At 41.1% G+C, this 576,716-nt stretch overlaps 3 protein-coding genes across 5 annotated transcripts; 1 reads left to right on the top strand and 2 right to left on the bottom strand.

Moving 5' to 3' along the window:
- The first annotated feature begins 8,933 nt into the window (after window positions 1–8,933).
- On the top strand, window positions 8,934–126,843 carry USP6NL (USP6 N-terminal like). Of its 3 annotated transcripts, XM_034063390.1 has the most exons (15): window positions 8,934–9,002; window positions 13,787–13,876; window positions 62,267–62,340; window positions 64,385–64,483; window positions 82,493–82,532; window positions 87,115–87,195; window positions 95,254–95,361; window positions 97,827–97,936; window positions 100,586–100,634; window positions 102,652–102,772; window positions 106,121–106,215; window positions 108,853–108,918; window positions 109,007–109,106; window positions 112,189–112,341; window positions 124,746–126,843. In XM_034063390.1, the coding sequence occupies exons 6-15, from the start codon at window positions 87,157–87,159 to the stop codon at window positions 126,080–126,082; spliced, it is 2,178 nt and encodes a 725-aa protein (XP_033919281.1). In that variant the 5' UTR covers window positions 8,934–9,002; window positions 13,787–13,876; window positions 62,267–62,340; window positions 64,385–64,483; window positions 82,493–82,532; window positions 87,115–87,156; the 3' UTR covers window positions 126,083–126,843. The 3 variants fall into 3 exon arrangements, with proteins under 3 accessions (XP_033919281.1, XP_033919280.1, XP_033919279.1); XM_034063389.1 differs by lacking the exon at window positions 62,267–62,340 and having other exon boundaries at window positions 64,385–64,467; XM_034063388.1 differs by lacking the exons at window positions 8,934–9,002; window positions 13,787–13,876 and adding an exon at window positions 41,511–41,544 and having other exon boundaries at window positions 64,385–64,467.
- A 45,229-nt stretch (window positions 126,844–172,072) lies between these two features.
- LOC101871439 (GTPase HRas-like) lies at window positions 172,073–172,636 on the bottom strand. The gene has a single exon (XM_034063137.1). It carries the CDS (start codon window positions 172,634–172,636, stop codon window positions 172,082–172,084), a length of 555 nt encoding a protein of 184 aa, XP_033919028.1. The 3' UTR covers window positions 172,073–172,081.
- A 16,708-nt stretch (window positions 172,637–189,344) lies between these two features.
- CELF2 (CUGBP Elav-like family member 2) lies at window positions 189,345–568,296 on the bottom strand. Its single transcript, XM_013128049.3, has 15 exons — window positions 568,180–568,296; window positions 500,852–500,887; window positions 319,776–319,972; window positions 287,910–287,992; window positions 265,283–265,331; window positions 256,958–257,092; window positions 246,399–246,478; window positions 241,328–241,486; window positions 239,881–239,944; window positions 228,193–228,327; window positions 209,319–209,438; window positions 203,606–203,785; window positions 200,715–200,858; window positions 194,976–195,147; window positions 189,345–193,673 (listed from the first exon to the last, which is right to left on the bottom strand). Exons 1-14 carry the CDS (start codon window positions 568,230–568,232, stop codon window positions 195,020–195,022), a joined length of 1,563 nt encoding a protein of 520 aa, XP_012983503.1. The 5' UTR covers window positions 568,233–568,296; the 3' UTR covers window positions 189,345–193,673; window positions 194,976–195,019.
- Window positions 568,297–576,716: the final 8,420 nt, after the last annotated feature.

Below are 576,716 nucleotides of genomic sequence, written 5' to 3'. Positions count from 1 at the left end.
TATGCTTTTCTACCTCAATGTCAACGTTCCAGAACACAGTTATCAGGAAAAGGCTGCTGCAGCTTGTGTGACAGATTGTCATTGTACGGAAGGCATGGCATGTATTTTAAGTGTCATTTAATTAACTGATACAGTGGGTATGTTGGCAGAGGATTTCTAAACTCTTTGTACAAGTAATTTTAGTTGAGAGTCAGTACAATGAACTCACTTCATCTTCTGCATTTCCCCAAAGGCAGATCTCACTCTTTATCTTAACTGCAGTGGGAGCAGCACCTTGTATTTTCCATCACCTCCCCTGCTTCTAATTTAAACTATAGGTCAAACCTTTGTCTGGAAAGAGTGTATACAGACCAGGATCTGCCTTGTATAAGAAAGTTACAAAAACAGGATGTGTTTTATTTGACTGTCGCGAACTTAATGGTCAGGGGTCATTTTCATTTAAGCCACATTTTTCTTCTCATGGTTTTCAGATGTATTTAGTTTCTTAAAGGAGAGTAAAAATAAAATAGATTTTTCTCAGCATTTTTGTTCTGAAGCATCTCAAGGCACTTTTTTGGCAGTGGTTTGCTACATCTTGCAGTCTCCTGTGCACTGAATCCATCACTGCTCGCCTTATCTGCTTTCTCAGCTTTCAGGCTTGCTTCCCTCCAGTGGGAGGGAAGACACTGGGTGCTTTCCAATCCATAGTTATTAAGAGGACAGAAACACCATATGCTTTTACAGACTACTTAAGCTTTTCTGTTACTTGTGGTTGCTTTCGTTTTGTCTTCCCAATCCGAGCACTTGGTAATGGGTTCTTCCTTTCTTTCCCTGGCATGCTGGACTTTCCCCTTGTTTTTAACTGCTCCCCAGCGAGTCTCCGGTTTGCCCTGTTCCATTCATTCCCTTTGGAAGGGGTTTTAGGGTTTGAAAGTTCACTTCAGGAAGATTTCATAATAAGAACCTGAGGAAAATAATATAATCTTGCTTTAAAACACTTCCTTCCTCTGTTTTGCTGATGAATTGTAACACTTCACAATACCAGCTGGCCAGCGACGGGTACAGAACTCACTTCATTGTTTGAAATGTCTTTCTTTTGGTTGTCGAGCACAGAACATGAGGATTCCCCAGCTGCTGTTCTGTAATCAGGCAGAACCAGGTGACATGGGATGGAGATGTACACAAATGTTTGGAATTGGGCTAGAAAAAGCTTTAGCAATTGTTGTGTAGTTTTACAGTGAAGCAGAAGGTGAGTTCTGTGGTGGAGAATGCAAAGTGCAGGTCTGAATTTCACAGCTTGAGAGAAGGCTGAAGAAAAACCCCAACCTTCTCCTTTGTAGAACTTCTGAAGCTCGTAGATCCAGTTCAGAATGAGAGAGGAACCTGGTTACTGAATACAGTTCTGATGTAACTCAGGATAATGGAAATAGAGCTGCACAAGTTCCCACAGGCTTCCTCCAATCCCAAGTTTGAGGAATTCCACAGAACAGTTTGGGTGGTGCTCTAGACCCAAGTCTAGGAAGGACAAACTCCATTCCAGAACCCAAGGGACACACTAAGCATTGTCCAGCTCTGAATTTGACCATGCACAGATGGGAAGCATTGGTGGTGATGTGGAGGGCAAGTACTAGCCTGAGCCTCTCACTACATCATTTGAAGCACTTAATGCATGATGTGAGTGAGAACACAGGGCTTTCTAGGTTCTAGATCAAAGCAGGCTGGGAACACAATGACTATAGGACTTTTAATGCAGAATTTGAGGCCTGATTCAGTGTGGATCTTAAGGTGGTGCAATTTCAGTGAAATTATCTCTCCTCATCCTACAGCCAAAGTTAATTTAATTCCCTTGTGTGTTTTTGAATAGACTGCAGATGAAGAATTGCTCAAAATAGTCTCCAATCATATGATTTTGGACTAATAGAGGGGAGATTGAGATCAGACATTAGGAAGCAGTTCTTCCCTGTGAGGGTGCTGAGGCGCTGGCACAGGGTGCCCAGAGAAGCTGTGGCTGCCCCATCCCTGGCAGTGCTCAAGGCCAGGTTGGACACAGGGGCTTGGAGCAGCTGCTCCAGTGGAAGGGGTCCCTGCCTGTGGCAGGGGTTGGAGCTGGAGGAGCCTTAAGGTCCCTTCCAACACAAACCCTTCTGGGATTCTATGGTTGTATGATATGGATGTCCTTACAGCCATTACAGGAAACTGAATGTTATGGTGTAAATGTACAGAGCACTTGGCAGCAGAGATTCACTGCCTGGCCCATAGACAAATGTTAATCTCTAGTGTCAGCGCTGCTGCAGCCACAGCCCTGCTGACCAATGCCATGTGTGGTGTTGAGCTCTTGACCACCAGTTTTTCCATATAAGCCATGGCTGAGTAACAAGAGGCAAAGGTTAACTTCACATTGATGACAGAGGAGTGGTCAGGTTCTTATAATTTATGTTTAGTTCACCAAACCATTCCAGTCCCAGATTTAGGTTCTCTAAAGCAAACGTGATTGTTTACCCCACACATGCATTTTCTCACATTGCCTCGTTTCCTTGTGCTCACATCACTCCAGTGTGAACTCTGGCATGATGAAAAGCAATGCCGTGTTCTTTTAATTTGACACTGAAGGAATTCAAATAGAACTGAGCATAATTAGATTACGTGTCATTTCATCCCATTTGGATCCTATTCTCAAGAGTGTTTGCAATGAAGTTTACTGGAGCCTTACATGCACAACCTGAAACTCTGCTGCTGATGAGCACACTCTTAGGCAAACACACTGATGGGCAGGACAGCACCTCATGGCTTTAGCAAAGGAAATGGGAATCTCTACTGGCAGTGCCTGCTTTATATTTAAGCTTCTGCACAAAACTCCAACAAGCTGATTCAGAATCTTTCCTTATCCATTTTTTCTCCTGAATCAACACAAACCCTTACTAATATCTGCTCTTAACAGGCTTCCTGAAGAGATGGTGTAGTCTTGTTGAGGTGTCAGCCTTCAACATAAACTGCAGTTTAGAAGCATTTCCAAACAGCCATTACCTCCCTGGTAGTATATTAGAAGAGATTATGCATTGCCAGACACAGCAAGCCTTGTCAGGTCAGGGCAAACCAACATTTTAAGCTGCTCGGCTCATATATCTCAAGGTATGTGTGTCCCTGCACAAATTCACTTCCCTTCAACCCAGTAGTTAAGAAAATCCACTGTTCATGATGTTGATTGATCTGCTGTGTGATCAGATAGAATCCTGCTTCTAAGGTTAAAGAAAGAGAAAAATCTTCAAATGTGATAGTAGATGATTGGATTATACGGAAACTTTGAGGAAAAAGCCTGTTATTTACTCACTGGTGCCTCACCAAAGACAGCTCTTTGTATAATTTTTGGGGGACAGGATAAAGCACGTTTACATTTCATAGGTATCTGCCAAACGGTTGTGTAGCTTTACACTGCTTTAGAGCCCAAAGCTGGCTTTGTCTGCCAAACGTGAGTGGTGCCTTGACCAATGATGGTGGCTGTCTACAGGGTCACTTGGCTTCCTCAGAGGATGGAAATGGGAAACTGGTCACCAGTAAGACCTGGTGTAAACATCGGTATCTGTGAGCACATCTTCATCAGCCAGGAATGGGAATTACCCCACAGTCCCTATACACGGGCAGGCATACTGCTGGCCCTGTGTGGGGAATGAACTCAGCTCCTTACTGGTGCTGAACAGCTTGAGGGAGCTTGGACACCCTCTAGGTGGCTTGTTTCACTCTATGGTTGCCATATGGGCTTGATTAGGGAAAAGATTAACAGATAGGACTTGTATTTCCCCAGCAAGCTATTTCCACAGTTAAGGCTTCACAGGAAACCTCCACGCTGCCTCACCCCAACAGGAGGCTGCCTGAGCACAGATGGCTCAAAGCTGAAGAGGAAGAATGTGCTTAAAAACCCAACTTGCATCCCCCATTTCATGTTGTGCTCTATAAATTCTACATGAAGTGGAGTCAGGAAAGGACTCTAAATACCATCCTGTTAGGAAAAACTCTTTTGGGTCTTCCACAAGGAGCTTTACAGGGCTTAGAGCAACCTGCTCTAGTGGAAGGTGTCCCTGTCTGTGGCAGGCGGTTGGAGCTGGAGGAGCTTTATGGTCCCTTCCAACCCAAATCATTCTGTGATTCTATGAGATTCCTTCTCCATCAGTCATTCACATCTCTGTCTGCTTGTTCAGCAGCACATGGAAAAGAAGATTTAACTTTTCCACTATGTTAGACAAGTGATTACACCTTTTGCAGGACACATCCTTACAGCACAGAGCATTGAGACATTTTATCACAGGCTCCTGTTTCCATTTGCTTGTAGCTTCATGAAAATGAACCCCTTTGAGGTTCTGAAAATTGATGGCATCTAATAAATTACTTCTGTTAAAGTCTGGTATCTAAGAAATTACTTCTTGTTAAAGTCTGAGTTACTTCTGACATCCTGGTGGTTACAGGTGAGTGATAATAAACTTCAATAGTGACTCTGAAAACTGACTCCATCAAATACTGTCATGAGATTCCAGGTTCCTTCTCTTATTGTAACTCTACATCAGATCATCAGTGTTTACAAAAATGTATTTTCCAACTACTGTCCTGGAAAACCACACTAGGGAAAACACAAGAGCTGAAGGTGATGTTCTGTTCTGGTTTGTTCTGTTGTGCGTCACTGCCACCAAGACCTATTCCGTCTTCTTATCTGGTCCTTTTCTTTCTCTGTTCTATGTTCTCCTACATTTCCTTGATTTGATTATAGCTGTTCCCTCTCCTTCCTCAAATCCCTTCTCCTCCTGCTGGTAGAGTGGGATGAAATCTGGTTAACAAGAATCTAAAATTCAGATTCAGGAGAACACTCCAATTTCAAATGTTAAACCCATCCTATGCTTCAGCTTTGATACTGCTACAGGTGCCTTCTTCAGTCAGGCTTTCTAACTTACTCATTTGCTTCACAGAGCCCTCTTGCACTATCTATCAAGTCAGTAGAGAAAGGGATCTCTGGGAAGTTCTGTGATATGCAGGTAAGAGATGCATTTTTGGTATTGTGATGTTTTGATATTAAGGAGACATTTAAAGAAGCTGTAGTGCACTGTATGAGTGTATGAAACTTGATGTGTACTTTTCAGGGATAAAACAATCCTGAAAGCTAAATCAACATTTAAAAGGAGAGGGAAAAAGAAGAGAACATTGAAATAATGGAAGTAGTAAGACAGAAACATGTGAATGGATGTGCAAGAAATGTGAGAGGAGACAGAGAATCTGGGAAAAAAGGAAGGAGTTGAAGAAAATCTGTCTTGACAGACAGAGGGGACATAAACAGCCCTTGTCATCAGGCAGCAGCAGCAAGTGCTGCATATACTCAAATCCGATTCCCAGGGCAGGAGCCACCAAAAGCAGGAAGAGAGGCCCTAATCAGTGAAACCTGAACCTCAGTGAAGCCATGAGCCTGCAGACAATGGGACCGAGTGAGGGCAAGTGAACAATCACAACCAGAAGGAAAATAGACTTTAGGCAGACAAAAATATTACATCAACAGCCAATAAGGAAGCAAAGGGCAAACCCTCCTGCTTAGAGTCCCACTCCCACCCCTGCTCTTCATACATTCCTTCCTCAGTCTGATGAAGTGATTTCTTTTGACTCTGGTTTTGTAATACTGCTGCTAAATACTGTCAGTGGCCGTGCTGAGTGCTTGGCATCTTGATGAGGAATGGCCTAAGTGCAGGCTCGATGAGATGAAGCGTGAGCTTGCGAGGTATTCAGCAGCTTCACTTCTATGGCTCCACTCACAGCTGTAGGTGGCTATAACATCTGAACCTGAACATAGACCAGGTCATCTTTTGGGGTAACCACTAACATTAACAGGGATTACCAATTCAGAATGTCTGACATAAAGGTCTCGGCTGCATCATAATGTGATGCCCAACAGAAATCTCAATGTGCCTTACATCTCTCTCCAGTCTGAGCTCACACCCTGTGAGCAAACTGCAGCCTCCCCATTTCAGAGCAGATAGACTAGACACAGGCAAGTTTTTGATCATGTAACCACAGTGCTCATCCTACCTACATGACATGGAGGATAAGTCAGCACATTGGGAATTGCATGAAGCCAAGCAGTCTGGGGTCAGTCAGCAGGCTACAGAAGGACTAGTTTTGAGGGCAGTGCAGATACACCAGTGGCCAAAGAGCAGGGAGAACCATGCTGAGATGTGCCTGGCTCCTGGGGCAAAAGCAGGAAAGACACAGGCCACGTGTATCCAATGTTCCTGTTATGTCACATAGAACTTTAAGCATTATAAATAACAATGATCACAAATACTTTCTCAGATGAAGAACTGTTATAAAAATGAAGTGTGGTGGAAATGCTATTGCAGGAGTTGTCTGTGGGAGTAGTGATAAAACAAGTACGATCCCACAGTCAGCTGGTTGGAAAGCTGCGAGTCTAGAATGATTCCACATCCTCGTTATAGTAGTGAGACAGGAAACAATGAGCATACGGGAAACAAAAATGGGGATCTGTAGTTTGAGAATGTATGAAATAGAGATGAGATGGTTCAGATGAAGTGGAGAGCTCCCCATAGAAGACATTTATCTTAATCAGCCATTCAGAAAGGAAACAAATCCCTAGCTGCAAGTATGGTTTTATATTCCAACACTGCCTGAGATTTTTATAAAGACAATTAAGACTTGGACTTGGAAGGATTCAGATCCAACCACTGTTGCCTCTTGGGATTTATGGGATACTGATAGGTTAGTGAATCACAATTACTTTCCAAACTGGACTGCAAAGCAATAAACGATTTGTTTTCTGTTACCCTTTGTCTACCCAAGGAGAGGAATCATTCAGACAACAGCAATCCAACCTGCCATGTCTGTCTTACTGCCTTTAGCCATTTCCTGCCACATGAAATACATGTCATCTGCATCGTGCTCACACACAGCTATGCAGAGGCAGTGAGATGTGCTGGTATGGGTTTTTCCTACGTCAGGGCTGATACTTCCACTTTCTCCAGAAGTAACACTAGCTGTGCTATTTTTAATCTAAAATGAGAGAGAACTCCAAGGAAGGAAAGCCTATAAGAAATGGAATTATCTGCCAAAAAGATTTACTGATCTTTTTCTAATCAGACAGTAATTACCCATTTCATTCACCCTGTAATAATGGAGCTTTCTACAGACTGTCACAAAATGTCATTGTACTGCAGAGTTAGTAAAGATTAATATTGGAAGTTGAAAGCCCCACAACTCAGTGCAAGTTGTCTAGAACTGCTTATCTTAAACAGGTTGTTTAATATATTATGCTAAATTCCTCAGTTACTATTGGAATGGGAAGTATTTAACTATAATGATTTCACAAACCCAGGATTGTTTAAAACACTCAGAACATTTACTAAGCATGCTCTTTTTGCACCATTACTGGATGTCTTTTAGTTGTATATTTTAACTACTGTTTATTTTAATCATACTTCTTATGCAGCATCATATTCTATTGCTACTTCAAATTCCCTCTTAACCACAATTGTTTTTGTTAACCCAAAGTTGCTCCTTCTGCTCATAACGTTGCTGTGGCATTTCAGATGTCAGTCTCAAGCAGCCGTCTGTCGCATTCCCATGCTTCCAGCCTTCCAGTTTTGCTTGTAGATGGGTTTGCTGCCCCATGCAAAGCACGGGGATGTGTATGCATACGGAATTTGCACACAGGGAGTGGGAGCACTCTGTTTAAGGAAGAGGTGGGGCTGGGATCAAAGTCATCCCTCTCATGATGTGCACACGAAAGTCAGGAGAGCTGGAATGACAAACCTGGCCTATCCCATCCTATGCATTTTCATCTAACAATAGAAGCATAGAATGGTTTGTGTTGGAAGGGACCTTAAAGCTCCTCCAGCTCCAACCCCTGCCACAGGCAGGGACCCCTTCCACTGGAGCAGCTGCTCCAAGCCCCTGTGTCCAACCTGGCCTTGAACACTGCCAGGGATGGGGCAGCCACAGCTTCTCTGGGCACCCTGTGCCAGCGCCTCAGCACCCTCACAGGGAACAGCTTCTGCCTCAGAGCTCAGCTCAGTCTCCCCTCTCTTGGGCAGGTTCAAGCCATTCCCCTTGGCCTGTCCCTACAGGCCCTTGTCCCAAGCCCCTCTCCAGCTTTCCTGCAGCCCCTTTAGGCACTGGAGCTGCTCTGGGGTCTCCCCTTCAGGAGCCTTCTCTTGTCCAGGCTGCCCCAGCCCAGCTCTCTCAGCCTGGCTCCAGAGCAGAGCTGCTCCAGCCCTCGCAGCAGCTCCATGGCCTCCTCTGCACTCGCTCCATCAAATCCACATCCTTCTTTTGTTGCAGGTGGGGTCTTGCGAGAGCAGAGGGAGAGAACCACCTCCCTCAACCTGCTGCTCACACTGCTTTTGAATTTGTGTGTGCTTTTCACACACAAGCCTCAGAAATCCACCCATAAAGCTGCATTAAGCCCATACCCAGTGCTGGTCATTTGCCAGGGGAAACCAGAACAGGGGTTTCCAAATGAGGGTGTTGTGTTCACAGCACAGCAGTCAAGATAAATCCAAGGGGCAAAACACCTGTTTTATGTTTTTCACCTCTTTATTTTTTCACAGGAAGCCTGCTCCTGCCATGTACCTCAGTGCAGAGGCGCAGGCCCAGCCTGACACTCCCGGGTAGGTACCTGAGAAGGGTGTTGGAGGCAGCAGGGCTCAGCCCTGTAGCCAGCCATGCTCCTCGCTGTAAACCCATCCCTACGAGCACCAGGGCAGCAGAGCCCATGCGAACACTGCCTCCCTTAGCCCCGGCCTCGTCACGGGCACAAGATGGCGGCAGCGGCCCCAGAGCCCGCAGCGCGGCCGGTCACCTCCGTGCCTCGTTGTGAGCCCAAGATGGCGGCGGGTCAGCGTTGCGGGAGGGGCGGGGCCGGTTGCTATAGTGCCGGTGTCACACCGGGGCACTTCCTGGTTGGAGGCCGCCGGTCCCGGGGCAGTTGGGCGGGGAACTGCCGCTGGAGGCCCCGGAAAGGAGGAGGAAGCCGAGCAAAGGTAAAGGGGAGCCGGTAACGTCCGGCCATTGTGCGGCTCCCCCGGGGGATCTGGTCCTCCTGGACCCTTCCTTTCCCATTGGGGAGGGGGGGGATGCCGCGCCGGAGCTCCCCATCGGGGCGGCCGGGGTGGGACCTGCTTCCTTACGGAGCTGAGGGGAGGTGGGCAATACCATCCTCCCCCGGGGGGAGACCGGGCTGCGCGCACCACCCGCGGCGCTGGGGAGGTGGAAGCGGCCGGAGCCGGCTCCCGGAGGGTACTGGAGTGGTTCAGACTGTTCCATTCCGAGCGGAGGGGCCGTGTGTGTGCAGAGTCCGGGCTGCTGAGGGGAGAGCGGGCAGGGCAGTGTGTGTGCAGCTGTGGGGCCGGAGCGGTGCGGAAGGCGGTTGAGCCCGAGTGTTGGAGATGCTCCTGGGTCCCATGGTAGCGCTTGAGTGAGGTGTGGTGGCGGTTGGAGGGGGGACGGGAAGGGATCCCAAACATGGTGGTGAGGGGTGCACTTCCATCAGGAAAGTGAGGGGCGCTGGGCCTCCCACAGGAGCTGGGGATGCTGTGTGTCTGTGGAAGTGTTTTGGGGTTCACGGCTTTGGGGTCTCGTTGTGGACCCCCCCTTCTCTGTCCAGGTGGGAGCAGGGAGGTTTTGGATGGTTGAACCCCTGTTTTAATGCGGCTTTCGGGCAGTGCTTCCTGTACCTGCTGTCTCTTCTGCCTTTTGTAATGCTTCAGGTATGTGGTGAAAAGTGCCAGGTCAGGCACACAAGGGTCGGCAGTCCTGCGTGCTTCCCTTCCCCCAGGCTGTGCTTGCCAACAGGCGTCAGTCTCCATCTCCCTCACTAAGTCCTTGCTGGGACCATCCACAAAGAGCCAATTCCGAGATGTTTCGGGTTCTTCTGGTGGTGTGGATGGTTGCCTGTAGGAAACCACCAGAGCCGTTGGACTGCGGCTGAATGAGGGTCAAGTGGTGACTTAAATCACTGTCGCCAAACTCCTGCACCAGTCGTTTGCCCGCATACACTTGAGACTAACTTTCTTTGTGCCTGCAGCTTTACATAAAGCTGCCTGTGAGTGTAGTTACTTTTTACCTTTCAGTTACAGGGAAATGACACCCAATGCACATCTGCCTTGTTCACAGCAAGTGCATTTTGTGGAGGATCAGTTTTATTAGTATAATTTTGTTAAGTGGTTGCTCTCTGCTTGTTTAGCTTGGTGTGTCCCCTGCAGTCCGGAGCTGCTGTGTGACAGTCGAAACTCAAACTCTGCTAGGCGTGTGTCTATGAAATACAGTGGCCAATCAGCAGTGCCTGAAACTCAAAGCAATTTGCTTCAACGCTTTGTAGTGTAAATATTCCTACTATGAACAAAGGAGGGTGTGTCATCGTGCTTGTTTCGTTTGTGCTTCCTCATCTGTCGCCAGTCAATGGTTTTGTGGAGGTTCTTAGACAGTAGTAGACCTGTTTTGGTGTGAGTCTTGTGTTTGAGCTGTCTTGGGCATTCACCTGAGCTGGAACACTCGGAAGCTTGGTGTTGTATTAGGAATTTGTATGATTTGCTTCTTAATAGCTGTGCTCTTAAGTAACTTAGGTTTGCTCCTTTTTAACTTCTGTTTTCACTGCTTATAACTTTGAAGTTAATTTAACTTGGATGCAGTGTAAAATAAGTGTTCGGTAGAACTGCCTTTTAACCAGCTGTTCTTTTGCCCTCTGATTATATAGCATGGAAACCAATAATTTCAGACTTAATGTTTTGCCAGCCATCTATCTATAAAACTTTGAAGCATGTGCTTCTGAAATCTCTGTATGTGTTTTCTTTGAGGGACCATAACATTTTGGTTCTAAGAAGAAAGTAAAGGGCAGTAAAATACTGATTTGTGTCAGTTAGGCTCTCTTTAAGCTATTTTGTCTTTGTGTGTATGTTTAAACACAGCGCAGTTGTGTGGTGCTCCTGTCATTTCTAGTTCTGGAATTTGGGACACAAATTCTTAATGTTAACTTCTTAGCATCTAAGTGAAACAGGTACTGCAATAACATACACACAGACTAGACCCAGGTCTTTAATCGACAACTTAAAGGAGTATCTTTTCTCTAGTTATAGTTGGGACAGTTCTAAGATGCTGTAACTTAGTTGCAGTCTGGGTCCTGTTAAGTATCCTGAAACAAAGTACCCATAGGTGTGGAAACATGTAACTGTATTATTAGTGTGCTTGAATTTGAAGTCCTAAAAGGCTTCTCTCAATTGAGGCATTCTTTTCAAATCTAAGTTTAAACCCCTGGTAGTTTCACAGCTCCTTAAGGTGAATACCACCAAGGGCAGGTGGGTGTGTGTTAGCAGAGGAAAGACTGGCTGGAATACAAGGATTGGCTCTTTAGGAACAGAGAGGGATCAAAGGTACGTGTGTGGGTTTTTTATAGCCTTGTTAATTGCAATGGAAAGCATTACAGGACGTCAGGTGTTATTCTGAATAAGAAGACAGTTTTTCCAAGGTGGTATCTTTCAGCAAGACACTCAAGAAGTAATGCTCTTTCTTTCTTTCGCTGTTGTGTAACAGTTAGAGAGAACCCTATAACCATTGAAAGAAATCAGGTCATTGGCTGGGAGAGCTGAGGAGTAACTGTTTAGTTTTTTACACACATCTTAAGGAAAAGCATCAATGTTGTAATGCGCTAGTACAGACCTGATATTTGCCAGTGTTGATTTTCCTTTTTTATAAAGCAGTGTTATTTCAAAGAACAAAATGTGAATTTAACCAGAAGTCTATGTTGGCTACTAAGCAAATATTGGCAATAGCTAAGTAAAATACTTAGATGTAGAAGGCAAGATAAGAGTGACATCTTAGAGCTGGTAGTGCAGTTCTGTGGTGTAGTGCAACAATTGCTTTCAGGGTTCTGACACACTTTTAGGTAGTATTTAGCTGCTATATTTTCCCCAACGTATTTCCTTAGTGTGTGACCAGATTTTTGTAAACCATACAGTGCATAATTATCTATTATTAGCCTTAAGTGGTTCTCAGAACTGATGTTTTGGTTTTTTTCCTAATGAACAGCCTTTTCCTGTGTATACACACAATAAAATATCTTGTAAAGTGATGTCTCTGAGGCACAGTGATGTTAGTTCATATTTACAAAACTAAGGTGAGACTGTACCTTTGCAAAAACAAGTTGGATGAGAGATTCTGTAGATGAGTAAAGAACAATTTGGACCCAAGGGGTAGTATGAAGCTCTGGTCAAAAGTGCTTTGAACCTGGGTTGAAGGCCACCTGTTTGACTCATGTGATGTTCTGAAGATAATAGCTGTAATTAGTCCAGTAAATAATTACATGTCATGGAAATCCTGTCTGTGAATTCTGACACCAGTAATAAAAAGGAAGGTGGTAAGACTGCACTTCTGGTGATGTGTTTTAACCAGACACTTTGATTAGGCTTTGTGTGCTTCATGTAGCAGCCATTCATAGAGAATTGACAGGACCAGCAGTTCAAACTATTCCTCATGAGTGACTGCAGCATCTAATGGTTTCGTGTTCACTGGGGGTTAATATATAATATTTGCATATGTATTTCTTCAGCATGATACCATTTTCTTCCCCTACTGAGCCCCTTCCCTGCCTTTTTCAATGCAGAAAGAGTTGCTTGTAGTTGTCAGTCTGCAGCGTTTTCAAAGGCTTCCTGTTGCAGTTGGATTCTTTTTCTTTTACAAAACTGGGTTTAGCATTTGATATAGGAGCCTTCCTGTGATGTGAATCCGGTCCTGTGATAGTTCCTCTACTTCTTTGGCACATGCTGTAGATCTGGAGGTGTTGTGTAAAGTCAAGTGTCGGGGGGAAAGTTAGATCTCTACTTTTGTCTTTTTGTGTTTTAAACCTTAAGAGATCAGGAGAGTTGAGGCTTGAAATCTGAGTCAGCACAAGATAGTCTTTGGCTGGATTAGCACACGTGGTCAGGTTCAGCAAGTTCTGGTTGATTTTTTTGAAAGAGGAAAGAAATCTCATCGTATTCTGTAATTTACAGAAACTCTGCTTGTGCAGGTATTAGAGGAGAGCTCTTTAGCTTAATAGATGTGTTCAGTTTTCTCTTTTCATCTCAGCTGTGAGGTTAAGTTACTTTCGGTTCGCTGTTCTGTCAGACTTGTATAAACTTGCTTTTAGCAGCAGGAGGGAGATTATATAATAAGTTTTCTAGAATGTCCTTGCTGTGCTGTCGCTGTTGGAGATGAAATCCTCTACATCTCGCTTCGGGGAGAGCCAGGCACATTGTTAGTGAATCCATATCTGCCCTACTTTGATATCTTTTCCCATTTTGGTTGTGAATTGACTGAGCTGATGAGTTATGGTTGCTACAAACAGTAAGTTCTTTCAGGTTTTGTTCCTGAGGAGGTGGTGTTGGATGCTAATGCCAACCCATGCCGCTTTAGTAAACTGATTTGTAGTTCTTCCTGCTTGTTGAAGGAAAATGCTCTTTGGTATTTTCAGTTACTATCTCCATGTTATAGTCTTGTACTTTTAACTTCTGAAGATTGTTATCTTTTGGGAGAAGTTATACTTTGTGAAATAGTACATGCACACAAGTTTCTAATATGAATGTTAAAAGAAAGTGCACATTTGGAGTTGATAAAATACAAAATATATCCATAAGCAGTGAAGTTCCCCAGTCATAAAAAATACATCTTTGTGTTCCTTTTTTTAACAAGGAGGATGAAAGGATAGTAGGAAGGGCAGTTTATATGTAAACATTTATTCTAGTTATTTGAAGATCAAAAATGATTTGTCTCTTTGTTTTCCTACCATCATTAGGACATGTATACATCTGAGAAGCCTTCTCCAACTACATACTTTGCTTCAAGACCTCTCCTGGATTATACGCAAAGAAGTTTCCGGTCATGAGTAAGTAGATTTATTTATTTAAGAGAAAAGAAACCCCTAATTTGCAGTTGAGAAGCAGTGTACTTCTGTAGTGGCTTTTATAAGGTGGTTCCTCCTCAGGAATGTTCATATGAAGTTTTGTCTCCACAGTCATTTAAAAGTAACCAACTAAAACTGAGATTTGGCAGATGCTGTTCTTAATCTGCAGGTTTTTGATCTGTGTATGCTCTGTGAGGCTCCTGTGTTGGTAGTCTGGTGGAGTTTTCAAGAAGGTGAGATCTGTAACAAGCCAGTACTTGTTTTTTTCAGTATAAATAAAACATGGAAAATGTCTTGGGTTTGTAAAGAGCTACAAAATATGTGACCATCCAGTAAAGTAACATAGCTGGTAAAAATCCAACGTACAGTGAATGGACTGCATTTTATGGGGAAAAATAAATACATTACTTAAATTTCAGTATACATGTCTGCTTCCAAAGGAATGTTGGCATGAGCCATAGAAAACTGACTGAATATCTGTTTTAGTGGAAAAAAACAGATGAAAGACCCCACAAGTTTTTAGGCTGTATCTGATGGGTAAGATAACCTCTTTTTAGCAGACTGTTTTGAGTATTTGAAGGCCTGTCATAAATTTTGTGAATGTGAGAGTTCTTAATGTACTTCTTGGCAGCAACATTACCCAGACTTACACCATGTAGAAATAAGGATATAACTTCATATACACAGGAACTGTATTTATAATGTAACTCGGTCTCAACACAACTGTACTGAATCTCTTGAAGAATGAGCATCCAGTTCATAGGATAATTATATTCTGTGGCAGTAAAATAAGACCATTTGATTTTCTGGGAGGAAGTGAGTAAAGAAAATTGTTGGTTAAATTTCTTGTCAAACTAAATGAAAAATGACTGTTCATGACATCTGGAAGGAAAAACAAGAATGACGAAGGAAATGGTTGCTAAATGCAGCAAAGGGAAATTTAAACCAAAAAAGGGCTGCAAGTACTGCTGAACTTTAGGGGCTGTGCTTTGAGTATATAGAACTATTTTAGTATTTATATAGAATGATACCTGTTTTCTCTTTCATATTGCTGTTCACACTTGTTTCCTTTCTGACGTTTAAAGTATTTGCTGTATTGTGTCGATAACAGTGTTCCAGGCAGCTATTCAAGTAGCTGAATATTCAGTTTGTGAAGTGCTGCTATATTAATCACTTGTTTTATAAAGCATCTCATGTGCTGTCACTGCCTTATGTATAGTCTTAAACATAACTAATGATTGCAAGTCTTCTTGAGTCATAGTTGCTGTGTTAAATGTGACTTGCCAGTGTGTTGTGACAGTTTCAGTACAACAAGTGCTGTTGGGGCTTGAGCAAAATACCATTCATTTTGGGCAGATTTTGACAGGATTCGAGACTGGAGAGTTTACCTTTATCTTAGAAAGAATGAAGATCCTTATTCAAATGAAAGATAACACTTTGGCAGTATTTTTTTGTGGTGGTTAATAAAGATACTATTCAAAATACAGCCTCTTTGCAAGACACTGTATTCTTGTGGTAGATTAGCTGCGTAAGTCCATGTTTAAGTGATGAGCTTCATGGGCATAACAGAAAATTCCTGTTCAACTGGTACTGGATTTCTTAGTTTAGTTCAAGTTTCTCTGAAGTAAACCATATAAGCACAGTTTACTTTTTAGGTTTCTCCCTACTATATACCTCAATCTGTAAGGTATTTATCATCGCATAAAGATGCATTTGTGTGCATACTTTTGGAGATGTAATCTATTCACAAAAACTGTGGGCACCTGGAATAGCTAGATGTGGTAAAAGCGATGGGAGTCTCTAGTATTCCAGACTTGTGCATCACCTAGTGTAATTCAAACCTAAAATCTATATAAAATGTAGTAACTTCAGACTTGGGAATGCCAATAACTTCATGGTGCTGAGAGTATTCAGAATGATGTTATGTGCAGGCTACATTATAGAATCCTACTTGTTAATTTCTTGTGATACACTTGATGAAATATCTATTTCCGTTGCTGCTTGTGAAAGGCTGTTCTGGAATTTCAGATTAAATCACTCTTCTAATATCTGTCCTAAATTTACTCCCAGGCAGTTCATATCTACTGGGGTTTTTTGTTGCCAAACTTTATTCTTTAGCTTAAAAAGTCGTTTTTACCTTATATCATGTTTGTCATTGCAGCAATTTGGTCCATAGAGTGTATTAGTTCACTGAAATAGCTTGTAGAAGTAAAACTGTAATATCTTGGTGCTTCAGAAGGACACAAGCTTAATTTTAAGCAAATGATTAGCTAAATGTTTTTGGAAAGTGAACAGGGGAGCTACTGTTGTTGTATAACTTGTAATAGTTACGAGGTGTGTGGGTAAGTGCTTTGGATCCTGTTGTACTCCATCTTTCCCAGAGTGTGGGAAGAGTATCCACAGAGTTGAGAAGTCCATTCATGGCAGTATTGGGCAATACAGAGGATCTGAAAAGGTGTTAGAACTGAGGCAGTCTCTATTAATAAGGCTTTTATTTTGTGGAATGCCTTTATAAATGTTTGCTTTCATAACTAAGGATAAGAGAAATCTGTATTTGAAATTATACTTTAGCACTGTGTGCTCCATAGGACAGTGATGGCATATGCTTCAAGGGTGGGTAAGAGTATACAGTGGAGCTAAGTTAGATTGACTTTTGTATTTAAAGATAACTTGTCAGAGAAATCCTGGCTGTGTATAACCTGCCAACAGTGTCACACCACAGAAGCAGTTGGTTTCATTTACACTGTCTCCAGTTGTGGACAATTAGCTGCCAGAAAATGTGTAGTGTCATGATAAATTCTTATAGTTGTAAACCGTGCTCCTTATGTTTGGGGGTTTTCCTGTGCTTTCTCCTTTGAAGAAAGGTCAGTGCAGTGAACTTACTTGAGTTGCTGCAGTGAACTGTGCAAACAATTAAACTTTAGTGTATATTGCAGCAAGCTGCTGATACCTTCATACTCTTTCCCCTCTTAAATGCATAGGATGCAGTGCCAACTTTGGGTGTTTTTTCTGTTATTTTGTGTCATAAGAAGAATTCTTTCTTGGCTTTGTCTTTCTGCTTTTAGTTTTGTTCCTCACACCCTAGAAACTTAACAGTGCAGGTGTTTGGGAAATTAACCTGCTGTTCTTCAAGGTTCAGTATATCTCTGTAGGTTTGCCTTGTGATTGAGGGTAGGAGCATGTTTAGTGTGTTTGCAGAGATGCTGTGCAATGTAATCTTGTATTTTGAAAATGGTCAGTGTGGTCTGGTGATGAGGTGGGAAACTTTTTCCTTCAGTTCAAATCAAGACCACAATGGTGTGATTAAAGGTTGCTTCTGTTTGATAGCTGATTATATATCATGACCTCTCATTACAGCTGGCTTTCTAGTTTGTGTTCACAGAGGAGCCTTTGGGCTTTGTGACTTCTAAGAAATGTAGAAATGTTTGCCTTTCTTTTTGAGTTCTTGTAGTGTGTGTACAGAAATACTTTTGGCTGTCAGTTTCTCTCTTCATGAGCAATAAGCTTGGGAATTCAACCAAATGTGAAGGTCAGCATTAACAGGTAAACATCCAATGCTTTAGTAAACATGAGTTATTATTCGTATGCTTGCAACTGGGGAAAGTGTGTTGTGGGCTTCTATGTAAAGCTTTCTATGCTAAGAGAAGTCTGTCTGGTTGAGACTGGCTCAGTTCTCACCCCTCACTTTCAATCTGCCCTCCCTGTATGCCAGAATGAATTTGAACTGAGGATCAGGGCAAACTGTTCATTGCTAAAATACTTGAATGAAGTAGTATAATGAATAGCTAAAGGATATTGGATTATGTTGTTACAGACTAGTTTTTGTTTTACTTTTGAACCGTGAACCCTGAAAACTCATTTATGAAATACAAGCTTGAAGATAGAGAATGTGAAGTATTTTCTTCAGTAATTCTTCTGACTTCATTGAACAAATTACCTCCTAATCTTTAAATACTGTGACTTGAGAAAGCAGAAGTTTTTGTCTTCTAGGTCAGCTTTACTGAGATTTAAAATAGTCATTCTTTATGAGAAACTGAAGATAGGAATGATAAAGAATTGTAGGGTGGAGGGGATAAAGGGCCATAATGCAGAGCTGGAAAAGGTTGGTTTGAAGACTTTGGATACATTTAAATTACTTTAAGAGTTAAATAATAGTAACTCCCCCTGCAATTCAGTTGTCTGAAAAAGAGTAAAACCCACAAGATGTTTAAAATAGTAGGCTCCTGTAACAACCCCATAAAAACAACCCCATAAAAATGATGTTTGCTCTATTTTTTCTCAGAACTATCTATGGAGTTTATTACTGTATATAACTGTAGTGACACATGAGTGCTTGGGTCAGAAGTAGTAGTGTAGTAACTATTTGTTTTCTTGTAGTGAGAGGGTGAAGCATGAAAAATACATGTGTACTAAGTTGTTTGGCTCCTGAACCTAGTGGTCAGGAGAAGCTCTTAACTGTTCTTGAACTTGCTTTGCTGTTATGCTTCTGTGTTGTCTTAACTTTTCACTTCTGTTTTCTTCAGACACTGCTCCTTACTGCTGTGCTGGCTGTCCCTGCAGTGTAGTGCAGCTGGTGGAGGAACACTACCAGCAAGCTTGCTGGAGATAGTATTCTGAGTTAAAATGTGGATTCAGAGGTCAGAGTTAATGGGTTACAGAAACTTGTGTGGACTTGCAGCAAAGCTTTGAGTGGAGTTGAGTTTCATTAGTACAGTATGGCCTGTAGGAGCTAAAGCTGAACTGAGGGTCTTTATTCATGGTCCCCTTAACGTGTTGCAGTTGCCAATAGAGAGGGTTGTGTTCTTTTCCTTTCTGAATTCCTGTGTTCTTCCTTGTTGCAGGAGCATTCAGGAGTTTGGTTTGAATTGGGTGGGCTCCTAAAGCTGTTTGCTATGTAGATGCATGAACGGTTGTACTGCTGTAAAGCAGGGAGAGGACATGGGTCAGAGTAAGTGGTTGGTAGGTGAGACTGTGGTAATGCTGTTTTTCCCTTGAAGCTTGTATGGAACTGTAGGTCAAGTTGTTTAGGAATGTGATAATCTCAGGCTTCCTCTATACTAAGTGCAGAGAGGCATCTCCAGAGGGCTAATCAGATCTCATATGACCCAGTTTCTCATCAGTGCTGAAGTGAAACCGCTCCTCTAAATAGAGAGAGTGCATCAGTGGCAAGAAAGTATAAACCCAGATACTTCAGATGCACAGAACTGGTGCATCACATTGAGGAAATGTTGGCATGTTAGTAGAAACTTACTTGTTTTCTTAATACTTGTATTCTATAATGTTTGATTTCTTCTTACTTATCCAGTTGACAGAATGATACAACTTTTCAGACATTGTGAATTTTTCTTCTTTGTTGATAGCTATTTAAATATATCAGAACACAATTGAAAGCTTTTTGAAATTTTCCTGTAGTTAAGCAGACTTTTAAGATTTATTTATTTATAATAAATAAGAGGAGGCTGTGTGGAGACCTCAGAGCAGCCTTCTGGTATCTGAAGGGGGCTACAAAGATGCATGTGACATTTGTATTATATATTTTTATTATTTTCTATTATATTTTATGTAAGTGTATAATTTATATAACATTCTTTTTTATATAACATTCTTTTTTTTATATAACATTCTTTTTTTTATATAACATTTTTTTCCAATCTTTTTTTCTATGTGTGTATACGTAGAGGGAGGTAGTAATCTTTCTGAGTTTGCCTCTTACTGTTTTTGTTGGTGGCCAGTAAGGACCGATGAAGTATTATGACTAACTTGCATACACAGAAGTACGTGCTTTTGGCATGATAATATTCTCCTGTTACAGGGGTTTTTATTTAAATCTTAGTCTTTGGGCCTATATCTGTATTTCTTTATATAGAATGTTGCACAATAATGCCTTTATTATGGGTCTTTGGTATTCCTGCAGCAGAGAGTAGCAAAAGAACACTAACCTTGTTCTCTGGAGTGAGTATCAAGTATCCACCACTATGTAAGCAATTCATATTTCTGGGATCCTATTCATCCTGTGATAAGTTGAGGGTGGTGTTCAAGTACATTCCGAAGGGGGAAGGATGCAGGAACTCACAGCTGAAACAGAGATGAAAAGTGAGAGCTGTAAATGTAGCTGTTTTGGCAGACGCCCACTCTTCCCATGCAGACACAGAACAGTGTTCTAGCAACTGCATGGAGGCTGCAGTAGGAAGCTACCGACTGGTGTTATAATTTCCCATTGAACTGGAGAATTCACAAAACAGCAGCTGAGTCAGATGAGGGATTAGAAATGGGCTGAAGAAGAAGGTTTCCAACAGCAGTGTCAAGTGAGGTATTTAGAGGACTTTCCTTGCCTGTGTGAGTCATATTGTTCTCCCTTTCTTTACAAGTGATTGAGTAATATGTGCTACTGAGTTGGAAAAGTGAAGCTATTGCTGCTCATTAGTGTAACTTTGCCACAGATGATAAAAACAAGTGAGCTGCAGCCTCACTTTATGTTATATTCCATTACTTGCATACATATTCCAGCGATAAAATGCCTGACGTACAAGATGTGTGGTTATTTTAAGCTGAATAGACCATGTTTCAAGAAAAACAACTCTGACATTCTTTACCCAATTTTTGATAGGAAACAACTTTGATTTGTAGCATGGATGAAAACCATTTGGATTGTTGCCATCAGTGGGATTATGCCAGCAGTCACAGAAGGGTTACTGGCTCCATCTTTGTTTAAGGTTAAGATCTTTTCTGTGCTTAAACTATCAAATCTGTTGTTTTATCTCTGTTTAAAGGATGGTTGCAGATGTTTGTGTAAACAAAGGAGCTGCACTTAGGTGATACCCTATCTATCAGCTAATTATAAGCTTTGTTTAATCTCTTATTGCATAAAACCTGCCTATAATGATGAGATTTTAATGCTTAAAATAATGTGGAAGAATGACAAGATGGCACTGGAATTTTTTCAGGACTGTTGGTAAACCTGTACCTATCCTGCTTAAAATTCCTTCCGAATGAAGCAGAAACCTGTGTAGGACTTCCAAGCTGCTTTGGTAGCTGCTCTGTTGCAGTTTCCTCTTCTGTTTTTCTTCATTTCCCCCGTTTTACTTCATGTAACATAAATATTCTCTGGAATGCAAGGCATCCCAATATGCTGTAGAATCTCCAGTGCATTTGGCAAGTGCAATCCTTAATCTAACAGATCATTAATATAAAAGGGCACTTTGTTTTAATAAAGCACATTGGTTTGCCATAGGAGAGGATTCTTGAATGCAGTCTTTCTGTGTTACCCTTGAAAAGCTCTTTGAAACCCTGCCTGATTCCCTGGTAGGTTGCTGAAAGGCTCCCTCAGAACTCTTTTGAGCACCAGTCCAACTTCTCAGAACTTCTAGACATCAGGAAACAAGCCTCTCACCAGCATGTGTGCTCTTGCATTCAGTATAAAGCTTTTTCCTTTCCTCTTTTTTTTTGGTAGTAGAATGTTGTACAGTGTTACAGGAGAAATTTTACTTTGGGATGCTAATATTTGAGTTGTACGAAAGCTATGACGTACCCCTCCTTCCTTGCCATCTCCCAGACTTCTTGAGTGACTTGTCAGCTGCAGCTCTCTGCTCTTATGATGCTGTGCTACAGCCATAATTTGTGTCAAGCCTGTTCTACAGACCCAGCTTGCCTTGCATGCTTCAGAGTAGCTATATTTTCATATTACATTATATCTGGTTTTAAACTAGGCAAGCTTTTAGCTTCCTATTTCTTCTCCCCCCCCACCAAGTTACAGCAAGTTAATGTAAGAATGTTTGAAGGACATCAGGGTTGGTCTTGGAAAATGGGAGAGGTATATTTAGGTTTATAGTTTGCCTTAAGAAGATTAACTACAAACTGGAAAGTGTCAGTTTTGCTTGTTATTTCCTCCCCACTTCCTCCATATGCTTTTCTATGCCAGAAGCAATTACAAAAAATGTCCATAGTCTTTACTGTCACACTATGGTAGGAAAGTAGCTCTTTCTAGAGCAAAGGCTACTGAGTCACTTTTAGTAGGATTTCAAGGTTTGTTTATTCCCCATGTGATAAAACAAGCTCAAAGAAATAATATTTACGTGAAACTCAATGTAAAGCTCTTGATGGTGTTGGTATTTCTTAATGTGTCATTGAGTGGAACATCTACCATAGAATCATAAAATGGTTTAGGTTGGAAGAGACCTTAAAGCTCCTCCAGCTCCAACCCCTGCCACGGGCAGGGACCCCTTCCACTGGAGCAGCTGCTCCAAGCCCCTGTGTCCAACCTGGCCTTGAGCACTGCCAGGGATGGGGCAGCCACAGCTTCTCTGGGCACCCTGTGCCAGCGCCTCAGCACCCTCATAGGAAAGAATTTATTTCTTATATCTAATCTACTGTATATTTTGGAGCTCTAACTCTTAATTTGTATTTTTGTTTAATTATGTGTTCAGTGGTCTGGCAAGGTCAGGTTACCTATGTACTGTCCAGCAAACCTGAAAAGATCAAGGTCAAGGATAAATCTGCTGTCAAATGGAGGATGATGGTACTTCTTTTTCTCTTTGTTTAGCACTGGTGTAGTACCACTGGCAGTTAAAATACTGGATTACAATGCCTGACTAACACTGAGTAGAGTATTGCAGTTCAGTCCCTTTTTGTCTGCACCATGAGCAATTGCTGGCTAAAACTTGGCAGCTACAAAGAGAGTGAGGAGAACAGTAAGTGTGCATTAGTCTTCTGTCTGCCAAAACTGAGACTTAGTCACTAAGGCATGTACAATTGCTCTATCTTTGCTAGTATAATAGGTAGGTGAGATGTTCCTCATTTTGATAGTTTGATTGTCTTAAAGTGAAGCTGAATGAAGTGTATTTTACACTGCTACTTCTGGGCTTTGTGTAGCAGAGTGTATCTGCCAGCAGTGTTGCTGTGAGATGCCCAGGTCTTGTAGAAAGATCTAGACAGGTAAAACTGAACGTGAATTGACTGAGAAAGGTATCAATAAGAGTATTGTTCAGTGTTGGGGTTTTGCAGTGTGTAGTTTCACTGTGTGCAATAACATATGGAACTTAGCTGTATGTTTTTCTGTCTTCCCCTTTCCCTGTTTTTAGCATTTGTTTTCCTTTTCTTGAGTTCAGAAGTTTTTGCCTGGAATAGGTGGAATTAATTTCATTGACCATATATTGGAACTCTCCATCATCATCCTGAATTTAATGTGCAGCTTTCTTGTATGCTTAAAAGAGAAAGAGAAACAACTTTAAAAAGCATAAGAGGCATTTGTTCACATTTTTTTTCAATCTGCCTTCACTTAGATAGCTTTCTCTTACAATTATTTGTTACTTTTCGAGCCTCTAGATCAAGCTGCTTTCTGCTACCGAGAAGATGTCTTCTAAGAGACTAATATATCTAAATCTGTTTGCTTTAAAACCTGCAGCCATACTTTCATGCTTTGAAAATGGTAAAAAAAGGTGCTAAAAATGAAGGTAAAATATTCCTAAGTCAGTGTAAATTCTGTTGGATGAAGCAGTTACTGACATATTTATTATTTTAATGAATGCTTTGCAAAATGCAGAGCCAAAAGCAGTTGTCTTTGAAGAATGAATGACTTAAATAATAAATGGAGTCATATCACTCCAGGAAAGGCTACTGAAATTCATGCAGCAATAGGATAAGGGGGAATGGCTTGAACCTGCCAGAGGGGAGATTGAGCTGCGCTCTTAGGCAGAAGCTGTTCCCTGTGAGGGTGTTGAGGCGCTGGCACAGGGTGCCCAGAGAAGCTGTGGCTGCCCCATCCCTGGCAGTGCTCAAGGCCAGGTTGGACACAGGGGCTTGGAGCAGCTGCTCCAGTGGAAGGTGTCCCAGCCCGTGGCAGAGGTTGGAGCTGGAGGAGCTTTAAGCTCCCTTCCAACCCAAAACAGTCTGGGGTTCTATGATCAGACTTTTGGAGAGCACTAGGCTGTCTTTATCTTTTTCATAGTTCCCATTAGTGCACTGCAGTCAAAGATTAATCTGTAGAAAATAATGAACATCAGAATTTAGAGGCTCAGAGTCTTTCGGTGAGGGTTGGTTATTGATCTGAAAATCTAGAATTCTCCTGTTCCATCTATAGGAGCTTATTTAAATCTTAAATGAAAGCTGTAGCTTTCAGTTCATAGATCAGAAAATTAATTAAAAATATTAGTAAGAGAGGATAGCCTACTTTATAGCTGCTTTATTAATAATTTGTATCATGTTAAGTTGTCTATGTGAGAGCTCAGTGCATGTGTATCTCAGGACACTGATTTGAAGACCAGCTGTGACAGGAAGAGTCAGAGGAGTCTCATAAACCAAAACATTGCTGTCAATACTTAAGGCTATGCCAGGACTTTGCTGCAAGGTGGATTTTACCTGAATTTATTATTTTCTCTAAGAAATACACACTTTTTGCTCTGAACTCACTGCTCAAATTTTTTTACATGTTCTTCCTTCAATTTGATATTTAAACAATCTTTTCCCTCTGCTGTGCCTTACTTGTATATCCTTCATGCTTTAATCTGTTGCTGAAAACTTCTTGTGCTTATGAAATAGTAGTTGTTCTGGTAAGAAAATCCTAATTTGCTAAGATGGGAGGGAAGCTGTGCCATGTAAGAATGTCAAGTAGGCTTCTGAAGATGGATCTGCACAGGTTTCTGCAGAGATGTGGTGGAATCACCTGAGTGCAGCTGGACAGTTCAGCTTGATGGGAGATGGAAAAAGAACAATCCCAGTAACTTTGCATCTCAAATGGAATATGTGCAGCCCTGTTGTTCATGTGAATGAATGCCCACAAGCCACTTCCGTGTGGGTTTTCTTATTCTATTAGTAGCTTGTACATCTTCCTTTCTGTAAGTGAGGGCACAAGAAGCAAGAACTCTTTTTGGGTAGCTGCAGTGCTGCCTGGCATTACCCTGAGGGCTCTTGATGGTTCTTTAAAAGCTTAGCCAGAATGTCATGAATATATAACCATTACAGATTAATGGAAGAGTGTGAAGGAGAAAATAGAATTTTTTCTCAAACTGAAATTGTAATTGTGTTTTTTCCTCCAAGTGTCATTCGACAAATACCCGCTGAGCCATCCTTCTGCAGCATCTTTGCTGCTGTAAATGTTATCTCCTGGCAATATGCTTCATGAAAAAGAGCTGTTTTCAAAAGCCAGTTAATTATAATTATGTTAATGGAAGCACTTTTATTTTGAGTGATGATAGCTGACTAATCAGATGCAGGTCATTCTTTCTCTGATGGTTAGGAGAGGTCAAGGGTTGCACACAGTGATCCATAAAATCCCATCATGGTTAAGTGCTCCTTATTGCACCAACAAATTACATCAGGTTGGTGACGTGTGCATGACTGCTGTATTCCTTACAGTTTTGATGTTAAGGGAGAAAAGCAAACTGCAAGAACATCATAAAGCACATCTTGCTTAACAAACTGAAGATGCTTAGCAGGAATTCAGGTGATACTCACTGAACATGTAACACTGCTTTTCCCTTCAAACAGAAGCTACTTAAATTGTCACACTGCATTTATGATGTGGTTTCCTTTTGGTTTACCTTGTGTGTCTGTGTTAGAATTGCTGTTAACTTTTTGCTTGGTAAATATTCTTGCCCACAGTTCAAGTTTTGTAGGATGTGGTCTGAGAGATGGCAATTGTAACAGATTGTGTGGCAGTGTCAGCAGGATGTCATGATTCAGAGATAAAGTGAACTATAACTATAACCAGGTTATGGCTTATGAGTAACAGGTGAAGTTACATGATTTAGCCAGTTAGTGTATTTTGTTTCATAGAATCCCAGGCTGGTTTGTGTTGGAAGGGACCTTAAAGCTCGTCCAATTCCAACCCCCTGCTACAGGCAGGGACACCTTCCACTGGAGCAGCTGCTCCAAGCCCCTGTGTCCAACCTGGCCTTGAGCCCTGCCAGAGATGGGGCAGCCACAGCTTCTCTGGGCACCCTGTGCCAGCACCTCAGCACCCTCACAGGGAAGAGCTTCTTCCTAATATCTAATCTAAACATACCCTCTGGCAGGTTAAAGCCATTCCCTCTTGTTCTATCCCTACAGGCCCTTGTAAAAAGCCCCTCTCCAGATTTCTTGTCGGCCCCTTTAAGTACTGGGAGCTGTTCTAAGTTTTCCCCATAGCCTTCTCTTCTCCCGGCTGAATAAGTCCAACTCAGCCTGTCTCCAGAGCAGAGCTGCTCCAATCCTTGGAGCATCTTTGTGGCCCTTCTGTAGACTCACTTTAACTCTTGAAGACTCTTGAGGCCTCTTTGATATTGCTACTTTTTAAAGCAGGTTTACTGTTACTGTCTAGGTAGGTGTAGAAACTGATTTGAGGAAAAAGAAATAGCTACAATGTTTCGTATTGGTCCTCAAAGTTTCAGTGATTTGTCTAATTTTGTTACATTGTTCACCATGAACTCCAGGGCCCTGCTTCACACTTGCACCATTTTCTTTTTTTGCATTGCTCATAGGATGTTTAGTATTCTTGTCTGCATTTTCTGAAATTCATTTTAAAGCTAGTTTTTTTTTTTTCCATTTCTTTCTACATGACATTTTCCTTGACAAAAGAGAGGGGCAAGTACTGTGCATGTCATCTCTGGAGGTTTTCATGTCAAGGGAGCTAGGTGTGTGTGAAAATGATTTCTAGGCCTTAAGTTCTTGTGTGTGTCTCTTTAAAAGCTCTGAGCAGGCTTTAACTGTTAAAAATACCCCTACCACTGGTGGAGAAAGAGAAGTACTGGTGACTGTGGGATGAAAGCTTTTCTGATGGCTATTCTGCAAGCTTTAGTAGGTACTGGTTTTGTTTTCTCACCATCATCCCTAGACCTACAAATCATGTAAGAGTCCTCTTCCAGGTTGGCATCTCTGTTATCAGCAGGACAAGGGATAGTTTTGAAGAAAAGGGAACAACCCTCTTTTTGCAGTCAGGAATAGCTGTAATCCTTTCCTGGGTGTTAATTCCTTGCTACTGAAGTGCCCCATTTCCTTTTTAAGCAATTTTGACACAACAGCAAGCACAAAGCATGCCTTCTATTCCTTTCCCTCTTCCTTTGCTCCCTCTTCCCCACTGTTTCTTTTTGTCAGACCATCATCCTCTCCTTATTCCAGAACTTGAGAACCTTGCTGTAGAAATGAGATGATCTGGTTCAGTTAAAAATCACCTTCAGGATCTGCAAGATGTACTCATGCTTCAGTTGGTTAAACAGGTGTTGTTAACGAAGATTTTACTCAACCTTGCTCCCCTGCTTTATTTCTGTCCTTAATATATTTCTATGAGGACCATCAAAAGCTTAGCAGTGCTGTAAAGGTAACAGTGTTCTGTGAACCATAAACTTAAAATCTTGCTTGTTAGAGGAAATTTGCAATGTAATACAGCTGTAGGTAATGCTGTTCCTTTGAGTTTGTATCTGTAACTTCAAGACAAGTTGTTTGATAACCCAACCAAATAAGGCATCATGGCAAGATAATGGTGGGAAAGTTTGTACAGCAGGAATTTTGAGGGCTGGATTATTAAGTGAAAGACATCCAGGTAAACTTTGGTAAGAACCCCTTCTTTAGATGTTTTGAAGTTATAGTTGTTCTGGAAACATCTGTTTATGGTGATCTTTTCCTTAGCTCTTTACATGCAAAGACATTTGTCTGAAACCTGGAATTTAAGTGTAGATGCAGGAGGTAGAAATTGTCCTTCATACAGGAAGTGGAGACTTCTGTTTGTAATGGTTTAAAGAATCCTTTTTCAGGAAGAGGTAAGTTACAGTTGCACAGTTGTCCACAGGCTTCCTATTGAGAATAGTCCTGTTGGACACCTGAGGATTTGCAAGGTGGGAGAAGAAATCAGTGTTCAGAGGGAATGATTTTAACTTGCCTTTGTTTTGCCAAACCAAGTCCTTTGGGCTGGTTAGTTCTTCTGACAGTGATGGATTAACGGGCAGCTTGTAAATGAGACTGACAAAATAGAAAGAGTTTGTGGTGCTTGTGCTCTTTGTGCTTCCAGAGACTGATGTGCATGTGGATAAATAGACCAGTAAATGTAAAATCTGAAAAGCTTGTGATCAGCAGCTGGAAATGGGAAGAGATGACTTCTTCCCCCTACCATATAAAACTTAAGCAATGGGAACAGAAGGTCTAAAGGCCAGAGAATATATCCTGCTGTGCCTTGATGGTGGCCTGTGGTTTGTTTCAATGTTATGGTAGTTGGCTTCCTAAACTGCTGTCTTTGTGTGGGTAAGGCCTGCAAGGCTGTGAAGGAATTTGGTCTCCTGAAGTGTTCAGAGCCTCTTCAGGGCTGACAGTTATTTAACTTAAGCCTATAAAGCATGATTTCTCAAGGCTTTTGTTTGTTAGCTCATAGAGGCTGTGACAGAAGGTACTTCTGAAGTGCCTTTGTATGTCTCCCAAATGGTGTTAAAAATGGTGTGGGGCACGTACTGCAATTTGTCTGCTTAAAGTTACCTAACAGAAGCAGTGATAGCAATTTAGCTGAAATAGTTCTCTGGGCCTCTGCTGGTGGGAGAGAGAACGCCTGAAATACACCCAGGATTTCCAGCGTGCCTCTTGGTGTGCAAGAATTCTGCTCACATAGGAGGGTGTCAGAGATGTGCGTTCGAGGGGGGAGAAAAGGAGCTGGATGACTCTTTATCAGGTGTTTCCTTGTGTCTGATGGAGTTTAGATTTAACTTGAGTTCTATGAGCAGATCTGATGCTGGCTTTGCACTGCACTGATAGCTCTTCTTAAAGCATTCCATGGAATTTCAGGACTTGAGACAGACTTTTAGAGGATGCAGACACGGCTGCTGAGCTGAGAGGAGTACGTTGCATCTATCGACGTTAATTTTGAGTGGTGTTTTCTTTAGTTACTTTGTGGTGTGAATGTTTCCTGTAAAATATATTTAGAGGAATTGGTATGCATTCTCTGCAGTAAGTAATTGTAAAATGCTCTGTAGAAATACATTTAGGACTGCTTGCAGTTTTTTTGCCTCATTCTGCTGAAGTCACTTTAAATCCATCACCTCAGCCTGTACAGTCATCAGGCAGAAATCTTTCTGTGAAGGTAGGTGAGTTGTTCCTGCATCAGTGTTGCTTGAGCATCCTGAAGACAGCCACATAATCACATGTAGTAATGAAACCTGTTGGAATTTTAGAGGAGCATCTAATCTTGTTGATCTTGCTAATGAGCAATGATTCAAGTGCTACAGATTGTAAAGGATCTGGTGTCGCCAGCAAGACGGAGAACAGATGCTGCTAAGAGAGGTAAGAGCAGCACCGGGATGGAGTCAGTGTTCCGAGTCGTTTGCTGTAAATCAGGAATATCTTGGAGTTTGGTTGTAGTTAAATTGTGTGCTTGAAACTTACAAATGTTTTCTTTTGTTGTGGCATGTACAGCTCCTATCATTTGGCTTTGAACTATATTAAACCTAATGATTATCGTTTTGCAACTGCAGCTTTCCCAGGGTGAATCCTGATGACATAAACTCCATTTTCAGCATGATAAATGTCAGCATCTGTAACTGCTGCTTGTGGTCTAAAGATCTTTTCCTTATTTCTCTGTGGTAAAAACGTTTTTCTTGCCCGGATAGCTCAGGCTGTGAAAATAGCAACTGCATTCTGTGTAATCCCATGAGAATAGTGGTTTTTTTTTAGAGTCTTAATACTCTAAATGAGAATAAGAGCAAAAATAGGCTACTTTAGTGCTTATGGAAATAAGAGAGACTCAAAGTCCACAGCTGCACTGCTGCTTAGGTTTTACAATTAGATTATTTCTAGATTACAGCTAACTTCAAAATCCTGAATGGCTTTTGCAAGTGTACAAAACATGACTTGAAATGCTCAATTCTTGTTTGAAATGAATTGATGTTAAATGCATTTCTTGTTTTCCTCAGTGCGTTGAATGCTTGTTAGTTTTGCTTCGCTGAAGTAGAGCTGCCCTTTGTGGTATTGGCATACTTACTAGGAACTGATGAAACACTTATCTTGACTTCTACATCTTAATTCTTTGCAACTGCTGAATATATGCTTTGTAGAAAAAGTAAATTGTGGAGATGTCTGAAAAATGTCGTTCCCTTCTTACTAGAATTAATTTTCCACGACCACTTGATTATTTTTGTATTGAATAGATCATGAATAATTTAAGATCTACAGCTTTTGTGTCTGCCTGTTACTGTGTCATTGTTCTGTTCTGCCCTTACACGTAATGTGTAGCTATAGGCAAGTGCCTTTTATTTGAAATCACTCATCTAATAACATCAGGGTGCTGTAATTCTAATGAGTTAGTTCATGGAACACCTCTGTAAGAAAACAAAGTGAGTAAAGGTAGAACTGGGCTCTGCTGTTATCCTCTTACTCTGGAAAGCAAAAAGGCATTTCATAAAGCCAAACTTCCTAACTACTCCTTTGATTTTTGCAGTGATTGGTTGAACATCCCACCCAACAGCTGTATTTTTTCTTCATTTTTGGTTTGTGTAATTATACTCCACTATATTGGAGGAGAATGAAGGGGATAGGAGCTCTCCTTGCCTGTTGTGCACATAGCAAGCTAGTCAGGCTTGATGTTTATAGAAGTAGTGTAAGAACTGGTTTAAAGAGATAACACCAAACAACAACAACAAACTGTTTACTGAAACAAATTCAGTAGAATTGGAAGGGGAAGCCTTGAGGAACATAAGGAAATGCTGATTTTCTCAGTTCTAAAGCTGTGAACTTTTTTCTCTGTTTGTTTTACTCCCTTGTTAAAAGACAGTAATTCTGGGTCACTGTTTGGGTGGTATTCTCAAGCTGCTAGTAACTGAACTATTCAGATGGTAGCTTCAACAGAACTTGGTAGTACATTTTGACAAGCAATATTAAGATCTTAACGTTAAAAAAGAAAATAATTCCAACATCCTGACGAAAACATTGACAAAAGATGCAAAATGCTGACAGACTTGTGTGATAAATACAGCGATCTGAGTAGGCTTTAGTTGCATCTGATGTATGTGAAGGGCTGTATTCTGCAGGAATGACTCATTCTCGTTATTGTTTTCAGTAAATGGAAAAATGTATTAGTAAAGGAAGAGTTGCTAGGAAGCCCGGTGTGAATATGAGGTGAATTCACTGAGACACAAGGGATGATGTGTGAAGTGTTTACAAATGTGCTTTCAAATTAGTGTTGGGAGATGGAAGAGGTTTTTAATCCCACTCCTGGGGTGCATCCTCTTATCCCCCTTCAAAAAGAGTGTTCATCATTAAAATCTAATTTATTTTGTGGAAGTCTGAAGTTCATTGTTTTCAACACAGGTGAGAAGTGTCTAAAATCTCTTGTTGTGGAAAATAGGAACTCATGAAGCTGAAGATAACAGAGCAGATAATTGCAGAAGGGTCCTTGCATATGGGAAGCGGAGGAAGAGCACAGCCTTCAGTAGGGGCCTGACTTGCACTTGTTAGTAGTATAATCACAGAATGGTTTAGGTTGGAAAGCACCTTAAGATCATCCAGTTCCAACCCCCTGCCATGGGCAGGGACACCTCACACTAAACCATGTTGCCCAAGGCTCATGTATCAACTGCATATTTCATGTCTTGTACCTAGTTTAAAACTTATTTTTTAAGGTTAAATGAATGTCCTAACTGTATAACTCTTTCTGTAAGTAGTACACAAGTTTGTGGGGGAAAGGATTATTCCTTTAGCCTTGATTCTCCCAACATTTGCTTTCAGGCTGGGACCTAGAAACATCAGTGCTAGCCAAGAGTGCCTTTTTGCACCCAGGGTTCCACAGCAGAAGCTTGCTATAAAGTCTGTGTTAAGCATAGCTACTGTAAAGAAAGTCAGTGCCTACAGAAGAAACTCTTGCAGAATGTTATTTCAAAGGAACCCATTACGAACACTTCATGGGTTGGGATGTGGATTTAGTGGGATAGTTGCTGGGTCTTGACTGGTGTTTTACATGCCAGAGTTTTTCATTGTGGCCCAGGCCACTAGCTAAATTAAACTTAATTTTCTGTAGCACAAGAGTTGGCTTACAAGTAGAAGAGTAAATCCTGCAAAACAGGCAGTGTGAATATGAGTGCCCACCTTGTTACCCAAGTTCTGTGGTTATGGTTTTGTGTTCAGTCTTTTGAGTATTGAAGCTGACATCAGAAAACCCTTCAGGAGGTTCTTGCTTAGTGATACATGCAGTGAAAAAAATCCACCTTGTAGTTATGTTCCATAGTCTTCCAATTGCAGGTGTGCAATTGAGTGTGTAGAGCTTTTTGTTTGCTTCTTATGGTTTTTGGTGTTGGGAAAACCCATTCCCTTGTCACATGTAGGTAATATCAGTTAAAGGAAGAAGTGCCTCTCATCCATGTATTGTTAAAGGGGTAACACTTGTTCTGTATGTTTGAAGGTGAACATGAAGTTGTAAAGACATTTTGAAGAGGATGCTGGTATTTGATTTCATAGGACTTGTATTTCTTAATTTATAAAATGGAAAGTCAGTCTTTGGATGAAGCCTTAAATCATGCCAGTATAAAATTCTCTTGGTAAGCATTCTAATTCCAAACTAAACATTCCACAAGATCTGAAATCTTTCTGAATGTCAAGGAAAATAATTTGAATGTTGCTTCTAGAGAAATCCATGCAGAGTACAAATTTATTAATTATTTTCTTTCCATCAGTAAAATCCTGCTTGGAATCCAAGTTGTTGAAAATAAGAAAGAAATATTCATGTTTTCCTCCCTCCTTCCTTTTACAGATGGCCACAGCAGAACTTAGTTGGCAACATCACCTTGATGTTAGGGTATGAAAAGAGATGTTGTATTGAAATGCTTCTAGCAGATGGGATAACTAAATTAAAACCAATGAATTAAGAAGTCATACAGTAGTTTAGTGTGAGAGAGAAATATGGGAGAAAACTTTGGTTTGGTTTTTTTTTGTAATTATTTTTTTGAGGGGGTATTGCAAGAGGAGACATGTGTTTGGTCACTGCAGTATTTGGATTGTAAGCCAAGTCAGGGATCCCCTGTATTTCTTTAGGTGGTATATCTTATCACAGCCTTTGAGCTTTCAGACAACGCTTATGGATATCTCAGTTTCAAATATAACTTTCATTCTGGAAATGTGGGCCTATGAGGTATGTAAATGTTGGGCCAGATAAGGATAATAATTTTTAAGTGTGCCAGTAATAGCTCACGCTTGGGTTCGCTTGCAGATGGTACCATGGTAGAACCTTATACTTTAGACTTAGACTTGGCAAGAAATCTGCTTTCTGCTTTTGGTTTATTTCTTTTGGAATGGACTAAGTTGATTCATTGCAAGACAGAGAAAATAAAATAAAGGTCCAAAATCAACTAGTCATGGTATTTGCTGTTACCTTTGGTGACAGGAAGATACAATCAGATGCATTCCCTCAAGGCAACTGGTGAAACAGTGGAAATTCCTTTCACAGTCTCTTGATTTTTCTATTTGGTATCTGAGAATTTTTCTTCTTCTGGGAGGTTTCAGGCTTACCTGAATTTCTTCTTTAATTTTTTAATTATATGCCTTTTCCTTTCTATTAGATTATAATTTTTTAATTTAGTATTTTATTCTGAAGAGACTATTGTTTTATATATGTGAGAACCCATTTTTTCCTCTAATTTTTATTGTTTCACTTTTCAGTTTCTGCTTATAGGAATTTGTTTCACTCCTGTAGAATTGCCCCACGTTTACATACGATGAACACTGTGTAGGAAATGTCTATTTAAAATCAACATCTTAGGACTTCTTGATTTTTTGCCCTGGACTCTTGTAAGAGCAGAGCTGTATGTCACTGCAGTTTGCTTTCAAGTTGGGTTCCACAAACTGATTTAATGGAGTATGCAGCCTAAAGCTTGGGAAGTTCTTGAGGAATTTCTGGGACAAGTTCTTGACCATCACTTACCAGCATCTCATTTGTTCTAAGGTTGGCCCAGTTTTGCAGGCCTGTATCTGTCTCAACCCAATGTGTATCTTATGTGATTCTTCCTTCAATCTATGTTCATGTGATTTCATTATACACAGAGCTTTCTTCAATCTTTTCTTTCAAATACAATCACCTCTCCTACCCTGTGGTGTCTTCTGATTGATAAAAACATTATTCAATGGTATTTTAAGTTGAAAGAACCCAAAGAAAAACTTCAGCTTCCTTGGACTGTATCTAGACAGGGGTAGAAAATAAGTCTTCTCATTCAAGTGTACCTAGAGAGGCTGATGTGGAAAGTTACTCTGTTTAAAAGATAGGTGAGATTATGATAGTGTGACATCTTGCTTGAAGACAGACTGTTGACTATAGCAGTTCAACCCTACAACCAGTGTTACTACAGCTCATGTGAATATGAGTGAAAGTTAGGTAACCATGAGCATTTTGTTGTTGAAGGAATACCACCATAATCCAGATCAGGTGTTTTAACTGAGAAATGCTGGGTAGGAGTAAAGGTTTTCTAGATATGTCTACATGTCTTGCATTACTCTGGTTTTTAGAGGTTAAGTGGGCAGTGGAGAAGATAAGGCCAAAATGTGGATGAACTCTGACAGCAGGGAGTTAAATATATTTTCTTGTGTGTCATTAACACAAGGATTCTGCCCCGGCAGCCAAGATCAGTGTATTCTGCAGCTCATCAGTACATATACATGGCTTCAATTCATTATTCACCAGTGTGACCAAATTTAAGTGTATTTCAACAGGGTCTATGGTACCATTATTTCTGTATTAGGTAGGCCTGTTGGATGTGGTTTCACAGATTATTAATGGAGCAGAAGTGACTCATCTCAAAGATTCACTTCTGCCTGCCTCTGCCACTCACTTTGTCTCCTCATCCTGATTCAAATCCCTATACAGCTTCACAATCACTGTACAGCCATACAGTGATTTGAATGGGAAGCTGATCCCAATTAAACTATGCTTTTTTCTTTCTTGTTGAGCTACTTTTGATCAGTTTAACTAATACATTTGATGTAGGTTCACAAAGCTCAGATGAGCAACCAGCAGTGGGATGTGAGTATATACATGGAAGCCTTCGCCCATGATACTAACCCATGCTGGTGTAAAATGGGGGCTTGCTACTGCGAGAATATGAAGACTTCTATCTGATGATGATATAAACACAAGCAAGTGATGATACAGTTGGATCATTGGACAACTGGATACACAGTGACTCACTCATCTAGAGGATTTTTTACTAAAACACTTATTTCTGTGGCTGGCATTCACTGTCTCTCACTTTAAATAATAATAACTTTCATGGGATACATGTACATTATGGCTTTTCTATTGCATTTCTTATCCTGACAATCCATTGCCCTTTTAGTTTGTTGTTTTTTTTTAAATAAAAAATGCTTTAAGCATTTCATTCTTCTCACTTATGTAATGCCAGATGCAGTGATTAAGAAAGGTCACAGTGCTGCTCAGCCATATGTAGCTGTTAATGACTCACTTCAGTGTCTGTTTATGTGGTCTTTGTTAAATGATAATGCTACCTACCTAATAATCAAAGTACTTAGGTGGTGTACCTTGGGAATTGATCTATGGCTTAGCAGAATGAATACAGAAGGCTTGAATTTGATTTACCTATAGAAGAGCTACAGAAAAATGAAGTACTACTTGTTCTTTCTGTGTGCGGTAATGTTGGTCAGCTGAAATGAGCTGATTTACAAGAAGGAAGACACAGCAAAGACAACTGATCTCCAGCTTCATACCATGATTTGTTATTCCAGTATGTGTTATGGGGTATTTTTTGGGGGTGGGACCCTAAACCCATGAACTGTCAATTGTAATATTCTTAATAATCCTGAAATACAACTTTAGGCTTCTTATTTGTAGGTATGAGAAATATGGTAACTTAATATAAAATATTCCCATAAAGAAGTAGGTTTGAAAAAGAATGAGGAGTAAGGAACAGTGCAGTAATTAACTGTTGCAGTTAATCTCAGTCCATCCAAGGATGGTCAAATGTAAAGCAATAGTGAGCTGCAAAGCCTGGACTGGTTTCACTGATATTGCAAGAGTCTAAACAAGCCTCTCTTCATCTAGGGTTAAAAATCTCCAGTAGAAGTATAGCTCTGTATAATTTTTATTGACACAAAATAGTAAAAAAATGGAAGCAAGCAATATGCAAGCTAAAAAGACTAATGATATATGGCTGCAATTTGCTATTTATCCTCTTATAGTAATAGGATGTAGAATCATAGAATAGAATCATAGAATGGTTTGGATTGCAAAGGACCCTAAGATCATCTCATTCCAACCCCCTGCCATGGGCAGGGGCACCTCACACTAGGCCATGTCACTGAAGGCTCTGTCCAGCCTGGCCTTGAACACTGCCAAGGGTGGAGGAGCTTTCTGGGTAACCTGTTCCAGTGCCTCAGTACCCTCACAGTAAAGAACTTTCCCTGGTTTAGTTTAAACCCATTACCCCTTGTTCTATAGCTGCAGTCCCTGTAGAATCAACCCATATCTTTTGGTTCTCAGTCCTGTGGGCAGTGGGATGCCCCATGTGGCCTTCAGAGCTTTGTACAACTGAAATTCATTGATTTGCTCCTAGCTACCAGCTAAGGAGAAACAAGAGAGCCAAAGCCTTGTATTAAACCTGTTTTTAAGACTTGTGGTGTTTAGGATCAGTTTAATCTTTACCTGTTGCAGTATGCAGATGTGTGCTGCTCAATCCATCTGGACTTAGTTTGTATATCCCTTGGGACTGTTGCTGGCCTGGAGCTGCAGGACTTGCATGGGCTCACCCTTGTGGGTTTACTGCAGCATGGGGAACCTGCCAGCTCGATGGAAAGACCAACTGAAACCAAGGTGACTTTATTGGCTTTCTGGAAAGCAAGAACACAGCTGTGTGTGGGGAGTCAGGGATTCATTCAAGTGTTTGCTTAAGTTTCAGAAGGTTAATGGGTTACACAGTTTTGAGCTGGTAAAGGAATGGATGTGGGTATCTGGTTTCAGTGATACTGCAGCCCAGACAAGGATTCTGTTCTGCCCAAGGCATTTGTCCAGTATGTTTGGAATAGATGCAAGACCTTGAGCCTGGATCTGAAAATGACAAAAGGCTCCCATGTCTTGTACCTTTCCTTATGTAGCTGCTCTCCCGCTTTTATTGTGATGTGAGTAAATGCCCAGACATTTCAGTTTTGGATTTGGAGATGTGCAAACAGGCTGGGAAGCTCTGCCTGAAGGATCCGGAAGAGCAAGCCTCATTCTCTGTCTTGCATTTCCATAGTTCAGGTGAACGTATTTTTCTGACTTTGATTTTGGTAGGATCATGGCAGCTGTGCATGTGCTGTGTGCAGGGATGTACAACTTCTTTCTTTTTTTGCCTTCCTTTATCTTTTTTTTTTTCCCTAAAAATTGTTTGGTTTCCAGTATTTTATCCTCATGCTTATGAAATTTGGACTCTAATGGTAAATATGAATGCTAGCACCCATGTTTATTGGTTGTGAAGTTTGCACAGGATTTATTTGTCACATTTACAGCTTAAGAAGGTGACAGTTTCACTTGTTAAATTGCAGTGGATAGGAACAAGCAACAGTGCAGAGATAGGTAATAAATTTGCCCCTTTTTAGTAACTTAAAATGTGGTAAATATTTTAAAGTGACAGAAGCTCAGCTGAACATGTTCTACAACAGAGAACCGTAGCAGTTGGATGGATGAATGGTGGTTTGGTGTACGTTGACAATTCACACATTTCCTGGACATCTTTCCTGGGCATCTGTCCATAGTATTTTATGTCCTGGTGAGCATCTAGATCTTTTGGTATAGCTGCAAAGCATCCACACTTCTCAAATCAGATAACATAGCCATTTCTTTTCTTAGCTGATCATGTCTAACAGCAAATAAAAATCTTGGTTTCCCAGTGGAATAGGTTCCCCTGTTCTGTCCTTGCTGCAAGCCCAAGCATTGTAGGATCACAGAATGGATTGGGTTGGAAAGGACCTTGAGATCATCCAGTTCCAACCCCCTGCCATTGACAGGGGCACCTCACCCTAGACCATGTCACCCAGGGCTCTGTCCAACCTGGCCTTGAACACTGCCAGGGATGGAGCATTCACAACCTCCCTGGGCAACCCATTCCAGTGCCTCAGCACCCTCAGAGTAAAGAATTCCTTCCTTATCTAGCTTAAACTTCCCCTGGTTAAGTAAACCCACTTCCCCTTCTCCTATCGCTACATCTTCTAAAAGGAATTATCTGTCAGCATTTGTATTAAACTCTTCATGAAGATGTTGATTTGAGCTGACTTTCCAGATCAAACAGAAAACTTAATTAATGCCAGTTAATTAAATTCTTGGTGGAAATGAGAAAATAAGTACACAGATGCCCAAGATTGTTGCTGTCTCTGCTAATAAAGCAGCTAACGAAGCATTTCCTAGCTGTACCTGGAGGGGGCAGGTCCTTGGTGGGAATGATTTCCTCAAGGAACTAACCCTGCTAGCATCTGCATCATGTCCCGGGTGATGTCGGTTTGTTTTTCCTGCTGTTACTGTCTGCAGCATGATTACCTGCCAACATAAATAGCCATGAAGATACTGGATTGCACTCACTCCTTTCCAGAAGGAGACACCTGAATCAGATTTTACGGTCACTTAACTCTTCACTGCAGGCCATGGTGATGATGAGTGTGATATAAATCTTGGAACCTGCCAGCTATTAGGGCTCTGTGTGCACACATGGGCTCTGCTGTAAAACATATCCGGGCTCACTGAGTGCAGTTCTTGTGAGCAGCTTCTGTCCATATGGAGAAGCTCATTGATATTCAGCTTGTACACTTCTAATGCCCTTGTTTGGCAGATACCACTGCAGAACCGCTGCTGGATTGCAGGTGTTTTCCTGCTGCCACTTGGAAGTAGCTCGAGTGCATACTTAATGTGGAATTTGCAATCTGAGCAGTAAATCTACAAGAGTTATTTGAAGAGTCATACAGGATTTAATTGTGCCTTAAGTCTTGGGGTGTTCTGAAGACCTTGGGGGGGCTGTAGCTTTGAAGCCAGGTACAATCTCGATGCAGGAGGTTGAAACCACTTGTCCTTGGGGAGTGAAAGCTGTGTGGAGTGCTTGATACTTCTCTCTCCTTTCCCTGGTGTGGGTTTTTGGGGGTGCGTTGTGGGGTTTTTAGTGCGGTTTTTACTCCATGTGACAGTATAATGCAGATATTAATGAAATCTAGCTGGAATGGTAGGAAATCCCTTGATTTCCTTTTGTTTTAATACTTCATTTAAAAATAGGTTTATATTTTGGAATATAAAAGTTAAGTGTTTTTCTTTCTCAGCATTCAGGAATAGAGGTATAAGTGATGTCTGTGCATTCCTCTATCTGCATCAGTGCAGGCAGTGGTTATGTCTGAATGTGAAGTGTTCAAAATACAATCTTTCTGTCTTCTCCAAAATGAAGTGGCAGAGGCCTGTAAGGTATGGGTTCATTCCACTGCACAAAGCTTTCTTCATTTATTGACTCTCATATATATTTTCCTTGGAAATTGAAGGGGAAAAGGTTTTTTCCCCCATAGTTTTAGATGAGAGACATTTTTCTTTTGAGATTTACATGAAGAACCAGGCAAGATTAATATGTAAGCATTGGGGGGAGGAGGGAGAACGTGAGTGTGAACAGGCAAGTTTCCCCATGTCTGCATCTACAGTACGTGCTAGGGCACTATTTCCATGCTGCTTTATCTCCCTTTTGTCACTGATTTCCAGAGGTGAAGGCTAAGTTTCAGGCTTGTTTTTAGAAATGCATTCTTCAGAATTGTGTTTTTAATGATTCTGGTTCACTGATTCTGTCACTGTTAGAAGTGTATCTTTTGTTGTTAAACCTATGTTTTGAGTGGGAAATAGCAGTATTCTGGAGGAAACGCTTATAGTACAGTTCTTGGGTCTCCGCAGGAATGTGAGAAGTTGCCTTAATCTGAGACTTCCTCTTTCTGACAGAAAAGGAAATATTGTTTGTACTAACGAAGGGCCTTTGGTAAGATGAATACGCTGTGATCTTTCATAGAGAAATATTTTTATTAGTGGAACATCTCTTCATCATTTTCAAGTGTTGGGTCATTTTGAGATGCTTCCAGGGCTCCCCGGTGTGTGCTATACTGCTGATGTCAGGCATTGCACTTTGCTGGGTGATGGATAAATGGCTGCACCGTTGCTCTGTGTCCTCATTTTTTCTCCTGAAAAGAAAAGAAACCTGACTAATCCTTTCCTTTTTCTGATGACAGCTGTACATTAAAAAGACTTTAATACGGGTTGAAAAACCTCTCCTCTGTGCTGCAGCTGCACTGAGTCCTGGAGCCACCGTGTCTTATCACTCAGCGTGCTGTGTGGAGCGTGGGTTACACATAGCAAAGATACATAGATCAATAAAAATGTTTCTGTCAATTCTATGCTCTGAATTAGTACCCTTGTTAGGTTCTAAACTACATGGCATGAATGCTAGTTGAGAGCTTGCTGAATCTATAGCTGCAAAGCAAAAAAGCTACACACACTCCAGGTCCCATTGCTATTTATTTTATAGACGTTGGAATGACCTTCTAAACCACGCAGTGGTAATTGTCTGGTTTACATAATGTAGAAAGCTTCACAGAAGAGTATTTGTAATGATGGAACATGCATTAAAAATCATTGTCTGGTAACTAATAAGGATGTAAAGCCTTTCTATAAATAGTGCACATGGGCTCTGAAGGGAAAAATAAGCAAATATGCTCAGACAAATCAAAGGATGACTGGTTGTGTATTTAACAGCAGCTTCCAGACTGTGTCTGTGTTAGCAAGTAGCATGACACTGTAGTGACAGATCCAGAGTGGAAAACTGAGGGTCCAACATCCCTCTATGTTTCAATAAGTTGTTTTTCCAGGCTAGATCAAACCTCAGCCTTATTCTTTGGGCAGGACATAACTTAGGAGTGCTCTCGCAGATAGCTGAACATGGAAAGAATCCAGTTTTGCATACTTCCTTGTTGCTTCCCAGCACAAACTGAAGAACAGTAAATAGAGATGATCTGGAGATTTGCTCTTCCAATCTAAACTACAGTGCTATTTATAGAATTGCATGGAACATCAGTAGTCTTTTACCCCAGATTTATGATCTTGACACAGGACAGAATATCTTCATGAGCTTTTTTAGGAGTAAGTGGAAGTTCTAGTGCGATTGGTATTTCAGGGGCAGAAGGAGGATCAAGAGATTATGCATTCATGTACTGAAGACAGGCATGACTTGTGTTTGTGCTTTGTCTCTCAAGATTAAGTGCCAGTTTCATGGGAGAGTTACCCAGATATCCACCTGCAACCTGTGGAGGACCATGCTGTATCAGATATCCACCTGCAGCCTGGGGCGGACCCCATGCTGGAGCAGGAGGATGTGCTCTGAAGGAAGCTGCAGCTTGTGGATATCTGCTCCTGGAGAGGAGCCCACACAGGAACAGGTTTTCTGGCAGGAACAACAGCTCATGGGAAGGACCGGCACTGGAACACTTTGTGATGGGCTGTATCCTGTGGGAGGGACCCCATGCTGGAGCAGGGGAAAAGGGGGAGGAGGAAGGAGCAGCAAAGTGTTACAGACAGACCAAAACCCGTATTCTCCATTCCCCTGTGCTGCTTGGGGTGGGGAGGAAATGGAAGAATTGGGCCTGAAGGAGTGAAGCTGAGCCTGGGAAGGAGGCATTGTTTCTCAGTTAACTTCCCTGAGCCAAGTCTGGTTTGCTCATGAAGGTTACTGGTAAGTGATTTCCCTGTCTAGCTCAGCCCATCTCATCTTCCATTCTCCCCCTGTCCTGTTGAGTAGAGAGTGAGAGCAGCTTGGGAGGTGTCTGGCAGCCAGCCACCACAACCCACTACAGCTACACCACAGGTGCTGGCACACTTACATATTGCATGTGTGGTGTTGTGTGAGTTCTTTCCAGTCCAAGGTCCCTTAAACTGCAGGTGATGGAAGCACAAGCCAGGTGATCAGTTCTGGTTTTCTTGTGGATGAAAGTCCAACTCCCATGATCCTGTTTACTGCACAGTCCTGAGCAGCAGCTTGCAGCAAAGCAGTGTCTTGTTAAGCAGGTGCTGTAACTCCAGGGTGGGATGTCTGAATGATGTCCTCCTACAGTTCTCTTTCTGCTCTCTTAATGTACTGCTGGATTTATCTATCTGTGTCTGAAAACCCCTTCTTAACACTTCCAACTACCAATTTGTACTAACTAGTTTTGAAACAGTGTTTATTGGTATGGCAGCAGTTTTCTCTTAAGCAATTTTAGCTGGTGTTAGAACTACTGAAGCCATTGCTGCTATTAGGAAAACTCACCAAATTATCCCTCTTGCACAGTAGTCACAGAAATGGCATGATATGGCAAGCTTGTAGGAAATAGAATTGTATTAGCATTAATGGGAATACACTTCAGTGTGAGGTGTTCTTTGGGGGGGATGTGCAGATGGGGAAGGAGGGCACAACATTTGTTTGCCATATCTTAAAACATTCCTGCTTCTGTGGAATTGTTGCTTAATAGTGATTTGGTTTGGGCTTTGTTTGACTGAGTGCCTTTCTCGGCAATTTCTGATTCCTTTTTAATTTAAAGCAACTTTTCTGCAGTATTGTGTATGAGCTTCCCCTTGCCAGCTTATTTTTGCCTGCCTTTTATCTGTCACACAGCTTTCATCAGCTAAGTTCATAGATTCCTTATTAGTGGGAAAGCAGTTGTTTCCAATTAAAAATGGAAAAAAAAGTTATAAATCAGCTTCAGGTTTGAGGATAACTTAATAAAAAGATGTTACAAAATTGTAACATGAAAACTCTTCCAGTTCTCGTATTATTTTGAATGTTGTTTTTTTTCTTCCACAATTAAAACAACTGCAGCTGAGTTTGTTTCCAAACCATTCTTCTTCATTCCAAGATAAATCTGAAATTTCTCCAATTAAAACTTGGTCTACATCCTTTAGTCCCATGTGAAAGGCTGTGTTTGGTATTCCATTTATATGAATATATGAGCCTGAGCTTAAAACACTGATGGCTAATGATGAATACATCGTATGGGAACTCCTGGTATTGGAGTAGTAGTGATGTACCAGTTTCACTAAGAAACAGCTGCTTCTGAGGTCCAGGAATCCAAAGTTCTCCTTGCCTGCCCTGAAGCGGTGATGCAGATTGTACCTGGCAGTCAGACCAGCACAGCAGCTTATAAATGTGGGAGCTCCCTATTTGTATAGTATCTGTGCTAATTAAATTGAGCTGCCTAAAAGGTGGAACCAATTCAGAGTCACCTTATTTGTATCCCTTTCATGCTGGTAAGTGTTTTTCCACAGGTCTCAGTTGTGTGGGCTTTGGCGAATAGCTGTGTTTGTCTCCCTGTATATGGTGGTGTGTTTTTGTCATTCAGAAAGTTACTTACAGTTCAGTGGACACCTTTACACTAGTTTCTGGCACAGCCCCGTGTGCCCTATTTCTTCTCCATCCTTCTCAGCCTGTGCAGTTTTTGCCCCTGTACTCACAGAAAGGAAATTTCCATGGGTTTTTCTTTTGGTTTTAGATTCATTTAGTTTTGTGTTCATTTCAGCACTGTGTGTGTGTGCAGAGGAGAACAAAATGCTGCTGATCTAACGTACCGGTGGGAAGGATGAAAATAGAGGCAAGGCAGTGGGGAAGTTGATACTCAAATCTGACGGGTTAGTTGTAGAACAATGTAGTAAAAACTTGGAGCAGCTCAATAACTTTTTCATGTATTTCATTTCCTTTTTGGGTTATTATTTGTAGTTTTGCATGTTAAAATACTTACGATGGAAGGTATCTTGTAAAATCCATTTCTGTTGACTGTAAGTCCCTTACCCCTTACTGATGAAGATGCTTTAACTTGTCAGCTAATTATATTCTGGCAGTTTTGTACATCATCCTATAAAATGCCATTCCCCAAAGAACACATCACCTTTCCCTCCCTCCCTGTGGGTTTCTATATCCTCTTTTCATACTGTTTGCACGTGTCCTTTTCATTAGGTATGACTTCATGTCAGTTGTCATTCTTCTGTTTTTCTAGTCTTGGAAAGGGTTATATTGCCAGAAAGCATTAAAGATCCTTGGTCTGACAGTGTGTTGTGTGTCAAGGTACAAGCTGCAGTGGGCAGGCTGCATTTCCATTGGCCCCGAAACTCTGGCGTTTGTAGCTCTGTGTGCTGCAGCCTTCGACTGTATCCCCAGCATCTGAATAGACATGGAGCACTCAGAACCATAGTAGCCTTTCATTACATTTCCATCAAATCGTTTTTAGTAAAACCTGATTAATTGGGGTACAAATCCATGTGTTTATCCTGTGCTTTCCCTTAAACTCCTTGAAGATCTATCCCTTTATCTGAAGAAAAATGTGGCTTAGTTTGTGTTGGAGCCTGTGATTCAGTGAAACACCATGGCAGCTCAGTAGCCCCTGATGAATAGTGGCTGTTTGTGACAGTGTTTTAATCGGGGAGAGAACGTCCCCCAGGACATGCATCTGACTCATTTGTCAGAGAAACCTGTCAACACCACATCTGAGATGGCTTGAATGCCACCCTGGGATTACCTCAGGTACAAAGTACCCTCTAATGCTTTTGGTTTTCCACATTTTCATAGCACATGCTATAACATTAATGTGAACTGTTGGTCCCTACTGTCAGCTTTTAGGTTTCATGTTCTCTTCCAAAACAGCAGGTGTTGGCAAATGAAGGGTATGTGTGAGTGATTTTATAGTACTCAGTAGTTACACCCCTTGTGTTTTAACGTGCCAAAGAAGAAAGTGAGATAAGGAAGGAGAACTTTGAGGCTAAGTGCAGCTTTAAGGTAGGCTGAATTGTTTGTAAATTCCTTTGAGAACTTGCTTGCATGACAAAAAGTTTGCTGTTAAATTAACTCATTTCAGAAAATATTCTGAAACAGCAGAAGCATCTGGTAATTTTCACTCACATTCAGACTTATGTGGTGTCAGAGAACAGCTGTATTTCTGCTAAAGAGGAAAGAGGTGATGAAACACTGTTGGATTATCGTCAAGTTTGAAGCCACTGGAGTGATAACTCTTAATCCTTCCAAAATGCTGTAACTAAAGCAACAACCTTTTCATTTCCCATCGTATTGCCAGACCTTTTGGGAATACTTTTGCAGAGGCAATGCCTTGGTTTACTGCATTAGAGTTCCCTGTTTCAAGCTGATCCTTTGGCTTTGCTTATAGTAACATCAGAACTGTAAACTGGGATTTTAATGTATACTGAAGAAATGTCTTCAGTAGTAAGATGAGTTTATCACTGTGGCTACAGTCAAAGAGAGATGATTTAAAGGTGATGTATGTGTACTAAGTGCTTTGTTCAGTAAGTTTTCTATCTGCTGGTTGTAGTTCGAGCTCAAGGCTATCTCCCTGTGAAAGGTTGAGTTCTGATGTCTGTTGATGTCTGGGTAACCAGTCAGCCCTGTTGCTCCAGATCTGTCCAGGCTGCACAAAGGAGAACTTGAACCCTCCCAAAGTGCTGAATATCCTTACTGCTTGTGTACACACACAGAGCAGACAGTGGATGTATCTGTGTTTAAATCTCAGCTTGTGCTTCCCCGAGTACAGATGTGCTGTTCCCCTGCTCGCTGCTGGAGAGGACAGCTTGTGCCTGTGCTTTGGGAGGGTTCTGCAGTTCCTCTGCGTTCACTGGGTTATGGGAGCTTGTTTTCCCAGATGCAGCTCCATGGGCTCAACCAAGTCTTCACTCCTACTCTGGATGTGGATTCTGTAAAGGGTTTTCAGAGACTGGAAAGGGATCTGTTTGGAGTGAAGCAGGTGGTTGAGCAGGACTGCCATCCATAAAAGGCTGTGTTTGTGTATTATTCTAGATCTGATCCTTGTAACTTGAAATAGGTGTTGCAGAAGTATTGCATCAGTGTTCAGGGTAGATGAAGTAGAGTTTCTTCTGTGTACAGAGTTCAAAACCACTTTTTAGCCATTTCAGGGCATGCTCTCATGAGATATGAGAGCCTATGACAAATGGTCAGGTTTTTTTGGGTTGTGGATTTAGCTTTTTGGGGAGATTTTTTTAACACTGTAGTGTGGGAAAAGGCTGGGTCTTCATTGGTAGGTTTAGTGCATCATTGACGTCAGCATTAACAAATAAATGGGTTTTTGCTTGATGCCTGTGCACAGGGCCTGGACTAGAATTAGCTTTGTGTTTGTCTTGTAATAAAACCTTCCAAAGGCCACTGCAATGGGTACTTGTACCTCTTTATAGCTTATCAGTACTGAAATAAACTTCTGATTTTGAGAGAGATAGGATTGAAAACTTGATGGTAGTTCTCTATCAGTGGCATTAAGGCACCTTGCTGTAATCCTACCCTAAATTAGTAAAAAGTAAGTGCTAATGATACCTGTTGATGCATTGATTACTAAAGTACTTGGCTTTGTGCAACAGTAGAATAAAGTAATAATTGTCTTATTTGTAAAACACTTTCAGAGTATCCAAAGAATGAACCCCATAGTACATCTTGCATACACCTCCTTCAAGTAAGGGATCACAAACCTCTGGAGAATTCTGTTCTGGTTAACCTGTGTTACCCTTCAAAAGCAAAGATTCAAACAATGCCTTTTATTTTTGCTTTGTGGTCCTGTGTAACTGCAGCTTGGTCCTTGCCTCTCGGTGATAATGGGATCTCAGCGTGGCCTGTGCTGATTGTTCTCAGCGTGAAATGATTTCCTTTTGTGTCCAGCCAGGTTCTCCCCAAAATAACTTGTGCTCATCATCCCTGTGACTCCTTGTAAAAAGGAGTCTCCGTGTTCTTTGTAGCCACCCTTTCAATACTGGATCATGGTGATAAGGGCTCTCCTGAGCCATCTCTTCTCCAGGCTGAACAAACCCAGCTCTTACCCCACGTGGCTTCCCTTGGATCATCTTTGTGGCCCTTCTCTGGACACTCTTCAGCTCATCCACAGCTTTTTTGTAGAGCAGGGACCAAAACTGAGCACAGTATTGCAGGTGTGGCCTGACAAGTGCTGAGCAGCGTGGGCCAATGACATCTTGATCTCTGTTGGTGATGCCCTTGTTGATGCAGCCCAGCATCCTTTATGTTAAGCAATGTTTTCACTGGTGCAAATGGATTTGTACTGGTATTGCATGAATGTACCCCAAGTTCCATTTGGTGGGTGTGCACTGGGCTTTATTGCAGCCTCTGCTGTGTGTTCCCTCAGTTTGAGGCTGGGACTTGAATGGCACAGGGCAGCAAGGCCCTAATTCCTGTTTCGCATGGGAAATGCTGTGGCTGTTTACTTTGTTCTGTTTACCAGTCCTCAGGCAGTGAAACTGAAAACAACAGAACCTCCTTGTCTGTCACTGACTTCCTTTCCTTGGAGCAAGGATGAAGAAACTGATAGCAGCATTTTCTTCCCTCGACAAACTTGTTTACCTTTCATTTGACTGTCTCTTGTTCCTCCAGCCCTTCCTATAACCACTTCATAAATACAAAATCCCATCAATATTGTGCTTATATTAAGATAATTTCAAACATTTAAGGGGGATTTCAGTCTTTTTTTCTCTTCCTCTCCTAAATTTAATTTTAGTTTTTAATAGTGACTGACAGATACTTTAAGTAGGTGATTACCGAGATCTTCCAAAGCAATCCTGCTTTGTGCTGTGGAGGCATGACTGATGCTATAAGCAGGCAGGTACCTAAACCTCCCTTGATTTCTTTTTGCAGACTTACTCAAACTTATCATAGAGTCACCAAGAGTGGGTTTAGTGTCACAGGAGCTTCTTGGTGCCATTCAGACTTCTCATAGGATTTGCTTGGAGGATCCTATTTGTATTTAGGTTATTACTGCAGTTAAAGTGTTTTATCTGCTCAAAGATGAATAGTGCAGGGACAGAGACACTGAAGAAAGCTGTTCAGCAAGGATGGGGAGAGCTGCAGCATGTAACTCAGTATCTTTTTTGTGGAAACACATGTTAGGCTTTAATTATAATCTTAATATAAGGACCTTGCAGCTCCTCTGTAGCTAGTACTGTGTGATTCCTGATGGTTCCTTCATTTATCACTGTGGTAGGTGGAGGGACACCTCAGATATGCACTGGATCACAACAGCTTGTCCAAGAGCCTATAATAACTTGTATATCTTGTGCTGGAATAAAGCAAGAAGTGCTTTTTTATCCTGACAGAACTGCAGTACTTAAGATTTTATCTTCCTGTTGTGTATCGGGATGAAACTGAGCTTAAAATATCCACATAACTGCTGAGGTCTCTGTCGTGGTTTAAACCAAGTCCCCCAACTCCCGGAGAGTTAGGAAGGAGAATCCAAAGAATGTAGCCCCCACGGATTGAGATAAGAACGGTTTAATAGCTAAGGCATAACACAAAACCCCTACTGCCATTTACTACTACAAATAATAATGATACAGCAAACAGCAGGTGAAGAGAATACAACACCCCACCAGCCACCGACCCATAACTCACTCCACCCTGCCCGGCCGAGCACCATGTGCTCCCTCCTCCATTTTTCTCCCGAGCTCTACCCCTCCAGCCTTCTCTTTCCCAGTATGCATCCTGGGCATCACGTGCTATGGTATGGAATACCTCTTTGGCTAGCCTGGGTCAGGTGTCCTGTCTCTCCTTCCTCCCAGACTCCCCCTGGCTGGAAAAAACCTTGAACAAAAACACCCTCAAAACATGCTCAAACCATGACATTATCCACCCCTTATTCCATACCATTCACGTCATGCCCAGATCCCACATTTTCAATACACCATCACTCTTAAGTCCACCCCTCGATCATGAGACATCTCTAAGTTGCATCTCTGGACTGATAGCCTGAAGTATCTGGGCCCACCAAAATCATTCACCGTCCCCTTCAGCAGTTCTACAGCTTGCTGCTGGGGACTCCATACAGCTGCCTTCCACCTCCAATGCTTCCAAAGCACTGGAGGGGTCCAGTGGATCAGATACCCGGCTATACTGTCCCACATGCCCTGCCACTCATGACTGTCCAGCCTTGGGAACAGTCTACTGGTGCTCCTATGTACTTGTCTAAACTTAGACAAGACCCAGACCTGACTCTGCTTAACTTTTGGGATCAGACAAAATGGCCGTGGGTAGAACACACTCTGTGTGTGTGCCACCATGCCGATCACCATTACAATCAGCAGGCAGGTCCCAAGGGCACCCAAAAGCCATTCAAAACCATCAGAACTCTCAGATGCTGCTGCTGCACTTGTCACTGGGGCTGATGTAGCTGCCGTGCTTGCCAGTTCTCCCACTATCAGCTTCTCTTCTCCCGAGTCTGGATCCTCCTCCTCTGCCTTGCTGGGAAGTGCCACGTGGTCTCCTGCATCCTGCTGGGGCTCGGCGGGTGACTCCCGGGGAATATTCTCGGCCGCTGCGGGGTTCGGAACGGCGGCAGGACTCGGTTCCTCCTCTGCCTTGCTGGGAAGTGCTGCGTAGTCTCCTGCATCCTGCTGGGCTCGGCGGGCGACTTCCGGGGGACACTCTCGGCCGTCGGAGGGTCGGGAACGGCCGCAGGACTCACCCTCCCGGCTGCCTGATCCCCCTGCTCAGCTACCGCCCTGCTCCGCTCCTCCCCCGCCTGCTCCCGCTGCTCTGCCACAGCCGTTTGGCTCCCCGTGCCGCTCTCCCTGGCAGCCTCAGCTGCCGGCAGCTCCCGGGGCCGCTCCTTCCTGGCTTCACGCAGCTCCACACAGACGACGACGAGGATAAGGACAAGGACGGCGAAGAGCAGCAGGACGGCCTGGTACAAGTCCAAGTCCACGGCCACGTCCATCCCCCCCTGCTGCCGGAGCCCCACCGTATTACAAGCCTCCGACACAAACACAAACACATCCAATCCATACACCAAGTACCCGGTAAAATCCCGAAACAGCGAGATCCAGAGAAAAACCTCTAAGAGCCAATAAATCAGCATTGTGACAAGAGACCATAAATCCGCTCAGATCTGTTCTTATCTCAAACCCTCGGGCCCCACGTTGGGCGCCAAAAATGTCGTGGTTTAAACCAAGTCCCCCAACTCCCGGAGAGTTAGGAAGGAGAATCCAAAGAATGTAGCCCCCACGGATTGAGATAAGAACGGTTTAATAGCTAAGGCATAACACAAAACCCCTACTGCCATTTACTACTACAAATAATAATGATACAGCAAACAGCAAGTGAAGAGAATACAACACCCCACCAGCCACCGACCCATAACTCACTCCACCCTGCCCGGCCGAGCACCATGTGCTCCCTCCTCCATTTTTCTCCCGAGCTCTACCCCTCCAGCCTTCTCTTTCCCAGTATGCATCCTGGGCATCACGTGCTATGGTATGGAATACCTCTTTGGCTAGCCTGGGTCAGGTGTCCTGTCTCTCCTTCCTCCCAGACTCCCCCTGGCTGGAAAAAACCTTGAACAAAAACACCCTCAAAACATGCTCAAACCATGACAGTCTCCCTCCTGCATCAGAGGCTATGCCCAGACAGGCAGAGCATCTGGAGACTGAGGTTGAAGTGTGGACAGTGCCTGCAGGCTGGTTTTGTGGATGGACTCATCCCTACGTGCCTCATAATGTCCCTTCCAAGAGAAGGCAGGAGAATCAAAGACTGGTAGTGTATGTGCAGCTGGTGAGTAAAAGCTGGTGCTCTCAGCAGCTGCTCTTCCTTTGGGGTGCAGCAACAAGGTTTCAGCAGCCTATTTGAGCAAGATCATAGCATCAGCCATTAGGTAATACTTGTGGTCTCTGGGCAGGTCCAGGGGAGTTTCTTCTTCCCCGTGATGCTGGTAGAGTTTTACTCGTGCCACTTGAGTCAGTGCTGGTGTTTTTCTGAGCTGGCTTGGAACTCTTTTTTAGTCTTATTAACTGACAGAATAATATATATTACAAAACCAAGCCCTTCTTTTCTTCCTGTTTTAGTCAGTTAAATTGGCTGTGTAATTAAATGATGAGTTGGACTGTGTGTACATCAATATTCAAAGCTTGTCTGTGTAGAGGAGCAAACCTTTCTATTCTAGCCAGTGAAATGATACAAATATAGGTGCAACTTCTGCAAGCAGAGAACTTCAACTTCTCTGTCCCTGGAGAAGAAACAAAACAGCTCCCTCTCAAGTGAAGAGCCCCTTTCAAAAACCCCTTCCAGAGGATGCATGAGTTGTTTTGGTGATGCTTTAAGCTGGGAAGAAACTTCACATCATTAACACTGCATTTTAAAATATAATGATTGTTTGCTTCATTAACTTTGACTAATGCTGAGTTTAAAATGATTAATTGCCAGACTTAACGCAATTAGTGCTATGTGGCATCTGCCTACTTCTATTTAAGTCTGTTGATGTGGGAAGCATAACTCTTGCTGTGAAATGTTCTGCCTTGTGTCAGAATCTGAAATATTAGAACCATTTCAGTGTTTAAATTGATAACTGCAAATCTTAGTGCTGTGGAAACATTAACAGTCTACTGCTAGTGAAGGTCTACAATAGAGGAAATGTGAAGTTATATCTGAAATGATGTCAAAATCTCAGATATGTTTTTAAATGTTTTTGATTTATGCTGCTGGGAAAACAACTATTTTTATATGTCATCCTGATGTATGGCATTGGGAAAACAAAGAGGAAATGCAGTGCAGAGAACTCTTCTGTTTGGTCTTGCTGAAAGACCGCTCTGCTTGTATGTTTAGTGGCCTGTCATGGCTAAAAGAAGTATGAGTAGAGAAGAGATATTTCAGTTTTCAAAAGCCTCTGGGGACTGCAGATGTAATGTGCTTTTAAAGTACAAGGGATCAAAGGAAAAGAGGCATTTTCAGCTAAATTTGTTTATAAATACCTGAGAAGGCGCTAGTGTGGAAAGGATGACTTGACTTGCATTAGGTTGAGGGTAAAATTCCTGAGGTATTCCTGCTTTTTATCTGCCAATGCTGCTTCTGTCGCGTGTCTGATCTTCACATGTAACACAGCAGCTGATTTGTAGCCTATTTGATTAAGTCATTAATTGTAAAAGCTAGGAGTAGTACTGGGAAAGGTCATGGATTTCAAGGGGAGTGTGGGAGTAATGCTCATGGGCTGTAGCTGAAACAGATTACACGCTACAGCGGGATCAGGTCTAGCCACAGTATGAGTTCCAGGAAATTTAATATTTGGAAGACTGTAAAATGATTTCCATGTAGCAGAAAACCTCCTGTGTTTTTCCATGAAGGCTCTATCTTTGTTGTTTCTTTGCTGCTGGGTTATGATGTGTTGCCGAAACAAGGCTTGCTCTATGTCACTGAACAGGGAGAATGTAAATCTGTTCTGTGTACCCCCGGGGCAGCTGTTTGTGGGGCTGACCTGCCTTCAATCAGCAGAGCCTTTCCATCTCCTATAAAGACAAAATGTATAGGTGACTGACTGCTTGGAATGGTCATAATGCCCTTTGACAGCAGCGAGGAAAGAGAAAAATAGGAATAGACTGTTGAAAAGGCCAGATACCAATTACCCTCTTGGGAAGGAGTACAAAGGGTGACTTAAGCTTAGACATAAGACATGAGGCACTTGTTGCACAAGTCAGACCAGTCTTTACTACTGGCAAGCCCCAAATTATACCCAGGCCAAGTCTTTACATTTGTAAGGTCTATTAGGAGCTGTCATAAATGTTTCAGCTGGTGTTGAGAGAGTCCTGGGCAGGAGGGTGGCTTGTGTGTTAGGTTTGTTTTCCTCTTTTCCTTTCAAGAAAGGAGCATTGTTCAAAATTGGGTTTACTGCTTTCACTGGAGCTTGTCACACATTAGCAATTACGGTTTCTACTGGCTTTGCAACTGATTATGTTAACCTTCAGCAAATTAATTATCTTTTGGCTCAGGACTGCACACACACCACTTTGTAAAATGGAATTACAGTAGAGCCCTGCCAGTTCTTGTCACTCCACTGTGTAACCCTTGTGGTAACATTCATAAGGCTTAATAGTGAGGTGATGACATGAGTGTTCAGACTGCAGCTTCCAGCTGGCTCTGGTGTAGGCATAGCTGATGGAGATGATTCAGTTTTAAGGTGCACTTATTTATGTGAAATGCATATAAAAATAATTGCAAATGAAGAATAAGTAAAAGGCCAAGTTATGTTTTATTAGATAACATTCTTTTTCTGGCTTATTGCTGGTTTATTCAGAGTTCTTTCAGTGCTCTGTTAACGAATACATATTAGCAAGGCTGTGTTGTTAAAAATAGTCATAGACAGATTGCAATAACTGATGAGTATTAGCAGAGTTCTTCTAAGTCCTTTACTCAGTTCTTACTTAAAAGCAAGATCATAAAGGTAGTTGATTTAAATTCTTTGCAGTATATATTGGACTCCTAAACTCTAATTTCATGTTTTGACACAGGCTTCCTCTATGGAATATAGCTCAGCAGGGCTGCCTTGGTTCCCTTGCTCTTGCTTTGAGTCCTTTGGGGATAAGCGGAAAATTGCTTGGAGATAGTTTGTAGTAGGAGTTAATTGTATGATTTCCAAAGTGACCATTTTCCACTGGTGGCTGTGCAGTATCTCACAGGGGATGCTGCAGAATGCAAGGGTTCTGCTGTAGTGCAACTTGATTTCCATGGAGATGAGAGTTCAGTTGTGTTTCTTCAGGAAAGTTAGATCCTTACTTTCATGTCTTCCACCCGCTACTCCTCATGCAGTAAAACTACAAGTGGGTAGTTAGATGCCACTCCTGTGAGGTACTACTCAGAAGAAATGCTGATTGTTAAGGAGAGAAAGAATGTGTCTGTTGCTGTTGGAATGTTTGGGGGTTTTGGTGCAAAGCATAGCGGGACATAATGATTTTCATGAATAGCTTTTCGGCATCTTTAGCTTTTTTTTCCCTGCTTCTGAGTAGAGATAATTTTCAAGCCAAAATCTTGCCTTATCTGCCTGTAAGTCTGTACTTGAAAACACTCACACATATAGATGCTAAACCTGAAAGATGGAAGAAAAATATCAGTGTAATGTATCTCTTAGTTATTGCTGAATGTGCATGGTGTATGTGGTGAAAGAGTACCAGTGATGTTAAAGAGCGAGTTGTTTTTAGGTGCTGAAGGTATCTGTTGGGAGAGTTAACCTGGAACGAGCGTTCATGCTGTCATTGTGTGTGAGATCTTTTTGTCTTCCCCACAAATATGCTTTCAGGTAAGGACACAGCCAGCAGTTGGGTTTACAAAAGCAGTTCAGTAATTCCATCCTGAGAAAAACAGAAGATGTTTTTTGTGTAGCAGGAAGATTCCTGCTGTGTGCGTACGGACGTTGGCAGTAAGAAAATGCCACTTCTGAAGTAAACATGTCTGGTGGTGGATATCACACTAGCTCAGTGTAAACTCATAGTGAAACCATAGACTAAACTACTGACACTTGGGGTTGGGTAGGCTCCACGGTCGCTAGTTAGTGGTAATGACCAAGGAGCTGGTGCCAGTTTCCAGGCTCAGGGCTCTGCCAGGCGATGTGGGGAGGAACATTAAAACAATTGAAGGAACTTCTTTTTCCATTCCCTGGGGGGAGAAAAAAAATAGTCCAATGCACTTGATCAGATCTCCTGTTCCTGGCATTCTAATGCTTTTCAGGGTCCAAGGAAACCACAGAATGAGGTCAGCAGGGACCTATTGTGATCATTTGGTCCAGTCCCACTGCTCAAGCAGGGTCACCTACAGCCAGTAGCCCTGGACCATGTCCACACAGCTTTTGAGTGTCTCTAAGGATGGAGACTCCACAAACCTCCTTGGGTGACCTGTGCCAGTGCTTGCTCACCCTCACAGTAACAAAGTGTTCGTGATTTTCAGAGAGAGCCTCCAGAGTCTGAGTTTGTACTCATGGCCTCTGGTCCTGTCACTGGGTACCACTGGGAAGAGCCTGGCTCCATCCTCTGCACACCCTCTGTTCAGGTATTTATATGCAATGATAAGACCCCCCTGAGCCTTTTCTTCCCCAGGCTGATCAATCCCACTGATGGGCTTTCCGTTGATAAAACAGAGCTGGAAAGAAAGAGCTGGAAGCCCACATAAGTCTCCCAAGTCAGGTCTGGTACCATGTGGGCTCTGATTTGCTTAGTTTAAGAAATGGAATTGGCTGGCTTCTGGCTGTAAGCATCACATAGGAGCTGATATTTTGCTTAAGAGACATATGTAAGGACTAAAATCTGTGCAGGAGAATGGCCTGATGTGTGTGTCCTTGAATATTGGGCATGGAGCTTTACTTTTCAGGTTTTAAGGATGCAGATGAATTCTGCCAGTATTAAATCTTGTTTTTCTTTATACTTTAATCAACAAAAATGTTCTTTAACTCGTGACATCCCAGGTATTTCAGGTCTCCAAGATACCCTGAATAATAAAGGAATTTTAAACAGAAAACATGTAAAATCTCTGTCCTGTAAGCAAAGAATGCCAAGCAGTTACAGAGATCTAAAGCGTATTTTTTTAGTTACATAATTCCATGGTTTATTAAGTAGTTATCAGAAACAGGGTCCTTCAAGTCCCATTTTTAGGAAGTCCTTTAAATAAGGTGCTCTTCATGCAGCACTTGGTAAATCCCAGTCCGAACTCCTACCCCAGAGCGTAACAGTGATGTGTCACAGGAGCCATGTCCTCTGAGGCTGTTTGTTCAGATCATCTTGTTTATTCTTAGCTGGAATGCAGGGCTGTGGGCTGTGGTGGAGAACACCAGCACGGGGCCTGCATGACACTTCTTGCTAACAAACAGCATCTTTGTTCCAGTCTCTGCTGCTCATGGAACTGTAGAGGGGCAGTGTCTGGAGGAAGGAGGAGCAGTGTCAAGTGGCTTGGTTCTGTGGAGCACATGCTGCGAGAGAAGGAGGAGAGCTTTCCCTGTTTGTTTTTGATAAAGTGATTCAGGATATGGTCTAGAAACACAGATTAACTTCATGAAGACTAAACCAGAGCTTTACAAGGACAGGGCAGAAATCTGCAGTCTGAAGACTGGTAAAGTGTTGTGTTGTTTTATGTACTGGTCTTGAGCTGTTTGTTGTGTGTTGTTTTACTTCTCTCTCCTTTCGCATTAGTGATAACTGAGTTTTAAATACTTCAATAGTATTAAAGTAGGTAATTATGTTTAATGATGGAAGAAATGTAGCTCAGCTTCTGGAAACACTGTTTTCCTGAGGACATTTCCCTTGCTGAGTAAAAGGGATTGATTTGTAAGTAACTGTTTCACTTTATGTTAAAAGTTCCTCTCTCTGACTGAAGAGAAAAATAAAGTATAATAAATAATACTTAATCTTTTCTGTTCAGAGCAAGCTCAATGTCTGTGTGCAGGCATTTATCAAGGGTTTTCCTTTTGAACATTGTCTACCCACAACAAAATACTATTAGGTGCACGTCATGGCTTTTATTTCATTGTTTGTGGGAATGGACTCGAAGGAAAATAAACAGCCTGAGTATTAAAGAGACCCTGATATGACCAGAGACTTAGCAAATGTTTTGTTTATTGCTCTGATATGTGCTTTGGATGTGTAGATGTGTAGCAGCTGGTGGTAGAGCCTGCAGACATACAGGAGTTTGTGCCAGTGTAGTTCTTTGTGTGGTGGAATGTGTAATGTGCAAACAAGGAAGAATTTTGAGTGAAGTAATGGAGAACAAATTGGCATGTTCTGAATCTTTGGGGTTTTAAACTGTACCATAGTGAGGATGGGTCAAGGAACAAAAAGGAGAAATCATTCCAGGATTTGGGATGAGATTGTGCAGGATGCTGATAGCATTGCTGCTGGGGGTGTTGGTTGAGAGCCACTGAACATGAGCAGCCTAGTGCCCAGGTGGGCAAGAAGCCCCCAGCATCCTGGCCTGCATCAGCACCAGTGCGGCAGCAGGGCCAGGGCAGTGACTGTGCCTCTGCACTGGGCACTGGTGAGGCTGCACCTCGAATCCTGTGCTCAGTTCTGGGCCCCTCACTGTAAGAGAGACCTTGAGGTGCTGGAGTGGGGCCAGAGAAGGGCAATGGAGCTGGTGCAGGGCCTGGAGCACAAGAGAGATGGGGAACGGCTGAGGGAGCTGGGGGGTTCAGATGGAGAAGAGAAGGCTCAGGGGGGACCTGATGGCTCCCTCCAAGTGCCTGCCAGGAGGACGGAGCCAGGAGGGGCTGGGCTCTGCTCCCAAGGAAGAAGGGATGGGACAAGAGGAAACGGCCTCAAGCTGCACCAGAGGAGATTTAGATTGGATATTAGGAAACGTGTTTGCCACAGGGGTTGTCAGGCACTGAACAGGCTGCCCAAGGAGGTGGTGGAGTCACCATCCCTGCCAGTATTTAAAAAGACATGTAGATGTGTCACTTAAGGATATTGTTTAGTGACAGACATGCAGTGTTGATAGTTAGACTTGATCTTAAAGGCCTTCTCCAACTTAAATGGTTCTATTATTCTACGTAAATTTATTACACGTCTGTAAGAGACAATTTACCTGCAGTCCTGTGTCAGCTCTGGGTTTAAGAAGGACGTGGAGCTGTTGGAGTGAGTCCAGAGGAGGCCATGGAGCCGCTGCGAGGGCTGGAGCAGCTCTGCTCTGGAGCCAGGCTGAGAGAGCTGGGCTGGGGCAGCCTGGACAAGAGAAGGCTCCTGAAGGGGAGACCCCAGAGCAGCTCCAGTGCCTAAAAGGGCTGCAGGAAAGCTGGAGAGGGGCTTGGGACAAGGGCCTGTAGGGACAGGCCAAGGGGAATGGCTTGAACCTGCCCAAGAGAGGGGAGACTGAGCTGAGCTCTTAGGCAGAAGCTGTTCCCTGGGAGGGTGCTGAGGCACTGGCACAGGGTGCCCAGAGAAGCTGTGGCTGCCCCATCCCTGGCAGTCTTCAAGGCCAGGTTGGACACAGGGGCTTGGAGCAGCTGCTCCAGTGGAAGGGGTCCCTGCCTGTGGCAGGGGTTGGAGCTGGAGGAGCTTTAAGTTTCCTTCCAACCCAAACCAGTCTGGGATTCTATGATTTAAAAACATGGAGTCTTATTTTAAATGTGCATATGATACATATAGAGATGACCTAATTGTGGAGAGCAGGATAACACTCAGAATTCAGTTGGAAATCTGCTACGCAGTCACATTGGCATCTCCAGATCACGTATTACCTCTCTCAGAAAATAGGTACTGGGGCTGTTTAGGATTGTGCCCCTGTGTACAACTAGTTTAGTTTTTCATCTATGTGCTTATATTTCTTACATACCACCACCACTTTCTGTTTCTGAAGAAATTTTCAACTCCTAGAGAGTTGGTGAGGTAAGGAGAGAGACTGATGAGTGCTGAAGGAAGAAAGCATGTTGTAATGCTAGGCAATGCTCTTCTGTAGGGCTGACAGCAGTCCACAGGTGTCTAGTTTGGCAGCTTAAAATCAGGTTGTTGCAAAATGAGCCAGATTCTAGTCCTATCCTCAAGTATCCTTTTGAAAGTTGAAATCCATCAGTTCATGAGTTAGCAGCCCCAAGATAACCTGATTTAGAAGTGCAGCAGAAGAGCACTCAGCTGGCTGTTATGTCAGTCCTCTTTCGTCCCTCATCACAGACTGGGACATTCTGTTCAATTTTCTGACTCTGCCAATGCTTCAGTTCCTTTGCATGCTGCTTTTCTAAACTTACACATTTATAATACTTGGAAATGTAGGAAATAGGTTAACATGACAGGTGGTGAGGGGAAAACACTCTCTAATGAGTGCTACATGTATCAGGCTGACTGTTCAGTAAACTTTGTTCCTGGCCTTTCTCTCTCTGGTTTCCCTTCTTTGAGATGTAGGTGTGACATTGCTGCTTGGCAGGGTTGTAAGCACTCTTGTTGGACCCTGTAAGCCTGCTTTTTGGAGGGGGCTCAGATGCAGTGTTTTAGCAAGCCACGTTTCGCCCAGCCTGTAGCTGTGCTTGGGATTGCCCCGGCCCGGGCACAGGATCTTACACTTCACTTTGTTGAACTTCATGAGGTTGGCATTGGCCATTATTTCACATCTTTAACTGCTTTCAGTTATATACGACTTACTGAATAAAACTGGTGAGACTTCAGAATACCAGTTACCCGTCTTCAGTTTCCTAGTGATGTAGTTTTTGTGCCTAGGAAGGTATTTCATGAAGAAGTTTTCTTGCTCCCATATTTAGCTTATACTTCATCAGGAATTATTGTGCAATTCCTAACTTGGGGATATTTAAATAACTCCTCTTAGAAGAAAAAAAATTACATTTTATGCTTATCTCTCAAATATAACCTCTTGTCCCCAGCTTGAGCCGTTCTCTGGGTTTTCAGTATGGATGGATTAATGTAACATTAACCTATCTTAGCGCAGCAAGAAGGTTAAGATGATTCTGGCAGGATTATTTGCAAGGCAATGAATATGATAATTTCCCACTCGATGTAATTGAATTGTCATGAGGCACGAAACATGCCAAAGTTTGATTCCTATGGTACTTGTGCAGAGGAGAGGAAGCTGAGCCCTGGCCATGCTTTCAACCTTCATAATTCTTTTAAGCAAAGGTTTAAACTTCGCTTCAGCTTCTGCCACTTACCACATGTGTGTTGTTGAAGAACTGTGAATGTATCAACTGCTATGTATTATAATATTGACTCCTTACTATTCAGCCACACTCTTTGTCAGATCAAATCTAATCTCTCCTTTACTGGGAAAGTCATAATAGAATTCTATTCCCCCTTTCTCCGAGGCCAGCAGCAGTGGTGCTTTAAACAAGTAAACGTTTCCAGCACAACTGTCCATTGGCAAAGAGATCATTAGGGTTGCTCAGCACTTGAGTTCTCTGCAGGAACATCAGCTTTCTAAGCAAGCATGAAATTTACTTTTGAAAACCCTATGATTTGCCTTTTACAAAGATTTATTTAAGCACTTTGTGTCTCACCTGGAGCATTGTGTGCAGTTCTGGTGTCTTCAACATACAAAGGACATGGAACTGTTGGAACAAGTCCAGAGGAGGCCACGAGGATGATCAGGGGCTGCAGCAGCTCCTGTATGGAGACAGGCTGAGAAAGTTGGGGCTGTTCAGCCTGGAGAAGAGAAGGCTGCGTGGAGATCTCATAGCAGCCTTCCAGTATCTGAAGGGGGGATATAGGGATGCTGGAGAGGGACTATTCATTAGGGACTGTAGTGACAGGACAAGGGGTATAAGGGGTTGAAACTCAGGGGAGGTTTATATTGGAGATAAGGAAGAAATTCTTTACTGTGAGGGTGCTGAGGCACTGGAATGGGTTGCCCAAGGATGTTGTGAATGCTCCATCCCTGGCAGTGTTCAAGGCCAGGTTGGATGAAGCCTTGGGTGATATGGTTTAGTGTGAGGTGTCCCTGCCCATGGCAGGGGGTTGGAATTGGATGGTCTTAAGGTCCTTTCCAGCCCTAACTATTCTATGATTCTAAGAAAAGGTGATTTATTTTTATTATGGTCCCTTTACCTGCTCACTTTGAAAGCAGCACTTGGCTTCGTCTACTGCTTCATGTCAGTGTGGATTTGGTAGCTTTAGTGGACCTTGTTGGTTTAGTGGGCATTGTGTGGCAACTAGTAAAGGATAATCCCCAGATTATTATAGCTGTGTTGGGGAATATGTAGTGCTTGAATGCACTCAGAGTAGAGTTCAGTGTCTGCCCTTGGGTGGTGACAATGCTGGGGAAGGTTCTAGAAGGGTGATGTGGTTGATGTATCAGAGTTGTGTGTCAGTGTTCATGTAGGGAGCTGGGGTAAGAGTCCTGCCATTGCTATGAAACAGTGTCACAGTAAAGCCACACTGCTTTGTGTCTTGCAGTCCTCTTTATGCTTCTGAATAAAGGTGTATCCAGCACTGGAAGGAGCAGGAGGAACAAGTGCACTGCTTGGACAATAGCAAATCTGAAATGAGCCTATTTACCTCTTACAGGAAGGACATTATTTGTCGGTGATGTGGCACAGAGATGTGGAGCTTCCAAACAAAGCAAATGGAGTTAAAGGTTGTTTTTTTACCTCCCTTGAATAACTGCATCAGTACCTCTGTGTTGGTTCTGGTGCACATGGGGGGAAAAAGGACAGAGCTTGTCATCTTCACTAATAAATGGGAGTAATATGATTGCCAGATGTTGGTGACAGGCAGAAGGGGCCAGAATGAGGGTAACTGAGGGTAACTTCTGGACATCATAAGTGAAAGCTTTGAAGCAGCTGTCAGAGTTTGGGGAAGCTTGGGAAAAGCATCACTGGTGTTTGTGTCTGCGATGGGGCATCCTGCTCAGGTTCTCTCTGCATTCCCCTACAGCAGCTTCAGGTGGAAAGATGGAGAGACCATGCTCAGTGTCCGAGATCTTAGAAGGCCCCTTTGACACAACTTCTTGTCTAAATGTTGAGAAATCTGGAGATAAATTTTATTAAAGAAATAGTGGGTTTGAACAAACGTGTTAAGTCATATGGTAGAGAACACTAATTTCTGATTTGTTTTTCTATGTCATGGCCCAGATGGTTAATACATACAATTCTTGAAGTTCATTATGTTGCCATGAATTGAATAGTGACGAAACCCCATATGCCCGGTGTTTTTTCTAACAGTGTGTGCTTGAAAACTGTTTCAAACCTTTCTGAATCTTTGCTTTACCTGGAATTTGTTGCTTTTTAATAATGGAAACCAATGAACTCTTTCACAATCTTACCATTGATTAAGACTGATGTTCCTCATTGTTTTAAAATCATCGCATTTGGGATGTTGAAGCTGAATATGTATGTTATTGAATATGCAAAGCAGCATCTTTCTTATTTTTGCTTTCTTGGTGCCTTCTTTACATTCCTGTCCATGTCCTAGAGATGGTTTCTGCTAAGGGAGCAAAGCTGAAGAACTGAATTCAGTTACACACTCAGTCTGCTTCACCTCCTCTCCATCAAACCAGATTTATCTATGCCTTAAGTTTACTGCTGTAGTAAAATCCACTGCAGTGTACTGATGTCCAGTGTGTATCCACATACCCGTTCATTCCTGCCTATTGAGCTTCCTTTTGTCATATCCTTACACTTACTCCAGCTCCGGGTTACCCAGGTTACAGTTCCAATCCCATACCAATGTACTTCCCTGTTTCCTGAGAAGTCAGTTGTAGGCAATTTCTCAGCTGAAGTCATACGGTATTTTTTCAGCATTCAACAGTATTTAACTCCTCTTTACAGATCGTGTAAATAGTTCACACTTTTTCTTTAACCACTGGTGTATGTTTTGCCTTTCTTTGACTATGTGAACATTTGTGGAACTGGCCGCCAGTAGCTTTTACCATGGTCTTCAGTCTTTCAGTTTACGGGTTGTAGAGTATTATTTTTAAAAACCTTTTATTTAATACCTGCTTTGGTGGAAAACCAGGAACATTCTAAACTGAGCAGCTCAGACACCATCCAGCAACTGTGTTTTACTCTGGACAGCACTCAAGACATGAACCATTTTGCTTCGATACAATTGTTTTATTGGCATTTCTCCATCCAAGTAGGCTCTCTGAAGTTGAAGATGACTTTTCCAGATCATTAGCTGCAGTTCTTTGCTCTTGAGGGAGAGAATCTGAACAGCATCATCTGAATTCTCCACAGGTGCAGGTGCCGAGCAGGATGCTGCTATCAGACTTGCCCAAGAACGAGCAGAGATAGTTGCCAAGTATGACAGAGTAAGTGAACTTGATAATAATATTAAAGATAGCTTATAATTAGTGTTAGTAATATGTCTGTTTCAAAAATGAATAATGATTCCTGCTAGCTTTTGTTTAAAATACTCTATGTAGTACTGATCTGATGGTTTTGTGATACACTGCCCTCTGGATGAATTAAGTTTTCCATCCATAGGGGATATTCTGGAAAAGGACTGAATCAACTCATTTTTCAGGTGCATGGCAAATTGCTGTGGGGCTATTTTAAGGTAATGTGTTAGAAGTAATGAAACTGGGGTGTTTGGGGATGCTCTGTAGATCTATGAGTTCTGAGGTACTCTAATTAGTATTACATTTGTGGTTATGGTCATGGAAACAGTTAAATCATTACAGAGAACTTGAAGGATGAATGAACTGCATTGTTTGTCAGATTACTGTGAGGATTTGAAGAAATACCCTAGGTATCCTTTTTCTTGAACCATTTGCCAAGTAAGAGCACAGAACAGAGTATGCCTGGAATGCTTACCCTGTGCTCACATATTCTTGGAACACTTATGGACTTTGTAAGTGTCACTGGAGCACTGAGCATTAGGCTTCTAAGTTGAGTTCATAAAATGTTTTACATGCTGCACGTAGTAGTGCTTTGCACAGTGTGCACTTAAGGGAGTGACTCTGGGTTTTTAATAACCACAACTGTGGTGGGTTGACCCTAGCCGGGCATCAGGTGCCCACCAAAGCTCCTCTGTCACTCCCATCCTCTACTTGACAGGGGAGAGAAAATACAACAATTGCCATCAAGGGAAAACCAGACTTAAACTGGGGAAATTAGTTTATTATCAATCAAATCAGAGTAGGATAAGGAGAAATAAAACTAAATCTTAAAACCACATCCCCTCCACACCGCTTCCTTCTTCTTGGGCTTAACTCACTTGGAATTCTGTCTCCTGCCCTAGAGCAGCACAGGGAGATGGAGAATGGGGATTGTGATCAGTTCCATCACATGTTGTTTCTTCTGCTCCTTCATCCTCAGGGGAGGACTCCTCACACTCTTCCCCTGCTCCATTGTGGGGTCCCTCCCACAAGAGGCAGTCCTCCATGAACTTCTCCAACATGAGTCCTTCCCATGGGCTGCAGTTCTTCATGAACTGCTCCAGTGTGGGTCCCTTCCATGGGTGCACTCTTTCAGGACCAGACTGCTCCAGTGTGGGTCCCCCATGGGTCCCAAGTCCTGCAGCAAGACTGCTCCAGCCTGGGCTCCTCTCTCCACAGGGCCACAGGCTGGCACTGGCTTTATTGGGCATGGGGGGAGCTTCTAGCAGCTTCTCGCAAAAGCCACCCCTATAGCCCCCTGCTATCAGACCTTGCCACACAAACCCAGTACATTTTGTGGTTTAACTGGTGGCTTCTTTTCATACTCCATAACCTATGTGTAGCCCATACCAGAAGAAATTATAGCTGAATAACTTAAATTTCTGCAAGTCTTATGAAACCTGATAATTGGAGTAGATAGAGGAACATGAGTGAATGCTCCAATGAGGGAAAACTCAGTGCTGCCTTCTGTCTGACAGCTGCTGGAACTCAGCATGGGCATTAGCTCAACACTGCCCATAGTATGTGATGTCAGGTAAGGATTCAGGAAAGATGGACTATGGAAATGAAACGAGTAGAAGGCACTCTGTGGGGACCTTGATGGACTATTGTGAAGGTTAACAATGGGAGTTATTACTCACATTACTCCCATTTTACTCCCATTACTCCCATATTACTCCCAGTGAGATTATTACAAGTTTGTAGTTTACATCAGTGGTTGAAACTTACTCTGTGTATAGCAGTGACCAAAAGAGATTTCCTCTGATGAAGATACTCTTCCATAGGGGCTGGGGGAGGGTTTGCTACTCTCCTTTTTCTTGGTTGGTCAGTTTAGGACTAATGTTCTCCTCCCCTTCCTCTATCCTACTACAAGTGTGTCCCAGGGAGTAGTCTTTGAGTGGTTGAATCATCTGTTGTTTAGCTTATTGTGTCATAAAACTCATTTTGGGTCTTTTTTGTTTCCCTTTCCCTCTAGGGCCGGGAGGGTGCGCAGATTGAGCCATGGGAAGATGCTAACTATCGTCTCTACAAGGTCATAGATAGATTTGGGTTTCTACAGTAAGTAGCAAGCTTGGTAAGATAATAAGATTAAGAATTTGCTACTATTATTTATACTTTTTAGGGTGTCAGTGATTTTGGGTATTTTATTTGGGAATGAAAATTGATAGTCTACAAGAAATCTATTTAAAGCTGAATTAGATTACTTGAAATAAGATTGTTTTTGCAAGTGTGTTAGAAACAAAGTTGAAGTTTCTGGAAGGAGTTTTAAGATTTTATTATAATATTGATCTTTAAAGAAAAATCCCAACACATTTAAGGTTACTTAATGGTTGTATGTGAAGAACTGTGCATCCCAGTCCTTAAAAGCTAAATACCATTTATGTGCTTAGTAGCCTTACTGAAGTCTCTGCTGATCTGGGACCTAATGCTGTATCTTAGTCTGAAAATGCCAGAATGAAGATCCAGTGATCCTGTGGGCACCTCATTTCTAACAAATGATCTCTGTCTCTTTGGCAAATAGGAGATGAGAGTATTGGATAGTATTGGGACTTTTGAGGTTGGCAGATGTAAATATCCAACTGGCAGGAACTGAACACAAGCTGACTTGCTGCTTTTGGTAATACCCACTCGATGTTCTCCACCATTCTTTGGCATTGGTGTTTGAATACATGAAGGACAGTTAAAATGCAGGAAAATCATCAATGAGTGGAAAACGTAGTAGTAACTATGTACTTTTACAGTAATGGGGGAGAGGGGAGAGAGTGTGTGTTTTTGGGGGATCCCCTTCTATGCTGTTATTTTGTAAGCTGTCAGTTAAACCAGTCTTTACCTGTAGACAGCCTTTGCTTTATCACAGTGAGTTAATTTGGTGTGTAACCTCCAAGCATTCTGTTTCACACAGAGAGGTCTTTGTGTTGGTAATCTGCAGCTGCAGTGCCACGTGTCTGGTGTAGCTGCAGTTGCAGGCATGCTTCATGGAGAGTGGATGTCAGAAGAACCGCTTGTGCAGAAGTAATTGAAGCCACTCTTAAGTTCACTACTGACTTCAGTGGAAATTGAATCAGGCCTTCAGATTTGGTGTCCTTATGCACTCCTGAACTTTTCCTCTTCCTTAGGATATTTGCCTTTTTATATCTTAGGCATGGAAGAATATTATTCATGTCTGCTCCAGTTGCTGCTGCAGTCAGTTTTCAGGAGTCTTTCGTTTCATGGCTCTAGTGCTGTGATATATTTGAGATGCAGTTATGGAGTTATGCTGAATGGCAAACTGATGTGTACCTGTTTCCCTGCCGCTCCAGTGGGCATCTGCAGTTGTTCTTGTGATGGGACAGGATAGATGGACCTTAGTTGTTCGACTGCTTCCTCCCTAGTAATGTCTCTAGTCACCAGTGTAGAAATTCTCTAGTCATCTTCAGGGGATGACATCTGGGAGATTAACTATACATGAAGATGACATAAACCAATGTAGATGCTCTGTCTCTTCATTAATTGTATATTTGTTGTTCCTATGCTCATTGATGTCTTGTCAGAAGGCAGATTTCACCTGAGACTGCCGTCAAGACTGCTTTATGATTCTTTAAAGCAAATTCATTGCAACTGATGCTTTTATTTTCTTGAGAAATAAAACCTCTCCTATAGGAGCTCTATAATTTGAATAAGCATATCAACTGTCTTTGAGAAGACCATTTATATTGCACTGTAGATTTTAACTGGTCTGGGTTCATGTACACTGCAATGCTGAAGGTGTGCAATCTGCTGTTTATGAGACTTTGAAACTAAGCTGTGTGTACCAAGAGCCTCAAACGTTATCATCTAGGAGAGCTGTAATTCCCCACCACTCGTCTGTCAGGTGCTTACAGTATAAGTTAACAAACAGGCTGATGCACATGGAGAATCTGGGGGCTGCATCAGATTTGAGATCTGTAATGATTTGTAATCTTGTTTACACTGACATCTTAAAATACTAAGTAGCTGAAAACTGTCTTTTGTATCAGAAGGCTGTTGGATGTGGGGAACCTGATGGAAAATGAGGGCCTGTTTTCTCAAGTACATCAGGCCTTGATTAGTGTCAGTAGTTTGTAAGCTTCTTTCTCTTTGGCTGTGTCCCATCTGCAGCTTTCCTGGGCTCTGTGTAGGTGCATTCAGTTGGTTGCTGATAGGGCAGAGAAGATGAATTTGATGGGATGAAGCACTCAAGCTGCTTGCGCAGCTTGCCACTGAAGACAACTTGGAGTAGTTTTGGTCTAGATCTACTATTCTTCTGGTGTCCCAGTGTCCTTATTTGTGTGCCCAACTGAGAATCAGTGAACTGGGGGAACCTGAGGATGTGCTCTTCTTGTCTTCCTGCCACTCCAATAGAATGGGTGAAGCTGTTTAGATTTTTCATCTAAGAGCATACTGAGTAGCAGAGGGAAGGTGCCTTTCTATGTAACAATGTAGACATTGCTAGTGGTTGGAAACAGATAGGACATTTCCCTTCAGGTGAAATATCTCACCTTAAGGGTAACCTTCAGTCAAGACCAGCAGGTGAAATATCTGGCAACTTTGGTCAATTCTAATTCTTGTTGTACTATTTATTGTCTATGATAGTTAGGACCATCTTTACCTCGTCCTGTCTGAAATTTTTAATAGCTGCTGCCTTAAGAACACAATTTGTTCACTGTAGTGCTTTTATTTTGCAAATATGTCAATGAATGTGGATGTTCTGGTTGACTTTGGATATTAAAAGGAAATTGCTGTGTGGATGGCTTATTAAAATAGCTATTTAAAACCAAGCTGAGTTAATAGCTAGTGAATCTAGAGAACAAGAAAATAAGTTCAGTGAGAATTACCACAGTGTTATAACAATGAGAATTACTTGAAATGAATAAAGGGAAGTTGGATATGAGGAGAAGGCTCCAGCAAACATGCTAAGCTGTGAAATAGCCCCATGGGGAGCTGTCTGTCTCTTGAGATGTTGAAGACAAGATTATACAAACCAAAATGCACCTATGAGGAGTTCTGCCAGTGGGACTAAGTTCTAATGGGTATGTTTTCAGTAGAGGAGCTCATAAATTGTATTTGAGAGGTGTGTATAAACCAGAATTGAGTTAAAATCTCATTACTGGCTGAAATGTAGAAAGCTTAGCCTTAGCAATTACTGTTTTTGAGAGGCTGTAAGGAAGTGGTGATTGTCATGGTTTAAGCCATATGGTGTTGTGGGCAAACCGGTCTCAACATGGGGAATTTTTTACATAATTCAATTTATTGCCAAGTAACACAATATTCTGATTGCTGACTTGGATGCAGACACCCCAAAGCATCAAAACATTAATGGACACCTAGAGGAAATACCTCTCTCCCTTCTGCCTCCAGGACAAACTGCCTTTGCTTTTTGCCATGGGTCACCCTTGGCTCACCCCAGTTCCTGTGGTGAGGCAACAGCAGTGCAGGGGGTCAAGGTCTTGTATGAAAGGGCTTCTTCCTGCTGTGCCTGGTTCCTCACTTGTTTTGGTCTCCTGCTGCTTGTGTCTTTCAGCTGCCCCAGCCTGGCTCTCATCTGGGCTGCAGACCCCTTGGAGGTGTTCTCCTCTACCCTGGCACAGTCTGCCTCCTCTGAGACCACATCTCTAGCCATGTTCCCAACAACATCTCCTTCCATGTGTCTCTTCCGCTTCTCCCCACATCTCTCCATTTTACCTGCATCTAGCAGCTGCCATACATTTAGAGTTATATTTTTAGTACCAGCATCATGGGTTCCTGATGCTTTGGTACATGCTGGGTTGGTTGCAGCTGTTTTGGAGCTGGCTGGAGCAGCCATGACTGGCACAGGGCAGGTCATGGCCCTGTCCCACAAAGGTTATTGTGTGAATTTCTTCCTAATACCTAATCTAAATCTCCCCTCTTTCAGCTTAAAGCCGTTCCCCCTTGTCCTATCCCTAAGACCTTTGGACAAAGTCCCTCTCGAGCTTTCTTTTTGGCCCCTTTAGGTACTGCTCTAAGATCTCCCCTTCAGGAGCCTTCTCTTGTTCAGGCTGCCCCAGCCCAGCTCTCTCAGCCTGGCTCTGGATCAGAGCTGCTTCAGCCCTTGCAGCATCTCCATGGCCCTTCTCTGGACTCACTCCAACAGCTCCATGTTTTTCTTACATTGTTGCCCCCAGAGCTGAATGTGATGCTTTCAGTGCCCTGTTTTCCAAGGGGAAAAAAGGGCCATTTCAGACTCTTGGAGGGCCCAAATGACTCTTGAGGGGATAAATCAGTTCCGAGAGCCACGTTTCAGATGCTGATGTGCCTCCTTGTAGCTGAGATTGTGCTGTGTGCCACCTGGTCCCAGCTGATGGCTACTCATGCTTTCCAGTGCAGGATTTCCAACCCTGTTCTTCTGATCTCAATTGGTAAAGCAGTACAAGGCAGGTGAAGCAGCATTGAGTCATTTCGGTACCATCTCATACAGTATTAATTCCATTAATGTTGCTCATCTTAATTGATACAGACTTGTTTCTGTCCAATGCTGTTGGTCTTCCTTAAAGTTGCCACATGGAGTAATGCCTATTAAAATGTTACTCTTCACTTATGTTTATGTAGGTGTAGCCCATGTCAGGGAACTCTTAGTCCCATCTTAGTCATGACCACAAGAGTCTTGAGAGAGCAGCAGCTCAGTGTATTTCTTCCAGTGCATTGTGCTTACCTGTAATCCTAAACATGGTTGTGTTCTTCTTAAAATAAGGCAACAACATCCCTACTCACAACTTTCAGGCATGGTCCTTATTTAATACAGCTTATTTTCCAGTAAAACCCCCTGATTTCACATTATAGTGTAGGAATACTGAAGAACGGGGCTGATGTAAAAATGCACTTAATTTTTGAAAGGAACAGTTTTTCCTCCACAAATCCAACACCAGTGTTTGTATATATAGTGTGATAGTGTTTGGTAACTCCATGCTTGAAACTGCATCTGATGAGTAGTTTGTTCTATACCTGCAGTTGGTGGAGGTCCAGCAGGCCAGCCCTGGGGACCACCACAGCCCTCGGATAAGCCTTGGTCTATCACAGATGACTTTTTCAATCAAGTATTTCAGGAATGGGAGCAGTGCCTCAGATCACTTCAGTCATAACAAAAACTGGTTCAGCTGTGTTGGAAATGAAAAAGATGGAATGTGGTTGGTACCCTCCTGCCCCAGAAAACCAAACTCTGCACCTCACAAGCAGTTCCTTTGTGTCATGTCTTGTTGTAAATTGTACCAGAGATGTTCTTAAACTCTGCACTGTGGACTGTTCTTTTGTAGAAACTTTACTTTGTAGATACTTCTGTTTGCAGTTTTTCTGGCAACAGCCCTTGATAAGGGAATAACTTAAGGGAAAAAACCTAAGGGAATTGAAGTGTCTTGAAGCTCATAGCAGACATTCCAGCAATGCCTTGGGATCTGGGATTTCCCCTTTCCCCCTCCTTAAATTCTTTAGCTGATTTGATACTGCTTTGGGATGGTTAAAAAAAGCTGCTAGAATTAATCCATTATTCCTTGGATGGTGGCAAGTTCCCTACTGCTCCTAGTAAAGTAATAAAAGTTGGGTTTTTTAAGCCTACATTTTAAATAATAATACCTGTATCAGTTTGTCTATTTAGAAGTGACACTCATGAATTATTTCTATGGCTGTAAAATTATTGAAGGTCTTAAATCAACAAAAGAAAGGAATAAATCCAAATGACAGTAAATGTTTTGTAAATAAATAACATCATTGAAGCACATATTTAAAGATACGTTTTCATGACTGTATCCTTGTATTTATCAGAGGGCTGGAGCAGCTCTGCTCTGAAGACAGGCTGAAAGCTCAGCTTGTTCAGCCTGGAGAAGAGAAGGCTTCTGAAGGGGAGACCTGAGGGCAGCTCCAGTGCCTAAAGGGGCTGCAGGAAAGCTGGAGAGGGGCTTGGGACAAGGGCCTGTAGGGACAGGCCAAGGGGAATGGCTTGAACCTGCCCAAGAGAGGGGAGACTGAGCTGAGCTCTTAGGCAGAAGCTGTTCCCTGTGAGGGTGCTGAGGCGCTGGCACAGGGTGCCCAGAGAAGCTGTGGCTGCCCCATCCCTGGCAGTGCTCAAGGCCAGGTTGGACACAGGGTCTTGGAGCAGCTGCTGCAGTGGAAGGGGTCCCTGCCTGTGGCAAGGGTTGGAACTGAATGCTTTATTCCTTCTCCTCCCTTCCGTATAATATTAAGATTGAATGGCCACAAGAGCATTGGCTGACTGGAGTTTGCAAACCAGCCTCAACTTTGTACGTGCTTATGAACTAGGGCAGAAGCTGGAAGCAGTATTTTGCAACTCCAAAGGTCAACACCAGTTGCGTGTTTAAAGAGTGGAGCCTCTCCTGGGCCTGTCAGCACCAGGGCAAAAGTCAGCAGGATAAGCTCCGTGGCCTCATTGTCTTCCTAGTATGGGCACAGAACACTAGCAGTTAATGTAAATTTCATAATAATTTAAAATAGATGAAATTTAAATGATAAAACTAATCCAGACATCTAAAAGGCATCTTCCTTTACTGAAGTCTCCACAGCAGTGTGCTGCAGTTCAGTGTATTGCCAAGTTCTGTGCTGCTTTGTGCTGAAATCTCTAAGTCATTCCCTGTTGAGGGTGAGATGTCAGCTGGGATCATTTGTTTGGTACCTGTCAGAACTTGTGATTTCAGTCCTTCATCAGACAGTGACAAAGCAAAAAGCATTAAAAAAATCAAAAATATCCCTTTTTAGCTAGCAAAAAGGTTAACATTATCTGGTCTTTTGTTATCTTGTATTGAAGATATCTTTTATTTTCTTGTGTGTATGTTCTTGTTTGATTCTTTTAATCATCTGTCCTACCCAGCTGTGAGGGAGATGTTCAGCCTTCTCTTATTATAAGACTTTTAAAGACCATAGTTGTGCCTTTGTAAGCAAAAGAAAATAGCATTGCTTTTCAGAATTCAGGGCAGGTACAGCTCAAGGCCAATTTTTACTACTCTCCATTGGGAAACATAGATGATGACTAACATACGCTGACTAATGCATTGTGGAAAGTGTTGTAATTGTTCACAACTCAGTAGGTACAATGTAGAAATAAGAAGCAACTCCAATTGATTTTCTGCAACTTTTCAAGGTATTTTTGCTTTCACTGCTGAATGCCATCAACTGCATTGTCCTGTTAACTTCCCATAAAGAGCTGTGGAAATCAAAACCTACCATCATTTAAAACATGCTGCAGCCGTTATTTAAAGGCCTTCATTTCTCTAACCCGCATGATATGAATTCTTTTCAGGTTTTGTTATTAGCAAGGTCTCTGTTAACTTGTATTAATCGTTACTATCTTGTAGCAATAACCAGTATTGTCAGGGTTTATGGTCTGATGGTGGGTGATTCAGCTTGAATATGCTTTTCTTTGCTACCCATTCAAGAAATGAGAACTGTGGATGCATGTGCAGTGTGGCAGATGCTTTTGTCTTGATAAATACCCAAGGATCAGCACAGTGACATTGGACAGATTGGAGGTTTATTCTTCAAGGTTGTTTCTGTGGGCTTTGTTTTTCTTCTCCTACTGAAGGAAAAGATGTACAGTAAAAGTTTAAATGGTAGAAAATACAGCTGTGGTTTCCCCACCCTTGATTCATGAAGCTCTCTCAAATATTTGGGTACTGCTCTTACAGTAGCTCTGTGCTGATTTTGATGGATTTGTACCAATTTACAGCAGCTGAGAACCTGACTCATACTTTCATTCTTTATCCCATGAGTCTATTAAAGCAGTCAACATGCTTTTAGAATAGTTTGCTGATGAAGATTATTTTGTTGCCAGAGGTTCTTTTCCAGTGGCAGAGTTCATTTATTCTTTCCTCTGCTAAGATAGAGGCCTACCTGCTCTTCTCATCAAACTCTTTACTAGTTAAAATGTGTTGCATTTTTATCAGCTCTGTAATGCATTTCTGCAGCATGCAGGGGAGCAAAGATGTGGAGAGCTAAGTCAAAACTTGTGAGATCCTCCATTAAATGTCCCCAAATAAAGCTATTGATTTTTCTTTTTCCAGTATTATTATTTTTCCCCTAAGCTTTTAATAGGGAACAATATGATGAGCACTTGGTTGTCTTCTCATTCTGTTTCTTGGTTATTTCTTCATAGCATTGCTAAAAAATACTCCTTGTCTCTAAAATAGTCTTTGTGCATTCCTTACTACTTTCTACAGCGTGCCTGTCTCATCATGTGTCCAAGAACAGTAACTCCTACACAACTAACCCTGGTGATTGGAGTAGGTACACAGCTGAAGTCTCTCCAGATAACAGATGTAAGGATTGGTCTCTGAGTGTTCTAGGTGGCAAAACCACTTCTGCTGCAATGCCGAAAGGTCTTGGTAATAGAAATTAAGCAAAAAAGCGTAGGAGCTGTAACTTGGTAATAATCATAGTATTCAAAAAGATGGGGTTTTAACTTTCATTTCAATTTTCAGTAGAAAAGTTGGCACATCAAAGCTTAAGCAACGAGCTCTAAGAAGAGTTGCAGAGTTCTTGTTCATAGTGACACACAGCCACTATCCTTGATGTTCTGGCCACAGGAGGTATTGTCAAACACATTAAGTGATACAGTGATGTGGCAAAAGAGCAGTGAAATGTTTATTCTTAACAGTTCAATCATAAATGCAAATCTTCTTCGTTTGTATCTGCTTTGGTCATTCAGTAGGGACTCTGCTGTCATTTTCCTCTCCTCCTCTTTTCCTCTCAGCTTTGTGAGACAGGGTCAGACCTACTTGTCAGGAGAGTTGCTTAACTCTTCCCTCCCTTGAGAGGAAAGTGTGCCAAGTTCAGCCTCTGTCAGCTGCCAAAGACAAATCTGTATTAAATATATATATACACACACACACAGAGATCTTGGATGTTGGAGAAGTTGTGTTTCTCTTAATTCTCTTTTTTACTAAACACATGGATATGCCTCACTTTGCATAGAATTTTTCATGTGGCATTGCAAAGATTGACTGTGAAAACTCCACTGTAGCTTTGCATTGTGTGCAGTGGATTCTGCCTGCTGGTATGTGACACACTTCCCTGGACTGCTTTTGCTCTAGAATATCCATTGCTAATCAATGTACTGATGAAATGCTGTTAAAAAAAACCCCAACCCAAACACGAATTTCAGCTCTAATGTTCTTTCGTTGTGCCCTTATGTGCACTGAGGATGTTATTTAAGGAGAGAAGTGGAAGTTTTCTTGGATTAGTAATTGGGATTCAGAACTCAGAAATTACTCATGATCCATTCTGACTGTTTCAGTTCACAGCTCTGCTTCCATGATGGGTAATGAACTTTGCTCTCTGCATTTGTCTCCAGTTGTGATGGTTGCATTTCAATCCTTTCCTTTGCATCGGTGAATCTGAGCTTACTTCTGTGAGCACAAGATGTGCATGGCAATTCCCAGCAACTGCTTCCTTAAATCTGTATCTCACTGCAATAGATGTGGTCAGATGTATGGATTTTTCCCCTAACCCTTGCAGCCATTTCTTGAGCTTATTCTTAGGACTAGAGTTGAAATTTGAATTTGAAATCCAGCTGAGTTACTCCAGGCTGTCACTTCAGCAATCCACTGCAGATGCAGAAAGAAATGAGGTGAATGCAGCCCTGCAGACTCGATTGCAAACACAGAAGTAAGCTGCAGGATAATTCTGCCAACTAAGGACAAATAGCATGGTTTTGTTAACAGCTGCTGCTACTTGATGTGAGTAAAAGATCACCCATCATGTACTAGGAATTCATGAACTACTTCCGTTTATGAAAAGAGTTTTTAAGTAGCAGAACTGAAAGAACGATTGAATATGGTAATATGATTTAATTTATACAACATACATAAAGCTATACACACTCATTTTGAGTTACTGCTGAAGCCCTAAAATGTAAGGATTTACCATAATCATTACCATGTATATTTCCTACTATATTTAGCATTTATAGAAGATTAAAGTAACTGAACATAGGGGATGGCCAGAGTGTGCTTCCCTGGCCTTGATTACTAAGAGGGCTAAAAGAGGTCTGAGGCAACACTTCACAAGTACAAAGATGCTGCTACTCTTGACCTAACTGAAAGACCCACAGAAGTGGAATTTTAGACTGGAGAAAGTTATTTCATAAGAGAAGCAAGCATAGGGACATTGAGTTTCAGCAGTGAACAAATATATATCTTGCTGGAACACTACCAGCTTAGTTAATTTATGTTGGAATATGCACATGAATTTTAATACAGATGAAGCTGCCAACATGTAAGTCCTCAATTGCTATTAATATATAGTGCAAGTAATCTGCACAGTAACTAGCCTTCAAGCAGTACTTAAAATCAATACATATATGTGTGTGTGTGTGTATATATATACATACACATGTGCTTTAGGAAAAAATCCTAGATGTTTTAGGCATTTGTTTATCAAGTATAAATTGGAAGGCAAAAGAATTCATTCTTTGTCATTTGTCTCTTAGCCTCTTGGGAGTTTTAAGGTAGCTTAGACTAATTTCTATGGTTCTGAGAAGATGTTTTTGACCTCTGTGTCTATATATGTCCAATTAAAGTGTTACCAGAAATCATTAGAAATGCTGCTGTTCAATTAAGCAGATTATAGATTTTCTCACAGGTTTTTTGATTCCAAGTTGGGGAAACTTTAAAGTTTGCATCTAGAACGTATCTTTTACTAACGACCCAAGAAAACATGTATGTTAGCATGTGGCAGCAAAACTATAGGTATCTTTTCTATAGATTTCTTGATCACTTTTAATACTGACAGTAGAAACTGACACTGAAGTTATCTTCTCTAAGCAGGAAAGTACTTTACTAAAAAGGCATCACCTTGAGATTCAGTTGGATTTTCTTTTCTCTCTGAGAATATGCATACTTGAGTCTTTCTGGACAGGAGCTACATGTTCATGGCACTGTGCTGTGTGCATTGGCAGCAACATCCGCTGAATCCACAAATAACAATTGTGATTAAACCTAGTCACATACTCACATGTGATTCAATCTTTTGCCAGCATTAAATTCTTTCTTGCAGCCTATTTCCTGGTAATTATATTGTGGGATATCACATTGGCTTATCCATATGTTAATTAATTGCTTTGGCTTGCTTATGAATTTTAACCAAACTTCTGCAAGCTGCTTCCAATCTGCTGTAGTCACCACCCCCAGACTGTGCAGAGGTTATTCACTGAAAATTCAAAGTGGATGATTACAGTAGCAGAGCCCCAGTTATGGTAGACACATACAGTCAAAATTGGGAGTTATGTCAGTAGAGTCACAGAATTAAATGGTTTGGGTTGGAAGGGACCTTAAAGCTCTTTCAGTTCCAACCCCTGCCACAGGCAGGCACACCTTCCACTAGAGCTGGTTGCTCAGAGTAAAATGTGTAATGGAAAGAAGGAAGTGATCCGTAGAATTTTATCTGAGGAGCATCATCATTAGTTTGAAAACCAACTTTCTTGCCTTCCACTCAATATTTTCAGAAATCTTCTGTATTATTTGTTTTGTAAATGCCATTATTGCCTTTAATTTCCATTCAAAGGCTGGAAGATTAAAGCAATCATAATCAGAGTTCTCCTGAAAATTAACTTGTTTGGACTAAAAGGTCTGAATTCAGCGCTCAGTTGTGCTTTAGATCTGTGCTATAAAGAGTAGAATAACTTAATCGTGGGTCTAGGGAAAGGCATGACATTGAAATATCAATTGTTTCTACTTATAATGGTTAATGATTTTTTTCAGTTGATTTCTGAATACAGTTTGCTTTGTAGCCCATCTTGGGACATAATTCAGACACGGAAATGTTCATTAGAAGTAACGATGCTGTGTGTCCTGTGAATTGTGCAATTAGTCTTAGATATCTTCCCTCCTGTAAGGTGATTATGAAGCACTCTTCAGCTAACTTTATAATGAAGATCAGTGTAGCTATTCTATGGCAGGAGGCTGTAAAAGCTACCTGGAAACAGTATGGGGTTTTTTATATGTATATATGCCTCTGTGTGTATGTGTGTGTACACTTACATATATATCTATATACACACACACATATGTATAAAATAAGGTGTCATTCTATTGTAAAACACTGTTATAACTACCCATATTGCTTGTTTTATGCGCTGTGTGTCAAATACCGAGAGGCTGGCAAGACTTAAGACCTAAAAGCTCACCTGGTCCGTGTGTTTATTGTTGTAGGATTGGTTTCCCAATGTGAAGATACTGTCATTTTTTTTTGTCTAGTAAAGGTATATAGCTCATACAACTCACTTCTGACAAATTACACTGCCTAAAAGCTGCTCATACTTGGGAAGGGAAGATTTACATTTACTATCAGAGTACTGAAATACTGCTGCAATTTGTTACACAATAACCCGAGTTCTATATTGTACAGCAAAACAACTCCATTTGTACTACAGCTTTCCTTGCTCAGACACCCGTCAAGTGAATTCCCTTCCTTCTTGTATCTTACCTGTGTGTGATCATTCTTCACAAGTTTATTTTGTGAGACACTTTTGCTTTGGGGTTTTATGCTTTAGTAGTGTTTTTGTGGGTTTCACTCACAAATCCCTTGATCATAGGAGTTTAAAAGTGATACAGATGAGTGATTTTTTCCAGTATTTTTAAAGAATTCTTTCAAAATAATTCCAAGTAGTAGCAAAAGTGTATTCCACATGGATTTACACACTACATGCATCACAGATGAAAAACTGAACACACAGCATCTATTTTTACACGATTAAATGAATCAGAAGATAAGTGTTCTGCAAGAAACTTTTCCCACTCTATATTTACTATGTGACACCAAGTAGGATGTCAAAATGCTTCTCAGTTCAAATGTGCCCTGGAGTGATACAAGGTGATGCTATTGCACTTAGTAGTACTTTAAAGAGAGCATGAGAAAACAACTGAGAAGTAGCTTGAGAAACTGTTTTGCCAGGGACTGCACCACAGGTTTTGTAATGATTTGAGTTTTTTTAATAGCCATGTTATAGCAAATTCAGTTGTAAAGGGATATTGAATTAAGATGACTTATTAAATAATGACTTGCACATATCACAGTTATTCCTGCAGCATGTTTCAGGTTAAAGGACCCCAAAGCTCTTCACAGTGCACTGGCTAATTCCCTCTGGGATAAGAAAGGCTACAGCAAGTAGAGAGGGTTTGTAAGCAAGTGGGCTGTTTCAAAATAGAAATTATGAGAAATGAAAATAAAACTTAGATATTTTGAATGTAACAGCTCTTTGTACAAGTAACCTTCAGCATAAAGATTTTTAGTTTATTACAATCAATTTTTGCCACTTTTTCCCAATGAAAAATCGGATGTCAGGGTTCATATAACTTGGAACAGTGAAGAATGGAATTGATCCTCTGAAATTTACAGTTCTGGGTTTATCAACACCTCAGGGCTGCTGATTGTTGCACTAAATGTCTTCCATCCTCAACTGGAACTGCAAATGATAGATAGAGCAGCCTTTGCATTTCTTAAACTTATTTAAGCCAAGCTAAAAGCAGGGCAATGCTGTGATTTGAGCCAGCAGGGAATGTATTTGGGATTTAAATACTAATGTAGGAAAAAGAATAAATCTGATGAGTGATTAATACAAGGAAGTCTTTCCTTGTGTTTATATTGAAGAAATATATCAAAGTGCTGTTTAAAGGAGACTGATTCACACAGCAGCAGTGGGTCCCTGGCTGTAAGCTTGTTAAGCCTTGAGGCTCGAGGAGGCTGATTACAACACAGCTTAATGGTCAGACCCATAGATCTGTTCTGAAGTGTCAGATGTTTATGCATGTACAGTTAATATTTGTTGTAAGTGATCTTGCAAACTTAACGGGAATGTGTGCTGGCCATTGTGGTAGGCTTCCAGATGTAAAATCCATTTGTCACTGATAATCTAATGAAAAAGTGCATTTCCTTCATGTGGACCCTGCTCCTTATTTGAGTTAGGATTTGGCCTCAGTGTTTGTTTATTGAATCATTGAGTAGTTTAGGTAGGAAGGGTCCTTTAAAGGTCATCTAGTCCAGCTCCTCTGCCCTGAGCAGTACCATCTTCAATTAGATCATGTTGCCCAGAGCCCCATAACCTGACCTTTAATGTTTCTAGGGATGGGGCAGCCTCAGCTTCTCTGGACAACTTGTTCCAGTGTTTCACTACCCTCATCATAAAACTTATTCCTCATGTGAATCTCCCCTCTTTCAGTTTAAAATCATCACTCCATGTCCTCTAGCTACAGGCCCTACTAAAAAGCCAGTCCCATGACTGACTAAAGGAGAAATACCCTTTCCCATAGAGTCAAGCTGACCACATTGTCTAGGGATCAAAGTTTTGATTTCCTGAAAGTCAGGACTGAGGATCATCCATCCCTCAGTATGCCCCAATCTTGCTATATGTGTTTTACTATGTACCAATATTCTCTGCCTGACATCACATCTTACATGTGCTAAAGATCAATGAACTATGTGCATTAGAGTCTTTGTGTGTGTCATAAATTCAACAGACCATGTATGTGTTTGTCTGAAATTATGGGAGGTTTTATTGCACATAAAATTCACATACTGAAGTTTATCTTAGATCTGACAGTCTGGAATTATTTCATGTGGTGTGAACATCCAGTTTGCTCAGTGAAGTTAATGACAAAGGCAGGTTTAAGGCTACAAACCCATAGACAACATGTTCAGACCTTTCTTCATAATGCTGCACCACCAGAGCTGCTTAGGCTGCAGTGTGGGCTGCCTAGCATGCAGGTGGGAGGCTGCAGCCTTTGTGCCTGGGACAGAGGCGCATCCCATGTGTAATGAATCTTAATTCCTGTGTGATTCAATGGGTGAATGTACCTAGGCTGGCTCTTTCTTTCCTGTGGAGAACAGTGTTAGGATTTTGTTTCTGTTAAGTGAGACCTTACTTCCATGAGTTCAGTTAAATGGTATCTCTGCAACTCCTGTCTTGTATATCAAGTCTTGGATGATTCCAGGCTATTTACATGAATCAGTCCTGCTCATCTTCTCTGTATCCCCTAAACGAATATTACTTTAGCTGTTAAAGTTGAGCAGTCATCTTAGGGAAGGATGTGGCCATATTACATTAATATTGTTTACTACTTCACATTATTACTTGGTAAAGTACACAGATAAAAACATTGGAAAACACAACTTCCTGTAGGCTGGGGGTGGTGGGAAAAGATTCAGCATTAAAAGCAATAATGAAAGTATAACAGTATTGGATTGGTTAAGCTGGGGAAGGAAGGGGAAGGTTCATCGTTATAAAGAAAATAAGTACAATAAAATTGTGTTGGTTCATAGGCATGAATTGATTTTGTGTCTGATCCCACCTTATCCTTTTTACAAAACGAATCTATAGAGCTCTTTTGCATAGAAAATACAAACACTAAGTGGAATGCATTTATTTAAAGTATCTTTAGGGGCTGGAGAGAGTTTGTTTGCCCACTGTGCCTTTTCCTTAGTCCTTGCAGGATAGCTTTGAATACTGTGTGAGTACATGGGCATAGTAGTGTGATCTAGTTAACTGAGAGGAAGATCTCCAGGAACTCCTGCATTCCAGTGCAGTGAGTTACTGAACAGCCTATGGCAACTCGCTCAGCTTCTGTGCTCTCTTCCTGGTGCTCAGCTGCCAGCAGCATTTAGGGGGAATAAAACCATGGGGCTGGCTTAATGTGCTCCTGTGGAATTTCTGTGCTGGAAATGCACAGGTATGTGGTGTTAGTGCATAGCTGTGCAGCTGAAGAAATGATGAAGAATGTGGTCAGATGTTTGCTGCTGGGTTAGTTTAGTGAGGGAGTGTGGTGTCTGCTCCTCAGGACAAAGGAGCCTTCTTTCACTGCTGGGTAGATTCAGTTTGCACATCGATGCTAATTTATGAGATTAGCAGAGAGCAGCTCCTTCATAAATCATTGCAGTTCACCCTTTGGGATAAAATGAGATTTTATTAACTTCTCATGTGATTCACTTCCATGCCAGATTAGGAAATGTGAAGATGACCTGTCAAGTGATACCAGTTAAGCAGAGGAGTTGCGGTGTCCGGTGTGAATCCGTAGGGATGTGGAGCCATCCGATTGGTGTCTTGCATGCTGCTGGCAGCAAAAAGAGCATCTTGTGTGTGCAGCCAGCTGCTTGCGTGATCTTGTAGGGCCATGAAGAATGAGGCTGCTGTACATTTGTTGTCAGAGAGGCTTCTGGTGAGGTGACAGTTCCTGCAGCTGGCACTACAGAAGTGAACGGTTTAGCAATCTTGGTACTGAAAACCAAAACAAATGACAGCTCACCCCAAGCACATTAATAAATTGTATTTTTTTCTTCCCCTTTGCTAGGTTTTTTCATTTCTATTTAAATAAGCTTAATTTCCAGCTGTTGTTTGGCATACGAAGGGCCTACTTTCAGTTTTAGTTATATGGCAATGTGCACAATACCATAACCTTACAGCATTTACAGCTTGTGTACAGGCTATTTCTAGTGTGTTAGATGGTAATCACATTGTTTTGTATTTTGATGTTATTTGTCAAGAAAACTTCCAGGTACTTGGAAAGTGCTTTTAAATGAGCAGATTGTGCTTTTTGCAATGCTGTTCAGAAGAAACACAGTGGCTTTAAACTGAAAGAGTGAAAAATCAGATTAGATATTAGGAAGTTCTTCCCTGTGAGGGTGCTGAGGCGCTGGCACAGGGTGCCCAGAGAAGCTGTGGCTGCCCCATCCCTGGCAGTGCTCAAGGCCAGGTTGGACACAGGGGCTTGGAGCAGCTGCTCCAGTGGAAGGGGTCCCTGCCCGTAGCAGGGGTTGGAACTGGATGAGCTTTAAGGTCCCTTTCAACCCAAACCAGTCTGTGATGCTATGAATGCTCTTTTGGTTTTCTTAAGTTTCTAGGCTGATCACTGGAAATTTTGACTTGTGTGTGTGGTCTTGGAAAATGCATTGATTGGAACAAGCTTTTCCATTAGATGAGGTAATTCAAATGGGTTTCTTTATTCAGCTATAACTTCTGAATCTGAAACTGCATCTTTTAAATTAAATAAATGAGGTCAAATAAAATTCAAGCATTTTGCATCAGACCGTTCTTACATTGACTGCAGCAGCAATTGCTTTGGTAGCCTTTCCCGGTGTGCTTTTCACCCTTGTGCAGATTTGATACAGGTCTAAAACATTGGCATTTAATGTCCTCTCTTCAGAAAGCTACAGTGATGTGGATAGGAATTCTTTTTATAATATCAAAACACAATAGGATTATTATTTTCTTTTATAAAGAATTTCATGTAGTATCTGCTTTTTAGTCCCTTTTAGACAGGGTTTTATTGGTGTCTTACTTCATTTGTAGAGCAGAAAGAGGCTGAAACCTGGCTATTGACGTGTGTTCTGAGAAGCTGCAGATGATGCAGGTGAAGGAAGGCAGCCTGATTGGGCATCAAAGTGGTCTGCTTACTTTTGCTAAGAAAAGTTTCTTTGATGAGAAAAACAGAAGTTGGAGCCCTCAGAATGAAACAGAATAATACAAAGCCGGAAAATGTATCTGTTCAATGGCTGCTTTTCAAGCTTTCAATTCGTAACCTGCCTTTTTAGAGTTAGGATAAGAAGTGAAAGGAATGCATTTTTAAATGTGAATAAAGCATCTACCATCTCCTCCCTGTTATTCAGAGTAAGTTTTAAGGAAATGGAATTGAAGTCAAGCAAAGTCTCAGTGCCTTGGACAGGGCACAGTAGTAAAGGAGGAAACTGTCTTAGGCGTGTTTCAGTAGTGTGGTTTAATAAACACAACAAAAACACCATTTAGGTTTCAGTTCAGTAGTACAGCACAGGGTGCTTTTCCAGAAGAAGAAAATAGGCTTTCTTTGAAGTGCTTGTCTTTTGAAGCTGTGCAACAACTGCTTTGATTTAGAAGGTTTAAGACTGAAATAGTTCTAGTTCTGAGTATTGTGAGTTTTACTGTGACTCCAAAATAAATCCCAGGGGCTCCTGTGTGTCATTGTCTTAGTTCCCTAAAGATCTGAATTCTTGTTTGTTCATTACTACATGTTCCTACTGTAAATGATTACTTGTAAGACCTATACAGAAATGATTCTGTGCCAAGATGACCCATGAGTAATGTGAACTCTGTCTTTGTTTTCAGTCCACAGGAGCTTCCTATCCATGATGCAGCGGCAGAAAAGGTAAGTCCAGTGGCGTCCAGCTTCTTGACTAGGAAGTGAACGTATACAGGTTTATGATTCTCTTCACCCAAATCCCTATGAAATGAGGAGATGAAGCATTTGGTGATTTGCATTCCCAAAGAAACTGTGTTCTGAATCCCATCAAGATTGTGGTCCCCAAGGCCATGTTAACTCACCCACACATCCCTTGGGGCCTGCACAAGCTTAGAGTTACTAGTTGCAATGAGATGTGAGTTTTCCTCACCCATTGTATGATCTAGTAAAGGAAACAGAGCTCCTGAAGAGAGCACACCCAGCTCTGTCCTGAGGGAGCTATTGTCTCTGTGCTATGAGCTGTCACCAGCTGTGCTGCGTGGATGGATTGTCCAGGTAAGGTGGTGGCTTTGATGCTGATGTGTAGGTGGCTGTCCCTTGAGGAGTGAAGCACGCTTTTCTGGTTTGGGAAGTGGTGACAAATATCCTGGCTGCCACTGAAACTTAATGACCTCTTGCTGAGTTGATGAGACACATACACTATGGACCTGCAAGACCTGGCAGCAGCTGGTGTGGGCCCTAGTCCCAAAATCCTGCTGCTGCTGGAGGGTGTTGGAAGAGAAGTTTGGGATCTGATGCTTTGGGAATGTGGAAAGCTTTTATTAAAATTATCTGGAACTGAATTTCTACTTGTCTGGGCCTAGTTACTATTGGTATTTCTTCTTGGTCTGTCAGCCCCATAGTTATATTCAAGACCAGATCAGGTTATTCTTGTTTGTCCCATATGGATCTTCTGTATCTAGAACTTTTGGCTGCACAAATCAGTAGAGAGCGTGGAAGAGGGATGGAATGACTTGTTCCAAGGCAGCTCAGCTCCCTGAGTGTTGAGTAGGAGTGCTTCTGAAAATGAGTTATTTGGAGCTTCATTATAGGGCTGGTAAGAAACACTTCTCATAAAGGAAGGGAACTTCTGAGTCCCTTTTGTTTTGCCCTGGTTCATGTGTGTTTCTGTGTACTCAGCCTGAAATAGTTGGTTTTCCTGTGATGTTTCGTTACATTTAATAACATAGTGAGTGTGCATAGAATTTCATTTCCATCAGAAGGATGCAGCAGGGGGTGAGTCTATGAGCATACACATTAGACAGACTAAAGCTCTGATTCACCGTGGCTTTGTAGGTAGCCTTAAATTATTGGGGGAAAATTGTGTCCCAGTTCTCTGTCCCATATTCTGCTTGTGCTGTCTCAGACAAAATGTCAGCATAGAAACTGTATTTATTGAATCAATGTTAAATTGCAAATCTAGTGCTGTCTTGTAATCATGCAGTAACTCCTGTGTTAGACTCCTGGCTCTACTCCTGGTGATGCCCTGACCTCTGCTGGTTTGCGGTTTATCTTCCTTCTGTCAGCTGTGTTTGAATCTACAATGTTCAAGATACCATTGACAGGATAATTCATGTGTCATGTTAACATAGGCTAAAACTAAAAGCTTTCTGTGCAATATATTTTAAAGGCATTTATTTGGCAGAACTGTTTATGTTTTCCCTTTGCCTTACTTCTGAATTTTAAAAGCTATTCCTAAGCCATGTTTTCATTTAGTTTGCCACTTCTGTAAAGAATTGTGTCCTTGTGAATTTTGAATCTCTGTTCTGCATGTACCCTCTAGTGTAAAGGGTTTAAATGGGTTTTCTGCTTGTGTATTTACATGTGCAATACTTCCAGAATAAGCATTATTACAGTGACTGCAAGGCAGTTTTGATGCTTCATTACACTGCTGGGTGCTTGGTGACTTAAATGCATTGAATCGTTGTCCTACATCATAGATAACTTATCCTTTAGGTTAACCATCCAGCACATTTGAGGTACAACAAGGGGAGGAAAGATCAGCTAGAGGAGACAAGCAGACAGAGAACTGACCTCAGGAGATCTTGAATCTGTGTGTGACTCTGTTGTTGAAGTGCTATGAAGTGTTTTGTAGGTAATTCTCAGTTTGTTTGGTTTTCTTTGGTTTACTTTATTACAAATGCTCCAGGGAACAGCTCAGTGAGTTCTGGTTTTGTCTGAGGCTTCTGCTGAAGCATTGCTTTAAGCCCTAGCTCCAGCACACTTGATCTTCAGGAAGATAGAGTGCTGCATGGAAGATGGATACTTGCCAGCCCAACTTCACACTTTCAGTAGCGTATTATTTACTGACACAGGAGAAAGAAACCTTCTTTGCTTTAGTTGGGGATTTTGTTATTGCCAGGGGCAAAATTGCTTCAAAGTGTAAAATGTACTCAGGAGGTAAATAAATGGATTTATTCTTTTTTTGGTGACAGCTACATGGAACTTGCCTGAAAGAGCAGCAGCAGCATCGCTCTGCTCTGCAATGAGCTACCCCAGATCTGTCCATGGTTCCAGCATTGCCTCTGTTAGACGTGAAAGTGAACATGAACTAGCTAAAAGTTTTCAGCCACTGAACACAGAAATAATTGCTATTTTGACTACAGAATCATCACTTGAGAACTAGGATAAATTGACACAGAAGACTTAAAAGCTTGAACAAACCTATAAATAAAGCGAGCTGCTGTCTCGAAAGAACAAACCCCTTGAAAGCAGATCAAACATCCAGACAAAAAGATTGTGGGAGCCGATCGGGGTTTATTTTTCTTACAGATTATTTGAACAGCATGTTGAGGGCAGAGACCTTTCCTGGCTTGATACCAGTGTTATTCCTGCAATCTAAACCATGCCTGGAGAACATCTGCTTGAAGAGATGTTAAAAAAGCTTACTTCTTAGAGCGGTTGTGAGTGGGGGGAGAATCACAAACAGTGTTGTGAAACTTGTGAAATCTGGGAAGCAGCAGTTTCTGGTAGTTTTTCCACACATCCCCTTTAACCTAACCCTTAAGTGTTTTAATTAAATAATTGAAAATAGGCAAGTGGCTGAGCTATGAGCATACAGGGCATGGAACCTGGACAAGAATGTGGGCAGTTGATTGCAGCATGAATAGTTAGATAAGTTAAGGTTGAAAGAGTCGAGGCGCTTCTTTCCCCATAACTTTGTGTCAGGCTTCTGTTGGATTCAAATAAAAACAACTTAAAACCCCTAAACCAACCTGTTTCCAGGACACCTCATGGACTGAATCATGGTTGGGCTGGAACTCAGCAGTCATCAAGTTGTACTTCTGCAAGTGTAAGGCTTTGGGCTCCTGGATTAAAGGATTCCTTTTCCTATTTCATTGCATTGATACCCCAGAAAGAATGTACCAATTCTGATGAATAAAAGCTGGAAGTAAAATTAGAATTCTATTGAGACAATAAGTAGTAATTTTCTTTTCTGTTTTTCCCCAACATTTCAGATGCAAGTTGACTTAATGAATACTTAATGGAAGTATTAATAAGTTTTCAGTATCCTGCAGAGCTTTGAAATTAAACTCTTACATTATTACCAGGTTGTATCCCTAAACATATGAAACAGATTATCTTTTCTATCTTGATTAAGCCCTGGATTTGAAGTTGGACGTAGAGGGGAGCTGTCCTTTACAAAGCCCCCTGATTGTATTCATCTCTGAAGAGAAGGCAATAGCCACACACGTACATTTTTCTGCTTCAGCTTTTCCAGTGTGGATCCTCAGCTCCAAAAAAGAGTTGAAAAGTGTAATTTTAAAAGAAAATTAAAAATACAGTTAATAGTTAACTTTGTAATATATAATATACAATAATATATATAATTAGATAATATATAAAGTCATATAATATATATAATGTATATAATCAGAGACATCTCACCTACTTTACAGCATGTGAAATATGCACTAAAAAGCTTCTTATCAAGTTTGTTTGGTTCCCAAGTTCAAGAAGTTGATGGCAGCTGTACCAAGGTTTTCATAGGTGGGGTGGCCTTTAAAGCAGTAGGGTTGTCCTGTGCTTTTAAAGCTGTATATAATACAAATAACATGCAAAATTCACTTTTTATGATGTTACTTGTTATACTAGTTAATAATTTTGAGGAGATGGAGTTTGGTTTGGTTTGATTTCTCCTTTTATCACTTTATTTCTGAAACCCTCTTGTCAGAATAGAATTTAAGCAAGTAGATCTTACCTTTAGAAGAAATCCTTGATGTTGGATATGGAGCCACTTAGGAAAAATGTAGCAAGCCAAGTATGAGAATTACAGCAAGGCTTTCTTGCTCTTAATGCCCAGAATTAGAGCTTGTTCCCACTTGTGCTCCTGCACCATTGCTCTTCCGTCCACTTGTTTTTGTTTGTGTTCTTTGTGCTTTTAAAGTAGGGATGTTTTGTATGATCACTGAAAATTTAATAAGTAAAAGAACAAATTGCAGGTTTTTGTGCTTGCCTAAAATGTGTAGGAGAAGAAACTTCTACAAATCTCATAGTTAAACTCTTCTTACAAAATGCAGTTCTTTACATAGAGCTGAAAACAAGGGTTTCTGTTTGATTTTGGATTGGCTGTCTTAAGTGAACCGATGTTACTCCTTGTTGCTGTTCTTAGATGACTGCATAAAGAGTTGATGATGCTGTGCTAAACTATTTCCTCAATATTTTTAGATAATCAAAATTTGAAATGTATTCATTTTGGAAAAATTAAAAACTTCTTATTTCTTTTCAGCAAAAGCACCTTGAAATTGAAAGAACTACAAAATGGGTGAAGATGCTGAAAAGCTGGGAAAAATACAAGAACAGTGAAAAGGTAAAGTTATGTGTGTGTTTTTCGTTAGCTGTCACATCTGAATGAATGTATAACCTTAAATTAGATTCTCTGTTTATGAGATCTGGAATAAAAAGGCCCGCAACACCCCACACTGAAAGCAAAAAGCTTTTTATTTTTCCAAAGTGCAGTAATACATAATAACCCAACAAAACTGGTGGCCAAATGCAAGGACTTTCTAACGGCAATAGTGCATGGGCTCTCTTAACATCACTTAATGGTGATAATTCTATGCTGCACTGCTTTGTGCTTGGACTGTCGGAACTGGGATCACACAGCACAGAATCATAGAATGGTTTGGGTTGGAAAAGACCTTAAGATTATCCATTTCCAACCCCCTTGCCATGGGCAGGGACACCTCACACTAAACCATATCACCCAGGGCTTCATCCAACCTGGCCTTGAACACTGCCAGGGATGGAGCATTCACAACCTCCCTGGGCAACCCATTCCAGTGCCTCACCACCATCACAGGAAAGAACTTCTTCCTTATCTCTAACCTGAACTTCCCATTTAAGTTTCAACCTGTTACCCCTTGTCCTGTCACTACAGTCCCTAATGAATAGTCCCTCCCCAGCATCCCTGTAGGCCCCCTTCAGATACTGAAAGGCTGCTATGAGGTCTCCATGCAGCCTTCTCTTCTCCAGGCTGAACAGCCCCAACTTTCTCAGCCTGTCTTCATATGGGAGGTGCTCCAGTCCCCTGATCATCCCTGTGGCCTCCTCTGGACTTGTTCCAACAGTTCCATGTCCTTTTTTATGTTGAGGACACCAGAACTGCAGACAGTGCTGCAAGTGTTCATGTCTGCAGAGTAATCTGGGGAGCAGACAAAGTGTCAGACCTGCTTGTGTTGCCTTGCAGAGAGCTGGAAGTTGTGTTTGATTTAGGCTTTGAGAACGTGAAAGAGGAAAAGGTCAAAAAGAGGGGCCACCTTTAAATGAGTGTAGTTGAGCTCCACAGGAGTCACAAATCCCCTTTCAAGGGTTTTAACTTTACCTTTTTTTTATTCCTTTATATTAATGATAAATGTTCAAATTTACAGTTACTCCTTTAAGTTAGTGATGGCATCTTGCTAAGACCTATGAGGCTTTTTATTACTGATCTTCTGCTCTTCTACAGTTTCCATCTTTCCGCCCCCTTATTTTCCTCTTCTTTTGCAGCCCAGGTTTACTGGAGGGCCTAGGATAGGTTACAGCATGGATCAGTGAAAACCACCTTGAGTAACTCTCCAAGTAACATGTTGTAACATGGGGCATATAGTTTAAATTTCTATATAGAGAGAAATATTTAAATTATCATGCTTGACAGCACAGATATATTAGGATATCCCAAGATACCTGATTATTTTGTTAAAAGGAGAGTCGTAGTGAGCAATATAGAAGGTAAAAAGTACAGGAAGACATTCCATGCCCTGTCCCCTTTGGGATAAATCTGGTTTAAATGTGAATAATATGCAACTCAGCATTCATAATCTTCAAAAGAACTGTGTGGAATCTATTTGTGACTAGGGCATTTTAGACCTTGGTGGGCTTTTCTATTCTGAAATCAAATGAAAGAACTGAGATCTGCTAGCAGCTACTTAACAACACCCAGCAGTGCTACAGCAGTTCTTGCCTTTTAGAAACAAAACAGAAAAAGAGTAAAGTGCTTTTCCATGGGAATTTTAAGGAGGTGAATTGCCCATTAATAATAATCCTTAAATTGCTTTGGGGATTTTTGGTTACGAAAGTATTTTTATCCCATTCAGACAATAAATAGTGGTCTGAGGGCAGTGGTAAGCAGCGGGTTATGTTAGGTATGCCAGTGAGTGCTAAGTGCTCTTACTTGCTTTAAAAGCTAGGCATTTTCATGTGAGTAAGTTATTTGCTGGAGTTATAGTCTTGGTCATCTTAAAACTAGGGAGGAGTTTGAGCTGGGAAGAAGCTTGCTAGAGAGGCTGCATGCCCAACACTGTTCTGGGAAGGTTTTCATAACTGTTCGTGTGGCCGTTGGGTGGATAATGCACACAGAACATGAGGTTCCAACGTTCAGATTTCTTCTTCCCCTCAATAGGGCTTAAAAATTGCATTTTCTGATGGGGTTTCTGTTGGTATTTTCTGATGCTGCTGATCCATCTGTACTTTGCTGAGGACTGGAGGTCAACTGTTACATCCTAGGTTACTCCTGGATGACTGGCCTGCAGCGTGAGCTTACTCGCTTACTAGCCTTTTGTTTTAGTAAGCTATCTGTATACAGTGAAAACTTCAAAGGGAGAAATTGAGACCACAATGCTTGTCAGCCTGATAAGCAGGGAGCTGAGCTACTACAGTTCAAGTAGAGGAAGAGATTTACTCACCATGTCCCCTACTCATCCTTTCTGCTTACTACCTTTGGTTTTGAGACCATCTTGCTCTTTGCAAATACCAAATACCAAAGCCAGTGGTTGTTGTTTTTCATGGTCTAACTAAGAACTCAGCAAATTCCTTTTCTTAAAATATCAAATGAGTGCATGAAAAAGCAATAATTTGTTTCCTAATTTTATATCATCATCCTTCTTTCTGTCCCGTCAGCTCCTCTGGGAGGAGAAGCTTGAGGTCAGAACACCTGTGGCTTTGTTTTACTGTGGCAATTGTGTGATTTTGAAGATCAAGTATGTTCCCACGTCAAAGAGATGATAAAAAAGCCTATGTGACAGCTACTTTGTTTATATAGAGAATGTTAAATACATCTTTCAGGGGACACAATAGCTACATGTTGTCTAAGCAGTAGAGGTCTTCCTCGTCAACCATCGATGATGTCAGTCTGTGATACACTGACTTAACTCAATAATCCTCTATTCACCAAGCATGCAGAAGGTACAGCAGGTCAGCTGAGCAGAAAGAGTTTCAGTTGATGTAACAAATTATAGGCTGAACTATAAATAGTGGCAGGAATAATTCAGTATGTTCATATAGAGGATGAACTGCGCTTGAGGCTAGGAAAAATTCCCACTGATTGTTGAACACTGGTGGAGCACACGAGTCTTTAAAAACAAGGGTGTTTTCCCTATTTCTTCTCCCATCTGGCATGGTAAATGAACCAGAACATGCAGAATAAAGAATCAGCCTCCTCCCAGTGGAAGCTCAGACATTATTTGTCACTGTTGTGTATGGAAAACCTGGTGTTGTTCTCAGCCGTGTACAAAACTCACAGATCAAGACAGTTTGTTGGAAGAATGCACCAGTTTTCCATGCTCACCTTCTTGAAGCACAGAAGCAGTAGTTGCAATGAACAGTTCCTGACTCCTGCTTTCTTGTCTTCACTTGGTTGGATGAAGTAGTTAACACTAGAGGAACAAATTGGTAAAGGAAATGAACAGCCTGTATCTTAAAAGACTCACTTCAGCTGACACTGGCATGGTTTCTGTGCAGTTAGAGTGCTCCTGAAATCAGCACTGTTTAGAAACAGCACTGAGGGGAACACTGCAGCAATACTGTTTTAAGGTTATACATTATAATTGTAGTGATGGCTTGGTTTTGGAGAATGGAATACTTGAGAGATAATTGCATTCTCAACAAGAGAGCAAGGGAGAGTCAGAGAAGATGGTGGTCCCAGGGATAGAGCAAGTACATCCAAAGTATAGGACTTCAGACAACCCCTTTATAATGAGCCTTCATACGTACAATTGACAGAGTTTTGGCTTGAAGAAATCTGTTCATACTGTACACATACTGTATGTGAATCCATACATTTGAGGACATTATGCTTAATTGCAAAATACAGTTTTCATTTAATACTCTTGCAGAGCTGCCTGTAGGCTGCTTCCCTACTTTTTTCTGTCATAACTTCACAGGGAGAATTAATGAAAAAACATTTACACACTGATGTGTGTGTGCATGGGAGATGCTTCAGTTTACACCTCCCCTGATCCTTATTGCAGAATATCTCAAGAGGGGAGTACCAGGAACTGTTTCCCCATTAGAGCTTCTGAGCTTAAACCTAATTAAAGAAAAGGGGTGTTGGTAACAGCTCAACCACATCCCTATCCTTTTAAATATCTCCTCCAGTGGGAGGTTCTTCACTCTTCCAGTCCCTGCCTTGGCCTGCCTCCCTGTGGATTATTTGCTTGCTACCTTCAGAGGAGGCCACATTTCTCGTGGTCTTCATTTTACCACTGACATACACGTAGAAGCTTTTCTTACTGCTCTTGACATCCCTGGCCAGCTTTGAGTCTATCAGGGCTTTAGCTTTCACATCCAGATCCCTGCCTGCTCAGACAATTTATTCTGTTCCTCTCAGGCTACCTGTCCTTGTTTCCACCCTCTGTAGGCTTCCTTTTTGTGTTGGAGTTTGTCCAGGAGCTTCTTGTTCATCCATCCAGGCCTCCTGGCATTTTTGCCTGACTTCTTTGTGTCTAAAACTCCTTGATTCCTGTATGATGATTTCGGCATCTTTTCAGTGGGGTCATCATGATTCTTACAGACCCTAGTCTCTGAAGTGAGTAACTGCCCTTGTGTCTTTGTATGATTTATGTTTGTCAAAACAAAGCTTTCATCTCTCTATCAGCCCTTTCTCATGCGGTCTTTCTCTAGATTATGCTTTTATTTCCTATTTGTATTTTACTGCTTAACAATCCAGGTTACAATCAACCAGACAGTAAATCCTTCCTGACTTAGTATGATCATAACTTTCAGGAAAGATTAAATAAAACTGTTAGATGTTATATTCCCATTTGAGTCTTTCCATCAAAGCGTTTCCATCTTTCACTGACTGCCTTCATCTGTCTGTGATTGAAGTTGTCTAAATTGAGAGGGAAAGGAAGAAGAGAAACAATCAGGGTAGCTGCAATTTCCAGCTGCTCTGGCATTCACACAGAATATAATAATCAAGTCTCCACTTAGTCTGGAGTCTGAACACAGAGCCTTAATGAAGAACCCTCTTGGCATGCCTGAGATTTTTTTGAATGAGATGGAGCAACTCTTGTATTTGCACATCTTCTTCCTTTTATGCAACCCACAGAAGTTAAGAACCTCTAAAGGCAGCAACCTTTATAAATATACTTTCTTTTCATTATAAATATACTTTCTTCTGAGCTTCAGATTATAATTCTTATGATTCTTTTTGAGGTGGCAGAGTCCCTCTGGTGCTTGTGCTTCCTGACATAACTGAGGAAGTCTTACTTACAGGAAAACCAGTTTTACATCTTGCAGCATTAGAAATGCCAATTCCTGCTCTTCAGACTGTGTGGTAATGGCCTCATTTTTTGTCCAGGAACTTGTTTGGACTTGTGCAGAGTGTTTGACACTGTCCTACACAACATCCTTGTCTCTAAATTGGAGCGACATCAGTTTGATAGGTGGACCACTCTGTAGATAAAGAACTGGCTGGATGGCCGCATGCAAAGAGTTGTGGTCAATGGCTCAGTGTCTGGCTGGAGACCAGTAACGAGTGGTGTCCCTCAGGGATCGGTGTTGGGACAGGTCTGGTTCAACGTCTTTGTCAGTGCCATGGACAGTGGGATTGAGTGTGCCCTCAGCAAGTTTGCCAATGACACCAAGCTGTGTGGTTCTGTTGATCCGCTGGAGGGAAGGAATGCCATCCAGAGGGACCTTGACACACTTGTGAGGTGGGCTGATGCCAACGTCATGAAGTTTAACCATGACAAGTATAAGGTCCTACACCTGGGTCGGAGCAATCCCAGGCACAGCTACAGGTTGGTCAGAGAAGAGATTCAGAGCAGTCCTGCGGGGAAGGACTTGGGGGTGTTGGTCAATGAGAAAATGAACATGAGCCGGCTGCAGTGTGCGCTTACAGCCCAGAAACCAACCGTATCCTGGGCTGCATCAAGAGGAGCGTGACCAGCAGGTCAAAGGAGGTGATCCTGCCCCTCTACTCTGCTCTTGTGTGACCTCACTTGGAGCATTGTGTGCAGTTCTGGTGTTCTCAACATAAAAAGGGACATGGAACTGTTGGAACAAGTCCAGAGGAGGCCACGAGGATGATCAGGGGCTGGAGCAGCTCCTGTATGGAGACAGGCTGAGAAAGTTGGGGCTGTGCAGCCTGGAGAAGAGAAGCTGCGTGAAGACCTCATAGCAGCCTTCCAGTATCTGAAGGGGGCCTACAGGGATGCTGGGGAGGGACTCTTCATTAGGGACTGTAGTGATAGGACAAGGGGTTAAAACTTAAACAGCAGTGGTTTAGATTAGATATAAGGAAGAAATTCTTTACTGTGAGGGTGCTGAGGCACTGGAATGGGTTGCCAAGGAAGTTGTGAATGCTCCATCCCTGGCAGTGTTCAAGTCCAGGTTGGACAGAACCTTGGGTGCCATGGTTTAGTGTGGGGTGTCCCTGCCCATGGCAGGGGGGTTGGAACTAGATGATTTTTCCAACCCTAGCTATTCTATGATTCTAATGTAACTTGTTGAATTTTCTACTTCTTCCTTATTAATTCAGAGTGAGTAATTATTAATTCAGAAGAGCAGATTCTGTTTTTGCAATTGTATAGACCCAACCCAGCATTTCTCAACATATTTTGAACCTTATATTACTTAGGGAAATAAAAGACAGCAGAGGGCAGCATTATTGTACTTACAGTAAAGATACTCAGCTAATACTCAGTTTGCTCATTTATAATGTTTTTAACTGGCTGGTGACTGAATGATTAACAGGAAGGAGTGTTGCTGTCATGTATGGGTCCCCATCTCCTCCCCCAGTTCCCAGAACACAGTGCAACCATGGCATTTTCACAAAGTCACAGAATCATGCAACATCACAGGATGGTTGGGGTTGGAAGGGACCTCCAGAAGCCATCTCTTCCAGCCCCTTCTCAGCCAGGGCCACCTCACCTCCCAGAATACTTATGTAGAGCAAGACTTGTCTTGAGAATTTATTTTTCACAGAATCCCACACTGGTTTGGGTTGGAAGGGACCTTAAAGCTTGTCCAGTTCCAACCCCTTCCACAGGCAGGGACACCTTTTACAGGACCAGTTGCTCCAAGCCCTGTCCAACCTGGTCTTCAACCAGTTCTCCTCATTAACAACCTTATGGTTGTTGGAGATGTTTGAAAACCACTTACACAATCATAATTAAGTGGCAGAAATGTTTGCTATCCAGGTACACTGTTGTTGTACCATGGGTCTGAGCAGTAAAGCTACATGTCAATGGGAACACAGAATCATAGAATAGGTTGGGTTGGAAAGACCTTAAGATCATCTAGTTACACACAGGTACTCAGTTATCCCCTTACGACCCATTTTGAATACAAGTTTTATGTGTCAGAACAGAATATGTCAGGAATGGGGAATTTCTTTTTCAGAGCTAAGAATTGCATGGAGCATTTGTAGGTTGTGCTGTGTGTCAGCTACACTTTCTACAGCTATCTTTTATACCTTGTGCTTGTGGAAATGTTTTAATATGCATTTAAAAACCTGATAGTTGAGAAGTATGATCTAGAATCTGTTAACTTTAGAACTGGCATCTTGTGGGGTTTTTGGTGGTCTCAGGTTTGGTTGGTAGGCATACCTACATTTCAGCACACTGAGTGTTTTAAATCAAATTCAAAATCAGTTATGCTTTTGGGGTTTTTTCCTCTTTTACTGATAATCTTTAAAGCTTTATGATATTGCTGGTTGCCTTTTGCCGTTGCCATTAATAGTTTGTAGTTACAGCTTGTCCTGAAATCCTGTGTTCCAAAAAACACGATTTTTTTGGGTCCGAGTTACAAAATTTGGAGTAGTCTTTCCAATATTTGTAGAACAGGTGCTGCTCAGCAGAGGTGATACAATTTTGATTGTATCAAATTTGATTGCTTCCTACATAAGAAACCCTGGCTCCTAAGCATAGCCTGCACAGAATGATGTTTTGGTCTGTGTGTCCCATTTCTTTCCCTGTCCCATATAATGTCACTGGATGCTTCAGTCCCCTAAAAGACAGAGAACACTTTGTCCCCAGCAGGTCATCCCTTTGCTAGGACAATTGATGTACTTGCATTTCTCTGTTGCATGTTGTGTGTCACTTTTCCTTTATTCAGGCTGTTGTAGATTTTACTGCATTTACATTTGTTTGGTTTTTTATTTTTACAGTTTCATAGCAGAATTTATAAAGGAATCCCACAGCAGTTCAGAGGGCAAGTCTGGTGCTTACTCCTTGACATCCCTAAAATGAAAGAAGACATGAAAGACTTCTATAATGTGAGTTTGTAGGATTTCCACTTAATACTAATCAAAAAATGCCAGATACTAAGAATACAGGTTTTATTAAGCTTTTATTGTTATGTAATGTTAAAAGAAAAAGGATAAGAAATTGTACAGAATTTTATGGTTTGGTTTAGCTAGGAAAAAGCCTACTTATTTGAACAGCACTTTTTCAGCTGATTTTCTGTAATTCATAGAGATAATTTGATCTTTCCATTTCTTTTCCCATCCTCAAGCACTTGCAAAAGCCCTTCTAAAAACAAAGTAAAACAAAATAAAACCCAGCCCTGTCCCAGTAAGAAAACAGAAACCTCTGGATCTGCAGCTCTTTGAGAAAGGTCCATGAAGGAAGTGCCTTGTTAGGTGAGGTTGAGTGAGAGGAGTTCAGTGTTCTGAGGGGATGGAGGTTGGTCCCTTACTCTTGTAAAGGCCAGAACAAGCTGGCTATCTTTCTACCATCTCATCTGCGAGTGAAGCTTAGATATCCATTACAAAGCACTGTCTGGTTACTTGATTGTATTCTCAGAGGTGCAAGTCATGACACGATGTAAACTCTACCAAATTCTACAGGCATAAATTGACCACTTAAGTGTATCTCCTACTTAGAATATAACAAAAATAATCTGTTACCCCTCTGTCCTGATCCTTACCCCGATTCAGCAACCTCTGGATTACTGTGGTCACGTTCCTCTAAGTTTTTCTCTAATAACTACTTTTTCTGTCAGTGTGAATACAGCTGATGGCCATCAGAGCTCAATTTCAGACTGAAGTGTAGAGAATAAGGTTCATGTGCAGGCTAGTAAGTTAGGCAGGAGGGGATTAAAGCCCTTAAACGTCTGTCTTTTCCTCATTGTGTGTCTCTCTCTCTGTTAAAGGATTACAGGGAGAGTTTGGCTAACAGAAAGGTAATTTAATATTGTAGAGTGTTTAAATTAAACCAGGAATGTAACTGTTCACTGCCTTTTAAGGAAGTAACGTCCAGAGTTACAAGGAAATGCATTGCTTGTTTGGCTTTGGCATTTTCATTTGGAGCTGGGACTCTGGGTCTGAGTAGACAAGGGATCTTGTACAGTCATGAAAGAAGATTGATGTTGGCCTTGATGTTATCTAAATTTTGGTATCTGTAATCTTCCTCTTAAGAGATTTCTCTCTCTTTAGTCTGACAGGCTGCTCTTTGACTAGTGTGTTTTGTTAACTTCATAAGTAAGATTACTGGCAGATCCAAGAGGGGTAAAACAGAGTTCATGCTGAATGATGTAGTTGTGGGATAGAATACTGAATAAAACTAGAAGCATTTTAACATAGGTGAATTCATCTTCAGAAATGATTGATGTCATCTAGTGCTCAATGTAAAACAAAAATGTGTTTGTAGTTCAAATAGAGAAGTAGAAAGAGTTTATTCCATATTATTCTAGCTTGTTTATTTGCAATAAGCTTATTTTACTGCTCTCCATTTTTCCCATTTCCTAAAGTTGGTTCAATGATTTACAAGTAATTCCTGATATGTCTGAAGCTTCTGGTTGTATTCATCAGACTGAATGAATGTCACTGTTCCCTGTTTGATCCCTTGTTTTTCTTAGTTTTGGTATTTCTTAGTTTGGGTTTTAATTAGTTTTGGGTTTAAGCCTTTTTGCTTTTTTTCAACCAGAATGTGTAGAGCTCAGCTGTTAGATTGTCAGTGGTATTCTCTAATAACGCCTATGAAGGTATAATGGTTTGGAAATAGCATGTTGAATCCAGTTAGAAATATCTGGCAAACTCAACTTTTGGAACAGATATGAGAAAGAATGAGTGTATGGCAAGAGAAAATTATTGTAAGTGCAAAATAGAAGGTGGCAATTTAATCTATTCAGGCTTCCTAAGTATTCAATTGCAAAATTGGATTTAATTATAAAACATTAAAGCAAGTGCGAAAGTAGAGGTATTCTACAGCTGAATTAGATTAGAACAGAAAGACAGAGGAAATGACTAGAGAAATGTCCATTACCTATACTTAGATAATAACTGGTAGTTCTGTAGCTATTACTTCTGCTTAAAGAAAAAGGCAGGAAAAGTATGAAAACCACACTAAATCATTTGCTAAAAGTCTGGTCTGGAGCACTTGCATCTTAGGTTCTTGTACCTGAGTAGTGAAATGCACTTTGTGTCTTTCTCCAGTGATGTCCCTGCCTGAGAAATGGCAATTAGAAATTTGAAGTGCTGAAACACAGCCTTGAATATAGGTAGTGAATGGTGTGTCACAAAAATGTGTATTATGGGCTTGGTCTTTTTTCATCTAGGCTTTGTGAATTCTGGCTCCATAGAACCTGTATATGTGTGTTTTGGAAGTTAAAACTCTTACTTTGGGAGTTGTTGTTATAATAAGTATTTTAAGTTATGAGCTGGCAGATGCTTCAGTATAGGTGTAAAGTCAGGCAGTTCACATTTTGAAACTTAATTTGTGTTCTTTACTGTTTTCCCAGAAATTGAAGTGTCATGCACGAAGGTCTTCACCAGATATTAGGCAAATTGATCTTGATGTAAATCGAACATACAGAGATCACATCATGTTTCGGGACAGATACGGGGTTAAGTAAGTAAATGAAAAGGTTTTGCTTTGCTTGCCTTAAAACTGGCTTCTGATCTGCCTCTGTGACCTGGTCAAGCACATTGAATGTAAGCTCCAGACTTTCAGAGCAGGATTATCTACGTGTGATTGTGTCACTGCTGTTATTACTGCAAAAACTGACTAGTCACTTCAGCTAGTTTCCCCTAACTATGAGGCAGTCAGTAGCATTCTGAAGAAAACCATTTCTAAGCTGTTCTCGTTTCATATTTAATAAAAAGTCTCAGGTATTGTAAATATGAAAGCATGGGAATTCCAGACTGATAAATGAAGATTTATTTTCAAGACCAAAATAACTCTTTGCATCCCTAATAGCTTATGGATTTTAGCCTTCCTTTGGCTATTACATTCCTCTCCTTCTAGCAGCTAACTGACAACCAAGCAGAAGAGTATTTTATATGTGGGCATTTAATTATCTACAAATGTAGGCCTTAATACATTGGGATTCCTTCAAAATTCTTGTTGGTTTGTTGGTTTTGGATGAGGAATATTAGGCAACTGTCAGCTTTAAAAATGCTTAGGAATTAAATAAGTGGTGATACAAACGTCAGTATTGTTGCTAGCTTGCAGCATCAGCACCCTGCTGAGATGAAGAGGGTATTCTTGCCCCTCTGTGACTGTATTCGTTCAGTTTTTAATCTCCTTTTCTTTCCAAGACACATTCTACGGTAGTCAGCTATTTTCAAGAAGTAATACTCGAAAGATCCGTGGACTTTAATGTGATAATAAACCAAGCGTTTTCTTTGAGTATTGTTCTAGCTCTTCTGTGGGCAAATTCTAAATATGGGGCATTTCTCTGGTGGGTGTAACACAGGATGGAGTCCAAAGCAGAAATTCCCAAGCTGAGAGCTGTTCTGTGCAGCTACTCTGTGTGTGTGTGCATGTGTGTATACATATATGTATGCATATGTACTATACATATATATATACACACACATATATACACACATATGTGTATATATATATATTTGCGAAGTGCCATGTGTATGTGAGATGCTGTGCCTCTCAGCAGTACTGACACAGTGCCCTGCAAAAATGCCTGTGTTGCTTCTGGGCCTCAGTTATTTTTTATGCCCACATTTTAGATGTTAGCAGAAGCTTCCTGCCTCCTCAGTTTGGGGTTAACAGAAGCAGAGCCAGCGCCATCCCCTGCAGCTGTGCTGTAAGAATGCCATCCGAGTCCACAGGAAAGCCTTTGGCAGCCTAAAGCAGTTTCACACTTGGAATAGATCTTGGTATTACTGGGCATATTTTATGCATTTCCAGTGATGCCTCCATGAAAAATTCAGAAATCATTTCACATAGCAATGAAATAAAAGTCCCCTGGGTAAATCAACAGCTTCTTTGACTTCTAAGTAGACTGTATGTCTTTGAAGTTCCCTTCTTTTACAGGTCTTTAGTGGTATCATCTAGTGTAAATAGTACTGAAATACCCATTATTTAATGTGTTTTACTGTGAATGAGATTGAGCTCTTATGTTCGGTTTCATACGGTCAGCTGAAGATATAGGAGCTTCCTGTGTACATTTGGGACCTTTCAGTTTGTCCTTGTAAAATAAGATTCCAGCTTAATGTCTAGTCCCCCAGGCTACACTTTACTTTGGTTACTGAAGAACAGCCAAGCTTCACTTCTGCAAGAGGGCAGCAAAAATGCCATAATCGGGATGCTTTGGTACAATTCTCCAAGTATGCATCTTCTTCCCATAGAAAACAGTCAGGTTTTGGCTTATGCTTTCATTACTTAACCTGCTAATGTCTATTTCTATACATTCAGTTAGTGACAGACAGAGAATTTCCATGGACAGAGGAAGGACAGTATGCAAACCTCAGCAGTTTAATAGCAGCTGTAGTCATAGATGAAAGGAGACATTCAGGTTTGTAAATTCTCTCCTGAGCAGATCCCAAAAAGGAGGTGTGAGTTTGATGTCCCAGTTTGAGAAGAGCAGAGTTTTGTTTTGTTTTGGGTTTTATGCTTTTAGTCTTACTGCCTTCCCAAATTAGATTGGTTTTACAGAAAGGTCTCTCTCTGTAATTCCACCTCTGTAGTAGCTGGAGATCAGTACCCTGAGGAGGACCGAGCATAGGATGTTGAGTCACAATTGGTGGTGGTTTTCTTCACTTTGACAGCAGCAGTCACCTAAAGCAGCCTTTGTTTGCCAAGATGAAGACACCTTAGTGGCTGCTCTGTGCATTTCAATTCTTCTACATCTCTGTTTGAAATTGGGAACAGCTGTTAGTGTTCTGCAAGCACAGAAATGAGGTCTGGGGTGGTTCAAGTCCTGGCATTCAGAATAAATCAGTGTTTGAAATGTAGCCCATCCTGTGTTTCACTTTGTCTGTAAAAATGATGATCTGACACCATTGCCTTCTCAGAGTATTACAGGTTTGTTTTTTTTTTAACTTTTCAGCATGTAAACCAGCAGAAAAGTGCTAAATAGAGTGTTGGTTTGAAATCAGAACCTTGTGTCTTTATAAAGTGGGGTTAATCTTGTTCTTTATTGCTAACAAATTATATTTTGGAAACAGGTTTCCAGAAAAAGTTCACTACTTTTGTGTCTGTCTCTTCCTACAAAAGACAATATTGTAATGTTTTCCTTTTCTACTCTTGCTTCTACAGGCAACAATCTTTATTCCATGTTTTAGCTGCATATTCCGTATATAATACGGTAAGTTGTGTACCTTCACACTTCAATGTAGTTTCTCTGAATTGATAGTAACTTGCATTGCTGTGTCTTTCTCCCTATAAAGAAAACCCCAACAAACATTTCACAGACCTTTGCAAGTGTATAGAAATGAGGAAGAATTTTGTTTACAGTGAGGGTGGTAAAACACTGGCACAGGTTGTCAGAGAGGTGGTGGGTGCATGAGCCCTGGAGCCATTCAAGGCCAGGCTGGATGTGGTTCTGAGCAACCTGATCGAGTTGAAGATGTCCCCACTCATTGCAGGGGGTTGGAACTAGATGAGCTTTAAAGGTCTTTCCCAACCTAAACCTGCCACGGGCAGGGACCCCTTCCACTGGAGCAGCTGCTCCAAGCCCCTGTGTCCAACCTGGCCTTGAACACTGCCAGGGATGGGGCAGCCACAGTTTCTCTGGGCAACCTGTGCCAGCGCCTCACCAGCATTGTATCTTACTGGGCAGACTGAACTGTGCATACAGTTCAACTGAAACTAAGTATAGTGTCTAATAAGAATAATTAATTTCTGCTGTGCTGAGCTTTTAACTACTGTTATTTTCCTCCCATTTCATTAAATGCTTCCCGTTCATTTGAATGATGGTAAGGAAGACACTGCAGAAAGATGCATGTTGGAGTAAACAGGCATATTTCATAACCTGGAGGGGTCTAACAAATGCAAAAGGATTTTAAAGGCTGCATCTTCTTTACTTTAAGCCCTTGGTGTTGGCTGCAGTCCTGGATGAGGATTTGTTAGTGGTGGTTTCCTGACATAAGGGTTAGAAATTTAGGTATTTTGTAATGTTTTTTTGTCTGCATGCTAAAAATAGAAGAAACAGAAATCCTGTCATGTCCCCATTTAACTGTGGTTTAATGCACTATCCTCTCCTTCCTTGTGCCCATTTTGTCATCTTTTCACTTTCTAACCAGCAGTAGCTCCTTACAATTCAATGGAAAAGTTTGTAAAGTTAAGAAGAAAGCAAAATCAAGCAGTTAACTCTAAACAGCACTGCCTCATTTTTGAAAGGTCTAGGGGATAGAACGTTTCTGTCCTGTTTCAGCTTCTGTTTCCTCACATTTGTTGGCCCATAAAAGGTTAGAATTTGTTGTCTTCCACTGTTACGTTGTCATAAGCTTTTCTTTGTAAGCAGCCTTGACTCACTGAGAAGTAAAACTCTGGAAGAACCTCTATATATGTCCTGTAAAATTAGACTAGTATCAAGTTGCCTGAAAAATACTGTTTATAATCAGCTGTTAAAGTGTAATGATGCAGTGAGGTTTTTATTTAGCACTTAATGTTGCATTTTTCCTCTTATGCTTTGGTTTTATCTTGAACTTGTCAATTCAGGTTAAATCTGTCAACTGAAAGAAACTCAGTCCAAGTATTTGTAAGGATGTAGGCTCAATTGTTATCAGTGGGGTTAGCTGAGCAGCTAAATGACAGTGACGTTTGATTCCTGCAATAGAAGTAAAAATTAATGGCAGAGGAAATACCCAAATTCAGGGTTGGAATAATAAAGGTTTTTTCCTTCAGGTTTGTTACATCTGCTTGCTATGGGCTGCTAAACTTGAGCAGATTTATAGTTATAGGTCACTCTAAAAAGGTCTTGCATTTGTCAGATGGTGCCCTGAGTGTAAAGCCAGACAAAGCAAGAGCTCTTCTTTCCAAGCCTCCCTTGAATTACAACTAAACCACATCCAATTGGACAGCAAGATACAGTTATTTGGTATTATTAGTACTGACCAAGGGATTTGTGCATCAGTAAAAAGTTCAAATGCACCATCAAGATTTCCATTTACTTTTCAGTTGAAGGGTTGTGAATAATTCCTTCTATCTATCAATGTTGTAAATACTTCAGTGTTAAGTGTGTTTGGTGGTGTCATAACTGGGGAACTTACACCATTAAGTCGGGCATCCTCTTTCCTCCACTAGGTCAAGGAAGAACTAAGAGCTCATGGTTATAAGGCTTTTGTTTTCAGTGTTGTAATGTTTCACTGTCTGATTTTCAGGAAGTTGGATATTGTCAGGGAATGAGCCAGATCACAGCTTTACTCCTTATGTACATGAATGAAGAAGATGCCTTCTGGGCCTTGGTGAAGCTTTTCTCTGGGCCAAAGCATGCCATGCATGGTATGGAGTTTCCTGTCACTTGGTATATGTTAGGTTTCAAGTCATAAATTATTTCAAAGTGGAGCTATGCTTTTCTGTCTGTATAGTCAAAATAAGACATAATGGAATCTTTATACTGGGGGACTATTGGATATTACTAGACCTTTTACCCATAATGGTATTGTAATTGTTTTTATATGTGATATCTTTCAGATAGTTCTTAATGAAAATCAGATGGTTTCCTTTCATCTTAATCTCTTAGGGAATGTAACCAATTGAAAGCTGGTTATGTAGGCATCTGTATAGCAATAAAGTATTAGTGGAAACCTAATATGTGTTAGATTGTGTTAAACAATGTGTTAGAATGTATTAAATACTGCAGCTGTGCTGTCATTTGGTAGGACAGGAATCTGTAGTTAAAAATGTACTTGTATCTAGTATTAACTTCATCTTCCTTGGTTTTATCTCTGCCTTGTACAGCATTTCCTGCTCTCATGGTCTTGTTACTTTTATGTCATTGGTAGTTATGTCATCTCTTTCCATGCCAAATTTTGTATGATCTGTCCATATTCCATGGCTCCTGGTATGGAAAAACTCCAGGAATTCCAGCATCTTTTGTATATGTTAGTGGTGTGATAATTCAGAAAAACTGTAGTTCTTGGAAGCCAGAAAAGTAGATCTGGGGCTTTTTAGGAAATTATCAGCAAGATCTAACTCCTTTTACTCACTTAAGACTTTCCAATATGGTGATACCTTCCTTCCCTGGCTTTTTGTGGAATCATAGAATGGTTTGGGTTGGAAAGGACCTTAATATCATCCAGTTCCAGCCACCCTGTCATGGGCAGGGAAACCTCTCACTAGACCAGGTTGCTCCAGGCCCCGTCCATCCTGAACTTGAACACTGCCATTGGGTTGAGCACTCACAACTTCCTTGGACAACCTGTTCCAGTTGCCTCATCACCCTAACAGTAAAAAACTTCTTCCTTATTTCTAACCCAAACTTCCCATTTAAGTTTAAACCCATTACTCCGTGTTGCAGTCCCTGATGAAGAATCCCTCTCCAGCATCCCTGTAGGCCCCCTTCAGACACTGGAAGCTGCTATGAGGTCTCCACGCAGCTTCTCTTCTCCAGGCTGAACAGCCCCAACTTTCTCAGCCTGTCTCCATACAGGAGGTGCTCCAGCCCCTGATCATCCTCGTGGCCTCCTCTGGACTTGTTCCAACAGTTCCGTGTCCTTTTTATGTTGAGGACACCAGAACTGCACACAGTGCTCCAAGTAAGGTCTCACAAGAGCAGAGCGGAGGGGCAGGATCACCTCCTTTGCCCTGCTGGTCACGCTCCTTTTGATGCAACCCAGGATACAGTTGCTTTCTGGGCTGTAAGCACACACTGCAGCCAGCTCATGTTCATTTTCTCATTGACCAACACCCCCAAGTCCTTCTCCTTGGGCTGCTCTGAATCTCTTCTCTGCCCAGCCTTTAGCATCCTGTGTTCTTGGATGTTCTCCATGTGCTAGACAAAGTGCTAGTTGGTCGTTTTCCTATTTATACTTCTACAAAAGATATTGCCTTTAAAAACAAAAAGGTGTAACCTGACTTGAGGGTCTGTGTCTTAAGTGAAGTTTTTAATCCATCAGAGTCAAATGCTTGATCAAAGCTTTCCACAATGATAACACAGACTAAAAGCATCTTAGAAAACACCATATATTTAATAATAATCAAGAACTATACAATTACAACTGTGTGGAATGTTGAAATCTTCAAAGGTCATAGAAGATTTTAGGTGTTTGGGGGAGTAAATCTAAATCAACTTATTATATACCAAATCTGGTTTCACTACATGGGAGCTTCACATGGGTGCAGGTGCCTTTTTAAGATGCCATAGACTGCAAACAGGATTTTAAAACTCATTCCAGATTTGATGTCTTAGTGTTTTGTCAGTGTCCCCTTCTGACCTTAGAGTGTGGTGCTACTGGAGAGCTCTTAACACAGATTTCTCAGGCTGATTTCTGTAGTCATCCTTTGACCTTGCTGTAATGAATAAGAGGGTTCATCTGGTAGGTGATGAGGAAGAAAAGCTGATGTCATGTCAGCCACTTCCTAGACTCCCGGTGTTTTAAGCATGAGGTTTCATTATAATCCATGTCTTAACTACTCGGTCTTTGAGTTCTAGAGCTGTTTAGGGTTCTGGACCCTTCCAGTGTTTTCCATACGAAAACTTGGTTTTGTTATTGACTTTATCTTCTCTGAGCACTTGTAAAAGTCTTCACAGACTGTTGAACTTACAAACTCTCTGTCAGGTTTTCTGCTTCCAAAGGGTTTACAAATAGATCTATTAGTATTTTTTAATGCCTTTGGGAAGTTGCTTTCTTGGGGGGAGGCTTGTTTTTTCACATTGTTGTACTGACAGTGTTTGATCTCTGCTTTTCTGATCTGAACACAGCTTCAGCTTTCTGAAGGACCTTCTCTGAAGGGTTCCTTTTCCTGCTGGGTAGCTGTGCTTGCTTTCCTTTCCATTTCAAGATTTTTTGGCTACTTTTATGTTACTCTGATCTATTATGTTACTCTGTAACATATCTGTAACATGTATCAGTTACTCTGTTACTGTTATGTTACTCTGATCTGAACACAGCTTCAGCTTTCTGAAGGACCTTCTCTGAAGGGTTCCTTTTCCTGCTGGGTATCTGTGCTAGCTTTCCTTTACATTTCAAGGTTTTTTGGCTAGTGTTATATGCTTGCTCTGAGCCTTTAGCTGTGCTGATAGCTCAATTGTAAGGGGATCTCAGCCCTTTCCTTTTCCAGCATGTGAGCACTAAAAACTGCTCGGTATTTTTATATGCCCTTAGTTTCAGTTATGTGAGCTCACAGTCTTTATGCTACATATTCATTATATTTGTCTTGGTAGAATATCCCTCTTGTCATCTTCCTGATCTTCAGTGCAGACAGTTCTAGTAACTGCCTGTGCTGTTTGTCCTTCTAGCATGAATTTGCTGGGTATAATCCTGATTTATGTCTCTGCTCTCAAAAGTTTCAGTTGGTGTGGGTTGTGATTTCGTGTTTTTAAAGAGTAATTAGAAATTGGTTTACCCTGGGTCTTATGATGGGTAGACTAACATAGGACCGGTGGATCTGCTGTCATCAAGCATCATTAATCTAATCGTAGTCACTAAGGGAATGCATTGGTATTTTGCTGTAGTCACTGAGGCAAGAGTATGTGCATGTCCATATGAGGACTTCATAGTATTGTGCTGAATATCTGTTCAGATTCAGTGGCCTCATAGAAGAATGATGTTCTCAGGGCTCTTAATACATTTGTAATATCATTTTTATAGTGCATACACCTGTTACACGGTCAACTTCTTTTCTTAGGTTTTTTTATTCCTGGTTTTCCAAAACTGTTGAGGTATCAGGAGCATCACGACAAAGTACTGACAAAATTTCTGACCAAACTTAAGGAGCATTTGGTAAGTATTTACAGCACAATAAAAGCAATTCCTATGTACAGCTTGCTGCCTTGTTTCACTTCAGGTTAACTCACCAGGTTAAGGTTACCTCAAACCTCAGAAAAAAACATGCAAAACAAGAAGGGGCAGAAGTGCTGTTGTTTTCATTACAGACCCAGTTATGGTGTACCTTGACAGAGTTAATCCTAAGAGTAATTAAACTGGGTATCCATCTTGCTTTTCACCTCTGAAAATATGCTGTCCTTCTACATGGCTTTATGCAAATTGCTGGATAGCAAGCTGATGTTAAAACGTTGAAGCAAGAGTTTATTGTATGTAGAGCTCTCTGGCTCATCTCTGGACAGAGGTGATTTTGCAACCAACAAGTTTTAATCTGTTTAAAAAAAGAACCTTTATAAGAGAGTTTTAATATTTGCGCACACAGTAGGATTTTCATGCAGCTAAATGTTGTGTTATCTCTTGTAATGCTCTTAAATAGGAAGTAATACTCTCTGTGTTGCTAACATTGGCTGTATTTATTCCATGTTCTTTTTCTGATGGGGGAAAAATGCTGTTCCAGTAGTCAGGAATTTGCTTTTACAATCACATTGGTTCTGTTAGAATCCATATTCAAGTCTTAAAAGGTAGTGTAAGAGATGCTCAGTTGCAGCAACATCTTTGAAGAGTGCCTGCTATCTTCTCAGGACAGTACTATTTTCTGTTTGGTGCATTTATCGCCTTACAAAAATAAGTCAATGTGAGATCAGACTAGCACCCTGGCAATGATGAATTGCATCTAATGTGTGCCAGTTGTGTTATAAAGTAGAACTTAATGTCTTTTTTTACCAACGTGCTCTAAGATCTGTTTATAACATGGAATTAGGCAGATCTGGTTAGGAAAAGAAACCCAACCCACTCCTCTGTTAAAAGGTTGACTCAAAATTAGTCATGGAAGGTGCTCTTATCATATTGATAAAACATAAAAAAAGGAAAATCCCAAGACAAGTTCTTTTACAACCTTGACTCTGTAAGCTCTGGACTTAGTTTTTACAGTACAGTCACAACATGATGATTCTTGTTTAGACCTACAGTCTTACTCTCATTTTTGAGGTTATCACATTTCAGGAACAAAGTCTAGAATAATCCCAAGAAGATTGAGTGGTTTAACAGGAAATGGCAAAAGGCCCTTTCTAAACCTCAGAATAATTATACATGATTGAGGTGCTACAGCCTGAGGTAGCACATCACTGGATTTTGTATATTGCTTGTATACCTCTTATTACTACATTTAATAATCAAGAACTATTTTATTCTGCCATCTGTCCCCATCCCTCATGTCCCCCCACCACAAATGGATTGGATGGTAGAGACAGTTTCAGAAAAGGGTAGGGAATTGATTTAGCAACTGGAAAAGCTCATTTAAATAAAAGGCTTTGATTGCTCCCTCTGAGGGAGTTCTTGGCCACTTGTATAGAGGGATCCAGAAAACAGAAAACATTCACTCTCTCTCTTTATATTTATTACATGAATTTGTTCTCAGGTTTAAATCAGAACTTGTTTCTATTTTTGTGTGAATTGGTTTAGTGGCATTGAATTTAATAGCAATCAGGGTTTTTATGAGGGAGAGGTATGGACCATTATATCTATCTTTCAGTAGGCTGATGGCCATTCTTACATTCAGTAGGCTGATGACCATTCTTACAGGTTAGAAAGATCTCAGAATAAGGTGGTTTTTGCTCTGTCTGCTTTTTATAAAGACTCCCAAAATGAAAATGTCATAAGGATTATTTCAATTATACCAAGAATTCTTTTTCCTCATTCCTGACTGTGAATGTATCTCTTAGATGAACCCATTCTACCTCACTGAAAGATGAAAGTAAAGCCTGCAGATGAACCAGAGGGATTTGGTCCATTGCTCATTCCGTGTTTGTGTACTTTAAATTTTAGGAAAGGCTGAATGTGGCAAGCAGAAAATAGGGTCTTATCCCATAGTTCAAGTTCAGAATTTCTTAACTTTTTGGCTTTTACTTAAACTTTTCATCTTTGAGTTCTCCCTCAAAGAACTTTGAAGAGCTCTATGGTAGTGCCAAGAAGCTTTAGCCACCCTTTAAGGGGTGGCATACCAGATGCTCTAGGGAAATGAGGCCCCTTAATTAAGAAATGAAATACCTCATCAACCTAAGTGCTAGTTTTAGGTCTTGTGTTTGAAGAATTCAACTGTTTTAAGCTGCTTTCTAGTAGATAGGTATCCTTGTGACAAAGTCTCTTCTACCTTCAGCATGAATTGCAACCTTACTACAGAGAAAGACTAAATGGATGCAGTGCCTGAGCTTTGGTTGTGACAGATTGATGTAATTTCATCAGAGGGGATTTAATTCTCTGCTACTTCTGTCCCCAAAAAATAAGTGGAAGACTAAGATGTGTTAATACCCCTGCATCTCCAGATGCATGTTACTTCAGGTGGTGACGCTGCTGAGGAAAACTATAAAAGACAGAAATGATGTTTGTTAGATTGATGTAATGGTGTTTCATGTAGTTAAATTAACTCTTTATGGTGAATACTGAGTGCATTGGCTTCAAGGTGAAAGTTGTTTTTTCATGGACAGTGTAAAACAGTACTGGAATTACTTGGATTTTAAACTTTTGCATTTTTTACAGGACTCCCAAGATATATCCACTGGTTTTTACACAACAAAATGGTTTTTGCACTGTTTCCTTGGTCATGTGAGTGTGCTTTTTGTGTTCTGTTTCTGTTTTTAATGGTGACTTGGATAGACAGTTTTAACAGTGTTGCCTGATTCTGTCATTTCAGACTCCCTTTACGTTAAGCCTCAGGGTATGGGATATCTACCTACTTGAAGGAGAACGGATTCTCACTGCTATGTCTTACACGATTCTGAAACTACACAAAAGTAAGACATCTCTCAAACATATGAATGCCAAACAGAGACTCAGCTGGTTTTGAAGTCATTTTGTGCACCTTGACCTTGTGCAAAAATCTTGGTTTCCCATTAGCCTTATACTGTGTCTGACAGGCAGTTCTCATTCCTTATGCTCAAAAAGTCTCAGTCTTTGCTCTATTAATGTGTGTGTGTGAGGTGGCTTGACCCTGGGTAGGTGCCAGGTGCCCATCAAGCTGCTCTATCAATCCCATAGTGTGCTGGATGGAGGAGGGAGAAAATAAGATAGGTAAAAACCTTGTTTGTCAAAATAAAGGAAGTTTAATAAAGCAAAAGCCATGCATGGAAGCAAAGGAAAAGATTTATTCTCTATTTCACATCAGTAGGTGATATCCAGCCATTTCCCAGGAAGTAGGGCTTCAATAGGTGTAGTATTTCTTCCAGAAGACAGACATCATAACAAATGCTCCTCTTTCTCCTCCTCCATCCTCTAAACTTTTATTCCTGAGCAGACGTCATATGGTATGGAATATGCCTTGGATCAGCTGGGGCCAGCTGTCCTGGCTGTGTGCCCTCCCAGGATCTTGCCCATCCTTAGCCTGCTGGTGATGGGGAATGGTGGAAAGAAGCCTTGCTGCTGTGGCAGCACTGCTCAGCAGTAGTCAAATCACTGGTGTGTTATCAGCACCTTTCCAGCTACCAGTGCAAAGCACAGCACTGTGACAACTGCTATGGGGAAAATGAACTTCATCCAAGCCAGACCAAACACAATGTGATTGCCAAAGAAAAATATCTTTTATAGTAAGAAAGTTATTTAAACATTGACATGAGGTGAGTTGTATTGCTGATTGAACAATGAGGGGGAAAATGGTGTAGTTCCATGATTTGGAAATGCCTTTTAGCTCCTCCAGGATTTCAGCTAATCAGAAAAGCACATAAAAAATGCAGGGTGTGCCACTAAATACCTGAATCTCTATCAGCAAACAGCTTAGCAATGGGGAACCACCAGTGTGTGTGTGTCTCTGTACTATTGTCCAAGAATATAATTTAAAATCAGAATTTCTATAGCCTGTCTGGGCAGCCTCTGCTATCCCTTGCCTTTGGATAAAGTGAAATTTGAGATTTTGAACAGGAGGATTGTCTGTGCCTGGTTCCAGAGGATCCAGAAAGCTTTTGAACATGAGTTACTGTCTCATAACACCGAGCATTTCCCAGGATGATACCTTGTAGTTGGAGTTTGGAACAGTCTTACTCTGGGACTTTGGCTTTCCTAGTGAAGTCCTTTATGTGAATTCACAGGTCTGCATGGAGCCTGCAGAATTGGTGTCTTAATTTGCTTGCTCATTTACCCTCTTTGAACTGGGGTGATACTACCTCACTGTCTCACTGGGCTGTGAACAAATGTGATGAACAAACATTAGTTTGTTCATAAATGGGTTTGAAAAATGAAATGTGTTACTTTTTAGCTTATCATACTTCACTAAATGTGTACCAACAATTTTTAGGCTTTGCATTTTGGTTTCTCCTCTTCATTTGCAAATAGACATCTACTTCAAAATATTTTTTATTCAGAAGTCTTTTTATGGGAAGACCTGAGGAAAACGTCCAAGTACAAGTTTGCTTGGTTAGCAAGTACAGAGCAACTTCCTCCATCATCAGAACACTGAGAGTGTTTTATGTCAAAAGAGATTAGAGGACTGGGGAGAAGTTGGCAGAAGATGGATTCTGATCTGTTATCCAGGCTCTTGTCTACCCTTAAAACACAAGAAGGATATGGACCTGCTGAGCAAATCCAGAGGAGGCTGTGAAGATCATTAGAGGGCTGGAGCACCTCTGCTATGGAAACAGACTGAGAGCTGGGCTTGCTCACCCTGGAGAAGAGAAGGCTCCAGGAAGACCTTAGAGCATCTCCAGTGCCTGAAGGGGCCAATGAGAAATCTGGAGAGGGGCTTTGGACAACGGCCTTTAGGGATAGGACAAGAGGAATGGTTTTAACCTGCCCAAGAGAGGGGAGACTGAGCTGAGCTCTTAGGCAGAAGCTGTTCCCTGTGAGGGTGCTGAGGCGCTGGCACAGGGTGCCCAGAGAAGCTGTGGCTGCCCCATCCCTGGCAGTGTTCAAGGCCAGGTTGGACACAGGGGCTTGGAGCAGCTGCTGCAGTGGAAGGGGTCCCTGCCTGTGGCAGGGGATTGGAGCTGGAGGAGCTTTAAGGTCCCTTCCAACCCAAACCATTTTACGATTGATAGTACAGCTGTCCAGTCAAACTGTCACTGTGGAATACATGTTAGGAGCATTTTTATTACAGTGCAGAAACAATTTTTATGGCTCATGTATAGGAATTGTTCATTCTAGAACTTGTGATAGTGTACATGTGCTTAAGGAAGCTACACAGCTATGGAGTTGCAGCCTTGCAAGCCATATAAGTTTGTGTGGGAAACATGGCCTTAGTGCTGTATAAAAAGGGAAAGAAAAACAATCTGGTAACTGTAAAACGATTTTCAAAATATGACCTGAATTTCATTGAAGTAGCAAAAAGTACCTGAATTGTTAGAGAGCCTGAAGCAATGGTTCTGAAGTGTGAAGTGCCATCATCATTCCATTGGAAGCTGATTCAGTTCTGGGTGAGGATACCGTAAATATCAGTTTTTAAAATGTTTTACTGCTTTACAAAGCCCTTATTGAGAGAGATGATGGATGTTGTACAGATCTCCAGCCGTGTCTTGTAAATTGAGGATGCAGGCTGAAAAGTAACTGAAGCTGTTGGACATAAGAAGGCTGAAGGAGGATGACTTGTAGTTAAGTTTTCTGAAGGTGCCCCTTCTTGGAAAGCATTGTCCGAAGTAGAAAGTGATAAGTAAAAAACATTTCCATGTTATTTGCAAATGAATTTTTAATGCATTTTATAGATTTCTGATGTAGAATTCTGATGTTCGCAAATGAATTTTTAATGCGTTTTATAGATTTCTGATGCAGAATTGTGATGTTTGCTTCGTTCATAAGTGTTTTTCATTCTGTTTTGAAAACAAAAGCATCTGACGTTCTAAGTACATTTTCCAATGGTCATATTTTAATGTATAATATTTTCTTCTTGTATAGAGCGGCTAATAAAGTTACAAATGGAAGAACTTGCAGAATTTCTGCAGAGCACTTTAGCCAAGAATTTCTTCTATGAAGATGACTATGTAATAGACCACCTCCAAAATTCTATGTCAGAATTGAAACGAGCAAAGCTGGATTTACCTGTAGCTGGTAAGAAATTTGTACATATGTACATTTAGATACATGTAGAGCTCTTTGCACATTGCCCATTCTTGAAGTGTTCATTCACAGTGTTAAAAATATTTACCTCTTCATCACTGCATCAGTTTTGGGGGTTTTTGCCTCTAAACTATTTTACAGTTTAAAATCAACACCCTTTATTTCATGAGTTTGCTCCTTTCTAGTGTTTTGTTTACTGGTTGTAAACTAATGGCCAAGTGCTTTAAAACATCCCATGTTCTGGTCATTATATTATCTTGGATTTATAAAAATAGATTAAATATTAAGGTCTCAATTTACTTGAAGCAGCAGCGTTGTCTGAGGATCCAGACTGTTTTATAGCTTGATTAGTTATGGAACAAAGTTCAGCTCAAATACTTTCTTCTGTTCATCTTTTCGTTGCTTGCAGGGGATAGACCTTCTGGGTGTCTAAGTGAAGTCCTTTCTTTGTGTCTTCTCAGCTTTGTGCTTTTAGGTTGCAGAGCAGAGATGATGGTTTCTTGGTGCCTCATGAAACGTGTGTAGGGTATTTTCTTCCTGTGTTAAGATTCTCTTTTCTATCCCTACCTCCACAAATTTTAATTAGATTTTTTCTTGTGATTATTCAGGATCCTTCTTCTTTATCCTTGCTAATTGTAAAACACCATTTGAGAAAGGATATATTTTAAACAAACTTCCAAAAACATGGCAGAAAATTGCCTTGAAATTATTAAGTTGCTTTGGCTGGCTTTCAGAAGTTAAGAAGTATCAGAAAAAAGGTTGTCTATATAGCACTGTTGTGATAATTTGTTCCTGAAGCTTTCATTAATGAATTTCATTTGCCTGTTTCTGTAGAGCTCAAATTGCATGCAATATGGGGCTGCTTCAGGACTACTCATCACAAACAGATGCCTGTTTCATATGGTTCTTCAGCAGATCTGTCCCTCTGGGGTCCAAACACTTTCTGCACATTTGCTTCCTATCCTCTTGGTTGCTTGCCAGGCTTTCCCATTTCTCTTGATTCATATCCCTCTGTTTTGCCCTCATTTTCACTTTCTGGAACATGTCTCCAGCACACTTTCTCTCACCAGCAGTTAGGTCTAAGTCTAGTTCCTGCTCTTGTCTTCTTGCGTGCTCACTCTTAAACCTTCTCATCTGCATTTGCTATGAGTCTGCAGTTCTCCAAGTTACTGTGTGCTCAGTGCCTTCCCCTTTCTATCGCAGCTTCACCTCCTGCCTTCTCTCCATCCTTCCTTCCACAAGCTGGGTTTCAGTCTTCACTTACTCTTCAGGGCCAGTTGCTCTTTTCAGCTCTACTTTCAGGTTTGTGCTTTGTCAGACATCATGTCACAGCTGAGGCTTGGTCATGAGATGTGAGCAGATACATCAGAGAGCAACTTTGTCTTTTAGCATCAAATCCACCCCATCATATTAAAGGAAAATAGATCATGGGAGTGCTTTTTGTTAAATTTGAAATACAGAGTCCTCTGTGGTTGTGTTTGAGGGGGTTGTCCCAAAAACTTTGTAGGTAGGCCTATTTTTTCCTGGATGTGGAAAAGTAAACTTTATCAGTGAGATGTTTGGAGTTTCCACTTAAAACTGTGATAGCCAAAGAGTTGGGAAAGACTTCTGTAGTTTGCTGTGTGATGGAGTTAAATGTATCTTCCAGCCTAGAAAATCCCACACATGTAACTCATGTTGAGAGTTTCTGTGGAAAATACAGAATGCACTGGGAATTTTCTTGATGCAGAAAATACTGAAGGGAGGAAGTTTATTCCTAATTTATTGATGGTTTAAGGCTTTTCTTTTGGGACAGTGCTAAATGCCTTCAGGTTAAATTCTGTTTGAAAACACTCTGGATTTCCTCAGAAGATTAAAGAAGGTTTTAGGTGGCATAAGAGCCGTCCAGCTTGCAGTGCAGTTAGAGAAGGTGTGAGACACAAAGAGTCTTGAGGAGACCAGCGGCAAAGGGTAGAGAATGTGTCGTCTTGCCAAGATGGTTTGGCAGTGGAATGCAAGTTACTTGATTTCAGACTTTGTACACTTAGTGTAACTTCTGATGTGACTAGTTGACAGGATGGTTTTGGTTGGAGCCATATTGGTTAGAATCATAGAATAGTTTGGGTTGGAAAGGACCTTAAGATCATCCAATTCCAACCCCCTGCCATGGGCAGGAACACCTCACACTAAACCAGTTCTTTGTCTTGGATAGCTCAACATCAGTGACAATAAAATGCCTTCTAATTTATTTTTTCAACACGAATGAGGGAGGTTTAATATTAACATGGGAAAAGCGAAGCCAAAGTAAAGTGTATTTTGGTGCTGGATAAGGAATTGAGCTTTCTCCTTTTTTAATTTCAAAGTAGCCTGGGAAATCCTCTTTGTGTGGTATATTTTTGCCAGGGTAAAGGGGAACATTACTTAACCTTTCACAAAGTAAATACAAAATGCCTTCCTCCTAATCCTTGGGAATCCAGCTGATTTGTCTGCTGCTATGTACAGTTGAGTGAGGCTGCTCATAAGAATTTCACAAGCCTTTGGTTTGTAACTTTTTCCTTTTCCCACTCTGATGTTCCGTTTGGTTTTACTAATCCCTGTCTTCAGGCAATAGTATTTTTCTACAGGTTCTCAGCATTCTCTGGACATTTGGTTTGCTCTCATGTTGTGGTTAACCCTGGTTGGACACCAGGTGCCCACCAGAGCCACTCTGTCAGGCCCCTCCTCAGCTGAAAGGGGAGGGAGAAGGATCTGTGGGTCTGGATAGGGGCAGGGAGAGATCACTGAGCAATCGCTGTCACAGACTTGACTTGGGGAAATCAGCTTAATTTATTATCAATCAAAGCAGAGTTAGGATAAGGAGAAATAAAAGCAAATCTTAAAATCTTCTCCCCCCACCTCCTTCTTCCTGGGTTTAATTTCACTCCCAAATTCTCTTCCTCTTGCCCTCCAGTGGGAATGGGGGTTGTGGTCAGTTCATCCCATGTCTCTGCTGCTCCTTCATCCTCAGGGGAGGATTTCTCACACTCTTCCCCTGCTCTATTGTGGGGTCCCTCCCACAGGAGGCAGTTCTCCATGATCTTCTCCATCATGAGTCCTTCCCATGGGCTGCATTCTTCCCAAGCTGCTCATTGTGGGTCCCTTCCATGCAGTGCAGTCCTTCAGGATCAGACTGCTCCAATGTGGATCCCCCATGGGGTCCCAAGTCCTGCAGCAAACCTGCTCCAGGCTCAGTTCCTCTCTCCATGGGGCCACAGGTCCTGCCAGGAGCCTGCTCCAGCACGGGCTTCCCACAGGGTCACAGCCTCCTTCAGGCATCTCCCTGCTCTGGCTGTGGATCCTCCCCAGGCTGCAGGGAGATATCTGCTCCAATGTGCATCTCCCTGGACTGCAGAGGAACCTCTGCTCTGGTGCCTGCAGCACCTCCTCCTGCTCCTCCTTCACTGGCCTTGGGGTCTGCAGAGCTGTCTCTTGCACATGTTCTCACTCCTTCCTGCACCTACAGTTCCTTCTGCACAGGAACTTTTCCCCCCATCTTAAATATGTTATCCCAGGGGCTCTACCACTGTCACTGATGGGCTCGAGCTGCTTCAGAAGCTGGTCCATCATAGAGCTGCTTGCATTGGCTCTGCTGGATGAGGAAGCTTCCAGTAGCAGCTGCTCACAGAAACCACCTCTGTAGCTCTCCAGCTACCAAAGCCTTGCCATGCAAACCCAATGCATGTGTCTGACTCTACTGTCTTTACTACCTTCAGTCTCTTTTACTGTTATTCTTCTAATTTAATGTAAAACTTATGAAACTATCATGTCATGCAGTGATGCAATACCAGACTGTTCATGTAAGTACCCACTGTAGCCTGAGAAAACAGTGTTTATTTTAGTTTTATCAGCTGAAATCAAAGCATTACTTCCAATCTTGTACTTATTTGGTGTTTTTTTTCATGGAACAACAATTACACCTTTAAGTAGTAAAACCAAAGTAAAAATGCATCTTAGGAAAAAGAAATCAAATATCTCCATCTTACAGCTGCATCATTATCGGTCATCCAGGAATAGCAGTGAGCTAATTAAACTCAGTGGAATTTTCCATCTGTCATCCTTTGTTAGGCTGTATATCCTGCCCTAGTAGGGTGAGCTGCAGTGGGATATTATAAGAGGTAGTAAGTTTTGTGTGACTTTCAAGTGGATGTCTGCTTATGTCTGATGTAGCTTTCTCTGGCTTGCTTCCTCCTTGGCTTCTCCCACTGAACGAAGGAGCTTCTTGTTCCTTTCAGAGACGAGTGGAAGGAAGGGGCTTTGTTGAACAATTTCTCACTGATAAAGCCCTTAAAATGCTCAGCCAGAAGATGGTTGTTAAGGGGATCATGCTAATTTTGGATGTCGGTGAAGTTCTTTACCCAACAGCAGGGTGATTTTGCATAAAGCAGACCATGTGATGTAATTTCATTTCTCTTTGTAGTAATTTCTAGTCATAGAAATGTAGTGTAGGATAGCCTGTTTTTAGCAACTGCAACCTTCAGGTTGTACCTTAAGTGCTGTTCTCCAAAGCCAACGTAGGCATCCCTGTTCCGGTGACCCTATGGAGACAGTATGGACAAGCACACTTCTGACGGGCAGGCTGCTTGGTGACCAGGCCCTGGGAGAGGCAGGCTGGGACAAGCCTATGGTAGAAACTGTGGATCTGCTTGAGTGAGTCCAGAGGAGACAACAAGGATGCTCAGGGGCTGGAGCACCTCTGCTATGGAGACAGATGGAGAGAGTTTGGGTTGTTCAGCCTGGAGAAGGCTCCAGTGAGACCTTGTGACAGTCTTCCAGTACCTAAAGGGGCCAACACTAAGTCTGGAGAGGAACTTTTTAACAGGGGGATGGCTTTAAGCTGACAGGGTTTAGATTATATCTAAGGAGGATGTTCTTCCATGTGAGGGTGCTGAGGCGCTGGCACAGGGTGCCCAGAGAAGCTGTGGCTGCCCCATCCCTGGCAGTGCTCAAGGCCAGGTTGGACACAGGGGCTTGGAGCGGCTGCTCCAGTGGAAGGGGTCCCTGCCCATGGCAGGAGGTTGGAGGTGGATGAGCTTTAAGGTCCCTTCCAACCCAATCCATTCTATGATATGTCCTCTGACACATCAAGCAAATTAAGTAGAAACGATAAATTCTATGTTCTGGATTGTCTGGAACATTAGGAATGGTGTCCACACAACAGCAGGTTCTGGAACAGCACTCATCTAAATCTGTGTCACTCCTGTTTACATTCTCTCAAGGAGCCAGATCTGATGTGGAGCTGACAATCTTCCTTAGTTCACGGATGATGTCTAGAGCATAGTGAAAGCAATTTTCCATGGTATCTACCATTGATCTCCAGAATTCCTTGATGCAGATTATTTCCTTGGCTGTTACTTAAAACAGCAGCAAAATCCTTTAAATGCTCACAAGAAACAGAATTTCAAGCTTTTGCTTTAAGTTATTCCTCTAGGACTACATAAATAATGCAGTGCTTAATAAACAATATTTACATATTCATACATATTTTTTATAGTGTCTGACTTCAATAAACAAAAGTGCTTATTACTGAAAGTTTCATATTCTACTCAAAAATATGTGTCTGAAAATAGTTTATTTGTCTAAGGCTTGGATCTGTTCTTGAGGCAATTTCTTACCTGCGTTTTGGGGTAAGGTACCCTGAAAAGGGATGGCAGAGGGGTCTTGGGTTACACTTTTTTAATGACTGAAAGTTTAGTATGACCTTACAGCAGCTGAGAAGACCTTAAATCAGAGAGAAAGGTCTTGTACTTTAAATTTAAAGCAGTATTGGGCAATCTGGTCCTTCCCTTGTCCTTGTGATCCTCTTAACTATATTTGTGTGTGTGTGATAACACAAGGTTTAAACTCTGACTCAGTTCTATTTCTCCCAGCTTTTTCTGTGTTCAGGGCAAACTAGTGAAGTTTGAATCTTGTATTTGCCATAGATTTTAAGTGTTTGTCTGCTCTTTAAAGGTATATTTTATTACATTTATCATCACCATCTTTTATACAAATAATGTCTGTTTCAAATACTCACCAGTGACAGTGCAGAATTGTATAGTAGGTTGTTCATCTATTAAATAACGTCTGTTCTCTGCTTTTAATGTGCCTTTTGACAGCCAAAACAATAGGAAACCTGGAGTCACTTTGACTCTCCTGTCTCTGATGCTCTCTCTGTTCTCGTTGTGTTATATTCTGGAGGAATTTTGGAGTTTTCACTTGTGCTTGAAGAGCACACAAGTAGCTATCTTAGACAATGCACCTCACGTTTTAATCAACTTAAACCTTTTTCTCTGTCTTGTTTCTTGTGTAGTACAAATACTTTGCAATATGATGAAGGAAATTAATATATGAGATTAATTAATACAATTAGTATATTATTTTCAGCAGTTTTAGATTTGGCTTTGCATCATTTAAGCATCTTTACTGTTAAAAACTTGCGTGCTTTTTGCAAATAAAATCCAGATAGTTCTGTTAGGCTTGGTTCATATTTTAAACTCACTTTTCGCGAAAGTATTTTCTGGAAGAAATGTGGAATTAGGGATGTAAAGTGGTTAATTTTAGCAAGTTTATTTGCAAGGGCAGCTCACAGATACACAGCCGGCATCCTGCCCCTTCTGGTTGATGACCAAATCTGTTGCTGTTTCTATTTTCATCTACATGGCAATGTTTATAAAGTAAGTTTTCTGTACTGTCACTTACAGAAGTGACATAGCAGCAGGAAGGCAAACAGTGCATTTTGTTCTACCTTCAAGGTGTCAGGCAGGATTTCATGTTAGTAACTCCTTAGTGATGGCCTACAAAGGAGGAGGAGCAGAGCCAGGCTTCCAGACAGCAGCTTCAGTTTCTAGTGCAGGCACTTACATTTCTTTAATATTCTCTTGGACTTGTAAACTGAAGAAGTAAGATGGGATGTCACTGATGGAAAATAAACACAAAATATCAAGAAGTCGTTTGAAGAGTTGTTTTTATGACCATTACCATCCTTGAAAATTGCGTTAGAGCAGTCAAAGTGCATGTATTCTGGTGCTGAAATTAAGGACTAGACTGTTATTCACCGGAGAGAACACTTAAAGCACTTTACTCCAATTATGTCTGCTATTCAATGCATGAAGCTGTTAGTGCCTCCTGAAGTAATTATGTGTAAAAGTCTTGCAGTTGAGAGTGACTTCCACTGGGTGGTGACCAAGACTTGTTAGAGCAGGAGGAAGTCAGTAGACTAAAACTTTCTTTAATATGACTTGAATTTAGGGCACAGTCAGATCTGCTCATATTTGCTTTGCTCCTTTTCCTGTCTGGTAACATGTTTACAGCAGCAAACAAGAACCTGATTGTTCTTGTTTTGCTTAAGTTGTCTCCTCCTACTTCCATTTCTCTCCTTCCTCCCCCATTTTTCACCCCATTTTCTTTGTTGTTTGCTATTTTATACTGTGCTGCATACAAGCCAAATAAATCACTACCTTTCTTTTAAATGAAAGATAGAGAATCCTATAGTCTCACCTCTGTAAATTCTGAGATAAGCTATTGTGTTTGTCTTTGAGAAAAGGCAGCAACTAAACTCTCTTTAGGAACCTGTTTTGTTGAAGGAGGAGGAGTAGAAACTGGCACAGGGTGCCCAGAGAAGCTGTGGCTGCCCCATCCCTGGCAGTGCTCAAGGCCAGGTTGGACACAGGGGCTTGGAGCAGCTGCTCCAATGGAAGGGGTCCCTGTCCGTGGTAGGGGTTGGAGCTGGAGGAGCTTTAAGGTCCCTTCCAGCCCAGACCATTCTGTGATTCTGTGAGAGAAGTGTTCTGCATCTCATCTTTCCCAGCCTGGGAAAAATCTGAAGCCAAAGGCCCATTTGGTCGTGGTAAAGCTCATTGCCAAAGTGAGTCTCAACTTCTAGTTTTAAAATGCTTTTAAACCTTGTGTGTAAACATCATTGATTATACAGAAAAGCACTTGTCCCAGAAATACTTCTTGTAACACTCAAATGCTTCTCTGTTCGTCAGTCAGACAGGTATGTCCAGAATGAACTCAGCCTTTGAATATCTGTTTGTGCTGTTGCTTCAATTGGATGTCCTTAAAAACATCCAGATAAAATTACTTCATGCTCAGTTCTGAGGAGTGTGAACAGTGAGTTTAGTTGAAGTAGTAAAGAAGATGTTTGAGAGCTGCTTGTGAGGCTTTAGGCAGATTTGGAATGGAAAATTGGAAGATAGAAGATAATGCGGCTTACAAGAATTGGTGCTTTTGCATGCTTCTCTGGTGAGCTGTATGTGCATCTCTTAAGGGTTGAGATGTTTGTTGTGACTTGGTTGCTTTGCTCTTCCATTATGGTTTCTTTTCCTCAGCATTTTGCTTTTATGAGCTCTTTTCTTTCTTGCCAACATGCAGCATCTTGGTTTTCTTGCTGCTTGAAGCATTCACACATAGTTCGCATGCAGTTTTCTGCATGTGAGGAGGGTCTCATTGTATTCATGTGCATGATGATAAATGTGGTTATTGTCTTCTTTTGGGTGTTTTTTAACCTTCAGGAGGTTTTCTTTGTTCTTAACATTTTTTAAAGTTGTTCTTAGTTCCCCTGGATGTGTGTATGTGTGTGTATATATATCCTTAAATAGAATTAAATACCTAATCTGCAGTTTGAAACAAACTGGTTTTCCTTTAGAAGATAACCAGTTTGTAGGGGGTCTTTGTGCTGCAGCTCATAGATCCTTACACAACTCCTTTCCTTCCAATGCTTTTCCTGGCAGGAGCTGATGAGAGCTCAAGCATTTCTGAACCAGAACAAGGCCTCTGCTTTGTAGCTTTGATTCACTGAATTGAGTACCTCCAGCAATGTGGCCTTTCTTAGTTTCACATGCAGATGTGGATGATTCAACAAGCTGTGTCACTTGTTTCTATCTGAGGGTCAAGTTCTACCAACTCCTGTAGAAGCCCTGTGGCTAAGATTTAAAGCTGTATTTCTTCTTTTCCCCACTGACCCTCCTTCCACACATATTCATTGTTCCCTATATTTGCTTTCCCTCAGAGCACTAAGCTTTGGTATTACTAGCCTCTAAACATGGGTTTCATGCTGTTAGAATGCAGAGATTTTCTTCTAAACGAATTACTGTGTTGGAACACTTTCCTTGTTACTCACTACATGAATTAATGTCGAGGTTTAGCAGTTTCACAACAGCCATGGTAAGATTTCTCTGGTACTCATTTTACAGCTGTAATTCATGTTACAGCATACATCATCTAGACAGTGCAGCCCACATATGCCTCCTTGTAGAGTGTTCTTTTACCCTGAAATGCGAAGGAAAGATGACAGAAAGTAATCTTCAAAGCAGCCTAGCTAGAACTCAATAAAAATGTCTTCAGTATTCTCACTTGGGTTTTGTTAGAGCTTAGTGGTAATTAAGGAACCCTAAGTATGTGAAATTAAAACCCCCAAAACTCACAGAAACCCCACCTGTATTGAACAGTCGAGTCTATTTCAAAGGGTCTCGTATTGCTCTGTGTGCATTTCTTGGACTGAAAGCTGGAAGAAAAGAAATCTGTTCATGCATTTAACATCTTTGTACAAATTAGGAAACACTGCAGCTACTGGAGGAGCTTGTCTTTATTTATATATTTAATATATATACACATACATATATGTAATTGTTTAATTTCAGGCATGGAAAAAATCATTTTTCCAGAACATTTATTGCATACAAGGACAGAAACTAAATAAGTTCCAGATGTTGAGCCTTTTTCCATGCTATCCCATAGCTACTGTGGATCACCTGTAGGTTATAAATAGATTAGCAGCATAGAAAGAGGAGTTCTGTATGATTTAGATGACAAGTTCTTGGCATGTTCTTTGGGTATTCTTTCTTAATACAGACTTTATGCTATTCTAACATTCAAAATTAGTAAGATTGAAAGCATGGTAGTGTATAAACCCAGTATCAGGAATATTTATTACAGGCAAAATTCCCTTTTATTCAGAAGACGAGCTTCAGCTTTGCCTGCCTCTGTGTTTAAGTTGCAGATGGAATTGACTCAAGCAGATGCCTTGTGCCAAACCGAAGCAAGTTCCAAGAGTGAACTTCTGTTCATATAGAATAAAGAACAGCTTGAAGAGGCTGGTGCAGCACACAGTATACTGCAGAGCAGTTAAAGTGTCCATGCAGCTCGTTCCTCTGTCCCTCGTTTGGTCTTCCAGTGGTGTGCTGTGAAGAAGTGGAGGTTCACAAATCCATGCTCCACATTTTAGCCTGGTTTGTGATTAGTGGGGGCCCTGTAGTGAAAGAGAATGGACCATGAGACTTGTAATTGTGAGAGCTGCTCATTGGAGCCCACTGCTGAGGCCCTTTCCCACCGTGTGTCCTGCAGCACTGTCTTGCAACTATTTCTGTAGGTGTTCTCCGTATAGTGTGCCAGGTGTATAACCCTGTAAGATCATATAACAAGTAGAATCTCCCCTTTGGGGACAAGTAATTGAGGAGAGGGCTCAGCATGAGTGTCTTCCTTTACCAGGTCATTGCAAGGTAGACAATGAGTACTTTCAGAGCATAGGCTTACGTATCTAAATAGTTGAACGAAGGATAAGGAGGGGAAAACAAAAGCAGAGGTTTTTTTCTACAGCAAGCCTGGGTAGGCTGTGCTTGTTATATGTCAAATGAGGTTTCTGAAGTTACATATTCCTAAAGATAAGGGTAAGTTCCACATCACCTTTGGCCTTCAGTGAAGGCTTTGAAAAATCAAGAAAATGCTGGTTTAATTGTTTGGCAAGACCAGACTGTTAAGTACTTCTGATTTACATTTGATTTATCTTGTCATGACACATGGCATCGTTGTATTCTTCTCTGCTGTCCTCCTGCCATGTCCTAGCTGGCACAAACTGTAAGTTTTCATTTAGTTTATACAGAAACTGATCCCTAATGGTAGTTTGTTATGCTGCTGTAATAACTAACACTGACCTTGGCTGCTGACTTTCCTCTGTGTACCTCTATTGTGAACCAGTCACCAAAGATTGAACTCATAATATTGACTGCGAAAACAGACATAGCTCACTTCTAACCACAGCACTTGTGTCAGGGATAGACACATTTGTATGTATACATTCCTGTGGACCCATATAAGCACATAAAAAGAATCTTAATTACGAATAACTATAAAGACTGAGGTGCTCTTTATGATTAAACAAAGGAATTAAACCAAATTATTTTCCCAACAGCTATTTTGTATCATTTGTTTTGCATAACATTTGAGCAAGGGTACCCATTTCTCTTTTCCTCCTTACAACAGAGCTTTTGCTTACTAAATAGATGCAGAGTGAATAGAGTTTGTTTGGTTATGCTGACATTAAAAGTTTTCATATTTTTTTAGGAAACACTGAACATTAAATTAAATTTAGATTAATACATTTAATGAGAAGTATGTGACCTTTTCTGCTTATAATGGGAATGTAGTGTATTACATGAATCATACGTAAGTGGATGTGATAAAAAACTTTGGCTGAGAATATGAAGGGCGTTGACTGCTGAGGAGAAAGATTGCAGTGGAAAACTCTATGTAAATTGTCCTATGACACCATCAAGCAGTGAAACACATCTTTATTCTTTCTGTAGTGGCAATGTGGATCATTCCGGGTCCCCACATAACTGGTGTTTACTTACCATAGGCTATTGCAATGTGCTGAGCTTCAGTCTGGGAGAACTTTCCGTGCATATCCTAGTTCTCTAAATGATGTTGTCATGCTTGGGAGAACTTGTCCATTGAGCCCTCAGTTGGAATCATGATGTACCCAGTGATGGAAAACTGAACTGAAAACAACGTGATTCTGCATAGAGCCTTTCAGTGACACTGGGCTTTTTAATACTGAGGTTGAAATGTATGGCCAGGGGAAACAAGGACTTATCTGTGCAGATGTTAGTGAGGAGCTCCAACCCAAGAAAAGAAGTGAGAGAAGGTTCAAAGGTGTCTGTGAGGAGGCTTGTGCATGTGCCTGAGGAGCTGATAGTATAGCTTATCAGAGGTGAACATTGAAAGATGAATGAATTGGAGACAATGGATTGGGAAAGGGATACTGGGAAGGATTTTTAAAGTGGAGGAAGTGTGGGGAGGGTTACATATATAGTAGGTGCTGTAACCAAAGTGTCATCTAGGAAAACGATCTTTTGCAGCAGTGTCATGAATGAGCAAAAGCTTGTCAAGTTTGCATCAGCTGTCGAAAGGCTGACTAGAGTAACTGGTTCAGATGAGAGCATACACAAAACCTCTGTTCAGTGTCAGTATGCAGAAAAACCTTTGAGGTGTTTAGCAGAAAGGTGACCAGAGAGAGGCCCAGGTAATTGAGTTCATAGCTGGTTTTGCTTGCATGACCAATAGATCAAAGGAGACTTTTGTACAAACGTGAATTTATGCTATTGCTGTTCTTATTTTAGGTAAAGAAGATGAATTCCCAAAGAAGCCAATGGGGCAGATTCCATCGGGACCTCAGCCTCTGATGCTTAACTCTACCCCAATGCTTAATGGACAGAACAGCACTGGTACACAAACAAGGACAGAAAGGAGACTATCCACAGAAGAAGCAGGAAGTTCACCAAATAACTGGAAAAGAATGAATTCACTGGAAAAGAAACCTTCCTTAAAACAGCAGAAGGCTCGACTGATAGAGACACAAAGTAGTATGTCTAAGAATGAGGTAGACACCAGAAGAAAGCCTCAGCCAGCACAGCAGGAAAACTCAAGACGATATAGTAATGCAGCTGCTAATCAGAATTCTAATGCTGCTTCAAATACTAGAAGGGAATTTGTACCTAAGTGGAATAAGCCATCTGATATCAGAATAATTGAAAAGACAATGAAACTTTCTGCAGAAGTGAAAGACAGGCCAGTAAACCAGTCGGTTTCAGGCCCACCACCAAGTCCTGTAGACACACAGCCTTTGAATGTAAAGCAAAAGACGAGGGGTTTGGCTGCTGATGAAGGTAAGCGAGGGTCGAATGCGTCTCAGTATGACAACGTTCTGGAAGCTGAGAATGAGAATCTTGTTGAAGAGGTGCTTGAGAGAGCTCAACCCCAGAGCCTGAGGCATGTAGCATATTCTAATAGTCCAGGAAAGCAAGCTGACAGAAACCCGGCTCCATTAAAAATACCCAATTACACCTTCACTTCACAACCCAGATCTCCAAAATACTCCTTGCAATCCGATGGACCACCTCATAGACTGAATGCAGAACAGCCACTGCCCTGTTACAGGAATCCACCTTCTTACCATGGAAATTCTCGAACACACATTTCCAGTATAGGCAATGTGAGTTCTGTTCCTCTACATTATCATGGGAATCAAAGCAGCCCTTCTGGGAGGCCATATGGTTCTTTTATTTCAGTAGATTATTCTCCAGATAAACTACCAATGAATTCCTATCCTGCCAGTCGCCAAAATCCTCTTCCGACAACCCCTGGGCAGACAGAAGTAGCCCCTGTTGATGCTTATACCAGCAACTCGAGATCCCCCCCAGGGGTCAAATTCATAACCCCTCCAGTGGATTATTTCCCAGAAGATAGAAAGTGGCCAGATGCTGCTTATATTTACAGACATGAACCCTACAGGCAGCCCTGGAGCCAAGATGTTAACAAAGGCCACTTGGAAGATTTCCAGGTATATCAGCATTTTCAGTCAATGGATTTTCAAGACCATAGTGTTCATCCTGTGTCGGTGGATAGTCCACTAAGATACAGGACTTCCCCAGCCTTTGAAGACCATGGCTCACCATAGGACCAATATTCAAGCCCACCTGCACAAGCCCAACACTCTCAAAATAGAACTGATGGATTGTCTGTGCATGAATCTGTGCCTCTCTGAGAACCTTAACTGTACTCAATAAACCCACAAAGCCCAAACGCAATCAAACGTTACTGTGTTAGCAGTCAGTTCTGTGAAATCCAGACAGTTCATGTGCATCTCAAAAATGACACTATTTCAGAGATGTTTCAGACTTTCACTGAAGGTTAGTTGAGTTCTTAGGCTTGCATTGAAGCTATTGAAGGTGATAAGATGCACATAGACATAGCAATAAGATTGTATGCGCAGTGCGGCTAATAGTCATTGTTCTTTATGTTTAAATAACTCGTGTTACAATCCTGCCTAAAACCTGTAACACATTGACAAGTTTTATGTTGACCGACAGACATGGTTAATGCACTGTATAATGTGTGTGTGCGAGTGTGCACTTACAACACATCGACATGTAGGGGAAGAGCTAAAGAGTTTAAATGTAGATGCATTTAACTTTGTGCAAAGCTTGTGAAGTACTTTTATTTCATATTATTTTTCTTTGTAATTTATTCTAGAAGCTGTTCGTTTTGAATGGGATTTTCTGTCATTTATAACACAGCTGCCTCAGCATCCCAGTATCTGTTCTGGGCAGGAGAAATGCTTTGGGATTAGAACCATAGAATAGTTAGGGTTGGAAAGGACCTTATGATCATCCAGTTCCAACCCCCTTGACATGGGCAGGGACACCTCACACTAACCCATATCACCCAAGGCTTCATCCAACCTGGCCTTGAACACTGCCAGGGATGAAGCATTCAAAACCTGCCTGGGCAACTCATTCCAGTGCCTCACCACCCTAATGGAAATAATTTCTTTCTTGTAACCAATATAAACCTCTCTTGTTTAAGTTTTAACCCATTACTCCTTGTCCTGTCACTACAGTCCATAATGAATAGTCCCTCCCCAGCATCCCTGTAGCCCCCTTCAGATACTCGAAGGCTGCTCTGAGGTCTCCACGCAGCCTTCTCTTCTCCAGGCTGAACAGCCCCAACTTTCTCAGCCTGTCTCCATACAGGAGCTGCTCCAGTCCCTGATCATCCTCGTGGCCTCCTCTGGACTTGTTCCAACAGTTCCATGTCCCTTTTTATGTTGAGAACACCAGAACTGCACACAATGCTCCAGGTGAGGTCTCACGAGAGCAGAGCAGAGGGGCAGGATCACCTCCTTTGACCTGCTGGTCACGCTCCTTTTGATGCAGCCCAGGATACAGTTGCTTTCTGGGCTGTAAGCACACACTGCAGCCGGCTCATGTTCATTTTCTCATTGACCAACACCCCCAAGTCCTTCTCTTTGGGCTGCTCTGAATCTCTTCTCTGCCCAACCTGTAGCTGTGCCTGGGATTGCTCCCACCCAGGTGTAGGACCTTGCACTTGTCATGGTTAAACTTCATGAGGTTGGTATCAGCCCACCTCACAAGTGAGTCAAGGTCCCTCTGGATGGCATTCCTTCCCTCCTGCGTATCAACAACCACACAGCTTGGTGTCATCGGCAAACTTGCTGAGGGCACACTCAATCCCATTGTCCATGGCACTGACAAAGATGTTGAACAAGAACAGTCCCAACACTGATCCCTGAGGGACACCGCTCATGGACCCCGTGGACGTGTGAACATTCAGGTTTTTAAGATGTTCTCAAACCAGATCCTCTTCTACAGTGGGCCCAAGGTCTTCATTCTCACAGTCCCTGCGTCCTCCTTCCAAGACTCGGGTGCTGCGGTCAGAGCCTTTGCCAGTGAAGACCGAGGCAAAGAAGCCATTCAGAACCTCAGCCTTCTCCAAGTCCTGCGTAGCCAGTTCTCCTGAAAGCTTCCGGAGTTGTCCCTACTCTGTTTTTTATTCACTATGTATCTATAGAATCCCTTCCTGTTGTCCTTAACATCCCTAGCCAAGTTTAATTCTACCTGGGCCTTAGCTTTCCTAACCTGGTCCCTAACTTCCCAGGCAACATCCCTGTATTCTTCCTGTGCTGTCTGTCCTTCTTTCCACCTTTTATAAGCCTCTTTTTTCCTGTGAATTTTTCTCAGCAGCTCCTTATCTATCTAAGGAGGTCTCCTGGCCCTCCTGCTGCACTTCCTTCTGGTCAGGATGCAACACTCCTGAGCTTGTAGCAGGTTATCCTTGAATGTTAACCAAGAGTCTTGGGCCCCCTTGCCCTCTAGGGCTATATCCCATGGAATGTTGCTAAGCAAGTTACTGAAGAGGCCAAAGTCTGCTCCAGGGCAGTGAGCTTACTGCACGCCCTTCTCACTTTCCTGAGGATCTGGAATTCGACCATCTCATAATCACTGCATCCAAGGCTGCCCTGGAGCATCACATTTTCAACAAGCCCTTCCCTGTTGGTGAGCACGAGGTCAAGCAGGGCACCTCTCCTCGTCGGCTCCTCTGTTACTTGCAGAAGGAAGTTGTCTTCCACACAATCGAGGAACCTCCTGGATTGCTTGTGCTGGGCCGTACCGTCCCTCCAACAGATGTCAGGGTGGTTGAAGTCCCCCATGAGAACAAGGGCCTGTGAGTGTGAGGCTTTTCCTATTTGTCTGTAGAGTTCTTCATCCACAGAGTCCTCCTGATCAGCTGGTCTGTAACAGGTCCCCACAGTAATGTGTCCCATCACTGTTCTCCCTTTAACCCTGACCCACAAACTCTCTGTTAACTGCTCACGTGTCCCCAGACAGAGTTCCATACTCTCCAGCCTATCCCTAACATAAAGAGCAACTCCCCCTCCCCACTTGCCGGGCCTGTCTTTCCTGAAGAGCCTGTATCCTTCCATTCCAACAATCCAGTCACAGGAGCCATCCCACCATGTTTCTGTGATGCCCATTATATCATAGCCCCGGAGATGTGCCCCCATCTCCAATTCCTCTTGTTTATTCCCCATGCTACGGGTGTTTGTACAGAGGCGTCTGAGCCGAGCTCCAAATGAAGCCGGCTCAGTGGCTGGAGCGGCTGGAATATCACTACATTGCTCAGAGTATTTATTACAGGTGCTGGCAAGTGCCTGGGTGTGTTGGGATGGAATGATGCTCCCCTCCCCCAACACATCTAGTTTAAAGCATCCTTGACCAGCCTGGCAAGCCTCCCAGCAAAACCACTCTTCCCTTTCTTTATCAGAGCAGTTCCACCAGACCCCAGTAGGCCTGGCCTACAAATGTGGGCCCCATGTCCAAGACACCCAAACCCTTGACTATGACACCACTTTAACCATTTATTGACCTGTCCAATCCTCCTTGCCTTTGGAAGGTCCTCCCCTGTGTCAGGGACAGCCTGAGCTCCAGAACCCCTGACCACCTCTGCCAGGGCTCTGTAGTCTTTTATGTTCTAGGCTACTGCTACCTGTATCCCTAGCACCCACATGGAGGACTTGAGGCTCCTTTGGTGTCTCTTGCTGCTTTGAGTTGAGGCTCCTTGACACTGATCTTCCCCCCGCTCCAGTGTTGAAGGCATCCTCTCTCGAGCTGCTCACCTCAGCAATTCAGGATTGTTAATGTAATCTTATGTGAGTTAATTTCCTCTCCTTTGACTACTGTTTGTCATTTTCCTCATCAAGAAGTAGCAGGTAGGCAAAAAAGCAGAAAAGCCAAAAATGTTTCTCTAATCTGGCTCAGAAATGGTGCTTAATATTCAGGGCAGTGTTTAGGTTTTTTAGGTGCAGAAAAGTGGAGAATTTTCATCTTCTAACCCAAACCTACTTTCAGAATGTTGTCCTATATGCAAAATATTGGCACACAGTGAGATTAATGCTAAACACGGAAATGGTGCTGCACCCTTCACTTGCTGCCATGCTGTGCTGTCAAAGTAGACGAGCTGGTTGCAGGGCCAAGTCTCACAGGTATCAGAGTGACCAGCTCCTCCATACTCTTATGAAGCACACACAGCAGTCTGAGGTTTGGTCAAGGCTTTTGATATTCCCTGAGCTGTATGAGTGTGCAGTGTCCCTTCTCTTAAGCTTTGTCATGTCAATTCTGTTTTATGTCACCCTCTTTCACCCCAAAGAGCCTGTAGGTTCGTGTCTGTGATCAGGTGTGTGCTGCTGTGCTGTCAGGCTGCTGAGAAATTGTGCTAAATAATCCTGACTGTTAATAGGAAGCTTAAACTCCTGGTAATATAAGTGTTTTTAACTAACGTTTGCAGCCTGTTCTGCTTCGTATTTTCCTTTCCTTGACTGTGAATTGGGGGGGTGGCATAAAAAGCAAGCAGGTTAAGTGGTGCATGTAGGATGCAGTCCTGCGAGCTGCTGAGTGCTGCATGCACCCTCCTGGTGGAAAGCAGGGGAGTCAAGATGGACAAGGGTCTCACCAGGAGGGGTGTCTGGAGTGCTGAACAGAGAGATTTGGATAGTTCAGAAGGTTCTCCCGTTCTCTTTTGTTTTATAGGATTTGTTAACTGTAAAGATAGAAATGGCTATTTTTTTTTCCTTTAAAGAATGAGCTTTAGTGCCTATTACTGCTGCAGGTTGGCTCTGTAAGTTCTAAGGTACAGAAGTAAAACAGTTTTTACAAATGGAAGTAACATTCACTTAGTATATTTCAGAAAACCATGTTGTGTATATAATGTGTCTGATGTAATTTTTAATGAACTGGGCAATTTTCTATTTTAAACTGGCAAACTGCAGCCAAGTAACAGTAGCAAAGCACTACACTGAAACTAAGATTGTGAAGATAAAGATGACTTGGGCTTACTTTAGTTCTGATTGCTTGCAGCAGCTTAGAAATGTATGTATATAATATTGTGGCTAAGTGTAATAATCTCAGTATTTAACTGATGGTCTGTAATTCATAACAAAGCTGTACAATTTACTTGTGCAAGCAACACAAGGCTCCAAAATATGTATCAGCATTAGTACATACTGTAGATTTTTTTATATATAAAATATATACACACTATTTTCTTATGTCATCTGCAACGGTTTTATAACTGTGTATCCTATTTTGATGTGACTGTATTTTTAACATGTTAAAATAATAATAATTAAGCTGATGCTGTTTTGTATTTATTCTTAAATGATTAGCTCAAAACTGGGCTTTTCTCAGCCCAAATAATAGCTTTTGATGAATGAATCATGTATATATATATTTGACGTATGTCCTATGTAATTTGTACATGCTCGTTTTTAGACTAAGCAGTACGGATACAATCCATATGGTGCTTTTGCATTATTACAGAAGTAGCCAGACGATTGATTATAGTTTACTGCACTGCTAAACCTTAACTTGTCATTTGCAAAAATGAGGCATATAAACTGTGATCATAATTTTCTGGGTTTGTTCTAATAATCTCACCCGATACCAATTCAAAAGAGGGGAATTACTGGCATGAGAGACTTGCAAAGTTGTATTGATCAAAGTGCAGAATAATAGTCTGGCTGCTGTTTAGAGCATGGGCTAGAGTTAAAGGAAGCCTAGTGTTATCTGTAGTGCAAAATACACTTTTGTCTTCATTTAACTGGACAAACCCAGCTGAAGGTACTGCCAAATTCAAGTCTGTCACTCATACCGATAACAGAAAACCCCTCAATGCAGGGTAAAGCCAGCCAGAGCTGTGCCAATGGTCTGCTGGTAGAGGGAATCATCTCAGTGTAATGGATTAGATAGCATCGTAAGAGCTTTTCTGTCACTGGTTTCTTTGATGTGAAAGCAGCCCAAGTGGTAAGTATCAACATAAAATACTTGAGACCTTGTTTCCTGTGGTTTCATGATGTTCCAAAATTTGCCTGCTTTGAGCTACAGTAACTGTAGGTTTTTGTCCACGCTGGTTGTCAGGGCTCTCATTGTGGTTAGTGAGACAAGTTCAAGATCAGGTTTTGGAGGGTAATTAGTGCCACACACTCTCCACTGACAGAAGAACACAGAAGACTGAGTAAGAACAGATGGCTAAGTTCTGTATGGCAAAAATTAAGGGAAATTAAACTAGAATTTAAGAGGAAAATGAAATCACTTGAGTGTATGCTCCTGTGGTTGCTTTTCCTTCCATACTGACCATGTCAGATTAAATCCAAAGACTCAGTGTTGGATGGAAGCACTTCGGTCTTCTCTAGTACAAATTGTTGTGGCCATGGGGAAAATAGAGGAAGGATCCTGGTTATCACTGGTATTCCTAATGTTTTTGATGAGTGGGATGTGATTACATGATCAGTTGCTTATCTCTATAATCAAGCCATGTAATGCACTGCAAATGAAGAGAGAAGCCATCCCTGCTCCTGCATCATCTGCCCCAGGGGAGGATTCTTTCCTGACACAGATTTGATGATGACTTTAAACTAAGCATCCACTCACTCAGGCATCCAAGGAAGAGAATCTGCCCTCAGGTAAACGATCTTGCCCTTTTCCTCTCCCCAGCTCCATCAGTGGTCAGTCTGTAGCACTTCAGGGAAGGCAACACACAGGAAATCCATTTAACCAGAAGTCTATTAAGGAGAGTATTCCCTTCTAATCCCTGCTGATGACTGCCTAAAGCCTTAACATGACACTGTTGAAGAATCAGACCAATGTGGGCAATCCTGTTTTTCCCAGGGGCCAAGAAGGAAGGTCCTTCACACATATAAATGTCAGCTACCTCCATCATATCTGACAGCAGGATTAGTCCCTTACTGTAAAAATAACTGCTTTATCCTCCCTACCGATATAAGTTTCAAGGGGAATATTAAGGGATTTTTAGGAATCTTGGAGGTTGCAGAAGAGAGATACCTTATTGACAGTGAAAGATACTCCTTTGTAATAAACCACTCAATAATTCCAGAGCTGGATGCAAAGAGTAAACAACACTGAAATGTCAAAAGACAGAACAGCCTTCCAGTGTAGGGAAGCAAATCCAAAGCTTCCCTGAGGTATATACACATTTTCCAAGGAGATTTCTCTCAAGAATCCTATCCTGAATTTCCCATCATCCTCAATATGACTTTGAAATGGACTTGCAAATTAGAGACTTTTTTTAATCTCCCCCTTGGGTGGCATTACGCTGCATGCACAAAGAAGAATACTGTTTAAAATCCACCATCGAACGCCCACCATTGCATCTCCAGCAGAGTGCATTCTGCTTCTAATACTTGAGCGAGAGGGAAATGTAATCTTTTTTTGTAGTCCTTTAAATACTGCATCTTTGTAAAGCTCTGTAAATGTGGTGTAGTTACAGTTGAACAGTTACTTAACCAAGTATCACTCGGGCTTCTCTTCAGATGGCGTGAAGCATAGGCTGCTGCGGGGTGTTTTAGTTTTGGGCATTATTAAGACAATCCAAATGCTTTTAAGGGCACAGTTGCAGTAAGGAGATGACTAGGCCAGCTAATGGAGTTGGAAATACAATTGCAGTCACTTCAGAAGAGCTTTAAGTGGTTGCCAAATCTGGCAAGCCTGGGAAAGACACCATCATCTGGCTGCTTTGTGCCAGGAGGGCTTCTTAATGCAATGGGGGACATGTAGGTCCCTCTCCTGAGTGATCTGATTCTCTCTGCCTTTCCTTGTGCTTAGGGAGTTCTGATGTTAGTGGAAAATCAGTGGTGTTTTCAGAAGATTCAAACCCACATGTTCTGAATAATCTGAAAATGAACATACCTTGTTCTGGCTTTTATTTCTTCATTCTCTTTTGAATATGTTTATTGTACTGACTATTGTCAGCCTTGTCTAGGTGAGCTAGGCTTGATTCTTTGGTCTCCTCACTTCCTCTGATAGATGTGCCAACTTGTGGCTTTCAGAGCTTTGCAGTGCCTTTTTGCTGCTGCTTCTGCTGTTCATTGGGAGCGTGATAAAGCAGTTAGTATCAGAGGTTACTGGTTGCCTCTTCAGCTTTTCCTCCCTCCAGACAATGTGCAAATGAAGAAAAACCCCCAAATCATTTGTATTCTCAATATTGGTGAGAAATTCCCCAGGAAGGTGGTTTTCCTGAGAGAAGGCAGTTTAATTTAATGATTGCTGAAGGACACTGTAGTGTGGAGGCACTTGTACAGTCGCTGCAATCCAAAGTCATAGGTTGCTTCTGCTCGGTATCGAGCAACAAAAGCTGTATTACACGCAGGGCCAATCAAGCATTCTCTGCTAAAAGCTGTATTGTGCCCCAGAAACAAGCCAGCTCAAGCAGGCAGTAGGTCAGATAGAGCTTCAACATGCTTGCTTTGGTTAGGTAAATACCCTCTTGTTTCCAATAATATGTTGCTTTTGTCAGATTTTTGTGCTTGAATTGGGATGAGACAGAGAGCAGAAGCTCATACTAGGACGTCTGTGCTCTTCTTACTCAGGAGCCCTAGAGTTGGTTTCTGGTTCTAACCCCACACTCTGAATGTTTCACTTGCAAGTTCAACATTGTCTTTCAGAATAATTTGCAGTATCACCCATTAGAAACAAACAGATCTCTCTTGGCTTTCAGAACAAAGAGCTCTGTTAGATCAAATACTCTGTTAGATTGTGAGGGTGCTGAGGCGCTGGCACAGGGTGCCCAAAGAAGCTGTGGCTGCCCTATCCCTGGTAGTGTTCAAGGCCAGGTTGGACACAGGGGCTTGGAGCAACCACAAACACTTTAAAAAGACCTGTCTGGTGGCTGTGCTTTACAGAATGAAGCACCTACATAATGAAAAGTGATATAGGTGCTTATATATTATCTACTGACTTGGAACGACTGGGATAAGTGGCTCAGTCATATAATGGTTTGTGTTGGAAGGGACCCTAAAGCTCCTCCAGCTCCAAGCCCTGCCACGGGCACGGACCCCTTCCACTGGAGCAGGTGCTCCAAGCCCCTGTGTCCAACCTGGCCTTGAGCACTGCCAGGGATGGGGCAGCCACAGCTTCTCTGGGCACCCTGTGCCAGCGCCTCAGCACCCTCACAGGGAACAGCTTCTGCCTCAGAGCTCAGCTCAGTCTCCCCTCTCTTGGGCAGGTTCAAGCCATTCCCCTTGGCCTGTCCCTACAGGCCCTTGTAAAATGTTTCTTCCCAGATTTCTTGCTGGCCCCTTTAGGTACTGGAAGGTGCTCTATGGTCTCCCCAGTGCCTTCTTTTGCTTGCTTGCTGGGTTTCTCCCTTAGCAATACCTTGCTTGAATGGAAAGTTATGTCCATTCTTTGAGATCTTTATGCTGGCCAGCACAAGGAGCAAGGCAGCCTTCATCGGGTGGCTGAGCACAGCGCTCCGTAAATGTTTAATCACGTATAGTGAGTAAAGCTATAGTCTCTCCTAGCCATAGGATTAGTGCACTCACAGTTGTAGAAAGTAATTTGTAGCTGCTGGAGTTCATCCTCTGTGCAGAGCTGTACCTCAGCATTTTCAATGCTGTGAATCAGTGATTTTGCTGTGTAACGTGTACAAACATGACCCTAAGCTCAGGTGTTCTCTTTGCTGCGCCTCTGGGCAGCAGGGCTGGTAGCGCATGTCCTGCCTGCAGCCCTTGTTTTACTGATGGGCTCAGTTTCACTGGAGCATGTGAAAGAAATAAGCCTCTTGTCTCCTCTTAAGCATTCATGTCTCCTTCAGGGCACTTGTGATTTGGGTATTTTGTTTATTTGTTTTATGCTAAAGCTTAAGGACATTTTCACATCTTCTGGTCCTCCCTGCTCTGCCCAAGTTACACCAAGCACTAATGTGGAGCGGAAGATCATAAATTCTCCTTCGCTTAACTATGTTCAGACTCGACCTGCTGGAAGTTGTGCAGCTCCATCTGCTCCCCACAGAGAAAAGTTCTGGTGGCAAAACTTCAGGCGAGGAAGAAAATAGTTTTGCTCTTTAAATGCCATGATAAAAAAAGCATGATTTCAGTGAATGGGGGGGGGGGGGGGTCCCACTGTGCACACATTTATCATTGTAAATGTTATGTCTGAAAGACTTTGAAATGCTTCCAGAACTTGTGATTTTGGGCACATAAGTAGATCACTTTTATTATAACCTTCATGTTATACTCAGTGGGGTTGGTCAGGTGGTGTTTTCCCCTGTTGATTTAAGTGGCTCCTTGCAGAGGCCTTCAAGTTCCAGAATAACATTTCATGCAACCCTGATAATTGCTTATTATTAACTCTAAGGACAAACTCCCTTATCTACCTCTCCTTTTAGGCGTGAATCATGTTCTGATATTTAGAATGACCCTAAGCTGAGATCTCAGATTTCCTTTCCAGCTGGACTAATGGGGCTTGTAGGAGGGAACCCAAACTTCTGTGACTTCTATTATCACCAGGTTGGATTAATAAAGGAAAATCACTTTGCTGCCCATTCAGAGATGGAGAATTAGTGATGCCTTTCAATAGACTTGTCAGCTGCTAACAAGGTATTTGAACTGCACTTGCTTATTTTTCAAGTTCTCTTTGTTGTAGCATTCTCCGAGTACCAAATGCAGAAGGGTTCATCCTTGTGTGCACTGTTGACTGGAGGGGGTTCAGTAAAACCTGACTTGGCAAGCTGGCCACCTCAGTGGATGTCTCCAGAGGTAAAGCCAAGACTGTTTCCATCTACAAGCCTAACCACAAGCTGTGGAGGTCACTGGGGGTCTGTAAGTAATTTGTAAGGGGTTTATATTCAGAATAAGGAAGGTGAACTGCCTGAACTCCTCTCTGGCAATTGTTTTCTCTTTAAGCAGTACAATCAGTTGCTGTGGGGTCGGAGCTGTTTCCAGCCATAAAGCGAGCCCTCAATGTTTATGCAGCACTGAAAAGGCACTCTCCATGATGGTACTCCTGTGAGGGAGATGGGTCTAATTACTGTAAATGACTGAAGCAGGTCAAAAACCTTGTGTCCACCTTTTCAAGGGGCTTAGCACCCGCTGTTCTTCATAGAATTTGAGGAGCCAATGTCCAAAGAGCTTACAAAGGCAGGGAAGAAATCCTATCTTTATATTACTGGCATTTAACAGATGCTCAGTTTTACCATTGGCTGAGCCACTTCATAAAACCTTTCCAGCCTGCAGCTTGTGTCTGACACTTCTTTCCTAGTGTTTATCAGAAAAAACCTGCAGCCCTTTTATTTTTAGCTCCATGTATTAATGATGGGGACTCTTGGGGAGAAATTCCCTCTTTGCTGGGAAACAGTAATAAATGCTTGTCAGCCTAACAAGATGTAAGGTGTCACCCGTGCTTCGCCACATTGAATTCTGACTGTAGCTTTCTAACTGCATTTTGTTCTGCTGAACTATTTCGTTTCTCAGTTCTTTTTTTAGTCCTCATATATATTTTTCTTTCACCCGATCATTTTGTGGTAAGTTTGCACTGACCTTTCTGGCTTCGGTTTTGGCTTGAGGCATGGTTTTCTTCAGTCACTGCTTTGCTTGTCTCTCCACTAGGAACTGAATTAGTCCTGGAGAATGCTGGTGGTGCTTTGAGGTGGGTCTCCCTGAGCCTCTCGCTACAGTGAGCTCACAAAAGGAAATGAGAATGGCTTTTTGAATTCATAAGGCTTTATTAGAGCATCAGCTGGAATACTTGATTATCTTAATTAGAATTCAAAGCAATGAAGAGCATTCTTCAATATTTAAGTGCTCTCTGCCCTTGCCCATTAAGTCTCTTCCTGTGCAGGTCTTTTCCTCCTGGACTTAAGACAACCCATCTGTGTCTTTCTGGGTTACTGCAAGCTCTGAGCAGACCTCTTTCATCCACAGAGGGATGACACCATGGGATGTCTGCTCCCTGCCGCTCACAGCAGTGTTTTAGTCTCTCTGCAGCCCTGCCTTGCCTTTCCCTGCCAAGGCTTCTCTCTCATCCCCTTCTTCTGCCACCCTAGCCCCTGCTTGTGTAAGCTTGGTCACAGGCTTACACGATGCCTAGGGTCCATTGCCCCCTGTTGCACTGTGCCCTTCCCACCCTGATCACTTTCTGCTTAACCATGTTGACTAAGAAACCACCCATCACAGATGTGCAGCAAAGGCTGGTACAGGTTTTGGTGGCTGCTCTTGCCTAATGTCACAGAATCACAGAATGGGTTGGGTTGAAGGGACTTTAATGCTCATCCAGTTCCAGCCCCTTGCCATGGGCAGGGACATTTTCACTAGAGCAGGTTGCTCCAAGCCCCATCCAAACTGCACAAGGTTGAAAGTTTCTTAGGCCTTCCTACTTCCTAGCTTGTGCTTGCTTGAGATGCCTTTCCATCCTTCTATGGCAAAAGTGCCTTCAAGACTAAATACACAGCCCACTGGGCTCAGCAGTGCTGCAATATTTATGTGTGAGATAATTTTTCACATACAAAGTGAAAAACACATCAGTCTTCACATGTTTGGTGCCTGAGATTAAAAACTTTGGGGAGCTCTTCCTACCTGTGAGTGGTGCATGTTGTGGAGGTACAAATGGCTCTTCCTGCATCTTATTTACATTTTTCTTTTAAATTACATTACTTTAACTTCATTCAGAGGTGTTTTTGAACACACATACACATGTGGGATGATGCTTTTATGGCTGCTCAGAAGTACTGGACCAAGTGTTGGTTCTCTCTTGGTTTCTGTGCGTGATGCCAAATATTTCAGTTTCTTCAAGTCAGATGAACCTGTTGCTCTGCAACACATTTATCAATCCACCTTGAAGAACACTTTTATGGGGTTTTTCCTGCAAAGATGTTTAAAAGCATGTGTTTGAAATGGAATTTTTATTGTAACTGCTCCGAGAGGCTCAAAAATCTTGTAGCCTTGACATTTGAAGTCTTCCAGAAGCTAAGTGGGCTCTGTGTTTGAAGTGGTCGCACAATGCAAAGATGCAGCAGAAGGGAAATGAATTGTATTAATTCCAACAAACTTGTTATATCTCTGAGAGTTCTTTACAGCTTTTGGTTCAGAGGCCTCAGGTATAAGGGAGCATTGAAATCAAGGATGAAGATGCCAACAAAGGCCTGTGGAAGGTGGAGGACCCAGATGTCCTATGGATGTGAGACTTCTTCACTCAGGCTTCTTTCAGAGAAATAACAATAACAATAATGAAAACACACTCGGCAACAACATCCCTGAGCACAAAGGCTGCACGAGTGTCTGGCCTCTGAGGCTGGAAGGGTTTCCTGGTTGATAATTACACATAGTCATGGACAGTTGTCATACAAGGTACAATCTGTGCTTGTGCCTTTGGTCTCCTCACAAGGTCTTCACTTGCCACCAGGCAGGTGGGATCTGGCTGTGTGCCCCTGTTAGATAGGCATACATAGAAATTATTGCCTTGCCTATGAGTCTCTTTCTCAGTAATGTTTGATGTGGCTTTTATGGGTAACAGAAACTTTCCAGAATGTGACTGTTACTGGCCTGTAAAAATGGGAACAAATCAAGGGAAGATGAACATCACCCAGGTCTTTGTTTCTAGTTTAATTGTCTTAAAACTTCAGTGCTGAACCACTTAAATATTGTCTTCTAAGAGAGTACAGAAGGGATTTACAAATGCACTGACTTCCAAAGAGCCACAATCCATGTGCAGGTAAGTATACAGTGGTTTATTCATAGAATCATAGAACAGTTAGGGTTGGAAAGGACCTTAAGATCATCCAGTTCCAGCCCCCTGCCATGGGCAGGGACACCTCACATTAACCATATCACCTTCTTTAAAACAGAAGAGCGGAAAAGTGGTATCTTTGGAATCAATGAGTTTCTTGTTCTTAGTTCTGTGGTTTGAAATATACATGTACTTTTCAAACTGGCATGTTTTAGAAGAGAGTAAACTGTTAATGTGCCTTGGGAGCTGCCCTGTGCAGGCTGCCAGGCTACGTTTGATGTAGAGGAGCCTTTCCTTGTCCTTGACCTTGGACATTTGCTGTTCTACAGCTGCAGACTACTTTGTTTGGAGATGTAATTAATGGCTGTTAGACTGGTGGGTTTGTGTTGCATATCACAGGTCGTCAGTATTTTTTATTATCATTATATTTAATCCCAAACTCACAGCCTTTAGCTGGATCAGTCTGTTAACATGAAATACTCATGAAACTAAACTCTTGTTCCCCAAGCAAAGATCAGTCGAATTGAGACCCCTATGACAGAAGACAATTAATAACGCTTTGGCTTCTAATTCATTGTTGATAAAATCCCAAAGTCACCTTTCTTCATTCCCAGAAGGATTTCCTTGTGTTTGATTATGTTTGAATTGATTTTCTTGTATTATGATCCTTCAGAAACAAACCCAAAACCAAACCAACCAATAAACTGACCCCCAAACCAGTTTATTTCATAAGAGAAAACTTATCATTTGCTCCCATCCCATCTATTTGTGATCTAAAGAGATTTATATATGAACATCTAGAACATTGATGAAATATTAAATAATATTGAGCCGAGAGTTAGTCTCTGGAGGAATCTGCTGGAAAAAGCCTCACTGATTCTGATCTCCCACTAATGCGATTACATTAAGTTGCCTTTTTATATCAGTGTTTACAACTCTGACATTAACATCTAACAATAAAGCTGTACCTGGCACTTGGGATTTCTTTGTTTCAAGCTGTCTTCTTTATTATGCTTAATTCTTGAAGTTTATGAAGTTTTCATTGGATTCTGTAATCTCTATTATTACTTGTCTGTATTTTCAACCTGACTGAAACTTTGCCATTTCCTGGTCTGCTTTTTATCATTTTGCTTCAGTGAAGTATTTCTGCCTTTAAACTAAATGGATTTTTGTTGCAGAGCATTGAGTTTTACATCTCTGCTGCGTTTCTGTGTTGGTTTCTTTTAGCTGTCCAGGTGGAAGAGAATTTACTGTGTATCTTCCATCCCAAGTGCAACATTCCCAGTTAGGAATGCCACTAATTTGCTTTGCAAAATTCACCCTTTACAAGTTCCCAATAAGCTCCCATTGTCCGGCTCCATGCAGTGCATCACACCAAGCCCCAATTCCCAGCACTGAGCCCAACACTAATTTCTTGATAAATGCTTTACTTCTGGGAATTTAATCTGATTGAACTGTCCCTTGATTGCACATGCCATGAAACTTATTTTTCCCTTGCCCAGAAACTCTAAATCCTGTTAGATAGCCACAGGCTATGTCCAGCAATGCTTGCTCGTGATGGATTAGCTTCCTTTTCTCTGCATTATAGACCAATTTTAAAAGAATAATTCACCCTGTTGTCTCATGACATTTGGTTGTGTGTTATAGATGCTGGCCTTTTACTGCTTATAGCAGTGAGTATTCAAACGCCTTGGAGTCTGAGGAGAGTCTGAATGTCTCAGAGGACCTACCCATAGGATGGACCGTTGCCCCTGAGGAGCTGAATTAAAGCTTGATAATGATTTTGTGATGAAAACTGTATTAAAAGAAATCTCCTACTTACCTGGGATTGTGAACTGGGGTAGATGATTTCTGGCTGCTGGAGTAGAGTTCATTGTGAGGGTGCTGAGGCGCTGGCACAGGGTGCCCAGAGAAGCTGTGGCTGCCCCATCCCTGGCAGTGCTCAAGGCCAGGTTGGACACAGGGGCTTGGAGCAGCTGCTCCAGTGGAAGGGGTTGGGGTTGGAGCTGGAGGAGCTTTAGGGTCCCTTCAACCCAAACCAGGCTGGGATTCTAGGATATTACAAAACATATCTATTTCTTTACCTGTTTCTAGTGTAAATACTTTCAAACCATAGGTGGAGGTATGGCTCAGCCAATGTTGAGCTGGAACATTTTGCATAATAATCCCTGTGGTTATTTACATCCTCCTCCAGAGCTGTGAAACCACTTGTAGACAATGGTGTTTGGAGCAGCCACTCATGAAAGCACAATGTGTTTCTGTGCTGGGGGTGATGGCACATGTGAGGCCCTTTAACCCTAACCAGTGTTTCAGTGTCAAGTACAGCCGGCAGTGTGTTGTCCAGCTTTGTCTCTAGAGCCTCTGCAGCGCTCACTCCTCGAGGTGAGCCTGGCTGAAAGCACTCACTCACCACGTCCTGCTGCTGTGGTTACCCATATGCAGCTCCAGTGCTGTACTTGAATGTCAGCACTTGTTCTTTCTTCTATGGCTGGTTCTGGGAACAATCCCCTCAGCGCTTCCACCGAGTGAGTTGTGAGTGTTTGACCTTTATGCATTGTCACAAACACACCCTGCGTTACAGCCTGGGATCTTTCCCTGCCTCTAAAAGCCGTTCTGTTAAAGGTTTCATCAGATTTGCTAACCAGAGCTGTCTCAGTTTGCCATTTTCATGCACAGACACAGTTAACAGTATTGGTACCGGGGAGCTTTTCCTGTCCTCTAACTGCCGAAGGATTTATTATCTCTTACAGTCAGTAGTTCACAGATGTGTATTCCGAATGTGTGTTGTTTAGAATCTGTCATTGAGGAAAGGCTGATTCCAGACGTGGCTCTGTAGATCTGCCATGTGCAAAGTGTGAGTTATTTCTCATCATGATTGATATTGCTTTGGTGACAGCCCAAAGGCGAGTTGTGTCTGCTCATGTCCAGATGACCCTGTGAAGACGAGCAAGAGTTGTAATGACTTTAGTCAGTAAGTCATTTCTGAGTCCAGCCAAGGGATTTGTGTTTCCATAAACACATCCCAACTTCAGAAAGCTTCTGAGCATGAGGGATCTGGAAGAACTGGATGTCCCCACTGCTGTGTCCAGAGTTTCCAGCCCTGTTGCCAGCACAGGAATCAGTACAGCCTGGCTGAGAACAGGGAAAACACCCCGGGTGGTGACATAGGAAAAGGAGACGAAGCATTCCCTTTCTTTCACATCACTTCTCTCTCCTGCTAGCGCTGGGTGATACAGTATAGGTGGTTTGTGGTCACTTCCTGAAATAATTCTCTTGGATACATTTGGCTGCATGTGTTAAAACAAAAATTCTATGGCCACAAGAGCAAACACTAAAACTTACTTTTTATTTTCATTTTCTTTATTTTAATTTTATCTTTTAATGGGCTCTTTTCTTTCTTTTGGTCAGGGCTACTGGAGGATGTGATTTGGGTTGGTTTTTGGGGGGAAGAAGCTGGAGCTCAGAAGGTTTTCATTTCTAACCCTAACCTTAAATATTACCAAGCTCAATAAAGCCTTATAAACGAGGATTGCAGGATTGGGGCAGGGTTCATAGACCTGCAGCTGAGCAGCCTTCACCATTGCTGATGGGGAGAGCTGTGGTTTGCTTCTACTCCTGAATGAGCACTGGAAAGTAAATGTTTCCATGGGGAAGTCCAAAACAAGGTGGGTTTTTTTGTTTTGCAAGAGATTGTCCCGATGCTCTTTTAGGAAGACTGGTTGAGAATTTACCTGCTGGGAAATGGAAACATTAGGAATGGATAGCAACCACCTTTGGAGAGCATTGACTTGACCTCCTTACGTGCTTCGCCTTTTCACCATTGCTCCTCTAGAAGTACCTGGTAGACACCCTAGATCCCCAAGGTCCTGAGGAGGGGAGCAGATGGAGAACATGTGGCACTTATGGCATAGGAGGAAAAGCAGGTGTTGCTGCAGCTTTTATAGTGGGAATTGTATCATCATAGAATCCCAGACTGGTTTGGGTTGGAAAGACCTTAAAGCTCCTCCAGATCCAATCCCCAGCCATGGGCAGGGACACCTTCCACCGGAGCAGGTTGCTCCAAGCCCCATCCAACTGAAGAACACTTTCCAACTGTCCCAGGGACACCAGATGTCCTGTATAAATTAATTGGAGCTTGAATAATGCCATGTGGTTGAAGAAGAATTACTTGCTTTGGCAATTACAGAACATTTAGAGCTTCATCTGACCCCAAGCTCCTGGCATTTGCTGTTTTGCAGGAGAAAGTCCCAAGAAGAGTATGTTTTAATACCTCAAAGGTAAGGAAGTTACTTGGGCAGTTACTTCAGGATCCATCCTCAGGGACAAGCAACATGGTGAGGATAGTTAGCAATGCAAGTCCCCTCTTGTGCTGGCAAAATGATAGAGATCTCCAGGAGTCTAAGGCTGGGCCTGGGATTCCAGCAGGAAGGAATGGGAATATCTGTGGTATGTCTGCTTATATATGCAGCAAAACTGAAGTGGCTCAGTGGAGCTGGGTTATGTGCCACAGGGCACGCTGCTTGGAGAAAGCATCTTCCCAGCCAGTGTAACAGCACTGTCACTCCCTTCAGGAACTAGATGAAAGCAAACACAGGTAGGACTAAAACCATCTGCCCAGTAAATAGCAGGAGGAATCTTGTGCTGGATGTGATGGGCAGCCTGGGAGAAGGGAGAAGCTGTAACTCCCCCAGCCCACTTGGGTTTGTTTTTCAGACCTTTGAAAGGATTTTCCTTTGGACATGTTCACCCTCACATTTATATTTGTTATCATCTCATGTGTTCATGCTCATAATGACCCATGGACCCTGGATGTATGATTGCACCCCTCTGGAGCTGGCCCTGTGGCTCATCTCCTTTATAGCAACCTGCTGGAAGGCAAGGTGTTTCCTGTCCTTGCTGTGTCACTGGGGATTTGAGGAGATGGTTTATTTTCCCTGTTGAAATAGATGGACTGTGTTTGATGTTTCAATTGTCATCCCGAATTAACCTGCCACTGTGATAACAGGAGAGGGACAGAGCAGCTTTCTCTTCCAGTTATGCTTTTCCCCTGGATTTTCCTCCAGAGACCTCAGTTTCTTCTCTGTACCTTCTCCCTCTCCAACTTTGCATGAGGCTGGACCAAAGGAGCAGCAGTTCCTATATGAACATTCAATTAGTCCCATATTTAAATCTTGCCACTGTGACCTAGTGAATTATGCAAGAGGCTGGATACCAGAAATCAATTGAGCTCTAATTCTCAGCCCTGGCATCGGCTCTCTTTCTGTATTGCTATAGGCAAGTTATTTCAGCACGTTCTTTCTCTCTCCCTTTCCTGCCTATAAATCGCACATGCTGACATTAGGTGACGCAGCAGCATCACAGATGTAGTGAGAGATGTGGCTAGAAACGTGCAGAGTTACAGCAACGTATCCTGCTCTAACACTGAGCACTGGGATCTTTGAATAAGATGTTTATTTAAAAGTGCATCCGTAGCAAAATATTTAGTAAACTTGCAGGATGATTCAGGCTTTGTCTGATTTTCATTAAAGATAGGAGGTCTAGGGAAAATCTTTCCAATTATCATATGAAAGACAGTTTAAGATGAAGAGAAAGTTACAAGAGTATAAAAAATGCAGTAATTTTCTCTCCCAAAATGAGACTGTTGAATTATCGCTCCCATGCAGTCCAGCACGATGACAGTTCAGTGCCGCAGGGGTCCTTATCTCCCATGGCTCATGCAGGAATTGTTGCATACGTCGGTGTTGAGAGCAGCCCAAACCCAGTCTGAGAGGCTGCATCAACAGGAAGGTGCAGTCCCATGCAGGGCCTTACCATATTGAAGTTTCTGTTTCACCTTGTATGAACTGTTTTGAAGAACAGCTTTGTAAGCAGCCAGCACCAGGTCTGCAGTGCTCTTCTGCAATGAATTTGTAATGCAAACCAAATTCAAGATAGTGGAAAACCAAGTTTCCAGGACTTTCAGGAGATTTGGATTAGACAGTAGAAGAAATGCTTTCCTATGAGGGTGCTGAGGCGCTGGCACAGGGTGCCCAGAGAAGCTGTGGCTGCCCCATCCCTGACAGTGTTCAAGGCCAGGTTGGACACAAGGGCTTGGAGCAAGATGCTCCAGTGGAAGGTGTCCCTGTCCTATCAGGAGGGTTGGAAGTAGATGAGCTTTAAGGTCCCTTTCAACCCAAACCATTCTATGATTCTATGATTAGTTGAGTATTTATTTCCTGTTGCTGTCTTTTGCTACCAACCTAGTGCTTCCCCTCACCCTGCACTTAAATCATTACAGTTTCAAGTTATTATCCACTAGTGGATGAACACAAGCAATTTGTGGTGGAAACATTTATTTTATTTAAAAGACTACTGTAAAAACCTAGCTGGAATCAGTGCTTCCGGAGTGCTTTAAAATGTCATCTGAGACACAGTTCTGTTCAGCTCTTCTCCAGTGTGGTATTTTCATGGTGCAACGTTTGTGCAGCGTGGGAGAGCCAAAATGTGAGCTCATGAAAGGCAAAGACTTTAAGCTGCTTAGGTGGCTGCATAAAGCATCCTGAGAAAAAGGACAGGGTAAGGAGGGAAGAATAAATTAGGTAGTTTAAATATCCTTAATTTTAATTAAAGGTGGTAGCACTGAAATTGGAAATGCATTTAGCCTGATCGCTTCCCTCTAATGAAGAGTCCTTGGTGTGGCTTCTGGGGATCCGAGTTCACTGTCTTTGTTGCTGAAACCTCTTTGTGTCACTTGGGGCTTGGCTAAAATCAACAGAGTCTTGTTGGCTTCAACAGCTTTTGGCCTCTTAAGGCTATCTTAATGCTGCCTTGGCTAAGTCAAGCTCTTTGCGCATCCTTTCCCTCCAGCCCTTAGTGGATACTTCACTTTATGTGAAACTAAGCCCATTTGCCATGAGGTGATTCATTGGGTAGGATATATAACACTCTCTTTGGTCTCTGAATGTTTCAGCCAACTGATAAATAATCAAGAACCTTGAATGTTCCTTTCTGTGTGTCTTTCTCCTCGGAGCGCTTTGTTTGACTAGCAGTAATTTATTGGTGAGTGCATTAAAAGCCAATCACTGTAATGTCATCAGCATGAATTACCATGGTACGGTCTGTCATTTGGTGGCTTTTTCAATGCCAGGCATCAGACTAATTCCAGGCCGGGGCGTGTTTGTGCTTTATTGTTGTTGTTGTTTCACTCCTCTGCATTTTTAAGTGTCCTAATTAAATATTGAGACTGCAAAATTAAAGTTTTAAACCTTTCAAAAACCAAGGGCCATTCATTCTGAGAGCACTTTTCGACCTTGATACTGTCGTTATCTTCTGATTGCCCAGGTGAAGGTGAATGCAATGAATGTTGGTGTTTCCAGGTCTTTGCTCTGTAAATTGGGATTTTCACTTGGAAGGTCAGTGGCAAAGTCTCTGCCTCCCCTCCTTTTGCCTCCTGGCAATGACTGCATGTCAAATGATTGCACTCTTGAACCGTGAACTCCAAGGCCTGTGCTCCCACTGCTGCTTGGCAGGGAGAAGGAGTGATCTTCTGTATGGAATTAAATAGCTTCCTCTCTTCCTCTGATTTACAAATCATTCTTCAAAGCCTTTTCCACCCCACATCTTCTGAAGTTAGCGCTGCCCTGCAAGGCTGGCAGCCTCTGAAAACAATTAGAAAGAGACCCTTGGAGGCAGGATCTTGACAATCTTGTAAGAGACCATTTTCATCCCGTAGAACGCCTTGGCACATGGGTGAAAACAGGCTTTGTCCCTGGGATGGAAAACGGTGGGTTCAAAGCCAAATTCTGTCTTGCGGCGATTATGGAACAGGCTAACATGCAGCAGAAAGCATGCTTAAATTGGCTGTCTTAATCCATGGTGTAATAGACTTTAAAATGCATAAAGGGAGAGTGGATACCCTCCATTTGAGTGTCATCTGCATGCACGTCCTTGACCACCTTGACCTGGCTTACATGCCTGCAGAGGCAAAGCTGGGAACTGGAGGTCTCCATGGCTCACCTCCCCAGCAGACTCCCCTTCCTCCTTCTGGACCTTGGCCCACTGCCCTTCCTGACATCTGAGGTGCACAGCAAAGTGTGTTGCTGTCAGTTTTCATTAGAACAATTGGCCAAAAATGTAGAGTTTTGCAGAACTGACTCAGTAGAGAAACCCCAGGGGTTTGCTGGCTTTGATGGTGCTGCATCTATTTACATACCAAGCATGGAGAATCGGTTCCTAGGTGCCCAGGCAGAATGAAACACAAGCAATGTCCCTGATTAAAGCTCCAGACCTGTCCCATCAGCGCTCCAACCCCAACCTCATCTCACCAGGTTTGTTGTCTGTCCCTTCAGCACTTGAGAATTAAGTGCTGAACATTTGGGCCCCTTTAGCTGCCAGGCCCAGGTTCTGTCCCCTCTGTCCTGCAAAAGTACTCTTTAGACACCAGAAAAACCTCTTCATCTGCTTTCCTTCAACCCTGAGAAGACTCAAATATGCCTTGGTTTCAGGTTGGGATGTGTGCCTAGGTGTTGGTCACAGGTTTCTGCTTGGACTTCAGTAATGAGTGTGTGCAGATTTGGGCAGTGTGGGGTATCCGATGGGCTTTATAAAACCATTAATCACTCTTAAAGGGCAATGAGGGAACTGTTTTCCTAGGGGAGGGCCTGACTGGCATTTCTGGTTGATGGTCTCTGCTTGCAGTCTGTTATTCAGCCCAAAGCCATCTCTCTGCTGCACAATTCTCTCTGTAGGAAAGGAGGTGAAGCAAGGGAGCATGAGCCAGGCAGAGCTACCAGCAGGCGTTTGGTCTGATACAAGACAGTGACTTAGATTTAGCCTTAAGTTTTGCATGTGTGTTTGTTGTTGTTGGGGTTTTTGTTGTTGTTTTGGTTTGTTTGGGGTTTTTTTGTTATTGTAAGATAAGCTTACACACAGATCATTGCTGTTGGGATCAGTAGTAGTAACTACATGGGCACAAACACAGTTCAAAGCTTGGCTGTTGTTGCTAGACCAATTTACTGTGGTCTGGTACCTTGATTTAGGAGCTCTTGTGCTAAGAAGCTGCTTGGCAAGCAGCAGTTTGGTTTTCCTTATCCTTGCAGGTAAATGTCCTGATTTCAAGAGTTAATTTCCTTCCTAGTAGCTGGTGCAGTGCTGTGTTTTGGCTTTAGTCTGAGAACAGTGCTGATAACATGCTGGTGTTTTAGTTGTTCTCAGTAGCACTTACTCCGATCAAGAGCTTTTCAGTCTCATGCTCTGCCAGTGAGGACGGGCACAAGAAGCCGGAAGGAAGCAGACAGAGGACACCTGACCCAAACTAGCCAAAGGGTATTCCATGCCATGGCACGTCATGCCCAGTATAGAAACTGGGGAGAGTTACCTGCAAGGGACCAATCAATGCTAAGATCGGGCTGGGTACCGGTCAGGAAGTGGTGAGTAATTGTATTGAGCATCACTAGTCTTTCTTGGGATTTATTTCTCTCTCTTTTTTGTTATTTCCCTTTTAATTACTATTATTACTATTATGATTATTAATCTTATGATATTTTACTTTATTTCAATTATTAAACTGTTTTCATTCCAATCCATGGGTTTTACCTTTTCCTGATTCTCCTCCCCATCCCACAGAAGTGAGGGGAAGTGAGCAAGCAGCTGCCTGTACTTAGTTGCTGGCTGGGGTTAAACCATGACAGTGAGGGAGAGATGTTGCACTGAGATAAGGAGAAGCTTTTAATTCATTTTGTATGTGACCTAAATCCAGGCCCTGTGGCCATCATGTCAATCCCACGGTCTTGTCTGCTAGATTACTGACGTAAGTAATGGTGACACGTGTGTATATTGAATGTCCTTCTCTGTAGCTTCAGGAAGGACATCTCAGGGGGAAAAAGAAAAAGTTACTTGTAGATTTAATGATGCTTGTCATCAGTTCTGTTTTCCAAAGCCATGAACTCTGGTTTATGCTACCACTGAGAGAGTATGTGACAGTTCACGTCACCAAAATATAATGTATTTATCCTACGAGAGCAGCTTCTATTGTAGGAAATCAGATGTCTTTTCTACTGCAAACATGCAGAATTAGTGGATGACTTACTGAAAATGATGCAAAATACAGACGTGGCTCCTGTAAAGAAACTGGAAAGCCTTTGTGCAGGATCAGAGCTTTCATTGCTGGGCTGCACAATCCTGTTGTCTCTCTTGAGCTTTGGATTTCCTCCCATGCTGTGGCTGTTTTGGGAGCCTGTTTTGTGTGTGTCCTGTCTCCTGCTCCAAAGGATGGGCCTGAGCTTCTAGGTCATGAGAGAAAACCCATACAAAACATCCTCTCCTATGCTTCATAGCTAAGAAAAAGCTGAAACTGCTCAGGGAACTTAAGCAGAGCAAAGAGCTAATTTGCAGATCACAACAGGTATATCCATAGATGCTAACCCACACAGTCCTGCTGAGATGACAGCATTTCTGAGTGCAGTGGCAGAACTCCAGATAGCTGGGTAATTACAGTGGCAAAAATCGTATGTTTATGGCCCTTCAGGAGCCTCAGGTGATAAACGTTCTGTGGGTTGCACTCTTACATCTGTGTGCCCAAACCATCCTGGTCTCCTGCAGTTCCTGTGCCTTCAGAGGCACCTTGGGCACGGTATGTGCAGTCTGCTTCAGATTACAATTAACTTCTCCAAAGTAATCCCAGTTTTCCTGTATCCTTTTCACAGGTTGGCCCAAGCTCAGCGGGATGGGAGCGCTGTAAGCAGGGACTCTGCAGCACACCTGCCCTTGAGTATATGGCTGAACATCTCATGCTGTGTTTCCTCTCCAGCATTGCTACTTCCTAAAGTTAGACACAAATAAAAGTCATGCTTCATGGAAAAGAAACCTTTATAATTCAGGTCTCCAGCACCACCTGGTCTTTCACCCTCTCCCTAACCTCTTACTGGATAACATTTCCCATGCTGATTGTATTAGTGTAGCATGGTGAGAAGTGCAGTCAAAGGCTAATCTTTTTGTGATTGAATATTAGATTCTTCATTTCAAGAGGCTTTTACAAACAGCTTTGTCAGATTGATGGAAGATGGCAGGGATGGAAGAGAACTTGAGGGAAAAGCATGTGTCTCTTCTTCCCAGTGGTTTTTATTCTCTTTTTCTTCATAGCTTTTACATTATGGCAAATTGTATGATTCAGGGTTGTAATTTCAAGACATAGTTGCCTGACTGAGAAGCCAGATTGACCAAATCTTCCTAAGAAGGCAATTAATTGACTGTGTTGAGGACTGACAAGACACATGGAATGGGTCAGCAGCACTCAGCCTTGGAGCAGAGAGAAAGGAAAACCTTGGAGCTGCAGGATCTAAAGGGAATAAACATGCAGTTGAATAACACCAATCCTATACCTCTTGTCCCATGTTGAAAAGTACATAAAATTACATGTTAAAAGCCATTTGTTGCTATTTTATGCAGGGCAATCAATGTGTCTCCTCAGGCAAAACGAATCCTTTAGTCCTTATGCAGAAGGTATTAATTTTCCATGGGACTGGTCCTACACTATTATATAAGCTATTGCATGATCTGAGTGCGAGGTCAGGCTGCAGTACTTCCCATTCCTATCCCAAGACAACCTTCTGCTGTTTCTTTTTGTGACCACTTTCTGCTCTGCCCCTAAAGAAAACTAAAGGAACCTAGATGTTAACCATGTTTATATGCAAGAGTTGTGTCCAAAAGAGATCCAGCAGTTAAAGTGAAATGTGACACTGAAACAAGTAAAATATAGCATGAGAACACATAATACCTATCTCCAACCACCACCCAGTTCTGGAGGTTCTTACTTTGATTATGAGTCTTTGCATCACTTGAGTCCTCTATATCTACAGGTTTGCTACTGTTCTGTTGCACCAATCATGCTTTTCTATGTTGAGTAGAAGCATGAAAAGCTGTAGTCTGAAGTCCTGGTTATCTATTGTTTATCACAGGATGGAGGGTTAAAGAAAAGGGTCAATCCTTTGGGTTATCCTGGTCAGTAGCAGTCAGAGCAACCTAATGGGCAGCAACATGATTAGGCTCCTCAGAGGAAGCAGTGGGATCTCCCTTTCTGAAAACATGGACGTGTGGTTCACATCCCTCATCTTAAAGGGCTCAGATCTTCCTCTGCCAACTCCTGGAAAAGGGGCTTGGTTTTCTTTGTGCTCCTGTCTAGAAGATAATGTGGGATGTTCATGGGAATATTGAGCGAACATCAAAGGGTCTTTGTTTTGTCACTGCTCAGTTAAAGCTCTTGCTGGGAATTTGGGGATTGAAAGACGAAGTGACCAAAAAGCTGTCTTCTGTTGTCTGTGTTCAGGTTGTGTTTGTGTTTAACAGACATTTTACCATTGACATTCAGAAGAGAAGGGTTCAGTCCAAAGGCCCTGAAGAGATGGAGCTGCTTCCCTGCAAGCCTGGGTGAGGATCCACCAAGAGAGGTGAGATTGCAGACGTGTCCCTGTGTGCAGCATCTCCTACAGGCTTGGCCTAACATGACTATCTGCTCTGTGCATGTGTCTATTGGGGGGTATCTATTTACATTCCCTGTCTGGAGGTCCCCTGATGTTGCCCTGTCTGGTGGAGACAAAGCAGCTTCTGGATTCACTCCCTGCAGTACAAACCCTCAAAACAAAACACAATGTCACCTATCTGTGAGAGCTGAAGTTATTTATGGACCTGGCCTTTGGAGTTACAGCCTCAAACTCCTTTAATTACCTTTGGGGATCTGTGCACAGGATACCATGGTGATGAGAATAATATTTGGAATGCAAGTCTTGTCTGCTGTGCTTTAGCAGCTGGAATGGGCAAGCAGCTGATTATGACCATAACAGAAAACACGCCAAGAACCTACATACTCACAGTTTGGAGTGTTGGCTTTTTAATCAGACGTATAAAACTCTTGTTATCTTTCCTAAGCCCTGCTGGAAACAGAATTTGGAAAGAAAGCTCCTGTTCAATATTCAATGTCCCTTTGCAATCAGAATCTTTACCTTTCGGAAGAAGTCCTCGCCAAAGAAGGAAGGACTAGAATGTAAATTGTTTTCTGATGCTGCTATCTGGGGCATTAACATACATCCACCAAGAAACACAAACTGAAAATGCAGATTTTTTTCCCACTACAGACCCATACCAATATTGCTGGAATTAAGCTGAATCTGCCACTGTTTGATTCAGACCTTAGATAATACCTGGGGACAACTTGAAACTTCAAGATAATTTGGTTCTCCATGCAGATCCACTTGCAGGCCGTGATGACTGTCAGCACACTACTGCTAGGGCAGCACTGATTACATCTGGGGACAGCTGCTGCTTTCAAAGCTCACCTCTAAGAACCCACCAAGGCACAGCTACACTGGCTCACTGCAGAGCACAGACTGGCTCTGCAGTTGTTCCTAGAGGAACAAGATGTCTGGAGGCTCCTGAAGACATCTCATATGTGGTCTGCTCTCGAAATACAAAGGGACTTCCCAAGGAGAGTGAAAGGTTTCCAAAGATAATGGAAGTGTTTAGAAGAACTGATCAAACTTCCAGCTGATGAACACTGAACTAGGCAGGAAGAGGGCTGGAAGAAGTGACTTCTAGTCCTACATTTGTCATGCTTCCAGTATGACTCTGGGCAAGCTGCTATTTCTTTTGCTTCCTATGGCTCTTAATACATCAACACCGAAGTAGTGATGGTTTCTGTGCTGCGTTGAAGGTATGTGAATGGGTAGATATATGCAGAACTCTTTTCTTCCACCTAATTTTTTTAGCTGGCCGTATGCAAGTCAGCTCTAATACTGGTGGTGTATCATGGAATTAGTGAATAGCTACCCAAGTTAATATATCCAACTCACAGGACTCTCCATAGGATGATGTAAGACTTGGGATGAGAGACAGTTCACATTCAGACAGATTAGAGCAAAAGTCTATCAGCCCCAGCCACATGGGATTCATCTGAGCAAATAAACTGGTTGTCGAGTCTTGTTTTGGCACCACAGGGAAATTGGCACATTCAAGGCATGATTCATCTTGCCCTAAAGCTGATATCTGAAATAGGTCAGCTGAGCGTGCTGTAAAAGTGCCTGTTTCTCTTCACGGTTACAAAGGATGGGAGGCTCAGTAAGGCTCAGATGTCTCCAGCGTGGATGTTTTGAATTAGGCAAGGCAAATCCTGTCTATGCTGTATTCTTAAATGCCTCATGTGATGGATACTCAGGTCTCAAATTGGACATACAAGTTCAGTTTAAAAGTACAGTGTCCTCAAGGGCCCTCGAACAAACGCATCCACGCTGAGCTCAAATCTGACCCAAAACCCTGACGTATGTTTTCCTAGTATTTAGTGGCTGTAAGTTGCCAGATACTTCAGTGTTTGGTCCTCACCATCACTTTTGTTCACTGACTGGATTTAAGGATTTAATGGCTGGTTTTAGAGATTTCTCCCATCACTTTAAAATGATTTGGATCAAGTAACAAACACATTTGTCCCTTCCTCCCTCAAGAGCCATGGGGTTTGTAACAATGATAATATGACTTCTCCCCAAATTGCTGTTTTCTTCTTCTTATTTTTCCCTTTGTCTTGTATCAATCCATAACACTGTGATTGTGCCACAGCTAAGAGGACAATATTTTTGAGTAGTTTAGTACTTCTTGAGCTTACTTAGATTTCTAATCTATTTGCACTAACAGCTATGGGAACCAATATAAGAGGACAGGCCTTTTCTGTTTCTCTTTGTTATACTTGGACAACATAAATCTGAACAGCGACATCAGTGAGCCTTGTATAATTACTCTGCCATTTGTATTTCTAGACTTGTCAGTCTGGCAAGTGTCATAGAGTGGGATTAGAAGCTTTCTCCTTCTTTCTCAATCAGAGATATCATCTGCTTCTGTGTTGTACAGTAAACACGATCAGTTCAGCAGCAGTTGGGTTTGTTCTCTTCCTAGTCAAGGGAATTCTTAGCAGCCTGGGTAGGAATTCAGCTGATGTTAGCTCCCAATGCACAGTACCTTTAGAGCTGTAGGCAGAGGGCTTGGGACTGGAGTCCCTGTTGGGGCTCCTGGAAGAGTCTCCTCAGCAGGAAACCCAAGGACATCTACTCCTTATTTGCTGGTTGGGGTTTAAGGGCTCCAAAGGAGAGTCAGACTCAGACATGCTCCAGGTGGGAGCAGGATGATGCTATAAGTGAGTTGTGTGATTGCTGGGCCAAGGGAAGACCACACAGATCAACCTTAAGGCCCTTTTTGTCCCAAACATGGGGTCTCTGGGAAGCTCCTTCAGCAAGGCATGGTCCAAAGGGAGTCCTTCATCTTTTGCCCTGGGATTTGCCCCAGTTTGGTGGGATGGGGAGGTGCTGGAATGTGGCAAGGCTTGGCTGTGGGATGGAGGGGGTCATGCTTGGTGGGGCTCGGACTGAGGTCCCACCAGTGAGGGTTGTGAATGGTTTGTCGCATTGTGGAGGAGAGGAATAAAGGTATTTTCTATTAATGAAAAACTATACTTTGGGCTCATGGATATCTCTAAGTTTAGACAGCAGCAGAGCAGGGAGCTTTCAATACTGCTTTCTGTGCATTTAAGCACCTGAATTCCACTGGCACCTCATTTAATTTGTCTTTGTCCTTTTCTTCACCCTGACTCACAGCCTCTGTGCCTTGATTTCCAACACACAAACACAATACAAAATACAATGAAAAGAAATTGCAGACACTGTGGTTAAGCCTTGATGACAGCTGGGATGTAAATGCAAAGACTTAGACTGTCTCTGAGTACAGAGCAACCCTTAGTGCTTCACTGTTTATAACTTCTGCATGGTCAGACCCACAGATTCACCAATACATCAGTGCTTTCACTGATTGCTCTGTTTCCAGCTTCTGTATATGAAGTTGAGAGGGATCTCAGGTTTGATGCTGTGTAAGTCCTTTGCCAATCCTTCATTAAAAAAACAACCCAAAGCTGCCACTAAGCCCCAAGGATGTTGTTTTCCTCTATCATTCCCAATTTATTCAATCACTTTATGAGGACACATTTTTTACCTACTGACTTTGCAAAAGTTGATGTTTCTATTCTTTCCTGTTGTCACCACTAATAAATATTCTGTGGTGGGGCCTGAGCTGACAGTTGTGATGGTGAGATGGGGGGGGAACAGAAATACTTGATCTTCTGTGGCTGCGCTGACAGCTGGTGTGGACTGGCACAGCTCCAGTGGAGATCTGGCCCCTGCTCCTGAATTCATACAGGGAATCGTCTGTGAAGGCAGAAGCCATTTTACAGCCTTCATTTACCCTTAGCCTGATAGGTTTAAGAGCTGGTATCTGTTGTTGCATAGATATTGTTGCAGGGTGGTGTTGCATCCTACACAGTATTGAAGAAAGTCATAATTAAGAGCAACCCTGTTGCATAGAGCTCTTGATTGAAGTGGAAAACAGAGAAACATGACCAGAGGGCTGGAGCACCTCTCCTATGAGGAAAGGCTGAGACAGGTGGGGTTGTTCAGCCTGGAGGAGAGAAGGCTTCAGGGAGACCTTAGTGTGGCCTTTCTGTTATTAAAAGGGGACTATAAGAAAGATGGGAAGAGACTTTTTAGTGGGGCTTGTTGCAATAAGGTGGAGAGTGGTGGTTTTAAACTAAAAGAGGGAGATTCAGGCTGGACATGAAGAAAAAGATCTTTACAGTGAAGTGGTAAAACACTGGCACAGGTTGTCAGAGAGGTGGTGGATGCACCATCCCTGGAGACATTCAAGGCCAGGCTGGATGTGGTTCTGAGCAACCTGGTCTAGTTGAAGATGTCCCTATTCATTGCAGGAGAATTGGACTAGATGACCTTTGAAGGTCCCTGCCAACTATTCTGTAACTCTAAAATGGACAGGAGATGATGCAATGCACAGAAAAGCAAACTGGCTTTCAAATTGGGTGAGGTTTTCAGTGTTACACTGATGGTATTGAAGGAGAAAAGCTCGTAGTTAAAGTGGAGGCCTTGGGAGCACTCATCTGCAAAGCCAGGGGAGCATCCAGCCCAGCGAGCATCCTGCCCAGCAAGGCATGCACACTGCCACACAGCCCCACAGCAGCCAAGAGCAGAGTGAGCCAAGGCACCGGCCCCAGAGCCAAGTGTTGATCCAGCTGCTGCTTTAGGGAGGATGGACTCGTCATCCTCACTGAGCTTTGGCACCGGAGCCTGGCATCCCAGCCAACCCTGCCCCACGAGTACGTGTGGCGGTAGGCAGCGCTTCTGAAGCAGGCAGATAAAGAGGTTGTACGGGGACCATTTTCCACACAGCAATTAACAAGAAGAGACGGCACCGGGCGAGTATTTCAATTGTGTGTACAGGAGGTGCCAATATGTTTTGCCATTCGGTGGCTGCGTTCTGGAGGTGCCAGCAGGCTGTTACAGGGAAGGGTCTGTTCACTTGGCATTCCCACTGTAAGCCTCATGTTTGGAAGGGTTATAACTGGTCCATTTTTAATTAACGAGGGGATTAAACTTGGCACACATGTACTCGGGGGCTGCTTGTTGCGGGTTTAATGGTTGGGATGGGTTTTTTAACCCAATCTGTTAGACCCATCTCAAATACTATTCTTTGCTTCCACTTGCTGGGGTTGACTTTAAGCATCTCTATGCATATGTGTGTGCCTGTGTCTATATAAAAGTGAGTTTTATCAACGTGAAGAACTGCATTGGAGTAGGTGCACAGGTTGGTGAAAGATCCTGCATTCCCAAGGCAACCATAACTCATGCCAGCTAGTGCTGAAACAGGGTGTGCAGAAACAGTTACAAATCTCTTGCTGAATCTCAGAGCAGAGTTTTTCCACTTGGGACATGCAAAAAGTTGTTTCCAGGCTTAGGCATCGTGCTTATACACAGTAGTTTGAGAAATAAATATTAGTGGCTCACAGCTTCAAAAAGAACCATGCAGCTTGCCAGTAAATCACTATTAGAATACATAAAATCATGTAAAAAAATGATGCTATAGTTATCTACCATAGACTATGCTATTCTAACCCCCAAAAGTTATAAGAGGGCCATAAACCTCTCAGTATTCCTTATGTAGTCTTCCTTATACAAGTTTCCATTGTTTTTGGTCTCTGCACCATGTTTAAAAGTGAGCTTTCAAAAGAGCACCTAAGATTTGTAACAGGTATTTACAGTGACTTACAGAATCATAGAGCCAGAAAGAATGAAGGAATCCCAGCTATCCCCCCAGCACTCCTGAGAGCTGTTGTATTCCTGACTTGTTTCAAAACTCTCTTTAAAACCTGCTTTTAAATGACATAGAGACCACCTTGTCAGAAGAAATAATTCCAGTTCTCTACTATCCCAACCACTGGAAAGTTTTTCCTCATATCTAAACTGAATCTCCTTCTTCTTAACTTAATCCCATTAATTCTTGTCTATTGTGCCCTGGATATGGAAAACAGATTGTCCCTTGCCTTTTCACAGCATGCTTTCCATGTGCCAGAAGGCTGTTGTTTTGTCTCTTGATAGTTCTTGCTTCTCCAGACTCTCCATTTTTCCCTACATGATGTGTTTTTAAGACCCCTGAAAATCTGTGTATCCATTAAGGATGTCTCTTACCTCTTGTTAACCGGTCCAGTGTTCCTGGGAGTGCTGAAGATGTTGGGTGGTGTTCCAGCAGAGTCCTTGCCCCATTGAGCTCAGCAATATTGCACCTCTGCATTTTCGTGGGTGTTTTCTGAAGCATCATCTACAGATGACCATGATACACAGAGAACCCAACTGGGACTCACCAGGAAGCATGACAGCATCTCTGGTTTTGTACAAGTGCTTCGTAACCCTGTTGCCAAATGCCCAAGTGGAAGGATCTACAAATGGCTGTATTTGAACTCTTGAGTTGGTGACTGGTGGGAGACGAGAGCTCTGTGGTGACCAGAGGGATAAAAGGGAAGTGTGAGTTCCTTAGGCTCTATATTGCATAGCAAAAAGTCTGCCTGCCATGTGAACCACCCGTGCAGCTGACAGGGCCTGCTCTTCACGACAGAGGCATCCTTTGGTTTCACCAGAAGTCACATCCTGGATTAGCAAATCCATAGCTTTGGCTTCAGTCTCTGGACACCTTCAGGAGCTGCTAAGCTGGTTTGGTAATCTCCATGAACTATTGCCACCTGTCTGCAATGCCTTTCAGTTTGCTGACCAATGATGTCTGTCTTCATCCTATGGCTGCTCTCCCATCTTCGGGGATAGACAAAATGGAAAGCTGCAAAACAAAGCGGATGGGTAATAAATGAGTTGTCCTTTTAGTTCTAGCAATCAGGGTGGGATTCAGTCTGGAGTGACACCTACTCTAGGTCTCCACATGAATGCTCAAGTCTTTAAGTCCCTGTTATCTTCAGTGCAGATGAAGTCAATCTAGACAGCAGCATAGGAGAACCAGACAGTCAAGGCTTGATTTGTTTCACCAAACGCAGATGTCAGTCCAGAGAAGCAGAGGTCTTCTTACGTTCCCATGTCATATCTGCCAGCTCCATACCCCAAGCTCAACTCTCAGTGGAGCTGACTTGCTTTGTGGGCTCTGATGGGAGCCCAGGCACCAAAATCCCACAATGTTACTTAAACATTGGTGCCTCAGAGCTGAGCAAAATGTGTGATAGCACATATGCAAAACATATGTGCTATCACAATGTTCCCAGCCCGAAAGTCAAAACACAGCACTGCACCAGCTACCAAGAAGGAGGAAAAAATGACTGCTACTGCTGAACCCAGGACACCCCATTAGATGTTTTCCACTCCCTCATTTGTTTCCCAGCTAAAACACTCCAAATGTGTGGGACTTGGAGGATGCTTTGATTAAACCAACAACGAAAACATGTTAGGTACAACAGAGATGCTACATAGATTTCCAGTGCTTTTTATAGCCCTGCTCTCCCTGCAGCCCCTCTACCTTGACATGCAACCAGGCCTGTTTCCAGACTCAGCTTTTGGGCAGCCCTTGGGCTGCAGTACAAGTCAAAAGCCACAGGGCTTGGTGTGGAAATCTGTGTGTTTCACTCGAGTCCCTGCACCGTCCATGGCCACACTGCAGGCAGCGCTGTTTGAGGGCTCCCACTGGTGGCTCCCATAGTGAGGAAGGGTGTTTTGTTGTGAGCAGGGGAGTCACCACAGCAGCTGTGGTTACTTTTGGCAGTGCACACTCCCTCTGGACCCATTTCACTCAATTCAGAGGTGACACAGCACCCAGAACTGGATGATCTTAAGGTCCTTTCCAACCCTAACTATTCTATGATTCTATGAACTGTTCAGTAAATACCCTCTGCCTTCTGTTCTCTGGATGGAAGAACTCCTCAGGGGACTTTGGTTCCTCTCTCTTGGTGGCAACTGGGTGGGAGGCAAAGGGCATGTCATTACCCTCACTGAGAGAGCTAAGGGCTATTCCTGACTTAGGGATTTGAGGAAGGGTATTTTATAGGAAGAGTATTTTTGCTTGGTTTGCTGGGTTGTTTGTCTCCTGCACATTGCTTTGCCCCAGATGTCCTGTTTTAAGGGATGCAGCAATCACTGTTCCCCAGTGTGATGGGTTTGTCATCCACGGTAGTGCTGCTCCTGGGGTATGGTATGTTTGCCAGTTGAATTTTTCCTGCAGTTTCCTTGACAGGAGCAGTGAGTGACAGACAATCCTTCAATATTTCCGTGTTTTTACTATTCTCCAGGTTTCTGTGACATTTCTCAAGTCCAGGTGTTGGAGCCTCAGGTTCAACCATCTACACTGCCCTGGACCATGTCCCAGCGGGGATGGTTTGACCCTTCAGCAGCAAATACATTGACTTCTGCACCTCATGGTATGCAGAGTTTGGAGCATGGGTTTCTGATGTAAAACCTTAAAATCCATGTGGAAATCTCTATCCCTAGGTGCTCAGCATAATTTTTCATCCCTTTAAATCCCAACAATGGCTTAAAAATGAAAATTAAAGAGAAAACCAAACCTACTTTTGCCTTCTTTTTAGGTAGAAGTACACACAGGACTGAAACTTTAAAGCTTTCAGTAATACATACAACAAATTCATGTAACTCCAGGAATGCCAACTGCTGGGAGAGACATCATTATGAGTTTCTTGGTAAAATCGTAGCAAAATCATTGACAACACCAAGCAGCAACCACAAGCTACATAAACTCAGCTGCTCTTGAGTGTGTTAATGGCCTGGATATTGACACGTCTTTTACAGATATCTGGTGGGCTGTGAAGCAGCTCTTGCTGTCCCTGGACTTTAGAGGTCTCTGATGATCCTTGCTGAGAGTGAGGACTGTTGATGGATACTCTATAGAGTGTTCTCCATCACAGCGCAAAGAGAGGAGAAGCCACCCTCTATACCCACCCCAAGGTAAGCACCACAGTAAACTGGGATGGGGTTAAATTAAGATCTTTCTATTCCTGCCCAAAGGAAGACAGGCTGATATCAAGTACTTGAGATCTATCACTAACCGCTATGGAGAAAAGGAAAGCTAGCTTATCTATGATTGTTGTTATTATTGCTGTTATTATTACTATTATTATTATTATACTGAGAACCCATTGAGGCCCTCTTATTATGTTGTTAAAGTCAACATTTTCCCTGTACGCAGCAATCTTCAACCTGGGAAAGAAAGAATTCTTGATAAAGATATGCTGATAATGTTGCTAATTAGTTTCTCATCTTTAAGAATATGGCTGCAGGCAACTGGAGCGCTCTCTTTGTTGCAGGATGTTGTAGGCTGCAGTGTAGAGATGCTTGATTTCCTCTGCAGGGATCTCACTATATGCTAATTTGTCCTTGCAGCAGGATTCAGTTTGTTTAGGTCTTTGCAAATCCATTATGTTAAAATACGATCAGTCATATGTGCACAAGGTGCAGACCTCCACCAACATGTGTAGATGTGTGTTGTGTGTATGTTCAGGCATATAAAGAATTAAACCCACAGATATGTATGTGAGCATATATTTATCTATACTTACTGATATCTTTATATTATTTAATGAAATTAAATGTTTAATGAAATGAAATGTTAATCTTTTATAATTATCTATATGTGCATACATATCGACATGAAATTTGACGTCTATTTAGGAACTCAGCATGTGAATGGCTAATTGAACCCATAGGGCTCAGCTCTTCTAGGGAACATTTCACTCTAATTTCACTTAAAATATATAGTTTATAGTCTCTATTCAACACATGCAGTTTACAAGCTGAAGTTGTATGCTTGCCTGTGCTTTTTCCTAATGCTTCCATCTGAACTCTCATTATAATTTACTTTCAATAGCTATCATCTGTCGTTTTTAAAAGTTGCATAATAATGTGGTTAGTTCATGTGAAAAATGATGTTTGCTCTGAATTTGCCTCTGATTGTGACATTGCTGTTAATGTTTCTGTAAGCTTGACACCCACAGGCTGAAAAGCCTTGTTTAGGTGGCAAGTTTGGGTTTTAAACGTCCCTTTAAATCCCTTCCTCTCCCCAGTTAAAACCCAAGGAATCACATAAAAAGTTCCCAGCACATTCACTATACTTCCTGTGTTTGTTGCCAGCAAAATTTCACTGAGGCAAAGGGGAAAGGCTGAATTTTAACCTCTTCAGATAAAAAAAGCACACTTTGGTGCTGAGAATTAAAACCATTGCTTATCCAAAGAAAATCATCATTGGAAACACTGTTGTTTCCTCTCTGGTCCTGACGCATGTCCTGGCTCCTTGTCTGTCCTGGGCCTGTGAATTATTGTCCAGTATCAGGGTTTTTTCCCCTCTGTCCTTCACTGGGCACTGGAACAAGTACCAAAAGGAGGTCATGGGTTTGCATCTTCACACAGCTGAGCAATGGGAATGTCTTGTCCCAGGCAGCACGAATGTCTTGTCCCAGGCAGCACCTTGCAGCTGACAGAGCTGCCAAGAACTGGAAGCTGAATTTCCCAAACACAAAGTTTATGGGAAAAGTCCCACACATGGAGTTTTGTGGCAAAAGTTGTATTCCTCTTGAAAAAGCTGAACCTGGGGGTTCCTTCTTCGTCTTTCTGAGTTTAGAAAATGATACTTGGAAATAAAGGGGTTTCTAATAATTGATAATATGGGTTTAGGGCATTTTCATGGAACACATTTCAGGAGAGCAGCCAGGATGTCTTCCATTAAAAACCACCACAAAACAAGTATTTTGGCAACTTTAAGAAACTCAGTTTGTTTAAAGTTTCTTTCCCTCTACTGCTTCTGCCTTGGTTCCTCTCCTTAAGAGCCAGCAGAAGGAAAAGTTGTGTGTAACTTTCCCTTCTTGTTATCCAAGCCTTAAAGACCAGCTGTGAATAACACTGAAAATGATTCTCAGTTTTCAGTAATGGGGCCAAACCAAACAATAATTCTAAATGATGTTCTTTCTAGGACTGTCCTCAGCAAGAACAAACAGGCTTTGCTAACTAGGCTTGTTCTGTCCTTGCTCCCATATAGTTTGAGATCACACAGAAGTGTTTTTATCATCCCGATGATATTGATTCTATTTGGAGCCTTAAAGTTCTGTATGACAGTGGGAAATCAGGAAACCTCAGCGAAGGAAACAAAATTCCTGTGTGGTTTAGGGAAGGCTTTTTTCTTTCGTGGTTTCTGCTCAAAACTGCCAAGTGCTGTTTTATCTCTTGCTGCTCATTTCAGGGAGCAGTCTGTCCCCTGTCATGCCCATGGGGTTGTAGTGGGAAAGGTGTGAGAGTGTGAGGGCAAGGATTTAGGACTGGGAGGGTGATTTCTCTGGGGCCGGCATGAGTTCACCAAAGGCTGGCTTTGACCTAGAGCAGTTGCCAGCTCATTTGTTATGGCTGTGCAGAATGTTGGTGGTGCTGTTTTTCATCTCAAATATCACAGGTAAGTTTATAAATATTGGGTATCTTTTGCTAGCTGTTCTCTATTTGCTTTTGTAATGGGGAGGATAATGAAACTCTTGTGCTGTTCACATCTCCTTTGCACTGACCAAGGCAGACAGCGAAACCCAGGCAAGTCCCATTCACACAACACTGCCACCAAGCTTGCTCCTGTTGAAGGTGCCCAGGGAGAGCTCAGGGAGCCTCAAGCAACCTTCTGGAGACCAAGTCTGTCCTGGGCTACATGGGCAAAAGCTGCCTTGAACCTTTTCTTCTTTATCCTCTTCAGTTCTCCTATTTCTGCACCCAATGAATATGGGTTGGTTACTCTGAATAGATGCCCATTTAGCTAAAATAACCTTTTTCTCAGAGCCTGAGACTCCCTGAATGTATGGGAACTGCAGGAATGTGTACCTTACTGAGCAGCACATTTACATTGACAGCTGGTTAGTGATGTGATGAGTGGTGGTTGCATGGTGGCAAAAAACACCGGAGCGTGTGAGTTCCAGGAGCACTGCATTGGCTTTGGAAGGGGGTGGGACAAGATTGGATGCAGGATGAACTGGGAAGGCTGTGAGTGACTAGTGATGGGAAGGATGACTTTAGGGAGGGATAGGTTAGATCATAACTGATGAAACTGCCAGTAGCAAAAAGGATCTCTGGATGAAAAGGTCATTATTTGATCAAAGGAGAAGGGGAATAAATACCAGAGGGAATGACAGAATGGTGCTCTGGAGTTGCCTCATTCTGTCTGGTGGAGCCATGGCCACCTGCCCTACCTGTCAGCTACAGTCTTATACCAACTTCTCTGCTGCCCCCAGATCCTAATTGCTCCTGCTTTTATTTCACCCAACAGTTTCTTGTCTTTTGATTGACTGGTTGATTGTTCACTCTTCAGATCAACTTCTCCATCAGTTCCCACCCACTGACCTTCATGTTGGCACATTTGTTATTTGCAGTCCCCACTACATCCCCCACTGTTCTGAGACGTTTCACTGGCCCTGGTTAGCTCTGGATTGCCAGATCCTGACTCTGCTGTCACCAGACAACCATATTTAATGTCTTTACTAGTTAACTATGCCCCATCCTTACATGCTTTAAGGCTGAGGATAGGTGGGAAGGAACTGAAGGCCACCCTGGGTCCCCACAGCACAGGGAGACTGGCTCCGCCAGGGGCAGGGACATACTGGTTTGTTTTCACCACATGTGCACATAGAGGTAAACCCATCTCAGCTGCTCCTCCTGTGTCTTCATTTTGACTCTGGTACAACTGCAAGGAGAAACCAGTATGTCTTAGCTGCTGCCACTTGGGATGCAAGCCCTTGATGTCTCTCTCCTCTGAGACTGCTAAGGACCAGTCTCTGCACCTGAAAGCTAATTGAATATAAAAGCCTTAGACATCTGAAACCATAACTAGTCTTTTACTAAAGACCCCTGTCCCCTCCCCTTCCAGTCTCACTGACTGTGGGCCCAGGACAGAGTACATGGGCATCTTCATAACAGTGGGAAGTCTTCTACAGATCATGGCAAACCTCTTTTAACAGTCACTTGTGATTTTGATAGACATGAACTCACCATTGTGGGCTTTCAGGGAGCAAGAAGAGAAGCTTTACCATGGATGTTGCACCACCATAGGGCTGTTTCCCATGCCAGGCTTGTGCCCCAGCATGGCTGCACACCCTCTTGGGCTCAGCTGAAGAGGGAGACAGGAATGTTCTTTTTGCCTGATGTTGAGGAGGCTCTTTTGTGTCTAATTCCCTTTTGCAGGAGATTTTGTACATGAGACGTCTTCAGAGGATAAAAATCAGTGCACATCTCCCACACATGCACCGACAGCTGACAGCTTCATCTCTGGTTGATGTAGCAGAGAGCTGGATGGTGCAGAGGAGCCCTTCCCAGGGACAGGGGCCACCCTGGACACCCAGCACCCTGCAGCTCATGGTTTTGTGTGCACAAAGGAGGACATGTCCTGGCAAAGAGCTGTTGGTTGTGCAGAGCATGTACTTATAGCGCATCTTATTAACAACTAAAGGCAGGGTGGGAGATGATGCTTTGAACACTTAAGAGTGATGTGCTGTTTCTCCAGAGGGCTCCCAGTGCAGCACACAGAGGCTCAGGGCTGATGAGCAGGTAAGTGTTGCTTCCTCGTGGTGCCAGAGTTGGATGTTCAATGATCCTAGAAATCCTGGCCTAAGTGCTCAAGCTGTGATGTTCAGTTATGCTAAGAGGGATCTTAGCATATGTAAACCTGATCCTGCCATGCACACTTGTCACAGATAAGAGGTCTTTTCCCTGGGCAATGAGTCCTCAGGGTGGCTGGATGCTACCTGGGTCACTAAAGTGTTTTTGCACAACTGTTTTCAAATAGCATGAGCTCTGCCATGCTGGCTGAAAGCTTCCTAGCAAAGGGTGTCTTAAATCTGTGCCACATTAACCATGGCCACGGGGCTTTGTATTTTCAGGGCATGAACAGCACGATATGAGGGCAGCCCACAGAGCCGTGTGCTCGGTGGAGCTGGCTGTATCCGTGAGGCTGAGGGAGACACAGGTGCTCCGGCTCCAAGATTTGCATAATGGCTTCTATGTCTTCAAAGGAAACAAGTTGTATTTGCCAGAAAACTCACCTGAGCTAACTTTTGGGTGAGGTAGTGAATGCCAAACACATCAAATACAAATAATTTGCTCATTTGCTTTCGTTCTAAGCCTGAATCTATTATAATCATACTTTTTAAGAACGAAACATCAGAAATTAAAGCCCCATGTTCATGTCTTGCTATGCAAGGTAGTGCAGCTCAACCTGCAGAAGGTCCTTCGTAACTGAAAGCATGGAGCTACCATCAGAGGGTGTGATTCAATAAAATAGACTGGGATTTGGGAGGCCTGAGCTAGTTGTTGGCCTTCGCCATCTCTTTCCACTCTCTCCTTGACTTGTCTTTTTGGACTCCAGGTTCTCTGGGACATGGGATATCTTTTCCCATCCATCTGCAGAGTGTCTTGGGGTTCATCTCTGTGCTGTTATAAGCAGCATTTCCACAGCACGGAAAACACTACAAAAGTGTGTTCTGAAATGGATCAAATCTAAAAACAAGTGATGACATTTCCCAGTAAATAACCTCCTTAAATATTTCCTTTAGCTTGGTGAAACCATATTGCTTTGAACCATTCCTGATTGTAAGATTCCAGCCCTTTTAAAACTTCTTTTTCTATACATATATGTTTAATTTCACAAAAAAAAAGCTTTCAGGTTAGGGAAGTGGCTTTTGTTGAATGCCAACATTTTGCTACTATTTCTGTAGCATTGCGACCCTGAAACAGACACCTCTGAACTGCTTTTCACCATGGCTGCAGTTGCATTATCATCCTACAAGTAGCTGAATATTAGCAGTGGAGTGACAGATCCCTGGTAGCCATTAAAGTCAACGTTCATCATCAGTTACTTTATTCTAGTGGCTTAGAGAGTGCAATTTTCATTTCTTGAAGAAGAAACTGCTATAATCCTGTCTCTCCTCCATCATATGAGAGTATACTGCAGCTTCCATTAATCACTGTAAGTTGCTGAGATATCATAGGCAGAAAAGCACTTGAAAGAGCAAAATACTCTAAACATTACAAACTTAAACAAGAAAAGCTTAAAATCACTGTGAAAATCAACTTCAGGATTGCCAAGTTATAATTATTTTATGCTGCTTGTGACTGGGATCTCATGGATAAAGAAGAAGAACAGACTCAGGCTCTATTGACTCAGTGTATTTGCTTGATTGCTCTTGCTTAGCTCAAGACACTGTCATCCAAGATGTTATCAAGAAGACCTAAACAGTTGTATTCTGATGAAAAGTGACCAAATCTAAATCCAAAATCACACCAAAGCCTTGTGTGGCATGCTTTAATGTGAGGTGTCCCTGCCCATGGCAGGGGGGGTTGGAACTGGATGATCTTAAGGTCCTTTCCAACCCTAACTATTCTATGATTCTATGACCTGAATTCACATTTTCAGCTCTGGGCAGCAGTACTGTGAAACACATGGGGAGAGGAGTTTGAAAATCCTTGCTGACACTGTTTCCTGCCTGGAAAAGACTTGAGAAGTTTCACTTCCATACTGAAAAGAAGGGAAGGGAGGAGTTTGCCTAAATTGCCTAAGAATCCTTACTTGGGATTATTTCTCCTTCAGGATGTGCTTTCTAGTTCCAGAATAGAAACAAGTGCTAGGGAAAAAAATCAGCAATAAGATAATGGGAAACAGCATCACACAGACTATACCCTTTATAACTCACATGAAGAGGCCCTTTATGCTGCAGTCCCTGGGAGTGAGACATATCACGCCTGTTATTTATCTGCCTGACTAGGATGTTGATCTTTACATTACAGGAGGCATTTTCAGATTGTCCCAAAGAAGACAGGAGGCTGTAGATGCAGCACAGGAATTCCTGAGATGAGTGATCTGAAGGGTCAATGCATCCTTCCAAGACCATGCGGCCAAAATTCATGACTCTATTTGGAAAATCCAGTGTGAGCAGGTGGGTGATGTTTTTAGGTTGTATTATAATTGTTTATGGGCTGATTGTTACTTAAATGTATTTGTTATACTGAATAATCTGCTAAACTGGTTTGAGAAAAAAGGCCACTTTGGATTCAGCTCCTGGGGTGTTGCTGGGTGCCAGGCTCCAAGTGCAAAGTACAACATTTGTGCTGTGTCATGAGCTTCCACTGCTACAGGGTATTATTGCTTCTCCATGGCTGGATGCTTCTATCTTTTAAAGCAGAATCATCAGGAATAAAGAATGTCAAATGAGAAATGAACTATGAAGGACAAATATTTCAATTTCTGCACAAATAACCTGTTCTTTAGCCCTGGATGATGGTCTGTATGCAAAAAAGAAAAAGCCATTATCCAAGTACCTGGATGAGCAAAACACCCATTGCATGTTTATTTATGAAAAATAAAGGCAATTCCTGGCCTGCAATCCCAGAAAGGATCATTGTCTTATGTAATTTGGTATCCTCTATCTGAAGCCTATTGTTTCCAGCCTGTTTCCTGTTTGAGGTTTTGTCAGGTTTCAACTTCCCATCATGGCCGGTTCAGCCATGCAAACAAATTCCTACAACTCTGCATGACATTTTAGGTGATAAAGATGACACTTGAAGATCAATAGAGCTTCAAAGTTGGTGTTTGTGCCAGAGTGCAAGCCTGAGTACAGGTTCTGTGTGATCAGCTTGGTGGATGCAACCTGTCCAGTAAATATTGAAGCCTTTTCAAGGCCTTGCATCACCAAGAACATTAAACCTCCTTGCCTCCATGCTTTGGAGTGACTGATGCAGTTCAGTACAGGTGATAATAAGATCTGTCTGTAGCTCTGACTAATTAAGAATTTACTGCTGTATCTTATGCACCAAGTGCCAATGATGGTGAACATAGTATGTGGTTAGTTTGTAACACTGGTTTTCTTTGTCATATATGAATAGCCATAAATAAGCTTAAGAAAATATGAGGCAACGATTCTGACAGTAATTAAATAGCACTAAACTAGAAGCTGGTTGCTGCATGGCACTGTTTCTGCTGAACTGGGTTTGTTCATTTATCTTAGAACCAGATCACAGAGTGTTTTGGGTGGAAGGGACCTTAAAGCTCATCCAGTTCCAACCACCTGCCACAGGCATGGACACCTTCCACTAGACCAGGTTGCTCCAAGCCCTGTCTAACCTGGCCTTGAACACTGCCAGGGATGGCACAGAACACTGCCAGAGGATTGCCTCAGCTTCTCTGGGCAGTCTGTGCCAGTATCTCATCACCCTCACAGTAAATAACTGACTTCTTCCAAAGAATTTCTTTCTTCTAATCTAAATCTCCCATTTCAGTTTAAATCCATTCACCCCTGTCCTATCTCCACATGCCCTTGCAGAGAGCCCCTCTCCAGCTTTCTTGTGGGCCCCTTTAGGTACATTTTTCTTGTAATGATTTGTAGATGTAAGTACTGCTGACTCTGTTAATCCTTTATAAAGAGACCTGCTGCTTTTATTTTTGTCACTGAAAGAGAAATACACCTATATATAGAACAACTGTTAGGTGCCTGTAAAACACAGTATTACCTGGCTCCCAGGCGCAGGATGATGCTTCCGAATGCACATTTGAATGAGGCTATTGTCTGGAAATAGAACAAACTGATTTCTCATCTCTACATTTATTAGCCAATTGTATGAAATCATCAAGTTTTAATTTACTCTGCATTAATAGGGTGTTCATATTTCTGACCCTCAGGGCACATCCTGCCTTACTGCTTTCACCTCTTCAAAGAAAGAAGTATGAGTAAAACCTACTTCTTCTTGGGCACAGAAAAGGCCATGTTCTCAGATGTGGTTTGGTTTTGATGCTTTTTGTCTGTTGAGAGCTATGTTTCCTGCCTGGGGAAGAGCATGCAGCTTTTACTGCCATTGGGTGTACTAGCAGAACTCAAGAACTGGAGCCTTTTATACCCTCTGCATCGTGTGAAGGAATTGATCATTAATTTCTAATTGTAGGACATACAGTGTAATCCCACTGCCATCAAACTGTGCTCTTGCTTACCCATGTGTAACCTCCAGGAGACACTTTATTACTCTTGATGGATGAGCCTGGAAGAGCTCATCTTGACTTTGAGATCCTAAGCTGCATTTACAGCCCTGGAAGATGAGAATCTGGAGGAGAAACGTTTTGCTAGTAAACAAAGCAAATGAACATACAATAAACTTGTGAGACACAGTAATCCCAGAAACCCATGACACTATTAATAATGGTCCCTTTTCGCATTGAAACCATGCCCCAAAGCCTCCAGAATGATGTTCGGGTAAGCTGCAGACATCACATTCCTTGGAGGGCAATAGCTTGTATCTTCCATTTCTGTGATGCTGCTTATCTTTCTCCCTTTATTGGAGATGGATATGATTCCCTTAAGGATCCTCAGTTAAGTAGCTTCAATCTTTTTCCACTTTACACTTATTGATCTTCTGGGCAGAATGGGGATTGTGGTTAGTGGAAAATTTTGGGGGTTTGCAGTTAGTTTTTATTCTCAGGAAGAACTAAAGGAGAATCTTAACCTGTTGATAGAGAAAGTGTAAGTGTCTGCATGTAAATGTACATGGTCCACTTTCTACCTATGCTAGCTTTATATATGGTTGGTAACAGAGGGACTTAATAGAACAAAACCCAACAAGCATGGTAGTTACACATTTCAGCCTGAAATGTGTAGATCTGAGCCACCAGCATATCACTTGTCTGAGCTTATTGCCTCTGCTATTGCTCCCTCAGTCTTCACCTTCCCAAATTAAGAGTATTTCCTCAAACAAATGCTTTTATCACCCATCTCTATGTGTTGTGTGTGCCTGTAGGAAATGATTCCATGCTCTTGGACAGACAATGCTCAGACAAGGCCTATGTAGTTTTCTTCCACAACATGCTGAATCAAACCAAGATACTGCTGCAGAACCTCAAGAGTACTTAGATGTCTTCTGCCCTGTTATATACCTAATTTGAGTGTCAGTTAACAAACTGATCTCACAGTACTTAAATGTTCACCAGTAGCTGTTAATGAAGCGAATGGTACCCAAAGCTTGTTAGGAGAAGGCTTGCATGCTTGTCTGCCAATCTGCAATGTGTTTTCTCACACTCAGTCTCAGCTTAGGAAACACATCCTAGCTCACCCATCATGGCTAAGGTTCACAGAGCACAAAAGATGCCTCCTTCCCATCCAGGCAGGGCTGCATCCAGGGACTGCATTGTCCTTCCTTGGGAGGAGGCACATCAACACCGAGGAATTCATAGAATCATAGAATAGTTAGGGTTGGAAAGGACCTTAAGATCATCCAGTTCCAACCCCCCTGCCATGGGCAGGGACACCTCACACTAAACCATATCACCCAAGGCTTCATCCAACCTGGCCTTGAACACTGCCAGGGATGGAGCATTCACAGCCTCCCTGGGCAACCCATTCCAGTGCCTCACCACCCTAACGGGAAAGAATTTCTTCCTTACATCCAATCTAAACCTCTCCTGTTTAAGTTTTAACCCGTTACCCCTTGTCCTGTCACTACAGTCCCTAATGAACAGTCCCTCTCCAGCATCCCTGTAGGCCCCCTTCAGACACTGGAAGCTGCTATGAGGTCTCCATGCAGCCTTCTCTTCTCCAGGCTGAACAGCCCCAACTTTCTCAGCCTGTCTCCATACAGGAGCTGCTCCAGCCCCTGGTCATCCTCGTGGCCTCCTCTGGACTTGTTCCAACAGTTCCATGTCCTTTTCTTGTTGAGGACACCAGAACTGCACACAATGCTCCAGGTGAGGTCTCACAAGAGCAGAGCAGAGGGGCAGGATCACCTCCTTCAACCTGCTGGTCACGCTCCTCTTGATGCAGCCCAGGATACAGTTGCTTTCTGGGCTGTAAGCACACACTGCAGCCGGCTCATGTTCATTTTCTCTTTTTTGTTTTGTTTTTTTTTTGTTAAAAAACCTGTTTTTGTTAAAAAAAAATGTTGAGACCATCAAATAATAATTTACTGTGATTTGATCTGTGGCTTTGTACAGTTGCCTGGGCGGGAGGAGGCCAAAGGAGGAGGGGATGAGGAAAGAAAAACAACAGAAAAAGCCCCTTGCTGCAGGCTTGGGTGAAGTGTGAGATAGTCCTTGGAGGGGCTCATGCTCCCCTGTCCTCTTCCTCCTCCTCCTCTTCCTCTCAGCCTATACTCATCTTCTGTATCTGTTTGTTTCTTCCTTCACCTCTTTCCTCGCACACTGCACAGTGGGAACCTCTCCAAGACATGGTCCAATCAGTGTAGTCACGGTATCACACATTTACAGTTCATGCAGCCAGGGCCACTCTCATCTGGGGGATTCAGCTTGTGCAGCTTCTGCTGATGGAGCTCCCTCACCAAGGAGCAGAAGGCATCTTCAATGCCCTGTCTGGTTTTGGCAGATGTTTCTATGTAGGGGATCCTGTAACTCCGTGCCAGGTCCTGCACTTGCTGGGTTTCCACTATCTGTGCTCGGAGGTCACATTTATTCCCTACCAGCACCATGGGAACATCATTTGAGTCTTTCACTCTCTTGATCTGCTCCCTGTACTGGTGAATGTCTTCAAAAGACTTGGTGTTGTTGATGGCAAAGACGCAGAGGAATCCTTCCCCCGTCTTCATGTACTGGTCTCTCATGGCACTGTACTCCTCTTGCCCTGCAGTATCTAAGATGTCTATGAAGCAGGTCTTTCCATCAATGAGAACTTGCTTTCTGCAGGAATCCTCTATGGTGAAGTCATACTCATAAATGAAATGGTCCTGAATGAGCTGTATCATCAAAGCACTCTTCCCACCACCACCAGCTCTCACTGCCACCATCTCTCAGTCATCTTCCAGATGACCCCAGCTCAGGACTTCCAGAAGCACCCACCCTCTGGATGGCTAACCGGCCCCACAGAGAAATTAGGGTCCTCTTGTCTGGGGTTGGCTCAAGTCCTCTGGCTTGTCCACTGCTCCAGGTGGGATGCACATCCTGAAGAGTGAGGAGTGGAAGTTTAAAGCAGAACAATGATATTGTTTGTCTTCCAATGGGGGAAAATCAAACAAGACAAGGCACTCCCCAGCTAGGCCCACCTCCCTCCCCTGCATCCTCCTCCTCATCCAGCCTGGCCCCTCGGGGGGCTTCAAGCCACAGTGTGAGTGCAGGGGGAGTGCCAATGACCACTGCATGTGCCCAGGACACATGCCCCCAGATTTGGTACTGCAATGCCTTCATCACATCTGAGGAAGCAGAAGGGGGTCTGCAGCTGCTGCTGAGTTGCCTACCCAGAGATTATAGCTGGGACATTGGGCCACTGCTGCAGTTGTCAGTTTAACAGTGCTTTGATAGACTGTATTGCTGAAAATTGGCCTTCCTGCTTTACAAGTGTTATTAATTATAATGGGACCTGTATTGCAGCTGGAACTGTAATACACCTGTAAGGGATCTATTTTTTAGTTTTTTAACCAAACTTGGGGTTAAGTGGGTACTACATTATGCTGTTATTATAGCTTCAATATTATTAGTTTTCTTTAACTGGCATTGTTTATTATGCATGCGTTGGAGCACAAACGTGGAACAAATGAATCTGATATCGAATTAATGCTCTGAACAGGTTTCCCCCCTTCCCTCTTTAGTTGCCATAACAATCTGTGAGCTTGACAAACAATAAAATTAGAATTGCATTAAAGGTGTATACATCATGTACACTCTGTATCCCATTATTCTTTTTCACTGCAGTAAAAGCATTGAGTGTTTGCTTTGGAAGAGAACACTGCTACACTTCTTGCCTTGTCATATCTCACAGTGCTTTTTGCAGCCAAAAGTTGTTTGTTTTGAGAAGATGGAAGGGTATTCTGGGCTGGAACTTTTAGAGGAGGAGTGATTTTGTTTATGGTTTCTCTAAGATAATGTTTGTCTTTCACTTGTAGGATGCGGTCTTGGGTGCGCTACCTTTGAATATCAGAACTTCAAAGAAATGCCTCTCTGCTGTTAAATGTGCTGTGAATCTCCACCCCTATGGTTCTGTAAGGTAAATCTTCCAGCTATTCCCTTTGCTGACATAAAGCAAATTAAACAACATGTGTGCAAGGAAAAGATCTCAGCAGCTCATATGTGTGCATGGGTGCATATGTGTGTGTACAAATGTATGTACATGATGTAATTAACTTCCCCTCCCCATGACTGCACAAGCTTGTGCCCCTGGGGACAGGATGAAAGTTAAAAACATGCCAGATGTTAGTCATATTGCCTAATGCACAACTTGAAAGTGCTCTGGTAGTTCAGCAGTGAACATTATGGAAAAACATTTATGGAACAAAGAGGCTGTTATCTCAGTATCTGAACTGTGCTGAGCATCACGGAGCCCCTTTACTGCTGCTCCTATCCAGTCCGGCACATTATTCCTTGCTGCGATATCTTTCTGTGTTGCCTTTGTAGATAATCCTTGTGATAAAGCTCCCTTCAGAAAAATGGGAGTTTTCCATTTTTAAATACATAACATGATCACCTTATGATGAGGCTGGACTTGAATAGAAAAACCATGAGAAGCTTTTCCTTCTCCATCCTCTAAGCCTGCTGTTCTCACATGCAAACCATCCTTTGATTTCTCTTTTTTTCTGCAAGTTTAGCCTCTGTTAGGAGCACAGGATACATCTATTTATGAACGCTGTGTGTGATTATTTCCTCGATTAATCTGAATATAAGGCATAAAGCTACAAGCTATTCTAAAGCCTTTCCTGGTGGTGCTAACTCATCTTTGAATTCTTTATTTCTGATTCTGTACAACAGAGGAGAATTGCTACACTGGGCCCAGGGATTTGGGGGAACAGGATAAAAGGAAATAAAATACCATGTAGGCTGAGCAAGGAATGTAGTTAGCTGTCATAAATCCCTGGAGACAAGATCTCTCTAGAGCTGGGTTCATATAGTGATCTCCTCACTGACTCCAGTCCTAAAGATCAAAGAGTAGTGGATTAAGTAGCATGTTCTGCAGTGACGTGCTGCTGGGGATTAGCTAGGTAGGAATCACCTAAATAAAAGATCACAGCACCATAGTACAATTTTGACTGGAATAGACCTCGGGAGGTCCCAGTTCAACCTGCTGCTCAGGTGGCCAACTTCTGTGTTAGATGAGGTTGCTCAGGGCCATGCCTAGTTGAATTTTGAATGTCTCCCTTCAGGACCTTTGTTCCAGTGCTTAACTCCTTTCATAGTGAACTTTTCCTTTCTTATATCTAATTGGAATTGCCCTTGCAGTAAATTCTTATGCACAACCCTTTAGGTTGTTGAGGACAGCTATAAGATCCCACCCCCCTCCTCTTCCCCTGCAGCTGCCTCTTCTCCAGGATGAACTGAAACTGTCTCAGTAACACCACATACATCATGTGCTCTGGCTCACTCATCATCTTGGACTATAACTTGTCCTGGGTTCAGCAGTAGCAGTCATTTTTCTCCTTCTTAGTAGCTGGTGCAGTGCTGTAGTTTTGACTTTCAGCCTGGGAACAGCGCTGATAACACCGATGTTTTTAGTTGCTGCTTAGTGATGTTTACTCTGACCAAGGACTTTCTGAGTCTCATGCTCTGCCAGGGAGGAGGGGAAGATGGGAGGAATCAGAGACAGGACACCTCGCCCAAACTGACCAAAGAGGTATTCCATACCACAGCACGTCATGCCCAGTATATAAACTGGGGGCAGTTACCCAGAAGGGCTAGATCACTGCTCGGGGAGTGCTGGGTATCGGTCGGTGGGTGGTGAGCGGTTGTATTCTCTCCCCTTGTTATTTCCCTTATCACTATTATTATTATTGGTGGCAGCAGCAGTGGTTTGTGTTATACCTTAGTTACTGGATTGTTCTTATCTCAACCAGTAAGAGTTACATTCTTCCCATTTTCCTCCCCATCCCTATGGGAGCAGGGGGAGGAAGGCGGGGGAGTGACTGAACGGCTGCATGGTACTGAGTTACTGGCTGAGTTTAAACCACAACATAATCAAACTGAACTCACTCTGATTGACTAACCATGCTTTTGGTGGCCCCAAACTGGCCACAGTACCCTGGATGTGGTCTCACAAGTACCAAATAAAAGTGAATTCTAAATTCCTTTGGCCTACTTAGGTAGCAAAGGAGGTGCTCTGAGATACCACTGCATGCTGATGATCAGGGACTGGAGCACCTCCTGTATGGAGACAGGCTGAGAAAGTTGGGGCTGTTCAGCCTGGAGAAGAGAAGGCTGCATGGAGACCTCATAGCAGCCTTCCAGTATCTGAAGGGACCTATAGAGATGCTGGGGAGGCACTATTCATTAGGGACTGTAGTGACAGGACAAGGGGTAATGGGTTAAAACTTAAACAGGGGAGGTTTAGATTGGATGTAAGGAAGAAATTCTTTACTGTGAGGGTGGTGAGGCACTGGAATGGGTTGCCCATGAAGTTGTGAATGCTCCCTCCCTGCCAGTGTTCAAGGCCAGGCTGGACAGAGCCTTGGGTGCCATGGTTTAGTGTGAGGCATCCCTGCCCATGGCAGGGGGGTTGGAACTGGATGATCATAAGGTCCTTTCCAACCCCAACTATTCTATGATTCTATGTTTCTAACAATATTGTTTGGCATCAATGTGCAGCTGATATCCTCTGGGAGGAAAGAAAAGTGATGAGAAACCTTTGCCTTGTGTTATTTCTTCATTCTGACCCCCCTTGGGTTTTTTCCTGTGAATAGCTCACATCAGGATCTTGTACTGTAAAACTGGTATAAAATTATATTTCTTGCTTCCTTAGCTTGTGTCTGTGGGAATCAGAAATCACTGTCAGGTCTTTGGAGCACTGAGGGTTTGAAGACACGCCGGTGCCCGGGGATACCAGGCAGTCCTGATCTCAACAGCAGTAAATCAGAGAACAGAGAAGAACAGAACACACACTGCCAGGAGTCCCATGCGATGTGATAGTTGAGGTAAACCAAAGATAAATTGTTTTGGTGTTACATGTTTGAGCAACCTGGGCTATTGGAAGGTGTCCCTGCCTGTGGCAGGTGGGTGGAACTGAATGAGCTTTATGGTCCCTTCTACAAGGCTAGCTGGATGAAGCCTTTGGTGATATGGTTTAGTGTGAGATGTCCCTGCCCATGGCAGGAGGATGGAACTGGATGATCTTAAGGTCCTTTCCAACCCTAACTATTCTATGATTCTATGCTATTCTATGATTTTATGATTCTATTACTAGCAAGTTATAAAACATTAATTATTAGCCAGCACTGCTCTGCAGGGCAATGTAGATTGGAGTTTCTGTGCTAGCAGATATCTTCCATCATCTCACACACACAGCAGGCACCCAGAAAGCTTCAAGGCTCATGGGCTGTGAGTCCCTGTCACCAGGTGTTGCCATACATGTGCCTCTCCTTGGTCAAATGTCTTATGGTTGCACCAACATTGGCACATGCGTTGGTCACTATGAGCTTGTAAGACCAATGTGTGTAGGAGCCACCACCCACAGGCTGTATGTGCTACACACAAAGCACACAGGAGGATCTGGCATGTTGGTTTTGCTGCATAAGATGATCTTGCACTCTGCCTTTCTAATTAGGTCAAGAGGAACACGATGCTCTGGCAGCTTTGAGGGCTCAGGGTAGCTAATTCAGCACTAGAGTGGGTATTGCTCCAGAGACAGAATTGAGTCCCACTGATGTACTTTAAGCATTGAACGCAGCTAATGAAGCTATTAAAAGGCAGAAAAATGTCAGTCATTTCAGTGAAACAGCTATGTTGCAATGTCCTCAGACTGGCCCGAATGGGTGTTTGCAGTACTAAAATATCACACTGCTGTAAGCGACAAAATTGTTCACTAATGATAGGCTTCACCCAAGCCAACAATCGACCACTCACAGTTTCCTTGGGCTGCCCACAGCATGCAGCCTAGCCCAGCCGAATGTACCACTTTGCCTGCAGTCAGAATGGGCTGTGTGAGTTGCTAAAAGATCCTGAGACTTCACACAAGCAACAGATTTTTGTGCTATTTCTGAGCTCTAAGATTGTCCAAAAAGCCTAAAATGATCACTTCAGCAAGAAGCTTTTTGAACAGGTCTTTGTTCAATTAGTGCAACTTGATCTATTGCTAGGTGAGCCCTCAAACAGTTTATAATCACAGACCCACAACTGCAAAGCAGGAAGATTATGAAGGTTAAATATATCAAGTGTTTGCATGAGAAGGAAGTGATCAATGAAAAATAAAACTAGAGTTAATGAGAGATACAGGATTCCAGAGCATGGCAGATAGGTTGGTGGTGTTTGTGATAGGACATTCTGTAATGGTGGAAGGAGACAGCACAGAAAATGAAAGCAGAAAACCCTGATATTGCTCAGAGAATTATAAGATGTAATCTTCACAAATGTATAGATGTATATACAGAGAAATATATAGATGTAATCTTCACAAATAACTCTAATTTTAAGGGCTGTTGTGCTTCTTTTTCAGTCCCAAATTTACCTGCTGTATTAATGCAGTGTCCTCTCACATTCACTGTTGACAATTAATAGCTTGAGTAATAAGAATATATAAAAGATATCTTCACTCAGGTTATAAAAGCATTTGTTTGCACTGAAGGGACGTTGCCCACTGCATTTAAGGTTTGCAGCATGAATAAATCTCTTTGTGCTCTTATTTCAGTGTTTCTCACAAGCTGCATCCCACCACTCTGTCTAGAAGGGAGAGGCAAATAGTCTTTTGGGCTAGCTAACCTTGTCCCAGAAGGATTGCTCTTAAAGACCATTTTATGCTCTTTGCAATCTTAGATCCCATGGGAGGAGAAACTTCCCGTGCTGCCCCAGAGGCTGGCTTGCCCTCTATTACATTTCATTTTAAGGAAATATTTTTCTGATCTTCAGCCTTTACATCTCACTTGCTTAATTCCTTCCCACTGCACCTAGTTAGATTCCCTTGTACAATCCTAAATAATTAATCACCTCCTTCATTCCTCTCAAACACTTGTTGAATACAGAGCAGAGAGCAAGAATTACACATAGGAAGAAAAGGAATGGGAACTGGATGAGAGAGGGTTGGTTGAGAGGCAAGGAACAGGGAAAGAATGATGCTCCAAGCATAAATCCAAGTTGCTGGTAAAAGGGATACAGGAGCGCTGCCATGCCCTGTGGCTGATTCACGCTGCTTACTTTTGCATATTAATTTAGGAAGGCAAAACACAGTTTCTCATGGGGTCTTGAAGTGCTCTGCTCAGAAGCAGGCATCCTTTGATGCCTTGTCAGCCCAAAACAGCAGTGGAATGCAAGTAGATCCCTAGGTATGGCTGGGCAACTGAACGTAAAATGAGAGCAGCGGTGAGCATGCCATGAACATAAGCCCTGCAGCCATTGAGATGCCCTGCAAACCTTTGGTGGGTGAAAGCAGCTTAGGGGGGCACAGTTCTGTGTATATGCAGAAGAAGGACTCAAGAGGCCTTCCAGCACCGATAGTAATGCTTCTCACAAGCTTTCTTTCCCAAGGACACCAGTGGATTGTGCTTCACCAAATGCATTTTGAAGGATGGGGGTGTGTGTTGGTTTGGTTTATTTTATCCAGTGTATTTCGTTTCCTTAGACATTGAAATGTGAAGATCATGAATTCCTAGGCAAGCCAAGAGGTATGCTCCTAGAACACAAGGGCAGAATCATAGAATCATAGAATAGTTAGGATTGGAAGGCATTCGCCAGTGCACCATTAGCCATGAGCTGAGCACCCAACTTGGATGCTAAAGTCAGGTCTCTGAACCAGGATCCCTTCCTCACTCCTTTGGCAAAGAACAAGCAGTATCTAAGCTCTGACCCACATCTGGTAATATCTCTCTAGCTTTCCCAATAGGTGTGTACGAGGATCCCCAAACAACCAAGAACTTTGGTTAACCAAACCCAAGGGCTGGCCATGCAAAAGCTTTTATATCTAAGTAGGCAAATTGGAACTATTCCCAAGTTGAAGTCCCCAGCCCTGAGGACTGCAGGTAGGAAACATTTCTGTACTTTTCCAAGGAAGAGACAGGTATTCAGCAAGCAGGGAGATAGCCAACTGCTAATAGACAACAGTAAGGCTAAGTGAACTGAAGAAAATGAGGCTGGAGGAAACGGGGCACTGGGAACACCTCCTGTTAAGCCTGTTTGCCCTCCATGCAAAGCTACAACCCAGCTGTTTGGTGTTGTTTCCATGAGTTGTGTACTTTTTATTTATTCACACTGGGAACATGACCTCTCATCCAGGAGCTCTGTTCCACCAAGAGTGAATTTATGGTTGGCATCTCCTCCTTGCACCAGGCACAGGGAGGTGATTTACAGCAACCAAATTGCATTCTGACCCAGTGACAAGCCTTTTGCCTGAGATGCTGAAGATACAAACAGTCAGGCTGTGGCATCACTATGGGTACTATTTCAATATTTGGGAAAATGCTTGCATTGCCCAGTCCATTCTACAGCCCCAGTGCTGTCGTTTAGAAGGTAAATGCAGCTATAACTCTTTTGTGAGGTTATAACTAAAAGGGAGGCACATGGGCTGGGATGGGACTGCACAAATGAGAGCTGTCAAGTAAGCAAGCATCCCCAGTCATGAAGAAGGTGCTTGGAATAGGACAGGGAAGTGGGGCATCTTATGTGAGAATTTGTGGTAGTACTTGGCTGTGTAATGCCCATTAAGATGACCATGGGATCCACTGGCTTGGCAACCAATTTCAAACAGCCATGCCTATGCAGCCTTATCTTCCAGGCTTGTATGGCCATGCATTGAGACAGGAACCTGGGATGTGGGAAGCAGAGGAGAAAGAGCCCTTCATGACCCACTCCTCTCTCTGTACACATGTTGGTCAAGGTCTTCGTGCCTTTCTAGTCAGCGTGTTCTTAATCCACAAGTGAGTGTTGGTGTTTTTATTGTTTCTTACCCTACCCACAAGTGTGCTGGAAAGCTGGGGTTTGCTGAGGGTGTGGGGAGAAGAGTGAACTGCAGAAAACACTGTGATGAAGGCAGGAAAGCAGGAGGCTCCAAAACTTTGCGCCACAAGATGTGTTTGGACCAGTGAAAACATTGCACAAGAGTGTGCTTCACAGCATGATGATGAGCATAAATCTCTGTCCTGCCTCCCTGGGCATGCTCAGAGAACGCTGTGTGTCTGATTACCATGTACCTGCTAGAGAACAACCTCTGTTTGCTTTATTAGCACTGTTTGGAGTTTTCTTTGGTGTTTTAATTTATTCTCATTTTGGCATGGAAGTAAGAGGAGAGAGAAGTGGGTGAGATACCGTACAGTGCTATATGTATATCTCCTCAGCCTCAACTTGCATTAGGTTCAGCCACCTGTAGAAGGACATGTACAACCCAGGGCAAGTGCAGCATCCATATTTCACACCACTTCTTATCACAACATTAGTGTTTGAAGGGACCTCTGGATGTTTTCTGGAGATCATCTAGTCCAACCCCTTGCCAAGGAAGGGCCGCCTACCTTTAAACAGGAATGCATCCACCCGGGTTTTGAATGTCTCCAGAGGGAGACTCCACAGCCCCTTGGGCAGCCTGTTCCAGTGCTCTGCCACCCTCAATGTAAAGAAGTTCTTCTTCATGTTGAGTTGAAACTTGTGTTTTAGTTTATGGCCATTACTCCTTATTCTGTTGCTGGGCACCACTGAAGAGTCTGGCGCCATCCTCTTGGCACCCACCATCCCATCAAGTTTGCAGAGGATACCAAACTGGTGGAGGGTGGCCAAGGGCAGAGCTGCCATTCAAAGTGACCTCAACAGGCTGGAGGAAAGGGCCAGCAGGAGCTTTGTGGAATTCAGGAAGGACAAATGCAGAGACCTGTGTTCAGGAAGGAAGAGGTATTTGCGGAGATAAAGGCTGGGGATGGACAGGGTGGGGAGGAGCTCTGCTCTAAAGGACCTGGGGGTGTCCTGGTGGGAAGTGGCCACATCTTGATACTGTGTCCAACTCTTTGTGCCTCCAGTACAGAAAAGTAATGGGCAGACTGGAGGAAGTTCAGAAGAGGGCCACCAACATGTTTGGGCAGGCTGGAGCACTCATCTACCAGCAGAGGCTGGAGCAGAGGCAGTGCTGGGGGCACCTAACAGCATCACCCTCCCCTGATATCTATGCGGAACTTATCAAGAAGTATCAGCAGGACTCTGCAGCGGCATATTGAAGGGCATCAGAGGCAGGGGGTGTCAGTTGCAACAAGGGAGGCTCAGGCTGGATATCAGGAAAAGCATCTTCACCTCCCATATGAAGACAGGATAAGAAAGTTGGGGCTATGCAGCTGGGAAAAGAGAAGCTGCATGGAGACATCTAGTATCTGAAGGGGGTCTATAAGGGTGCTGGAGGGGGACTGTTCATTAGGGACTGTAGTGACAGGACAAGGGGTAACGGGTTACAACTTAAACAGGGAAGTTCACATTAGGTATAAGGAGGAAGTTCTTTACTGTGAGGGTGGTGAGGTACTGGAATAGGCTACCCAAAGAACTGCTAAATGCTCCATCCCTGACAGTGTTCAAGGCCAGGCTGGACAGAGCCTTGGGCTACATGGTTTAGTGTGAGGTGTCCCTGCCCATGGCAGGGGGCTGGAACTGGATGATCTTAAGGTCCTTTCCAACCCTAACTATTCTGTGATTCTATGATTCTGTGATTCGATGAGGACAGTCAAATAGCACAACAGATTGCTCAGAGAGGCTGTGAAGGTTCCTGCCTTTTATTTTGTCATTCTTTTAAACAGGAGGATCCAGGGTCTGGGGAGATGCTCCAGCGTGTGGCATGATTACACAAGAATCAGAGTCCAAGGCTGGTGTGGCACACATAGAGTTATACTTTGGCCATATCTACAAGAAAGGTAATAATCGTTTCCTAGGGATCCTCAGCACCAAAGTTGAATAGGATGAAAATAACACCAGAGGTGCTCTATAGATCATGTAATACAAGTCCTTGGGGGTCTGGCTTTTCTGTCATAGGCATATTCTGCATACACCTATCCCCTAAAAAGCAGTCCCCCTGCAGTTGGTGTTTTTACGGCACAGTTCTCACTTAGGGCCTGTGGGACATCACCCAAGGCTCATTTATTAACAGGATTCACTGAAATTCACCTTCAGCTGTCTACAAATTAGACCCCTAGAGCTCCATTTTTTCTTATAAATGCAGGCATCATTGCTATCTGAGTTGCCTTGGAGTATCCCACATGGCCCAGGTTTAGGATAGTGAATAAAGGACTTAAAGTGGGATTGAGCTCACAGACACATCCTTCTAAGCTTAGGGAGTCTTAGCCAGACATCCTGATGCACTAGACTCATATGCTTTATGCCATTTAGAGCCCTTGAAGTGGCCTAGGATATCCCACATTGGAGGTGGGAAATTCCTATTCATCCTGCACCATTTCTGCAGGACAACTGCAAAAATGTCTTTAAGTATGGAGCTGGAAAAACTGTTAGTCATGATGCACAAAAAGAGGGAATGTCATAAATTCTCTCTTTCATATACCTAGTTGGGAAAAGGATAAGTTGGTTTCTTGTCCAACTCTAGCAGTCTAATTAGCTGCTATTGCTACTAAAGGTACCATATTTCCAAGCAGATAGTGCCAGGTACCCTGGTTGAGAATGGAACAGAGAGCTCTGATCTATTGACATGGGCCTTTAGGACACTTTAAGCACACCAGCAGCATCCCAGACAAGAGGAACCTGCCTTTCTCATGCTCACATTCACAAAAGACAAGCAGGATGACCCAGCCTGTGGGAGGCTAGTTTGACATTACTTTGGCATAATAATGGAAATACTGATATGGGCATAAAGGGGAAGAAGACGTTAAAGAAGAGGTGGACAATTAATGCCAATCAACATGTTTTTTTTAGGGAGGAAAGGTTGTCAAACTCCATTTCATTCTTTGAGGTGATTGTAGGTTTTGGCTGATAAAAGTAATTGCAAAGATGGAATACGTTCTGACTTTTGTATGTTTGACAGCACAGCAGATCCTGATTAAAAAAATTAGCATTCCACCCTGTCAATACAAGGCACACCAAATAGATTAAGAATTGTCTGACATGTCAACAAAGAAGCTGTAAAAGAAGAATCACTGTAGGAAAGTATTTTTTTAGAGGAGTACTGCAGGGATCAGTAATAGGGCTGACTGCTATTGAATATTTTCACTAATGACTTGGAAGTAAATATTAAAGCAGCTGATAACATTAAAGAATAACGAAGACGACTAAGAGTTACAGAAACGTGCTCTTAGCATGGTGATAAGCAAGATTTTAAGTCTAAGAGCAGGCAAGCAGACCATACATGCTGGAACCTGGAGCACAACCCATCTGAAAGGGATTTAGGCATACTAAAGAAGGAGCTCAATATAATTCTGCCAGTCTGGTCCTTCGTGGCTTTTGTATGTTATCCTCTGCAAAGAGTGATGGAATCCCTGACTGTGTAATTCAGTGTAGAGTAGGGATGAAATTTTTAATGTCTGCACGTTGCATCACTAAGCTTGATGTTGAGGTAACAGATCCGGATCTGGTACCCCTAATTTTGAAAGGATGTCAGGAAAAAAAGAAGAGAAAAAGAAGAAAAAAACATTTGCAGAAATAAATCACAGAAATGGGGCTAAACCCCCAAATATTGTACGTAGATGTTTGCAGAACATGATATATTTATTTTAGGAAAAAGAAGGATGAAAAGCAACTCAAGACCTTTTTATGAGTGCCTCTGGGGAGTGAAATTGTAGGTACAAAGGGGATCTCTAATGTAGCACAACTGAGCAGAGCCAGAACCAACAGAGAACACATCTGCAGAACCTCAGGTAGGGCTTCAGCAGACTGTGCACCTCGGGGAAGCGCTGCACTTTCACCCCAGCTCCCGTGGCTTTGGGTTAAGACAGAAACTGTTTGGTTGCACATTTGTTGACTTGATCAAGTATGGACTTGGACATGGACACGGATAGGGCAGCTATGTTGTCCTACATGTGAAGAGTAACACTTGGTGACTTACTGGTCCTCTCACTCTCTATTAAAAGGTATGGAGCTGTGAAACCTACAGTTCAGGGAGCTGATAAGCCCACCGTTTTCTTTCTCATAGGACCTCATCTCTGGTCTTCCTTCTGCTTCTTCCCAAAACTCCTCCCTCCAACACCTCTGTGATCTCCACCCTGTGGCATGATGCAATGTGGATGAACCAAGAGTGAAACTTTCCAAGCCATCAGTCAGAGTGATGCAAGATAATGCTGAAAGTTCTCAGGCAGGTTTTCAGAAGGAAAAATGCCAGGAAAACCTTGTACTTTCCAAACCTTTGTACTTTCCAAACCTTTGTACTTTCCAAACCACCGCTGTCTCCTTCTGCTGGGAACTCAACAATTTATGCATGTCCTGTGAGTGAGATGTCCCTAGAGCAGCCTGGGGAGGCTGGGACATCACTCCCTGAGCTACCATCTTCGGGAAGTCTCTTAAGATTCAAATGCTTCTTTGTTTATAAAATAAAGTCCACCAGACCTATTGCCAATGGTTTATGCTAAAAAGCACACTCCCGTTAACAGTGCTTTGGAGCATAAATCCTTGCTAATTGATATAGGAATGTATCCCAGAAGAGTTTACTTTAATGCTGGTTTAGCTGATAGATATAAATGTGTGAGAGGGAAATATTAGCATTCGTGTAAAACAATTAGGTTATCAACAGGGGTGAATGATTCAGAAAATGACTGCAACTTTCCAGCTCCCTTTAATGGAAAAAAAAAAGAAGAAAGTCTGCTAAGAAGGAAAATCAGAGGGAATACAAAGATGAGTTAATCATTGCAGTTACTTGATATCTGTGTTACATCAGCAGCCTAAAAACCACAGCTGGGCCCCCACCTCTGTGCAGATGTGGATAGACAGAACCATCCTGCTGCCCAGCAGGGTCAATCATCTCCATGTCCTCTTCAGTGGTGCAGTATTTTGGGCTTACTGGTCTAACAAACCTGGTTGCTGGTTGTCGAGGCCAGTAATGTGTGCTAAATATGTATGAATAGAGGAGAATAATACAAGCAGTGTATAGTTTTCCAGAGTTTAATTATTTTTTCTTTTTTTTCTTCTTTTTTTTCAGATAATATAATGGCATATGAGAAGTGAGGCAGTAATGCAATTCAAAAGAAAAGAAGAAAGCATTCCCCACCACTCTCCTGGATCTTTCTGCTAGAGGCCGACATCATGGAAAGTTTCCTAAATACAAGCCCAGGTATTTCCGTAAAAATCTGGTTGTTCAACACCTACAATATTGTGGCAAATGCACAGCCATTGAAGGAATGGGTTTTCCAGTTTACTCAACAGTTTTAGCTATTTGATTCCCATTTAACTCATGGGTTCTGATGTGAGGATGTTTTCCTAAGAGAAAGTTCAGGTACAGGAAGCACACAGGAAGCCACACATCTTCTGCAAAAAGATGCTTTGACCTCCAGTGTTCAATCTGTGAGTTTGAACAAAAGGGATTTCATTGTTTCATTCTAAACCTATCTAGAATCAGGAGGAAAAAAAGTCACATATCAAAAGCAGTATCATTTGTGGAAGTAATATAGTATCGTTCCATTACATTTTCGGATTCAGGTATTTTAGCTATTTCTTAGTTTTAGTGCAAAAGCATGTGCATTTGCTTTTGCAAATACAGAGAAAGATACAAATTTCTGCAGTTTAGCATCTTTTGCTGCAAGTCACTGAATGATAAGACTTTTTCTCCCCGCACACTTCAGTGAGCCCAATTTTCACGGTCTCTGTTATTTATGGTCAACCGAATTATAAAACATTTGCCTGGGCATGGTTCAAGACCATGCTCCCAGTAAGATCTCATACAACAAAAAGCGCCCAACCCTAGAAACAGGTTTTTGTTTTTCCATTTTAATGCTCATAAAATTTTACAGACAACAGAATCCTTTCTTAAGCTTTATTTAAGAAATCGAATACTATTATAGTTCAATATATATAAGACACATCCAGTATTGTGTTCCTGATAGCAAGTGCATAGATTTTGTTAAGATATCATTTTTATATTTTAATTTTTTTTTATTTGTTACTCAGTAGCATGTTTCATGATCACACGAAGGGATATTCCCAGTGATTTTGCTAAGAGCATGAGAGAAAAAACAGAACACAGCAAAGTAGTGGAACTACAACAGAGATGAGGAACAAAAACAATCAGGCAAACTATCAGTACAGTCGATTCCTGATAAGTGAATAATCTGATTGCTTGGTCACAATGCTTTATTCACTTATCAGGAATGATTCACACTACATTTTGATAAACTGTTTTCCTTAGCCTAATACCTAAAAGTCACACTGGGCAAAGGCACACACACTCTGGCAGGCTATTCTTTAATCAGCAAGTCTTGTGACAGTTTGGTAATTTCCCATGGCGATACACATATAGCTAACAAAGAGACATTTTGCTAACACTGCAAGGTGCCTTACATAATTGAAATTAAAAGCATGCATTTAAGCAGGACAAACTGTTCAGCTGCATTGCTTTAAGGAACTCATTTTTTTCCCCCATTGTTGAAATAAAAAAGGAAAAAAAAGAAAGAAAAAAGAAAGAAAAACCTGTATCTTTCAGCCCTGAGTATCAAAAGAAACCCAACTGCAGCATAAGTCTTTCTTTCAGTTGTAGTTTTGGAAGAAAAGACCCTTCACAAAGCTCTAGTTTCTTTCCTAAGACCAAGTTTGGAGAAATAAGAAAGAAGAAAACAGAAAACATCCACAGCAACCTAAAAACCCAAGAGACCAATTCTGATTCACCATTCATGCAAGTCAAGACTTACTTAACTGAATCCACTGGTGTCAAAATTATCCAGATTGGGGTCATAAACTCTAGAGGTGTCAAAGGCCCAGGACATAGTCTGACCATTGGCTTTCCTGCCTGGGTTGTCCACTACAAGCTCCTCTGGGTTTACATTAAACTTGGACCCCTGACCTCTGACAACAGACCCTGCAACAGGACACTTGAGCTTGTTTGGGACTTCGGACTCATCACTTACTTGCCTTTCATGGAAAAAGAAAAGGACAAAAGAGGGAAAAAAGATGTAGTAATAAAAATATATTGATCAGTGACAACCAGGCCAACCCGAAAATGTCAAAACCCTTCCAAATGCAGGAGCCAAAGTCGCTGCTGACACCACTCGGAAACACTCAGTGCGCCATGGACTTTACTTGAGCGGGGGTCTGTGTGTGTGTTTGTGTGTGTGAGCCAAAGCCAGAGTGCCAGAAAGACCAGGGGAGAGGAGACAAGAGGGAGGAGTGTTGTTTGGGTCTCATAAGAGCACTTTAAAGTGGTCTTCGATTCCTGAGCATCACAGAAAGTGGGACAAAGGAAAGGGACAGGGGCGTATGGCTTGAATTCCAGAGAGCACTCGCCAGTGCTTCTCTCTCCTCCTTGGGTTTGGTTTGGTTAGTTTTGTTTTTCCCCCCCCTCTCCAAATTGTAAGGTTTGTATCTGTGATCAGAGGAGAGAAGAGAGACTTTTTGTAAACCAGAACAACATAGATTTTTTTCTCTCGTAGCTTTTATTTCATCGTGATAGACACCAGTTGGGGGAGAGCAGAGAGATTCTTGTGAGCAGGAAAAAAATAGAGGAAATGAAAGAATAAAAAAAGCTAAAAGCCAACTGTAAAAAATAATGAGAAAAGAAGTGCTATGGTATTTCTTTTGTCCCTTTTGAGATTTGTGTAATACTATTAGCCAATGCTGAGAATGATTTGCTTTGTAAGCCCACAGCAAAAATATCACCCTTCTGAACACCAGGGGATTTTTCCTCCCCCCCCATCATTTATTTATCTTTTTGGTTTTTGTTTTTCCCTTAACTTGCACTGGCTTTAGTAGAAAGTCTTCCTGTGCTCACTTGGATTTCATTTTATTTTGCCATTATTAGCTGTACAACTGCACATAACAAGCTGAATCACCTGGTAGGCTTCCGCAGGCTCTCACAGCCCTAGTTAAGATGTGATTAGTTTGACTAATTGATTAGGAGAGTTTGACTAACACCATATGCCATCAGATTACTGTGCAGTTTGGAAGAAATCCCAAGGCTATATCCTCCTTTTCCTGAATGTTTCATGTGCTTCTGCGAAGTAGTGGCAGAGTATTATTATTTTCTTTTAATGCCTAGGAAGAATTTATCTCCATAATCCACATTTCGCACACTGACCGAAATGTCAGAACAAGGAAAAAGAGCAACTTTTTAGGTGTCTTCTGTGTGTTTGTGTGCGAAAGCTTTGCAGTTAGAGGGCTGACAAAAGCTACCTTCAATATGACTCTGCAGGAAGCTCATTTAAAATGCTTCCTGCTCAGATGGATTATCCAAGTGATAAGGCATGACTAGGGGGAGGAAGAGAGAAGCAAAATAAAAATCAAAGGAAGCATAACATGTCTAAAATGTACAAATCCTCTTTTGCCCCCCAATCAGATATTCACTTAGGTGGAATCGACTGTATCTTTTGTACACAACCAACAAATAGAGAAAATAAAAAAACAGGCACGTGAAACAGTGAGGTGTGTAGATGTATTACCAACACAGAATGACCACCAACAATACAACACACAAAGTAGAGAGACAAGTATTAGGAAAATGGTTTAATATTGGAGACAGAAGCAAAAAACTGCATCACACAATAACATACGTTACAAAAATAAGTCTGACTGTTTCAACTACACGGTTATGTTCACAATGAGGACAGAAGAATCAGAAAAAACTCTGATCTAAACAGCAAAAAAGCAAACCCCTAACGTTTTAACTAATACATTTATCCACGCAAAGTGACCGAGTACTCCTAATTCTAATTACCTTATTGTGTAACTGCACGATACAGAATAAAAAGTGAAACTTACCGCTTTTGTTAAGACAAAATTCTAAACACTAGATATAAGCAAAGGGAAAAAAAGAAATCAAGCCAAAGTTTTGAATTCTCTAAACAAAACCAACTCTCTTTCTACCGTCCAGAAATCAAACTTGAAAATCAGTCATGATCGAGGGGGCCCACGAGAGTAAGCCACAAAAATTTCCATTTGTTTTTTAATCTCCAGTATAAAAAGTTCCACTGGTACAAAATGCATAAGTACAATCAAGTTGTAGAAATAGGAAAGCCTGCTTTTTTTTGCCTTTTTTTGTTCTTTTTTTTTGACTTTTTTTGGCTCAAATTCCATCAAACAACAAAATCCAAATGCATCAATAAAACAGAAACAATACTCAAATGGTCTTACAGTTTCCACTAGATTGCATTAACTTTGGCTTTTCTCAGACAATACTTAAAAACTAGTTTGTCATTCTAAACAAAATGATAGTATTCTTAATCTACAAACAACAATTCTCACAGCACAAAAAAAACACAAGTACATAGGTTTGTTTTTTTTTTCTTTTTCTTTTTTTTGTCTTTTTTTTTGTATGACATTATCCAAAAAGGTAATGAAACTACAGGATATTTTTTTTTCCTTTTGTTAATTAGCACTTAAGATAATAAAAACAGAAACAGTAAAATGATTCCAGAGTAGCACAAGCCAAGGAACTGTAACCCCTATGGTGAAAGAAAGATGAACTTGTTACTCCTTTGAGGACTGCCATTTCATTGCAATTAGCTAATTTGAAAAAAACAACTAGTCTAGTCTTTTGATTAGAATTTTGTAAAGCAATTTCCCTTGTTTTTCTTCCTCTCTTATTAGGCCCTTGCACCCTTGCAGCTTTGTCCTTTCAATATTGAAAGAGATCTGGTAGTTAATTTGTCTCCAAGGAGGTGTATTTTTGGGTTTTTGGTTTTGCACTGGAATTTCTTTTACTTTTTATCAAGATGGACATTTTTTCTCAGCAATGACCCATATCAGTTGCCTGGAAGCACAGAAACATTCCTCCTGTCCCACTGCTAAGCCAATGTCCCATGTAGCATAATTCGGGGCAGCCCGATGCCGAGTTACACTGCCTGAGGACCAAAGGCATCACTGCTCTGACTGACTGGTAAACCCACAGGACAACACTAGGGCATCTAAAAAAGCTTTGGAAATTTATACGGTGGGTACAATGAGAAAGAATTAGTGAAACAGTCTAAACAATCCAAATGATGATCTCATATTATATATATATATGTACATATATATAATATAACGTACGTGAGATGATACTTTGAATACGCAAAATTGCTGCAAGTAGTACAAAATAGCCCTCAAAGGGTGTAGGAAGGCCCCAGCAGTAGTAAAAATACGTGAGAAAAGTATAGATCATTTATTTATAAGTGCATGTGCTATAAGAAGGAAACTTTTTTGCATCACTAGAGGCTAGTCCTTTCCATCCCAGGGCTCTACATAAAGAAGCATTTAAGTTGGGGATGAGAGACAAGAGTGCACCAGCTGATGTCATTCATATAGGGCTTTGTTTTTAATTTTAGGTGGCTTCAAACATAATTGGATACAAATAGGAAGTGGAAGAAGGTATGGCACTTTATCATCAGTAGCAAGTACTGCTGCTCACACGCATTGGATTGGCAATGATTTGTCTATACAGGTAGTAACGAACCCAATTTGGTTGTTGGCCACTAATTGTGCAGTAGAAATGCAATCTAATCAGACGTACAAGGCAGTAAAAAGGGCTACCAGGATCTCTTTTCTGGTTCCTTACACAGAGCTTCCTCCAGCAAACACCCACATCAATCACATATACATTCCCATGGACTACTTGTATGAGTAAAGTTACTCCTCTCTATACGAGTGTCTGCAGGAGTAAGCCAATATATTGCCATTACAAAGAATGCCAGATAACACCAAACATTACAGTGTATGTAAACTTTATCCATAAAAAGTAGTTTAACTGCAGTGCACACTGAATTTTCACCCAGGAAGATCTAGTGCATCTGATTTAAGCAAAAGTTCATTTATTTAAATTACAAAAATATGATTTTATTTTCTTTTTTTTCTCCTCAAGGTTTTCAAATGGTGGATTGACCACTCCTGTCTGGGAGTGGCTCACAGAATAGATAATTAAAGAATTGTTTCTTTTTCTTTTCTTTTATTAATACTGAATAGCATATTCCAGCAGCATATTAAAAGCTCTTTTAAGAAAAGACAAAATCCCCAAAATCTAAAAAGGAAAACCACAAGTTAATTACTGTTTTAAATAATTTTAGTTATAGATACAGAAGAAATTTAGACAGCAGTAAAATATTTTTTTTTGTCCTTCAGATCTGCCCTGTGCATTGTTCTGATTTCAACCATGTATTAAATAAACCACAAAAAACTAAGTATATATATATTTATAGATATAGATATATATATAAAAATAAACAGCAAAATGGTGAATGTATAAAAGGTATTAACACTCAAGACAGCTCTGGGTGGAAAGGGTTAAAAGTTCAAAACTTTCTCACCTTAGAGGTTTCCATACAATATGAAGAAAATACATAGTGAGGTTTGCTTTCACAGCATTGATGTGTGCAGAGTGGTTAAAAAAGTGAAACATGGGCACTTATACAATGTTTTACAAAAAACATCAAAGAGAAATAACAAACAATAACAATTTCAGGCAACAAGACCACAGGATAGCAAGTTAACAAACTTTTTAACCTCTTTTTTTTCTTTAAATATTAGGGATTTATACAAAACACATAATAAAATACCCATGTTATCAAATTACTTCACACGAGAAACACACTGAAGCTCTAGGAAGAAAGTACCTTTGGAATTTGGCACTATAGTTTCACTGTTTTTTTTTATTTTTCCTTTAAAAGAAAAACCGATCACATTTTGCTGAACACAAACACATCTAAATTGTTCACGATAAAAAAATGACATCAATGCGTCACAAGCCAACACAAACTTATTCTGGAATATTTTTTCATTTTTCACATGAAATTCTTTTTTTTTTTTAAGCAAACAACTTTTTTTTTTCTTTTTTTTCTTTTTTTTGAATCTCGCTTTTGTTCTTGTTGTTCAAGTAAACCAATTTTAAACTCGTCTTTTATAAACATAGAACACTTAAGACCATAAGACTCATGATGAAACCACAACTTAATTCACAGAAGCACCAACGTAACACATTTTACAGTAACCTTTCTTCTGTACATTGAAACAGTATAAAATATAGGTAATTTCATGTGCATTAAACCATGGATTGTCTAACTGTGAGTCAGTTCAGCAAAAGGTGACACAAGTAGGTAGCATTTGCCCTAAAACAGGGTAAATATTTTCTTATACTAATCTACAAAAAGTGGTTCTATATATATACTTTAATGAGAAAGTGAGCCACCTAAAATGGCCTTATCAAAAAACTTTACACTGCCTGAAAAATGTAAAAACTATTACAGACCTCTAGAGACTTAAAATCAGACAGTTTTATTTCTCAAACTGTTTTGGAAGTAGTCTGTTAGAAACCAACATTCTGTGCCTCTGGACACATATTGCTATTGTCACCAGTGACCAGGCAGAATGCCAATCCCTGTATAATACTTTCAAGTCTGTTTTTTTTTTTATTTTTATTTTTTACTAAATGAAAAAGAAAAAAAAAAAGAAAAAAACGAAGAACAGAAGAGAAAAAACCCAAAAGAAAACAAAAACCTAAAGGAAAAAACCCAAAGGAAGAAAAGAGAAACAAAAACAAAGGAAAGAAAGAAAGAAAAAACATTTTGCCACAGGTTGTTTTTAAATCCTATCATTAATTTATCTAATAATAAATTTCAGTCTTGCATGAATGCAGCAATGTTTTTTCACATTGACTTCCCAGAATTCATAGCTAGATGAGGTCACATGCAAATTTCAAAGGTCAAACTAGATCAAAGGTCAGTAGGAGAACCAAATATGATGTGAGGTCAGAAAGACATCAGAAACAATGACGGGACGATGAAACTGGTTTTTTTTGAGACGCCACAGGGACATGCTAGGCAAACGATGGGCTAACGGGCATGGAGATGTCTAGGGAAAAAACAAGGAAGAGGAAAAAAAGTTACACAGAATCTATGCAGCACAAACCAAATCACTTTTATGGGTGCAGGAGAAAACTAATGCAAATCTTTTTTATCAGTAGAGTCTATGAGCCGTTCACATAATTTGCATTAACTTACAATACTTGTCAACAAGAGCACAATGGAACCCCAAAAGAATCCATCTGAAAGGACTCAGAGAGAATGGATTCCTCTTTGGGGAGAAAAGAGAGGAAAGAACCAGTTTCTACAAATGTAACAGAAAGGTACGGGGAGAAGGTGGAGAAAGGTCAGACAACCGAACTTCAAACTAGGTAATGGAAACTACGAACAAAATAACCAGACAAATACAAACAAGAGGATAAAAGCATGAACTGTAAAGGGGGTAGGGTTCAACAGTGAAAAAGCGCCCATTCTTGGCACAATTACTCTAGAGACTACTTCAAAGGATCTAGCTAGCATAGAGAGCTGCTCTTTAGTTATCCAATAAGTTAACAATAGGCAATAAATAAATTCCATTATTTCTGAGGCAGTAAAAATTTTGTATAAAAATAGAAATGCTTTTTACAAATAAAATTTACAGGCCTGTGGCTTTTTTTTTATTATTATTATTAAATTTATCTCTCAAGAAACATCAAGTATTGTCACTCATTTTATTTTATTTTTTTTTTATTTTAAACCCTGTAGCTTTAGAAACAGATCTCTAAATCTTTTTTACATTAATCCTTTCCAAAGAAAAACCCAACTTAAAAAAAAGTGAAATATAAAGACGACCAGTGTAAAATCAGACTAATAGAGAACAATACGCTGATTTGAACCCAAAGGAAAAGAAATACTCAAATCTTCTCAAAAACCAAGTTGATGTAGTGGAAAGACTTGTTTCAATTTTTGTTGCAAAGTAAGTGCTTCAACTGGCATGAGGCCATTTTGTTTAACCTATAAACTGCTGGTGCCACCCTGGCAAAATACGATCCATCCATAGAAAACAACTTTTATTGTGTGCTAATGGCACCAGGGTTCACAGAGTTAAATTGCACATTTTTTGTGTGTGTGTGTGTTGCTTTGAATTTCAAGACATTTATTTTTTCTTTTGAAAAGGAGATAAGTTATGCTGCAAAACAAAATACACTAACACAACTCAGTAAGTACTTGGCTAGGACATGGGAGCCAAGTGTAATAAGGACAAGTGGGGAAATGGAAGTGGTAACTGTAAAAATAACTGTCTCTTGGTGAAGGTTGGCTCTATGTTCTTTCTTAATCCCCTGCAGAGGACAGGTTTGCTCATGGGACTTACCCTAAGAAAGCTAAAATAAGAGCAGTAAGCATCTGGGGTTAAGATCAGTAAGGTTTGCTGTCATTTTTGGAGCGTTTCAGCTGAACCTTCAAGCGTTTCATGCCAATCTGAAAGCCGTTCATAGCCTGGATAGCAGCTTGTGCAGAGACTGGATTGTCATAGCTAACAAAACCTACGAGACACAGAACGGAGGCGGGAGAGAAAGTGAACTATAGGTTAGAACAAATGTCAGAAGGCGTTTTGTTAGGATTTTATTATTACTATTTACTTGACACATTTACCTCATTTTCAATTAATGATTTGATTATACTTCATATCCCATTTCCGCTCCCGTTTCCTTTTCCTTCCCCTTTACCTTCATAATATTTCTTTATGAGCTGGGATGCAGTTGGCCAGTTTTGGTGCAATGCAGGTTTCCAATCTGTTGTTTATCTAGCTACCTTAGAGACTGAGGATATTACTGTGACACTTTTCAACTTAGTATCTATATACCTCTCAGTCTATTAGGAAGTACTATTAGGCCAGTCTGTAGATGTGAAGCTGAAACAAAAAGCCTGGTTACAGAAACAAAACCCAAACCGCCTATAGACATTTGCACACCCTAATGTAAGTTCATGTTCAGTGGTCCTGTGCCCCGTGAAACACTCATCTCCTTGGGCTTAGCCTAGGCCAGTTGCAGTATTATTATTTTGTATTTTTATATCTCCTTCCAGTTCAAGATCTCAAGGTACATTAAATGTTAATTTATTCAGCCTCTTAGTCCCCAAAAAGGTATGCAAGCACCAAAATTAAGCAGCGTTGTAAAGACAGTGGCAGGGCTTGAATAGAATTCCAGATCTTTTGCTCCTCAGCTGTGAGCACTAACTAGGGGGATAATACTTGCTTGGGTAATTCAGAATGGCTGCCCTGGCTCAGCTTTCTTTCCCCCCGGAGAGTAAAAATGCTCTGTTCATAATAGACTCAAATCTCCCTGATTCTGGAAGCTCAAAATTCATTTTCATATCTGGGCCTCCCACTTGTAATTGCAAAGCTCGCCTAACTGCTGCTCTGCCTCAGCTCTGGCTAATTACTACAGTACTCATCCTGCCCATGTGCAGCTGCCTTGAAATACACCTTTTTCTTTCCACTTGAATTTCCTTCAACACATATCCCTTCATTCTCTTAAAGCATGGATTCCCCCCACATTGTTTTCAGTCCTAACACACAGGCTTCTCCGTGCCTCTCTTCTACCACCTTTCTTCACTTGTGGTTAGTGCCTACGTGCTTTTCTGATTCATAACTTCTTTTTACCATCATTTTAACATCTTTCATGGCTTTGGCTTACCTTGCACTGCTGCTCTCTTCCATCTCCAATGTCAGAATTATACACTTTCCTCCTTGTAAAGAAAACCCACCTCTTACCAAGTCATCTGGTCCTTGTCTGGCTGCTCTTCTTATTAGACCAACCCTATGGTTTCACCTTAATAAACTTTACCAAAGTATTTAAGATGCTTTTCTGACAATTCGGGTTAGCTTCTGTTCCTTCCACTCAAAACCACCTTTTGCTTAAATCTCTGCAGACCTTCTCCTGGTCAAAGCCAATATGCTCTATCCATGTTGCTCTGTGGTTTGTTACCTCAGGGGATAATAAATGTTCCTCCATACCCTCCTTGGTTTTAGTAACTTGTCACTTCCTCACTTTCTCCACTAGATCATTTCCTCCATTACTGCCATATCCTGAGTAGCTTCACCACTCTCTTGCTTTCTTCCTTTCCCCTATTTACTTCTAGGAGGACTTATCTGTTCACATGACTCCAATCACTGTCTTAGCACTGCCCTCCTGTGTCTACTTCTATCACCTCACAGATCTCACTTAGCCTTGATCTCTAGGATTGCCTCAGAGATATAAAAGAGATCAACCATGAGCTGGGAGGCAGCTGTAGCACCTTCCAGGCAGGTGCTCCACAACTGAGATGTAGCTAGTCTTACCTACCTTGACAATTCATCATTTTCCTCTACACCTTTCCTGACCTTTACTTTGTTCTCTCAAGTGCATTCAGAACAGCATTGTGCTATGAACTTCTCACGACCTTAATTCCTTTTCTTCTTAGCTAGTTCTATGCACCTGAAAGTTAAGCAACTGGTTTAAACTAGTCACTTAGATGGTATCTATGAATGGTGAATGAAGAGAAGCAAACACACCCAGAGGTAGGTTTTACACCCACCATTCATGTCACCGGTGTAGACACCTCCACTGATGACAGAATGATTAACTCAGACTATGCTTACCTTCAGTGGGAGATGTGACAAGTCACCTCACTCTATGTCTCTTTATTATCTTCCTTGACTCAGCCACAAACACAAACATACAACCTCTGTGCTGGATCAGTGATATCAGCCTTTATCATTCAGTTGTTATTCTGATTCCCAATTTGTTTCTTCACACAGAATGCTATATCTACATTAGCCTGTTACTATTTCATCTTCTCCATTATCAAGAACCTTCATTTATAAAGCTTACAGCAGAATCTGGCATTCTCTCCCTTTATTTATCTTTTTCTGATTGCACCCATTCATCATTTTTTGTCTGCATTTTAAACAGCAGGTTACATGAGGATGGGATGATGTTTCTTATCAATTTTCAAAGTCCCTGTCATGGCAATTCTGATTTTTGTTTTAAATCTCCAGGTATCCCTATAATCAGGATAAATATTTTTAATCATTCGAGTAGCAATTTTGCTATCAGGCAGACTGCATTTATGGACTGATGTCACTGGGTTTCCCCTCCTGTGCCTTACTTTTATTCTCTCATTTCTATTATTCCAAGGTTTATGAAAGGTGAGAGATAAGCTCAAAGAGCGAAACCCTTTGTCTGCTGAATGAACAGGAGCTCATGAGAACTCATGGAAGAGCACTTCCAGGCATAAACATCATCCTCAGCACCATTTAATCTTTTGAGCATTCACTTGAGGTGGACAACAAAACAAATACTGCCAAAGTCCATGTTCTGCAAGGAAAAGTGATTTTTCATTTTGAAAAGCAGTGTTATGTAGAAGTTCATCACTGTATAACACTACAGTGATTACTCAGAATGCACCTTCCCTCCCCACTTCTGCCAGTGGAAACCCTTGGACAATCTTTTCACCTTTCTGGTCTTCAACCTGTCCTCAGCTGTAATGGAACTTTGGGGTGGGAGACGGAAACTCCATAGCAGAAAGCACCAAGCATGTGCAAAACATTCTTACTATTATTGTTATCATTATTACTATTACTATTATTATTATTGTTATTGTTATTCCAACAAGTTAAAAAACACCAAACCGATCAATTAAAAACCCCCCAAACTGTATCAAGAGCAATGACCATTAATGATACAGGAGAGAAATGGATTCTTTAGATGCACTCCTGTCCTTGGTTTTTGGTGGGAAGACAGAGATAAAAGAAAGGTTTTTAAAACACAAATATGGGACCAAACCAACAAATAGATAACTGTTGCTAATAAATGTTGTTACTGTGAGGGTGGTGAGGTACTGGAATGAGTTGCCCAGGGAGGTTGTGAATGCTCCATCCCTGGCGGTGTTCAAGGCTAGGCTGGATGAAGCCTTGGGTGATATGGTTTAGTGTGAGGTGTCCCTGTCCATGGCAGGGGGGTTGGAACTGGATGGTCTTAAGGTCCTTTCCAACCCTAACTATTCTATGATTCTATGATTCTAAAGCTCAGAAGGTGCATACAGAGTACACTAGTATGTTAAACTAGTGGGGTCAATTCTGGCTTTGCCTGTGATTAGCAGCATCACGGAGTCACCTATCGAATCAGAAAATCTCAACCTCCTCTGCCACTGCAGTAGTTTTTGCATTTAAAGCAGGACTCTGTCACTGGTGGCAGAATATCTGGGAAGGAAGAATGAGAAATTAAAATGTTAATGAAAGCTGACTAATGCCAAAAAAGGCAGAGGACTCCCCTATCCATTCGATGTTGACCCCTCAAAAGAGATAAGCTCGGTGCAATTGTGTCCCATAAATCCAAATGTGTAAGCAGGTAATCAAAGACTAAAAGGAAACCCACAAAATGCAAATGTGGAAGTGAGCTGATGAATTAAGCTGCCTGCCCAAACTAATCTACATTCTTTTAGCAGTCACCACAATTGCTGCATTTTGATTAACGTATCCTGATTTGACATTTCATCATGATTCCTGCAGACCTCAACAACGATTCTGTCACCCCAACATACTAACAGAACTGGCTCCAGATCAATAGGGAGTCCATTTCAATTCCACTTTTCAAATTTGCTACAGCCTCAGGGACTGCTTTAGCCCACTGCAGAAACATGCTGGACTATCTCAGTCTAGATATGAGCAATTTTTTGTAAAGCTTAAAGAGATGAATGCTTCAAAAATGAACTGAAAAACTAAGGAAAAATGCAGATAGAATGTTACAACCATTCTCTGAACCAACTTAACTTTCCAAGTGTACTCAGTGTTTGTGTTTGGGTGCAAACCACTCAGATTGTGGCAAGTAAGTATTTCTGAGTAACTTGATGAATTCTCCCTGTGTTTTGGCAGTGGCTACTTAGACAAAAACAAACCCTTTCAAGATGGGTTAAAGTCCAGTAGCTGTGAGGCCCCTGAATAACTCTGATAGAGACAAGACCTTAGATGGACACCTTTTAACAAAGCCTGTATTTAAAAAAGGAAAGAAACATGTATTATGGGGTCCATATGTATGGTTCATGGGGACAATGTCAATGGGGACACTTCGGAGTTAAGGGATGGTGCTGAGCTAAATGCAGTCCTGCTGGTACAAAAGAGTTTTGAAAACTAGGGGTTTTCTGGACTGGTTACTTTTTTGTCATGTACAGTTGCATTCCTTTACCCTGGGAAAGTGCTATCACTTTTACAGAAGCTCCAGTGTTTTAGGTCAAACCTTATAAAACTTTAAGAGATTCTTTTCCCTTCCCAGACCCTCTTCATGTCTTGTATAAGACCACAATTATTAGACCAATGCTCTAACAGATTGCCACTCACATTCTGTGCTCCACTCATCAAAGCACTGAACTGGTGCATCTAGGCTATTCAGAAGACACCAGCCCACTTAATCAACCCTAGAACCTGTTCCACAACAACATATCACCTTCCCTTTTCTGGCAGCTCAAAGTGTTCTCTGGCAAACCTGACACTGATCTTGTGAGGCTCCCTTCATCCCTGCCCTTAAGGTAAGGGGAGATACTACCTTCTGTAATACACCAGAGCCCACCTGCAACAGCTGGAGCTGCATACCTAGACATCAACTGTCAATGATGCGTTCTGAACTGCATGTACACACCATTCAACCACTAATTGCAAAATCTTGTACTTAATTCACAAGCAAGAAATTCCTGTAATGTAGAAGTAATGGGTTAAACATAGAGCATTTTTAAGCGGCTCAGCTATACAATAGAGAATAATTAGGTATCCGTAATAAGGCAGTTTAATAGTATACTAAATGACATTCCCCCACATAGGGCGCAATTAGTTTCATGTACTTGACACATTCATGCGAGATGTCAGACTGGAAGATTATTATTGTTTTTTCATATCCAATTTTTAGTTAGGAGTAGTTTGTCTGTGCATCTCCCTGCTCATTTGAGGATTAACAGTCCATTATTTTTGGAATGAGTCTCCAGTATGACATTTCTCACATTGCTGTTGATTTTCTTTCCTGGCCCTTTTTCAGTACAGTGCCTGTGGTTTTTACCATTTGATTTATGAAATTTGACATACCGAAGCACTTGCTCAGATTGGTCTGTTTGTCGATGAAGACTTTAGCAGAGATAACGTTTCCAAAAGGCATGAACATCTGCAGAATGTCCTGGTCTCCAAACTCCTGGGGGAGGTGGTAAATAAAAAGGTTTGCCCCTTCTGGACCTTTAGGGAAAAACAAACAAACAAGAAAAAGAAAATGTGAAAACAGCCACTAGAAGTGTTATATTTAATCTGATTTTCCATAATACTTACTGAAGGTGATGGTCAGAAAGCATTTCACTTTCCAACTTTGAAGGAACAAAAGCAAATGGATCATCAAAGGAACAGAGCTGAAATGCAGCTCTTTAGAGCAACCTGTCTTGAAAAATGCTTACTTGATAGCTCCAGTACAGAAGAAGTTAAGTTGCAGCCTCTTTTTTCAATTTATATGAGTGTCTTTCAGTATAATTAGGGTTAGGAACACAGGTACACAATGTATTATTCTCTCACAGTACCCCAAGAAGTTCACAAGGAGTCCTCTGCTGCCTCAAACACCTGTATGAGTTTGTCAGTTTAATTCTAGATGTGGAAACTTATGGAAATGAAATGAGATGAGGAGATTTGAGTATCACAGATTAAAACTCAAAGGGCTAGAAACTGGCGGAGATGGGAATAAAAATGATAAGGCAAAGCAAACCTTGTGACTTGGAAATCAGTGATGTCAGAAAGATACTCAGAATTAAATTTGTACTGACTCATTGCAAAATAACTGCCTTTTCTTTTCTTTTTTAATACAACTTCTCCATAGGAAGCTGTCTCCTGGAATAAACTTTGTGAAGTAAGTCCTTTGAAAAAGTAGTTGGGTTGAAATTAAAATGGCTTTAGACAAAGCTGAGTTTGCAAAGAAAGATGGAAGCTCTAAGGTTCTTTGGATATTTCTTTCAACTAAAATTTGGGATATGCATTATTAGTGCTGTTTGTTTAAACACTCATCCTAGCACTAATAGGTTATCTTTTTCCCTAGTTCAATTTCTGTGTTGCAGTACCATACAGGAAAGGAGCAATGGATGCCTGGAAGAACAGGATGTAAGATGGAGCCAGACGTGGCCTTCCCATGCACACACCAGGAGCACACATGGTACACGAAGGAAACAAACATTTCTGGTATCTAGAGTGACCTGTTCAAGAATTCCCTTGCTTAAGGGAACCTAAGTGTATCCAAGATGTGATGTTCTTGGTTTTGTGGAGAGGAAGAAGAAAGCATGTATCAGATCTATGGACTAAGTTCCAGAACAGCCACGAAGCTGCACCTCTCCCATACAGAAGAACCAAGCTGGCTGCTCTCTCTCAGCCTGAAGGAAAAGCTTGCAATGTTTGCCCCAGAGAAGGCAATGGGAGGGGGGGATAAAGAGGCTTTTTAAAGAGAAAATCTTTTGGAGGTGTGAAAAAATAAGAGGAAAAAATAACTGCACTTATTTATTCTTTCCACAAATAAACCATCTTTCCCAGAAAATATTCTTAAAATACTAATAAAAACCTTTTTAGACAGTATTTTAGAATATATGCATGTGGCAGTTTGCTGTGCTTGAGCATTTAATATATATATAGCATTTTTCTCTAGTACTTGTTTATCATCAACCACTCCAGACTCTTCATCATTCCATCAGAAATCATGTTAAGAGACAAAACAGTTTTCAGTATTCAATGATGGAATTTACTCACTTTAACTTAACCCCTTGCTAACAGATACAAGATACATATATATATAAAAAACAGACACAAGACATATATAACAAAAAAGACTGCATTTTAAAAGGGACACTGCCAAATCATAGTAATAAAAAGTAAGCCTATGCTTGATATGAACATTTATAAACAGAAAAAAGTTGAGATAGGAAAACATCAAACTGGCCTCCACTATGTGTGTTATAATGACACCAAACAATTGAATTCCAGTGTCAGTCTCAACAAAGTGATTTGAAAGACAAATGCAGAGAACACAAAAATATTACGAAAAAAGGTTGATTTAAAAAAAGAAATAATTTTAAATAACACAGGCTGTTTGTAGTAAATGAAGTGAAGAATTCAGAGAAAATACACCTTTTAACTTCAGTGGCCCTAAACAATAGCCAGCTGTGGGAATGCCAAATTTGTCTTTCTAGGAAACACATCCCATAACAGGAAAAGATACTATTTTAAAAGAGAATGAAAAAAATCTCTTGAGGATATTATAGTAGGTTTCTTTCCAAAGCTTAGCCCTGGCAAGAACAGCAGTGACAACACAGATACAATATTAGAAAGCTGTCCTTCTAGAACTAGCTGGAAATAAGGATGAGAGAAAGCAATGAAAACAAACTAACCCCCCAAATGCCTGGGAAGTGTGCAGGGGACCAGAAGAGGGGAAAAGGGTAACCACATTTTCCTAAACATCTTGTAATTAGTATTCATTTATTCTTAGCAGTAATTTCCTGAGCTTTATTTGCTGCTTGGCTCGGGGAGAAGGGGCAATCATTCACTTCCCCACAAGACCTGCAATTAAGCAAAGAATCACTCAAAGTGAAAATGGATCTTGTCATTAACTCAAAACCTTAAACCTAATCAGATTAACTCCATTATCACAGAATATGGAAACCAGAAGAGAGAATGGCACCCATAAAGGGATGATTTTTGTTAGCAGTGCACTTTTATGCAGTAGTTGGTAAATGCTTTTATAGAAAGAACAGGCAGTGAAGTATAACTTGAAGGACAGACGGTTAAAATATTAATTCTGTTAGATGTTAAATAAGGTAACAAGCCTAAACAGCAGAAAACTGAAATAAACCCCAAAGATTAAGCTACTCGAGGTCATTTGTTAAACCTCCATGAAGAAACGAGCCTACGACACCGCTCCTGGCCATAAGTAGCTTGCTCTGCCATCAGTGGCCACTTACCTTCCTTCTGGCTGCCCGCAGCACTTTGCTGCTGCAACAAGCTCTGGCTGTACAAGGTGGGCAGTGCGGCGGCCGCGTACTGCTGGATTCCTGAGTAGGCTTGGGTGAGCGCGTCCATGGTGCCAGCCGTACCGTTCGTCAAGCCTGTTGCGCCGAGTCCTCCGTTCAGGGCCGCCATACCTGAGAGCATTTGAGCAACTTTACAAAAAACCCAACAATAGAGAAAAGAAATTGCACTTGTTCATTAGTGCTTTCCGAAAGTCGTTGGTTTTATATGACACTGACAACGACAGCAGTGCATGCAGCTCCGCACGTCACCAAATGGGACTGAAAACAAGGAAAAACACGACTCTGGCGCCAGGATCACTTTTAGCACAAGGGTTGCACAGTCAAATGGACTCACATGCAGCCTGCTACTGGCAAGTACTACAGCCGGGTGCTCCTGAAAGCCTCTCCCCTCCTCGACATCTCTGGAGGGTCTCTGGAGTTGGGAGACTGGGACCTCTTTGACCTGTATCCTTGCAAGCTGGCCAGTGGAAAAAAGCAGTCTGCAAGGAAACCCACTCTTTCCGACCAGGGTCCTTTGCAATGGGCCATGACCACACCATATAAGAAGCATTTTGCTTAAACAGAGTTAGCAGAGAAACACCACTTTGAAATATCCCTCTGTACAATTATGCGCTTCATCCTTTAGGTTTGTGGCAGGAAGATGGACTGCGATGCTCTGTGCTTCCACCTTCCTCCTCCAGTTACTTCAGTTACTCCAGAAGAGATGAACATCTAGCACATCTAGAGTGACTGAAGTGCTTCATCCAGATCAGGTATCTTTTGTGATGAAACAAGCATTTGGTTCTAGCAAGGCCTTCTCACTGGAAGCTTTCACCTTTTTTCTTTAAAGCAATTCTACATCATGATAAATAACAGATGAAGTTAATGGGGATAACTGCCAAAGATGGAATTAGATTGTTAGCTGTGAGGAAAATGGCATCCTTCATGAAAACAGTGTAGTCTGCAAAAGAAGTTTCACTACTCTGACTTGATGGTGGACAAACTTCTGGGCGACACCATCTCTCCATTTCTTCTATGCTTCATCATGGCTCCTAAACGAACCACACTGAATTTAACAGTGCTAGCACTTATTTTTTTCAGAAATTCTAGAAAAAGTGAAATTTCTGTTAGAGCTGCAGTCTCTTTGCATTTGAAGGGGTGGCAGAGTTCAGAGCCTGGCTCATCACTCACAATTCCAACTTGGGTCAACTGGAGCAGTAAGCACCGGTCAGGACTGAGAGGCCATGTTTTCTGCACAAATAGCTGTCCTTTGCTCCCCAGTTTTTAGGTGAACATCCCATAACCAAAAGGGCTTAATCAGGGCCGTTGAAGTACAGTAGATCAATCACGAGACAACTGGGGCACCCAGAACCACCAACAACCATTGACTGTGCTGTGTTTCAGTCAGCAAAATGATGGATGGATGTGACTAGTGGAGCCATATTAAGACCCAAGAGCTAGAAACATGAAGAGAGGGCTTAATTTCAAAGTAAACAAGGGGTGATACATAAATTGGAGAAAAGTGAGAAAATTAAGCAGAGGACACTTTATAGTGAATTAACAATGCAATCTATTAGACTGGCAAACAGTCTTCAAGGAAACCTTATCATACGAGTAATTTAGAGATAGAGTACTGCAGGGAATTATCCTGCATTGACAGAGGAGGATAAAGATGCTGACCTACTAGTTTTCTTCCATCTCTTATGTAGATTCAAAAAGTGTATTCCTATGAGTCTTCGATAATCAGGACAATTGCTCAAGTGGCACCTTTCTGGCTCTACCAGAGTCTGTGCCAATTAAGAGAACTGTACTGCATAAATTATACCTTTTGATAATACTATAATTTGTCTGACTAAACACTTGACAGAGATGTGATATTCTTAGCCTTTCCTTAATAAAATGTCTCGCACTTTGAAGACTTCTCTTTCCCCTCCACTCCACTTCAGAGTATCGCTGTATCCTGATAGGAGGTACTGGCTGCCACTGCTTTGAATAAAAACCTGTCAGAGCATGAGAGAGCCACGTATTTGGAGTATAATGGTTCCAGTTATAAAACAGAAACTTGCAAACCAAGATAGCTTGTGAAGTATCTTATATTTAAAAGACAGGACATTTGGAAAATGAAGATTAATAATAACAACAACAACAATAATAACAATATTACTACTGCTACTAAATAAAAAATGATGATTTTTTATCCCGAGCCTGACCTTAACCTGCTCTGGTGTTTTTGTACTTAGGTTTGTGTCATTGCTCGCATGGGTGTACACACAAAGCTGGTTAAAGCCTCCTGATAAAGCTGCTTGTATCTGTCCTTTTATTATAGTGTTGAAATAACTTGATAATAGAGGAAGCATTAGGATAACATGTTATCTTTTGTGAGTCATCAGCCTATTATATAAACATGCTTTATGTTGCAGTGGGCAGCATCCTCCCCCTTCTTTCACCTAGAATCAATAGCCCCTTCCCACCAAATGAATTCAGATTAGCAAAGAGCCAGACAGCCCCAGCTCACTGCTTCTCAGAAGGGCTCAGCTATTGCTGCTGCAGTGCCCGTGTCTATGTACACTTGCCTCCTGAGCAAAACAGATCTGCAGAAAGCTCTCCACGTGTTTTCTATTCTCCCTTTTTTCATTTTCATGAAATCTGCAAGGTGCAGTTGCAAATCTCTGCCATCTCTTTATTATCTCTACCAATGTACCTCAGTTCTGTGAAATAACCTTTTGGTGTCTCTCACCTACAGCCTTCTACTTTTTTGAGTTCCTGTACATAATACAGAAGTGACATTACCTGGCAAGTCCAAAGGGCTCTCAAAGTGCTTTCCAAGCACCTTCAAAACTGTCACAAATAGCTTTATCTCCATTTTACAGATGTAAATATAGGGGCAGAAAGGCTAAGTGGCTGCCCTGGGTTCATAGACAAATATTGTGCCATAGCTGTTCCGTATCCTGAATCCATGGTCTTCTTTCTTAACTACAATGAATCTCTTCCTCCCTCTTTATTTATTTTTCTTTATTATTTATCATTCTTTTTGTTAGTTCAATTATTTAAATTTACATGTCCAAAGGGGACATTCTAATGTTTTGTCATTTAAGGTTTTAGATGCTTCCAAGCACAACTTAAGACAGACTGGGTGAATCCCCATATGTATGTGCAACTGTCGCCAAACCCCTGCAGACAGAATAACTTAACATACTCCACTTCTTTAAGGCCTCCAGACATGTTTCTCCAATGCTTTTCTCCACAATGAGCACTATCTATCTCCCCAGCCCAGCTTCTTTTTCATGGACCAAGACAGGATCCAGAAAACAGATAAAAAGTTTCTTAGTGAGCTCAGGCTGGAAGATGTTCTTTTTGTGATTCTCACATGCAGAGCAGGACATAGCTTCAACAGATGCTCATTCAACATCTAACATGCCCGTGTAAATCAAAGCTCAAGCCCAGTGCTACTTTGTGATTAATTTTAGGGCTAAGCTCCACTTGTCTTGCGCTTTGGATCTCTCTTGTTAATTCCCAAATTAGAAGCATGTCACTCAAATTCAACTTCTGCACACAGTTAATTCAGGAACCTCCATAACCAATGAATGTTTTTACTGGAGAGCTTATGACCACAGCATAGTGTGAAATATCAGACTTATTAAACGTGGAGTTTCCTGAGGGCAAACTCCTAGGCAGGTTGGAGTGTGGACGACTGGATCAGACACTGTGACTAGGAAAAGCACTGGATCATCATTAAAATAGACAGGGCAGGTTGTTGTAATTTGAACAATGCTTTGCTACCACTAGCATCACAAGTACCTGAAACTGATAATCAGTGTCACCCTTTTGAGAGAAACAGTGCCACAACACTGTATTGTGTTGTGGGGAAGCAGTTTCCCTCTTTAGATCTCTGTTATATATGTATATACATAAGACAGACACATCCACATACATTTCGTAAGTGCTATACACATACAGATATTCCAAGCACATACACTCTGTTTGTCCATAAAAACATCCATGAATAAGATTTGAGACTGAAGCCACTCTTGGTACATGTCCATGGAAGTAATGGTGGCTTAAAACAAGCTGAAATTTGGTACTAGGTTCTGAATACATCAGTAATACTTCAAACGACAAACGTAGATAAGTTTGCACACACACCACCTCAAAATACTTGCTGAGAAAACATAAACTCTTTGCTTTTAGCCTACCAAGAACTATTAAAAGCAGTGCAACAGAAGAGTTCCCACACAAAGTCAAGAGCTCATAGGTGATACACTCTTGATCCACCCTGATGAAGGGGACAGCTCCAGTGTGTCTGGGTTCTTAGCACTTGTGGGAGGGAAGCAGTGAGATACCATATTCTGCTTTTAGTATTGTGACTTTTTACAAACCAGGTAAAGCACAATGACTGATCATCAGGAAAGGACATATAATGACTTCTTACTTAGGGTAGCTCTCTTACTATGAGAGCTTAAGAGAGATTTTCATGCATGCCATTTTCAGTGGCTTGCTTTAATACTAATGTAGTAGTAAGAAAGGAAACTATGATCTTCCATTTTGGGACCTAATACTTACTTTTCTTACATTTTCTTGAGTCATATTTACTATGAGGTTGTTTGTGTGAAATACGCATGTCCTTGCCAGAAGCAAGACCTGTTTTACACAAGACCCCATGCACCACTCAACACTGCTACATGGACATCCATAAGCCCCCTTCCTTCCCAGCTCCCAACAATGACAACCAGAGATCACAGAACAAAAAGATTGTGTGAGCAGCCACGTAACAGTGACAAAAAGGACATCATGCAGAGCAGCAGAGTGAGCAAGAGATACTGAGGAGGACATCCATTCCTGGGGGTACATTATGATGGCTCATGGACTAGATAGATTCCTTGCATTGCAAAAGGAAATGCAAGGAGTAACAGCAGCTGAAAAAAACGGGAGGGGGGAAATGCAGCTGGACAAATCTCTTCCATTGCAGGCAAAGGTGAAGTCATCATAGCAGAAACAATAAATACAAAAAAGAATCCTTCTTCTTCAGGAAAATCTTGACCATGGCTATGAACAAGGGAAAGTGTTCTAACAACTACCAGCATCTACTTAGTTGGAGATGCCAGGGTTTGTTTAGGATGTCATAGGATTGATGTGCATGCTCTGGTACTGCAGGTGACTGACTGCATCATTCTCTTATACTTGCCAATTAAAAGTCAAAGACTTGCCTTCATTTTTAAAGTATGTTGCTCTCAAGTCAACTTTATAGCTCCTACAGACATTTGAAAAGAACTGCCTCCACGGCAAACATCTTTCTGATCCCTATGTTTGTGAGTGAGGTTTTGTACATTGGGTGATATACCTGTTGTCAGACTCCCTAAATGACAAAGGAGCCTCTGCTATAGCCTAGATAACCCAAATCCCTGGTGACATTTCTTTTACCTTCCATACGCCCTGCAAGAAAAGGAGTCTTTGTGCAGGGACCCAAGGGACTTCACTTTGCAGAGCAAACTATGTGAAACTAAAAGACTCCAGAACTGCATGTGTACCACGAATGGAACTAAATCAACTTGACCCCCTTATTTTGTATATAGATCAAAAAGAATCACTTTACAATTGATAGTTTTTGTGGAATGATTATTGGGAAAGGCTGTCCACCACAGCAGTAAATACTCACTGTTTACGGTACCTGCTAGTGCATTAATATTATTCAGTCCAACAGTGGCTCCAGCCAATCCTTGGAGAGTACCCAGAGAAGTCAAAGAATTCATAGCCGCACCAGCTGTGGAATTAGCAGTTGATGCAGCCACTGAAAGGAAAATAAAAAATGAACAAAGGCAAAATGAAGGCCATATTTTGCTTATTTTAGTCCATCACAAAACAACTTACAATAATGCTGAGTACAACAGGGTTATTTGCAAGAAAAAGAAAATGAGACCAATAGACCAACCTTGTCCACAATAATTAACAGTATGATTGTTCATGGAAAGTGTTGATGAGCTGACTAGGCTATTGAGATTCTGTCACATTTGAAAATTGTTGAAAAAAAATAGTAATTCCATAATATAGAATATGCATATATATAAAATATATCCTATATATTCTATATTCTAAAACAGAATTAGTAATTTTGTCTTAAAACAGCTTTCTGGTTTGGGCACCAAGTGTTATAAGAGAAATGTTAATTATTCTAAGCAAGACACTATGTTATGGATCTGCTCTAGGATTCTGTGTGAACATCATTTAAACCCTTGAAGTTTACATAAAGAATGACCAACCAAATGCAAAATGTATCTGCTATCCGTTTTAGTGCAGGCTTTTAGCCTGGTCTTTGTATGCAACTAGTCATGTATATGCACCCTATAAATGATAGATACTATATGCAGCCCCAGAAGCTCTGCAGAGGCTCAGGTGGAGCAAAGGTCCTTGCTGCTACAATGCCAAGGGAATGATAAAGGTGGATGAGATGAATCTGTCTAAACTACATGCTTAAGAAAAGAAAAAGACTTACTCTCTTGTCATAGGAAAGTAATAAAACACCTTAGAAAGAGCTATAATTTAGGATAGCTTGGATAAACTAGAAATGTGCATCTCTCATAGAAGGGCCTTGAATAACCAGTGTAGATTAAACACTTAACTTACAGGTAGGTAAAGTTATAGCAGATGAATCACACTCATAAAAGCTGCAGAAGCAATTAGGTTTTTAGCTTATCTCCTGAGACCTACTTTAATGTATCAATCATAAAGACTTTCTTTTCCATTATAAAGTTCCATTATCTTCTGAAAAGTGAACATTTAAAGTCAGAGTTTTGTTGATGATTTACTGGAGGCACATCATGTCTACACAGGCCTTTTTTGCTCCTGTTCATCACCTATCTGTGAAATGGTTAAGACCACTTTTATCTTGATGCTCTTTTGAGCTGCTGAACACATCAGATTAGTCAGTGAACCCTCAAGAAAGTGAAGCTTCTACAGTTGTTGGTATCCAGTTAGGAAAGCAGGAGGCAACTCTATGGGTGCACCTTCAAGATTTAACCTACAAACAACCTACCTTTACAACCTGAAGACTCACAAAAAACAAGCCTTAGCCTTCATGAGTCCTCAAAGTACAAGACTCGGTACAGATGAGGTTTCCAGACTCTGAGGCACTTCTTGTCCCCATTTCCCTAGCATCTGCAATGTTAGCTTGAGTAATTGCATATGGTGCAGGTAGAGGCAGCTTTGATTATTCAATCTCTCTCCACAAAGCAATAAGAAGCCAATAATGGCTTGATTTTTTAAAAAAGTATAAAAAAAATCAAGTAAAACCCCACTTTTGTCAGATAATGTGAGCACCAACAGAGAAGAGAGAAAAAAACAAGCATGCATGAAAGCCAGTGAATTCCCTGTGACCAAAACTGCTCTTTCTGCTCATGTTCATTAGCAGATCATTTAAATGAAGTCCATAAACCCCAAATCTGAAGGATCTGATTGTTTTTGACTGGGCTGAATTCCATCCATTTTCTGTTTCAAAGGATTACTACCCTTTCCTCCAGAGGAAACACATATATTTAAGAAATGAGAGAAACAGAAGCTAGGAAGCTGCCTAAAAATTACATTACAACTGGGGGCAAATAACTCTCGTGAATGAGAGCCAAACACGACTATCATCACATCCATTGGAAAAGGCAGAAAAACCTGATTAAATCCTTTCCTTTTAAACAACCCAGAGTGTGTTGTGATGGCTCTTATCCTGGTGTCACTGCTTGAACACATGCTCCAGGGATGGCCGGTATCTCAGGCCAACATCTCTTTTCTTTTATTCATATCAAGTTTCTCTGTTCCATCAGACAAATACAGAGCAGGTGCCTCAGTGATTTTCCCATTTGAAGTTACAACGCAGATTATCTAGTTTGCCTAAATAATGCCTTGGCATATAATCAATATGAAATACTAGTTGGAGCACTGAAGCGCCTCAGAAATCAGCTTTTTGTTGTTGTGGCTATTCCTTCTGCTTAGCAGTGATCTGTCTCTCAGATCCATTGGGACAATAGTTTTTCCTCTTTGGCTTATTATTTCTTTGAGGAGAAAGAAACTGAACAAATTGTGTGGTTCCCATTATCTTATTGAACATGGGGTGAACAGAAATGGAGCTCCTTTTGTTAGGGCACTTGTAAAGGACAGATTCAGCACCTTGCTCTTTCCTGAGAGATTCCACACTAGTTATCTCCTTCTCTTTGACTGAGACCTGCATCCATGAAATAAAGATGAAGACAGTGATGAGCTAAAATACTATCATAAAGGGGCCATAAAAGGTCCAAGATATTAACAGAGGTGAAAATTTCTCAAATTAAGAGGTGAAGCAATGGTATTCCTTGTCCCCAAAATACTTACAGGGACATGGAACAGAAGTGAACAGGTTCTACAAGATACCTGTGGACTCTTAGCCCTGACAAAAGCTTTTACCTCATATAACCCCAGAACAAGCTAAAATCCATCTAAAGACAAGGACTATGCTTCTCCTGTTCTTTACCTCTTTCTAGTTCCTTTCAGCTAAAAAAAATGTAACATATATTGAACCAAAGGGAACAAAAAAGAAATCACATCCCTTTGGGTAACAGTAGAAGACTGCACTACTTTTGGGGAACCTGTATAACTCTCTTGTGTCAGCAAAGCTCTTGGGCTCCACAGCTGCTCAGGGTAATGGTAAAGGAAGTATAATTCACTGTCAGAATAGTGTTATTCTATATTAATGTGTTTTCGTTGTCCAGATGACAAAAACAGATTGGATACCTACAGAATTTATAAATTGTTTTTTACCAGGTTCTCTTATACCAAATAAATTAAAAGAAAACATGTCACAGCTCCCTCCATCCTCTACACCAGAACATTGCTGCTCTGAATCATATCACTTCATAGTACTGCTTAATAAACAGTAAGCATCTCTCTCCAGGTACTTAGACAGCTTGATGTATGGAGCTGTAATGCCACTAGGAATTGCCCTCTTTGTGCTACTGGTGCACCAGTATTTGGTGCAACAGTGAGGAAAATGAAAGCACACATAAACAGTGCAAAGGACTTGGGCTTCTGCTGCCACTCTGTATGGCACACCCTGTATCCACAACATTTGGTGTATTATTTTTCCCTTTATACTGGGTATTTTATCCTTGCCTCCTTAAAACCTACATATGTCAAGGGACTCAATACATTTCTGGGCAGTACAAAGTGAGTTAGTTAATACTGAAGCTAGGGGGAGAGATTCAGCAGACTGGAGCTCCAGCCTGATGAATGCTGACTGAATATACAATAGTTGGTGAAGAACAGAGATGATTCTTAGCAGCTGTACCGATCGTTCCCTCACAACTTTAAGCTCTGGATAAACATCAGAACATGATAGATAAGATTTTACCTACTCAAAGGTACCTTTCCCTCTCTAACATCAGTCATGGAATAAGCCAACAACCTTCTCAAAGAGGCTGTTGCCCAATCAGAGACTAATGGCAGGAGTTCTAGGGTTGAATCTTTTGGCTGTTGTTGCAAGAGTTCAGACAAGATATTCATCAAATTCCCCACTGACCTTAAGAATCTATTAATGCAGGAAATAGTATCACAGCATTGGATAAAGAGGTCAGTTTAACGTGTGAGAATAAAGAGTTGTCCAGTAAGCTGTAGAAAAATCTGCTCTTTCCTGCAGGTACACAGCATGCTGGCCACCTGTTGCCTTCTCTATCCAGGCCACACACAAAACACTTTAGCATCTCCAACCATGAAAGGTGAGAAGGTTCAAAATATTTATTTCACTATTAGAGACCTTGTGGTTTCTTCTTCATTGACTACTCTATTCCCACATTTCCGTGTCAGTCTCATAACTTCATCTCTCTTCCAAACTCAATCCCACTTTAATAAACATCCAGAAAACTTCAAGTAACACAAATAATACCATCAAGAGGCTGTGAAATGGAGAAAGGCATTGCTGCAGCCCTTCCCCAACACCCCTCTGATTCATTCACAACCCCAGCCATTTGATCTCACTCTGCTTCCTCCATTTAATTGATGGAACTTTTGCTATCAGCTTCATTATGAATAAAGAGACTTGGCCTTTGGTTAACATATTCTTTAACAGAAGTCTCTGCGATACAGAGAACACATTTTCATTTGGAGTGGTTGCTCTACACAGTATAGATATTTGTGTTTAACCAGTAATGTTGCATTCATAGAGACATTTAAGGCTGAAAGAAGCTGTCATTTTCAACTATTCTCCTCAACACATTTATTTCTACCTGTAAAAGGTTATAACACCCTTTAGGTCAGAGATATTTTAATAGAAGTCTAAACTAGCAATGAGGCATTTCCCTTTAATTTAAGTAACATTTCAACACAATTCCTAAAAACTCTGCCAACCTAGAAAAACAAGTGGTATTATCATAGAAAATTTTGGACATTCTTTTGGCTAGCTTATGTCCATAGAGTCATGATGATTTACAACATCTGGATTTACATCAGCTGGAAAACTGGATTCAGGATAACAGCATTTAGGCAAGGCAATGACACGTAAATACTTCTTTGGCTTTGCTGCGCACACTGTGGATGGGATTAATTTCCCCACCTTGGCAGCCTCATTGTTAGTTTAAGCTAGTCTAGTCAAAACTATTCTTTTGGACAGTCTCTGAGGCTGGGACCTCCAATTCGACACCCCACCTTTAGATTTCTAAGGATGGGCTGAATTGTCCTTTGGAGATGACCCTTCCTACTGGTTGAGATGGTGAACTCAAAGTAGACATACATCATTCAGACAGGCAATGTGTTTTGGGATGGATCCTGCCCCTTCTTGTTGGCCACATGTATTGACAAGCTGGTGATCTGAAGGTGATGGATCTGCGTCCATCCTGCATGCAGAATCAATGCCAAACCACGAAAACTCAGGAGTCTGAATGTAATCACCTCAATCAAATCTCAGGCTCAGAGAATTGAGTGATTTTGGGCAATTCTGATCTAATCTGCAGAGGATGTGCACTGTTCTGTTAAGCAAACCCTGTCAGAGAAAGGAGCCAGGCAGCAGGGACTTGGGCACTGTGACAGTATTGGTCATACAAAATAGGATGGCCTTGATAAAAGCAACAGGATGAGTTGTACTACTATTTGCTATTGATGCCTTTCCCAGTTCTGCCTCAAACTTCTTGTGCTGCCCTGGATAAAGTTCTATGTTTTCTTTGTGGCAAGACAGGGTTAATTCTGCTTCTTCCCAGTCACTGGCTTGTCTCTTAGAAAGCCACATCTTGGAGATATAGGCACATTCTTGTAATGCCTATTTACCTCCTACACCTAAGACCAAGTAGTGCTCTTGACAGGATTTCTCGGTGTTCTGAAGTAAAAAAACCCACAGGCCTATGTTTGTACTATAGCCTTGGGCAAATCCCACTCCTCTCATGTCCCAGGGCCAATGTATGAAATAAACCCTCTTCCCCAACAGGTCAACTGGAGGGTCTAGGGAGGCTGCCTGAGAACTTGGTGATGAAACGAAGTACTGAATAAACACTCCATCTCACATGCTTTGAAGAAAAGAACCTGCCTGAATCACAGACACTGCTGTGATTTAGCAGAGGGGTGAATTATAGTGTGTAGCTGACCCCATTCTTAATTTCATTAGTAAATGCCTATAAATAGGCATGCTATATATATTTATATATATATATATATAGGCATATATAGGCTATATGCCTATAAATAGGCATGCTATACAAATAAAAGAACTCTAATGACTTCTCAGCAAAGACATACACCACAAAAAAAAAGAGTCTCTGTGGAATCTCCATAATATAGATGTTAACTTGGCACTATTCTATGGGTGCTGATTTGCAGTAGGCTGTGTGTGCACTCTCCCTATTCCTCTTCACCTCATCCTCTTCCCATCCTCCTCTTCCAACACTGTCAGACTGTCTGGAAATGACACACAGTCACACTGCAGGCCTGGGACTAAGGTATTAGGAATATCAAAGATGAATTTCAGAGATAGCAAGTGAAGTTTCCTTTTGTAAACACTAATTTGGCTTTAGGGCAAGACTAAAGGAAAGAATGGGCAAAGAAAATCAAGGGCAGCTTTAGCTCTTTTCCTGCATAGCGGGTTGCTGTAAACCTTCACTCACCTCATCCATGTGAAAGCAGCTCATCTTTCTGGAGCAGAACAAGCTTTCTGGTGCTGCAGAGCTTCGGGTCAGCTCCAAGACTGGCTTACCTACACTGGGGCTTTTCATACAGAGATTCACAACAGTAACTGTGCCAGCCCTGCTGACAGGTTTCTTTTAGGCAGCTCTTGGTTACGCTCTGCAATTGCCTGTCACTACCTAATGCACGGCACAACAGGAAGCTCAACATTTACTTTGATATCAGCTACCTGCTTATCTCCGCTCGGCTGTGAACCACAACTTTGTTCTTGTTGTTTTACTTAATGGAGAGTTTAAATAACCCTGGTTAAGACGATATAGTAGTGCACCAGGGATCAATGTTACCTGCAAATTTAAGGTTGAATGTCACTATGACTTCAAGCATGAGGAGCCGCAGAGAAAACATGTTCTCTTTTGGGAGAGACTCCTGTCAAACCTGTATTGTCGGTTGTCTGAGTCTAGAATCCTCTTTCTTGTACCGAATTTAGGTGTATTTCTGTTTTTCTGCTGCTGTCCTGAGCTCACTGACTCCAAGGGCTAGATGAAATAGATCTGACTGAAACTGCTCCTGACTAAATGACTGCCAGAGGGATGCAGATGGGTAGACTTGGCCAACAGGAACCTCATGAAATATAACAAGGAAAGATGTGAAGTCCTGTATTTGGGAAGGAATAATCCCTTTCAGTAACATGGAGTGGGGATGAGGGGCTGGGAAAAGGACCTGGAAGGATCCTGGTGGGAGGTGACCATGAGGAGCAACATGCCCTCGCAGTAAAGAAAGCCAACAACATCCTGGGCTATTGGAACAGGAGAAGAGCCAGGAGACCCAGGTGATGTTTTCTCTTCATTTGGCACTTGTTAGGTCACATCTAAATATTACATCCAGATTTGGACTCCTCATTGCATGGAAAACATTGATCAGCTGGATGGACTTCAGTGGAGGGCCAGCAAGATGATCAGTGCCTCAATCTTCTAGATTTAGCAATGTTCAAGAGAAAATAAAAACATAGTAGAAGAACAGAAAGAAAGGATATAAGGAAATTATGCAATGATAGTAAATTAAGTAAGAAAAGAAAAGAAAAAAGGTATTTTAATATTCCTAACATCTCCTTAGTCAATGACATAGAAAAAAATATAAAGAGTTGGGGAGAAAAGGGAAAGAAATATTAAACTCAAATTAGAAATCTCTAATTCTAGCAAGCTGAATATAAAATCTTTGTTTACTACCAAAAATCTCTTGGGTAAACAGAATATTTGTTTGTCCCTTTCTTAGTATGGGAAGCTAAGAGACAACACCGGATTTAAGGATAAACAGATTAAGGCTGTGTTGCCTGTTTTCTTTCTAATCTTTAGTTGGAAACCCAGTGATTCTGGAACAGTGTCTTGCAAACGGTATCCAAACAAGACAAACACTTGCTGGCATGAGTGAAAGACTAAGGATATTGGAATATATCTTGAAGTATTGGAATATATAATGGAGCATATTAGATAAAGTTTAGTTGTGTTGGACAAAGTCTATGCAAAGCTTCCAACTTTAGTCTGACTTACATCTTCTTTACATCTTAAACAGAGAAGAATGGCACCCAACTGTAGGATGTCCTTATGTAGTGAGGTATCTAGACCACCAGTTTGGTATAATACAAGATTCTGGACAGATCTGTTTAAAGTCAATTGATAAAGGTGCACTTACATAGTTAATATAGCACTAAAGATGACTGTTTTAAAGAGATGGAGGCCCCAAACCTTCCTCCTAAACATGTGAATGAAATGTCTCTTATGGAAATAAGGAACGACTCAAGCAATGATGCATCTTATGAAATGAGGATTATGAACATGGGCGCGGGGGAGAAGTGGGTAAGTCAATCACACCAGGCATGTGACAGCACTCCCAGGAATTTGCAGTTGCATTTCTGTCTGAAGTGAGCACACTCTACGGGCTCTGACTGCATAAGGAACATTTTAAAGGGGAAGAATAATTAAGTGATGACAGAGGCATCATCATTATTAGATAATCACAACCCAGGGGCATTAACAAACGTTGAGTGTCTCTAATCCCATGGGGTCTAATTATTCTGTGATAATAACCACACCTCCAAGTTTTAATTTATTCTTGAGGAGAACCTGGGGGGGGAGGTGGGGGAAAGAGGGGCATTTTAATACTTTTGCTAAAGGAAGATGCAGTTGGCCTTTAAAAAGGGCTCATCAGTATTCTAATCTAACCAGCATGTGTGACTGGCATTAAACTCTCTGCCCTTTACGGTGATCTCCAGCCAATCTGAGTATTCACCCTTGCACAAACTGCTGGTGTCCCAGTAGCTAACATAGCACGAGCATGCACTGGTTTTCTCAGGGCAATTTTTGGGAAAGGACATGTAGATTTTCCTGCTCTGGGGTGGTTAATTCTCCATAGGCTCCTGTGCCAAAGATACTGCCATTGGTGTGGAGAAAGAAGTGAAACTTGCTCATTTTTTGGTATCTTGGAAGTGCTGTCTGACATGTCAAAAAGGAAGACTCTGGTAAGTTTAAGTGTTCTACTTGTGCTTCGATAGAATAAAATAAAAGTGACAGACACACTCCAGGGAAAGAGTGCCAGAAAAGCGAAAGAGCAAGAAAGAGTCGGGGGAAACAAGAATGACAATATAGAAAGACATATACTGATTATCACAGCCTTTCTCAAATGCGTCAGTGTCCCTCTGTTTCTTCACTACTCACAGGTGAACAATTCCTGTGAAAGATTGTATCTTCTCAGGGTATAGGAAAAGAGAAACACAAATTCAGAAGTTGAAGTCTTCAAGAACTGGAGACTAACTTTAGACTCATAAACCCCTACTCTTCAGTAGTGATGGTCTTTGAGAGCTAAGGAAGTTCCATGACCTTGGGACAAGTGAAAATCAGGGTCATATATCTTAATCACTTATTTATAGTAGAGCCTAACTTGACATTTCTAATGGTCTTGAAATTACAGTCTCTACACCAACCACCTTCCACAGCAGCAAAGAAGGAGGGAAAGCAGAGCACACAAAGGTTCTACAGGTATCACAGACAAACTTATCAATCAGGTGGTTATTTTTGTAGTTTTCTAAACTTACCTATCTAACAGAAGATATTTTAGGAAACAACAGTTTATTGACTGGGCATATCTTTGTGAATCTACACTATTGTGTGCAATGGCACCTTTTCCTGTGAGATTATGAAGATGGAAAGGGTAAAAAGCAAGTTAATATTCTGGGCCAACTCCACAGTGATGTTTTTGATTTGTTGAAATGTACTGCTCAGCGAAAACCATCCACCTCTAGTGTAAACTAAAAATCATATATCCTATTTCAGCACTGTGCCTGCAACATATCATGCATTCTTTCCAGCAGACCACAATGATAAATCGCTTTTGGTTTTGGGTAGGAAGTACTTTAAAAAGAGACTAGGGAAGAAAATAATAAGGCACAGTGGATTGGCTTGGGTTAAACTTCATAGCTGGCCATTAGATATTTCCAGCTGTAACTCAAACTGAAACCAAACCAAACTGAAACCCCACAATATGAAGAAAACAAAGAATAATTACTGAGCATTTATGACTGTTTTACTCAGTGGGCCAAAGGCTGTGGCCTCTGTTCATCAAAGCACCACTGAGTTCACATCAAAACCAGACCATTAGCATATCTACAGGGAACTTCCAGCTGTGCTTTCATGTTTATTACTGCTACCTCACACAATCTGGAGTGAGCTGTTGTTTAGGGACTCATACTCCAATGCTGAAATGACCTCCATGTGGAGCCACTTCAGCATACAATCACTTCTAAATCACTTCCCAAAGAATTTCTGATCTAGAATCAGTAAGGCCAGGATCTTCTGCCTGGGTAAAGGCTCCTTCACACTGCCCTCTATGTGCTTGCAACATCTTTGACGTACTTTCATCACTAAGCAATTACAAACAACAAACATCTCTCCATAAAAAAGGAGTGTTATTGAAGTCCAAGACCATAGTTCAAGGTAAGCAATGTTTTTGTTGCAGGAATTCTAATCATATGCAATATGGCAATTCAAATTCTAGTACACAGGAGAGCATGGCCTGATTCATCTTCATCCATCTTAAGATCAGGTAAACAGTCCTTGGGAGGTGTTTGTCTTTCCATTGCAGCGAGATGCGCCTAAAAGATTTGTTTACCTCAGACACTTAGGAATCCTGCCCATGGTATTTTAGAATAGAGATGAGATAAACTATATATTGAAAATTTGAGTCTATAGGTAAAGGAATTATGAGTCCAGAAACTGCATGAATAATAACTTCCGTGGAAGAAGGGATTTTTAGGGGGGTGTGGAAGCACAACCTGATTGCAATAGCACACCAGAAGATAGAGTCATTCAGCTCCGTAAGGCACAGAACTCAAGGATTATCTTGTCTCATGTAAAATTACTCAGCCAGATCCTTTGCAGACCAGTTGTAAAGTCATACGTAGTTCAATGTGGCACTGGTTCTTTTCATTCATATTGCACACTTTTGTTCCACAAACAACAAAGGCAGTCAAGGGTTTACTTTATTTGGTTTTAAACCCATACAGGTGTTGGAGATATTTTTGCTTGGCCAATGCATAAAATAATTCAGCTGCCCCATATTCAAACAATTAGCTCTTCTCAGAAGCAATGACTGAAACAATTAGGTTGAAGACATTCATAAACTCTAATTACCATTATGTTCCACAATTTATCCTCCTTTAAGGAAACCAGCCATGGGTATCCACGGATACACGCACAATTCAGTAGGGTTGAAGGAGCAGTGCTGGCAGTAGTAAACCTTAAATAGTTGAAAGCTCATTCGAATGCATGAGTTTTGCTAAGATTTACAGCATTTCTTAAATAATATGAACTCCAGCACATTTTCTGGGCTTGGAACTTCATGTAAGATATATAGCATATACACTCACATATCTACCTGTGTAGCCAAGCTGATAGAATCATGCTTCCTTTCTAGAAAACAACCCTGAATTAACTTGAAATAGTACTTCCAACAGAAAGGAAAATAGCCTTCTTTATAAATTGGGATTCTTGTGGCTTGAAATAGAGATTAAGAGTGAGACAGAGAGACACTCACAAAACATTATGTATTATAAAGCATTATTTGTTTACTTCAAGCAAAGTAAATCCTGAAATGTGCTAAGGCAATGGATTTAATACTTGAGGAAGATCATAATGTACTAATGTTTAAAAACCAAACATGTCTCCTGTTGAATTAGATCCTACTAATCCATGGTTTAGTACTGTATGTTGTTTCCAAAAGAAAAAACCCAAACCCAAACCAAAAAACAAACAACACCAAAGAACTAACAGAGTCCTTCACAGAAATACACGCTTCTTCACTGAGAGGTTCTGCCCTCCCTAAGCCTGGCTATTTAGCAACTGAGCTGCCCAAAGATCTGTTAGGCTGAACTGATACACCTGTACAGAAATCGATTTGCTAGGAGAATACACAAAGATTTGTTGTATTTTAAGAGACAAATATGCAAACAGGTCATTCCAGTTAATTGATGGCCTGTCTGCTGCCATTGGCATCCTTCAGGTTATCAGAATGCAGAGATCAGGCAGACAGCGGTGTTCCAGGGAGGCTCTGTGGGAATTCATCACCCTTCACCTCTCCTCTTACTACAGTGGAGACTTTTAGCCACAATTCCTCTTTTTTCTTCTTTAGCAATTTAAAGACATTCTGAAGCACTATTAAAAATACAAATATAGGTCAAAGCTGCGTGCCCAGTTTCCTATTTTTGGCTCCAAACTGTGTTTGGATGCCTGCTTAAGGGTGACCTAATTATCAGATGGGCTTAATACCAAAGTATTTCTCCAAGAAGTAGCATAATCTGTGGGTACTAGGAGTAGCCAAAATCAATTCAACTATTTAGGAACCTAACCACTTTCTCAGAAACTTAACACTGTGTGGGTAAGCCCAGCTGACACACAGCAGTTCAGATATATACCTGTCCCATCACAAATCCATTTGAATTCTGCGGTCAAATGACAGGCGCTGGATGTTGGACATGCTAAGGCAAGATTTTCTTCCATGGCTTCCTTGCAAACATGCATTTTAGGGAACTGGTGCTGAGATCAGGGTTAAAGGACTGGACTACTCTGTGCTCTGAATACTGAGATAATGGTGCTAGCAGTATAACTAGATTTAAATATACAATTAAAAATCATACACGTGGGTTGTTTAAGCATCCATACAAGGTATGTGTAATGTATTAATACAGTATTTATAAACCTTTATTTAAGATATGTGTTATATTTATCAATTGAACTTTATCTTAAAAATAATGAACATTATACTAGGGAAGTTTTCTATGTAATGCAAAAGTAATAAAGCTTATTTAAAATTATTTTATGATAATGGAACCTGCATTAATTCCACATGAAAAGGTACAAAAATGATCAATTTGAACTACAGTATGAAGAGGGCCATTCTGCATTTTAAGCTGTTCTTTTCCAACATGAAACATCTACCTCAATTCATTCTTTAGTAAACTGTCAGAGCTTCCTACACACCTACTGGTAGGGTTATTTTTGGATCATCCTGGAAGGAAATCACAGCTATCTCAGTAGGTGTACTGGCCTCTAACAAAATGTCACGGTGGCAGACTTGTACTGCTGATTGGAGAAAAACGTATTGTACTGAACTGAACAAAGAGAGAATCTTCTAAGAATGATTATTTGAACATTCTTCACTGCTGCTCAGCTGAAGCATCTTGTATATTCTATAAAATCTCTAATGTTTCGACAATTCTGTTCACAACGTGAATACCCTCAACTAACAAAGACAATCTTCATACTGTATTAGGGGTTAGAGAAAATAATGAACCGTGGATGCTAACTATAATTCTCTTTTAGCAGGGGGAAGGGATGAGTTAATCAGTTTTCTCCTCTCTTTAGTTTATTCTGCACTTCACAGACTTCCTTTTTTGGGGGCTGTTATTCTTCAATGTCAGCATCTGTCTGAAAATGAGTATTTTTAGACTTTTGTGCTTAGAGAACTGGCTTTTTATTTTTTTCAACAGAAGAGTTAATGGCTAAATTCTGACATAATATGGCAAAAGCTGGGCTGGATTTTAAGAGGTTGTTAAAGAAAAAAGTCTTACTTTCTATACTGACAGTAGGGGTTTTTTTGCAGACAGATTTCCTCTTAGGTTTACAGAGCAGATAAACCTGAAGAGCTTTTTTACTGAAGCATGAATAGCTAGTTCAGCTGGGTGAATAAATAATAGTTTAGAGAATCAAATAATCATGAAATGTCATGGAAAATCAAGGCTCCTAGGTCTGAAACTGAATTAGCTTCTGGTTTAGCAATTCCGTTCCCCCACAGCTCAGAAGTTATACTGTGTATGTTTATGCAGATAAATTTGGATACATAATTACATGTTTTGTCTCTTCATTTGCACACAGAAGTATTTTACTGTTGGATATTGAAAAAAACACCTCATTTATGCATGTATTGTAAGTAACAAAATTGAAATGAGCTCACAAAGGCTGTGAATCTCCATCCTGGAGATACTCAAACAAACCTTGGCTGGGTATGGCTTTAACCAACCTGCTCTGAGTGGTCCTGTTGCGAGCAGGAGACTGGAGTAGAGACCTTATGAAGCATCTACCAACCTATGAAATTCTGTGATTATAATGGTATGGCATTAAACAGCATGTGCAGTGAGGATAAGGGCAAGATGACAAAGTAAGCTGGTGTCTGAAACCCAACTTCCATATTCTTCCTACGAGTACAAAACACTTTTCTGCTGCTGCGTAACATCAGTTTGCCAAAAGATCAGGACCTTCATACTTTGGGTATCTGGAAAGGTGCCTTATCAACCTTGCACCACCAGTCAGAATAAACATTGTTATCCTTGGGAAAATTAGGGCTCCAGGTCAACTAAGGCAAATTACATGGCAGACAGCGTTAGAGGCAGATATCCTGATCCTGAGCTTGTATGTTCCTACTTCACATCCACCTTCAGGCCTTCCCACCACCCACTGAATTAACTATATATGTTTGCAGGCTCTGAAATAGCAGCCTCCCAGTGAGCTCTTTCCTAGCCGATCCATTTGCAGGATGTGCCAAGAACGGTCCCTGGAGCAGGAGACAAAACTCCTGACACTCAGGTGAGATTCATCCTGCCTAAACTGAGATATTCACAGTGTTGATACCTACACCTGAGGCACTTCCCCCAAAATCCCTTCCCAGTTAATGGGAAAGTCAAACTTCCAGGACTCAATCAAAAGGGAGTTGAGTTAAACTGGCTCAGATGACCTGGAGTCAGGTGAAAGCTACCCCAGCCCAAATCCTTATGTTATGAAATACTACAGGTACCTGCCTTTAAAAAAGGAAAATACTCTAAGCGAGTGAAATGAAAAGAAAGTGAAGAATTAATTAACTAAATAGAGGTGATTAAAGTAAATAAAGAAAACAATTATCATATCAAAATAAAAGACAAGAAAGATGATTAAATGAGTCTTCAAAAGACCTGTGAGAAACTCATGAAAGACATAATATGCATTTACCTGGTTTTTGTTCTTTCATGATTTCATCTTCATTTTTATTCACTACCATCTGATAATTGCAAGAAACAGTTACTTTAACCATGGGCAATTTAAACCATTTTAATTTTTTTTCTAGGGCCAAGAGACAAAAGAACCTATTTATTGCCTGAGGGGATTTTGACTAAAATGAAAGCTTAATCTTTCATGGGTTTTTTTAAGCAAAGGCTTTTAAAAAATCATTTCTAACAATGCTGTAGGGAGAGACTTCCATGGGTATGCAAAATTGAAATTATAAATTTACAATTATAAAAAAATTAATAGTTTGGGGGATTGCATTGTCTCTGTTCTTTCTGAATGAATACCGTCTCAGGCCTAAGAGAAATGAGACAGAATGAGTGTCCTTAGACTCTTTTGCAGGTCAAAGCTATTGAGTAAGAATGTAGGAGAGAAAGATCATTGGAGTTTAATTTGTTTGGAAATATGTAATTGTATGAACCTTGAAGAAAGAGTTTCATACAGATTGAACAGTCACTATTAGATGCTGGATATTTTTCTCTTCTTTTTTAACATACTGCAATTTGAAGCCAGCAGTAAAATGTGACATCCTCAAATATCAGATGCCCTGCCGGTTCCTCACTTCCTGACCTGTTTTTCTGTGTTGTCCACGTATGAAAGTTGCACTGAACACCAACCCCTCTGTAATAGTTTGATGCCTTGGAGGTTGCTAAGTCTTATCTGTGTAAAATGAAGCTGCAAGATTAATTTTAATGAAAGCAATCACCTTTCGGGGTTCTTATGACACATGTCTACAAAGGACAGAGTAGGAGCTCTTGGTCAAAGACTGATTCAGGAGAGATATAGTTACATATTGGTAGAAAGATGGGTACAATTTACATGGCTGCTGTGGTTTAATATTAGAATGGCATGCTTATGCCCATCCCTGTTCCATGCAGTATTTTGGCTTTAACAGCATCAAGAAAAGGATTAAATTTAAGCCTGTACCTTTGCACTCTCCTAAATTTGGGCAGTTTTCTGAACCGAGAAATATTAATTTAATGCATTATCTGGAGAGACGCAAACATTTCTTCCTGGGCTTAGTGCAGGCTTTGAAAACAGACAAAATAATTTACACTTATGAAACACAACAAGCTGAAGTGTTCTATTAAAAGAAATCTAGACCAAAAAAATACCCTCCAGGCCTCCAAACATCCACACATTGAAAGGCAGATTTAAATGTTTTCTGACAACGTATTTCAAGTTTTAATGGAAACACTTTGAGCTACTATGAAAAGTTTTATCGAAGTAAATTCATTTTCCATAGAGCAGAGAAGAATCACTGAAGATATTATTCAGGTTTACAAAATATTTAATAGGGTGGAGAATGTGGAACCAGATAAGAAAGGTTAAACTGAAGGACATTTTTAACAAGGCTTGATTTTAGGTTTGCTGTGCAACATATATAGGTCAATGGACCTATTAGAGATAGAATTCCTCTTTGACACACCAAGCTGTCTAATATTAGAAACACTTGTGTACAGCTACTATCTGTGAGAGTTTCAGAAGCAATTATGATCCTGAATACTGAATTTCAAAGGCTAAAAATCCATATTTTTCTTAAAAATAACACATCTTCAATGTGTTAGCCAAAATAATTAATGTCTGTAGAAACACGTTGGTATCTGCTCTAGAATGCCACCCTAAGCAATACTAAGCTTTACTTAGTGCTAAAGAATATCTGTCCAGCTAGCTGAAGCACCTTTCTAACCACGTGTGTCAGCAGAGTTGGACATCAGATGACATGATCCTTGAGGTACTCAAGAAGCCCTGAGATCCAGTTAGAAGAGGGAACAGCAAGTTAGCCAGGCTGGATTAAAAGACTGAGTTGAAGAGGGAGAGAGGAAAATGTGGACCTTAAGGATGAATCTGAATCTTGTGCTAACACGGCAAGGCAAAGTGTACAACAGAAACATGCTGCTGCCTGAGGTTCTGATGCCACTCTGCTGCAGAGCAGCAATGATGAAGAAAGTTCATTCCCAGCCTCTGCACTGCAGTGCAGTACGGTGAGTTGTCCTGGGGGTTTGGAACTGGATGATCTTAAGGTCCTTTCCAACCCTAACTATTCTATGATTCTATGATTCTATGGCTTAAGAAATGTTGAGGATGCTTTGGGGGGACAGGCTATTCAGACATTTAACAGCTAACCTGCAGAGATATTACAGAACATGCATGAAATGCAACATTTCCACTTATTTATATGAGTGACATTTAGACAGGAGCACTGACACTGAGATCAGCCTTTGCAAAGTGTGGAGCCCCAGCTCCAGGATGTAGGGAAGATATTGCTTGGGTTTAAATAAAACATATGCTAGCAAACCAAAATAATTTGCACACAATCTTCTTCTGAGAGATGTTGCAAATGAATATTATTTGTAGCTTGAAATGAGGCTCTGCATAAACTTCATATTAGCCAAGCTGCCTCCCATCTAACCTCTCCCCCAAACCAACAATAATACTGTAATATAATGGGAAGTGTTGGCCAGCTTTAACACCCAGCACCACACTTAGTCCCTGTTCTATTGTGCAGTGAAGACTGTTTTCCTTACTGATGAGCTCAAACCATCTGACATGAATTCCTTTCTCATGGGGAATAAATACACACTTAAACAAGATTAAACACAAATGTTCTTTAGTGGTGTCTAAAATAATATGAATGTTTTTTAGAGCAGCAATAAACACACTTCATGATGCAAATAATTACACCCTGCAGCCTTTATGTAAAGATAAGCGGCCAGATTCTTCACTCAGCTATGTCTCTGTAAATCCAGAGTAACTACACTGAATCAGCATCACTCTCTGGATTCTGGAGATGCTGAAGCATTACTGAACTCTGGATTTGCCTTATTTCTCTTAAGGGTTTTTGGACACGTTGTGCTGAAAGTCTACATGGTAGTCATGGAGGCACCACCACCTCTTAGCCTGTCCTTTCTTCCCACACAAATCTGTCTTTTGCTTCGTGTAATGAGGACAGAATCTGGCTGAGCCTTTGATGTCACTTCTGTAACTGTATTCTCATTTAGGACCAGAAGAAAGCTCAAGTGAAGATACAGCAGGAAAAAGAGAAGGAAAAAAATAGAAGACTTCACAAAAATTCATGATGAGTGAAGGCAGTACATGCATGATATGCTGGGAATCAAAGATCAGTCAGTCTCTCAGGGATTAACATACACTACCTCCGCTGATTTTTCCATAGGATGAGAAGAATTTGCTCATGTTCTGAATTCTTTCTGAAAAGTCAATTTCAGCTAAAGTTTCCCATGCAATTGTAATTTCCACATGGAGTTTTGTAAGATGGTGCTGTGGTTTAAGCATGGCTGGTAACTCAGAACCACACAGCCACTCACCCACTCCCCCCATTATATACTGGGCATGACGTGCTGTGGTATTGACTAGTTTGGGTCAGGTATCCTGTCTCTGCTTCCTCACTGCTTTTTGTGCCCCTCCTCACTGCAGAGCATGAGACTGAGAAGTCCTTGATGGGGGTAAGAAATACTTACTTTCAACAACTAAAACATCGATGTGCTATCAGCACTGTTCTCAGACTAAAGCCTAAACACAGCACTGCACCAGCTACTAAGGAGAAAAACAACTGTTAAAGCTAAACCCTGGACACATGGGTCCATTAGGCTTTAATGGCCCCTGAAATGAGTCTTGAAAGGTGAACATGTCCACACTGGACTACTTGAAAAACTGGTTATTTGCTTACAATAACAGCAATAAACACATTTCCTTATTAAAAGGGTCTTCAGAATTCATATGCGTACAAAACTTAAGACACAACACGGAACCACTGCTATAACTATCCTCTTCCCATTTATTCTCATGTTTGTAATTTGAAAGCAAGCACTCTGCTCTTACCGGGACTTGTGAGGGCTCCCAGAGCACCGGTTGTTGTGGACAGAGGATTTGCATTGGTGGTGGTAGCTGAGGTTTGGGCGGCGGCTGCTGCGGCTGCTAAAGTTGCCAAATTCTGTAATTGTAAAGCGTTCATGCCTGCATAAAGAAGCAAGAGGGTTAATTAAAATATGTGATAATAATACTAATTAAAAAAGCTGTTTTCAATGGACACGGAGCTTGGGATGTACCTTGCCAAGAGTCAATTCTTTTCGTTCCCAAGACATCTATAATCTGGGAAGCAACTCTTACAGTCCCCAAATAGCATCTCTCACCTCTCTGCTTTGGCGTTGAGAGAATACAGCAAAGGCACCAGCCTATAGTTCAGGAAAATTAAATCTAGTTTGTGCCTCCTTTATAACGGAAGTGTGGAATTAAAAGTCATTTAAACTCTGTGTGAAGCCCAGGCACAATACTATTTCCTGGCACAACAGGGGGTGTAAAGAAGATAACTAACATTTAAAACACATTTAGGACAGGGTCATATAATTGGGATGAATACAATTTGTTTCCTGTATCTCCTTGGAATGTATCTACTAAGGCTACACTTAGTGCAGTAACCAATAATTGTGCTAATATTCCTTTTGATGGTTCATTTCTAAACCCACATATGAATTAGGAACATAAAATTAGTATGAGTCTGATCACAAAGCTATCATTGAGGTAGGGGCTTTCAGGCCATAAGCTCTAGACTGTGATATTAAGTCTACTCAGTCATCAGCCATTTCATTATTTTAGAGGATGTGGGGGAGATATACCTGCATTTCAATAAGGAATGGATGCATTTATATAGCAAAGTCTTTAAGTTAGATGGTAAGTTAAAAAAGATAAACAATAATAGAATTTCTGTGATACATAAAAAAAAGAATGATTAAGGAACAAGAAATGGCATTCATTTTACTTAAATTAGAGGGATAGGAGTATGATTCTCCAGAGGTCTTCAAAAGTACCTACCTTTTACCATGGGCTAGACAAATTACTTAGGCACTTACTCTAAGGCAAACTGCTATAGTAAGAGACTAAAATGCAGATATAAATTAGATGCTAGCATTAACCAGCCTGGATCCTTCTCAGGATCCTCTGAATGAGATGCAACTGTTCACAGGTGCAATGTTCAGACTGAGTGTCTGCATACAGATATGAGACAGGTTGTTTGGATGGCAGTGAGAGATCATCCTTTTTTGGCTTAGACTCATGAAGGAGATCTGTGCATGGTTCTAGAGCCCTCAATAGAACTAACAATGTGAATAAAACCAAATCACTAAAAGAGGTTTGTTATGTTCTTGTAATCATGATAATGTAAGTACACACAAAAGGTTAGGTGGCAGGAAGAGCAATCCTGTTTTCAGATCAAGGGATAGAGCCAGGAAGACTGCATGAGCTTTGGGGTACACCTAAAGAAGAGCCTGAAGGCCTGTAAACTTGTCAATTTATACTGAATGTTAGTTTGTCTAACAAAAGATACCACTTCTCCCAGTACACTTTGTTTCTCAAACCAGGAGAACTTAATGACAACTTGGGAGAAGGTGAAAAAAAGGATAAATATAATACTTCATAAGTATGTTGAGAAGAAGAAAAATGCAATGAAGGAGAGGTATTTTCTAGGTATTGAGAACTCCTGCAACAATGGAGAGTGGTATTACTTTAAACCACATATGTTGCAGACTCAGGTTGGTACAGTCAATGAGCCCCACAAATAAGTATTCTTATTGTCCCAGCATTAAAACTGTAAAGTGAACTTTAATATAAGCAACTATTTGTGAATAAACTCCCAAATTTAAATACATGCTCCAAGCTACTTGCATGTTCCAACAGGCAGGTCAGATCTTAGGTTAGCACCCAGCTTGGCTGAGGTTCTAACTTCTCTGCCTCAAATACCCACAGCCAGCTCAGATGCTGGTGCTTTTGAAAATGTGACACAAGGACAATGGTATGAGCAAGGTTTTAGTTGGTCCAAGATCCACCACTTAGTAGTCTGAAGTCTGGCACAAAACACTTGGTCAAATTACATGACCAAAAAAGCTCTTCCAGGTTTCTTTCAGAAGCTAATGACCAGCTTGAAAAATAAAGCTTTTCTCAAACACAACCAACTTGAACTATTCTGCAAGATGCACTAAAGCTACCCTAGTCACAAGTCATTATTAACCTAGACAATGAGGTGTAGCTACTAAATAATGGGTCATTGTTGCAATTTGGTCTTCTAAACCAGCTTTCATGATGTTTAAGTGCTTTAAAATACAAAGATAACTCTGAAATGTCAAAACTGCACCTTAATTAGACACATAGTTGATAAATACTTAAAAAATAGATATTGGATGCCCAAATAAATAGAATAAAACTGCTTAAAACATCTCAGGTCTTGAACTCTAGAACAAAGTCATCTTTAAAGCAGGAAAAGTTGATTATTTTAAAAACATTTTACTTTTATTATCAGCCAGTTTGAAATGAAATTTTGGAAGCAGCATCATATTAATAAATACATTTCTGAAACCAGCAATAGTAAGGAAATTCAGAACACTTTTTAAATCCCATCTCTGGCTTAACTTGAGAACTTTTTGTTCAAGTACAATTCAGATAGAAATTCAGATATGCAAGCATAATTTAAATTTATTTTTATTTAATTACTCATCTGACCTACAGGCTTTCCTTGGATGTAAATTATTTTCTTTAATTGAAAAATCCTCTTTCCTTGATAGCAAAATTCTGCAAATTACATTAAACCAGACTTTAGGGATGGAGAAGACTGAAGCTGGGGTCCACCTCTCCGCAAAGACAATGGTTCTCACAGTGAGATACAGAATCAATTTTCATCCTGGATTGATATTTGGTCCCCAAATATAATTTATCTTCTTCTTTTGTAAGAAGTATAAGTAATGTCAAGCAAAAAATGCTCAACAAACGTTGCTGGTCTTTACTGAGGTTATTATTTCATGCCATTCTGTAAGAGATTTGGGAAAGCAGTGGGATGCTCTCCAACAGGACAGCATGGTTTTCTGTCACCCACTGGCTAGCTATTCATAAGAAGGATCATTTATAATCAGCTTATATTTCTTCTGTGGGGAGGTTTCCACTTTGGACTTTTAAACAGCACACATGGCAGGATTAAATAATAGCAAAAGTACAGGATGGTACTAGAGGAGAGGCTGCAAACAGCTTCACCTAGATGAAATCCCACATGCTACTGGAAAACACATGGACTTTTCTCCAAACCTTAGTTTAGACACAATTAAAAGCAATATAATGCTGCTCTTTCTATTGCATTTTATGTGCATGGCTTTGCCCATGCATGCAAGGCTGAAGAGGGCTATAAGCACAGAGGGATGTGGAGCTGGGAGGGAGCATATAGCACTGTACAGCCCTCTAGGAAGAGTACTGCAGGCAAGAGAAAGTCAACAGGCAGGGGAACAAACAACTGCTCTCTGTGGGCTCAGAAACCACCACGGCGCCTGTGTGGATGCAAAACAAACACCAGCACTGCCTCATCCCTCACAAACATTTTTATAGTCGGACATTTCCTGTGGAAGCACAAGAAGAACCCATCAACTTGATGAAAGATTTTCACTGCCAAAAGAAGATTAACAAAGAAGAGCTAGGCAGTGACGAAGTTCTCTCCCCACCCAGTCTGTTTTACTGCAGAGGTGACTAAAAGACATTGGCCACAAACCAGCTCTGCAGATGTTACAGGGTGTCAGCTTTGATGCCTTTGGTAAAAGACTGCTTGCTGGTGTCACACATAGAATCATAGAATAGAATAGTTAGGGTTGGAAAGGACCTTAAGATCATCCAGTTCCAACCCCCCTGCCATGGGCAGGGACACCTCACACTAAACCATGGCACCCAAGGCTTCATCCAACCTGGCCTTGAATACTGCCAGGGATGGAGCATTCACAACCTCCCTGGGCAACCCATTCCAGTGCCTCAGCACCCTCACAGTAAAGAATTTCTTCCTTATACCCAATCTAGACCTCTGCTGTTTAAGTTTCAACCCGTTACCCCTTGTCCTGTCACTACAGTCCCTAATGAATAGTCCCTCCCCAGCATCCCTATAGGCCCCCTTCAGATACTGGCAGGCTGCTATGAGGTCTCCACGCAGCCTTCTCTTCTCTAGGCTGAACAGCATAAGAGAAGGGCAGATAAAAGCCCACTGAATAGAGCACCCAAATGTGATTGTCAGAAAGGACTCATGGCATGTGCCGTTGTGCAACATGCTCTGATTGTGCCAGCAGGTTTATCAGTTAATATGCATTGCTGCTGAGGCACTGGAACAGATTGCCCAAAGAAGTAGTAAATGCTCCATCCTTGGCAGTGAACAAGGCCAGGATGTACAGAGCCTTGGGTCATATGGTTAGTGTGAGGGGTCCCTGCTCAAGGCATGAGGTTGAACTGGACGATCTTAAGGTCCTTTCCAACCCAAACCATGCTATGATTCTGTGAACCTCTTTAGGATCTTTTGTGTGCTCAAACATATAAAAAATAAGTCTTGTCATCACTGTTTCACATTCCCCAGGCATTTTACCATCTCTGCTCCTTCTTTCTGGGTTTCTCCCATCAACTTGTCATCAACGTGCGTCAACATCTCACTTGCTAGGACAAACTTGGAGGAGGGAAACCAAATGCTGTCAGTCCTGGACCCAAAATATACTTTGCTTTCAAATGGGGTTTTTTGGTTCATTTGAACTTCAGCTAAGGGACAGTTCTGTGGGACTAATCTGTTGTGTCATTCCCCCTCTTTCACCCACTGTCTTCACACATTTCACATCCTACAGCTTTTCAAACCCAGCCCTAAATCCCACAACAGAGCTGGGCAGCAAATGAGTAGATTGTTTTTATTTGAAAGTGCTGCTCACTCAGCAAAGGCACTTCTCTCTCTCAGAAGAAATGCAAATTGCTTAACGCTGAAGAACAGCCTCATAGGCAAAACTGCACATGAAAAATGAAAATCCCCCTGTAGAGGAAAAGAAAACTTCTGGGTAAGGAATAACTCTTGATCTTTATGATGGAGACAATGTTGGGAATTAAAGGGAAATGATTAAAACACCCCAGCATCACAATACAGTTTGATTCCATTTTTAATAACATGTATTTACCAATGTGCTATCAGCTTGGCAAATATTCAAGCTTGCGAGGAAATTCAACTTTCATTCTGTTATTTGGCAGATTAAAAAAACAATTAAATTATGTACAAAACAGATGCACAGTTTTCCTTGCTTGAAACTTAAGGTTTTTTAAAAAATTATTTATAAGGACAGGGGCATGAAAATTTAATTTAATGTTCACCTTAGGTAATTTTGTGTCTTATTGTTCACAGCAATTACCATAAATCTACATATCAATAAGCGAGAACAGATGTCAGTTGTTACAAGTGCTTGCCAATCAGGCCTGTTAAAAAGTGACAGATGGATGGTGATAGAACATTCTCATAAGGCCTATTAGCACATTCACAGGAAATTTCTGTAGTGCTGCACAGTCACAGATGCAGTTCTGTGAAAACACGGCAAAATTGGAGAGCACGAGATTTACATCTTACAACTTCTCGTACAGCCTCCGACACAGACTTCCATACGATGAAGCAATTTGCCTCATTTCACTCGCCGTGGCTTTTCTCCTGCGATAACTGTAAAGTTGGAATTAGGGGGTATTTGTAGAGGAGGCAACGGAGTCACGAGCTGTTCCTGAAGGCCTCATCAGCTCTTGGGTTCCCAAGACCATAATAAAATCTTATTAGGAAAGAGCTGAGATTTGCTTGCTGAACAAATTCCTAATAAAGGCAGACACTGGCTACATGTTAGTGATAATATATGCACAGAGGGTTTCAGTCAGTGGTGATGATCAGAGCCAAATCTGGTTAGCTCATAAGCAGTTCCCACTAACTTGACTTTCTTTTTTTTGGAAATACCTAATTTTTGGATTTATTCTTTCTGAATTAATTCCTGGTTGCAGCTTAAAAATCGTGGCTTAAGGTAAAATTTATCATCTCCAGGCCAAAATGCAACTATTTGCTAACACTGACATCAACCATTTGGATGCTGATGTTAAAAGCAAGGGTAAAAGCTTCATGGACGGTGTCTTAAATAGTATGATGTTATTCCAGCAATAGTCTAAGAATTAAAAAAGACAGGAGACCTAAGCACTACCTCCATCAAACCAGATATACTCTGTGCCTACCTTTAGAAAAGCTGCTTATCTGAACAGTGCTTAAGGTACCCTGACCATTTTGCATTTGAGTTAGCAAAGGCCTTAAAGCAGCTTTCAAGTCCACATTTGATTCTGACCTGCTTTTTAAGAGTATGTGCTTAGATCCAACTGAAAGCTAGAGTTCCCAGTTGACTCACACAGGATTTCAGCACATTTTCAGGTTATACAGGCTCTAAACACATCCTGGCAAGAAATGTGTTTTTCTCAATTTAAACCTTGCCAGTTGTAGTAGGAAAGATTCATCTCATCTAACTTTATCCAAATAAAAGTTACTAGCCCAAGATCTTGCTATAGTCAAAGGAGAGAGAACGAGCAGATGATTCATCTGATCCTAAAATAGGTTAACACCATCCCTGGGCAGGATGAATCTCTGCCTGGGAGTGGCTCCCTCTTCATTGGCACCGTAGGGAGATGGGATGCCTACTTCCCAGCTACTGAGGTTCTGTGTGATGAATTCCACCCATACAGGGACCAGGGCAATAAAAACCCGCTTGCCCTCCTTTCATCATTTACGGAAGGCCCAGCCAGAGCTATAGATCATATGCCCAGACTTGGCCAAACTTTCACATCATGCACTTTTACCACTCGAATAAACACGTCTCGTGAACTGCTGAGTGTCAGTTTTCCTCCCAAGGTGCCTCTCCTCCTGTGAGCAGGAGCAATGTGTGGACTGAAACAGGCTCACTTGCTTCAAACTCTCCCCCCAAAAATGCTAAATAGAGTTGTTTAACTTATTAGCTAAAAAAAATCACCCGAACTAATTGTATGCTTTAAATGAAGTAGGAATTTCAATAGAATTGAAAGCTCAATGGTTTTGGTCCCTGAGGTTAACATTTTCAAAACTGGCAGTTATCTTTAAGAAGCAGCTATCTCCCTTGAGCTGGAAACAGTTTCTCAGTGACCTTTAGTTTTAATGTGACATCCCTAAAGAGGTCATAGCAGGAGAAACCCTCCTTCAGTATGGCTTTGCTGGAAGGAAGCCATCAAAGAGAGGATAAAAAGGATCCTTGGGCCAATGCAAAAGTATAGAGCTTTTGTGCAGATGGTCCTGGCTTCCAACTGGTCCCTCCAGATCCACTGAGCCAGTCCAACAATTAGAGGAAAATACTCAGAAAGCAGAACCTCACAGAGTTTCTCTCACCCATCTGCTCCTACAGACTCTGCAACAGGAGGAAATCTGGCTTGGGTAACAGAAGAAGGGGGAAATGGATTGAACAGGGTTCAGAAAGGGCCAGAAGTTCAACCCAAAATGCAACCAAACTGTGAAGAGTTTGGAAAGGACTGGGGAAAAAATCCCATACATTGGAAAAATAGAAAAAGTCCCAGCTGCAGAGGGTTTAGAGATCTCAAAGCCAAAGCAAGAAAAGCCAAAATCATGGTTTCTTCTCCTGCATGACTTCAGAAAGCTGTCTGTTCAATTAAACCAAGAGAGTCCTTTTGTGTCTTTCATGAGTATTGGACATATCTGTATGTCCTGAAATATTTCTGTAAAGGGCATGTTTATTCCTGCCAAAGCATACTACATGAATGGACAATAGAAAAACTTCATAGAGTGGGTATTTTTGAACACTTGAATTTTCTACAGTCACCCAATGCAACATAGCCCTCTCTGCTTATACTCACTGTAACAGTGCTTTCCAGGTCCATCTTAAACAGGTAGGTTGGCTTAAATAACTACAGCTTTTAGGACTTGATCTAGTGCCAGCCAAATTCAATGCAAACGCTCAAGTGACATCAATCTCCTTTGAACTAAGCTTTCCCTGCAATTTGTATATATTTGAAGGAGGCATCATTTTTGCTTGAAACGCTGCTAGTGCTTAATGTAGCTTGCATTGTCTTTTTAAAGTAAGACAATCAAATCACATAATGTAATTCATCTACATTATTAGCCTTCCCCAAGGACAAAGCACAGCTAGACACTGAGGCTGTGAGAGAGAAACCTGCCTTCAAATTAGCATTAGCACACATAAGAGGTGGGGAGGTAAAGTGAGGAAGTGCTCACTCTGTACATGTGATGATCGTATGTGCTTGCATGTTTTACAAGTGCAGCGAAGCAGAGTTGGGCAAGGTAGGATTCCCTGCTGTAATCAAGACCAGAGGATTACTTTAATACCAAAGGCAGCATTGTCAACTCTCCCAGCCTTATTACCAGTCTTGACATACTAGCTTGGCTCCTGAAATAGAACAATTTCACGAAAATCTCATTTTTCAATAAAAATGAGAAAAAATGAAACTGGGAAATCAAGTGTGAAACCTTAAAGCTTGGCAAGTTACAAGGAAAACTGCAACTTTCTGTTTCTCCAATTTAAATATCTCACAAATTTTAGTTAAACGTGCTTCATGACTTGCTTGGACTTCACACATGGTTTGTGAACATGGGGCAAATGCAGCGCTGAATATATAGTAGGGTCAGCGGGCTGCTACAGCAAGAATAGCATTCACTTTTAGAGCTGGTGCTCTGTGTTTAATGTCTGTATGTTAGTGAGTTCTTGAAAAAATCCTCATTTTTCTTTGGATTCAATCCCCAGCTCCCAATCTGACAAACAAAGAAACAAAACCCCTCCAGTTCTCTTCAACTAGAAATGCCTAAAAATCCCACTCCTTTCAACAAAACCAAAGAACCCCTGCTTTTGTCACATAAAACCTACTTTAACCAGACTCAGGCGTATTACTGAAAGGGAATTTAAAACTTCACAGTGAAGACCAGTGTCTTTGGTCTGCTGGCAAAGAAAATTGCTTTGATTTAAGAAATAATATCACAAAGGACTTCATGGCAAATATTTCTTCACATGTGCAGCAGGGTGTGTGCTGTGTCCTTTCTGTTCGGTACAGAGACAACATGAGCTTTAGCAGCAGAAATAAATATTTGCAGATCCAAAGACCACTAATTTTGGACAAGGTGGCTGTATTAGAAGTCCTAATTTCGCACACTGTGACTTCACTGAGACTCGAGCACAAAAGAGATGCTAGAGCCCTGTAAGTAACAGTGAAATTTCAATGGCTCATGTGGCTTTTGATCAATCTTTTAGTGTCTGAATTATAAGGTAAGCACACCCATTGACTTCAAAGACAAAAGTTGGACCCCTCAAACATGAAGTTCAAAGGACTTTCAAGCTGCCATGACAGATCTTCTTTAGCACCTTACTCAATAGTGTCTAGATTTTATTCCTCACCTTGAAATATTATATTGATAGGTGAGATATATGCAGTACAGAAATACATATTAGATTCATTCTTGTGAAATTAATGTATACAGCTTAAATTAGAAAACTCTAGGCCTTTAAAAACATTCCAGGATGGCTTCAGCAGGTCATGCAAGGTCTTGCTGCAGATACAGGACTATTTGTTGTTCCTTTCACAAAGCATAATATAAAAATCTCTAACACTAGATGCACTGCATTGCACAGTACTGCATGATTTCTGAGGGAAGGACATGAACTCTTAATCCTAACAATGAAATAGTGCTTAGTTTGGTTCTTTCACATAGAGCAGCTAATTCACGTAGAGCATCACTAATTTTACCTTGAACATAAAGGTTTAAGAGTTACCTGTTTTGGGGAAAGGAGTAAACTTCAAGCTGTTTTGATAAGATGAATATAAGATAAAAAGTACATGTTTTCTATAAGAGGCAATCAGTCATTAAATTATCCCATTGACAAGTGCATTAGCAATCTAATCTGTAGTCACGGAGGTATATTGCTCAAGTAACAATGATATGCCACTATGACTTCTTAAAATGACTTTCTACTAGACTCAAGACCATGTGGTTTTCATGGAATAAATCACATCCTGGATTGAGAGCCCATCCTGATGTTACTTGACTGAAATTCTTAGATTCAACACAGTTGAAGATGAAGCTGAATCTACACTGACAGTGAGAATCTACACTGACAGTGAGAATCTACACTGACAGTGGCAACACGTAACTTCTAAGATGTACACAATACAATGGATCTCACATTATTTTTCCTCAGTGTCTCTTCTTTTCATTTTGTAGACCTAACCATATATGAAAATATGAAAACACAACCTCGGAGCTAAAATCCACTTCCAAAACAGCCGAGGATAAAACTGTTACTGAACCGCTCTGTTCTGTTTATCATATTAAAATACATTTTTTTTCCATGAAAAAAAAAGCTAGATTGCAAGTGTAACATAATAGAACCAGCAAGCACTGCCAGCAGGTCTGAGGAAGAGAGAATAATTCAGAGATATTGTCATCTGTAGGCCAATTTATATTGTCAGACAGCAGGTTCACATTAGCTTCTGATGCCACTGCAATAATGGCATAATATAACGATTGAGCAAAGAATACCTGTGGGGTATAGCTATACAGTGTGGTGTATCTATACTTGTTAAAGTATTTCAGGATTCATTCAAAGCAGAACCAAAAGAAGAAAAAGACCAGGATTAAAAGAAAACCGGGAAAAGGGTGTTCATAAAGACTTCTGAATATTTAAGCTCTTGTTTTGTGATGATTAAGCAAGCACAATGTTGTATTTCATTGATTCAGTGGGTTCATGATTAAAATAAACTAATGTAGCAATTTAGGGGTTTTGTGCTTCCTTTTTTTTCCCCTCTCTAACAAGAAAAAAAGCTTTTTAACAGTTTCTCGCGGCAGGCATAATGTGCATCTGTGCTCTGATTTACTGCACATGCTGCCTTCTCTAGCATCATGTTAAGTTAGGGTATCAGCATGGTAGGTCACACAGTGGGAGTGACCTTTTGCTAATCACTACACATCAGTTACTACTGGCACACAGCTCATTACTAAGAAACCCTCCAACTAGCTGGCTTTCAAATCCGCTCACACTTTGATTTTTTCCCCCTCTTTCTTTATTATCCTCCAGACTAAAGATTATACTTTTACATAAAATCTTCTGTTGTGTAATTTTGTCAACTAGGGTTCCACAGTCAAAAAGGCACCCAGTTAATTTTCCATGATTATTAAAGGAGCTTGAAAATTCCTACTGAAGGTAGGCCTATAATCTTGGGTTTCATTAAAAAGGTCAGAACATTTTTACTCACCACCTATTATTAAAATGTTTGAAGGCTGCCATTAATTTGATTTTTCAGGACACAGAAATCTCACTGGAAATCAGAATGTAATCCTGCTGTTGCTTTACTGGCACTTTTCATAGGGTAGGATATGGCAGCAGGGACTAAAAGCTCTCCTGCAATTTACAATCGGTTACTTTGGACAAATGGCAGGTGACTAATGCAAGACAAACTGTTTGCACAACCTGGGAGCACTGAGTTTAATTTCAGTTTCTGAAAGAGGGGAGAAAGTGTTTCTATTGACGTTGAACTGCGAGCTGTCCCCTGCCAATACATCTGTCACATTTAATACACAACACAGCCCTCCACCCCCGACAATGTGATTATTAGAGGTACAGAATTCAATAGCTTAAGAATACAAAACATAGCTGGAACAAAATGAAATGGTTTTTAACTCACCGGCCATTTGCTGAATGCCGCTGAAGGCACCCAAGTTACTGGAGGAAGTTGCCTGCTGCAGAAGCTGCAAATTAACAACACAACACAGCAATCTATCTGACATTAATGTAACAAATGAAGATAAAACTAAAATGAGCCATCATTTCACATTTGGAGTATTTATGCTTTCCTTTACATTTATATAGTCTCTTGCTTCTGTCTATTGTTGGAAAGAACATCCCTAGAGTCAATGCTGTAAATCCATATTAATGTCTAATCTCTATTAAGAAACACAGAGACACAAGGGAAACTCAATAACATGGCTGCTTTAAAACAATTAATCAATTTATTCTTTTTAACAACCAGGTGTTAAATCTATTTAAACCAACATAGTGTGACTAATTACAACCCTCTGTAGTCTAGTAGTTACCATAACTCATCTCTGTCAATCACGGTCCATTCTCCCCCACCCTCCTGAATTCTATGGGGTTTTTTATTATCTTTATGAATCAAGCACACAGATATTCATCAGACTGGTATTCGTATATAACAATTTAGCCTACCTGAGTATTAATTAGCCTACTTCAGAACTAACATATATCTTTAATTGGTGGGTAAATTGCTGTTTATAATTATATCACTGTACCAAAGCATTGTATGCATACAAATGATGTATTTACACATACACAGTACATATACATCTGGACACATCTATTTGTCTAACTCGGAACCATCAGGAACTTCAAAATCATCCAAAACAGAGTCATAAAAGGCAGAGGCCCCCTCTCAAGTGCAGAGAGTCTCTCTCTTGGCCATCCAGGCTAAGAAACGTGCTGTGGATTTCAGGTTTCTCCAACAGGGCCAGCACCTAGCACCTCTTTCTCATCTAACAAATGGACCAAAGAAAACACTATTTTAAATCTATGAGAAAGCAACTGGCTTTCCCCTGACGTCTTCATTTTCTGTATGAGGTAGTGTGAACCATGCATGTTCAGCATTGACAGGACCATTTCTAAATGAAAATGTGGAAAATTAGTGGATTCAGCCACAATATTCTAGTTTCAAGGCTGCACTATATAGATATGGCCTTTACGGTGTTCAGCTGCCTATGTGTCCTCCCCTAAGGAAGAACTTAAATTTTATTCCAGCTATAAAAACCAGACTCTAACATTCAAAAGAACAATAAAACTAATGGAATAAAGCTTCATTTTGCACCACGAGTCAACTTTAAATGCTCGTCTTGGACAGCACTGACACATCTTGAAAGGTTTATTCAATTACTGTTCCTTGGTATTTATTTTTAGACCATATGATAAACATACAGAGTTTTTTATATAGAAGACATTCTACATATCCTGGAGGACTTTGCAATTTATTGCAGGGAGTTCATATATAGTTTATAGCTGATCTACTGTGGTTCTAAAATAAATGCAGTATAATACAGCCACCGTGTCTGAAATGAACTTACAGCTAGATACTGTGGTGTGAGTCCTCCAAGACCTGTGAGGTTTCCCCAAGTGGCAGTATTGAGCTGTTGCATCTGCTGTGCCAACTGCTGCTGCAAACGCCGCTGCTCCTTGTCCTTTTGGGTATCAGCAAACTTCACCACAATTGGCGAAGAGCAGCCCTGTGGTTAAACAGATGGGGAAAGACAGACGCGTTAAATCACACCAAGTCACCCTCACATTGTGTGTTCAGCCATGTCCCATAGGGCCACTGGCAATGGCGTGACCTGATCGCTCACCCTCTCTTTGTGATTCGCATACCTCAAGGACTAAGATTTTCAGCTTCTTAGGAAAAAAAAGCTATGGAGAAATTATTGATTCCCCAGTTCTTTTTACAAAGCACCTTTCCTCAGGCTCTCTTTCCCTTCCAGCTATCAAAATTGCTGCCAGAGACAGCAAAGTGTACCAGTCCTCTTTAATTAAGCTTCACAGCTGATGAGATGGACGTGATGCTTTATCTGCAGTCTGTTTTCAAGGCATCGCCAAAGGGAGAGGCATCCAACCTCCCTGCTGCCAAGGACCACACAGCCAACACCTCCCTGCCACCATCGTCTGGCCACGCTCGGTGCAGCTGGCTTGTGTACCTCATGTAAATAGACTGTGAGCAACAGATTTACTCCAGTGCCCATCATTAGCAGGTTGCTGGTCCTTTTTGTATCAAGGACCCCCAGTCCGAAGCGAGCACAAAGGGTGATGCTTGCTAGGACAATTCACCCACCTGCCATCTGCTCCCATGCACGCTTTGCATCAAGCACCCTTGAGGTGTGAACAAAGGGCAAGATGCAGACCAAAAATGACTAGTTCTGGTGATAGCAGACCATTCCTGATTGACACAATTTCTTCTATCACTTCTATGAGTTTCTTGTTACATGATATGGGAGGGCTGTAAGACATCTTAGGAAACAGGGAAGCTGTAAGAAAGAACCAGAGATCTGGTCTGCAGCCTACTCCTCACCCATGTCTGAGGGACCCTTGAGAAGAAGCAGGAAGTCATGGATCAGGATGGCTTTTGAGGTAAGCTGGATATTTCCCTTGGACTTCAAATTGGGTATTCCTGAGCAAAGTCACTGAGAGAATGAGACATGAATATAAAAGATGTCTCTTGCTTTCATTCTATTTTTTTTCTTTTTAATTTTTTTTCCATATTTTAACCTTTCAAATGTTCATATTTTCCACATCAAGGGAGCAAACTATATACTGCAATGATTCAGTTCTTCAAATTAATTCAAGCATTTTGTTAGTCACAGAAACTGTCAATCCATTTCATACTCTTTTCCAACTTCATAGGATCCAATGAATAACTTCCCTCCACCCACAATGCTTTGTTATACTAATTTCTTGTCTAACTTCAATCTGAACACAATGGCAGGAGTGAAAGGTGACTCAAGCCCAAAAAACACAGCAGTGGTTTAGCCAAAGTGTGCAGCATGGCATGTGGAGTAGGGTTATACTTAATCTCTTCCCATGGCTGCTCTCCCAACACTGTGAACATCTTCAGGAAAGGTCCTGCCCTCTATCTCTTAGAAACAGCAGCTGTGTGCCTTTCCTCTGAGGAACTTCACACCAGGACAAATGATAAGAATATTCACAATCAACAGATGAAATGATGAAATAAACCACAATAATAATATCTCTCGGATAAAGATCTCCCATCAATGCTGTTCCTTTAGAATTATCTTAGGAAAATCACTACTTGTGATTCATTATTCCACCTCCAACGCCCTTCCCATGCAATTCATTGTAAAAATGTCTTTCCATGTTTCAGTGAGGAAGAAAGGAGATACGTGCCACTCCAGCAATCAAATAAAGATTACGAAGGAGGTGGCTTGTTACACAATTACCTCTCCCTAGTGATTTTTATACTAATATTAAAACCAAGAGACCCTTAAAAACAGGAAGAAAAAGGATGGAGGTGGTAAAGGGTGTGAAAGAAGTTCTGGTTTTGCCAGTAAAAAATTCAAGCTGTTCCTATTCAATATGAGGTTTGGTAGCACTGAGCTAATACCAACCAGAACTTCCTGACTTCTACCTAGGTGTACAGGAGAACCAAGTGTACTTCCAAAGAAAGAGAAATTAATTTCAAAGGAAGAAAGATTATATGGCTATTCTAGTTCTTGATTCAGCAGCTCAGCACTCAACACTACAGCTGACATCTTATTTATGAATGCTTAAATGTCAGTAAATTGTATAAAAACAATATCTCTGCAATTTATGAATCTATTATTCATTTTTTGCTGCCTGTTCTATATTTCATCACTTCATCATTTCCAAGAAAGCAAACATTCTGAAGACTGAAATTATATGTAGCAAGTGGCTCTCTATAAGAAAAGGATTGTTATTGTTGCATCAAATTTACTCCGTGATAACAAATTAGTGTCTTCTACTGGTGCTGCATTTGAATGCCTCAAACGAAAAAACCTCCACAGAAATGAGACAGAAGAGCAAAAACTGTAGAGCAGCAATTATGTTTTTAAAATCAGTTGATTTAACCAGGTCAGAAAGTCAGGTGGAAAGAGTAATAAGAAAATTCATTATTCTGTGAGACATGTTCATCTGTATTTAACATCCCCATTGTTCTTTCTTTGAAAATTCATCGTGGTCAATGATGTGTGCCAAAGAACTGAAAATAATGAAATCAGAAGAAAAAAAACCCCTCTGCAGTAATTGGGTTGAGATGTAATTGTGTACTACATGTTGTCCCCAGTCCACTTTTGTTTGCAAAAAACACATGAAACAGAAGTGTCAAGGACCACTGGTTCAGGTTGAGAGTTGAGATTTAACACTAGATAACCTGAATTAATTTTTTACTAGGAGAGTCTTGGCAAAAGTGAGCGATTTCTTTTTTTTTCCCCTTAAAGGGTGACTTTGGTTTATGCTTTTCTATTTTCTATCTTGAGAGGAAGCTCCCATCCCATACACAAGGTGCATCTCCCTTCCTCGTTTAATAGCTTGGTATCTCCATGCCATTCAGAGCTGTTTTCTTTCCAGCAGCTGGTGCTGCCTTCATATTTTCCTCTGTGTCATCAAGACAAGAGGTACAGACTCTGTCGAGTCCCTCACCCATGGAGCTGGAGGATGAACTGCTTGTCTCCACGAAGGGACTCTAAGCCCATGCTCAACTGTCACAAAGACCCAAATGCTTACAGTGCAAACTATTTGGAATCACCTGGCCAATTTGGAGATCTCATTGCTGATGTCTCTAAAGGTTTTGAGATGTATTTTGATCTAAGAGTAGCTATTTTATAGAACTAATGTCAACAGGAGTATAATATCAAAATGTAGTCTCTTTTGGGTACTGCATACGACAGAAGAATGAGAGAATTTGTCTGGGAGGTAATATCTCTTTAATTTTACAATCTTCTGAAGTAGAGCTGTGCAAAATTAATTTTGCTAGGCAGAAAAATACATTAAAACACATGGAAAATATAGGTAAAAGACAGTATTATCAATAAACATTTCCTTTTTACTTGGAATCAAACCCAGCAAAACATATAGGTCTGAATTAATGGAGCAGTGCATGGCAGACAAATTACTATGAGTATTATTTCAGAGACTCAAAGTGGCAGTTTTTTTACAATATACTGTCAGACTGCATAGACTGTGTAACAGCAGCTTTCTAGTAAAGATCATTTCAATTATTCTCATCTCATTGGCACATTCTCATCTAAAACTGTATACTCAGGGTCTAAAAATGCATTGCACTGAAAAGAAAACACATCAATTATAAAAGAAGCTCAACCAAATTCAAACGTGATGTTTGGAAAGACAATAGCTTTGCAATGCCAATATCATTACTTGTAGTATACAGGAAACAGTTAGTGACATTTTCATGCACTGGCTTGATTTTTAAGCTTCTTCTTGTTCTCCTCTATCCACCCTCCCACCCTTGGTGTCCCCCCTTGGCTCATTACACAAAGCAGCTCAACGACATGACGCAATAATGATTGTTTAGCACCCAGCATGCTTTGGGAGACTAGAGCATTGCAAAGAAAAATCACTGAGAAAAATAAAAGATAAAATAAAATGGAAAGATCCTGGTGAAAAATAAAAGAAATAAGGAAAAAATAAAGAAAAAGAAAAAAGAAACAAGTGCACATAACATCAATGCCACCTCTGAGAAAATCATCACTACACGAAGATACAGTATACATAATACAGTATAACATGCACTCTCCAATGATAAGCTACAAGATCCAGAGTAAGTAAAGACTTCATACTTGTGCGGGTTTTTTGTGCAAAATTCTGAGAGACCATGACACAAATCACAGACTGAAAAAAGTTTTGAGATTGCCAGACAAGCCGTGGCATTCGGTAACCACTCCAATGAACGTCCTGTTCGCCTGCAGCTACAGTCACATTAAGTGAACAGGTTTAAAGTTTCCTGTTGCTCGTCATGATAAAATACGAGGCCGTAGAGGCAGTTTGGAAGGAAATAAAGAGCGTTGCTTGCGAGGAGGCAGGCACAACGGTGCTCTGCAGGAAGTGCCACACTTTGATATGCTCTGTCATCATTAACATTTTTATTGGCTACATGAAGGAGGAGAAATTATATTAACTTAAAAAGAGATTCTATTTGCAGAAAAACGCATGCACTAGTAACTCAGCGTGGCCAGGTTAAACCTCTCGAGCTTTTTGTCAGAGCAGTGCAAACCACAGCACTTAAAAATCTATTTAAAAGGGACTTAAGATTTTTCTTCAGGGGTATGTGTGTGTGTGTTAAAATTAAAGACAATTTACTCATCGGATATTCTCTGAGTATGACTGAGGAGCGGTATTCACAGCATTGTTATTCTCTGCTGAATGCCACTGAAAACAGAATCAAGCGCTGTGTTTGGATACCACACAGCAACGTTATTGTGCGCTTTCAGGTCATCATGAAAAAATAAGCTTTCCAAAGACAGGTAGAGTGAGTTGGTAAAAAGTTTAAATCTGTGATTGTCATGTGTCTGATCTGATCCAGGAGAGCATGGCTTTACCATTCGCAATCATTTGCACAAAGAAAACAAAGAAAGGGCAAATGATACAGTACTGTACCTCCATGGTCTGAGACTGGTGCATGGCTTTGATTGCATTCTGTGCCATTGCCCTTGTAGAAAATGTGACAAACGCACAGCCTGTGGGAACAAGGGGACAGGGAGCAGGAAAGACAAAAAACAACAAGACAAAAGGGTTGGACGCTTGTTAAACCAACACAGTCTACGAGAACGGCCACAAGACGACACTGTTCTCAGTAGTACATAAAAATAAACAACTTCTCTAGTTTATTTATCGACAGTGCTGACTTGCTAATCTGACCATAGATGAAAGAAAAAAAATTAGGTGGGGATGGGTGAGAGGAAAGGTTTTTTTTCCTTATTTTGTTCCCCTTTTTTTCATTTTATTTTCTTGTTTTCATTCTTTAGCCACAGGGTTTTAAATAAGGAAGGCTTTTATGTAGCCTTTGGATTGCATAGTTTAGTCTATTCAGACCACGCATTAACAATTGCTTGCTATGGCTTTTGTGCAGGTAAATTGTGGATAGTGAATAAATGACTGGCATCACTGACAGCTGAACTGGGAATTTAATAGAGGAGTCCATAATGCCACATATTTCCGTGATGCATCAAGAACAACCATACAAATAAGGATGAGAAAAACTCCACTGTGCAGCCTGCAACTAAGTGTGAAAAGACTCAGACAAAATTCAGTAATGTAGGTGGAATCTCAACATTTAAGAAAATAACAGATTGAAAAAAAACTCTCTATGATTTTTGTTTCTCCAAGTTCTAGGTACAAGTTTAATTCTTTGATCTATGAAAGCCAACCCCAGCTTGAACAATTCTGAAGCACAAATAAACTGAAAATTAGCTTTTTTTTTTCCTCCTCAGCTTTTTAAATCACAATGAAAAGCCAGTAGGCTAAGGCATAGGCTATTTTTTCAGCCTCTTACTATTGTCAGTCATACCTGTACTGGGCATGGTACAGGTCAGCTTTCTCAGTGCATGACTCACGGCCCTTTCGACTAATAAAAACATTGCCTTCTGAGATTTACGTTTTATTCTTCATGCCCCCCTGGGCATCTTAAAGAAAAAGACTGTGAAATTAATGCAGATTCAGGCTGATTTTGTAATAATACCATGGCACACTAAAAGCTTAGCTAAAGCAACACAGACTTATTTCACTTGTGATCTCTAATGACTTTAAAAGTGCATTGATTTTCAGCTCCCTTAGCCTTGCACAGTTTGAACTTAGGTTTCAGAGAATAATTTAGTGTTCCACTCAATTTCCTCAAAACATTATTATTATTACTACTTAAAAGATTTCCAAATGAAGCAAATCTAAGCACTGAGAGGCTAAAGCATATTGTCATTTTAGAGCTAATGCATGAAAGCTACATTCTGGCATCAAAAATACAATATTGTTGCCCTGTGGCCAATGGGCAAAAGAAACCATTTTGCAATCCAACAAGCAACAGATTGTTTGGTTTATGCAAATCAATTGGAGGCATAAAATACCTTTTCTTTTTTTGCTCCGTGTGTATCTGGTGAGATTATCAAGTCAAGACTGTATTCACATCTTAATCAAACAACAGTAAGAGAAAGCAATGCCTGATCATTACCCAAAAGCACTACATCTAGTCATGAAAATAAAGTCAATGCATTTTTGCATCATGCAGTACTGTATTTTTTTTCTCTTTAATGTAGAGGCCCTTGATACAAAAGATCCTAAGCTGCTTATGTACCTCTGACAGGTGAGCATCATAACATCAGAAGTCAGATTTCTTTTACACAAACTCCACGGCATTGTTGTAACTCTATGTATTTCTTAGGTAATGTAACAGCTGGTGAAGACTTACTAGTGTTTAGCCACACGACATGTTGCTATATTGTTCTTATTCAGCAACAAATTTCTGTCAAAGCAAATGATGTAACAAAACAGCTTTCTGTACAGCAATCTTGACAAAATGTGCAGTATAAGGGTAAATAAACTACAGTACCTCTGCTAGATTCCATATTGCTGCTGTGCACTAAAATTAAAGAGGCCCAAATTTACCATCAGTCTCAAAGTAATCTCTATAACATTTCTGTTATTATCATTAACAAAGGAAATAACACCAAGGGTTTTCATTGCTTGTCTTGCAAATTCAATGGGGGATGAGCACAAACAGAGATATACTGGAGGGCAGGCAAGAAACCCCATACAGAGCCCTGAATAATATTGTTTATAATGGTCAAGAAACTGCTTCATTCACTTCTTTCGCTCTCATTATCCAGGAGTGTGTACCATAGTGACAATTACTGAACGGAGGTTTTGAATGCATAAGAAGCATGTAAAATGTCAACAAAAATCAATAAGACACAGTTTATGCATTTATCACAATTTCTACCCAGCAGTACTGCTGTAAGTAACTTACTGAGAGATGTTGCAATTAGCAGGTCTCAAAAGGAATGTGTATCAGCAGAGAAATAAAGCTGCACTCCCCTCAAGATAAAGCAGACTGTCTCTACCCTCCCTTAAGCTTTTTCTCTTTTTGACCACAAAGCTCAGTTGCTGGGGCCTTTCAGTGCCCAAAAGTACTGCAAAACCTCCTGTCTCATTCCCCAGCCCAAAGCCATTTGCATGGATCCCGCTGTCTTTGTCGTGGAGGCAAAGACCTTCATAGCAGATCTCTGTAAAGTGCCATTTAGCAAACTACCCATTTGACAGAAACTTGTTCTCCAGGCAAGGGGAATGCCTGATGAATGAGGTTATGCAGCTTCAATATGAGCATTTGGAAACAGCATTCCACAGAGAAGAGGGGACTGCATTTTAATTAAGCTTTGCCAGCCAGAGGCTATAAGGTTAGATCCCCTTGTTACGTCCAGTCAGCAGGTCATTTCCCACTGATAGACATTGGCCATTTGCACAGTAAATACTCCATTTGACTCAATAACCATGGTGAAAAATCAGTAGAAAACCTTATTTCTAAATTATTTGAAAACCTAGACCTTCAGTTGTAACCATCCAAATAAATCCTAGCTCATTTAACCATCTTTCCACCTTTGTTACATTTATTTGCACCCAAGGGTTATTTTTACAGCTACCAAACCTGGACACTCACACACAAAATTTGTATACTTATTGTGTGTGCACATATATTTTATTATGTGTGAACCATGGGATCCTATATACTTTATTATGTGTGAACCATGGGACTCTGCTTCATGACTGCCACACCAGAGGGGAGCTAAGCCTATATCATAGGATTCAGTCCACTTAACTCCATCACTCAACTTCCATATATAATTTAGATATTCAGAAAAGCTGTACTGCTGAGATGCCTGTATTCTGTGCTACAGTCAATGACAGTACCTTTATCTTCCTATATAGGTTACATACACACTTTAGGAGAACAGTTTTGCTGGGCACCTGGAATTTAATCAGAAGTTGGTGTCTAAGGACACTGGATTTCAGCTGTTTTAAGCTGGATGAGCTCTGCCTGAACCATCCTGTACTCTTGTTGAGGCAGTTTCTGAGAGTTTGGGAAAACCCTTTTCAGCATACTGTCACTCACTGTATCTCATGAATACAGGTGGTCTTCTGGGAACACACTGCCAGCTTAAGACTGTAAATCACAATTATACGAGGACAGGACTAATCACATTTCATGCCTCGTGGTGCAAGGAAACAAGGAAGATTTTCATGGCCTCTTACCTCATCTTATGAAACAGTGCACTGATTATAGTGCTGTGGGCCGAGGTCTTCTGGACCAATAGCTACAAGCAAACTATTACTGTTCTACCATACTGAGTCCCGATATTTCAATTACTCCTTTCTTACTGGAGCTATGGAGCAATTTGAGAGAGAAAACGTGGAGAGAGGGATATTTCTATAGGTAATGCCTTGAAATTGCTTTGTTTTGTACTAGCAGCTAGCTAACCACAAAGAAAAACAAAAATCCTTTTGTAAATACAGCCAACCTGCAAGTCACCTTGCAATTATTTATCGCTTCTGGTTTCAAAATGTCAGGGATCACTAAGAGAGACAAAAAGGGAGGGAGAAAAGAAGCTGAAGAGTTTGAGTTGTTTCTCCAAGGCTGCCTTCTCATCCCCTGCACCAGATAAATGATTGACTGGGGAAAGGTTGCTTGAAGTGATTTCTTCCTGCAGGCATGATCAGAGGCAGGCACCCAGCCCTGTCACCAAAGATGCTCCAGAGCACATTGTCACGTTCACCATCTTGGCTGAGAGAACATCTAAACTCACGGTGTTGGTCCTTACTCCCATCCAACTGAAAGGGGATTTTGCAGTCACTGTGAATTTGTCAAGCTCCCTTCTCAACCTGTGCCATCCCAAACCTCAGGCTTGCTGCTTGAGAAACTTAACTATTTGAAATACTTCTAAAGCTCAGCATTGCCCCATTTCAGCTCCCACTTCACTTGATCCTTCTCAGCTCAGGCTTTCACAGACTGTTTTGAAATGTTCAGTCAGCAGTTCATGCACAGTCCAACACAACATCAATACTTGGGAACCTCAAGTGAAGTAGAACATTTTCAACTATGGAAGACTCAAGGTAAGGGGTTTGATTTCATACCTACACAATAAACCTCCCACATAAACCTACCATGGTCTACCAGAGATATTAAAGCCTCCAAACCCTCAATGAAGCCAAAGGGGGATGCAAAAGCCCTAGACATGTTTGAATCAGGCCTATAGTTAAAAATGGAGGTTAAAACCCAATGCTTTAAAGTTCTGGAGATGAAAGAAAGGCAGATGTAATCAATTATAAAGAAAATAAATGCACAGTCACCCTTTGGATACAAAAGGAGGCTCAAGAGATTTTCAAAGTCATCTGAGCAATCGCAGTACTACGTATGGTGGCTGCGCAGCTGGTGATGCAAATGGTTCACTGTAAACAAGGCTTTTCTTCCATTTCTCTTAAGAAACAATAGTGAAAAGCTGCCAAAATACTCCTGCAAGAAGCATTTGGGATCCTCTGAGATGAAAGCCTCTATTTAAAGAAAAGATAAGGCTCAAATAAAAAGCTATGGAAATGGAAGCGTGATAAAAATAAGCTCTAGTTGTGTTAAAATATTTCTAGCTGAGGTTGCAAAGTAGACTTTCCCTATTCTATGCTGTGTTAATGTAGCACAGTCTGAAGGAAGGAACAGCCTGGGAAACAGCCTTCTAATGAAGACATCACTCAAAAATCTGTCTCAGTGCTTAAAACACATTTCAGCTCCAAATTAAGACATCAAATTGTTTATTGTACAGACATTTGGTCATTAGGTATTGCTTAAGAGACACAATGACAGGTCTGAGACCAAGTGCAACAACTCAGCCTGAAGCAAACCATTTTAAGAAAGTCACAGTGAAGCTCTTTATGCATATCAGACCCATAAAGGTAATGAGAGGCACGTCCTGCAAACATGCCTCAGCTCTTCTGCTTTACTCACTTCTCTTGACTATCGACCAGATGACAGGTTATAGATTTTAAATTTCCTGAAGTTCATGGTTCCCTCGAAGCATTTCTAATTGGACAGTCAATTAACCACACTGCAAAGCACAGCCTTCAGTAAGTGGAATTCACACAAACCAAGACTCAAACAGGAACCAAAGACCACATTCTCTTAACAGTGCCTCGATGACCCTCTTGCTGGAATAAAAACTCTTGTCAATGATTTCATTTCAGACTTCCCTCTGGGGAGGGATTGCTGCAAAGCTGCAGTAATGGAAAGCTGAGATGTAGCTACTGGCCAAAGGCCAGCAGAGACACTGGTCACTTGGATGCGTTTTGCCTTCCCAGCTTCAAAAGAGTCTCAGCAGGGGAAAAAGAAAATTAAATGTGCCATAATGATTGGAAAAACTTAAAATGTTACCACATTACAGCAAAAGAAATAAGACACGGAAGTGCTTCTGAAAAGCTACTAAGGATACAGCACTTCCACTGTCCTTGTTTTCCATCACTTACTGATACACAAGTCAGAAGGTGGCCCCTAATCCAGGCTGTTTCCATGGCTGGCACTTCACATTACTTTAGCTCAGAAAGGAGCAATAAGTATCCATAAGGAAAAACAAACAGTCATAAAACCTCCTCATCTACCCTTCACTGCAATTAATTAGGATAGAAATACTCATTTTCTTTTATTAATTAATCAAGAAAACACAGAATCTGAAAGTTATGAAGGGATTTTAATGGAATTAAATTGCCTGACCATGGTGTAGCTCTCATGGTATAACTCTCCATGCCATTTCTAAATGAAATCTTCCTATTAAGCAAAGAAAGAAAGAAAAAGAATCCTTATAATCAATGTCTGCAAAATGTTCACTTGTCCCATGTGCCTAGTGATGTTTTGTTAAAAAAATCATATAATCAGGAGCCTAGAAGATGCAAAAATATACATTTTGAGTTTTCCACATTTTTCATGGTATATCCAACCATCTGTACATGTTATTAGCAGGTTTTTTCAGTGCATGCTATTAACCCAGTTGACTTCTTTCTGGTATCTGTTATATAAATCTTCACTTAGCAATACAGTGGAATAATTTGCTGTGTGGTGCTCCTGTGATAAGGATAAGAGGATTTTTTTTATCGTCATTATGGATGGCAATAATTCCTTGAGTGATACAGAGATTTTGATCCACTGATCTAAAAAAAAAGCATTTTACAAAGGTAGAGGAGAATTGCTGTCCTCATTTTAAGGAATGGGACAAAAGGGAGATGATGAGAGACCAACTCACCTACAGTCAGTACAGCACATCAGTGGCACAGCTACAGATCGAACCTCAGTATTTCTGGCTATTTTTGTGCACTCCAGCTGTCATTGCACAGCTGTCTGTGTTGGCATCTGTGGTCACTGTGGACTCTACGTAGTGCTAGGAGTCAGGAGGTCTGAAAGTTTCCTTAAGCCCTTTACAATAAGTGATTTAAAATCTTAATCATCTGAGGCAGTTCACTTCTGCTTTTTCATGATAATGAAGCTTAGCACATGATATCACAGTCATGAATTTCTGTAAAGCATACTTAGCTCTTCAGAAAAAGTGCAGGATTAAACAACCCTGCAGGCTGAATCCTTCTCTTTGAATAATGAACATAGTACAGGCAGTGGCAAGCTTCTTCAGACAGTCCCATGAACCCTGCTACAGCCAAGGCCAGCCTCCATGTCTGCTGAGTCCCTGTTTTCCTTCTCTCTATAGCCAACAGGGTATTTCTATTTTTTAATACCTTTCACAGCTAGGATTTACTCTCTGCCAGCCAACTAATTTCACGGGGACTATCCCCGAGCCTTCGGAAGTCAATGCCTTTTGGTTGATGCCTATTTCTTGGAGCTGGCTGGAACTTAAGTTACAGATAGAAACAATTATTTCTTAGATGCAGGAATGAACAACAGTGGGAAAAAACCCCAGACATCTCAGTTTCTTTAAATACACTGCTTCACCACTGGAGCTTTGTATCATAATTTTAGTCTCATTTTACAGATGAGTTTCAAACAGTTGACAACAGGAATTTGAAGTGGAAATGCTGATAGTCCATTATCAGTAGTGACAGCAATGAGTGTGACTTTATTAAAGTTCTGCCAGTTCTTGGCTAGAAACTATGATAGAAACAACCAGCTCAATCTCTCTCCGTTTCTCTCTTTACCGTAACACTCATATCACACTCATCACAGAGTGTTACATTTTCCCTTGACACCACAGGACGGGATTTCTCCTTTCTACTGAAGCCATGTGGTACACTACAACCCTACCTCTTGCCTAGGAGCTGACAGCAGACTGCTACTATACGAGTGGCAAGGTCGCTGCTGTAGTGTAGACATGACCTAAAAGTCAACTGAAACCTTTTTACTCTCCACTATTAAAAAACAACCATCAGAAACCAAAACTGTTCTACTGAGCTGTGTAACCCAAAACTATTCCTTGCAATTGCTGGTAATAAAGATTATTTGCCTGAACCCTTTAAAAAAGCTCAAAAGTTGGCATAAATACTAATGAATATACTTTTCAAGCTCTTTTTGTCCATGATACCATGATGTGCACTTGTTATACAACTGAAAAGAGATGCCAAATAGAGTTTATTGGACCTTATTTCCATTGCGCTGCTGTGAGCACTGAGAGTTCCCAAAGGCTCTGGCATGGTGAGGACAGTGTTTTCCTAAGACAGTGACTATTTTTCATTCACCCCTCTGTGTCTAGGAGGAAAGTGCATCCGGATGGATGCTGGGAAAACAAATACTGTTTGTGGCAAAGGGAATTAACATCTTGGAAACCGTAACATGAATTAAAACTCATTAAGTATTGGAACTGGTTACAAAGACTTAACCACATAAATTCTCCCTCTTGTCTTGAGAAGCAGCTTTTCACCCTGTGCTTTTCCAGCCAAGCTCCCTCCGCTGCAAATCTCCCTTAGCACTTTTCATTTCAACTGCAATATCAACCATTTTCCCAACACTTTGCCTTCTCTCATGGAGTGGTGGTTTTGTGAAGCTGATAAACATCTGCCTGCAAACCTGGATGGCACAGCTGAACTCATTTTGAAGTGTGAACATGGGTGTGTAGAAAGCAATTCAAGTTTAACAAGGCATGATGCATGTGGGCATGATAGAATATCAGTCGTGATTGTGACCGAAATAAACCCCAGCGGCAGCTCTGCTATGACTGCTGCTGTGTGACCTACCTGGACTGAGATCTTCAGCCTCCAGCAAGAGAGAGCAGCACATTAACTCTACAGCTCTGCTGGGCAGCAGACAACACTGCCCTGCCTCATACATTGGTGACATGGCTTAAAATCTCAGCTTCTGATTATCATGAGGTGGGTATTTACAACAGAACTACCCCACCAACCTCACTTACCCTCTTAGATTTTGTAACTTAGATTTCATAATTAGCTTTTCTATGCTAATACTATGCCCAATGTCTGTTGAATAAAAACAAGTATGCAGTGGGATTCCTATGGATCCCAGAAAAGATCCATTTCTTTGATGGGTGATGCTGAGGAGTCAGTTAAATCTTTTTGGGGCTCAAACGTATGATGCCCAGATGTTGTTATTTCAGCAGTTACTTAGCTCCTTCCCACTGTGTCTTCCATCAACCCTTCTCTGTGTTACTTATGAAATAAAATCAAGTAAAAATCAGAAATATTTGTTTTGCCTCAGTGTTAGGTCTAGAAAAATAATGACAGCATTCGACTCCATCAGTTAACATTCATTACTGAGCTGCAGGAACCAATCTCAGACCTTTCCCCCTGACTTCCCCAAGGCAAAAGCCATGATCCCAGGGCTCTCCTTGCCTGAAGGGACTGCTCCAAAAGTTTTGGGATGCAGATTAAACATCCATGAAAGTGCATCATTTTCTTGGGGGCTTCCTATATATTGTCAGAGCATCTTTTCAAGAAGCCCTTATTATTCACAAGTAGTACAGCAAGTACTTTCATGCAGTGCCATGAAATATAGGAATACCTGCAACTTCCCCTGCTGAAAGTTGTGTTTTAAAGAAGCTGGGCTGCACACAAGAAAAAAACCCCATGCACAGATTGTTGCACAAAATACTGCAGATGCTATCGGCTTCTGAAAACACGTAGATACAAAAGTATTTGCATCTATACCTATGCCTATATGCAAAATGAGTACTATTATTTTTTCCATGCCTTTTGAAAATGTAATAAAATGCATAAACTGTGCTTTCTAGTTTTTCTTTTCTTTTTCTATAGGAATAAAAGCGATGCTTTCACAGCTCCATGCTTGAAACTACTTCACTTCCCATGCTGTTAAATGGCTGTGGCCACAGCGTCCTTCAAACTGACAGACGGGACTATCACTATTTTCTTATCCACTCAGCACCACCTGGAACTGACTTTTTGAGAAGGTTCACGCTCTGAGAATAATTTCAGGTCCATATACCATGGAGTTAATATTCAGCCTGGGTCATCAATGTACATTGATTTTTCTTTTCAATGTTTTCAGAGTGCCCCAAAAGGCACTTTTGCACTCAAAAGGCTATGGAAGTCTGTGCTGCCAGTCGTTTCCAAAGCTCAGGTCAGCTCCGTGACTATTCTTGGTGGTGCTGCTTAACACCTCTGTCATAGTTTTGGGGTTGGGATAGAGGCACGAGACTTAAAAACTCATAAACTTTTGTCTAGGCAAAGCTCAGTTCAAGCTAACCTTTTTGTTTCTCAGTTACAGCAGACCTATGTTTTGCATATAGCTATAGAAAACACAGGAATGGAGGAGATAGTGCTACAATGTGGGCCAGTTCCCGTGACCCTGTATGCCTTCAGTCTTTACAGTCCTTTTTCTTTTTTTGGCCTTATGCTACAAAGCAGAAATGGGGTCAGGGAAGGATCTTTGATTTTGTGAGAGCAGAAAACTGAGGGTGTTTTCTCAGCGTGCAAAGGAACCTTTCCAGCTGACAAACAGGGTGATAACACAAGTTAATATGCTGGCACCGAGACCTTTCTGACACTGGAAATAAAAGGTGATAATTTCAGCCACTGTGAAAAGTTCATGTGGATACCTTCATCACGTGGGACGTATTACAGCGTAACCTCTAGCTGCAGACAGCGGCTGTGCCTACCTTGGCTGTGACATATAGCTCCCAATTAGTACTTAAGGAAAGAGACTTTACAGACTGCACACTCACCTCTGCTCAGCCCATCCGGTCCCCGAAGGATTCGGCATTCTTCTATCTGGCCGAACGGAGAAAACATCACCCTGATATCATTCTCATTACACTTCTTCGAAACCATTCCTATGAACAATTTTCTGTCTTCCACAGCTAGAAGATAAAAATAATGAATGAGCAAAGGCCATTTCATCTTTTTCCTGTGATCAATGCTTCATTACCACATCAAACCAAGCTCCAGTCATGTGAGCCTGGCTCTGTAACTGAAGACAAGTCCTAAGGCAAACACTTTATACTTACAACCTCCCTTCCCTCCTTCCTCCCCCACCCGAAGTCTCTCATTTTTCTTTCTCTCTCTCCTTTTTCTAGTGGTGCTTGCTGTTTATATAAAGGAGTAATTGGCTGCCTTAGTCATTCTGCATATGCCTCCCCATCACAGCTCCTAAGAAAAAAGCATCCTCTGTTAGAGAGACTTTTAAAGACATCTTTGCATAGACTCTAATTCAGATAAATCCCCTCACCTCCATCCGGTATGAAAGAAATCATGACGGGGGTGAGGGCAAAGAAGGGATTGTGCGTGTAGTGATACGAGCTAATGAAAAAGATTCCTGAGGAATGTTTTGAGAGAGCAGCTTCTATCTGAGCTTTCAATTTCAGCCAACTTAATGCAATGGTACTCAAAAGGCAGATGTGTAATGACTGCTCTGGAAAGAAGAAAAAATGCATTAAGATTCCCTGCATTTATTTCAGTCTGCACAGCCCTTTCCCCTTCAGGAGGACACAAGGCATATTCCAGGGCATCACTTTAACACCCTTTGATTCATACTGATGCTGAGTTTGCAAAACCCCATGAAAAAAGGTGCTTTACCTGAAGCATCGATAGAGTATTTCCTGCCTGCATTGTCACCAGAATTGCAAAAGCTGGACTGCTGCACCAGGACACATGCAGTCCTGTTAATCAAACTCAAATTTATGGGTCTAAAGCTGTGTAGACTCTTGTAAAAAATGGAATAGATCATAAAGACTGAAATCACCCTGAAAAGACTTAAAAATGCACCCTCCCATCTAAAAAATCCTCCAACCAAAAACCTGAGTGCTTATTATGCTACTGTATAATACTGTATACAGCACTGCTTTCTTCTTCTCTTGAAATGGCATGTAAATCCAATTCACTGTTAATGAGCAGACTGTCAGAGTTTGCAGGAAGCAAAGAGAAGGAAAGCTTTACTCCAGAGAGTCTGCAGTGCACTTACTTATTTCTATTATTGTGCAAATTATTTTTGTAATGAAGTATTTTCATTTCTGAGCTTACAAAAAAAGAAAAGAATATAATGAATCTTCTCTTGCTCCCCAACTCTCTCCGCTTTATTTGTGCAAGTTTGTCATACGGAATAAATTGCAGCTGAGGAATAAGAAACAGCGTCCATTTTCACAGCGTTTTATTTGTGTTATACTTCAACACTTTAAGTGCATTTAATAATTCCAACAATAAAAAGAAGAGGTTCATGTTTATTGATCATGAGAGGCCCTTGAAATGATTTTTCTTCCTTAGAATTGCTGACTTTAAAAGGTATTTGTAGCTTTTATGCAAGCAAACACCAAGACTGCGTTTTTCAGAATCCAAACCAGACACCAGCCCCTGCAATCCAAGCATCTCCCTCTACAAGCTTGCAAGAAAACTGGCGTGAATCTAACCCCCAGGAGAAGAAATATTCTTCAGCAGAGAATCCTCAGGACTCAACATTTTCATTCACACTTCATATTGAGATTCCACATGCAGGTTAACCCTCCAGAAAGGGTTAACAAACGATGAATGCATGGGATGAGCCAGTTATACACGGATCTGGAGCTGAATACGTGGAACTGCAGATAAGACCTGCCAGATGGGATTTATATAGGGGGTATATATAAATATATATTTATGTCTCACAATGAAACTTTACACCTGATTCATAAGATACGATTCGCCCTGATGCTGCTAATTATTTTAAGGATGGCTAAACTGATTCGCCTTGCTCACAGACACAGGAGAGTCTAGGTAGTCACTTTTGCTGGTGAAAGGATGCCTGTTTCTTGGCTGCCTGCAGTTCCTATATTGCCTTGAGTAATCTCTTGGAGAAAGGCCCCTGGCCAGCCTGTACCCTCTACAACAGCCACACACTATGGCCAGGGTGCAGAAAAGGGCATGAGGACCCAGCTGGACTTCCAGGTATGGATTTCTCCTTACCACACACTAAGGTCAGGCTGGAGGAAGCCTTGGTGCCAAGCATGGGTCCAAGCATTGCCTTCTGCTTTGTGTTATGAACTTCTTTTACCTGTGAATCAGCTAGTATCAGCCATTCAAATTTGGGTTGATTTTAGGTGTGAAATACAGTGTGCAGGTCTACCCTAAGAGTGACTAGATCCCAATGCTCAAAAACAGCTACTGGCCACGTTGGACAAATGACTTGGAAGTACCTTGGGTCCCGCTTACGTGCAAGGACAAAGATTCAAGCCAAAGAGATTCACATGGAGATTCAAAAGAAATGAAATGCAAACAGGAAGGCTTTGTTTTAATTTTCCAAAGAGTAGCAGAAGAAAAACTCCCCACCGGCCTCCTTCAGTTTCGCTAGTAAACCTATAAATATGCCATTTAACTAACATGATTTGCAGGTTTGAAGCTTGAGGGTGATTTTATAGTGAATTAAACATCCAGCTCCCGTGTACTGTACATCTTAAAAATGCAGATTTCACAAAGAATGCTCAGAGTACAGAAAACATATTGATATGATGACGTGCTCTGCATTCAGTACTATTAGTCATTCCTGATCACTGTTGAAGCTTAAGAAAATTGCTATTCTTTTTTTTGGCTAGGGGCCCAGCATAAAATACATTTAAAGGGACAACTGTCAGGATCAAGATGACAGGTTTTCACTCCATCTGATAGAACATCTGATATTATTAGGCTGAAAGAGCTTTTAACAACATATTCTCATGCAGAAAAAGAAATGCTTTTTTACCTCTGCAAGACTGGTTGTCTGGATTTGTTTCTACATTTCTGGTCAGACACTTCTCTCCTTCTAAAATGAATTCTTACCTGCCATGCAGGCATGGCTTTAGAATCAAATACACAACAGACTGCAAGAAGCATGAGTCAAACATATTTAGAGGTTAGCAAACCTCCCTTTTAATAGACAAGCCTGCCGATTTGTGTGTGTGTTTGGTTGCTCCCATACACTAAAATGAGGAGCTCAACATTAAACACATGCAAACAAGGCACTGAGATTGGAAAAGGCACTATCCATTGCTGTTTGGAGAAATGATGGTAGTACAAAGCCATCTTGCCTAACTTCAGTCATCTACATTTAGATGGCCAGTTTTAGACTCAGCTAAAACGTTATCAGTTGGCTGCTGTCATCACCAAGAGCTCCTCCAAAGAGTAACTGATCTTGCCTCTCTCAGTAAGATGGGATGGCTTTTTACATGCGAGTCTCTTCCTTGCTATTGACAGGAGACAGGGCTGTTACCTTCCAGTCAGCTCCCAAAAGCTGGTCAACATGGTAACCTATGGATGTCTTGAGCTCCAGCTGCAGGAACAATAAATGAGCTCTGGGGGATTGGACAAAGCTTGGGAGCTGTGAGTACTGTGAGCAATGACAGCAGGCAAAGGAGATGGCTGGGGGGAAGGATAACAGGGCACAAAGGTCTGTATGCACACATCTCATAACCATTTTGATGTTGCTTGATAATTCTCCCACACTAGAGGTAGGTTTCAGTAATTCAAAATCCATAAAATTAATGAAAATATTTTTACAAGCATTTGCTATTATTCTTTTTTAACCTTGTTCCTAGGCCTAATTGTACTTTCTGGCTGTTTTGCACCTCTGGGGGCATGAAGTAGATACAACTATCCGTAAGCAGCCAGCAGGATGGGGTGGCTGAGTACCCCTCATTGATGGAGCAGGAGCAGCCAGGTCTTAAATTCCAGCTACATGAAGAAAGGTGTGAAGCTGCCCATTGTCTTGAATTATGGGTTTATTTGTAATCCACCCAAAGACATTATAAACACAGATTAGCTATGCTGCCAGGGCAGTTAGTGTTACACTTCCAGTGCTAAACCTGATGTATTTGGGTGGGAATCTTTCACCTGAACACAGCAACTGAGTGTTGGGGTCTATTTTAAAACGAGCTGATCTCACAACGCCATCAAGACTAGCTCTGCAATCACTATGCCTAAGCATAGTGTCAGAATGCAGAGTGCTACGTTAACCATCAAAGGTTATCTGTGCTTTTTTAAATCTGAGCCTCCTGCCTTCTGACAGCACTACATCCAACTTGCAGAATAACATCCTGAAGGGTCTAATTTTTTAGCTGTACTCAATTTGCTTCAGAAATGAGCCCTTCTTGCAGGCTGGGTTAGATTGCTTGTGCTAGCCCAGGAGAATAAGGGAGTAGATTGTTTTCTGAATGGTACAAAGGAATTAAACCCTGTAATAAGCATGGGAATCCTCCCTGAAGATTCAACAAGCTTCCATTCGCTTTCTTCTAAACCCCAAAACTCTGTCCTGAAAAAATCAGAATTATAACCCATTATTACACATATTTGAGCACTGCAGTCTCAGAGTGCATTTTCCATCCAGAAGTCGCCTTCTCTTTTGAGCAAATCAAGAAACAGTTAATCATGTATAAAGGGTTTTTTTTGGTTGTTTTGGATTTTTGTGTTTGTGTTGTTTTTCTTTTCCATCCAGAAGGGAAGGGGGAAAACAGACTTTTTATCCCTATTTGTAAGCCTGTGAAAACCCCTTGCAGACAATCTGTCAAAGTCACACCTGGATCCGGAGCTGCCTGCATTAATTATCAACTTTGCTATGTGTTAGCGCTAACATATGGCATTTAATTACTCACTCCAAAGCGGCAAAGTTGTGCCACTTGGAATTTCAAATTTTTTTTTCAAGTTTTCACTAATAAAATAGAAATAAAATTTAAATTACTCAGCTACAACTTCCTCCTTTTTTTTTTTAATAGAGAATTTTGTCATTTTCCCAGAAATGGTGATGCTTTGGTCCACTTAATAAAGGCTGTTGTGAACCCAGGACAACTGTTCATGGGATATGTGCTTGAAGGTATCGACTGTATTCAAATCTTGATCCAAGACACATCTAAGTATTTGCTAAATTATAGCATATTATTGGCTACAGATGTGTTTATGCGCTTTTCTGCACTAAAGTCAGGAACCACCTATGTATGAAGAAAGGAAAATATCCTTAAACAGACAAATACTCTGCATGGTTAACAGTCAGGATGAATATAGCAATAGTGGAGCCTTCAGAGTCTTGAAACCATGCTTTTCTCCAGACAACCCTTAACCAAGACTTTGTAGACAGCTTGAAATATCCACCTAGCCACCCTAACCACCTATATAAGGGTGGTCAGACCAGACCTAATGGGTGATCAGATCAAGACACACTGCAAAATTCATCATCTGAAAATCTTTCAGGGATGTTGCATTTCTGAACAATAAAAGCATTTTCAGAATCCTTCTGGGTAGACAAATTAATTAGATTTAAAGGAAAGTCTTTCCCCATCAACTCTAGCTGCTAAACACTCGGTGGAACAAATTAAGCTTTGCTTCATCTGCACAAGCAGACAGATAACTCAGACACATGACTGTATGTAGGGAAGGTATGGAGATGATTGTGTAAGATCAAGCAGTTCCTATCCAGAAGGAAAGAGATCTTAAGGTTGCTAATGAACTCCCAATCCTGCAGAAGTGCCCAGGCACAGTCAAATGTGTGCAGAAGGTGCCTCTTCCATACCAATCTCCCATTTTCCACAAGGTGGCCTTGGCCTTTTGTGCTAAGGGACAGGCTTCTGAAATGATGCATACATGTAAAGACTGGAATAGTGATGGAGAAGGAGGAGCATTCAGTCCTGGTACTAATTCAAACTTTTATGCAAGGGGACATCTTATCTCACAGCAAATGATGTTTGTAAACTTGTGTACAAAAGAATTAGGAGACCTCTCATCCTCCCTGTGGACCTTGGTCAGGTCTCTCAATTCACAAATATGTGCAAGCTCAGAATTGTAATGAGTGTTCAAACTCTCCTACATAACATTCCACAAGCTATCTGGAAATTCTGACCACGAGAATTTCTTCAACCTCTTTGAAACTTGAGAAACACTGCTCAGAAATCAAAGGGTTTCAACCATTCCTCAAAAGCTCAAACACCAAAGATCATGAAAAACAAGATATTTCAGCATGCCTTCTTTCTTTTCCCCTTTGAATTTACCAATCTGGTTGAAGAGGTACAGTTTACAATTTGCTGTAAACTTGGCACAGATAATATACCTCCTCAGATGTATAGCCTGAAGCATATGGGAAATATGTACCAAACAGGCCTCCACATTCTCCATACTGCTTTTCTTTCTCTTTTTGCTCTCCAAGCTGTTTGCAAGCTCTCACCTCCTCCATGGACCCTGCGCCTATGTCCTGTTCTTCTGAGCTGTACCATTGCTAGCATCATTATGGTTTTAGCTTGCCTTCTGTTTCCCCAGTTATTAAAAAAGAAGAGTTCACCACCCCCAGAAGTACCTACACCTGCCAGGAGTCTAAATTTAGAAAGGCATTTAATTTGACAACTTCTACCTTTGATCTGTCAATGTGTTTTCTCCAAAATAAGAAAGAAATGGGAGGAAAGGCAAAAATACGCAATCCTTCCTGACTGTCACACTAGGAATAGCGCAGTGCAGGCAGGAGTACCACAGGGATAACCCCAGTCTAACAGAAGCAGTGAGGACCTAAGAGCAATACAGAATTTGCACAATTCCCAATAGTGCTTTGCCAATATGTTCAATCTCCCTTAGGAATAAAAACTTCAGGCAACAAACAAGTAACTCACTGAGAGTCAATTTTGGCCCATCGCCTCTTATTTTTCTACTTTGCCAAGGAACTTAAGGTGAGATTTGTCTTTCAAGGAAGAATTAATAGGGGCTATGCACAGTTCAGAGGGTCCAGGCCAATGTTCCCGTACTGCAGGGAAAACTATGCCTACTGCAAGCACAGTAAATACTAGGGAGGGGAGTTTGGATCTCAACAGCAAAATTTTCCTTGAGCATAGTGGGACCTGAAAAGTTTGGTCTTTCTGTCCATGCAGGTGCCTTGGCCTCTCTTCTGAGCATTCAAACACAGCAAGAAATCACTGCTAAACTCAACTCATGAGACAGCACCACTGTTACAAATGGGTAATGGCTCTAATTTGCTGCATTTGAGAGAGCTGTCATAATAGGAAACCCAGCATAACGCGAAGTTTTTATTTCCTTCCAAACTTTATAATCCTTGGAGAAGCCTGAAAATGGGATGCACTACAATCAGACAAAAAAAAATAGAAAGAGAAGCCTTAAAAAAGCCTTGTGGAGAGATTTAGAGCCCAATCATCATTTACATTTGCAGGTATGTAGATCTCTAAGTGCACGGCTTCTGCCCTGATTACTAATTAATGAGGTGCAAAGATGCCTGTTGGAGGAACCGGCTCTGATTATGTGGGCCTTGTGGGAAAATGAAGCTCTTGCAATCTAAGAAGGCAGATGATATCTTTAACATACATTTTAGAAAATTACAGGAACAAATCAAGGGGCAAAATATACACATGTATATATTTTTAAAGAGTCACAGCCAGGTTGAGCTACCATTCGATTATCTTATTTCCTTGAATATACAAACCTGGCATGTTTAATAGGTTTAGCATGCCATCTATTTTGCATGTCATATACATCCACTTAGGCAGTACACTGGTATTCTGAATGAATATTACTGTCTTTATAGCATTCATTTTACAAGTGCTGAGAGGAATAAGTATACAGAGAGTTGCAAGGTGGGTTTCCCAATTCAGCGCCAAGCATATAATTAAAAGCTAAATTTGGCTCAGATTCAGAACAGCGTCATTCTCTAAAAGTTAACTTTAGACAAATGTTTGAGGCCCATAAGCTGCTTACATGGTTCGTTAACACACAAATGGGTTTAGTTTCTTTTTTATTTTCACCATTAAAATTTCATCTCCATCTTATCAGTACCAGGTGCTCCCACGTCACCTCACTGCTAAGCGAACACAAGGGGAAAGATGTATGTAGCGAGGTAGGCTGTGACATACAGCAGGTACAAGGAAAACTGGTTTCTAGAACACTTCCTTCTTTAAAGCAGAGGATAAATGGGTGTTGAGAGCAAGTCAGCATCTTCCCCAACATGTCAGGGGTAGGGGAACTACCTGATACCATTTTTCTCACACAAGAAGTAAAGAAAAACTCTCACATTGTTGTGTTCGCTTTAGTTTAGAAAGAGTCACAATTAAGCAGAAATAAACACATACCATTTGACTTTTCACTGTCTGCAGGTTTCATCTGAATAGGATGATGCATCTAAAAAAGAAAGAAAAAGAGTAAGGCAGGTTGGATAGTCATAAAAGAATCAAGAATCATGTTTCTAATGAAGGGCTAAAAGGATACATGATTAATATTAAACATATTGAAACAATATAAATTCAAACTAACACCATATTGTAAGCTTTTAAGAAAAAAATAAAATGGTAAAGAAACATTTTATAAGCAGGAAGATTAAAAAAATAGATTATTGGGCCCACAGGACTCATATAAAACTTTAATTTGCTGTATCTAGTTCCAGAAGACCTCTAAAGTTACAGCCCTCATTAGTTTATGGCATGCTTGGTTTCTGTTTTACCAACTTTTTTTCCTTGAGCTCAACTACTGCCAAACCCAAGATGGAATTTTCAAGTCATTTAAGAGCTAGCAAGCATTTCAAACATACTCAGAGGAGTCGGGTTTCACAAATGAACTTTGCTTGTAATTAAAAAAACGTGCTGGTTCTTTCAGGACTGAAGAGGAACAGACTCGCGCTTCCTATAATAACTTCCTATAACTCTTTATTATACTTTGTTTCTAGAATGCATTATACATTCATTCATAAAGCTTCCTTCACAACATGGCATAATTCTGGTTTCCATAAAAACTCCCAGCCTCTTCCTCCATTCATGTAACTCTTACTGCAAAAGAAACCTGTCCCCGACTTCATGCTGTGCTGAGCATCACGCAGCATCATCCTACCTTGGCACACACGGTACAGTGTGTCCTCAGCTTCCATTACAATGATGCTCCCCCCGCCACTGAATTGTTGGTAACTCCAACAGATATTTTATGAATGGTGTTTTCTTTTGTTTCAAGAGTAGCAACACAACAGATGAGCTCCCTCTAATCAGTGTGTGGCTTTTCAACTGGACACTGGTTAGAGCCAGCTGCATGTCCATTCTGATGGATTCAGGGATATTCTGTGGCAGTTTCACAAATGCCTTCAGAACTGACTTCACATTGAGTTTCAGTGTGGGAGATGTTTAAGCTTGCAGAAAAACACCTTATTTCATTTTCTTTCACAGGGGCCTGCAGAATTGCAGGGATTTGACTGCACAAACCTTCCAGCAGCAGCAGGGACAGGCTGCCTTTTCTCTCCTCAGCAATTCCTCACCATTTCATGTGAGCAAGTAAAAACGTATATGCTCTTTCTGCTTTTCTATCATTTCTCAGTGCAGCAGAACAGAGTATTGCCTGAAAATGTCAGAGCCAATTCTGCTTTAAAAGACTATTATGGCAAACTTTGGGAAACAAAAACAGCTGAGCAGGATAGAACATCCATGCACTCATTTCAAATGTGCTTTCAAAGCCGCTCAGAAGACATCTGCATTGCTTTTGGTGGAGCCACTTAACCTCCAGGGATGCAGTTGCTAGATTCTTTAGAAAACATCAAGTATTGCTGTGAATGTTCCTGTAAGATTTACTCAAAGTTCAGCATGCTCCCCAGCCCTGTGAATCGATGTATTCCTTGTACTGCTTGCAAAGCTCCCCACTGTGCCCTAAGGAAAAGGCAAAGCCACAAGGTGGATGTAGTCACCAGGATGCACAAATTTGCTTCAATTTTAACAATTCTGTTCTCCTTGAATCATTTGTTTCCCAAATGGACTTTAATAGCCCAGCACTTGTCTGCCACCACTCTTACTCGATCTAATTTATAGAAAAAAGGGAACTTTTATTTTACTTTGCTTTTACTAGTGCTTAACATTTATCCTGGCATCAACAATACACTGGGCACTGCAGGAGACTTCAAATTCATGGGAATGTGATGCAGCATGTCCACTTGGCAAGCAAAAAAAGTGAAAGAAGGAAAAAGATGTCATGTGCTCTGCAAGACTGTTGCATATCTTGACATCTCTGAGGAGCAACAAGTGGTGAGAAAATAGAAGAAAACTGAATGTTGTAAATTTGTGAATATGAAGGTTACAGAAGAAAAACCCAACCCAAATCCATTGCTACATACATACCATACATACATACATAGCAGAGAATCTATCGCGCTCTCTGTAGCTGCACTTATATGCCCCTAAGTGGAGTTATTTTGAATAAAGGCAACTCTAACAGTGTTAAAAAGCTTTCACTTTTTCAAACCGCCTGAACCAGAGAAAAACACTTTAGACCAAATTCATGTGACAAAGTTATTTTTGCAGCCCCAAGGTAACAACATAAAGACCAGTGTCCCTAACAAACACAAAGTCACTTGTTCACAAAGCAAGAAGCGAGCTTCATATGGGTTTTGACTTATTTCAGGAGTTCCTGCTAAAACCTCATGGTCCATGCTCTCTTTGCACCAGCAAGCCAAAGTCAGGATTGATGCCTTTGTGCTGAGCAGTATTATATTAGTGCAATACTAATAAAAGATTCAGATCAGGCCTGGAGAGTTTAAACTGCAGAATACCCATGGTAAAATGGATGCGATACACAAACATGGCTTCAATGAAGAAGGTGGTGGAAAAATACGTTACTGACAGTTTCCTAACATAAGAGGGCTCGTGTTGAAGCTTGTTTAACCCTGACCATCACCAATTGATACGTTAACAACCTTTAACACTAGATTCAATAAAACATGCCATTTATAACCTGAAATGGGTTTTACAGAGTCACTGGTTCGCATCTCATTATTAAACTCATTGCTGACCTCTAGAGACAACTGCCGTGACAATACATATTATAAGCTCTCTACCCATAAAATATTTAAAAGTAGGTGCAGGAAAGAAAAGGAAAGGAAAGAAAAGAAAAAAAGAATGAATCTCAAGTGTGCAGTGAATAAGCAAATTAAAGGGGCAGAGACAAAGTCTAAATAGGTACTATCCTTTCACTCTACGATGAGCAAAAGAGAAAATCTGTGTGTTTTATATCTTGCTTGTATAACTGCAGGCTATAAAATAATAAAATAGCTGTGCTTTCCGAGGCCCTCCAAAAGATTATAGATGATATAAACCTGTTTCAAATTAGATGCCACTCACTAGAATCATGTCTACTGAAATGAAGGATTTCATGTCTTAATCGGAAAGCTGTTATTGTAGCTATACATCACAAAGCCGTACACTTATGGGTCTCGAGGTAAGTGATTTCTCAGTATATCATGTTGTCATGTAGAAAAACAGGAAGAATTTTCTTCTGTGCTTAAAGATACCTTTGCTTATGAAAATGTGGTATTTATGAATGCACAGTTGCAATTAATAGATAGGCAAGACTAAGAAAAATAACAGCAGTAAGTAACTTACGGACATTAACATCATCCTGTGTTCAAACCATATAGTTAAGGAGAGCAGCACAGCTCTCAGGCAAGTTCTTTCTGAGCATGGTCACTTTCCTCTGGCATGAGCATATCAAAACCAGACTGGAGTACCAGCTGTAAGGAACAGCATCTCCTCAGCAGTGTTTTAGAGAGCTCTATTGAACATAGTTGTGCATCCAGAAATGTTATGACCTACCCATGCTCTCTATCCCTGGGTCTCAAAACACACCATGCCGTTGTTTTACAACCAGGAGCAGGCAAATGCCCACTGCCCAGGGTTGCTCAGTGCCTTGCGGCAGTGCTGACAGCAAAGGGGGGGCTCCATGGCCTGAGCTGCATTGAGCCATAGAAAGCCTGAGGCCAAGCACAGCACCGCTTCTCCTTGGGCACATCCCAAGCAGGGGTGCTGAGGTGGGAACCAAATGGGAAAAGAACAGTTGTGAACCATGCAATCCTGTAAATCCCCCTAAAATCAGTGAGAATCTGGCCATTGGCTACGATGAGGGCAGCAGCAGGACCCAGCCATGGCCTGGAATTACAATTAACTAGTTAAATCTTCCCCTCTCCCTTTTTTTCCAGAGTACATCCCATCATATGTAAATATAACTTCATTAGAGAAAACACAGCAGAGCAACCCAAAACCTTCTCAAAGGCACCTTCCTCAGCTTTTAGAGCCTCAAAAGTCATCTTTTCAACAATAATAACATAACCTATTTACATTCTTGTCAAAGCCATGTGACGTCTGCGTGAGAGAAAACAAGCCATCCAAGAGTCTATTTCTATTGCAAGGAAATTAGATTAACCTGGGTGGAATTCTATCTGGGAATTTGGAATCTGTCGTGGTGATTAAGTCATCATTTCTGTCAGATTACTCGAATCGCCTGTCAAATATGATTCCACAACCCCATCTGTAACTTGGCATCCTTGTTATTCAGTCGATGTTACCTTCTGTATACAAAACAAACACCAAACAAGGAGGTGTGTGCAGCCTAGCATTTAGCAGAGTCATTAGCTGTGATTACTATTGTGTGCTTGCACATTGTACAAGGTGATCAGCTTATGGCTTGTTGTGTTTAGTCAGGGGATGCTTCAAATCAGGTGTAATCTTAAGCCTTCTTAAGTAATCTTAAGTGCTATGAGTGAATGGGGAAGAAATGTCTCCAGGCATGGCTGAGCATGGGATCGGCATGCTCTGAATCACCACCGCCTTGCCTTACATCTCATTTATATATATTTGGTAGAAAGGCTTTTGGGCACCTGCTTTCCATTAATTTTCCGAAGAGAAATGGGCACTCTGCTGATTGAGGTAGGCTAAAGACATCCTGCAAGCAGTAATTTCTGCAAGTGAAGCAAGGTTTGCAGGCCAAGGCAGTCAACACTCTAAGTGATCCATATCAGTTGGCTCAGTGAGAGGTATTTTGTTACATATGTGAGTATGTTTGTCTTACAGAGGACTTGGGTGATTAAAAAGCAGGAAATGCCTTTCAGTGAAGATGAAGGAGCTGATGGGCTCAATTTGCTGCAGCTGTTCAGAGCCTGTGAAATGTGGGTGCCCTCAGTGCCTCCAAAACTCTGACCATGTAATCAGACTATGGGAAGAATAATTATTTTATGGCCCATTGCAAAACCACCTTCATACACTGTTACTATGTCCATTAGCAGCTTTTATTCTCCATTCCTGCTGTGGCAGACTGCATGTGCCTTGTTCCTGTCAATCCTCATGCCTTGAAGAAAGAAAACCACTTGGCAACAAAGGAGCCCAAATGTACATAAACTTTCCCACAGCTCAGTATGTCAGTTGAAAACCATCTCCTAAAAGTCCTCTGAAGTTAAGCAGAGTGTAACTTTACACCACGGGAGTCTGGGGGATGTGTGTGGAGGATGTTGTCTGTGACTCCTCAGCCCTTACCATTCCTCTCATTGTCTTGCTGCAACCCTCTAAAGCCATTAGTAGATTTCCAGAGCTTGCAGACCTCTTCAGAACTGTCCCTTTCCTCTCTTCCCTGTCATCTGCCACAGCTCTAAGTTTCTAGCCATGCTCCTGCTCAGTTTGTCCCTTACCTGTCACCCTTGCAGACAGCATCACAGGGAAACACAACAGAGAATTGAGCTAAACCTTCCCCCAAGCAAAGGGTAAATTTGAAGGACTTGGGTTATTCGGGTAACATCCAAACCAAACTAACTGCAGTAGGATTAAATGATGACAGCTTGCATGTATCTTGTCATTTATAGTACTCTGGGACTTGCTTCTTGCTAGCATTAATCATTGTTGAAGCCAAAGGGGATTTCTTTCACAGTTTGTACATCTCAGAATTGTAAAATGGCAGGAGAGGATGTGGGAGAGAGAAGAAATGTCAGACCTTAATAAAATCCTAATATTCTTCTTGGGGGAAGGGTTATAAATCCATAGAGTTTTTGGGACATATAGGGAAAAAAAAGAGAGGAAGAAAATATTAAGGAGCAGCAGGGACAGGCTGAGGGCAAGGAAGAAAAGAAGCCCCTAAGGAGGCATCAGCATGAAAAATAGTGGCAAAAATTTACTTTCTTTGCCTGACTCTGGTCTGGGAATGAATTTAAAGTTTTCTCCAAGCTCCTGATCCAATTAGTGAATGCAGCTTAATTAGACCACGTAGTCCAAGGAAAAGAAGAACCCAAATCTCTACTTGCCAGGTCCCTGAACACCTTCACTGAGTCTGGAAGTCAGGAAGGAATGTACTGACCTACCAAAAGAATGGGGAAGAAGAAAGAATGGTCCTTAAGCACCAGAGAACTAAATGATTTTCAGTGTCTTCAGAGATCATTGTTTTTCTGGACTATCTAATGATGAGACACCTCTACACGCACCCCTCCAGCCCCTTGTTTCAGCTCTTAGCTCTCAGGTTTCTCAGTAGAATCGTTTTGGAGGAGCTCTTAAATGTTATTTCTCACATCACTTTAATGCCAACTGGTTTTGCTTTTTTAAACCCTTGTGACTCACGAGTAATACAAGTTTCCCAGAAGTGAAAGAGGTGTATTTTCCTATTGAAAAGAACTGTTTAGAATGACTTCTCTAGGGTCAAACTAACTTGAATTACACAGTCAATATCTGACTATAGCTTCAGTGAACTTCTCCATGAACTGGGGACAGTTTCTGGGGCCAAATAAATACTAGTGAATAAAAGAGGCAAGGGACCACTCTCTGGCACTTAAGAGAAGTGATGTGGCACAGCTTCCATTTTCACAGCTATACTTCACCTTCCTCTTAAAGTAGGATGCCCTTGTCCATACTGCTTAGTGGGACCAGTATCTAGTTCAATTTATTCCCCCAGATATGCCCAGATACTGGATAGGAAAGTGTTAACTGGCACTTGCTGTGGTCCTACTTGCTTTACCAGTGCAGGCAGGGCTTTGGATTCCCATCATCAGTTTAAGTCATTTACCTTAGTTTATCCACAGGTAAAAGGACAAATGCCCATCCATCACATAGACTCTCACAAATAAATGCAAAGCAGTAGCTGTAGCTGCCTGAGCAATGCCATAGTCAGAAGATTGTTTGCTGTCATCCTTTCATAAATCCCAATTTAAGGGATTTAAACTGTGTTAGGTATTCATACAATTTGAGTAGTAGAGGAATGTGGTCTGTTACCTGGCATCCTAGATTACCGTCACACATATATATATGCATATGCTGGAGAGAGAGGGAAAAGGAGAGAGGGAAGAAGGAAGGGAGAAAAGCAGAAGAAAATGAATATTGCTGGTGGATGCCAAGTATAGTTCATGCAGTAATGCATAACATCATTATTTTCTATTTAGAGCACAGAAACAAGCATATAGCTTGCTTAAAACAAGTTGTTTCTTTTACCGGGTAACACAGGAACTGCTGAAATTCAATGACTATTGGAAGCTTTCCAGCTCAGTCATTTGCAATCCTCTACACTCCGTGTTTTAAATTCAAGTTAAATTGAACATTAGCTTGAGAGACTAAAAACAATGCTGCGTTTTAAAATAATAATAATACTAATAATATTCCAGTGACTCCTTCCACAGGCAGCCCTGCATCCTGCTGTTCCTCCTGTACATTTACTAATTAGGCTATAACATGCGTTTCCTTTAGAAGCGGTACCCTGATACAGAAAGGAAAAAGTTGGTGGTCTTAGAAGTGACAACTTCGCTTCCTAATGTACAAATAACTCCTGTTGCTCTGTTAGCAGTTCTACTCCATTTATTTAATTCCTTCATTTCTTACCACCCACACAAATGGCAACGACTCCAGGACACACTTGAGCCAAAAGGAGCTGAGATAAGGAAGCAGAGGTACTACCAAAATTTCTCTCTTCAAAATCACACGGAAACCAAAGTGATTAACTAGCTTCTCTTCAAACAAATGAGCCTTTACAGAACCTATTGAATCTTAAAAATAGACATTAAGTGGGCTTCTATATCTTGTTGGGAATAATGCCTTGAGGAGATTTTGTATCATCCATTCTTACAAAGCAAATCCATTAGACATCCAAGCAAAACATCAGATATTATTTTAACAGCAAGAGTTATCCATCTCATCTGCAGCAGCAATAACTTTTGTTGACATTCTGCCAATTGAAGTTTGCATGCCAAAGTGTTCAATTCTCCCTTCCCCCCCATAAGGCGCAGAAAGACAACAAAACTCTCCATGACATTAATTGCCTGAGTTTTAACACCCATTCAAGGTAACTGCAAGGAGCAAAAATCACTGCCCACGTTTCTGTGTGGAAAATGAAGTGCACTGAAGCGTCAGCTTGCCCGGCCTCATGTGGGGAGGCACGGCATGGCCCACAGTGACTATCCAACGGGAGGCAGGTGAGCTGTCTGCACCACAGCAAAACCCGAGTTCCTCATGCTCTAATTGATTTCTCCTTCCGACACCATTGCGAGGTGCTTAATGCTGCTATCTCTTATTAGCAGAAAGGAAAGACAAGAAGGGAAAAAAGGCACAGAGGCTAGACAGGATTTATCTGGGGTTATTCCACAACCAAAGGCAAGTTTCTCAAGCCAGCATCTTGTAGTTTTATCACTAGGGGTAGGTAAGGCATTAGTGAGCAGGTGTACTCCACACAAGCAGGTTTTGTTTTACAACATTACTCCCTAGGTACCCTACTCAAGATGTAACATAAGAACCTAAAGCAGACATCCAGGATAGCTGGAGGAACCAAACGCCAGTGAAGCTGTCATGGGTTGGGGATCTCAGCTAATAATTAATGCAGCCTTGTGCTTGGGTGGATTTGCCCAGCATGACCTATGATGCCAAGACTCAATTCCCAGCATGACACAAGCCTTACAGTCAATGTCCCACTGGACATGACTCAAGTGTTCTGAAGCCGTACTTTCTTCCGTTTCCCCAGTTGGGTGTTGGTTTACAGAAGTCAACAGGAGGTTCAGACTTAAAAAGGAGTACTTTTCCTTCAAATCTAAGAGCACTTCGCCCATACTAACAGTTGGAAAACAGAGCTAGAGCAAAGCCAAAACATGCTACCTATTATCTCATCTTCTATGAGGTTTTTCCGCCTACCATGGGAATGAAACAGAGGTCCCTTAACTATCCCAGATGGAGGAGGCAGCAAAGCAGAGGCTTGTGCTTACTTTAGTGGTCTGAAGAGGCATATTTCACATTTCTTCTAACAAAAATAAAAGCCCCTGCTTAGGAACCACTGACTCCTGAGGGCATGCTCAGGGGAGTTTGCCCTTCTCATTTATGACTTCAGAATCTGTGAAGACTCAACACGATGTTCCCATCTTAAAAAGCCCTCTCCTGCTGCCAGACAGAAAGCTTCAAGTAGCTCAGGCTGTGGGTACCATTTTCAGGTCCTCATGTTTAAGCCTGGGCCACATGAACCCCTCCCTTTCTACATAAATCGCTCTGATAACACATCAACATCTAGGATGACTTTTAGAAACCTGTGAGGAAAACAAAGCAATCCCCTACCCCCCTTCTTCTCCTCCTCAAAACACAATATTAGACAAAAATAAAGTAAGTTCTCTTTAGGCTACTAATGACTGTGAATAAACTGGGTTTAAATGAAAGGCTTTTAAAAGCATGCAATGGCTTTTGTAATGCAAAACACAAAGTCTTGCTGTGACTGAGGACATGGCTACCAGGATATTAAATGCTTGTTTTGCAGAAGTTTTATTTTAAGATATATGCTGTTCTGTGCTTGCATGCACTGTCTCCTCTGTGAACTGTGCTCTGGGAAAACACCGTGTGATTATGCTCAGCAATATCCTTTACCTTTGCCAAGCTGAAATTAAGGAAGTAACCCTTTAAATGGAATGACTAGCGACAGAAACATTTCATAGAATCATAGAATAGTTAGGGTTGGAAAGGACCTTCAGATCATCCAGTTCCAACCCCCCTGCCATGGACAGGGACACCTCACACTAAACCATGTCACCCAAGGCTCTGTCCAACCTGGCCTTTGTTTCTTTACAATGTTATCTCATCTACACTTATCTTCTCCATTTTGGGGCTTCACTCAATAGAGAAAAAACAGCCTCAACCACTCCTTCAGTTTCACATCACAGATTTTTCTGTTCATTTACTAAGTAGATCTTAGCCCCTGACTATGCTTTCCTGCCTGTCTGAAATGTTGCCTGACTCTTTCTGCAGCATGGAAGGTCACCTTGTTCCAACAACACACTTGGTCCGCTCTTCCGAGAGAAAGTCGAGTCTATTATCAGGTACAAAACTCAAATTCTAGGCTATGGGATTTTATTTTATTTTATTTTTTTAATGTAAAGCTTTTAAACTTCTTTTTGGAAAGCTTTCATATTTGCATTACAATGTACCAGCAAGAACACCTAGCTAAAAAAGTGTGATTGAGGTAAGTCTAAAATAAACCCCCAAAGCATCAAAATTATAACTTCTATTGAAATTCTACCTTTTAAATTAGAGCAAAGGGTTCAATTTATACAAAGAGTTGGCACCGATGATGTGAGGCTGCTGCTGTTTTCACTTAGCAAAGGTGTACAGCAGGTCTGAGTCCAGAATACAAGTCTCGATCCACAATTCCCACCCTTCCAGCAGTCAGTCAGGCAGTCAAATTCCTCCGTTACCAAACACAGACTAATCCCCAGCTACTTGTCAACAGCATACCCCTCTAAATATTGCAGGGAATAGCCAAAGCGTTCAGGTAGAAAAGGGGTTTTGAATGAAGATGTCAAAAATCCTCCTCGCCTGACTGTGATCAGCTGGGTAAGCAGTACAGTTTTATTGTTTAACCAGCAGAGCCATAATATGTTACGCCAAATGAGGATATGGCTCATAAATTCTATTTAAGCTCTCCATGAGCTGAAGTTACAGGAATTTTCCACAACTATCCAGTATCAGCATCCAAATAAAAGCTCCCGGTGTTATGCCAATACTCTGCAGTGGCGAAATAATCTGGCTGTGGAAAGAGAATGAAAAAAAAAGATAGCTTGATATTTGATCCATCTATGAAAACAGAATGTTATTGCAGTCTCCAGCCACAAACATACACGAACACGCACTGTCCACATGAAAAGATGAGCCTCTAGTTGTGTATACGTACAATTACAAAGAGCAGCCACAATCACATTAAGTAACCATGTAATTTTTAACCACCCCTTGTATGAACTCATTCTCTTTAAGGTTTTTTCATCTCTGTAGCTGATGTAGTTTGCCAGTGTTTTCTTTGGGAGGAGAGAAGTATTTTTTATTCATACTAAACATGCAATATACATTTATGATGCTAATCTGAAGGAATTCTAATGTATTTAAATTCATGGGTTGGGAAGTTAAACAAACAAGGAAAAACATGGACAACATTAGCAGAAACGTATATTTTTTGAAGAATGAGTCAGTTCCAGCTGGCAGTGGTATCTGGACTGAGCTGCGATTAAGCTTTCATTAGTAAAAGGGACAGTATCAGGAACAGGAAGGCCAAAATCAACCTACCTCCACCCATCTGTAAGGCTCTTAACTAACACCTGACCCCAAATATGAACCTTAATGCATTTTTCCACAGACTGGGCCCCTTGATTCTCTTGAACAAGCACCATCATGGTTCATGTAGGCACTGTAAATGCCAGTATGTGGAAAGTTGCCTTCTCTTATTCCTTATATTCCTATTCTCTCATTTAGAAGTTTTCTCTGCGCTGTGCCCCATGAGTAACATCTTTATGCATAACTTGCCTAAAGGTCAAAGAAATCTCTTTGCAGAGATGGCTTCAGGTGGAACAGCTGGAGGCCACCCAGAGCTATCAGCAAGGTCCTCTGATAAAACCAACTGAGTGAAAAGCTCTTACACCATTCGTCCTACCTGCTCCAAAGGCAGCATTTGGAGCTATGGGAAGTCTTGAACTCCTGGTTTCTTGGCGTATGCTATTTATTCTGAGCAGGGGTAATGCAGCCTGAGGGCTGCTGCAGCTTCGGTGAAGGTAGCAGAAGGCAACAAAAGCACAGGGGAAGGCAGCATGGGTGCAGAAAAGACATTTTCACCAAGTCACACCCTCTATTTTTGGCTGTCACGTCAATGGGGAGGAAGACAAGTGCCAGACTTGAGAGCTGTTAGCTATCAGGACACTTCTAAACTGGGATAAACCCTTGTTGTTCTTTGCAAAGTGAATAGGGTCACAAGAGGAAAGTGACATGCCTGCCTGAGCAACCCTTAGAGCCATCCAGACATAAGTGTATAAGCACAGCATTTAAACTGACTGTAGCCCTTACTTACCAATGTCTTTATTTTTGGGTTAATCATATATTTTTGTACAAATAGAAGGATTCTATATTCACGCAAGCATAGCAATTTCTTTCACTTCTTAGCAACTGCAGAAATGAGAGATGACAAATTCCAGTAGTTCATCTTGAGTGACTTAATGCCACTACAGGATTACTGCCTATCACGTATTTTCTAATCCTTTCCTACCTCAAATGCCTGTAAGGACTGGGATTTACCTTTGTTTCCTTTAGAAGATTATTCTAATTGGGCAGATACTGTTTTTTTCCTGATACTTGATCTAAGTTTTATTTATGATGGTAAATCCTCAGCTCTGTGCATGATCAGAAAGAATTCCCATTTGTCAATAGTATTTGGCAGTGCTTGTCCCTGGAGGAAATAAATGCACCATCTACATCCATGCTGCTGTGGTGAGGTACTCCCACAAAGGCATTTATCCTCTCTGTAGTCCTCGCAATATTGGAAATGAACATACTGTATAATAACACAGCATATTTTTCTCTAAGGAATCCTCATGAATTGGCCACAAAATAGCATTAGTTGCTCTCTGGCAGATACTTGCTCAAGTGGTGGTCTGGAACACAGACTCCCTTCAATCATTTGAGCCATTCACAGTTGAATAGAAATATAAAGGTATCACATACCTCACATCTCTGCATGAGGCTGTAATCCCATTGAAATATCCTGGAGGCAGTAAGGAACACGGGAATGTTTTGTTTGTTTTCACAGTGGAATTACAAGCTTCACTTATGGAGGTGCCTGGCTTTCAGTTCATAACAATCACGGAATGTTTTGGGTTGGAAGGGATGTTAAAGCTCACCCAATTCTAACCCCCTATCATGGGCAGGGACACCTTCTACTAGACTAGGTTGCTTAAAGTTCTTCTTAGTTTAAAATTAACCTTACCCTCTGATTAGCATCTTATTTTCCACAGTCTTATTCAGCCCAGAATCCTAAGTTCTCTATCTTGAAAACAGTCATAAGGCTCTATTCATACTTTCTTAAAGATCATTACAGACTTCCAATTATTCCTTTCAGACATCAGCTTCTTTCTTTCTTTTTATTTTCCCCTGTTTTTTCCTTGTGTTTCTCTTTCAGAAGAGAAAATTTCCACTCCCTGCAACTTGTAATGGTTGCAAGTGGGATTGGGTGAGCATTCGTAGAATGAATGACAGAGGCAATGTATTCATGAGATTCCCTTATACATTGCAAATTCCATTTGCAAAGAAGCAAAGTTGCTTATTCTAACCCCTGCTTGCGCATCCCCCCTCCTCCTGCGACGGGAGATAGCCCATCTCCGAGCTACAATGGGCGAGAGCTGGGATTGACTGCAGACTGCTTTAATGCCACTCTTAATGACAACTTGTGAAGATTAGGAAGTTGTCAGAATCAGATATCAGCAAAAGCTCCAGCTTGCTTTGTGAAGCCAGTCTGAATTAATTAATGGGTAGCTTTCCTTTGATATCGCTTTGATATTTGGCTGCAGCTGGATAAAAATCAACCACAAAGGAACTACATTTTGTTTACCACTGCTTAAGACTCTGTTTAGTTCAATGGTGGTTTTTTTTCTCAGTTCTTGCTTTTTTAGCTTCCCTGGCACAAGGCAATAGAAATGAGCTTTCGCTAATAAATGGAGTTATGGTGGCATGTTTTTCAGTGACTGCTTCTCTCCGCTCCTGGAGATATTCAGGTTACATTCTGGGAGCAAAGCCATTACTGATTTCAGCAAAGCTGCAAGTGAAAGGATGGGCCAGTCCAAAAGTAAGGCAAACATTAGCTTTGCCCATTCTGGTACTGCTTTTCCCATTAAAAGGTATATAACACTTTAATGATATTTGCTCTCTGTTTCAGAGGGTGCTGATCGCTTGCTCCATACACTAACAGCATGAAATACAAGCTCTGCAATTAGGGGTCTCCTTTAACTTTTCAGGTTGGGAATTCAGAGCCTGTTTTAGTGTCCCTACAGGTTTTGGATGTCTACCATGACAATCAGTTGAACACATTTGTACTCCAGAGAGGTACCTGCACCCAAAGGAATCCAAAGTATTTCTAGTAGCCCCAGCTACCCCACTGGCAAGAGGAGAAAGGATTGCACTGCATACCACAGGGGAAGAGCAAAGTGGCTCCTCCAAATAAGCTGATGAAGATGATAATTTCTTATGGACAAAGAGCAAAAAATCAATTATCTCTCTGGGTCTGCAAAGAGTATTTTTAATTAGGCAGAATATAATTGTCAAAGTGTGTTACTAGAGCAGGAGGCTCAGTCAAGCCACCCAGTTTCACCTGGTTTTCCAGGACATATTATGGGGTTTCTAATGACCACAAACAAGTCAGGACTTAGGTTTTCTCTCTCATCATGTATGTTGTCACATATAACAGCATGGTGCATCTCAACAGCTTGGTTCATTACCTGACTGAGATGGAAGAATGCTAGCTAGGGATTCCTCAGCTTCCTGCACCACCACAGGAGTACAAACACTAAATGAGACATCACTGCATCCCTTCGATAGCAATGCACAGAGCCACAGACCACACAACAGAAGTCTTTGAAAGAAGCAGCACAGCTCATAGGGCTGGACACAATGCTAGAAGACTGCTGAACAAACAATCTCTCTGCTATAAACATGCCATGAAGCCCAGCTTCTTCAGTAATAACATAACTCAAACCCATGGGCTCCAAACAACACTGGTGAGACAGGTAAATGGCATCCAAGGGCATCTCTAATGATGTTGCTTTCTGATGCCTGCAACATTGTTTATGATTTGCCTTTCTAATTTCACTATTGTAGGAATAGTCAGGCAGCAAGGAAGGCTCTCTCAACTGGTTTTTCATTACAAAGACAATTTTAATAGCTTGTGTCATGGTGCTAATGAGGCTGACTGAAGCACCTGTACTTTCTGTTCCAGATAGCAGAAAACAGCTAACACCAGCAGCAGGATAAATAGCTGCTTAAGAGAGTGCCTGGGCTATTATCCTTAGCTAAGCATCCCACCTAAATCTTGGTGAGCTTTGCAATACCCTAGAGTACTCCAGCGATGGCCTCTCAATTGTGCTCCATTTTCCATTCTGAAGCACACAGCAAATGGTTCTCCAGTCAGTGATTTCTGGGTACCCAGCTTGAAAGTGATATCCTGTGAACAGATCCTCCAGCCTCGCTGAGTAAGATGTTCTAAGTTGGACGTTAAATTCTGGAGGTACTTTGCAAAGCGATGACCTCAACTGTCCGGAGTTATGGAAATCAGAAGTCACACACCAGAACAGTTTGACCTTTTGGGGATGGGCTTCACACTAGGGAATTTTTCTGTGGTTAAGCCGGTATTTTGCATTACTTAGTTTCCATCCCAATGTTATTATACAGCAAAAAATGTATCCTGAACTACTCCAAAGGAGCTATCTAAAAAATTCCAGTGTGCATCTAACTGCATTTGCAGCTGGGCTAATGTGCTCTTGGCTTTTCAGCAGATCTGCTACACCAGGGAAAAGCAACAGTCTGATATGAGCATCTGGGATCTGAAACAACTCACTGATGCCCATACCCCATGCAGCTCTGCACTCTCCTGACATATTCCAGGGATTAGGCTGCAGGCATCATTCTCCCTCCCCTGAGTAAAGCAGATCGATGCTTAGCCTCCTTCTCCCAGGGTTCCAGGTCAACAGATCTTCCTGCACTTCCCTATTCTTAGAGAGCATCTTCCAAACACCTCAAGCTTTACCAAATAATACAAATACTTATTAGAGCACAGACTCATATCCTGATAGCCCAATTCTTGAGTCACTGTCCCCAGTACTGGGCAACCAAGTGCTTTTGCTTGATTTCTTTCAACCCCAGGAGAGTTTAATATTTTCATACACAACGGAACAGCCTCAAGAAGACAAACAGTGACCTCCAATCTCAACCAAGTCCAGTGGTGAAGGCTCTGTAACATCAATTTAAATTAAATCCTTATAACAAACAAGCCAGAGAGGACATGAACTGCATTCTCCTGCATGCCAGAAAGCTATCCTAATGGTCAGGCTGTACAGGAAAGTGAATCTGTCCCCCTTCTTCATTCAGAAAAAGGGACAATATAATTATGAATTGAATTTAGTTTAGAGAAGTTGTTTTCACTGTCAACATTCCCCTCTCCCTACGCCTGCACAACAACCATCATTCCACCATTAAGCTGCAAGCTCTGCTACTTACAGGGATTTCACTGGGCTCCTAAGTCACTTTTGACAGTTGACTGGTTGGTGATCTGTTCTGTGTTTCACACAATGGTAGGTGCAAACCCAACCTTTTTACTACAGTACCTGCATTTAGTGCAAATATTGATTTTTCATTTAAGTGGCAAAGTTATTGCAACTTGTATTGAGGTGGCAGAGGTGTATTTGCATAATAAAAACTCACTTCTGAGCTGGAATATGTACCATTAAGTGGTTCCATTTGCATAATATTTTGAAGAAAGAAATGGGCCAGATTCACTTTCTCAACATCATTCAATGTCTTGTAGTTCAGTTCCTAGGAACAGGCGCTCCCTGGGAATCCTCCACTTTCCCATCTGGTTATTTTTATCCTTTAAGCAGTTCTAGACTTTTCGGATCCTTCATTAAACAGCATTTGGCCATGCTATATGGGTACTGAATTAGTTTAATTTGTCATCATAAATCAATCACTGCAATCCCTTAACTAACTTAATTGCTCTTTGAATTCCCTTTCTGTTTGTCAAAATCTCTCAAAGTCACTGATATATCATATTCAGGCTATTATTCAAGTCATATTGGATGATTACCTCTTTATTACAGGTAATTTTTACATAATGTTCATACAGTACTGACAACTCATAAGGCCTAAAGCAGAGAAGGGAACTGGATATTAAAACGTTACTCCAGAAGGGAGTGTACTGGGATATTCATTAGAAATGAGCTCATGATGTAAAGTGAAAATCAGAAATGTATTTGCTTCTTTGCTCCTTGTTCAAATAGTATTTTATCAGAAAGTGAACATGGATTCATAGTAAGTTGTCATGGATGCCTGCATTTTGAAACAGATTATTCTGAAGGTTAAATAACCTGCTAAACCGATTCAGCACAGTGCTGAGATTTCTCTCCCACGTTACAAACCCTTAAACCCTATACCTCCGAGGGGCCATGGTGCTTCCTTCTGATGCATGTGATAACAACACCATGGCATGGAGCAAGAGTGAGTATGTTTTACACTCAACGTGAAGCCTGAGGTGGTCTGTGGAGCCAAGGGGGAGCCCCAAAGCAGACTGACATCATGATGATGACTGTCAGCTTGGTGTAGGGCAGAACAAACCCTACTGTGAATGGAGAACAAAGGAGAAGAATGATAATAGAGTCATAGAGTGGTTTGGGTTGGAAGGGACCTTCAAAGCTCATCTAGTCCAACCTGATCTCTAACTAGATCAGGTTGCTCAGAACCACATCCAGCCTGAGCTTGAATGTCTCCAGGGATGGTGCATCCACCACCTCTGGGCAACCTGTGCCAGGATTTTACCACCCTAAGTGTAAAGTTTCTCTCACATCCAGCCTGAATCTCCCCTCATCTAGTTTAAAACCATCGCTCCTTGTCCTGTTCCAAAAGGCCCTGCTAAAAAAGTCTCTTCCCCATCTTTCTTATAGGCCCCTTTTAAGCACTGAAATGCCATAACGAGATCTCCCCGGAGCCTTCTCTTCTCCAGGCTGAACAACCCCAACTCTCTCAGCCTGACTCCATAGGAGAGAAGCTTCATCTCCCTGATTATTTCTGTGGCCCTCCTTTGATGCAAGTTCCTCTTTAAAACTCAGTTTTTCATATTCTACCCCCCTAAATGGACCCTGAAGTTTCCTTCCAGCCAGCACAGGATACTTAAGGAAAAGTATCCTCTAAGACAGTCCTGTTTCCCTACCACACAAATGACATTCAGTGAAACCAGCAGTAATTCTTATAATGTAAAAACTGAAATAACTTTCCCCCTTGACAACATCTGGCACAATGGAAGCCATGAGTATTTTGCAAGAGGGATCTTACAAACTCCTCCTTGCTGTTAAAGTTTTAAGAGCTTTCTCAAAACTGCATTTCCCCATTGTTAAACTCTTAATTAAATTGATTCATACAGCTAATGTCCTAACTCCGTGCCAGAATTTCAATACAAAGGGTTTGCTGCTACTTGGAATATGTATATGCTACTTGAAATAAGAACCGCATAAACCATTAATCCATTAAAAGCATAGGAATGCTAAAGCCTAAACAGTGTGGGCTGTAAATTATTTTTTGTGATATCTTAGCTATGAGGATATATGCAAAAATATACATACATGCAACAAATAATTGCTGCCATGTCAGATCAATCTAACTTCAAACGCAGAACAAAGACTCCAAAGAGGCAGATTTTAGGTGTAGATTTTACAAATGGATTCCCATCGATTCCGGACTTCAAACAGCTTCTGCATGAAATTAAAGATGTATTTATTTGCCTATTTGTCTCCAAGAATACAGCCAACATATGGTGCTCTTGTGTAACCTATCTGCACTTAACTCTTGTCAGGAAATCCTACAAGGTTCATTAGTTAGAAAAACAGAGCACATTCTGGTTTTAAACTAATGCATGTTAAAACTAAACCAAACAAAAAATGCCAGTGCCATGAAGGCAGTTAAAGCAGTCCCTGCATAGAGCTCTTTGAGATTTGCCCTCTATACAGAAGCCAATTTTCACTAAGCAGCAAATTAGAGCACAGGGGAACTAAGATTATTACATCTAAGTGAAGGTACGGAATACATTTAGATGGGTGGAATTTATTGGATTATTTTGTTTAGGGAATAGAAGTTAAACACCACTAACAAAGCCATGAGATCCTTAATGAAGATGAGACTAGTTAAAGGCCTCAGTTCTATATCTCATCCCAAAGAAGCACATTTCTAAGATCATTATTACATTCAATTTGAGGTTTTCCATTTTCTCCCTTCAGCCTTTTAAAACAAAATCCAAACAAACATTCAAAGGAAACCTGACTGGAAGTTGAATAATATAAACCACATCCCTATGAGTTAGGTTATGAGCTATGTGCTTGCACGCTGTATCTGAAAAGACACATCTGGAAATTCATGTTGTTCATTTACAAGACATAAAAGCTACTTGTGATGCCAGCACCAAGCAAACAGAACTGTCCCTACTGCGTTGATATGTATTATATATATCAATATGCCTGTATTTCTCAAACACTGTGTATCTTCTTCTCTGCCTAGCAGCAATCCTACCATAACAAGCGACACCTAAATACATCTGGGGGGAAAGATGAAAGCTCCATTGCATGACAAGGAATATTATGACTAACAGAGAGATTATACTAATCATGAGCAAAAAGACAATGTTTGATCCTACTTATGCTGAAAGTTTTTAAAAGTGTAAAAAAAAATCATCTTTTAAATGAATTTTATCCTCAGGAAAATGATTAAAACCAGAAAAGCCTTGAGATGTCAGCTGGTGACATGTTTTTCTTCTTTATCTTTCTTTTTTGTTGTTGTTGCTGTGAAAAAAACATATATATGAGCGAATACAGCAAAGTGCATCATTAACTTCGTATTAATTTTATAATACAAAGGCAATTCAGTTAAAATAGTGGTGCTGCAACTTTAAATTACAGAACTAGCTTGGTATTTAATGAGAGATTTAGCACAGCAGGGTTTCTGTTAAATTAAGTTGTGCCTTCACATCACAGTGGGAAAACAGGTGTATATTGGTTTAGAATTATGGAAATGTTGACTAATTCCAAGGCTTGTAATCAAACAGCAAGGCACCCTGCAATATTTCCTTCTAAGATTCTGTATTAATCATTTATGTCTGGTCTTATTTTCTTCATGTCCACTAAAAGGGTGCAGCTCAAACGAGCAGATAAAGCACTCATGTTTTTATACCTCCATTAAGGATGAGGCCCATGCAAAAAGTAGATGTAGAAACAGAACACTGCAGGCTTTGATTAAATACCTACCTAAATTAAACTGGATATGCAGTATTGGAAGGGGATAAATTTCACACTAAACCCTCACTTTTTTTGGCTTCACCAGTGCTGGTCCAAAACCTGCTTACCAAGGCATGTGAAGCAAGTTTCCATTCAAGAAATGAAGATACTAAGAGACAAAATAATCTGGCCTGTATGATTTAATGAACACAGATGTATTTTCCTCCATGCTACTGCAGCAGGGAGGGTTATACATGTGTGTAGGTAAAATGCAGGCAAGTTCCAACCACTGCAGCCCCCTGCTTCTACCTCTGCCATCATTCCTTACCTTGCAATAATAAATCACCTGCCTTTGCCTTAGATTTTCTTCCTGGGCTAATTAAGGATGCCTCTTATCTGATGCATGGTGGTATTATATTAAAAGTGGAAGGCAGGGATTCTTTTGTTTCCAGCAGACACCTTATTACAGAACCTCCTACATACCATATCTTGCAGGCTGACACTGGATGCCCGAATGAACCTGATCCAAATTCATCCCTTGTTGTAACTCTGCCAGAAGATTGCTTCCATTTGCTCTGAGACTGTTTCACACGTGGATGTATCCACTGCTGATTTCACTCTTTCAGTGAAAGCTGCTTAGCAGGCAAGGGCTAACGACATGGAAATTGCTGAACTTCATACCAGGAGAATCCTGTATGAATTGAAGTGTTTGCAGCACATGTGCCACAACTTTAAAGTGTGCTAAAATGAGGCTATTTTGGGAACACACAGATGCAGCATAGCAGTATCACCATACGCACTGAATGCAGCATACAGCACGTGCAAAACACAGGAATATAGAATCTGTCACATAATATGTGCCGAATCATTCTCGAAGAGAAGCAAGGAATCTGTATTTGAGTTGCTTCTCTTTGTTAGAAGTGTCCCTTATATATATACCTTATATATATATATAAGGTATAACAACTTATCTCAAAGGAGAATTTTCACATCTCTGGCAGTATCAAGAATATTTTTAAAGCCCAGGCCCCACAGTCACAAGAATGTAATTTTCCTATTTCCTTAAAGGATAAGTTTGTAACCTCACAGTCAGGATAGAAAATCACAGCCTGCAAAAGCAAGTTTTAAATGACAAAGAGCTAGAGACATATGAGGAAGTCAGGGAAGGAGTCTGCCTCTCTGAATCGCTCACTGGGATAACTGAGATCACCCAAAACACAGCAACCAGCTCCAGGGCCTCAGGGAAGAGCAGAGCAAACAAAAGGACCCTCTCTTTTTCCAAGGGGAGTGATGTAGTAGAGCTCTGGGGTAGGGTCCATAGCCTACCTGGACCCAGGGATGCTGGCTCCAGCAGCCTGGGACCACTTCCACTTAAGTGTCCATTCTAGCCAGCCACTCAGCATGGACATTTGACTCAAAGCAGTTTGGACAGCAATTACACAAGTTAGGTTAAGTAAGTGTAATAGTAGCTGAACTGGGTTAGAGAACATTCATCGAAGGGCTCAGCATTGCTTGAATCTGAAGTGCCACAGTTTTTCTTTCATTCGTAGCTGGCCTACCTCTGCAGAATTCCTCCTGCCTCTTCCAGCACTTTCACTAGTGAATGACTCCAATTTTACCTTGGTGAATTAGCAGGACTCATGGGTATCTATCCAACATACTTGTCTACCTTGGTTATTTTCATGACAGAGGAGGTGGCTTTTCTAACAGGAGCTGCATAAAGTGAGCTGGCCAGATGTGAATTTTTCAAACACATAGCACCCAATTGCACATACAGCACACAGGAACTAAGAGAGATGCTGGTCATATAAATGTCAGTCCAGCCAATGCTCTATTTATTTATGCAGTACTGTATATACGCATTTATTTTTGTGGCTGTAACCATACACTCCAACCATACCATTGAATACTTCCCCTACATCAAGAGGGAATATCCCCCATCCTTTATATTTTTTCCTTTCCCATCCCCAAAGTATTTGACTTTGTTCAGTAAAAGAAATGAATACATTAGAACAAGAACATTTCAGAGTTCCATCGTGCAATTACCAGTGATACACTTCCTTTTAGCCTGTAACTTACATCTATAGGATAACACAAGCTACAGTCTATACAACGCAACTACAATTGTTTCAACCACCGGTGTGAGGTGTCAGTGAGAACAGGTTGCTGAGGAGAGGTGGGGACAGGAAACAGGATGACACTGCAAGCAGCTATGTAGTGCCACTCTCTAGGGTACCCTGATATACAGCCGCCACACCAACACAGTCAGGTTGTTTAGAAACCATGTGGATAAAAGCTGCATTTAACAAATTTGGCTGTATTTTGCTTTTCCTCTTCCTTGTCAGACGAGAAGCCCCAGCAGTGCAGTGTTTTCCTGCCATATGTTTTTTTCCCCTCCTTCCTCCCCCTTCAATAAAGAAAGAATTGAATGCACACTGTGTTTCAGTAACTGCCTCGAGTCAGCAGGAATCAGCACTGTTTCCAGCCTAGGGACTTTCTACAGAAGAGCAACTACCTTTTGAGATGATGCCATTGCTACAGGACTGGCACTGTTACAGGAGAGACCATCAGGTTAGCCACCCTACCTTGAAGAGATCAAGGTCATATAGGGCACCAAGCAGCATCTTGAGCAAAAGGCTATATTTTTGCTGGCAATAAAATAATTAGAATCAAAAAGTAAATGTACTCACCCCAGGTAAAGTTTTAATATTGTGCAGTGCATTCTGTGCCTCAAGAGCAGCTTTTCTTGTATAAAATGTTACGAAACAACAACCTATAGAGAGAAATGAAAAGCTTTCAGAAATTAGTGAGTATGATTTGTGAGAGTACAATAGGGAGGGACAAAAAACACCGGCTGAAAAACACGTTATGAAAGCTGGGAATGCGAATTATCATGAGTCTGCTTGAATGACATGAATAAAAGAAAGCTTTTATGGTTTAAAATAAAATGTCACCCCCTGTGCATTGCATCTATAGCACACCTACATTGTTAGTGAACTGTAATCACTTAGAAATTGTTAACCAAAATCCAATTGGCTTTGTACAGTATAAATAAGGTTCTATTTTTCTGAAGGCTCCCCATTGTATTTTGAATATAAGCAACAGGGCAAGCTCAAGCAGCAGGAATTCATTGTTGCATCCCAGGCAGAAAATCAGGTTAAAGCAGGACCTTATTTATGAAGCCTTATATATAAGAGCTATAGTTTGTTCCCTCTATGTGAAAACAGGTAGGACTGGAGGTAGGACACTCATCTCAGTTACAGAGTGAAAAATATGCTACAGGAGAATTCACCACTGGTGGGGTAGTGGAGGCTGCTGATGCTTGACAGCATAAATGAGGCTCTGCTCACCCTGCATCTGTATTAACTTCAGCAGGACAGATGAAGTTGCCTTAATCCTATAGTTTTCCCTTTGGCAGCACTGTCCAACCAGGTTGTCTCTGGGACCAAACACACGTTGCTGCCGCTTTCTCCACTGCAAACATTTACTCTTCCCACAGGACATACAATCCAGGCAGATCAACATCAGCCCCAGGGCAGGACAGGGCTCACAAGTAGATTCTCAGGGAAGAGCTAGAACATGACAGGCATGAGACTAAGAAGCAAGGACCAGGATCTGACTTGTTGCAATCTGTAATGTCCCACAGCAATGAAATCTGTTTCTAAGCATGCACAGGGTATGTGCAGAGATCTTACTACAGGGGGACCTTGCATCCATGTTGCATGTATGATGCTTAAAACAGTATCCCAGCTTGTGACTTCAACTTCACTTTGGGGCGGGGGGAGGGAAACCACTTAAAAAGCACCTCTCACACACTTGTATACATAAACCCAAGACTGCAGGTATATAGACATAGGGAATATTCATGCTTAAATAGTTCCCACCCAGCACAGCAGATCAGTGACATATGACCACCCTTAGAGTTGCAACTCTGTCCCTAGAGGAAATACAGCAGAGCTGAATGCAGCTCTTGTCCCATAGACCCCATTTTGGAGCCATGTCACATTAAGAAGAGACCCCAAAACTTTTAGAGAGCAATGTGGCTACAGATGGGGGTACAGAGAGGAAAAACATGATGGGTAGTGCTAGTTGGGAGGCAGAAGTGGCTACTGAAGTAAAAACCTGCTTCATATCAAACAAAATGACACAGATTTTACTGATGAACCAGAAAACAAGGTTGTTCTCTTAATCACAGACAGAGATTTGTTATGACTCCAGAGAAATTCAAAATCAAACAGTTTTGACAGACAGAATCAAACCTTGGTGTTCCCTCAAAGTATAGCAAAGACAAAATAATCTGTCCTCTGGGCAATGAGCAAAGATGTTGCATCAGCTCCCTAATATTGACTAAGGTGAAACATCACATCCCATCTGATGTGCCTGCTTGTGTTCAGCCTCACAGCATCCCCAGAATAGCACAGGAGGCCCAGGAGAAAGCACAGATAGCTAGCAAACATTTTAAGTAATGGTGTGGAAGTGGCCTATACCACACTTTGGAAGGAAGGGCTGAATCCAGAACACCCCTTCACTGCTTCTTGTTTGGCTCAAGCTGTGCATTGCACTGTGAACACTCCCTACAGCTTTGCAGCCAGGGCAGTGATGACCGTTACCTTTATAACAAGCAAAGGTAATCATGTATTCCCAGCTGGAATTCAGCGAGTTTATCCGTAATGCAGAAAAGCACTTGGATGCAATACAATACACAGGCAGGCAGGTAATGCTGAGAGAAACAGTCTTCATACTGCCAACAGGTTCCTTAACATTTCACAGTTTACAATAGAGATGGTTTAATAATTATTTCAGTGAGCTGAATGTTGTTTGGCAGGGACAAGCATAACAGACAGCCACAGCCTGTTATGGTCTGCGCTTCCTGTGTTTCTAAACCTCCTATTCCACTGGAAAAGTCTGAAAATTTGAATTATTTTACTCCGCAATGAAAATGGGAAATAAATCCGAGTTTAGGACATTTAATAGTGTCATATTTTCTATCCTGCTAGCCAGCTCCAAAGCCAATCTTCTATTGTTTCTTCATTTGGCTTATTACCTTTTTAACATAAAGGTTTTTAACCAGGAGAGAGGATTAAGGGGGAAAGATATCAAGTGATAGTCATGACTTTGCAATTGTGATGTCCTCTACCATGGGTCCAAAGAGTTCATTTTATATTCCAGCTCAGTGGGTTTATTCCAATAAGACTTTTGAAATCTACTGGTTTATCATTCTTGGCACTACCTGAAAGAACTGCACTTGAAAGATGAATATGCTGTGAAATACCCTTTAACTAGTCAAACTGCACTTGAACGACAAATATGCTGTGAAATACCCTTTAACTAGTCATTTTTGGGAAGTAATAGCGCAGAAGAGGAAAATACCTCTGTGAATGAGGGATGGGAGGAAACAGTAGCTTAATGGGAAACACGCAGATGTTCCAGGCAGGTCACTGGACCCTGACAAAAATGGAGACTTTTAAACTCACAGACCAACAAATCTGAAAAAAACACATGGATAAAATCTTTCTGTGGACTCATTTTGCTTGTATCTTCCTACAAAAACAAGCTCAAACAAAATCCACAGCAAAGCTAGAGAAAGATTGCTGTGGTTTGAGAAGAGTATTGGTACCAGTTGTGGATACCTGATACTGAAGCTATCTGCTAAAGAGGTCAGGGATGGGCTAAAAAAAGAAAACTGTACAACACAGAAGAATAGAAAAGTCAAAAGTGCAGAGGACCCAAAGGAAACACTTATAGCTCAGCCTATAGACTTTCAAAAGGTGCTTGCTGCCAAGTGACACAAACCACTATAGCTCCCATGGGTCGGCTTTGAAGATGCGTTAAGTGTATAATCTCTTTGGCCCAGTAATACATCCCATAGAAAAAAGTACCAAATTCAGTCCTTTCTGCAGAAATACTGGAAGATGCCTGTGTAAGAGGACAGGGCTAATATGTGCTTTAAGACTGGTAGCTGGATGCTGCTGAAAGACAACTAGTAAACGACTTTCATCTCTCCATTTTCCCAAGGAAAACGCAATATTGCCAAAGACAAATCAGTGACACCACTGGAAAAGAAAAAGCATGTTTTCTACTATGAGAAAAGAAAAACCCGACCCTCCTCTCTCCATCCCCCTGCACACATAATCTTGGCTTCATCACCAACAAACTTGACAGCAGCTTGAACCACAACTAAACTTTTCTGACATCCAAATAACTCAAAGCCTGACAGTGATAAACTTCTCCCCTCCTGGTTCAAGGAAACTTCAAAGGTGAATGGGGTTGTAGACATGGTTCTGCTGATCCCCAACAGCCTGAAATACAGCCCAGTTTAACTCCATGTGGGTTAGTATCTACTTGACCAAAGGAACTGGAGCTTGTGCTGCCAGGCAGTGCCTCTGATGCAGCACATATCCTGTGTTTTGGTAAGCTGGGTTGTGCTCTACTTGGAACCGCATTTACTACAGCGTAAGACATTTCTTCTTCGTACCTAGAAAAAAGACTGAATGAATCATGCAGATCCTCACAGTCCCTTAAGGACATCAGCAACAACTTCATGGCTATTCTGCCAGATGCTTGAACAGACTGAATAAAACCTGCCACCCTGTGCTGCACAGCATCTAATAGCAACAAATAGGATGCCTGAGAAACAAAGGCAGAAATGACCCCTACTTCTCAAAGCATCTGACGAGAAAACACCGCAGTGTGTACACGACAATGCTCAACTTCAACACCTTGTTCAGAAGAAAAAAAAAAGGGAAAAGATCTCTTATTTAAGCTTGTTTTTTCTCTCCTTTTTTTTTAATTTTCTTTTTTTCAAAGGAAATTTAGTGCCAGAAAAAGACCTCAAGGTCCCAGCCATTGGGAGAGAGTTGACACATTCAATTCTCCATGACACATTCAATTCACAAGCTCCTGCTCAGGCTGCCAAAGGCACCAATTAGCAGCAGTGGTGGAGATTTTATTTATTTAATTTCCACAGAAACCTGTTTAGCAAGACACAGCCAGGGGCAAACAGCCCTGTGTATGGCTAGGAACCACGTTACCTGAGTAACTGTCAAAGATGGCAGCAGCGGATTACATATGGATCATGCAGCTACAGTTTCACTAAAGCAACCATTAAGAAGATGGGCAGACGGTGAGGACTCACACCACGATACCCATGAATATCTACTGACAACAAACCTGGATTTCTGAAGGATGCTTATACACATTGCTGGAATGACAACAAATGGCAGAGTTTGCATCATGAAACTTCAAATAATGCCGTTCCTATGAGCAAAAGGATCTTTCCAAAGAGCTGTTAGTGACCTGCTATAGGACTTCTCCTTCCATGCTGCTTCTGCTCTATGACCCATATTAGCCACCCGTGAATCCCTCGCATCCACCCAGCAGAGCAGACACAGCTTCGCTCGGCTCAGATACAGCCACATGACTGGGAGCTCCATCATGTCATTGTTTTTATCACTTTCCCAATCCAAACACAGACTAATTACTCTGTGAGAGCTGTTTACATTCCTAATTCTGAACAACTAACAAAAGAAGCTCTCCTCCACTTGGAGATGTGGCTTACACAGTCCTTGCTGGCAGTTAACGGCACTGGGATCTGTGTAAGCGGCTTAATCTCTCAGCCAGGATTTCATGCTTGAATGGATACGGCAACCTCCATCTTGCTTCGGGTGTGAAAAAAGTCTCTTCCAGCTCCCTAAACTGAATATCTGATTCCTAGGTTAAAACTGCCAAGAATTACACATGTGCATCAATGGGAGAAAATAACTCTTGGATCTGAACAGGAATTAAAACACGTTCTACAGGATGCTCAGAGGTTTTGATTTGCTTAAAAAATGTGCTGAAAATATAGGAAATAAAAGGGAAAAGGTATAGGAGGAAAAAAAAACAACCCACCCTAAACCTCGCATTCGCTGGTCTGATTTATGAGTTTCTATAGTTTTCAACTGTCAAAATTTGTCAGTTTGGATCTCTCCTGCGTTGTGCATATTATCACCCGCTGCCAGTATCTGAACCCTAACCATAGGGTATAGAAATACAAGAGCTTATCGGTGTGCCTGCAAAGCCTGCAACAACTTAAAAGTATGAAATTTGCTTTACCTTCTAGACTAATAAAATAAACACTTCAAAACAGCTATAATGATTATCTGATGATTGAACTCTGTATTCTTTTAGCAAGTAATAGAATCCTGGCAGACTAATTCAATTCAAAATGCATTCACATTCAGGACATCAACAAAGTCATCATGTTGTGAATTGAAAATTCCTTTAAAGGCTGTGTTTGAATTCTAAGGGGCTGACAGATCAAGGGACTGAAGGCCCTGGAAGGCTAAATGAGTGAAGTCCTGCTATGTTTCTTTCTTTCTGTGAATGAAGCTAACTTTTGTGTGTGCATTTGCAAGCAGAACAGGTGCTGGCTTCATACAAGCTTAGAATCTCAATGGGGACAGTAGCTTCTTGTCAATCCAGCACACTTCAAGCTAGTTTAAGTTAAGGAGGATTTCTTTTTTCCTTCTCTTTTTTTTTCCCCCCTCCAAACGTTCATCTCCTGATTTCTACATTCATTCTTCCCCTACCAAAATTTAAATGCTACACTGAAATTCAGCAGGGCTGCTCTTAAAAGGGTCTCATGCATTTCACCTGAAAGCTGAAATACGTGCTCTGTAAATCACAAACACCTTCCTGAGCAATGTGATTTGCAACCAAATCCGCCATGACCTACACTGTCATTTGCCAAGCACCAATGAAGACATCAAAAATTCTCTTCCATGAAAGCCACTGAAAAAAACCTGCTGCTACAGTTCAGGTATGTGGTTCAGCAACAAGCTTTTTCACATCCATTACATTTGGTTTAGTGCAATGGCAGCCCTGCCTGTCATTTCTTCTTCATTACAGATTTTAGTGCAATTAGCTAGCCTGCATGGGCAACACCAGTCCAGTACGAGGAGACGTGTTTCAAGTCTTAGAGATTTTGGTTGGGTGACTTCATGCAAAACCAGATTACAACATGAATGGCCTGAAAAGTAAATAGAAAACCATGACAAAGGGCAGCAAAAAACATTTCCAGAAATAGAAATCCAATCATGCCTATAATTGTGCTGAACAGAAAAAGGTGTCTAAGGCAGGGATGCCTTTTGATTCCTACCTGCACTACCTTGCTCTACTGTACATAGAGTTGCTCAAGAGTATGATGGCAACTATCCACTCCCAAAGAAATCCCTGATAGGATTGCCATATACTGCAGAAATCAACCTCTAACAATGCCGCCTCCCAATTAGCTCAGGTTTGCTAATAGTTTGATATAATTGGCACCCTGATGGAAACCGTATTACCAGTCCTGTCACCAGCCAGGAAATCGCATTGCCACTCTAATGACAGCACATATTATAGCGATGCCACTTCTAATATTAATACATTAGCTGAATGTAGGCAGGGGCTCATATACAAGCAGGATTCACAACCGGGATGTGCCAAATTCCACCCTGGGCTCTATTTTTCCTCCTGGTGCTAACATCCAAAGTGGCAATGCACCAGCCCCAGTGTGCCCCGAACAGCCCCTATCGCATTAAAGCACAAATACTCCAGGCTGGTAACAGCCCTGTAAATGGCCAGTGAAAAATGATCCCATGGAGCTCAATTTTTTCTCTCCATGCTTTGCAAGTTATGACGGCCTTTCTGTTAATTGGCCACAAGTCCTAGTTTGCTGTCAGCCTTCAGCTGCACCGGGGAGCTCTTTTGGAGGAGTCGCACTCTGTCATTCCCATACCCTTGTGAATACAAATGCTCTCTATAATAATGTCCTCTGCCTACAAAATGGAAGGGTTTTTTCTTTTTCCCTTTTTTTTTTTGACCTAGATTAAATCTGCTGCATTTTCAAGCCTTTTGGGAAAGCGACTAAGAACTAATATGCACTGGTTCGTGTGCCACAACACTTCCCTACCCATTATTATGTAAATTTTGACTAAAGTGTGACACAGATAGGGAAGATATCAAGGGCAAAATTGCCAGAATCTGCTTTTCTTGCTCTCTGAAATAAGGCACTTATATTAAACAGTTTTAAATGGCTAATAGCTGTAAAAGTATCTGAAGAATTTCAATGTACATTTTTTCATACAAGACAATGACAGCTCTTGCAAATTCCTGAGCCCTCCTGCTGACTGTGTAATGCCTGGGAAGGGAATGGCCAGAACGCTGGTACTCTTTGGTTTACTTCTGAAGAAAGGGGCCAACTTCCCTGTCTGCAGCTTGGTAATATTCATTAGATATTTGCACTACATGGTGATAAACGAGGGAAAAAAAGCAGATGCAGAATTAGATTATACATACGTGGCAGCAGGGTAAATAAATACATACAAATCAGGTTCATAGCATCAAGGCAATTTCATGTCATTACTAACTAATCTGTCCCTAAAGAAACCATTGCTGCATGCTGGGATGTAAGAAGAGCTGTGATGGTTTGGGCTGACTGGTGGATAAGATACATCCAAACATAAACGCTGAAAATGCTCTTAAGATACAGGTAAGCAGCCCCTGCATTAAACCCTCACATCAATACCGCATCAACACCCTGATGCAGTGTGATGGAAACACCACCAACCTGGGGTGTTCCTCCTCTGCCAGCCCCTTCAGGCACCCACCCAGTGTAAACTCTTTGGGAGAGTCACTGCTTTCCCAGCCCTATGAGACAGAAGGTTGTCAGTCAATCAACACCAGTGAGAAAACCAAAGCAGCTGCTCAGTGCCTCTTGTTGAGTTCATGTTTGGTCCGTTCATGTTTCTAGATCTCAGGGGTAGAGAATAATTGGGATCTTACACATCAGTCCACATGGCTTTACAATAACAACTGCCTGTCAGAGTGCTTGGAAAGAAAGAGTAAGTAGGACAGCAGGGGGAGAAGGTGGGGAGATGTTATTGCAGCCTCTGGCTCTGTGAGGAGTGTACCATAGGAAGTCGCTGTACTTCCCACCTGTATAATAAAGAAAAGAATATAGACAAAATACAGAAGGAACAAGGAATATATTTTAATTGGAAATCATTCTAAACAAGTCCTGTCACTATGTATATTCATTGTATCATAAAGAAATCTTGAATTTGGGAGGGGGGAATCTAAATGGAACTACAACACAAATAATCATGTCTTTCTTATGCTGCCTTCTCATTTCCCATTTACATTTCTTTTCTTCTTTTCCTTCCAATTCTTGCACTAATTCTCCTTAATCTTTAATTCACTTTCTCCTCCCCTCATGCAAATCCTTACTCTTTTCTTCCTAGCAGATGGTCATTGTTTTCTTTTTTCTTGGCCAGACAACAATTACTGATTTGACTTTATTTGCTTTGGAATGAATTAACATGTTCTCTGTTGAAGTTAATTCCTAAGTTTATCCACCTGCTAAATGCATCTTTGAGTATAGGAGAGAAAGAGGGTTCAAAGCACAGATGCTAAACAAAAGGAAAATCAAAATAAAGATGTCTTCCCTTATGAATCCATTCTTACAGCACAAAACTGGTGTGACACTGCATTACAATTCAAAAAGACTCTACAAAGATCATGTTTATATAAATTAATGTAGGCAAGAACACATCTTTCCCTAATCACATTTCAGAAGCCATACAAGTCTTCAACCCTAGTATTCACTAGTAGCAAATCAAACTTCCTAGCATACACATTTTATAGTCCTGGATTTCCTTCTGTGTTTTCTTTCACTTCAATGCCTCAGATCACTAAAGACTGGTTTTCCCTGATAAGACTTCCAGACCACTGCTCTGGTGTAACCTCTAATTGCACTGAGACTCCTGAGAAGTCACTCAAGTCCTAGTTCAACTAGAAGGCAACTCTATAGTGAAAAATACTCAGAAAAGCATAGCTTTACCATAAAACTATGCCTTTAAAATCCTCAAATCTTTGAGAGTTAACTGCCACTTATAAATATCTACACTGTCACTATGAAAAGCCTCTGTTCTGTATGGGAGATTATTTTCACTGGTTAAATGCCAACAACACCCTGGGCTGCACCAGGCAAAGCATTTCCAGCAGGTCAATGGAGGTGATCCTTGCCCTCTGCTCAGCCCTGCTGAGACATATCTGGGATGCTAGTCCTGTTTAGGGCTTCCCAGCACAAGAGATAAGTGAATGTACTGGAGGGAGCCCAGTGAACTGCCATGAAGATGATGAAGGAACTGGAGCATCTCTCATGAAGAAAAACTGAGAGAGCTGGGACTGTTCAGACCGGAGAAGAAAAAGCACAGGGGAACTTACCAGTGTGTATAAATACCTGATGAAGAGGAAGTAAAGAAGACAGAGCCTTCTCATGGGTGCCCAGTGGCAGGACAAGAGGCCATGGGCACTAACTAAAACACTGGAAATTCCATTTAAAAATAAGGAATTTTTACTGTAAGGGTGATTAAATGCAGGCACAGTTTGCTCAGACAGCTTGTGGACTCTCCATCCCTGGAGAGATAGTCAAATTCTCCCTGGACACAGCCATGAGTAACCTGCTGTAGATGACCCAGCTTTAAGCAAGGATTGGATGAGATGAATCCCAGAGGTCCTTTCAACTTCAGCCAGCCTGTGATTCTATGAAATGGCAATCAAGGAATTTAAGTGGCTCTTTCACAACATCCCTACTAACACAGCTTAACTTCAGTAGACATCAGTTAAATTCCTGGTTTATTGCTATACTCATCAGCTGTAAACCAGCTCTCATTCACTAACAGATTTCACACAAGATGAGGTTTTTTCATAGCAAGAACACAAGAATCTTCTTTTTCTTTTACATTAGAAACAGAACTATAGACTTTAAAACCTAAACGTGGCCCATGCTACCACAGACATGCAAGACAAGGATAGCAATAAATTTATGAATTCAAAATATGGTATTTATAAGTTACGGTTTATCTGTTCTATCTGACATGATGAAGTTTTGTTTAAACACCTCACATTCCTTCAGTATTATAAGACCACTTATCCACTCACAGCTGTGAGAGCACTAAAACTGAGCTTGCGTCTTCTAAAGACGGTGTACGTAAAGCCAAAGGGACAAAAGAAGGAGAGGTCCAGGGAGAAGGAGTTATAAAGGAAGACACAGGGTGAACACATTGCTACTGATCACACTTAATGAAAACCATTTAAAAAAGAACAATGAAAACCCAACCTTGTCCCTTACCCAGGAACTTGGTAAGAACACGGTGTACAGTTTGGTTCCAACGCTGATCTGGATTTGGAAGACTTAGTTACCAATTTTACAAGAGAATTTAAATTCTGACCTTGGATAATTAATTTCTAGGAATAGGGTGAAGTTATTCTGAAAGTAATGTTCTTCAATGCCCATCTGAATCGTTCAATGCCTAAATGCTTTTGAACAATCTGGCCTTTCATCTCCCTGTGCCCTCGCTTCTCCTTGTAAAGTGGAAAGAATAAAATGTCCTGAGCTCAAAGGAATATTGTGAAGAAACCATTAAAAAATAGAAGTGAGGTAAAAAAAGATCCTGCAGTAATATCGACATGAGTAACAGCAGTGCAAAACTTGAAAGTGTTGCTTCCATCTAACCCACAACAGTCTGGCTTCCTCCAGAAGTTTGCTTATAGGAAATGGAAGAAATCAATACAAGACATTCGAGCTGGTTTAAGGGGCATTTAAGCAGTATGGGAAGAAATACTAAGTTAAATAATAGAATAATAGTGCCCTGAACTCGAAGCAACAAACCCCTATTACTCGTATTGCCCCCCAGCACCCCTCCTCCCCCCTTAGAGTGGGCTCCAGTCTCTGCTGGTCTAAGAACAGGCAAAGCCTCCACTCTGAATCACAATTTGCTGCAATATACACACTATTTTCAAGGAGCTAACTTTCATCTAGGCAAAAAGGTTTTTCCTTAGAAACGTGTTACTCTTCCTCATCTTGCAAACTTGGGTCGAAATCCATTGTCTGAATACATCATACATTATTTTGTCCACAATGCAGTCAAACACTTCCAATTCTTCCTTGACTTCAACATTATAAACCCTTACATACCTCGTATTGATTTCCAAGCATTCACAGTTTCACTCTCACAGGGTCACAGCACATGTCAAATCTTTCCTACACCATGTACACCTTCAGTCAGTGTTTCATCTAAGGAGCTTCAATTTCCCTGAACTTGTTAGCAGTGACACATTTATTCCCCAATTAAGCTTGTTTTACAATAATAAGAAAAGAAATGGAAGAAATTCCTAGCAACTCTTCAGTCTTTCTATCCAGCTGAAACAATTTTATGCAGATGAAGATGCAACTCCACAGAGCCTTTGAACTTTAAGCACCATCTTTACTTGCCTTTGAACTCTCAACAGGACCCATGATCTTTCAAAGCCTTTGGCAGCTTCAAACAAGCCGGAAAAAGGCATGGTTAATAATAATAATAAAAAAGGCAAAAGATGGTGGGTTTTATAAATGCTTGATGCTCCTGGAAATATAAAAACCCAACTGAGTGGTATCTGAAGAAGTATATTCGGCACTCAAGTGTTTCCCTAATTAATTGTTTAGATGAGTGCTAAAATAAATGCAGCAGCAGCAAAGATAAACAAACCACTTTAGTAATAAAGCCATATATTTGTGCAGACACACGAAAATAAATGGCAGCACTTAATGAGCACCAGCAAAGAGAGCGAAAAGCACACTTTGTGTGTGGGGTCCATGCTCAGAACGCTCCAGCTCAAAGAGACATGAGAGGTACCTCACAGCAGCCTCCCAAGCCTGACTCATCTCTACTCCTTGTACCGCACCTTGTTTTGCACAGACTACAGTGCACACCTAACAAGTGTCCTGATGAAGAGTTATAGCTCATGTCTCACCTTGTCTGGACAGCCTTATAGAAGCAAAGAATGTATCTGTGGTAAGAGATTGTTATCCCAGTTTCTTCTTTGTTATTTTTGTCTGATGATTAAGTCACGTAAAATCAATGCAGAATAGACATGTAACACATGTACTTCCAAAATGAGAGAGAAAAGCTAACATAATTCATAGTCTTTTCCTTGTGACTGGAAAGTAAGCAGATAAAGCATAAATACTGGAGGAAACATTACCTTGCAAATCTAGGAAATCAGTTTTAATAGAACTATAAAACTGTTAAGAGGCATGAAATTCAGCTAAGCTCCCCTCCCAGAAAGGACAGGAGTGGGGTTCCACGTATAACTCTTCCAAGGTTTTATCTGGTTCTATCAGGAGATTTCCCAGAACCAGGCTCTTCATAATTTCCCCAGAAACTATTTTGCAATCTCACAAAGATTAAAGGCACAATCCAGAGTAAACACTTTCAGCTTTAATTTCCCATTGCTATTTATTTCTTAAAAACCTCCCTAAATAAAGTTACTAATTTTTGTATAAATTATCTAAGATTAGAGCAAACCAGTAAAACCTCATGTATCATACAAGTAAAAACATTCCCCCCAGAAGTCTTGATATAATCGGTGGCTTCTTTCTTCCTACTATCAACCATGCATGACCTGGCAAATTGATTAAAAAAATTATTCACCAATATTTAATATCTATTAAGGGAAGGGAATGTGCTGCAAGACTCATGGGACGTGTCTCAAGTCCTCTAATTAGCACCACTTCAGAGCAGTCCAAATACGACATATAGGCCCTACGGCTCTCAAAAAATCAAGGTAGAATCACAGAATCATAGAATCACAGAAGTTGGAAAGGACCTTAAGGCTCATCCAGGTTCAACCCCTGCCAAGGGCAGGGACACCTTCCACTAGAGCAGCCCCAACTTTCTCAGCCTGTCTCCATATGGGAGGTGCTCCAGGCCCTGATCATCCTCGTGGCCTCCTCTGGACTTGTTCCAACAGTTCCATGTCATTTCTATGTTGAGAACACCAGAACTGCACACAATGCTCCAGGTGGGGTCTCATGAGAGCAGAGTAGAGGGGCAGGATCACCTCCTTCGACCTGCTGGTCACGCTCCTTTTGATGCAGCACAGACCATGGTTGGTTTCTAGGCTGCAAGTGCACATTGGAGCGTATGTTTCAAGAAAAAGACATGGCATTTAATCAGATCAAGATTTAAAATAAGTCTCCAGCAGCCTGTTTCCAAGTTATGACAAGAAAAATACTTGGCTAGAGAGGTATAGGGTGTAAGAAATGATTCGCAACTTATCAAGACAAGAAGAGAAAGAAGCTGGATGATTGGATTGGCAACGTAATCAGAGGGAGAAAGAAAAATAGAGGAAAGGAACAAAACAAGTGCCTAAACAGCTCTGTGTTGGCTCCTGAGGCTGCCAAAGGTGTCCTTGAGCAGGCAGTGGCAGGAGGGCTTACATTGAAGCTTGTCTGCAAAGTAGATGAAATAATTCAGTGTTCCTTGGCATCAGTAGTGTGTGGATCCTGAATGTATCTAATCACACTTGGAGTAGCATGATTCTGCACAGTGTTCTCTGCAGGTCACCATGGCAGCTCGTGGAACATGTCCAACAAAGTATCGTGGATGTGCAGCCTAACTGTGCTTCGCTACCCAAAAACCTCATAGAGCTTTAGAACAAAGTCCCTGGTCTTAGCTGGAAGCTAAGAGAAAGTACAAAATAAATTTAAAAACCCAAGGGGACCATGCCTTCAGCCTCTGCTCCTTCTCTTACAAAAAGCTCTTTTAATCAGTGTTCATGTTGTATGAAGAACAACCTGAACAACCACAATATCTTGGTAACAGAATCCTTTAGTTACCATTACAGTCAGCGTGCCCTCGTCTTTTATTCAACATGTTATTATGGCTTAAAATATCTATGTTGAGCAAAAAGTACACAGATTTTTCCTGAAGGAGAGCTGAAGAATGGTGGGTTAGAGGTTAGACTGTCAAAGGAGTTTTGCAACGGCCAGTTCTTACTGGGAACAAGCACTACTTGCTCTCTTCACAAAAAAACCCTGACTCATAGATGACTCGCATTTACCCACAGAGTGCAGTGGGTCAAACTGCAAAATGATGTCCTAAAAATGTGAAATTCCTTCTCCCACTTGAGATGGGATGTAAAGGAATATAGGGATGTGCTCAGAGGGAGGTCCTGGTAAGGCTGGGACACATATCTTGTACAATGTTTTGGCCTCTGCTAAGTCTCATCAGGGCCATCTAGAGATATTTCAAAGCAATTTGAAAGCCTCTATCCGACTGCAGCATTACTCACTCTTACATTTTGTATGCAAGAAAGATAAACCTGAACATATAGTAAAATTATTTCTGGAACTGCATATTGCACATTTTCACTATAACACATATCTTAAGCTTTCACACAGAGACAACCAAGTGATTACTTGTCAACCTCCTCTCGTTTCCTCAGCCTTTAAAGACAGGATAAAAAAAGCTTTTCATGTGCAACAACAGGCTACGTGTAAGTCCCGCAGAGTTGTAAAAAACGTGGAACTAAGTATCAGACAAGCCCAATTTAAAATGACGAAACACTTCTGAATTCTAAAACAATTAGGCTGATTTACAGCACATGGCCTCATACACTGTAGGTCTGAAACTATTTGTTTGCCTTTTAAAGGGGGATACATTTTTTCATGCAAGTCATAAATGACTACAATCAAGATTTATTTTCTTTTTCTTTTCTGAATACTATTCAAGAACAACTCATACACACCCCAAAGATGTTTGTGGAAGATTTGTATTTTACCTGAGAAGATATATATGAAAGTGAGTTACAGACCTAGGAAGGGCAAAACACGGCTATAGCTGAAGAACAGCATCATCTCTTTTTTCTATGGCTTTTCAGTGATGCTGTGCTGCAGATTTACTCAATTTTCATTTGCCAGGTCCCTCATTTCTGCTTGTAAATCAAGGATGCTTGGGTGCTAGGAAGATTAATCAGGTGAGGCTTGCAGTTTCCCCCTCTACTCTTCATTGCTCCCAGAAAACACATGCATCTTGAATACTTTTGATCCCACTGGGGTTGAGATTTAAACTAACACTGACACTGGCAAAGCAGCTTTGCTTGTTCATGGTACTAAAAAGTCATTATTTGTGTTTCAATATCCATTTGATTATTAACTGTGCTTTAAGACAAACTCTTGTAGAAACTCTTCTTTCATTTACTACAAGACAATGCTAGTGATGGAGCAACACTGCTCAAAACCTACTCTGAAGAATATTTTGGCTCATTTATTTCAGAATATTGGAATTTACAAGATAAAACATTAAAATGAAAGAAAAGTACAGGGCATTCACAACACTTTTTAAGGCTTTCACTTTTGCAACACACATGAACAATGGACTTTAAATTAAAGTTCTATTTCTTTACACTTAAGGATATTAATATTTTAGTATGACTGCATCTGTGAATGAAGACATTCAAAAAGCCATTATGTTTTCAACTTAGGTTAATAATAAGACTATTTTTCCACCCACTCTCTGGCACAGCTGTAATGTTCTTGGCCTCAAGTGGGATGCAATGTGGAACAAGGATTAGCAAGATGGATGATATACAACATACAATGCCAGTTCATATAAATTATTACTAGATTGGAACTGACTGTTTACTGTCTCAGTGATTATATGATCACTTTTCTTCCTTCCAAAGAACATACAGTATTGTGGTGCTCCTCTATGCCAATAAAGCTTAGTGCGTAGCACCTGGGTAATGACAAATTAATTTCTGAGCTAAGCCTGATGAGGGGGTCAGCCAAAATCTTAGGCAGAGTTTATCCCCAGTACTATTTTACATGATAGAAAATGCATCCCTCCCATTCATCAGTATTAGCACAGATCAGGGATTATGCAACAGAAAATAAATAAAGTGGGGGGACCAAAATAACAAAAAATGTTAGGATCGTGTGTGTTTATAATATGATAATGAAACTTTTAATATCTTGAAGGAAGGGGGGAGTTGGAAACAGCATCCCATGGCCCACTTCCAAATAAAATTGGACAAAACATTTAGGAATTCACTAAACAGAACAAGCATGGATTTGGCAGACAATAAGATGGATGAACTACCAGGTCTTTTTTCAGTTAAGTTGTCTTTCCAAGCCTGAGACCTTTGCATTCTGGAACATGAGATCTCTTGACTGATATAGAGACCCGGCTCTCTCAACCAAGTTCAGCTATGATCACACAGGGACACTGGGCCCTGTCTCCTGGCATATTCGGGTACCATCATACCTCCAACCCAGAAGAACACATGGATCCAAGTTTTATGTCTAGTCCAGGCATAAAATTGCTTTTACAACAAAGTCAACACAAGTTGTTTAGATTCCGAGCGCTCAGCAGTTCCCATCACTTGGACAAGAGGCCACAGCCACTGCCAAAACATCAGTAATACTTTAGAGTTGAAAAATGTTCAGTTAATAATTTTAGGGAGAGAGCACTTCCACGTGAAAGAGAAACAAAAGTGTTTTGAAATGGCAAAATCATTCCCCAGCCCTAAGCAGTGCTCTTGTGAACAAGCTGTTTGCATAACCCAGACACCTCAATTTTCATGTAAAAAGTTTACTGAATTAATAAAACTTATAAACAGACTTATATCATTATTCTACCAGCTGCAGATGAGCTATATTCACTGAGCAACCTATTCCCACAAAAATATTTTCATTGAAATTAGTCTTAATGTCTGTTACTCCTTCTCCCACAAGCTAACATCTAAGCACTTTGAGACACATATTAGCTACTTCAGTAAATACGATGAGCAATTGCTGGTTTTCTTAACCACACAGGGCGTAAGTGGGTGATCTTTTTATATGGCCTGGATGATGAAAAAGACATTAAGTATTAGAACTTTTCCTGTTTGAGTAGCCCAGTAAGAGGAAGCCAACTTTGCTGCTTGCTCTTGTCATCTCCAGCATGTCAGAGTTTCCATGAGCACTGCCTCCCCACGTCCCACAATCAAAGCCTCAGCCCTGCATGCCTCAGTCTTCCTTTTTTCAGGGTGTTTTTCCAATACTGTGAGCAACTACCCAAAGTCTGTTCCCTTGACGTGCTTGATTTGGCAAGTGTGGGAGAAATGCTGTTAGATGGGAAGGAAAAAAAGAGGAAGAAAAGGGGTGAAGTAGTCACATTCCCTTCTCCTACTCACTCTCCAATGATCTTTGTGCTATTTTCTTTTAAATCTTCATTTAAAATTTCAACCCTTTACAGTAAGATCAGCAAGAACAGATCTTTGCTTCAAGAAGGATGCATAAAGCCCTTTTTGTTGAGGACATGGGTCCAGAAGCCTGGCGTCTGGGCTGTGCAGCCTTCAGTGCAGGCATGCGTTCAATGCTTCCCGTTCATCTACGCCATCAGTGTTTCAGGACAAAGATCATTTCACCAATCTGTTTGTACAGCATATTGCACAATCTGTTACATGCATCTGCAACACAAACAGCAAGTGGTAATAAAAGCATGTGGATGAGGATGGAGCCCCAGATTTCGGGTCTCTTTGTTATCTATGGCATGCAGACCCTGACCCACAGCAGAGGTGGCTGAACCTCTGAGTTGCTGTGTGCACTCAATGTACTATGGGCACTCTCAATGAAATCCAAATACTTCATATTCCCTATAAAAATAATTCTCAAATGTTTTTGATTGGGTTTTTGGTTTTTTTCCCCCTTTCCTCCTATTTCAAGGGAGTCATTCAGAAGGTAAAACCATGACCATACCCATGGGAATGAGACATCAAATTACCTTTTGCAATATCCTCCCGAAATAAAAAACAAAGCCATGAAACTTAGGGAGAAAGAGGAATAGTCCGTGCCAGATGCTACCTAACAAATGTTCAATCATAAAGGCTACACACAAACATCTGAAAGAAAGATCCCTAGTTTTAAACAGATTGTTCCCCCAAATCACATCGGACTGAAGCAGTAATAATGTTTCTCATCCTCACTAAAGATTTGATTATTTTTTAAAGATAGCAAGCACTTCTGACATTTGCCACACAGAACATCACACTCTCCCTCCTTGCAGCACAGATTGCGAGGCTGCTGTTTTACATGCTGATTTCTCTGTTGTGAAGTGAGCGCTTGAATATTTTCACGGGGGAAATGCAGATCAATGATTTTTTAAGAGAGCTAAACAATTCTGTGTAATGAACATCAGTTGACACGGACAATTACTATTTCTCTCCCTCCTCCCCCCGAAAAAAACATGAAAACAAAGAGGAGATTGTAACTCCTTTGAATAGCATGTGCCTTACTGATTGTGCCAGAATGTCAACTGCATGCAGAAACACGGGTGGGTGAAGTTCAGGAGTGACATGTGGATCATTAAAATGTAAGATGCGTAGGTGAATAACAACTTTTGCCATTTGATTCGGGCAACAATAAAGTTGCTGTAGAAACTATTCCACTGTTTCCCAATTTCCATAAAAGACTGGTTCAAAACCTCCTTTTTTTTTGTTCTGTTTTGTCGTTGCTGAATGAATGGAGAATAAAAGATTTTTTTTGCTAGGCTTCATGTATTCGCTTTTTAAAGAATGCATGTGAAAGGAAAAGAAAATAATATCAAACATAAAGGAGATGCATAATCAGTGGTTTTTCTGACATTCACAAGTATTCTGCAAGAACATCCAATATATCACATTTTCTCCTTAATGGTTAAAACATAAGAGCAGAGTAGGCAAAACGTGGGTTATCTTTATCACTGGCTTGAAGCATGTCTCTGGGTATGTCACTAGGTTTTTCCATGTGCACGAGTTTTCCATTTATATAGTGTGAATATGTTAACGTAGCTTATTTGCATTCCTGCTTTTATGTAGGAAGTCACACAAAATACCTTTCTGGATCTCACTGTGCCATCTCCGTATAATCCTGCATTAATAACAGCACTTAAAATACCACCCGGGTTATTCAGTGAAATCCCTCTGCCATCACCATCAGTTACTGCCCTTATTAGTGGAGGGCCTTGCATGGATCTCCCCAACACTCCTGTTTTACACCCAGACTTGTGCTCGCGCTGGTTGCCTCCATCACAGTCATTGCCCACAACAGCTACATCAAAACTAGGAAAGATGCTTTGCCAAAATCACACCTTCATTAGACACTTGGAAACCATCTGTAAGAGGAATCTCCCTAAAAAGCCTTCTTATAGGATTTGGTGATTACACATGATGTACACACACTAATACCTGTTCCTCACCCCCAGCCTATTCTCATGCAGCAAAGCAGGGAAGAAAATGCTTTAACTTTAATCAGTTGCTGAAGTCATCAGGACTGTGTGCTTAGTTGAACAGGGGTCTTTATGAGCCAAATATTATTCTTAGTAATAAGGAGACCAGGCAATACACTAGATGGAGTATTTGATAGTGAGTAACATTAATTCAATTAAATCCCCTTACAGCATACACTCTGCAGCTAATGTAGTTTACAGTGAAATTTCCCTGGCATTCATTTACATATAATTGATGCCCTTATCTTGTCATGAGGAAACTTCTGAAGGTTACTTGCACTGTGCATGTGTAAATCTACAGGCTACGCTGACCTTCAGTTGTGAGATATTTTTTAACTACTTAAACTGCAGCTAATAATAAAATTAGTAATAATAATAATAACACCACCCTACTTTTACACGTCACATTTTAACTCAATATATACCCAAGTAAGAACTGAGCAAGCAAGAAAGCAGAGAAAGACATTACATGCTAACAGCTCAGGACTGGAAAGAAAAGCTAACACTGTTGGAAACCTAAACTCTGGGAGATGACACATGGAAACCAGAATTGTAATAGAGTGCTTTGCTCAATTCATGACATGAGGTAGATGCAGTCATGTTTACCTTTCATATACAAGCTGGCTATGCATATATATATATATACATATACATATGGCTATGCTGACTCCAGTTTCATACTGCAGTATTATCTTCTGTCTGAATCAGAAAAGAGATCCACATCTATTGACCAAACTGCAGGGTTTTGGTGACACTTCCAGGTGCTCTCCTACAGTAGCCCAGTGATATACTGGAAAGCAACCTAAATCATTTACAAAACTGGAAACTGGGAGGTGTTAGTCAAAAATAAAAACCTCAACAAATGAACAAACCAACCCCAAAGTAAAACTTAGGATGATTCAGTGTGCACAACTGTCCATCAATAATGTCTTGAGAATTTAATGAAATATTGAAAGTATGGGAACAGAGATAGGAAGATAAACCTGATGAGCATGATGGAAACAAGGATTTTGGAAAGCTCCACCTATACACAGTGGACATTTCAGGCCTTTGTCTATGGTAAACTTTCCCTTACAACCCTATCTTAGGCTCTTTTTCTTGTCTCTTTCTCACAGACATGAGAAGCACCCTGAAATTTAAGATCTACTCCATTTTCCCCTTTAAAAGTGGGGATGAAACAGTACATTTTGGGCTACTTGGGCAGTGTGCACCAAGCAAAGTGTAACCAAGCAATCCACACCCCTAAGCGCTGATGGCCATGGTAGGTGAGTAATACCAAGTCTAAAGGGGAAAAAACAGACCACAGAAGTTTCTTCTTCTCTGTATGTGTGTCCAGGTAGATGTTAGTAAGGGTGAGAAACATTTGACATAATCACATCTGTTTGGCCATCAAAGCTTGCCAAGGCTTTGTTATTATCTTTATTAAATAGAAAGAGGGAACCAAGGATCCTGTTCTCATTTCCACCCTCCTGCTTAAACTCAGATGCTTGTCACATTAAGAGACATCAAGCGATTTCATTCAGCTCTTCCAGCACACAATAGCAGACCTTTAAGGGAGAACATGGGACCATGAAGCATTTTAAAACTCTTAAATATAATGTGGGCTCCAGGAGGCTCTCATTCAGAACTAACATTTTCCCTTCCACAGAGAGTTCCCCCATGCTCCGGTGAAGTGAATTAAAACTGACACTGAGAAAAACCTAATTGAGCCAGAGACAACACAACACTTTTCACTATAGAAACTGAAGCCTCGGCGGAATTACGCACGTTAATATAGCCCATTTTAAATCTGCAATGACTTTTGTATCCCATGATCTGCAAATAATAAAAGGAGCTTGTTGTTTAATACTTATTGTTTTAATTAGGGGTGGGGGGGCATAGGAGGAGTGGGAGCCAGTGCTCCACACTCCACACTGCAGTCTTCATCAGACTGGATGAAGGCGTGAATAAACTAATGCAGATCTCACCTGGGCAGTGTTAATGTAACAAAATCTTCGTGTCAACCTGAAGTGCTGAGAATAAAGGGAGGAGATTTGATTTAGGCAGCACAACAACAGTACAGGCAGATTGTTATTGTCTCCCTGCTCAAAGTGACTTGAAAACCTTAGGATAAGTCACCCCAGGCCTCTGCCTCTCAGTTCATCCAGCTGGTAAAAGTTGAGTGATGGTATTTGTCTCCCTTTGGAAAACACTTGGAGATCTATGGCTGAAGCAGCAGTGTTGCTCCTTATGGTGCCATGAGCAACCTTGCAGCTAGAAAGTTTCATGCAGTACATTACATTAATCTAGTCCCTATTGCGGTGCAGCTCCCTAAAACTGCAGTTGAAAGTGTGACATTTTGAGCTAATAGATGTTTAATTATGGTTTATGCTCTCAATTCAGGCAAATAAGAGATATAGTTTATTAGAAAACATCTTCCACCACTTCACAACTCATTCTTCTGAAAGAATTCATGACTGATACAGTAGTTATTTTAAATGAAAACCACAAGGTAGTAAGACACAAATAATAGTGAATTCATGCACCACAGAGTTTACTCTGCACAGTGAAAGTCTAATGTCTCACTTAAAACTGCATACTCATGGGCATAGATTAGATAGTAATTAGGTTCAGTGAAAACCTGAAAAGATCCAGTGGAAACATTCAGATTTAATCTATTCACTGACTTGTTTCAGAGTGTTTTTATAAGCAATTAGAAAGACACAGATTCCTGACAATGCTTTCTTCCCTGAGATAGATGGACCAGCAGATTTATACGGCATATGCAGCCTTCCACCCATAGCTCACTGGCTTGAATTAAGCCAGGCCTAAAAGCCACTACCACACCTTATCCTCAGGGAGTTATTTGCAATTCTTTCGAAATATGCTGATGGTTACAGTGAAACTGATGTCTAAAATAAAGTAACACTACAATTGACATGATACATCCTTTCCTGGCATCTGTATCACAGCAGTCTGACACTGAGTAGGTTGTGTGTCCTACCAGACCCAAAGCAAGTGCAGTGCTGTCCCCTCTTGTTACCCTGCTCCAGCAGAAAACACAGGGTGACAAGGGCTGGTGTGGGGAAGATGGAAGTAATGAACTATAAATGAATTAATTAATTTACACTGTAAATGCTACACATACACCCATTTTGTAACATGCTTCAGAATTATAAAGAGCAACAGATGTCCTTTCAGGCTTTCCTGGAGTTTAAATTTCACATTAAGAACTAGTAAAATTGATGACATATTTATGCTAAAACGTCTTACAAGGTCTTTGGCTTTTTATTGTGACCCATCATTGTAATATTTACATGACTCTCACATCAACTCTGCAGTAACAGCAAAATTCTTACTGCCTTGAAGTCTCTTCTATCTTTTAATGAGCAGAACTCCTTGCACTGTGGGTTTTAATTTTAGGCTTTAATTTATTTGTGTGTGTGTGCGCATATGTGCTTGTGTGAGATATTACTGGTGTGACAGGAGCAGGAGATGAAAGCAATAAAACGCCATTCTTGCGGTGGAAGTCAGAGACTTGGAAGCTGCAGTGCAGCTGAAATACATGCTCATCAGGCTACTCCCCAATTACACTTCATTTTTGACACTGCTCAGTTGTCACAGGTTTTCTTCCTTTGAGCTCCATGCCAAAGGGGATGAAGACTTAGGACTAGTTCTCAATTCCTTTGCAAGACCTCCTCTTACGCTATGAGCAAAGGATTCAAGTATTCCACCTGAACAGAATTAGAAAAGGGTTGTGTTTGGGATTTCTTTTTAAGCCATTGTTGTTTAACAAAAGCACACATCATTTTTTTTATGTGGCAAGCAGATAAATATTGCATGCTTATTCATTTAATAGCAAACTGGAAGAGGAAAGAGTTTCAGTGGCACAACAGTGTCATAAAAAGATCGAAACTCATTGATGGCAGCTTTAATATGCAACTGAAGAAATTGGATCCCATAAATCTCAAACTGACAGTATCTGGCACTATTACAGAGGTATATATTTTAAATACAGGCACCAATCTTGAAAACACTTAAACATGCATGTGATTTTATGTCTGGGTATTATACCCATTGATTAACTCCTGTGAGCAACGGTGTGCATGACTTGACTTAGATTTTTCCGTGCATTACAATTTTTACCTTTGAGATCACATATTTGAGAGACCAAGGCTTGGCATATTATTCACATTCAACAATACAATTTGATTAGCTGGGGTTTGTTTTCAGTTTTATTGAAAGTTCAGGCTGTTTTAGCTGCCTGCCTATGTGTCTTTTCTGATGTAATGATGGCATTATGAAAACCAGATTACCTGTTTATATGGTCAAAACATTTGGGGTTATTTTTTGTAAAGTTCATAGAATCATAGAATAGTTAGGGTTGGAAAGGACCTCAAGATCATCTAGTTCCAACCCCCCTGCCATGGGCAGGGACACCTCACACTAAACCATAAACATTCTATAGGTAAATACTGGACGGCATGTTGAAGAAGTCAATGCTATTGCAAAGAATTGTGTGCCTTTTCTAATCACTGTGCAAAATACTCTTTTCCAGCATTGTCTAGACAAAACCCTGCTATTGTTTAAGCCCCTTAATTTTCAGTCATTAGCCTTTAATTATTTTTAAATATAATTAAAAATAGACAGACATATTCCTTCCTTTTTTGTTTTCTTGTTATTCCTGAACACAACTTCACCTGTATTCCTGGAGTTGTTGAATGTACCTGGAAAGCTCTTGGATCTATTTCATGCCTGACCTGGAGCTCTAACATCCATTTATTTAACTTGCCTTTTCTTCAAGTCCTACTCTTCTCCTGGCTGGTCTGCATAAGAGGTTTCTATCAATGCAACTAAAATGATTCATGTAGTTACAGTTTATGCACTTTTTCAGCACAGATGTAATTAGTAATGTGCTTATACAGTCTTAGCTTGATTTTGAAAATTCATATACAGCTGTAAATCATAGTTAACTACAAAACTGCAACCAATGAGCCCCAAAGCAATCTACTTTAATCCCTCAGAGATGTGCTATTGGTATTAATTTCTTACAGCAACACCTAGAGTCCTCACTTCTGGACCAAACCCCAGTGTGATAAATACTATAAAACCACAGAGTGAAAGGATGCATAAAAAAAGCTTAATTCTGCTATAGCTCCCGTAATCCATAAGCTGTATATAGGAACTTCAGGAACAAGGCTAGGGAAGCTTCCTCTTTAAGAACCAGCTGAAAGCCACTGTCTATGCAACACCCCCAACATCCTCTACTCTTCCTGTTCTGCAGTCACAACCCTCTGCTCCTGTTACAATATCTTCACAAGTATCTTCCACTAACTTTGCTGGGCTTCCTTTGCTGTGATGCTTTTTTGCTACTAAAGGGGCTGACTTTCTTGCCATGGTCAACAATGGGAATACAGAGTGAGATTGATTTACAGGGGCAACAGGTTTGTAGTCAAGTATACAATGGGACGTTACCCTCATCTGCTCCCTCCCTTCAAAGCAATACAAAAATATCAGGGGTCACCAACCACAGACCCTCTTCATACCACTGTCAGCTGTGTCCCCCACAGTCTTGCCACCTTGTCCTGCTTACAGGGGGAAACTGTGCAGGGATGTGAGGAGCAGTCATGTCAAACACTGCTCCAGGCACATTATGTTAAATACTGAATGGGAGCAAGAAAAAGTTTCTTTTGGAACTTTTCTTACTGCAGCTTCTGGAAGATCATTCTCTGCTCTGCAAGTGGAGGAAGAAAGTTTGTCTTAAGAAGCTGGATTTTTTTCTCTTGGCCTGCTGCTTCTCAATCTCAAGTCTATGTTGTGCAGACACTAGGTTTAATATTAATTGAAAGAGCTTACCTATTCCTGCCTTAAGAATGCACTTCAACACACTGAGAAACTTCAATTGTATCCCCTTGCAACTTTCTCTTTCCAAACCAAGGTATAATCCTGTATTCTTCCTCAGCTTTTCCCTTTTTAGCTTTCTTGTAAGTCAATGCTTGAAGCCCTTTACAAGTTAACCTTCTTAGACCTTTCACTATGGCTTAACCCTTCCTCACTTCATACAAAATCATGCTGCTCTTCTCTGGACCTCTGACCTTTTCTATACAATGGTACTAAATATTGTTAACTGTAGTTTAAACACGATCAAAAAACCCCTTCTTTAAGAGGTACAGTATTTCCTTGAAAGCTCTATTCAATGCTTCCATTTATAGAGCTTCGCATTTTCTGTGCCTTTTTGACCACTTGGACACAAAACATCAAGTCAGTCTTTTTAGGGTATGTGCACTCTTCAAACCCTCTCCTGCTCTTGAACCATTGAAAAATACACTCATTCAACATGCATGTGCACTCAAAACTCAATTTTGCTCACAGTTTGTTTTACCCAACTGAATCTCTTTGCATTGGACTGTATTCCCCAGGTTATCATCTGGCTTCACCCCCATCCAGTCCCTTCTGCATGAACCAAAAAGTTGGATAACAAGTTGGTGGTTCATTCTGTCAAAGCCATTTACATAGAGAGCGAAAAAGTATTGATCTCCAGTAACAGTCCCTGTTGTTCTCCAATCATCATCCTTTCTCTTCCCCTGGCCGATAACCTTTCCCCATTCTAATCTGCTCTCCATCATCTAACCAGCTCTCTTCTTCATTTGAAAATGGGCCCTTCTCTGCTTCACCAGTAACTGTATGTATTACTCTCCTGAGTGACACTATGTGAAATGCCCCTGGGAAATCAGCTTGATTACATACACAATTTCACACCTGTCCACTTTCAGAGAAACCTCTTGAAAAACTCTGGCAGATTTGTCAAATAAGAATTACTTTTTATAAAAATCAGTTCACATCTGTAACGTATTTCACAACACCACTTATAACCCATATAACATTATAAGTTTCTTTAAGGTTTAAATTCAAATATAGAATCATAGAATCATAGAATAGTTTGGGTTGGAAAGGACCTTAAGATCATCCAGTTCCAACCCCCCTGCCATGGGCAGGGACACCTCACACTAAACAATGCCACCCAAGGCTCCGTCCAATCTGGCCTTGAACACTGCCAGGGATGGAGCATTCACAACCTCCCTGGGCAACTCATTCCAGTGCCTCAGCACCCTTACAGTAAAGAATTTCTTCCTTATATCCAATCTAAACCTCTGCTGTTTAAGTTTCAACCCGTTACCCCTTGTCCTATCACCACAGTCCCTAATGAATAGTCCCTCCCCAGCATCCCTATAGGCCCCCTTCAGACACTGGAAGGCTGCTATGAGGTCTTCACGCAGCCTTCTCTTCTCCAGGCTGAACAGCCCCAACTTTCTCAGCCTGTCTTCATACAGGAGGTGCTCCAGTCCCTGATCATCCTCGTGGCCTCCTCTGGACTTGTTCCAACAGTTCCATGTCCTTTTTATGTTGAGGACACCAGAACTGCACACAATGCTCCAAGTGAGGTCTCACAAGAGCAGAGTAGAGGGGCAGGATCACCTCTTTGGACCTGCTGGTCACTCTCCTTTTGATACAGCCCAGGATACGGTTGCTTTCTGGGCTGTGAGCACACACTGCACCTGCTCATGTTAATTTTCTCATTGACCAACACCCCCAAATCCTTCTCTGCAGGACTGCTCTGAATCTCTTCTCTGCCCAACCTGTAGCTGTGCCTGGGATTGCTCCCACCCAGGTGTAGGACCTTGTATCTAGCAGCAACATGTGGCTTTGTTGTGTGAAGCTTCATGCAGTGCCCAATGTATCTGCTTCAAAAATTACACAAGGTACTTTGTCATTCAGTGTATGACAGATTTCAAATTTGCAATTGTAACAGACGATCTCTCAGCCATGATCACTAAACTTCAGTCTAAACCACAAACGTATAATGGCTGCGATCCCAAGCACTGAACTTTTGACAGCTTATGTGCTCATGATGCACCTCACTGGATCTCAAAAGCTAAACAATGTTCGTGTGGACCTGTGAGAGCATTCAAAACACAGAATAAGTCAGAAATCTTAGAGACATGCTGACTCCTGGAGCACTGGCTGAAGGAAGCTTTCAAAGAGCATCTAAAATGGTTTTGCAAAACACAACGTATTGAAATTGCTCCAAGGAGCAGTAGGTACAATTGGTTGAACAGTGATGCAAGGCAAGGAACAGTTGGTGTTTCCTGCTGATGAGGACAGTCAGGGTGGGTTTGTGTGACAACTGGCATGCCACTGCTTTGCTCCCATGCTTAACTGTCATGCAGAAGATGGCGCACTGTGAGCAGGAGGGAAGGAACCATCCCTCCTGCCTTCATGAGAGAGTTTCTGAAGGGCTCAACTGTAGCTGCAATGGTACCCAAACAAACCAGAGAACTTCTGCCTCTGTTATGACTTGCCCATCCAGTCTCTCCTGTATGCAGCAGATGAATGCCTCATTATCAGATTCCTCTGTTTGCTTCCCGGTAGACTTAAATTACCATGTTAAATAGGATAATAATAAACACTGGCCTTTTAGTACAGCACATCCTTGTTCACTCAGCAGCCTCCCTCTAATCTGATAAAGGGTCTGTAAAAAGCTACAAGGAAACATGGAGTTATCTGTTACACGGGTGCCTCTCCCCTGTTTTCTGCACCGCAGCACCAGCAGGCTCAGGCTCACAAAGCTGCTTTACGGGATCTTGATCCCTACAAGAATTAACAGGTATCAAAACAGGAGCAAGGTACCAAAATCACATCATGGATCTGGCCCAACACTCTTCTGCTGCATTTCAATAGGCAAAAGTAGCCCTGTGCCATCTGCTTGCTTCAGCACTCACTCTGAAACAAAAGCAGCCAAGGAAATCTTTCCAGCTTAGGAGAACAGTGGGGAAGGAAAGAGATCTCGGTGGCGGTCTATACTGCCTTCACAATGAGCTGGCTGTATTTGAGGTATTACAGAAGCTCTCCTTAACAGCTACTCTGAGAAAAAGTCATCTATCCAACCCAGAATAAATTATTTGAAGGCAGCAAGCTGGATTGGGAACAGAGAAGGCTGATCTGCCTCGACTTGAATCCCCTTAGACCCCAGAAGCTGAAAGTGCTATTTATTTCAATGTTACAGGATTTCCTGCCTTCATTTATTTTTTTCTTTATTTAGTTTACCTAATCCCCTGGATTTCTCTTGTCGCAGAAAGAGGAAAAAGCCTTGCAAAACAGGCAATGAACACAAAGTCAAATCACTTTGCTGAGCTCTTTCACACATTCAACAAGAACCCGGGAACCACACACTGCAGAACGCACAAGGAGTTTCCTACTGTCACAGGATATTCCAACCACTACCCATTAAAATGCAGTTCACAATTAATAAAGCCAAGCTTTGCACTAGCAGCAATATATCTGTGGAAGTAAGATGGGTTTCCTCTAGTTGCTCAAAGAGTAAAACTTGGCTTTCTACCTGTCTTCCTTCTCCTCTTTCTGCTTTGCAAAGCTGGCAAGCAATACAGAAAAGGAGGAAAGACATGAACTAGGCCGTCTGTCGTTGGAGGGTATGAAAGACATTCTTAATAACAGCAGGAGAGAGAGAAGAAGCCTATGGTTATTTTTGACAGAATTGGGAGAGACTCAGATTGCAGCATCATAAACAGCTCATCAGAGAAAAACTCCGTCCAAATTGGAGAAGCCCCTTTGGCCAAGCTAACAGAAATACATAGCCCATGTCTGCTAAAAGAGGACTCTTTCAAAAGTCAAAATGCCTTTCTTCAAAGAGCAAAATTACATTGACAGCCCCCCCCCCCCATGATGTAGTAGCATTATCTTGCATTTTTGTCATTGCAATTGATGGATTGCAGATACCAGCCTGTGAATGTTCTGCATAACACGCAGCCATGACCATGCGATGAGATGAAAAATGGACTTTTTCAAGTGCGACTCGACCACAGGGTCCCTGTGATGCATTGTTCTGCAGAGCTGGAGGTGATGCAGAGAGGCAATGGGCAGCAAAATGGCCAGAATCACCCCAACCAGGTCAAAGAAAATGAAAATGGTTGTTTCCAGGGGGTATTTACACAGAAGGAGAACATGGAATCCCACTGCTCCTCCAACCAGAGTCAAAACTCATCTTCATCATTAAATGCCAGTTTGATAGCACAGGTGAATTTCTCATGTATCATGATCACAAGACAATCAGATATTTGTGTGTTTGTTTCTAACATTCTTAACAACCTCTTGCACAGAAGCCTTTGTGCTACTAGATTAAGAAGATAAAGATCATTCCTATTCAAGAGATACCCACAAGAAACTCAAGAGCTTTCTCTAGCAACCTTGCTGGCAGGCTGTGTCAGGAGGAAGGATAAAGCCAGCATGCAGATACACTCCACCAAAGCTTCCATGGGAAAAGCTGACCACCAGACCAGCTTGCTGCTGTGTCAGGGAAATGGACATCTGAAGATTATTCTGTCTTTCTTGAGGATTCATTTAATTTACTTATTAAAATATATATTGCCTAAAGTGACCTAAGAGCATTATCTCTGCATGGCTGGAAAGAGTCCAAGGATAAAAAAAACCCAAACCCGCAAAAAGCCTCCAGAAAACTCCAACAAGCAACCAACCACCTTTCAAAAGGAATACTGAATATGGGAGCTACAAACCTGCATAATTAGTCTACAACAAGTTTCATGACCTGTGCTTAATCCTTATGCCTTCCATCTCCCTGACAGGCAGGTACAGCATAAGGGAAAACACTAGAGAAACGGGAATCAATGGCTTGCTTCTGTCTAACCACAATACCATTCTCACTTCATTTACTGCTTAGTGGGAAGGCATTTCTGTGGCACAGGAATCAGCTCTTTCTAAATGGACAAGTCTCAAAGTTCAGCATTTTAGTGGTTTCAACTAAGTAGGAGTTTGCTCATCCATAGCAGCCTGGACTGCAGAAAATCCAGTTGCTTGACCTCTTAATGCTGTCTTCTATCCAGCATAACAAGAAAAAAACACTTGGTGAGGGCTCTGTGGTAACATTGCAGGGGGCTGCATGCTACAATACATCTATCCTGGGAATGGAGGGAGCTGGAAGCAGAACTAGACCAAAACATTCCAACAAGAAGCACCTTCTGCTTCTGGAGGAAAAGAGCAATCTAGGATGGGGACTTGATTAGCAGCGGAGTATGGTGAGATGCCACCATCCCTGCCACTGGTGTGACACCCATGCCTCAAATCCTTTAACCAGAACTGATATATGCGAGCAACCCAAAACAGAATCATAGAATCACAGAATCATAGAATAGGTAGGGTTGGAAAGGACCTTAAGATCAGCTAAGGATCTTAAGATCAGCTTTTCAGCTTGGAAAAGACCTGTTGTGAACTAATATCACTCAAAGCACAAAAATGCTTCAATTGGGCACCAAAAAAAGGTCACTGAAAGGATCTTTTGTCCCATACCAGGGCAAGAGGGCAATGCTGAGCCTTGGCAATGCTTTGCACAAAGCACAGGAGCACCAAAAGTTGTGCCATGTGCCTCACACTGAAGCAATCACTACTCACTAAACTGGTGATCTCAAGTGAGTGCTGTTTTGTACTGTCAGCTGCCAGCCCACAAAACCATCATATAATATCCTCTGTAGCATGTGTGCTTTAAAGGTTTTTAGAAACAGTGGCAGGAGTGCAGTAAGAATGAAGAACTATCTAGTAAACTTACAGCCAGGCACACATGCATATCTAGTTGTGCCTCTGAGATGCAGTAATTATTTGTAATGCTGGCAACACATTCATGTACCAAACCTTAAGTGTAAATGAAAATATAGAGCTATAAGGGTGTAAACCTGCATTCTGTGAAACAAAATATTTACTTCCCATCTACATGTAAGCATATGTTATATTCATATAGGTATAATATACATTATAGCTATAATACACAGAATTCTCATGTGCCTGAATATGCATAGATATACAGTGAAAGAAAGCACTACAGTAAAGGATGAATACTTTACACATGGAAGGAAATACCACCCTTTCATTTAGAAAAGCACCAGTGCCAAAATGAATCCTTCGACATGACTGCAGAAAAATCACATTTTGGGAAAAGGGCAGGGCAACTCTCTTTTGTAAGCTTTATTGCCCCATGAGCAATGATGTCGCAAAAGCCCATTGCTATAATTTCTCCCCTTTTATGTCCTTAAAATTATTCCCACCTGGGGTGCAAGGAAAGGAAATGAAAGGAAGTAGTAAATTATATTTTTTCATGAGCTAATCCTGGGAAAGTGACCACTCAGGTTTCCATGTTTCTCTGCAATAATAATTTAACCAAGGACAGCAATCTTTGGTTATTGTTTGCACAGTTGGAATAAACGCTTCCAGATAACAGACATTTAAACTGCAATTTAAGAAGAGGAACACAGTAATCGATAGGTATTCAGCAGTCCTCTACTCTTAGGACTGCTGCACAGATCGAGTGTGCTTCAAAACAGCCCAGATGCAAAGCTCATTGTAAAGCAACATCATGAGAAACAAAACAAACTAAAAGCAAAGAGAGCACAACTACTGTACCTTTACTTTGGGGAGGGTTCTGACTTCTGTCTCGGAGAACATTAATCTGGTAGACAGCTCCGTAAGGCTCAAAAAGTTCTTTTAACTCTTTTTCCGACCATGAACGGGGAATCTGTCCAACAAACATCTTAATGGCATCTGGGTCTGGTTGGTCTGAATGATCCAAAGCTCCATTCATCTTGTTAGCTGTGCCGTTACTAGAAAGTAGAAAAGGAGATTAAAAAGAGAAGGCAAGTTAGGAGACTACGCAGTTTTCATGTGCACTAGATGCAGAAGATGATGTCAATTGGCAAAAAGCAGGAGAAAAAAAACTCAGTATTTAATTAATAGCATAAGTATTATGAACAAAAACCAATGTGATTACATTTTTCATTGAGTCTTGGTTTTCTCTGCAGGCTGCTGCTTAATGTCATTATATAAGAAGAGAGAGGCACAACACAAACTGGGAGCTGTGCATTTTAAAGCAGAGGATAGTTGTAAGTAAGTGCAGATTTCTCTCCATGGCTGCTGTAAACAGAACTGCAGTGAATTCTCACTGAACTAGCTACTGGCAGAAATAAGGCAGTGCGTGTGTGTGTGTATGTTTTGTAATAAAGTCACATGAAAGGAGTATGAAACACTTGGCAATCTGTCAGATGACTAATGCAAGATGCCAGCGATGAATTTGCAGATTGTGTGAAGCATCCATGTGTGCATCAAATTAGGATGATATTGCCTAGAATGGAAAACACTCCAGCTATGTGGCTGGTTGATGCCGATTAGTTGCCTACGCTCTTTAAAAAGCAGAAGCAGTCTGGAGAGCTCCAGTTTAAAGCACATTGTTTGCTGCACCCTGCCATAAAGACAAAAATGTGCAGTTCTAAAAGGCAAAACTGCCTATATTTTGTGGCAAAAATTAAAATGCTGCTTCAAAAAAGTTTTTCTCCCTGAAAAAAGCCATGAGGTTGTTGAAAATCTTCACACCCTGTAAACTGTTACTCTGTCTGATCTCCAGATGTACACTGAAGTTTGAAACAACCATGTGCTTTTGCAGGGCAAAAGAATGTAATAACACAAAATAACCTGCTCTGAGAGACAAATGACATACTACAGTTTAGGAAGAGTGCCACTTATAAACCATACAGACATGTAAGACTTATATTCTTATATGAAAACAGTTTAAAGTACTGAGCAAAAGTAAAAATACCAACAAACCCCCCTCATGTTGCTATTGATAATTAAGGGCAGTAATTTCAACTAATTACTTGGCCAGAGATTCCATAACTGGTAATAGTTGGATGCTTCAGTTTCAAGAAAGAACACTAATGAGATGTGACTTCTAGAGCATTTCCCCTATCTTTCAACCAGGGAAAGGAGGGAAATGGCCTGTGTTCAGCACTGTCGAGTTGATCAATGCAGAATTCAGGCATTTCAGAGCCACCTCCCACTTTCAAAAACCTTGGCTTTAATTTTAGTGTCTCCATTTGATGATAGTTCAGCAGAGAATGCCCAGAGGAGGACTTAGAAGAGTTCAAAAACTGCACAACCAGATGAAAATCATAGTTTACATGTGAAAAAAGAATAGTATCTAAGAATGGAAAGAAAAAAGTGACCCTATGTAATTCCCTTGTCTCACAGCTATAACCTGTGCAAAGACAAATTAGTTTCCATCTCCTTGAAAACATAATTCACCTGAGCATATTAATATGCCCATATTAACTTTAGCACTTTCCCTGCTTACAGCAGGAAAATGAAAGGTGCATTTTAAACCAGCAGGAAGTTTGATCACTGTTTATGAAGCATCTTCAATGTAAAACAACAGACAACAAGACTTATCACACTCACTTTTAGGCAAAATTTGTATTGATTCCAGAGTAGTGCCTGAGTAAGTGATTGAAAGATCTGGTTCAGCCCTTTATCACATGCACAAATCATAGAATCTTAGAATAGTTAGGATTGGAAAGGACCTCAAGATCATCCAGTTCCAAACCCCCTGCCATGGGCAGGGACACCTCACACTAAACCATGGCACCCAAGGCTTCATCCAACCTGGCCTTGAACACTGCCAGGGATGAAGCATTCACTACCTCCCTGGTAGTGAATACCTTCTCTTGTCTTACATATGGTCTTTGTTTTGAAGATGTTCTACAGGTCATAAGTGCATCTGAAGAAACTGATTTCTCCAGGTCTTACAAAGTGCATTTTTCATATGGATGCAACGCTCAAGCCAAACCAAACCAACAAACCAAAGAACCACCCCCAAACATTCTCTGAGAAGCAGAAATACCCTGACTGACCCACTTGAATGATACCCCATGGGAACAACTTTCCAGACTTTCACGGAGCCATAGGCATCTAACACTTACACCACTCCATTATTTCTTTCCAGTTCCTATTTCTTTATGAAAACCCCAATCTCTTAAACAAACCTCCCCACCAGTGAGGTTGAAAACTCCCTGACCCATAGCTGAAAATAACTAAGGAAAATGCTTACACATTACTTTGAACCTGAGAAGACATAAAAAGGTAGAAGCTTAGCTCTGCAGCCCACAGCTTTGGCCTGGACTCAGTCAACAATTTGCTGTCAGAAATGGCTTCACTGTTCACTTCATTTATTCTCTATGTTGTTTACATTGTAAAAATGAATCGAGTTCATTTTTTAAATTATGCCCTTCATCTATTCTCTCTGTTGGATCCCTTCTTTAAGAAATCCACATACAATTGCTGCTTTAGTCCAAAATTACAGCAAAGGTCACATTTAATGAAGAATAACAAGTTTATTCCTTTGCTTTTTCCTTTGCCCAAATTACCTCTACCACCAAGAGCACTGCAATTTCCATTGCTAACAAGCCAATTTTTAGGAAACCACAAAACCAAACACTTCTACCTGTTTTTTCATGTTAATGAACCCATTAGCATCAAGTTCCTGCTTTCAGCTAAAGGTTTAGGCACAGGCCAAGATTTCTTCTAATTCCACAAAATGCTTAAGCCCTTCTTTACTTTGGTGGAAATGAAGTCCAATTATGTTCATCATATTCCTTAAATGTTTTACTGGATAAACATGCTTAAAGGCTCTGACTCCTGGTGTAGGCTTCCTTATGCTGTGATGCTGAGTGAGCAGCTCGAGAGAGGCCTTCAGCACCAGAGCAGGGGGAGCTCAGCACCCAGGAGCCTCAGCTCAGAGCAGCAGCACCCACCCAGGGAGCCTCAAGTCCTCAACAAGACTTGCCCACGTGTGAGCAGGGACTCACAAGGGGTGAACCCAGGAGGGGCAGCTCCAGCCCTGATGGGGTGAAAACCGGCCCAGGGAGAGCGAGAGACTGGGGGCGGCAAACGGGGAGGGTTCAGGCACAGCTACAGGTTGGGCAGAGAAGAGATTCAGAGCAGCCCAAGGAGAAGGACTTGGGGGTGTTGGTCAATGAGAAAATGAACATGAGCCGGCTGCAGTGTGTGCTCACAGCCCAGAAAGCAACCGTATCCTGGGCTGCATCCAAAGGAGCGTGACCAGCAGGTCAAAGGAGGTGATCCTGCTCCTCTACTCTGCTCTTGTGAGACCTCACTTGGAGCATTGTGTGCAGTTCTGGTGTCCTCAACATAAAAAGGACATGGAACTGTTGGAACAAGTCCAGAGGAGGCCACGAGGATGATCAGGGACTGGAGCAGCTCCTGTATGGAGACAGGCTGAGAAAGTTGGGGCTGTTCAGCCTGGAGAAGAGAAGGCTGCGTGGAGACCTCATAGCAGCCTTCCAGTATCTCCATACATCTACAGGGATGCTGGGGAAGGACTCTTCGTTAGGGACTGTAGTGACAGAACAAGGGGTAACGGGTTGAAACTTAAACAAGGGAAATTTAGATTGGATATAAGGAAGAAATTCTTTCCTGTTAGGGTGCTGAGGCACTGGAATGGGTTGCCCAAGGAGGTTGTGAATGCTCCATCCCTGGCAGTGTTCAAGGCCAGGTTGGATGAAGCCTTGGGTGCCATGGTTTAGTGTGAGGTGTCCCAGCCCATGGCAGGGGGGTTGGAACTGGATGATCTTAAGGTCCTTTCCAATCCTAACTATTCTATGATTGTATGATTCTATGCAAAGCTTATGGGTACAGGTTTTGACACTTGCTGCCTCTATCTTGGGTAAGTCATTAAAACTTATCTGGACTGAATCCCACCAGCTCTGCCAATCCACTAACTCCAGCAGATTTAGGATAAAACCAAGTATAACTTAGACTCTACTTTTGATCCTTTTATACCATAAGTTAGGGGTTTCACTGAGCAGCCAAGTTTGGTGGGGTTGAAGGCAAGTTCAGTCTGTAGACAAGACACTCATTCCTACAAGTACAGCTGGAATCCTTTCTAAATCACATCTCTTTAGACTTCAGTGCAAACTAAGGCTCTGAAGCTTCTCAAAGGAGGCTTCACTCTCTAACCATTGGGGTGATGAGGAGCACATAAGTGCTGTAGCAGCAGTTTCAGTAGCATCCTCACCCAGCTTTGGCAATAGCCATAGGACTGCAGCCAACTGCAGACAAACTGAACAAGCAATTAAAAGAACAGAAAGATAACAATGGAAAAAACCCCACAATTTTATAGTTTCTATGAACCTGATCCCTGCAGTGTACTTGAAGGTTCCACTGAGGAACACAACTATACCGCACACCCGCCTGATGGTTCAGTTGTCACAGAGCTTGTTGAGACAATACAAAATCCAGCCAAATATACTTGATCCCTTGTAAACAGTCTCTGCTAAAGATGAATTCCCTCATCCTTTCCCAACCTTCATCTTTGCCCAATGGACATTAGTGCTCTGCACTAAGTCACCAACAGCTGCAGGGGTTGTCGTTACTCCTCTTTGTAAACACAACAGCTCTCAGAGGAGACCTTTCCCTCCTGCTGTACCCAAGTAATAACAAGGCAAAAGAGAAACCACATGCTGAACTTTCCAAGAAGCAGGAACACATTGCTTGCAAATGCTTAGGTCTATTTCTTGAAAGCATGGCCATAGAGAGATAGCGGTATCTATGGGACACTAATGAGAATGGGATCCCTTGACAATTACTGTCAGCCCCCAAATGATGACATACATTAAAAACAAACAAAAACAACAAAAACCCAATCCCCCCCCCCAAAAAAAAAAGAAGAAAAAAATAGATTATGTGGCTTGCTGCCTTAACACTTCAGCAACCCTTTCCTCCGTGGCCAATTTAGCCCATTGGACTCAGGGGTGACCCAGCACATCATCTTCACTGACAAGGTGTCATCCATATAGTAGAGAGCAGCCTGAGGGCAGAGATTAAGCCATTGAGTTGCTGGCTTCTTGTGGTTGCTGCCAGAGCATCCTCTCTCTCAATTTGTGCCAATTTTCCTTCTAATAACCTAACTACCATTCCATCATTTCAACAAGTTGACAGGGCCACTCTTTGAGGAGCTAGAGATTGTTTTAATATCACTGATGTTTAAGCAGAAGCACTGGAAAAACCTAGTAGATACCTTCTCTGTCTCTCCCATTCCTATCTGTAATTACAGCAAGACTGCTAAAAGAGAACTTACTGCTTAGGAGAGAGAAGAAGACTTCATTAAAAAGAACTCTGGATCAAAAGGCACTCTCTCAAACTCATCACTCTTAAGAGCTTTGGCATTAATCCATGTACATTTCCAATAATGGACTATGGGTCAAGCAAGGTGCTGAGAAACAATTGTTAACTGGGACCAAATGGTTTACATGAGACCCATTTTCCAAATGTGTTTCTAACCCTGCTCAGAACCATTCTCACTGGTCCATTTTGGTTAATTCATGTCTCAACCCTCACCCTATTTTACCATTTTGCTGGGGATTTGCCTTTTTCATGTTCTATGGTATGACATGTGGAGAACACTGAACTCCCTCTAAAAGCCAACAGAACAATAAGAACATGATAATGAATGGGTTCCAAGTATAAAGACTACTGAATCCAACCCAGCACAGGCGCATTTCTAGGCATCAGGGTTTTACAGGAATGAATATTTACATCTGAGCTGTGGAGCCACTGCCAGGATATCACACACAAGCTGGCAAAAGGGACAACACCCGTTTGAAGGACTTCAACCGCTGTCAAGAGAGACAAACAAGCATCACCTTACTTGAAAGATCATAATTGCTGGTTTATGAGCAAATTTTATCTGGAAGGACCCAAAAGGGCTTTATAAACTCATTGTTTAGAGAGGAATGACTTCATCATAAGGTGACAGACGGCAGCTGTTTAATGACATGGAGCATTATCGCACAACAGTTTCAGCCAGGAAGGGTAGAACAATACCGTACCCAATTGAAAACTGCAGGGGGCTGTGATTTATAGGCACAGAATATAATTACCTAAACTGGATTCTGGCCAGCAAAATAAGTGCCAGAATCTCTGAAAAACACCAAAAAACCCAAAAACCCAAACCAAAAAATGTAGTTTCATATTTTTAAGCATGCAAATGACCAGGTCTCTGTGTTTCATCTCCAGAAGCTTTCTGGCCCAGCAGCATTTTCACAGTGCAGTTGCTCGAAAGCAGCTCAAAGGAAAGATGATGCTTCAGTAATCATTAGCTGCGCCTGCTGTAGTGTCTTGTACAGGTTTTGGCAGAACTATTAAATGCTAATAATGCTAATAATTACTATTAAGTAACACATCTGTAACAGTAGTTGCTAAATGAACCTGATGTAGTGCCCAATGAACAAGGCAGCATGTAGCAGGATGCTTGGTCCTATGCGTGCAGTAATGCCTGCAAAACAATTCCCTGCACCCATTGGCAGGGTTTATAACTGAGTAGCTATAGAACATGCAAAGTTGTCTTCCTGCTACAACTGAAGGCCAACTGCAACTGCAGGAGGGACACTGAAACTGAGCCCGCAAAACATTCCCCCTTACTCCATCTTACAGACCCAAAACGCCTTTAACAAAGAGCTGAGCAATTCTTCATCCATCCAGCAGAGAGCAACCACACTTGCACTCACACACGAACATCAACTACACGAACACTTCTCATGGCTTTTAATACCCGACATCCAGTGCTCAGATTTTATTCTTTGTAGCTAAAAATACCCAAACCCTCATGTAAGCACTGAATGGTAAACACAGCATTTTTCTCTTGTGTTGTCTCCTCATTGGCAGAAATTATCAGTCAAAGCATAATGTTCCTTAAGATAATGGAGTCTTTTTTACTGCCCTGATAATCTAAAATTCAGAGTCATCTTTCTGGTGAAATCAGTGATTAAATGTAGCTCAGCTTTGCTAACTGTTGTATATTAGATCATACAAATTGTGGCAAGCCATTGTTACTATAAGGGATAACTGTTTTCTGATTAATTCTGAATTTAGCATGGGATCACTTTAATGCTTTAAATGCTGACTTTCAAGTAAGGTAAGGAGGTAATGTACTGTCACAGTAGAAGAAAAGATTTGAAAATCTGGGGGGGGAAAAGCCACTTTTTCTATCTTGCAAAATGTTTTGATGGGGAATAAATTTGTGCTGGGAGAAGCAGCAGAGGGAAGTTGCCATTCAAGCAGGCAGGTCAGACTGCATGATACTAAGGGCACTATGAACTGGGAAAAATACTGAACAAAACATGTACTACAGAAACACCAGAAGAGAGCTGAGTATACCTGAGATAAAACACATTTTTTAGAGGTATGGATGCAGATTCCTCATTAGGATCACAGGAAGAAATCAAGGATACAAAAGGAATTCTTAATAACATCTACGTTAAAATGCAATTATCTTTTCAGCTCGTGGTGCACATTGGAGCACATTAACTCCTTTGCAACAAGGCTTCTTGACTTCCTAAAGTCAGCCTTCAGTTTTGGCTCCCAAAGCAAATGAGAGAGGGTCTGTCCTACCTGGCTGCAACCACCCCATGCTCATTGCTAAACATTCACCTCCAAAGGCTCTTGGCTCTTCAGGTGCTCAGTCTCTGTGTTGCTGCATCACCTCCATTACAAACCACTTTGATTTAAACCTGGAGTTTCAACCTCAGTTCCTAATACCCCTTATATACATGTTTAAAACTACAAAATGACATGATTTTAATGTCCTGCTTTTGGTAATGCTTCCTAGAATGGTAGAGTGAAGCAATATTAACTATGCAAAAGATTTGTACATTTGCTACATCACACCTTCAATAAAACCCTACATTCCAACACACCTTCTTAAAAATCAGATGTCCAACGTGTTTCAGACTGTCTCAACCCCTATTGCTGGTGTATGGACCTATTTTTTATCAAGCAAATTATTTTATAGCATGTAGTAGTGCCTAATGATGTGTATCTGCTGTATACAGACATGAGTGGAGTAACTCATACTAGTTAAAATATATGTAAACAAGAGGATGAATCAGTGCAGAAGTAAAGGCAAACAGGGAAAGGAGAAGTTGCCATTTTTTTAAAGTCTTCTATTATGGAAAACAATTAAATATCATTGTTACTTCATCCAGTAGTGGAAGCAAACAAGTAAACACACCATCTGTACAGGTCTGAATTGTGTAGCATCATCTTGTTTATGCCGATAAAACTTATAATGATCTATTTAAAACGTCTTTAAGGATTTGCCCACACTGGCCTATAGATGTTAATTAAACTGAAACTAGCAGAAGCTCAACAGCCAGTGACAGACCCCTGCCCTTTGCCATCTGAAGAAAGCCGAGCCCACACAATGCCAACCCTTACTGCCTTGAGTTTGTTTCTGCTCTTATTCAAGTATGGATGAGAATCACAGATTTCTAGTGATACATAATGACTAAAGTAAGTTCTCGGAGATCTAAATCAAGATGCTATATATTAACCCCCAGCCTTCTTCTTGTGGGCTCTCCTTTAGGCTTTGGGAAATGACGAGTTCGAGGCTAGATACGGTCTGACAAGCAATGATGTTCTGCAACATAAAGCTCAGGTTAGGCAGTGACCCACCAAGTCATTTCTGCTTTCTGGGTAAGATCTGTTGTGGACATTAACCCCTCAAACAACATTGGGTCTGTTTTCATCAAGTGTAAAGTGGGTGCATTTCTAATCCCGTGCAGCAGGAGAAAAGTGCCACAAGAGCACACATCTGATAAATACCCAAGTATTCAATTTTAAATACCTGGGGTTTTGTTGGCCAATTGCCATATGGACATCTGCACATCTGGTGTTGACCTGGAGAGCTTAGCATTAATAAAAGCTTCCAATTCATACGTGTTCTGTCTCTCTACTCTCTATTACAGCAGATAGAGAACCCTGGCAGATCACCACAGCTATGATGCTTGCCAGCAACGACTGCATCTTACTGTTCCACTCTTGTGCTCCTCACCAATTTTTCCCTTTAGGGGAGATGCTGTTCTCTTGCATAAATATCTGCGTTATGTCTAAAAGGGACTCAAATTGCCAAGAGTTTCTCTCTGCATTACTGTAAGCTGGACAGTAACATGAGAGCGCTCACGTGCTTGCACAATTACATTATAGTTTTGGAGCACCAATTGCTATAATTTTTCACATGAAGTTCAGTCTGAAGTAGCTGAGTGCTCGCTATTAATGGTGTGGATTATTAATGCCTTGCTTTACTGATTACACATATTTGCAATAAAGCATACTTCTTTCTGGGTGGCAGGAAACATTTATCAGTATTACTGTTTTTTAAAAGGAGAAGTATTTGATTACACCCAAATGCTTATATATTTGTGACATGTCATCAACAGAATTAGAACAGTAGCAGGCTTTTAAAATTCAGGACGCATAGGACCATCTGTTTTCTTGTCAACAACCTCAGTCTCTCTCTCCACATTCTAAATACCACTCAAAATTCACAAAGTTGTTACTCAATTTCCTTCTTCCTTTGCCCCCCAAAAAACTTCAAAATCAGTAATGAAGGCTTCAATTTTTGTTTGATAATTAATAATGTGACTATTTCAGCAAGTTTTATGCCCAAACTGGCAGTCACCTGCAAGTTCTTAGGAGGTTTGCTAGAACTTGCCTACTTTATGAAAAACTGTGTCCTGAAATGGGGGCTGAGGGGATGGGAAAGATGTCCTCCAAACATGTGTTTTGAAACATAGCCATTTCTACACACTAAAGTCAACCCATTATTGCAAGCAGCAATTTACAGTCCAACGCATTTCAAATCAGCACCCACATGTGTACACGCGTGCTCGGACCTGCTCCCAGGTGAGCTCCACAACACACAGGGAGCTGTATTCATGGGGCCCAAAAGTGCACGTCCAAAGAGAGGGAGGGCAGCAGTTTGTGTCTGGCATGGCTGCTTTACCTAAATAGCTTCCTTAAAAAGGGAATGGAAGATCACAGTGCTCCTCTTCTTAGGGCACAGCCAATTTTGGTTAGCTAGACTTATTTATGTGAGATCTCAAATAGACAATTAAAGCAAGCTGTGACATTCAATTTCCTTACTTAAAACAAAATATCCTATCAAGCTAACCAATGCTTCCCCCTTGTACAAATACAAGAAAACATTATTGTCCAAAGTGTCACGCAATTGTAATTTTACCAAGTTGAGCATCATCATAGCAAAATCCCCCTCAGCTACTTTTTTTAAGCCATTTCTTCATTTTTTTGACACCACATCTGGCATATAGAATACAGATGATCATTTGTTTATATATCTGCCTAAATGCCTTTTCCAAACACAGCCAGATGGAGCCTTTCAAAATCAAATTAATTTCAGATTAATTCACTCTGGACCCACTCCAGTTTCATGACTCTTTGCTTTGAGGAACCATCTAAATTGATTTAGAGTCACGAACTTAGAGAGCTCAAGTCCTTAGGTATAGGAAAAAAAGAGATTGCTCATGCATACTGAAAGAGTCAGCAAATCCAAACTGCTCATGATTAAGTTTTGCCTGCTTCAAAAACACCCCAACCCAGACCAACCTAATAATGCATCTGCCTATATAATGCCACAATCATATGTAAAAAGCTTCCTATTTCATCCCAGAAAAACCACTCCAGAATTTACATCTTCAATGCCTCCCTTGCCGAGTCCAATAAAATTTATTGCTCTAATTAAAAAGCAAAATAAAGAAAGTGTTGTTCTAAACCTTGCAATAAGCAGCAGTCATAGAAAGACAGGAGACAGGTAATAAAAATCTCCCCTGCAAGGGATTTATCTAAGGAACTATAAACAAATGCAGCCTGCAAACACTGTGGGCTTGCATACTGTCAATCCTCTATGGATGCCTTTATTATCTCACTTGTTTCAATTGCAATTTGGGTTTCCATGGAGATGTAACAGTCAACTCTGGAAAATTATAAGATAAATGTCAGGCAGTGATAACGGTGTTAATGAAGCTTCATTGACAAGCAGAACTATGCTTCAAATAATAGGCATATTTCTATTAGCATATGTATAACCTGTCCAAAAGAAAAAGAAAGAGAAAAGAAAAATCCCAACAACAGGGAAAGACAATATTAAAAAATTAAAATGAAATTGTGTATCTAGTAGATACGAAACACACCACAAAATGCTGCATCTATGTGAAACAATGAATTCCCAACAAACAGGGGAGATGTGGGGAAGGAATTTAATTGCCTGATTCCTCTTGAAATTTGGCACTCAGCTATCATGCTGAAAAAGCACTTTGCTGACACGCACAGACACACTTTTGCATGGTGTGACTCTTGTTCCCTTACAACGCGAGGCTGGATGGATCTGCTTCACAAGGCACTTGAAAGCATGCTATTTTATAATGCGCAAATACAGCTGCAGTGAGCTGTTAGAAAGATGCAGACCTCAGTGGAAACACTAACAGCGTGTACATAAACACAGCGCATAGTACGAGAGCTCGTGCGGGTTCAGATCAGGGTGACTGATCCACCACATTGTGGTACATGATGGGTTGAACACCATGCTGCGGGGGCAATAACCATGAGCACTTCAGCCTACAGCATGGGGTGGTCTTGACCTGCTCCTGCACTAACCAAGCCTGTGGAAAGCATGGAGAAGCTGCAGTCATCTATGAAGGACTATAGCCAACTTCTTACTTTCCACACATGGAAAGGTTTCAGTGAACTGGAGGTCAAAGAGGTGACAAAGCTGATTTCTGCAGCACAGATGAAAATGCAGACCATCGTGACTGATTTCAATGAATCAAGCATTCCATTTGGGCAGAGTGGACTATCACAGGGCAATTTTTGCAGGTGGATAATATGAGTTAATATATTCAGTGCCTGTTCATTAGGTGGTATTGCCTCTGGTTGGAGAACCAAGAGGTGTTAGAGGCTGTTCCCATCTCTTCTCACCCCGCTATTTGGCCTTGGGATTCATAGTCCCTTGCCTGCCTATGTAAGTCTTTCAGGTTGAGTCAATCTCTCTCTACAGTGTCTTGGAAAATAGGGTTCTGATATTAGCTGAGTGTTAGAGAGGCTATAGATAAACGATGAAACTGAAACGTGGGATCAGGCTTGGTTTAATGACAGAGGAGGGTGAAATCCTAAACCACAAAGAATAAAATCTTCATGCCTCCCAAGGCTTGAGGGTAAATTATGTGCCCAGGAAAACTTTGGGAATCCCATGTTTTTTCTTGTTTTCCCCAGTTCCCAGGAAAAATTAATAAAAAAATGCAAAAGTTTCCATTTTCTGAACCTTTTCTAACTACTCCTCAATATAACATACTACAAAAATCTAAGTACTTCATTAGATTGCTACTAAAATGCCTATAGTTAGAATGTGATTTTTGCCAGTGACTTTCAACAGTTATACCTCACTCCCCAGTGCTCCAACTTTTTGGTAGGTAACCTCCAGAACCTAACATTACTCATAGCTGATTCTATGTTACAGCACAAGTAGTTCTCCCAGCTTCGTGGAAGACAGTAACAGGTTAAGCTAAGCCTGGCTTCAACTTCAACTGGACAATTCTTACATGGCACTGCTAGCATCAAATGGTGGTAGAACCAAGTCCCATCAGATGTACCACCATCAACACATGTAACCACCACAATACGTAGATTACAGAAGAGAAACTGGCTGTTAAGCCAGAATACTAAGCAATTTTTAATGAAAAAGCTACAACACATGCTATATGGAACACATTGCCCTGTACACATGGCAAAATGGGCCACACTGTCTCAATTTTGCACTTGTTGAAACCTCAAAATCCCATTGCAATCTGTGTTCTAAATTCTTCAAAGAAACATCAATTTTCCTTTGTATTCTGGGTTGCCAACAGTTACACTTTTGTATCTGAAAAGAGAGCAGTTATATATAAGGCTAAGAAGCACTGGACAACAAATCTGAGTCTTTAAAGTAAACTCTCATTATAGTACAAGGTTTTATTAACTTTTACACCATTACTGCAAAGAAGTTATTTTGCTCCACTGGTCACAGTCACATTTTGCTCCACGTGGTCAAAAGAGCTGGTGTTCTTTTGAGGTACACAAGAAAATAATGATTAGGAAAGGAGTAACTCCCCCTTTTAAAGGCATCATTCAAAGAAACAAACAAGCAAAAAAAAACCTTAGAAAAACTGGTTTAAATTTTCCTAAAGAACATACCATGGAAAATCCCAACAAAACCACAACTTAACACACATGCTTCCCAAGTCATATGGCAGTCATCTATGGGGACTCTTCTAACTTCAAAGACAGACATGCATCTTCTAGTTGTGCATTTCAAGGGCGCAGCATTAGGAACAGAGGAGAGCACTGTCATTTGGAACTTGTTTGCCAAATTGACAGGAAAATACATGTCAAAAAAGTTGCCAAAAAACATGGTTTTAAGGTCATGGTAAGCACAGAAGGAGACATTTAAAAGGATGAAGTAACTTCTTAACAGCACATTTTGGACAAAAGCTTCTCTTAGTGGGGTATTATTTCCTCTGGAGGTTTTATTCCAAAGCAAAAATGAAGCCAGGTCTGGGGACTTGCTGGCACTTTTCCAGAAGAAATGGGAAAGAAGAAGGTAGGAAAAACCCTGAGTACCATCTTTGACCACCCCATGATGTACAAAGCCTCTTAACGTCGATAGCCTCATGCAACAGAAGAGGTAGTCAAACACTTGTGGATATATTTTTAAGCTCCCTGTAACATACTCGACCTGTGGAAACTTGGCCAGCTCAGGTTTGGCTGGCTGTCAGCAGCAGTGTGAATGGTGGTGTGACTGATAGAAATCTCTGTCATCACACCACAGGGTTAATTTCTTCCCTTGTTTTTGCTCTTTTGCTCCTTCTCCTGAATGTGGAAAACTCTTTATTTGTGATGACAAGTCTTTGGAAAGCTGGAGGATCACTAACACCATGTGGTTCCCTAAGATCTCTAACCCTTTTTCACCTGTTTTTCCATATAACCCCTCTCTTGTACAGTCATTGGCACTTTCACTCAACAGATGGGAAAAGGGAATAAACCTGCCCCGGGCCATGCGGAGGAGCCTGGATGCTGCAGATGGGAGAATACAGGCTTGAAGCTCACAGGTCTCAGTTGCTTGATACAGGAAACAGAGGGGAATCCAAGCATCAAATATGGGATTTTAATAACACGAACATTTATTTTAATGATTTGAAGGCTGAAACCTGCTGGGCTTGTCACTGTAAGTAAGAGATATGGAAAAAAATGCAAAGCCTGAATTTTCATTCTGACTTCTTCCACTGGAGAACCGTGACTTCTGCTCATTTTGGTTTAACACAGGGAAGGATATCTGTACCCTGTGCCCACACAGTCACTCATGATAGACAGCGACTAGCTGGGCAGCAGGTCAGCTATGAGCACCAAACATGGAGCTTTACTTGAGCAATTTCAAATTCATTGAGAGGGGTATTACTCAGAGATTATTTTAAGACACATCAGTTTTCTTGCTGTAACCATCCTTCAGAGAAAATTAAACCCAACAGAAGATCAAGACTGGGAAGTGGTTTTAGGGGTAAAGAACAGCAACAAAGAAAGCTGTTTCTCAGCCACACGATTTCCTAAGTCTCTTACCTTTGCTGTGCTTATCCCCCTCACCTTTGAATCAATACGTTATGTCCCCATCCCAATGAAAAACTCTGAAACACTGAGAGGAAAGCACTACATAAACGTTGAACCATTATGTCATTAGAGAGCAAAACCCCCTAAATCCAACCCTTTCACGATACCCTTTTTAACTTGAAGCAATTCTAGTTCATCTTTTAAAAGCAGTATTTGAAAATTACACAATACACTTTCCAGCATCACTATTACTATTTGCATTGAAAGGAGTATCTCTGAAGCCCCAAACAGTGCTGGCTGCTTTTTAAATAGCAAACCTAATTTTATTAGTGAGGCCAGATGTTTTCCTACTATTTTCCTATGTTAGGAAACACAACGCACTCAGAGTATTTTAATAGGTGGTTAAGGAAACAGGGAAAAAGGGGACACAGCAGGTCTGAGTTCAGTTAATGTACAAAGTCAAGAATTTTTAATCTACTGCTTTCTACCACCTATCTTCATTAAGGAGCCCAAGACCTTGAGTACTTCTTTACTTCTTTGCGCTTCCGTCTTTCCAAGATAGGACTGAACAGAGCTGACTGAAGCATTTAATGCTTTACTAAGAAGAGTCAGAGAATCTGTGAGTTTACATCACATTTCACAGACAGAACAGGACATATTCCCTGAAGTTTCAAGGTCAAAGAGAATGCAGCTCTGATGCACCAGCTCACATATCACAATACTCCATATTTTCCAGTCATTTATCCCATACATCCTTTGCTATCCTTTAGTATTTAATTTGATGATGCATTCTTGGACAGAGTTGCATTAGGCTGAGATGCTAATTAAAACTAGCTTGAAATATTAGCAGCTATATAACATTTGATTGGTAGAAGAAAAATAGTTGGATCTGAAAATTAGTATTAGCTTTTACATGAATTATTATTTAATGAATTTTAATTGGCTAGGGCACCTTTATGAACAAAGGGGATTAACAAATATAATGTATACAATACATTTATATATGTAACAAAGAGCAAAATCAAGCCTGACAGCATACTTTTGCTGATTCCAGAACACATGCACAGCTCACATGGAAAAGGAAGCAGGTTACAAGAAGCTTTCCCTTAGCCATACGGAGATCTAAGAAGCTCAGTCAGCAATGGCAGCACACTTACGACTGCAGCGTATGCGCCCCTGACAGTTAAATCAAAACTATACATCCTCGAGGAGTCATTTAGTCTAAAACACAGCCTGTGATTTCTCATCTTACATGGTCAATGGGTCTGCAGTTCTTAAAAATGGGAGCACTGGTGGAGGTAGGATTGAGAGTTCAGAACTGTTTTGCCTGCTCTCTTCCACGAGCGCTGCAGAAATGTACACAAAGCTTTACAAATGACCTCATTTTTACCAGGAAAGGACAGCGCAGCTATGTTCTCTATTTTCCTGAGCTGAGAGGAAGGCCCCACAGCCAAACTGTCATGTCTAATAATTGTGTTGCTTGAGAGTGTTTAAAACAAACATTTTTTCCCCCTTTCCTTTAAATAAAAGCCGTGGAGCAATTGTAGTGTTTTGAGGGAGCGACTGCCGCGTTTTCTGTCACATAACCATGACACCAGAGCAGCAATTTTGCCCAGTTTGATGAATGAGCCTTATAAGGATAAATTTTCACATCATTAATGATCTGAGCTGATTATTCCCTTCCCCCATTTCTCCTTTTAGGTCATGGATCAAATGTGACCCACTTTCCTTGAATGCCTTCCCACCATCTATTTTTCCCATTAGACTAGAAAGCCAGTTGCTAAGGACACATTACAAAGCAACCATGCAACCACTAAATATCTGCCCCCCAAACACTCACACACACACACTTTTCTTCTCCCCTGCCTTTAGGATATTTTCTCCCTTCTCAGCATCTACTCTGAACAAGATCCTGCTTTACATTCAGGAAAGCCAACAACAGAACTGCTTATAAGGACAAGCTTAGCACGAGAATAGGATTTTCTAATGACTACAGAGACTCCTGGGGCCCTTCATATTTAAAAAAATATAAAGGCAGCAGCCTTGGTTTTTAATTACTCCTAATTCTAAATCTCCTGGCCTTAAACACAATAGCTCTTTCAACTCAGAGAGAAAAATGACACTAATCAGTAACAGATTCCCCTGCGCAACCTGCTAGGCCTCTGATGGCATTGCAGTGTTTGCACTGTTGTGATTTTTCAAGGTTGACCAGTGAGTCAGCAAAGCCAAGATGACTTAAAAGCATTAAATCATGCAACTAAAATGGCTTTTTCACATACAGCGCTGGCTGGGTTGCAATTAGCAAGGGGAATCAGTACAAGGCAAATATTATAAGAGCAGGGAGAGAGAGAGAGACAAATAGGGAATTAAAGGAGATGGTGTTCATTTTGGAACAAATGAGCCCCAGATGTTAAGGTATTTGTGGTATAATACAGCCCCTCTCAACAGTCAGGTAAGGAATGTAATTAAAAAGCATTAAAGTTCAATTGCTGAGGCTCAACAGAAATAAAATGAAGATTTAATTCATCTGCCCTACTTGCCTCTGAGTAGCCTACTAATATTCCTACTTGGTGCAAAGTCCTGTGAAATGGAAGACTTGTGTCATTCTGCAGTCCTTTAGATAACAATTCTTCTCCTTGGCATTTGTGAAAGAAAAGATGTCATTCCAAGTGTCTCATTGAAAAATTAAGCATAAGTATGTAACACTGCAGCTACTTGGATTATTCTGACTATTTCAGCTTTCCATGTCATTTGTTATACTTCCCAATAGCATCACACAATACCTCAGCGTTGCTTTCTATAATGAATACCTCATCTCCTCTGGCAATTAGGGGTACACCATACAATTAACTGTTTCTTGTATAGAGATTCACATTTAAACCACAGTTATAGAGTGGAAAAGACTGAGGATTTGGTCACAACCTGCATTTCTATTTCATATCACCCACTCTTTTTCCACAGTAATGTACTTTCTCCGAAGTCTTGTACAGATCACAGAAATCATATCTGCAAAGGGATTTTTCAGTTAGCAGGGTGATGAACCTGTACATCAGAGCTGAACTGCACCACTGACAGTAGAGAAATACTAGAGTTGCAAGAAGATGAGCATACTAAGGCATGGGTTTCTAGTGGTGGTCTAATAGCCTCCTGAAAGGAAGAATACAATCCTGTTGATTGTAGGAGTCCCTCAATTCAATACACAAAATATCCCATTTTAGATTACAAGAACAATGCCATTAGCTTTCTGAAATCCAGACTTTTACTCTCAATATCAACTGAGTGGCCCACAAGAAAGAGGATCCTGACATATGGCCAAGGCTTTCAGGAACCCTGAAGAGCAAGTCCATTGAGCTCCTTAGATGTGCACTGAAAGTTTGGACAGGGTCCCTAGAAGGAATTCAAGGGAAACAACATCATTTGTCCATCTGAAGCAGGCAATCAAACCTGTTCTGGACATTAAGTTTGACCACATTTTCTTCTTCACACTACCCTTTATTCCTCTACTTCCCTTTGTGTTTACAGGAGGTTTTCCTACCTCTCGCCTTTTCAGTTGTCCTTAACACACCTTTCACTTATGTTTAGAGTATTTGCTCTTCATTAAAATGATGATTCCACCAAAAATACACCAAATACATAAAAATAGAGAAGGCAAACATGGTAGCTGTCCTTCATTACTGCTTCATTCCTGTACAGTATTCCAAAGCAGAGTGATAACAACTTCAAAGCATTTGAGCATCGAGCTCCTAGCATCATGTTTTATCATTCTTTAACATTGTCTGGACTCCCAACAGCTCTTTTCCAGTCTGAATATCTCACAAAAATAAATGTACTTTACACTGTTGTTCTCTCCTCCTTTCTGTTTCTGACAAATTGCTTTCAACTACCTGTGATATTCTCCAGCTACCGCTTGTTGCGTCTTGGCTTAACTTCATAAGAAGAAACACAGGAGTCCGATGCAGGAAAAGGCATCTTATCCTTCAGTCCTTCCAGTAGCCAAGTCAGAACTGTTCTCTGGAGCTTGCTGGTTATCTGCTCACTTGATGGATTCTGAAAGACACTCCACTTCCACTTCCCCCAGTCCCCAACCATGGCTATGCTTCCACCAGAGCTGCTGTGCAAATCAAAGTAAGGACCCATTTAGATGTTCAGCACCTTGCACCATCATTCCAGTGGTATATATTCCACTGGTATTCCATCTGTATATACAAATAGTGACTGTTTTCCAAAGGCAGACATGGGGAGCCAGGTTACAATGCAGTGAAGAATACTCACTACTCTAAATTAAAGTCCTTAAACAAATCACCAACAGTGAAACAATCTCTGCCTCAATTACATGGTTAGCTAGCACATCAACTCTTTTCTTGCTTTGGCCAGAAATACTGAAGCCATGATTGATCTAATCTGTAATCATGTTGTTTATTTCAAATTAGAGATAACATAAAAAGAGTAACAGTGTGTATGTATATATTCATAGTACCACTGCAGACATCCAAAAGAAACTCTATTTTATCTACACTGCTTTGCATTTCAGCCTCATTTCTTCCCTTTTACAGTCTATGGTAAATACAATATTTGCTTTTAGAGTTCTGACTCTCCGGGGATTATAAAGGAAAAGTACTTAACACAGAGATTATCTTTCTGGTGTTGCACTGTACGAATGAAAATGTTACATTAATGGCACTATACAGTCATATTCAAACACCATTAAGTACCACTCCAGAAATCCGAAGGAAAGGGAGCCATGAACTCCAGCATAGCTCTGCTTAGACTTGCAAGTACATTTGTGTTTCTCCCTCCCTCACCATGCAAAGGATTCTCTGGGAAGGAATTTCCAGCCTTTTTCTTTCCTTAACTCTTTATGTTAAGAAACATTAACACTAAGGAAGCACAGACACACACAACAGTCAATTCTCTGAGCTTGCAAGGTCTATACAATTAGTACAAAATGTCATCAGCTCAAATCAGGACCCAATTCACACCCACAAACCCTAAACTTGGGTGTGCCTGCTCTGGATTTAAAAGCATGCAACAAACTGCTTTCAAACAGACCAACACTCACTACTTTGTTTTGTCATACATTCCTCTTCCTTCATGGGTTTAGGACTTATTTTTAGCTGCTTTAAATCAGTGTAGGTCAGATGTATATCTGCTAATGAGTATTGGTAATTAAGGTTTCAAACCACACAGCAGCAATCCAAGACTTTCATGTTGCTGATATCTCTCCAAATTTGTGTATGTTTTCACAGCAATTTCTATGAGTCCTATTTAGTTTAATGCCATTAAGTTTTTCAAGGCTACAGTTACTGGTGAGAGCTCAAAATATCCCTGAGCATAGATTTTTCATGTGAGGTTTCTGTTGATTTTATCCTTTGACAACCTTTACAATCATTCTTTGTACTAGATCTTCACTTATCACAAAAATTTAGGAATGTATTTAGAAATCCTGAGATTTCTAAATCCTCACTTCCAGGATTTTGTATTTTGCCATGCATTAAAAGATCGAGAACATAAAAGCATCATAATACTAGTAATAATAATACTAACCTATATTATTTATTATTTTAGTGTTTAAAATACTTCAGAAGGAACATTTACCTGTTCTGAAGAAGCTTCATTAGAAAGCCTGGATAAATTTATTGGAAAAGCTGTAGTCATAGCTCAGTAACTCCTGGGAAACATTTTGGGAATACTCCACAGATCTCAATTTTCCCTCCTATAAACTGAAGATATCCATATAGCTTTGTCAAGTGCCTTAAAAGAGCACATGAGAAAACTGGGAGTTTTATAGGCACAGAAATGTGAAGAAATGTAGCAAGGAACACGCTCCTTTCCCCTAGATATCAATTCAAGTTGTTCATAGGAATAGGACAGGCTTCCATTGGTAGGTCTATTCAAAACTAATTTCATCTGTGTCTGCTCCCCCTGTACAGTGTAGAAAATAAAGAGGGAAAGAAGAAAGCCTCAGCATGATCCTAGAATTAATTTTCATGATAGGAGCAATTGAGTCCATCTACTAAGGTACTTATAATTACATTACACTGTTACTTGGAAGAAAAACAGCCAGCTATAGTCTAAGAAAATATTAACCCCATCAGCCCAATCACAAATCACAGTGTTTAATGTATTCTTCCTTTTACTAACACCCACAAGGTGCCCATTAGAGGCACCTGCACTGCTATCCTAAATCACTTCTAATTACCCGACTAGCAAAAACACGAAGGAAATGTTATTTCATGTCTTCGAATGAAAGGCTCTTTGCTGTCCAAAAGACATGTCAGCACTGGATGATTTAGTCCATGATTCTGTTTACTGCCTTCAACTTTCATTAGTGTTACAAGCGCTAAGATTGTTTCCCTGACTGCTGAGATTTCCTAGGAGAGAAAAGCCAAGCAGATGCTGAACTCTCCTCTGCCTGCAACAGGGCAGAGAAGCAAAAAGGTCCCAGGGTGACAGGGAGGATGCAGTCACCCGTATCTTGGCTGTTTCAGGTTGTGTTTATCACAGTGCTGGCTTTCTAGGGAAGGGTGAAGGAAAAGAGACAGGCACCGTGCCTGGTTTCCCATCTGGGGTTTCCCACATTTTACTGCCTTGCCATCTCACCCGGATCCTGAGCCAGGTTTGGTTTGGACTCAAGGCTTTCCATTCGCCCCATATTCCTGCCATCCCACAGCAAAAGAAGCAGTAAATTTAAACACATACAGTGCCTGGATTGGTTACTTCACTCCTGCTAAAATGTATGGTTGAGGTTTTTGGGTTGTTCTGAAAAATGACTGAAATCGATGCTTGATAACTTTTTAGTATAGCATATGTCATTCTCTGAGTTTAGCTCTAAGCTTTTGACTTAGCTTTCAAAGAAATACTAGGAGCATTTCACACAGTAAAACCTTCTAGCTGAAGAAAACTATTTCCTAAAACATCAGTCACCAAAAGGCTTATACATGTTTAATCCCATTCAGACACATATTAATATCCTCTGAAAATAAAATGAAGAAGCAAAGAATGACAACAACGTATTACTGAGAAGAGGGAATTAAAATAACTGCTCTGCCGTTTCACTCTCAGGATTTTGGTGTGCAAAGGCATGACAAGCCACTGAACATCCTGACCTCATTGTATCTACTTCAAGTTAGGGGTTGGAGCAAACATCCAGAGATACAAACTTATATTACTCTATATAATGTAAGGTAAATCATAGAATCATAGAATAGTTAGGGCTGGAAAAGACCTTAAGATCATCAAGTTTCAACCCCCTGCCATGGGCAGGGACACCTCACACTAAACCATGTCATCTGTGGTTCTATGCAACCCAGCCTTGAACACCACCAGGGATGGAGCATTCACAGCTTAAATATAAAGGTCTTAAATGTAGGTCTTAAATGTACAGGTCTAGACCATTACTGATGGTATAGACATCAGTGCCCAGAAGAAATCTTACTGGATCTGGGGCAAATACTTTAGAAAATAAAGTATATTTCCTTGGAGGAAATGTATATTTTCTTCAATAGGACTTGATATAAATTTCTCTTTGCAATATCACTTATTCCCTAGAGGTGGCATTATGGATAAGTGAAGGCTGACTGTACAACCCAGAAAAGGTGGTACAGAGACTGTTCCCTCCATGCCCCACAATGCTTCAAACCTCCAGTACTTCTCATTTTAACTCCATGACCACTGCTTCCTCAGTACACACATATTGCAATTTGCCCAGTGATCAGGGAGCCCATGATACCCATTCAGTCATGGGAAGCAAGAGCTGGAATATCTGTGGATGGTAATAACTCTCTCAGATATTGGATGAATCATAACCCTTCTGTTTCTCAAACTATCCATATCACAGATGTAACATAATCTTCTGTTTAGAAGCTCTGCACTTGAATCATTTCCATGATACACATAGAGAAGAGATTCTACAGATTTATTATTATTGTACTATAACATTATATTTTACTAGAGGAAATGCAAACATTATTCTGCTAAAAACTTCTCTGTGCCATTCCACAATGTTGTTATTAACATGCACGCACAACAATAAAAACTTATGGGCATTCACAAGCAGTTGTTATATCATTTATGAGACAATGATATAGCTGTACGCTATAATCGTGATTTGTCAAAATAGAGAAAAGCGTACAAATTAAACCAAAATCAATTATTTAAACTATGATGAGGTACCAAAAAAGGAAGTAGTTTCCTACTGAAATGATGCAACTGATGCACATGGAAATCCTTAAATCAAAAAGCCAAACACTGAAGTCAAGACCATTGATCTGCATCTCCTCAGCCTATGTTGTAATGAATGGTTAAAAGCTTATATTTGAGCTAAGTATTACAAAATAAGTATATGAAAAAAGACTGCAGTGCTTCCCTGAAACTGCTGGGTCAGAAGAAGAAGGAATCCAGATCCCCAAAGCTTCTCATTTTGATTGCAAGCTAAGAACTTTACATCCACAACCTCCTTTTAGCTTTCAGTCACTTGTCAATACTTCACAAGAAATGATAAATGATTTCTAGACAGAAACCACTCCTTGAAGCCAGCAAGTAACGATCTCTGACATTTAATAACTCCCTTTCACCTCTGCTTCTCTGGCCTTGAGCAGGATAAAAAGCAGGCTGCCAGACAATAGGCTCTTCTGGAGCTGGTGTAGTACATGCAGTTCATGGGCCAGCCCACTCTTCAGTCCAAAACCAGCACCATAAGGGAATACATTCCCTGGCCTGACCTTCTGTTTGAGCAGCTTGGGAGCCAGGAAAACTGTCATACTGGCTGTATTCCTTCCGCACACAAATGAAAAGGACACCTCTGATGGGTACATATAAACAAAGCAAGGGTTTATAAAAAGTGTTTTCCAAGTAACTTCTTGTAATCTGGTTCCACTTAGAATATAGAATACACTCCAGAAGTGAAAGGATATACCTAAGTTTTCAACAGTGAAAGGCAGTGATAATATATTTGTATTTAATCTGCTGCATGCGTTTTAGAAACATTGTTAACATTATATCCACATAAATATTTATCACTCCAGGAAAGCTTCCCCTTGTTGTTGGTTACATCATAAACCCAAATCATACCTTAGAAAGAGCTAAACTATAAATGAGCATCTCAGCCATTTACTATGCATGGAAGCAAGTCAAGCAAAAACCACTAGAAGCATCTCCTATATGAACAAAAAAGCTGGTGCAATTCACTTTAAACATGCTTCTCTCTTGGCTTCTGAAACACCACTTTGCTGCTCTCTTCTTGGTCCCTTGTTGCCTCTTTGCCACATGTAACACATATTTATAAGAGGTTAAAAAAAGAAACAAAACACTTCCAATAACCAACCAAACAACCCAACACTGTGTAAGGGAAAGGACAAATAGCAGAGTGAGATGTAGCAGCTTGCTTTTACTGTCTCTTTGCTCTCGGGAAAACGCTATAGTGGCTTCTGAATATTAACTGAATAAGGAGCTGTGCAAATTCCAGCTGTTGCCCCTGAAACTGGGTCTGGAGGAAGGGTGTTTTCTAAGCCCTTGGTTTGATTTCTGGACTTCCAGAAACTGCACATATGTATCCCTGAGAGTTACACAACTTAATTCTGTTATCCATCTGTGAAACTCCAGCTCCTCTGACTCCAGTGGCACCTCAACATTATGGAAACTGTAACTAGGATAAGAAACACATTTTACAAGGCTCTCCTCCCCATATTGCAGTTACTTACAGAAACAAAGGGACCAGGTTGCCAACAGAAGAATATACAATGTGAAACCCATTTTAATGGGGAAAGCATCTAATAAAGTTGAAAGGCCAACAGGCAGGTTTACTGGACAAGCATGTTTCCATTGATCTTCATGGGGTTTGCTACTGAGTTATTTATAGAATCATAGAATGGTTTGGTTTGGAAAGAGTCTTAAGATCATCCAGTTCCAACCCCCCTGCCATAGGCAGGGACACCTCACACTAAACCATGTCACCCAAGGCTGTGTCCAACCTGGCCTTGAACACTGCCAGGGATGGAGCATTCCACTTAAACACATCCTATGCACTTCAACACAAGTCATCATTGCTGATACAGCCCTGTACCACCAGCATGTGGGAACAGTCCAACTGAAAGGTTCACCTGGAAGGACAGGGAAGGACATCACTACAGGGGATCACTTACACCCAGACTCAGCTTGCAGATACCAACCCTGAGGAAGCATGAATTTGGAAGCAGTGCTCACCACCTGTTTAATGGAAAGAAACAAAAAATACACCAAAAAGGTCTTTTGAGGTGTCCCATGCCGAGTCCTCGCATCACTGACCAATTTCGTCCTTAAAGGATGGATATGTGGAAGTATCAATAAGTGCAATCAGAGAGGTCTTTAAAAAGATTTTTTTAAATTACTAAGGTCTTTATCCTGTCACATTTTCTGGGCTCTAGTACAATTTAATTTGATTTTAAACTGTACTGCTTGATGAAATGTCCTGTTCTTTAGTTCAGTGAAGTCAAGACACAATAAATGGATTTTTAATGGATAAAGTTCAATTTCCCTGGCAGCAGAGGCACATGAGGGAAGGAGACACAATGTACAAATGATGCACTCTGTGCTGACTTTCAACCCCAACCACTTCATGACAGGTATAAAAATGAAATACAGAGTGAGAAGGAGAGAGAAGAAAGAGAGCTTTCAATGGCAGCAATGTTAATAGCCAAACAGCATGCAAATTACTTAGAAACAAAGGTTGCTTTGGGCATACAACAGTACAGCCAAAATCAAGCTAAAAACATTCTTATCTTTATTTTTTTCAATGTTCTTTTTACATATTAGCTACTCTTTGTGTTCAGTGTTTTGCTTACTACTGTATGGTAAGTGGTTTAGTAAAGTCAGGGTGTTTGCAGGGGGGGAAATATAGTGATGTTATTAAACTCCATATTATGCAGTGGAATGCTAAGTGGAATACATTCAAATAATGCTATTCTTCAGTGCCTTTATTCAGCAGGAAATGAGTTCACCATCAGAGACATGGTTCAAGGCGGTGTTTCCTCAGTCCTCAGTGGAGAAATGAATTAGGAAACAAAAATAGCTCTGATGGTGCCCATATTTATCAGGGCTTGACTGAGCCACATTAATTAAATAATGAATCTTTAACTGAAAAGATGATGCGATACATCTAAAACTCTGAAAGACCATTACAAATTATTTGGAGGCTCCAAAAATACTTCAAGAATCAATTAAATGACATTAAAATGGAATACAAATTAACGACCAAAGCACCCATTCCTGTCTATTTACCTCAGGTAGTTCAACCATCTCCAACTTCAAAACCTCTACTTATCCACCACATACAGACTGTGCCTTTTAACATACAATGACAACCATTTGAAAGTGCTTACTTCTGCTCAGTGGCTCTGGGGTAGAAACCTCTATTTGCAGTGTTTTCCCAGGGAAGGGGAGATAAGCAGCATTTAAAGGTATTCCCACAGACATTCACATTTAAAGAACTGTCACCAGATCCACAAGCAGAGACCTTCACTTACCTATCACAAGGCAGTATTTATCTTGAAGCTTCACCTGGTAGCAGATACACTGCCATCTCTGTATTTAAACAGCTCTTATCACGTTAATGAATGCATTTCCTATCACCTGTTGCTCTACCATATGCCCCTGATCTCACTGCTCCTTTTGATTTCAGCAGCTGTGGGGCTGTGGGTTTGGGTTTTCCCAGCTCAGCACCTCTATAGTTGGTGCCCTATCTGCCGCTGGGTTTGCTCCCTTTGCAGACAAGACACAGGGCATACCCATCCTCAGAAAAGCCAACACAAGGGGCCACTGTTGGCCTCTCATTGGCCACATGAGAAGTGGTTGTCTCTTACCCTCTTCCATGGATACTGACGGCTTTTAAGGCACCTTTCCCATCAGAACCTGATGAGGGAGCAAACTTACTGCTCTGAGGGTGTTGTGGGTATCAGATCTGGAATGAACTGAGACTTTCTACAGTTTTCTACAGCAAACATCAATAGCAGAAAGACAATTTGGGGGTGGTCTTCTCATTGTCTTATACACCCCTGACTACTGAAGATATCGGGGGCTCATGCCTCCAAAGAGTACCCCAGTGTTCCTGTAAGTCCTATTTGTTTAAAGGCCTGTTTTCACTACTTAATTAAGACATTTTCAGGTTTTTCAGCAGAGGAATCAAATTCAGCCTTAAATTTTTATTTACCCACTAACAACACCTTCATAGAATCATAGAATAGTTAGGATTGGAAAGGACCTCAAGATCACCTAGTTCCAACCCCCCCTGCCATGGGCAGGGACACCTCACACTAAACCATGGCACCCAAGGCTTCATCCAACCTGGCCTTGAACACTGCCAGGGATGGAGCATTCACAACCTCCCTGGGCAACCCATTCCAGTACCTCACCACCCTAACAGTGAAGAATTTCTTCCTTATATCAGGTCTAAACCTCTGCTGTTTAAGTTTCAATGCTTTAAGTTTTATGCTTCATATACATATTGCACTCAATTATATTAAACCCACAAATGTAACATTCCCTTTCCGGACGCATTCATTTGCATTTTGCATTAAATGGTTTATAATGGAGCCTTATCATTCAAATATTAACTGAAAATTATAATTCTTAATTATCTCACACCGTTATAAACTTTTCAGGTCACCTCTCTTCCATTATGAAATGTAATCTGGGTATCTTGATTTCAGTTATAATCAACATGGCACAGAAAAGCCATGCATAAGTTCACTTGGTATTTTTATGAGGCTTGTTGCCTCCCCTTAGAGAGATTACTGAAGCTTGTTCAATGTTTACAACTAACTTCTTCACAGAAACAGTAATGTCTTTTCCCCTGCAGTCACAGCCAACAGCAACCTTTGAATTGCTGAGGGAAAGACATTTTGAGGTTTGAGAAACGTTGTGCAGAAGGCACAAATTGCTGCCGTCCTTAGAATATCTTAGTAAATCCCAACCACAGGGAGTTCAATCCTGAGTTACTGCAAAAATAATATTCCAGGGGCTCCCTCTTAACCTCTAGTCCAAAAGTAATTGTCAATCTTGTAACGTGCACTTAAGAGTTCACAAAATGGGGGTGCTATATGGTCATTCTTAGAGATGCCTTAGCAGAGCTGCAGTATTTGTGCTTGCAGAAAGAAATAGAGGGCTCCACAAAATGAAACAGAAAGAATCATTAGCTAAATTATGCAGCAGGTCGTAAGGCTTTGGTAGCCAGCATCATGCAGACCAGTGGTATTTCATGCTAGTAACAAGTCTGAATAGATTCAATGAAGCCATGCTTTTCAATGCTAAGATAATCATGAGATAACTGAGCACTCAAGTGAGATTTATATGAGATATATGAAATTCTTTACAGGGAGGGTGCTGAGGCGCTGGCACAGGGTGCCCAGAGCAGCTGTGGCTGCCCCATCCCTGGCAGTGTTCAAGGCCAGGTTGGACACAGGGGCTTGGAGCAGCTGCTCCAGTGGAAGGGGTCCTTGCCCATGCAAGGGTGTGGAATTGGGTCATTAATGAGACAGGAAAGCCCCCATTTTTGCTTCAGTGCCCCAGTACTAAGAGTCTGGTCATGAACAAGCTATTATCAGGCACCAACAGCAGTTATGAAATCCATGGACATCAAAGGACACTCTTACAGGAGCACTGTCATCCTAGACAAGAGGATCTGCTGGAAGAAATACTGAGTAGCTCCCCAAAATCTGTACTTGCTCACATTCTTTGTTTAGAAAAAGTATTGTAGTAGAGTCTTCCTTCATTATTACTTCTAGTACATTACACATTTCAGTTGAAATATGATCGGTACCCATAGCACTTCATTTAGAAGGGGAAAAAGTCTAACACCAAGTACTACATATTGTATCACCTTTAAAAATAAATAGATGAAAGAAAACCTGCACAACACTACTTTGGACTTAAATAAAAGACAAATCCTGAAGAGCTTTAAGCATCTTTTGCAATGGCATTACGTTTTGCTTTATTTCTTAAACTTTCCAACTTTGAGAGGAGTGTGGGAATTGCATAAGCAAGAAAAAGTAAAAGGGGTTATATACATACATTCCACAACTGGATTCAGGCCTTCCCTTTTAAGGGGGGAAGTGTTACTTTTAACATCAGCAAAACTGGCAATTTCTACAGAAATTCTGCCAGTGAAAACATTCCCTGCTCCAAGAAAAAAGGAAATATTGATGAACTTAAAGTGTATTCCTCTCCTAGTTAAGGGCTGCATGCTTTCAGATCTTTAACATCTGCATTTCCCAAAAGGACTAATTTTCTCTAGACCATCAGATTTGGGTTGTATGTTGTGCCACCTAAAACATTCAAAGCACAGTAGTGTGTATATTCCACAACTGGGCTCTCCATGCAATCAGATGTAGTTCAGACTTATATTCTCCCAATTCTAAATAAGCAGGTTTAACCAAACAGCATTGATGTCAATAACTGCTGGAAACATAACTTCAGATCCCAACCCTTCTAGTCTTCAGAGCAAATAAGGAAAAAGTTAAACTGACATCCATGTGGTGGACCAGACAGTAATAAAAATTAATCTTAGGATTTCTGTCCAAAGTCATAATAAACCTTGCTAGACATAGCTGTCTATTGAAATACGTATCCAAGAAAGGAAATTAAATAGAGAGATCTGCTTCCAAGCTGAAGCACAATGCCTATCCTAAATCAAATCTCTATCTGAATTTTGCCCAGTTGACTTACTCCTGGCTCTTGACACTTAATCCCCAAAGGTAGCTGAGTTTGTCTCCCCCATGGCCAGATATTACCTCTCAGAACACAAGTTGACAGCCTTTCATGCATGAAAAATATTAAACATTTAGCTCAGGAGATGATGTATGGAGCTTCTTAGAGGCAGTGCAAACTGGCTGTGGAGCTGCTACCCGGAACATGCTGGAAAAGCAGGTACAAATAGGAACCTTGATAAAGTGATACAACCCAAGCCCATCAAATCTGGGATGCCTTGAATTCCAGACTTTCTATTCTGCAATACAGGGTAGGACTGAGTATTTCAAAGTCAGCACCTAACACATGATAAACCTGCATACAAAACCACATGCTCTTAAAAGCCAAGCATCTACAGGTAAGCATCTTTTGGAACTATTATAGTGAAGAGACTGACTGAGGACATATTCTCCCAGCACAATTTCTGTCAACAACTTACTGAGATTAGAAAGTTGCTGGAAAGAAATTTATGGAGGAATTGCTTTTTGGAGTCATCTTGAATTAATAAATAACAGGTACCTTTCTGAGATAGCTGCTTTAGAGCCGCGTGCAGCTGGATGAAAACTAGCACTATGGTCCAATTTATTTACCATTAGTTTCTTTCTCTCCCTCTCTTTGTAAACTCTAACACACAATTTCAGACTACTGTGAAAGCCTCCTTAATTTGCTTCTGCATTGTGTAAAGCAGATGTCCTCCCTTCGCAAACTGATTAGTAAGTGGTTTATATTATTCCAGTGGTTGTCATCATTATCGCAGAACTGTTGAGAAAGGCTGCTGTAGGCTGCCTTTGAAAATATCTAGAAAGACAGGATGTCTGCTTCAGAAGTAATACAGGTGTCCAAACCACGCTTTTATGGAGAATACAGACGAAATAACATGCCCTGAAACAGCACATAATGTTTCATGTGCAGGGACATCTTCAGGATCATGGTAGATAAGAGTATAAAAATCACACAGGCACTGGACCAGCACACAAGGGACCTGGGTCTTACTCCAGGCCTTGGTACAGTACTAGAAATTTGGTCATTAATAAGTCATTTTGTTGGGATAAAACTCTGTGTTACAGAATCATAGAACAGTTAGGGTTGGAAAGGACCTTAAGATCATCCAGTTCCAACCCCCCTGCCATGGGCAGGGACACCTCACACTAAACCGTATCACCCAAGGCTTCATCCAACCTGGCCTTGAACACTGCCAGGGATGGAGCATTCACAACCTCCCTGGGCAACCCATTCCAGTGCCTCACTACCCTTAAATCATACTAGCATCTTATCATACCTTATCATAATAGCATCTAAACATTTGAGGCAGTCTTCTGCAGGACCTATTAATCTTCCACTGGCTGTTAAAGGCCCACAGTGGGTGAACACCTAAAGAGAGCTACAATTAAGTGGGGTGGATCTTGTCATGAGTTGCACAGGCAGCTTAACATTAAAATTAACTGTTTTTGTTGAAGAGGGTGAAGCAAAATCTGTCTCTCTTATGTTTGTTCACCTAGCAACTGACCTTGACTCAGCTCTTTGAATACTTCAGCAACAGAAATTTAAGTTAATTACAGCTTTAAAATATTAGTTATGTTAAATCTGCTCCTAGATGTACTGACATTCTTAAACCATAAAGAAAGGTGGGATTTAGTTGATTCTGAAGACATAATTCACCACTGTCTCATCCCAACCCTTATAGGACCCAAGCAGCTCTCCCTTTTCCATATCCAACAAAATAAAGAGTGCAACAGAGGTGAATAAATTACTTATTTGCTGCAAGAACCATGAATTACTACTGCAGTCATTGTAAAAACGTAGCCATGTGGTTACTGCTTCTTCAGAATGTAACATAAAAAGTTCTCACTTGCCCACTTGTGGTCACAAGTGCAAAACTCACAACTGATAAACACGGGCTTTCATCTTTTTTTGGTTTAACTTTACACAACCAGGTTCTAAAGCAGAAGGAAATGACCTCTTCCCTTTTGTCAGCATTAAAATTTCATGACTACATTGTTAAACAAGAGAGAGCCTGTGTCAGCACAGAATCACAGCAATTTTGTTTGGAAGGGATATCTTGAGGTCACCTGGTCAAGCCAGCCCCAGAGCAAAGCCAACTACACCAGGCTGCTCAGGGCTGTGGTGCTATTTCAGTATCTCCAAAGACAGCCCTTCTGGGTGCTTATTGTAGTGTCTGACCACCATCATGGTGAAAAGTTTTTCTTTATAGCTAATCAACATCTGCCTTTCCATTCTAACATTTCATCTGTGTTCTCTGCTTATCTCTGTAAATAGTCTTGTTTATTGTCTTTGCAAGTTGTCAATGAGTAGCTGAGAACAGCTCTTTGAGCCCCTCCTTGAACATCCTATGTTCCAGCTCCCTGATCATCTTGGTGTCCCTCCACCAAACTCTTCCCAAGATGACAATGTCTTGTACTGGGGAGCCCAAAACAGGACACAGTGTCTAGATGTGGGCTCATGGGTACCAAACAGAAATAACCACCTTTCCTGGCCTGTTGCCTACCCTTCTGCTAGAACACCCCAGGATGTGCTTGCACTTCTGTGCTGCAAGGGTTCAACGCTCACTCCTGTGTAACTTGCTTTCTAGCTAGACCCTCCTAAGAGCCTTTTTGGCAAAGCAAATGATACTGAAGTCCCACAAAAAGGTTAGACTGCTTCTAATCAAAATAAACCTGCAAACATGGTGGTTAAATGGCCGTATGATGAGACAAAGGGCAGAAGATGCCAAACCAAAGCAAAGTAAAGCAACCTGTACCAAGGCTCTAGACCATTAAAAACAGTTAAAAAAATCTGGACAATTTTTACATCAAATAATCCACCCTCACATACAAAAGACACCATTCAGTTGTCTTTGACTCACAAGTACATAAAACTTATTTTTTCAAACTCAGTTGAGGAAAACAGCATCAGGACAAACTATTCTTTCTTAGAGACAAAGCAAAAGGCACTCTGTCTCTATACAGAAGTGAATCAAAGGCACGGATTCTGACCCACTCTCTCCATCCTTACAGATTTTCAAAGCACAAACACAGAGCAAGCTCAGCTTTTACAGTGAGTCACTCACACCCAGCAGAAGTTCACACAACTTTCATTTGAAGCTTTTCAGAAGGATCTTAAAAAAAAGAGTATTTTCTACAATACTTCAACAGAATCTTAAACTTGGGACTCCGAGGAGGCATTATAATGGAAAATCTCTTTTTTTCTACCGCTGCATATTTCTTCCCCATTTTAAAGACAAGCCAAGCTTTCCATGTACAGACAAACCCAAGAATAACTGTAATTGCTAAATCAAACTTCTGATCAATAGGGAAATAATCTTCAAGTTGTGTCAAAGCAAGCCAGATGAATGGACTCCTGCCTGCAGAGCACTAGAAAACTTCAAGAGCACTGCTTTTCACATTTGATTACTAACTTCCTTTAGAAAATTACTCAGAGTATGAGCTGTCCATCTACGAAAGGGCCCAACAGGGGTGAATATATATTTTGCAACATTCCTTTCTGAATTTAGATTTTTATGGCTTTTTTGGTACTTTGATGCACACTACAAATTACATCTGTGAATCATTTCTGCTTTTCACTTCTGTTGTTAGCATCTAACCTGAGCTAAATCTCAGGTCTGACAACAGAAAAGCCACTCCTAGTACATTTCTTAATCTAACTTGTTGCAAGATCAGCTTTTCTGCTGATGCACTATAAACGTGTATATATATGTTATAAAATCCACACAAACAGCCACTTCCACAAAGAGCATACACATATACCACCTTGGCAGAGAGAATTCTGACCCTTTTCATTCAGGACTAGCAGAAAGCAGCTTTACTTTAGACATCCTTCTACCTTTAAACACAACACCTTTAATAAAAAAAACCCTGAAATTTAAAGATTACTATAAAAAAAGTCCACATTTTAATCACCCTTTTGTTTCAAAAAGCACCAGCACCCAGACTAGACATTTCAGCACAGCCATTAAAGCAAGAATGCCTTTTGAGGCAGAATTCTATGAATGCACTCTGCCTTATAAAAAATGTATTAGATGATAGCTCTGAAAAAGGCTCTGAGGCGTAACATGGTCTATCATGTTGTGCATGCATGAGTTAGCTTTTACAAGATCAGAACCAGAAGCGAAGATGAATGCTATTCATTGTAAGCCCAAAGCTTTGGAAGTTCAGTATCGCAGTGCTTGGGGGTCAGTACTAAAGCTATTAAAAAATAAAAGTACCTTCTTTAAAGAATTGTATGGGTTTTAAATGTTGGGCACACATGCCCACCCTCAGTCCCCCATAGTGTGGAGCTGGGGCTGCAGCAGAACAGGCAGAAGACAACTACCCACTGTCCGCTTCTCCCTGCTAACCCAGCCCCATCCAGCATCAATTGAATTCATTCTGAGGTCAGTGGTGTTCTTGTTAGTGGGCTTTAGAAAGCTGAGTATCACTTGATGGGGAAAAAGCAATGACTTCACATGGGGTGTAAAAAGGAACAATTCTGGCAAGGACTCATCCACTTGCTGTCAAAGAAAATTACATACAATTTACTATTTTGACATTCAAGAGTGCGTTCGACGCATTATTAGGATTTGGAGGTCTTAAAGAGAAGCAATTCAAATGAACATTAAACTAAATGGATTTTCTTTGATGAAATAATGATAAATACTAATGCAGATGATTTTAGTTGTTTGCAAAATAGCTTATTCATAGTCAGTTGCCCATATCATTTTGAAAATATCCTGAAGCTCAGGACAAACCGAGTTTCGATTGCTGGAGGCTTTATGGAGCTAAAAAGGAGCTGTTATTATTCAAACTATTACACATATTATGTGAAAAGAGGCCTGAGCAATATTGCACTGAGTCCTGACAGAAAATGCCCATTTCAAAGTTATCTTTGCATTTTGCTGCTGGCTCTGAGTAACAGGAGAGGGCAGTTGACAAGAGTCCCAGTCTGGCAGTGTCCCCACAAACATACCCTTCTCACACATCTCCTCCGTGTTTTCCCTTCTAAGCCAATTGCTCTTCTTTGCCACCAACCTGCATTGTCAGCTGTGACTTTCTGAGCAGCTCTGAGTAATGGGATCAGCTAATGTACAGCACATGGAGAAATTCCGTATCATTCTCCTCTCTAAAAATACCACCGGCTGCCGCAAGAGCCACTCAGTGGTGATGAATAGCCAGAGGGACAAGCAGGTCTCTAAATTTACTTCCTATCTGACAGCCCTTCAGCAGATATGGGTAATGGATCCTACTTACTCCAAACTACTGTATACTGCAAGGCACTTTCCCACCGCGTGAATATATACACTCAGTATGGGCTTCTTAATGATCGCGATTTTTTTCTTCCCCATTAAGTCAAGCTGATTACACATTAAAAAGCTGTTAGTACATTTTGAAACCTGTTACTAATACAAGCAAAAAAGGCATGTTTGGTCTTCAAATGCACCTCCAAGCCTCTATCAGTGAAGGGCTCAGCTGACTTCCAGGGATTTGCCTGGAGTGTTGAAAGTGTGTTCATCTTACAAATGCACACAGCTAATTATCTTCAATGACTGGCTGATTCGCTCACTTAATACATGGGTATCTTTTCTGGGTGTACAGCATTCCAGAATTTTATTTCCTGAAGGTCATTTGATGACTTTATCTGTTTTCTCTGTACATTTTTAATAAGGTCCCATTTCTGAACTGAGGAAAAGAGCATCCAGTGAGACAAAGGGTATTTACTGCATATCTGGGGATCTCCAGATTGGCAATTATAGCATAATTGTTTTTAAATTCTAAAAAAGGGTGTGGAGTGGGGCGGTAAGAAATGATTAAGTCACATGAACAGGACCCAAATTGCATTTGCTCTCAGTTTTGTTGTGCACAATATCAGTTTAATTGAATCATCCGTAATTCTTCTAACTGTTGTTGTTTTTTCCAGCCTGCAGGAATGAGCACAAGACATTATGAATGAGAGGCTGGTGCGCAGATTCCTTGAGAACAGAGATTCCAAGTATCCATAGGATTTGCCAGGAAAAAGCAGACAAGATTATATATGGCCGTGTGCGTGTGAGTGCACAAATGTGCCAAGGGAGGGTGGAGAAGAGGGATGGCCTCTGGCAAATTGATGTCTGTCAGCTAGCGAACCTTGATTTCACTATTAATGTCATGGTTCACTGCACAGAAGCTTTCAGCGAGCATCAGCTGTGCTACACACATGCATGGGTGCATGAGCACACACACACAGAGCCTGACTTCAGTCAACTCGGTCTGTCGTGGTCAAATGAATCACTGGAACAATGGATGGGGCAGAGTCTCCCCTGCTTCCACTAGCAAAGCATTTTTTGGTAGGAATTGATTTGAGTTGTTTCTGTGTTCTTAAAAGAGAAGATCTTCATGATTTAACTGGCTTTGGCTAATGGAAAAAGACCCTTGCTGATCTGAAATCAAATAATGTTGCTTGCAGTTGACATTAGAATTACAGAAGGAAACTAGGGAAATAATAGCAGCACCTAATCCATAATCCTCCTAGTTCAAAATGAAGGATTCCATCTTATTTGAGGCATTCCTGAACTGAAACACCATCCCTAAAAAACTGCAGTGCTACTCTTAAAGATATTTTCCTTATATTCCTTTTACGTTGCTATTCTTGCTCTTGTGCTTACATCCCTGAAACATTTGCACACATCCATACTAAATGGCCTTCATTAGAGTGGACTGATGATCAGGATTCATTTATGTTGATGCAGAAAGCAAAGGCAGTGACTGGGAGAATGAGAACTGCCCACTGTAAGAGAAGATGAGGTCTGAAACCATCTAAGGAACAAGGAATTGTGCAAGTCCACAGGCTGATCAACCTGGCCAAGGCAGTAATGTAGGTCTGTGGCAGAGGAGGGAAAATAATCTGGGTCTGCTGAGTTTCTAAATAGCCCCATAACCACTGAACACTCTGTCCCTATACCTTTTCATTATGACTCATCTGAAGTGCATTTACTTGGCTCTGGACTGAGGCATTCTCTGTTCCCCAGTCAGTAAGCAGGAACCCAATGAAATCTTGAAAATATAAAGTGCATTTCCTCCTTTTCCCTTGAAGAGCACTCAAGACTCAGGGAGGATTTTTACTTCCCTATATAAAACATGTCCATAAAAAATTTGCCAGTTGCTGGATCTTTCTGTTTCCTTTTCTATTTGGTGATAAAAACAAGATACCAAGTTTTGCTCTGCTTTATACCCAGATGAATTTACAATAGCCCCACAGGTTACAAGATTTCTCCACACTGAAAGGAAAGGAGAGAGGTAATCTCCACCAGCTCCACCAGCCTCACTGCCACAAGTAGATTAACATTGCCTCTGGCAACCCAAGAAAACTGTGTAGAGCCAAACCCCGCTCCATAAATAGCTTCTGGGACAAAGGCTTATTGTAATTGACACCTTTAATGATCTGGTTATTTATAGGCTTCAAACCCAGGACAAATGATAGACTCCTTGCCAGCTGCTTATACTTAGCATGCCTAGTGTATAGAGATGTAGGAGGAGAAGGTCTAAGCATAATTTCATCTTTAGCCTCTGCTATTAGATACTGAGCGAGGACTACCTGCTGAGCAGACTGATGGTGAACAGGATGATGTGCAAACCCTAGAAGCCATCAGGAGCATTGACATGTGTACCAACAAGCTACATTAGAAAACAAGAGATCCTGGAATGGGTTTCCAGTAGTGATAAACACATCCAGCCCAAGCTAGATCCAACATGATCAGCTCCAGTTAGCTACATGCAAGATGAAACCACGTTACCAGAAGTGTTCACCACAAACAATCCCAACAAGATCAACTGAGTCTGCCAGATGCTGAATGATCTGCAATACTAGGTTGCTTATTTAGCTGCCTAAATGCAAACCATCAAGCCCTTTGAGCCCCATTCCCTAAACCCTTCAAGAAATTATTTGATATATCTGTAGTTGTAATAAAAGAGCTCAAGGTGCAGAGAGTAAACTCATGAATGCTTCTGCACTCTACAGAGCCTGAGGCTGATTTGCACAGATACTCCCACCTATCAAACCATAACATAAAGCTGCTGCCCTTCTCTTAAACTGATGTGCAGAAAATATGCTGCAGGATTCTACACTAGCAAATATCCGGTTGTTTCATTAGACAGGCTAGCAAAACCTCAGAAGATGTTACTATAAACATTAGTGAATGAACCCACGGGATGGACAAAACTGGTCTGCACATGGAAAACTACAGGAGTGAATGGTAGTTAAAGAACAGCTGCAGAACAGGCCATTAAGTCAGCTCCACTGAAGTCAAAACGAACAAAGGCTTTTTGCTACACTCTAATACACACACAGAATATGACCAGCTTTATTGGAGTCTTTTGAAATCACAACCCTTTTAATACAAGGCAATGTTGCTCAGTAAGCAACATAGACAAGAGCCCCAGAATGAAACAGGAATGCTTCTATATCTTTCAATGGCAGGAAATTCTACCTACCTTAATGAGTTTTACAGTGCCTAGGAGAATAGAAATAATGGGTTCTGAACACAAGGATATATCCACAGATCCCACTTAGAAGGGGAGACATGGAGTAGTCTGTATTTCTGTGTTTATATACATACATAAGACTTGTTCCAAGAGTTCCATGTCCTTTTTATGTTGAGGACACCAGAACTGCACACAATACTCCAAGTGAGGTCTCACAAGAGCACAGCAGAGGGGCAGGATCACCTCCTTTGACCTGCTGGTCACGCTCCTTTTGATGCAGCCCAGGATACGGTTGCTTTCTGGGCTGTGAGCACACACTGCAGCCGGCTCATGTTCATTTTCTCATTGACCAACACCCCCAAGTCCTTCTCCTTGGGCTGCTCTGAATCTCTTCTCTGCCCAACCTGTAGCTGTGCCTGGGATTGCTCTGACCCAGGTGTAGGACCTTGCACTTGTCATGGTTAAACTTCATGAGGTTGGCATCAGCCCACCTCACAAGTGTGTCAAGGTCCCTCTGGATGGCATTCCTTCCCTCCAGGGAACCAGGTTCTAAATTATGACAATACAATCACCCTCTAAAATAAGTCATCAAAACATATCAGAGGGATATAAATATACATATATATAAAAGAAAGAAAATAAAAAGACATTAGACTGGTTACAGCACTATCTTGATCTAACTGAGATACTGCAAACAACTCTAAATGCCTCCAAATACTGAATATCATTGCTTTTTTTAGTGCAATATTTAATGAAGAACTGGAGTTTAAGTAGAGCTGGTAAGGTGACGGTGATAGAGTAAACACAATGGGCAGAATACATAGAATGTCAAAATAAAGTGAAAATGGGAAGTCAGCCTGTAACAAGCTATGTTAATATTTGCTTTTGCCTTTTTTCCACAGGCTGATGAAGATGCTGATACAGACCATTAATGCTCTTAAATTGTCATCATGTTAATGTCAGTCATAGTGTATAGGCTTGTTTGATCATATCATCCTAAAATGCTACTGAAGTGTGCTGTACCATGTTTTCTTTTGGGATGCCTCGTTTCACTCACCCTTAACTACCTTTGTTCTTTTCATAAATCATGACAAAGATGGATGGGAGGAGAATGAAACAAAGTCCAGAGACATACCTGCAGCATCAGATCCTTGAACAGTGTCAAAGAGAACATTTCCAAAGGGCCCTTACCTGCACACAACACAAATACACCAAAGCCCCATAAATAACCCTCTGTTCCCCTTTTCTGTCTCTGAAAACAGAAAGTGCTTCTAAAAAAACTTTTCACCTGTGGTAAAGGGGTTCCCAATGATTTATAGGCTTCACAGACTGCTGCAACCCCTCCAAAGCACACTGAAGAAAGAAAGAGTCAAGTAAAAGGGTGATCGCTAGCTTTAGTTCACCTGAGGGTGACACTGTGGCTGGAGCAGGAGCCCCTGACATGTTTCAGGCCAATTCCCAGCACATCAGAGTGGTTATTGACTGCAACAGGCTACATCTCTGCACTCAGGCTGACCCTGTGCTCCTGTAAACAGGGAGACAGAGCTTCCTGCATGAAAAAGAGCAGGTCTGGAAGAGATGCTTATAGCCATGGTGGCAACAGCATGATGGTCACAGTAATGGACAGGAGGGACAAGCAGGCTCCAGACATGATGGAAGCACAGTTGCACTGAGAACCAAAGAGATTCTGCAACTTCTCCAGCAACCCAGAAAGCTGCTCTGCTGATTGAAAGGACTCAGCCCACACAACTCATGGTGAGAAGTGGAACTTGGTTTATATCTCCTTTTGTTTTCCAGTCCATCTTGTTTGCTTATGCCACTAGGAAAAATAAATAATAATAAGAAATATCTACTAAAACATGAGGTTTGTACATCAAATTCCAAGTTTTGGGAATGCTTGCTTTAAGCAGACAACCTGCAGATCCTGACTGACTTGGGCTCACATCAGAGCGGCGTTAGGTCAGTACTGAAATCACTATGTGTCTATTGGGTGTCATCAACAGGTGTATGTCACGAGTGTTTGTTTTTACTCACCCATATCTAAGCAATTTCATGACTTAAAAATCAAAGTTGACTGACTGAAACAAAAAGTTTGAAAAGGTCACATTTTTATTTTCCCTTATTGCACGAAAATGCCTCTTTTTTTTAGGAAGCAACCGGTAATATGCATAAATGTTTCCCTCATTTCACAAAAAGGTGAAAATTCAAAGTGCTAAGAATAGCTTCTGATGGCTCAGAAGACATCCCTTCTAACCCCATACTCATTTGTAACTGTAATGAGAAGAGCACTATCATTTCCAATTTTAACCTTCTTACACCTGAGGTGAGACTGCAAAAAGAACAACTGGCTTCATTCAACGTCTAGGAATGCTTCTTCTCTACAACATGCTATATTACATTTCATGACCACATTCATCCACCATCTTTCAGCTAAAAGGTGGTCACACTACCCTAAGTAACCCTAAGAAAATCCATTTTAAGACAAGCACCACTACAATCCAACCTGAGAAGCCCAGATCTGCCTCTCAACAGTGGTTCCTCATTCTGCTTAAATACAATGTTCACTACTTTAAAAACCAGAAAGATTGCTATGCTTTTAGCACTTTCAGCATCTCCAGAATTGCCAAGTGCAGCATAACCCTAGGCTTTTATAGATGATAAAGTATTATCATAAATTCAAACATCCCTTCAGAGAAACATTCAGTTACAACTCAAAATCCAGATAAACTTTGCATGCAGCCCAATGTATCACCACACTCATCATAAAATTCACCACTGGTGATGGTGTTATGTGGTGTAAGAGAGACATGGAGCTCCTGGAGTAAGTCCAGTGAAAGGACACAAGAATAATTAAGGGTCTCTCATATGAGTAAAAGCAGAGGGATCTGGGCCTGTTCAGCCTAGAGAAGAGAAAGATGAAGAGGATCTGATCAATGCATGTAACTGAAAGGAGGTTATCAAGAGGATACGGCCATACTCTTCCTGGTGGTGCCAGATGATAGGATGAGAGGCAACAACATAAAGTAAACCACAGGAAGTTCCACCTGAACGTAAGGAAGAATTTCTTTACTGTGAGGGCAGCTGAGCATTGGAATAGGTTGCCCAGAGAGACTGTGGAGTCTCCTTCCCTGGAGATATTCAAGAGCAATCTGGACACAACCCTGAGCGATGTGCTGTAGGTGACCCTGCTTGATCAATGAGGCTGGATGTGATGACCTCCAGTGATCCCTTCCAATCTCAACCATTCTGTGATTCTGTATTCAGCATAAAATTTCATGGGATATAGAAAACAAGATCTGAAGCAAAGGCAGAAACAATACTGCATTTCTGTTCTCAAATTACAGGTTCTTTCTCACTGGCTGTGGAGAAACAAATGAAACTGGCTGGTGGCAGCTCACAGCGGTTTAACTGCTGCTTCATTACCTGTACGGGATGCAGCAGAGTTGGATTAAGTGATTTTCAGTATTATTTACTTCTGCAACAGAAATTTGCATGGAAATGCTTTGTCTTAACTGTTACATTCTTAAATTACTTTTATGATAACCACTCATTCTTCTTAAAACTTGATGCAATTTCCCAGTTTGCTCCTGACACCTCTCCCATGTCTCCAGCTTCATAAGTTCATTACTCATTCTTGTGATGTTTCTGCTGCTAGCTAGGATTATTCTGGAGAGTTATTTGGCTGTAAGAAAGCAAATGAATGTGAATGAGAGGTCAAAGACTAAGACTGACATAAGCTGTCTTGGTTAAATGACAGAACTCAGCTTTATTTAACTGTTACTCCAGAAATAAGTAGTCACTGCATAGATAGAGCCATTTCATCTACCCCAGTCTAATAATGGCACACCAGACCTTCATAGTACTCAGGGAATCCATTGCTTGGGCTCTACTTTCTGTCCCTGTCTACACTTCTTTTCAAGTTCAAGCTTTGCCATAATACAATACAATGCTAGAACCATAGGGGATCCTGCAGGTATGACCAAACATGAGAAAAGCGAATCAGAAATTACAACTCTATAGATGACACTCTGAGAAAGGCAGAAAACTCATCTGATTTGGATTGAGCTACTCTTTGCTAGATAATTCCTTCTGCATCTTTGAATCAGCCAACAGCTAACTCACAACATGCAAAAGCTCCTGATTGCAGTGGAGCAAGAGCTTGACCCTTGGTCTGGCCAAGGTGGCTGAAGCAAAGCTGAAAGCCACTATGCTTGGCACACAGTTCTCTCAGCCTTTCTGACTCAAGCTCAGCTTGTTAATTTTACAAGAGCATCTTATTCCACACATGATTTCCACCAGCAGAAAAAGGTAAATGAAAATAAAACGTCAAGTTTTTGATGCATATCTCACAGTAAACACACTTTGCTGTAATATCACTATTATTTCCAGAAACTCTGAATTTAACTCTTCCAGCCCCACCAGACTGACACAAGAAATAATAACCTTCCTCATAAAGATTTATTCTTTAACCAGTTTAGTTGCTACCTTTATTCTTTAACCAGTTTAGTTGCTACCTTCTGTACACTCAGGAACAGTGACCTACAGTCAAAGAATGCTTGTGCTATGTAATTGTTGTTTACAGTACACCATTTCTCAGCAGAGGAATAGGAAATCTTTGTATTCGAAGGATCCGTGCAGATTATAGCATGTTATCTGTTCTCTGACTGATTGGCAGAAGATTATAATGGCTTGTAGGAATGTAAAAGATCAAACCAATAAATGAGGGCAGATGCTAGAATTAACTCCTTATATACCTCGAGATCTTAGAAATCATTCATGAAACTCTGAACACAACACTATCTGAACATAAATATAGCCTCAGTACAGTTTGTTGGCAGTGACAGGCGAGATCAATATTGGAGACCAAATGCCAACAGTAAAAGGGTATGTCAGTCAGTATTTCACTGACTAACTGCCCTTATCTGAAGCTCTCATGCTTCACTGGGTGAAAATACAGCCATTGATCTTGGTGTCACAACTCAAATTCTTCATATATCAACTAGTCTTTTTCCCCCCTTTTCAGCTGAATTTCTGGGCCACTACTTATTTTTATGATCAATATTTCTATCACTCGCACATGAACTACACTTTTATTATATTAACCTTTAACTACAATTTTTAACATATCTGTTTGGTGTAATGTCACATGTTTTAACTCAACATCTCTTTTACAAGTGTCAGAGCTACAGCTCAAGTTCAGGTTTCTTAAATCATTCATGGAAAAATTACTTGTATTAGCAGATGGATGTACCCGATGCAGTGCTCTAAGGAGTTCTACGGGGCTGTGGAGCTGTGCTTTCAAGGATTCATTTTCCCTTTCCAGGAATACACAGCTCAGCTGTAAATATGTTTCTTAGAAGAAGAGGTTTTGTTAGTGATTGATCTGACTGCTTTACCTTCAAGCACTGAAGTGCTGGAAATTAGCATGACAAAAATCCATCCATGCAAATAGTTCTATGTTTGTAATCAGAGACTGACTGTTCTGCTAAACAAATATGAGTACTGGGAAAGGATTTAATGTATATGGAGCATATGAATCAGGTCCCTGACTTGCTTTATGGTCTTGGCTGAGGCACTCCAGCTCTCAGAATTTCACTTTTCCTGTTTGCAAATTAGAGATATGAAGGACAACCTATTTTCATTAGGTGCTCTGGGTCTACAAATGAATGAAACCATACTCCAGAAGTAGTAAATGTAATTCTCCGATGTACATTAAGTGCTCTGCGAGACTACTCATTAATAAACTAACTGAAGTTAAATGTTCTGAGATCTTTAAATAAAAAAGCATTAGATGGACAATTAAAAAATATATAGATGTGGTAAAACCTATTACTATCTTAGGGATAAGTTTTAAACTAAGAACTTGAGGGAAATTACTAGAAACACAATAAAACTCTCTCCCCTGTTAGTATAACATAAAGCTGTCTCACAGAGCTCATTTGCTTGGCTTAGTGAAAATTACAGAAAACTATTACACATCATTTGAATGTCCATCTTGGAACCAGTACTAACAAGGTAATTTCTTGGTTATTTGATTAGCAGAGATAGAATCCTTTAACTATATGGGTTTGACTGATCTAGAACCATTTTTAATCTTGCTTTAAGAACAATTAGAAACAAAAATCAGTGAGAGACACTAAATAATGCAAAGACTATTGTATTTTAATTTTTTTTAATTATTATTAGTTAAAGTTTCAGTGTATTACATCAGGGTTACAATTTTAATACAAAAGTTGATGTCTCCCAAAGGAAACTGATCTACCCTGAAATGTTTCGTCAATTATTGCCTTGCTCCGTCCTTATCCAAATTGTCAAAGCAATTTCATTATAAATCCCACATAAAACAGCACTAAGGGGTAATGGCAGAATGGCTTTGGTCCCTGTAGGACTATCTCAAGAAAAATAATTTCAGGCAAAGAGGAAACAATGCTTTGTTCTTGTGCTGTGGGAGGGAGGTTTGTCTTTCTTGGCTACAGCTCCACACAAACAGGGGCTGCTTAACGCTGGGAAAACAGCATGCTATACGCGAGTTACTTCATTTAGGCATCCCACAACAAGAGTTTAATGATAACGGGATTGACTGATACATAATGAGGCTTCATTTCGCAGATACAGAGAGCTCTTCAAGGGAGGAATGCAGTGGGAGGATGGGAGGGTAAAAGAGTGCGTGCCCACACGCCTGCATGCACAGACGGGTAGGACGGAGGTGCCTGTTTCTACATAAATAACCCCTCAGTTACAGTCGAAATTGTCCTCTAGCTGTCAAAACCTGTACATTTAGCATCACTGTGTAGACATTAGAAAGCAAGATGTCAGGGCTGCTTTCTCCACGGGAAGATGAAACACTGGAAGGTTGGGGGATTTCCTTCATAGGAGGCAGAACCCATGAAACTACTTGGTTTTGCATGAACTGCTAAATTCAAATATTAATTCCACAGCATCCTTGTACATAGGACAAGAGGAGAGAACACATGGACCTCATTTATGCTTAGAACCATATTTGGAGGGGAAGAGGGACAGAAAAAGGGGCAAAGAGCAAATAAAAAGAAATGAAAGGGGAAGAAGCACTCTACAGACCATGAAATACTCATAACTATACTATGCATTAGATAATATAATCCCTAGACAGCAAACAGTTCAGAAGAAACCTAAAACATTTAGACTATACAAAGACAAAAAGTGATCCTGTTTAACTGATGAACACAGAGAGTGTCAGTAAAGGGGTCACTGTCTGGGGGAATCTTGGTTCTATTTCTGGCTCCTGTAGAAGGAAAATGACTTCACTTCCCTGTGCCACAACAGAAGAACGTGAAAAATGACTACAGGACTGCACAAGGGAATTTCTGAGGCTTAACATTTAATGAAGGTCTTGAGATTCTGGTGTGTACACCACCACAACAGCCACTAGTATTATTAAAATGGAAGAACAACTTCTATATGGCTGAATTATGACCTTCATGCAACTACACTTAAGAGTTTACTCCAAAAAATACCTACTGCCAAGTTTGCACATTACTCAAGTTCACTCTTCTAAAATGTAAGCTTTTATTAAAACACGCTAATTAAATTTGTCAGATTTTAGGCCATTATTACCTGTTGTATGTAAAAATCCATTTCATGGCAATGTTCCACACTGCAGAAAGCCTCAAGGTAAAATAAACTTTTCAAAGAACTGGATCGATGAACACAAGTTTCTTAAGTGTTTCCTGCAATTCTGACATCTCTGTGCCTTAACAAGTCAGTCTCTCTGTCCTTTTGCTGTATTCGTATCCCATGGTGGACACACAAGTTTTAAATCTAATTTAGGGAAAGTGCTGTATTCTGGATGTAAAATACATCATTATCAGTGGCCACATCAGTATATGAGGCCATCACATCAGCGAGTCTTACATAAATAGTAAAAGTTAAACATGTACATGGATTGATTAGCTATTTTTCTTCCCTTTCTATGTAAAAAAATACCTAATATGAAGAGCAGAGAAAAAGCATCTCATCTGAGATGGAAATTCATACATTCTTTTCTATTCTGTTGCCCATCTTTGGATGCCAGTAGAGGAAACATCAACGGCAAATATCATTCAGCCCCTTGTTTCTGCTGGAGACAGCACAACCCCAATCCAGAGAAGTGTGCAAAAGCTCACACAGTGTTACAGATAGTGTGGCTACATCTTCAATAAGACTCACAGACACTTTTCATTTTGGCACTGATATGGGTGTAAAAAACAACCAAAACCAAACTCCTTCTTTATCCCAGTTGTGCTGCACAGTACAAGTTCCTCAAGGTACTCTTCCTGTTTACAGAGGGAGAACAAGTGTGAAACTAAAACCCAGATACAAATCTTTTTCTGGACTAGAATGTCAGAATCACATTCAGTATTTTACACATCAGCTTCAGTTCAGCTCTTGAGTTTTTCAGTCATATGGGCTTTCCCTTACTGTGCTCAGGACCTTGGTATTCTTTATCGCTGGCTCTGCCATAAAGAGGAATAAAAAAAGATGCACTAATGAATTAAATAGCTATATAACATTAACTCCATAAACGGGCATCAGATTCCTTGTCAGTGACAGAGAGTTACCATGGACCTGGAACTACACTATCCGTGGGTTCACTCCAAACAACTATGATTTTTTTTAGACGGTCACATAATGGTAGCACATGGGCTAATGGCTTTAAACCAAAAGAGGGTAGATTTAGATTAGACATTTAGAAGTTCTTTAACATGAAGGTGCTGAGGCACTGGCACAGGTTGCCCAAAGAAGCTGTGGCTGCCCCATCCATGGTCGTGTTCAAGGCCAGGTCGAATGGGGCTTGGAGCAACCTGGTCTAGTGGAAGCTGTCCCTGCCTGTGGCAGGGTGGTGGAAATGGATGAGCTTTAAGGCTCTTTCCAACCCAAACCATTACATGATTCTATGACTTCCATACAGCTATGAAGGCATTACTGAACCTCTCCAAAAGGTCCTCTGTCCGTGGCTTTGGAGCAGTAGAAAGCATCAGCCACTGGTGATCTCCATCACTTAGAGCAGCCAAAGAGCACTCTGATGCATAAACATAGGGTCCATCAAGGGAGAGGGTGGAAACATAATTTATGTCTAACCAGTTAACACTGTTCATCAGTATACTTCACCTCATCCCTAAAAGCACAAGGAACACATGCAGCAATTAGATACCGAGTAGCTTGTGGCAGGTCACTAACCAAGAGCAGATTGCCGTGAACCAGGGAGAGAAAGACAGATTACAGAATATTGATAAAACGAACATGACTGTCATTAATGATGGGATTAACTCTCTCAGCCCAACAACAGCAGCAAAATGGAAAGCTGATATTCTATTTACTGTCAGCTTCCATCTGTCCTTGTCATATGAAATGTCGTTTTGCCAATCTTTTTTTGCTGGAAAAAATAGTTTGAAGTACTAAGAAACAATACTTCAAAGGGGAAAAAATCAATTCTGAGAGAGGCGAGGACAGGCCCCTGTCACAGGTGATAAGAAAAAGGACATTAAAAAAATCTAGATATTTATATCACATGACACAAAGCACTTCTATACCGACATGACCAATCTGAGTTATTTCAGTGCACAGTTAAGGTGATGGCGTATGTTATCATTTTGTCTGAAGAGCAGAAAAGATACTTACATTTTGGCCTGTGAAATATGCTATCAGCAAGCAGGTTGGAAGGAACTGTATTGAACTTCTACAACCACATTCTCATACGTCTGCATTTCGTGCACCCTAAGCAAAGGGCAAGCACATTGCATGTGCAGAATTTCACTTCTCCGGTTACAGGGTTTGTTGAAAAGAAGCCCATAATGCTGGTGCTAACTTTGGGTCACGGGGGGCACTGAATTCATTAGTCCCTCTATAAAATAAACAACTTTAAAACCTACTCTCATGCTTATACCTAAGAACCCTGGAAGTCTGAAGAATACACTCTGTAAATCTATTTCTAAATGCAAAGCATGTAGAGGAAAACAGAAATCCCTTTAATTAGTTCTTAACTTGCTTTTTGAGTAACACATATGCAAGGGTTTCAATTGTATTTTCTCTTATTGTTAGTACTTGTGAACACTTGTGGTTCATTGACTGAGCCTCATTACCCCTGGAGATTGTTTGTTCATCTGTTTGTCAGAATTTAATTACTGGAGCACAACCACTGATATAAGGACGTTCATGCAAGAGCCTGATGTTTTCCCCTTCTCCATGTACTGTAGGCAGCTTTATTTCCTCTCTAGAAAATTGCTCTTAATCAGCTTGTCACTGCACAGAACAACAAATACCATAAGGAAAGGAGGGGTCTATCAAGACATGAGTATCCTTCTGCAGCCATCTCTGAAAATCGACTTTCTCAACCAAATGGATGAAGAACTCAGCAACTCCTGACCCTTTTACTCAAAACTAGAAAGGCAATGGCTGTGCTGCACTCACTGGTTACAAACTCTCTTTCCCAGCCCCATCACTAAAGCAGAAAACCCCTAAAACATGTAAAGCAGCACTGCAGGTGTCAAAAAGGAATCGCAAGCCAGGCAGAAGCAGTGCATTAGATTGCCCACTTGCTCTTCATCAGTAATGTCTGCCCTTAGCCCCCCAAGAAGACTCCTTACAAATTCAGGCCAAGGGACACTTCCTGTGCAACTCTTGCATATCTCTACAACCACAAAGACTCCACTTCTGAATAATACACCTGTATCTGTATATTCAAATAACCAAGAAATCAAAGTCTCACAGCTTCACCTTTCTTCACCTATGGAGAAAACCACAGGCTCACATTTCACCTACCTGTCACACAGCTTGAGTTATTACCTTTAAATATGTATCACAAAAATGAGGGCAAAATATGTAAGATCCTGCATAACATGTTTCAACTAATGAAATGTCTTGAAGGCACAAAATTTCCAGTGCTTAGACAAAGTATAGATTTTTATCAAATACCTTGGAATAGTATTTGCAAATCAGCATTTCTTCATAGGCATGAATTAAAAAGTAAATCATCTATTCTATTAACTTTTATATTAAACATCCTCAACTAACAAAACCTGCTAAATCGAGGAAGAAACCAGAAATCAACCTATAAAAAATAATGATATTTCAGTAAGACACACACATTCTTTAGCCACAATTCTGTCTTCTACGTAGGAAGACTCACTTTTAGCATTTGCTAACACACATTCAAGCTTAGGACATCAGATAGGAAAGTCAGAGACAGTAGTAACACATGTTGAGAGGTCAAAGTGAACTTTCTGGCATCCAGAGACAATATAGGTTATTCCTTAGCATTTATTGTGGAAACATATCTCTCACAAACTGAACCAAAACCAGTGTCTCCCCCCCTATTTTACAATCACCATAAATGAGAATGGTCTTCTAGTATTGCTGTTTTAATAGCATTACTTAGCAGCATTCAAGGGTGTAAAGTAGGACTCAAGAGGCTGAGTCTGAATGAATAATAAAGAAGCATCTGAAGCTTTACTGGGTTTATTAAATTGTTTATGGCTACTTCAATAGTAGCTGTTAAATTAATCATCCTAAAAAAAGAAATAAAGGCAGGAGAATAGGTAACACTGAATATTATCACAATCTTAATATGAGTCTAACAATAATGCTATGCTTTATTTTAAAAGCCGATTCCTAAAGTCCTATTTATACGGGCATCTCGGTTTGCATTTTCAGACAAAATGCCAGTTGAATAAAGCTTGGAGTGACACCAATTGTTAAGGTTCAGATATCAATAGGCAACTAAAAAGGATGCAACTATAAGACAAAATAAACCCCTCACTTTTTAAGCCTCTGAAGATCTTGCAACGGCTGATTCATGAATTTCAGAGTGGCTACACTGACATCACCACTTCAAAGCTCACTTTTTGCCATATATCTAGACTACGAAAAATTAATTTCCTGAATCTTCTGAGTCATTTCATTTAACAATTTAGGAAGACAAACAATACAGACGGCCCTTGTACTGCCCGCTGCGGCGAGCAAAACTGTGCAGATAAACAGAACAATTATCAGGGCATGCAGCAGGGATGGATTCAAAGAGCTGCCTTTACTACTTGGTTAAAAACATAGGCAAATTAATGAGCGAGTAGCTGTCTGTACCACCTGGGCTCACTAGGCACTTACAAACACAAGGATGCAGCATTATGCTCAGCAACGGGATGGGCTGATCGATGCCACTGCTCCGGGTGTGGAGCAAGAGACATGCAGCAGACACCATGCATGGGTGTAAGGAAGAGACTGACTGATAAGGGGATGTCTCAGGTTTATCTCAGATTATCTCAAGTGTGTGCTTGCAGGCCAGAAAGCCAATCCTGTCCTGGGCTGCATCACCAGCAACATGACCATCAGGTCAAGGGAGGGGACAGTCTAATGTGAGGCATCCCTGCCCATGGCAGGGGGTTGGAACCAGATGATCGTACTCTCCTTTGCAACCCAAACCTTTCTATGATTCTATACTTTTATGATTCTCCCTATCTCCTCTGCTTTCAGGAGACCCCTGCAGTCCTGTGTCCAGTTCTGGGGTACCCAACATAGGAAGGATGTGGAACCTTTGAATAAAGTAAATGCAGAAAAAGCCATGAAGATACTGTGAAGGCCGGAGCAGCTCTGCTCTGGAGCCAGGCTGAGAGAGCTGGGCTGGGGCAGCCTGGAGAATGCTCCTTAAGAGGAGACTTTAGAGCAGCTCCAGCACCTAAAAGGGCAGGAAAAAAAAAGCTGCAGAGAAGCTTTTTACAAGGGCATATAGGGATAGGACAAGGGGAAATGGCTTTAAACTGAAAGAGGGAGATTTAGGTTAGACATTAGGAAGAAAAATTCTTCAGTATCAGTGGTGAGGCGCTTGCACAGGGTGCCCAGAGAAGCTGTGGCTGCCCCATCCCTGGCAGTGTTCAAGGCCAGGTTGGACACAGGGGCTTGGAGCAGCTGCTCTAGTGGAAGGTGTCCCTGCCCATGGCAGGGGCTGGAGCTGGAGGAGCTTTAAGGCCCCTTCCAACACAAACCATTCCATGACTCTATGTTCTTTCATCATAGTCAGTACAGCCACGGACCTGCAAAGTCTCACTGCAACAGCACAGGTACATTCATCAACACATCCAGTTTTAAGAGTTGTGTTGGTTGGTTTTATTATGGGTTTGTTGTGGGTTTTTTCAGGGCTCATTTGTTTTCTTCCTAATTCCACACACACATTCGTGTTTCTTCCAAAACAAAATGATACAAACTGGAAACACTTTTAAAAATTCTCATCCACAGCTAATTACTGATGCTGAGGATTAACATTCTGCAGCACTTCAGCTTTAGTTACTTTCCTTAATTAATGTCATATTTGCAAAGATCTATAAAAACACTGTTTAGGTAAATAATGTGCATTCATTAACTCTTTAAAGCCCTTGTCTACTTTTAAGTAGTTGGAATGCCTCTTGCAACTGCTACAATCACCTTTGTAAAGCCTCGAGGGGTCTGTAGGCACTTAACAAAAATGCCAGGATTTCATGAGCTGTTAGGACAAAAGGTGCTTGTGTCGGGCACATTGAGAGCCCTTAAAATGCATAGTGCATGTATTTATATATACTTTTACATTAAAGATTTGATACTTGCATGAGAAGAAACATCTTTTGCTGTGCTACACATCATCTGAGTTGCACCATACAGTGACAAGCTGTTATTTATAGGACTGTGCGGCTAAGGGTGGTTTTCTTGCTCTGGGCAGGCAGACAAACCATCCCTGATATTCTTTTCCTGCACCAGAGCACAGTCCATGAACCTAAAACATCTTTTCTGGGCCCCTTTTTGTAAGGTATGCAACACAGGGCAGCGTATTCAGTGACAGAGGCACAAAGACATTGCTGTCATTGCTATCATAAAAGAGCAAGATGTATTTTTTAACACTACCTACCTACTTATAGTCCTAGCATGGGCTTGGCTGTTACAGTCTTAGCACATGTCAGTATGCCAGATAAACTACAGGAAACACTCAGTATTTGTCCTGCCCTGCTCAACTTCAAATAAACATCAACATTTCAGTAAGTACTTTTCTTGCAAGAGTCAACAACTGGTTTCACTATAGTCCCATCAAGCCTAAGACATCATTAAGTCTCTATTTCCTTGGGATTTTTACAGCAAACACATCTTTTTTGGCCCTGGTTTTTCTGGAATTACACTTTTACTACTGTCACTGCAAGTAGTTGGGGACATGCAAAGGGGGAGACTGTACTGGGCATGAGGAAGGAGGTGACAAAACCCCAGCAAAGAAAGATGCTGTCAAGCAGGCTGGTTTTGAAGGCTGCGATGGTATCAGCTGCAATTGGGTCATGGAGCTGGAGAGTGACCACAGGCCCGTGATGCACCCATGAGCATTGCAAACTTGAGTGATGGGTTGCATGGTGTATGTGTTCAACCATGTGCAAGCCAAATGGCAGACTGCACCAAAGCCAAGGAGACCACCATCAGAACATCATAGTCCATCTTCTACGCTACTATGCTCCATCCCTGCCAGTGTTCAAGGCCAGGCTGGACAGGTCTTTGAGCAACCTGTTCTAGTGTGAGGTGTCCCTGCCCATGGCAGGGGGTTGGAATTGTATGATCTTAAGGTCCTTTCTAACTGAAACCATTCTATGATTCTATGGATTAGAAATATCTTTCATGATAGCCTGTAAAATAAGTATGACTTAGGAAACAGGAGCCATGTGCCCCTAATGTCTTCCCCTCCTGCTTATTGGAACTCGGTTCACCTGAGGCTCCCCCACTATGGCAGCTGGGTTTGCAGGGGAACTCAGTTAACACTAGCACTGTGGTGGTGGTAACTCTGATCAGAAAGAAGCATCTCAGCTTTCTGAGAATGCTTTCCTATCCATGGCAGTCCTTGGATCACTAAGTACCTGTCTGCTCCTCCCAGCTGGCCAGCAACAAGCCAGTTACAAACCAGTCAACATCAGGCACTGCAGACAGTTTCCCCTTCCATCCCTTAACAACCTATTCTGACTGTTCACCCACAGCAAGTACATGTTGTATGTACTATAGGTTGCAAAGAAGCTCCTATGGACACTGGGAAAAAATCATGGCAAGAAAACCAGTTCTATTGAGAAAAACTAATTGCATGCGTATTTGTAGGACTGGGTCCTACACAGGATAAGCTGTAGCTGAAAATGAAAGAAAACTAGTGAAAGGATGAATTGATATAAGCATGTATAATTAAGAACACGAACACTGTCATAATTTTCAACCTTTGGAATACGTGGAAAATATTCTGTAGAGAATGGGACAATTTAGCACATCATTTGCAATCTTAAATGCTTTCCTTAATAGAAACAGAGGAACAGTAATCACAATGAAAGCTATTTTAGAAGAAAGCAGAGCTTGTGCCTCCCCCAAGAAAGCAGGTAGACCTCCACTGCCTGCTACTCAAAGAGCTGAATGAAAAAAATGATAGCTATAGGTAGAAGGGATAGATACAATGAATAGCTTCAAAGATTAAAGGCAGATTGAATTCAGTTATTACTTTTGCAGAGATATCAAAGCATAATTATGCTGTTTTCACACATCGTTATTTGACTTTCTGTGGAATTAAAATGAACACAATTAATAAATAAAATGTATTCAGATAAAATAGAAGCATGAGGAACCTTTCTACAACTGCAGCTAAATTCTTGCAGTGCTTTCTCCACCCTCATATTTCATTTGGATCTTGCATATATTAACTTTACTTAGGCATAAAGAATCGCATTACTATTAGTAAAATCAGATTCTGCATAACCATGTTGGATTATTCTGCAGATACATATAACATAGGCTGCAAAAATTCAAGTGCAGGATACAGAAGAGCATGAAGCGCTCTATAAAACATCCTCCTCTTGATCATCATTTAATTACAGTGTCTACATGGCTTCCTTCTCAGTTTCTTTCTTCCACTGCTTCTACTAAAACCCTCAGCGCAGCACATGGATGTAATAAAATCTCTATGGTCCAAAGGCATCTTCCATTAATATAATTGCTGTTTTATTTAGAATCCCTGGAAGTTGTGTCTGACAACTGCAAATACATTTTGCTTCTTAAAATCACAGAATCCCAGACTGGTTTGGTTGGAAGGGACCCTAAAACTCATCCAATTCCTACTACCTGCATGGACAGGAACACCTTCCACTGGAGCAGCTGCTCCAAGCCCCTGTGTCCAACCTGGCCTTGAGCACTGCCAGGGATGGGACAGCCACAGCTTCTCTGGGCACCCAAATTCCTCTGATTTAAATCTCCACTCTTTCAGTTTAAAGCCATTTCCCCTTGTCCTATCCCAACATGCCATTGAAAAAAGCCTCTCTGCAGCTTTCTTTTCTGCCCCTTTAGGCACTGGAGTCTCCCTTTAGTTTCCCATTAAGGAGCTTTTTCTTGTCTAGGATGAACAAGCCCAGCTCTCTCAGCCTGTTGAAAATGACTTACAGAGAGAGGAAAAAGAAAAGAGGAAGAAAAGAAAAAACTTAAACCAACTCATTTCAAACTCCTTGCACATCTCTAAATACATTTTCTTTTGCATATTGGTTCTACCTTCAAAAATACATTCTACTTTCTATGTTACAATAATACTCTCGTCTTGCCATTAATACCGTGTTCAGTGAAATGCTAATATTTTTCAGTTCACTGTCAGAGAAAACTAAATCTACAGCAAGCTAATCTGCCATAAAGTCATGTTTTATACACATGACTACAAATTGAGTTTTACACTCCATGGAAAGCAATCTTCCATCTTTAAGGGTATCATGAGACACAGAATTAGATCTATTCTTCTGGCATTACTAAATCATAAGATGAAATATAATTTGACGTGCAAATGATATTGTAAACCCAAGGCAATGAAGCACTGAGAATGTTTTTAGTACTGAACTTACTTGTTTGTTCAGTATTAAGTCTTCTTGAGAAAATTAGTCTCTATTTATAATGGAAACAGCATTACATAAACTTTTTTTTCCCATAACACAGGTCCTAATCTAGAGATTGAGAGCCTCTATGAATGTCTTTCTAAATTGGGCATCTGAGTTTAAGCATGTGTTTCTCATCTTTTAAGCTCCAGAGATGTGAGCACTACGAGTCTGTCACAACTACAACTTCTATTTCAGATACTCAGAGCAATGTTCTCTGAATCTGGATGTCTTTTAGACCTTTCACTTGTCAAGTTTCCAAACAACTTAAAAATAAACCAGCAATGTATTTTGCTGTTTACAATGGGAACAAGGCTTTGGTCACTTGATCTCACTGGAGCAAGCACAGGAGTATTGATTGGCAAAGTGCTTACAGAGATGACTTTCACCTGAGGGTAAAAGGAGATACCACTGGAAGGTCTGCTAAGTGCTGCCTCCTCACAATACTAGACATTATCTTGCAAGATGGAAATGATCCCTCAAGCATCGCCTTGGCCACTTATTTACATTTATTTATAGTCCCATTTTAGCAAGGCTTGGAGGGGAACCAGCTTCTCCTAGTAACCTTTTGTGTACTTGAACTAAACATGTCTTAATACAGTGCTGTCCTCTCTCTTCCATCATCAGTTAAAGAGATGCAAAGATGTCCCAGTATGCATATTCTGGCCTAGTTTAACTCTATTCTTTGGCAGTTTAAACCAGAAGGGGCAATATCCCCTCTTAAACTACTATATCAGCATAACAAAAAAAGAAAAAAGAGGAAAACTTTTTCTTATGCCTTTCCAAGATGGAAGAAGACAAGAGTATCAGAACCAGAGTGCCTAATCAACACAAATGTTATTCAACAACATGTAGTAGCTGTCCAGGGCTATTACAAACCCTGCTGCCGTTTATACCCTTTCAACCCAGATAAAGAGAAAGTTACACCAAGGCCACCTTGTACTCTACTGTGTTGGCCTTCTTGTATGTTGCTGTTCTCTTCCATGGTTCCAGAAGAACCATCCACACCTGGAGCATGCCTACAGGGGAAGGGGCACAGTCCACTTCCATAGCAAAGCAGGCTCCTTGCTCAGATGCAATCACAGCATCCTGGGGATGTCTACAATTAAAGGGGGTGCCATGCTGCCAGTGCCTTGCAAGCTCACCTCCATTAATTGCACATTAACTTCCCAATGCTGAGAAGCTCTTCATTACTCATCTTCCTCCTCTGTTTCCAACTGCCTCCTAAAAAGCACTTAGTTGAAAAGAGGTAGTAACCCATAACTTACTGCACAGGGTAAATGCAGCAAGCAGACAGGCTGTTGCCACTCTACAGTTTATCAAAGAGAGATGAGCCAGAGAAGTAACCAGGTTCATGTGGCTGAGCTGAGAATAGCCAGAGGCAGAAACACTCAACAAGCAGGACACATATTAACATGTGTGTCAATCCACTTAAGAACATATTCTGTTTTCCACTTGCTTAACCTCTTTTTGTTGGTGGTCAACCAGCATCAATCATACCTGAATTAGGTGGCTTTTTGCATTAACTTCTAAAGAAACAATCTCTACATTTTGATAGTCTCCCCCAGGAAGAGGTGAGGACACTCTGACTTTAGGAGGTGATCGCAAGTGGCACTATCTAAAGATGGGTCCAAGCATGAAAACCAGCCAGTAACCCATCGGATCACAAATGGAACTGCAAAACCCAAGCCACTTCCCAGGACTGACTTCTGGCTCTTTGGAGGTATCAGCCAGGCAGGACAGAGGAAGGTGAATGATTACAAGGGACTGCACATCACTTTGCATCTAATTTTTGCACCAAATAGGAAATTATGGCCAATGCCAATCATGATACTTAGTTCTATGGCACACATTGACATTGATGGAATTGTACCATGTGGCAACCAGATCACCAAACACATTACTTTTCATGGAGAAGAGAAAATATTGCTGAGACAAGGCAGCACCTAATGGCAGACTAACAGTTGGTACAAACAGCTCTTTGATGTTTATATAATGTATTTCTTCAAGAATAAGCAAGTTAGTTCTTTCATTAAGAGTAACACTTTGAACTTAAAATAGTTCCTTTCATCAGAAGACTCATATTTTACAAACATAGTGAAGTACTATTAGTGTAATTTTGTACAGAGAGAAACTGAGGCCAAGAGAGATTAAGGGAGTTACTTGAATTTGTCTCAAACAGCTAGGAATACAACTCATTTATCCTGATTCCAAAACTGTGTTTGTGCTGATATCAAAGAAAGATTCCAAGCCAAAATGCACTACTGTTTAACACTGTCTTACAAAGTTCTCTGCAGAGGTCTGAAGAAAAATGGGTCTAGTCACACAAGCCAAATCTACAGGATCCTGAATCATCTGATCAAACTTATAAGATGGCAAATGCTTTCCATTTTTTTTCTCCCCCTTTTAAAACTTCCTAGAGGTAAGACCCATTCTTCACCTCTGTGCCAGAAGGTATTTTGCCTGTGGATATGATTAATGTGTATTTCTTTAGGAACAGAGACACAACATGCAATGAAGGCTATTAAAGGACTGTGATGCTTTAGAGGTATGTATTGCATTCACCTGTAAAAGAATCGGAGAAGCAGAATTGCTCAAGTGATGTGCACAGCTGATCCTGGAGAAAGAAATGGATCCAAATCTCAGATTGTTCTTCTTTCAGCTCTGATAGATGATGCAGATGTTCTCTTCTCTATTAAATTTTAAAGAAAATTAATCCTGAGTACTTGTTACAAAGGATGGAGGAGGGACAATGACAAAGAATCATAGAATAGTTAGGGTTGGAAGAGGAAACCCTTCCCAAAGCAGGTCAGTTGTTACTCCTTTAAATCCTTTCCACTCACGCAAAACTGCTATTTTGGTGCCCCAGATCATAGAACAAAAACCTGGGGTTTTGAGAGGGTTTGGACACATGGAAGGAGGCAGGGACAACATAGGTGGCAAAATGGAGATGCAAGCAAAGATGAAGGCAAGCAAATCTCATGCTTTATACTGTGTGAGATCAATCCCAAATACAGCTTTACTCTTCTGAAACTTCAATCAGCAGAACTTAAGCATCAGGTTAAGGTCACTACAATTACAAAGATATAAAAGGTTATGATCCACTCCTATGATAAAAAAAAACTTCTATTTTACTCCTCACTCACCTTCCCTATCCCTTTTTAATACCAACTGCATTAAACCCAGAATATTTTATATGTACTTTTAAAGTTAATGTCTCTTATGTTTTCTTTGCACTATTATGTTTAAGATAACCATGGTATTTCTGAGCTGAAGCACAGCCTGCAGTCCAGAGTCAACTATGGGTATTAGAGCATCTCTGTATTCTGGCTGAAAAGAGCATAGAGTTTTACTCTAAATATGATGTCTTTCACAGATCTCTTAGGTTGCACTGGCATATTTCGGTCATTAGAAAACCTGATAACCAGGTAAAGACCACATCAGATAGAACTGTGATTTTCATTGATACCTTTGCTGCTTTTCAAAGGAAAAGAATTCTAATTATTTGTGATTCAGGATATCTCTCAGCTGCTCCTATTTTCCCCTGTCTACATTCCTTAAAGAGCATGCATGAAGGCTGCAGCTGCAAACTCCTTTATCTCCCTGGCCAAAACTCTTAGCAAGAAAATCCCATCTACTCCAGGCTATAAATAAATGAATTCCTTGATTCAAATAAAGACCTCATAAAGGGGAAAAAAACCCCCATCAACCCATGAACAAACCCCAAACCCAGAAAATGTCACCTTCTTTTCACAACAGCCTCTATCTTACTTGTTTCAGTCCAGTTCGTTGTTATTCACACCCATCCTTTTTCTATAAATATTTGTCTTACATCTGTCAAGACTTATATTTAAAAAATGAAATTCTATTTGGGGTTTTACAGTACAGGAGGCTATTATATATACATTATCCTTATGTGCATGATTGGGGAGAATAGATGATTTGTGAAGTTATCTATTATGGGGAATAATCAAGATTAATGAGCCCTATGGCACTTGCTGAATGCCTCCAGAGATTTATTACTCAGGTTGTTCGTTTTTCTTGTTATGTTGGTGCTGTCAAGAGTCCTATAACAAATGCAAACACAGACGTGTATTAATTGCAAATGGAGCAAGGCTACTGTGATGCTGGTGAATACTTACAGCTCCTCTGCTTGTACAGCATCTTCCCTGCCTGAGATTTCTTACTGTCATGTTTCTGATGAACTTTCTGTTTTGGTATTTTATACTGTCATTTCTTTTAAATGTCTAAAAAGAGAATGTGGGATTAAAGAGGAGATTAAAGAGGAAAGGGAATTCTGCTTCCATCTTGTAGTAATATAAGCTCTGGGCAGAAATGAGGGACAGAGCCCTGGACTTTTCTTGAGAGTGTGCAGCCAATTCTGGAAGACCTGATCTTATCACAGAAACATAGAAACACTGAATGGTTTGGGTTAGAAAGGACCTAAAGATCATCTGCTTCCAACCCCCTGCCATGGGGTACCACAGGGGTACTTTCAAAACAAGACTTTAAACTCCAGTAATCATGGCATAAAATAACTTTCTTAAGAAACACATGAGCTCTGTTTTACTTCCAAACCTTCCTAAAGATGCCATTGTAACACACATCTGACAAGATGCTAAAGCTGCTTCCAATGGCTGACATTCCTGCTTTTCCAGGATGTCAGCTGCCAGAAAACTCCATAGTACCAACAGGAGGATCACTGTGACCCCTGAGCCTTTTAGGTTATATATACTAAAAGCTCAGTGTGTTCTGGGACGTTTAGGTACCTGCACTTCCCTGAATATAAAAATATTCAAGGACAGCTCCATGTTTAAGCAATCTTTTTTCCTGGATTGTGTCTCTGCATCAATGCCATTGAGCTGAATACTGACCAGAAGTTGTTTAATCCTGAATGGAATCCTAAAGGCCATTTAAAAATATATAATAAAAAAAGGGAAGGATCAATATTACCTTAAATAGTCCCTGCACTGAACTGAAGTTCAGGCAATGCGACACTGACCTAGATTCATGACAAAGCAGTTCACGAATGCTAATGAAATAACAGCATGTGTATCTCAGTGCCACAACATCTGTAGCTTTACTCTTGGAGGAAGCAGTGGCTCTGCCAGTTTAGTTCATGATTAACAGTGATGTGGACAGAGAACGTAACCCTTCCAACCTTCTCACATGGGATCTGCAGAAGGGCCAATTCCCAGCTGCAAGCATTCACAGGTCTCCTGTGCTCTCTGGTGTGAGTTCAGATCAGAAGGTGTAGAGTTTGTCATGTTTACACATTCACACATAAAAACACATTTCTTCCTCCCAGGCAGATGTTCTTCTGACTCACCATGCCGGCATAAACACAGACTGTGTGGGATGATGCTAATAGCGCAGCACTATTAATGTACAGGAGGGTATCATAATGAACGGCAATATCATGAATATATATCTAGCTCCTCTCTCTTAAAATAGCATGGTACACGAGGACCTGGAAGGACCCACCAAATTCTTCCCTGGTGGAAAAGAAATCCAACAAAAGCTATTTAAGACAAACATGTAGGTGTAACTTCAGGTTTGGAAGTGAGAAGGCTCCAGGGAGACCTTAAAGCAGCTTCAAGTACCTAAAAAGTCTGATAAGAAATCTGAAGAGGGACTTTTTACAAGGGCACATAAGGATAAGACAAGGAGGAATGGCTTTAAACTGATAGAGGGGAGATTTAGATTAGATATAAAGAACAAGTTCTTTACTATGACAGTGGTGAGGCACTGGCACAGGGTGCCCAGAGAAGCTGTGGCTGCCCCATCCCTGGCAGTGTTCAAGGCCAGGTTGGACATGGGCTTGGAGCAGCTGCTCCAGTGGAAGGGGTCCCTGTTCATGGCAGGGGTTGGAACTGGAGGAGCTTTAAGGTCCCTTCCAATACAAACCAGGCTGTGGTTCTATGCTACAGTTTGAAAGCACCTGAGAGAGCTTACAGGGGTGTGTGTGTGTGTGTAAATAATAATTCTTAAACACTTTCACTATTACTTAGTTTACTTTTACTTATACATTGCCTGTGGGCTTCTGTGGAAGACAGTCTACTGGGTTAGGTCAATATTTACCTTGGTCCTGTAAAGCTGTTCATATGCCTTCCCTTAGCTATTGCTGAAGTTTAAATAGCTTTAAAGAAAGATTTAATCCTCTTTTTTCATTCCTATCTTCAGTTAAAATGCATCGTAGTCAAGCTATGATGCTTCAGGAACAGAAGCTCCCATCTCTTTCCTGGTAAAAACAGTTGCCATCAAAACTCAAATACTCCTCTTTCTCTGTTCCCCACTCCTTTCTTTCATGACTCTCCAGATTCAGAAGAAAAAGGGGTTTCTTTGTTAAGAAGTTGTTCTGGTTTTGTGAGATCAGCAGGTATGCTTTGGAGGCACTGCAAGCAGCATTAGCAATAATAACAAACACCCAAACCGAGAAATACGGCAAGGCCTTCCCTTTAAAGGACCAGAAAAGCTATTCTTTCATTAAATAACTACATGAACTCATTTTTCTTCTGATCAGAAGTAAAATACAACAGAAGTTAGTTTCATTTATGCCTGCAGTTGGTACCTAAGCAATTTCCCATGCTGGGGGGAGCAGGGTCATGCAAGATTTAGAAATATGAATTACAGTCAGCTGTAATCCGCTTTGATTTCTCTCTTAAGAGAGAAATCATGGGAAAAATGCAAAACCTGGAGATATACAACAAGGAGCTAACAGACAGTCCCAAATCAGCTCAAACAGATGTGTATTTACTGGTAGACTTTAAAAAACCCCAAAGAAAATGGGTTATTAAATAGCTAGAGAACACCAATGGAATTCTTTGCCTTTGGGTGCTACTCTGCCTTACAATGAAACAAGTTTTTGTGTACTTGCTACCCAGACTGATAGGTACTGTCTGAACAACAATTTCCCCATTTCCTGAAGTGTTAACCATTTGTAGCAGTAATTTGTATAACTTCAGGCAGCAAGTTAACATGAGACAGCTACAGGAGAGAAAATTCAGACATATGCAAAGAACTGAGACAACTGCTCTTACATATCTGTTCAGAAAACATGGAGCAGAACAAGCTTCGCTGCACCTATGAGCAGATTGCCAATGGACTGTGGATGCTCAGAAGGCTGAAGGCAAAGGCAGGCAAGATGCTATGCACTACAGAATAGATTCCCTAAGTCAAAGACTAGAAGGAGGGCCAGAATTCCTCAAATTCACACACATGGCCAGTGACCATATCCCTTTTCTTTCAACCACCTTTTCCCAAAGATTTCTTAAAGACTGAAAAACTCCAGACCAACCTTCAGCCATAAAATGGCACTGGAATATCTACCAGTTTAAGAGCTTGGCCCTGTTTTCTCAATAGCCTCCCACAGGAATGTGGATGCTCCTCTGAAGCCTTCTCCCCTCCAGGCTGAATGAGACCAGGTCCCTTGCATGGCACAATGGTGGTAAGATACAGGCAACGTGATCTAGTTGAAGATGTCCCTGCTCATTGCAGGGGGGTTGGACCAGATGAGCTTTGAAGGTCCCTTCACACCCAAACTATTCCATAATTCTATGATTCTATACATAGATTATCCTATTGGATACAAAGAAGAATATTCTCCCCATGAGGATTCAGAACCATGCAGCCACTCACTCACTCTCCTCTACCCTCCCCCAAGGCAGGACGGGGAGGAGAATCAAAGGAATATAAAACCTGCAGGCTGACAAAAGAACAGTTTAGTAACTAAAGTACAATATAATACCAAAAATAATAATAAGTGAAATAGCAAAGAAAGAGAATATAAAACTAAAAGGGGAAAGAGAAAACAATAACACAATTGATAAAGATAAACACAAGTGATGCACAATACAACTGCTCACCACCCATTGACCAATACCCAGCCTCACCCGAGCAGTGAGCCATCCCTTCTGGGTAACTTCCCCCAGTTTCTATACTGGGCGTGATGTGCTGTGGTATGGAACACCCTTTTGGTTAGTTTGGGTCAGGTGTGTCTCTGCTTCCTCCCAGTTTCTTGTGCTCTTTCTCATTGGCAGAGCATGAGCCTGAAAAGTCCTTGATCAGGATAAGCCCTTCTCAGCAACAACTAAAACATCAGTGCATTATCAAGGTTATTCTCAGACTAAATCCAAAACACAGCACTGCACCAGCTACTAGAAAGAAAATTAACTCTATCCCAGCCGTAACTAGGACACGTTTTTCTAGTTTCAGTGGATGATAAAGTCTAATCCCAGAAGGAACAACTTGGAGTGACCAAGCCATGTGCTGGACAGTCTCCCTATGTCATATGGAAAAGGGCTCTGCTGGACTCCTCCAGACTGAGCAAAGGCAATGCTGCCCTCAGCTATGGAGCTGCTTGTGGCACAGCAGGATAAGCCCCTGGCCAAGGCCATGCTATGACCTGACTATGGCCCTGCTGTGGTGACACCAGGACGCTGCTGCACAGGGGCACAGGAAGGGGGCCCAGCAGAATGTCCCCACTGCACCATGGCCACCAAGGGCAGGGACAGCCCCTGGGCACAGGGACCCCTTTGGGGACAGCACCTCAAAACCTCTGGCATGGCCCCCACCGTGACACAGGGATCTGGCCACCCCGTGTCACGGTGCTGCTTCCTGGCAACACAGCATCACCGTGCCTGGTCAGGATGGAAGCGGAATCCCCCTGTTCTCCATGTACAGCCATGGGGCATCGGGACAGGATGTCTTTGAGGGGCCAGTGGGATTAACCGGAGGGGCTGAGAGTCCACATTTTGGCTAAATGTCCACTGCTCTTGCAGCATGCAGACACTGTGGAGGCACTGGATTCTCCAGAGCTGCCACTTTTCAACTGTCTTTGCATTAAATAAAAGCGGAATTTTCTCCTTGATCTGCACTCATGTTGTGTGTGTGCTGGTCCCTTCCAACCCAAACTGCTATGATTCTATGGCTCTATACAGAAGTTAAAAGAAGAGCATCTTACTGGACACAAGGAAGAATATTCTCCCCATTAGGACAGTCAACAATTGGAACAGGCTGTCCAGAAACTCTATGAAATCTCCAACTTGGGAGTTTTTCAAGTCCAATCTGTATCACGCCCTGAGCAACCTGGTCTGACCGAGCTCTGAGCAGGAGGTTGAGTTGGGGATCTCCTCAGGGACCTTCCAACCAGAGTTACCACAGGATCCCATTACTACTAGCAGCAGGAGCACTTAGCAATACCTTACAGAAATGAGGAGTGACAACAGAAAACCATCACATCATGAACAGATGAAACTGAAACATCAGAGAGTATGAAAAAAGTGAATTATTTCTCCAGGGGCAGTATAACCTCACCTCATGTACCACAGCAGCAGCTCAGTCTTATGTGACAGGAAAGAGAGTAACAAAGTCCTTTGGTTCTGATAAATTCAGAGCCACTTACTAGCGAAGAACAGCTTTCTTGCAGAGGCTAAACACCACCAGATCATCATTTCATTCAGTAAACATGTTCCACTTTGATACAAATGCCAATCTGCCATTTGTAATTGCTATTAGGGATTGAGATACTTGCTCTCTGCGTGACAACATGGATGTAGGAATGAGTGATGGCTGTTTTATAGTGCCTGATAATCTAGGCATCCTAAGAAAGTAGATACTTGATTTCTCTCCACCTGAAAACAGGAGAAACTCTATGCACTCAAATTACAGTATCAAATTGCAAACTCAGCGCACACTTTAAACATGGGAAAGTTATTCTAGAAAAGCTGACATTATACATGCATGACAAAACCATAAAGAAGAAAACTAAACCAAGGTAATGTATGTTTGAAGGGGAAAGTAGCACCCTCCACTATCACTTAGATATGCAATTAAACATGCAGGTATCAATGTAGGAGTCACCTAGAACATCACATTGCAGTGGTTGAAGTTACAAAAAATGTTAGTAGCACCTAAGGAAGTGCTCTTAAGGGTGATTTGGTTCTCAGTGCAGGATCTCTGAGCACCAATGAGGTCAATCTTCCACAGACCCTTTGGCTTTGCTTCCAAAGAAGTTACTGCAGCCAAAGGAAAACCCCAGGAGTGAATACTAAGTTTGCAGTATAGAAACACTTTCCCACTCAATCAACCTGAAATGGATGACATGAAGATGCTGCTTATTCAGACAGGCTCTATTTCATACAAAGCTCTGAAGTCTGGAAAGTTGTCATTTGTTGTAATATTTGTAAGAAGAACTAGTGGTCAGTTCTGCAGCCTAGCTGACTGTTGAACGATGTTAAATAGTCATATTACATGCATTTTCAACTGAAAACACCATTACCAAAAGTGAGCAGCTAAAGACCAAGAAGAGCAACTCAGCAGATGCAGAAGGACTACACACAGAGCCCTGACTATGTGCAAACATTCAAATAATGAATAAAGGTCCCCCACCTTTGCTGTGTACATTAAAATGGATATTTCCAACACTAACTGGAAACACTTAACTTAGGCTTTCCACAGATGCCCAGCAATAATACCTAAAAGCATTACTGCACAAAGAAAGATGACTCATAAGACATCTAGTGCTAATTTACTTTGCTGTGCTATAATTTCATACTGTATATGTCCACGTATGTATCTCCACTAGACTTCCAGGCTTTATATTGCAGGTTTTAGAGTAAACACCACACTGATCAGAATGTTGTCTTGTCTTTTAGCTTTGCCTTCTTTCTTCAGGCATTTTGAACACAGAAGTAGTAAGGATCATGATTCCACTGCAAGACATAACCTACGTTTCACAGATGGGAAAATTAAGGCACTAACACTCAGACAGATTTCACTGAGCGACAGAAGCCTCAGTAAGTACCACATTAGTAACCCAGCCACTTTCCCTTCTTCCTACAGTCAACAGTAAGAAACAAGGGGACCAGACAGCCCTGCCAAGGGTTTTTAGGTAAACAGACTCCTTTTTCAGGTTCAGTGAGGTGTGGAAAGCATGAACCCTATTTTATGTACTTGCAGCACGTAGATGCCTCTACAGAGAGTGGCAGCAGCACCCAGACACTTATTTTACCTGCCAAAAATCTGACTCAGCCACTGCAAGACTTTCTCCACTCCACAAGGACAAAAAGACTATTAATCTGTAAACACACCCCCTAAGAGACAAAGTGCTAGGTCACCAGCAGAAAGGAATAAAGGCAGGACTCAGCTCCCAGACTTCAGTTCCAAATGCCAGATCATGTATTTTTTAAATCCTCTTTAGCTTCTATATTCATCTTCATGCCAAATGGTACAGTCTGACTGACACTGACCTTTCATGTATAGGAAGCTATACAGAGAAATGATGGGGACAGTCATTAAATTCCTAGGTTTTAAATTTTTTGGCTGGAATTGAGATCTAATATTAAGTCAGCTTAAGAGTGTCAAAAAGAAAGAAAACCTGACTCGTATCTATTGAAAATCAGGCCTTTTCTTCCACTTGTTGGGAATGCAAAGTTCCCTGTCTATTCTTGGCCATTAGTGAAAGGTGGTAAACATAATTCTCCATTTTCTCAGCAAAACCTATGCTCTCTGTCACAACGTGGACAAAAGACATTTCTTCTTTCTTTTAGGTGGTTCAATAACCTAAAGAAGAAAAATCCCTGCAAAATGTCTGCCTGCTGCTGAAGGAGCAAAAAAAACCTGTGGGCAATGCAAGGAGAAAGAGTATCGTGAAAGTGCTGCAGAGTCTTTAAAGGGCAGTCAAAGACTCCGAGCAGGAGCTCTGAGCCTGGTGCACAAAGGTCAGCCAGCACTTTCAGAAGTTAACAGGAGTATTCGGGGAGAGATGAAATAACTGCACAACGACACCGTGCCAGGCACTGTCTTTTTCATTAGAGAAAGAGCTGGAAAATGTTCTGATCAAAGTTGCTGCTTCTTTCTGAGCTTGCTATAGAACCGAAACACAACGGAAGGGGATATAGGCTGCCTTGCTCAAACTTTCAGCACTACAAAGCTGGTGTGAAGCATTAGCAAGTTTTGATGGTTTGGGTTGTTTTTCTGTTATTTTGTTTTTCTGTCTTTATGTGGCAAACACTACCTACACCCACTGGCTATGCTCAGCTTGAATGCAATTCAGCTAAATTCCATGGGGTAATAACATTTGGCTCTTACTTGTCTTAAAAGTACTACAAACTACACAGAAAATCCACAAACATCAACTCAATTGTTCTCAGAGGACCCTTGGGGGTTTTACCACTGTCCATAGAGTCACATACATATAAAGAAGCCCTCCTTAAAGCCTTGTGAGATCTGCAAGTAGAGCTGCAGCTAGGACACTTCTATTCATTGTCCTACAGGCTTCACAGTGCAGATTGTTACCCAAAAATTCATCCTTGAAAGCATACATTTCCATGGATTTTATTCATATTTACGTATGGATTCTTTGTATATAATAACTGAGGCAAAAAATAGGTTGGTAGCCTACTGCAGTGTGTGTTCACTAAACAACAGAAGTATTCAGAAGGTGGAGGAACTGGGAGATGCAGACCTGGGATGCAGCACCCATCCCCGAGTGGAAGAGACCCAAAGCAGTAGAACTGGTGGCCCTGGCTTACAGTGCTGCACAGAGCAGCATTGTCATGCTCTCCCCCCTCATCTCATCCTTTAAATACATGCAGTTCAATTTATTCAGGACTCTAAAATCGGCGGCTTAATTCCTTTTGTCTGTGGTGCCCTTACTGGAGCACCTCAGAGCTATCATAAAACAACAGTTTTAATCTGTTTTATCCAGTCCTAGCGAATGAAGCTTTAGAGGGTATTTTTTGCCTGCTCTGCCAACTAGATACTTCAGAAAGTGAAACAGAATCTCTGCTTCCTTCAGGGCACCTGCTTTCAATTACAGGAAACATACGGCACCTTCAGATTTTTCAGCTTTCAACATCTGTGCTTTGCAGGTACAATTTGTTGCATTCAAATTACCGTTAAACCTGTGGAATGGTGTTGAGCTTTCAGGGGCATGCTTGAGAAACACTGGAGATGGACAGAAAGTAATGGCATTCACAATCGCTTTTTAATGTCTGATTAATGACTGTTCTGAACCAAACCCTTTAAGTTGTTTAGAAACCTCAGCTCGCTTCTCCTGGAGAGTCCATTCAGCCCCAGATTAATTAGAAACATCACCTCTACCCTATAGGAGATGAACATACTGACACTGCTATGCAGCCAAAACAGACCATTCTCACACCTTCCTCTAAAAGATAACACTATAAATAATACCTTTAAAAAGAAGAACAGACTGTTACAGGCAGTCAGCCACAGCTGGTTGCCATGCTGGGATGAGACAGTGACAGCTACAGGTTCAATTCTGTTTTCTGCATTAGGTTAAACATGTCATTCGGAGACAATTTTAAAACTGAAACAGGGGAAGTTTAGATTGGATATAAGGAAGAAGTTCTTTACGGTTAGGGTGGTGAGGTACTGGAATGGGCTGCCCAGGGAAGTTGTGAATGCTCCATCCCTGGCAGCATTCAAGGCCAGGCTGTACAGAGTCTCGGGCAACACAGTCTAGTATAAGGTGTGTCTGCCCATGGCAGGGGTTGGAACTGCATGATCTTAAGGTCCCTTCCAACCCAAACACTTCTATGATCTTATGATTATGCTTAGAGAAATCATATCTTAAGATTTTTAGCTTTGAGCAAACTTAGAAAGAAACTAGAAATCAACTCATATTGTTTAGCCAATGTAAGGAAAATCCCACAAATTAGTGCCATAACAACCTCCAGGAGAGCTGCATTCCAGAAGTCCTTCCTTTTAGGTCACTTAGTTGCACAAATTTGCATCATGATAAAGAGCAGAACATTGTGGCAACTACTAGGCTGGTCTACACTTTCTAACCTGAATGCAGCTCTGCACTTCTGTCTCCTATTGTTTTACTTCAGCAGAGTGAAGGAGTAGGACAGGATCCAGTTTCATCTTTGCATTCCAAGCAGGCTATACCTCCTACGCTGGCTTCAGAACTTTTTCTAAGTTAATTATGTTTGCACTTGGATGCAAGTTAAGTCACAGCTCAGCCATTACCTATGCTCTACTGTGGCATCCACCCCGCTATCTTTGACTTCACTAACCACCTAATGCTTTGCAGTGAGTTGTTGATAAGTGTGTGTTTGCAGATGTTTGCGACAGACTAATAACACCAAAGGAGGCCCCAGGAAAGTTTTAGGTAAATATTATGTGTATATTTTCTCAACAGTGTCTGCCTACCAGCACCTTCAGAGCTGCGTAATCTTATCTAGAATACGTTTGCATTCTGTTGCACTAATCAGAATGGTCCATGCTTCTAAGCAAACTGTTATTTGATTAAAACATTATGCAGAACATAATGCCAGGACATACAGCCATGTGGCTCTGAAGAGGGAGCAGTTTCTATTTCAGTGTTGCAAAATCTTGCTTGCCATCATTGGGTATTTCTTCATGAGTCACAATGAACAACGAGTAGATTCAGGCCTTTACCTAGGCCAGGAAAACTTCAGAAGGGATTTGAAGAAACTTTGTTCTCATGTCCTTGTCTTCTCTCTTCTCTACTGTTATTCCCTATTTAGGCCTAAAATTCCCAAGAGGATGGGTGTTTGGAATGTAGGTCCAGCTGCAAATAATCTGAATCTGTAAGAAGTTCAGAGTACGCATCTTCTCTTACTGTGTCAAGAGAAGACACAACATCAATACAGGGACGATGCTTGAGCTTGGTGGAGAGCAGATGTTAGGCATCTTAGCTTTTTATAGTAATTGATTATGTTGTCATCCTTTGGGCTGCCATCAGCAGATGGTTTAACAGTCTGGAGTGATGGCCAAACTGAAAAGAACTGAGTAGTGCCACTGACTGCATTACATTGACGAGAAATGATTAGGGGATTATCCTCTCATCTGAAATATGAGAACTGACTTCCATGCTCAGCCACAGACTTCCCATGGACATGTTTCATTTGGGGTAAAACAACAGTACAATCTAAACTACAACAGTCACCTATATAGACCATATATGAAATAAATTAAAGCTAAACTAGTTACTAGCAACAGCTGTGAAAGCACAGGCTCTGAAACTCATCTGCTGCAGACAAATCTCTAATCTCTTTGGCTCAGATTTATTAAATCTACATGTGCAGGATTTCCTACACTGTAAAGAGAAATAATCATTTTAGAGGGAAATTCAGACTTCAGGTGGACTAAAATGGAGGTAGAAATGTCTTTCCATGACAACAGGGGCATCCTAGGGCAAATGTGGATAAGTACTATCTATGTGTAAAGGAGGATAACAGCTTTTTCGCAGCAATATCATGAAGATGAATAGAATACATATGGCTTAGAATAATGACAGCAATTATCTATCCCTGTTAGATGAACTTTCTTGTTTTCTGTTCAAGTTGTCTGCTAATAGTGTGCCAATACACATCTGCTCTGTAAAGGAAAAAGTATTCCCTTTCTGTTTCAACAGTTTAAGGTGTTGCTAGGAACCTAAGACCAGAAATGACATCCTGTGTCACCAAGCTTGGTCCCCAGCCAATATGGGTAAACTCAAATAATGACCTCATTCATCACATTCAAGTCCTGTAGTCCAGTAAACAGTGTTGCTGGTGCCACAGACTTTATGCTGAGTCTGCATGGCCTCAGGTCCCAGGCACGTCAGGCTTGTCTACACTTGTATTGCCCAGCCTGGAGCTTCATTTTTGCTGCTTTAGCTGTAGCAGCAATTTTCCTAATGACCAGGTGGCTGTTGCCTTATTTATATTACTTTTGCTTATCTTCGCATAATGATGTGGTTTAAGTGTAATTTTTACACAGACAGTAGTAACAAGTAGTTACTCTGCACAGGATGAAATATTTATGATCCCAGGATAATGACAGCATGCAGAGGAACACAGACATGGTTATCACAGATGAGACCTCAGAAGAGGTGACACACGGGGCAGTACAGAGGAGTAGAGGCAGGAGCTGGTATCAGACGGGGCACAGAGTGACACTCAGGACCCAGGGCTATAAAAATTCAACTATAGCTGGCTGAAGAAATGCAAACCTGTGGTTTTAAGGCTAAGAAAGAAGTATCCAACACACATAAGACATCACATCCATACTGACTTCAGGGGTAATGCAGTGTTGCAATACAATGAAGAAAGAGCAAGGTGTAAAAGCATGTTAGAAAATACAGAAAACCATTAAAACAGCCCAAAGCAGAGCCCAGAGTGAGGATGAAGAAATCATCATGCTCCTCATGGCAAAGAGGAAGAAGAAACACCCACTATCAACATATCCCTTTCAGTAAAGCCCATGGTATCTGACAACTTGCCATAACCACCCCCCAGCATCAAGAATTAAAGCCATCAGCCTCACGATCCACTCAGTAAAGGTGAGCAAAACACCACAGGCAGAGGTAGATACTCAGAGATGTGTGTATATCCATTTAAAATGTGGTTTTATTGAAGCTTTACCTCCTATAACAGTATTCTTTCTTTTCTCTTGGTAAGTAGATCTGAACTAATAATAACTCTTTGATTAGGCCATTAAGATTTCAATTACAGTAATGATACATTTTTGCCTTTTACACAGAGGACACATTTTGTCTTGCCTGTAAAGCAGATTTTGCTGGTAGCAATGTCCAGTATTAAAGCTAGCCTCTTGCCTCCATTCCTCCACAAGGCAGCCAGGCAAAACCTCACAGCTCTGACCAAGGAAAAAACAAAACGAAACAAAACATCTACTAATTTTAGCATAAATATGACCAATTTATATCCATTACTGTCTTGTGCTCCTCTGCAGCACTTACTCTTCCCATATGTTCTGCACAGCGGTCACACTCCTGTAAGGCACTGCAGAGGCTGATCTACACCAGCTCTTTTTAGGCTCATCTTGTGGCCCCTTACATCTTTTCTTACTGTAGAAACCACAGCACAGACACAGACATCATTCAGGAAGTTTACAGCGAGACCTGACCCATTGGTTAAGAGAAAAGGCACAGCCACAGCAATTTCATGTTGATTTCAAACATTTGCGTTTGCTGGAGTAGTTTTTGAGTAGTAACAAAGCGAGTGGTAATAATATAACAATCATGATAATATGTTAATAGTTTTAATTGAAGTAATTTCTGTAGACAATAAGAATTATACCCTAATGTGTTAATTAATATGATTAGGACATGTTGCAAAAACGAGTATGTAAAATGATATAACACAATATCCAGGAAGGTGTGTGTTACAGGGGTTGGTTCCTCTGAGCGCTCATCGGGGGGGGGGAAGATATATGGACATTAATACACAAGGCTTCGGCAAGGTAAACAGCTGTTTCAACTTTACTTATAATGAACATTAACACGACATCCCCATTTCTGCTTAATTAAACCTCTGACTCTGCAACTAATCAACAGCAAACTGAAAGGTAACAGGCACTAATTGGGCCCTGTGCAATTTCAGCCTCAGCTTGCAGCCAGAGTGATCTACCTAAACCCAAAAACTCCTGTGAGAAGCTAAGTTTCTCTCCTGCTCCCCTCTGCCAGCCTACCCAACAATTTCTTCACTCCAAACCAAACCATGTGGACGCAGGATAAAAGAAATGGATCATATGAAAGCACTGCAAAGTGAAAGATTAAACTAAATGCCTTTTCACTCCTGCCCACGTTGTCACTTCCTTATTAGTTGTTATACAACATAAAGCACAAAACCTCCCCAAAGTGTCAAAGGACTCTCCCCAGCCCTCCTACTGGACAGTTGACAGCCAGCTCCTGTGCTCTCTTATTCATCTTTACCCTCCCTTAGTGAGGATCATAACTGTGCCAGCACGGAGCTAAATACCAAACAAGCATACCGAAGAGGCAGAGAAGGAAGCAGCATGCAACTTGCTTTTTAAATGCACATGTGAAAAACACAAGAGGCATCACTAACAGAGAAACCCTTAAAATCCATAGTGCTGTGCCCTGTGTTGTGAAGATCAGCCTCCTTGCATAAAATGTCCCCCCCTTCTTCATCACAACATGCACCAGTCAGTGCCTAAGCGGCTTTATGCAAGAGGAACTAAGGGCTTGCTGCGACTTCTCCTACCACCCTTACAGAGGGGAAAAGTAAAGAAAAAGAGGAACCTGTGCCTTAAAAGATAATTTCACATTATTCTGTTAACGAATCTTTAAGACAAGAAGGATAAGAAAATCATTGAAATACCTCTCAGCCCCTTAGATCTGGAAGTGACAGCTACCGCCTCTCTTGAACCGTCTCACTTTGCAAGCATGCTCCTGAAGGTTTGTTTTTGACCTACAACCCTTATCTGAGCTTCCTCTGTGGCTTAGTACTACAGAAAGTGTCATTTCATCGTTACGCTCTAGCTATTTACTCACTGGTTAACTTCTTATTTCCCCTGGAAGCTGAGAGTTCACAAATCTAGTATGCAAAAGCTAAGCAAAATATCCTGCAGTTCGCTACCAACACACAATAACCCTTATAAATACACATATTAACTTGCAGCACAGTTAATAGTCAGTTGGGATTTACACGTACAAGTAGGTTCATCTTCTAAAAGCACCATTTTGTAGCTGTCAGAAGGAAGTGGTAAATACCGTGCGCGCTCTCGCCACTTCATGGGAGACTGGCTACCTAAGCCCTGAACTGAGAGCAGACCTTAAATATAAATCACTTAATTGTTCGTTTTATTTGATACCTAAGCACTTCATGCTAATACAGTTAATCATTAAAGACTTACAATGTGACAAATTATACACCCATCTCATAAAAGAAATATTACTGAAATGGAGCCGGGTCTGAAAGGCTCTCAGTAATGTACAGCGTATGTCTAATTTTAGATTGAGGTTGATTCCTCAGTCACTGGAGAGTTTGCAGTGTACACAGCCAACCCAGCTCAATCAAGTGACTTCTATCTCCATGACTCCAGGTCACATTATCTCATGAATGAACTGTTATGTAGGTCAGTCAAGAGTCATCTTCTAATGGAATGCACGTTTCAGCCTTGGCATTTATGCTCTAGATATCAAGGCTGTAGAATATCGGGTGAGTCAAAAGAAAATATCAAGGAAGGGGCTGTGATAATTAGGCTTTGTTTCAGACAACAAGCATGGAAAGAGATGCTAGCAGAAGCTTGTATATAGCTGTTCTCATTTTAACTGGGTTTAATACAGATGGAAAGCGCAGGAGCAACAGGCTCGGTGCAGAGAGGTGTTGTTGGGTCACAGACCAGATTTTAAGCTACAAATCAAGCGCTGTCCTGCTTACGTGGCTTGGCTGGGAGGTATATTGGTCTCTGCTGAGGCATGTTCCAAATATGTGTCTGCTTACTTGCAGTAACTGATACCACCAACTCTTTTCACACAGGCCCCTGAACGGTCATCAGGAAGGAGTATTTTTGGTTGCTGCTCCCAAATCAAGGTGGATTCAAAACAACTGAACCGAAAGTTTCCATTCTTCATCACCAGTCTCCCGAGTCATACTTGCACTTACACATTTTAAAGAGCAAAGTCTGTGTGGAGCCTTCCCCATATGGTTCATGAACTGTTTATATAACTTTGTAATGAGGGGGTTGATGAAAAATACATTAGAGTTACAAGCCCTGGTAAAATGAAAAATATCAGACTGCAGATGCTCGATGAAACTAAAGCAAGAGAGATACTGCTTTATAGAAATGTTCTTGATCAGACATTTCTTTTCACTTCCTGTTCAAGCCAAGCTGTTTTAATATAGACACAAAACCAGAACTGCAACTGATTAGAAGTGGATTGGCAGTAGTTCCCGTATGAGGAAACACATTGCTCACCATCAGATAAAACCCAAGCTGTCTAAATGCAGCACTGCTGTACTTTATAACGGTGACCCAGCGGCTATTTACTAGTTACTTGTGTATTTTCAATTTTCAGAAACAACTCACAAAGGCTTTTTTCCTCTTTTGTGCTCCCCCAACTTTAAAAATGGTGTGCAAAGGGTTAAAACCACTGAAGTGAAAGCAAAATGCCCAAGGCCAAGTTTTCCTGTAGCCTTTATACTTGGTTGCATTTTCATCTCCTGTGTCCTGACAGCTGTTATCTTCAAGTGTGCTCTGACATGCCCATTGCTGTTCTAGCAGCCTTTTTGTTCAACTCCAAGCTTGCTTGTTAAAGCTTTAAAACCTTAATGCATGCGGGATGTAGAAGGGAGATGCAGGAAGCAGACCTATTATATGGGATATATCTTTTGCCGTCTTGTGCCCCAACTACTACAAAACAGGGAGTTCTAAAAAGGTATCAAAGTATGTGATAAAGAAAAATAGCTCCAAACCCCCTAGGTAAACCTCCTCCCATCTCCAATAAACCCTTTGTTCCATTGTTGTTCTCATCTCCCAGCAACAACTGCTTTGCACTCACTTAGTGCGATTCTTAGGAGGATGTGAAAGCAGTTACAAACATCTGTTAATTAAGCCTCAATATGCACGTGAGATGGCTAATATTCTAATTTCACAAATGGGTATGTTGAACCACACAACACTGGAGTAAGCGAGCCAACGCAAGGACTTGAGTACAAGCTAGAAGGAGGAAGACTGAGTTTCCTTCTTCTGGCTACTATTCTAAAGGAAACAAAAGCTATACAAGTGCACATGAGATGTTGACAGCTTTTACTTTGCAAAAGACAAACTCAGAATAATTTTCCAGAAAATAAACACAGATACCCACATAAAATAACAACCACAAACCAGATACTGAGGAATAAATTTTGTCAGGTCCAATTTGCAAGAAACAGTATTAATGTATTTTTAATGGCTGAACCAAGGGAAGGTCATTATACAATGTTTTAATTCTAGTACATTAGTGTTGCATTTATACATTACCAGTTAATGCGATAATGTCAAACTCTCCACGAGTTGTGACATCATAAAAAATATAGGCTGCTTCAGAATACTTTGGGAAAAATAAATCTGAGCTATTATTAAGCTCCCTTACTCCAGCGTTGGGAGAATGTTTATCCTGCTGCATCAATTTTACATGCAAGACAAAAACTACAATGGGAAGTCAACAGACGTGGAAAATGTAAACCTTTGGCAAAGTGCACATCAACAAAGATAGAGGGTTTTGCTCTTGTTTTGAGGGGTTATGTTTTTTTTTTTGCAAATGAAATAATTTCAGTGTTCTTTGACCTGTAAATGCCATTTTAATGGAATGCAGGAAATAATAGAAGTGAAAAATAAAATCTAAATCTGAAAGCCTGAAGAAACATGCTCTTCAGCAGAGATGTTGAGCTTCTATTCATGAAAAGTGGCAAGCAATGAACTGACACTTGGCACTGTTACAACAGGCCAATGCAACTCAAAGCTGATTTTGGGTAGTTCAGAAACAGAGTACAACATGCTGAGTTTTGTACACAGACATGGTGTATATCCAAAGATAAAGTACCCTCCTAGGATTAGCATTTACAGAAATGGAGTATTTCCCTGAACCTAAGAACATCATTCTTTTAAAGGCTTCTAAATCGAGATGGTTGTTTATGACACTATTAAATCTGTAGCTTACACACACACACTTCCTATAGATTAACATTTAGCAAAATGAAAATGTCCTGAAGGTAATTACCTGGCTGCAATTCAAGGCATTCATAAAAATTACAGTTCCCTTTGGCAAGAGGTTGCATTTGGTGGGGAAGGAAGCACCGTTACCTGAAATTCAGAGCTTTCTGAGGACAAACCCATCACAAGGCTCTGCTGCTCTGGTTTTGACTCACCTCTCATTTCCTACAAGTGCATTTGCATTTGACCCACACAGAGGTCTGGCAGAGCCCCTGTGTTTTTCAGTAGCAGTTTCTCATGCTGCCTCTTGGATTGGATGGTTTTTGCTCCCAGAACTATGGCATATCGCCTACTGCACAGATGATGCCATGCTCTGTGCAACCTGGCTGTTTGGATGTCCTGCAGTGTGACTGGGGCTCATCGCCTCTGCAAGCAAATGGTGGCAATTTTGATAAACCACACCCTACTGAAAAAGGGGAAACCAAGTTACAGGCTTTGCTTTCATTAGTAATCAGGAGGGGTTTTTGTTCCACCCCTGACATTTTGTCTGCCCTGAGACTGTAAACTTTCCTCAGGTGTTTGCCTGATTCACCATTGCAACTACCCCAACTGAAGTCACGTTTAGCTTTGCTGTACTTAGACTAAGAACATTTTTACCACTGTGCTCAGGGCAGGATGGAGCTGATGAGAGCCAAGACCCTCAGACAATCATGTAGCACAGTCATCGGTGACAAAGATCTTGCCAAAAATTGGACTGAAGCAATAGTGCATCACACCTCATTTTCTTCATCTCAGATGGCTGCATCTGTGGGCTGTACTACCACTGATCACAGAGCCTTGTTTGCTTGGTTTTTCTTCATTAGACGGCTTTTCCCTCCCCAAACCTTAAAGCTGTTCATGGAAAACACATCAGTTTTCATTAAAGTTTATATTAGCTTTCTCTGCTCCATCTACTTTCTCCACACTGTTACAAAACTGCCTTACTTTCAATACAGTAACTCTTTATTGTTGCTCAATATTTTCAAATACCTCCAGATATCATACTTATTAATGTTCTCTTTTCTGCCCTTTTGTTGTTTTGTGTTTGGTTTTTTTGTTTCTGTACACAGGTGTTTATAGACTTATAGATTATACAGTAAAGTTGGATCAGTGTTTTGAGGACTGAATCTGGTCAGTTTATCTGCATAGGTGAACAGAGTATTTCAAGGATTTCTTCATTCTACAGATACATGACGCTACCATCCCTTCTTTTAGGCACTGAACCCATGTCTCTATCACTCAAAGAGAGATTACACTAATACTCCTGTCTGAAAAAAACATGTAGGCTTATGTAAAGTAAAATAAAATACACCAGTAAGCAGCAGGTGACATCTTCATGGTGCCGATGAACTATTAACTAAACATGCCAATGCATAGAGTATAACAAAAGACTTTCTTCTGAAACAATGCATGCAATTATGAATATGTAAGTTATGTTTTCCATGTTCCAGTTTGACCTCTGCTTACTGAAATGTTGACAAGGACACTCGTATTCTGACTGCAAGTCACGTAAAAAAACATAGTACAAACCAAAATCCAAACTGAAAGAATCAACTCATTAGATTACAGGGGATCCTCAGGTTTCAGTTCAACAAAATGGACAAAGTTTTCAGTCCAAAGGGCTACAATGAACAAGATTTAAAACATGGAACAAGAATATCAGAGGCTTATGATTCTCAAGACAAAGAAGTATGCATCTGGTTAAGATTTTAGGTTCTGTTATGTCACAGAAATCTTGCATTTTTCAATGTGAAGACTTCTAAGGGCATGATATTATTTTTAATGACCTGAACTTAGCAGCACCTTCCAACACTGCAACTTGTTTTATCTTAATCTAAACTTTTACTGTTTTAATTTGCAGGGAGATACGACTAAAAGTTTTCTTTGCTTAACTCACTGTAAGTGGTTAACTCACTCTAAGCTTGATCTAACGCAAAGATTAGCACTAGAGCTGTTTTATGTCAAAGCCTGAAGAGGAAGGTCTTGTAGTGAGACTTACTATAGAAGAATCATGCATATTTTGCCAGACTACTTTGTTTAGCTTTAAAGTTTTCAGGTACATGGAAGTGCAAAATTGAGATGGCTGCAGTTGGGCTTCCAAGGCTTTTGCATGTGTAGACAACAGGATATTCTACACAGGGATGTGTCTTGCTGATGAGTTTCTCCAGTACTGAGATAACCAAGATAGTTTATATCACATAAAATACATGAGGCTGAAAGGAAGGAGGAAAAAACCAAATCACATCCAAATCCAAGTTGCCCAGATTCAGTCCTGGCTCCTTTTACTCTGAAAGTTTTGCACTGGAGCTATTTGTTGAACTGGGGAAAATGCAGCTGGTACAGAGATAAGGAAGGCATGAAAATGGAAGGTCTTATGACAACCACGCTTGGCTTTGTATAAGCATCATGTTACATTGGATAAATCAAGTGTAATGGTATGCGATAGGGGCAGGTAAAGACAGGAGCACTAAGGAGTACAGCTGTGGTTTAATGCTTTCCTCGGCACGCTGGCAGCGGGGTTTCATTATCAGCCTTGACTCACTGACTATTACAAACCTAAGCCAAGCGAGAAAAATTTCCATCAACGAATATTTATAGAGCAAAAGGTTAACTAATACAGAAAACCGGGACTGAACTCACTGCAGAGCACAGCTGTGCAAAGATATTTGGGAATGTTGAAAAGGCTGAATTTTGGTACAGACCAAATGCTGGAAACAAGTAAAAAATCACTTGGATTTAAAATTCAGATTGAAAGCAGGAGGTTGCATGAGGACGGTAGGACAAAAACATGTAAAAATGTAGTAAATAAAACAAGATTCTTGAATATCTCATCATGGTCAACAGTGGAACCATGTAGCAGAATCAGGTGTTTTGAAAGGGCTGAGATGAGGCTGAGTGCTTGTTACCTGCTGTATGAACACTGGAACAAAATTAGCCTTTAAAAATGATGTGCAATATCTTTAAGCTTGGTGTTATTTTGTGAAGGGCAGAGATATTAGTGGGGTTTGTAGAGAAGTATATTGGTAATTCTTCCCCATAACTGACTAATTACATACGGAACACAAAGATCAACTACAATAACAGGAAAAGATTCACAAAACCTTAGAAAAATGGGGCATTTAAAATTGGGAATCTATTAGAAATTAGCAAATTGACAGAAAAAACCCTGCCACAAGCTTTTTAAAGCAGAACTTGAATACAGAGTACTGAAGTCTGTAATACTTTCCAATTTTCACCCTAAGACATTTGACAGTTAATAAAAAGGGGGAAAAATTACATTCCTTCTCTTCATGAAGGTCCTTATGCATAGGAAAGTACTCCACAGAACATATCAAACTGACTTTTTCTTCAGTCTCCAAATGTTCTTCTTTCTTTAATGTCTACGATCTTACAGTGCAAGGAGTAAATGGAAACACATTATCACATTCACAAAAAGAAAAGTTCTAAATGACGAGACCTAGACAGGAAGCTTTACATTCATACTGTAGTTTGAATCTAAAAGCTAAAAACATGAAAGCAACGGAAAACTCAGCTTGGTTGCATTTTTAATAGTCTTGCTAAGCCTGATAGCTTTGCATTGTGCAACAGGACTTGCTGGGCAATGACTGCTATGCCATTGCCTGAATGCTGACAGATGAATCCCAGTTTCAACACCAATTCTTACATTTCTGAATTTTCAAGTACTTTCCATATTGCCTAAAGGCTACTATATTAAACTGAGATTTAACTTCATGTTGGAGTGAAACATCATAGAATTGTAATAAAGTGTATTAACAGGGAAAAGTTGGAATTTATGCAACAACAAAGTATTCTGGGGAAGGCTGGAGAAGGATGAGCTATTTACAAGTTTTCAGATTCCCCAGAATCTGTCATTTTGCAGAGGTTCTGCAAGACCTTCCCCTCCACCCCCAGTATAAACTGATTTTCTCTTGTCATTTTTGCCCAGCCTTGCAGACCTTAAGGATAAAAATGAGAACAAACACTAAGGAAGGCACACAGTGCAAATATCTGTGCTATGGTGCACCCCATTTACATGCTGTAACAGAGCTTCCCGTGTGAAGGTCACAGCACCCAGCAGCAAAAGATCTTTGCAATTCATTACTGTGACAACATTCAGCTTTTTGCCCCCAAAAACCTTTGGATTATGGTAAAAGATTAGTTCACAATGTATTGTACCACAATGGGGTTACTCTATAAGTTGTTCCCACATACTTGGAACAAGGTTTTATGCAGGAAAATACCCATGAGCTGAAACCTAAACCTTCCTGGTGGCATATACCAGATGCTTCATCTGCCTAGTTGGGAAGGTTTTGTAAGAGGGGTAATGCAGGTGTTTTCTAATTCTTGGTATTTTCCTGTTCTTTCCGTGGGATTTTGAAACAGAAAGTGCCTTTTGCTAGCTGCAAGAGCAGGAAAGTATCTGGCCAGCTCTTCAGGAAAGAGGAGGTTTGCCATTCACTGTGGTTACAGCAAGAGCAAGGCTCCCTCGCCCAGCCACGCAGCTGCGTTTCCCTGTTCTTTCTTCACCCTACATAAGATTCACACATAAAAGTGTAGGAAATCATGTCCTAGAAAGGAACATTGGAAAGGTTTGAAGAGAACTGTTGTCTCTCCCATTGCATGGCACTGTCAGCTTTGAGTCAAAATACATGCAAGGAGGAGGAAGGAACTAAAAAAGGCAATAAAAAAACATAGAACCTGAAAACTCAGAAATAAAAAAGGGAAGAAATATGAACGCATTTGTTTCAAAACTTGAATACTGAACTTGTTGCCTATTACCACAATTTTTCCTATAGCCTGCGCTCTAATCGAGAACAAGGTAAACAGGAGAAGCAGATGTGGGGTATTTGCTCAAGATGTTTCATCAGGCCTGACACATCTGGCTTTTTGGAGAGGGTAAAATGTTAACATTAAAATCCAAATAGCAGGCTTGATAAATTCATCATCATGTCCCATCTCTCCTCATGCTGTCTTCTTGGACTGCTCTTCATTCAAGATTCAGCCCTAAATCATAAGGTGCTGTTGAATAAGAAACCTAGCTCACATCAGCAGCTAATATTCACAGAAACATTGAATGATGGAATAGTTTGTGTTGGAAGGGACCTTAAAGATCATCCAGTTCCAAGCCTCTGCCATGGGAAGCAACACCTTCCACCAGACCAGGTTGCTTAAAGCCTCAATACTGCCCCATCACAACAGAAGAGCCCAATAACATAGTGATATGGACAATGTTCTGATGTGCATACCTTCCATAAATACTAATCTGACAGCTACTGTGACTCAGGTTATCAGCTCTGAGCAGTGAGTTCTTCTACAGGATGTCAAGCCACACAATTTTTAGCACAAAAGTAAAGCTTTTTTGCCAAATCTTGTCCATCCAAAGAGCATTTACTCCTAAAACCAAACCAACTCACATAGCTTCACATAGATACAAGCTTCTGACACAATTTGAATGCTACTGCAGAATGTCTGCCTGCCTCCACAGAGCACCTACTGCACTCGTGATGGTTGATAAACAAGAATGTGTTGCACATGATCCAACTGCAAATCCAGGGACACTGAGCAGGCAAAGCAGATGCAGTGTGAAAAGCAGCAAAGTTGAAAAGCAGAAAAAAATTAAATAGTAAGTTTTATATTGAGGATAAAGTTAAACATGTCTATTTTAGTGACGTTGCATTAGGTTTATGCAGTAAAGCAAATGCATGACATCAGGAAAGGGATATTTCAAGAACTATATCACAGAATCCCAGACTGGTTTGGGTTGGAAAAGACCTTAAAGCTCATCCACTTCCAACCCTCCTGACATGGACAGGGGCACCTTCCACTAGAGCAGCTTGCCCCTGTGTCCAACCTGGCCTTGAACACTGCCAGGGATGGGGCAGCCACAGCTTCTCTGGGCAACCTGTTCTGGTGTCTCACCAGCCTTGCATAGTAAAGAACTTCCTTCTTAATGTCTGATCTAAATCCACCCTCTGTCAGTGTAAAGCCACTCCCCCTTGTCCTGTCACTACATGCCCTTCTAAAAAGTCCCTCTCCAGATTTCTTGTAGAAATAAACTATGAAATCCAGTTTAATTGAAAAAGACAGGCACAAAACCACCAAGGGACACACCAAGAAGCAAATAAATCATTCTTTGGTGAGATAACAGATTATAAAACAAAACCACCACCCCAAACTGGCCCACCGAACACTTAGCAGACCCAGACTGCAGCATCAGTCCTCGGTGTGAGCTCTCACACAATCCAGCTCATCCCAGTCCCTACCTGGAGGCAGCAGGGCAGCAGACACACTCAAGGCATGGCAGTCAACTGTTCAGAAGTCATACCCAATACAACTCACTTTCAGCCTTCCAAAACCTCCCACTCCTTCACCATAGGAAACCAGAAGTACAGCACTCACTCCTTGAATTATTGTGTTTTCCAGTAACAAAGCTGAGCACTTCTGAGAAACAGCCAGAATAATGTTGCTTCAGAAAGTGCAAGTAACAAGCAGTGTCTTCCAGCCAGAGGGGTAATAAGTTACACCCTGAATCCTATTTAGCTGTTTACATAATTCACAGTTTCTCTGGTTACATACTTCATAAAATATGACATCCAGCTGGGAAAGTTGGTCCACTTTATTGTCATATGGCAGTTGCTCACTTTATATCATCCAAATATCAATTAAAAGGCAGAAACAAAACTGTAAGGCAGATAGCTTCATATTTTCATGTCACATTTGCATGCATGCACCCAAATACTTGCTGTCATTCAAAGAGGAAAAATAACCTTGCCTGGAATGTAAGCTGACTCTGCAGTGTTAGGCATCAAGCGTAATTCCCAAAAACCTTGAAAAAGAGAACAATGAACAGACGTGCTCAAATTCTGCGTCAGCTATTTCAATGGTGCATTTTTTCAGATCACTGAAATTAAATCATAATACGCTGTCAAATAACAGATCTAGATCCCACAAGTCAACATGATGGCGTTTTTAAAATACAGCATATGGATACAGAGCCTTTCCTGATACATATGCATTTAGCAAATATTAGAAAAATCAATCAGAATCAAAGTGCAAAGTCTCCACAATGACTAGATGCCTTGTGTTATTCATTTCTAATCCTAATTGCTTGATTTCATTCATCAGGATTTATATATGCACCAGTACACTACTGAGGCAGTTAAAATTAAATACATCCCATTTTTTCCCCAGAAAAGTAATGGACTTTAACAGTCGTTTTATTGCAATGAGAGATATTAACATATAATTCTGCTCCTAACTCCAGTTTATAAAGTAAGTGGATCCACTGATCACTTGCAAAAGGCAACAAAAAGAGAGTTTTGTTTGATGCTAAGGGCAAATAATAACCTGACCAGATTACCCATTATTCTGGATAATCCATCCAGTGTCTAAATACTACACAAGTATTTTGACAATGACCAAGTCAGATTCATGGCACACAAGTAAAAATATACCAGGAAAGGCCTTGTAAATAAATCTACATCTGTGCTGCACCAAACCCATGTTGCTGTATATGAACCTATCAAGCTCACCATGAACAATTTTAGCACCCACAACTTAAGACAAGCACAAAGAAACCAGAGGAAAAGATACACATCACAAGGGTTACCTGGGTTTTATACACTTTTTTTCATGCCTATCTTTCACAGCAGGTTACAAGTGTAAGTGGAATGATCTGTAACCTACAGACGGAGGGAATAAGGTTAACTAGGGCAACAGAGGAAGTCAGTGGCTTATTCCACTGGAAGAAACAGCCTCTAACCTGTAATAACAAAGAGTATTGCCATGGGGGGGGGGGGAGGGAGATTAACTAGTAGGGTCTCCCACTATCCACCATTCATTTAATGCATGCAAATCCCTATGGTTTAAATTTGAAGTTACATATGTGTATTTTATACACACAGAAGGAGGCAGTTTAGAGGGTAAAAACAGTAATTAGATTAGGAAAAAAGTGTGCTTCATAACTTAAGCACTCAAATCACTACAAAGGAGTAACAGCCATGAAACATTGAAGAGTCAACACTAATATCATTAAACTTCAGAGGAGATCACCTTCTCAGCACCAGCTTCTTGCTCTGATCATCTGCAGAATGGGCAGCCTCGCATCAGCTTGTTTGCAGAAGCTTCTTCCCAACTACATCAGCTAGAAATTAAACACTTGAATTCTCCAAAAGCCATAAGATGCCCTTGCAGAGATCCGTTCTGCACCTTCTCAAGTCCAATCTTGGATTTCTTAGGAGCTTTGTAAATAATTTAACGTTTCCACGGGGGGAAATAGGAACGTTCTTTAAGAACAAGAAGATATTAAACGCTACCAAGTAGCTACGAAGCCTTTGAAGATGAATGTTATATGTATTTGCAAAGCCTTCTTCCAGTTTTCACACTCCCTTCTCTACACGTAACCATGACTGGTAGAACAGCAGTAAACATTTAAACTGCATTGCATTATGCGTATTATAAGAGCTTGACAATTTTATTTTCTCCAAGAAGCAGCACTGCCTATATGCTCTCTAGTGGATGAACAGGGTTTTTACAAGGTCCCTCCTTCCCCCTCCTTTAAATGTGATCAAATATGAATTGAAAGGCTTTTATTCTGCCAGAATCCCAGTCCAAGGTTTTGTGTTTCTCTAGCAACAATAACACACTAATAACTGAAGCAGGGCAGAGAGCAGCTTCTCCTCCATCTCTCTGCTGCATCAGGTGCCACCTGCATCACCGCGCATCTTCTGACCTAGACCTTGGTGAAAACTAAGGGTAAATGGATTATTATTGAATTCTCTTAAGGCACATTTTGAAGTGTATGTTTGTCATGGGTAATCATACATGAAGCCTTTCAGAGGCAATTCCTGAAATCAAACATTAAGTTACTATGGTATGAATTGACCAAGGAAGACTTCTGAGGCTCCTGAAATCAAACATTACTACAGCATGAATCGACCAAGGAAGACTTCTGATGCTCCTTGCCCTGCAGCCCTCCTGAACCCCACTTCTTTTCTCCAGTGCCCCTAAGTCACAGTTGGAAGGAAAGAAGCTGCTCACAGATTGCTTCCTACACAGACTTTTGTTTGCCATGACAAAAGCATGCTGGGGAGGGATGCAAAAAGGGGTGAATGAGTCCAACCTAACTAAAGGCCACCATGGTTTCACAAAACACTGCACCTCTGCACAGAAAGCAAAGTAGCCAGGATTGGGGAAATTAATATTTATGATGCAAGACTGAGCTGCAAAATCCTTATCTCTGTTATAACCAATTTTGGGTAACCGAGGGGTTGAAGCTCCAAAGGCTTTCATCAATACCAAGTTAAACCAAGCTACCTTAAAGACTGTCTGTGTTTTCCCATTCTGGCAGAGGAATCCTGCATGAAAGCCTCTCCCTTCCCAGACAGCAGGTGCATAGGCTGCAAGAGCCCATTTTCCTTTAGATTAGCTGTATGCATCACTTCTTAAAAATTTATAAATCACTTAGCTTTCCAAGAGCCAGATTCCCAGTGGAGCATCTGGAATTACAGCCATGCTAGCAGTAAAGGAGGAGAGAGTTTGTTAGAGTTGGCATAATACAATGAACTATACTATAAATTACTTTAGGAAACGGCTGTTAATGCCCTTTCTTTGCAGGCTTGGGGGATACCACTCTCCCTGCAGTCCACTTGTGCTGAAATTAAAGAAGTTTAGTCATTTGAACAGAGAATATAGGCTTCTGCTCATCTGAAAGCATTTTTTTTTCCCACCTAGAGGGCATAATCACCAATTACATCTAGATAATATAAATTTAATTATTTTTATTGGCTAACACGGTCGCTATCAGCAAGGAAAGCAAATACACTCCCAGAGCTACCATTAGAAATTAGCACATTCACAACAAGCAGCTAATCCCTGTGAGACGAGACATTTCTTAGGACAGTTTCTTAGAGCCAAGTAATGGAGAGTCCCTGCAGGAGGCTTTGACGAGCAGTAAAAAAGCCCAACCAAACTGAAACAACAAAGAAAGCCCTGAAACCCTCTTTGTTCCTTCGCAACTCACCTTTTCTTTTCTTCTTGCCGTTCCTTCTTGACTCTGATTTCTGAATTTATCAAAGTCTTCAAAAATGTATTTTTATATATCGTGCATTCTGTACACTGAAATCTCCTCCTTTTTGGCCTTTGAAGTCCAGCATCTTTGTAGACTGCCTTATCCTGAGACTACAGTTTTGGTTTGCTTTGAAAACATTCATTAAAACAGCACATTTATTAAAATGCCTCCATTTCCTGGTTTCTACTCAATGTTTCTACTCATGTCTCCATATAGCCCTTTGTCCTATCTCAGATGCATGAAGTCCTGATGTCTGAGGCTGTGTAGGTCACTTCATTGGCTCCTTCTCTCACCAATGGATAGAAACTGGCCATCCACGGCCATCTGTTCCTGCAGGTCAGGAAGAGATGAACATCCCTTCTCCTCTGTCAAGCGGCCAGAAGAACCCAAGACTACAGCCTCATGCCTCAGAGTTGGATGCTTGAGCCAGGGTTGATAATTCCTGCTTTAGTCCCTTTTCAAGATAATCTGACCTGTAATATAGAGGTCACTGGGATTCAGGGATCCACAGGTAGACAACCACCTCTGCAGTACAATCAAGCATCACACAGGGTGAATGCCAATACCTGTGCAGGGAGAATCACTGCTGGTACACTGAGTCCTTCTAATTATCACCAAATATCAACTGTGAGAGCAAAGAGGCACCAATGGTACTTTTCCTGTAACCTGGCACACATGTGGTTTACCTGGTTGTCTCTGCCATCATGACTTTTTTGTTTGCAGGATTAAAGCCTGCTGGAGGTGTACCCCAGAAAGCAGCATGGGTTTATTAAGTGCCATTCAATCCTCTTGCAAATTCAAGCATCCATCAGGTCTGTCTTCTCCTTCCCCTGCAAGCATCTCTAAGGGAGAGGCAGAAACACATACGCTGCAGTGTGACCTCCCTCAAGCTTCAACTTCCCCCCTGTCTCTTCTCTTCAGCCCTGCTCAGTAGCGGAGCTTGGTGCTGCCCAACCCGAGAGCTGCAATAGAAGCCACGCTGCAGCACTTGCATGCAGGGTGAATCAGCAGCTTTTCCCATAGAACAAGGCTGCTGGGATTGCTGGGGCAGTTACATAAGGCTGCAGCAGCCTGGGAAAGTTGATGTCAGAGGGAGATGAGGCACGAGCAGCACCGGAGAAGCTCATCGGGAGACATGGAACGGCTCTCGCAAAGGACCTGTGAGGTAACCCTTTACACTGAAGTGCACAGTTTGGGATGAGCAGTAACTCATACTTCTTGATCCTATAAGGTGGAGGTCAAATGGCTCCTGGCCCTGTGTGAGGTGGTGGAGATGGAGCTCTCTTTCCGCTCATGGCTGTGTGCAGGAAGGAGCCGCTAATTTTCTATCAGCTCTGGGATGTCCAAGGACGACGGGTGATGATGAGAGGGGCTGACAACCCCTGAGGCATGTCCTTGACTCCTGCATATACTGGTGAAACAGAGGAGATGAAGGGAATTGGCTGCACCTAGCTATAGGAGCTGTGTTACTCCTTAAGCATCCCTGAAGGCATCGTTATATACACTATCATTAGGGCTCTCTCTGCTCTATAGGAAGGGAAAAGGTAACTAATGACTACCATAGGAGGACATTCAACTAAGTGCTGCACCTTACCTACCATACTGCAAGCCATTGTTTGAAATCATGCAGACTGTCAACCTCCTATCACATCTAGTTTTAATTGACTGCCATTCCAGAAACCTCTTCCAACCTCAGAGTTCACATTCTCCTTCCAGTCCACAAAGCCATCACAAATCCTCTTGAGCATCTGCCATTTTCCATATTCCTTCTCGGGTTTTGGATTTTTGCATTTCATTTCCAAAACCACCCTTAAAGCTCCCCTCAAGGGAGGGTTGGAATTTGCCAGTCAGACGCATGGCACACGTATCTGTGTAGTGATGCTGGCCACTTTCACAAGGAGCTGCCTTGTGATCAGTAACACAAGAGTCAGGAGGATTTTGCATGTGACTTTCTGTCTTGTTTTGAGTGCTTTTGTGTTGTTTTCTTAATCATGACATAGTAATCACAAAACCCTGAGAGGAGATGTACTCTGCATTACTGTCTCTGACACTGCCCTTTCAAACACACCCAGAACACCCGCTTGTCACTCCCTGCCAGGATCCTTCTGTTTCACCACTCCAAACATGTTCCTTTTTTATCATTCCCTCCCCCTTTCCCATTCATTTGCTTCAGCACTTCTTTCCCAGGACTCTGCAGTCTTCCAAACTGCTCCTTTTGGAGGGCAGCACCTCCTTGGCTGCACTAAAATCCCTCCTGAAAACACATCTGCTGAATCGCCTGCAAGAAATTAGTCCTGCAAATTGTGTCTCTCTTCATATGCACCTGCGTGCCTGTTCCCCAAGCCCACATTCACCTACCCAGGAGCACAGTCACCCTAGATTTTGGCTGGGAACAAAGGAGAAAGGGGGAGAAACACCTCCGGAGGATCATTCTGAGCACCTAAGATTTCATGTAATAGAACTATTAATAATACATAAGAAAAGAATTATCCAGAGCTTTTTAGTCAGAAAAATCTACAGCTCAAGTCCCATCTGAATTGAAGAGAGGGTTTTTTTCCCTGTTCGCTGGGACATGAATTAGTACCAAGTACATAACCTACATTTCCAGTTGAACGTGCAGCGTTTCATACAGCCCTTGCTTTATATTTTAGTTCCTTCTTCCAAGTATAATCTTCTTAAGCATGCACTGAAATGCACTCGTCATTTACTGCCTGTTGTGTCAACTGTCAAGGTTTGGGGGTTTTTAATCCTGTTTCCTGTTCTGTTGTTCCCAGTCATTAACTCCATCTCCAATTTTAGTATTTACAGCACTAAATTATATGGATAGCTTGTTTTCAGCACCCAAACTGAAACCGTTGGTGTCTCTCTTTGGTTTTAGCACTATATGAACAGGGTTGAATTTTCCAACTGGTGGGAGAAAAAGCACTTCTTAATGTACAAATGGGACCATATCCTTAACTGTGGACTCAGTGGGATCCTATATCATTAAAATAAGGCACTTAAATGCTTTGCTGAATCAGTGCCAATACTCCCAGAGCCTTAAAGCCCTGAGAACCTTCTTTAAAAACAGATCTTAGCTCCACTCTTACTCACTTTAGCAGAACCTAAAAGTTTCCATCACACATGAACTTATCTTTGCTCTCTCGAATGGTGTCCAATTCAAGCTTCTAATCTGTGGCTTTTTATCTTATTCATTGCTCCCTGAATGTGGAATTCACTATCTATTTTCAAAAGGGAAGTGAGTACAACCACTGTTTCCTAGACAACAGAAGAGCAAAATTAACTCTTCCCCAGCCCCTCCCAAAATAGAGGCAGAAATACTAAATTTTGCTATCTGAACCATATTAAAGAAGAGCTACCTCTGAAATAACTGATGTTACAAAGCAATGCAATGGGGGGGGGGGGGGGGGGGGGGGGGGGGGAGAAAAGAGGGATAAAAAATAGTTCACGCCTCTACATCATGAAAATACACCTTGCTTTTCACTTTGCATCCTTTCCCAAGCAAAACACAATTAGCCTCAGCTACAGAATCTACAGAGTGATCTTTATGATGATAATCAGAGCAGAGAAGAGAAATTCAAAGAATTCCACTCATCCAGCATGGGTAAAAGTCCTGCTTTTTCAGCAGGGCACAGACAGGATTTTACAGTTGGTTGTCTTCCTATGGCATTTCAGTAGGCACCGACAAAACATACATCATTGTTCGCAAAGAAGCAAAGTGCAAATTAGTCTGATTCTACTGTGTTGGTTCCTTGCATGCTACACTACACTGAGGGATATGCATCCAGCGGGATTACTGAGATGACTGAACCTCTCTACCTTTATAACCTGGAATCCAGTGAAGCTTCATGCTGGGAAACCTGTACCTGCTTTTATATCATTTCCTTGTTAAATTGCTGGACTGCACCCCTCTGAGGTGACGCTAAAGGGGAAAAGGCATTACTAGATACCAATAAAGTAAAACCATTTCCACTTGTTTTATATTTCAGTGCTTTACAATTAGTGTTATGGAGGCCTGAAGATCCTGGGGTCTTTCTGTAGTTGTGTTTTGCTGCCCTTTGCCTGGGTTGTGCCCATGCAATGTAAGTGTGCAGCCTTATAGCCCAGAACCAAAGCAATTCCTGAGACCCACCACAATACAAATAAAAGTGATTTTGGGGGCATCAGATATGTTTATAACAGATGTGAAGAAGAGATTTGTTTTCTGTGACAGGGAAACTCCAGTGGCACCATAAAAGTCCTCTGCAAGTGTTTATCACACAATAGCACAATCTGCAAGCCTGCTACATGATCATAGCACGGTTCACATAGCTCCTGGATATATTTTGTGTAAAACTTCTATAGCATAAGGAGCATTTGCAGAATGACTGGAATCAGTATCACAAGATATCATGGTTTAAACCCAGCCACACAGCTCGTTCACTCACTCCCCCCTTTCTCCCCCAAATCCCGGAGAGTTGGGGAGGAGAATCAAAAGAATGTAACTCCCACGGGTTGTGATAAGAACAGTTTAATAACTAAGGTATAACACAAATCACTACTGCTACTACCAATAATAATAATAATGAGAAAAGAAATAACAAGTGAAGAGAATACAACACCTCACCACCTGCCAACTGATAACTCACCCCACCCGGCTTGACCAAGCACCGACCAATACCTCCTCCAATGCCCCCAGAGCCCTAGCCCTTCCAGGTAACTCTGTTACCTCCTGGCCATGACGTGCTATGGTATAGAATACCTCTTTGGCTAGTTTGGGTCAGGTGTCCTGTCACTGCTTTCTCCCGGCCTCCCCTTCTCCTTCCTGGCAGAGCATGTGGCTCAGAAAGTCCTTGGACAAACCAAACATTTGAGCAGTAACTAAAAACATTGGTGCTATCAGCACCATTCCCAGGCCGAAAGTGAAAACACAGCACTGCACCAGCTACCAAGAAGGAGAAAAAAGGACTGCCACCGCTGAACCCAGAACACAAGAACACTCTAAACACCCACCAAGTTCTCAAATATACAACTACAGAGTATGTATAGGCATCTCTTATGTTTCCCAGGAGTCAGTGCTACCTAGCATCCAGTGTGGAGAAGAGAGATGACAAACCTCTTCCTTTAAGACAGACACTGGGTCACCAGCTGAGGTGAGTAGCTCTTGAGAGGACACTTTCAGCATCTGAGCATGGGGAAATCACAGCATCCAGGAGTCTCGATCCTGAATGGTAGGGGCCACCAAGGGAGACCTTATGAGTCTTATGAGGAATGACTGAGGGACGTGGGGCTGTTTAGTCTGGAGAAGAGAAGGCTCAGGGGACCTTATCGCTACTGATACCTATCTCACAACAACTACCTGGGTTGGACTTGATGAACTTCAAGGTCTCTTCCAACCTAGTCCATTCTATGATTATAGGCTTGGGGTTTTTCTGCTCCCTTCCTCCAGCCCCGGGATACAGCATAGCAATCCATCATGCCTCCAAGCCTTCTTCCCTTCACCAAATACCTCCTTGCTTGTGTTGAGTTGCATTGACAATGAGAAAAAAACAAAACAAAGCTATAAACAAGTGTGCATTGTAATGGAGGGGAGAAATTTAATTCTTGATAGCTACCTACTTATGCAGTGCTTAAAGACATGCTTAGACATATCTAAACTATATTATAGTACTTGTAGGTATACACGTTCACACATATCAACCTCCTTTCTAGGCCATGCTGATCTCCAAGCTGCCCTGAATGTCTGACACATCCATGGAGAACTGCAGGTAAGAACTTCAGACTTAAGAGTCCGAGTCACAAAATGCATTATTTGGCTGTCAAACCAGGACTTGCTAAATTAATGAAGCATTTTAATTCCCAGATCAACAGAAGCAAAGCTAATTTTGTGAAAGTGTGCTAGATTCCAAACCTATTACTATTAAAACTAACTTAAACCTCATCTACATTCTTCAGGGAACGGGAGAGGAGAATAAACAGAGGTGAAATTAAGCACAAATGTGAAGTGGTACTTCTTTTCTGGACTGCAGTAATTTTGATGAAAGAAACTTAGAGGCCTGTTAGCACTAATCCCTAACAGACTGGTCCATTTTCCAGCAGCCTACCAGACACCATTTTCTTTATGCACACTTTTTTCCCCCTTCCATCCTTCAATAACCAGCAAATACATTTGTTTTTTGCAGGGGTTAAGTCTATATTTCCTAAATGATTATTTGCACTGTAGGAGCTGTTCAGATCTTTCATGGATCAGGGTCCCCAGAATTAGGTTTTATATGAACACAGTACAAGTAACTGGTCTTTTCTCTAAAGACCCTGCACAGTCTAAGGTCTCAAATGAGTCTGAAATGAGAAGCAAATTTATTCAGTAGAAAGAGTTCAGGACAGAGCTGAGTTCTTGACTGTAAGTGGACAGTGTGTAGACCATCTTCTATGACATTTACTCTGTAAAGCAGCCTTTGAGTTGTATAGCACGTTAATAAATAGTAAGGGTACTCTAGTATCACCAGAGGAGTACAGAACTGGATGTATAGCCTTCCTTTAAAGAAACAAGATTCACTCTAAGCTTAGAAAAGGTATGTATAGATCAACTGGATATTCGCTGGAGAGTGAAGATATGGGATGAGACTTAAACACAACTAAGAATTACTACAACCTCTACAAGCCAGGAAATGTTTCATTTCGAAGACTACATTTGTCTTGCACTGTCCATGTGAGTCATGAGCTCAATGAATTTGAACAGGAGGGATGAAAAGCCCCTACTTTCTCCACCATTGCACAGGAAATTGCCAGCCTGGTAGGCAGCGAACTCGGCTGATATAAAGACACCAAGGTTCAAGTTTTTCACTCAAATGAGATCAGCCTAGACAGTGGTCCACTTAGTACCTTGATAGCTCATCTAGATCAATCTCTATTTTCACCCACTTCCATGCCTGAGGAAAGAACTATTCCTTGACAGAAAGCTGGCATACTCCTACAAAACCAAGTGTGATAACAAAAAGACTTGACATTTTGCAACAAGAGTATTTTCACTGGAAGTTTCCCAAACCACACAGAAATCTAAGTCTCCATCTTCCCTTTCAGCATTTGATTAAGAGCTTTGGAGACAACCCTGCATTTGGGATGCTTCTCTCACTTTCTCTGAGCTTACTGCTTTCTAGCTGGCTTGGACAGAATGGCTGAAAGCCTGGACAAGTGTGTCATATAGGACCAGCCAATTAAGAAGGCATTCTTCAACTAACTTGACTCAAATCAAGATGGACTAAAGACAAACCTAACAGAAAAGTCTGGTCTCGTTTTTGTGCAACACAAGGGTTTCCCACCAGGCCCTTCAAAAGCAAAGACTTACTCCTGAGTGATTACTTGACAAAACCAAGATCAATCAGCCCCACTCAGGCGTTTTATAGAGTTTGATTTGTGGATGTCCCTAGGGTAAGAAAAAGCAGGACCTGAAAGGACAAAAGTCATCCAGGTGGCAACCATGCAAGAATCATTATCCTTGTGCACTGCATTAATTCCATATAAGAAGGTACTAACAAAGCTAGTTTTAGGCATATTAATCCAGTGCCTCAGGTTCCCTCTACAGACACCAGACAGAAAGCTCTTCAGATGGATGATGCAGAGCACCAACATTTAGCTCTAATAGGACATTTCCAAACCAGAGCCTCTCATTCTCCACTGGTTGTGGTGGAAGCCAAGAAAGATAATCCCCTATGCAAATACCTCCAAAGGTTCCAGGCAGGGTTGAAAGGGCAGATGTATTGTAAGATGAGAGCACAGATTGAACTTCCCTGTGTTTCAATACCACATTTTCCTTATCAAGACATTGACATACTTCATAAAAACCTTCAGAGCTCCTCAGAGAAAAAGCACTAGGTTAAAACTAAGCCATCATTACTTCCACAGAAAATGAATATGAGGCTTTACAATGTATTTCTGTGCTTGCAAAAAATGGGTAGGAAGACTAAAATAACTGGCCTGATTTTCAGTGTCTATCTTTAGGCACCCAAATTTGACAATTTAGGTCATGTGACAATCTATACTATTTAAATCTCATATCCTGGATTACTGCAACATGAAACCACCTTTTATTGTTCCTCTAGCTATGATTTTAAAGTGAAAACTCTTCAGGGCAAGAAGTAGATCTTCTCTCTATTAAAATGTTCTCAAAATTACATTGCTGTATTAATGAGCAGTAGAAAGTACCGAGCATTTAAACTGGGTGCATTTTATTTTAAAGAATTAATCATTAAGAAAGGTCTCTACATGCCTGGAAATGAACCTTTGCCAAGTTTATCAATACACAGAGGCAAAATTGCTGTCAACCTGACCTGGACAATTGCAAAGGGTTCATTATTCATGCTCATTCAATTCCTGGCCATTTTGCTGAGACAAGGATGTTACTTAGTGCCAAGTGAGATGGTGGTTTTGAGATGGACTCTTTCCCACTATAAACTGGACCACATCCACTAGCTTATTTCATGCACTCAACAGCTGTTGCAAGGAAGAAAAAAAAGATCCCGATTCAAGCCAGTGTCCCAGAGGTAAAAGATCCTCTAAAAAGAAATGGTATTCAGATGTAATGTTTATAAAACTATGTTTCAATTTAAGTGGTCTGGGAATAGAGAAATGCAGAGTCTCCTTTTAACCCTTTGCTTTCCAGCTTTGAAAATAGCCAAACTAATACAACTTTGACCAAAAAAAAACCCTAACAGACCTCAAACTGCTTTCTGATGCAGATTGCTATAGAAAGTTTCAAGTAAAGAAGAGAGACATTTCTGAATGTATAGCTAATGACACAAAGGTAAGGAGGAAAAGGTTGTTAAGCACATCTGTTATAAGCAGGTTTAAGTGTTAATCTTAAAAACTGCATTTATGGTGAAATATAACAGGTTAATAGGGTGTGCCACTGCTGTGTGAGCATAATCCCAACTCTTATGTATTGATGAAAGAGAAGGGTTGAATTATGCTAGCTATAAGGAAGAAGCTGTTCCCTGGGAGGGTGCTGAGGCGCTGGCACAGGGTGCCCAGAGAAGCTGTGGCTGCCCCATCCCTGGTAGTGCTCAAGGCCAGGTTGGACACAGGGGCTTGGAGCAGCTGCTCCAGTGGAAGGGGTCCCTGCCTGTGGAACTGGATGAACTTTAAGGGCCCGTCAACCCAAACCAGTCTGGGATTCTATGATTACATAATAAAGATATATGGCAGATTCTTGCAAACATTTGCATTCATTACTTTCCATCATTATTCAGGTCAAGCACCCTTATCACTAAAGCTGGAAAATAAACCTTATTTATTTTGGCTCATCTGTTTGCTCCCTAGGGAGAAAACAGCACACACAATTAGAAATCTTCAAAAAACCTATTTTAGTTGTATTTTCTATGCATATTTAGAGAACATCCGAATGATTCAGCCACCTGAAAACAGGAGAAACAGGATTATTTATATGACTCCATTCCTTGAACATAAACTTTTCCTCCTTTATTTATTCTTACTTATCTAACAGACCACCTGTTGCATTACAACAGCATCACAATGCTTTCCAGAAGTCCAGTAATGTCACAGACCCAGGAGTACAACAAACCACAGCTTGCCTATTTACCTCGATTCCCGAAAGCTAAGTACACACAATGGCAGCAGAAAACACCTTAAATGAGGATTGTCATGCATGAAAATGCCTCCTCCGTTGATGTGCAGCCTTCTTACTGCCCTGATTTTAATGTTTAGCTGGTCACTCACATACAACTTCTGTGGCAACACCTGCCCTGAAATTATAACTAAGGTTTTGCCCTTTTCTGTGGGCTTTAAGGGCTAAAGAACACTTCAACAGCTGAGCTGCAGAAGGGCTTTCCCTGAAAACATCATAGCAAAGTAGGGCTTGTTGAAAGTAACTGGGACTTAGAAGCCATCGAGTGCCTTCTCCTATATGGTTTCTGAAGTCCAGGAAGCACAACTTTTACCTACTGCGGTCATATATCATTACTTTCTGTACCTCTTTGCAAGGGAAAACCACACAAGAATGATTTAACTCCCCATGCAGGATATTGCATGCTTGCATTAATGGTGCCTTTATATCTGCAACACAAAAAGAGCAGATGCAGAGAGGTTTAGAACTGTTGGAAGGTTTCATATCAGAGAATCAACCTGATTTCACAGAAACCAACTGATTTCTGAGCAGAGCAGTAACCAGCTCTTAAAAAAAACAGTCTGTGTCCAAATCTCATCTGAAAGGCTGTTACCCCTTCTGAATTCACACCCATATGTGACACTTGAAATGGAGGGGGAAGGAAAACCACAAGTGTGCAAAAGACAAACACATACATGCAAAATATGTAGCATGTAGCTAATGCTATCACAAACCAATCCAAAATCCAAGTCCATTGAGTGGCCACAGGACCAAGAGACAGGGAACCAGGCATCACCTAGCCTCTGCCAGTGCCATCCAATGAGCCTGGATGCACCTCCTGCAATTCAGGCATGTTTCCACTTTATTCTTCACCTTCCAACCATTTTTTTCCTGTTGTTTAGACTATGCTTGTTGTGGCAGGGACTTGTGGGTCTTTGTAGTATGCTTATATAGGGTGAAGAGAAAAAACAGCCCATAGGCATCATGTGGCTATAAACACTAAAAAAGATGTAACAATCAATTTAGTGTTTCCTATGATTCCACCTTCTCTAAGTAAGGACAAGAATCAGCAAATTGAGAGAAAAAGAAAACTTCTGCTCTTGGTTGCATCACTGAAACCAAAATCAAGCATATGAGGACACGTCTGTACTTGGCCCTTTTTAGTCCCTCAAAGTGACAGATATTATTAATGCTACGAGAGAGAGAAGAGATGCTATTACACCCCAGGAGCAACAAATGCACAGGAACAGCTGAAACCTAGATGCCATTGCCAGGATTATCTTTAGGTCTCATTTACAATCAGCACAAAAGGAATACATCTTCCACAAATGTAAATATTATTTTGCAATGCTTTACTTGTTTAACATCCGTTGTTGTGTATTAGTCATTCCCCACCTATTCTAATGACTCAGTGCAGTTAAGTAAACACCACTGCTGCATGAGAGAGGCTTGGTTTTAATACATGCAAATGAATTAAACTCGACGTAAGCAGGTTATGAAATAATGAGAGTTGCCAAGAATCAAATAAGAGATTGAATTTAACCATTATTAAAATGACTAAACTTGGGATCACCAACTGTAAACAATTTTCATCACCTAATTAAACAGCCCATTAGCGCTTTCGAAAGAGATGGCTGGCGGTGGCCACTCATAAAAACTGTTGACTTTGCAATGGTTTGTGCTGCGAGTTAATGGAGTTGATTTCAAACAAGCACTTCCCCTATGCAATTCATTACAACCCCATCAAATCCTGTGTGTAATGCGGTTCACTCTGGAATCAAAACATGAGCACGTCTTGGCCAGTGCATGGGGCAGAAGCCTTCAGCTCTGCAGCACAAACCATCCTGGGCATGTGCCTTGTCATTCTTACAGTGAGTTAAACCATACACCTGGAAATGACAAAGCAGAACTTCAAGCATGTGTTATAAGGATGCTCTGCAAATGAAAGTCCATAGGGAAAAGCTAATTTATGTAAAGCTTTTGATGTATGTGAGTCCCCATTGATGGAGCATTTTGTGGTTGTGAATTCTCCTGTCCAGAGTTTCTCCGGAGCCTCTATACCACACATGGGCACCAACTTCTAGTGAAGGGCAAGACCAACACTCCCCAGGCATGTGTGCAACCCAAGCCACTTGCTATTTGCCAAATGCTTTGGAGTGATCTGTGGCACAAAACTCACTGTGATTCCCTTCTGCAACACCACCCAAGCCATGAAAGCTGAGCAGAGCAAGACCCGCCTGCAGCTTGAACAAAGTACTGTAAAGGTTCCCCAGCTCTCCATAGAAAGCAAAGAATTAAAGAGGTCGAAGATTTGTTCAACTGTTCCAAATTATTGTGAGTCATTGTTTAGAACAGGGGCCTTTCTGTCTTTATCTCCTTTAAATAGCACAGTATCTGAAAATATATTTGTTTATGCAAATTGGACATCCTTCTCCTATTTGAATTAGCACCATAAGTACATTCTGTATCAGTGCAGACATACTCGATGTATTTAATGTCAACACTGCTAGCAATGATGGAGATTGGAAATATTGCTCTGCTTGTTGGCCATGGAATAAATTTGCCAAACAGAATCCGTGTAGCTCTGCAGTTTAAATTAATGCAAGCAACACTGTTATCAGTAGTCTTTAGCCTGCCACTCTTAGCTTCTAACAGAAACATTTAGGAATAGGAAGCATTACATCTGGCTACAGCTGCATATTACATGGTCCATTGAGACTTAGATGCTGATGGCTGAACGGAATAACAAACAGCTGGGTATAAATGCAAAGATCAGGGAATCATAAGAAAATGCTTGTATAGTATCTTTGAAGCCTCAAACACAATGGTACTGTATTAGTGCTATTAGCATCTCAGAATAAAATAGCCCGAGGATCAGCGTTCCAACTCCTCAGCGTGGGGAAGCAGTAACTTTAAGGCAGGTAGCAGCAGGCTCTTTTCTGACTACTGCAATATTTATATTCAAACAGTGTATTTTATTAAAAAGTTGGTTGTGAAACTAACATCAATCCTGCCTGCAGTGCCAGGTAAAAGGCAGTCTGCCTCAGAGTAATGGGACATAATTCCTCTCCATCCTCGGGAATGTCTTGAAACTCTTCTAAAATTAACAAATGGGATATTTTCAGAGCCATTGGAAATGTAAGACACAAAGACCTGACATTAGACAAGCCTGACTCAATACAGGATCAAGACATGCACTGAAAACTATGCTTCATTCCCCCACAGGTGCCAAGGTCGCCAAGACTGAAAACCAAATACCAAGTACTGGTGTGGTCCCAGTGATGGGTCTTCAGGTGTCCACAGAAACACAAGCTGCAGTGTAATCCTTGGAATTCAGCAGCTTCCACTGAATGAGGGGCTTATTTTTAAGGGACAAATGAGTGTTATTCTATTAAATTTACCATTCAGACTGCACGTTGTCAGCAGTGACACCAGACATGACTATCTGGCCTACAAAGCAAAAGCACAGAACACATCAAAAGCCCTCTCTAAGGCAACTGAAGAGCAAAGACAAAAAATCTGAGTGTGGCAGAAGACCTAAATATTGTCACTAATAGGCATTAGGGAAGGAAAAAAATAGCTTGCAGCTCCTGTTATGAAAAGACTGTTCAGTAAGTGAACGTGAGTAGTCTGGACCTGTAAAACCTAGAAACCCATTTTGCTGCCTGGTTTGAACTCTCTATACCTACCTAACTGGACATCCTAAAGTTCAAAGGAGACTTTGTTATCTCTTGTCCATCTATACCAGAATTAGCAAGGAGAGGGACGCCTGGGGAAGGGGATAAGTACGCAAGCTGAATGGATATAGGTATATAATAGGAGAAATCAAGAGCAGCTCCCCTCGTAGCCCACTCAGTGGAGCATGTGTCTCTCTGTACTGAAGGTCTTCAGAGCTATTGAATACTCCCATCTGAGGAAGACAGGCACTCACACTTCTGAAGTAGCTTAAAGGCCAAAGAGATCTCCCCAGAGACATCATGAAGGCCTGAGGGGACATAGTTTTGATGCACCAGACAAGACTGAACAGGCTTGACATGCTTTTTGGATTCCAGCGGAGAAACAAGTATTCAGGAGGATGGTGGCGATGATTTGTTGAACAAATGTACACCGGGTGGTGTTGCAAGCAGAGAAAGAAAATACATTCCTTGCCTGCCAGAGTTAACAGGTGAGAAAGGAAGGGAGAAAGAATGGTTTTTGAAAGGGAGACAGCTCTTATAGCCACATCACAGTTCTTGAGCCTCAGGAGCTGGCAGAACGGTATAAGGTGACATGGTATAGAACAACACCATGCATAAGAAGCAGGCAGAAACACAGAACCTTGTGTCTCAACAGAAATTGATCACAGAAATAAAATCAAAGGTTTTTGGTATTATCTGGGATACCACCACCCCCTTACCTGTCTGGGTCTCAATACCACTGTGTGAGAAGAATCTCCCGTCACAATGCTAAGACCATAAGGATTTAACTTCAGCAAAGAAGTTTCAGTTTCTCTACTGGAAATACAGCCTCTGCCAATGTTGAAGATAGCTCTGAGAATTCAGGAGCATTAAAGAGGCTAATGTACTTGAGCTTTGTTCTAATTACTTTTCTTAATAAGTTTTGCTGGACCACTAAGAATAGATGCTGTCCTGGGAACTCCAGCACTCAATCACCATGGTGTTCCTGTGCATAACTTGCAGCAATCAGGCAGCAGAAGTTAGAGGCAGAATTACCAACTCGGGCAGCAACTGCATGAAGCACATGGCTCTATTTGCCCTGCTTGCAATATGGAGTTGCCAGAGCCCCTGCTACAGAAAGCTAGATGGTCACAAACAGAAGTGTGATAAGACTCATTATTTCCTTGAAAGTAATTTTAAATTGCTTTTAAAATAACCATGAACCTAAGAAAAACATGAAAATTTTCACTTTCTTTAGAATAAGAAAAATCAGCCAGGCTGAAAAGTAAGCAGTGGGCTTCCTCTCATTTTAGTCCAGACTAATTGTGCTTCTTGCAATAAATCCACTGACCTCCATGCATGAAGTTACTAATTGCTCACAGATGAACACATATGCGGGACTACCCCTTATTTATTAGCATTCATGTGATCATTCAACACCTCTCCCCACTCCTCAATGCTGTAAATCACAGAACCAGTAACTGCATGTGCCTCTCATCAAATGTGTTTATCTCCCTGGGATCATCCCTCTGGAGTCAAATTCCACTCTTAAAAGTGGGAAAAAAAACAAACTATTCAAAACTAAATCTCATACGAGAAAAAAGAATGGATGGGTGTTGTAAAGAGGTGATTAATAGAGTATGATTCTGTGAGTTTCTACTTCTAAAAGCATACTGCAGAAGTTCAGTATTACCTTTCTCCACCTAGAAGTTTTTGTCTAAGTTTCCAGTTCCTGTTTTACACAATTAGGAGGTCATGGATACCTCTTTCTACTTTCTTTCTACTTCTGGTTCTTCAGCTAGTGGAATGCAAGATGGTCACATTTAGATGTGGGTAACAAGTGCTTTAGTTAGATATGCAGAGTTTGAGGTGCAACACTAAACCACTTTGTTTTCCAGGAGAACATCATAAACCCAGCATTTTCGTTACTATTTTCTGTTCTATAGTGTGGTGTGATAGGAAGTTTCAGGACTCATGTTATGGCCTGCCTAATAAACCTTTGGTGATTCCACCAATCATGAAGAAAATCTCAAAGCCATGAAAATAGTATTATCAATAAGTGAACAGAGCAACTTCCCTGACTTTATTTATCCAGATCCCAATTACAAATTTTAGCTCAACAGCAAACTATTGGAAATAGCAGCACTAGCTTGATCATCACAAGGCCATAATTTTCAGTGAAAAGTACTCTAACACATATTAACAGTGCCTGCTTCCTGCATCTGAAACCTATGGTACTGGGTCCTATAGTTTGATTTTTATAAGACTTATAATGAGGGTGGAGAGGATATACATCCCATTCTTCAGCTGCATTTTTGCTCCACAAAGACTGCAATTTTCAGTCTCTTGAAAAGGTAATTATAGATAATGTTTGCATCAGTGGCAAGAACACAGTGAGCACATGGGGCATGAAAACTCCACTCAAATCACATCCTCTTAGGTTACGAAGCTTGTCTTCTGCCAGGAGTGGAGGCATTTCAAGAAGCTAATGATCGGCATGAAAAGGATTGTGGTTTATACTAACCCATACATACATTCTGCTTTTACTTTTCCCATCATTCTACTCTTTGCATAGGGAACCTACACAAACCAGAACAAGGATTAATTTTGTTACTTTGAAAATCTGGTATGAATAAAAAAATATAGGGGTACATCAGCACAACTAGTTGAAATGACCACACATTCTGCAGCTGCAAAAGTAAATCAGGATCAAACCAAAAGGACAGCAAGTGAAAAGGTATCAATGTTGCAAGAGCGGAAGCCACTTTGAGACAAATTCACCAGGTTCAGGTTATAAATGAGAATGAAGACTGCTTCAAAGCTAACATGATCAGGAATTTCAGGAAGAGAAATCAAGCATTTCATTTGGTTAGAAGATCCAAACAGAGTAAATTATTTTAGGGTGAAATGAAATGTATGTATCTGATAGTAAAATAGCAATCCATATCAGAGGAGTTCTGCTTCATGTAAGTTAATCATATCCTAAGTGAAAGTGATTTGTGCTTCCATATTCAGTGTAACTACTCATCCACCTCAGTGGTAAACCAGAATCAGCCTGAGGCATAAGTGATCTCGATGCTGCTTTGGTGCTACTTCCAGCACATCCATCCCTTAGAGCTCATTGAGCTCCTTGACTAAGAAAATTAACCTTCTTCCTACAGAAGACAGCTTTACACACAGGAAGAAGAGGATGCATATTTGCACATCAGAACAAAGAACCTACACAGTATCCCAAAACTGCACAGGCAATTAGGTGTGAGGGGCAGGCAGACCCAGAGCTTGATGCCACAAAGCATTCCCCAATGAGAGCAAGAGGATGAGAACAGAGGGCAGTCAGCAAGCAGAGAACCTCATCTCATTAAAGCCCACAAGTTAACTGTAAGTCTTTTGATGCCATTAAACTTACTGTTGCAACAGATAAAGTTGATTTGTTTAAAAGGATTAAAAAAAATAGGATAAATGAATGTCTTAAAACTCTGAGGGCAAATCAGGATAACCCCAAAATAAACTGTTATCAACCATACTTTCTCTCCATTTCATAGAGCGTTGCGATTCTCAGCATTAGGAGCCAGCACTTGCACTAATTGGGAGTCCTAGCATGCAACTACCAAAATACTTGTCTTCCATCAACCCTAGGGAGAAGCACACAGTTGTGTTTCATACTCGGAGAATCAGACTTCAGTTCTTGTCACACTGAATATGTCCAATCAACATAAATTCTTTGTCTTTATTTGTTCACGGTGCATTTGGATCACAGATAGAGCGTGATTTGAAATGAAAGGGAGCCTGCCCATGGATGCAACAAGCCATGGATTCAGCCCTTAATTTATTCACAAAAACCAGTCTTTCTGGAATCTGAACCTCTCAGCTGATTCTGAACTACTCATGTGAGTTGAGTTTTCTCACCAGTTTCACTGTATATAGAGTCAGTTAAATAAAGGGCTACAATCTACTGAAGATATATCTTTCTGGTGCATACACTTACTGTATAGAATACCGTTCCCCCTAATGATAAAGGTTTCACCTAAACACCTCTATAATTTGGGAGAAATGCTTAAGATTTGATTCACGTCCTACTGAGTTTAGCCAGGTCTTCTTTCAGTGCTGAATGTTCCCGGCTGAAACTCTCAGCTTATCATGTGGAATTAAGAGATGCCCTTGAGGAAGTCGTATTACGTAGATCCACAGTGATTTGCATTGCGTAAGTAGGGCAACGTGTGGTTGTGGGAAAAACAAACACAAAACCAAACCAAAACACATTATAGTATTGTATTCGGTCCACAAGTGGTGCTGGAGACTGCTTAAAAAACAAAGCTGACAGAACCAAATAAAACATCCCTTACAAAAATACAAGGAAACCTATTGTATTTTGCCAAGCAACATTTGTATTAGACAACAGATCCACAGAAGACCTAGAATAACATAGTCAGGGCTGATAATTCCAATATGCTGTATCAGTGAGAACAGACCAGAAAGGATGTATGTAGTTCAAGGGACGTTCAAGATATGAGTCACTAGCTGGATAGTAAAATATAAAATCATTAAGCCCTTCAGATCTAAATTCTAGGAGGTTCTCCAAGTTCCACTGGTTTCTCTTACCTATCTTATCAAAGAAGGAGGAAAATAAAGTACATGTTTTACAGATATTTATAAGAAGTTCTTCCACCAAAGAGGCTGGGTAGGAAACACAGGGGTGTTTGAATATTGAACGGGTGGTGATAAGGGAGAACAGAGCAGGGCAGTTCTTACTTTGTGAGGTAGGAAAGGGGGAAGGCTTCTTGCAGGCACGCAATGCTGTAGCATGCGGAAAGCTCCCAGCATTCTAAACAGACATAAGCAGGGCAAATTGCATGTCAAGGACAGAGAAGAATATGACGTGAAGTGGTAAGAGATTGGGGGAAAAAAAGAGTTTCAGCTATGCTGATGGATTTTTAAAGTGCTAGATGCTGAGCTTATTCACTGTTAAAAGAGAAAAACAACCATTTTCCAGCTAGATCTATGAGGGGGTTCATTATTTACAGCATTTATAGGACTGGATGAAAGGGCTTTGTTTGCTGGTTCTTGGCAATGTGATTATTCGCTGTTAAATATTTACAGACTTTTTTTGCCCATAGAGTTTTGGGGAAGGAGAGGGAAGTTCATTTATTTCCGTCTAAGTTTCCATGAAGCCTCCCAGGTTCACATCCAGAAATTATCAGTAGCAATTCTACATTTTCTAGGATTTGAGGCTTTGCTGAGCTTAAAAAGAAAATCTTCATTCCTGTTAACACAAACGATGCTCCACTTCTTAAATACAACATCATTTTATGTGATTATTATATCAGCTAAGTAATCCTGAATTTGCATCTGTTAGTCTGCCTAAATACATTCCTTTCTCCCCCTGTTTTCATCTGCACATCTCTCTCCCACAATATCCATGGTACCCAGGGGCCTGGCATCTCTCAACTCCAAACATGTATCTGTGGCTTCAAACCAAACAGAAAAATCAGAGCCCCGATTGGCTGAAGTCAGCAGCAGTCCTCTCCATTTCCTTTCCCACTTGAGTGGAAACAGAGAGCCTAGGGAAGCTCAGAGACCTTCAAATCCTCTGAAGGCCAGCAAAGTAAAGAAGTCTAAGTATCCCCTGATGTGGAGGTTAGGACAGAGGGAGCAAAGAGACACAGAAACAGCCAAAAAGTCTCTAGCTCCTGCAGAGTTTCCAGGTAGCAAATATGGGCATCTTCGGGAGCTGAAAATTGGTCCTTTCTGAATCACGGCATGCATCTCTTGCTATGGGTAACCTGCTGTTCTTCAGCAGAGACACATAGGCAACAGCAGTGCTGCTGCAGGATTTTTCCCAAATCTGATAAACTGCACACAAAAATGACCTAAAGGTGCCTGGAATAGTGCTTTGAAAACACAGCACTCAGCCAGTGCTGTTGGAGATGGCTTGGGCCAAACTAAGGCTTGAAAACAGCATTTCTGTCTGGAAAACAGATCTCACTCCTGTATGAACTACTGCATGTTTGTCCCAAAGGAAGGGTTTGAATAGGATATTGAAGAGTTGTTTCTGCCTTACTTTACAATGACAGCTAGGAACACTACATCAATATATTTATGGCCATGTTGTAATAGCGATTGCAGGGGAAAAAAGGTCCAAAGTATATAGAACCTGCCCTTAATTCATTATGCTCTACAATACATTAAAAAAAACCATACAAAGCTTCATTCCATTCAAGTGAAATAACCAGGAACAGCACAGAAACGAGCATGGTCAGTAGATAAAGAAACTGAGGTCTTCCTATTCTACACAACTTTACCTTGAATATAAATACTTGCTAGTATCTAGCAAGGGAAATACTAGGCTACATTTAAGCAAAAATGAAATCAGGCAAACACAACTGTTTCTAAAATATGCAATACAGTGGAGGATTTTCTTTGACTGTATCTGAGCCCTGTTATGAAGCTGCTGCATTTACTCTTTCCTCCACAGACTGCAAACCAACTTAAAAGAAGTTCTACTCTGTCTACTGCAGCCAAACCATAGAGATGTATGTCGGTGAAAACTGAGAGCCCTCAGGCATCGACACAAATCCTCTTCTCTGGCAAAGGGGAAAAGGTTCGTCAAGAACAAAAGAAACCCCCTGCCCCAACCTGAGATGTCTGAACATCCCTCAAAATACCCCCACAATTAAAATTGACTTGTCTTCCCCTCCATCAGCAAGACAGCAACTCATCTGCCAGCAAGGTAGAATCTGAAACGCTAGTTGCCTCTTGTTTCCATGTTGAGCATCACTTGGAAGTGAGCAATGGGGAAAAAAGACTGCAAAATCCAGTTATACAATTGCAATTCATGGTTCAGAGCTGGACAGCCTGGCACAGGATGCAAAGCCCAGCATTATGCATTCCTCATTCAAGCCAAGCTCCTCTAAACCCGTTGGAAGTTTGGCTTGAACATGACTGTGGGCTATAGTCAGTAACAAAATATCAGATAATAGTGCTTTACATGTCCAGAGAGGTTCTCTTTTTCTAAGAATTGCTCCATTTACCATCTACTTTTCCACGTCCTGCAAATTAAATGCTAATTTTATTTCTTCCTCTTCCCTCTGGTCCCCTCACACTCAATACTCAACTCCATAAGCAGCTAGTAAGTCAGAACCTGTTGGAGATAGCCAGTGCTCACCTTGCAACCCTACAATTTCAGTGCTTTAAGAAAGGAGTTAAGTTACATAGGGCAGTTTAGGACAAGGGGAATGACTTGCAATTTGTTCTCTGAAGAGATCATCTCGAGCCGTGGTTATTCCTTAAATAGGCATTTATGGCTATGTGGTAAAATCTCTGAAGCAGCCTCCAATCAGGACATTTTCTGGAATCAATTTTAAAGGTGAAATTCATACCTGAAGTATAATAATCTCTGTAAATTCCTGAATTTTTTCTATCTCTCTCTTTTTTTTTTGCACAGCAGGGAGTAGAAGTAGTTTGCACAGGGGAGTTAAAGTATGAAAAAAGGTTTCTAAGGAATAAGTTGTTGGAAGAAGAAATTAAACTAATTTTTTTTAAAAAACAACAAAATTTTGAAAGTTCATTTACAAACTAATGAAATTATCCATTTTTCTATATGTTTATACAGAAACATTACAGATAAAATGATAGATTCCTACCCCAAAAAAACATGACAAGGTGAAATCAAGCAAAACGGCAGCCACCTAACTTGAAATTTCTACACAGTTTTCTCTTAAAATCAGGTACAGAATAGGGTTTCCTTTAAGTGGTAGCCACTGGGCAGAGTGTGTTTAACAGTATTTCAGACTCCTAATGCTTGTTCTATGATCCACCTGTGGTAAAATAGACACAAAAACAAAATAAAAGCATTTATTGATAACGGGCACAACCAGATGTGCCTCACTAGCAATGAGTTGCAGGCGAAGGCTGACAGATCCAAGCAATTGAATGAGACAGGGGAAAAAAATAGGGAGAGGAAGGGAATAGATCACTTGATTCTGTAGGTTTTCAAATACAGTTATCCTCTGCCAGAAGTTAATAACGTTGGGGCTGTTCATCCTGGAGAAGAGAAGGCTGCGTGGAGACCTCAGAGCAGCCTTCCAGTATCTGAAAGGGGCCTATAAGGGTGCTGGAGAGGGACTCTTCATTAGGGACTGTAGTGATAGGACAAGGGGTGATGGGTTAAAACTTAAACAGCAGAGGTTTACATTGGATATAAGGAAGAAATTCTTTACTGTGAGGGTGTTGAGGCACTGCAATAGGTTGCCCAGGGAGGTTGTGAATGCTCCATCCCTGACAGTGTTCAAGGCCAGGTTGGACAAAGACTTGCATGGCGTGGTTTAATGTGAGGTGTCCCTGCCCATGGCATGGGGGTTGGAGCTAGATGATCTTAAGGTCCTTTCCAACCCTGACTATTCTATGATTCTAACTTTCGACTACTTGCTTCAGGCCAATCAACTTATCTCACTTGTCTCATACCAGGGCAGGCACCATCAGTGAGACCAGATCAAGTGTCACCAAGGACTGGAGTCAATAACACAAGAGATGGGTCAAACAAGCTGTGGGCTTGTTTTGGGGTTTTTTTTGCATTTCTGAGCAATTTAGTGGTGCAAAGGTGTCAAGAAGCAAGAAACAGGAAGAGTGTGTGTATGCTAAAGAAGAAGACAGCGTTATGCCTTTGGATGAAGAGAAGGAAGGATCTTCAATATCTTTCAGGGTTATGAAACAAAAGATAGCTCTTGTCAATTGTGGCTTGCAATCAGACTGGAACTGCTTCAAAGGATATAGGAACAGAGTACAAGAAAATGCACAGTATAGTCTGGGACAGAAAGGGTCATACAGTTGGTCCAAAAGGAACTGCCTGTTCTCCCAATGTGGAGATACCAGCTACACACACCAGCTACACACAACAGCTAAAGAAATAGATGCATTTATCTCTTTACACATACAGCAACTATACACTGTTGTCCAGAGGCCAGGATATCTGAGTGGAAAATACATTAAAAAGTTGTAAACTAGTGTTGCAATGAAATACCAACACTGCAGGGAGACAGGCCTCTCTACTAGGATTGTATTTTCTTTATAATGCTAACTGAATGAAAAAGGGCAATAATAATTTAAGATAAATAAATCAGGGTATCAGTAATGCCATTTTCATGATCAACGGCTGCATCTCTGAAATAACCATGGTCCTAAACTTTAAAAACCCAGAGTAAAATCCACAAAGCAATTTAAGAAATTAACAGGGGTGTGAAAATTATACATTAAAATACTCAGATCACTGCTGTCATCCTCCTGGCACACCTGAAGTGGCTAAACTTTCATAGGCTGATGGGGAAAGAAAGGACTAATTTCCTGCATACTCCTTCACAGAGGGTGAGTGCATCCCCAGCATCAGTGGGGAGCGGGGTGAGGTGGGCACAATTGAGCATGACTGCCTTGCAGAGTAGCCTGGGCTCAGCTGGATACGATCCTGTCCCTTCCAGCCTAACCCAAGACAGCAGGGCCGGTGCATTTATAAGCATGGTGTAAGTCTCTCCCCAGTCCTAAGCCATTACTCCATCCCTCAGGCATGACAATATGCTGCCCTAATAGTAAGTGATGGGTAATCTCACAAAATAACATTCAGGAGGCCAATGCAGAGCCTTTCCCACTGCTCTTGCATCAATGCCTCTTTTGGTGCATGGCTTTTGAACTTGGCTTTAAGTATTGCCACCATTTGATAGGCCAGAGGAGCCAGGAAAGGGAGAAGCTGTCTCAGGACAGAGACCAAACACAAGGTATTTAGTCTTTTTCAGCTGACTTCTAAGAATATTCTATATTAGAATACATCTATATATATTAGAATATATATTCTAAGATAATATAGCTATTCTCTTCAATATGAACTATTTTTCGTATTTCTGTAAATCCAAAGAAATATAAATCACCCAACAGGCACTATTGGTACAGTAGGCAACTCCTTTGTGAATTGGCTCATTTAGGCATTCATTTAAATACAGTAATTAAGATTTAACACAAAACAGAAGCTGCTTTCAGATGTCATTTTGAAGGCCAGATGATCTCCTCTTTATTAATATTGTAATTTTAAACTATTGTCAGCTGATTTCTGAAGGATCAAGCTGTGAGCAAAAAGAATACACTGCTGAAGTGTATCCTCTTTACGTAACACAAGTCTCAATAAAAATGAGAGTCTGATTATAAATCTGTGATACACAGGATGGATAAACGGCACAACTAAATCTTGAGGTGCTTTACCTGGACGATAGGAGGGAATTTATAGCTTCAGCATCTGCCATTCACCTTTTCTACTTAACACCAGATGGAAGAACACAACAGCATTTAAGGCAACATATTTCTGAGAACCTTTACAAGAAAGCCAGCAGCTTGCTCCAAATGAAAAATGAAATCCTGGAGGGAACACGAACGCTTCTCTTCCTTACCATAGGCATGCAGAACGCGGGGGAAAGCAATTAAAGTATGATGATTCTAAAGGGGAATAATTATTACACAATTACTTGAGAACATTACATTTATTGCCCTAATTAGTTTTTATTTTCCAAATAGGCACTCTTGCTCATGTATTTTTCTTGCACCTAGGAAGGTTTTTCCTGTTTTCCCACTTCTTCACTAAGAAAACCTCAGCTTCACTCTCTACATGTATTCTCTGTTTCGTGACTTTAGCCTCTGGTTAACCTCACCCTGCCACCAGTTTGTTTTAATCAAAGGAAACCATGTCAAGAGATGCAATATACGTTGCAATTATATGAACACACAAGCAATAATCTGCTATAGGAAACACAGTCTGCAGAAACGAAGGGGGGTGAAATCACTTCACTTTAGAAGGAAAGTGGGGTTTATATGCTCAAACTATAAAACAATGATTTTTCTCTAGAGGGTTGTCTTGCCAAAGCATATTCCTGGCATTCCAGGGGCTTTTAAAAACTGGGAAAGATTTTGTTCACCTTTTCCCTGTATCGGTTGGGTCAAATATTTTTCTATTAATCTATGAATTAATAATGAAATTTGAATAGTCCAAATGCTCCTCAGTTCAAAAAACATCCTAAAATGCAATGAGATATTTAGAGCTATCAAAGTTTTTGAAGCAATCATAACTGATGATTAATTGGGATGATGAATACATGTGGGGGAGGCTAAAAACCTGTGAGATCACATCATAGAAAGTGACAGATATATTTAAACATTAATGTGCTGAGAGTTACCACAGGTTAACTACTGAACGGGGTTCTAGGCAGGAACTAGACAAGACGATGGGGAGAAGGACAGCATGAAATCATAATTACTTAATCAACAGCCAAAGATTTCTTTTCCTTTCTGAAACTGTTGTCAACAGTCCAGAATTTTATACTTTTGCTTTGATTTCCATCAGTAGTGGCCCAAGGAATGTGTCATGCAAGTAACTAAAGTCATAATACCTGAAATAAAGCTATTACTGAATCAAAATGAGAATAAAATGCCAGTATAAGGATGAGCCCATGGATATAAAAACCAGCTGATATCCAGCTATCCATTTTCCATCAGCAATTCAGGATTTCATATTCTACATATGAATAAAAACAAATAAATACAGGTAGACTGAATATTTTTGACAGTGTGTTGAGTTTTATCTGAGAAGTTTAAAAATAATAACAATTAATTTTAATAGCTTCAATTTGTGCTGGGAAAAGTCCTGTTTTACAGATTTGATGCAGAAAGGGAGGTTTTGGTGGTCTAAAGTGCAAGAATAGCCCATGAATGTTGATATCCCTTATCTATTAAACAATAAATACAAGCAAACAACAAGTATGGAAAATTTATCTTTGCCTTTTTAAAAAGCAGCATATTGCACATACATCTGATTTTGACTCATCTCAGATTCAAAGAGGCAGGAATTCAAAGGCTAAATATGCATAATTGCCATGCAAGCTATGCAGTTGCATGTGCACTGCTTTAAGCATCATGTATTTTATTACCATCATATCTAGCTATCAAAAATTAAAGTCAAATTTGAGTTTATCTCAGTAGTAGCAAACACTCTTACTCATTCACGTTAAAGGCAATCCCGGGCAGTGGAATGTGCAATATGGAATGGAAAAATCATTGGTGGTATTGCAGAAATCAACGTGGGGGGTTACAATGATGAGCATTTCATCCTCAAAGCAACCACTTTACAACCATCCAGTTGGCACATACATGTAAGTCAAAGAAATTACTAAGCAAATTACACTGAACTCAGATTTTATAACCACACTTGGTAACCATTAACCCTCTCTTACCCTGCCCAAATACACACACACACACTTCCACCTAGATCTTTCCTTCAAAATTGCTTCTTCCGCATAGTTTGCACACAAGCTACAGATAACATCAGTTTGTGATCCTGCAGCTAGAGCAATAACCAAGCAGCCTCTTTGCAAGCACTGACAATGACTAGAGCATCCAACTTGCCATCTGTCCTCAAGAACAAAAGTTCATGCATTTTTATGCTTCATAGCCTACAGTATCTGCTTTTTAATGTCATTTCATTACTTACTTTACTAGTAAAATTTCCATTCAGCTACTAACCAGGTACACTGATGCCATACATATAGTGTAGGTATCTGATGTTCTATTTCATTTCTATTTTGCTAGACAATAACAGAAACAAAATTTGGAAGGAATCAACACTTATGAGCAATTAAGTCTTACAGAGGTAAGAGCATTTTAACTTCGACTATTTACAACCTGTCAGTTAACTTTCACATCAGGTATGCACTGAAAGTTATTCCTTGAGAATTCTCCTTCTGCTTGTTGAAAGAATGGATGATTCTGTAGAATAGTTCCCTTTCCAAAGAATTGATGAATGTGTAAAGAACGTGTAGATGTGTAATAAAAGACTGTGTAAAAACTGGTACTGTAAGATACCGATTTCCTAAAACATCTGGTACACCATCGGCATAAGAAAACCCAAATAAATCTGGTTCTGCAAATTCTCCCTGTGAAGCAGAAGAGTTTTACATATATCTCGCTAATTGCCTCACTCTAAAATAGGAAATTCCTTTCTGCTAAAGACTGAACTAAGCGATACTCAATGGCTAGACCAGATGGTGAGGTTAAAAGTTTTGTGCAGCATCGTAACTTGGAGCCTGCTCTCCTATGCTCTGTGCCATCCTGCTGAACACCGCATGAATGCTGCATGCCTGGGGTGGGCCAGCTAAAGGGTAAGGTGCATTCGTGCCCATGACCCCTTACACGTAATCAAACTGCATTCTCGTCAGCACTGATTAGTCCAGAGAGTTGGGGACTTGCAAATAAATGTGTATCTCCAACCCAGCTAGAAGGACAAAATAAGGATGCTTCTGTATAGTGAATTACACAGTTTTGGAGAGGCAGTGTAGCAAAGCTTCCACAGGCAGCATTTACCTTCAAGATTATTTTTTCTTTACAAATAGAAGCTCCCCTTCGTTAACAGCAATTTAGCCTCACTATTAATCTGCATGCGTGACACACGGTCCCTTGAAATCCTACACCTTCATGATTACTTAGATCAGCCGCAAAGCAAAGCTTGGTTTAATACAGGGAAGCACACCACAACACAACCACTGAAGATGCAGGAGGTAAAGTTTTTTTTCCTTCAAGATTACATAGTCATCCCACTCTCCCCCAAAATACATGAGATACCAGCACCAAACCCAATCAGCATGTGTGTATGTAACAGTTCCATTATTAAACTTCTGTATTTAGAGATCCACTCAGAAGCTGACACATCTCCAGGGTAATTTTTGTTTCTTTGGACACACTAAGACCTGCGTCTACTGAGCACTGACTGTGTTTCAAGCTGTGTTAAAATACATTATGAATGCTTCCCTGAGAACAGGAGTATAAAGATAGCAATGCAGGAGCAGGAGTTTGACATGATGCTCCCCCCCTTGAGGGGGGAAGTTGGAGATAAAGTTATATAAGCCTAAGTGACAACAGGGCATCATCAGCCACAGCTAATAGTGCCTTTGAGCTTGGAGATGTTTGTTAGCAGTGTCTTTTCTGACTGCCTGGAAGGACAGCAGGTAGAAAGTCTAATCAAAGCTGAGATGATGAAAACAAGGGGAAGCTCAGCTGTGGCAGGTCCCTACAGAGGGCTGCAAGGCAAGTGGAATGCACCTTCAGCTGCAGCTTTGTACCCCAACAGTCAAACCTATGCAATTTTGATGCAAAAGGGAAGAAACAAATGAATTTTTTCCCCAAAAAACTGACTGGTGCCAATGAAAACTGGGAATTTACAATGGGAAAACCAAAACACAGCAGTGAATTTAACACCACGAAACAGAAATAACGGGCAGTACTTAGGCAAATACTTCGCTGTCCTTCAAGGACTGTAACAACAGTCACCTGCACCAAGAAGCTTCTACCCCTGCCTCTTTCCCCTCTTCTACATGCTTATAAATGTCAGCTGCTGCAACAAATGGCAACTATCGAGTATCTCCATTCAGAGCATTTGCTGGTGCAAGGGAAAGCACTCCGTCTTAGGAGAAAGTTTGGTTGCCAGTAAAGCAGGTAATAAAAGTCTGAATAGTCTTAGATGGGGGCACAGTGTGCAGCAAATCGCAGGTGACAGTCCCTGCTGCACACACGGCTTTATTTACACTTGTAACTTAACTGCTGCCTCAACCAGAATAGCTCCAATGCCAAAGCCTCTAACCTTGTTCTAATGCAACTCAAACCACATTTGTCATCCTGATGAGAGAAAAAGCAACGAAATAAAAGGCATTTTGGATGCTGTAATAAACTCAGCACTCGGTCTTCGTACCTTTCAACAAGTGACTATTGCCTCATTTCTAGCTCTTATGTGTTCATATTAGGCTTAGGTTACCTGAAAATCCCTGTCAATTGGCAAAGCCCAAGAGGACGATGATAGAAACTTTCAGATCGAGATTAATGGAGCAGACACGGGCTCGGGGAATACTTCTCTTTGTGAAATACCAGCATTCAGCATCTCCCGAAAAATCCCATCACGAGTTCAACCGCATGTACAACAACCACCCTCACCCTAAACAACACTCTCCGGACCAGGGCGCACTTGGGGACAGGATAAAGAAAACCAGGAAACCTTTTCTTGCTGCCTGCTTTCAATCCCAGAGGATGCTCCGTGGTTTATGTGGATTCGGAAACTGCCGAAGCTTCAGCAAAGGGGTTTTAACCGGCCGGGGGAAGGGCTGAGAGGGAGCGGGTTTGGGTGCAGGGGCCAAGTGTCCGCGGCGCAATTCCCGCAGGGTGCAGAGGCAGCTGTGCGCGGCCGCAGCGCGCTTCTTCCTCCACGTTGCATCAGCAGCACGTACGAACCCGGCACTCACCCGCGTCCGCCGGAATACCAACCAGCCGGCTGCGGGGCGAGGCACAGAGCGGAGACCACCGACACTGACTTGGGGGCACACAACAACACCCCCCTTTCCCCTCCCAAGGAAAGGGACGCGGGGTCGGGGCGGGGAAGGGATGTAGGGAGGGATAAAGCGAGGAGGAGGCAGAGGGGGGTTACCCAGCGTTAGCTCCAGCACCGCCACTTACATTCTATCAGACACCAGCAAGCGCCCGTCGACCATCATCTCCGGAAGGAAATCCAGCTTGAACGAAGAAGTCATGCTGTGCTCCGGGCGCGGTGCGGAGGGAGGATGCGGCGGGGCTCGGCGGCTCCCACAACTGCGCCGGGCGGCGGAGAGGCAGGCACAGGTGCGGAGGCCTCCCCGCGGCAGCCGCCAGCCCCGGCAGTTGTCACATCTCTCTTCCCCCTCTCTTGGTGGCTCTTTTTTCCGCCAATCCCCTCCGAAATCGACTGCTGAGGCAACCGTCGGTGGAGCGCCAGGTGCTGAGCTGGGAGGCGGAGCCATCGCCCCGCTGCGGCTCCCCGTTAACCCCTGCGCCCCCGGGGAGAGGCCTAGAGCCCACACCGCGGGGACGGGACGACGGGAAGGGGACACACACGGGGATGCGCAGCCCCGTTCGGGACCCGTGGGTAGCGCTCGGACAAACTTTGCGGCCTCGCCGCTGGGGTGGGCATCGCGGAGGGTACGCGGGGGGGAGCTTTGCCCCCGCGGAGTGAACGGGCAAGGGAAACACGGTGGTTGAGGTCCTGCGGGCACACGCCAGGAGGTTGCGCTGGTTTTGCTACCAGCGCATTAGGAAGGCGCAGCGGTCAGTGCCGAACTGGGAGCACTGAGGCAGGGTGCGCTCTCTACCCAAATCCCTGCTCCTCAGCCCTCGGTACTCGTTTGAACGCTCAAAGTGATGTGGCTGGCTCACGGAAGACTGTTAGTAGTAACTCTGTCCTCAGTGATCAGAAATAGGGGGGTTTAAATAAGTAACAGCGATAAATCCTGCCTCATGCTTTTTTAACCTGCCAAAAGCCCGTTCCCAACCCGGCTGCACCCGGAGCTGGCCGCAGCCAGCACACACAAGTGACACCATCCAGGCGCACACAGAATTCCACACATACAAATAGCTGGAGCCACCCTCCCCACGCTACCGCCCCCTAAAAATCTGTATCAATTTTCCTTTGCATCTCCAAGCCCTCCTTGCTTCAATACAAAAGCAGCTCCAGGCAAAAGAATATTAACATATTTACGAAGATTACTGGCTGATCTGAGCAGTCTAGACAGACAAAACGCTTCCCTGCATTGTGTGCGCTTCTCCTTCCCTATTGCTCTCCAGGATTTATAATTTGATTTGTTCTCGACAGTCAACACTTGCAAGAAAGTAACAAACGCGAATTAAAAATTACTCTGCTTAAACTTTTCCAAGACTACTCTGAAATTAAAACAAATCGACCAATAAATAAGTAAATATGCAGCATTCAGGCCAAGGTTCAGTTACATCTTGACCAGCGCTGATTTCATGATAAAGATACAGACCAAGCAAGTTGTCCAAGTTTGGTTTATTGCACTTTTCCACCTTAAACAGTTAAAAGGAAGATAAAAACCCTCCAGGCTGCTAAATTTTTTGCCTACTTTGCAAGTCTAAAGAAAGAAAAGGTTCACTTGGCCCTCAGCATAATCCCCACAGGACAGCTGCAATCCTGAACAGATATCCATAGTGTTATTAATCTGCTCTGTTCTATATGTTGGCATACTGTCCTCGTCACCATGGCACCTAAACTTCTCTGTAGAAAGGCACAAAGCAAAGCTATGGCTCTTCTTTCCTAAATTGATGGCACTTCCTCCACACCACCCATCCAGCACAGGACTATACAGTGGATAGAACGAAAATCAGTGCCAAGTGGAAATAAAAGGAGAAGCCAGCACAACTTTCTCCAGCTGGAAGCAGCCACCTGGGTTTTGATCTGAGGCCTCCATGGTGGTTAATCCAGCCCAGAGCAGAGTTGGATTAACTTTCAATTTCCAAATCTTGCCACTGCAGAAGGGGCAGGTTTTAGCTCAGGAGAAATGCAGACAGCTCAGGGAGGATGAAGATATCCTTTTAAAGTAAGAGGTATCCACGCCCCCTGCGCCCTGTGCGGCTGGATCTGCACCTCTCCATCACCTCTTTACTTGGTATGTGCTAAGTGTAAGGCTCTTCAGTCCCGCCAGCCTGTCGCTTTTAAGGACCACATCCCCACTGCTGCTGCCTTTTGCACAGGATGCGAAAGGGGGAGGAAGGAGAGGATCACAAATGATTTTGCTTAAAATCTGCATGTGGAATAGTGAGATCTTTATAAATTTGCCCCATTTCACAAGGTGTAAGTGCTTAAAAATGCTTCATTAAAACGTATGTTCTTTTGAAATATTTATTTTCCTTTTAATTACATGTGAATTAGCTGGAAGAAGCTGTAGGGAAGCCCTCTTACTGACTTAAGCCTTCTCAGCAGTTTGTTAAATTCTAGCCTCAAATCCCTTGAGGGAATAGTGGATTCAAAGCAGCTTTTAATCATACTATAAGGAGGGTGAAGTAGTATGTAAGTAGGTCATAGAGAAAGCATTACAAGTGCATAGGTTATTGCTTTATTTAACAACTACAGTGTAACACACTTTTCAAAGCACATTTGCTTTTGCCATTTAAAAGTTAGAAGCAGGAACAGGGTCAAATGCAAAAAGGAACCCACTCTATAGAAGATACTGAGATAGGACTCAAGGAGAGCTTATGGGGCACAACTGCACTCGAATAATTTGGTTCTCAAACATAAATTATGTAGTGTCTGTGTATGCATTAACTCTCTAATGCAGAGGGTAAGTGGTGAAAAACAAAACCCAAACCCCTGAATGTTTCACACACTGTTACAGGCTCAGCTCTGTTATTTGTCACATTAATGCCAGTGTCTTGACTGGCACGTGTGCACAAAAGAGCAACTTTTATTAAAAATTGAGGGGAAAAATGGGAGCTTTGGTCCATTCCTGTGGCACAGAGGGGAATGGGGAGGGGGAATCGCAAATGAAGCTGCATTAATTTTCACAGCATAAATCATACAATAGATCTAAACACTGGCTTAGAGGAGCTGCATTATTGCTGTGCTATCGCTGCCTGCCGCTATTAAGCTTTTTCAGCTGGTGGAGCATATGGTAGTTTTGAGGAAGGAACCTGGAATTTGGAATCACAATCCTCAGGCTTTAATCCTATTCCATCTACTAGTCCAAACGTGACCTCCTACCCACCCTCGTCTCATCTCGGAGGCCCAGAGCCTGCTTGCCCCTGCACTCAAATCATTTACTCTTTGTGCCTCGGTTTCTCCATACGTCTAAGTGGGACAGATGAAGCAATTCCACATCATGCCTTGCAGATTAGTCACCGCTCGAGCAGTGTTTCAAACACGGAGCTATATACAGTTCCCCCAAACAACACAACCTTTGCAAACTGAACACTTCTTCAGAGCAAAAAAAAACCTTAAAACCCACAAAAAGTTCAGCAGGAGAAAGACAGGGTTTGGGTGGTGGATTGCTGTCGAGCAGATGAGCTCACTCTGACATCACTGCCTGTGCTTCCATTCAGCAAGTGACAGAATGAGCAGACACCCCCCTTCCCATCCAGATCCTGCAGCCAAATCCAGCGTGGAGCTCACATCACATCACCTCTCCATAGCCCCTCCTCATCCTTCCCTTAATTGCCATTCTTTTAATCAGCTTGCCCCAGTACTGGGCCAAGGAAATGCTACAGTTGGAAGCACTTCAAGGGAAAGTTTCTGAATTACTTCACTCTCTCCCAAGCCTGCAAGGCAGTATGAAGAGAGCTCAAATCCTCTGCTTTATTCCCCCCTAAGCCAATGAACATGCTTGGGATTCAGCTTATCTCTGGCATCAAAGCCAGTTTCTAACAGAGGTGGCAGAAGCAAGAGCTCAGCGACAGCGGTGTAAATTTGGAGCGGGCTCAAATTACTTCAGTGGAATCACTCAGGATCTTCTGCTAATGCAAGGGGAAAAAGAAATCTGGTCCAGATAGCATTAGGGAATGCAAATGAGTTGTTCCCTGTCTTTCACAAAGAAATAACCTTCCAGGCAAACCAGGAGCCTGGAAGGCATAGCATGGCTAATAGCAGAGAATACAGCATTTTAGTTTGTGCAGCGGGATGTGAGCCTATCTGCCTATAATGGAGGAAGCACATCCCCCTAATATTTTAGTAGCAGACTTCTGGAGGGAGAAAAAGATGGAAGGAGAGAGAAAAGCAAAGCACATGAATGCACATTACACAAAGCATTTGGGCAGAGCAAAAGAATGGCGTAAAAGCTGTAAGCAATTAAAACCAAAAGCAGTGTATTTCTTTGAGTGGCAAAAAGTAATGGAACAGGTTCTGCACCAAAGTTCTACTGTTTGTGAAGGCTTTGATTGTCTGTAACAAATCCCCCTTTGCCGGTTAGATCTAACATTGGAATAAAGTTTTACATTATGAAGCCTTGACCTTGCAGTAAGGATTCTTTTATTTATGAAACTAAACACACAATAGCCCTCCCTTGTCTCTATATCAGAGAGACATCAATTTGATAGGTGGAGCACTCAGTGGATAAAGAACTGGCCGGATGGCTATATGCAGAGTTGTGGTCAATGGCTCAGTGTCCAGCTGGAGACCAGTAACAAGTGGTGTCCTTCAGGGATCGGTGTTAGGACCGGTCTTGCTCAACATCTTTGTCACTGAAATGGACAATGGGATTGAGTGTGCCCTCAGCAAGTTTGCCGATGACACCAAGCTGTGTGGTTCTGTTGATCTGCTGGAGGGAAGGAATGCCATCCAGAGGGACCTTGACACACTTGTGAGGTGGGCTGATGCCAACCTCATGAAGTCTAAACATGACAAGTGCAAGGTCCTACACCTGGGTGGGAGCAATCCCAGGCACAGCTACAGGTTGGGCAGAGAAGAGATTCAGAGCAGCCCAAAGAGAAGGATTTGGGGGTGTTGGTCAATGAGAAAATGAACATGAGCCGGCTGCAGTGTGTGCTTACAGCCCAGGAAGCAACCGTATCCTGGGCTGCATCAAAAGGAGCGTGACCAGCAGGTCAAAGGAGGTGATCCTGCCCCTCTGCTCTGCACTCGTGAGACCTCACCTGGAGCATTGTGTGCAGTTCTGGTGTCCTCAACATAAAAAGGACATGGAACTGTTGGAACAAGTCCAGAGGAGGCCACGAGGATGATCAGGGGCTGGAGCAGCTCCTGTATGGAGACAGGCTGAGAAAGTTGGGGCTGTTCAGCCTGGAGAAGAGAAGCTGCGTGGAGACCTCAGAGCAGCTTCCAGTATCTGAAGGGGGCCTACAGGGATGCTGGGGATGGACTATTCATTAGGGACTGTAGTGATAGGACAAGGGGTAACGGGTTAAAACTTGAGACAGTGGAAGTTTAGATTGGATATAAGCAGGAAGTTCTTTACTGTTAGGGTGGTGAGGCACTGGAATGGGTTGCCCAGGGAGGTTGTGAATGCTCCATCCCTGGCAGTGTTCAAGGCCAGGTTGGACAGAGCCTTGGGTGATACGATTTAGTGTGAGGTGTCCCTGCCCATGGCAGGGGGGTTGGAACTGGATGATCTTAAGGTCCTTTCCAACCCTAACTATTCTATGACTCTGTGGTTTATCTTATTTGAGAAAGAAAACAATTTGCATGTAACCAAAACCCTTTTAAATAAGAAAATGAAATCCCTGGTTAAAGGTCATGAATGAATTTCAAGTATTGAAGTCTCTGAGGTCTGTGAGCCTCCCCCCTCTTCTGTAGGCTATTGTAGCTGATCAGTAATTTCAGAAACAAACGTCATTTAAAATTATCCCTGTGAAAAGGTACCTCAAATTGAGCATTTCTAGAGCTTTCACTTGAAGCACATTGATATTATGTAAACTTGGTTGCTATAGTAAAACTTCCCACTCACTTTTTTTTCCCCCTCTTCCTATTTTATACCACTGAAGAGGTGATTTCATCCTGCTGTGGGTATGAGGCCTTTGTTCCATTCTGTGGGTAATAATCCAACCTTTCCAAAAACAATAGGCAAGATCTTATGGCACAAGGCTCATGTGGTGGAGGGCTTTTAGGAAAGGCCTTTAATTTGGAGGAACATCCTGCTTTGTTAACAGCATGCAGATACTTGGGATAGTCTATTGGGACCCTCAGGTCCAATCCTGCGCAATCCTAGTGCTGAGCAGGAGCTGCCCAGTACCATCTGCTCCAGTTGGGCTATCCATGACACTCAGCACTGTATGTAGCAAATACTAAAGCAGTAACAAATAAATACTTACAATATTTGCAAATCTTACTGTCCTGTTATTTATTTATTCCACTATTGAAGAGCATCGCTATTGATCTGTAGGTGTTGCCTTTGCATAGTGCCTTGTGCATATAGACACAGGATGACGGCTATTGTCAGCCTGGTCTTACCTTCACTTGGCAACAGGCATTGACTGTTTTTTCCTCTTCCCCTCCTTTTTTGTATGGACTACCTTATCTTCTCATCTACTGACTGATTCTATCAACAACCATTACTTAGCTAAGAGAGAAGCTGGGGCACTGCATGCATTGGGCAGACCTGATTTCCTACTAGACAGCAGGCTCATTATTTATGGTTAAAAAAGTCACCTTTCCAAACAACACTGAAAGAGGGACCTTAGTGTTGTTTGATTAGGCTACTGTATTATGTTCATGTGAAAGTATGATCTTGTATTACATAGGATACGAGGAATCACACGTCTGGTGCTTATCTGCGTTGTTCCATCCTCACCATGTAGAAGAGCCTTAGGCCTTCACAGGGCAAGGGAAAAAGCCCACTGTAACAGAGGAAGGTTTTTACCTTCCTCCCCACCATCCAAACCCACAACAAGTACTGGGAGACACAAAAACCTCTCATTTTGTGTGAATTTGAGATTTTGGAAGAGTTTTGCCCACCCAGGGAGGCTGGATACTGGGAGAGATGCAGGATCAGGGAAGCACATGGTGAAGATGGGCTGAATACAGCTAAAGGCTGGACCAGGAGCAGATGCTGAAAGCCAGCTCCAACTCCAAAAGCAACGGGCAAAGGCAAGTGTGAAGTTCTAACATGGCATCAGGAAGCCAAGAGGTCAAAAGATGCAGGAAGCCAAAAGTAGACTTATTTTTAAAGGCAAATGTTATGAAATCTGAGGTGTTTATTACAACATCTGAATGAACCTATTGCACTCTACTTTGAACAGCAGGATTTTCAAAGGGTTAACCTCCATCTGCCCTTCTCATTCATTTCTACCACATGTTTTTCTTCCTTTTCCACTGTAAATGAATGGATCTCACCTGATGCTCAAACTGTGACATCTTTAAGGTAGGAAATTTCACAGGTCTGTTTTTTTTCACTTGTTCATGAAGTGCTTAGCATACACCTTAGTCCTCAAAAATAACAATCATCCCGATAATATGTAAAGTGACTATTCCTGTTTGGCATCATTATTTTCCACAGACAGAATCCATTAAATCTCAGACATGAAGGACAGAAAGAAAAGGCTGCTGCAGTAAGTGTAAGGCATTCAGATGGGCAGAAAACTGCACTGTGCCTGGTTTTGTTGTTCCCTCCCCAGCCCCAAATGAACAGTGAATGAATTTCCACATAGGTCAGACCAAAAGGTCCGCTTAGACTATGACTCTGGCTCTGATAATGACTTGTAATGCATACAAACAGGAAGAGCATGAGTATGGTAAGTGCACTGTGATCCTTCCCACCTCCCAGCAACCAGTGGCTGAGGGATTTCCCCGAGTCAAAGACTGCACTTAAACCAACATGTTTAACCAGGCTCAAAACTGCTGATTCAATTTCCTCCCCCCCCCATTCTCTTTCCATAGGAAACACTGATGAAGTCATATGTTTATTACTCCCAGAGCTGCCTGTTAAATGGGCTGTTCTTAACAATTTCAGGGGTTTGGGGCTCAGTACAACAAACAGGAACATTTGCTTTCTTTTGTGAAGTGGAACATTAAACCCAACTTAGTGTTTCACGTAAAATGCTTCACTTCAGTAAAGACACAATAATTCAGCTACAACTTTAAAAAAACCCCAAACATTGATAACACAATATTGTAACGGGGAAAATGCTGAAACCATGAAGTTCATAGTGCAGTCATCTCGTTTGGCATCCTTGGGGGGAGAAAGGCTCTTTAAGAGGCATTTTGGTCACTTTGAACTGCTATATTCGGGGATGGGGGTTAACTGAGTTAAATGTACGTTCATCAGCCGCGCACAGACAGATCTCCATATGATTCATTGGAGCAGCACTGCAGAACACCTGGTGTTGCCAATGCAGTTCTGTTAGTGTTTTGTTATTTTTAAAGGGGGTTATATAACTCCCTCATTAAAATTAAATGTGGGCTGAAATGATGCAGGCAAATTCTCAGGCTTTGGAGTGAGCTCCTTCCTCGCAGTTCAGCTGAAGGCAGATCGGTTTTAGGCTGAGGAGAAGGAAAATGAAACCAAGAGGTTGTTACAGTTGAAAGTCAAGTCTCCAAGAATTTAAGTTTCCCAATAATTCACCATTTCCTTTCCAGAGGGCCTCAATTCTTCACATGCTGACCTGTGGCTTGCAGGGGGAGCAGGTGCAGGATTTGAATCTGAAATTCACTCTGTAGCACAGCTCTCATATCATCCACAGCTATCTACACTTGCAAGGTTCAGTTTCCAGATGATCTATGTTGAGGTGCCCTTTCTTTTCTCTTCACTCCTCTATTTGTCTAATAGGAATAGTAAATTCCCATATCCTCCTCATCCAGTGCTCTGCTCTGTCTTCCTCCCAGCGACAAACTGTTGTCTGGCATCCTCAAAGGCTGCTCTTGAAGATGACCCGCTGATTTGCTGCCATGGGAACTCCAGAGCGAGGACAGCATTTACCCCTCGCACACCAAAGGGCACAAGCAACAGTTCCCCATGCCACCCTTCTCTCCAGTAAAACTTTGCCCTCCTCTAATGCACAAGCCTTGCAGGGACATTGAGGCTGTGCCTTAAATAACAAGAGTGCTGCAGCCTCTCCAGCGTCCAGCAGCAGCCACTGCTCTATTATTCGGAGAAAGGTGAGAAAGTCTAATAGCAAATGTGAGCATGCAAATTGCTTTTCCAAACTAGAGGAGAAAAAGCTTAGGCAGCAAAGCATGAGACTCAAAAAACCCCTCTCTAATGTAATGGCAGAAAGCATTAGCTTCATTTAATTGCCATATTTAAAACTTCCTGAGCAATTTCATTGGTAACCCTATTCCTTTGAACCAGAGAGTGTTAACTTCAAAACAGGTTATTCTACCCAAATAGGGGACGCAAGCTAACCACAAGCATGCCACATGGAGAGACAAGCAAGTAATTCTCTCCATTCCCCACCCCCAAACACAATTTGGGGTGTTTTAATTGAAATAGAAGGATCATTTTGACTTGGCTGCATTTTGCAGGGCAGCTTGTGATCCACACAGTGTCAGTGTCAGTCAGTGCACAGGCAGGTTTACAGACCTGCAAGACTTTCCTACCAGCACTGACTCACAATAGCCTAATCTGGTAATGTGGGCTTAATGCATAATATAATTTCACGAACCACCTGGAAAACTGAGTGCAAATCTGGGAGCCGATGCTTTCCAGAAATGTCAATTCAGCCGTTAGTTCAGAATCCCTGAAGATGGATCTGTCTGATACTAGCCCACAAAATGGTCCCTGATCCTTAGACTATGACAGAAAATGAAGTTGTGCGTGAGAACAGCTAAAACCCTGCTCGAGCTGATTGCTAGTTGTGCTAGCTCAGTCTCAAGACCAGAGTGAGAGATGAGATAATTAGGCCCAGATCAAGATTTACACCAAATTTGGGGAAATTCCTCCCCCCATCCATCCAATGAAGGTAGTTAACCTTCAGTGCACCATTAACTCACCAAGAACAGTATTAAAGCGCCTTTAATTGATGCATTTACTTCCGCTGCGGGGTGAAATAACACAAAGGCGAAACGAAATAAAGAAGCTTCTTTTTTTGTGCCACAGCAAGAGTGTTAGAGGGGAAAAAAACCCAACCCTGTTGTTATTTCCTCTGTGAGGATGCCAGCAGTCCTGTTTCATAAACTCCAGCGATTCATCACCGTCCCAGGCAGCCAATCATTCCGCAGGTCAAGTAGAAATGGGCTGTAGAGCCAGCAACTCCTGCTGCCCCGATAATGCATGTCATTCCAGGCATGGCGACATGCTTTCTCAACAGCTGCCATTTTCAGTTACCTTTTCTATGGCTGACATACAAGTAAATATGTTGGAAGCAGTAAAACAGTCATAGGGAAGCAGTTGCAAAGATAAATAGCACCTGCGCGTGATAATCTCTAATGTCATTAGAGAGGAAAGAAGGATGTGTTTTGAAACGGAATTTCTTTCTTCTGAAAGCATCACTTGACTTCAGGGGGGTTATGTGAGTGTATGTGTGACTGAGAGGGGGTTTTGAGTATGGAGTTTTTCCCCCTCCTTGAATAAACATCCATACATTTGTGTTTGTTATAATCTTAATAGATATAACTAGTGAAAAAGGGGTGGGGGGGAGAAAACAACCAAGAAAACATGCAGCATGACAGAAGAAATCTTGCAATTAGCTTGTGAGAAAGATTTTGTGGAGCTGGAATTCAGTCATGCTCACTTTAAGAAACACAACTGCTCTAATTAAGGGAAAAGAAAAGCATTTCCTTCAGTCGTTTCTTTTAGTTTTAATTCCTTATCATCTAACTGAAATTCTCTGAACTACTTGTTCAGTAACTGTCCTCTGTATTATATTTAGTCGAATACATGTTTGCAGATAGGAACTGAGTGGAAGTTTGAGGGCACTGACTATAGAAATAAACACCCTCAATGAAAAACACATAAACGTGTGTTCACATGTGTACGGGTGTACATATGCACACGTATTAGATACAGAGCATGTGTAATTTATGTACACATACCACATAAAGTCCCTGTGCCTGCACACAAATGGTAAAAACCCCAAAACAACCAAACAACCAAACTGTTCCCAATAACAGTTCTGGAACAAGATTTCAAATGCATTAGATTATCCATATTAATTTATGGTAATCTACAAATGAATGATGCAGAGACGGTACAGGTTATCCAAAATGGTACTTGCATTTAATGAGGAACTACCACAAAATATCTTCCAGACAGATACAGTTGCATCTTCTAATACCCTCTGAATTAATATCATGCAAAACAGAAAGTACAAGCTATGTTTCCCCTTTGGAACAACCGACTCTTTAAATGCCAGAGAAAAGCCAAGCTTTTCTCTCCATACCAAGTCCTGTTAGACATCTTGCTTTCAGATTTCATCAACTTAGGTGTTTTCAGGGCTGTAAGCAGTGAACTTTCCATCAGCAGCATCTTCAGCTAATTAACCCTCCTGATTACAATAATTAGTATTGATTCACTCCTGAATGACTTCTTAAGTATTCAAGCACAATCTACACTTGCAGTAAAACTTCTAGATATGAATATTAATTGAATGCTCTCCTTTGTTTTTCAGCCCCTAAGGTATAGTCTCTAATCTTATATAGAATCACAGAATCATGGAAGGGGTTGGCTTGGAAGGGACCTTTAAAGGTCATATAGTCCAACCCCATGACACACTTCCACTGGAGCAGCTGCTCCAAGCCCCTGTGTCCAACCTGGCCTTGAGCACTGCCAGGGATGGGGCAGCCACAGCTTTCCTGGGCACCCTGTGCCAGCGCCTCAGCACCCTCACAGGGAACAGCTTCTGCCTAAGAGCTCAGCTCAGTCTCCCCTCTCTTGGGCAGGTTCAAGCCATTCCCCTTGGCCTGTCCCTACAGGCCCTTGTCCCAAGCCCCTCTCCAGCTTTCCTGCAGCCCCTTTAGGCACTGGAGCTGCTCTCAGGTCTCCCCTTCAGGAGCCTTCTCTTGTCCAGGCTGCCCCAGCCCAGCTCTCTCAGCCTGGCTCCAGAGCAGAGCTGCTCAGACCCTCTGAGCATATTCACAGCCTCTTCTGAACGCCCTCCAACAGGTCCACGTCTTTCTTATATTGGGTGCTCCACAACCTGATGCAGGACTTCAGATGGGGTCTTACGAGAGCAGAGTAGAGGGGGAGAATCCCCTCCCTCCACCTGCTGGCCAAGCTCCTTTTGATGCAGCCCAGCACACAGTTGGCTTTCTGGGCTGCAAATGTACACTACTGGATCATGTCCAGCTTTTCCTCTGCCAGTACCCCCAAGTTCTTCTCAGCAGTGCTGCTCTCTATCCCTTCATACTTAAATTTGGCAAGAAAAACACTTGAAGTTTTATTCTCATTCAACAAAGAGCATATCAACTTATTGATACAGAGCTTGTGGTTCATGAATCTGAATCAAAAAGAGAAAACAGACAAAGACTCCTGGCTAACACATAAATATAAATCACTTCAGTCTCCTACAGCAGCATGGAAAGCCAGTTCCCAGGTTAAGACCTATCCTGCACTTGCTCTTGACAGGTTGGACCAAGGACCGTCTTTCTTTTTGACATCACACCTGGTCATTGCAAGAACAAATAACAGCTCATGTAGAGTCTGAATTACCTCTCCCAGCGCTGTTGTGGAAACAGATGTTGCCAAGTTTGACAACCGCAGGGCACCACCTTGCTTTGTGAATGGGTGAGATTCAAACTAGGTAACGCTAAGGACACCTGCGATGTTCAGGCATAAGATCTCTAAACCTATACAGTCCCTCAAAAGGTGACACTTCTATTACAGCATGCTAAGAAATGGCTTGGGTTACACATTTTGCTTCACTCTCTTTGATGTCAATAATAACTGTTATGGCTTAAAAAAGCAATATTTCAGTAAATCTGCATAGAAATAATATATTTTCTTTAGTAAAGCTCACATAGACTAATTAAAAAACTAGTCATTGATGTGAATGCAGTGTCAGAAAACACCCTTGGAAAAGAACAGAGTAATTGGCAATCCAAGACACAAAATCTGTGCTATATGTGTTTAATGCAGTATTTTATCTGAAAATATAAGAACTACTGTAAGTTTAGTATGAACTCACCTCTGAGAAGACAGATTAGGAGCCAGTTTTAGTGTCGAATAGTCCTTAAATGTGCTGCCAGGTGCCTGGTAGTGGCTGTTACAAAAGTGGCTGAAATTCACCCTACTTTGGACAACCACTAAAGGGGCATTTCTGTGTAACTGAGAGCGAGGGATCCACTTCACTGCCACCCACAAAAGGCAGCAGCTGCTACAAAGCCCAGGCTGCAGGAGGATAATGTGCTATGGTATAAATAATAAAGTGATAAAAAATACCCCCCTCCAGTTCTGGCAGAGCAGAGCGGTTCTGAAGGAGTTAATGCTTATCTCCAAAGAACTTCTTCCAAGAAAGTGAATTATAGCATGGTCCCATTGCATTAAACACCATCCTCGCTATCTTCATGTTTATGCACAACACACAGCAAACAAGCATTACCTGATAATCCATAACCTCTAGGCTGCCAGAGCCTTATATGTGATATTACCTTTTTTGTTCACATAAACTCTTTCCTATTGATTGATCTCAACACACAAGGCAAGGAGATGCAACAACAACAAAAATGCAAACCAGAACAGCAAGTACTCTGAGGCTCCCCATAAAGCATTCTGTTGTTGCAAATACACGCTTTAGGGAGCTCTGACTGCTACTAAGAAATCCTTAATGCCCTTTCTTTTTTAATTAAGGGGTCCAAGAGACCCCTCAACCCATATAAATCAGGCACTAGAACCCAGTTTAAGAAAGCATGAAACCCCTACAGTTAACTGATCTAAGCAAATACAGAAACCATTGATAAATATCTCTTTTCTCACAGCAAATGATTGCAGCTATTATTAAAAGCAATATATTTACTTAACATCTAAAGTATTTAAAGACTTCAAACAGTTTCAGGAACTCCGCAGACTGATGACAATTCATTTGATTTAAGACACAAGCTGCTGTCCAAGGAGTAACTCAGAATTGTTCAAAAGCTCCATAACGATTTCCTTTCATAATGCATAAGGTACCCGAGCATCCTGCCAAATTCAAACGCAGAATTGTTAACTGTTCTAATGCTAAACTACGGCTGTCTAAACACAAAGATAATTCCTGAAATGTCATATGAATAATTTGCTAGATTTTGGGATAGGAATCATCCAGGTAAATTATTCTGCTTGACCTTAAAAATTCTAACGTATGCTAATAGCTGGATTATTAAAATGGGAAGTAGCAATGGGCTCACACTTCAAGATCTGATTTATCATTTTTATTGCATTTTCATTACCTAAACAAAATTAGAAACAGCATCTCCAAAACAGCAGTTAAAGTTGATATGATCAGGCATAAAATCAGGCAAGGGCACATTTGGCAACTCTGTGTTTGCCAGATTGACAGCACTATTGTGAGCTTGCAGAATCAATAAGTTTTCTCGCCACACTTAAAGGAGAGGTTAGTAATAAATTCCCAACTTAATGCAATAGGCATAATTGTAAGATACAAACCTCCCCCTCCCTGCACTATTAGCGGGCATCAAATGAAACAACCATCAAAAAATAGGCAATGCACTTCATATTCTCCCAGATACATAAAGACGAACGGAAATTACAAAGGGGTTGAGAAAAGGAAAGGGGGAAAAAACCAACCCCAAACCACCCCAGCGCCAGACATACATTAAGCTAGTTTGACAGCACCATTGTTCAGCTGTCCCATTGTCAGACCGAAAGATGTACTCAATGCTACAATGTCTGCTAGCAAATAAACAAAAGACTACATTTTTCAAAGCGGGGTGCCAATTCCAGCATAATTCTGTGTTGATGTGTACGTGTGCATGTGTCTGTGTGTGTGTCTCCGAAAAGAGTAGTCGATGCTGGCCCCCCGCTAAACCTTGGAACATTAGAGAATATATGTGTAATCCCACAGATGGGAGTATTTAGATATTTTTAAAGCATCTTCAAGTGGCAAAGGCTAGGTAGAGCATTAGTAACTATTTACATAGGCTAAGTGAAAATTAAAGTGGTATTTAGGGCACTAGCTCTAATATGGAGTCTCCCTGAGCTTTTTTCCATGCTTATTCCATGCCCAGTGCATAATAATGAAGCAGGCAGAAACATTGCAAAGGAGGTGATAAAAGAAATATCAGCTCTCATTTAGGGGGGGGGAAGAAAAAAAAAAGAAGATATATTATATATTTATTTTGTCCCCTCCTTGCCCTCTCCATCCATTTGTCATCATACATGAAAATGTGCAATTCTAACTAGTGGAAAAATGCTACTTGCACACAGCAACGCCTGTCTTTTCCTTTAAATAGGGAAACTACTTAATACACAGCACCGGTATAGTTGCAGCGGGCCCAGGCAACTCGAAAGCACGCGTTAAAACAAAGGAGACAACATACCTTAAAAGCAGCTCCTCATTTCTCATAGTAACAGCGGATTTGGGACAGCGCATGCTTTCTGCACCGATATTCTCAACAAAAGCCAGTTCAGAAGTGCGCTCAAACATCAATGCCACAGTAGCTACTCACTAATGGCTACTCTTTCTCTCTTTCTCTCTCTAGGCAGACGCTGAGTGGTGGAGCAAAGGGGCCCCTGCAGATTCACTAAGCAGAAATAATCCTCTCTGACAAGTTATGTTGTCTGGGCATATTTTACATTAATGCACTGTGCTGCCTATAGGGGTCTTGTTTGCGTTCACTCTAGCCTAGCTGGTGTTAGCTCTCTTAATTACCATCCAAAAAATAACATTAGAAACATTCCCCCCCCTTCCCATATCCCTACTCTAAAAACAAATAAAAATATAGATTTTTAACTGGAAAAAAAGGGGGGGAATCTATGGGTGAATGAGGGAAGTCTTTCTCTCTCTGGAAGGATGCATCCTTGATATGGATCTTTTGTTTGCCCTGCAAACTCAGTGAATACAGTGGCAAACAGATGCTTGTGCACTTTAAGGGAATTGGGTTAGAGGCTTTTTCTGGGGCTCTGGAGTCGCAGCTGGAGCTTTTGCTCTCTGCCTCCTTCCCTTCCCTGTTCAAGGCTGAGTGGCTTTATGGGACCTGCCAGCTCACATCAGAGAGGCGAGGGAGTATTAATGCAGGCACCTGGGGATCTTCTTCAAGTTTTCGGTTTTTCTTGGCAATTTTAACCCCTCCAAAAACACAAGTCCAAAATCCTCCGATTTTAACCCCTCCAAAACACAGCTCAGTTACCAAGTAACTGAGTTTGCTTTAACCCAGACCGTTACACTTGGCTTTGGCAGAGTTCTCGCAGGCGGTAAAGGGTGTTGCATTATTCAATGATTTACTCACTTCCTATGCATGAAAGGAACTATAGTGTGACACTGACTACCTTGGCAACTGGGAAGACCATAACCTGCTTCTGCAAATTCCATGGTGGATCTGCCAGGCAGGGCCAAAGAGGCTGTTTCCCTGAAATCAGAGAGGTTTATTTTCACGTCTTGATTTCAACTTCTGCTGGGTACATCTTTAAACCATGCAGCTGTGATTGAGGTAGGAAGATGGCCGGTTTGTTTTGGGTTTGTTTTAGTTCTTTTAAGTCTACATCAGATAATGGAATGGGTGCTTATTTAGTACGCAAAAAATCCAACAAGACCTCAAATGCTTTTTTCAGTCAAGGGCTTTTCTGCACCACTGTGGCAGTAAAACACATCTTAAACATGATGCCTCTGAGTTCCTTTTAACATAAGAACATGCAAAACTCACTCAACACAAGTCATCCAAACCTGGCAACTAGTCAAAAACCCAGTGGAAGTGGAATAGACTGAGCTAGAAATAGATCTGGACCTCAAAACATAAATTCAGACTTTCGTAGACTTCTGGGTATGTCTGTGGTTGGGCTGAACCTACTTCCCTACATTGTATATTACTGCCTTGAACATCCTGATACAGTGCTGCTACTTCTAATTCCTTAACAGAAGTTGGCATTTAGGAGCTTGATCTTTCTGGTAAACTTGACTCTGGGAATGAAAGCACAGAGGGAGCAATCATCAGTATGAATATACTGGTAGCAAGATCTTGCCTTTCTGATAGCAGCTGTAAACTTCTATTAAGGTCATAAATTGTTTGCGACAGAAACAATCCTTTTGTTCTACACTTCTCATTGAGCACTCTGAGACCTTGGGATTAGTTTCAGTCATTCTGATATAATATTTGTCAAATGACCAGAAAACAAGTCAAGAAACAAACCTAGGCATAGTGTACTTTTAAGGATGCAAAGAGAAAGATGGTAGTTTAGGAAGCATGGATATCATGGAGGCCTGAAGTCAAGAAAAGCCAGTTTTCAGTTTGCTTCTCTTTTCATCTGCAAAACATGACTGGGATTTTAGTTGCTCTTGTAATAAGAAATAATAAATCATATTTTCTGATTAGCAGTTCAGGCCAATTCCATGTTAAAATGTCATGCTCCAAGGTCATAGCTTGTACTTCATGCTAAAAATAACTGAACAGCCATGGAAGGCAGCCAGGAAAATACTCAACCAACACAGGACAAATCCCATACCTCCTGCCCCAAATACTAAATCCATTACTACCATTTCAGGCATGGCCACCAGCACTCCAGATTCCTCCTCCTTCACTGTTCACCTCCAAATGACTTGTGCCCAGCATAACCCATTGCAATGACTGGGCTGCTCCAGACCAATCTTGTGCTCGTGGGACTGGTGTATGAGAGGAGGCAAATACCAGGGTATGCTACAGCATATAGAGCTGAATGGGAAGTGTCAAACATTCTGATAAACTGCTACAGTTTTCCAAAAATATGGCAAGGATCAGCATCTTAAGACACTACCAGCTGAGAGAACAAAGCTTTCCTTTCAGGCTGGAGTAGAATGGCTCACACAGAGCCCTTTGGTGGGGAATCAATGGGCTTCTGTCGGGCGGCCCCACACAGTTGCAAGTTCTTGATCATTTCTGTGCTTAAAAAGAAGGCAAAACAGCAGTGATAGGAAATAAAGTGAAGTATTATATGGAAGGACCCATCCACGGCCAAAGGAATGAATAAAAAGAAAGTAAGATCCACAAAGCAGTAACACAAACACACAAAAAGAACCTACGCTTTCTATCATGCATAATGAAATGTCCGACAGAGCAACATCTGCAGAGGGATCACAGCTGTTGATGATGAGAGGGAATATGAGCATTATTTTTCAATTGCAATATGCACTAAGCAGGAGTGCCTTTAAAATAATATGTCTAAAGGGAAGATTAAACCAGATGTACAAGGCTATCTGGCTTCTTTCAAGATGAAAGTCCAGCTGTGGAGTCTAAATTCAACATTTAACAGGAAAATTGATTGTAGATTCATAGCTGATATGTATATATAGCAGAATGTTCTGCACAGATTACAGACAGTGGAAATGTAATAGTTTTGTTGTCTTATATTTAATATAAACCCAAGTCTTCTATGTATGGCCAAACTAATCATGTGATCTTACAGATCCTTGAAAGGCCACAGGAATACCAATTATTTACAGAGGCAAAATAAGAGAAACTTCTGTGGCAAACAATAAGTAATTTATATAAACTAAAAATGTCTTCTCCTCCCTATTCTACTTAAGTATATTCTTTGACCAGTCCATTTGTTTACATTATTCTTACAATATTCAGAAACCCCAAATACAACCCCATTTTGCTATACTCAAGAAGCAAAACTGCCACCTAAGCAATGAACTACATTTCATGACAGAGGAATGGTGGACAAGCATCCAGGACAATAGCCCCAAAAGCATGAATGCAACCATGAGAAGAATAGAAAGCCTTGATTCATTTTTCCATTTCACCACACGTCCCCGTGTCAGCTCTCATGCAAACCAATTAACCTTTTGCTCACATCTCCATCTTTAAAACAGAAAGCCCCAATAAACTCCAAACACTGTGACAATAATACAGAACACTAGAAGCTCTATAAAAACGTGTTATTGTGAGTCGTACATTTATAGCAGGTCTTCTCCTCACAAGAGAGACTTGTAGGCTACGTCTCAATTATATGTTGTTCTGTGAAGTTATTTAGGCTCAAATCACATTTGTATAGGTGTGAAAAGTTACTCTTTGATAGCATTCTACTGTTTTAGACAGCTAAATCCCACCTTTGATGTTGAGCAATTAGTCTTGACTAGTCACCTAAGTTTCTCCTATCATCAGTGAAGAGAAATTAAACTAGAGTGTTATCATCTCCCTCCAATGACTGTAAAGCAATAAAACCCCTTACTTATATATATATATATATGTATACACATAAAATTAGGCAAGATGAATTGCACCTGTGTGCCTAAAGCAAAAGTGAGAAATCCTGTGTTTCTCTTTCAGCATCACCAAGCACACTGTGACCACTGTGCAAGTGCAGCTTAGATATCTTGAGCAAGTCTGCCACTTCCAGGTGTAGCTGTCACCTGCCTGCAGGATGTCTACAGCAATTAATACGTTACTCCTATGCACATCTGAAGTACAAAGGAAATCAGCCTCAGCTTCACAAGTGGAACAAGCAGAGTCTTTCCAGCATGCTTTGAGAAAGCAGACAGTTCATTCAGGTATCTCCTCCTAAAATCTCCTAGGAAAATAGCAACTCACTGCTTGCAGCACTTACGTTATTAGAAATCATGGAACACAAGACCAGGTGTTTCTAGAACCAGAGTACTCTGGACCACATCTCTGGCGAATGTGAATAGCTAGGAAAGGACTATAACTCAAAAGGCTGTATATCTCTACAAAAGGGTAAAAGCTCTGTATCAGTTAGAGCTTTGCCTCTGCCCTTACTGAAGTTCTTGTTCATTGTTATGTAGCACAAATTACTGCATTCTGTCTCCATCTTCTCTGTCGATTGGTTGTTTGTTTACACAACCATTAAGATGGTAGATAAATTTTGGTCCTGAACTCCAGCAATCTGACATCTGAGATACTGCTTTATCAGGAGAGCTATAACCATGTAGTATCAGACAGTCCTGCATTTGCTATCTGTATTATGCATGTACCTACAAGTGTAGGGGTTTCTTTACTGTTGCAGGGTATGAAAACACAAGCCAGGGAGACACAGCGCCTCACCAGTAAGCATCTTAGTCCAATTTCATGGTAAAACCATATTGATCAGCTATAGAGGCAGTTGCACATGTGCAGACCATGCTGTCTTCAGGTCAGTTTCTAACTCTGCATGCATTGTGTGTGTTAATCACACCGCAGTATCTGTGGTCTTGTCTTTGTGTGCAGGAAAAGGAGAATTATTTTCAAGCACCTGCAGTAAAGATGCAGCAAACCGTGGATTTTTTGTTTAAGCAGGCAACAAAACCAGTCTGACATTTGCCCACATCTCCTTTTGCTTGTTCTGGTGGATCTTTCAGGTTGCATGTCTAGCTTTCCTGTCTGAGTCACGGGGGTAGAAATCACTTACACACCCACAGGTCAGTCTGGATGTTGCAAAAGGTCTTTTCTAGCCTTACTTTTTCATCAAGGAGCACCCAATGAGCATTATGAACATTAAATAGCACAGACAGAAAATGCAGAAGTACAAAATGTTCCCTAAGGGCGTAAGATTAGGGCAGCAGGGGAATAAGAAGTTTTGTATTTAAAGTGTACAGAAGGACTGTATGTTTTAAACCCACTGCTTCCGTCCATTAGGAAAGGTGTGCACTGCCTCCCTCTAGCATTCAGCAGTGCTGACTCTCTATCTCAGCATCTGGAAGAGAGAGGCACGAGAAGGAACAATCCCCTTTCTATTTACTTAAGTGATGTGTTCTGGTGCTTCCCCAGCCCTCAACAAGGAAGGGGCAAAACCTGAAGCTTGTGCAGATCACAAGTTCTAACATATAAGCAACATATCGGTGTGTTTTGTAAAGAAAAGATATCACTCAAAACAACTTAAAACTGGCCAGGTTGTGACTGCAGACACGGCTACTCTACAAAGCAAATAATTTATTTGGAAAGAGCTACATGTCACAAGAGCATCTGGCCTGCAAGTAAAGGAAAGAAGGAAAAAGCTGATCAAAAGAGCAAATTAAAACAGAGGAGGCAAGAGAGCACCAGATCTGAGAGAAAAAAGAAAGGAGAGAGAGAACAAACACAGCTGGTTGTAGAATCACATCTTTTCTGCTTTAATTTTAAGACTATTTAATATATAAGTAGGACCTGCTATGTTTAAACAGGAATATCTTTGGTTTAGACTTGTAGTAATGGCAAGATCATAATTTTTTTATATGCCATGTAGACTATCAAGAAAATATATTCTTATGGGCACAGTCTACAGAACGTAAACTTGAACAATATATACAAATGTATAAACATTAAACACACATGAATGAATGTGAAAAGTGTTAATAGTTACAGATGAGAATTTAATGGCTACTTGTGTTCCCAAGTTAAAATAGAAAAAGAATCACATTTAACAGTTCTATTGAGTCTATTTTTAAATGATATTATGGTGCTATAGGCAGAAGGTTCATTTCACACATCCATGACATGTATCCAACTCTAGGGATGAACATCGATATTTAAAAACAAGATATCACAAAAAGGAGTGATGTTCAACAGAAACTCGTGTACAAATAAAAATGAGGAGTTTAATTTCTTACACCTAGGATCTAGATGAGTAAACGCATCTACTAACAGAACCTTTAGCAATGACTGTGTTGTGATAAGTGGACCTTGTACACCATCAGAATGAACCACTGGCTTTTTGGAGTAACATATTATCCATTAGGTTGCCTGAAAGAGCAGGTAATACAGCATTGTCTGACATGGAAGGGAAACAAACTGAAAGTCGTATAATTCAAATCAAATTAAGTGATCTTTGGTTGCAAACACTAGTTGAGAACTCTTGATTTATTGTCTGATCATAGTCATACTTTAAAGGACTACATACAATACATATATTTCCTCTGGAAGGAAGGAAGTGGATCAATCTATAGAGTTGCCATAAAACTAATGTCTATAAAATATTTCTATTAAATGAACTAACAAAAAGCCTTGTTTCAGCGGCTTTTACCCTCCCTAAGTAATTCTATTGCATGATTGAAAAAACCCAATCATGTCACTTTTTAATACTTTAAACTCTCTACCTAACATTTTTTATCCAAAGGATAGTCTTCCTTTCTGTCTTCTTTTTTTTTGTCCTTAAAAATCTATTAGCATTGATTAAAAAGGAAGAGCTGGGATATAAAACTTCAGTTAGATTTACTACACAATACATTTTTCTTCGACTTTTCTTATGTCATCCAACACTTGACAATTTTGTGCAAGGTGTTAAGAAGTGATTTATTTTTGTGATTCTACTGCCCAAATTCAGAGACGTTCATAGGGGCAGTACTTCCAGAGTTAGGATCTTGATCTGTGGGGAAGAAGAAAACACCCAGAAGTTGGGTATGTTTGAAAACTGTTGATGAAAAACCTGGCAAACTGAGGTTGTAGGCTGAGGGATTCCTTAAAATGTCAGAGGACAAAGAAGAGAAAGTGTTTTTATCAATTATTTGGATGAATGGGAATGTTGATCTGCTGGAGGCTAGGAATAATCAATGGGCTGAGGCCAGTTCTATAAGGCTGAACAAGCAAAGTGCTGGGTCACTTGGGCCACTACAACTCCATGCAACACTACAGGCATGGGGAAGAATGGCTGGAAAGCTCCTTGGCAGAAGAGGACCTGGGAGTGTTGGTCAAGAACTGGCTGAACATAAGCAACTTGTGCCCAGGCAGCCAGGAAGCCCCCAGCATCCTGGCCTGGATCAGCACCAGTGCAGCAGCAGGGCCAGGGCAGGGATTGTGCCCCTGCACTGGGCACTGGGGAGGCTGTACCTTGAATCCTGTGTTCAGTTCTGGGCCCCTCACTGCAAGAAAGACCTTGAGGGGCTGGAGCGGGGCCAGAGAAGGGAATGGAGCTGGTGCAGGGCCTGGAGCACAAGAGAGATGGGGAATGGCTGAGGGAGCTGGGGGGTTCAGATGGAGAAGAGAAGGCTCAGGGGGGACCTGATCACTCCTTACAACTGCCTGACAGGAGGATGGAGTGAGGTGAGGTCAGTCTCTTCTCCCAAGTAACAAGTGATAGGACTGGAGGAAATGGTCTCTAATTGTAGTTTAGACTGGATATTTGGAAAATATCTTCACCACGAGCACTGCAACAGGCTGCCCAAGAAAGTGATAGAGTCACCACCCCAGAGGTGTTTTAAAGATGCGTAGATGTAGGGCTCAGGCCCATGGTTTAGTGTTGGACTTGGCAGTGCTGTGTTTACAGTTGGACTTCATGATCCTAAGTCTTTTCCAACTTAAAGGATTCTATGGTTCTTGGTTCAAATTTGCTTCTATTAATCTGTCAAGTGACTTAAAGATTAAAGCTCTGTTTAATAGAGAGATTAATGGTGGACATACTGCTGCACCATATCTTAGAATCATAGAACAGTTAGGGTTGGAAAGGACCTTAAGATCATAAAGTTCCATCCCCCCTGCCATGGGCAGGGAAACTTCACACTAAACCATGGCACCCAAGGCTTCATCCAACCTGGCCTTGAACACTGCCAGGGATGGAGCATTCACAACCTCCCTGGGCAACCCATTCCAGTGCCTCAGCACCCTCAAAGAAAAGAACTTCCTGCTTATATCTAATCTAAACTTCCACTGTCTAAGATTTAACCCATTACCCCTTGTCCTGTCACTACTGTCCCTAATGAAGAGTCCATCCCCAGCATCCCTGTAGGCCCCCTTCAGATACTGGAAGCTGCTCTGAGGTCTCCACGCAGCCTTCTCTTCTCCAGGCTGAACAGCCCCAACTTTCTCAGCCTGTCTCCATACAGGAGGTGCTCCAGTCCCTGATCATCCTCGTGGCCTCCTCTGGACTTGTTCCAACAGTTCCACGTCCTTTTTATGTTGAGGGCACCAGAACTGCACACAATGCTCCAGGTGAGGTCTCACGAGAGCAGAGCAGAGGGGCAGGATCACCTCCTTCGACCTGCTGGTCACACTCCTTTTCATGCAGCCCAGGATACGGTTGCTTTCTGGGCTGTAAGCACACACTGCAGCCGGCTCATGTTCATTTTCTCATTGACCAACACCCCCAAGTCCTTCTCCTTGGGCTGCTCTGAATCTCTTCTCTGCCCAACCTGTAGCTGTGCCTGGGATTGCTCCAACCCAGGTGTAGGACCTTGCACTTGTCATGGTTAAACTTCATGAGGTTGGCATCAGCCCACCTCACAAGTGTGTCAAGGTCCCTCTGGATGGCATTCCTTCCCTCCAGCAGATCAACCGAACCACACAGCTTGGTGTCATCAGCAAACTTGCTGAGGGCACACTCAATCCCACTGTCCATGTCAGTGACAAAGGTGATAAACAAGAGCGGTCCCAACACCGATCCCTGAGGGACACCACTCGTTACTGGTCTCCAGCCAGACACTGAGCCATTGACGACAACTCTTTGTGTGTGGCCATCCAGCCAGTTCTTTATCCACCGAGTAGAGATCTTTAGCAGTGCCCCAGCCGGGTGTTCTGGTGTGAGTGCGTTTCCTCATCAGCCCCCTGCAGGACAGCAAAGCGGCTCTGGGTGGGTACAGCACACTCAGGAGGAAGCCCCTTGCTTTTAACTGCCCTCTTCCTCCTGTTTTTGTTGGTTTTGTTGTTACTAGTTCCCAGCTTCCCTCGTCAACGGCCTCCTTCTTTCCTCCATGAGCTTCAGGGGATGCTTGAAGCCCCTGCACAGCCTGGGCCTGCAGCAAGCAGTCCTGCTCCCTCTCAGCTCCCCTGACACCCTGCTGTCCGTTCATGGCGTCCGCAGCTCAGCCCTGCAGCAACAGGACCTGCACCAGGGAGCACCGAGTGCAGCCCTGCCCATTGGGCACTGTTCCCTCACCAGACCTACCACAGATCTTCCTTTGACTAGGCAAGAAGCATAGGTGAACTAGGGTCAAGACCAGCATCTCAGCTGAGCATAAATAACTGGATGAGATGTCCATGTCTACTTTGTTCACAAATCCTGTTTCCAGAAAAATATTTAGGCAATGGGTGCAGACCTGCAAATGGGATCCTCTCTTGAACTGGGCTGTGCAATGTTGCCCACATTTCTTTCTGACCCTCATATAACAAAGATGTATGTGTACTATATATATATATATATATATATATATATATACAGGGCAGCTCCAAAGTGCCTTGAGATTATCCTCTGCAAAAAAACATGTAGCAAAAGAGACTTGCTTTCAGACACCTTCCATGCCACAAAACTGGTAATTGCTTTTCACTATGCCTCCCATGACAGTAGGGTTGGAACTAGTTTATATTTAAAGACTCTTCCAAGACAAACCATCGTGTGATTCATTCAAAGAAAAAGCCATAAGAACAGACATATACATCTTATCTACCCTCTAAACATAGCCAAACACCACCAGACTCCTCAGCATCTCATCTCCCATAACCAGATGCTCAGATACCACTTGTCAAACCCAATTTCTGTGTCTCCAGCTGTGGATTTCTCACAACACTTACCATGTTGCTAGCACCAAAGACTTATGGAGCCCCAGGAGAATATGTGAAATGAAATGGCAGCAGAGGGAAAGCCTGGAGAGCCAAAGGGGTGCATGAGGAAATAAGTCATTTGCCTAAATTCCTCCCACTTCAGAGCTCTCAGTAAGGTAATACTGTGGAGCTGGACAGTGATCTGAGCTTTCGGGTTATCTGGGTTCTTGAATCATCTGGGTCAAAGCATGGTGACTGCACATAGCCTTGTGGGACCCCATCCATGTCCCGCCATACACATCCCTTCAGCACTAGCAGCATGTTCAGTGCTTCAGCAGAACCTGTGCTCTGATCTTTACCAGTGCCAAGAAGTCTGTTAAAGGGTTTACATATTACAACATTAAACGCTTGCTGAATTGCCACATCGTTTTGTGCTTTCAGTGCTCCCAAATCCACATCATACATCTTTCTTCTGCAAGGCCAAACCCTGTAGAACTCCCTGAATGCACTTAACTCCAAATTAACACCCTGTAAAAACAGTTCCTCCCTTCTTCTCATATGCTGTTATATGTAAAACCTACACCCAAAGTTAATTTCTTGCTGACCCTGTGCTGATTAATGCAAATTACATTACATGCTAATTGCCCCAAATGGTTTGCATGCAGCCCAGAAATCAGTTCTTTTTGCTGGTGGTAAAACACCGTTTGGCACAACAGTTACATTCAATCATTGTTAGTCTTGCAGCATCTTCAAAACTCGTACGTTTCTGTAGCTCCTTTTTGAAAGCAAGAAGAAAAGTAACCTACAAAAGCATTATTAAGTTCTGATCCAGTCTTGCAGAAACCTCACTTCCACCTCGTGGGAGGAATTTTATGGCTCGTTCAGAGCTCAAGCTCCAAGATGCATTTTACAAAACCTTGAGCCAGTTTTGTTAAACCCATCACTCCCTAATCCCCTTGTGCTTGTCAGCAGAGCACACAGGCACTTGATTTTGGACGTCTGATTTGATAAAGGGTTGGGGGGAGAAGGGAGGGAAAGGGGGACTGCTATTTTAGATAGACCCTACAGTATTCTTGCAAGTCAAGAGAGAACAAGGAATTATTTCAAACAGTGGTAGTGGGCACAAAAGCTCTTAGAAAAGGGCTGTCTATTGTGTTCCAGGGTATCAGTGTTGTTTTGGCACTGAGTCTGAATCCCAGTCATCAGACCTGATGTGTGGTGGGGCTTTGGTTGGCAATTGGCATGGGGATCAAATGCAACAGCAGGTAGTGCTTAGCTCTTCAGCAGTCCCTGGAGAAGCTGACATTTACAGTACGAATGGATTTTGCATTTATATCCACAGTGGGGATAAAACCTGATTTATGTCATAAAGAAGGGGAAAAAAGAACCCCAAATATGGTGTTCTCCAAGAAAACAGTGGTTTCTTCTTCACAGGCTCTGGTGTAGTGAGTAGTCACTCTCCATAGCTTATCCCAAAGTAGATAAACAAGATTATGCCCATTTTATAGAGGAATAGGTGACAAAGATTAAGTTAATTGCCCAAATTTGCACATGCAGCATGAAGCAGAGCTAAAAACAAATTTTGCTGAAAGAAGAACAATACATTCAGATATTGCTCCCACCTGAGCACTCAAGTCTAGAGAGGATTTAAGTCCTTTCCGCCCCATTCACAGCTGGTAAGTGCCCAGACCATAAAGGCACACACCAGCTACCTCACATGCTCCCAGCCACACAAAAGAAGCTTACCCTGGCAAACAGAACATGAGACCTGGCAGCAAGCAGCCAAACTTCCATAATGCCAAATGCTATAAACATTAGACCAAAGAAAGGAAGAAGGAAGCTAAAGACACATGCCATCCTCATTCCTACTCTAGTCATCCAGAGACTGACCAACTAGGATGAATTGGTAAGAAAATTACATATATATGGTAAGCCTTTAGTGAAATATTCCAAATTTTATAGTCTTTTCCACTATCGCTCCACTCCTGATGCTATTTCTCCCTTCCTTCCCTAATACCCATGTCTCTGTTTAACATGATTTTCGTAGCAGACCTCCTTTCTTAGATATTCTTGATTTTAACTTGTACTACAGGCTGAGGCTGCCAAAATCCCAGCCCCCCCCCCCCCCCTCCACTATACATAGTACAATTCACTCTATTTCGACCATGAGTTCAAAGCCAGTGTTTAGGAAGCTTAACATCCAATACCTGAGCGCGTAAATCTCCTCAATTCAGAGACGAAACGTGTGGCCACCACCACCAAGAGCTCTGCTCCACAGCACCGACCCTAAGGGGTCTGTGCTGTTGAGTAATGAAAGTATTCCCTCTCCGAAGTCTCTCCTGAGCAGAGACTGTTGTGTCACACTCCGTTAAATTGTGTGTGATGGGTCTGTCGTTAGGATTACTCTGTAGAAGAGACAGCTTGGAGTCTGCCAGATTCATTAAACATCTTCAGTGGGACTTCATGGGGGCCTTTCACTTACCCTGAACAAACAACAAACACACCCTTTGTGCTCAAGAACAAAGGGAGTTTTTGCACTTTTGTTTGATGTCAGTCACAACTGGAGATTAAAGCTTCTGCTCCCTGGATTTCAAAGTTGTCTCCCCTTTCCAAAACTGCTCCTCTCACTGTTCGCTAGGCACTTCAAAAAGGTTTCTAGCTAAAAAAACCCAAACAGAACAATATTAATAACAATCAGCTTCAGAAACACTACGTGGTTTTGGCATCTGAATGCGTTTCACTTGTAGATATGACTGAGGAAATGAAGTACAGGAGTAACATATGTGAGAACTGTGTTTTTCTTCATCACTTTGCATGAGGGACCAGAAAACTGGATTTGTAAACAGGAATTTCTGTGCCAAGATTGCACAGGTGTTTCTGACCCACTGAAAAAATATGCAGCCCAACTGAATCGGGATTTGGAGAAGAACAGTTTCTTGTTTTCCTAGCAAAAGACGCAGACTGGGAAGCTTGTACTGAGCCCACACAAAACCCAAGTCATGAGAGATGAATATTCACTGGTATATGCTACAGATTGCTTGATTTTGGATGCCTTTTCTGAAATCTGTACTGCATACGAGTGAAAACCAATCTTTCAGGAAATGCATCCAAAAGTAAGCAGGATGATGTCTAGGAGAAGGTTACAGCTCTTGACATATCAGGAAGAACCCAACACACATCCCCATGTAACTGGCACCCTATGTAGAGATCACCACCCTCACATGTCACTTCAGGGTATCTAAATAGAAACAAAGTAAGCTGCTATAAAAGCTGTAAATAAGTATTGTCTAATTCAGGAAAGAAACAAGTCACCATCAGGAAATCAGAAAGAGCTCTCTGGAATGTTGCAAGGGACACCCAAGTATAGAACTGTATATAGAAATGTGTGCAGCGATTTAAAATGTACCAAACCAGAGGTTAATAGAAGCATACATTTGATTCTGATATCTCATTTAAAGCCCTTTCTGTTCCAGTCATATTTAGAAGTGTTGAGACAGTCAGCAAATCATGATATTTAGAACTTCTGATGGGGCCTAATGCAGCTCTTGGACAACTCTTTCAAGTACCACTGTAGGATGTTTTATAAACTCAAGGAATTTGGGAATGATTAGTCAAACCCTGTGGTTTGGACAGCATTTTTGTTTGCCAGTTCTTGCTGTGTTCCATCTGATGGCACCCAAGTATCTTATTTAAAACATCTGGAGTTTCTGATGATGCTACATAACGAACAGGCCACAAAATGTATTTCAAATGTATCTTCATGTTTGACCAGTTAAGAGAAGACTGCAAATTTAACAGTTACCCAGAGGCCCACCTTGCTATGCTTGCTTAGTAGTTCCAGTATGAAATGATCTAATTATTGCAAACAGCAGTAAACATGCTTAAATCCTCAATTTTGTGTCAGCATACCCTCCTTCGGACATAAATTATGCAGAAAGACTCACCAAAAGTTATACACTGATGTGGTAGCACAGTGCTTTAATACACATGCCCCATCATTAATATTAGGTTTGCTTTAAATAATGAAACAAAAATAAAATGTTTCCCAAAGGACACAAACTGGAAAGATGTAAAGTCATAGCATGGGCAAGAAAATGAGTTGTGTAGTTCAGAGCATCTTCATGAGCATTAAGCAAGCAGCCAGGAGGCGTACTCAAGGGGTTTCTATTCCACCGGAGCTTTCTCATTCATGTCTTCTGTGTGGTTTAATATTAGAGTTGATCATGTTGAAGTTCATTGTTACAATCTAAGGCAGTGTTACAATATGCAGGTCGCTCATGCTCTGCAGGTTTCTTACTGCGCAAAATGTTTTCATCTCCTTATTTCCATTTCATAAAGGAGGGAGGGAGGAAAGATCCTACTTACAAGAGGTACCATTTCCCCAGAGCAGCTGTAATAGGTATGGTGCTAGGAAATGTACCTAAACCCAAAATGCCCACTGATGGCAATCCAGGGAAGACAGATGGCAGATGGAAGAAAGAAATGAGAACACATACTGGGAGGGTCATATCCTGGCAAAATCAGGATGCAGCCAAGAAGAGCAGGCAGACCTGGCTGGAAGGAAACACTCTGAGAGCCCACCATTTAAATGCTTGCTGGGGTGGAATTTTACAGTAGGGTCAGTAGAGACATCTTGCAAGAAGAAGTTTTCCAAGACCATATTATGATTTCACCCACTAGCTTCATCAGCTCTCATTGCTTCTACTCCACTGCACCACTAACCCATGAGCATAGGATAGGTTCACACAGAAGAGATGAAAGATGGCACCCAAACATCAAGTTCTTCATATCACCACTGCTTGGGTAGCCTTCAAGGTTGGCCAGGTGGCTGTCCCCCTGGGTTGAAATGTCTACGGCTAAAGGCCATCCAACTCCTCTCTGATTTTTAATTCTCATGGCTGAAAAGAAGAACTTGCCAAGTTAAAGTGCCTGGATGGATGTACAGTGCAAGCAAATATGTAGACAACAGCACAGGACAAAAAGTCCAGTTCTAGTCATTAATGGCAGGCAGAATGAAAGACATCCTATGCTTTTCCAGACCCTGAAATCCATGCAGCGTGAACCACTTGAGCAAGTCAAAGAGTTCTGGCCTTGAATAATGGGTTATCTAACATTTTATAATAGTAAAGAATGTATTCCATATTCTGCCCAGCACAGTTCACTGCAAAGTTCTCTGAAGCCCTTGACCTCTACTTTCTGAAACAGAAGAAGAGTAGGAAACCATATGTTCAAAACAGATTATGATATTCAACTGCTCCTTGGAAATTCTCTATGCAACACCAGTAGATCAAATTATTTTCATTATATCATTTGGTCACAAAGAATAGTGACATAATTAGGGAGCTAAATAGCAACAGTTTCCTTCTGGTAAATTTGCTGTAGCTAATTTTGTTAATACGACTGATAATTGTTTTACGCTCATTCAATATGTTAAGTTTACCTAATACTAAAACCAATCAGAACCTTTAAATTAATTTTTGTTTCATTTCTAAAAGAATCAATGTCATTATTAATCATAAAAGGAGTGTGGAGTCAGAGGATGATAAATCTCCTTTGGGCTTATTTGACTTTCATATTTATGGTTTGGATAAGGTTATTATGAAGGAATTTTCAAGAAATGAATGGGGAAGAAAGGAGAGTGAGCTAGGAAATACTACACTGGAATGCTGTGCTCCTATCAGCTTTAGCAGAATGTATGCAAACAGGTTGATTTCTTTAAGTTCTGCAGATTTAAGCATGGTGAAAGTGCTCAAAATGAAACAAACTGCTCAGTATGCCAGGCTGCAGAGCCCTAAGATGTGCAATTTTCAAACCAGTATGTCTGAGAGTGGATTTACAAGAGAACAGGAGAGGAGATCTGGGACATAGAACTGATGGGATTTTGCATGCCTGGCACCAGTGGTTTTGCTTTTAAAGCATTAGAAAAAACATTTGCTCAGACTTCACTTGCCTTTGTTGCATTTCTAGCTCCACTGAAAAAAAACCTTACAGCACAGCAGGTATTTTAGCTGCACTTCTACAACTCACTATATGATAATGCGGTGAAATGTCCTACATAAATGTGTCCGATTTTCACAAAGCCAGTGTTGCCCTCATTGCTTTTTACATGCTTTGACAGGATAAGGTCAATGCCCATTGGCTGTGCAAGGAATAGCGAATGTCGTTGGTGCTGCAACTGTCATAGTAACGTTCCAACTCAGCTTTGGAGAGTGGCAGTCCTTGGTCACCATGCTGAGGAGCTGCACACTCACGTGCTCACCATTAACTCTGGGTCTTAGGTACAGGACAAACAACGCTTTCAGTTTAAGTGCAGTACTGTGTTTTACTACTGTCATGAAAGGGAAAACACATGGAATGTTATGCTGAGATGTTGGTAATCAGTTTCTTTTTTCCTAGAACTTATTGTGTGTTCTGCTGAAGAGGACATTAATAAAACCTGAGAGCCAAACGTGTTTGAATATGGATCTTAATTCTGCCCATATATTCCTTTGATTACTCTGTATCCATCCCAGCAGACCACTGTCCCCACAGAAACAAATCAACAGAGCCCAGACACCCCCTCAACACAGTCTGTTACAACTGCCCACCACCAAACACCAAATAAATGGTACTTGAATATATGATGGAACACATTCCACTGATAAAATACAAAAATCTGGAAGATTAAACCAGAAATAACTTCAACGTGAGTCTTACAAAGTCATCCTTTGTCTTTCCTTGTATCTTTTAAGAGACAAACCTTTCAAAGGAAAATGTTATGATAATGTATTACCATGCTGAGTTAATTGTCAATTGCAAGTTACTTAAGTGTACTTTAATGATATGTTTAAAGCCTTATTTTCAACTCTAATAGCTATTAATGGTAGGAAGAGAAAATGAAACTAATTTTCCCCAAGTTAAAGTGCAGATCTATTAAGCATAAGTGAACAAAACTCTAAATATAACAAATTCTTTAGGTATTTCAGCTAATGGGAACCCACACTGTCCATTTTTCAGTCTAGCTACGTACTACTTTCCAGACAGCACTTATATAAGATCACACAGTGTCAAGTACGTCAGAGAGTTGGATTCAATTCTTCAAATGGTATAAAATCATTCCTAAAGACCATGATGGATGAACTGAAGGGAGAATGACATTCCCAAAGGATTAATTCAGAACTAAAACCCAAGGAGACACTAAATCCAGTCTTCAAGCATTCCTTTCTCCAGAGATGGAGAACAGTGCTTTATAGATAGTTGACCCTATGGATACAAAGCCAAATATAGCTTAAACATTCCTAATAGCATATCAAAACATCTATAGTTAAGCTCAAGAAAATATTTTGGGTGCCAGAAACTCCATCCCCAAATATTTCTATTTACTTCAATAGCTTTGCTATACTCTTCAACACATCTGCTCCATCCTCATCCAGATAAGAGGGGTTTGCCAGTCCTCTGTGATTTAGAAGAATATTACAATCTTGAATCATATGTTGTCCCATAAATCAAGGAATATGACCAATGTCAGGCAGGAAAATCATTATCCTAGCGGGTACCTTCTGTTCTGGAGATGCCATGAGTGCGAACAACTAATTGTGATGCGTCTGCAGGTTATTCTACAAAAGACCTTCTTTCCTAACTCATAAATCAAAATAAATAAGATTGAATCTTTAATGAGAAGCTGCACAGGTGACAGCATGACATCTTCCACACACTCCCATGCTGGTCTTTTAAACCTGATAATTTCATTAAGGCATTTAAGTGTCAAGTAATTTCATAATAAAATGTAGAGCGAAAATTGTTAGTAATGTGAAAATCCGCCCTTGTCAGTCATTACAGGTTCACTGACTTTCTTTTGCATGACAAAAAAAATAAGATCTGTACTTTCATTACTGATTTGCTTCTTGCATTAGCAATTCTGAAAGAGGCCTATGAAACCTAATTCCTTCCTATTCCATTTTCATTAAGAAAAAAAATTGCAAGTCATCTTCTCTGCCTTGGGAGCAAGGTACGCGTTAGGAAAAGCTGTTTCACTCTATCATCGGGTTTCAATGTGCTTAAATTAAGCTACTCCTAAACCTCGCAACTATTACTTGAGCAAAGTCTCTCAAAAGAGGCAGATTTTTTAATGTCAGAGATGGTGCAGTGTTAAATGTCCTTTGTGACTGTTTTGTTGTACAAGATCCCGTAAATGGGGTACAAACCTGCCAAATGTCAACACGCATTCTTGTTTATGGATTTTTAAAGGCTAATTTTTTGTTTCTTTTATGGCATTTAAAAGCAACCTTCATATAGCTGAGGCTTATAACCAAATGTCTCTACATCTACACAACTGAAAGAACATATGTTTAGTTGTTTGTTGCCACCCTCTCAATAAACAACTTAAATAAAAACCTATGGTAGAGTCCCTCTCATTTCCAAAAAAGCTGTCAAAAAGAAGGTAAATTCTTCTCAATTCAAACCCTCCTTCCATAAGCATGTGTAATGGCACGTGCTGGAGGCAATGGTGCCTGGATGAAACAGTAAATAATGAATGTGATTCCTAAAAGTAGGGATGTATTCATGTTTTTTGACTTGGGAATAGAACTCTTGCACCAACTGCGCTCATGTCAAGGGCAAGATTTCCAGCATTAAATCCTAAATTGCCCTCCACTGTGTAAGGAAGATCTCACCTAAGCAAGAATTTGAAGCTTGGATGTTCACGTTAGAAATGTAATGGTTTTGTTAACCAAGATTTCCAGGTCCGTTTGGACTCCCACTGGGGTGAGGCTGGAAAAAAAATGGGTCAAAACTCACATGCCCCTCTCCATGGGAACCTTTAGTAAAAGGAGAATGATGTATACAATCTCAAGGAAGAGTAGCGTTCACGCTCATAGTGCCATTATCTTTAAACCCTTGCCAAAACAATGCTGCAGATTTTCACTCGTGGAGTGTAAGAACACAAGAGAGGAAGGAGGAAATGTTATGCTATGTAAACAAATACTTTACCTGAAGGAGAATAAAAAAAGCACCAAAACTGCAGTCAAATATTTACACTTGTGAAGATTCAGGCAAAACATCAAATCAAGCTGTACTGTTAAGAGCTGTGTTCTCTTCCTCTCTATTCTTTCTTCTTTGCTTCCTTCTGTATGTCCTCTTCAGCTGCTCATCTCTGCACTGAGAGCTGTAGCTACAAAGACAAATTATCCACAAAGAGACAGAGATGGAGCTGGAGGTTGGCTGGGTGGGCACCCAAGGTTGGCCAAGGATCATCCTTGTGGAAGGGGCTACACCAACCATGCATGCAACCAACCCTCTGTGAAATCCACTCATGTTCCTAAGAACATAATCAAAATTTGGGCATCCTAGGTATGTTTTTTGCCATACTCCTGTGTTTTATAAAATGATTAAAGTATGTGGGAAGCCTCAATGTTCCTTTAAAGCAAATACTTTTTAAGATCTGATTTTTTGCATTGAATTTTGTTCTGTGTGGAAAATTAGGTCCCAAATCTTTGGAGTTACATGAGATTGAGTTTCAATGAGGCATTTATTGCAGAAAAGGTTCTGCACAAAAAAGGTGTCCCAAACACTACAGAGTCTTCTTAAGCTCATTCTGTGTAATGTCTGTGCATGTGATACAGTAACACAAACACTTTCCTGCTTGAGTCTGTACCCACCACCTAAGTTCATAATAATCTCCACCTCCTCAGATGAGGAAAAAACTGAAGCAAACAACATGGTATTATTATTACTTTAACTCAAAGGCACTAAAATCAATACTTCATGATAACAGTATAAAACAACTCTTGACAGAGGGTTATGTTCCTTGACCAAACCAGCAGCATTGTTTTAAAATTGCCAAAAGAATTTGTTCTGAATATGTTTTGGGGAAATAAACGGGTAAACAAGTATTTTCAGTTATTTTCCAGCACCATCTATTTATTTTCCTTATCACTGCTTTAAAGAAGAAAAAAATCACCAAATAATTAAAACTCTCAAAAGAATATATTTAGAAGACTGTCACATAAGAAGATGACATCTTACAGAGAGGGATTTCTCTGTATATCCAGCTAATTGATAGTTTCCATACCACCAAGTCTGTCTGTGTGTTTCATTCTGAAACAAAAACTAATTTCATAATAAGCAGCTAGGGCTAGGAAGGAGTTTCCGTGGGTCACACTTAATCCCTTTTCATCTCTCACCAAATCAATCACTTGCTTCAAAAAATACTTAATAGCCAAAACAAAACAATTAGCAATATCAAACAAAGCATTTTCCTTCCACACTCTCCCTCTGGTTCATCAACATTCATCTGCCTGCCTCACGGATTTTCAGATGCTCTGACCATCCACTCCTGTTAAAGATCAATGGAAGCAACAAACACTCAGAAGATGTGAAAATCAGGCCCAGTTGGGCAGCCCTAATTAGAGAATACTTCTGAAATACCGGGCATTGCAAAAGAGTTTCACAGGAATGATGCGCTGCACAGTTGCCACACTTAAAAATATACATTTCTATATATTTATAGATATAAATGTATTTAAAATATGTTTTAATTCTTAATTTTTAGTAAAGGAGAGACAACAGCTTTATCCACACTAAAGGAGTTAGAGATGAAACAGCTATCAGAATGCTGCTCTGGATAGAAGAGCTGCGGATATATCCTGATCTATTTTTTCTGTAAGATAATAAATGGGATTTTCCATAGAGCCCCAAAGCAAAAAACAGACCAGTGACACCAGCTGCCCTATAAGGTGCACACAAGCGTTCACAGCAGATACTCTGTCTGATCCACATTGCCTGGCCCCAGTCTGAATCCTTCCCCTGCAGCATCCTCAGATGCACCTGCGGCAGGGACAGCTGGTAGCTCAATACCCCAGATTTCCCTTTGCAGAGCTGAATGGCTTGCAAGAAGAAAGGGAGGCCACCTTCCTGCCTCCATCTGCAGTGCAGACAGGGCTACTGGATTTAATTTCATGTTGCCGTGAATATACTTGCTCCTTCGAAGTGCATGAGCACAATCTGGGGTTCACATGGACAAAGTCCCATGCTTAAGCTTTCTTATGAGCTTTGCAAAGCAAAAAAACCCCTTTTCAGGACTGAGATATATTCTACATGGGCCTTTCTCCCCGTTCACATGTGTATTCTCTCTATGTTTCAGACACCATGTGCAGGGAACTGAACACAGGTGTAAATTCTTTCCTATAACTGCTTTATATTCCATGGGGACATAAAAGACTTTAATGTAAAAGATAATTGCCCTTCTCATTCCCATGCTCATGTGTGTGTTATGTGAACAACCCCCTGAGAAAAATGCATTGTGAATGTTTTATCTGCTGATCAGCTTTCCTCTTACCCATAAAGCAGCTTTACACCAGTGCCAGTGATTTTCTCAGATATATCAGTTTTATTATTATGGCCCCTATTGGCCCTACTCATGCACAAGAATCACCTCAAAGACCAAAGGGCCTACAATATTCCTTAATTATATCTGTATAAATGAGATCAGAATTTCGTTCCGTTGCTTCATTTCCCAGCACACAGTGAGTGTCAGTTTAGGTAACTTTTCAAGCAAGTGATTCTTCACAATGAAATTCAATGGATTCACTTAAGTTCAACAGATTTTAATATTATACTTTCAAGTAAGTCTTTTTTCCTCTGATGTGCTTTATTTTGCAGCAAATGAGCTGCCACACATCAATTACATCAGTGTAATCAATGTAATATTTTCACCTTCTCAGGAAAAAAGCCCCAACTGAACAAACACCCTCCCTTAAAGCTCAGTTCCTCAACACAAATCCATGCATTTAAATTCCCCTAGTTATTCAAAGTTTATCCAGGTATCCAGAGACTTCACTGTCCATGAAACCTAAGGGAAATTATACAGTGATTGACTTCATAGTTATTGCAATTTGACATTGTGCTTTTCAACCTCCAGGGTCTCAATTCTTACTTGAATTACATAGATTAAGTGTAATGGCACTAATGAAATCATTGTCAGTTTATGGAGGTATAAAACCAAGAACAGATTCTGCCCCAAAACTTAACCAGTAGAAAGACATAACTCTATCAGTGGAGGTTGAGCCTCCTTCTGTGCACTATTTGGTAGACTAAATTGCTTTCAAATTACACAAACTCTGCTTTTAATTTTATGAATTTAGATGGATAGAAATGTTGAGGCTGTAAAGAGATAATTCTACTATTAAATATTCTCCGACTGCTTCAAATGAGGTTGGGAAGGTGCATTAGATCTTTTGAAGCTACTCTTAAATGAAATAATATAGGTAATGCATCATCACACCTGATGGTTTATATAATGCAGCTACTCATTACTTCAGATTTTCATGAAGTTAAAGGGAAAAAAAAGAAACAACCAGTCTCCCATTTTTACTACCAACCTTAATTGTTCAATACTTTCAATAGTCATTCCTAGACCTTCTCATACCTATCTGTAGCAATGAGGAGCAAGGCAGCCTATACTAGTCTCATTCAGGCATCACTTACTGCCATTTATATAATTATATTCTAGACAAGCAAAAGGCTTTTGGAGTCTGAAAGTCATCAATATCTCATTTTTATCTGTGTTCCAGACATGAGGAGCATCACTATGCAGGGCTAAGAATAAAACCAGCATAAGAAATAACAATTTGGCCTTTGATCTGCTACAAACCCTTCTCCACTGCAAGGTCTGATTTTCACCATAACTCTAAAAATAGGTTCCTGAAGCATGAACCCCAATTAGATAGCTGAGAAAAAAACAACCCAGCTCACTAGAGAGTAGCTACTGCAGATTATTGTAGGGCTTTTAGGAGAAAATCCAGCACCAAGAGGGTGCAATTCCAGCATAAGCACAGCTGGATTTGCTTATTATGTTCCTCTCTGCATTCTGAAGAAAAACCCACAATAAAGTTCATGAAACTATCAAGAAACTTAATACATTAAAACCTTGAAAGCCAGGGAGCAGCCCCATATATTGGGACTGACTTAGTAAAGTCTTATTTTCCCCTGATGCCTGTTGACTTCACTCACTATGTTGCACTCCCCAGGCTTTGATCCTGACAGCATCTCTCCAAACCAGACTCCCTAATTTCACTGGATGTGTGCGTACATTCATCTTCAAACTGTTGATAAAGCACATGACTCTCGTCTGAATCTGATCTCAGATCTGCGCCTCCTTTGTAGGGCAGGTTCATATTATAATCATGCAAAGCACCTTAGAAACAGTGTTTTGAAGAAAGAGGTTTTAATAATTAATTCTGTCTGTATAAGTCCCTTCCATCACTTGTAAAATCAGTGTATTAATTAGCACTGTTTGTGGCAGCTCTACAAAACAACAACTTTCTCTCCCCAGCACCCACTCTTACAGCATGTGCTAGTAGGAAAGCGTTGAGTCCCTGCACATCGCTCTCTCCTGTGTCTGCATCCCCAGAACAGCTAACAGTTTTGTTCTGTAAAACCACAGCACTGGAAGAGAGATGCAATCAAATCTCAGTGCTCAATTAACAATTGGTAAAGGTTCACCAGGGTTTAGTCATATCCTTCTTAAGCCTACACCTGCATCTCTTCCCAAAACAGGAAGAGTCACCTGAAAGACACTGATAAACTAGTTAGTTAGTAAATCTAGTTATCAGCTAAATCAAAACCAGCTTTTATTCAGTGTCATTTCAGAAGGATACCATTTCAGCTGCAAGGGCCCTTATGTTTATTAATGTACTACAAAACCCCACAACAATTTATTTATGTCCATAAGTTGCTGTAAATAAATAAAACACTTCTAAGACTTAATACTGCAACCGGTTTTCTCCATCAGTCTTCAAACATCCCCAGCATTTTAATTGAATTTTAAACTTATTACATAGGTTTTTTTTAGCTGTATACACAATTATCTCTGTAGAGTGGCACAAATGTAAGGAAAGAGAAGTTGAAGGCAAAATGCTCAGTTCAAACAGCATCACATGATGCTACATTCAGAATGGCATGCCTTTGAAAAGGCATCGTCAAAAATCTGAAGGCTTCTGTATATTTTTCATCTAATACCCGTTTTGGATAGGACTTACAAAAGACACTCTGCGCTTTGATCAGGGAGTTATATTTAGACAGGACTACACAAGCCAAATGATTTTTCCAACAGATTCATGCCTTATTTTCTGTCCACTGACTATCCAAATAGGTCCCTGGATGGTGATAAATGGAGGCACTTGCTTTAAAAAGCAAAAAGAGCATGGCCCATCACTGATCAGATAAAACAAGAGATATTATTTATACTAAGGATGTAGTGTTTCTGCAGAACTTCAGAGGCCTTGCTCTCTCAAAACACTGCACTCATCTCTAAAGTCAGCGAGACTGAAACAACTGCTGACACGCTTTGCTGAAACATGGCCTTGAACCAACATTCAAATTAGAAAAGTACAAAACACACCAGGCACCCTTTGAGTTTTGTTCCTACATAATGGACAGGCAGGCAGTGGAATAGAACAGAGACTGGAACTTGTAAGGCGTTGGGAATACGAACCAGAAGATCTTGTTCCAACAACTTTTGCAATACTACCAGGCTACACTGCTTTGTTGTTATTTTTCTTTTAAATGAAAATATATAAATCTTAATATACAGACTTAAACAGGGGAATTTCAGGTTAGATATAAGGAAGTTCTTTATTGTGAGGGTCGTGAGACACTGGCACAGGTTGCCCAAGGAAGTTGTGAATGCTCCATCCCTTGCAGTGTTCACTGGATGGAGTTTTGGGTGACATGGTTTAGTGTGAGGTGTCCCTGTCCATGGCAGGAGGCTGGATGATATTAAGGTCCGTTCCAACTCAAACCATTCTACGATTCTGGGACATCTATTATGGTAAGCAATGAATTTCGTTACACTGCAATGACTGGAAGATGATCCCCATAGAAATCAAAGGACTATGTCTCACATTTTTAACCCAATGGCCTATGGTCAGACTATGATGATATCCTGTTCTCTGTTGTCTGAAATTCTAGAGTATCTTGAGTGCTGGAGTTTTTGCTGTATGCACTTACATTGCTGGGTGTTGCAACATAGGAGGAAGAATTTCAACATGACAACAATGACTGGAAGGCAGTCATTTATGATAAGCTCTTCAGAGAAGTCAATGTTGGTTTCTACTTTATGTTAACATTTCCTATCTACTTCTATGCAAATAGAATTAAACTTAAGAGTATTGGCAGAGACCTGCTTGAGCCCATGACTTTTTGGATAAATTATTATTTTCCTGTCTCTCCTTAGGCTTCTAATCCCATAAATTCCCACAAAGACAGCTTTAAAAGTTTTGAGGTTTGATTCAATTTTGGCTTTGTTGAAATCTTACTTTTTGATAACCGGACTTAGTAAAATGAACAAGTCCCTGGGAACTTGTCTATAACAACACATTGAAACACAGCTCTGAAATGTAAATGCTAATTACAAATAGTACTAAAAAGAAGAAAATTAAACTTTTAAAGTCTGTGTTGCAGGAAAAAATGAGAACTATTTCATACCACTGAAATATGGCAGTGATTAATATATAGAACCTTCAGGTACTCTGAAAATCAAGCTATTTTTAAAATGATCTCCAATATTGACATCAATTTCTGGTGCACGGAAATCACCTGAACTCTTTATTTTAGCGAAGCAACAACACTTTACAGCAGCCTGAGGATGTGACAGGTACGAGGTCTATTATTTCACTGGGATTTAACCAGATAGAACAGCTTTCAAAGTGCATTACTGATAAGGGATGGTTTGATATGAACAGCCTAACTTTATTAGAGGCTCGGCTGATTCAGAGGCCCAGAAATAAGGTAGGTGAAAATCCCCCTCGTTCTTTGATAGCTTCAATGCTGTGTAAAATCAGGAGACTGATGAGGTGCTGATAAATAACAACAAGCGTTAAAGGAAGGAAATCAGTTACGTACATTGTCATGAACAGATTTTCCAGCTTTTGAATACAAGGATATTAACTCTCTAAATGTAGGCAGATTTGAAAGCCCAAAGCAAGGAAAACTTAAATATTTACAAGTGCTGTAATCTTGATACGGTATTAAAAAAGGAACAGATCATGCCCTGTTTGTCTCAAGCATTTCCAAGCTTTTATGACAGATCAGATGAGAAGTTTCTTACATTGCTGTCATCACTGAACATACTTTAAAACTCACCTGGATATGGTTATTAAAATAGTTGCCACCTTTAACAATTAAAACTCCAAATACACATTAAACTGATGTAAGTTAAAGGCGACAGCCTTAGGTGTGAAACAGTTTAAAAATACAAGTTGCACTCTTGACTAAAGCAGACAGAGTTACTTACAAGGAAGGCTAATCCATTCGACCTGCTAAAGCTGTATTTCACATTTGATTAAAAATATGCCACTCTGAGTACACAGAAAAGGCTGGAGCATGACAGGAGTCAGGGCCACTCCTGCTCTAGCCAGTATTTTGTGTGAACTTGTGGGGAACTGGCATGAACATTAATCTTCCTCCCATCCCTTCTCTCCCCCCATTAAATCTGCTGCTAGGAAAACACTCTCTGGAAGCCCATGGAGAAGATGTCCCTGCTGAGACAGGATAAAAGACTCTTACATGACTCTTAGTAGCCTGTATGGGTCCATCAATGGCTCATATTCAGGAAAGTAATCTTATAGTCTGTTGATCTGTGAAAGAGCCCTCTACAGATTGTGAGCGAGGGAGCCCAGTCTAGTTCCTGTTCTAAACACACCTTTGCAAAACAAACATGCTACTGTCTGTCTGTGGCTGTAGTTTACCAGATTCTGTTATCACTGCGATCACAGAGAAATAAAAAGAAGGACTGTGGAGAAAAAATACTTCATCCTTTTTTTTTGTGCAGTCTACATTCTTAATTCTCTTTTCAATCCCCTGGTATTGTAGGACGCTAAATGCACTGGAAACTTAAATTGGCATCCAGCATCCAAAGCACTGAAAGAAGAAGTGCAGCAGACTAGAAAATGAAAGAAGCCAAAAGGCAAAGAAGTCTGAGCTCAGCTGCTGGCATATTTCCCCTTTCTCTCCCCCTGTTTTGCAAGTCACACTATTTTCTAATTTGCAAGGAAAGAAATTAACCTGTAAGAGAATGTCACAGTCTCTGCCACACAACAGGGTTTATAGCATTTAAGCCTCAGTAAAATTAATCCTAACTTGTAAATAAGAAGTGGATTCTCTTAATGATATAATGGGGCCAGCTCTTTTTTGTGTATTAAGACTCTTGAGCAATGGAACCTATTTTATAACCACTAAAGAAACTTCTCCAAACACTTGAAATAGTGGTAGGCTTTTTTTTCTTTCATTAATGGAGTGCATCTGGGCCATTTCATAGTTTAACTCCTTGTGGCATTTCCAAGGCTTCAAGTCTTTTAATTTGGTATAGAATCATAGAATAGTTAGGGTTAGAAAGAACCTTAAGATCATCCAGTTCCAACCCCCCTGGAAGTGTTGATTACTGGATAGTGATGCCATAGAATCGTAGAATAGTTAGGGTTGGAGAGGACCTTAAGATCATCTACTTCCAACGCCCCTGCCATGGGCAGGGACACCTCACACTAAACCATGTCACCCAAAGCTCCGTCCAACCTGGCCTTGAACACCACCAGGGATGGAGCATTCACAACTTCCTTGGTCAATTCATTCCAGTGCCTTAGCAAAATACAAATCTTGAATACAAACAGACAGTCATCAGTGCACCTCTAGGGTAGAAAGTGCATCTCAAAATCAAGACAAGTTTTACATCTGCAATGGTCAAAAAAGGAAGCCAAGATCTCAGCAGTGGATGATGTTGTGGAGAGTGCCTCATCCTGAGAGACAATCCACCTGGTTTAAAATGGAATTTGCAAGATACTCTGAAAACATGAATTGTCTATATATACCCAATTGCTTCCAATTCATTCAGTCTGATGCTCCTCTGAACAGGTAAGATTCTACAATTGTATATGTATTTATTTGTTAACAGTAATACTGGGAATTTGTATAACTAGGTACAACCTCTCCCTTCCCCCCCAGAAAAATCTCAAACCATATTAAAAGCAACAAACCCAACCAAAATCCTGTCACAAGAGGACAATATTCAAATCAAAGTCTCCAGGTTCTAAGAGCTGGAATAATCTAGCCTGTGACAGAATCCAACGTTAACAATGGGACCAAAGAAAACAGTGTTTGGGCAATCTGAGATATGTGAATCATATCAGAACTGCAAAAATCTCTGTTGAAGGGATCCACAATACAACTGGAACAATAAAGCCTTCCTATGAAATCACACTGAGAAAAAGCCAGCCTATGAAAACAACTTTTGTGTTTATCTTTAATATGTAATAACTGTCTAAGAATCTCTTTGACATAAAGTTGCCATATGCCAAAGGGTTTAATGATACAGAAATGTGGCAAATTTAATGAAACTAATTATGACATCTAGCCTTTTTGAAGTTTGGTGGGTTTGTCTCAGCTGTCCACTACAAAAGTCTCGATACCAAATGTAGTCCCCTCAAAACTTAAGACCTCCCCTTTCTTCTATGAAAGGATTAAATGGTTGTGATTTATCTATGAGATTCAGTGAGCAAAAGATGGATGTTTCAAAAGTACTTGGGTTGCTAAATCATCTGGGAGCCAGAAATTTATCAGTAGTGACAGGGATAAAAGACCCTAAATGCTTAAATGTTGTTGGTTGGGGTTTTTCTTTCTGCTATAAAACTAAGTTGGTTTGAAAACCGTACTAAACCCAGCGCTTCCCCTTCCTTCTGTGATATGTAATTGCTACATGCTCGCTGAAGAGAGGATATTTCCTGGACCACAGTTTAGTAAAGCTTATCTGCACAAACACACAGGTGAATGAAAGCAGTTCAGCTTGGAAAAGAAACACCTCATTTAGTGTATGCATCTTTTAAAAGCTCTTTCGTCACTACACTTACAAATAGAAGATGCAGTGCAACACTGTGGGATGAAGTCAGTTGAAGCAGTGTTTTATTAGAAGGTATGACACACTAAGAAAACAATGCAAAGAAAAACTAAGGAGCAAGACAATGGAGCAGGAAATTACTCATTTTGGTTTGTGGCAGCTCTTCCGATGGGATGAATTCAGTCAACCACATCCCATTCTTGTATTTGTTAATTTAACAAGGAGGAGTAAAGGGGACAAGGCCTTGAGCAGTCTGTGTCCCTGCCCATGGCAGGAGGTTGGAACAAGATGACCTTAAGGTCCTTTCCAACCCAAACCATTCTGTAATCCTAGGAAGTTTTGCATCCTGCTGTTTTCAGTTCTATACCACCTGCATTCACAGCATCAATATGTAAAGTTTCATCAGTTTATGCTATCAGACAAAAGATAATAGTGTATATCCCCCACCCTACTTAGACTGTATTTATAAAGTCCTAGGGTCACTACTTAGCCACACACACTGTTTTGCAGTACCTGAGATATTACTGGGTCTTTTTATATAGCTTTTGTTGCTGAATGGTAATTTTCCTCTAGCTTGTAAAGATTATCTATGCATTCATATTCCATAATTCTATCTTTCAGAGCTGTAAGGAGTTTAATTTTTATTTCTTTGAAACCAACTTCATGAAAACTGTTTGACCATAAAAGCTAATTAGTAAAGACTCAAGTGTTAATCATATTCAATAGACTATAGCTGGAGGATGTAAAAAGACCATTTCTTCCATAATAACTGCTGCATTTCATCATCTTAAGATACACAGCAATGCAAAGGTAATGACATTTTTGTTTTATCTTTTTATGATGGGACTCATCAATACCACTATCCATTTTCTTTCTCTTTTTTTTTCCTAACAGCTGCTTGCAGTATCCAAGCAAAGGCTCTGGGGAATCATACAATCATTTTCAGATGCTAGTACAGTGAAAATGCGTATCTTGAGCTCCCAAGAAACGTTAATGCCATGCAGCCTAATAATATGAATATTAGCTCTGCCTTTGACTCACTCCTATTACAGAATCATAGAATAGTTAGGGTTGGAAAGGACCTTAAGATCATCTAGTTCCAACCCCCCTGCCATGGGCAGGGACACCTCACACTAAGCAGTTAAAGAGACCTGTTAAGAATGGTGCAAGACAAAGCGGTTGGCTCTGTTCTTTGAGGCAAGGGAACTTCTGGTTTCTATCATAAGGGTATCCTCTAAGCAAGAAAAGCTGCTTTGCTTCAGTTGTGGCAAGTTGATGAACCTACTTTCTAGGAACATTCAAGAAAGAAAAGCTTGAGCACAAAACCTGATAAACTTACACCCTCAGGGACAAATAGTTTTAAGCATGTAATGGCAATATGATTCCTGGCTGACTTATCCTGAGAGAAAAAACAAAGAATAATGCCATATTGATCACAATCCTTCTGTGGCTTGTATGGCCCTTGGTGACCTGGGGAACTACAGTCTTCTAACAGTAGTTGACCTGAAATTGTCCTTCTCATTCATAAAGATCAGTGCTGCCCAAATCTGTAAGCTTCGGTGGCTACCTTAGTACTGGCTAGGGAAAATTCTGAGAAGCTTCACTAACTATCATGCAATTCATATGTTGCTTGTAGTCAATTCTTTTTACTGTTTGATATTTGCAAAGTACCAACAGTGTTCTGCACCAGCAGGTAAAAGCATGAAGAAAAGTTTCTTGTCACAAAGAGACTGCCATTTAGATACACTGTGTACTGACAAAGGAGAGTGTAATGGGAAGCAAAGAGTGAGCAGAGTAATTGAATGAGGCATTTAAGCATACATTTTGTTATCTCTGTGGGGTTTTATGTTTGTTTTCTTCTTGACTTACTGAATTCGGAGTTCATACTTTTCAATCATTCATTAGCTAAACAGTTCTCTTGTGGTTTGCCTAGATTAGGAAATGAAGACTGGGACAAGCTAGAACTAAGAAAAAGGTGGGTATTTGTTAAGTGGAGGCAGCTCACATCACTTCTGGAACACCTCTTGCTACTTACTCATTAGCATTTACGAGAAGCTGGCCGATAGAGGCTATACTCCACAGAATTAGCTTATTCTTGACATCAGTCAGTGAAGCCTTTACAGACAAGATGCTTTGCTGCAGACAGTGCAAGTTGGTCAGCCAAAACTCAGCCGACCAGATCACTGGGATTTGGAACATGAAAAGAATATAGGCAGAATCTGTCTAATTAACTTGACAGATCATGGAAAATGGGTGATCTTTTTAGCATCTGTCAGTCCATTAGAAGTTATTCCATGAAACAGCATAATGGAAAGGATTTATGGAAGCATTTCCTTTTTCCCTCCCCATAAAGAGTCAAGTGGCAAGCTGGTACAATCCATTTCTCATGACTTTAGGCTCTCTAGACCTCTTCAGAGAAGACGTTCACACCTCAACTGCTACTTCTGACTCCCTGTGTAGCAACACCTATTTTTCCACATTGAGTACGAAGCACTCCATACAACCTGTTTTAAATACCTACCTTGGAAAAAGTTTTGTTGGAAAGTGCCTGTTTTTCTCTACTGATCATGCAATGGCCAGTCCAGATGAGGACATCTACATGGTTGATACTAATATATGCAGTTACAACACGTTGTAACTCAATTCACAACTCCATGCAAATCATGGATCAGGAGAAGTTACAATCCTAACAAATGTCAAATCTACGTAGCTTCTTTCCAGTGGAGGTATCTGCCACTTATTGTGTAAGCATTTACTAGGAACATAGTAATAAGAGGATGTTTGAAATATGCAGTGTTAAGAAAACAGGTAAAATTGAACACACATAATTTAGAAAATTCCAAGTAATTAAAATGGGGAAATTTTCAGGTAGACTTTATATGATGCTACCCTCATTTAAAGGAAGCTGACAGTAACATTAGGAAGTTGAGCATGCACGGCTAAGATGATGCAACTGTTTCCCAGCTAGGAAAATAAAATATATACAAGAATGATTTTATCCCATTTTATTACAACAATGTAAGTAAAATCTCTCCCTAGCAAGGCTAGGTTTTATTGATTGCTGTATGGCACCTTCTTCAATATGAAATACAGAAAAAATCCATCAGGAAATCTTACAGGAATATCCTTAATGAGCTGATGAATTTGTGCTTGTGACTATGATATTGTAATCTCTTGGGACAATAATCACATCTCTCTGTGTGCATGTCACTTAATGGGAATAAAAATATCCCAAGCCACCAATCTGACTCTAGCTGCTTTTCACTACCCCATTATTGGAATATTATTGCTGATGAACATAAAATTGTACTCTAAAAATATAACCATGGTGTACACTCAGGGTCTCCAAAAGCAGACTGAGATCTTGTTAGTCATTATTATTCCTTCCTGTTGGAGCAGGATAAGTCTTACATCCTCGGAAATGTCAGCTCAAGTTCAGTTCTGACTTTTAAACACCAGCAATGCCAAAGCTACCTTTCCACATTACATTCAAGAAGTGTGAAGTTTTCGGGACAATACGGGTGAATTAGATACAGCTTAAAATGGAAAATGACGAATTTATAGTCAATGCTGATGTAACCCACAGCACGTAACATTCACAATTGCTATACACAAATCTGTCTGGGCATTTGGTAGACTCTCCTGTCCATACTTTATTTCAAGGGCCAATTAAAACAAACAAGGTGATTGCCATAGTACATGAAGAGATCCTTAACTACTGCATTAGCCTCTGTAAGCAGAAAAATGTTCTTAGATTTATATTAGGATACCAGTGTCCTTTCAACTACTCTTGCAACATTTTGCTTCAGCTACACGCAGAAGTAAACCAGAAACCACAGCTATTAGAAGATGCTTATCCAAGAGGTTTGGGACTCCTTCTTGGGGAATCAGTTTAATTAAGTGTGGGGGATTTTCTTTAATCTTATTTCATAACAGTTTGTTTTTTAAGAAGAGGAAAGAAAAGAAAACCAAACTTGCAAAACAAGTATCCCACATTCTGAAAGCTCTTTTTGGAACATATGGTCTTATCCTTCAGAAATTATGAGTTCTCTTGACACAGGCTGTGACAATCAAGTTGCATATGAAGTACTGCTATATTATAATTACTCAGTTATGCCAGGCTTTTCAACAAAACTTTCCCAGAAGTTACTGTCACTCAATTTCGAATGTGCATTCAGAGATTTGAAGCTTTAATGAGCCTTGATAGAGATAAGTAAAGGGCCCATCCAGCCTGTGAAGGCAATCTCTGCTAGCTGTGCTAAGTGTCTTGGCAATAGCTAGCCCCAGGCAACAAATACCAAGTCTCAGGCAACTTCAGAAAGCTTCAACCCAGAAACAAACTCTCCCATGAAAATGGCATCAACACACTTTCATCTCCTGGGAACAGATGGATCCATCACATAAAGGTTTGTGAAACGAGAAACAAGCCAGGCTGGAAGTGCAGTACCATATTACAAACTCTGCTTACATTTCCCCCCACACTTTCCTATTCAAAGATTCATTATTGACATTATGTTAATACATTTCATGGGGGTCACCTGATAGTCTCTTAACTTAATAATGGAGTGAATTTGGCTAGTGTATTAGTTGGTGCCCATGTGAGCAGCATTTTAAATCTAAATCTGAATTTAGCTCTGGATGGAATTTGCATCTCTTCCAGATCAATTCTGTACAACTGCAAACTCTGTATTTTAAAGAGCTGTGCCCAGTCACTTTCAGTGAAGTGCAGTTTCTGATTTTTTGTCAGCTCTCTCTTTGCCATTCCCTTTCTAAAATCCAAAGCTTCCTCTCCCAAGGATGCACAGTAAAAATAAAGTTAGGTTGATGAGCTCTGACAGCTCACTTCAGCACAGCAATCAGAGCTACATAAAGCCTATACATCACCCTGGTGAAATGTAAATACAGTTTAGGACTGGGCATATTCAGGATATGCCTCTACTCATAAACTATGCCCTGGCCCATGGACTGTAGCTGCAGAAAACAGCAAACTCTTCAGCTACCAGCCACACATCATTGTAGCAAGCTGGATCCACAGATGGGAGCTCATCATGGGGCAGCAGCTTCCAAACCTCCCACTTCCATAAGATGCAAGTAGATCCTCTGAACACACCAAGCAGATTAGCACAGCAATAATTCCAGCCTGTGGCCAGATATTCATTCTGGGGTCCTGCCAGACTTTCCACTCAGCCAATCCATATTTAAAGCCAGGGTCTTATTAGCACCTTACAGTTCTTGAGTTACTTTGACGGGTCTTTCTAATGAGACAGCAATCTGTCCAAGGGTATTAAGAAGTACACGATAGACCTTTACCCTCTGATTTGATTACACAGGTGTATTCAAAGGTTAGGGGGATGGCAGCAGACAGGAAAACTTATATGGAGAGGTTGTAAGCTATAATACATACAGGAACAGTCTTGTGAATACTGGCTTTTTGATTTTGCAGAGAACGATGATCTTTACTTCTACCTCCCCTAACAGGTAACAGCCCCAGACCACTCACCTTCCCCTTTGAGTGAACTCCTGCATAACCTTGAGCCCTACATTGTAGAACTTCCTGTATTCATACCGAATCTACACAAGCTGGAAGCATCTACATCAGCTCTTTTTCTCCCATTTACATTTTACTGACCTCTGATTAAACAAGTTCAGAAAGGTGCAATTTTTAGATGCATTTTTCTAGTTCTGCTTCCCAACATCCAAGCACTATCAAGAAATGACAGTCGCTTACTCCCAGAAAGTTATTTCACTAGCCAACATGTATTACATTAACATTTAATGCCCCAAACCACACAACACATTCTCACTTTACCACAGTCTTCGATTCATCAGCCTAACTTGTGTGGTTCACCAAGTGGTACCACACAGTGGGACACTTCCCCACTCCCTGGGTTATTTCAAGAAATGGAATTCCAGTCTCACTAAAATGATGGCAAAGACAACAGTGAAACTTTTCCCCCTTAACTTCACCTGTCTCCACTGTGGACTTTTCCATGGGAACCCTGTTGCGTAGGTACCCTTCAAATCGACAGTGAAAACAGAGAGGAATGATTCATCTCACTTCAATATGGATCTGTAAAGGACTGTGGGATGAATCCCTTCACCTGAGAAGGTGGGGAAGCATTTCAAAGCCAAGTGGGAATAACACGAACACCAGCAAATGAGTCACAGGAGTGGGGAACCACATGGAAACTCAACATGCTTCCAATGGAAATGAGGCTGTTTGGATTTTCACTTCCTTACCAAATGTTTAGATTTTATATTTAAACTTTTTACTACATGCATTCCCCTCTTCTTTCCCCTGTGAACACTTCCTATAGAAAGACAGAAACCCCCATTGACAGCTGAGGTGCAAAGCAACAAAAACCCCAACCATCTTAAGTGGCAACCATTCTATGTAAAACACAGCAGAAAGGATGATGGAGCTAGGTTTTTTTCAGTGATATCCAGTGATAGGACAAGGGGCAATGGGTGTAAACTGGAGCATAGGAGGTTCCATGTTAACATCAGGAAGAACTTCTTTACTGTAAGAGTGACAGAGCACTGGAACAGGTTGCCCAGGGGGGTTGTGGAGTCTCCTACATTGGAGATATTCAAGGCCCACCTGGACAAGTTCCTGTGTGATGTACTCTAGGTTACCCTGCTCTTGCAGGGGGGTTGGACTAGATGATCTTTCAAGGTCCCTTCCAACCCTTGGGATTCTGTGATTCTGTGAAACTGAGAAGCTTCTACTAGAAGAGCTTGAGCAGGACCTTAGCTTTCATCCCTCATGGATGGGTTTGGGTTGATATGGTCCTGACACTGTTAAGAGCTGAGTCCCACCAGCATAGGTTTGTCATTTTGGTCATGCCATGAGGCATCACAGTTAAAGCATCACAGCCTGCCCGAATTGCTGCTGCTTGGAGAGGTGCAAGAGCATCCCAGTTCTCCAGTGGCCTCCCAAAGGCATAGCACACCTCTCACTTCCTTCAGGCTGTGGTTGCTGAGATTTGTTATAAAAGACTATGAAAATCATTCCACGCTGGTATTTTCCTCTGCCATCAAAAGCACATTCAACACACAAAACTGAAATGTGCGTTATTTCTCCTTATTTTTCACTTTTCAGTGTAGAATTATGTGTTTCCTGAATCCAGGCACTTCCCCAGCCTTCTTCTGTAAACTCCTGTCAGCTGAACACTGTCATGTGGCTGCCCTTCTTTCACCCCGTCATGAGAGCACAAGTCACAGGTTACAGTATTAATCTATGCAACCTCGGCCCAAAACTACGAGATTTACACAAGCTCTAAAAGAAACCGCTCCAAAGCAGAGAAATTTATCCGTGACACATCCCTTTGATGTCCTGCATCAATCCAGCAGCATTTAGATGATAACATATTGCATGCAGTCACAAAAGAATATACTTTAAATAGTAGTCTTGTTAAAAATATGTAAACATAGCAAAGAAGAGACAACACCTCCCTTCATGCTTGCTTTTGGAACAGCTGCTGTCACTGTTGCAGACCATCTGTAGATAGGAAGGTAACTTTGCAAATACCTCCAAAATCCCTCTGCTTAATGAATAGGTAGGGAGTGACAATCAAAACCAGAGCTGCAGCAAGAGATGTTCGTGCTTCTTTCTTCCCACGCTTCTAGCTCTTAGGACTAATATCAAGCCTTTGTTGATGAATTGAACCCAGGTTGGTTGAAGCTGAACCACCAAAGGCAACGTTGCTGAGAACTACCCTGCTGCTTGTGAAGGCATTTCCCTAAGCACTAGAGGGTTGCAGTCTAGCTCAACCCCTCTGTCTTTATTTAAAATAGGCTTGGTTTCATTAAATACAAAGATCAGTCATTTGCTCCATCTGATGACTGCTCTCAAAAGAGAGCTTGGCTTATTACTGAGATTTTCCTCAGTTTGGAAACAAAGTTCACCTTCTGGATTTTGGTGCAGGGTAAGACATCCTGATGGCTTCATAGGGAATTCAGCACAGACAAGCTCAAGGAAAGGAAAGGGCTGAGATGTGTAGAAAAGTGCTTGTTGTATGGGCAGCAGGAGGCAGCTCCATGCGTAGGAGGTGAGAGAAGGCAGCACGCTGGGAGTGGGAGAAGGCTACAAAGAAAGTCAGCTCTGAGAGAGGAGAGTGAGGAACATAAGGAATATCACAGTGTGTGGGATGAGATGAGAACAGAGATGTAGGTTTTTAGAGAACTTTAAAACAATTATAGGTTTTTACCATGGGAGGTTCTGTTTGACTAGATCAGAGCGCTTGCTTCCTTGTTACGTGCCTTGAATTGAAGCTTTCTTTGAAAGAGCTTGCTAACACTATTTCATACTTTCAATTAACATTTTATTTAAATGCTTTAAGATAGTTTCTAGATATATTAAAGACTTACTGATGAAATCTTGAATATGATTTACATATCTAAGTCACATTTGCATTCAATCACAAGACAGCTTTCCAGTATGGAACATGGCATCAATACCCCCCTTACTAGAATCATGCTGAATTTCCTTAGCTGTAGGATTCACTTCAAATTCCAAAGGCTTCAGATTTATTTTTCTTTCATATTTACTTGAAAGGAAGGAGACAGCGATACCATCAGTGATCAGGTATATTTTCCATATTTTAGGCTGATGTGTTGCAGAGTACCATTTTAATGTGGACATCATTCAGCCACCACTTGGACATATATCTTCAGGAGTGTTACAAGAGACACAAGATTACTTTTCAATTTAATGTTCTTTTCTGTTCAAAAGGAGGGGAGAAATTCTTCATACCCTCCCTACAAATAAAGCACAAAGTGTCAGTATCTTTCCACAGTACATCTGCACGCTTCCCTGGGGGATTTTTCATTATAAAATCATATCTCAGTTATCAAGTCTCAGCACCATAAAGCACATATGGGATATGTGATAAAAGCCCCTTTTTTCAATCAGGAAATACCAGTAAAAGAAACTGGTGTTTGGAACAGATTATTTTTGAAAGCACATTTTGAGCATTTCTGCATATATGGAAGATTAAAAACCATGGTGAGAGAAGCATCCAATGATGAGCATTGTGCTGGCATTACTGGGCACAGGCAAATCATGTGCTACTGTCTCTTAGTTACCCTTAGATGTTCTTACATAGGCAGAATGATGGATTTGGTGGAGGTTTTGGACTTCTGTTATTTTATGTACCATTTTACTTTGGACATTTTGATTTCCTTATATTAGACTTGATGCTTCACCATAAGATACATAGAGAACATTCATTTTGTAAGCCTTCAGAAGATCAGAAGAGACCAGATTTGATGCATGCAGAATACAGGCAAACAGGACCAAAAAAAAAAAGTAATTTAGGCTTTTCCTTATTAATTTCTAGCTATAATTCCTTAAATCTGTGTCTTGTCTCAGAGAACGATTTTCATCCAAATTGAATGTACAAAAGGAAACAAGTTTTTGTCTTTGTTTCATCTGAAGAAATCATCATTACAGGTAAAAGACCAAAACTGGACACCTGTATCTCTTGAAAAAGTAGAATATCAGGAGTTATAAAAGCCCTAAACCCCATAGAAAACAAGGGTATAAAGGATTTGATTTCTGTACAAAGAGGTTTGTGTAGGTGCTGAAAAGATTTTCCTGCAGATATTTCTTTGCATAGCTGCCTTTCCCCCACTTTGCCAGCCTGTCTTTCAAAGCAGCTGCTACATAATACCAGATGAAGAGATGAACCCCTGGCTTCCTCCTGAACGCTGCTGTGTTAAGAGCTCCTTAAATAATAAACAGCTCCTGCTGCATATTTTCTATTACCCGGCACTCACCACCAAGCCCCCACAGCATCCCACGAGTTAAGAAAGCATCACCTGCTTAAGACGAACATTTTCAAACCTGCATTAGAATAGCAAGCTAAACTTGATTGCCAGATTTCCAACATCTGCCTGATGGAGCTGCTGAAGAAAGTCATCACTCACGAGGTAAAATGGAAAGGCAGAAGAAATGAGATGGTATCTCTTACTACCTTGCTCTAACTACACAGCAAAACAGGGAAGTACAACTGACAAAGTTGCTCTCAGTCCTTCAAGTAACTTCTTTAGTTATTTATTTCTGACTCACCCACAGTACTTGCCATTCATCAGCCTCACTGTTTTTACAGCAAAAAAACTTCAAGCAATCAATCTAAAACCCCTGCATTAATTCTAAGAGGTTCAGAGACCAGAGAAGCACTGAGGTTGTAGCATGAGTTCACGCATAGCTCAGCCAAATCAATATCCCCTTTAAACCACATCACTCTTTTTCACCTTGCAAGTTTTGAAATAGAAGATATAAGTTGCTGCTTTAACTGAATGGTTTTCTTATATGTTTTCTTTTCCCATTTCTGCACGTGCAGCATTATCCTAAGGGATAGTAGGGTTTTTTTCCTTCCTGCTCCAGCTACTGAACTGTTATTTCCACAGGCATTCTCCAGAACACAAAGGAAAAGCATCACCGCTGCATCATTTCCAGAAGAGAAAGCTAACATGAAAATGCCAATTAAAAATTTCTGCTACTGTACATTCATAGCGGATTCAATGGTTTCTTTGGAATTAGGAGGGAGCTGTCAAACACACAGCTATGGCCACAACTGTGCAGCTCCACCGAAGAATAGGTCACTGAGGGGCGGAAATCAATAAGTAAAGTACCGTCACCATTAATCATGCTCTGATTTTTTAAACCAGCCAGGACATTTACAAGTTGTATATCACATTTTTTCCTGTTACCACCTTTTTCCCTTGTCTTCCCACCACTCAGCACGCAGCCCGTGCTTTGGTTGCACAAGTTTCTGCTGATGCCAGGGCCGGCTGCTGCACTGAGGATGCAGCTCCTCTGGGGTCAGAGGTGCAATATCTATTCTGTTATTAGAGAAATTACTCAGTGAGATTTCACAGTTCAGCAAAACAGACTTATTGCTTGTATGTGCTCTGTGTGCATGCCTTAACAAGCACTTTAAAGTTTTCCTACTTATGTTCCTTTGTGGAAGCATTCATCTTTTACAGCTTTGGAAATGTTAGCGAGCATCATTTCTTTCTCTACTCAACTTTAATAAGGAATTACTATCATGCACACATAATAAGGATTTGAAGGAACTGGGCTTCCCATCCCTGCTATCAATTCAGAAACAAAAAAACCTGAACTCTATCCTTTAGATAAAAACTGAAGGAAGTAACAGGTGGCTTTTTAGCAACATGATTACTTTCATTATTATATTCTGAATATTCTGTGTTAGCAGAAACCATCTCTTCCTGAGAGCGCCATTCCCAATTCAATTGCTTTATCTCTGTTTATTTCCGCAAGGGCAGGACCAGAGAAAAAGCAATGCTATTTCTGCAATACTTCATTTTATTTACTCTCAATGAAAATGAGAAGGTCTTTTTTACAGCTGCACAGCCCGTAGTGTCAGTTCCAAGCAATCAGCTAAAAAAACAACCCAAAACCTCCACAGTCGCTTCACAGGTTTAAAAAGAAACTAAAAAAATAGAGAAAGAAAAAAGGAAAAAAAGAGAAAGAAATCAATTCATGTTGTCACAGTCTATCTAGAGTCATATTGTCCCCAGCCATTGATACAGAATGAGAACATCTGCAGATTCAATTACTCATGACATGAATAATAATATTTCATTTTTGTTAAATTAAACTTTTTAGGAACTTCTGCTTACTTTACTATGTGATCCTGGAATGAAAGCTACCAGCAACTGAGAAATGACACAGTCTCTGTGGCATTCACGACATCGTCAGTGTAGGTGCATTTGTACCCCCCAGTAGAATATATCAATAAAGAAAATACCTTTTGAATACCCAGTTAAAAGACAAGCTCCTGAGCTCCAAGCCCTTGCCAATATCCAAAATGTCACAGTCACTTTTTAAAAGCTTGAATTAATAGCCTGGGTCAGGAAAGCACACTTGCCCTTTGAACCAAAGTCAGTAGTACTCTTACTTAACCCAAAACCATCTATCTAAATTGCATTAGGAGCCATTTAGGCCCTTATGTTAAACTTTGACTTTATGATTCTCAGTTCACGTTTCAAGCGGATGCTACCAAACCCAAGTTGTTATGTGTATATTCTTCTTTCTTGATCAAGTAGAGCTGTCTATATAGTCTAAGTGACAAGCTCAGGATCAAATCAGGTGATATTCATTTCACGGCAATGAGCAAGCAGCAGCACCCGTGCTAAAATTCCACTGATGTGTGCAGTTACTTTGGAACCAGCAGAGCTATTCCCAAAATTAAGCACATGAACCATTGTGAGAATAGTATCTAAAAATTCAAAAGCAAAATAATCAGAAAAGGCTGAAAGTCAATTCTCTTCTTTTAATGTGTGTCGGGTGAAGCTTAGTATCCTGTTTTCCCTCTTTCTTTCTCCATGGACATTCATTAAGATTAGATTATGGCAAGCAGACATGATTTGCATCCAAATCTACAACATCATGGCTTTGCTGAGGCTTAAATGTTCCCTGCAGAAAACGATGTGAAAGCTCTAAAAATTCCAAGGGTCTCAATGAAAAATATCTTCCATTATAGCCCAGCTAAGAGAAGTGCCGCACCGGCACTTTGCTGTTGAAGAAGTGCTGCGTAGGGCACAACTTGCAAAACACATAGGGAGGACATACACAGAAAGTGGGGTAGGTCCTCAGTGGCTCCAAACTGGCAAAACATCACTGCTGGTAAGAGAATTATGGCACCACTATGAGACACTGCTCCAAACACGTAAGTTTGAGCCTCACAGTTGTCTTCTGCTGACCACAGAAGAGCTTTAGGGGCTGCCTTGCTTCTAGTGGTGAGGCACAGAGGGGAAGAACTGCATCATCTCACAGGAGGAGTCTCAATTCAGCACCTTCAGAAAGTACAAAACAGCCACCAATTGCTGTTTGCAAGCCTTGTGTCTGGCTTTATGTAACGTATCTAATCCCATTGTGAGCACTGCCTTTTAAAATGTGCAACGTTTATGGGATCCAGTAAAAATGTTTTTAATATAATGTAGATGAAGTATAAACTGTTAACCTTGAGCACTGGGGAACGTGTTTGGCTCCTGGGTTTTCTTTAAACCTCTTTAAATAATTTACTCTGAATTGTGTAAAACTTACTTCTAATTCACAGCAAATCTGTTGAAACCATTCAAACAGTTGCAATTTTTGTAAAGGTTACAATAGCTATTACTTAATAAATAAAAGCAATGCTCAGAAGGCAAAGAACATTGAGGAGAGTACTGAACTGGAGTCTCTGCTGTCTTAGGAGTGTCAGTGTGGGTCTCCTGACACTGCCTCATCCATATATCTTACTACTGCTGTTCTGGGACCAATGGTAAGGATGATACACAAAATGATCAGCAGTTAATTTCTAAGAATTTACAAAACATGTAGTACACCATTATATAATCACACACACACACGCACACATATATATAATATATGACATATGTCTTGCAGAGGTACTAAGAGAAAACTTATTAACTCCATCAATGTTAACAAAGCTCTCCTTGACTTCAGTTGCTGCTGATTCTCCAGAAGCTGATATACACACACCTTCCCCCAAACGCACAAATGCGTATCTATATATACCTGAAGTTATTCCCACAAGTTTAATGCTTTACACTGACTGTCTAAATGACATTGTGCTGATAATCTTAAGTGCTAAAGTAACACTTAAGTATACACATGAATGACCAGCTTGGAGCACAAGTATTTCAAATAAGCTGGCAAATGAAGCGAGGAGGGGAAAGAAAAGCTTTGTATTTTAAGTTAGCTGTCCATTTCTTACATTGGAATGGCCTCTCAAAATCCATCTATAATGGTCTCTTTCTGTGTCTTCCTTCAAACTGCTGTTCAAAGACTCATTTTTTAAGCAAACCCAAGCAATACCATGCTGTATCAGTCAAATCTTCTGCACAGACCAATGTAAATTTAACATAAACCAGTAAGATACTGCAGTGCTATTAAGTGCAACAGATAATGAACATAAATAACTGCTCAATCTTATTAGTGTAGCCCTCATATACCTTCCATTTTTCTTCAAGTCCTGCTGCTTAGCATTCATACTGCCTGATTTGAGACTAAAATTAGATTATAGGAATGCGTGCTTTCTACAAGAGGTCTTTTATTTGTTCCATAAAGTATTTAGCACTCTTTAGGCACTGTATAAGTAAAAATAATCATGATCTTGGAATTCACCTTCAGGAATGGAAAAAAAAGGAATAGATTTGAGTCCCTTCGTTTTGCTGCACATTATCCTCTTTGGGCACGTTTGGCTGGCAGTGCTTTGTAAGGCAAGTTAAAAAGATGCTTGGAAGTCTGGTAAAGGTGAATAACAGGGGAAAAAAAGAGGGAATATGTCTCTAGTTTTAGAGTTTTACAACAGGGAATAAAAATGAAAGCCCTACCAGACTTTTAAGATAAAGGTTTGCTATCAAATCCATTAGCGTTTGTGAGAGGTGCTAACAGTGGCTGGTGAAAATGGTTGTGGGTTCAAAACCCAACGCTGTGTAAAATCACTTACACTCATTTTAAGATTCAAAGGCTATGTAAAATTAGGAACTGTTTCAGACTGTGAGCTGTGATTTCTGAGGGCTCTGCACTGTGAGAAGAGCTACTGCCTTCTGGGTCAGAGCCATATCAAGTCCAACCATCATTTTTGTCTGACTCCCCCCCCAACCAGGTCTATATTTAGGACTTAAGTACCAAATATTGAAAGTTTTTTTGAGGTTAAGCATGGCAATGTCCTCAAAACTCCAGTAGGCACCAGCTTACGTCATTTGACACTTTAACACTTATAAAACTCAGGCTGCTAGCACTCACCTTAAATTAAAGCAATCATCAGGTGAAACATCTAGACTATGCTATTCCCCCAGGCTCAACTCCCAGGCAATGAAGAAAGAAAAACAGTTCCCCAAGGTTATTCACCCTGTCCTGAGATGAGGTACCTATTTCTCTTCATTTCTTCCTCAGTTCTTCAGACTGAGGACTTTTGTGGTAGCTAAATTTAGGTGATGTGAATCCTGCCATTGGTATCTTAGTAATTTTGGAATGCAAGTCATCAGTAAGCACATATGGATAATCACCTCCATGCTCCTTGGGCTCCTCTTAAGTTTGTTAAGTTAGCTCTTCAGAAACAGATCAGATTGCACATAAGTATGTTTTAAGATTAACATTAGCTGTAAAAAACATATTTCAAAATGGATGCGAAACAACAAAAATAAATGCCAACAGCTACTAGATGGAATGAATTCGTGTCATGTTTTAATGATACTGAAGCTTTCCTTAGAAAAGACAGAAGGCAGAATAGTGAAGGGACAACTGAAAAAAAAACACGGATTCACTTACACTAACAGCAAACGTGTTCCTACCCCAAATAATTACTGTGATTTATATTACAGCACCTCAGAAAGCCCAAACTACATCATGGCATTCCGATACAGCCCACACGATGGGTAACAGGCAGTCCAGCTTGAACCATAGAAGAATATCTCAAAGGTTAGATGAAAGAAGAGAATATTTAGAAATAAGCATCCAAGGCATAAAGAAAGTCAAACATATTTTTTTAAGGGAATTGCTACTTAAATTCAAGTCTCAATTTAAAATAATGATTTTCTGAAGGAAATAGCAGGCATCCAAATTATGGAAAACCTGCTCTTTAAGACAGTTGACTTGAGAAGATTTAAATACCGAGGGCTGGAATCTTTTCTTTTCTTTTTAATGATGTGGTTTCAGTAAAGGTACAAGATGATATCATTTCCAAAGACTGACTCTGCTTAGCTGCATATAGTTTGACATTCAAGAGATTTTAATGTTATCAGCTACCACCACCTGACACCCGGGATGAACAACATTTTCTTGACCTATTATTTATGTGTCTCTAAATGAAAGTGAGTTTTGAGAAGGAATTTGGAGTTGGAAAGCAGAACTTCGTTAAAAGACAGGGTCACAAATGGACTATGCCAAATCCCTGCTGTATTTAAGAGAGAATAAAACTTTCGTAAACATTATAACAAGATAAGGACAATTCTGTCATAGTCTGGCAGAGACACACGTATGGTGTAGGTGGATGGGTATTCAAGCCTTTGATGACTGTAAAGCAGCACTAGCAACATGAGAGGACATCTACAGTATATGAAGCATGAGGGGTGAAAGGCATAATCTGGTGTTCTCAGAGTGAGAGAAACTGCTTGGCAGAAGATCTCAGCTGGAGGGGAAGCAGAAGAGCAAACACAGAAGCTAACCCCAGATCCACTGTCCATGCAAAAGCAGTGAAGAAAGCAATTGAGATGTCAAGTAAGTCTTTAGTCCATGCACCTATTACTGTCAGGAAATAGTCGTTTTCATTGTATAGTAATTAAAATGTTCATAGATGTTTTATTAACTCACTCTACTGAGCCACATAGATTTTATAATTCATCCAAGCACTTACAAGTAGTTACTTGTGTTAGGCTGTCAAGACAGAAATGATTCAAAACCTTGTGTACTTAGCTCCTTGGAAGGCATATCATTCCCTAACACAATGGTATTAGAAAGACTGCTGACAGTTAGTGATCAAGAGATTTCATTTTGCTTGTCATATGGTGGGTTGTCAATTCTTCTTCTCCCTTTAGATAAAAGCTTAGTTGCATTAGATTTAAATAATGGTGAAGTTGCAGGTTAACATTTTTCAAAAGTACAGAAGTGACTGCAGTACTTATATTCTACTTTCAAGATGCTGTAGACCTGCAAGAACAGAAGTCTCTGCAGTAAATGGAACTTAGCCATTATTAAAGAAACAGAAAAGCAGAGAATAAGTTCCCAACTCAAGAGGGCTTAAAATTCGTGCCCTGCTCCAGATCACTGTTTTGCAAATTGCTGTAATTCTAAGACAACACTAATGGGTTAAAACTTAAACAGGGGAAGTTTAGATTGGACATAAGGAGGAAGTTCTTTAATGCGAGGGTGGTGAGGCACTGGAATGGGTTGCCCAAGGAAGTTGTGAATGCTCCATCCCTGGCAGTGTTCAAGGCCAGATTGAATGAAGCCTTGGGTGATATGGTTTAGTGTGAGGTGTCCCTGCCCATGGCAGGTGGGTTGGAACTGGATGATCTTAAGGTCCTTTCCAACCCTAAGTGTTCTATGATTCTATGACAAGCTGAAGGTTTAAATTTCTGTTTTGAAAACACTTAACCTTTTTTATATCAATGAATCCATGCCATTATATTTTACTGCAGATTTCCTCCCACCCCTCTAAAGAAATTTCTTAATGTCGGTTTTAAGACGGCCTTCACCTCAAAATACAATCTTTCTTGAGTTATGCTCCAGATTTAAGAAGGGGCTGCTTAAATTCTACCAGTTTTTGTATGAAAAAATCTATGCAAATTATTCTTGAGTTTCTGTTAAGGGTTAGGAAAGAACAGTTCAGAGGAGGAAGTGACCACTTAAACTTTACTCCCCCTCTTGAGTGAAATGTAAAATTGAGCCACTACACAGAAGTGGAAAAGTAGCCCAGATTTACTTCTGTTATCATTACTAACCTAGCATTAAGCAAATAAATAATCCATGTGGTTAGTCTATATTTAAAATATTTGTTTTTCTTTAAATATAAAATAACTTCCACAGAAACAAACAGAAGTGACTAGAGACTGGAATCACTCCTTTGATACTGAAGCTGAGTATTTTCTTATTTAAGCTCCAAACATCATCTCCCTCATGCCCATAGGGCTTTGCACTGTGCTCAAGCACTCCACCTTGCTCATTTACGACTCCCTTCGATTGCTTAGCTCAGATACTGGCCTGCAAAAAGGTGGTGACAAGCCTGGTCAAGATTTTAGGAGATTATCTTAACTCTTTAATTGTTTTGCAGTGTGTTTAAACAGTGGGTTTCTTGAGCTGTGTATCTTCTAATACCTTTAGTTTGGTCTGTAGTGCAGGTATCATCTATGTAGTGCTGAGAGCAAATACAGTATCAAATAGGACTGCCATAGCAGCTATAGAACCTCTAAAAGGGGAAAAAAAATAGGCCAGACCTTTATTAAATTTTAAAGTATGCCTTTGCTACACTCTTGTAAAGATCCAAATAGGGTATTCAAATCTCTGGAGATCACCAGTATAATTTCTTTATCATGTTCCATTTAAAATTTAATTATGTAGTCTACAACAAGAAGTATCTGAGTACTCTAAATAGGTCATGCAATGAACAACTTAATATTATTATAAAGTTTTCCTTGTGAAGATCTGTTCTTTGATGTGCTGTTGCATACAGAAAGCCTTTCTTCCAATAAAACAATATACATTCATGGGTATAATAATGTCATTTAATATACAAATTGTGAAGCTTCCTTATCGCATTTTGAGTTGAAATTTTCAATTCCTTCCCTAGCCTGAGCTTCCCAAAATCATCAGAAATAACTGGTAAATTAAAACTGACTCAATATAATCGTGCATGTCTTTCTACAGGCAAAGTTAATCTAGCAGATTTCCTTCTAAATGATGCCCCCCAACTCAGTTTTCTGCTTTTGCCTATCAATGATACATATTCTTCGTTGGCAAGAAGGTAATTTCTTCTTCCTCTTAAATATAATAACTAGAGAACAATCAGCAATATTTAATGGAAAATGACTACATTAAAAATCACCATTTTACAAGACACTGTTATGTTTGCTCTTTTAAAAACACACACGCATAACCTCACTTGGTTACTATAAGAGACAGCAAAAAATACTCTCTTCTGTAACTTCAGAACCTTTACAAAGGCTTTCTAGGAAAAATCCTGAACTTCCCTTAAGTCAACTATGTAAAATTTGGAGACTTTTTTTCCTTTTTCATCAGTTCTTCGATTTTGGCTTTAATTACAACAAAAAATTAGTGCCACCAGTGTCTAATCCTTCCTGACAGTCAGACAACACATTCCAAGTACAGACACATCTGCTCACACTTACATCGCTTGCACTGAAAACACTTTCACCACTTTCATTAATGCTTGAGAAGTATTTGTTCAATCCTTGCCGCAAATATAGCCTTGAATCTACAGGGTAACAAAAATTGGAGCTGTTCAGCCTGGAGAAGAGAAGGCTGTGTGGAGACCTCATAGCAGCTTCCAGTGTCTGAAGGGGGCTACAAGGATGGCAGAAAGGGACTCTTCATCACGGACAGTAGACAGAGGACAAAGGGTAACAGGTATAAGCTTAAACAGGGGAGATTTCAGTTGGATATAAGGAAGAAGTTCTTCACCATGAAGGTGGTGAGATCCTGGCACAGGGCCTCAGTCTTCAAGGCCAGGTTGCATGGGGCTTGGAGCAGCCTGGTCTAGGGGAAGGTGTCCCTTCCCATGGCAGTGGGTTGGAACTGGATGAGCTTTAATGTCTCTTCCAACCCAAACCATTCTGTGGTTCTATGAGTCATTAATGCCCTGAGAAAAGACATCAGGTTTGCTTGCAGAAATGAGAGTTACATTTCTAGCATTACAGAAGGCTTTTTCAGCCCCATCAGACAAAATACAACAAGCACAGTGACTGTGGGAAAGTGGTTATTAGTTTCATCATTTCAAGGTGCAACACCTAAAATTTTATATGCTATGAAATAGCTGCAGGTGGAAGAAGATGTGATGTAGGAGGGGAAATTAGACTGTTTTGCTGCTATGAATTAATAATAGAAATATGGTTCACTTGAAGTTTAAAAGAAGAACAAAAAAAAATAGATTAATACATCACAGCGTAAGATTAAAAACTCCAAGGAACAACTTGTTTAGAGAAATGCAGGAACAGGTGAATCCCCATGAAGGCTGGAGGAGTAGCCAACCTGTGCACAGCTGTAAACATTTGTTTTAAATCAGGACAAGATTATAGGCTTTAATATTTATAACACAATTGCAATGCCTTGTGCACATTGCTTGTACAATCTGATTTTTACCGGTGACATCTTGCCATGGCTGAAATTAAAGCCTTGTGGTAATAACTCAAAAGCCACATTTACGCAATCATTAATGGCAAGTATGAAATGCAATGTTTATTCAAGCACCCATAGCTCTCATTTTAGCTTTAATTTAAAGTGGAATTCATTTCTGCAGTACAAGGACTTCATGTTTCCAGTATATTAGTCATATAATACCTAACCAACTGGGGCATGTGGTCTAACTAGAAATATTCTAGCACTAAACATATTAAAAGATATAGCTAGGCATTGTTGTTGACATTCCTAAACAAGGAGACAGCTGCTCTGTCGAATCCCTGTTTTCTTTCTTTATTTTTGTTTATGTGAAGAATTGTAATTCTTTTGCAATGAAGATGAATAAAATCTTCTGTATATCAGGCAGACCTGGTTATTGGTCAGCACTGCAAATGCTTGGCAAAATTTCACCAGCATATTTGCTTGCAGAGCTCAGAATATCAAGTGATGGTAAGACGTAAAAAGAAAGGAATCTAATAAACGAACACCTGATATAAATCACACAACTTTATACTTACAGAGCAAGGTGACACATTACAGAGGGGGAAAAAATCATCACATACAGGTGGAAAACCATCACATACTATGATAATCTACACTTTCACAGCTTACAATAGAAACTAGCCAACTGATATACTACATCCACCATAAAGAAAGGCAGACAATTCCTTTCTGTCTTAGAAAAGAAATAATCATAGAATCATGAATTTGGTTGGGAAGGACCTTAAGATCATCCAGTTCCAACCCCCCTGCCATGGGCAGGTAAACTTCACACTCAACCATGTCACCCTAGGCTTCATTCAACCTGGCCTTGAACACTGCCAGGGATGGAGCATTCACAACCTCCCTGGGCAACCCATTCCAGTGCCTCACCACCCTAACAGGAAAGAACTTCTTCCTTATATGCAATCTAAACTTCCCCTGTTTAAGTTTTAACCCATTACCTTTGTCCTATCACTACAGTCCCTAATGAAGAGTCCCTCTCCAGCATCCCTGTAGGCCCCCTTCAGATACTGGAAGGCTGCTATAAGGTCTCCAAGCAGCCTTCTCTTCTCTACAGCACTTATACGAATCATAGGTAGCAAAAAGACCCCAAACCGATGACCCCATTAAAATCCCCTGCACCTCAGAGTACAAAAACTGATGGCAGAAGATGCAAGAGGACTGAGAGCACCGTTTTCTTTACTTACCAAGCATCTCTGCTATGTAACAGGTTACCATATTAGTTTTTTTGTTCCACTTCACCTTTTTCTCTCTGTGCATCATTACAGCACTTTATTGCATCCTCTGACAAAACACAGGCAGGTCTCTTCAAAAACCTCTACTGCAGCCTAGGAGTCTTGTCTAGTTCTATTATTTAATGAAAAGCTTCCTCGGCATAGAAGTTGGTCTAAGCTGCTTTCCTGCTTTCCAAGTGAAAATGCCTTAAGATCACAGTGTTTTTCTCCTTCTACAACCAAGTTCTTCTCCCTTCATCCCTCAGGTGAAATTTCAAGCAAAAGCCAAACCACCTGCAATAGGTATAATTGCACAGCTGGAAGAAAGCCACATCTGGGATTTTTCTCATCAGGTGCACAACTGTGCTAAGCCTCAAAGCAACTTCCAACATGTTGCTCTAAGCTGTGTAGTTTTGGTCGTGCCAGTATTTCACAGTCTATTTGTCTATGTCATGCAGTGTGTATTCTCCTCTCTGCCCTCCAGTTCTCAGTATCCTAGCAGTTTTCCTTAGGAAAAGGATCATGTTCTGGCTCAAAAGGTCTTGCTTCTTTCAGCACCTTTCAGACGTTGATACACAGATGTAGTTTAGAGCAACTTGCTTACCTTGGTAATGTTCCAGATAACTCTGTGGCAGTCTCTCTGAAAGACACAAAGGGAGGAAAACTTAGCTTGTGTTTAAAGAAGTTATAAGATTTTAAAGACCTTTATACTGCCTGTATTTTTAGGAGTGCAGACACATACAGCTTTATAGAGAAATACGTTACTTGTGGATGTGATGTCCACATGATCATATACAAAAGAATGTGAGAAGCAGATGATGGAATGTGATTTAGGGATTTCATCAGAATAAAGTTCTCAAGAGTTCAGTTACTCATTTTTTAGGGCACAACATTATCACTACTACAAATGCCAACACTGCATTATCTGACATAGACAAAACGTAGTGGTGGGCCAACTTTCTAGTAGAAAAAGTTCCCTTTTTTCAGTACTACAGCAAAAGCAAGACATTAGACAGATATATAACCATGTCATGACTGAAAAGAATATCATGCTAAGGTTAACTCTTCTTATACTGGGTTTTAGGCAATAGCTCTTTTCCAAATATGAGATTTCTGATCCAATCTACTTGTTTGAATCTATTTTGTGGGTTTGCAATCTGAGGGAAACAAATTGCAAAAGAAAAAGATAGTGAAAATGGGCATGTCACATTAAAGAACAATTAAATACATTATCATTACATATGTATAGCACCCTAGATCTACAACCACTGTGTCCTTGCTCCCCTTCCCAGCACATTTACTTGGATCCAAACAACAGGAAAACAGTTTGACAGCCCCATTTCTCCTTTCTCTTCTATGTGCCAGACCTCAAGAAAACCAGCAAGGAGGTATTAAGGGAGTTTTCTGTCCTAGACTCGAGCAGAAGTCCATCTCGTTTCACATGTTGCTCATTCAGTTACGAACTCTTTGTCCTATGTTTAAGTCTGCTGCATAGAAGACAGCTGGCTGGTTCATGCCCTATTTGCTTCAGCATTTGAGATCTAAACAGCAGATTTTCACATTTGGAGCTTTGAACTTGTGCTATGGGACAAATCTCCACAAAATCTCTTGTTTTCAGCTGAGGAACAGAAAATCTTCCCACCCACATCTTTTTTGAGGGGTCCTGGTGGTAATCAAGACAGGTCTCCAAATCTTCCTTGCCTTAACAATTTCCAAAGCCATGGATCTTATAAGGAAGTACGGAACCAAGCCGACACATTTGTATTGTGAGGGTATAAACGTTATGCTCTTACATATTGAACCCCGAAGCCTAATTTCTTTCTAAATCCAAAAAGGAAAAGAAAAAGGCAAAAAGAAAGACATTTTTGGAGGCTCTTGCAGCACTTCACCATGTTCTGAAGACACTTCTTTTAATGCAGTAGCTACAGAGTTATTATATTAGACTTGCAATAATTCACAGTTCTAGATCCCCCCATGTTTTTTGACACTATATGAATTATGAGCAAGGGTCTGGGTTTTTTTAATTATTAATTTTTTTTAATTGAGTACCCCACAATGACACCCGGGCTCTTTCCTTAATGGTTATTGGCAATTGTAGACTCCATTACAGTGTCAGAGAAGATAAAATGGTCCCTCTAAACACACAGGGCTTTGCATTTTCACTGAGTCTCTATCTTCAAGGTGTGCAGTTTGCTGGTCACAGAAGGATGCCTTAAACCTCCCAGTGTTTTGCTTCAAAAGGCACAGATCAGAACCGTGCTCAGTGGTTGCAAAGGGGAATAAGCAAAAAAATAGAAAGACATTTCACACCCTTTTCTTGCACACACCATTCAGTGACAGACCAGGAGACATTTAAGCCTCTCTCAGAAGAGCCTATTCCCACCCCAGCAGAAAGGCAGACAGGTATGTATTTAGCTGTGCCTGTGATGAACAAAGTCCATGATATAAATGACATCAAAGGTGAGAGCCAGGAGCAAAAGGAAGAGAATGTAAAGAGATAAGAAAATGAAATTAGAGTGGAGCAATACAGACTTGGTTTCTATGGGGTAATTTGATACAGCTATATGCTTTAGATTATTTTGTTTTCATTAAACTCCTGCACACTGGTATCACACCACCTTATTTCCCAAGCCCTACTCGTGACTTACACAGTTCAAAGGATTAATAAGGTATTTTTCCATAACCTATCAAAGAACTGGATCACTGAATGGTTCCAACAGTCAAGAAATTTTTCCGTTCTACCACTAATTACAGGCATCATCTCCTTTCAGTGAAAATGAAATGGGGGAAAAAAAGGCATTTCAATGAAAATGCTTTTTTTGGGGGAAGAACCTGGACTAAAAAGTCAAGCTGGGTGTTTCTTTTTTTCTTTTCCTAAAGGGACTCCCTATCCTTTAGCTACCTATTATCACTCTAATAACAGAATAGCACAAACCTTATTGCTTTAGGACTTGGGAGCACAACTGATAAAATAGCAGTTGCTCATCCAGCTTAAAGAGACAAGCAGACAAATCACGGGTGGGTACTACAGGAAGCATCAAGCAGCAGCAGAAGCTAGGTTTAAAAGAGGACGTTAAACTGGAAACACACTGCCAGCTTCTGAGCAGAAAAGTGAGTGATTGGTGCATCTAGATTCCTAAAGATTTTCATTTCTGTTAAATAACCCTCTCTACAAGAGATGCTGGCGTTATAAAAACAATTATTAGAGAGTCGATACAGTGATGAAAAAACCACCCTGAATGTGCTCAGAATGTTAAACAAAGATCCTGCAAGACCTTTAGCATATACATTTTTCATGTAATTAATTGTGCTGCTGGTTTCACATTTGGTTGGATCAAATTCCAATTTTAAACAAAAATATGTAAGGGAATGAGTTTTGAAATACAGATCAAACTCAAACTCATAAGTAAAGGGAAGTCTGATTACTTCCCAAATGTCCACAGAGTTCACTCATCACTCATCAACCCAGTAAGCATTTAAACTATTACAAAAAACCCCAAACCCTTTAGATTATAATTATGATATAGTTTTCCTAGAAAACAAGCACAATTATCTCTGCAATGTCACTGAAAACAAAGTGGTACACGGGATGCTGAAGATGGTTAATGTCCACTGTAACTGTCCTATAAATATCAGGAATTTAAACACTGTGCTATAAATACATTTCCTGAGTGTTTAAAAAAGAAAATCTTATGGAGCAAATTACTCATCAAGAAAACCCTTAAAGTTTATTTAAAGATAATGGATACTCACTCTGCAGTATTTCAAGAAACTGAAGCTAGACTTATGCAACCAATTTTCAGATCCCCAGTACTCCCAAATGACACATACAATAAAGATAACTCATCATTTACTGTATCTACAGAAATTATTATTTTTCTTGGATGAAAACAAGAGAAGGATAATAGTATTTTTTTCTTTTGATAAAACCAAGAAACAGATAATTCTCAAAGGTAGACTGAATATAAAACCATTTATTTTCATGTCCAGTCTGTGATATGAATGGATGACCTTGGAAAAGGGTGAAGATGTGAACCCAGATGCATCATCAGGGCTGCCCCTGAATTCCACCAAAATCTGTGACAAGGCAAAGGGTATAAGCTAATGCACAACAACACTAAGGACAGAAGAGAACTAGGCTAAAGCCCTGGAAAAGGTATTAGGTGGAGGATGACATTACAAAGTGCATTTGCAGCATTTCCAGGAAGGTCGTTTACAACTTCCCCTTTTGTGTTCAGTGGTGTAGGATGGATCTGGGGTGGTGTGGTCTGTACATATGGAAGATGAAAGTGCTATTGAAGCCAGGAGGGGGGGAGGTGGGAGTGCTGTACCCCAAAATGCTACCCTCTCAGATGTGGCCTTCCAAATATATCAAACTGCAGGTTTACAAATCATTCACTAGACCTGTGAGGAGCTTTGACCTACTGGAAAAGACCTGCATGCTCCATAGAGGGCTTCAGAGTTATGCTCAAAACCCAGGAAGCCAATGTGGGTGAACCAAGCAACCAAGCACCACACACACATTTTGGCATTTCTCTCTTCAGGCTAAGAAATCCTTCCTGTAGGATCGGAGTAGGATGTGTACCAAAGCAATAAAGTATAAATATTTTAGTCAAACCTCATAGTGAAGTGCAAGTGGGAAGATCTGCGTAGCGATCAGCAAACAGACTTTATTGCCCATTAGTTTTGTTTAAAGAAAGTTGTTCAGGAAAACTCTCCAGAATATTTGGGAAGTGTTGTGTTTGTATTACATGTTTTGTTCACTGAGGGATCATATGGTGCTCTTCCCTCAGAGGCTGACTGGCAGCTGTTGTTACCCACCTACACCCATGGTTTTGCACAACACAGCTCTGAGGTTTAACTGTCCATCATTTTTGTCCAGTTTAATAGTCTATGCTGTGCATCTGCAGAAGTGTAATCTGAAGCACAAGAGACAGGGCAGGGGTTTAAAGGACAACTGAGATCCTCTTGTGCATATTCTACTAGATGCATGCCTGGAAACCTTGCAGATACTGACTTCAAACCATGCGGGTCAAGACTCTGCTTAGAAACATTATCTTTGCTTTGCAGGATCATGACCCTTAGTGATTTGGAAAGCCTTAGGTCTCCATCAAGAACACTTTTTGTTGTGAACAGGAAAGCATATGGATTCAAGCTATGCAATCTGTCAGGGTGCTGGGGAAAATGCAGAAAGGAAGGCAGCAACACATTCCTGCAAGTGTGTCACTGTTCTTCCTTTTTCCATCTCATGCTTTGGGGAGAGGTAAGGCCCGCCTACGGCACACAGGGCAAGTAAGGATAAGGACATAAGGATAAGAGCGAAGCTGAAGAAGGAATCTATATGCTGTGGTATTAAGAAAACAGCACAAATGCAATCAGAACCCCCCCAGGATGCAGAATATGGGAGACTTCCAGTTTGTGAAGAGAAGCATCCAAACCCTGAGGCCATGGTTCTATCCATCAGAGCAGACAGCCATCATTTCAGCCAGGGAGGTTAGAAGGTGGTGTCATCTCTCGGACAAGTGACCATGACCCCTTTGATTCCCTAGGATATATAGCAGCAGCTCTATCATTTACAACCATTTTCCATGAAGCACAAAAGAAACCCAAATGTTAAGCTGATATTTCTGGTTTGGATGAAACGTTCAATCCTTTACTAACCAGAGCCCTACACCTGCCACAGGCATTATTCATACCAAAGGGATGTATTTGTGAACAGAAATAAGTACAAGTTGAAGAGAAATGAGGTATCTAGGAGGATCATTTGAAAAGTTACGTATTTTTCCATTAATATCCAATGTGGGCATAGCTGTATATGCCAAGCATGCTGACAAAGTGGGTGTAACAAATTGTGATGATGTTGATAACTAGGAAGTTCTATCTTGAAGTATTTCCTAATATTACATAACCATGAGTTGTTCCTTGTTTTGCCCTGATGGCAAATCTGGCTTACCAGAACAAATAACACAACTGATGCTTTTGACCACTATTTCCTGGTCCTGCCTACACACAGACAGGAAGCAGTGACCATACCACCAACTCTCTATGCTACACTCAGCAACACAAGATCAGGGTCGAGAGGGGTCTGAACCATATGGTTGAGCAACACATCTCAGCTACAGCATTCATGGCTCCTGTGACAACTAACTCAAAGGGATACACCCCATTAATTCCCATGGTTTTTAATTAGTCCCTCAATAAACAGCTTTTTTAATTGTAGGGGTTCTGCACACACACACACTCTTTTACTGCATGCACTTGCATCACTGATGTGGTAAGAGAAAAGACTTCTACTGGATGTCAGGATAAAGCAGAACTAAAGACAATTTACAAAGGGAAAGAAGTATTTTCCACTTAAAGTGGGGGAGCACAGTTGAAGAGGAACACTAAGTTAGCTTTAAAAGGAAGGCTGCATCAGGAGGAATATAATTACATAGCTGGAATTTCACCAGGACTTGGGAGTCAATGTCTCTACTCTTGCAGAAGAGTGCCATGGGATTTGTAATGACCACAAATGGTTCAAGGCATTGATTTCACATTTCAGTTGAAAAATGGCACCTCCAAAGACACATTGTTGTCTCTGCACCCCCTAAAACCACATGGGGGTCTATGTCAGAGTTAACGTGGAAGAATTAATAGCATGTATTGAAATGCCGTTGTGAGACACAAGATATTTCACCAGTCAGAAATGACACAGTTCTCAGCTTTGTTAGAGTGCAGCAAAACAAACAAGCTACATTTGGATAAAATGGGGTTTACATTTTGAATTCAATTTTGCCATGACTAATTTGATGGATTTCACAGGTTTTTTTCTCTGCATCACATGTTTTAGCATATATTTTTTTCTAGAATTGTTCCCTCTGACCAGCAGAGCTCAAAATGGTAGAAAACAAATTAATTTCTCTTTAAAATTAAGGTATTAAAAATGTGAAGATTTCACACTGATACTTTGTAAGTTTTTTCTCTTTCACACAGTAAGGAGCAAATAAATACATTGTCGTGTTAAAACTTCACACAGCGCTTAGCTAGCTAACAAGGATCATACATTTGCAGCAGAAATACTGCATAAACAGCCTCTGAATGTGCTATTTAAATACAAGCTAAATACTCCTTTTTTTTAGGAAGTGATGTAACAAGTTCATATGTAAAAATCTATTTCTATACGAGCTGACATTCTGCAAGATTAGCTGACTGAGATAAAGGACATGAGCAAACATGTTTGTTGTTTTCTCTGATGATTATTTTTAAGAGTTGCGTTTCTCACTATTCCTCAATTTGCTACTTCTGTTTTTGTCCTTCCTCCTTAGCTAAGGAGGAAAGAAATCTCTGTGTATGCAGTGAGAAGCGCCTGCCACCAAAACAGTGTAAGTCCACTGTACATCTAGTATACAAATAATACCCCAAATAAAACATGCCCGTGTTGTTGTGACTGTTTAATATATCCCATAAAAAGTCAAGTTTCAATATAAACACCTCCCCCCTAACATCTCTGATGATATCAATAGTGTAGCTTACAAGTTCAAGCAGAATTAGGCCAGAATCCTCATTCCTTGCAATTTACCTGCAAATCCCAGCTAAGATCTAGTCCCCTTGTCTAAGTACACCCCAAGACCATCAGATGAAAGCTCCTCTCTCTCACATCATCTGCTGTGGTATTAAAGAGCAAGGTAAAAACGAACAGGTAGAACCACCACAGCAGTGTGTCCGTGTTGTTAATAGGGCCATGGATAGGATATAGTTTAGCCAGGGTCATCAGGGAGAATTATCAGGGTATAGAGAAGAAATGCAAGAAGGTTCTGCTTTGGTGCTTTGCTCCAAGGTCAGCCCCTGCCACTGTGGATGCGCAGATGCGGCTGTCACAGGGACTGCTGATGCTGTGTGTTTTCTTAGGGAAATGCTGCATTTTGAAAGTTAATGACTCAGAAGTGAGCGAAGGAAGCATCATGGGTGCAGAATCTGTCTCTCTGGGGCACAGCAAGCAGCAGGAGGAGCATGTGGGAGAATCCACTGCGGTACCGACTCCTACATCTTCACCCCATTAGTGCAAGGAGAGAACAAAGGGATGCACAGGCTCCTGTCTTAGGGAGGTGTATGAGCTCAGTGGGAGGAAAATACCCTCTGTCACTCTCCAAAGAAGGATCACCCCAAACAGAGCAGACAGACCTCCCCATATGCTACTGTAACCTCTCTGGGCAGAAGGTTTTGCACATTTGGTATCTAGGTGACCTGTAGGTCATGATACCATTTCCATTGGTTACAGTGTCATACTTCACCACAGTCTCTTTCTTCACAGTGCTGAAGGAAGGAGGGGAATCACACCTTAAGTCCCAAAGGTAATTTGAGGTCAAACTCAGCTGTACAGATAAAGAACTGAATGAGAACTCTGGGTCACGAGTTAATTCTACAGAAGAATCATAGAATGGTTTGGGTTGGAAGGGACCTTAAATCTCATCCAGCTCTAACCCCTGCCACGGGCAGGGACCCCTTCCACTGGAGCAGCTGCTCCAAGCCCCTGTGTCCAACCTGGCCTTGAGCACTGCCAGGGATGGGGCAGCCACTGCTTCTCTGGGCAGCATTCTCCAGTGCCTCACTACCCTCACAGTAAAGAATATGTTCCTAATGTCTGATTTAAATCTACCCTCTTCCAGTTTAAAACCCTTACCTCTTGTCTACTCACCACACTCTGTGACAAGCAGTACCTCCCCATCTTCCCTCTAGACACCCTTCAAGAACTGGATGGCTGCTCTAAGGTCTCCCTAGGCACTTCTGTAGGCTAAACAACCCCAAGAAGTCACATCATCACACAGATGCATAAAGTTATATGAGTAAAACAGAAATCTGCCTGTATTTGTCTTTTAATCCAGCTGCTGAAATAGTTAATGCCTTTCTCTAGCGGCTGATCAAGGATACAACCACTGCTTAGCTCCTTTCCTTGTGATCCAAAAGAAACAACATCAGGCTGAAACATAGCATGGAATAGGAAAAATGCAGCAAGGACTCTCTGAACAGGCCTGCCAGCCAGCAGTCTGTGTCCCATTACCTGCAGTTCTAAACAGCCCTTATATTATCTCCATAAACACTGCAGTATCTCCCAGAGTATCTCAGTGCAAGCCACAACAGATGTATGCTTTTATTTCTTCATTCTTGTTCATCTGTTACTTTTTGCCTTTGTTTTTAACTCCCTCTTTCCACCTGCTTGTCTGCAGATCAGAACTGCTTGAAAAACAGTTAAGCTGTGCTCTTACCGGTCCCTTTACAAGTGCCCCAAATGAGAGGGAAGGGAGAAGAAAGGAGATTAAGATTGAATTCACTGTCTTACTTCTGACCTTAAAAGGATAGGCTAAGTTTGTTTTGGACATCACTAAGCAGAGAGAATAAACCTGAGCTGGCCGTCTCAGGAAGCTGAAGTACACAAGTACCACCATTCTTTAATGAGTTCTTTAATGTTACTGAACAATATATAGATGGTGGTGTGAAGTGCTTTGAGGTTTAAGTCACCAGTGATATAAATCAGCAAGCAAGTCCTTTTCTCTCCAACCACATCCAAACCAAGACATGTTAAGATAGTTCTTTAATGGCAAAAACTATTAAGCTGCAATATATAGCAGGTACATCTATTAATCATCAGACCATTTATGTTCTGTAATTCTACCACAGTTAAATAACATGGACTACTAAGTACCTGAATCGGCTATTAGCAAGCATTCCTGCTCATTAAAACTCACTTATTTAGACTTTAGCAATGGTAAATGTAACCAGCCCTGGAGGAGTGTCACAGTGCTTGGAAATGGCACATTAAGCTTCATTTACCCAGCTACACTCAGAGGCAGAGGGGGAAGGGGAAAATACAGTGACGTCCACAAGCTTTTTGAAGCTGCATTAAGAAAATGACAAATCTTACAAAGAGAGCCATAAAGCTTCCTCAAGTACAACAGTTCTGCAATGAGCTATTTATCATAGTTTGTTGAAAAGACTCCTACGTTTGATACTATTGGACTGTGAGAGCTGATTATTAAATGTAATTACAGAAGTAGCACAGAAATAATAGTTTATTGCAGAGCATGAGCAACACTGTATTAACAAAGAGGAGTGGGGAACATGTTCAGCATCTGGAATCGTATCATTAGCTTTTCTGGGAACACATACACAAGTGTATACACATTTAATTCCACATTAGCTTCTACTAACCAAAATTATCCTTCAAGAATTTCTGAGCAGGGTCAATACATCCATCTAGACTTGCAATGAGAAAACAGTAGCCAAAGTGGATTGCTATTTGGGTTTCATCTTTTATTCCTCTTGTACTTAACATAGATTTATTAAAAAACACCCACAGCCTGCTGTCAAGAAATACTGCTCACATTGGCTTATTAGCAGCCTTATAATAGACATTTTTTGCTATGATGCTGCCATTTGAAGTGAACATTTTATTTAGAACATGCTGGTTATCAGATCCTCCATGCAGTAAACCTTTTGAAGGAGTAAGTTTTAATTCCTTATTGCTACTTGCAAGAAGCATTTAACTTCTATTATACCTGCTTCTTTGTGTGCTTGCTTGTGTACCTAACCATGCGTTTTACCTCTTCTTTTTGCTGCAGCTGATTTCACCCGATTTCTCAACGCTGCTTTGCACCCCCAGAAATCTGCCACTCACTTCTTGTGCATCATTGTTCTTCATGAACAGTTCCTTCCTAAATCCTTCTTTACTGCTTTGGAGTAGGCATACACACTTTTCCCAAACTGCAAAGCCAAACAAACTTAGGAGTACAGCTCCCTACAACTGGGGCTATTGTTTGTGCCAGGAAGCAGGGCAAAACCACAACCTTATCCTAGCAGTCTAAAAGATCCTTTCTGGTCCACAAAGTTTAGGTGCAATCAACTCTGCTGCTGGTCCAAGACCAAAACATTTTGAGGAATCATTGTTTGGAAGGCAAGCATTCATTGACAGATGGATTTTATTTAATTTTGGGTAAAATGAACAGTTTAAAACAAGTTGGGAACATTGGAGAGGATCCTGACATATCAAAGCAAAAACTGAATGACTGAATTACTCAAGAGATGCAGAAGTTACCATCTCAAGAGCATGCATGCATTCATCCGTAATACTGTGCACACTGACCCTCGCTGTTTCAGCAATGGTCTGGTTTACAGCAGGAAATACAACCAGCAGTTTTGAAGCTCAACAGCCTACTTTAAGCATCTGTGTTCCCTCTTTAGTTCACTATGTAACAACAGCTTAATGTTCTATAGGCAGAATTGCACCCAAAAGCAAGAGCTGTGTGCATGCAGCTGGAAAAAAAAGGGGGCTGTAAATCGGGTACAAAGAGAAGTCAGAGTCTACCTTTAGGCATTTGCATCCTTAGATTTTGCACAGAGCAGCATTTTTGCATGGGCTAAGACTCATGGGTTACATTTTTGAGGGGTTTGAATCTAAAAGACTTGCAAGTAGATTGGTAGCAAAGATTTTCAGCCCTGCTGCAAAATCCTGGGGTGCTTAGTGCTGATTATATTGAGATTCTTAAAACAAAGAAAAGAAATAAAAACCCCTCTAGCCATCTATCTGCACCAGTAGATACACACAGGTATTTGAGAAAATCTCTCCTGGTCGCATCCCATCATTGCTGTAAGAGAAAACAAGTTTTCCTTTTGAAGGTTTCTGACTCGTTTGGAGCAGATAAATCACAGCAGCAGCACTTTCCAAGTGACAATTATCTTGCCATAATAGCCATAAAAATAAAATAAAATCAACAAGGATAGAATCCAAAGTAGGAGACCTGAATTATACATAAGTATATTCATAAAACTACACCTCTGCTCGAAGTTGCTCTGTACATTACACATATGCCAGGATCTCTTAATCTGCTGCTGATGCGCTGCATATTGCAGTGGTGTGCAATTACAGTTAGCTATAATTAAGAACAATTACAGCTTTTATTTCTCCACTTGTTCTTTAAAAAGCACAGTTGTAGTAAAACTTTTTCTCCCTCTTTTTTTTAAGGTGAATATAATTATACATCCCTATAACATCCCCAATAATTAGTTTGACTCAAGTTTCTTCTGGAACAATTTTCATTTTAACTGTCACATCTGCCATCTATAGTCAATAGATCACATTGTAAAAAAAATCCTATCATTAACCTTTTTTCACCCCATAAATCTGCAGAAGAACTTGAAGAGACTGAAGAATTCATTGCTTAAACATGTAAAGGCCAAATTCAACTAAGAGCCCTTCCCCAGCAACACGTTTTTAATCACAAGGAAACAGTATTATTATTATTGTTATTGTACCAGCTAACTACAACAATAATAAATTAAACCTGAGTATAAAAGGTATTTGGTATCTCTCTGTATTTTATAGGCTACTTCCCAGCTCTATTCTCATAAAAGAATCTCTCTACTGTATCTTTGTTTAGAATCTACCCGCGATTACTAACCATGCAGACTGCAGGGAAAAGTAATTAAGTTTAATAGAAGCCACCCTCATTTTTGAGGCTGCCCTCAATTTAAACCATAGAAGGAGAGTAATTAAATTTAATGTGTGCCACAGCTTTTAAATGAAGATATGGCATGTAAAATTCACTCTGTAAAGCATCTTTCTCAAAGTGTTGTGATGCAAAAAGATAGCAAACTACTACCACCAAGTCATGCTAAGCTTTCTTTTCTTTCTGGCCATCTTGTCCAAAGGGTGAGGCCTTTAAGGAGGTTTTAAGGTGAGATTAAGAACAGCATAATCTAAATCACAGGAATTGGGAAGCCTGGAGTAGGATCACTGAGCTGTTTCTTTATCCATCCTTTACCCACATCATCTCTTTGGCTTAAGTTTAGAGGGAGCTCTTGCAACAGGGTCCATCTTTTACATGTTTTTAACAGATATAACAGGTTTCTGACTACAGCACAAATCTCTGCAGCAGACAGGGTTTGCCAAGAAGAGCCTCCCCCAGAGCAGCTCAACTAAGCAAGGACTAACAAAATACATTTCAAATCATAGCCACAAATCTCCCGTGTATATCTTCACTCTTCAAACCATGAGAAGAAACAAAACAGTGAAATTACTGGAAGTCCAGTTATTTTCCCTAGCAACTTGCACACAGAAACACAAAATACCAGGACTAATGGAAATATTTCACCCTTACAAAGATGAACTTAATCAATAAGGAGCTCTAAGACAGCAAGAGTGGTCCCTTTTCCAGCTCTGTAGGCTCTCTCTGAAACAGAGATGTTTCCTTGCAGAGAATCACAGAAGTTTTGTCAACTGTTTTAACATAAACTGGGAATATGGAGGCTTGAATTGTTTTATAAAAGGGAACATGACTGCCACTCTTTGCTCAGAAGGAGATTAGACTGAGATACTAAACTCAATTGGTTCACAGGAGTGCTTACAACCTACTTCCAAGTGTTCTAACCTACTTCTTCCTCTTGGAAAAGAAGTGTTTTCCTCTCCTGAACAAAGATATGTACCTACTATTAGGGCTGAACAAAAATTGTGTGCTGAAACTATGTCCAGGGTTGAGAAGACAAACCCTGAGACAGAAATTCAATGGCCTGTTTGGTCCAAAGGCTCCCCCCTCCCTCCCAAAAAACCCAAGACAGTGAAAAACGCAGTAAGAAAACAAAAAGGGGGCATGGGAGGGGTTAAAAAAGGAGAGAGAATTAATAGATCTCTCTTTTAAATTTCAGATCCCACCATTTCAGAACGTACTTCCCCATGAGAGGGGTTGAATACTGCATTTTCACAGCATAGAGAACTGATGCCTGTATCCTGGGTGCATAGCCTATGTTTCAGGAACCTGTATGCAGAACAAGAAGATGCAAACACATTTCATCTGCCTTTCATTTCTTTACGAAATTACCAAAAGTGAACATCCATAATAGTAAACAAGAGGCAACCAGGGTTTCATGTCTGGCTGTCTCCCTGACAAAGCCCACAGTGTTATATCCACCAGTTCAGGGACTGTTCAATAGGCAGATCCACACTCTTGAATCTTGAAGCCAATGCTAATATAAATTGCAAGCAATTGGGGAAAGAGACTGCATTTGTAGTTATTTTTAGTCTCATGAAAGAAAGAAGAGATTTGTTTATACATACCATGACAAAAAAGTTGGATTTTTTCGTTTTGAAGTAGCAAAATAGGGACAAAATTGCTGTTTAAATTCTAATTTTTACTCAATTATATTTTAAAGTGATCCTACCAGATGCTGGAACTAAAGCGACATGATTTTGCTATATTTATAACTAAGCTGCAAAACATTTCAACGTTTATAAAGAGAAGAAATCGCTCTGCTAATGCCAGGAGAAGAATAAGCTCAAATGCTATTGCACATGATGGCTCTTAATAGTTGGCATTGAGGAGAGGAGAAACGTCTCTATAACAACAGTATCAAGGAAACTTGCATTGCAAATATCACATCATCACAACAAGGAGAAACAAAAAAAGATTTGTGGAGAATGTTAACATGAGGACATAACATCCATATGCTCTCAAATACTCAGGATGGATATAAATCAAGGCAAGCAGTGGTCTCTTTCCTCCTCACCCCTAATCTGAACTTCCTCTCCCCATCCAAACCGCCTGCTGTTCATGCCTTCTGCTTCCTCTCAGGCAGCAGTATCCTTTTCTCACACATTTCCCAGCCTATACTTTGGCCCTTCTGCTGTTGGCTACCAACAAGACGACTCCCACTGTTCCCTGATATGCCCTCCTGCTTTCCCCTATGGGTTCAGCAGAAACGTGGGCTGTGGACTGGCTGGCCAGAAGCTTAGGGCTAAAAATTAAACCAAAACCAAAAATAAGACCTTCAGAAGCTCTCTCCTCAACTCCCACCCACAGTGACTGATAGGTTTACAGCACAGCCTTCACCCTCATCCTCTCTTTGGAGGCTGTGGGTCTTGTAGGGTCTAATCGCAAGTGCTCCAAGTGTTGGTGGGATGCAGTTGAGCCTGCGATGCTGAAGGCAGTCTCCCCCAGGGCACCAGCATCCACCACTCAGCTGGTTAAAAATTGAAACAGAGCAAATGGCAAGTTTTTGAACAAATGCTTCGAGATTATGGAGCACACGTTACAGCTGTAACCACCCACAGTTCCCTCCTACAGAACAGAAACACTGAAAGCAAAAGCAGCTCCCTGTAGAAGTTCAGAAATAACAGGAAAAAGAAGCAGCAGTAAGAATGAAATTAAAGCCTATGGGTATTTCCTGCAAGAACTTCTGCAAAGAAAGAGGGGAAGTGTGCAAGGCACAACAGGATGAGAAAACACAACCTTGGTTTACAAGCTTATGAGGAGTATCGGGACCAGTGCACAGGCCTGTGCTAGTTGTGTTTGTCACTCGTTCCTCACTCATGAAGGAAATGGTATTTTACAGTCAGAAGGTGCAATAGTGGGCGGGATGAGGACAGCCTCCCCTCTTTGTTATTAAAATAACTAAACTAGAGAAAACCCGAGATAACCTCAGTTAAACATTTCTCCAAGTCTCCAAGGATAGCAAGAGAGAAAAGCAAGAATCCAACGTGCTGCTCAACAGGGAAAAGGACTGAGCATTCCAAAACGCTCGTGGAAAAGGCAAGAACAAAAGGAAAGGTAAAATTAAAGCAAAAGTAACGTGCTTTCCACCATGGAACTAATTTTGTGTGTTCACTACTTGCAGTGATCATTCAGCTCTACAGATCAAGAAGTCCTACTGATACCAGTGTGCATGGTCAATCAGCAGGATATTCTGTTTCAAATACAAGATCTGAAGTTGTTTCTTTCAAAAGTGTGACATAATTTTCCACTTCTCCCAATGCCAGTCGTGTTCAGGTAAATGTTACAGCTTCTGCAAGTGCAAATTAAAAACAATTATAACCTGGCTAGCCTACCTCATCATTAGAATGTCAGCTCAACGCATTTACCCATGGAGTGGAGATTTGCTGCTATCACATTCATTGGAATAAGGAAATCACAAAATCACACATAGAATGGTTTGTGTTGGAAGGGACCTTAAAGCTCCTCCAGCTCCAACCCCTGCTACAGGCAGGGACCCCTTCCACTGGAGCAACTTGCTCCAAGCCCCTGTGTCCAACCTGGCCTTGAACACTGCCAGGGATGGGGCAGCCACAGCTTCTCTGGGCACCCTCTGCCAGTGCCTCAGCACCCTCACAGGGAACAGCTTCTGCCTAAGATCTAACCTAAATCTACCCTCTTTCATGTGATGTGCATGCTGCTCACTCTGATCAAAGGCAAAAACAGAGGTGCCTATTTGCCCTTGTATGAAGGGGTACTGCAATGCAGAACATTATCGCATCAGTCAATAGTACTGTTTGGCCAAACAGCTTCCAGTAGCATTGTAATGCAGCTGTATTTAGGAAAACTAAAGATTTGTCTTTGTGATACGAACAGCTCAGAACAACCACAGGAACTGCACAAGGGAAAAAGTAGGACCAGTGAATGAAAGCATAAAGGGTCTTAAAATGTTCACCATAGGGGGTACAGTGTTTCAAACAGGTATTAGGGACTCCTTATGTGTGAGATCCAACTTAAGTCATCACACCTCCATGACAGGTGGAAATTGGATACAACTACAAGAGCTGTAAACAAATCGATGCCAAAGAGAAAAATGTTGAGAAGAATAAAAATAGCTATCAGCAGAAGCCCTTTAAAAGCAGTCTCAAATGCAGAAAACAGAAACCTCCAACCCTCCTGTCCACAGTAGAGATATCTACAACAGTTTATTTCCAGCTGGGGAATCTGTATTTGTGAGAACTCCCTCTAGTTGCCTTATATTGCATATATATTACATTCTCTTTGAGACAGACGCAACTTTCTGTTGCATTTAGAGACAGCCCAGAGCACAGCTAGGGCTTGCGGGCGATGCCATAAGTGTATCAATAGAAAAAAACACCCTCAAAACCCCAAAACCTGGAATGTTTCAACATGAGAAAAAACACTTATTTAAGTTTTAGCCCATTTAAAAGCCTTGCTTGCTTAGGTTTAAGAAGGGACAAAAGGAGAGTTTTCACAGCCAGGCAATTCAACATTTCCCCAATACTGAATCCCTCGAGGAGGGGTATTGGATGGCTCTGCCATCCCAATGAGAGGTGCAAAGCTCTCCTGGATATTATTAGTTTGTGAAGCTATGGACAAGGCTTTTAAAATAGCGAGGGTGTGGAGTGAACTGGTATTTTCAAACAACTGGGACATATCAGATGAATCCTTCAAAAGCCCTTACTGGTATTCAAGGATTGGCCACACTCACTTATGTTTGCGGACCAGAATGCCATAAGTGAAATTCAAGCCAAAAGACAAATCCCACAAACAAAAACCCCACTTCCTTTCCATTGAAACATGACCTTTTCATTTCACCAAATGTGCGTCAACTTAAATCTTGTCAGCCTGACCCTAATCTGTCCTATTCCCCGAATCTATGGAGCTCTTTGCAAAAGCCATTCCAACCCCAGGCTATGATCTCGTCAGATCTCATAAGTGAAATGAGGTTAGGTCTGACCTATGGGAGACACCTCCAAGGGAACCCCAGATGCTTCAGGAAGTTCTTGGTGGTGATTCTCATAAGTAACACCCCTTGAAGTAACACCAACACCTCACGGGACAGTCAGGTTATCAGGATCCTAAAAGCTTTGTATTTTTAAATAGGAAGGACTAGAAATTAGAAATACTTTTATAAAAGCTCCAGGGACATTTCCCCACGTGCAGAACAGTGACAGTTACATTATCACTTGTCAGGTATTGAATTTGGCCTGTCACACTATCAATATGCATGAGATTTTTACCCATCTTTTAAAGAAGAGACAAAACCCAGCAAACTGAGCTGATGTTCTCATTTTCCCCCTTCTGCTGCTGAGGTTTATCTTGGCACTTCTCTGAGATAACTTCTCTTCCACCTCTCTTCCTGGCAGAAATCTCAGCGGCCCTGCCTTATTTCGCTGCCAGTAATGTGTCTTTCTAAATTCTTCTATTTTTAAGTCTCTTCTAGTCTAGTTTCATCCCAATATTCAGTTTGCAGTAGCCTCCTGTTGCTTTACACTCCCTTTGTACATCCTCTTCCTCAGTTTGCTTTATTATGGCAATCTGATCTATCTGTACACCCTTGCCTCCAGAAGTACAGACTCCTATTTCACCTCCTATACTATCAATCAATAAAATTCAAACACAGATATTTTATATCATCATACAAAATATTTAGTGCATCAGGTCTGTTTCATAAAGCCAAAATTTGTCCCCAAACTATGCAGAATAGTGAACCTGGAATATACATAACACCCTAGTGAACAAATTACCAGCTTATTGCATGATTCAGCTATTGCCAATTGCCATTTCAGTTACTTCTTACTACATTCATATTCATGCCTATGTGCCACAGACTACTTAGATACAAGTTATTTTGACCCAGACTGCACATTCCCTCCTATTTAGCAAGTGACAAACATGGAATGTTCCAGAAGCATGAAAACAGTACATAAGGAGTGGTCAATAATTTTATGTCAGATGCTCCATTATTGACTCAATAGTGGTATTAGCTATGCTTTTAATGGTCTTAATCTTTCAGAGGTGTTTACCCACAAAGTTTCTCACCTTACTGACTTACACAGGGTGGAGGAGAAAGATTAAGCTGGCTAGTGTAACAGGTCTTGCAGCTTCAAAAAGAGCTTTCAGGAGAAAAAAAAAGGGGGAAAAAAGATAGATTTTCAAAGGGAGCCATGGAAATAATGAATTCCTGTACTCTGCTTTAAGCTTTAAAACCCCAGCTTTTGCTGGGGCTTTCCTACCCCTATGTCTTGTTGAGCTGTATAAAGAAAACTAACACGTGTGAATGGTAGCTTTTTTAGCTACCATTACATAAGCTCTACTTGTTAGGTTTCTAATTGCAGGCTTTCCACTATTTTCTTTGGTTGTTATTATGTGAGATGCATTCACAGGGACCTCAAAGAACAGTTGGAGCACTACAGATATAGGACGTGCGTTCTCTGAAATTTCATTCTGTATAGATTAACACCTCCAAACAGGCACCATCTCACTGAACAGCAGCCAGAAGTAGAGAACAACAACAAAGCAAATCCACAGATTTCAGACTGAAAAATTTCCTTGGCTTCCGTTCATTTTCAGAGTTGAAAATGACGAAATTATACCTTTTATATGAATTTATACGAACTTATACACATGATGAATTTATACCTTTAGACCTTTTTTCTTTCAGAAGCCGTAGATCATCTTTTTCCCTATTATTCCCCCCCAAAATAAAAAATAAATGAAGATTTCTATGCAATGATTAGGAGCTGAAGAGACAAACAAAATCAGATAGTGGCTTTGCCAACCTGCTCTGTTTTCACTGATCAAGTCACCTAGAAGTTCACAAACTTGCACTTGTACTCTGCTGGGTGGCTGCAAGAGCCGAGAAGTGACTTATCAAACACCAATATTAGCATTCACAGGCAGCTCCAGAAATTACATATACACACAAGTTATTTAACTGCACATCCTTTCATTTCCCCTGGATGAAATCACGACCAAGCTACAAAGAAATGTAATTAATTGGCACTGCAAACACATGGAGACACACACAGCTGCCTAACCTGCTCCTGTGCTCAACCACTTTAACCACACAGACCATTTAAACAGGGCCCTTTTCTTGCCCTCCCTGACTCCAATGTATATCTGGAAATAATAAGTGAATCTGAATTCAGTTTTCTAAATGTTTTATTTTGTGTTCAGTGTAACATTACTACAGCTCATATTCATCTTATGTCATAGAATCATTAGGCTAGAAAAGACCCTTAAGATTGAGTCTAACCATTCACTTAGTACTGTCATGTCCACCACTAAACCATATCTCCAAGTGCCCCATATACATGTCTTTTAAATCTCTCTGGGAATGGTGACTCCATTTTCCTGTGCAGCCTTTTCCAATGCCTGATAACCCTTGGTTAAGACATTTTTCCTAATCTAAATCTTTCCAGCCACTCTTTTAGGGGGGAACAAACCCTAAGTCCTATGTGACCATGTTAGGGTGCTTCTCTGGTTTCAATAACCCTTACATCTTTGCTGCTGCATGGATCCCTGTCCCCTGCCTTCACCAAGATGGTAGACCAAAGGACCTTGCTAGCACACTATACCTCAAACACTGCCCCCAGTCTTATCTTTAACAAGCCTGATTTATCCCTTTTCCCCTTCAAATCTAGTTTAAAGGTATTCCAGTGATCCCTGCTGACTCCTGTGCAAAGAGCCTTTTGCTCCTTCAGGATGTACCTTGTCTGTTGCCAGCAGGCCTAGTGTCATGCAAACAGACCCATGATCAAACCCCCCCAGTATTCTGCTGGAGCCAGGTATTGATCTGCTGGTTCTTCTTCCTCATCATTCCCCGCAACTGGAAGAACAGAGAACACTGCATGTGCTTCTCGTCCCTTAACCAGTCATCCCAAGACTCTGAAGTCTCTCTTGATTGCCCTTGAACTTCTTGTTGTAACTTCATCATTGCCTACCTGAAAAATCAATGATTCATAATAATAACATCCTGCATTGTACCAGCAAAAGTGTGGCCGGCAGCACCAGGGAAGTGATTATCCCCCTTTACTCTGGTGCTCAGATGTCACCCCACAGTGTGCTCAGGGAATTATGCCATATCTGTTCCTAGTGATTCAGCTAAACAGAGGATGGAGAAAGGGGGTTTGGTGAGCAGCAGAACCAAAGGGGCTTTGTTGCCCATTGATTTATGTCTCAGAGTTGCCTCCCACATGAATTTTTGAATACCTAATAAGGGTTGATCTCCCGACTTTCCCTTTTTCCTCTTCTGTAATGTGTGCTATTTTCATGAAACTGGCAGAAATTAAATATATCTGAGACCTCTGTGCCTGTCAAATTTGGTTAAAACATATTCATTGGCATAAAAAGCCACAGAGACAAGAGGAGAAAAAATAGGGGCTGACAGCCAATTCAACTATATAATCCTTGCTTCTTCAGTGAAGCAGAGGGGAAAGAAAGAATAAAAAGACAGAGCAGCAAACCAAAACCTGGCTCCCACGACATGATAGGAATAACCACACATCACATTTTTACTGTGGACAGCCATTTACATGCAGACCTTTCATTGCATGGGTCATAGAATCATAGAAGCATAGAATAGTTAGGGTTGGAAAGGACCTTAAGATCATCCAGTTCCAACCCCCCCGCCATGGGCAGGGACACCTCACACTAAACCATGTCACCCAAGGCTTAGTCAAAAGATGTGTAGTGAATGAGGGCAACAAAACCAAACCAAATAAGAGAAGGGCAGCCAAAATAAACCAAAAACAGATTTCAAATGCCACAGCAAAACCCAAAATGCTTTCAAAGCTGACAGCTGACATGCTTTGGATTAAAGTGGTGACCAGTCGGCCTATGATTAACACTTCCAGAAGACTATGGAGAGTAGTAACCAGCTACTGCAGGTTAACTGTGAACTCTGCACACCCGATATGGTCCAGCAATTTTACCCTTGGACTCTAGAGCTTCCAAAACTTAACTCCCCATCCTTTATTCCTGTTCTCTTGTGCTAGAAATGAGAGTCAGACTTCTGGCTTTCATCCATGACCCAGCAAAGCTCTTAAGCATGTGGTTAACTTCAGGCACCTGGTGACCACAAATAAAGGGAAAACAAAAGAAAATGCTCTGGCACTTCAAAGCTCATGATGTGTTAATTTTGCTGCTGCCTCGGGCCTTTGTGAAAGGGAAAATCAAATTCTGAAAGGAATAAAACCCCACAAGTTTTAATTCTGAGCTTCTCGACAAGTACAAAGTTAGTTACTTTGATTTATGTAACAAACCATTACATTTAAATATATTAAAATGTGCTCCAAACACACTGCTTTATTCCCTCCTCTTGCTGCAGGTTTAAGCAGAGGATCTTCTCTGTGCATGGAGGTACGGGAGGAAGCATCCCAACAGCAGCAAGACTCAAGCATCATTTCTTGATCACAGCGGATTGGCAGGACTGCAAGGAAAAGCTTTGCTTGTGCTATAGAATAAAAGGGGAAGGAAAGAAAATCCCACTATTTGAAATCCCGGCTTGATCAGAGAAAGCCACGAGAATTTACCCCAATTTCAACAGGATTTGCCAAACAGGCTGCTCGTGCCTGGGTTCAGCTTTGCGCACCTCGGCTGGGCCAAGACACACCATCTGGTTCGCAGCACAGCTTGCTGAAGTCTGTGGGAGTTCTGCCTCCAAAGTGACAGAGTGATGTGGCCCATTGTCCTCTGCTAAGCTTACACTTTAACGGATGTCATTTCAGGCAGGCATTTGAGGTAAAACCAAAGGAAAAAAACCCCAAACCCAACACAAAAACAACCCCAAAAAACCCCAATTCAACTAAGTGCTGAGCACTTGATCTGCATTCATTAGCCACAGTTCCCAGATCGAAAATATTATTCCCGTTACTAGAGGAAACAGCCTCAAGTTGTGCCAGGGGAGGTTTACATTGGATGTGGGGAAAAAATCCTTCACCACAAGGGTTGTCAAGCATTGGAACAGGCTGCCCAGGGAAGCAGCGGAGTCACCATCCCTGGAGGTATTTAAATGATGTGCAGATGTGGTACTCAGAGACATTGGATTTGGCAGTGTCAGGTTAATGGTTGGACTCAATGACCTTAAAGGTCTCTTCCAACCTAAACCATTTTATGATTGCCCCTGCAGGAATTCTGACCTATCCCCATGTAAACTTTGCATTACCACCTCTCATGCCTGCTTTGTCTTAGTGGTGCAACCTTGTCTGCCATTCATTGCAAGAGGAGAAAACTCCATTCAGATACATTAGCAAACAGAAAACTTTAAGACATTCCACTCTATCATCATGCTGCAAACTTCAAAAATAATCTACAAAAGCTTAGGCTGGCCAGAAAATGTTCAGACAATATATTTTATACTCCTTTATTTCCAGGCAAATCTCTCAGAAGCAGCAGGTTAGCCCATGCAAACATATATCTAGCCAATATAAATACATATGCTATTCTGCTATTAGATCGATTTCTAAGTCTGTTTGCACTGTATGAGTTATTTCAGCAAAGTATACATCGTTGCAAAACACATTATGGGATTTCCTGCATACCTAAAGCTAGCCTCAGGACAAAATGCCCTGTATGTTCCTGCTTAGACAGGGTTGAAGTTAAGCTCTTTTTCCTTTGTTTTCTTTTTTAATTTATGCTTTGCCATATTCATTACTGCTTCCCATCAGAGCAGCTGACATTGGCTGTTGCATTACATACGCCAGCAGACTCTTACCTCTTATAGACCTCTGCCTACAAGCTACAACTGTTTATTATTCTCAGTGCACAAAGTGCCAGCTAAATCAATAGTTCAAAAGCCTTGTTCAATTCAAATGGACTTTACAAAGTACTGCGCTGCAATAAACACATGCAGGCAGAATGTTTCCCCAATTGCTTACATGACACAACTCTTATCGCATAAAGTAATACAACCACCACATTTTTCTTACTATGAAGAGTCCCAGTTAAGTCAAGAATGAAATTATCCTATTAATCACAGATGAATGGGGTATACTGGCAATGACATATAGCAAATAAAGTGATAAAAGAGAAATACAGTGACAAAAATCCTCACAGAGATCACTCCTAACGTTGCAGGCACAGTAGCAATTTGGACTGGTCTCCATTTCTTACTCGGCAAAATTTCCCCACATAAGTGGTTTTATAGGTTCCAGATAGTTTAAAGAGCCATCAAGACACAAAAGTGTCTACTAAATTGCAATGAAAGCAATAAATATGCTTCTCCTATGCCTGGGAGGACCATTAGGTCTCCTCTGTATCTCATCTAATGGTCCTACTTCACACAAATCCTGCTGTCGACTAGCATGGTGTTTTACTGAACTAAGACCAGGATCAGATATTTAGCGCTAGGATAAGCACTCACACGAACGGAACTAAGGAGTCAGGCAAAAGGATGACACTTCCAACATGACCAGCAATTTAGTCAGTAGGGCTTATTTAAACAGAAATGATAGAAGGTCTTAAACTTTTGCCCTAAACCTTTTTACATCGTTGTCTCAGCTCAATCCAGGTCCCAGCCCAGCTAAATGTATGAAGTGAAATGGACCACTCAGATCCTTTAAACTCAAGGATTTGCTCATATTTATTCAGGCTCCACTAAAATTCCATAAGAATAATAATTACCACTGGGTAATTCTTCCTGCTTTCTTTTACCTCCCCTATTAGCAGAAATCAGTCAAAATATTGCAATGACTCAAAAAGGTGGCAAAAGAGTTATCAGCCAAGGATAGCATTGTAAGTACCAGCCTGCCCATTTTCTATCAATCAGATACTACTGGCAGAGCAATAAAGAAGGAGTGAGATAAGAAGGAAACATCTGTCAAACAACATCCCAGACAGGCAAGAAAGCAGGAAAGCAGTCTGGGAAAAGAGCAGGATAACAACAAAAAATTACCATCAAGTAATTTTCCCAGTGTTGTACATTCCTTTTCTCTCCTTCTATGAATAGAAATCAGATAGCCCAGGTAGCAAGTCTGCTATTTGAGGCAACTTCTGGTTGAAAGTATGTTTTAGTGACAGATCGTGTCTGAGGAGCAATACTTTGGCTGGTTTGACAGCTTTCAAGGCAGTTTCCCAGCACTTGATCCACTCGAAGGAGTCATGACACTTTGCATTTACAACTCGCACATTAGATAGCAGCAGCCAAGCTCATGTGCACAAACCACAGCGGTCTTCCTGCTCCAGAGGAAAAAAATCACTTCAAGGCTTTAGTCACTCCTATGCACACCTGAAGCACAAGAACAGTTATGCCCTTTATCTAAAACTAAACACAGAAAAGGTGATGGTTGGAGGCCTTCATAACAGCTCCATGGGAAAGAATAAAAGCTTATTTTTCTTAGTTTGTTGTGGATAGCTATAGGACGAGCAGGCTGATGAATGCAGGCATTAGTTATTGTGCAACATCTTGGGCAGTAGTGGGAGTAAAGATTAAGCTGTCCAGCTACGGAGATTAAATGTTGAGAGATTAAGGAAAAGAGGTAAACTTCATTCTGATGTATGTGAAAAAGATAAATGTGGCAGAGAGTACCAAGTACAAGTTTCCAAGTGATTAGCACTAATATTCTTTGCATTGTCAAGCTCACGCTACTCAAGTTCATCTATTTGCATAACAAGCCATATAGGACTGAACTTGCCACAGCACAGGAAAGGTGGGGCTGATAAATTCTGTGAAATCTGCTTTTTTTTGCCTTTTTTAATTGTTCTTGATGTGGGTTATTTGGGTTTTAATCTTATAACTCCTAAATAAAGAGAAAAAACACAACAGAATCAACCCCATATAAAACAAAACCCCACCCTGTCCATTACTGGGTTCTCTCCATATTTGTTTTGCTAGAACACACTTAGGCTGGAATCTCTTAGAAGTATCACTCTGACCACTTAGGCATAGAAATAGACTGAAGTGAGAATGAAGTACAGAAGTGTTTGTTTTCCTCATTTTCATTTTATAAGGAAACCCTGTATAAACACTAGAATACAAGGCATTTTCATTTCAAGATGGCAAAACACTGTGTACCGAAACTTGAACTGTTTGTTGGCTCACCCACGCTGCAATTCAAAAAACAAAAACCACAAGAGTTGCAAACTAGGGTTGAATAAGACTTCGTGCTTCGTCAGGTCAAAGTCATAAAATCCTCAACTGTATGTTTTGGAAAGACAGGATATGGGATTATCAGCTCCTTCGCTTTTTTGCAAGTCCCATGATAGCACTTTTCTTAACAGGATGCTTTTTTTGGGGTTGTTTTCCCAAGCCTCACTTTAATTGAGAGAAAAAATCCCACAAACCAAACTACCAACTTAACAGCTTTGAATACCTTTAAGCATTTGAAGATTCATCTTAGTTTCTTCTGAGGACCCATACCATAATGTTTTGATGAGGATCTCTTAAATACCTGGTTACCTGTGCTGGGATGGATGCATTCGTGTCCTCATGCGGCTAATACCCCCTTTACTCATCCCCACTTTTGCTGTGCCATCACTTGGGCAAAAAGAAGTGCTTTTCTTGGGCATTGAAGGAAAGACAGGAGGTGTTTTTCAATGCGACAGTATCATGTGGTACACCCATGGCTGTGAAACCACTGACCTGCACCTGAGCCATAAAGAACCTGGATCCCATCCCACTATGGAATGGGATCTGCTTGAGGAATCCCACTACTTCCAGCATGTATTTGCTGCTTGCTTAAGAATTTAGGTTTGCAGTAAACCACAAACTGCCCCTTTAAATATTCATTCCTCAGAATTTACTGGACATGGATTTCTCCAGTGTTTTTCACATCTGAGATTTGTGGGTTTTGATGTGTTTCCCACAAAAGACGGCATCTGGGAAATACAACATCCATTTAGGGATCCTCCCTGTCCCACTCCGACCCCTCATCTCTCCCCTCTCATTTCAAAAAGGAAAGAAACATGGCAGCTGAAAAAGGCCTGCATCTGTGTATCCTTCCCTTGATGTTCCATTGCATTGTGGGAAGCGACAGTGCCTATTTTCCATTAGGAGGAAGTGCATTGCTGTGCATGGAAGGAATTCGTTGCTTTTATTTGATTACCTAAAGGCTGACCACCTGTGGGTACGATCAGCATTGTCTTCCTCTCTTGATGTAAACAAGAAAGTAATTGAAAGCCTAATGTGCACCTAGTAGTAAAAAGACACCCAAAACCAAGAAGGACCAGGCCTGTAGCAACACACTGTTGCTTGTCTTATTCTCTCCAGCTGTCAAAGATAAAGGATTTAATATTTTAAAAGAAAGGAGAATTTTCCCTACAATTGGGTTGATGTCGTTTAGCAGTTTGGCATTATGTTCTTGAATCAGTCACAGTAAGTCCATCATTCTCAGACCAAGTTGTGTTTAATCATAGGAGATTGGTAAGAAAATACTTCAAAACGCATCACAGACTCTTGCTCACTTGCAACTCAGGCAAGTTAAATAGAGACGTGTGCCTGCACCTGATAAAAGGTGAGTTCACAAGTTCTTTAAAACTTCTATCAGGTTTTTACACAGGAAATTACATTAAGGTCCTGATAAATTGCATATTATATAGAGGTTGCTGTGGGGCATTAGCTGTGAAACCTTCTACAAGCTGACAGTGAATCATGCCCACTGCAATAAGAGCAAGACAATGGCCAGTAAGGCAAGAAACCCAGCTCCTTTCTGGTTCCAGTCACACAGCCTATTTTCCAATCAATTTAAGTGCCAAATTTAAATGTCTGCTTCATGTCATAATCTAAGAGGTAGAAACCCATTCTTGAAGAAAATACATATTTTGCACCAAAAAAAAACCCAACCCAGAAGCATTTACTGATTAGCATTACTTATTTAGTCAAAACGCTTTTCATGCATAGATACAGTACTTCAATACTACCATTCCATCTACTGGACAATTAAGTTTTCATTGCTATAGGAGAACTATGAAAAAATTCTCACATGGGGCTTTTTGGGAAGAAGTTGATGTGTCTGGATAGGCAGATAATATCTGAGCACAGATTGGGTAACAGAAAAAATAAGACAGAAAAAATCAAATCAGAAAACCCTTCCTTTATTGTCTCATCAGTCAGCCAGATGGATAGGATCTCTCAACAGCTCTGTTCTGGACGCTCTTCTTGAGCCTTTCCTGCATCAACAGGATCAGCTTCAAAACATAAGCTACAGGCACATGACTCAAAGTTTTGCAATACAGCAAATTCTATGAGAAAACATGGAAGATAAATTATCACTCAACTGGGTGGTATTTGTTTATTTTCATTAGAGCTTAGACTAGCCAGGCTGAAGGCGTTCCTTCTGCAGGCATTCAAGTCCTAATGTACCACTGCTGTGTGGACATAGTGGGAAGAGAGTATTCTGCCTTGAAGGGAGCATTCCAAGATGTGAAGGGAATGGTGGGAAGACCTTTCTGGATCACAGGAGGGATAAACACAAAATCAGTGTCTCCATGTTTACACAGTCCAATAGGAAATGGGAATCTTTGATCCACAAAACAAACTCTTAACACACTCTGCCCAGTGCTGCTGAAGTTTCAGACATCCAATTGAGACAACTAGAGAGAACCCAGAGGAGAGCAACAAGAATGGTCCAAGTTCCAAATGCTAAATATTAAATGAGGGAAGAACTGGGGTTGTTGCGGTGATCCGGAGAGTAGGGCTGAGGGAAGCATCAAGGTAAAAAGCTGAAGACCAGCTTCTGTACCTTTCAAATGCAGAAAAGACTACTGCAAAAAGAGGAGGATAATAGGTTCTCTGTGTCCACAGTGAAGGATTGCAGAATTCACATAACTAGAAATGTAATGGCAGATGTCTGACTGGCATATTGCAAGTATAACAGGTAAGCATAAAGGTGAGAGCACAGAAAACACTTATGGTGCCTTAGAATGTCTCCTGTAGCTCTAGTTCACATGCAGTCAGCTCATTCCTTTAGTCCAAGGAAAAGCTGCTGTCTTATAAAAGAGGAATACTAAAAAGATGAATAGCAGCATCAGAAGAGGGTAGTGTTCAGGTTTGCTGGCTTAGTAGGTGTAGGGAGACATCTATGATGCAGACAGACAGCAAAAGGAAGGTAAAAATTACTTAACCATAGCTCAAAGTTTTTCATATTTTATAGGACATGATTCAGAAGGAAGCAAAAAGTTACAGTATGTATTAACACCTTTTGATTCCTAATGTCATGGGCATTTTTTCCCATTGGAAAACTAATAAACATGGGATCTAGATCTCTACAAAGCCACAAACAAACTCTCTGCAAACTTTATAGACCAAAACATTTATTACGAGGAGTAGCGAGAAGAATGTGAAGTACCCAAATGATGACTGAGATCTTAACATGCTGCCACAGCACAAGACACAGAAAACAACACAGGTCAACAGGAAAAAGATTTTCTTCTTCCATAATTATTAAGGTCATCTGACTATCAATTTGTTACACTGTCATGGTTTAAACCAATCTGCACAGCTTGTGCACTCACTCCCCCCCTTGCTCCTCTGACTCCCAGAGAGTTAGGAAGGAGAACCCAAAGAATGTAGTCCCCACGGGTTGAGATAAGAACAGTTTAATAACTAAGGTATAACACAAATCAGTACTGCTACTACTAATAATAATCATAATGATAAAGCCAATAACAAGTGAAGAGAATACAACACCTCACCAGCCACCGACCCATAACTCACCCCACCCTGCCCGACTGAGCACCGACTGATACCTCCTCCATCCCCCCAGAGCTCCAGCCCTTCCGGGTCTCTCCCAGTTACATCCTTGGTTTGACGTGCTATGGTATGGAATACCTCTTTGGCAAGCCTGGGTCAGGTGTCCTGTCTCTCCTTCCTCCCGGCTTCCCCTCCTCCCTGGCAGAGCATGAGCTCAGAAAAGGCCTTGAACAAACCAAACATTTGAGCATTAACTCAATACATACTTGCTATCAGCAACTGTTCTCAGCCTGAAAGTCAAAACACAGCACTGCACCAGCTAGCAAGAAGGAGAAAAAATGACTGCTACTGCTGAACCCAGGACATACACAGATGAACGTAAGGCCTGATCTGAAATCCTTTTCATAGCTGCTGAAGAAGTAACCATGGACAGGACAGCTGTGTTATTGCACATGCTATGGCAAGTACATACATCGTATTCCACCTAGCGTGACTGTTCACAGCTCCATCCAGTATCACACTCCTGCCAACAGTCATTTTTTTGCCAGCTATTTTTCCCTCAGCTGATTTATTCACCCCACAGACAGATCCTTTAGCAAAGACAGAATCAAAGCGAAATCATCTGCTTCTCCTATTTCAACAGCTGCACATTCCAGTTTTGCTGGGAAGGAGAATGGGGGGGGGGGGAAGACTGCTGTTATCTGCTAATGGCGAGACACCTTAGAGATAAGAAACACCTTCAACAAGCATGGGTAGAGTCCCTAATGCTTTCTGGAAAACAATCTAGTGACAGGTCAGTGAATCAATTTTTTCTTTGTGGAGGTCAATACTGAGCAGTGTTAGATGCGTGTAGGTAATCAGGTAGTTGATTAGATGCAGTGTTGATCACTATTGCTTAAGCTATTTACCTTTGAGTGACTGCTTAGAGAGAGTTGCAAATGCTTTCTTGTTGGAAGGAATCATGGGGTAAATGGTTTTTAAATGCCCAGCTGACACCCTACACTTGACACTTTGAATATTTTATATATTTTAATGTTTGAAATGCCAAGATGAAACAGATTTTCATTCCCCTCTGGATCAGGAATTTGGAGAGACAGAGAGAGGTAATGTTTGATAGATCGATGTCATTAGAAGACAAAGAAATGGGCAAACTCTGGGGCATAAGTTATATGAATATATTCAAGGTTTACCTCACTTATATCCCTGTAAAGAGATGGAGGCACCCCAAACAGCTATTTCTTAGGTGCAAGCAGCACCCTCTGAAACATGTCTGCATTGCAGCTGCCTTCAAAACCGGACAAACTGAGGCACAGGAAATTGAATTAATCTGCACAGATCACAGACACTGTTGTGACATTTGACATGGAAATCTGACCTTGAGCGCTGGCGCAGGAACACGAGCCAAGAACTGAAGAAGGGTTTGGTAAGGCTCTCAGCATGCAGGCACTTACACAAAAGGACCTCTTCACCTTCAGTGGAGAATTACAATTTTACTTAATGCCTGTGTCCAATTTCTGCTCAAGTTGGTTACGCACAAATAAATGACCCCTTTAGTTCCACACAGAGACTGGAAAGAGTTTAAAATGAAGTAAGCGTGTTGATGGAGGAAAGAAGAGGAGACAAAGGCCATCCCGTAGCACAAGGAAACAGAACAATTAAGTTTTACAAGCTCCTTTTTCCCCTAAATCCCTCCCCTCTAACCCCCCCCCCCCAGATTAATGACCATGCTTTAGTTTCCTTAAGGAGTGAGCCCAAGGCTTGTGTATCAGTTTTTACAATCTGTTTTTAATGTGGAAAGATAATAACTGTGCAAAATGGAGCAGGCTGTATAAAAATTCACTCTGCAAATGTGATTACACATAAAACCCATAAAAATTGTACAAAGCGATAGATGAACCAAAACTGAACAGCTGTAGTTTTTCATTATTTTGGAACTGAGCTGAAAGAGTGTATGTATAGAGAATGACTTCCATTTTTTTAATCTTCTGGACTTAATTGAATTATACATCTGCTGGGAATTTAGAATTTCAGAAGGAATATCACATTTCTGCTAAATTGAATTCTATATTGCTGAAATGAAGAACCGCCTGTGAAATATTAGCAATAAGGTTGATATATTTCAATAAAACCCTAGCAGTGGAGTTCAAAATAATGTGGCACAGATATATATAAATATATCTAAAAGTTATTACAAGTAAGATCATTGGTAATCTCGAGACATTTTCAGCCCAGAGGACAAATTAAATAAAGTAGCATGGCTTTTATGTTTACTTTAGGGATTAGACAAATAAATTAATGATTTAACCACTTCGTATCTGCTTCTTGCACTGCTCTAGTCTATCTCATAAAATGGTTTTACTTCGGAAGAAGCCAAAAAGCTCCCAAAACCTCTCAGTTGGAGAGTTCAATATGGTCTAGTGGAAAATAGAAATAAAACATACTCAACTAGTTCTCAACTAGTTCTCAACTAGTTCTCAACTAGTTCTCAACTAGTTCTCAACTAGTTCTCAACTAGTTCAGCACAGATTAAAATGAAAGGACGGACTTTACAGACTACACATAATTTTGGATACGGCATCAAGCCGTTAATCACAAAAAATCTTGATAGATTTGTTGATGTGTTTTATAGTATGAAGAAATCCACTTATTTTTATTAAGAGAGACAGAACAAGGGAAAAAAAAGAATGAAAGCAACAGACTGAAACAACAATGAGAAATTAACCATGAACTTCAGGTGATATAATCACCTGGATTCTCCTGAATCAAACATTATACCTGCTGCTGAAACAGGCCCTGGTCCTTAGTGGTTCTCCATCACAACCAACCGCTTTGGTACCATGAAGGCCTCAAAGCTCATGGTTTCATGTCATCTTGATGCATCAGACACAACTGAGCTGTGGCAGGGTTACTTAAAATCCCGTTGCTGACCAGTTCAATCCTGCAAGAACATCTGGGTTGGGGAATTGCCTCCCTCCTGTGATTTCAAAGGACTCCATGGTGTTGTAAGCTCCAGGGACAGAATCCCCAGTACAGGCATGTCTGTGCCTGCAGCCAAGGTGCAGCCCATTTGGAGTCGATTGAACAAGTGCAGCAAGACACACATAAAGCTAACTAGAGATTTTATGATCTTACAGGTATCAACTGAATAAATTCTCTGCACTGCACTGTATGCAGCCACCAACATGTAGGAAACTGGGTTAAAACAAAAAAAAGCACCCCCCAATGCTAGATTATCTGCAGTGTGTCCATATGGCTGCTACAAACAGCCTGAATTGCAACACATCTCATTAAACACCCTGGCCAAAACACAGTCCCCTTATCACGTAGTGTGTTTAAATAGAAGATGTCACTAAAAGAGTGGTATTTACTTGCTGAAGAAAAGGCAAACAACTAATGTAAGACATTGCCAACACTATTGTTAAACATGACGATTTTTTCCAAAGGGTCAAAAAAGCTTGCAAAGTTCTGCCCAAAGACACACACACACCAAAAAGCAGAAATTCCTATTGCAACTGAACAACTTAATTAATAAACATTGATTGTGCTCAATGACTGCTGCAAATTGTATTAAATATTAACAACATCATTTTGTATATTTTATATGACTCATGAAAGTTTTATACCTTTGCCCTACAGCAGCCACAGATTTTATGTAAGCTTGCAACAGAAGCGACAAACTAGTAAGCAGTATGAAGCACTTCTATAAATATTAGCTGCACATTATTATATACTGATATAATACCCTTACTTCTATCTATCTGTACAGGAAGGTTATTTTCAAAGCTATCAGGCTTCAAATCAAGAGTTGCAGCAATAACAACTCCTGAAATTCCCAGGTCGTGCAGTACCGAAGCCTTTGGGCATAGATACTGCCACTGGGTTCATCATCTCTGTGACACCATAGATGTCACTCTGGCTTCACTTTGTCTATGTCTTTATTGGTCAGGGTTATGGAAAACGAATTGTGTTATGGCTGCACATCTGGTTACACACTGGGGACAGTCACCTTTTGGTCACTCCGATGGAAGACACCGCACTATTCTTGGATGGGGGCAACCAGGAATGGGACACATGGACTGTTGAAAGACTATTGACCACCCAATTCAAAACAATATCTTCAGTGACCTTCAAAAGAGGCAATTTCCAAGAAAACATCACTTTGGGCAGTGGTTCCCTTCCTCCATTCTTTTCATTAAAAAGCACTTAAAGTACTTCTGCAAACAGCACCGCATAATGCATCTGCCTCTGGAGAGGACGGTAACAGCTGTTTAACAGTGCACAGCCATGCGATATAAAAAGAGTTTACAACAGCAAGAGTAGAAAAACACTGTAGCTAATTCAAACTGTAAGGGAACTGAGATAGGGAAATCATTATCCATCCTGGAATATCACCAGGACATTGCAAGCACACGTGTGTGTTTCAGTGTGTTAGACACCCACCATCCTACCAAAATACAGAGGAATATCACTGATTATATGTGATCAGGACTTAAAGCATTCACATTGTGGAGACTGACAGCTGAACGGAATGTTCTTGTTTCTATTATCTTAGTCTTTTTTAATGGCAGCAATCAGAAAAGTCATGCTGTCAAAATGATTTTTAGCATCTCCAGTTCCAAAGGGGTAGTGTTAATGGAGAAATAGTGGCATCCAGGCTTTAATATTTATCCTGGAAAAGCTATTTAGATGATAGGACATCTGCAGATGATACCTCATTTAAGACTCCCCTCATAAACAGGAGATTCCTCTCCTCTCTTTTCCCTCCATCATCTCTCAGCCCTTAAAAATTATTTTTCTCTTAATCTTTTAAAAATTATTAAAAAAATATAATAGAGGTTAAAGAATTCAAAACATAAAAACTTAGGGAGGAAATTATATCAATTAAAATAATATCTAATGAATGCTGATCAGAATCAAAACATTTTCTTTTCCTTTAAGCAATATATGATATAGCTATGATATAAAGACTTTGAAAATTAGACATGAAAGACTTTGAAAGGCTCAGGCAACTCGTCAAGAGATATTATTGACTTTGGATCTCAGCTCTAAGTAAAATGCAAGGTAGTTTCTTGGTTTAATCACACTCCTTATCCTGGAAGTGTTCCAAACCTGTGTAGATGAGGCCCTTAGGGACATGGGTTAGTGGTGGGCTTGGCAGTTCCGGGGGGAACAGTCAGACTTGATGATCTTAAAGGTCTCTTCCAATCTGTGGATTTTATGGTACTTCTCCAAAAAGCAGTTTTAATGTGACATCCTCATTTGATATGTGACAAACCTATGCCGCAGCAATGGGTGGGTGCAGCCCCTTCAGCACTTCCAAAGGGCTGACTCTCGTAGGAGGTGACCGGCTGGTTCCCAGCACCACAACTCAAAGAGCCATCACCACAGCAAGCTGCAGGCCACATGCATCTGATTTCACATTTATGGGGACTAATTTGAGTTTTGATTTTCCTGTGTTTCATTTCAAAGCCTGAATATTACACTGGGGAACATTTCAGCCCTATTGTCTATTAATGTCAAAGTTTTGGCAGAAATGATTACACATCACCTTTCTAATTAGGTTATAGCATTTCATAAGGGCAGAGAGTCAAAAATATGTCATACCATGTTTCCCTTTGAAAATAAAACAAAATCCCACCAAAAAAACCCCAAAACCAAAACCAGAAATCAAAACTCTATGTCCATTTCTGTTACTATGTGTAGGATTCATTATGGCTTTTACCTACTTCCACAGAAGTATTGGAAAATATATTACTCCCTACTGCTAGAGGACTGAAGGGGAAATGTTTCCTATAAGCACATGTAGCAGACCAGAGGGCACGCTCACTCCTGGCAGAGAGTTTGACAGGTTCAGTAAACTATTTATGTACCCCTACACAACACCTCCAGACACAGACAGTGAACCGAATGGCTTCAACCATCTTTACTCCTGGCCTGTAAGTAAATTAAATCTGCATCTTGACCATGTTGCCTGGAAGAGGTTATTCAATTATTTACAGGGCAATAACAGGTAACTGCACTTTACAGCGGTTTGTAGACAGCTACGGTATAGTTTGGAACAAAGGAAATATGGACTGTGGCAGTCAGGATATATTAAAAAGTTAAAAAAAAAGAAAGTAAGAAAAAGTCCTTCAAAGCCCAAAGTATTTCTATGTTTTTCTCTAAGGCTCCTCAAGTCCCTGTGTCATAGCTACCCTTGTCATATATTCAGCACAACATGTAGGATCTGAAAACAGGTTATTGCTGGAATGCCAACTGATCTCAGAATATGACGTTTTTCCACTTTCATCCTTAAAACCCATTTTCAGGGGCTCAGGTTTCCTCCCTTTGCCTAACACTGATCTCTTTTTTAAGCTGAGTGTATTCATAGTTTCAAGTGACAAGAAGCATTGGTGTATGTAGAAGAAAGAAACTGAAATCCTGATCAGCTCAGTGTGTGAAAGAATTTGGCAAGAAAGTCATTTTAAATAGTCCTTTAACCACCTGGACAAGTCTCCTTGGATTCTCTTGCTTTCCTAATTTTCCATCTTCCTCATAACACAGTAGAAACCCCCCAGTTATTTCCTTGTATTTTCCATATTCCATCACATCTGCTTCACTCTAAAAGAGTATTCATCATTGGAAGGCACTTTGAGACACAATTTACATGCAATATTCCAAGCAAAGCTATGCTATAACATGGCACAGGCAGGTCAGTGTTTACATGTACGCATTCAAATCAACGTGCCCCTGCAGCAGCCAGCTGGAACTGGCCACATAGGGATTTGCAAAGTGCTTTGGAGAATTAGCACACTGGTACAGGATACAGGAACTGTGTATCAGGGCAATGGAAACTGTGAATGCCCAAAGCCCCAGGAGGAGCTGAAAGTCCCCACTGGCTTTGAGCCCAGGATTCAGAGCAGGGAACTGGATCACATTAAATGCAATTAGTGCAGCCCTCACTGACAAGCAGGGGCTCCATTTTCTTCCTGGGGGTTGCTGTTGAACAGCAAGCTGCAAGCAAATCAGGGGTTCAGACCTGGCTTTGGATTTTGATAATAAGATGTATCCTCTGCTATATGTGACCACTAGCAAGTCAACACACCAGATCAAGCATACAGCTGAGAGCTTGCCCTTCACTGTCTAGCCTGTAGTTAACCACCATGTGCTTTAGCTTTCTTAGCTTCAATTTTGCTGCTCTATGCTCCTAAAAGCGCCATGGGTTGGTATGAACTGTGGCTCTGATTCTGATCACAGCAGTCTCAGCCCTGCATGTCAAGTCACCTGCCATCTCTGTGTAGTGCGTTTAATTAAGGGGCATTGTGTGAAAGTAAGAGCTGGGAAAAAATAAGTTGAATTTGCCCTAATTGCACATCAAAATAAAAAATTATGCTCATTGAAAGAAATCAATGCAAAAGCCCTTTCTCTCTAGAGTGAACATGGGGCTAAATCTTTGGGCTCATTTATTTCAATCAGGAAGAGAAATGATTGTTAAACAAAGTTCCCAAAGTTCAATTTCTTTCACTTCCAGATAATAACATTTTCTCATTGCCAGATGAAGTCATGCGGGGGGCTCGTGCTCCTCCATTTACGTTTCTTGGAAGGTTTATTTGCCCTTCAGGGAAAATTAGCACTGGCAAAGAAACCTATTAGTTTATTGCTTGAGAAAAGCTTTTGGGAATTTCCAGGATGGGATCAGTCCTCTGCTCTTGCTGACCACACAGGAAGCAGCACTTCTTTTGCAGCACCACACCTTTGCATACCTAAATTCTCATGTGCTTTGTTTTCCAAGGCCTATTAATGACATCAAGGTGTTTTTCAGAATTTGAAGTGTTTCAAGGCTTTGATATTACAAGTATAAATTTTCCTTTCCTTTGGAAAATGTGCACCACCCCATTAGTGATATAATGGGAACAGATGATACAAACCTCCCTTTCCCGTCAGCAGAAAAAGCTTTCTGATCAGCATTTGCTTTGACTACGGAACACCAATTTTAATGACCAACCCAGTGTAGCACCTCAGATTTAACTGCAATTAAGAGTCCCTTAGCAGCTCCCATCATGACCAATTGATAGCAACTTTCCCCAACTCCAGCTGTTAGAGTCTGTAGCAACATTCCCTGGTTAAAACAACTTCTTGGAACAACACACAGAGATATAAATTCCAACTTTGTAGATCTGGGATAGTAAACCTGAGGTTTTACATGATACGCTACTCACATAATCACAGAGGCCGGCAAAGCTGAAAGATGTGGTCAAGACTTCAGTGTAAAAACACACACTTCTTCCCTTTTGCCTCCCCCAGAACTGCAATAAAGTTAAAGCACCTGAAGCCTTTGAAGGGCTTTATGTGGAAAAACTGTAAAAGTCACAGAACGGCTAGTGGAAAAACTGTAAAAGTCACAGAACGGCTAGTGAAAGCATGACTTAAAAACAGGTATCACCATCACTTTTCCTTTGCTATATGCTAAGTGAAAGAGTTTAAACAACTTCTTACACTGACAAAAGTATTTTTTTCTCTAGTAAGATATTCCTACTACTCAGGCAAGGTCCTGTGTAGTGGGACATAATTCTCAATTCAGACTACTTGCATACTATACTGGAAATAAGTGCTGAAAACAGTAACGGATTGTACATGGAAGACAAAAGACTGTGCAGGCACCAGATTTCAACTTACTATCTTCGCAATAAGATCACTTTATCTTCATGGATTCATAGGGCTTGGTTAAGAGCCTGGTGAGCTTACAGGTTAAACTAGCCACTGGCAGGCTATCGTGGCTTCTCCAAACACAGAGGAAATAGTTTTCTACTTCACAGAAGGAGCTGCAGACATGAAAGATCTAATGCAAATTTAATTTATCTGACTTCCCTTCTCTTCTATGGGGAAGATGTGGAAAGATGATGATGAAGCAAGCAGTTTCCTCCTACATTTAATTCCAAACTTTTTACACAGGCTCAAGTCTCAAATGACATGTGCCTTTTTTGGCTGGTCTAATGCTGGAGTAAATAGATCTGTGCATCCCTCTCCACTCCCTGAAAGACTAAAATTAGGTTTCAGGGTTTGAGATTGTCTTAGATTCCACTTCAGCTTCACTTTTGCATAGATAACTGCAATAATGCTCTTGTCCAGGATGGGTTTGCTACTTTGAGTTTCTAAGACTCATCACAGAACTGAAAACGTGTGTTTACAGCAAGTCCAAGACAGACAAGTTTGGAGAAAAAGCATAAAACAACACTTGTCTTCAGATCATTTGGGACCTGCCACTACAATTCCATTTTGAACAGAGGACAAAAGAGGAGCAGCCTCTTAAACTGCAACACATTTTACACTATTTGCCATGTGGCCTGCTCATAATGGACGCTATAAATGCAGCTGCACAGGACAGCCCTGATAAACAGAGGCTCCAAGCCTGCTGATGTCTATGTCTGCAAGCAGCTTCAATAATTCTAGCTTCGCTTTTCCAATATATCAACACAGATGAAAGTAAACCTAAAAAAGTAAAAACAAACCCATAACAATCTAATAAGGATTTTAAATTTCTTCTATTAAATAGAACAATGAATCTCTCTCTGAACAGCAATAAGATGCAGATAAAAAGCAGAAAGGGATTCACTATTAGTGCTGCATGGAAGTAGTCTCCTTTTTAACACCCTCTCCCCTACCCCTCCTCCAGCAAGAGGAAGATTTTGTACTAAAGTAACCTTAAAACACAACCAACACATTTTTTTAAACACAATTGGCACAGCTACGGGTTGGGCAGAGAAGAGATTCAGAGCAGCCCAAGGAGAAGGACTTGGGGGTGTTGGTCAATGAGAAAATGAACATGAGCCGGCTGCAGTGTGTGCTCACAGCCCAGAAAGAAACTGTATCCTGGGCTGCATCAAAAGGAGCGTGACCAGCAGGTCAAAGGAGGTGATCCTGCCCCTCTGCTCTGCTCTCCTGAGACCTCAGCTGGAGCATTGTGTGCAGTTCTGGTGTCCTCAACATAAAAAGGACATGGAACTGTTGGAACAAGTCCAGAGGAGGCCACGAGGATGATCAGGGACTGGAGCATCTCCTGTATGGAGACAGGCTGAGAAAGTTGGGGCTGTTCATCCTGGAAAAGAGAAGGCTGCATGGAGACCTCATAGCAGCCTCCTAGTATCTGAAAGGGGCATATAAGGGTGTTGGGGAGGGACTCTTCATTAGGGACTTCAGTGACAGGACAAGGGGTAATGGGTTAAAACTTAAACAGGGGAAGTTTAGGTTATATATAAGGGAGTTCTTTACTGTGAGGGAACAGGTTGCCCAAAGAAGTGGTAAATGCTCCATCCCTGGCAGTGGCAGAACGCCTTCCAGGTACAAAAAGTCCTTCCTGAAATGCCATTTCTGATATAGGAGCTATCACTTCTTAATTGGACAATGTTAGCAGCTTCCTAACCTATATATATTTATTTATCTTAAAGACACAAAACCTCTAACTTGTGCTGATAGTGCTTCTAAGTGACAAATATGATTAAGCTCCAGAGATTCTCCCCTTTTGCTTTTTAATGATTTTCTTATACTCACTGCAGTTTATTTTAATTAAATTGTAATATGGACTGAATTTAGCTGCTCTTGCACAAAGCCTAGCACAGTGGTAGATAGGTCTGTCTGGGTTTTCTGAATCTGGCTATTTACACAAGAAATTGGAGAAGGAGACACCCATTTATATTTCTATTTTGCTTTTAAGTACCCTTAAGCAAAACCCAACCAACCAAACAAAGCAGCACAAAATACATATCTAATTTTAAGAAAGGTTTTGCAAACACATAGCTGCCAAATCAGCCCCTTTCTATTAGGCTGTCTTCAGGGAACGGATTTTTGTGACTGTGAATTACTGGTTTTAATATAAAACCATAATCGCGTTAGTTATTTGTACAAATTTAGCTGGCATGATGCACTGTTTCACTCAAAGTACAGTATCCCTCATTTCCAAAAGCTTTTTGCTGCTGGTTCCTTGTCAGTAGAACTGGCATAACCATGGAAAAAAACAACCGAAAGTAAACCTACACCTTTTTTGTTCTTACTCCTAAAGCACACAGAGAAATTGGATTTTGACTGAGTCTACTCTAGCCATGAAGTTAAGACCACATCATGAAAGTGCTTCCGTCGTTGCAATGCCCCATGCAAGTTGGGATGAGTTATATCTTTATAATACTTTAATTGTAATCATCCTGGTTTTCTATTATTGAACAGAGGTCTCCTGTTAACAATTTGCCCAGATTCACACAAGATGCCTATTGCCAACCTGGGATGCAAACCCTGATTCCTATGGACTCCAAGTCTTATGTCTTGACCTCATTTTATCTATTTATTAACCATGCATCTTTGTCTCTTTAACAGGCAGACAAGTAATTAAGCTCTGGTCCTTACAATGTAAGGAGCAGAATACAATTTAAAACCAATCAAATCAGCAACCCTCTTTGGTTACTGATTTTGATGTTTGCTCCGGAGCAGTCATGAAAGCTGGAAACTAAAAGGAAAGTTTGAGACACCCCTTCTCTCCCATTGTTAATCACTGTGTCAGGCTACACATTAACACAAAGAGAAGGACCCCTTGGCAGTCACACAAAGAACAGTTGCATGGCATTGCCTGGTTTTCACTCAGCAGATATATGGCAATTAATTTAAAACAAATCACAATTAAATTATGCTGCATGTCAAGAATTTGGGCAAACAGGTTTGGTGGTTCTTGATTAGAGGATTTGAGCGATTTTTTTTGTCAGGAACAGGTTTCTTCTATTTGCCTGTACTTGTTCCATGTCAAGTGAAATGCTACAACAAACAATAGCACTGGCACTGATTAATACTAATATTAGTTTTACCCTTACACCCTTGCAAGTCTCAGTGGCGAAAGATGGTCTTTCCTGTGTAGCTGGTTTCCCCTCTACTGCTTCACAAAGGCATAATGTGTAATCTCGTTGTAGTACAGACTTTAGACATCAGTGTTAGTTAGGTTTAGTTGTTGTGGGTTGTAACTTGTTTTTCAAGCATAACTGTTAAAAGCAATTGCTGCCAGCAATGAAAAGGAAGAGAAAACCCCTCAGATTTTGGAAGCCCCAGATCAGACCTAGGGCAGGGCTAATAGCTTCTACAGAAGAAGCTGACAAGCTCAAACCCAATATTTGAACCAGATGCTTTCTTTAGAGTAAATGAGCTTGATTTAGCTCTTCTTCAGCCTTCAGATAGGTACTGCAAAAGGAGCCTTTCTTTCCGTTTCATCCAAAGTCAGAAATAGAAGAACTGTGTTCACGTTGGGGAAAGAAATCTCAAAAGCGAGCAGACACAGACTCCTGTCGAGATGTCTCCTTGTACCTTTATTTGTCACGCTTGAATCTGCTTTACTTAGCTTTCACTGTCCAAAATTAGATACATCCTAATTAATTCTCTCTGGCTTTTCACATATCCTATAGACAGACCAAGGCACTTGCAGAGAACAGGTCGTGTTCACCTGACACTTCCATGTCTAATTTAGGGCAATAAGAGGCATCCAAGAAAGAGCTATTCATTTAGTCATATTTTTAAACTCTTTCCCAAGCAGTAGAGACTATTCACAGCTTTTGGTTACCATCTAACAATGACCAAAATGATATGTTAGCCACAAGGCTAAGCAAATGTAAAGTGATGTGAATAGCTTTTCAACGGTTCATTGTCTGAATAACTGCTTGATACAGCAGAGCCGCAGTTACAGTTGGAATTTTGCTCCATGTCCTTTGCCTACATTTTTGTCATTACGCCCTGTTTGATCTGAACACTTTGAGCCCTCACTCTGGGATTTCTAGATTCCTATCCTTAATCACTTATAACTTCATGGCAGTCAAAAGGAATTGTGTTTGGTGGAAGGGAGGTAACTTCTGAAAGGGGACAGGCAAGCCCAGCAAAATGTGACCCTGTTATGATCCCTCTTCATTTCCTTCCTCCATTTCACTCACAAAGCTTTGTCCCAACCCCTGAAAACCAGCACAGACACCTGCCTACTTCTCTGCTATTGTAGAAGCCATCAAAAATAGCCTGCATAGCTATGGAGAAGCCCTGGCTTTATTTGAAAGTTAAATTTGAACTAGTGAAAGACTGACAGCTCTACAGCTGGAAGTTGCTGATGGAGTCCATATGATGGAGTCATGAAGTCCGCTGCACTTCATAAGCAGGCAGCAGAGAAATGCCAATGCCTGACAGGCAGCTAAAAGCCCTGACTTTGAGTAACCCATCTTGGTCTCTTTGCTGAGATAGGGAAGCCTTTCTTGTGATTATCAACCTCTGGGACAGGACCGAGACATCACATATTTCACCATGGCATTACATCCAATCTGGGGTCTCACCATCCAGCCTCTGGGAAATTGTCTTAGATCCATCAGCCTGTGAAACCTCTCATCATTAAACCTCTCCAGCTGGTATGGCTTGTGCTAGACACAGAGGAAGATGGTTGAATTAAAATACCTGTTGCTATCAGTCTCCCCAGACACCAAAATATAACTGTGAACTAGTTTCCATCACGTTACTGTTGGATCACTAATGGTAACCATCATTAATGGTTTGAAACCAATGTTTCACAACTCCCACTGACCAAATCATGTTTTCAAACATCTTTGATAATTTCTTCCACCAATATTTAGCACTTATAATGCTTCCTCGGCTGCTATGATGGCCAACACAACATACAGTGTTTGCTGCAGTTAACTCTGCACAGCATTTTGTGAAGTTTCTTTATAACCAGGATCTGCCGTCAGTGGAGCCCTCTGAGCTATCTGTAATATAACATTCCCATTATATTACTTTCATGGTCTGTTCCACCAGGATGATTTCCTGGCAACAACCAATAAAGCAGCAATGTCTTGTTGTCTGCAGATTTTGACACTGACAACTGCAATCAAGTCACCTCCAACTGGATAACATCCAATCCACTCCGGAATATGAGTGGGATGAACAATGGCGCATGCCCACACTTAGAAGAGGGCAAAGCAAGGAAATCACAGCAGTTGCACAGCAACACCAGGGTCAAAACACAGCCATTTACCAAGATATAAACGCTATGTCCTTGCTGGTGAAGCAGTTCTCACGGGGGCATGGGTACCAATGGGCTGTGCAGTGGGCAGCCAGTGCAGTACCACAGGAGGTACCATCTCGACTGCAGGATATCCATCCTATGTGACAGTTATGTCACTTCTGTGCTTCATGCCTCTTTACACCTGGTCACACTTGTTGACACACGTTCCAAAACAGAGCATGTGAATGGGGGAGAAAAGGGAGAGGCCAAGCGGCTGTACAAACAAGGCTGCCAAGTTGACATGCTGCATTACAGCAGGGGCTTGAAGTCTTTCACCCTGCATGTCCCAAGGATAAATAGAAAAATACATAGGCAGTGCAACTGCTGACACGTATTGCACTCACATGCTTGACTGAGAACAGCACTGTGTGTGAAGGGTAGAAGTCATCTGGCACCGACAAACAACTGAGGAGCCAAAAGTACCCAGATCTGATGGAGCCTATTTGTTTTCATACCACCATCAGAAGAAAAGCAACCAAATATGGATAACATCGTTTCCCTCAAGACATCCCTTTCTGTGTATTACCTGCAGCGGGTGGCAGACAACTCTGCTAATGCTGGTAATTGGATCTCAGAGAGCATCCTGTGCATTCTCACTATCATTTACTAACATTCATTATTTGTAGGACAGTAGTTTCCCCCAGTGTGCTTTTATTAACAGTGAACAACACAACAGCAGTGCCATTTAGACAGAGAGGGTCACTGCTATGGATTCCCCAGTTCTGCCACTTCATGCACACTTGCACAGACATGAGTGCAAATACATCATATCAGTCTTTTCTTTTGGTCCATTCTTCAAGCCCAGGCAGTGTGTGTCCCTTTAGAGTGGACAACACAGCCATGGGGCTGGTAATACATTCAGCTGTTTGGGGTTTTTTTGCTGGGTAGTAAATCCACATTTTTCCATGAAAACTGAAACAAAAGGAAAAAATTCCAAAAATTAACTAAAAATTCTGTGGGCCAACGATGCTCAAGTTGTAACAGCCAAAACATTTAAAACAACAATAAGTCATTTACTGTGTTCCTCCCCTGAGCTTGGCAAAAGACCTTTTACTGTGCCACCCAAATGACTGGAAATAGGAAACTAAATTAAAGCAACTTTTCTTCCTTCTTCCCCCTGGATAAATGCATTAGCAAAGAGCTAGTTTTTAAAGATTACTACTCCTCACCTAGTAGTATTCATACAGATAGGATTTAATAGGTAGAGATATTTTCCTAACACTAAAGAAATAAACCCACCCAGACCCTAAACCACCAAAACCCAAATCAACAGCCCTTTCATGCACAGGCAATAATTGTACTGCTGTAACACAGATCTCACTACTATATAGAATATTATATATGATTATGTTATAATGTTATTACATAGAATCATCACTCAATGACCAGAACATAAGTTGTGGAACTAGAAAGCCCACCTGAATGAAGAAGTGCATTTTGCACAGTAGCTCCATGTTATTCCCCCTTGTGAGTGAAGGGAGTCTGAGACTGAGCTACAAAACTCCACATATTAAAGAAATAATAATAGCAAGTAAGAATATGTTTGGGATTCCTACATCTAAAGGCCTAAAATGGGAACCAGGTCTGATTGTGTTGAATGCTGCAAACGGACTGCAGGAAGGTCACCATCCTTCCCAATTTCAATGGAAAAGAAACAAAAACCTGGAAACAGCCAAAACAAAAAGGATGAAGACGCTATGTGCCACATAGCAGGCAGTGGCTAAACCATGACTGGATGGAATAAAGGCAGCTGGGATTTTAAATCACCTATATTTATTAAATCATATATTGCTCAGATTATGGTCTCATGGGAGGGAGAAGTAAGAAACGTAATAACACCAGTGATGATTAAAACAAAATCCAGCTTGACATTCAGAGCCCAGGGTGAACATGCAGACCTGGCAGTTAAAATAGGAACCTGGTGTTCCCTTACATGCAATAGTACACTAAGAAGTTTGAGTCATACTACTTCAGAGCTTAAAACACCTTCAAGTAACTGTATTTTCCAGACACTAATACTGTACCACCATAGAAGTTTTAGTGCCTGTGCAAACTACAACGTGGTCTTGCAAAGCAGTTCATAAAACACTAAAGCAAGAGATTTGCTTTGACTATCTGTTAAGAAGTGATTCCTTTACATCCTGAAGCACAGTCTAATTAAGCCTGTAATCTGGGAGCCCCCTCTATTAATCAGGAATGGAACACCTCTATGATTCAAAATGCAAAACTATGTTTCCTATGGGATCCCCTCCCAGCACAATGCAAAAATTGTACACAGAAAGGAAATCCACAATTTTGCTAATTTTCTATTTTCCTTCCTGTACCCCAGATATCAACTGGATCCAGTCTCAGGCATTTGACTTTAAAAGTGACTGAATTTAAGCCTATTTCTTTCGAGAAAAAGAAACCAAACCCAATAAACCACAGACCTTGACTGCCTGTTTTCAGAGCATTACCAAAACAGATGAAGAGCTCAAATAAAAAGGGCTTTTTACCTGAGATGTACTTAATGGAGTGATTTTATGTAGAAAGGAAATTAGTTTTACTTGCAAGGATTTAATCCAAGCATACATGCACAATATATAGCTGGAAACTGAGATCTTCAGATATTTGATACACCTACAGAAATTCCCCCCAACCCAAAGACCTGGCTGGGATAACATGGGCATGTACTGCAATTTAGTAACATGTCCCAAAAAAAGCTCAGAGTACTTACCTAAAAATACTATTAAGTGGCTGTAAAGTTCATCTTTAAAAGATGCCACCAAAAAGCCACAAAGGTAACAAAACAGTTGGGTATTACTTTAATTTTGATTTAACAATGTGCAGCTTGGCACAAAATCTCATTCTGATTTCACTTCAGCAGTGCAGAACTTGTCATCTAATCTTACTTCAATAAAATATGCTTGACATCAAGATCCATATACATCGCTTTCAATACTGCCTATAAACACATCTCTCTGCTTTGCTTTAAATGGAACCTCGGGGTACAAAGCAATACAACACAAAAATAATTGTGCCATTTTACAGCTGTGAGCGCCATGCAACTTTAAAAGCACAGCTCAACAAATTGGAATGATAAAAACATCTTTATTACATACAACTTTAAGATATATATACATTTAAATTCACGTTCTCATGATGAAAGAGCTAATGAAGAGATGAAAGGAAAACACAGGTTCTTTTCAGAGAATTAAAATGCTCAGCACAGCCCAGAGACAGCAATAATATAAAATGTACGTCTAGGGACTTAGTAAATTCACCTAAAGAGGCTGGCATCTGCATGAATGGAAACACAATTGCTTTTAATATCAAGCCGTCAGCCCCTTGTGTTTCATAAGGACAACGGAAATTCAAAGAGAACACCAGAGTTGTTTTGTAATTGCAGGGGATGCACAGGCGACTGATGCCTCCATTTTATTCAGTGCAAAACTGATGGGGTTTGCATCGCACAGGAGGCTTTTCCATTCTGATGGACAGTAAAACACACGCACAACCTAAGATGGACCATTGAAGTGATTGTCACTATGGGGCATTTATTGCACATACTGCCCATGGTTGGAAGCTTAGAGTTTCTAATGCCTTTTGCCCAAGCACCTTCTTCAAAATCATTATGTTGTTAGAGGTAAAACCAAAAGCTCACAGCCCTGGATTAGAGGGATTAGCTGGAAAGCAGCAGTCAGAAGAGGAAGAGTAACTCTGTGTTTACTGCAGCAGGCTTTCCTCCACCAGACCTGGACTACCACTTTCATTTGTGACAGAGGATTTCCATGTCACCTTTGGCAAGGCACCTAATTATACCCACTCATAACATGGGTAACAAATAATCCCTTCTCCTTTTGCCTCCTCCAGCCATACATTCTCACAGAGAGCACATGTTGCAGCATGCCAAGCACAGCAAATCCTATTGTCCACCTCTAACCCCCAAAGTCATGTTCTCAGTTGGCATCTCACAGGTGTGTGCATTCAGGGCCAGTCAGGACAACTGCTGAACTATGTGCTAGATAAACTTCTCCCCATGTTTTTGTTGGTTTATTGCACTTCTTTTCCTTTCTTCTTTTTCTACTATTCCGTTGGAATGAAGAAAGAAAAATAATAAATACCAACAGAAAGATGACAAAACCAAAGACAAAACCATTCTTGTGAACATTTCAGTCACACTGTCCAGTCAGTAGCCTCACCTCCAGACTCAACCTCTTAGCTAGATAATGGCAATCCTCCTTGTGTCTCTTATGGCTTATATGACCATATCACAGCTCAGCACCGTGGAGTGCTGGGAGATCCTGGACTCATCTGAATGCCCTGTTGCTATCAGCACACTCCCTTCAAGCAGGATGTTTTCCCTGATTCACCTGCCCCAGTATATGAGCATCTTCCATATATAGTTGATTCCACTATAAAAGATAACTAAGAAACTTTGACAAAAAGAATCAAAAACTCACAAAATATCCAAGTTTGATGCAAAATGATGTTCTGTCCCTTTTTCTGTGACTTTTCTTAGACATACCCAAGCCCCAGACTCTATCATCTTTCTTTCTCACACCCCACTCAAGTCCAACAGATACAATCATTGGCAAATTGTCTGTGATTTTTAAGACAAGTGAGTTTCTGCCTATGCAACCATCATCTGAAGCACAACTGAGCTGTGTTTGCATCCAGCATCCCCCAGAGCAATCCTGAGTCAGTGGAACAACCCATCCCTGTGTCCTCACATATCCTGCCCTGTTTACCAATAATTTGCAACCACTTACAGGGAAGATCCCAGTTTTCCTTAGGTCGCTTGCGACAAAACAGTTCAAGAAACACTGATCAAATGTAGACACGATAAAAGAAGTGACTCTGCCTCTTTTAACACAATCCTCTGTACTACTTAAATTGAAATAAGTGAGATTTTTCCATCTTTTTTTCTTTCTCCAAGAGAAAGCAGCAAGAGAATCATTGTTTTGGCCTCAAGGCATTCATCAAGCCCTCTCATTTCTTTCTTGAGTTCAGCAGAGTAGCCACTTTATCTCGTGTGTGATTGGATAGATTTTTTTTTCCCCAGGAAGATACTTCATTTTAGTGTATATGGAAGGTATATTGCACATAGAAACCAGGGGAATAGAGTAGCAAAGCACTAAATCTATCTGATAAAGAACATTTATTCAAAGACAACCACAAGGCTCAATCTAATTGACAATTTCTGCTAGGGGCCCATGATTAAAACACGGAGGCTGCTGCAGGTAAGAACAGGAAAGAACTAGCACAGCCATTGGCAAGAGCTTGCACAATAGCTGTCATGACCAGCAGTTATCACTAATTTGCTTTTAGCACCTAGTATTAATCAAGATGTGAGGAAAAAAGGCTTCAACTGAACAGCAGGGTGGAGCCCAGAGGAAGAAGAGGTTAGGGAAACTGCGAACAGGGTTTCTGTTACAAGTATCCTCTGGAATGTAAGTTGGATATCCCAAATATGCATGTGTAAATTGCTGGGTTTTACAACATATTATAGGCACATTAACCCATAAGTTGTCCCTGTTACTGTTTTGTATAACCTCATCAGTTCAACGAGATCCTTCATGAAGACTTCCTTTGTGTCATTTCTGTACAAAGGAGAAACACTATGCAGAAGAGTTAAGAGTCTATTTCTGCTTCTGAAGAGATCTCCATCAACTAACCCCCACAGATGATAACCATACTGTGGCATTTGGTATGACTCTCTGATGAAGCATCTTGTGAACCCAACAACTGAGACAGCAAATACATAGTAAGGGTTTTTTCCCAGCTAGCAAACCAGGGGCAAGGAGGTGTGGTACACCCAACACGTCAATACAAACTTCAAACACTTCATGCCTGTGCCAATACACTAGTGGAAAAAACCCTTGTGTGCAGCACGTTGTTTCTCAGGTGCATCTGAGTGGTGCACCTTGGTACAAATGCTGGTGTGTGTCCCCCTATTTAATAATGCACCTGGACATAAAACTCATTATAGTTAAATAGTTGCAGCACACATGCTAAAGATAAACCCAGTCCTTTAGTCCTTCATGAGTTGAATCTAGATTGTTTAGATCTTAACGTATACCAACCTACTTGAAAATGGGTAAGAGTATATACATTTACATACATTTTTAAGCAGCAAAGAACCGATCCTTGACAAACGGTTGAAGTATTTTGCCAGTGTTCTGGGCAGATTTTGGAAGTCACCTTGAACTTAGTAGGGCCACTGTCTGCTTGGGTACTTCTCTAAAGATCACTGTGAATCACACACAGGAACAAACAAAAAGCCATGTAATTTAAACTGATCCTGTATTTGTGTCCTCATTCAACAGAAATAAATTGCAGTCAGGCATTTGTCCAGCAGTTACGTGAGTACAAATCTCTAAGACAGAGACTTACTTAAAGTAATAAAACAACCTTAGATAATATCGCACTAAGGCCACGCTTGTGGTTACAGAGAAGCTTCACTCGACCTAATATTAAAAGTCTTTGTTAGACATATTTATGTATTTTAAAATCTAATCTAGCCTTAGTAGGTTCAGAGTTGATGTTGATTTGGGAGTTACTGTTTCAGCCAGTACTGGAATTTAACTACAGATTATCCAACCTCTTTCAGCTCTCAAGTATCCAAAGCTATAAGAATCTGTGACTGTCCTTTTTATACAACAGCTTGAGAGCTCCCTGTGTATGACCAGAGACCAAATGGTTCTGCTCAGGGCCTAAGCTGTCTGTACACGACTGATCTCTTTCCTCTGCTTGGGTTAATACAGCTGCTATATATCTAAGGATGAGATTTAAGGTTCTGACACTTGGAATCTGCTCAGATTTATGGTTTAACATCAATTAATGTTTGGAAAAGAAGACGGACTAAGGATGGTGAGGGAATGGGGACAGGAGAAGAGAGACTTCCCCTCTAACCTTCTGAACCATCAGTGATGAAGACTGCTGGAGAAGAAGCACCTACACAAGAAATAGTTTCAAAGCCCTGAAAAAGTCAGGTGGAAAATGGTTTATTAGTCTTACGTAGGAAGATACTTGAATAACAAATATGCCTGTCATCCTTTATTCCAGCTTCAAAATACAAACCAGGGCTTTACACCTACTTTTCCAAGTCTTTCCAGTACAAAGTTATGCCATTTGACATAGCTTGTAATTTCCTTCACTTTTAATAAGAGCTTACTTTTTAGGAAGTACAGACATCCTATTTATGCATTTTTTTCCTTGAAATGGGTTAGCTGCAAAATGCATTCACAAATAATTTGTATCAAACGACTTAATCAAAGCAGGGAAAGTTTCTCTCTGTACTAACAGTTGCAACTATCTTCGTTCATACACATTTTTGAGGAAACCAATTATGTCACTGACTTACCCGTTCTCTGAGGACCCTCTTCCCACAGCTAAAGCTCTCAACAGATTATTTGAGGAGAAAGAGATGGGGTTAGTTTGTACCCGAGAGTACCAAATGAAGCTAGAAGGTGATTAGAGCAAGGTTTGAGAGTTCAAAGGAAAACATGTTATTCAATACCATATACAACCATTTATATTCAAAGACCTAATTAGCAATGTGTGTAATGAATCCTACCTACACTTCACAGAATACCATTTAACTCAAAATTCTTCAACGTTATTTGTGCTTTTTGGAAGTCAACTGGCATTGAAATCATCACCACAGTCTCCTCTGGAAAACACATATGATTACATTGCTGCTTACAGTCATACTATAAATACCATTTATGGAATTATTGCAATTCCATATAATCTTTGAGTCTGTATATCATGGGTAAGTGCATGTATGCATTACATGTTTAAATGTAGCAGTCAGCATTTGTTTTCTGCTTTGAGAAGTGCTACATGCCACCACGTAAGGAGTGTCTTTATGTATGTAGGCTTCAATATCAGTTAATGTTTCAGCAGACCATTCATGCTGGTCCAAGGAGTTATTTAGGAACCAAGGACATACAGTTCATGGAATCACAGACTAACAGGTTGGAAGGGACCTCAAAGATCATCTGGTCCAATCTTTTTTTGCAAAACCACAGCAACCTGTCCAGTTGAATCTAAAAGTGTCCAGCGCTGGGAAGTTCACCACTTCCATGGGAACTTATTCCAGTGGCTGACTGTTCTCATTGTGAAAAGTTTACCTTGTGTCCAATAGGAAGCTCCCCAGGACTAACTTGTGCCCATTGCCCCTCATATTTTCCATTTGAGTCTTTGCAAAAAGGAAGTCTCCAAGCTCTCTGTAGCCACACTTGAAATAATGGGACATGGTGATAAGGTCTCCCCTGAGCCTTCTTTTCTCCAGGCTAAACAAACCCAGGTCTCTCAGCCTTTCCTCCCCAGGTTTTGGATCATCTTTGTGGCCCTTCTCTGGACCCTCTTCAGCTTGTCCACATCTTCTTTGTATAATAGGGACTGAAACTGAACACAAAACTCAGTTCTGCCTACTTGATCACCTTACATACTGTATTCCTGGTACATTCACAAGGTCTCAGCATCTCTGGTCTTGGAAGGCTGGGTAGGACGCTGTGTTAGTCCATGCTGTGCCACTGCTTTTGGTTACCTATCTTGGGCATCACCAGCTGAGGTCTCCAGGCATCCCCCAACATTTATCTCTGCCTACCTTCCTCATGTCTAGGACCTGCTTCACTTCCCATATATTTCCTTCAGTTGTGAACTTCACCTTCTTTCTAAACCTCCTCCTCTCCAAGACCACTGCTTTCTAATCACATCTTTTCAACCTTCTCTTCTTTCTGGGTCCCCAAACTTCCCATTTACTAGTCAAAACAGTCTATGTGCAAAGGACAAGTGATCAGCCTGCTAATTGATGACTCAGTGTCATCTCTCGCTATTAACTGGAAGACAGCATGTGCCACTTCTGTTGAGCCCAGGTGCTCACGAAATCTACAGCCAGCTTGTACCTATTGCTGAGAGGAAGCAGCAGGATTTTATGTTTGACAGTTCAAAAGTTCAAATCTGGCCATCCACCCCCCACATCCCAATTATCTGCCTCATGTTACGATTCATCATTTATTCTTTTTTGGCTGGAACTGTCATCAAGCATGTATTAACTCATCTCCTGCAAATGATTCATTGCGAAGTCACACACTTTGCAGCAGGAGAATGATAAGAATCTGGTTTGTATATGAATACAACACTTGTTTACTGATTACATGTATGTTAAGAATGTTGTTATCCACTGCTTTTATAAAGAGGTGTAAGGCAGCATTAATCTGATTTATGAGTACCAGCACCCTGCATTGATTCTCCCTCTGCTACATAACTTGTTGGGCTGCTGCTGCATATCATAAGAACCCACACAAGGCAGCAACATAACTCTTAAGTTAGATATATCCCTCCCCCAAAAAATACCAAACACATTTAATCATGCCCACAAATATTAGCTTTAGCCTTATGTAAGCCTTAAACGAGCACACAAATCTTACTATCACTCTTTGAAGTCTTAAAACACTGGCAAGATTCCCAAGAAAGCCACTGTGATTTTGGAGAACAGGAGAAAATTCAAGCAAGGCAACAAAACTCAGCCTGTCACAAACAAACATGTCCCTTTGCCAAACAAAAGTTCACAGCAAAGTCAAACACAGTACTAGAAACAATTGAGATTCACAGAGAAGAAAAGGCAGGAGAGGCTCAAACCCTAATGAAAGCACACCTCTTTAAACTGGGGGTCTATTTCTGGTTTGATATGCCAATATGGAACTCAATCACGAACACTCTTTCAAGTCAGGAAGAGTTAAAGGCAAGTAGTACCTCGAAGAAGATGCCTTAACAAGAACCGGCTTAGAAACTTCCCAACCCATGCCTTCATTTTAGACTGTGGAGACTGGAAAAACACCCAGTGCTCAGGCTAAACTCAGGATGCAGGCAAAAGGCCAGGCTTTCTTAGGAGCTCAAACTCCAAAAACTGAGAGCCCAAATGACTTTTGAAGCCATCACTTTTCCTGTCGCAGCGAGTGCCAGTGAGCAAGAGGATCATTTGAAAACTTGGCTACAGGCCTCTTAACTTTCATTTTGTTTCTTTTAAACAAATAGCTCAGCCTAACAATCTCCAGGGCAAACACAGCTAAACAAAAAGATCCCCACCCAGCACTCAGTGACTATTAAGCTTTTGGTTTGGCATAGAGTCTTCTTTGACAAATAAAAACATATTTTCTTCATACATAGGCTGGGGATGTGCAGCTAAGACTGATTAGTACTGGTATGAAGCTTTAAAACTCCCAGATCTGTAAAACAGCAAGCTGTAAGCATGAGAATACACAAGAACTAGACTTAAACTATTTTCAACAACTTAGAATCTTTCCATGAAACACACTGACAAAAATCTTCACAAGCTGATGTCTTCTGTGCGTGGTGGGCAGGAGTTTTACTATAGCACGCAATTAAAAGGAACATGAAAATCTGACCCAGAAACGGGACTGATGCTTCCATTTGGAATCAAGAAACATTTGTATGACAAGTAGTCCAGGTGAAAGGGAAATATCCCAGAACATTTGGTCAGAAGCTCATGTGGAATTAGAATCATAGAATTATAGAATAGTTAGGATTGGAAAGGACCTCAAGATCATCTAGTTCTGACCCCCCTGCCATGGGCAGGGACTTTAAAAGAACAATTCAACTGTGCCATAATCTTAGAGGTAAAGAAAACCCCACTATACTTATACCTATCTATATACATAAATACTAGCATATCTGTGCATTTTTACCTTCTGAGTGAACAAGAGGGTTTTGACCTTAAAAGTCTTTGCATACATGTGAACATCTGTGCCTTTTCCCTGTGTGTTTATAGACTAGAAATCCCCATTCACATAAGCAATTTGCTTAGAGCCAAGGAAACTTGTAACTATAAAAACTAGGTGCACTGGATTCATTATCTTTACTTCTAAAGATTTCTCAACATCAGGATGATGGCCAGCATCACACTGCCCTGTGGTACAAATATCAGACTTGTAATGACGGACCTTAGGGTTTTACTCCCGTTCCTCCCCTGCCATTGACAGTACTACACAGAAAATTTAAAGTTCATGATTTATATTGTTGCTCTGTTAAGCAAAATAAAGTCAGGAATTAAAGATTTAGGGGGGAAGGGTTAGAAGGAGAAAAACCCCTAAATTTCTCCCAACTGTACCAACCATGGTTGTGTAAGGGTTTGATTCTGGTTGATGGCAAGAGTTGGACTTTATCTACAGGAGGGAAAGAGGGAGTGTTGAAAATCAGTTATTTGCAAAGAAAGAACATAAAGCTGCAAAGCAGCAGGAGTTTATTGGGGTAATTAAGTAAGGAATCATTCCTGCACTTTGATTCAGTTCATAATAAGCTTAAGAACCACTCAAAGGTCCAACTCAAGGTTTTGTGTTTATGTAACCAGACCCCTCAAATCTGACATTTACAGACCAAAGTTGACTACTGCTGGTTTTAAAACAAAGGGAACATCTTAGTGCCTCCCCATCCTCTTTAGAAGGCTGATGTGTAAGTGTAGGCACAAACAAAGGTTACCTTAATCCCTCCCACCTTTTCTGAACTTCTCGCTCAGCTTCTGAGATGCTTGGCACAGAGGTGGTAATCTCAAAACCACTAAATTGTCTTAAGCCTCCTAAAAATAGGCAGCAGAGTGTCTCTCAGGTGCAATACTTTAGGCAAGGACACTTTTAATCCCCACCACCACAGAAAGAAACATCAAAACCAAAAAGCCATTAACAACAACAAAGCCCCCAAACAAACAAACCTAAACCAAAACCCACCCCAAACCCATATGTAATAAAGAGAGGGGGGGAGGACCAACACAGAAACCTTTCCTACAACACTGAAACTACCACAAATATCAAAAGACCTCAAACATGACCCTCCCTCCCCGAGTCTGAACCAAGCTGCAAAAGGATTCAACCAAGGCACACACACAAACCCCAGACAAACAAAACAGATTTCAAGGGTTTCAACTCATGGCAAATAAATCTTTCATGCTTAATATGGAAAGAAAAATGTAAAAGAAAAAGGACTTGCAATCCCAAAGGAATAAGGCTTTTCTGAACAAACAAAAACACAAAATGAACTAACAAATCCCCCCAAAAAGGCAAAACCCTTTGGTTGAGCACACACGTCCTTCTATAAAAAAGTAGAATTTAATGCAAATCAAAACTGGACCAAATTATATCAAGACTTGCTATGCATGTAATGCCATTCTCCATCTATGTATTTTCAGATGCACTATCCAGCTTCAGAAAGTTTGAGTTACAACATACAAAAGACCTTGCAGTCTTAGGATCTTCAAGAGCCTGTCTTTTCTGGCCAGTCTAATCTAATCCTTTACCTCACCGATGTGTCTGAATTTATCTTTGATCACCACCGCATTAAACTCCCAGGAATGAAATGAGAATCTTGTTACATTAAAACAAAGTTGTTTATAATCAACCATGCACAAGCTGTTGGTATGGCTAGCTGCCACACAAATCAACCTTAAATCAGGCCAGGCTTACAGCTGAAATACAACTAATATGACATTATTCTTTCAGACATTTGGTTAGGCTGACAAATTTGTAACTCTAATTTACACAATGTCCCCATGACATGTGGCAGTACAGCTATTGTGTACAGAGATTTTATCATGGGGAAGAGGGGGAGGAAGTCCACATTCTCCCCATGCAAATCTTGCCCATAACAACGTCGGAATGCATGCTGGCTTGCTGAAGTACACAGTTTACCTATCTGAGAGCACATCAAGTTCAAATGGTGATGGATAATTATTTTAATGCAATGAAAAATTACTGTGTGGAACCTAGAAAGTGGTTAAGATACCATATATAATACAGTGAAAGAAAAGTATATTCTTCAGTGACATAAAGCTTGAGAGATTTATCCTTTTTTTGACTCATGTATTGCATCTCAAGAAAGGAAATACTGTTGGAATTCAATATTAGGAAAATAAAAATCAATTAATAGGATTTTAACACGCTTGTATAACACAGTTGCCGTCCCAAGGCGTCAGAAGGGAGTGTTTTTATGACCTACCATCCCTAAGAGGTACAAAAAGCCTACATGGATGGGATACGTTGCCAAATAAGGAAAGATTCTTCTCAACCTCAAGTAGTAACTGGCCAAAGCGTGAGGACTTATGTCCTTCCCCATCCATTTTAATCCTGTCTAATTGTAGATGTTATCATCCATAATTTCCCTCCCAATTCTAAGCATTTGGTTTCTACTGGCACAGCATCCTCTGAGCTAATTGTCATGTGGGTTATTGGTTTCAAATCTCTCACAAGATCTTCCCTCCTTTTCCCCTTATTATGACAAAATACAAACAATAAAACCAGAAAAGAAATACAAAATACAGCATGAAAAATAAACTGTGATTCTGTACAACTCTGTCTCAATACTTAAACATTCCTCATCATTTCAGACCTAAAAGGACTTCCTTATTAGCTAACTATTGCTGGAAACCCTCAGTTAAAGCCCATTTTTTTATCATCTTCCTGAAGGAATTAAAACTGGCTGCTACTACTGAGGAGATACAAAGATACCATATATAGGTAACTGCTCTGTTCCAGATCATCACATCTTAAGAAACCATCATATATACTGACTGCACAGCTTCCTCCCTGCAAAGCTGATTGTATTGGGTAGTGCCACACTAAGCTTCCAGCTGCGGAAGAAATACAAAATGCCCAACCCTTTGCTGCTGGGCTACTTCTGCTTTCCCATCCCACTTTTACCATGTAGATTTGTGCAAACTTCCTGTGTGGTCTGACTGCTGTTGTGCATTATAAGAACAAATGTGGACAAAAAGAATAAATGCAGAACTAATTCTTTCCTCTAAATGGTCGTGTTTTGTGATGTTGCAACGTGAAGCCTGACACTGTTACATGTTCATATCGCAAGCTCACTGTGTACATGGCTCATTTTCATCAACAGAGCTTGGGTTTCCCCTGTTGCTATAAACTGTATTTTCATAATACCTGCTTAAATTTAATCCACAACCTGAACTGACAATACACAACACACAATCAGCTCTGTAATAACTTGCAGAGAGTTTGATGGGAAAACAAGGCAGTGATTAGTACAGTCAAATTAATAACATAGTTACATTCAAACTAGGTTTGTGTACATTACAAGACATTCTGTTTTAAAGTGTTTTATTTTATTATGTTTCGTTTTATTGTCCCTGCCTATGGCAGAGGGGTTGGAACTGGATGATCTTTAAGGTCCCTTCCAATCCAAACCATGATTCTATGATTTTTAATTAAACAGTGACTATTGTAGAAATTAACAGTAATTGAGTTAATTACTGTGCAGATGCCTGCCAAGTTAGCATCTGTGACTGTATCAAACATACAAAGGTAACTTCTTAACTGCATGTAAATAGAATAAAGTTATGCCTCCTGGAATTGAACCTCCATGCTCATTCTCCTTGTTGCCTTTACCCAACCGCACCAATGTGAACAACGCAAGTTTTCTTTGCAGTGGATCATAGTGTTTGTGCTGTTTTGTCACTGTAAGATTACTTACTTATTTTTATGGTTTGATGCCCTGCTGTGCTTGGTTCTGTAGTATTTACAACTAAGAGAAGAAAGGATGCGAAGTGCAAAAACTGCATCCCAGATTCCTACCAATAGGAAAATTCAGATTGTAGCTTGTTATAGAAAAAATTGCTAGACCGGGTACTTTTAAATTAGGGGATCTTTTAATAAAAGACTTGCTTTTTCTCTGGGGTGTGGGGGTGGAAGACTGAAGCTGCTTTTGAATTCTTCTTATGAGAAGAATGACAGTAAAGACATAAAAGAAGGCCTCAAAGTCAACATAAAATAGCAATATAGCCAGCTTTGAGGCATCATGTAACAAGACTCTACAGTAGCACTCATAAGAACTATGCACATGGTGTAAGCTCTCATTAACCACAGATTTTAATGACTCTCATGGCAAACAGAGCAACGTGCTGCCCACAGACATATAGCTGCAGCTCTCACTCAACAGCAGGGAGATCTGAGCTCAAAGTAAGAACAGACCCAGAACCACGTTGTTCCGAGTTAAAAATACAAACTGCTTTTGCATGAATTAATTAATAAATAAACTACAAAATCCCTTTGCAAAAATCAGGAAACTTTCAGTCCAAACTGGTAGTGAAGAAATAAAGTTACTGTCTAATATATCAAGTCTGGTTTCTCCTATTACCATTTTCCAATGATTTGGAGTTGGTATGCAACTTACATAGTTAGTTTACACAGCTTGCCTGCGACCTAGGTTGCCACAGGTTTAGGGTTGTTAATAGACTATGCTAAATTTATTAGTCTATTTGAACACTGACTATAAAGGAAAGAGCTAAGTCATCTGTTTCTTTTAAACACAGGAAAAAATAAGTAGAAAAATAAAACTTAATGTAACCTTATTCCCACGAGCTTTTTAGAGTCCAGACTTCAGACACAGTAAAACTGGGCATCAGCGGGGTGGAATTAATTAGTACAATAAGTACTCTGACCAAGGCATTTTTTCTCCTATTAGATCCAGGAACTTCATGTACAAAAAGAAAGATGTCAAGTCTTCTGCAGTGCGTGTGGGGCAAGTAGATCTTGCTCAATAGAACATTGTCAGTTTGTGTCATCTGGAAATCTAACCCCAAAAGTCACATAAAAGACCCTGCCAATTAATTCCTTTTTGAGTCAACATAAGTTTACATCTGTGTATAAATACTTTTCTCCCCACCACTGCATTTGAAACCTTTAATACTTATCTTCCCCTTCTGAGCTTATAATTCTTCCCAAATCCCTTATTTTGGCACGTCCAGCCAAAACTTGACCCCAGTCAACAGCATCTTGCAGCTCTTGGCAAGGTCAGTTTTTCCAACAAGGGGGAAGTCCAAGGGCCACAGAGACATCCACCAGCTTCAGCAGTGCCAGCTATTGGTGGGACTGAAGCTCTTCCCCTAAGCCTAAAAATTAAGACTCTAATACATAACACAGATGACAGACCCAGTACTTCTTGAAGGAAGTCACACATAAAGTCATGCAAACCTCCCAGGGACTAGAAACCACCTCTGATTAATATACAGTAACCCCTTGCTTGCTTAAAACAGATTAATTACAGCCTAGGAGACAGAGAAGCAAAATTCATCCTACAAGTGCTTGAAGGTGAATTTAGTTACTATTTGCAGAATTAAAGTAGTCTTGGCTTAAAATGTGACAGTGCCTCCTGGTTCAGGATGAGTGTAACAGGAAGAGTAGTGCTGGGGTGATGCATGTAGATTAACTCACTTGCAGATTTATAACCTATTCTATGTGGAAAAAGATTAGTAAGTCCACAGATCTTTCAGAATGTGAATGTCCACAGCTTCAAAGACTCGCCTGAAGTCCTTTCTATAATGCATAATACTTGTCTTTAGGACCTGGAAAACAAGAACCCTACTTAAAACAAAGAGTCTTAAAGCTAAAGCAAAAACCCTAACCTCTCCCCCCTTTTACTTTAAAGCTTTCTGTAATATCCATGCAAATTCTTGGATGGAATACGCTTAATCAAATCGCTCCAAAGTCATACCAACATTTCAAACCTCAACTAAGTTCTGGCTCCATTGATCTACTAATTTAATACATAAATGTATTAGTCTGCAGTTCAGGTATGTCAAGCTGAGAATCAGTCTTCTACTACCAAAGACTCTTGCAAAGTTCCTTGAACAAGTAAATGAATTTTTTAACAGATACAAAGTATCCATATAAAGCATTTCTTGAAGATAACCAGCTACTGGCAATTTAACTTGACATCTGAAAAAGGAAAAAGGTCTAGCACAGCTGACATGGCAGATCTTCCCAATAATCTGAAATCCACATGTACAACAGAAGAGGCAATACATTTATTGTGGGAATCACTGGAGCATCCCAATATCCCTACCTTTAGAAATTCTTTAGTTTTAAATCTTGGTTGGAAAAAAGGACCAGCAATAAAAGGCCAGTATGTGCAGATCAACAGTTCATAGTTGGCTAATACGAGCTTGGAACCAACTCAAGAGCATGCATCCTATAATGAGTGAGTAGAACAAACTCTGTGCGCAGGGGATGCACAGACTCTCTCCCGGATGAGGATTAAAAAACCCAAGGGATCTCTCCCACTTGTGATGAAACATGGGGAAAACACACAAAGAAAAACATCTTGGAAAGGTAAATAGGAATGTGATTCATGAGGTTGGTTTGTTTGGGTTCCTTAGTAAGGAAAAATTGAGTCTAATCAGTAGAAGCATATTCAGGGGTTAGATAGTAAAATTCAGGTTATGCTAAGAATTTTTTAGTGCCACAGAGCATTTTTCAGGAGTATCAGAGCTCTGAAGTCTGAACAGGTTCCTTGGGAGACTCACAAGACAACACCCATAGAGAACAGTTGGAGCATTTTCCCTATGGATAAGAAATTCAGCTCCTGCTCAGGTCAAACAAAGTAGAACTCTTCTTGGTCTTGATGTAAAGGCCCAAGAAGAGAGTCTGCAAATCTCCTTGGTGATCTGCACCTTTGCTTTATCCTTTGTACAGCACTTGAGACTAACAGGGGTGCAAGAGATCTTTAATGAAGCTATCTTGAACAAAACAAAGCCTGTTATACAGGCAATGCTGTAACAATAACTGCTAGAGGAGTCTCATTGCTCTAATGACTGCATTTGGACAAGTGGTTACATTACTGATGGCTGGGAAAATGCCATGTGGCACAGGTATCACTGAATAAATGTGATGGAATACAGGTGAGTAAAGTTTCAACTGAGGAAAGGATTACAAAAATGGAGAGTAAAACATAAGCCTATGGAAAGAATTATTCACATATGCACCTCTCAGACATGAAAAAAGCAGCTATGCAGAGAAATAACTTGCGTACTAAAGGAAAGACTAAGCTTGGAGGCAGTTTAATAAAGCAGAGCAGTAACAGAACTTACACATTTTGATAAAGGGTTACTGAACAGAAGCATCACACACAGAGAAAAACCCAAAGGGGAATAATAAGAAACCCAGACACCCAAGCTAAGTAATTTACCATTAGGCAAAGCTCATTCAGCTCTGGGTTTCAGGCTTAAAACCAGCTTCAGCCTAACAACTTCTTGGAAAAAAGCTGATGCATGTGAGGAATTCTAGTGGCTCCTCTGTGGAACTGCATTGTAAAGGAAGAAATAGTGAAGAAAAGGTTACAGGAAATGACCAAGGAATTACTTGTTCTCAAAAAGAGTTAAATTCTAGTTTCAGTGAAGTAAGTTATTTTTGTGAGGGCAGGTTGTGAAAAGCCCAGACCAAGGCTTGAGCCCTCACTGCTATGGGCTCTGCATGGAAAGAGCCGTGCATCTCTATAGCCATGAAAAGTTTACAGCCAAAGTAGATAGGATAGGTATTAACAACTCCATTTCACTTGTGGGAACTGAGGCACACAAAGATTAAGTAACTCACCCAAACTGACACGGAAAGCCTGGGAAAACCTTGAAATTATAACCTCATCTCTCAAGTCACACTGTAGCACTGCCACTGCCCAGTTACCTTTCCTTTCTACAGGCAAATTCATCCTTATTTCAGTTCTACTGAGGGCAGAATTAAGCAAAGCTTAAAATTAGTAGTGGGCCAGTTAGGAAAGCGCTGCAGGAGTAAATTAGAACTCTTACTGGTTTTAGAGATTAAGACTATGAAGTGGTAGGTGAAAATCAGTATGATTAAGTAGTGCATGTAGGAAAGGATGATCTTGGTTTTTACCTGCATCCTGCAATATGTGGATCAATGTAACTGGATGCCACTAATCACAGGTCATAGAACCATAGAATGTTTTGGGTTGGAAAGGACCTTAAGATCTAGTTCCAACCCCCCTGCCATGGGCAGGGACAACTTCCACTAGACCATATAGCCCAAGGATGAGGAATGAAATTTAGGGGTATAATAGATACAGAAATAACACAATCTCCCCTCAAAAGAAAGGAACCTGAACTCAGTGTCTCAAGACCTTAGCAGGGAAACCACTCAAAACAGCTACCACATGTCCCAAAACACAGATGCAAGACAAACTTACAAATAAAGAGAGCCCTGCCAAAGCACTGCTTTTGTAGCATAAAGCAAGCAGGAAAGTGTCAAACCACAGAATTTCCTTGCTGCAAGATGTTGTGGGCTCCAAGCTACAGCTGCAAAACCAGATAAATTCATGGAGGAAGCTGGCATAGGAAGTCCCTGACCTGTGCATCACTGGTGGCTGGATCACAGTGTTACTATACACTTACCGTCACACTCTTGCTAGGCATCTGTGTTGCTGGCACAGTAATTTCATGTTACGTTGTAGGGGTTGGGGCAATTTAAACAATTAGGCAAAGGAACATAGCAGCAATGGCAAGTAAACCCCTTTGTGAAAGAGCATTCATTTGAATTGGATGGTTAAATCCCCCATAAAGCACAAGGAAGATTTAACAACGCATGTTCAAATGAACAAGATATAATACGCTTGTATACAGGCTTAATATGAAAAGTGGATTGTTTTTAGTAAAACAGTGGAGAATAACCTCTTATTGAAAGGAGCAATATTGAATTTTAATCAGGGGAAAATAAAGATGCAAGAGAATAAATCTGCACCAGCTTAGAGAAGGACTGGATGACTTTCTCAGCCATCAACAATGGGTGCAGGAGTGTGTTACATCCTAATCTGCTATTTTCTGTTATCTTCACTTTTTCAATCACCCCATAGATCCTGTGTTTCTAAGAAGAAGAAACAAACCAAGAAAGACTGCCAGCATTGTCCTCAGTAAAGTGCAAAGGAATCACAGACACAAAAGATGGAAAAATGATTAAAATCCTTTGATATAGCTGGCCCTAATTTTGCATCCCAGTATTATGCACTTGAGTGACTCCAGAGGCATTCAAACTGAAAGCAGAGGAATCCAGACTGTTTTGCTGCTCGTATTTTACATATCAGAGCTGAGAACCAACCGTCATACCCCTGGTGTCACAACTTGAGATTTATGTGACCCTCACTAGCAACACTTTCAGTGCCATCTCTGACATGTTCTGTGTTGTTGGAGGGGTTAACTGGAAAACCGTTTCTGGAACGTGTTTTTAGTTATTCCATGATACACACCCGTCTTTATGTATTTATTTATTTTAAGCCAACATATTGTGTCAATTATGGGGGAATCTGCGTTGTCCACTGACATCTGAAATTCCATTATCTGTATTTCATGGCGGTGATGGAGCCCAGCATTAAATCCATGGGCCAAACTTTCAGGGCTTGTTTTCTTTTGGTTTTGAGTAATGGGGTGGAGATAACATTGTTAAATGTTATTTAGTAAAACACATGAGAAAGTAAAACAATGAAAAACGGAGTAAAACACATGAGAAATAAGGGTTTTTTACCCCCTTTTTCCTGAACAATAGTTCTGTGCTGCAGGGGGGTTCAGGCACTCAACTGGTCTATTCTGATATTGAATACAAGGCTGGATGCCTTACCTTAAGCTTTGCTAAAACGGAAAGGGGAAAGCCAAAGCAGGAGTAAGACTACTGGCACATTAGAGTTTGGTCTTGGTTTATTTCTGTGTGCCAACAACTGAATTTGAGCTGTTGTGTGGACTTCCCCCTTCTTCCCCATTTTGATCACTTTAAAACTACTCAGTCCATAGGCAATCACAGGAGCAGGGTGTGATGATAGGGCTACTTACCCTAAATAGCTCATAATACAAACACAAACTAGGCTGAAATTGCTCCCTCTGGATTGACTTGTTAAGCATGAAAATGGCTTTTTTTTCCTGAAAAGCTAAACCATTTACAGGTTGTATGGATGGCATGTGTGGTGGGAAAAGGCATTTTGGAGAGAACATTTGAGTTGGTACATCTGCCTGACACATGGCATGTTCCAAATAAGACATTCCCAACTCCACCAGCCAAGTTTTATGGGCCAGTTCATTAGGATTTGTGAAATGCAGGTCGTTTGAATGCAGAGCAGCACAGCAAGATCCACTGCTTCACAGACTGCAAGTTCACTGCTCATCTGAGTGAGCACTCCTGCTTTTTGCTTGGATTTCACCTTGAGGTTGCAAAGTCAAGTTAAAACCCACTTTTTTGTATTCCCAGCCATAAGCCATAGAAAGGTCACATACTTCTTCAGATAGGAATGCAAAAGGGGGACAAGGTCTTCCCTGTATAGGTAGTTCATGTGATTTATAGTGCTGCATTTAGCCCTGTTGGAGCACATTAAGGGAGAAAAGCAGCAGCATAGACATGGCCTTGAGAGATGTATTTTGTTCTCTCTTAGTGCCTCTCCTTGCCATGCTTTAGCTGCTGCAGAGGCCCAGAACACAGGTCACTTCAGAAACAGTGACCAAGGCTGTCCCTATCACATATGAAGAGCAAAACCACATCTCAGGTGTACAAGGAAGTTTGAAACAGAGATTAGAGATATCTCTGGAGTCATAAGAGCTGATCTTGGTCTCTTATGCACTAGGGAGTCTAGGCTTCCAACTCCCTTATCATTTTGGATGTAAGTAAATGGGATTCCTATGTCTATAGAGGGCTGGGCAAGCACACACCATTTGCTGTAAGGCTCTGAAGGATATTTAAAAGGCCTGAAGTTTTGCCAATCTCTCCTGGCTCCAGAGAATACAACAGACATGCCACTTACTGTAGTCACTGTGAAAAGTGAGAAGGCATCTATAAAGGAAGATCAGGCAGCACTGTGTTAATGTCAAAGCATAGATTTTATGCTGGGAGCTTATCTGAAGAGAGTCAACAGGAGGGAAAGAACAAATCCATGAGCTATCAGAGATTACTTTCCAGTAACTTTAATATTCAGATCACTATCAAGAAATCCAGTGAAAGAAAATACTTTCTGTAGTGGGTTTTGTTCTGCACATTAAACTCTGTTCAGAGCCCAAGATCCTCCCCCCTTGCTGTAATGTGAACCCAGTGGGTGCTGAGGCTTGCCAGAAAGTACTGCAATCCTCGCTGTCCTACCCCAGACAGACAACAGAAGAGGAAGGACTGATGTAATATTATATATACACACACCACATTGCCATTTATTGCCATTAATACCTCTGCTAGCTCTCCCAGTGCTCTCCAACAAATCCTCTGCCATCCTCCAACACTACCTCTCACACCCATCAGGCTCCATCACCTCCCACAGCCTTGTCTGTTGTTATATTATATCTTTTCCTTTATTATTACCTTTATTCAGAGGGAAGAGGATGTGCTTCCAGTGGATTTAGGGAGCAGGGCAGAGGAGCCAGAGCTCAGCTGACATGAGGGCAATCAGCACCAAGGCAGTTCATAGCTGCACCAAGCCCCTGAGAGTTATTGAGCCCCAATGCCATTATTCCTCCCCCTTGCCCTGCCTCCATGAAATCTGCATCCTTCAGTCTTTTCCCAACTAAGCAGGTCTCAAACTGGGAGCGAGTCACAGAATAAATTACAGTAGAAGCACAGGGAAAACAAAGTTGAGAATCTGCTGCCATAGGATGCTACTCTTGAGCTGAGCATTGCATTTGCTACAGCATTTCATTTGGCTCTTAAGAATTGCTACATGTCACCTAAGAGAAGCACACAGAAACGTTGCTCTGTTTCCTATGAATATTAGCTATAGGCTCCTTTGTATAGGGAGAAGAGGCACTAAAAACAGTAAGTTCAGAAGCATCAAACAAGCTGGGAATTGGCCTGCAGAAGGGGAACTAAAATTTATGGAAGCCAGAAGCAGCATTTCAATGTAATAAGTCATAAGCCATATGAACTGCATGTTGATTTCTAGCTTTTTACTATCAGTGACTATTTCACTTATATTACATATAGCGATGCACCACCCCTTAACCCTCTGCGTCCTGCAGCTGATCAGCACAATGCCACATTCATACAGGGTTGCTGCTGTAATTATACGCTGTAAATACACACAGACACATCCAGTAAAACTGACTTAATCACATCTTTGACCTACTCTGCATCCATACAACTAATCTCCAGATATACACACAACACTAGGAAATGTCACAATGCTATAGGGAAAAAGTGCCAAGGAGATAGTTCTTTTACAGTCATGCAAACACATCATTTTTCTAGGAAACCAGGATTCTTTGAGGGGTCAACAATGTCCCCTCCTTCAATCTTTTATACTTTCAAGTGCTCTGTGTCATCCCTCAAAGCAGCAAAAACCTGGCATCACCTGACTTGACTAGCAGAGGAACCAGAAGTAGTCTCATAGAGTGAGATGAACTCTTAAAGCAATTCCTAGAATAGCTTTTCTGGTGCACACGCTGTAAGACAACACATATGAAGCTCTGCAAAAGTCCTTTTCGGGCATTCATTGGTGATGACTCACAGCAGTCACCCCTGCTCTGGTCTGATGTAACTCCACTATTTACCCCAGATGCCAATCACAGCCCTCCACTATCCCGCATAACACATGCGAGCTAACAACCACACTGAGGCTTTGAAAGTCAAATAGAAACCCATCATTCCGTGCTGACAGTCCTAAATGGCTTGAAAAGAGCCCCAAACAAACCAAACCAACAAAACAAACTTGCAGTAAGCCCGCTGTGCCAAGTCCCATGCCACAGTCAAGGATAAAGGATCTCAGTTCACATTCCTATGCACAGGCTCAGAAGACTGACAGAGAAATTCAAACTTCCGAAAAAGAAAAGTTCAACGTTCTGCAAATGTGAGAAAAACAGGAAAAAAACTACTAATGGAAGTAAACTTTACGGTTTAACTTTATAAGGGTTGTTTTTCCTCCTTCAGCTCAGGACACATTAATAAGTTCTTTAAAACACTGCAGTAAGAAGCTAAAATATACTGTATTATTATTATTGTATATGTCATCATAATATCACAATTCACATACCCTCTCAAAACCCTTGCAATTTACTCCCTTTAAATAACAAAATACTGCGTTAATACTAGGCGCAGCTTCATGTTTTGCATAAGAGCTGAAGAAAATGTATTTAGCTTTATATTTAACTATTTTTATTTCATTTCATTCATGTATTTCATTTCACCGTCTACGTTCCCAAATATTCCAGTGAAGTTTCTGCAAACCATCTGCAAACTTTCTGCATGTCCGGACACTCAGTAAGGCACTTACAAGCAGCATTAAACAAGGTCATTTAACACTGTGGAGCTGTAATAGCTGCAGCAGGCGTTAACAATGATTCCCCCTTCCCTTCTTTTTAGCAGCTCAAGTTACCCTTTTTCACTATACAAAGAAAAACAGCAGTACTGAAGGTAAAAAGCAGTACCAAACTGATTGCAAGCATCCAACTTTTACGTATCAAACACATGCCTTGGAGGGACAACAAAGTGTGGAAGTTTCAACACCAAAACGAAACAAGGAACAAAACAAGCACGTTTGTCCCCCTTGCTTCCCCCCAGGACTATTTTCCCACTCCTTGCTCAACTTCCATGCTGTTTTTTGCTCCTCTGAAGTTTCCCACCCGGATGCCCTGCAGAGCACGGTGCGGAAAGCAGAGAGTTAATCCCGCAGTTTCAACTGGTGGGAGCCTTTACTGTTAACTTGGATGTGCGGAGCAACCTCTCCTTATGAACAAGGAAGAAAGAAAGGAGAAAAACCCCTCTCTGCACTGTAACACTGAGAAGTATGTTTAAAACATCTCCCTCGGGTCTCTCTAAACATCTGCTCAAAGGTTTGCTGCATCTTAAAAGGGCTCTAATTACCAGAAACTTTTCTCTTACTTAAACCCAGGGCTCACATTTCGATTATAACTCAAGCTCCCGTTAATTTAGGGCTAAACCAAAAACGCCTGTACCAAACAGAAGAAAACATAGGCCTACCTTAAAACTTTCCAGCTTTTCAGAGGATCCAAGTCAGAGATTATAGACACCATTGCAGGAATAGTAAAGATAAAATATATATATAAGAAGGAAAAAAAACAGCCCCACAGCAGGGAAGCCTAACCACAAAAGCAGCAAGTACTCTACTCAGTGCGGGAATGACAACAAACCCAGCACAGCTCTTCCTCCTTCTCAAGCTGATAAGCACTTGTCCCAGCTTCTCTCCACCCCCAAAATCAATCTTGTGCTATATTGCTTCACAGTCCCAGTTTCATTTCTTTCCCACTACCTTTTAAAGCCCTTGTAATCTGCTCCAACTGATCAAATTTGACCTTTTTGTAGCCCACTTTATTCCAAGCACAGCCCTCAGTTAAATCTCTCTTTATTAACACCGTCCTTCTTGGCTTTCTCTTGGAGCAAACACAGCTCAAGCTTGAAGCCTCCTGTCTTTGCCAGCAATCATTTACAGATTACTGCAAGCTGCACTCTTCTCCTTTTGGGTATTTCCTTCTACCTCTGAGGTTTGCTTTTATATTATATCCTGAAGGTTGTTGGGGGCTTTCCCTGTTCTGTGCACGTTGGAGTCTGACACTTTTAAAGGAGGGACTTAACGCAACTCCTCTCCCACCCTTTTCTCCTCCCCTTACCCCTCGTATAGACAGGGAAAACCAGTTCACAACCTTTTGAATAGAGAATCACCGTCGTGTCCCCCCTTTATGTTTTAAAAGCTATTAGACTTGTGAGCTGAAGCTGTGACTGAAAGCAGCCTGATTTGTATGATGGTGGAATAATATGAAGCCTAATAATGCAAAGACAGATGTAACCCTTTGGGTGTTTGAGAGGGGGAAAAGGTGTCTGTGTAATTCTGTGAGCTTCATTTCTTCTGTCTGTTGCTACATAAAAAATAAGTAGTAAAGCATCCCCCAGATCACTGTGATGATGTGAAAAGTTGTGTAACTGCTGTTAGTGTGCGTTTATGTGGGAAAATCCGGATGAGTGGGTTATTTTATGATTCTGTAACACTTCTGGACATTGATTTCCCTGTATTTAAAGATTTATCTTTTGCTGTGCCCCCTCCTTGAGCTCGACTGATTCTTGGGATTGCTAGAAATTCCCAAATCAAAATTCCAGCAGGGTGTGGGGGGAAGCAAAACTGCACTTTATGATATGTTCAATCAGAACCAAACTAGCCCAAATGATGGATAGTTCCACTTTGCTATTCATACCACAGGGATACGCTCCTAGTTTCAATTTGCCACCAGTTCCCCCCAAAAACCCAAACCCTAAAGCTATAAAAAAGGTAAAAAAAGTTAAGTTCATCCCCTATATGTTAAAAAGAAGCAGTAATGTGGTCACATGGAGTTCTGGTAATGTGTGAGATCACACACTCATGGGAACATAATAAGGGGTACAATAAGGCCTTTTGAGGCTGCTTTAAGTCTTCCACCACCACTTCCTTTGGAGAGATAGAACTTGAGCTATGTCTAAACTGTTTCCAGGGCTCCCTTGTATGCTGTAGGCTGCTTTGGGGCAGGCTGACTCCCCCTCTCCCCCTTGTTGGCATCCCTATAGTACAAAGGCAGCACAGTGTTGCCCTTGCCAGAAGGTGACACTGAGGCTTCCCACTGCCCTGTGATCATTTTGCCTGCAAGACAGCAGCCATGAGATAGTGGGGTCTGATAGAACAACCGGTTTAAACAACCTAGATACAAAATGCCTTCTGTGTTCAAAGGCCAGTACATCACTGATCCCTCATTGAAGGGAAATGCACATTGAGAACACTCCTGCCTCAGCAAGTGGGGCCCCAAGTTCAGACCTCTGGGTTTTACACCCTCCCCTGGGCTATGGCTTCGATGGCTTTGCTTTGTCTCTGAGGGGTGTAACAAGGATAAACACATCAGAGACTGCTGATAGTGAGACTGAAGATGTGTATCTGGGGGAGGACAGCTGGGGGTTACAGATGCTCCATTCCCTCTTAACAGGCACAGGGTGTTTCTCACCTTATACACACATATCTCTGAGCACTTCTTCAGAGATAAGGGTTGTATCTGCCTCTGGAAACTTTGGGGCCATATATTATTTTACCAACAGGAGGTGGGTTAGATGCTTGCCATGGAAAATGAAATTCAATCCCCACTTGTCATATGTTTCTTTGTGGAGCTGAGGAAACCTTCATTTATAGCATGGGAAGCTATTAAAAAGAGATTGGACTTTTCCTCTCTTCCCAAAAGGTTGTAAACCACTCTTACACAGCCTAACCCCTCACTTGAGGCTGGGGAGGACATAAGTGGTTACAGTACACTGCCTTTTCTCTTTCCTCTCTACTGTCAAATGTTCTGGGTTTAGAGCTATATTCACACATTGTCCCATATAAACCTCTCACTGAACGTCTCATATTGATGACCAGGCTCAAATTAACAAAGGCTTCAAGCTTAGCTTGCAAACAAAAAAAGAAAATCAAAATACCATTTTATCACATCTCTTTGACGACCCCAATTTGAATTCTTGTCACATCCTACCCATCCACTGCTGCATGATAAGAAAGAGGCAATGATGCTCTGCACTTTCACCCACTTTGGGACCTGACTGGTTTCTGGTTTCTGTACTGGTAATGAGTAGGTGAGAGGTACAAGGGTAAGAGACCTTTACTTTGAGATTGGATGTTTGTATATGCCTAAACTTCCAGGACTAGACACAAGAAGTGGAGGACAGCAATTTACCTTGATGTATGTGGAGAAATCAACACCAAGAGTAACAGGTGATCCCCTGTCCCCCACTTCAGGTGAGTGCCAAACTGCACCAGGATGCTGAGCATCTCTTACTCTGTTCATCCAGAGATTCCACAAACTACCTCCATGTCTAAAATTTTACCTCTTACCAGTATATTTTATACTTTCTATAAACACAGTTTTGATTGCACAGAAAACACTGATTATTTCCTCTGCATGAAAACTATACCATAGCAGTAAAGATTCTTATTCCTTTCATATTTGAAACTATTTATGGTGATTTTTGTTATTTTTATCTTAAACTTTTCATGTCTGGAATGAAAGCCAGGTCTCCCTTTTGCTGGACCTGCCTGGCATTTTGCCATCTTTTCCCTATGACATTGAAGAAAGCAACTATAAGCTTTCTAAAAATAAAGCTAGAAGATTAAGTTCAGCACAGAGAAACTTGCGACAGGCAATGGATTTTCCAAAACAGCCTCACGTATTTCATGCAGCGTGTAGCTATAGTAAGAGAAAACAAATAAAACAGAAACTCACTGCAAGATTGTATTAACTCCTGCGCTTGGATAGTGGTTACTCCAGCCCATCTTTTAGTTCAATGTGGTTTTCTGTTGTGGTTAAACACTTTGTATTTAAAACTTTAATTTTTATGCTTTAAGCAAAGAAATTCCCTATGAATTTCACCTTATTTGCCAAAACAGCCAGCACATCTGTGGAATATTACTTGAGCAGATTTATCACACTTAGCCAGAAGGCAACAACCCTTAACATTTACTCTACCTGTTGAAAACCAGCCTATTGCATACCTTTGGTTTCTCATGCTGTAACATGCATGAGCTAGCAAGAGCTCAGCAGTTCCTAGTTAATATGATAAAGAAGTACAAGCTTTCCAAGATTCTGAGTCATGTTAAAGTAAATATACATATATTCTTTTGAAACCAGTATTCACATATACACACATACACAAAAGGATCTCTAAGCAATGTCATCACCCTTAGTTTAGACAGCTGTGGAGTCAAAAATGTTCCAGATCAGCTAGCTACAAATGTTTGAAGGTCAAGTACAGGACAAAGCCTTTAAAAAAGGCAGAAGCAATGATGGCCACTGAGTATTAGAAAGATGGTTTTATGTCTTGAGAGTTTTATTCCCAGCTTTTTCTTTACCAGAAACCTATTGGACTGAGGAATTCATAGCGCTGGGCAGGAAAATAAACCTAGTAAGCAGTTTGAGTTGGTTATTTAATCTTTCAAGGGTGTTATCACATTCAAAATATTTTAGGAGCCAAGGAAGGTCTGCCAAAGCACGGCCTCTTAGTCAGGATGCCCAACAGCCTGGTTATCAGGCAATAATAAAACAAATAACCTTTCGAGAGAGATAAATAACCTTCCAGCATCTTCCCAACACATATTTTCCACAGCTCCTTCATACAAAGCAGTATTAAGTTATTTGAAAGATATCCTGGTCTTCTACCAGGAAAACCTCACCGTCTCTAGGGAGCCTGTTGTTAAACAAAAGCTTATCTATTAAGAGTGGCCTCCAACTTCAGGGCTGCTGTTGTGGGCTGATAAAGGCCCTTCTCCAAAGTGCCTCTTACTGTCCCTCCCCACCAGCATTGCCACCCCCAGCCTCTCCTCCCAGTGTCTAATGCCTCGCCTTTTAAGCAATGGAGTGACTAATTGAAAATGCATTCCAGTGCTTTACAAGCAGCTTTTCCTTTCCTGCTGACCAGCCAAATGTTCTAAAGTTGGCAAGATGCTGTTTTAACTTGGGAACTCGAGCGCTTGTTCATGACCTGGATGTGTGAAAAAAGAAATCTGTCTGAATTCAATAATTCTGTAAAATAAAATATTAAAAAACACACTTCTAGAACTTGTTTGAGTAAATCCAAGTATTACAAATCTCTAATGCAAGCCCATTCTCTCTTTGTGAAATACACGGCCTGGAAGACAAGAAATTGTAAGTCCTAAGTTTATGAAATGCACCGGGGCTTGGACACAACTACAGATAAAGCAGTTATAAGCAGGCATAAATCCAAGGGACAATTACCCTTTGGGAAAGAGCACTGTAACTGAAACAGTAATCACTGATTCGTGTGTCCATCCAGTCTGGGATTCAGCACATCTTATCACACATAGCTATTCAGAAGCTGGCTTCATCCAGTAGCTTAAGAGATTGAAGGGGTTTGTTTCTTTGCTAAGCAGTAGCCTGATTGTACAAAGCTAGCACTTCAACAGTTAATCATTAGTCTGAAATGACATACATGTGTCTCATACTTATCGACTCCTCACTTTTAGAAAGTCTGCAGAGACAAACTTTCAAGAGATGGGGTTTTTCTTTATGATACTGATTGTGATTTTAATGGATTTTCAAGTACTTTCAGGTTTTGCTTATGACAACTGCTACAATAAAAACCTGTATGAACAAAGATGTGTTTTGTGCCTATTAACACCTAGCAGCAAATTACTATTACAGCATAATTTATTATGGGAGAAATGCTTTCCATGCTGCCTGTAAAGACAGTCTTCCCCAAACCCGCATCATCCTAATTGTGTTTGTAGTTCACTTTAAACAGCATATGAGCCAAACATTTACTTCCTCTGCTAAACTTCTCTTTTTTGGCTAGTAGGAGGAATTCTTCATTCTGCAGCATTGGTAGACCAAGAACACTTCTGTAGTCTAAGACAGGGCTTGCCCTTCCTAACCCAAAGCAAAGAATGAAAGAAAAGCTTCTTGTATTTGCCAGACATGTTCAAAAAGAGCCACTTGCACACCCTTTCATTCCATTCGGAAGACTCATGGGTCAAATCTGGGAGAGAGGAAAATAGCAGCTGTTAACTATTCCAGTGCTGCAGCAGACTGCAAAGCCAGAGCTGACACTGCTTGTCTTTTCATTTTCATTCTTTTGGTATCAGGTCATACAGGGAACACCAGGAGGTCCTTATGCATCCTTATAAAAAGGCTATTGTTCAGGCTTCCTCTATAACATGGTCCAGAAAATAAAACCTTCAGTAATGACCTTAATAAGTGCTTTGTTGTGAAGGCTATGTTTTCACATGGACTACAGCTGCATTTATGCAGTCTGAATGCCATCCCATGCAGCGCTGAAGTCTAAATCTAAGAGAAATTAAATTATGCTGCATGCATACTGTAAAATATTTAGGAAACCATTTTCAAAGGGACAAAGGGAAATCAGTGCTTCCATGCCCATATGTCTTTAATAGACTCTTCAAATATTTACCTTCAGTTCTCTATTCATCACACAGGTCCAGAGAATAGAATGATTATTGGTAAGGGACTAGATGGAGATATTCAGTTAATTCTTCTCAATGTCTTTCTTCTTGACATTGAGGAAACTATTTTATCTGTGCCCTACTTTCCCATCTGGGAGGGACAGATACCACCCTAGCAATCTACAGAGCAGAACACTAGGAACTTAATAGAAGACATAAAAATTGGCAGCTTTATGAAATTCCTTCCTTTCCAAGATTGTTCGAAGTCTAAATCAAGTGAGATGCTGGTTCGTCATTCAGTGTAAAAGAACATGATCTGTTGAAACAGATGGCTTCCACCACTTCAAGAATTTAGGGGTTGCTATAGCACAGTAAGGAAGCCCTGAAGCTTAAAAAAAATGGTCACCTATACTATACCCTTTAAAATCAAAATGATTTAAAAGCTCCAAAATCATAGGGGAAAATAAGGGGAAAATAGCAAAAATAGTTATGAAATTAAGAAAATGGTGAAATAATTCTTCCACTTTGAGATTCATCTTTATTAAACTACATTCAGGAGCATGATTTTAAAAGTACCAACCACAAACACCTTGCACATGGAGATTATATCCTTTAAACAGAGAGAGACACACACAATGTCCCTTGTGACAGTGTGCTTTGCTATTGACCTGAAGATGATGACATGCAAGTAGGGAAAGAGAAAATGCTTTAGATGCCAGCGCTATCACATCCGTATTTCATATAAAGGCATGGAGAAGCATCCTTTTAGCCTGCACCAGCACAGGCTGAGCTTATGTCTGACTCTGGTTGGGATTCAAGATTTGCTGGGCTCACTAGAGAGAACAGTGTTTCATCTTCCTGTTACAAAGGCAGGGAGAGCTGACAAAATAGGAAGACTACTTTTTGCCATAACAGCTGGCAGGAGATTTTTATAGGCACAAAATCCAATTAAGTGTCCTGATTCTGGGCATGTAACTCCCCTGGAGCCTTTGTTTAGAAGTGCTTATCTGCTTGCATAGGAACAAGCATCTACAAATACATGTACAGGTGTGTATATGTCTAAACAAAGCACTATGGAACACACAGAAATAGTCTGTTGCTCTCCTGAGGGGGAAAAAAACCCCACCAAAACCATGTTATTCCTGTGAAAACAGTACAGGAGAGAGTTTCATAACAGTATTACTTCATCAATAGAATGCTGGAATTAAATTCAGTTCTAAAATGCAACTTATCCATATAAAAGGTTCACTAAAAAGGTCCTTTTCCTAATTCAAGGGAAATCAGAGAAAGCACATTTTTTCCTTAATTATTGAGTGCAATTATTTGTCTTTATTATCTAAAGAAACTTATTTCTTTTATTGGTGAAAATGCAGCACCATGCTTTTTCTATTTCTGAGGACTACCCATCTTAAGAAAAGCATCACGTAAATGTTCATTCATTCCCATGTTGGCTATTCCATTACTTCCTACATCTCTTCATGAAAGTTTTATATCCTTCAAAGCATTAATAGCTACTGTAGACCAGATTACATTATTTATATACACAGGTCAAATTCACACATAGTTTGTTTACAAGAAATCCTTTCCTTCGGATCAAACCTACTCCAAATCTCATGTCACACTTTTCTTTCTTGCTGACCTCATTTACAAAAGCCTGAGCACGTTTGTGATTTTGCTCCCAGACAAGACCTAGGCTGTGATTCCAATAAAGACAAGCACAGATCCCCCTGTTGAAAATAAACTATTTTTATTACTTTCTAAACCTCAGCCATAAACATTCATTGCTTCACCTGACAAAATCCAACCAATAAATCCCGCAAAAAGAGTTAGATTAATAGAAGCATCTTTCCAGAACATTGCGTTGCCCTCTGGACACTGGAGGTCTTGAAAATTGCATATTGCATAGTTTGGCCCATAGAGCAGCAAGGAAAATATCCTTGTTTACTCATTTGGGTGTTCGGTTGTCATAGCCTAAGCAAATACAGTCTTCTCTGGAAACTAATACAGGCTGAGGCCCTCAAGCCTGGAGTGGGTTGGTTGCTAATAACTCATAGAATCATAGAATAGTTAGGATTGGAAAGGACCTCAAGATCATCTAGTTCCAACTCCCCTGCCCATGGGCAGGGACACCTCACACTAAACCATATCACCCAAGACTTCATCCAACCTGGTCTTGAACACTGCCAGGGATGGAGCATTCACTACCTCCCTGGGCAACCTATTCCAGTACCTCACTCCTTGAGAAACCTACTTCATGACTGGTATATCAGGCAAGAAGGGATCACTAGAAGGGATCACTGCCTTAGACTTCACTGCCCTCTGACACAGAGAACTGAATGACATATTGTGTTTGCTCCTCTTCAGCTGGGAAGGAATTCATTCTCTGCCTGAGGAATCAGGAAGGAAAGATGCTGCTTTTTGTAATAGTTTCTTTAAATACTTTGTATTTCTCTCTTTTAGTTTGTAGCTTGCCTGCAAATGAGAAGTTCCAGTAGCTGATAATTGTTCCTTATCCAGTAGTTTGAGGAAGCTTTTTCCTCTTGCAGAAATAGGTGTCTACTCACTCACCAAGATGCTT

The sequence above is a fragment of the Melopsittacus undulatus genome, chromosome 5 (assembly GCF_012275295.1).
Source record: "Melopsittacus undulatus isolate bMelUnd1 chromosome 5, bMelUnd1.mat.Z, whole genome shotgun sequence".
NCBI lineage: Eukaryota > Metazoa > Chordata > Aves > Psittaciformes > Psittaculidae > Melopsittacus > Melopsittacus undulatus.
Note: the sequence above shows the minus strand (reverse complement) of the source record. Positions and strands in the feature narration are given on the sequence as shown.

Excerpts from the sequence above, each read along its gene's own strand:
- USP6NL (XM_034063388.1), top strand. Across the intron at positions 97,937-100,585 it reads CGGGACAGATACGGGGTTAA|GCAACAATCTTTATTCCATG; the intron begins GTAAGTAAATGA and ends TTGCTTCTACAG. Across the intron at positions 112,342-124,745 it reads GCTGGATTTACCTGTAGCTG|GTAAAGAAGATGAATTCCCA; the intron begins GTAAGAAATTTG and ends TTCTTATTTTAG.
- LOC101871439 (XM_034063137.1), bottom strand. The coding sequence starts at position 172,636 with ATGGTGGCAGTGAGAGCTGGTGGTGGTGGGAAGAGTGCTTTGATGATA.
- CELF2 (XM_013128049.3), bottom strand. The coding sequence starts at position 568,232 with ATGGTGTCTATAATCTCTGACTTGGATCCTCTGAAAAGCTGGAAAGTT. Across the intron at positions 500,888-568,179 it reads AAAAGCTGGAAAGTTTTAAG|AGAGACTGCCACAGAGTTAT; the intron begins GTAGGCCTATGT and ends TGTGTCTTTCAG. Across the intron at positions 200,859-203,605 it reads TGCGGGCAGCCAGAAGGAAG|GTCCAGAAGGGGCAAACCTT; the intron begins GTAAGTGGCCAC and ends TTTTCCCTAAAG.